The 531,611-nt window shown below is 43.0% G+C and overlaps 6 protein-coding genes, 1 long non-coding RNA gene and 1 pseudogene across 10 annotated transcripts; 7 read left to right on the forward strand and 1 right to left on the reverse strand.

Moving 5' to 3' along the window:
- Positions 1–27,784: 27,784 nt before the first annotated feature.
- Positions 27,785–46,974, forward strand: LOC142150422 (uncharacterized; annotated as a pseudogene).
- A 53,418-nt stretch (positions 46,975–100,392) lies between these two features.
- LOC142150423 (uncharacterized) lies at positions 100,393–123,558 on the forward strand. The gene is made up of 8 exons (XM_075205615.1): positions 100,393–100,433; positions 101,551–101,734; positions 102,884–102,979; positions 116,505–116,696; positions 116,820–116,898; positions 117,013–117,110; positions 118,002–118,113; positions 121,918–123,558. Exons 1-8 carry the CDS (start codon positions 100,393–100,395, stop codon positions 123,501–123,503), a joined length of 2,388 nt encoding a protein of 795 aa, XP_075061716.1. The 3' UTR covers positions 123,504–123,558.
- A 16,420-nt stretch (positions 123,559–139,978) lies between these two features.
- Positions 139,979–237,004, forward strand: LOC142151049 (uncharacterized). Its single transcript, XM_075206330.1, has 10 exons — positions 139,979–140,033; positions 143,736–143,769; positions 214,013–214,406; positions 214,522–214,619; positions 215,048–215,159; positions 215,245–215,342; positions 215,487–215,598; positions 218,770–218,867; positions 219,652–219,763; positions 235,310–237,004. Exons 3-10 carry the CDS (start codon positions 214,259–214,261, stop codon positions 236,488–236,490), a joined length of 1,959 nt encoding a protein of 652 aa, XP_075062431.1. The 5' UTR covers positions 139,979–140,033; positions 143,736–143,769; positions 214,013–214,258; the 3' UTR covers positions 236,491–237,004.
- Positions 154,439–173,449, forward strand: LOC142151055 (uncharacterized). The gene is made up of 5 exons (XM_075206346.1): positions 154,439–154,702; positions 155,527–155,638; positions 155,724–155,821; positions 160,142–160,253; positions 171,860–173,449. The coding sequence occupies exons 1-5, from the start codon at positions 154,463–154,465 to the stop codon at positions 173,035–173,037; spliced, it is 1,740 nt and encodes a 579-aa protein (XP_075062447.1). The 5' UTR covers positions 154,439–154,462; the 3' UTR covers positions 173,038–173,449.
- Positions 198,069–338,840, reverse strand: LOC142151067 (uncharacterized). The gene is made up of 3 exons (XR_012691138.1): positions 338,818–338,840; positions 198,976–199,113; positions 198,069–198,697 (listed from the first exon to the last, which is right to left on the reverse strand). It is a non-coding gene; the product is annotated as an uncharacterized LOC142151067 (long non-coding RNA).
- LOC142151046 (uncharacterized) lies at positions 211,171–431,144 on the forward strand. 4 transcript variants are annotated; one of them, XM_075206325.1, is made up of 10 exons: positions 211,171–211,433; positions 349,438–349,629; positions 349,753–349,831; positions 349,946–350,043; positions 350,469–350,580; positions 358,801–358,898; positions 359,331–359,442; positions 359,528–359,625; positions 359,783–359,894; positions 426,497–431,144. In XM_075206325.1, exons 3-10 carry the CDS (start codon positions 349,801–349,803, stop codon positions 427,924–427,926), a joined length of 2,091 nt encoding a protein of 696 aa, XP_075062426.1. In that variant the 5' UTR covers positions 211,171–211,433; positions 349,438–349,629; positions 349,753–349,800; the 3' UTR covers positions 427,927–431,144. The 4 variants fall into 4 exon arrangements, with proteins under 4 accessions (XP_075062426.1, XP_075062428.1, XP_075062427.1 ...); XM_075206326.1 differs by lacking the exons at positions 211,171–211,433; positions 349,438–349,629; positions 349,753–349,831; ... (4 more) ...; positions 359,528–359,625; positions 359,783–359,894 and adding exons at positions 402,494–402,542; positions 404,163–404,193; positions 421,337–421,528; ... (3 more) ...; positions 422,496–422,593; positions 423,026–423,137; XM_075206328.1 differs by lacking the exons at positions 211,171–211,433; positions 349,438–349,629; positions 349,753–349,831; ... (4 more) ...; positions 359,528–359,625; positions 359,783–359,894 and adding exons at positions 402,494–402,542; positions 404,163–404,193; positions 421,337–421,528; ... (3 more) ...; positions 422,496–422,593; positions 423,026–423,137 and having other exon boundaries at positions 426,500–431,144.
- LOC142151048 (uncharacterized) lies at positions 272,191–297,600 on the forward strand. Its single transcript, XM_075206329.1, is given in 10 exon segments — positions 272,191–273,363; positions 273,487–273,565; positions 273,680–273,777; positions 274,204–274,315; positions 274,401–274,498; positions 274,657–274,768; positions 280,966–281,063; positions 281,931–282,042; positions 295,668–296,824; positions 296,826–297,600. Coding segments are annotated over 9 exon segments (2,007 nt in total). The 5' UTR covers positions 272,191–273,363; positions 273,487–273,534; the 3' UTR covers positions 297,015–297,600.
- A 28,716-nt stretch (positions 431,145–459,860) lies between the features above and the next one.
- Positions 459,861–485,424, forward strand: LOC142150424 (uncharacterized). The gene is given in 10 exon segments (XM_075205616.1): positions 459,861–459,956; positions 460,150–460,234; positions 460,581–460,686; positions 460,776–460,995; positions 474,808–475,201; positions 476,025–476,122; positions 476,279–476,390; positions 479,696–479,793; positions 481,098–481,209; positions 484,165–485,424. Coding segments are annotated over 10 exon segments (2,499 nt in total). The 3' UTR covers positions 485,343–485,424.
- Positions 485,425–531,611: the final 46,187 nt, after the last annotated feature.

Consider the following 531,611-nt stretch of genomic DNA (forward strand, 5'->3'; position numbering starts at 1 on the left):
CTATTTGACATGTGGCAGCACTGATGATGTGCCTAAAGAGTTTGTGAGGAGATTTAGTGAGGTCTGGAATGGGTAGTGGCAGTAAGATGTGCTTAGGGTCAGGTGGTATGTGAGCATTTAGGATTGTTGAGGCTAGAGCAAGAACTGTTGCCCAGTATGGGCGGATCCCGGGACAGTCCCACCATATATGCATGAATGTTCCCGTCTGACCACAGTTACTCTTAAATATTTTAAAAGTAATTGACTTTAGTAATATAAATTAAATTAAAAAACAGGCATGAATACACTAACAGTGTAACCAACAAAAGACTGGAAAAGATCGCTCATGTGTGGAACTTACTGCAGTTCACTTATGTCATTATATATATCTCACTCTACACAGTAAGATCACATTCTCCTAAGTAATATGTTATCCTGGCAATAGGCTGGAGATATAATGTGGGATCTGGGGCACTGTTGTATTATGTTTGATCACACTCTAATTTAAGATGTGACAGGGTTTATATAATTAATTCTGAAATCTCTGTCACTATCTCAAAGGGCGTAATTTACAAAGATGCAAAAAAGACCCATAGTGCAATTGCAATATTGTAATGCCATTTTGCTATTTTTGTACTAAAACATCCATTTATAGAGATATGAGTGTTGCTTAGTGTTTCAGGATATGGCTGCATGACTGCTCCTTATTGAAGGGCGGAGTGATGTGCCAATTCTACAGTGTGCACATACTAATGACAGTCTGTCCGACAATTCTACCGATAGTTTCTTCAACAGCGACGCCTTTCTGGGCGTGTATATTTAAATTTATGATGTCTCTTACGTCTCCCACATGCTGTGTTGTCTAAATGTGAAGCACATGGAAATAGTAATCTTTTCATAGCGAATCAATAACAAACCGTTTTTTTATGCTGTATATGACACCTATTTGTTCCTGTATGAAAGTGTATACAACACGAATGGTTAACACGTGAAAATACATATTCTCAGTAAAGTCTCATTTATTTACTGATGTGACGTGTCCATTTCTTCAATTCTGTATTATCTACCTGTAATTTTCCTGTTATAACTAAAATATATCTGTGGGTGTGTGTATATGTGTGTGTGTGTATATATATATATATATATATATATATATATATATATATATATATATATATATATTTATATACACGCACATATACACACATGATACTCATGCATTCTAGTCAAATCAAGCTACTTAAGGTGTTAAAAAGGTTCTTGTCATGCATTTGGGCCATAGCCCAGGCCTCAACCACCAACCACTCCCCACTGTTACCCCCGGCAACCACCAACCACTCCCAACTGTCACTTCTCCTTCAAGAAATATATATATATTTTTTAAAAAAATCTTTATAAACACTTTTAACAATTAACAAATTAAATTAACAAATTAAAAATATCTTAGTATACCAAATTTCAGCCCTTTCTGAATTTTTTTTTCCACACACACTAAGACTTTAGTAGGTCAGTGTATAACTCCGCCCAGTTGGCGCTGCAGCTTGGTTTCATTTTTTCCACACACAGACTAACACGCCACTAGACATTTATATTATAGATATTTATAGATTACATTTCCACTCTTGCTCTAAATTTTATACCCTATAACGACCTTTATCAAATGTATAGGTAAGTTCGGGTCACCTGTGTACACCTTGCGTTTGTACCACAGCATATGTCAAGTCAAGTGCACAGAAGTGTATTCTTGATTAAATGTATTTACATCTACATATATGTACTGTGACAATTGGGAGGGATACTTGCCACCTTCTAGGGGAGGAAAGAGTGATGCTTTCCCTGTTGTGCAGCGAGGGTGAAATCTGCAAACACACACAGAGCACAGGAGACCAGGTGGAGTACCTGGTTTAATCAATCAAGGAATCCACTAGAGCAGTGCTGGGGAGGAGGCATAAATAGCTAACTTGTATTGTGGGTGGGAGACCGAAGCCAACAAGTGGCCAGTGACCAGTTAGGGACCTATCTGTGCTAGACAAAGAGTTTAGGGCTATGAGACTGTTTACGTCTGTGAATGTTTCATTTGATTGCTGAAGACACTGCCAAGACTGTTTATCTGTCCTGGCAAGTAAATAAAGTGGTTCAGCAGAAAACTGTGTGAGGAGCCATCTGTTTGCACGCTTTTCACAAGTGGTGGGATCTGCAAAAAACGGCTAGATCATTGCTGTTCCCTAAGCCAACAAATCCAGGGTGGTGAGTTATGCAAAACCTCCCGACTAAATTGTCTGTTTGCTTCATGCTTAAAGTGTTGCAATCTCTGAACACAAAGGCAAATACATAAAGTTTTTTTTGTTGCTTGCAAGTACTGCAAAAACTTGCTTATTTCAAATGTTTGGGTAAAACTGTTTACAACAAAATCTTTGCTGCAAATGTGAGAAATTTATAGGTAACACAAACCTTACTCACAAAATAAATGTGTACAACTGTTTATTACAAAATCTTTGCTTCAAATGTGTGGAGTTTATAGGTGTTTCAAACCTTAACCACAAACAAGGTGTATGAAATTGATTGTTTTTTGTGAACTATGTATAAGTTATTTTCTTTCCGTCTCTTTAAATAATAAATGAGATGAGCAGGTTTCCAAAATATAATATTTCTATAATTTATTAAAAAGGTATTATACATAGATACAGCCATACTGGATGAAGCAGACATATGCCCAAGGTCTCAAATGCCAATTGACACACTATATTTGATTAACTTATTCTTTTATAGAATATGAAACTCCTTCTTACTTCAAAACACACCTTCCCAGCTTACATCACTGCTGGCACTCTATCATTAAAATAACATGTTCTATTGGATGGTCAGCATGACCTTTAACGGTGCCAATATTTATTTTGGACATATCTGGTGATTTTGCTAAATACAATCATATGACCATGATCTAATCTGTTTTTCCCATGAATTGTGCAGTAATGGAAAATTACTAAAGACGTGTCTCTTGTTATGCAATATGTGTTTTTCTCCGTTCTCTTAAAAGCACAGAAACAAATTCAAGTTTATTGGTTCATTCTATTGAACTAATTGATAATATAGGGTTTTTGTTAATTATTACTTCGACAACTACAAGTGACATACAGCCTTTCCACAAACAAGTCTGTTTAATTTATGCTTAGGAGAGCTTTCCTTCACACCAAAGTAGCAAAATAGAGGAACTCTTGAGGGCTTTGGTGAATGTTACCACTAGGCAGCAAGAACAGCAGAGAGCATTACTAGCTGTAGCTGCTACACAACAAGCACATCAGGCCCAGACAGAGAATACCAAGCTCTTACGTCAAGTGAGGGAGGTGCATGATGTGTCTGAGGTTCCTGTCTTGCAGAAAATGACCACCTCAGATGAAGTGGAGTCATATCTCTTAGCCTTTGAGAAAGTCGCCACAGGACTAAAATGGCTGCCAGGAACCTGGGCGGAGAAGCTGGCGCCATATTTGAACAGTGAACCTCAGCGTGCTTACGTTGATTTATCTGATGAGCGGGCTACTGTCTATCAGGAAGTAAAGGCTGAAATCTTACAATTAGAAAAATTCTTATCCAATATACTAATATATATTACTATAATAGTATTACCTCTATATTACCTGTATAACTATAATAGTATTACCTCTATATTACCTGTATAACTATAATAGTATTACCTCTATATTACCTGTATAACTATAATAGTAATTTTTCTTTAACACTCTCACTATATTACATTCACGATCTATTGATTATATCTTTACATCAGATACACTATTCAAGTGAGGACACTAAGCAAAGATATTTATCTTATAACATGCACCTTTTAATTTTGTTCACAATAGGTAACGATTACATGAACCCATTTGAGTCATATGTTATATTCTGATAAAGAATACCAACCATAAATAAGAGCAGGTAACAATAATAAAAATATTAAGAGATTTATTAATGGGGCTGTAAATAGCTAAGTTGTATAAAAATAAATACCATAAGATTTATATGAAAGGCTGTAATCCATACTGGTAACGTTGGTAATCAAGTTCCCAAAAATAACAAACATGAGAGATGAGTAATTGGCAGGAATATCTGTCAATCATAATGTAACAATGTGATTTGCCTCTCTAACTATATAGCAGATACCCAGGACACAAGACGGGTAATTCCCATGACTAAGCCTTGAGACGATGCATACAGCAGGTTAACGTACGTCACATGATACCCTAGATCATGTGACGCTAGACCCGGAAGTGTGAGGGGGTCAGTATGCGGCGTAGTGCTGCTGATGATGGGGAACAAGTGTACCTTTTAAAAGAGTCTTGACTCTAGCTGTGGGCACAGTGTGTGTGAATGTGCGGCTTTACTTTGGACAATTTTGAACATGCCAGTAATCCATTAATCTGCACAGTAACAGTAACACCAGTAACAACATATATGGCATGGTCTTGTCATCTGATCAAGTACTAATAGTATCAGCCCAAGAATCATACCTGTGTGCACGAAGGTGGCAATCTACAATCACCATATTACTAATTACACACTTTGGGGGGTATTCAATTGTTAGCGAGATTTTTTTATTTTTTTTTTAAGCGTGTTAAGTCATTTTAATGCTGTTTTTATCATTTTCGAGCTGGTTAACTTTACCCGCATTTTAATTCCATTTTTAACGCTATGTTTTTTTTTCATGAAGCGGTCCTCTCGCCCTCCAGTAGAAGGTCTATTAAAAGCATAGGGTGTGCGAGAAGCAGCCGCGTTAAAAGCTATTCAACTGTTTTTTAATGCAGCGGGTAAAACAGGCAAATATATTGTTTTATCTTGCACCTCCTTGGGGTGTGTTAAAAATAAAAAACCTCTGAAAAGTATTTGAAATCATGTAAAAATGTTGAAAAAAAAGTTAAACTCATGTTTATCACTAAAGCCTAACTTGTGTAAGTTGATTTTCTTGTGAATTGTCACGGGCACTAGGAGTCTTTGCCCAGGATATCACCAGATGTAGTCTTACCAGAGTAGTGTATACACACAGTGGTCCTCTGATAGTAGGGTGACTAGCGGAACAGGAGAATCAGCAGATGGTGAGAGGATGCTAAAGGAAAGTCTATGACTAGCAGCAACTGGTTATGGATTAGTCAATATGAACACGAGGATCTTGATGGACGTGAAGACGTGAGGAAAGTCAGTGGTCTGCGTACAGCAAGTTGTACCACTGCTTGTAGTGATGGGACTGGTTCCAGGTGCAAGTAGGTAACGGGGAAGTCAGTGGTCTGCGTACAGCAAGTTGTACCACTGCTTATAGTGAGGAAACTTGTAACTGGTGCCAATAGGAAACTGGGAGTCAGTGGTCTGCGTACAGCAAGTTGTACCGCTGCTATAGGTGAGGATAGGCACTAGTGTAGATGAGTGGAACATAGAAGGTAACACGGAGAGCACAAGGAACTTGATCCCAAATTGTATATCCAATACAATAGCAAATGACAAGCGCTGCTTGAGAGATACAAAGTCACTACTGAGATCCAGGTCAAATGAGACAAAGTCAATAGCATCTATATCTTCTTAAAATAGAGAACTCCGTAGATGAGCAGGACACAGTCCAAACGGATATGCAATAAACTAGTAAAGTCAATAGAAGGTAAGCATACCGCGATTCAGTTAAGCAGGCTGTCACGAGAGAAACACAGGGATAGCTGAGCGGATGAACGCCGACACGAGTAGAGGCCACAGGAGAGTGGTAGCGGTAATCCGTGTCTGTGTAGCACACAGGCAGAGAACTTGACACGAGGGGAGCAATGATGATTCATGCAGGAATCAGCAGGAACTGAAGACACGATGAAACAGGAGAGTTGAAGCGGTCTGGAAACCGGCAATGCAATAGTCAGGAATCAGCTGGGACTGAAGACACAATGAAACACAGGAGAGTTGAAGCGGTCTGGAAACCGGCAATGCAGTAGTCAGGAATCAGCTGGAACTGAAGACACGATGAAACACAGGAGAGTTGAAGCGGTCTGGAAACCAGCAATGCAATTGTCAGGATGGTAATAATTGTTTGACACCGTATACTTGCACAGCAATTATGAAGACCCTAAACACTTACTATACATAGTCCAGCTCTCTGTCAAGATCAGCCAGCTATCCCAGCGTTGATCTCACTGAACAATAAAACAAGCAGGGTTTTATACCTGACACTCCTCCCACAGGCCTAGCTTGATGGACAGGTGACACACCCACCTTGTCTTTAAAAAGGAGACGCCCATCCCTGGCTCTGTTTAGACTTTCAGATACACCCTGTCTGTTTGCTGAGAGGAAGCAGCTTTTTAAATCTTTTACTACACATATGTTTTTGCCTGGTTTAATCTCCACCTAGGTACATAACCGTGCCAATGTTTTACGCTACTTCCCTGCTTTCTCTGCATATTGCCAGCTAAATGACTCCTTTTGTTACATATCCCTCCCCCTAGCGTCTCCAAATAGGGCGACGCGTACTTCGCGAGGAGCGCATATTTCTGTGACAACGCATCTGTATTTTTGTGTAGAATCCCAGGTCTATGTTCTACTGAGAATTTGAAAGGTTGTAATGCCAAGAACCAGCGGGTTACCTTGGCATTTACCTCCTGGTTGTTCTGCATCCATCTCAATGGTGCATGGTCTGTAATTAAGGTGAACTCTCTGCCTAGGAGATAATAGCGCAGAGCTTCTGTAGCCCATTTTATGGCGAGACATTCTTTCTCCACAGTGGCGCTATTTTTGTTCCCTTGGAAGCAACTTCTGACTTAAGTACAGGACAGGATTTTCTACTCCATTCTTCTCCTGTGACAAGACTGCACCTAAGCCAACACCAGAAGCATCAGTTTTGAGGAAGAACCTCCGGGTAAAATCCAGTGCTTGTAGAACTGGGGAGGAATAAAGAGCTAACCGAAGATCAGACCAGGCGGTTTCTGCAGAATCAGACCAGGTTAATCTATCTGGACAACTTTTTTTTTAACATGTCCGTTAGTGGAGCAGCTCTAGTGGCGAAGTGGCTTACAAACCGCCTGTAGTAACCTACTAAGCCTAAAAAGGTTCTTAACTGCGACTTTTTTCCTGGTCTTGCCCAATTTTTTGACTGCCTCCACTTTATCTAACTGAGGTTTTACACGCCCTCGACCAACAACTTACCCCAAATATTTGGCTTCTCTCATGGCTATGACACATTTCTCTGGGTTAGCTGTTAACCCTGCTGACCTTAATGAAGCTAAGACCGCCTCAACTTTGGCTAAATGTGATCCCCAGTCTGGGGTATAAATCACTATATCGTCCAGGTAAACGGCTGCATAAGCTGTGTGAGGTCGTAGCAATTTATTCATGGCCCTTTGGAAGGTGGCAGGTGCCCCATGCAACCCTAAGGGTAGGACTTTATATTGATAGAGACCTTCAGGGGTGGAAAATGCAGTCTTTGGCTTGGCCGTGGAGGTCAAGGGAACTTTCCAATAACCCTTTGTTAGATCAAGAGTTGTCAAATAATTGCTACCAGCAAGATTTTCTACTAGTTCATCCACACGTGGCATCGGATAGGCATCAAACTGCGACATACTGTTTAGGCGCCTAAAGTCATTGCAGAACCTAATTGTCCCATTGGGTTTCGGGACAAGCACAATGGGACTATTCTACTCACTAGTGGACTCTTCAATCACATCTAACTGGAGCATCTTCTCGATCTCCTTTTTCACGTCCACCCGTCTGGCTTCGGGAATACGATACGGCTTCTGCTTTACAATGACTTCTGGCGCAGTGACAATGTCGTGTCCGATTAAGGTAGTGCGCCCAGGAATGGAAGAGAAGACATCCCTGTTCCGGCGAATCATTTCTTCAGTCTGTTGTCTCTGCTGAATGGACAAAGCTGGCTCTATGGGCACTTCAGACTTTTCAATGGCAGTACTCACTACCTGAGGAGAGGTTTGCTCATCATGCCAAGGTTTAAAGGAGGTTAACATGGTATATTTGCTCCTCCCTTCTTCTACCTAACTGGCGGACTCTGTAATTGACAGGACCGACAGCCATATGGACCCTGCCAATGGGCGAAAAGTTTGCTTTCCTGGGTGGGAACCAGGACTAGGACCTTGTCCCCAGGCTTGAAAGATCGAACAACAGCACTTTTATCATAACTTTTTCTCTGTCTGTCACAATACAACGTAGAAATACAGCTAAAGAGCCATGAATAGGTGAAGAAACAAACAATGTTTATTGCTGGCAAATATAAACAGGTGATGAAATCATAAGTTTGCAGAAATACCAGGGGGTAAATGTATCAAGCTGAGAGTTTTCCGGCGGGTTTGAAAAACAAATCAGATTCTAGCTGTCATTTATTTAGTACATTCTACAAAATGATAGCTAGAATCTGATTGGTTGCTATAGGCAACACCTCCACTTTTCAAACCCGCTGGAAAACTCTCAGCTTGATACATTTACCCACAGATATTCAGCAGTTGCAGGTAAATGGAAGGTGAGGGAAGATTCCAGGCAGCATATACAGGGAAATGCACAGGTAAGTCCCAGGTTCACATATGAAACAGATCAGCAGAATGAATGATGAGATCCTAATGCAGTAGAATCACAGGAACAATGCAGGAGGAAGAATCACAGGGTGTAACCACAGGATATGACATCAATAACCAGCTATGTGTGTTGGGAGTGACAGGTATATAAAGGGAAATGAGAGCACACCCAGGTGCATGGAATAATTAGTGAACAGTGTTAACTCCTAAGGTACTAGGAGCACAACAGGCACAATAGCAGCACCTCTGGTGAGCAGAGGTACTGCTGCTAAGACACAAAATGAACACAAAATAGTAAAGTCTGATAGTCCAGGTTAGGAGCTGCCAGGCAAATCGTGACAGTACCCCCTCCCTTAAGGGCGGATTCCAGACGCCCAATTACCAGAAATGTCTGAGTTCATCGGAATCATAGTCCAGAATTGGGGGCCCGGCAGAAAAGTCCTCGTCCATGGGTGGAGAGGCAAAGGAGACCATGCCAGATGGAAGTTGAAGCACCGTAGAACCTCCTTTCTTTTTACGTCCTCCCCTTTTACGGGACTTCCTTGGAGTTGGGACCTGAACCAAGTGGGTGGAACACAAAGATAGTTCTCGGACTGTTGTGCTGGGTAGTGTTGACAAAAGCACAGGTGACCCACAAGATGGCACTGCAGGGGTTGGAGAAAACTTTTCGATTGCTGCCTCAACAAACAATTGTAAGTCCCATAGTATGGAATGATCTGTTTCAATAAATGGATTAGCCCATTCCAAAGCTTCTCCTTTAAAATACGAAATAAGGAACAGTACCCGTCCCTTAGGGTTGTTAACAAGCTCTGGTACGGAGGGAATATAGGAGGCAGCAAATTTCAGAAGGGTACAAAGTTGGGAAATATGCCCCTCAAAGAAAGGCAACGGCTCAGACTTGGCACCCTCAGCACAAGTTGACTCGGACTTGGCAACAGACTTGACAGGGGACCCGGACTGGCCGGCAGTCTTGGCAGCAGGCCCGGACTGGGCGGCAGGCTTGGCAGCAGGCCCGGACTGGGCGGCAGGCTTGGCAGCAGGCCCGGGATGGACGGCAGGTTTGGCAGCAGACCCGGACTGGGCGGCAGACTTGGCAGCAGGCCCGGACTGGGCGGCAGACTTGGCAGCAGGCCCGAACTGGGCGGCAGACTTGGCAGCAGGCCCGGACTGGGCGGCAGACTTGGAGGGGACAGTGCTGTGAGAAGCCTCAGGGCAGACAGCGCTGTGAGAAGACTCAGAGCAGATAGCACCAAGTGGTAACTCGGGCTGAACCGCATGGACAGGCAACTCGGGCTGAACCGCATGGACAGGCAACTCAGGCTGAACCGCATGGACCGGCAACTCAGGCTGAACCGCATGGACCGGCAACTCGGGCTGAACCGCATGGACCGGCAACTCTGGAGCGGACTGTAAGGGCAGTGCCCCCTCTTGAGCGGACTGTAAGGGCAGCGCCCCCTCTGGAGAAGGCTGTAGCTCAGGAACTGGAGACAGAGGCTGAAGACTCGGGATCGGACACAGTGGCAGGAGACTCGGGACCGGACACAGTGGCAGGAGACTCGGGACCGGACACAGTGGCAGGAGACTCGGGACCGGACACAGTGGCAGGAGACTCTGAGCAAGAAGCAGATGATGGCACCTCGAAACAAGAGGCAGAGGCTGGCACCTTGCAACAGGAGGCAGAGGCTGGCTCCTCGGCACAGGAGACAGAGGCTGGCTCCTCGGCATAGGAGACAGAGGCTGGCACCTCGGCACAGGAGACAGAGGCTGGCACCTCGGCACAGGAGACAGAGGCTGGCACCACGGCACAGGAGACAGATGGAGCTGGCGCCTCAGGACAGGCGGCTGGAGCGGGCGCCTCAAGACAGGTGGCTGGAGCGGGCGCCTCAGGGCAGGCGGCTGGAGCGGGCGCCTCAGGGCAGGCGGCTGGAGCTGGCAGATTGGATCTCTTCCCAGAGAACAGAAATGGTGGAGCATAAACAAATTTGGAATGCCGAGAGGAAACAACAGGGGATGGTTCAGTAAGCTGACGTGGTCTACAGATGGGACAGTCCTGCAAGAAATGTGCATTGCTGGCACAGTAGAGACACAATTTGTTTGTTATTTTGCAACGCCGTTCCTCTTCGGTCAGATGGGGGCGTGGACCACCTGTGAACTGGGATTTTGTTACCCCATAGTTCTTAGAAAACAGCAAATTTGTAGAAGCACTTTTAAGAGGTGCTGTTTGCACAGGTTCATCAGCAGAGAAGGTGGATTGAGACAGATCAGCAGCTTCTGAATTAGGAGGGACAGAATCTGACAGTACCTCTCTAGAGCTTTTTCCTCCTTTCAGCGTCGTCTGTGCTGGCTCCTCACGTCAAAGCAGCTCCTGTGTTCTGGGCCGCCCGTAACTACTATACTAACTATTGATAGAGAGGCGGCGCATCGGATCTCTCTCACTGCAGCGTCCTGACTTATTTTTTTCATGTCAGGACGATGCAGTGAGAGAGAGCCGATGAGCCGCCTCTCTTTCAATAGTTAGTATAGTAGTTACGGGCGCGCGGGTATGGCGCCCCCCTACTGACTAGGCGGCCCAAAATGTACCAAGGACGACCGGCCCGGGGGCATTTGTATATACAAGAGGATATATATGATATAATGTCTTTGGACATTTTCTTTTTTTGCAGATTGTGTTTGATTCATTTATTTTTATAGACTGTAGGTCTTGTTTTATATTATACTCCTCTGTATTTAATTATATTAACAGGTCCGGAACTGGACGTTATAGCCTTTTGAGCTATTTTTAATAATTGTATATTTATTGACTATTATATCATATATATCCTCTTGTATATATTTACTTTTTGCGCCTGGGGATTGTATGTTTATTATTTCTACTTTGGAGAAGAGGACCCGCCTCCACATCATTATTCCCTCTGCGGCTGCATTAGACATACCCATTGGGGAAGGGCGGAGATTCCACTTTTTGTTTTATTGCTGACAATTATGAACTGTTGAGAGCGTCAGTAACTGAATAAAAATGAAATGGCTGCCAGTTGAGAGCAGATTGGAGGTAGACCGTCTAGTTTAGTTAATAAGGTGATGTATAGGGCAATCACACAATACACTAGATTGACAAACTACCCCTCCCCCCCACATGATGGTAAGTAAGTAAAGCCAGTACCCCTCCGGCCTATAGAACATCCACACCAACCAGCAGCGCAAGTATGCTGCAATATAATGGAAGTCCGTCCTCATTGGAACACTGCGGAAACTATGAACTCCTGTGACTTTCATGTTTATATTTTTATTACTGAAGTTTGAGTTTGTAGTTTTTATGGTTTTCTTTATATGTTAATAAGTTATTTTAAATTTGAATAAAGATCATTTCTTTTTACAACCTTCATATATTGTCCCTGGAGAACTTGTATGATAGCTTCACAGGTCTCAGGTGGGATATGGGTTCTACACCCCTCCTGCCTATAGGACAACAAGCAGCTCTTTGACTGTGTGCTGGCATAAAGTGGAAGCTTAGGGTGAAATAACTGATCTGTACTTGAGATCAGCCAGTAGCTAAAAGGATAGCAACCAGTGTCTGCTCTGCAGATATGGGTCCTATTAATGCCTTTAGGTCCCAAGCAGCACTTCCACTGTATGCTGCTTGTAAAATAAATACTCAGGTTTTATATATATGTATATATTTTTGTGCTTGACTTTATTTTTTTACAGTTTTGTAATATACATTTTTTGTTTGTGCTGTTTTTAATATGTTAATATGTTCAGTTTCTATTTTAATAAAAAAAAGTTTATTTAAGATCAGACTATTGCTTTCACCAACCTTCATATATAGTCCTTGGAGAACTTGTATGATAGCCTCACATGTCTCAGGTATGATAAATCCAAGAGCTTGCGGTGAACTAGCTGTGCTGTACTTGAGATCAGCCAGTGTCCTTCCTATGACACAAAATTGTAGCGTAGCTACCAGTCTCTCCTCTGCAGATATGGGTCTCCTTAGATGGGTGTTCTCCTTTTGGATGAGTGGGGTGACAAGCTGAAGCAGATCCTAAAATGTGGGATCATTCAACCGCAGGAAATTCCTGAAGTCATCAGGATCGTTGTCCCATATCTCCTGTAGCAGTGGCATATGTGAAAAGCAGTCTCTCCTCAGCAACCACTCCTTGGTTCAACAAGTCTGATTCTTTCTTCTTCTTTCCTTATGGTTCAGTGTTTGCAGCATCACTGCCATGGCGAGACGGACAAAAGAACAAGCTTTGCGTTAATTTGAAGGGATCATTATATTGCGCTGAGGTACAGGTCTTTATGTAAATTACTTTAGCATCTTGCTGCAGGAAGGGCAGATATCTGTACAGTGTGTACGGAGTCAGGATAGTTTGAGCCCATGGTTATGACAGAAAATCGTGTAAGTGTGTACACATGAATCGGCGTGCTGATCAGCACTTTCAGTCGTTGGTAAAATCGTTCAAGATGTCGCATCGGGAGAAATGTAGGAATGTTCTGCAGTGTGTACCCAGCTTTAACTGTAGGATGGTTTTTCTAATAATTACAGCTTAACACACAGGGAGCAACCATTTAGTGACTTGAACCATCCATAAGAATAGCAATAAGCAATAAGAACCTAGCAATTTACTGGAAACCAGAGACACATCACCAACGCATTTCATGAACTAATTGGCTGCATTTTATAGAAAGGCCACACAGTGGTTGCCTATTTTATAGCTTGAAGAAGACCATCCTTCTGTACCTCCCTCTGTTTCTTCAGGAAAGACCCCAACTGGTTGCAGTTACCTCGTATAATACATGTCTGAGCTTCCCAAACTGATACTTTAGAAATATCTTGCCTTAATATTGTTTTAGCACATTGATTTCATTACCACAGTCATACCTCAGCACCACCCGGGCTTCTACACCATCTAGGCCTAGAGACTATCATGACCACTGCACTCTCCTGGACATTGCCCAAATAGGACCCTGTGCCATCATGGCCCAATCTAGACCTCTTTACATTACAGCCTCAATATCTTGCAGACCACTGCACCATAATGAACCCCCTATACTTACTGTGTAATATTCTTCTTTGGTATCTCATTACTCCCTCCCTTTAGAATGTAAGCTCTCATGGGTAGGGCCCTCTATCATTTGTCTCATGTCTGCTCACTCTCCGTCCTCCTCTCTGTCTTATCTTATGCTGAACTGTTTTTTTACACTATGGGATTTGTTCTATTGCATCCGTGCATTTATTCTGATTATCCATTGTTCTTATCTGTATGTATTTGTACTAAAAAAGGGAAAATGAAAAGGAAGTCATTTAATCGGAAAGCACTATCTATAATATATCAACCAAATTATTATTTTTGTTAATAAATGATTAAAAATACCAATTTATAACCAGAACAAAGTTTCAGAACAGCGAAAAATAAAATATAGTAAAATAGTGTTAGTGATTATAAAGTTATTGAAATAAGTGACTAATATTAGTTCTGTGGTTGTGAGTTTTTAACAATAACATATAGTCTGTTATTATTTCTCCTAAATAGCATCTCTAGGAAGGTAATAATATCACATTGATTACTCCATTCAATTGTTTCTTATAGTTATTATTCACATAAAGTACTGGTGGCTCAGTTATTATCCAGATAGGTTATTCCTTCATGTATTGTTCACTTATCTCTTATATCTCAAAAAAAAGTATAAGCTCTATCATTTTACTATTTCCTTTAGTGGTCCCTAAATGAGTTTCCATATAGGGTAATTTCATGTAATTCTAACCAGGCATTCCATAGTGTCATGTATACTAGATAACAACCTTGTACTGCTAAGGTTTTGACTTAGGAGGCCTCCTCTGTTCTCTCTCCACCTCCTCAGCCTTTTCCGCCATCTCAGCATCGGATTCCCTGTTGTGGTGTGTGCGGGGACGGTTAGCAAAAGAATGTCCCACTTCACCACATAGATAACATGTAATCACTTTACAACCTTTAGCCATGTGTCCAAGATCTTGGCAATGCGAGCACATGACAACATCACAATCCTTGCTTAAATGGCGAATAGACGGAAGATTTCAGGCGCTTAAAGGCCACATGTTGGGCCTGATTCATTAAGGAAACTAAAGCAAAACAAATGAGTAACTTTGACAAAATGCAAGTGGGCAGCATGGTGGCGTAGTGGTTAGCACTTCTGCCTCACAACACTGGGGTCATGAGTTCAACTCCCGAACATGGCCTTATCTGTGTGGAGTTTGTATGTTCTCCCTGTGTTTGCGTGGGTTTCCTCCGGGTGCTTCAGTTTCCTCACACACTCCAAAAACATACTGGTAGGTTAATTGGTTGCTATCAAAATTGACCCTAGTCTCTGTGTGTGTGTGTGTGTGTATGTGTTAGGGAATTTAGACTGTAAGCTCCAATAGGGTAGGGACTGATGTGAGTGAGTTCTCTGTACAGCGCTGCGGAATTAGTGGCGCTATATATATATATATATATATATATATATATATATATATATATATATATAAATGGTGATGATGAAGGGGTGCAAATTAGTTTATTATTTTGCACATAAGTTAAATACTGGCTGTTTTTTCATGTAGCACACAGATACTTGATAGCTTTATTTTTACGCTGACATTTAAAGTTGATCTAGGACATACCCTACCCCAATTATAAATCTGCCCCCACATTTTATATTTACCTCCCCCTTCAATGCAACATGGTTTTGTCGAGGTGCTTTACTTTTCTTAATAAATTAATGCCGTTATCACATTAATCCTTTAGCTGTCAGTGGGATCCAGCTATACTTTTTGCTACTATGACAGCTAAAGGGTTAATATTTAGTGAAACACGAGGAGTGAGGTGTGACATAAAGTGACCCATGGGTGATGAAAGAGAGGTGGGTGGAAGATGTGAGGTAAAGAGACCCATGGGAGGAGGGTGGAGCCAGAATCCGAGGCCTAAGTGCCGTCAGTAAAGCCTATGCAGTAGGCCCTTGGGCCGCTATTTCCCACTATGGTCTAGTGACTCTAGTCTTCAAAATAAGAGCAGGATTTATCAAACTGCATAGTTCCATTTGTCAGCAAAGTTGCAATTGCACATTATCCAATGACTATTGACAGGACAATGTTGATGCGCACTCGTAGATATGCAGAAATATGAAATTTCACCATATGATACACCTGGACCTAAGCATTTTAAAAGTCAATCAGAACTGCAATTTAGAGGCAGATTCCAAGATGAGACAGATTTCATACTTTGTCTTAAACACGTTACATGTCCGTTTTACCAAGTTAAAAACATTGAGAAAGACAATGGCGGTAATTTGCACCTGTACCCACGTTGTCACCTGATTTCATGGCCAAAATGTTGTTGGGTCAGGCAGAGTCAAAACTAGCGAGCTGTGGGCCCCAGGGCAGGGAGGAGGGAACCGGGGTAGTTCCGCTACTGTGGCCAGGATAAAGACAGGTGTGTTCTATGTAACTGACCACCCTGTGTTGATTCTCACTATAAAATTGGTGGCCCAACAACATTTAACCCTTGCAAAACTACAGCTAATTATTAAAAATGAGAAAATATGGAGACTGTGCCCACTTTGCCCCCTGATCTCTAGAGATGAGTGGGCTCGGATTTCGCTAATCCGAGCCCACCCAAACCGAGGCTATGACATCCAAGTCTCGCGTCGGATCTCGCGAGACTCGGATCTCATAAATGCCCCGCTCGCGGCCGCCATCTTTATTCTCCCTGTGGTTAGTGTAGAGGGAGGTTGATGTGCTCTGTCCTGCTGATAACTTTACTAAATTGGTGCTTTGTCCTGCTGAGTGAATTAGTAGTTTGTCCAGTGCTCTGTCCTGCTGATTTATTTAGTCTAGTGGTGCTTTGTCCTGCTGAGTGCAGTAGTACTTTTTCCAGTGCCCTGTCCTGCTGATTCCAGTGGTGCTTTGGCCAGTGTCTGTGTTGCTGAGTCCAGTGGTGCTTTTGTCCTGTATTTGTTTCTGATAAGTCCATATCAATTTGTTAATTAGCCAAAAAAAAATTAAAAAATTTTAAAAAAAATCTCCCAAAAAAATAAAAAAATAAAATAAAAAAATATATAAAAAAATAATTGAAAAAGTATAAAAAATATTATAGAGCAATATATTCTTGCAGTCCCAAAATAGAGGACCTGCCATTTCTATTACTACGTTCATTATTTCTGTAGTTCCAAAAAATAGGAACTGCCAGTTCTATTACTACGGTCATTGTTTGTGTAGTCCCAAAGTGTGTGTGGTTTAGGGGTACGCTCTCTTGTGCTGCATATAATGGAGTACAAAAATTTGGAGGATAAAGTAGGGAAAGATCAAGACCCACTTCCTCCTAATGCTGAAGCTGCTGCCACTAGTCAAGATATTGACATAGACGCTGAAATGCCATCAACGTCGGCTGCCAAGGGCGATGCCCAATCTCATAGTATAGGGTATGTAAAATCCAAAAACCCAAAGTTCCCAAAAATTAGCAAAAAAAGAAAATTAAAATCATCTGAGGAGAAACGTAAACTTGCCAATATGCCATTTACGAAACGGAGTGGCAAGGAACGGCTTAGGCCCTGGCCCGTGTTCATGACTAGTGGTTCAGCTTCACTCATGGATCTAAGCACTTCTCCCCCCCTCTAACAAATTTTAGAGACTTAAGCTGTCATCAACAACTAGTCTAAGTCCAGCGAGTCCAAGGGTTTTTGTGGTTGCGAAGCCTGACCTTCCCATCACTGTACGGGAAGAGGTGGCTTCTTCAACCATTTCCAGCACGCCCTCTGCATATGCTGGAAGGATCACCCACAGTCCAGTTACAGATTTGGCTAATGAAGGTGTGAATGTTGTACACCGGAAGGAGGATATTGATGTAGCTGGCACTGAGGAGGAACTTGACGAGGAGGATGCTGATGTGGTTATCATAAATGAGCCACCAGGGGGGGAAACAGTTGTTGTCCATGGGATGAAAAAGCCCATCGTCATGCCTGGTCAGAAGACCAAAAAATCCACCACTTCTGTCTGGAGTTATTTTTATCCGAATCCGGACAACAAATGTATGGCCATATGTAGCTTATGTAAAGCTCAAATAAGCAGGGGTAAGGATCTTGGCCACCTAGGGACATCCTCACTTATACGTCACCTGAAGAACCTTCATAATTCAGTGTTTAGTTCAGGACCTGTGGCTAGGACCGTCAGCAGTCCAGGGACACCTAAATCCCTTGGTCCTGTTGGATACATACCACCAACACCCTCCTCGTCAACTTCCTCCACGATCTCCATCAGATTTAGTCCTGCAGGCCATGTCACCAGCCAGACTGAGTCCTCTTCAATACGGGATTCATCCGAGGAATCCTGCAGCGGTACGCCTACTACTGCCACTGCTGCTGCTGGTAGTCGGTCATCTTCCCAGAGGGGAAGTTGTAAGACCGCTACATCTTTCACCAAACAGTTGACCTTCCAACAGTCGTTTGCCCTGAGCACAAAGTACGACAGTAGTCACCCTATAGCAAAGCGGATAACTGCGGCGGTAACTGCTATGTTGGTGTTAGATGTGCGTCCGGTGTCTGCCATCAGTGGAGTGGGATTTAGACGATTGATGGAGGTATTGTGTTCCCGGTACCAAATCTCGTCGAGATTCCACTTCACTAGGCAGGCGATACCAAAGATGTACAGAGAAGTACGAACAAGTGTCCTCAGTGCTCTGAAAAATGTGGTTGTACCCACTGTCCACTTAACCACGGACATGTGGACAAGTGGTTCAGGACAAACTAAGGACTATATGACTGTGACAGCCCACTGGTTAGATGCATTGCCTTCCGCAGCAACAGCAGCAGCTGCATCAGTAGCAGCATCTCCACAACGGCTGCTCGTGCCAAGGCAGGCAACGTTGTGTATCACAGGTTTTAGTAAGAGGCACAACGCTGACAACCTCTTAGAAAAACTGAGGGAAATAATCTCGGAGTGGCTTACCCCACTTAGACTCTCCTGGGGATTTGTGGTGTCAGACAACACCAGTAACATTGTGCGGGCATTACATATGGGCATTTTCCAGCACGTCCCATGTTTTGCCCACACCGTTAATTTGGTGGTGCAGCATTACCTGAAAAGTGACAGGGGTGTGCAGGAGATGCTTGCGGTGGCCTGCAAAATTGCTGCACATTTTCGGCATTCTGCCAGTGCCTACCGCAGACTCGAGCAACATCAAAAAAGGCTGAACCTGCCCTGCCATCACCCCCGCAATCTGTGCAGTGGAATTTAGACTAGTTGAAGGAGGTTGTCTTTGTTTCTGTAGTACCAAAAAAGAGGAACTGCCATTTCTATTACCATGTTCTTTGTTTTTATAGTTCCAAAAAAGAGGAACTGCCATTTCTATTACTATGTTCTTTGTTTTTATAGTTCCAAAAAAGAGGAACTGCCATTTCTATTACTACGTTCTTTGTTTCTGTAGTTCCAAAAAAGAGGAACTGCCATTTCTATTAATATGTTCTTTGTTTTTATAGTTCCAAAAAAGAGGAACTGCCATTTCTATTACTACGTTCTTTGTTTCTGTAGTTCCAAAAAAGGGGAACTGCCATTTCTATTACTATGTTCTTTGTTTTTATAGTTCCAAAAAAGAGGAACTGCCATTTCTATTACTACGTTCTTTGTTTCTGTAGTTCCAAAAAAGGGGAACTGCCATTTCTATTACTATGTTCTTTGTTTTTATAGTTCCATAAAAGAGGAACTGCCATTTTTTTTACTACGTTCTTTTTTTCTGTAGTTCCAAAAAAGGGGAACTGCACCCTGTATATGCTGCAGAGGATGTAGGAGCAGGCAGCTGTGCAGTGGAATTGAGAACATTTGAAGGCGGAGATATTGTGGCCCCGGTACCAAATTGGGTACCGGGGCCACTCCACTACGCAGTCCAGATAGATGCGTATCAACTACATTCAGTGTTGGGTCCAAATCCAAAATTAATGAAAATGACCTGTCATCGTCAAAAACAAGAGGCATTGACGCGCTCGAACTACACCCTGTATATGCTGCAGAGGATGTAGGAGCAGGCAGCTGTGCAGTGGAATTGAGAACATTTGAAGGCGAAGATATTGTGGCCCCGTTACCAAATTGGGTACCGGGCCCACTCCACTACGCAGTCCAGAAAGCTAACTCGGTGCAACGTTTTGGACTAAAAAGAATATTGTGAGGTGTGAGGTGTTCAGAATAGACTGGAAATTAGTGGAAATGATTGTTATTGAATGTTATTGAGGTTAATAATAGCGTAGGAGTGGAAAACAACCAAAAAACAGGATCTTAGTGCTTTTTAAAAAACAAATCAGAACCCAAAACCCGAAATCAGAACCAAAACCTTTCGTCAGGTGTTTTGGCAAAACAAATCAGAACCCAAAACCTCAAGCTAATCAGAACCCAAAACCCAAAACACTAAAAGTGGCCGGTGCACACCCCTACTGATTTCATGCCCAAAACTGTTGGTCCAGGGTAAATACTATTACAGTTTATGTACGGACCCCCTACAATATTAATATAATGTGAAATCAGTGATAGATCGTGATTTAATCTTTTAAATATAACATTTTACTAATAAGAACCTGGAGAAAGCTAACTTCAGCCTCATTACATAATATATAATGGTGTGTAAAATAAAATGCAGTAAAGATATATTTACACAGGTGCATAGGAAGGAAATACCATGTATATATTATAATATATAATAGGAACACTATTCATATCACATACATTACATAGGAAGAAGAATAAACTGTGTACAAGACAGAGCTATAGGCTCAATGCTCTATTACTAATTGAAGCAGCAGTGGAAACTGCATATAGATATTTAATGACATTATGTGTCCTCAGTATAGGAGAGCGGCGGCCATTTTCTTGTAGTACAGATTAGTGACTATCTGCTAGTGGGAAATGCTGTACTTTACCTCTGTAGGCAAATACATACAGTGTCTTGTAAACAGCAGAAACTATACTGGGAAAACGTAAACTAGAGTAAAATTATGTATACTGCTCTTAGTGTCCTAACATTTGAAGAGCGGCGGCCATTTTGTTATAGTCTTCCTGACACCACGATGGTTTACATCATTTCCCCTGGTTACATCAGGTGACGCTACGGAGGGGGCGTGGCCAAAGTCTCCAGACTCCAAAACGTTAAACATTTGCAGGTAATGTATTATATCCATATTATATTATTATTATTATATAGGAGAGGAATAAGACAGCTCCCAGCACACACTGTGTATTATATCCATATTATATTATTATTATTATTATTATTATTATTATTATTATTATAATATAGGAGAGGAATAAGACAGCTCCCAGCACACACTGTGTATTATATCCATATTATATTATGTTAGTATTATATAGAGGAGAGGGGTCTGTACAGTGATATATGAGGAGAAATAAGACAGCTCCCAGCACACACTGTGTATTATATCCATATTATATTATGTTAGTATTATATAGAGGAGAGGGGTCTGTACAGTGATATATGAGGAGGAATAAGACAGATCCCAGCACACACTGTGTATTATATCCATATTATATTATGTTATTATTATATAGAGGAGAGGGGTATGTACAGTGATATATGAGGAGGAATAAGACAGCTCCCAGCACACACTGTGTATTATATCCATATTATTATTATATAGAGGGGAGGGGTCTGTACAGTGATATATGAGGAGGAATAAGACAGCTCCCAGCACATACTGTATTATATCTATATTATATTATGTTATTATTATATAGAGGAGGGGTCTGTACAGTGATATATGAGGAGCAATAAGACAGCTCCCAGCACACACTGTGTATTATATCCATATTATATTATGTTATTATTATATAGAGGAGGGGTCTGTACAGTGATATATGAGGAGGAATAAGACAAATCCTAGCACACACTGTATTATATCTATATTATATTATGTTATTATTATATAGAGGAGGGGTCTGTACAGTGATATATGAGGAGCAATAAGACAGCTCCCAGCACACACTGTGTATTATATCCATATTATATTATGTTATTATTATATAGAGGAGGGGTCTGTACAGTGATATATGAGGAGGAATAAGACAAATCCCAGCACACACTGTATTATATCTATATTATATTATGTTATTATTATATAGAGGAGGGGTCTGTACAGTGATATATGAGGAGCAATAAGACAGCTCCCAGCACACACTGTGTATTATATCCATATTATATTATGTTATTATTATATAGAGGAGGGGTCTGTACAGTGATATATGAGGAGGAATAAGACAAATCCCAGCACACACTGTATTATATCTATATTATATTATGTTATTATTATATAGAGGAGGGGTCTGTACAGTGATATATGAGGAGCAATAAGACAGCTCCCAGCACACACTGTGTATTATATCCATATTATATTATGTTATTATTATATAGAGGAGGGGTCTGTACAGTGATATATGAGGAGGAATAAGACAGCTCCCAGCACACACTGTGTATTATATCCATATTATATTATGTTATTATTATATAGAGGAGAGGGGTCTGTACAGTGATATATGAGGAGGAATAAGACAGATCCCAGCACACACTGTGTGTTATATCCATATTATATTATGTTATTATTATATAGAGGAGAGGGGTCTGTACAGTGATATATGAGGAAGAATAAGACAGCTCCCAACACCACTGTGTATTATATCCATATTATATTATGTTATTATTATATAGAGGAGAGGGGTCTGTACAGTGATATATGAGGAGGAATAAGACAGATCCCAGCACACACTGTGTATTATATCCATACTATATTATGTTATTATTATATAGAGGAGAGGGGTCTGTACAGTGATATATGAGGAGGAATAAGACAGCTCCCAGCACACACTGTGTATTATATACATATTATATTATGTTATTATATTGAGCAGAGGGGTCTGTACAGTGATATATGAGGAAGAATAAGACAGCTCCCAACACCACTGTGTATTATATCCATATTATATTATGTTATTATTATATAGAGGAGAGGGGTCTGTACAGTGATATATGAGGAGGAATAAGACAGCTCCCAGCACACACTGTGTGTTATATCCATATTATATTATATTATTATTATTATATAGAGGAGAGGGTCTGTACAGTGATATATGAGGAGGAATAAGACAGCTCCCAGCACACACTGTATATATGGGACATTATTGTTTTAATGAAGAATAAGACAGCTTCCACACTTAAGGTACGGAGGCGGTGATTGACATCAAACTAACTGAAAGTACCCAGTAGGGACGGAAGTTATCGTGACAGGTTTTGAATGATTCAATAATTAACAGTTTCTGTTCCTTTCCACGTGTTGCCAATTACTTTGATGTAAATCCCTGCTTTATTTCTGCAAGTGTAAAATGCCTATAAATTGCTTGAGCAACTTCCACTTCTTTATTTGTCTGAGAGGCATGTTGGTGTCAGTAGCTGAGAGGGGGTACTGGCGCTGAATTGCTGTTTGGAGGCTTCTAGGGTACCTCTTTGGTAAGTTAGCTCTCAATTTAAAAACACAAATATGTATGGCCCAAATATATGGGACTCTCATTGTTTAGAGCCACCCTATTAGCAAAATCACCGTGGAGAGGCGGGTGGCTTTAGCATACATTTGGAAATGTGCGCAACTAAGACTTTTGTATTTTTATCTACAGTAGAAATGGCAGTTTTTTTGCTGGCTATAGCAGTGTGCTGGGGGAATTTTCTGTGTGTTTGTTCCTTTCAGGATAACCCCACCCTTTCAAGCACCTGCTATGAGCCTATAAATTGATTGACCAACGTCCACTTCTGTATTGGTGTAATATGCTGCCAGATTCTGTTGGTCAAAATGTCCCATCTATTTACATGAAGTGGGCAGCAGGGTGGCTAAGTGGTTAGCACTTCAGCCTCACAGCACTGGGGTCATGAGTTCAATTCCCGACCATGGCCTTACCTGTGTGGAGTTTATATGTTCTCCCTGTGTTTGCGTGGGTTTCCTCCGGGTGCTCCGGTTTCCTCCCACACTCCAAAAACATACTGGTAGGTTAATTGGCTGCTATTAAAATTGACCCTAGTGTCTCCCTCTCTGTCTGTCTGTGTCTGTGTGTGAGTGTGTGTCTATATTAGGGAATTTAGACTGTAAGCTCCAATGGGGCAGGGACTGATATGAATGAGATCTCTGTTCAGCGCTACGGAATTAGTGGCGCTATATAAATAAATGATGATGATGAAGAAGAAGTGTTGTTAATTATATTATTATGCCATAGATTGTAAACTTGCGAGCAGGGCCCTCTTACCTCTATGTCTGTATGTATTACCCAGTATTGTTTTATTACTGTTTGTCCCCAATTGTAAAGTGCTATGGAATTTGCTGACGCTATATAAATAAATTATGATTATTTAGGAGAGTTACAAATACAGAATGCAGGACCCCCCACAGTGAGTGCACTACTGATCCCTGCTGTCAGACATACTCTGCAAACATGCAGCGATATTACAGAACATTGCTGTATGTTATCTTTATAGGAACGTTACGTTTTTGGTTGATAAAGTGATCACTGTCAGTGTTTCTCTTAGGGCTTTAAAAGACTTAACCCCTTAATGATTTTCACTTTTTTACCAGACCATTTTCTGCCGGTCATCAATGCCGACAAAACGTAGAATAACATTTTATTTGTTATGGCATTCATTATGTTTACAAACAGTCCAAAGTGAAAGCTCCTATAGCAGATGATCCCAAAATAAAACTTTTAGGGATTTGCAATATAACAATATGAACAATTTTTTAGATGTTTTTTGAAAAATTAAAAAATATGGCTTTTTGAGGAAATCAAAAATTTGATTTTAAAAATTCTACTATTTTAATTTTTATTGAAACATACTGCTGTGTTATATATCAGAGACCTTTACCAATTCTCTAGCTCAATGAGGTGAGCTACAAATGCAATTTAAAAAAAATGTTAAAAGCAAATGTTTTGTTAAAAAAAGTGCAAATTTAAAGGCCTGTAATTCCAATCCCAGTGCACATATCAGCCTCAGATTTGGGGATTTTCTTTACACCCATGACAGCATTTATTATTCCAAATTTCATTACAATCTGAAACAGTCGGTTTGAAACCCTATGTTGATTTGACGTGAAATGACCCGTGTGTCTTTTTATATTTGGTCGTTACGTCTAACAATAGCAATATGTCTATCACATGCCTTCTTGAGTTCTTTTACTTTTTACCACAGCTGCTGGGAGACTGTTCCATGAATCTACCATCCTTTCTATTACAAAGTTCTTCTTTCTTTTACTTTGTCTACTTTACTCCTTGTTCTAGAAATACCCTTATTTATAAATATGCTACGTCCTGATCTATATTAATGCTTCTCTATCATATCACCTCTGTCCCTTCTCTCCTGTAAACCATACATGGTCAGCCCTTGTAGTCTTTCATAATTTTTGCTGTGTCCCTGCAGTATCTTTTTTTTTAATATTTTCTATTTTATTAATGATTATTTGGAGATAGAGCCTCCAGAACTGTACAGAATACTCAAAGCGAGGTCTTTCCAGTGACTTATAAAGTGCCAATATAACATCTGTATTCCTGTAACTAATATCTCTTCTAATACAACCAAGCATTTAAGTAATATTGCTGCTGACTCTTTCCACTGCTGACTACACTGTTTCTTATCATCTGAATCTAGGACTTCAAGATCCCTTTCTGTTGTTGTTGTTGTTGTTATTATTACATTGTATTCATTCTGTATTCTATTTTTGGATTTTTGTGCCAGACATTTATTATTTTACATTTTGATGTATTAAATTTAAGATTCCAAACTTTTCCCTTCTTTTCTCTAAATCACTACAGTATTTGATTTGCCCCTTTTGGGATAGCAGGCCTGTCATAAATATGTATCATCTGTAAAATATTCAATTTTTTTTTTTCATTTTTAATTTCTCTAGTAGTCCCACTGTTAGCATCTGAGTCGCACTGTGCCAGCTTTACTGTGACAGGCACCAGAGATCCCTCCCATTCTTTTCAAATTTCAAAGTCCCTCTTTGCCATGACAATAAACTTTATCCCAAAAACAACATTTCCACAGCATTTTAGCCCTGCGACAAAAGTACCAGCTGACATCAGGTCAGTGATTCTTTCGTTAACACAGGTGAGAGTGTTGACGAGGACAAGACTGAAGATCACTCTGTCGTGCTGACTGAGTTAGAATAACAGAATGGAAACTTTAAAAGGAAGGTTGTGCTTGAAATCACTATTCTTCTGTTAACCATAGTTAGCTGCAAGGAAACATGTGCAGTCATCATTGCTTTGCACAAAAAGTGCTTCACAGTCAAGGATATTGCTGCTAGAAAGATTGCACCTAAATCAACTATTTATCGGATCATTAAGAACTTCAAGGAGAGAGGTTCAATAGTTGTGAAGAAGGCTTCATGGCGCCCAACAACGTCCAGCAAGCGCCAGGACAGTCTCCTAAGGTTGATTCAGCTGCGGGATCGAGGCACCACCAGTGCAGAGCTTGCTCAGGAATGGCAGCAGGCAGGTGTGAGTGCATCTGCACACATAGTGAGGCGAAGACTTTTGGAGGATGGCCTGGTGTTAAGAAGGTCAGCAAAAAAGCCACTTCTCTCCAGGAAAACATCAGGGACTGACTGATATTCTGCAATAGGTGCAGGGATTGCAATGACTGGGGTAAAGTCATTTTCTGTGATGAATCCTCTTTCAGATTATTTGGGGCATCTGGAAAAACGCTTGTCCGCGGAAGGAAAGGTGAGCGCTACCATCAGTCCTGTGTCATGCCAACAGTAAAGCATCCTGAGACCATTCATGTGTGGGGCTGCTTCTCAGCCAAGGGAGTGGGCTCACTCACAATTTTGCCTAAGAACACAGCCATGAATAAAGAATGATACCAAAGCATCCTCCAAGAGCAACTTCTCCCTACCATCCAAGAATAGTTTGATGACCAACAATGCCTTTTCCAGCATTATGGAGCATCTTGCCATGAGGCAAAAGTGATAACTAAGTGGCTAGCGGATCAAACGATCAAAATTTTGGGTCCATGGCCTGGAAACTTCCCAGACCTTAATCCCATTGAGAACTTGTGGTCAATTCTCAAGAGGCGGGTGGACAACAACGCACAAATTCTGACAAAGTCCAAGCATTGATTAGGCAAGAATGGGCGGCCATCAGTCAGTATGTGGCCCAGAAGTTGATTGACAGAATTACAGGGCGAATTGCAGAGGTCTTCAAAAAGAAGGGTCAACACAGCAAATATTGACTCTCTGCATAAACTTAATGTAATTGTCAATAAAAGCCTTTGACACTTATGAACTGCTTGCAATGTTACTTCAGTATACCATAGCAAGATCTGACAAAAAGGTCTAAAAACACTGAAGCAGCAAACTTTGTGAAAACCAATACGTATGTCATTCTCCAAACATTTGGCCATGACTGTATGTATTGCTTGACAAGAAATGAACTACCACACAATGCATTCTAGGAAATGTTGCTTGAGCATTGCCAGGCTATGGTTTGTACATGCTTAACAAAATGAACAACATGACAACACAGTTAAGGGGTTAATAAATATAACTTTAATAACTACTTGGCCTGTAATAAGAAGAGAAGAATTAATATATAAAATGTTAATCTTGAGTTCACTATAAGGCTTTACATATTTATCATTATTATTATTGGGAAGTATTACACTGCCCTGGCCCAGATGCTTCTTAATGCCACCTGGTTGGCAACATTATCTGGGGAGATCGCTGCCTCAGACCTCTAGTCCCTTGTGGGGAGAGCTAAATGCCTCCACAAAAACACCCCATGCTCCTTTATAACAGCCTCCTACACATCTGTATTGTAATACCAACCATCTCTAATTGCTCCTTCTCCTTTATCTGTGCTAGGATTTGCTCTTAGTGTAAACTGTATGTTGTGGGAACTATGGTGGGGAGTATGGGTGAGGGATGACCTTACAAGGGAAGAGTGGGGATTATATGCATATTATAGAGGCAGATAAGAGCAGGGGTGAACGTGGATTGTCTGCATATAAATACAAACTACAACCCCTCTCTCCATCTGTTATTGGTTGACTGTGGTGTACAATAAATTTAGACTCCGCTGTCTTCTGGTTACAATACCACAGTTGATACATTTCTACTATATTAGTATAGATTTTAAAAAATGCCAGTTTTTAATTATAACAATTTAATTTATTGTGATTAACACAACGTATTTACAATTACTGTGTTCTTATTCTTAGGTTTATATTTGAGTTTATTCTCACCTGTTTGTAAAGTGATTCAGCTGTTTAAGTGTAGTGTAGTTAAGAGACAGAGACAGTCCTGTAGGTAGCCTATCATGGACACATTAAGGATGGACAAGGTTAGAAATCAAATTACTTACGTTTATTGAATTTCACCTTTGAGATCATCTACCTACCCTCTTTAAAATATTCTGGGAATGTCACAGTAACGATTGTGTTTTTTGCACAATTAACCCAATTAAAAAGAAATCTAAATGATTTGTTTACCTTTTTATTGATCTCTCTGTCCTTACACCAGGTTACACAGTAGTAACGAATACGCCCAGTGAGCGTGTGACACCCAGGAGCTATCCCCGTGTGTCGGGAGGATTGAGCAGGGCCCAGATCCCCATCACAGTGCCTCCACCGCACTCACTGATACGTGAGAGGAACAATTACCAGAAGATTGTCATCGTAATCAATAACATTTATTTATATAACGCCAGCATATTCCATAGCGTCTTACATTTGGCAACAAACACATTAACAAAACAATACTGGGTAATACTGACAGACAGAGAGGTGAGAGAGTCCTACTTGCAAGGTTACAATCTATTGGAAGATCCTGGAAATAACCAACAAGATCATCCAGCTGGTGACCGGAGAGGTGACTGATGGGAATGGGACATTATACAGTAACACTAGGGGATGTATTTGGATGATCATTATATCATTGTGTGTTTGTCAGGTTCCTATAAGGTGTCAGGATATTACTGTCTATTTCTTCATGCAGGAGAATTTAGAAGGAAACAAGGATATGATGATGATGGAGAATCCCCGGCCACTCACATCACTGGGTAAGAGGTGACAATCGTTTATTGTATAGGACAGAGCAGTTTTAAGGGCCACCTTGATACACGTTATCTGATAATCACCTATAAACAATATATTCAATCTCTGTGTGTCTTCTACAGATGGTTCCAGTAACAGAAATACCCCAGAGAGATGTCCGTGTCCTCTTTATTCAGAGAATTGTAAAAAGGAAAATCACAGTATCCTGCAGGAGTATCAGGTAGATGGAATTGATGGTTTCATCAGAATACCAAAGTGACTTTTCACTATATGAGCTGTAGAGCAGCTGTGAGGGTCTTATACTTATTGCTATTATTCTGTTTAATCTCAATAAATTAAATCGGACATAATGAAAATGTTATTTTATTATTTTGTGGGTTATTTAGGGTGGAGCCCTGACTGATGTTAAGATGGAAGATATAAAGGAAGAAGAAGAGAAGCGTGTGAGGGGTGATAATCAGTGTGAGGAGGAGGAAATCCCTACAGATATCAGCAATGGTGAGTAATAAACACTTATTGCAGAAAAAAATCAGTGTGACTGGATCACTTAAAAATAACTTATTGTATAAATATATTAGAATTATTAGCGCTGTGCGCTAATTTATATAATTGCTAATGTACTGATTATATTATATTGTGTTGCACTTTTGTGTAGGAAATGTATTTATTGCTGAGACAGTATACCAGGGGAGAAAATTGGAATTTTCGAAAGGAAGCCTCATGCTAATTAATTATTTTCATGTGTAGTGACAAACACCTGCTTTGGCCTGAATGCACCACAGGGAGTTTGTTACCTTCTTTTCATGTGTAGGGTGTCTTACTGAACAATGTAGACTCAGGATACAAGGAATTTAGGAAATAAAAGATTTATGTGAGTTTTGTTAAAAGTGTGAAATTGCGTTGACTCCAAGTGGAGAAAATTTTACATACTGAGATCTGATGGAATATTTCAGACGTGGTGGAGCCATCTAGGATCGGGGCAGTGTTACCCCCTGCTGCCGTGTGTCAGAATGTGTATAAAAGGAGAGCAGTTTGACCATGTAATGTATCATTCCATTTGTACACTTCTGGAAAGATCGCTAGTACCATAAATGGTCGTGTTTAACTGTCCCTGTAAGGGCTACTTGAGCTAATAAAAGATCATTGTTTCAAGATCCTGCTTTGCCGACTGCTTACCTGCTGTTCTGAGGTTTGGAACCAGCAATCCAGTACCAATGCTTTGCCTGTTACCGGCAGCTCTGGCCAGGGTGATAGGTCAGTGGGAACCATCCACAGCAACCCTCATCTGAAGGCAAGAGTTTTGGAATACCAGCCCAGATGTACCAGCATGGGGTTGGGTACTAGCAGTGAGAGTTACCCAGAAAGCAGCGGTTCTGGATGCTGCAAAGGAGTCCAGTAGTGTCAGTAGCTTAAGCCCCTCCTACTGCGGTTAGAGGCGCATTTGGGATAAAGAAAAGGGAAAAGTGGCAAAGCAAGCCCAACCGGTCCCATCAACATAACAGATAGCAATGCATAGGTGGTCCATCCTGTCACAATTGCGCTTTCTATTTGTTCAGTCACTACAAAAAAAGAGGATCTACCCGGAGCAGGAGTGTCATGATACCTGGTTTATTTGCCCAATTCTACCAGGGGTGCCTTACTATGCCAGGGAAGCCTACCCCAGTACCTTCAAAAGTTCATATAGTCACTCCGGCAATTGCAGTTCGAAAGTAAAACAAAACATTTATTGTATTAAAAACAATCAGTAGAATATTATATACACAGAGTAAATAGATACCAGGCAGGTTCACCACATTATCTGTCCTTTACACCACTAGTTTAAGGAGTCACAGTCAACTGGCTGTCCTGACTTGACGGTTCATGGATCTTCCAATGTATTTCACTGGTAGAAAACGGCAACTCAACATCAGATCTTGCACAATCCAGGAATCAAATTACAGAATGAACATCATCACCCCCCCTGGAGTGGCTCCTTACATCTAGGGCCAAATTTCCACTGTGTTTTCCTCTCCCTGGGCAAAACCCATGGCTCTCTCCCTCTTTAAACATTCATGGGTACTGGATCAGGGGGTTCCAGGGGGGTGTGGAGATTAGCTGTGTTTCCACAGAAGCCCCCTGCTGGGTTACAGACAAAATGTCTGGACTAGTCCTATGGATAACAATGGATACTAATTAGCCTCCCCCACGTCCAAAGATAGGGTAGCAGTCAGCCCCTCCTAAATATAACCCCTTACACTACTTTCTGATGTCACAGGGTCCCCAGCTGTTCCTTGCCACCTGTAGAGAAAGGAGGGGGAGAATGAATGTAGTTACAGCCCTCTCGCCTGTATCCTGGAATTTCATCCTTACCCGTAACCCACCTGGTTTCACTTTAAGAACTATGAATAACAGCTTGACTGCAATATCTACAATATACAATAAACAATATACTTATTTACAATGAGCTACAATGTCCCCTTATCCACATGTAATTAGACACTGCAGTTGTACTCTGTTGAACTGGGGAACAAATGCAAGGACTATAAAAATTATATGCTATAATCCACATTTTGTGAGAAATGAGGGACAGGCTGGTTAAGGGGTTATCAAACTTGTTTCGCCACAGGGAGTAAGAAGCCATCAGCTACTGTTAGACTTTTGTTCTCCTCCTCACATCATATAATTGTGTGCTACCAGTCAAGAGATCTGACCAGTCTACTCCTCACTAATTCTCTTACAAACTGGTAACAAACAGAGTACTTGTCATCCCTACAGTGATTCAAGCTGAGGTGAGGGTTATGTTGCAGTTTCCTAGCTTTTATTGACAAGGACCGTAAAATCATTTGCATATAAGGTATAAACATGATTTTATGACTTTTTATATTGGTTTAATACTGATAAGAAGCTTGAGCATTTGCAGTAAGCAAAGAGACACCACCCTAACTAGAATATTTGAAAACGTCTCTGGTATGTGGAGATGTCCCTAGAAAGGCCTTGATTATATAAGCATTACAAAATCACTGTTATATAAATGAATTCAGGCTTTCAGTTGGTACAATAGAGATAAGAAGAGTACATTCTCTGCGCCTGCCTTGTATGCCCTGAGACAACGTCCTGGAAAGATATGTTGGCATTGCCTTGACTCTGCCTTGTTTACTAAAACATTTAAAGTAATACACACACAAAAGTATTAACGTCAAAATGTTGCTTCCACAGTCAGTTTGTGTGACCTGCCACATCGGTTTTGGGGGGGGGACACTTCTACTGGTGTAACCTGCCACCAGACACTCACTGACTTGCGAATTCCAGCTCCGCAAAAGTTTTAGCTGGATTCGGCTGCCACCACTAGGCTCCTTTCCCCTCACCTGGAATCGCACCTGGTATAGCTGCTGCAGCGGCTCTTTGCTCTGGGCTGGTTGGTACCTCCTGACCGCTTACTATGGATCAGGACTACTGGGTAGCGGGCAGAGCTTTAACACAGAGACGCTGTGCTTGACGCAGTAAAGCCCGGGATTAGATTGTTAGCTGTTATCTGTTAATTGCAAGATGCAGCAGGAAATTGGCATCAGACAGAATCTTCAAACAGTGATGTTTATTGCTCGAGGGTCCTTTAAAAGGCCCTTTACACACTGGTTGGAGGTACTAGTAATCATTCAATAGTACAGATGATATACTACTGTTGAAATACAAAACATAGCTCATACACTGTTTCTGACTCGCATGTTGATAGGGGGTAAACCATCCCCTGCCCAAACTTTGCTCCACAATGTCTGATATATTGCATTCATTGTTTAGCATCAGGATGCAATATGCTCTAAACTTGTATTTACCACAATTTAAACTTAACAAAATTTACATCAATCTGCCATCTCTAGCCTGAGGCTGAGCCCAGGTGAGTTCTGTTAAAGATTCTAATTTAGAAAGCCAGCAATCGGTGGCCTGCTGAGTGCTGGAGGCAGGCTAGTGATGTCTAAGGCTGCTGGTACTGACAATGCGAATGTTTGCTTCTCAGTGTGTACATACTAACACTGCAATACTAAAGCAAACTAAAAAGTCTGCATGTTCTTTTGGCTGGGTCTATACAATAGGCATTCAGTGGAGTTGTGTTATCTTGTAAGCCAATGTTTTATCTGTTCAAAAAAGACTCATATGTTGTTTTAGTACATTTATAATGTAATGAAGTATTTATGTGTTTGGAAATTTAAATTAAACAACTGAACACCTTGAACTGACTAATAGTATGAACATTCTGGGGAATATAATGTGTTCCTCATGTAAAGATAAGATATCCATCTCTATACATATTTTACCAGCAGATGGATGCAAAAGCAGGAGTACCTCGGAGGGACATCTCATTTTGCCTCCAAATTTTAAAATAGAAGATCACATCATACAAGATTCTCAAGGAGAAAGCTGCATTAATCAAAATATACATCCAGTACTTTACAATGCGGATATATCATCTGATCCATCTAATCTTGATGAATGTTATCCAGATACCTCAGATATAAACTCTGCACATAGTACAGCTCATGGAGGTGATAAAATATGTTCCTCTTCTGAATGTGTTATATTTTTTAGACATCAGTCAAACTTTATTAAACATCAGCCAATGCAAATAGATGAGAAAACCTTTCCATGTTCTGAGTGTAACAAATGTTTTACATATAAATCTGAGCTTAGTAGGCATCAAAGAACTCACACAGGTGAGAAACCATTTTCATGTGCAGAGTGTGGGGAATGTTTTACACAAAAATCAAATCTTGTTGCGCACCAAAGAATTCACACTCTCGAGAAACCATTTCCATGTTCTGAGTGTTTGAAATGTTTTTCATACAAAATAGAACTTGTTAGACATCAAAGAACTCACACAGGTGATAAGCCATATCCTTGTTCTGAGTGTGGGAAATGTTTTATACGTAAATTATCGCTTGTTACACATCAAAAAATTCACACAGGTGAGAAACCATTTTTATGTTCTGAGTGTGGGAAATGTTTTATACGTAAATTAGCTCTTGTTTCACATCAGAGAATTCACACAGGTGAGAAACCATATTCATGTGCAGAGTGTGAAAAATGTTTTACATGCAAATCACATCTTATTACACATCAGAGAATTCACACTGGTGAGAACCCATTTTCATGTGCAGAGTGTGGGAAATGTTTTTCAAATAAATCACATCTTACTATTCATCAGAGAATTCACACAGGTGAGAAACCATTTCCGTGTTCTGAGTGTGGGGAATGTTTTACAAATAAATTCTCTCTTATTACACATCAGAGAACTCACACAGGTGAGAAACCTTTCTCATGTGCAGATTGTGGGAATTGTTTTACACAAAAATCAAGTCTTCTTGTGCATGAGAGAATTCACACTGGTGAGAAACCATTTCAATGTTCTGAGTGTTTGAAATGTTTTTCACGCAAATCACAACTTGTTACACATCAGACAACTCACACCGGTGAGAAACCATTTTCATGTGTAGAGTGTGGGAAATGTTTTATGCAAAAATCATATCTTGTTAGACATCTGAGAATTCATACAAGGAAAAAATGATTCTTGTGAGCTAATAAACGTGCAACAGGTTTGCAAAAATACTCTTAATAGTCATTGATTTTAGTAATGAAAATAATAATAAAAAAACAGGCATGTATGCATTTACAGAGTGTATACTTAAAAGTATATTGAGTTTTCAGGGCAATTCAAAGTGTCAATCACACAGTATATTAATATTTTCTAATTTAATTGTCATATACATTCATAGGTGGAATATGTTTAACCAATATAAGACTGGAAAAGATCGCTCATGTGTGGAACTTTCTGCAGTTTACTTATTCCAATATATCTGTCATTCTCCTCAGTAACGAGCATATTATTGTTCTGTGTAACATGTAATCAGGGCAATGGGCTGCAAATATAATGTGGAATCTGAGGCAATGCTGCATTATGTTTGATCATACTCTTATTTAAGATGTGACATGGTTTATATAATTATGTAATCTGTTAATATCTCACTGGGCTCATTTGCAAAGATGCATAAAAAGACCCATTGTACAAATGGCATTTTGTAATGCCATTTTGCTATTTTTGTGCCAAAGCATCCATTTATAGCGATACGAGTGTGGCGTAGTGTTTCAGGATATGGCTGCTAGGGTGCTCCTTATGGGAGAAGGTAAGGATATCCGAGTGTTCCTTGCTGATCTCTCTCATGCAATATTTATTGTGGCCGCATATGAAAACAAGATTTTGTTGATGTGGGTCAAAAGTGAAAAAAGCAATAATTGAATTTCTGCCACAAAGGATCCATAGTATAAAGTATAAAAGGTTTTATTAGCAAAATTAAAGCTAGCGCTGTGATAATATCATCAAATATCAAGTCTGAAATGCTGCCTTTTAGAAACAGAACTGTTTTTTTATAAAAGGTGAACAGTAGGCTGTGTTTTAATTTAAATGTCATATTACAGTTGTTTGAAGTAGTATATAAGCATTCCATAGTCCTTTAAGGTCCCAAGTCTGTGATGGGGTAGTTTTAAGAAGTGAGAATTTTTTTGGTTCGCCAATACTGATTAGGAACATCTGTTCGTAGAATTAAATCTTCCAGTGCTGCTCACAACTTTCTCCTCAGCTCACACGAACAAATATAATTGCAGTAAAAAAGTATATCAAATAATAGGAAAAAAAATAGATGAAACAATGTATTATATATATAGTTAATGTTAATATATTGGCTTCATCCAAAAATTCCTTTAAGTATTTGCCGATTTGATATTTACATCAACTATCATACTAGATTTTTAAGAGGTTTTATTTGTTCATACAGTTCTATAATTTCTTCCCCTGTATCACTAACTTTTTCAATTTCTCTACTCAATATTTTCTTGCAAAATTTCAGCAATACTGGTATGCATTATAATAAAAAATAGATAATCGATAATATTCCTAATATAAAGAGAATAAATCTTCCTAATGAATGGAACAATGATTGAAATCATGTTCCAAAACCTGAAAAACTATTTTTTTTTCTAGCCACAAAAAAACGTGTCTACTGCAGATAATGTCATGTTATGTATCTTTGCAAAATATTTCTTCATTTCCACCATTTCATCCATATAGTTATCAATTATCTCCTCTGGATTATTTGTGTGGTTTGTCAGATAGATACAGCATTATGTTCCATACTTCATCTGTAATGTTACACAATAACCTCCTGTTTGTGCAATAAGATAGTTTAAGACCAATCTATGTTATATTAACTCTGTTTTGAAAACTTGAAGCTCTTTTGCAACATAACAGAAAGTTTCATAATACACATTAGTCATTTTATCTATCATTGTAGCCAAACCTTGGATATAAAACCAATTCATATTGCTACATGTAATATCTGAAAATTCTAATGCAATCAATACCTGTATAAGCACTTTATTCACTAATAAGTTTTGATACTAGTTGTTTTCCACTCTTCATCACTTTTATTTCATGTTACTGAATAAATAATAAATATTAAATACTTTTATTGTACAATTTCCATTAAATCGTTATGTGTAAATATATTATCAGCCAAAATCACCTTATCTAGATAACATATTCCCCTTGAATCCAGTGGTAACCCTTGTATGCCTTCTGCATATGTAATATATTATCTGGTAGAATATTGCTACATGTAGTCTGTGTAGAGAATATAAACTTTCCATACTTATTTTTCTCTAATTGCTCTTTACAATCACCATCTTGTAAAGTTATATTACAATATTTTGATACTATTGTTCCCAAAGATATTTTTGGTCCAAAATATCTACATTTTGGGATTTAAAAATGCAGGACTTTTCCAAATTTTGCCTAGATGTTCACTACTCTCCTCAGTAGGTCTATTAAAAGTGGTTACCACCAATTCAAACCACTTCAGCTGTGAGTTTTTTTTAACACTTTCAACCAATACAGAGGCAACATTTTTAACAGTGTTTCCTTATATATCCCAGTAACTGGTCCTCCTTCAGGTAAATTAAGTAATGCTGTAAAAGTTACAGGTACTGGCAACAATCCAACATTTTGGTGTCCATGTGGTGTATGTGTACAAATCCAACAATTACTTTGTTTAATTGCTCGTTCTATCACATCAAGTTACAAGTCTGTAGGATGTTGGTTTAACACAACGTCCTGGGTCCTCCTCACACCATTTTACACATCTCTCTTCAGGAGGGTTATTACAGTATCAACATATGCACATTTCAGTTGGCAGTTTCTAACCACAATCTTCAAGTTCATCTCCAATTACTTGTCTTTTAATTCTACAATTATATGTGTCATTACTGTATGTATTATTAGTTGTGTGAATGAATGATAAAGACCGTTCTGATTCTCCATTTTTACGACTATATGCCCCCATTTCATCAGAACCACTACCAGAACTTACCATCAGGTCCTCATTAAATAGATGTCCATGAAAAATAATATAATGTATAAAAATCAAAGAACAAATCATGTCTTTAGTGATGGTAATAAGGATATTGTTATTTGACTTCTGGGTCAGATTATTGTTTGCGAAACACATCATTGTCCAGAGTCCTGAAACATATTTGTTCTATCCAGTTCCAAAACTCATAGTTTCTGAATTTCTCAAGGTCACTGTTGGATCGACTACCTTCTTGCAGTGAGATGCGTGAATCCAAGTATCGCTTTCAGCAACTTTCAATACATTTGTTGTTCCCATCGATCTGTCAAACAACTAGAACGTAAAAATTCCTGACCATAACATATTCTGGCTGTATATCCTGACAATTTTCAGTAGACATTTGTGGTACAATCCGTTTCAAAGTCTCTTGTTGCATTTGTAACTGCTTACTCATCTCAATCAAGTACTTAACAGTTACATCTTGAGTGCATTTTAAAGTCTCTTGTGGGTTGATAATATTTGGCTGTCTTCCAAACAAAATCTCCTAAGGTGAAAGATTGAATGGCAATGTAGCAGTGCGTCTGATGCTATGCAGCACTAGAGGTAATACCTCCAACCAAACCATTCCTGTATCCTTCATCACTTTACCCAAGTTCTGTTTTTATTATATCATTAAATCGTTCCATTTTACCACTGGCTGGTAGTCTATAAGGTGTATGTAACTTTCTTTTTATTCCTGATACAGTACACATTGTCTGAATAAACTTGCCCCAGTGAAATGTATACCTCTATCACTCTCAATCATTCGTGCTATACTCAAATTTGTATAACAATTTCTTTGCTGTTAATACTGCAGTGCAACTTGCAGCTGGATCCTCTTTTATCCAGCTGGAAAACATATTGGCAGACACTAGTACATACTGTAGATAACTACATTTTGGCATTTGAATGAAGTCAATTTGTATTACCTTGAATAGGCCCTATGCAGGAGTATGGATATGTGTGATGGTTCTACAGATATGGCTTTACCTAGATTCTTCCTCAGGCAAATAAAGCATGAACCAGCCTTTTTACCTGCATACACTCGTAGGCCTCAAGTCCACACATACCATCCTTGCCTAAATGAGTCAGACCATGGGTTGCTTCTGTCAGTGCTGGTAGGTAAGTCTTTGGGCCCACTGGTCTATCTTTACCATATCTCCACATGCCATTGGTATCTTGCACACACCCCTTTGCCGTACAGAGGGCCACTTCCTGGGGATAGCAAAACTTTTACATTTTGGTTAATTTCTGATCAGTAATTAACTGAAACAACAATGAAGAACTGTTAGTAATGGTCTTCTTCCTATACCTATTGCAAACTCACCTGCTCTTTTATTACCTAGTACAATTGGATCAGTGTTACTTGTGTGAGCCTGACACCACATCACTGCTACGTACAATGACAACTGAATAGCATCTAACAACTTTTCATGTTGAAAGTGCTATCGAAGTACCTACTGCACTTAGAAAGACTCTAAGCTGTCACAATGCACCAAATACATACGAATTCTCTCACGTTCTTGTGAGTGCTACTAACACAGGCTATCTGGGCAGAATGCGGGGCCCTAGAGCTTTCACTTCCCCAATACCATCATCTGTTACTTTACCACTGCATCTCCTATACATAACTCTCCAGTCTCATTTTGTCTTTGATAACTACCATCTGCATAAAATGTGAGATCTTCTAGTAAGTGTGTATCCTTAATGTCAGATCTAGCAGTAAATGTTTGGTGCAAACATTTCATACAGTCATGTATGGGCATTAACTCAGCCGAAATTGTATACCTATCAGTACTCTCCTGATAAAACTCCACCCCATAAGGATAGTACACCAACAAATGGTAAGATTAAGGAGAGCCATAAGAGCTATTTCCATTTTGTTAATCTGGCAGCAGAGACATGTCGTGTTTGTGCTAAATTCACCAAGGCCAAGACAGCATATGGTTTATAAAGGGTTAATTCATGTAATAGATATTCTGCTCTTTCCACCAATAATGCTGCAGCTATATTTAAAGAAGTTAACAAGGAATGGGCAACTATGTCTCAATTGGCACTATAATAAACAGTAAGTCTTTGATAGTCACCATGTAACTGCATTAAAACTCCAGCTGCACATCTCTAGAACAGTGCACACTTGTGATTTATTTAATGACTAGTGTATATGCAGAATAACTTGCACTCTTTCTGAGGAAAGATGTGTCAGTCCTTGTGTCAAGCAATGACCCAAATCCTTAACCTTAGTCTGGCAAGGTTGCAATTTATTTCTGGAAACCTCGTGGCCAGTTTGATAACAGGAATGTTTACAGAAAACTAGGATCTGCAAGGACTGTATAAAAAAAAAAGTAGATTATCAACATTGATACAGAACCAGTGTCGTATAAAAGTCTCAGGACAACCAGACAATAAAATGAATGCTTCAACATATAAAGTTTCTGAATTGGCCAAGTTCAGCAAATAAAGAATGTTCATTAGCTCATTATTAACAATAAAAATACATTTCAGCTGCTCAACAGAAATCTTCACATGTGATTTTGCTAAAGCCCATACTCCCTCCTCTGCTGGTTGTAATTTGAGGAAGTGAAAGATTTGGGGGATAGGTGAGGATACAAAAACTGGCTTACTATCCCCTCTACTCTCCCAGGGCATTAGTCCAATTTTCTCATTTAGAATGTGTCCACGCAGTCCGCAATCTATGATGGCCCCCGCATGTCCGCCATTCAGATAGTCCAGTTAGGCCTCGCTACGTAGATTTATTTACTCTTTATTTTTATCTCTAAATATCTCAACACTTACTACCACAGCACTCATACACGGTGGTAGTTACATTAACGGTGTGATAACACCAACAGTGACTACCACAACAAAAAAGTTACGAAAGTGACTTGCTTGACAGTTAATAAGTGCAGACTGACCTTCATAATGACAAAAAAACTACCCGACAGTCTTCTGACAAATCACGAACAGCAGTAATGACGGCTAAGCAACGGGACACTATTCCTGGGCCCAGCGGCGGCAGTTCATATCACCGCTGCCGGAAATTATGTCGGCCTCCCTCTCTATTTAAAGACTGCTCTGGCAGCATTTAGGGTGCCAGAGTATTGGCTCCCCATGCTCCAGCATTGGTTGTATTATTCACGGGCCCGGCGCTCCCATTAGGCAAGGTTAGGCACTTGCCTAGGGCGCCGGGCTCTGGAGGGCGCCACAGAATAATAAATGACTTTAAAACTGTGCGGCGACCGCTGACCATACCTGTCACGGCCGCCGCACAGCATTCAGATGCACGGGGAGGGGGAAAGAGGCTATTTTGTCACCACCGCCGCCTCTCTACTCCGTCTCCTCCCCTCCACTGACTAGTGTCAGTGAGTGGAGGGGAGGAGACGGAGCAGAGAGGCGGCGGTGGTGAGACAAGGTAAGGAGAGACGGGGGAGGAGGGCGGCGATTTTTTAAAAATGCCTAGGGCGCCATGGATCCTAGCACCGGCCCTGATTATTCACCTGCTTCCTGTTGTCTCCTGTGTATGACCTCTGCTTCCTCTTGATCTGTTCCTGTTTATCCCTCCTGGCTTGTTTTTCGTCTCCAGTGTCTGACCTTTGGCTGCTTGACTAATCTTCCAGATCTTCACGTGGTACCTATTTGTGTCATCAGTTCTGACCCAGCTTACGTGACCTCCCTTTGGATCTCCCTTGTGGTTATTGTCTGCTCGCACGGTTTGTCCCGGATAGCCTGACCATCTTCTGCTTCGCTGTATACTATCTTAAGGGATCGCAACCTGTGTGTCTTCAGCAGCTAAGTCCAAACTCCCTTGCAGGGGTCCACACGTCTCTGTAGAGTTGAGCCAAAACCAGCATACAGTCCTCTAGCTTCACAAATACATGACAGTAGATCAGACGTGGGTGTAGTCACATTTTAACATATTTTAGAAATATTGCTACTGAGCAAGCGTATAATCTATGCAGATCATAAGACCTTGTGTAAGCTATTAACAAAGTGCAACTGCAGACTAGACTTTTTTAGACAGGATATGTAGCTGTTATGGTTGTAGTTTTTTTTATTTCTACATTCCTTTGAACAAACCACAAATGTTTTAACGCTGTCATTATTATGCCCCAAAAAATGTTGTCATCACCTCTGACCTACAGACACCAGCCCTGGTTCTGCCTACCACATCAAACAGAAGGGGAGGAAGGAAATGCGTGAAGAGGGAAGGAGTGGAAAAGAAGGGGGAGAAGGTGTTGGGCAAGAGGGCAGTGGGTGCTTGGGAATATAGGAGATAAAGTATAAATGGAATTGGGGGACAAACTGAGATATACAAACAAAGGTGAAGAAGAAAAGGGACAGGTACGCATAATGTACAGATAGACACAAACAAACAATTTGGGGCACAGGTAGAGATTAACACACGGGGAGACAGAGAGAAATGGCGAGACAGAGAAAGACATAATGGGGGAGAGCCACACACAAAGGGGAGAACATAGGCACACATGGGGAGACAGGGTAAAAGGTTCAAAATGTGAGAGGAGAGACAAACACAAAGGGGGAGCAGAGAGCCACACACACAAGAGGGAGGTGAGACAAACACGAAGGGGAAATGGAGTGAGGGGAGGAGAAGGGAAGCTACTCACATTGAATTGTATAAACAAAATATTTTTTAAGTGTGCAACTGCAGACTACCTCTAGGCTCTAGGAGTCCGACGGTGAACGTCCGGGTTGCGCTGCGGCAGAAATAACTCCCACTCTGTCAGTGTGACGTTGCGTATTGGAAGCCAGGTGTGCACTGTGTGTTCGCGTGCAGTGTGCAGTGTTCTCAGAACTTCTCCTTAGTTGTCCAGCACAGCTTCACCACCATTGTTTGTACTATTATAATAGGCACTGTGTGATCACTGCAGCCAGCATATTGTGTTAGACGCTGACCACCAGTCAGACCAGTCCTGACTGTCAGTCCAGGATGGCAGAGACTTAGTAGCCAAGCATAAAAAAAATAATTATAAAAAAATATATAAGTGTGTCCAATCCAACAAGCAAGCAGTTACCAATAATAAATAACTTGCATAGAGATGTTTTTGTGGGAGCTTTAAGATCTATGTATTGGTTGGCAAAAGAAATGAACTACCACACAATACATACTACAAAAAATCATTGCAAGGCTATGGGTTGTACATACTTAATGAAATGAGAATGCAGCTGAAGGTTTAATAAAATATCTTTAATAACAACTGAGCCTGTAAGAAGAAGAGATTAATTAATATATATAAAGTGTTAATCTTGAGTTCCAATAACTTTAAGGCTTGAAACATTTCTCATTATTATTATTGGGAAGTATTATACTGCCCTGGCCCGGATACTTCTCAATACTACCTGGCTCCAACATTTTCTTGAAAGATCGCTGCCTCAGACCTCTAGTCCCTTGTGGGGAGAGCTAAATACCTCCACAAGAACATCCCATGCTCCTTCATAACACATTTTCGGTTTTATGATACTTACTGTCTCTATTTGCCCCTTCTCTATCTCTGTTAGGATTTGCCCTTGGTGTCAATTGTATGTTGTGGGAACTATGGTGGGAGTACAGATGAGGGATGACCTTCCAAGGAAAGAGTGGGGATTATATACATAGTACAGCGGCAGATAATAGCAGGGGTGAAAGTGGATAGTCTGCATATTTTTATTATTATCGTTACCATTTATTTATATAGCGCCATTAATTCCACAGCGCTGTACAGAGAACTCACATCAGTCCCTGCCCCATTGGAGCTTACAGTCTAAATTCCCTAACACATACACACAGACACAGAGACTAGGGTCAATTTGTTAGAAGCCAATTAACCTACCAGTATGTGTTTGGAGTGTGGGAGGAAACCGGAGCACCCGGAGGAAACCCACGAAAACACGGGGAGAACATACAAACTCCTCACAGATAAGGCCATGGTCGGGAATTGAACTCATGTCCCCAGTGCTGTAAGGCAGAAGTGCTAACCACTTAGCCACTGTGATGCCCACACACAAGCTACACCCCCTCTCTCCATCTGCTATTGGTTGACTTTGGTGTACAATATATCTTGACTCCGCTGCCTTCTGGTTGTGATTCCACAGTTGATACATTTCTTGTATTTTATTATAGATTTGGAAAAATGCCAGTTTTTAATTATAACAATTTAATTTACTGGGACTATCAACATATTTACAATTACTGTGTTCTTATTCTTAGGTTTATTCCAGGGAGGGGGGGGGGGGGGGCTGGCAAGTTTTAGCCCAGGGGGCAAGACTCGACTCGGCAGCCTATTTTAATGGCGAAAAATGCAGGTGGCCCAGTGTTCCAGCCCAGGGTAGTCCACTATGGGACCGTCCCGGGGTGCAAATGCCCCCCAGCCCAGCCTGCCCCTGGTTTATTCTCACCTTTTGCAAAGTGATTCATCAGTTTGAGTGTAGTTTAGTAAAATATAAGGTGACTATTGGAGAGACAGTCCTGTAGATATCCTATCATGGACACATTAAGTTTGAAAATCAAGTTACTTACGTTTATTGAATTTTACCTTTGAGATCATCTACCTACTTTCTGGAGAGGTGAGGTATTCTGGGAATGTCACAGTAAAGATTGTATTTTTTGCACAATTAACCCATTTAAAAAATATCTAAATGGTCAGTTTCTTTATATCTCTGTCCTTACATTGGGTTACACAATAGTAACGAATACATCCGGTGAACGTGTGACACCCAGGAGCTATCCCTGTGTCAGGAGGATTGAGCAGGGCCCAGATCCCCATCACACTGTCTCCACCGCACTCCAACAATGACCAGAAGATCATCATCACCAACATTTATATAGCGCCAGCATATTCCATAGTGCTTTGCAATTGGGAACAAAGACAGTATTGAAACAATACTGGGTAATACAGACAGACAAAGAGGTAAGAGGCCCTGCGTGCAAGCTTACAATCTGTTTGAAGATCCTGGAACTAACCAACAAGTTCATCCAACTGGTGACCGGAGAGGTGACTGCTGGGAATGGGAAATTATACAGTAACACTAGGGGATGTATTTGGATGATGACTGTATCATTGTGTGTGTGTCAGGTTCCTATAAAGTGTCAGAATTTCAAAGGAAACAAGGACATGATGATGATGGAGAATCACCGGCCGGTCACATCACTGGGTAAGAGGTGACTGTCATTTATTGTAGAGGACAGAGCAGTTTTGAGGGCCACTTAGATCACATATTATCTTATAATCACCTATACACAATGTTTTCAGTCACTGTGTGTCTTCTACAGATGGTTCCAATAACAAAAATACCCCAGAGAGATGTCTGTGTCCTCTTTATTCACAGGATTGTACAAATGAAAATCACAGTATCCTGCAGGAGTATCAGGTAGATGGAATAGGCCAGAATACCATATAGTGACTTCACTATATGAGCTGTAGAGCAGCTGTGGGGGACTCAATTATATTTTTGTGTTTTATATCAATCAATTAAATCAGACATTAGGAAAGTGTTATTTTTATTTTGTGGGTTATTTAGGGTGATGACCTGACTGATATTAAGATGGAAGATATAAAGGAAGAAGGAGAGAAGTGTGTGAGGGGTGATCAGAAGTTTAAGGAGGAGGAAATCCCTACAGATATCAGCACAGGTACGTAGTAAACATTTATTGCAGAAAAGAATCACACATTCTCCTTGTTCAGTCACTACAAAGAAAGAGGATCTTCTTAGAGGGGGAGTCAGAAGCCATCAGCTACTATTAGCCTCATGTTCTCCTCTTCACATCATATAATTGTGTGCTGCCAGTCAAGGGATCTGACCAATCTCCTCCTCACTAATTTTCTATTGCCCCCTGTGAAATAATATCTGTGTGAGAAATTGCCAATTTGTATCCAAGGGGGAACACAGCAGAAGATGTATGGATGAGATACAAAGAGAGGTTGTCCCACTGGAATACACTGATGTGTTTCACACTGTAGGCAAAATGCTGAGGGTACAACTGAGTACACAAAGTGTGGAGGTTTGTTAACGTGCAACAAGTACAAAGAGTTTTTAGGCACTGCCTGGACAGCGCATAGCGTGTAATAAGGTACACAAAGGAGTTGCCACTGTTTAAATAGCTTGTAGCATGCAATAAATAAATGGATACAATTGAGTAAATCGCTGTGACCCTGTAGAACAGAGATAGACAGTAAGTGCAGTGGTAGTGGAGTAGACATATACAGATGACAATAAGTAGAAGGCAAGGATTACACTGGTGTGGAGTCTAAGATCCCCACCGGATTTCACCATGGTTCACTGCAAGAGGATATGGACTTTCCTCAGTAAGGACCCAGGTTGCGGCTCAGTGTAGTTAGTTCCCTCCATGAATGAACCAGAGTACTTAGCTGGTATGATGCTGGTTTTGTTGTGTTGCTCTCGAGGGGACTAGACACAGGATTTGAAGAAACGCGAAGGAATGCTTTACTTCCTAGTATAATCATAGAGCTGGAGTATCAATGTTGGGCACAATTGATATTCAGGCACTTGAGTAGTGTACTGTGCAGTCTCATAGTGGCTGGCTGGGGATTCCCCTCATCTGTCCTCAGTAATGGAGGTTAGTGGTAACACCTGAGAAAGGTGTTACTTCATTTCTAGCCTGCGGCTGAGCACAGGTGGGTTCTGTTAAGGATTCTAATTTGGAATCCCAGCAATCAGTGGTCTGCTGAGTGTTGGAGGCTGTCAGTGATGTCTAAGACTGCTGGTACTGACAACCTGAATGTCTGATTCTCAGTGTGTACATACTAACACTGAGCAATACTAAAGCAAAACAAAAAGTCTGCATGTCCCTTTGGCTGGGTCTATGCAATGTGCATAGTAATAGGGTTGTGTTATCTTGTAAGCAAATGCTTTAGCTGTTCAAAAAAAGACTCATATATGTTGTTTTAGTACATTTATAATCATAATGAGTATTCATTTGCAAATTTAAATAAAACAACTGAACATCTTGAACTGACTAATAGTATGAACATTCTGGGAAATAAAATGTGTTCCTCATGTAAAGATAAGATATCCATCTCTATACATATTTTTCTAGCAGATGGATGCAGAAGCAGGAGTACCTCGGAGGGACATCTCATTTTGTTCACAGATTTCAAAATAGAAGTTCACATCATACAAGATTGTCCAGAAGAAAACTGCATTAATCAAAAGATACATCCAGTACTTTACAATGCGGATATATCCTCTCATCCGTCTAATCAAGACAAATGCTCTCCAGATAACTCCAATATTGCTGCACACAGTGCAGCTCATATAGGTGATGGAATATGTTCCTCTTCTGAATGTGGTACACTTTTTATACATCAGACAAACTGTGTTAGACATCAGAGAACTCAAAACAGGTGACACAACCTTTTCATCTTCTGAGAGTGACAAATGGTTTTCAAATAAATCACAACTTACTACACATCAGAATACTCACACGGGTAAAACATTTTCATGTGCAGAGTGTGGGAAAAGTTTAACATTAAAATCAAATCTTGTTACACATCAGAGTAATCACACAGGTGAGAAACCATTTTCGTGTGCAGGGTGTGGGAAATGTTTTACACGTAATTTATCTCTAGTTACACATCAGAGAATTCACACAGGTGCGAAATCATTTACATGTCCCGAGTGTGGGAAATGTTTTACACAAAAATCAAGTCTTGTTAGACATCTGAGAAGTCATACAAGTGAACAGTGATTTTCATGAGCTGATAGACTTCAAACAGGTTAAATGACAACTTGCTATGCATCAGAGAATTTACACAGGTGAGAAACCATTTTCATGTACAAAGTGTGGGAAATGTTTTACACAAAAATCACATCTTGTTACACATCAGAGAATTCACACAGGTCAGAAACTAGTCAACCTCACCTAATGGAAAGACGGTCCAGTACCCCTCCTGCCTATAGGACTTCCACACCAAGCAGCAGTGCCAATATAATGCAATACAGTGGTAGTCTGTTATTCTCTGATAAAATCGAAAAATATCAGAACGAACACTTGTGATGTGATTATTATGTTTGGATTGATTTTTTTTTGTTCGATTTTGGTGTTTTTTGCAGGTTATATATATATATATATATATATATATATATATATATATATATATATATATATATGTGTGTGTAAATATTTTTGTTTTTGAGTTTATTGTATTATAGGTTAGGTTTATTAAGGTTATATGTATTTGGGTTTGTTTTTTTTTTCAATTATGTTATAGAGATATATATTTTTTGAGTGTTGTTTTTAATATGTTAAAAGGTTAATTTTATATTTTAATAAAAACAAATATATTTTTTGCATATATTGTCCATGTAGAACTTGTTTGATGGTCTCACCAGTCTCTGGTATGATCAAACCCTGAGCTTACAGTGAAATAGCTGTGTCGTACCTGAGATCAGCCAGTAGAGGGTAGCATCCAGTCTCTGCTCTACAGATATAGGTAGAGTACCCCTCTTGCCTATAGGACACTTCCAGCACTTCCACTAAATGCTGGCATACAGTCGAAGTGCTTACTGCTTGGAAAATATAGAACACCATCAACATAAACACTTGTGAGTTATATTTTTAGATTTATTTTTTTAAAGTTTGATTCTGTGTTTTGTTTTTATAAATCTTTTTTATTCGTTTTTCTCAGAATTCAGAAAAATGACAATAACAATAACAAGTACAAAATTCAAGTACAATTACAAAGTATAAAATACCACTCACTTATTTTGATATATTCAAATACATTCAAGATTTTCAAAATTATACAACAACATTATGTATATCTTTATTTTTATACATCTGTGAATGTGATCTAATGATAATGGTATTTGTCAACCTAAAATACAAAACTGAAAAGAAAAACGGAATGAAAGGGAGGGGGGGGGGGAAGTAGTTGTCTTTTTGACCTAACAAGGGTCAGAAAATCAGAACAGATCAATCCTTTTTTCCAATCTAATATTTGCCTGTGTCTTTAAGAGGGTAAGGAGGGGTTGAATCTGGAGGTTATTCTCATAGTTTTCTCCACTGCCAAAGTGAATTCAAGTTCTAAGATTTCAAGAGAACAAAACAATGCCCTTCGACGGTTTAGGCTTACCTCTATGATCAGGTCAAAGTTAGCTTAATTGTCTAAGTAAATACCAATTAGTATATTCAAATAACTTATAAAATTTTTGTTGGACCGAAGAATCCAGTGATTCAATATAGATGCCCCATTTCTTCTGAAACCTCACCCCACCTTTTTCTATGTCCAGGAAAATAAATAATTTCACTTTTGAGTATCCCTAGGTTAGGGGGCACTGGTGATGTGCAATATCGCAGAATCAGTTTCTTTGCCACCGTAACTATTACTGTCAGGGCAGCTAATACTTCAGAGGAGGGTTGGAAGTCTTTCCAACTACTGAAATCAGCCAACAGAAGAGGTTCTGCAGCTAATACAACCCCTATCTTGAATGAGTGGTTAATAAAGTTAACAACCTTGTACCAAAATTTCCTAACCTTCCTGCAGCCCCAGAAATTGTGTAACCAGTCCGCTCTTTGGAATTTACATTTTGGGCAAAGACCTGTCTCTCCTTCAACCATAAAATGACACCTTGACTGTGGTATATATGCTCTATGAATCACCTTTAAGTGTACTTCCTGGAGATGAGCAGTAGATAGCGATTTCCAAACAGATTCAAAGTGGCGAGTCAAGGTGGTTGGCTCATTTATACTGGTGATATCTTTTTGCCACGCCTTCACTGTTCGATTCCAGGGGGTTATGTTTTGTGTAGATAATAAATCTGCATATATATATACCTAATTTTTAATTTAACACTTTTCAGAAAGGAGAGCAAACTTTTCAAACTATCTGGGTTCTCCATTGATTTTCTCGGGTCTAAGTTTGAGTTTGCATAATGTCTCAGCTGGAGGTACATAAAAAACTGAGAATTTGGTATCCCTAGTTTTTCTGATTCTGTGGTTTTATAAGCTTGTATATATATATGTATATATTTTTGTGTTTGTAATATGTTAATAAATTCATTTTCATATTATTTGAATAAAAAATTTGTCTCTTAACAATCTGAGGGTTTTTGTTTTCACCAACCTACATATATTGTCTCTGTAGAACTTGTATGACGGCCTCACAGGTCTGAGGTATGATCAGACCAAGAGTTTGTGGTAAAATTGATGTGCTGCACTTCAGATAAGTCAGTGGCCAAAAATCCTAGTGTAGCAACCATTCTGTGCTCTGCAGATATCAGGCTCCTACAGTGGGTGTCCTCTTTTTGGATGAGTGGGGCGACAAGTTGAAGAAGCTCCTGCAATGTAGGTCCATCCAGGATTCTTGTCCCATATCTCCAGTAGCAGAGACATATGTGAAAAGGAGTCTCCTCAGCAACCAGTTCTTGGACCAACAAATGCAACTCTAACCCTTTCCCTAAGGTTAATTGTTTGCATGGCAAGAAGCACAAGCTTTTCGTTTAATTGCCAGGCTCATTATAGAACAACGAATCCTACCTTGTGTACAGTTGTGAATTGCATTAACCGAACGTACACTATATACAGTCATAGCCAAAAAGTTTTGAGAATGACACAAGTATTCGTTTCCACAAAGTTTGCTGCTTCAGTGTTTTTAGACCTTTTTGTCAGATGTTACTATGGTATACTGAAGTAACATTACAAGCATTTCATAAGTGTCAAAGGCTTTTATTGACAATTACATTAAGTTTATGCAAAGAGTCAATATTTGCACATAAGTTAAATACTGGCTGTTTTTTCATGTAGCACACAAATATCAACTTTAAATTTCAGTGTACAAATAAGCTATCAAGTATTTGTGTGCTACATGAAAAAACAGACAGTATTTAATTTATGTGCAGAATAGAAAACTAATTTTCACCCCTTGCATTTTAACATGGTTTTGTCCGGGAGACTTAAGTAAGAAATTTCTTGCCCAAGTTCCTTAATGAATCAGGCCCATAATTATTAATGACAAAACATTCAAAAATAAAAAAGGGCTTTTTTAATGTTAATTTTCTCAATGAAATACATTTATTAGGATGTTATGAATGTCTACTGTACATAAAATGCATTTTTACAATTGCCCCCGATTGCAAACACATGTTCTAGCTGCATACACGACCGTCATCACTGGTAGTCAGCACTTACACCTGACCTGCAGCTGGAGCAGGTGATACGACAAAAACTCACATACCTTTGAGATGCCCAAAGCTTGAATCGGATGCTGCTGCCTTACTGTACTTTCACTACATGCATAAGCCCAGTCCCTTCCCTGTTCCACCCCTGAAAACGTAGGCTGTAGTAAGGGTCCCTTGCGCTCAAAGGTGAATTGGACATAACTGCGTCCTCTGGCTTATAGTTTGTTTCTGGGCAGCACTGTGGCTCAGTGGTTAGCACTTCTGCCTCACAGCACTGGGGTCATGAGTTCAATTCCCGACAATGGCCTTATCTGTGAGGTGTTTGTATGTTCTCCCCGTGTTTGCGTGGGTTTCCTCCGGGTGCTCTGGTTTCCTCCCACACTCCAAAAAACGTGTGTGTGTACTGTAAGCTCCAATGGGGCAGGGACTGAGTTTTCTGTAGAGCGCTGCGGAATCACAACAGCAGTTCCCAATGGGAAGGCGGACAAAGATGGTGAAGTTCCCTTAAAACGTGTAGCAAAGCATGATCCACGGACTAGGTCTGAAATGTTTCCAATCATGTCTGATTTCCCTGATCCTAGAAAAGTTTTGGACAAGTGTCAGAAGTTTTTGGGATATTATGGTAATGTGTACGAGGCAACTAATAACGATTGGCGAGTATTGTTGAAGACCTGTCTTTCTTTCGATACTGATATACAAAAGTTTATTTGTCTAAAGCATGTCCAAAGGATTGTATGTTGGAGGAGGATAGATCCTCAACAGAGGGCGATAACCATGAAAATATTAACCGCATAATTTCTCAGTTGGCCTTATACTTTCCTATGGTAGTGGACTGGAGTAAAATTTTCAATATCAAACAACAAGATAGTGAAAATGCAGTAGACTATTTTACCAGGGCTCTGATAGCAATGGCCAAATACACTGGGGTAATAGACATAAAAGATAATGTACACTACAGGGAGGTTGCTGTTTCAGTCTTAATGGATGGCCTCAGGGAAAATTTGAAAAGCAGGGTGCAAACTTCATTACCTCACTGGAAGGGAATCACTGTAAATGTTCTCAGGGAGTCAGCTATAGGACACAATAGAAGAATAAATAAACAGAAAGAGACACTAAGTGATAGGGTAATGATGGTACGTATCCCAGCACTAGAGGGACTGTACACACGACTACAGTATAATAACACCCAGTATGAGGAAAGAAAACAACATGAGCTGAGGAAATATTTTCAATGCAATAAAATAGGACACCTAGCAAAAGATTGTTCAGACATGACAAGGACGTGTTTTTACAAGAATTAGACACTAATTCTGGTCAATGTTTACTAACGGTTACAAATACAGCTAATTTACAACTGAAGAAGAAATCTAAATTTTCTCCTGACCTGTCAATATGCCCACAAGTTAGAATATACAGGGATCTGGTATCAAGGGATCTTGACAAATTAATGGGTAAATTCAAATATTCACAATCTAAATGTAATCTTACTGTACAAGAGAGGAATGCTCTAAGGGATTTAGAATCTTGGAAGGACATAGTGATTAAACCCTCGGATAAAGGGGGGAATATTGTCCTATGGCCAATATCAATGTATAAGGCTGAGATATATCGCCAATTGGATGATCCCTTATGCTACAAAAGACTTATCTTTAACCCCACCGCTAACTTTTTGTCAATGTATATGAATTTAATAAAACGAGCTTTCAACAATGGAATAATATCGAAAATGGACTTTGATTTCCTTGAGGTAGTAAACCCAATTATTCCAACCTTATATGCTCTAGCGAAAATTCATAAGAATGACAAAGTTCCACCAGGGAGACCTATAGTCTCAGGGGTCGGAAGTTTGACTGAAAAAGCCAGTCAGTTTGTAGACCAACATTTACGTGAATTTGTAACGAGTTTACCCTCATATACAAGAGATACTTTAGATGTACTATCTAAGATCAATGACTTATCAGTCAATAGTGAAACCATGCTGGTATCCCTTGATGTGGAATCCCTGTATACTAATATATTACATCAATATGGCATCTTGGCAGTTCAACATTTTTTAGACATGAAGATCCAGAGTGAATTCAATACATTTCTGATTGAACTTCTTGATTTTGTCTTGACAAAGAACTATTTTTTATTTGAGGATAAATTTTATCTTCAGATCAGAGGAACTGCTATGGGCACATCTTGTGCACCGACGTATGCTAACATCTTTCTCGGCTGGTGGGAACAACAACATGTATTTAATGATGACAATGAACATTATACGAGCCATATATTATTATGGCTTTGTTATATAGATGACATATTAATATTATGGGATGGTCAGGAAAATGTGTTTCAATAATTCATTGGAATTCTTAACAACAATAATCTCAATTTGAAATTGACTTCAGATATTCATAAAAACACTATAAATTTCCTTGACCTAAAAATACAAATTAATAGAGAAAGCAGACTTTGTACTGATGTCTATAGAAAGTCTACAGCTACAAACAGTCTGTTACATTACACCAGCTCCCACTTTCCCCATGTCCTTAGAGGTCTCCCTAAGGGTGAACTTCTTAGGACAAAACGTAACTGCTCAGATGAGAATACTTTTCAAGTTAGATCTCAGGAATTGCAGACGAGATTAAAACGGCGGGGGTACAGTAATAAAATTATATGGAAAGCAGTACACTCGGTCCAACAAACAAATAGAGAATCATTAATTTATCCATCTGCAAAAAATAAAGTTCAGGACTCTGGAGTCAGAATGATTGGATCATTCTGCAATGAATGGAAGGATATTTCAGAGATCTTTCAGAGACATTGGAATGTACTACTATTAGATGAGATCTAAATCAGATTCTGCCCAACAAAGTCTCCATGTCCTGGAGAAGATCTAGAAATCTTAAGGACCAATTAGTGCACAGCCATTTTAGTTCCCACAACAAGACTCCCAAGACAACTATAAGATTCTTTAAATGTGGCACGTGTAAGGCGTGTGAGTATTGTATACAAACTAAAGAATATACTGACCGGTATTCTAAAACCTGGCGAATAACTGAATTTCTGAATTGCAATTCTATCGGTGTGATATACTGTTTAACTTGCCCGTGTGGGTTGAAATACATTGGTATGACAAGTAGGCCGTTCAAGAAACGCCTCTTAGAACATGTAAATAATAACAAAAATGCCTCTCGGGATAGAGACAAATTCAAACCTTTGACCACTGTGGCAAAACATTTTTTATTACATCATAAAAGTAATCCAAAACAATTATTAGCTTTTGCCATGGAAAAGGTCTCATTGGGAATCCGTGGTGGTAATTTTCAACAGGAACTCCTCAAACGAGAAGCAAGACAAATTTTTATGATGAATAGTCTGATCCCAAATGGGCTTAACGATTCCAATAACTTTATGGTCTATTTATGAAGGAGAATTATATTGTTCGTTATGTGCCTAATCTTTCTATATAAGATTCACCCATATTTTCACAATTTGTAGGTATAGTTTAATATCATTTATCTATTCACCTTTTAATATTTGTTCACCCAATAAAGTAAGAGTAATTAAATTACTTTGGACTATATGTAGTCCAAATGTTTCACTTTAAATGCCCTCCTTTTAGTTTTAACATGGGCTCATCTAATTGTTGATTTTCCAATTTTATTAATTCATATAACTTAACCCTTATGGGCTTCATATTTATCACTTTTATTTTACTCTCACTATATATGTTTTTTATTATCTGTATTTTGATCCATTTAGATCCTGAAGGGGTTTAATATAGATAACAAATCTTAATCCAGTTACATTTAGAATATATAAATATAAGAGGGGCTTTAAACATTATAAAATATATGTTCAGGTAATATATCAATTGAGTTAATGGGATAAAGTATCGCTGTATTAAGTCACTAGCTTAGTAATTACTAACAACAGATTTTATCTAACCTGTGTCACCTAATCACAAATGTATAATAAGTTTAATTTTTATGTTAAAGGCTCAATTATCATCATATACTTACCATATTATACAGAGAATTATTTCCTCATTTAGACTGTTGTAGGATTCTAAATAAATTGATACAGTTCAAGAAACTTCAATTCAGTATTCACATACTGTTTATTTACATGCTGATAACGGGGAATATAGATCCACCAATCTTCAACCACTGGGAATGGCTAAACATTAACTCTATTAATAGGATAGGCTACTTTAACCATCAATCATAGGAATCATGAGACACGGAGTCTCTGCCTATCATAATGTGACACGTCAGATCAGTGGGCGTGAACAGCTGCATAAATACTTTCAATCTTCCTCATTTCTGGTTGCCTTGAAAAAGCATGTAGCGAAACGCGCGTTGGTGTTTACCCTGCTACTGTAATCATTCACTCCTTGCTACCTTTATTAATAATCAGTAACAAAGCTATCACCCAACCGTGTATGGGTTATTTAATAGCTAAAACGTGTGTGTGTGTATGACTGCAAACGGCACTACCGATATTTAGTAGGAGAGTCAACAGACACATCAGGTGCCTGATTGATAGCAGTATAATCAATCTACTAAGTAGATTACAGGGACAAAAAATTGCTAGATTATATAACTAAATTAATACTAGCCAGAGTTTCTTTAAGCCCTAGTAATACCATCTATTAATATATACCAATGCTTAACCTTTTGTGGGCTCTCTATAAAAACGTGTATGTAGACGGGGCATATTTATATGGAGTACTCATTATATTAAGATGTCCCATTATTGATAAATGTAGTCATTATAAAGGACAAATGGGACAATAAATTGCTCTTTATAACCAAATAATTATCAGAGATCTTAGTTAATCTACATACAAGCTCATTATCTTAGAAAATGTGTTAATCAAGATCATCAAGGTACATATACCACAGTGTGTGTGTGTGTGTATGACTGCAAAACGGCACTACCGATATTTAGTAGGAGAGTCAACAGACACATCAGGTGCCTGATTGATAGCAGCACAGTAACTAACTAAGCAGATTACAGGGACAAAAGATTGCTAGACTATATAACTAAATAATTACTAGCCAGAGTTTCTTTTAAGCCCTAGTAATACTATTTATTAATATATACTAATGCTTAACCTTTTGTGGGCTTTATAAAAACATGTATGTATATTGATGTGACTGCACATGGGGTATATTTATACGGAATACTCATTATATCAAGATGTCCCATTATCGATAAATGTAGTCATTATAAAGGATGAATGGGATAATGAAGTGCTCTTTACAATCAAATAATTATCAGAGATCTTAGTCAATCTACATATAAGCTCACTACCTTAGAAATTGTGTCAATTAAAATCACATGACCATTGGTTTCAATCAAGGTTACTATAGTACACATACCACACATTCTTATTTGGAGTGGTATCTCAGGTAGTTAGATATATTTAATATAGGAGTGATTATTATACACTGATTATCTTTATATATATATTGATACCAAGTAGCGGGGCATGGCAATTTATTTTGCTATTTTAATTCACTTTAGTCACTTAAATATTTCGCTATTCAATTAGGAGGAAATATATTAATATTTTAAAGTATATTAATAAAGAATTAGATATTTTATCTTTAACAAGAAGATCGCTGAGTGCCTTCCAATACACAATTTCTTTCTATCCTCTTTATGCTTCTTGTTTTTACTGCCTTAAAAAGGGACACATGAGGAGGAACTGTAGAGAGAAAAAAAGGGATTTTATTATGATACTGGAATAGCGATACCTAGTGCAGTGGTACCCTCTTTTTAGAAAAAAAGGGTACCTGGGTTGGAAATCACGTAGATACCCACAAAGAGCGTGGATACAAGCCTCAGGGGTGTCCCCAACAGTTGCCGCCACACCGTATAGCAATAAATACTTAGAGGGAGAACTATAGCCAACTCTAGACGTCAGGTCATACCTGTAGTCCTACAACCAGGCGGGGTAAATGTTAATCTGTGGTAAGTATTAGTGGGCAGGGTTAGAAAGAAACTGATTTAAAAGTATATTTTGTTGTTAGTGCTTGTTTGTTTTATGTTGTCGTATGTTGCTTTCCTGATCGCTGGCCGATGGTAAGGAATAAAAATGTTTGTTTCCTTTGTTGTTTAAAAATAACTATCTTGTCTTTTTCTTTCCCACAGATAAGGGTAAACAGAAGAAATATAGACTTAGGACTAGATTTACTAATCTGCGGGTTTAAAAAAGGGGGGATATTGCCTATAGCAACCAATCAGATTCTAGCTTTCATTTATTTAGTACCTTCTACAAAATGATAGCTAGAATCTGATTGGTTGCTATAGGCAACATCCCCACTTTTTCAAACCCGCAGTTTAGTAAATCTAGCCCTTAGTGATTAAAGGGTGGGATGGAGAAGTGGAAAAATTACTCTTGAAAGACTAATTAACATTGGATTAGTGTAATACTCTTTGTTTTAGGCTGTAGTGGCTCATGATAATTTGTTTGGCTGAGAGTCATTATTCAAAAATGAAGTATGTACATACTTTGCTCTAAAATGTCATTTTATGTATTTCAGATAGAAACACACGTTAGATACTAAGTATGAGTCACTAAGAGTTATTTTTTCACTTCTCTATTATAAGCTAGGAAGTCTGTCACAAAGGTATATAGTTATGGTGATACCGAGTTCCATATGAGCTAGTGACGGACAGCACTGGATTGCACGGTTGACGTAAGACCCCCTAGTTAAGTATGGGGAGGGGTCATAGTTAGAATGCGAATAGCTAAGGGGATTAGTGGAATAAATACAGCCATTTTCCCATAGTGTCCAATCCAGCTGTCATGTTTGCTGTAAAATCTCCCTTTCTGCTTTTCTTTTTGTTTTGAAATCCTTGTATTCAAATCTTTGTATTCTTATTATTTGTTGCTCTCCTATTTTTCATTCTTTACATCTCTGTTAGTATCTCTCTCTCTTCTTGTCACGAGCCGGGGCGGCCGCGGGCACCGCCGCGACTCAGTTCCTGCTTCCTCTGACGTCCCGGCTGTCGCTATGGCAACCGGGATGTCACTTCCGGAAATCCGGCCCGACCGTTGCCAGGGCAACGGCTGGACGCCGGGAGCTTTACCCAGGCGCTCTGCGCGCAATAAAACAGCTGGTCACATGCGCAGTCTAGCGCAACCTATAGGAAATTAATCAGGCAGGGGCTGTGACTTGTTTCAGAGCTAGACTCTGATTGGCTAGCAGGGGTATTTGGGGCAGTGAGGACTGAGCCTCACTGCCGGTTATAGCGTTCTGTCCTCAGTTCTGCTACCTGCTTGTGCTCCCTGTTTGGTTACCATTACTGTTGATTGACTACCCGTTTTGACCTCTGCTTGTTCCTCGACCTTTGAACCCTCGCTTCTGACCATGACCATTTGCCTGAACTCCGGATTTTGCTCCTTTCGCTTGTGCACCTGACCTTTCGCCTGTCCCTGGATTTCGTACCTATGCTAGTGTCCTTTTGACCTTGGATCTCTTCCTTACTTCGGCCTGCCTATCACTCACTCCTGGGTTCTCCTTTAAGTCAGTACACGTTGCTCGACCCTCGGTCGGTCCGCAGCCAAATCTGTCCCCACCACTAGGGGCTCCAGCGAATACCGGGCCTTCAGAGTAGTTCCCGAGTTTCACTGTACTGGCTTGGGAGTTCTTAACACTTCTCTTGTATAAAGAGACAAAAAGACGTAGACACGGTCTCATTCATGGGGCTAAGACGTTTGTGACATCAGACGGACTCAGGGATATACACACTAGATTAACATAAGTCACAGAAGCAGCTAGGGGTTTGTTTCTATGTGTATAGAAGCTGCTAATTTTAAGCAGAAAGGTTTTTGTCGTGGAAATACGATTCATGTTTTATAGATTGCATATCTGCCTTTTTGTCTCCTGTACAAAATGTGCCTTTATGTATATGCACAAAGGGTGGTCTCAGGAGATTGCTGGAGGTTAGACATACAGATATGCATCTCTGTGTAGAACATTGGAGTAGGATTTTTGCCACAAGATATGACATAATGTGAAACCCTAGAAAATTTAAAATTTTCATGTTTTATATTTTTTCACTGTTAGACAGACATGTACTGGATACTGTTATATTTGAAGAAGGTGCTATAGAGATAGACCCCTTTACCCTTCTCACTTAGCCAAGTAGCTGAACGTGTGGGATTGAAAATGGCATGTGAGTTGGCTGAGGGAAAATCGATTGATATACATTGGTCTTCAGCATTTTTCTAGTCTAGGGGGCAACGTTGAGGTGACTGAAAAACTTTTTTATAACAATACCAGCACATGAGTAGGACATTATATAGAGGACTTGATACAGTGCCACAGTTACCAACTGAAGTAGCTGCTAGTAAAGTCCACACTTACACACACGACTGTACATGGCTGTCACACCAGGGCGAACGTGGCTGTCAAATAGACAGCAGGGTTTTATGTGACAGCTAACAAATCTATGTTTTTTGTTTTTCGTTGTATTGTTTTAAACTGTGCACACACACACACACGCATGCACACACATATTAGTTAATATATGATTATTTGGGTTACCTGAAGAATTTCTACAGGTGAAACAAATCCATGTCATCCAATTACCACCTTGCAGGATCCTCAAGTATGCACTGGTGTACCGATGAAATATATCTGGGTAAAGGTGTATTGAAATGTTTCTAATATATTGCTGTATCATACTCAAAACTTTTGTTATTCAATGTGATAGCCCTAGAATTATAATAGGTGATAGTGGTATTTATGTTATTGATAATAAATGTATAATGTATGAGCAGTGATAACAAATTACATACTTTTTGATTGGCCACAATCCAGTTTGAACATAAAGTAACGGTACTAGTTAGAACAAATTGAATAGAATAAGGGTTGAAACTTGATTGAAGTGGCTGGTAGCTTTGGCCACTAGTCCTCCCCACTATCAAGATTACACCTGAGCTGCCCCCTAACCCGTTGTTTTTTTTTAAATGTTTTTGACTTTTCTTGTGATGAGTTGGTAACTAAGAGACTAGTCTAGACCTTGAGAGTAAAGGTAAATAGTGAGACAGCAACCGAGAACGTTCAAAACACTGTCTCCTGAAAAGTTACTCTCCCGGTCCAACATCCTGACAGTTAGTGTAAGTTGTGGAACAGTAATTTCCTATGCTCAGGTTATTTGACAGATAGGTGCCAAGTGTTGACGACCAGCATCACGTCCTTAAGGGTAGCAGAGAGACCCCGGTACCCATTCCATCCACTGCAGAGGAGTCAACACCCAGAGAAGTTTTCCAATTACACACGTGAATCTGTTCTGGGAGGCCCTAATTGCAGTTAACAACACCTGAGCCAATGACTTTGCAAAGACAGTTGTCCAGCATGAAGTTGTAGTTTTTCCTGTTCTGTGTTTCTCTCATCTCATTCTCTTTTCAGGACAGTCAATTCTTTCAATTGTGAACAGGTGACAGAGGCTGGTTCAGGTAGTGATATTGAGGAGTTGGGGATGAAGGAGAAGTTGGTAGCACAATCGGTCCAGCCAATTACTCTATTCAATTCAGGGGTAAAAGGAAAATTTGGAAACCTTGGAGCTTGGAGAAGGCGCGAGGGGCTATTGCCTGAGGAGTATTATGTCCGTAAGTACGGTGATCCCATAGTTGAAGAAAGGTACACCCAGCGATGCCAGTCCAGTAATATTCGAACTTGAGCAGGCATCCTTAAGAATGATTATCATTCTTGGGTGGGTAAGGTTTTAGACGAAACTAAGTGCTGGGTGTGCTCTCACGTGCCTCAGTGATTATCTCGAATAGGACTAGTTCTCTTTCCACTAAATATTCCTGATGTACCCGAATTATGGGTGTGAGGTCACTAGGGGAAAAGTATGTGGGGTCTAGGTTCATGTGTTCATATGAATTATGGATAAGTTATCTTATTATTTAGGGCCCTTAAGCTATAATCATAAAACTAAGCTAATCAGAAATAAGTTTTAAGGTATTAACAAATATAATGCTATGAATGCTTATAACAGCCAATGTTTTTCTGTCAGATCAATTAAAGGTAGCTTATTTCTTTAAGTCAAATTCAGATATTTTGTGTTAATGTTCTGTCTGGATAAAAGGGACAACCACAAGACATTTGTCAGCGAAAGTTTGCTAAAATGAAGAAATGCGCTAACCTCAGAACATTCCTGATCAAAAAAACAAGAAGAATTAAAGGATATTGAGAAATATCAGAAATCAACATGTTGACAATAATGATATTTTATGCCTATTCTGCCATGCTGCAGAAAATGTAATTTCCTCTTACTGGTTTCGATGTATCTGTATACGTGCAATATATGTTTATATCAAAATAGTACACTGATAATTAATTGGTTGATTTACACTGACGTGATTATGACACGATGATGTTTATAAAAATGAGCTATTTTGAAGAAGTAAAGCAGTTCAATTTGGACACCAGACAGCTCGTGTGGTCTCTTTTCTTTGAGCTCTGATCGATCATATACATCATACTGCTGATACAGCATTATACATATAATCTTTGGCTTGTCAATTGAAGGTTAAGTATACCTCTATATAGCAATACAGGAGTTTCAGCCCTAACAAGTACGACTGCTAGGTCCCTTAGTCTGGAGTCTCCCGATATTTGGCAAGCCGACCACTGTTTCATGTACAAAGAAACTTGAGTATTGGGAGACTGGGAAGAATGAACAGACAATATCCCGCCCACAATTGTTGATGAAAAGAACTGATGACATTATTAGAGTGTATATACTAACGCAAGCTGAAGGAGATTGTATATGACATTATTGATAGACATAGGATGATGTTATTGATGAACATGTACTATCCAAATGTTGTCTGAGCTAAAAGACATGCTTTGGACAAATGAACCTACCTACCACCTCCCTCTTTTCCCCCAGCTAATCTTCTCCCTCATGTCACTCCTACCTTCTGCCTCTCCCATTCATAAACCCCCTTATCTGCTCCATCTCCACTCCTCCCCTACCTCTTGCTCCCCTGCCCCTTGTCTCCTGTCTGCTGACCCCTATTTCTGCTTTGCGTCCAATTCCAACGCTCTCTTCCTGTCATTCCCTTCGCTCCATATCATACTCACCCTTGCAGATGAGCAACCCCAACAATCTCATCTACATCTCTCCTCTTCCCTCTCTCCCACTATCCTGTGGTCTCTGGAATGCCAGATCAGTCTGTAACAAATTGACCTCTATCCATGATCTCTTTATCTCTAGATCCTTCAACCTGCTTGCCATCACTGAAACCTGGCTATCCCCTGAGGGCACTACCTCTCCAGCTGCTCTCTCTTTCGGGGGCTTGTCCTTCTCCCATACACCCAGACCTGGGGAACGGCAAGGTGGTGGCATCAGCATACTTCCCTCCTTCTGCTGTTCTTTTCGGGTTCTTCCCCCTGAACCCTCCCTCTCATTTTCCTTCTTTGAGGTACACTCTATCCGCCTATTCCACCCAGTCCACCTCTGTGTTCCGGTCCTGTCTCCCAATTTCTTGATCACTTTGCCACCTGGCTCCCTCACTTTCTCTCCTCTGACCTTCCCTCCCTCATCTTGGGGGACTTTAATATCCCTATAGACAATCCCTTAGACCCTGCTGCCTCCAAACTTCTCTCCCTCTCCTCCTCCCTTGGTCTCTCTCAATGGACCTCCTCTACCTCCCACCGCAGTGGCCACTCCCTAGATCTGTTTTTTTTCACACCTCGGTACTGTCTCTGACCTCATTAACTCACCATTTCCTCTCTCAGACCACCATCTCCGCTCTTTTAGCATCTCTGCACCCCTCTCATCGTCCCCGTCCCCCAAGGTTACTCTCACCAGGCGTAATCTTGACACAGTTGATCCTACCAGTTTCTCCTCCTCCCTGGGCTCGCTCCTCTCCCCAATCACCACTCTTTTATCCCCAGATAAGGCTGTATCCTTCTGCAATCGCACTCTTACCACTGAACTTCACTCTGTCGCCCCAGCTGTCACCGTCAAGCTTCATCGGTCCCCGCCGCAACCGTGGCACACTAAACTTACCCGCTATCTTCAAAAATGCTCCCGCAGTGCATAACGGCTTTGGAGAAAGTCACGCACTCATGCTTGCATCTTACAGTTCGGCCCTATTCCTCTCTAAACAATCTTTCTTTAAAGCTCTCATTTCTTCCCAATCCTCCAACCCCCGTCAGCTTTTTGCCACCTTCAACTTCCTCCTCTCCCCTCCCCCCCCCACGCTCTCTGCTGTCGACTTTGCTACCCACTTCACCTCCAAGATTGAGTCTATACGTCATGACATCTCCCAGCAGTCCCTTCTCACCCCACCCTCTACCCCCTCCATGCCCATTCTGTCCCCCTTCTCACCCTCCTCTGCTGCTGCCATCTCTTTTCTCCCCTCCTGCTAGCTCACCCTCCTTCTCTTCCTTCACTCCAGTATCTGCAGATGAAGTCCATACCCTTCTCTCTTCCTCTCCCCCCTCCACTTGCACACAGGACCCAATCCCCTCCCACCTTCTCCGCTCCCTCTCTCTTGAAGCCTGCTCCCACCTTGCACACCTCCTCAACCTCTCCCTCTCCTCTGGAATCTTCCCCTCCTCTTTTAAACATGCTCTGGTCTCCCCCATACTCAAGAAACTGTCCGCTGATCCCGCCTCTCTCTAATTACCGCCCTATTTTGCTTCTTCCTTTTGCCTCCAAACTCCTTGAACGGGTTGTCTACAACCGTCTCACCTCCTTTCTTTCTTCACACTCACTCATTGACCAGCTCCAATCTGGTTTTCGCCCCCTCCACTGAAACCGCCCTAAGGTCACTAATGACCTTCTCCTCACTAAATCCAATAGACGCTACTCTCTTCTTATCCTTCTTGACCTCTCTGCTGCCTTTGATACCGCTGATCACGCACTCCTTTTGCAAACTCTCAAATCTATAGGCCTATGTAACACTGTCCTCTCCTGGTTTTCCTCTTACCTCACCAACCGCTCCTTCTCAGTCTCTACCCATGATTCTACATCAGCCCCTCTTCCCCTACCTGTTGGCGTTCCTCAAGGCTCCGTTCTTGGCCCCCTGCTTTTCTCCCTCTACACCTCCTTCTTTGGGGTTCTCATCCGCTCCTTTGGCCTCCAGTACCACCTCTATGCTGATGATACCCAAATTTATCTTTCATCCCCTGACTTCTCCCCTTCCCTTCCGCCTCTTGTCTCCTCCTGTCTCTCAGCCATCTCATCTTGGATGTCCCAATGCTTCCTTAAACTCAATATTTCCAAGACGAGCTTATAGTCTTCCCCCCTGCCAGGACTCTCCCACCTCCCCCCTCTCTATTTCTGTTAATAACACTACCCTCGTTTCTGTCCCCCAAGTCCGATGCCTTGGGGTCATCTTTGATTCCTCCCTCTCATTCAAGCCTCACATTCTGTCCCTCTCAAAATCCTGCTACTTCCACCATCGGAATATATCCAAGATACGTCCCTTTCTCACCACGGAAGCCATGAAAACCCTTGTTCACTCGCTTGTTATCTCTCGCCTTGACTACTGTAACCTCCTTCTCTCTGGCCTACCAGATTCTCGCCTTGATCCTCTTAAGTCTATCCTCAATGCTGCTGCCCGCCTTATTTATCTCTCCCACCGCTCTGTATCTGCAGTCTCCCTCCAACAGTCACTACATTGGCTCCCCATACCCTACAGAATTAAATTTAAACTCCTCACCCTCACTTTTAAAGCTCTTAGTCAATCTTTCCCTCCCTACATCTCCAATCTCATCTCTACCTACACTCCTACCAGCCCCCTCCGCTCTGCCTGTGACCACCGCATCACTACTTCACTGATCACCTCCTCTCACTGCCCGGGCTGCTCCCCTGCTGTGGAACGATCTTCCATGTTCCATCAGGTTAGCATCTACTCTCAAAGGCTTCAAGCATGCCCTTAAGACTCATTTCTTTATTCAAGTCTATCAGTCCTCCTCCTAAATCCTTGTCCTGGCTCTCTCCCCAGTTAGTACCACCCTATTTGTGTCTCCCCCTTCCCTTTAGGTTGTAAGCTCTCATGAGCAGGGCTCTCTTTCCGTGTGTGCTCCTTCTACTGTTCCTTCACACTCTGTACCTCTTGGTCTGCTTCGCTAGCCCTATTTTCCTTGTCTTTTTAAGCTTTGGCCTTCTTCTCGCTGATTTCTACCATCCCTTTCACTATCTGTCCCAGATATAATCTGATTTGCTTTACCCTGTCACTTGTGTTTGTATACATTTTTGTATCATGTTGTGTCTTGGTTCTGTTTTCTGTATATGTAATGTACGGCGCTGCGGACCCTTTGTGGTGCCTTATAAGTCAAAGATAATAATAATAATAATAATAATAATATAGTAAAAGAAAAAAAATTGTTTCTAGGATTAAGACTCTCTCTTATGGTAACCTGTCTGGGATCTGCAGACAGCGTGGTCATACACCAAGGGGAACTTACATTACAGAGCAATGAAACGTGATACTGAGATCCTACATATAAAATCTTTAAGGTGATAGTTTATTGTACTATCAAAGGGTGGAACTGTCGAAGTCGTATGATTGGATAAACTAAAGTATATTGGTTAATATTGTTTTACCTTGCGATTGCGATCAGTATGCCACGTAACACGTGGCATGGCACGATCATACAGTAAAATACGCACACACTCTCACATTTAGCTATTTATATATTTCATATTTATATTGGTTCCATTCCACAGTGATTTATGAGCAGATGGTATTTAGGTTATAGTATATATATATATATTTTTTTTTTTTATGGTTATATGTACACTTTAGTGATATTTGAGGTTCAGGTTGCAGGAACTATGTCATGTTTAGTATCAGTTTAATCCCCTATTCATCAGCAGTTGTCGGTTCATTCGCCGAAGAGATCATACATTGCATACTCTAGTTAGCGATGTTAAGGAATAAATGTTTAAAGTGATACAGACTGTAAAATGCAAATAGATTAGTTGAAACTGGATTCTTGGCGGGAAAGTCGGAGCACATCCCCTGGAGAGATGACCCCCACCTTTGGATATTTTGGTTTGAACTGGCCTATGAGCTGCAGTACACTGGACCTTCCTGAAACCTGGACCAATAGAAGCAAGCCACATCATCTGTATTGTTTTCTCTGTAACACTGAGTGTATATATACCAGCTCCCTGGGCTCAGCTAGGCCAGTCATTCTCTGACCTCAGAATTCTGGAATGAAGTACTGTTCTAGCTGGATCCAGCAGAGTGCGCAGCGATCGTGGCGGTATGTATGTATCGTTGGTATCGGCTGTACTGTATTATAATTATGTATTGAACTGCTAAATTTTGCATCTGCTAAAATAAATTGTTTGTGCTTTGGAAACACAAGAAATCGCTTAGACAATGATTATTGGAAAACGATAAAATTACTTTAATAGTACTTAGACAACACAAAGTTTTGTTCTAACCACTCTGATTGTTTAATAAAATACAGTATGTATATGTATGTATATATATATATATATATATATATATATATATATACACACACAAGTTAACCCGTGCATGATACTCATGCATTCTAGTCAAATCAAGCTACTTAAGGTCTTAAAAAGGTTCTTGTCATGCATTTGGACCTAGCCCAGGCCTCCTCAGGGGAAGAGCGTTAGTTCCCGACGCAAGCGGTCTTTTTAATGTGTGTTCATGAGGTAAAATTACCTCATGAAAATGAGTTTGACCCCTCAACTTGTAAATTTAGCCTTTACTACCCCTCCCACGGGGGGAAGGGGGGATGATGGAAGTTAACTGACTTGACTATTCTAATTTTTTTGTCAAATAATGTCAGTATACCAAATTTCAGGTCAATTGGATGAGCCCTTTCTGAGAAAATAGTTTTTTCCACACACACACACACTAACGTACGCCTCTACACATGTGTGTTCATGAGGTAAAATTACCTCACAAAAATGAGTTTGAGCCCTACCAAATTTCAGCCCTTTTTGAATTTTTTTTCCCACACACACTAAGAATTTAGTAGGTCAGTGTATAACTCTGCCCAGCAAGTGGCAGCAACTTGTTTTTTTTTTTACACACACAGACGCCACTAAGCATTTATATATTAGATATATATAGTATATACAGATTAATGTAATCAAACTTGTTTCATATCCAATACTTTTTGTGAATTTTTTGATGTTCAACAAGTGTTGATTTCTGTGTAAAACATTTCCCACACTCAGAACATTTAAATGGTTTCTCACCTGTGTCAGTTCTCTGATGTACAATGAGATTTGATTTATTTGTAAAACTTTTCCCACACTCAGAACATAGAGATATTGTATCATCTGTATGAGCTGTACTATGTGTAACAATATCTATATTATCAGGAGAATATTCTTCATGATTAGATTGATCAGATGAATTATCTGCTCCGGGAAGTACTGGATGTATATTTAGGGTAGTGGGGTTTCCTCCTGGAGAATCTTTTGTACGGTTATCTTCTGTTTCAAAATCTGTAGATAAAATTAATTTTCCATCTGAGATATTCCTGTGTTTACATCCATCTGCTGAAAATAAAATAAATGTATGGGTATAGACATTGTATTTAACATATTATAATACCCAAAATTATAGTAACATACACTATACGGACAAAAGTATTTGGCCACACCTGTTAATTATACAAAAGTCGGTAGCTACTAAACAAATTAATACTATGCTGTACTTGGTTAATTATCAATTTACATTCACGATGTTATCTAAGGGGTGCACAACGAAAAAGATTATGGATAGACTTGCCACTGACAAGTGGATCTGTTGGATATAAGAACGCTTGTGTAAAGGTATGGTTTATGGTGTCCAATGTATGATCTTAGTCAAAAATGATATATAACTATATGAATATGACAAAATGGTAATGCACAATGATAAATGATGAAAGGCAAATACATGAGATCTCTTATGAGAGGATTTAGCATTAATAAATGCTGTTATACCTCTGTGGGTGAATGGATGTTAATGACAGCCAGACGCTGAAGATTCAGTTCTCTGGATCGCGAATGAAGGCTTTCCCTAATTTGCTATAACTAACTACATGGTCTTACCCTGTCGCATCCTGCGGGAACTTGCTTGAAGTGTCTCTATGAGCAGTTCAAGCGTCTTTCCTCAGTCATCTGTTCATACGATGGTGCTGACATGCACTGGTGGAACGTAGACTTCCTGTATGGTGGTGTAATTAGGCCAAAATACCTACGCTAACGCATTTCATCCACAAGGACTTTTTCAGAGAGTACAGCCAGGTATTTAATGAAGCCTGTTTAAGGCTTATTTTCCTCAATTTAATAAATCTTTATTTAAAACAATTATGAACAAATAAAAACTAGCATGTGCTTATAAAAACTAATAAATAACTAGGGATGTGCACCGGCGACTTTTGAGGTCTCGTGTTTTGTGTTTTGGATCCGGATTTTCATTATTTTTGGGGTTCGGATTTGTCTCGCAAAACACTTGACGAAAGGTCTCGGTTCGGATTTAAGGTTTTGGATTCGGATTTTTTTTGGAAAAAACATAAAAAGTTTAAAAATCAAGTTTTTGGGCTTATTTTCACTCCTATGCTATTAGTAACCTCAATAACATTCAATAACAAGCATTTCCACTATAATTTACAGTGTATTCTGAACACCTCACAATATAGTTATTAGTCCAAAACGTTGCAACGAGGTATCTTTCTGGACTGCGTAGAGGAGTGGGTCACCACAATATATATAATAAGAAAACCATCAACTTGTATGATTCGCACCAATAAATGTACCTGGACTGCGTAGAGGAGTGGGTCACCACAATATATATTAAAAACCCTGAACTTGTATGATTCGCACCAATAAATGTACTTGGACTGCGTAGAGGAGTGGGTCACCACAATATATATTAAAAACCCTGAACTTGTATGATTCGCACCAATAAATGTACCTGGACTGCGTAGAGGAGTGGGTCACCACAATATATATTAAAAACCCTGAACTTTTATAATTCGCACCAATAAATGTATCTGGACTGTGTAGAGGAGTGGGTCACCACAATATATATAATAAGAAAACCATCAACTTGTATGATTCGCACCAATAAATGTACCTGGACTGCGTAGAGGAGTGGGTCACCACAATATATATTAAAAACCCTGAACTTTTATGATTCGCACCAATAAATGTACCTGGACTGCGTAGAGGAGTGGGTCACCACAATATATATAATAAGAAAACCATCAACTTGTATGATTCGCACCAATAAATGTACCTGGACTGCGTAGAGGAGTGGGTCACCACAATATATATTAAAAACCCTGAACTTTTATGATTCGCACCAATAAATGTATCTGGACTGCGTAGAGGAGTGGGTCACCACAATATATATAATAAGAAAACCATCAACTTGTATGATTCGCACCAATAAATGTACCTGGACTGCGTAGAGGAGTGGGTCACCACAATATATATTAAAAACCCTGAACTTTTATGATTCGCACCAATAAATGTATCTGGACTGCGTAGAGGAGTGGGTCACCACAATATATATAATAAGAAAACCATCAACTTGTATGATTCGCACCAATAAATGTACCTGGACTGCGTAGAGGAGTGGGTCACCACAATATATATTAAAAACCCTGAACTTTTATGATTCGCACCAATAAATGTATCTGGACTGCGTAGAGGAGTGGGTCACCACAATATATATAATAAGAAAACCATCAACTTGTATGATTCGCACCAATAAATGTACCTGGACTGTGTAGAGGAGTGGGTCACCACAATATATATTAAAAACCCTGAACTTTTATGATTCGCACCACTAAATGTATCTGGACTGTGTAGAGGAGTGGGTCACCACAATATATATAATAAGAAAACCATCAACTTGTATGATTCGCACCAATAAATGTACCTGGACTGCGTAGAGGAGTGGGTCACCACAATATATATAATAGGAAAACCATCAACTTGTATGATTCGCACCAATAAATGTACCTGGACTGCGTAGAGGAGTGGGTCACCACAATATATATTAAAAACCCTGAACTTGTATGATTCGCACCAATAAATGTACCTGGACTGCGTAGAGGAGTGGGTCACCACAATATATATTAAAAACCCTGAACTTGTATGATTCGCACCAATAAATGTACCTGGACTGCGTAGAGGAGTGGGTCACCACAATATATATTAAAAACCCTGAACTTTTATGATTCGCACCAATAAATGTATCTGGACTGCGTAGAGGAGTGGGCACTGGGCACCACAATAAAATATATAAAAAACCTTCAACAGGTCTGCATTACACTGCACATACGGCTGCTCCTCCATCCTCTCCATCATATACATGTTGGCGTTTTAGCGTGTGACAACCTCTTGTTTTTGATAATGTCAGTGCATTTTGAATATTTTTCAATTTGCCCCACACCACTGAATGTACTTTATCTATGATACGCATCTATCTATCTTGACTGCGTAGTGTGGTGGCCCCGGTACACAATTTGGTACCGAGGCCACAATATAATTAAAAAACCCTCCACGGGTCAGAATTCCACCAAAAAAGGGTATGGACTGCGTAGTGTGGTGGCCCCGGTACACAATTTGGTACCGAAACCACAATATAATTAAAAAATTGGGCATCAACTGTCACCGTTGTTTAATATCTGATACACCTAAATATGGACTGCACAGTGGAGTGGCCCCGGTAGTAAATTTGGTGCCGGGGCCACAATACCTCCTCCAACTTCCAAGTGTAGTGTTTATAAAGACAGACAGCGTCGAAGTGTTATTAGTTGACTTTCTTAACCCTAAAATTGTCCCTGTTGCAAATATTCGTGCAATGGACAGTTACTTTTTTATTGAAAGACTCAAGCTTTCAAGTGTAGTGTTTATAAAATATAAACAACAATACAGTAGTTTTAGAGCACGTCAATACCTCTTCTTTTAAATTATGACAGGGCATTTTACTTTTGGTTTAATTTCTTGAATTTGTTTAAATTTGGTTTTACTTTTTGAACATGGCAAACGACTGTTGATTGGTCATATAATGCAAAAAAAAAAGTTCCAAGATGGAATTGTCCTTGGGCCCTCACACCCACCCTTATGTTGTTGAAATAGGACATGCACACTTTAACAAACCAATCATTTCAGCGACAGGGCCTACCAAACAACTTTGGCTGAAATGATTGGTTTGTTTGGGCCCCCACACCAAAAAAGCTATTCATCTCTCCCTGTACAGACTAAACAGGCTCTACTGAGGCAAGATGTCGTCCTCATCCTCAACCTCTGATTCCTCTCCCCCTACAGTGTGTACTTCCTCCTCATCACACATTATCAATTCGTCCCCGCTGGACTCCACAACCACAGGTCCCTCTGTAGTATCTGGAGGGCAGTGCTGTACTTCATTGAGGAATTGATTATTCATTTTTATAAACATAATTTTTTCAACGTTATGAGGAAGCAACCTCCTTCGCCGCTCACTGACCAGGTTCCCCGCTGCACTAAAAACTCTTTCCGAGTACACACTGGAGGGGGGACAACTCAGGTAAAATAGAGCCAGTTTGTACAGGGGCTTCCAAACTGCCTTTTTTTCCTGCCAGTAACAATATGGACTGTCTGACACGTCTACTTGGATGGTGTCAGCAAAGTAATCATCCACAATTTTTTCTATTGTGACAGCATCCAATGCAGCGAGAGTAGACATGTCTGCAATGGTTGGCAGGTCCTTCAGTCCGGACCAGATGTTATCAGCATCCCTGCCAGTGCCTCTTTTGGGAAAACTGAGCTTTTTCCTCGCAGCCATAGATGTGGAAGAAAATGAGGGTGGAGCTGTTGGCATGTCACGGTCCTCTTCAGAGGACAATCTCCTGACCAGCAGGTCTTTGCACCGCTGTAGACTTGTGTCCGCCGGAAACAGAGACACAACATACGCTTTAAACCGAGGATCGAGCACGGTGGCCAGAATGTATTCCTCTGACTTTAAAAGAGTGACCACCCTCGGATCCTGGCAAAGCGTACGAAGGGCTACATCCACAAGAGCTACATGCTTGGTGTAATCGCAATGGCTTACCAGCTCCTCCCTCACTTTCTCCAGCTGCTTCTGCAACAGCCTGATCAGGGGAATGACCTGACTCAAGCTGGCAGTGTCGGAACTGACTTCTCGTGTGGCAAGTTCAAATGGCTGCAGAACCTTGCACAACACGGAAATCAGTCTCCACTGCGCTTGACTGAGGCGCATCCCCACTCCTTTGCCTATGTCGTAGGTGGCTGTGTAGGCCTGAATGGCCTTTTGCTGCTCCTCCATCCTCTGCAGCATATAGAGGGTGGAGTTCCAGCGCGTCACAACCTCTTGTTTGAGGTGATAGCAGGGCAGGTTCATGCTTTTTTGATGTGCCTCTAGTCTGCGGTAGGCACTGGCTGAATGCCGAAAGTGTCCAGCAATTTTGCGCGCCACCGCAAGCATCTCCTGCACACCCCTGTCACTCTTGAGGTAATGCTGCACCACCAAATTAATGGTGTGGGCAAAACATGGGACGTGCTGGAAATTGCCCATATTTAATGCCCGCACAATGTTACTGGCATTGTCTGACACCACAAATCCCCATGAGAGTCTAAGTGGGGTAAGCCACTGGGAGATAATTTCCCTCATTTTCTCTAATATGTTGTCAGCGTTGTGCCTCTTATTAAAGCCTGTAATACACAATGTTGCCTGCCTTTGCACGAGCAGCCATTTTGTAGTTGCTGCTACTGATGCAGCTGTTGCTGTTGCTGCGGAAGGGGATGCATCTACCCAGTGGGCTGTCACAGTCATATAGTCCTTCGTTTGCCCAGAACCACTTGTCCACATGTCCGTGGTTAAGTGGACAGTGGGTACAACCGCATTTTTTAGAGCACTGAGGACACTTGATCGTACTTCTCTGTACATTTTTGGTATCGCCTGCCTAGTGAAGTGGAATCTCGACGGGATTTGGTACCGGGGACACAATACCTCCATCAACCCTCTAAATCCCACTCCACTGATGGCGGACACCGGGCGCACGTCTAACACCAACATTGCAGTTACAGCCGCAGTTATACGCTTTGCAATAGGGTGACTACTATCGTATTTTGTGGTCATGGCAAACGACTGTTGGACGGTCAATTGTTTTGTGAAAGACTTAGCGGTCTTACGACTTCCCCTCTGGGAAGATGACCGACTAACAGCAGCAACAGCAGCAGTGGCAGTAGTAGGCGTACCGCTGCAGGATTCCTCGGATGAATCCCGTATTGAGGAGGACTCAGTCTGGCTGCTGACTTGGGCTGCAGGACTGAATCTGATGGAGATTGTGGAGGAAGTTGACGAGGAGGGTGTTGCTGGTGTGTATCCAACTGGACCACGGGATTTAGGTGTCCCTGTACCGATGAGGGTCCTAGCCCCAGTTCCTGAACTAACCACTGAACTATGAAGGTTATTCAGGTGACGTATAAGGGAGGATGTTCCTAGGTGGGCAAGATCCTTACCCCTGCTTATTTGAGCTTTACATAAGCTACATATGGCCATACATTGGTTGTCTGGATTTGGATAAAAATAACTCCAGACCGAAGAGGTGCATTTTTTGGTCTTCTGACCAGGCATGACGATGGGCTTTTTCATCCCATGGACATCAGCTGTTTCCCCCCCTGGTGCCTCATTTACAATAACCACATCACCATCCTCATCATCAAGTTCCTCCACAGCGCCAGCTACATCATCAATAGCCTCCTCCCGAGCCACCTCTTCCCGTACAGTGAAGGGAAGGTCAGGCTTGACAACCACCAACATCCTTGGACTCGCCTTGTGGATTTGTGATAATTTCTCTTTAGAAGGCAGAGTTGTTTGCTGTTTTGTTGCTGACAGCATAACTCTCTTCAATTTTTTGTAGGGGGGGGGAGAAGGAGGAGGGCTAAGATCCGTAGGTGAAGCTGAACCACTAGTCATGAACACGGGCTAGGGCCTAAGCCGTTCCTTGCCACTCCGTGTCGTAAATGGCATATTGGCAACTTTACGTTTCTCCTCAGATGATTTTAAGTTTCTCTTTTTGCTACTTTTTCTTAACTTGGGCTTTTTGGATTTTACATGCCCGGTACTACGAGATTGGGCATCGGGCTTGGAAGACGACGTTGATGGCATTTCATCGTCTATGTCATGACTAGTGGCAGCAGCTTCAGCATTAGGAGGAAGTGGGTCTTGATCTTTCCCTACTTTATCCTCCAAATTTTTGGTCTCCATTATATGTAGCACAAGATACTGCAGAATGTGTGAACTTGGTAATATTGCAGTACCAATGGACTTATACTGCTGGATTGGTTTTGCAAATTTGGTTATAATTATATATTTTTTTTTTTAATTTTTAATTTTTTATTTTTTTTTACTTTTTTTTTATTTTTTAAAAACTTGGGAATAATGGGGAAATAACTATGCCCTTAGAAGCACAGAGCACAGGACACAGCACCACTGGACTGAACAGGACACGGCACAGGACCCAGCAGCACTACGGAACTCAGCAGGACAGAGCACAGGACACAGCACCACTGGACTGATACTGCAGAATGTGTGAACTTTGTAATATTGTAGTACCAATGGACTTATACTGCTGGATTGGTTTTGCAAATTTGGTTATAATTATATATATTTTTTTTAATTTTTAATTTTTTATTTTTTTTTACTTTTTTTTTATTTTTTAAAAACTTGGGAATAATGAGGAAATAACTATGCCCTTAGAAGCACAGAGCACAGGACACAGCACCACTGGACTGAACAGGACACGGCACAGGACCCAGCAGCACTACGGAACTCAGCAGGACAGAGCACAGGACACAGCACCACTGGACTGATACTGGAGAATGTGTGAACTTTGTAATATTGCAGTACCAATGGACTTATACTGCTGGATTGGTTTTGCAAATTTGGTTATAATTATATTATTTTTTTTTAATTTTTTATTTTTTATTTTTTTTTACTTTTTTTTTATTTTTTAAAAACTTGGGAATAATGGGGAAATAACTATGCCCTTAGAAGCACAGAGCACAGCACACAGCACCACTGGACTGAACAGGACACGGCACAGGACCCAGCAGCACTACGGAACTCAGCAGGACAGAGCACAAGACACAGCACCACTGGACTGATACTGCAGAATGTGTGAACTTTGTAATATTGCAGTACCACTGGACTTTTACTGCTGAATGTGTGAACTTGGTAATATTGCAGTACCAATGGGCTTATACTGCAGGATTGGTTGTGCAAATTTTGTGGTAATTAAAAAAAATTAAATTAGTTTTTGGTATTTTTTTAAATAACTTTTTTTTATTTTTTTAAACACAGGGGAATATTGGGGAAATAACTATGCCCTTAGAAGCACAGAGCACAGGACACAGCACCACTGGACTGAACAGGACACAGCACAGGACCCAGCAGCACCACTGACCTCAGAAGGACAGAGCACAGCACACAGCACCACTGGACTGATACTGCAGAACACAGCACAGAACTAAACAGCACAGCACAGAACTAAACAGCACAGCACGAGATCTACCAGGACAGAGGACCACCTAAGACACCCTCCCTCTACCCTGATCAATGCCCGAGTGAAGATGGCGGCGACTAGCGGGGAATTTATAGGATCCGAGTATCGCGAGATCCGACAACGGAATTATGAGTCAGAGCCTCAGTTTCAGATTTGAATTTGGCGCCAATACCCGGATCTGTCTCGGATCCGACTCGGATCGGCAACGTTCGGGTGGGCTCGGATTTCAGAAATCCGAGTGCGCTCATCTCTATAAATAACACCTGTTAATTATTGAATTGAGGTGTTTCAATCAGACCCGTTGCCAGAGGTGTAGAAATCCAGGCACCTAGCCATGCAGTCTCCATTTGCAAACATGTGTGATACAAATTGGGCAGTTTTGAAGCGATCAGTGACATCAACCTTTGCAGTAAGACGGTTTGTGAAAGGTCATCCCTGCTGATCAGCTGTAAGTGATATTATTAGAAAGTGGAAGCATTTAGGAATAACAGGAACTCCACGAAGGGGAAGACCAAGCAAAATCACACAGCAGGGTCAACGACTACTAAGGCGCATGCTGCTTAAAACTCACCCACACTCTGCTGATTCCGTAGCTGAAGAGTTCCGAACTTCCACTGACATCTAAGCCAATGGATCCCAAGCCTTTTCAGTTCAAGGCACACTTAGGATCTCCATAGTTTTTTCAAAGCCCCCCTAAGCCAAAATAATTACCAAGTAGTCCCTCGCCTTGCTTACCACTGGCCCTGGTCGGGGCACCCCTGTGAGATTGCCTAGGCACACAGTTTGGGAACCACTGATCTGAGCACAAAAACTGTGCAGCAGGAGCTTATTGAAATGGGTTTCCATGATTGAGCAGCTGCATGCAAGGCTCACATCACCAAGACCAATGCCAAGCGTTGGATGGAGGGGTGTAAAGCACACTGACACTGGATTGTAGAGCAGTGGAAACGTGTTCTGTGGAATGACGAATCCCGCTTCTCTGTATGGCAGTCACATGGGCGAGTCTGGGTTTGGCGGGTGTGGAAGAACGTTACCTGCCTGACTGCATTATGCCAACTGTGAGGAGAGATAATGGCATGGGGCCATTTTTCAGGGTTTGGGCTAGGCCCCTTTTCTCCAGTGAAGGGCAATCTTAATGCTTCAGCATAACAAGTCATTTTAGACAACACTATGCTTCCAACTTTGTGGCAACAGTTAGAGGAAGGCCCTTTTCTAATCCAACATAACTGCCCCAGTGCACAAAGCAAGGTCTACAAATACATGTTTTGATGAATTTGGTGTGGAAGAACTTGACTGGCCCGCACAGAGCCCTGACCTCAACCCCATCGAACACCTTTGGGATGAACTGGAACGGAGATTGCGAGCCAGGCCTTCTCATCCAACAACAGTGCCTGACCTCATAAATGCTCTACAGAATGAATGGGCACAAATTCCCACAGAAACATTCCAACATCTTGTGAAAACCCTTCCAAGAAGAGTGGAAGCGGTTATCGCTGCAAAAGGGGGACCAATTCCATATTAAAGTACATGCATTTGAATACAATGTCATTACAGTCCCTGTTGGTGTAATGGTTAAGCGTCCGAATACTTTTGCCCATATCGTGTATGTTACTATGAGTAAGTTGAAATGTTCAGCTGTTTAATTGCAATTTGCAAACTACAAACACTTCATTATAATTATACAACTGTATTACCAAGCACATTGCATAAGCCCAGCCATAGTGACATGTAAAATGCATCTAGCTTGGACAATTCCAGCCAACATGCGGACACTGACAAGTAACATTTCCTAATCATACACATTGCCCAGCCAGCATCCTAGAACAGGAAAACTTATTAGCCAGGAAGACTCATTAGCCAGTGACATTGCCCAACCAGACACTGCCCTCACACACAAACACTTGAGCCTCACAAGTAGAGTAGACATGGGTGAAATTAGCAGTGAGTCCGGGATATGGGTTTACACTACTCTTAGGTCTCACAATCTTGCACAGAGCAAAGGAGAGTATCAGGACAGATTAGGAGAATGGAGTAGGGCACAGATGGGCAACAATACAAGGGCACTGCACTGTACAGGGTCAGATCAGCAGAATAAAGAGCAATTGTATAAAGCATACAAACACATAGACTGGAGGGGAGCTATTATGCAATGACAGCTGTGTGCAGGCAGGTGAAGTTTGTGTAAAGTGTACTTTGTGATGGGGTGTATGTGATCTTAGAGGGAGGAGAATAATCTTATATTCTACATTAGTATTACACTGATAATATAGAGCTGAGGATCAAATATTCATGGCAACATTACATGTGGTAATACAGAGAGACGGTGATGGATACTGATGTGAGGAGGGGACTGGTCAGATGTCTGGGCTGGTAGCACACAATGATATGATGTGAGGAGGAGACTGGTCAGATGTCTGGGCTGGTAGCACACAATGATATGATGTGAGGAGGAGACTGGTCAGATCTCTGGGCTGGTAGCACACAATGATTTGATGTGAGGAGGAGACTGGTCAGATGTCTGGGCTGGTAGCACACAATATGATGTGAGGAGGAGACTGGTCAGATGTCTGGGCTGGTAGCACACAATGATATGATGTGAGGAGGAGACTGGTCAGATGTCTGGGCTGGTAGCACACAATGATATGATGTGAGGAGGAGACTGGTCAGATGTCTGGGCTGGTAGCACACAATGATATGATGTGAGGAGGAGACTGGTAAAATGTCTGGGCTGGTAGCACACAATGATATGATGTGAGGAGGAGACTGGTCAGATGTCTGGGCTGGTAGCACACAATGATACGATGTGAGGAGGAGACTGGTCAGATGTCTGGGCTGGTAGCACACAATGATATGATGTGAGGAGGAGACTGGTCAGATGTCTGGGCTGGTAGCACACAATGATATGATGTGAGTAGGAGTCTAATAGGGGCTGATGGCTCCGGAGTCTCCTACTGGACAGATACATTTTCCTCATTAGTTTGTACTGACAGAGGAGAGTGTAGAATAAAAAATTATTTTAGTGACTCAATAAGCAGAATATGTGACTCTTTTCTGTAACAAGTGTTTATTACTCACCAGTGCTGATATCTGTAGGGATTTCCTCCTCCTTACACTGCGGATCACCCCTCACATACGTCTCTTCCTCTCCTTCTATCGTTTCTACTTTAATATCAGTCAAGACGTCACCCTAAATAATCAACAAGACAATAACGATAAAACCATCATCTTAATGTATTTATTTGGCGCCATAGAATCCGCAGCGCCGCACAATCAACAAAAAAAACCCTGAAAAATACAGATAAGTAAGGGACAAAAGAAACAATATAATCAGTAAAAATCAATACAAGAGACAATAGAGAAAGCAACTACATAAGAAGACAACTAGAACAAAGGAAGCAATACAAAAGGATAGGAGGTAGAGAGAGCCAAACTTGTGAGAGTTACATTAAGAGGATTATGGTAATAAAATATATCATATATAATAATATCTAATTTAATGATTTGAGATAAAACAGAAGAATATCAGTGTATAAGATCCACACAGCTCTTTTACAGATAATAAAATAAAGTCACTTTGGCATTTAGGTATTTGGCAAGACCCTAAAATGTCATATACCTGATACTTCTGTGGGATAATGGGATTTTCCTGTGTACAATCCTGTGAATAAAGAGGACGGAGATATCTCTGTGGGGTATTTCTGTTACTGGATCCATCTGTAGGAAACATACATGGACTGATTACATTGTTTACATAAGCAGAATATGTGATTATTTTCTGTAATAAGTGTTTCTTACTCAGCTGTGCTGATATCTGTAGGGATTTCCTCCTCCTTACACTGCGGATCACCCCTCACATACGTCTCTTCCTCTCCTTCTATCGTTTCTACTTTAATATCAGTCAGGACGTCACCCTAAATAACCAACAAAACAAGACAAATATATTTAATAATATCTGATTTAATCATTTGTGATGAAACAGAAGAATATCAGTGTATAAGACCCAACATAGTTTTTTTTTCTCACAGATCATACATTGGAAAATTCACAGGTATTTGGTGAGACCCTAAAATGTCGTCTACCTGATACTCCTGCAGAATACTGTGATTTTCCTGTTTACAATTTTGTGAATAAAGAGGACACGGACATCTCTCTGGGGTATTTCTGTTACTGGATCCATCTATAGGAAACAGATAGTGACTAAATACATTGTACATATGTGATTCTCAGATGAGTATCTATGTGGTCCTCAAAACTATTCTCTCTTATACAATAACTGAAATTCTCCTCTTATCCAATGATGTGAGGATCCGGTAATTCTCCATCCTAACGTCCTCGTACAGACCCTTGTGCCCTCCTAAATACTTCCACTCCTGCACAGAGAAATACACAGTGACATCCTGAGACCTTATAGGAATCTGACAACACAATGACACAGTCATCCAGACACATCCCCTGGTGTTACTGTATAATGCCTCATTCCCAGCAGTCACCTCTCCAGTCACCAGCTGAATGATCTTGTTGGTCAGTTCCAGGATCTTCTGGTCATTGTTTCTCCCATGTATCAGTGAGTGAGGTTCAGGCACCGTGATGGGGATCTGGGTCCTGCTCAATCCTTCTGACACACAGGGGAGGCTCCTGGGTGTCACACACTCACCAGATCTCTTGATCACTACTGTGTAATCCTGTGTATTGAGAGAGACATTAATAAAAAGGTAAATGAAACCACACGTAGTTGGAATTTTCTAAGGATTTATTGTGCAAAATACTGTATACAATATTGGTCTATTTTACAAATGTAACCCCTATAACATATGTAATGGTTTCCCGTTGTGAACTAACAGTGCTGCTGCTATAGCCCCTCCTCCATGATGATCTCAATCCCCTAATTGTAAAACTTACATCTAAAAATACAACAGAAGCTGCAGATCCTAAAGTCTCATGAATATATTAGTGATAGAAAAACAACATAGTGCTGGGATATATGTACAATGTACTTCATTCATAAACTGTATGAATGAAGTACATAGCATCTAACCAATCAGATCGGCTCTTCCCACGCTGACCAATCCTAGCGAAGTCCCTCTGTTTGCTTTTTTGTTTTTTTAAAAATTAAAATACCATATTAAAATACTAGTCATCACCATCAACTCGATGCAGCCCTCTCTACTGCATGATAAGCTTAATTTATGCTCTTTACGTGCATCTTTCTCCAGCATCTGTGTTTTTTACGTAGTATGTAGTCACAGCGATTTTAAGACACATTTTACATCTGCTTTTTGGTGGCAAGATGCGTCAAATTCTACACGAGGCCTGTGTAACCTCTGCTCATGAGCCGTAGAGCCCTGGTCAGTGTTTCTCAGAAGTTCCTCTGATCCAGCTTCATAAGACTGCTAAGTGACCTCACACAATATCGTACGGCCTCCAATGGTCCTCTTGTGGCCAGGTGTCTTGGCCGTCCTCAACACACAGTTAGTGCATTGTGCTCCAATTGAGATCTGTCACAAATCTTTGAGTTGGGGACTTCTGGAAATTTAAGGTCTCTGTTTCAATTTCATTCCAGAAATTGAGATATTTTTTTGGCCTTACAATTATACAAAATGTAAGTGATTAGGGTGCTCTGATTCCCCATGCTGATTAATTCCAAATGGGATCAATTCCCAATGTTTTATACAATTGAGGCAATAGCAACCTGGCATCTGATACCTTCCTGGTCACACCGATATCACACACCTGGTATCACTTTACACTGGTATAACACACCTGTTACACACAGATCACATTTGACAGTTCAGACTGCTCACTACACACAGGTTACACAGATATCACACACCTGATTCAAAGAGATTACTATAAACAGGTTACACTGGTATAACACACCTGATACACTCTGATGAAGGCTGGTGAGAAAGGGTGGGCTACACAAGCTCACACACCCCTAGGCTGCCATCATTAAAACTGCACATGGAGGCCTGGCCAGTGGTTTAGGGGTCCCGAATCTTAAGAAATACTTCTATTCGGCTCTCTTAACACAATGTATTCAGTGGCATTCTTCTTCTGACTCTCGAATTTGGGTTGATATGGAATCTGACTCTCTTTCTTCTCTCTCCACTTCTACGCACCTTTGGACCCCACGTTCCCCATGGTCTCCTGAGGCCACTCCTATCCGGTCATTAACTTCTCCATTATAACTTGGTGTCGCTGTAATTGTATTTATAAATTGGCCCCTTCACTGTCTCCTCTTGCCCCCATCTGTTATAACCCCGATTTCTCTACAGGTCTTCACCCTCATCATTTTTCTGCTTGGTTTGTATCTGGACTTCATTTTATCATTGAACTCGCAGTGCAAGGCGTCTTTCCCACTTTTGCTACTCTTCGTGACACCTACGCACTTCATTGTACAGCTTTGCAGCAGTATCTGAAATTTCGTAATTTCTTTTGTATTTCCTTCCCCAGGATCTCTGTCAGACCGATGTCTCCATTTGTGCTTCCTTGTCCAAGGACTTGATCTCCTCTCTTTACCATTTTACGCTTACTTATCTCACCCATTACATATCCTCCCATGTTATGAATTGGATTGGGGACCTTGGTGAGGTACTGGACGAGGAGAACTTGTCGGACATCTGGGAAGGGATCTCCAAATCTTCTCTTAATGTTAGGGATAAGGAAAACACCTATAAACTCCTTAATTGTTGGTACCTGGTTCCGACCAGACTCCATAAAATATTTCCCGACTCTCCTATTTGTTGGAGAGGGTGCCAGGATCCTGGTTCGCTTTACCATATTTGGTGCTCTTGCCCGGTCTTGCAGAGGTTCTGGTCGGAAGTTCATGTCTTCGTCAACACTCTCACAGCTACTGTTCTCTCTATCCTCCAGCAACATGCCCTTATACCCCTGCCCTTTCAGGACCACCTGTAAAAACAGTGTAAGAAACTCAGCAGACACATATTCAGTGCAGCCATTTGTTTAATAGCTATTTCCTGAAAAGATCATTGCTCCCCTACTATGCAAGCCCCTAAGGTGAAGATGTGGCTTCCTTTCAAGATGGAGTGTATGACTAGCATCCTGACAAAATTGTTTATCTCCTTTCTTAAAACGTGGACCCCTTGGATTAATCTTAATAATATGTTGTCCCTCTATTCCTAATGCTGTCCTCTTTGGTGGCTCTGTCCCTTGTCTTCTCTCTTATGTTATCCTCCCTCCCCTGCCTGAGGGACCCCCACCCTTCTCCCCTTCACTCTCTCTTACCTGCCCCCCCCTTCATTTTACTCTGATAAAAATAAAAATTACTTCAAACACATCTGTGTTCTTGTTTCTTATTTAGCTTTGTTTTTTCATTGTTGTTAGAGTTGTTTTAGCTTTTTTTCTTTACTTGCAACTACATGTATTGTTTTTTATTGTGTTTGTAAACTCTATTGTTGTTGTTCTACTTTGATGTGACCTCACTTTTATTGTGCCTGAAGTTTTCAATAAATCAGCAAAAAAAAAAAAAAAAGTAAAACAAAACAAATGTGCTCATGGAGTCTGAGAATGGTCCAAAACGCAGCAATGCTGGGCTCCAAAGTTGCTCTCGGACAGCTCTGATACTAGGTCACATTGATCACAATACATAGGTCACATTGATATCATACACCCAATATACGATGATCACTATACACAGGCATACTGCCAAACATTTAGTTTTGTCTTGTTGGGACAAAGTGGTGCACTGCTACAAAGAGGCATGGCCGCTCCACCTTGTGGTCACACCATGATGGGGGCATGCCTATCTCTTCAGTGAAATAACCCTGGAAATACTGCACACACCAGCAGCAGGTGCACAAAGCACCCGGTCCAGCAGTAACCATGTCATACTGTACCTCCCCAACAGAGCTCTAGGCATAGCCCCAACAAGGCATGCCTGGAGCCCAACACAACAATGAGCGGCCATGCCACTTTCCGGAAACTTTGGCCCTGTGGGCTCGAGCCGGGAGGACCCCAGTCTAGGACCAGGGCTCCTCCAAGCAAGGTTTCCACATTACCTGGTCACTTATTCAACGTGTTCTCTCTATATGTAAAGGATCACACCTAGACAAGTACACCATTTTATAAACACCAACATTTAAGACCTGTACATTGTACACTTGGTTTTCAGTAGGTCCTCACTGTGCGCAAGTTGCAGGATTTGTTCTTGAGCTCTGGACCCTCTCTTCTTAAATATATCTTGGTGGAGATGTCTCCTATCCCCAGCCTAGCTTACACTGGACTCACTCACTTCCTCTCCTGCTGGCCTCTATAGATGCTCTCCAGTGGACTGTCCAGACATCCCCCTTTCACATCTTGGTCCAGGACAATGAAAGCCTTGTGCTGACAGTCATCTTCAGACACCCAGCAGCCATCTTGCTACTCCCTGTCTCATTATATTCCTAAGTTAACAGTGGTCTTCCTTCACCCAGCTACATGGGGTTAGTGTTTAGGCTGGATACCCCCTGCAGCAGAATCAGCAGGAACCAGTTCCTGAGACAAAAGCCCAGCTGGCTGGCACACATACACATAGGGATACATAATGTTACAACTACAGCCATGCTAAAATCACATTACAATGTTTAGTAACAATACATAAATCTAGATAAAATAAACACTAAGGTACAAGAATCACATTGCACAGTAAAACACAACACAACAGTATAAGGAAATGGCAGACAAAACAAATGTATGCTCAGGGAGAATCAGAATACTGATGACTATCTACAGATCACACTGAAAACTATATACTGGTCACAATGATGTCACACACCTGATACACAATGATCACTATACACAGGTCACACCAATAAACACACATGATACACACTGAAAACTATACAAGTATTGGTCATTATACACAGATGTGGCTGGATCGTCCTTCCTCCACACCCAAATGTGATAAAATCACTTATTGCATACATTTATTTCTTTTGTAAATTTATGTAAATTCAGAACATTTATTAAAGTACAGCTATTTCTGATGTAGGAAGCTCACAGGATTCTGTGATGATGTGACACAGGATATGGCATGTTATTTGACTGGTAGGTCTGGCCCAAGGTAGGGGGGTGGAGCCGGGTTTCTTCTGGGTCACTGACGCTGCTAGCGTATCTCGTTGCTGGTGTACCTGGGCTGGTACTCCTGACCTCTTACTATGGATCAGGGTTGCTGTGGATGGATCCCCCCCTGGCCTATCACACTGACCAGGGCTGTATGGGTAGCAGGCAGAGCGTTGGTACTGGAAAAGCTTGGGTCAAAACCTCAGAGACAGCCGGAGAATGGATTAGAGTTAGGGTCTATTCTGCAGGTCACAGGAATACAGCAATATTGAAGATGTTTTCAAGCAGGTCTTTGAAGAAAGATGGTTATTTGCCATCACTGGTTAGAGGTACCAGTGATCAGGTCAGATGCTGAAATCAGAAGAACAAGTTTCCAATACAAGCTAGTGCCTTTTATACAATTTAGACACAGGCTATTTTTAGCATCAGGATATAACCTATTTACACAAACATGGATTTACATATATTGCAAAGCCACTAATATTTATACTTAGCTAGAAAATTCTTAAAAACCTTGCTGCGATTTCCTGCATCTTATTTCAGAGGCAGGATACATACTAGCAAGTCAAAAGGTCTATCTGTCATACTTCAGACAGTCGCGAATACACATTCCCACAGAACAACAAAAACCAAAACTAAAACAAGCCACTTCCCCACATCACAATACACCAAAGGGTTTGTAAACAAAGCTCATTGTATCAGATATATACATCAGACATAATGGATTTCCTCTAGAGAGGCTAAACAGAAAAAAACACATTTTCTACCCTGGTCTCAGAAATAACAATTTCCTATCTCAAAATATACACAATATTTAAAATAAGTGCATTGGCAATTTATGTAAATAAGCGCCCCGCGCTATTTACTTTAAATAAATTCAGACCATAAGTTATTTATATGTGATCCAGTCCCAGTAGGGCTATGCAGTTATTTGGGAATCACAGATTTCTGTATATTTTATTAAAATCAAATTAAACAGCCCATTGTATCCTTTGGCCAGAGCTACACATTAATGCCAACCAGTAATGTGTAATATGGCTATGATGAAGGCTTTCTTGTTAGCACAATAAAAGGCCTGTTCTTGGCACTATACAAAGAGCATACGTTATTGTATCTCTCTCTGTATGTGTGTAACATCACTACATTATAATGCTGTGTAACAGCTACTTTCAGAGGCACTACTGAACAATAGACACTACTACTCTTTTTTTTTTTTTTTGAAAGGTAAATTTTTATTAAAGTTTTTCAAAACAACATAAGTGTGTGAAAGTGAGACATCATATAACATATATGTGAAACATTTCACTTTGAGTAACAGAAATGCATATTAAAGAAAACTCACAACAGTACATAGTAAATTAGCATGTTACTGTAAAAAAACGAATATGTTTTTCTTATTTTTGTTGTTTTGGGGGGTAGGGGAAAGACAAACAATGGGGGAAGGGGGATGTGGGGAAGAAAAAGAGGGGGGGGAAGAAGAGTTTATCACCCATTATTCCCTGTATCAGATGGCGAAGAGGAAAAATAGTGGCATACTTGGCAGTAAGGAGGTATAATCAAACTGTCTATGACTACCATTTAAAAGTGTAAGACGTTCCAAGTCTCCAATAATTATAGTTTATGGGAGCGGGTGAGTGTCAGACGGTTGTTAATGGGGGTTCAGCATTGAAATGGTTCGTCCATGGAGACCATGTATTTTGGAAATTTTCTGGTTTATCTTTGAGAACAGCTGTAATGCTTTCCATTCTGTAAATTGACCAAATTTTGCTAATGGTAGTTGAGAGCGAGGGGGGGGGGGGGGGGCAGTATTTTTCCAGTGAGCTGCAATCAAACATTTAGCTGCATTCAGTATATGTCCAATGAGTTTTTGTGTGGGTCGGGTGACGTCAGGGAGCCGTCTGGGAAGAAGGGAGTAAAGAGGGGAATCGGGCATCCTAACCTGTGTCACAGATTTAATTAGCTTATGAATTTGCTGCCAGTAAGACTGCAGTCTAGGGAAACTCCACCAAACGTGCAACAGGGCACCCCGCAGTCCGCAACTCCTCCAACATCGATCACTGGAAGCAGGAAAGATAGCATGTAGACGGGAGGGGACTAAATACCATCTGTAATAAATTTTACATGAACTTTCCTTTATTCTCACCGAAATTGATGTGTTAGCTACATTAGTTCTAATCTTTGACCATTCTTTTGGTGTCAGGGTCTCCCCAGTGTCCCGCTCCCAAGCCAACTCGTGCGGCTCTTTATCCGGCTGACCAAAACCATTAATCAGCTGGTAAACAGTGGATATTAAACCTCTAGTTATGGTAGATGAAGGACATAGAGATTCTAAGGCCGAGCAATGATCTGAAGGGGGAGGAGTTCTTAGGGAACCATAAAAATGCCTAAGCTGCAGGTATTGATAAAAAAATATTCGCGGCAATCCTAGTCTTTTCTGCAATTCTGAAAACGTAGTGAACACCCTCATTGGGGCTAGATCCCAGGCAAAGAGCAGATTGTGTGAGGTCCAATGATGGAACATTCTGTGATCTAGGCCTGGTTCAAATTTTTTACTGTTCCAGAGCGGGACAAGAAGCGGATATTTAGATAACATCTTATAGGCTCTAGTCACTTGATCCCAGATTGAAACAGAAAAACGGGCTGAGGGTAGTTGGGCTAAGCGTCTTGTCCTATGTTGGGGTGAGATCCAAAGCAAGGAGTATGGGGAGTATAATTGAAGTATATCTGATTCAATGTGGGTCCATACTCTGTAATGAGAAGGTGAGTGCCAAAGGATACATTGAGACATATGTGTAACTTGATAATATTTTAATATGTTTGGAAGCCCTAGTCCTAGACCAGGGGTGGGCAAACCAGTCCTCAAGACCCCAGACACTACTACTCTTATAGATCCTGCTCTGTTCCTGCAAGACTTCTATATCTGCTGAAATCTTAACCCAATACACTTGGTACACCGATCTGTATACACAGGTCACACTAATATCATATGGATCACACTAATACCACATCAACTGATCATTATAACAATTATATTACACACCTGAAATACACTGATCAATATACATAGACACTGTAATATAGGCAAAATACACTTTTCAAGTGTAATTTTTCAATAAATTGATATAATTGTATCTTTAATCGTCAGTCCATTGTATTTTACTATGACTCTATATTCATCCTTAATAATTAAGATAGAAAAACTAAGATTCCTATATTGAATAAAATTCCTTTCAGTCACTACCTACTTTGAATATTAATTTGCGTCTCATGTTTTACTTGTGAAACTAATCTATATGTAAATAACTAGATTTGCACCCAAAGGGCCTGCTTCATTAAGGAAAGTAAGGCAAAAAAGGAGTACATTTTCTCCTGGACAAACCATGTTACAATGCAAGGGGTCCAAATTAATATATTATTTTGCACATAAGTTAAATACTGGATGCTTTTTCATGTAGCACACAAATAGCTGATAGCTTTATTTTTATTTTTTTTAAATAAGTTTTTATTGAGGTTCTTAGCAACAAACACAGGTTACACATATGTATTTTCAACAGTATTCGTTTTGGATGGCGAGTGATAGAGAAATTATAACATCATAACAACATAACACTAAGCCAAAGAAGACTAAATGTATCAAAGAGAGTATACATTCCCATCCACGAAAGGTGGGTATAGCTGAACTGACACATAGGACACGAAGATAGACAGGGACGGGGGGGGGGGGGGGGGTAAACAAAGAAACATAAGGAAAGCATGGGGGATGGCATGATGCAAGTCCTCATAGTAAAAGGTCTACAGCATACACAGAGGAGGTATAAAACATAGCCTACTCCAACAATCACAAGCGGCTGATTTACCCCTGTACCTAAAGATACATGGTTCAGACGGGTGTACCCAAGGCCGCAAACTCTGGCGAATCCATAAAATTTAACCAAGGTCCCCATATAGTATAATATGTTACAAAAGAGTCCCTATCTGACAAATATAGTTCATCCATGGACCTGTAATATTCTAATCTCCTAATCCAGTCCCGAATATTTGGTGGAGTGGTTGTTTTCCATCTCACAGGTATGACTGCCTTGGCGGCTGATATCACAAATTTTAACAGAGATTTTTTAAAGCAGGAAATAGGCATATCTACTTTATTGCGGAGCCAATACACCGGGGTGTCGGGAATAGCTTGGCCAAGCAACTTCCGTGTGATGCCTATAACCTGCGACCAAAAGGGTTGTAATATGGGACAGTCCCACCAGATATGTAATAAAGATCCTGATCCTAAACCACACCTCCAGCAGGCACTAGACAGTATTTTTGCAAGATGTTCCGGGCATCTATACCACCTGGTAAGAACCTTAAAGTGGGTCTCTAATATTGAGACATTAGGTGAGCAAGCGTGGATTGCTTGGAAGATTTTCGACCAATCAGTCTCTCGTAATTCTATTCCCAGATCCTTTCCCATTCCAAGAGAAATTTCGGGGGAGATCTAAAGAGAAACTCGATTAAGAGTTTGTAGATAATCGATAAAGAGTGTGGGATGTGATGAGGTCTGCTACAAAGGGACTCAAAAACTGTCAAATTCCTATTAATATCCTGTTTTGGGAGACTAAAAGAGAGAAAATGTTTAAGCTGAAGATATCGCCAGATCTCTATATTCGGTAGTTTCCACTTAGATTGAATCTCTGCAAATGAGAGGACCCCAGTAGCTCCCACCAACTGGCCGACACGTTGGATTCCTGCCCACAACCACAGGTTAAACGCTAACGGAGTAGTTCCGAGGGGGGGAACTTAAGGTTATTGAACAATGGCGTTAGTGGGGATATTAAAGATGAAATGTGAGTAAGAGTTCTTAACTTAGACCATTTAACGAGAGTGGGTCCTAGGGTAGGGTGTGAGATCTTGGGTAATTTGGCTAGCCAAATTAATGTAGTACTAGAAGAATCGAGACATGATGATTCAATCTCTACCCATTGTTTCCTTCACTCCTGAACTGACATCTCCATTATTCCGGTTAAGATTGCAGCATCATAGTACGAGGGTATGTGGGGAAGCTGGAGGCCCCCCAAGTGTCTTCGTTTAAAATAAAGTTTCGCGCTTGAATCTTGGGCGCCTCCCACTCCACACAAAGTCCCGCATCAGACGCTGGATGCCCTGAAACCAGAAGTCGGGAATTAAAATAGGTAACGTCTGTATGAAGTAGAGAGGTCGAGACAGGACATTCATTTTTATAATGTTAACCCTACCTATCCATGAGAAATTCTTGCTCTGCCACTCTCTCAAGTCAGCCCGGAGATTCCCAAGAAGTGGTTTAAAGTTGAGGTCGTATAGGCGCGAGAGATCGCTAGAAATTACCACGTCTAAATATTTAAATTGGGTGGGATGCCAAATAAAGGGGAAGGCGCATTTTAAACCCTCCACCACGGGGCAGGGGTATTAATGTTCAAAGCCACTGACTTGCCATAGTTGATTTTGAAGTTAGATAGTAAACCAAACCTTCGGAATTCTTTAACCAAGTTGGGTAGGGAAACAACCGGGTTGGTAATAACGGCCAAAAGGTCGTCCGCAAATAAAGCGAGTTTATGTTCTCTCTCACCCACCTGGACACCAGATATATTCGGATTGGCCCTGATTGCCCTTGACAACGCCTCCATGAACAGCACAAATATGAGTGGAGATAGCGGACACCCCTGCCTAGTGCCATTATTTATCATCACCGGTTCGATAGCTTTATTTTTACACTGAAATTTAAAGTTGGGCTAGGACATGTCCTACCCCTAATATAAATCTGTCCCCACATTTTTTTTTTTTACATTAATCGTTTTTATTGAGATTTGTTAGGTTAACGGGGGATACAAAAAGAAAGAAGGGGAGAAAGGGGGGGGGATATGTACACACCAATACAGCGTATGCAGGTTACAAACATTGTAAAGTATACATTTTACATTCTGCTGTGGTTACTTCACCTAACCCACCAGACTTGGTCTAAGTCTTTGAAGGCCCAATTTAAACACTCCATCCAGGCACACCTATTGGCGTAGGACCTCCATTAGCAGGGGGAGGGGAAGAAGGGTTATTAAGCGGAGCACCACCTCCATCAGTCACATAGACATGCCATTCAAACCATTTCCACAGTGGGGAGGATGGTCTCATAGAGTAGGGGACATCAAGTGTTTCCATCTCGAATGCATAATGAACTTTGGTTATTACTTTTGACAGGGTGGGGGGTAGTGGCGCCCTCCATGCCTGGGCTATGGCAGCTCTGGCAGCAATAAGTATATGGTTAAACACATAACAGGCCTGTCTTGGGACATGAGGTGGGTATATTTGAAGAAGGGCAATTTCAGGGGCCTGAGAAAGATCTAATCCGGTCACCCTCTTAGCTAAATCAAATACCTGAGCCCAAAAGGAACGTAAAACCGGGCATGCCCAAAAAATATGAAGCAAATCCCCAACTATCGAGCATTGTCTCCAGCACAATTTAGACTTGGAGGGCCACATTTTATGGATTCTGGAGGGGGTCAGGTATAGTCTATTAACTAGTTTGATAAACATTTCAGTGTGGTTTAAACATTTGGACATACGAAAAGCATTAATATAAACTGCCTGCCACTGGTCTTCTGTGAAGGATGTCTGGAGATCTGATTCCCACTGGAGTTGGCTAGAAATTTTGGCTCTTGGCTTTGGGGAAGTGAATCTGTACCAGAAGGTGATCCCCGCTCTATTATCTCCCTTCGTAAGTTTCGAGACAAGTGGGGCTGGCGGGGCCTGCAGGGTCATGTTATACCTCGAGAGAGAAGCTATCCAATGCCTGATTTGTAAATATTTGTAAAAATCTCTCGTAGGTATATGGAATTGGTGCTGAATTTGTGCGAAAGACATCAACCCCTGGTCATCAAATAAAGACCTTAGGTCTACTATGCCATTCGTTATCCACAAGGACAAATTCAAGTCTGGGATCAATTTCGCCAAAGTCCACAGTGATAGGTTATTAGCGGGGAGGGATATGGTAGGGGGGGTCTCAGCCAACTTATCCCAGGCTCTCAACGCGTCCCTGACTAGCCGGGACATGGGCCCACAAGGAGGGCGCCACCGTCTGGGCAACCAGAGTAGATCTTGCAAAGGGAAAAGAGGATTGCGAGCCCGTTCCAAATCTACCCAAGGTTTTGTATTGGGGGGAAGAGACCAGTCTCTAAGTTGTGCAAGGAGGCAAGCCATATGATATCTAGCCAGGTCTGGAAGAGCTAGGCCACCCATTTGTCTGGTTAAGGACATACGAGCACTTGCCATTCGGGGGGGTTTATTCTTCCAAATGTATGAGCACATGATAGAGTGTAGTTTGTCCATTATGGGTTTTGGGAAATACAAGGGCAACGTACGGAACAGATACATTAGTTTTGGCAAGATCATCATCTTAAAAGCTGCCAGCCTCCCTAACCAGGAGACCTCGCTGCACGTCCATGACTTGGTCAAGGTGAGAATTAGGGGAATCAAAGCCGCGAAGTTAAGGTCTATAATGTTGTTTATCGAGGGAGTAACCGGAATACCTAAATACTGGAGCGCTTCAGACTTCCAAGAGTAAGGAAAACGGGCTTCAAGGCTCGACACTTTAGCTGGCGGTAAATTAATAGGTAATGCGTCGGATTTAGTGGTATTCAGCTTATAGTAGGACGCTCCACTGAATTTATCAAGTATAGCATGGAGGGGCGGCAGCGAGGACTCCGGGTCAGTTACAAATAGCAAGATGTCATCTGCAAAGAGACATAGCTTGTGAACCGTCTGATTGATTGTAACCCCAGGAAAAGACTCAGCCTGTCTAATAGCTTGAGCAAGAGGTTCTATTGCTAGAATGAAAATTAGGGGAGAAAGGGGGCACCCTTGTCTGGTGCCATTAGAAATCTTAAAATGATCGGACAGAAAGCCGTTGCTGAATACTCTAGCTGTGGGGTCGCTATAGAGGGCCATAATCCCATTCAAAAACCTATCTTTCAAACCAAAGCAAAGAAGGACCTGTTTCATAAACCCCCAGTGCAACCTGTCAAAGGCCTTTTCTGCGTCGAGGGAGAGGATTACCAGTTCAAGGTGGGACCCCTCGACACTTTCAATAATGTTAAGGACTCGCCTTGTATTGTCAGAGGCCTGACGCCCGCCGACAAATCCCACCTGATCGGGGTGTATGAGCTGCGGGATGAGGACTGTTAGCAATGAGCTTGGCGTAGATTTTAATGTCAGTATTTAACAAGGCAATAGGTCTGTAGTTAGAGCAATATGCAGGGTCCTTCCCTGGCTTCGGGATTGTTATCAGCTGAGATTCGAGCATCTCTTTAGGGAAATGCCCCTGTTCAGTACCAGTATTATACACTTGCATTAGAATGGGGGCTAAGTCAGACTTGAAGGCACTATAGAAATTATTAGTATAGCCGTCTGGGCCTGGGGCTTTATCTTTTGGTAACTTTTTGATAGCCTCTTCAATTTCAAGCTGTGTCCACGGGGCATCTAAGGTCATGGCTGTTTCAGAATCTAGGGTGGGAAGATTTAGGCCTTGTAGGAAGGAATCTATGGTTTTACTATTAGGCTGGATCGTAGAGGGATCATCCTTCAGATTGTATAGGGTGGCATAGAACTTTGCAAATATATTAGCTATATCTTTGGGGTTAGAAGCTTTCTGATCCCCTCCCAACGATAAATATTTTATTCTATTCCTAGCTTGACGGCCTCTTAGCTTACGCGCTAACATCCTTCCTGCTCTATTCCCAGCCACGTAGAATTTTTGCTGCAATCTGTTTAAGGCTGCTTGGGTTTTAGCCATAAGTAGTTTCTGTAGTTGGGCCCTTACCTGAGTAAGTTCCTTTTTAATCTCTTTAGATGGGCGGGCCTTATTTTGAGCTTCAAGCACTTGAAGCTTGATTTCTAACTCTTTCTGGCAGTGTGCATTCGCTCTTTTCAATCTAGCCCCAGTCTGGATGGCAACCCCCCGCACCACCGCCTTTAAAGAACACCAGAAATTAAATATATTAGTCTCTTCTGGGCTATTGGTTTGGCAGAATGAGGAGATAGAATTCTCTAAAGCTAGTTTAGCTTCTAGTAGGGAGAGCAAATAGGCAGGGAAGCGCCACGGTCTGGGAGGCATGTAAGGGCGCGACAGACGCCAGGTCCAGAGTAGCGGGGCATGATCCGACCACGTCAAAGGCAAAATCTCCATGCGCATGGACCTTTGTAACGTCCACTTATCCGTCAGTATGAGATCTATACGCGAGTACGAATTATGGACATGGGAGAAGTATGTATAATCTCTCCCCTCTGGCTCCGAGACCCTCCAAACGTCATAAAGACCATGCTCCGCCATAAGTCTCGAGAAAGCACCCGCAGGGCCTAGCTGAGAGGAAGCCACAGAGGGAGGGGAAGATGGAGATCTGTCCATCCTAGGATCGGCCACTATGTTAAAATCACCTGTCCCCACATTTTAAATTTACTTCCCTATACAATTTAGAGTGGAAATAAGATATTACAAGATGACTAATAAAATATATCAGCTCCATATTTCGATCTGTTGCATTATATGTACTATTGGGCACTACTATCTATAGGATTAGAGATACATAAAGCCCTATATATTTATAATGATATTATAATTAGAACTTCTTATTTATAAGGTTATTATGAAAAGACTGTGCTACTAACTTAAACAGTTTGGTTTATTACGAACTCATGATATTTAGAACGACATTTTATTGGACATTATGAATTATATGATAACGAGGCTATTATCACAGTCATTTTAGGGAAATGTATCCAGAAACTCAGTAATCCTATATACGTATTCATTTCATATAAAATCTGATATAAGAATTATTCATGGTAAGCTGAATATTACTACGATGAAATATCCACATACTGTCTAATATCATTGTTATAATATGAGTGCTCTTTAGTTTAAGATGATGCATCGGATACAGTAAATATCAACCATTTGTCCATATCTCTAATAATATTGACATATGCCCCTTAGAGATAATATCTGGCTTTATTACACATGAGGGCCTAATAGGAGTGTGAATTTTGATGAGACATACACATTCTGCTATATATCTGAGTATATTGAGATGTACTCAGCTATTACATCTAATTATTTAATGTCTCATTCAATATAGACTTATCGGCTGATACGTTCCAAGGTCTAACAATTTTTTAATGTTTCTTTTCTATACCTTTCATCACTTTGTTTTTAAATATTTCGCCTATATGTGATTTTCATAATAAAGGCTTATTTTGCCGAATAATAGGAATCTTCACACTGCTTTGGACACTGAACAGGACAGACGTGTCCTCCCTGCTCTCCGTTGGAGCCCAGCTAGATCCATCTCTGGGCCCCGCATTTCACCACTAGAGATGCCTCTCTGCTGCCTGCTGCTACTTGCCTACTGTAGCCCATGATGTCAGCCACCTTTCATTCGGGTGTCCGCTCCCCGGCTGCCACCCCTACTCTACGCCCCGGCTTGGGCCCTACCTTCAGCTGCTAGCCCACTGAACCTGACTCTATTACTACCACACATGTACCTCTACTACTATCTCTACACTTACACCTCTGATGTCTCTTACCTGGATCGCCTGCCGTGATGCCTCCGTTCCAACTCTTCTGACCCGGATGCCGTCCGCTGCTCCTTCTCTGCCTGATGACGACATCACACATGCCGCTGCTCCCACGTGCTGCTCCAGTTTCCATTCTCCAAACTGCTCCGGCTCCTGACACTGTCTCTGGCCTCCACGCTGCATCGTCTGGTCTGCCTCTGTGGTGCCCCGCTACTCCTCCTCCATCCACTGCTGTCTCCATCGGGCTGCTGTCTCCTGTGGCTCTGGTCGGGTCTCCACGCTGTCTCCAGCCTCCACGCTGCTCCAGATGATGTCTCCAGCCTCCTTCCCTCACCGCGTGTCTCCAGCCTCCATCCCTCACCGCGTGTGTCCTGCTCCTTCTGACGCCGTCTCCTGCTGCCCCATGGATGCCGCTCTCCTCGCTGCTTCGCACCCGCTGCTGAACTGAAGTCACCACCAGCTCTCTCCTGCTGCTGAACTGAAGTCACCACGCTGCCTTCTCTCTGCTGGTTAGTCGGTAGATAGTTTACCTTCCTGCCCACCGCCCACCACTAGCCCTCTCTTGCCCTCCCAGCCTCCCTGGTCGCCTCTGTGCCCTTCTCCCACTGGGTCTCCTCTGCTCACTGCCCCCACCACTAGACCTCTCTCGGTCTCCATGGTTGCCTCTGTGCACAACCCCCTTTCCCCCCGCCTTGGTCCTCACATGGACACGCTGCCACTATCTTGGGCCCAGACCTAGTCCTATCTGCCCACCTGTTCTCTGGACCCCCCTAATACTTCTGGCCCACCTTTACTCAGGACCCACCTAGTCCTTTTGGCCCACCTTTGCTCTGGACCTTTATTCTGCACCTAGTCCTTTTGGCCCACCTGAACTCTGGACCCACCTAGCCCTTTGATCCACCTAGCCCTTTTGGCCCTGGTCTACCTGAACTCTTGGCTCTCCTGCTCCCTGGACCTCCCTCACCTCTGGCCTCACCGATCCTGGATCACCTGCACCCTGGACCCACATTCTCTCCGGATCGCTCGTCTCGTTTGAACTCTGGTCCCTTCCACTCACTGTCGCTCTGGCGACTGCCCGTGATCTGCCTGAACTCGTCTGGTTCCTGAGGTCTTCTTCTTCAATGCATGGTACCTCTACACCTGGTCCCACACCATATATTTCTCATTTCAACTTACCATTGGTCGCCTTAACCTATGTTTTAGTTTAAACTAATTTGACTGTATTTTATTTCATTGTATTTTATTCCAATTTCCCTTTTGCTGCCCTCCCTCTGTGTTTCTCCCTCTCCCCTCCCCTGCCTCCTCTGGCCATTCTCTTATTCCTCTCTGTCCCCTGTCTCTCATCATACTGCCTCACTCCTTTCCTATACCCATCCTCTCCCCCAGACCTATCTCTCACGGTCCCATCCCCCACCCCCCCTCGCTCCAGCAACCCTGACAATCTCATCCATATCTCCCCTCGTCCCTCCCTCCCTTTTTCGTGTGCCCTCTGGAACTCCAGGTCTGTCCGTAACAAATTGTCCTCCATCCATGACCTCTTCATCTCCAACTCTCTCAATCTCCTTGCCATCACTGAAACCTGGCTCACTTCTTCTGATACTGCCTCTCCTGCCGCTCTCTCCTATGGGGGCCTCTCTTTCACCCACTCCACCAGACCAGACGAGCGTCCAGGAGGTGGAGTGGGCCTCCGCCTATCCCCTAACTGCACTTTTCGGGTCATTCACGCTTTACCTTCCCTCTCCTTCTCCTCCTTTGAAGTCCACTCCATTCAGCTCTTCTCCCCCATCCACCTTCGTGTCTCCGTCATCTATCGTCCCCCTGGCCCTACCTCTCTTTTCCTTGACAACTTTGCCGCCTGGCTCCCCACTATCTTTTCCTCCGACCTGCCATTATACTTGGCGACTTTAATATCCCTATTGACAACTCTTCTGACCCGGCCACCATCAAACTTCTCGCCCTTACCTCCTCCCTGGGCCTCACTCAGTGGACCTCCTCCCCCACCCACTGTCTTGGTCACTCCCTCGACCTTGTCTTCTCTCACCTCTGCAATCTCTCTGACTTCTCCCCCTTCCCTCTCTCTGACCACCATCTCCTCTCCTTCACTCTGTCTTCCTCCCCCGCTCTCTCCTCGCCTAAAGCCACTGTGACGAAATGAGTTTGATAACCCTGTGAGCATGTCTCATTTCTCACATAATGTGAATTATAGCAAATACTTTTTATAGCCTTCTTTTGTTTCCCCAGCTCACTAGACTATAACTGCATTGTCCAACAGCATGTGGCTAAGGGGACATTGTAGTTCAGTGTACATATGTATATTGTTTATTGTATATTGATAACTTGAAGTAAGGTTGCTAGTCATTGTCTTTAAAGTGAAGCCAGGGGGATTATGGGTAGGTATCAGGCTGCCATGTGCCTGAGTAGGAAAACTAATTAGTGTCCATTGTTCTCACCAGGCTAGTCCAGAGAGAGGCTATCTAACAGGGGAGGTTCTCTGAAAGGACAGCTCATCTTCACTCCCCTGTCCAACCCCCCCCCTCCCTAGTCCAGCACTGACCAATGGTTAAGTAGAATAGACGCAGGGGTTTGCCCAGGGAGGGGAAAGACTGTGGAAATTAGACCTGTGAGATATAAGGAACAACTCCAGGGGGGAGGGGGGTGATGCTTGGGTTTCATTCAGGAAGGTGCAAGATGGAGTTTTTGGATTGTCGTTTTCAAACTAGTCTCTATATATGCAGCTGATAGAAATCCATGGGTCGTGAAGTCTGGACAGCAGGTGACTATATCTCCTTAAGTTATTGGGGTAAGGGACAGATAATGTGGTAAATCTGCCTGGCATTTGTTTACTGTGTATATATAATATTCTAATGTTGTTTGTATGACAATAAATATACTGTTGTATGTTTATAACTGCATTTTGCCTGAGTGACCATACGAATCCTAGAAGGTACTGGGTAGCACTGGGCCAGATAAACCCGGTATCTTCACAGCCACCCTCACCAGGCGCAACCTTGACGCCATTGACCCCATCTCCTTCTCCTCCTCTCTTGAAACTCTCCTATCATCCCTTCCCTCTCTGGCTTGCCCTGATCAAGCCTCCTCTCTCTACAACCACTCCCTCACTACTGCCCTGGACACTGTTGCCCCGGCCTCTTCTATTCGCCGGCGTCGCCTTATTCCCCAACCCTGGCACTCCAAACTTACCCGCTCCCTCCAAAAGTGCTCTCGCACAGCCGAACGCCTCTGGAGGAAATCTCGTTCCCTGGCGGACTTCCTTCACTTTAAATTTATCCTCTCCTCTTTCTGCTCTGCCCCTCGCTAAACAATCCTTCTTCAAGTCCCTTATCTCTTCTCCGTCCTCCAATCCCCACCGCCTCTTCGCCACATTCAACTCCCTCCTCTCCCCCCTCCCACTGTCCCGCCTTCCCTCTCTGCCTCTGACTTTGCTACCTTTTTCTCTTCCAAAATTGAAGCCATTAGACAGAACATCTCCTCCTCCTATCCCTCTCCCACCACCCTCATCGCTTCACCTCCCTCCATTAACCAGCTGTGGTGCTCCTTCACCCCTACATCAGGTGAAGAAGTTCGCTCCCTTATTCTTTCCTCTCCACCCTCTACCTGTCCTCTTGATCCCATCCCTTCTCACCTCCTTCGCTCTCTCTCTCCTACTGCCTGCTCTTACCTCGTACACCTCTTTAACCTATCACTCTCCTCTGGCGTAGTCCCATCCTCATTCAAGCACGCTCTTATCTCCCCTATCCTCAAGAAACCCAATCTTGACCCCACAGCTCTTGCGAACTACCGCCCTATCTCTCTTCTCCTATGCCTCCAAACTACTTGAGCGGATTGTCTGCAGCCGCCTCACCAGTCACCTCTCTGACAACTCCCTCCTTGACCCACTCCAATCCGGCTACCGCCCCCTCCACCGAAACTGCCCTGGCTAAAGTCACTAATGACCTCCTTTCAGCCAAATCCAAAGGTCAGTTCTCCATACTCATCCTCCTCGATCTATCTGCGGCCTTTGACACCGTGGACCACCCCCCCCCTGCTGCAAACTCTCCTCTCTCTTGGCCTCTCTGGTTCTGTCCATACCTGGTTCACCTCATACCTTGCTAACCGCTCCTTCTCTGTATCCACGTCTGGTTCTTCCTCCACCCCCTCCCCTCTCCCTGTAGGAGTCCCCCAGGGCTCTGTTCTCGGCCCTCTATTCTTCTCGCTCTATACTTCCTCCCTTGGTGCTCTCATCTCCTCATTTGGTCTTCAGTATCACCTTTATGCTGATGATATTCAGCTCTACATCTCGTCTCCCGATCTTTCCTCCTCCCTCCTCTCTCGTGTGACTGACTGCCTCTCAGCTATCTCCCCCTGGATGTCCTCACGCTTTCTTAAAATTAACATCTCAAAAACTGAGCTCATTGTTTTTCCCCCGTCCAGACTCTCATCCCACCATGACCTCTCTATCGTTGTCAATAACTCCACCATCTCCTCTGTCACCCAACTCCGCTGCCTGGGTGTCACTCTTAACTCCTTTTTCTTTTTTGCATCCCACATTCAATCCCTCGCCCAAGCCTGTCGCTTCCAACTCTGTAACATTGCCCGCATCCGTCCCTTTCTCTCTCAGGATGCCACCAAAACTATCATCCACGCTCTCATCATCTCCTGCCTCGATTACTGCAACCTTCTCCTTACTGGCCTCCCCCACTCCTACCTTGCCCCCCTCCGCTCTATACTGAATGCGGCTGCAAGACTCATCTTCCTCTTACGCCGCTCCTCCTCCGCCTCTCCACTTTGTCTCGTCTTACACTGGCTCCCCTTCCCCTACAGAATCCTTTTTAAACTCCTTACCACCACTTACAAGGCTCTCTCCCAGTCTACTGCCCCTTATATCTCTAACCTCCTCTCGATTCACACTCCTGCCCGCTCCCTGCGCTCGGCCAATGATCGCCGCCTCTCCTCCACACTGATAACCTCTTCCCACTCTCGAATCCAAGACTTCTCCCGTGCTGCCCACCTTCACTGGAACGACCTCCCTCGCTCCGTCTCTCTCCCAATCTGTGCTCCTTCAAACGGGCACTTAAAACTCACCTGTTCTTTAAGGCCTACCAAACATCCATTTAACCTCTCATCTCTTCTGCTCATTCTCCCTTGACCCCTCTTCTCTCTCCCCTTTGATTCACTGGCTCCCTTTTGTGCCTGACTTTGTTTACCCACCCTTAGGATGTAAGCTCAAATGAGCAGGGCCCTCTTCCCTCCAGTCTCCATACCTGTTCTTCTGCTCCGTCTCTACTGTATCTGCCCTCCCGGAGTTTCTGAAGTACTGGTACTGTGTGTTTATTGTTCTGTACTGTTCTACCCTGTATAGTCTACTAATTGTACTGTGTGCGGCGCTGCGGAAACCTTGTGGCGCCCTACAAATAAACTATAATAATAATAATAATCTTAATGGTCATTTAGTTGGAAACACTTTATAAAAAAAATGATTTTCTTTTAATGTATTCAGTGAACTGGCGTGCCTTCTATTTATACACTTAGACCATACTTTGACATCTTTTGTAAGAGTTAAATGACCAAACTTAATCCACAATATCCAATACACATTCCTCCAGAGGCGAAACTAGAGAGTTGTGGGTACAGGTACAGAAATTTGCTTGGTGCCCCCACACACACAAAGACAGAAAAGTATATTATCTTGTTTGCTTTTTTTACTTCAAACTTCAAGAATAAGAAAAATAAATATATATAACATGTGCCCCATCTGTATGACACTGTGCCCCTTGCCCTCTTCACCATCTCACTGTGCCCCTTTACCATCACTAACCATCAGCTATATGTGTATGTGTATATATATATATATATATGTGTGTATATATATATATATATATATATATATATATATATATATATATATAATTTATAGATATGGGAGCACTGGGGAATACATTTTAGGATATACTTATATAGAATGTAACCAATAGAAAGCCATATCTGTCATGAAAAAAACAATATAAGATTCACCTAGATACAGGAATAGACATTATTGTACATTTTACAAACATATAGAAACATGACTATAACTGGTAATGAGGGTTTAGAGAAACTCTGGCCGTAAACACTTTATATGGAATTTCTATGACACACAGCAAGGATCAGCTAATCAGCTCTATTTCTGCATTTTACTAACACATTTTACTATTTCTGGATTTTATTAGGCTGGTTATAATAAAGTTACTCACACACAAAAAAATAAACATCATTTTAAAGCATAGCAATAAAGCAATACATATTTCTTAAATAGTATCAGTGCATCTGAATTAGCCTTCATTATTTATATACAACGGCCTACATAGAGTGTTATAAATGTATAATGCTACAAATGGTGTCAGTGTGTATGACTGTGGAAGGGAATCGTGGGGGTATATTTATTTGATAGAAATTTTATTACAGACAATATCTGGTTGGCTTTGTCGTTAATAAAACTGATATTTAAAATACACGGCATAAAGTCACTTCATAAATATACCCCCTGGTCTTAGTATATTGCGGGTGAGCTGTCCCTGTATATTGAGTGTAAGAGGGAGACTGGGAATGTGGACGTAACATGGGCAGTAGACCCTATACTGTACCTACGATGGAATGGGGTCTATACTGTGACAATTACAAATGGGGGGAACAAAGTACAGTCCAACACTTTTGAGAATGACACGAGTATTGGTTTTCACAAAGTCTGCTGCCTCAGTTTTTATGATGGCAATTTACATATACTCCAGAATGTCATGAAGAGTGATCAGATTAATTGAAATTAATTTCAAAGTCCCTCTTTGCCATGACAATGAACTTTATCCCAAAAACAACATTTCCACTGCATTTCAGCCCTACCACAGAGGTGAGTGGACAAACAAAAACCCACAAATTCTGACACACTCCAAGAATTGATTAGGCAGGAATGGGCGGCCATCAGTCATGTGGCCCAGAAGCTGATTGACAGCATTACAGGGCGAATTGCAGAGGTCTTCAAAAAGAAGGGTCAACACGGCAAATATTGACTCTGTGCATAAACTTAATGTAATTGTCAATAAAAGCCTTTGACACTTATGAAATGCTTGAAATGTTACTTCAGCATACCATAGCAACATCTGACAAAAAGGTCTAAACACTGAAGCAGCAAACTTTGTGAAAACCAATACTTGCGTCATTGTCTAAACTTGTGTCCATGACTGTATAGTGGGACGGTGCGAGGGGCACTGTGGAAAAGGTGCGAGGGGCCCTGTGGGACGGTGCGAGGGGCCCTGTGGGACGGTGCGAGGAGCCCTGTGGGACGGTGCGAGGGGCCCTGTGGGACGGTGCGAGGGGCCCTGTGGGACGGTGTGAGGGGCCCTGTGGGACGGTGCGAGGGGCACTGTGGGAAGGTACGAGGGGCACTGTGGGACGGGCAGACATGGACCACTCTGTCCTTGTGTAAGAACTGTGTATGTATATGGAGGTGTTTATGGAGGTGGATCACATGATAGGTGGGGGGTGAGTGTAGTATTAGGTCTGAGGAATAACCACTGGGGGCTTTGCAGCAGGACACAGTCAGACTGTAACAATGTGATCCTGGCTGTGTCTGCGGGGACTGATGGTGATGAAATGTATGGTGGGAAGGGAGGTGCTGGTGTCTGTGGGGACATAAGATAATAGTCTATGTGATATGTATAAGGGGTGGAAGGGGGATGGATTCTGCTGGCTGCAGCACAATGAGGATTATGTAGCAGCTGATGTGACAGCTCAGCCGCATGTATGAGGTCCTGATGGCCGGGAGGCTGCACATAAACATGTGGTAACTATATGGGGGTAATTCTTTGAATATTTGAAGACTTTAACACAGTTTTGCAGTAATGATGATTTGGGGGCTCAATAACAATCTCTGCTGCTCTCCTATTAGGATAGACAGGATACAGAGTCTACCCCCTAACTTAGGTCCAATTGAGCTTGTAGACCTTATGTTAGGTAGTAATTAATAGAGGACAGTCTTCTATCTCCCAAGTAAGATGTTATATAGTAATCTCCAGTCTATCTACCTCCCCCCTCATGACACACACATACATACATACATACATACACACACACACACATACATACATACATACATACAGGAATAACACACACACATACATACAGGACACACATACATACATACATACATACATACATACATACATACAGGACACACACAGACCTTTGTACAATATCATTCTCCTACAGGTCTGATTACCTCCAGTCTCTCAGTAAGTTGCCCATAGATGGGTGTGGCAAATGCGGGGGGCGGGGCCCGCAGTACACGCTCCTCCTACTAGTGGGAGCTGCTCTGCAGCAGCAGGAACCAATCAGGGAGAGGCTCAGTGACCTCTTCAGGGAAATATAAACAATGTCTCCAACACAGAACATCCTAAATCTGATTGTAACAGTTTAATCACCATCGTAAAATAAAATGTATTACTGTCTTGTCCTCGATACCGTCGGCGGCCATTTTCCCTTAGTCTCCCAGACACACTATTGTCGCCGCTTACACTGCACAGGGGGCGTGGCCACGTACTCCTCAGACGCCATGTCTGAACCTGGAGCGCCGCCCTCAGTCGTCCATATACAACATCCGGGCCCTGTACAAGGCTGAGGTAATATCTCCTATAATAATAATATATCAGACAGCAGGAATTACCCCCATATAGTTACCCCATGTTTATGTGCAGCCTCCCGGCCATCAGGACCTCATACATGCGGCTGAGCTCTCACATCAGCTGCTACATAATCCTCATTGTGCTGCAGCCAGCAGAATCCATCCCCCTTCCACCCCTTATACATATCACATAGACTATTATCTTATGTCCCCACAGACACCAGCACCTCCCTTCCCACCATACATTTCATCACCACCAGTCCCCGCAGACACAGCCAGGATCACATTGTTACAGTCTGACTGTGTCCTGCTGCAAAGCCCCCAGTGGTTATTCCTCAGACCTAATACTACACTCACCCCCCACCTATCATGTGATCCACATCCATAAACACCTCCATATACATACACAGTTCTTACACAAGGACAGAGTGGTCCATGTCTGCCCATCCCACAGTGCCCCTCGCGCCGCCCCACGGGGCCCCTCGCGCCGTCCCACTATACAGTCATGGACACAAGTTTAGACAATGACACAAGTATTGGTTTTCACAAAGTTTGCTGCTTCAGTGTTTTTCAGGGGAGGGCTGGCAGACTTTAGCCGGGAGGCAAGCATGTAGCACTGGCCCATAAGTAGCGACTCATCCTTAAAGGGCGGTTTTCGGTACAATATATATTTATAAATATAGAAAAGAGGCTATTTTCGTGTCGCTTAACCCAGCAATATTTTATTATAAATGATAAAATTTAAATAAGGAAAATAAACAAAAAACAAACCTCACTTTATATTGCATTTTATTTTTTACGGCACCTTTTTTTTTTTATATTGCTGGCTGATTATAATGTAATATATATATATATAACTATAAAATCACAACAATAAAAGCCACAAATAGCGGATATGTCTGTCTCATCATCACACTGTTCCCTCCTTCATCACATTGTTCCTCCTAAATCACACTACTGCCCCCATCTTCACACTGTCCCCCCTCATGTGCTCCTCATTACTGTGTATCTCTCTACACTGTCCCCCTCATTGCTGTATCCCCCTCTACATTGTTCCCCTCATTGCTGTGTCCCACTCTACATTATCCCCCTCATTGCTGTGTCCCCCTCTACATTGTCCCCCTCATTGCTGTGTCCCCCTCTACATTGTCCTCCTCATTGCTGTGTGCCCCCTCTACATTGTCCCCCTCATTGCTGTATCCCCCTCTACATTGTACCCCTCATTGCTGTATCCCCCTTTACATTGTCCTCCTCAGTGCTGTGTCCTCATCTACATTGTCCCCCTCATTGCTGTGTCCCCCTCTACATTATCCCCCTCATTGCTGTGTCCCTCTCTACATTTTCCCCCTCATTGCTGTGTCCCCCTCTACATTATCCCCCTCTACATTGTTCCCCTCATTGCTGTGTCCCCCTCTACATTGTCCCCCTCATTGCTGTGTCCCCCTCTACATTGTCCCCCTCATTGCTGTGTCCCCCTCTACATTGCCCCCTCATTGCTGTATCCCCCTCTACATTATCCCCCTCAGTGCTGTTCTCATCTACATTGTCCCCCTTATTGCTGTGTCCCCCTCTACATTGACCCCCTCATTGCTGTGTCCCCCTCTACATTGTCCCACTAATTGCTGTATCCCCCTTTACATTGTTCCCTTAATTGCTGTGTCCCCCTCTACATTATCCCCCTCATTGCTGTGTCCCACTCTACATTGTCCCCCTCATTGCTGTGTTCCCCTCTACATTGTGCCCCTCATTGCTGTGTCCCCCTCTACATTGTCCCCCTCATTGCTGTATCCCCCTTTACATTGTTCCCCTCATTGCTGTGTCCCCCTCTACATTGTCCCCCTCATTGCTGTGTGCCCCTTTACATTATCCCCCTCATTGCTGTGTCCCCCTCTACATTGTCCCCCTCATTGCTGTGTCCCCCTCTACATTGTCCTCCTCATTGCTGTGTGCCCCCTCTACATTGTCCCCCTCATTGCTGTGTCCCCCTCTACATTGCCCCCTCATTGCTGTATCCCCCTCTACATTGTCCCCCTCAGTGCTGTTCTCATCTACATTGTCCCCCTCATTGCTGTGTCCCCCTCTACATTGTCCCCCTCATTGCTGTGTCCCCCTCTACATTGTCCCACTAATTGCTGTATCCCCCTTTACATTGTTCCCTTAATTGCTGTGTCCCCCTCTACATTATCCCCCTCATTGCTGTGTCCCCCTCTACATTATCCCCCTCATTGCTGTGTCCCACTCTACATTGTCCCCCTCATTGCTGTGTCCCCCTCTACATTGTGCCCCTCATTGCTGTGTCCCCCTCTACATTGTCCCCCTCATTGCTGTATCCCCCTCTACATTATCCCCCTCATTGCTGTGTCCCCCTCTACATTGTCCCCCTCATTGCTGTGTCCCCATCTACATTTTCCCCCTCATTGCTGTATCCCCCTCTACATTGTCCCCCTCATTGCTGTGTCCCCCCTCTACATTGTCCCCCTCATTGCTGTATCCCCCTCTACATTGTCCCCCTCATTGCTGTGTCCCCCTCTACATCGTCCCCCTCATTGCTGTATCCCCCTCTACATTGTCCCCCCTCATTGCTGTGTCCCCCTCTACATTGCCCCCTCATTGCTGTATCCCCCTTTACATTGTTCCCCTCATTGCTGTGTCCCCCTCTACATTATCCCCCTCATTGCTGTGTCCCCCTCTACATTATCCCCCTCATTGCTGTGTCCCCCTCTACATTATCCCCCTCATTGCTGTGTCCCCCTCTACATTATCCCCCTCATTGCTGTGTCCCCCTCTACATTGTCCCCCTCATTGCTGTGTCCCCCTCTACATTGTCCCCCTCATTGCTGTATCCCCCTTTACATTGTTCCCCTCATTGCTGTGTCCCCCTCAGTGCTGTCCTCATCTACATTGTCCCCCTCTACATTGTTCCCCTCATTGCTGTGTCCCCCTCTACATTGTCCTCCTCATTGCTGTGTCCCCCTCTACACTGTCCCCCTCATTGCTGTATCCCCCTTTACATTGTTCCCCTCATTGCTGTGTCCCCCTCTACATTATCCCCCTCATTGCTGTGTCCCCCTCTACATTATCCCCCTCATTGCTGTGTCCCCCTCTACATTATCCCCCTCATTGCTGTGTCCCCCTCTACATTGTCCCCCTCATTGCTGTGTCCCCCTCTACATTGTCCCCATCATTGCTGTATCCCCCTTTACATTGTTCCCCTCATTGCTGTGTCCCCCTCTACATTATCCCCCTCATTGCTGTGTCCCCCTTTACATTGTCCCCCCTCATTGCTGTGTCCCCCTCTACATTGTCCCCCTCATTGCTGTGTCCCCCTCTACATTGTCCCCCTCATTGCTGTGTCCCCCTCTACATTGTCCCCCTCATTGCTGTGTCCTCCTCTACATTGTCCCCCTCATTGCTGTGTCCCCCTCTACATTGTCCCCCTCATTGCTGTGTCCCCCTCTACATTGTCCCCCTCATTGCTGTATCCCCCTTTACATTGTTTCCCTCATTGCTGTGTCCCTCTCTACATTGTCCCCCTCATTGCTGTGTGCCCCTCTACATTATCCCCCCTCATTGCTGTGTCCCCATCTACATTATCCCCCTCATTGCTGTGTCCCCCTCATTGCTGTGTCTCCCTCTACATTGTCCCCCTCATTGCTGTGTCTCCCTCTACATTGTCCCGCTCATTGCTGTATCCCCCTCTACATTGTCCCCCTCATTGCTGTGTGCTCCTCTACATTATCCCCCTCATTGCTGTGTCCCCCTCTACATTGTCCCCCTCATTGCTGTGTCCCCTCTACATTATCCCCCTCATTGCTGTCTCTCACTCTACATTGTCCCCTCATTGCTGTATCCCCCTCTACATTGTCCCCCTCATTGCTGTGTGCCCCTTTCCATTTTCCCCCTCATTGCTGTGTCCCCCTCTACATTGTCCCCCTCATTGCTGTATCCCCCTCTACATTATCCCCCTCATTGCTGTATCCCCCTCTATACACAGTTCTAATTTACTTACCTTCTTATGTTCTTTTCTACTTCTGCCTTCTTCGCAGCAGTTCCTCCCAGCGCAGCTTCTCACTGACAGCGTGTCCGGATGTGATGTTGACATCACACCCGGCAGTCAGTGAGGAGGAAGGTATTTTGGTGCTACAGGGCTCCCTTAGTCTTGGGGTGGAGCCCTGTAGCACTATCATTGAAGCGATGCAGGTAGTCTATGCACAGACTGCCACATCACATACTATTCAGTGCGGCCGCATCATTCATTAATAGAATATTGTACTACAAGCTGTAGTCTGTGCATAGACGGCCTGCACCGCATTCCCACTGGATCACCAGGTGGCCCAAAATGGACTTTGGGCGTCCGGCCTGGCGGGCACATGCCCCCCGGCCCAGCTCGCCCCTGGTGTTTTTAGACCTTTTGTCAAATGTTGCTATGGTATACTGAAGTAAAATTACAAGTATTTCATAAGTGTCAAAGGCTTTTATTGACAACTACATTAAGTTTATGCAAAGAGTCAATATTTGCAGTGTTGACACTTCTTTTTGAAGACCTCAGCATTTCACCCTGGCATGCTGTCAATCAAGTTCAGGGCCACATACTGACTGTTGGCCGCCCATTCTTGCCTAATCAATACTTGGAGTTTGTTTGAATTTGTGGATATTTGTTTGTCTACCCGCCTCTTGAGGATTGACCACACATTCTCAATGGGATTAAGGTCTGAAGAGTTTCCTAGTCATGGACCAAAAATTTTGATATTTTGATCCCCGAGCCACTTATTTATCACTTTTGCCTTATGGCAAGATGCTCTATCATGCTGGATAAGGCATTATTCGTCACCAAACTGGTCTTGGATGGTTGGGAGAAGTTGCTCTTGGAGGATGTTTTGATACCATTCTTTATTCATGGCTGTGTTCTTGGGCAAAATTGTGGGTGAGCCCACTCCCTTGGCTGAGAAGCAACCTCACACATGAATGGTCTCAGGATGCTTTACTGTTGTCCTGACACAGGACTGATGGTAGCGTTCACCTTTCCTTCTCCGGACAAGCGTTTTTCCAGATGCTGCAAACAATCTGAAAGGGGATTCATCAGAGAAAATGACTTTACCCCAGTCCTCAGCAGTCCAATCTCTGTACCTTTTGCAGAATATCAGTCTATCCCTGATGTTCTTCTTGAAATTAAGTGGCTACTTTGATGGTCTTCTTGACACCAGACCATCCTCTAAACGTCTTTGCCTGCCTGCTGCCATTCCTGGGCAAGCTCTACACTGGTGGTTCTTCACAACTATTGAACCTCTCTCCTTGCAGTTCTTGATGATCAATAAATGGTTGATTTAGGTGCATGGCAAAGAGGGACTATGAAATTAATTGCAATTCATCTGATCACTCTTCATGACATTCTGGAGTATATGTAAATTGCCATCATAAAAACTGAGGCAGCAGACTGAAATATAATATTTGTGTCATTCTCAAAAGTGTTGGACTGTACTTTGTTCCACCCATTGTAATTGTCACAGTATAGACCCCATTCCATCGTAGGTACAGTATAGGGTCTACTGCCCATGTTACGTCCACATTCCCAGTCTCCCTCTTACACTCAATATACAGGGACAGCTCACCCGCAATATACTAAGACCAGGGGGTATATTTAGGAAGCGATGTTATGCCGTGTTTTTTTAAAACATCAGTTTTAATATTGACAAAGCCAACCAGATATTGTCTGTAATAATATTTATATTAAATAAATATGCCCTCAGGATTCCCTTCCACAGTCATATAAATACTGACACCATTGCCTTGCATTATACATTTATAACACTCTATGTAGGCCGTTATATATAAATAATGAAGGCAAATTGAGATGCACTGATACTAATTAAGAAACATTTATTGCTTTATTGCTATGCTTTAAAATGATTCTTTTTTTGATTTTTTTTGTGTGTGAGTAACTTTATTATAACCAGCCTAATAAAATCCAGAAATAGTAAAATGTGTTAGTAAAATACAGACATAGAAATGATTAGCTGGTCCTTGCTGTGTGTCATGTGTCAAAGACATTACCAGTTTCAGTCATGTTTCTATATACTTGTAAAACGTACAATAATGTGTATTCCTGTATCCAGATGAATCTTATACTGTTTATTTCATGACAGAAATGGCTTTCTATTGGTTACATTCTAAAATGAATATCTTATTATGTAACTGGAAATCCGTGACAAGCACCTATATAAGTGTATATAAAAAAATGTATTCCCCAGTTCTCCCATGTATATAGATGCTATATATATGAGCATGTATATATGTGTGTATGTATGGGTATATATATATATATATATATATATATATATATATATATATATATATATATATATATATTATATATATGCAACCCCAACAGGTTAGGTCGCAGCTGAAATATCAACTCTGGTGTAAATAAAAAAACTCTTTTTTTATGTCTTTCTTTTTCATGTGAGAGATAACTCAGACCTATGAGCTCTCAGTCCTGCAGGGGCATCTCAGTGACCAAGTGACCCCCGGGGTGGACCGGATGCTGGAAGTATATATATATATATATATATATATATATATATTTAATGTATATATATATGTAGATATATATCAGAAAGTGAAAAGACAACTGCGCCTGGTGTAAACCAGAAAATCACGTGAACAAACGTGGTCATATAATTATAAGACCACATACAGTAGGCTGCTTCACTTTTTATACATCATATTGCAGATGTAGACCTATACAAACAAAAAGAAAAAAGTAAGCGCCAAACATAGCCTCGTACCATAAATAGGTGATAAATTTGCTTATCTGTTTAATATTCCACTGGAGTCCATACCTCCTTTCCGTGTGAGTTGTATCTTCTACTCAGCAGATTCCACACTAGGGGCTAGATTTACTAAACTGCGGGTTTGGAAAAGTGGAGGTGTTGCCTATAGCAACCAATCAGATTCTAGCTATCATTTATTTAGTGCATTCTATAAAATGACAACTAGAATTTGATTGGTTGCTATAGGCAACATCTCCACTTTTTCAAACCCGCAGTTTAGTAAATATACCCCTAAGACTCAAATTAGAAGAGCAACAAGATAGTGTAGTGCGTTCATGACAAATGAGTATTTTTATGAAAAAACATCAAATTTAATAAAATAATGGCATGGCATATCCAACAAGACAATAAAATGCCCGTACATAGAGTAAAACATATGCAGGCTTATCTGTTAGATATAATTTCCAAGTGTCCTTAGCGAGACCTCTCTGTCCACAAGCAGGAAATATCCCCCTCTTCACCACCGACTTGAAATCACAGAAAGCGCTGCTCCCTTAACGCGTTTCGTCCACATCAGACTTTATCAAAAGGGTAAGTATCACTTAGTGCAGGGTCCTCTGTTTTATAGTTCCCGCTACCAATAATTGCATAGTTATAGAATAATCGCCGGAAATCTTGGTCTCCAAAGCGGGTTGCATCTCCATCATTCCATATCCGCCCACTACTAGCCGCATCACTTCCGCCCGTTGCGTCACGTCACTTCCGTTTTTACTCCAAGATTCCACATTCACAAGCAGTGATATACATATATTTTGCAAAGTACCTCATAAAACGTAATCGCACCACAATCTTATTATAAAGTTAAATCCTATATATATTCGGTTTATTAGTAAGCAGCAAATTATTACCATATTTCGCCCATACTACAATAATGTTCTTAAAACACATCCAAATAGTTAAAAGCTACCACGGGATAGAGAGAACAACAAATTAACATTAATGGACTGCAGAACATATATTCAATTACGCTCATATCCATTTATGTACAAAACAGTCCACTGACCATAGGTTGCTTTCTAATTCTAAAACATCTGTTTACAGACATAATATATATATATATATATATATATATATATATATATATATATATATATATATAAAGAGAGAGAGAGGTTGAAGTGTGCTCGTATATGTTGGTGTGCCATACGCCACTTTCTTTACTGTTTTGATCCTAAAAATTACTAAGTATCCTCTTTAACCACTGTGTGTGTATATATATATATATATATATATAAAAAGAGAGAGAGAGGTTGAAGTGTGCTCGTATATGTTGGTGTGCCATACGCCACTTTCTTTACTGTTTTGATCCTAAAAATTACTAAGTATCCTCTTTAACCACTGTGTGTGTATATATATATATATATATATATATATATATAAAATATATTATTTAATTATTACTTATTGTATAATGCTAATATCATTATAATAGTAATGGGACCTACAAACATTCATGTTATGCCACACAGTAGCTGTGCCCCCAGTTCATATTGTGCCTCATAGCTGTGCCTCCAGTTCCTCCTATGCATCATCGTTGTGCCCCCAGTTCCTCCTATGCATCATCGTTGTGCCCCCAATTCCTCCTATGCCAAATAGTTGTGCCTCCAGTTCCTCCAATGTCTCATAGTTGTGCCCCCAGTTATTTCTATGCCTCATACTTACCTCTGGAGTGCGCATCTTTCATCCACAGGAGCTGCCTCACTAAAGCAGCCGAAGATAACCAAACACACAGCAGCTCCATTTCAGTCATCTTCGGCTTCTTTAGTTTAACAGCTGCGGAGTGCCAGACAGAAGTGGTAGATGTAGCACGCGTGCCGCGGGTTACCTTACCCCTGGCCTAGAGTTTCATTATTAAACCCTCTATCCATAACTGCAATAGTGAAGGTTTTATACCATCAGTTCACAAATATACATAAATTATTAAAGGGGTGTCTGGACAGACCACTGGAGAGCATCTATAGAGGCCAGCAGGAGAGGAAGTGAGTCCAGTGTAAGCTAGGCTGGGGATAGGAGACATCTCCACCAAGATATATTTAAGAAGAGAAGGTCCAGGGCTCAAGAACAAATCCTGTGACTTGCGCACAGTGAGGGCCTACTGAAAAGCAAGGGTACAATGTACAGGTCTTAAATGTTGGTGTTTATAAAATGGTGTACTTGCCTAGGTGTGATCCTTTACATATAGAGAGAACACGTTGAATAAGTGCCCAGATAATGTGGAAACTTTATTGGAGGAGCCCTGGTCCTAGACTGGGGTCCTCCAGGCTCGAGCCCACAGGGTCAAAGTTTCCAAAAAGTGGCATGGGCCACTCATTGTTGTGTTGGGCTCCAGACATGCCTTGTTGGGGGTATGCCTAGAGCTCTGTTGGGGAGGTACAGTATGACATGGTTACTGCTGGACCGGGTGCTTTGTGCACCTGCTGCTGGTGTGTGCAGTATTTCCAGGGTTATTTCAGTGAAGGGATAGGCATGCCCCCATCATGGTGTGACCACAACCTGCCTCTTTGTAGCAGTGCACCACTTTGTCCCAACAGGACAAAACTAAATGTTTGGCAGTATGCTTGTGTATAGTGATCATTGTATATTGGGTGTATGATATCAATGTGACCTAGTATCGGGGCTGTCCGAGAGCAACTTTGGAGCCCAGCATGGCTGCGTTTTGGGCCACTCTCAGACTCCAGGAGCATATTTGTTTTGTTTTACGTTTTTTTTTTGTTTTTGTTTACCAATTTATTGAAAACTTCAGGCACAATCACTAAAGTGAGGTCACATCAAAGTAGAACAACAACCGTAGAGTTGACAAACACAATAAAGAGAGGAAAGCCAGTTCGATTCCATATCAACCCAAACTCAAGAGCCAGGAGAAGAATGCCACTGAATATATTGCATTAAGAGAGCCGAATAGAAGTATTTCTTAAGATTCAGGACCCCTAAACCACTGGCCAGGCCACCATGTGCAATTTTAATGATGTCAACCTAGGGGTGTGTGACCTTCTGTACCCCACCCTTTCTCAGTAGCCTTCAGGTGTGTTATACCAGTGTAACCTGTTTATAGTGATCTCTGTGAATCAGGTGTGTGATATCTGTGTAACCTGTGTGTAGTGAGCAGTCTGAACTGTCAGATGGGTTCGGTGTGTATCAGGTGTGTTATACCAGTGTAAAGTGATACCAGGTGTGTGATATATGTGTATTAGGTGTGTGACATGCAGGGCCGGTGCTAGATGTCTCAACGCCATAGGCAAAGTTTCAAACTACCGCCCCCCCCCCCCCCCCAAAACACACCAAGTACCCACTTCCCAGAACCTCACAAACTCCCAAGCTTGATTTTGTAAAAAAAAAAAAAGGATAAGCCTTGCCTCCACCAGCGGTCCAGATGCAGTGACGTTTCATGCAGAACACTGTCCAGACTCCACTGCTGCCCAGTGGCAAGCACACGATTTCTGGAGGAGTGGTATACAGGTGTTAGATTTCGTAACAAAAAACTTAACACAATAAGCCGATAACAAACAATTTTTGTGTTTAATTGAGTTCTTTTCTTTTGTTTTATGCCCTGACATGTACCTTCATCACACTGCTCCCCCTACATCATAATGTGGCCCACACAGCACCCCCCTGGTTAACAATGCCCCTCCACGTTCAGGACACCGGCCCTCCCCACTTAATGTGCCCCCCGCAGCACACAGCCCCTACCCTGTTAAGCAATGCCCCCCCACCTGCTGTACATCACCACCCCATGCTAAACAACGCTCCCCCCTGCTAAACAATGCTCGCCTCCCGCTAAACAGTGCTCTCCACCCCCTGCTAAACGATGCTCCCCCCTGCTAAATAATGCTCTCCCCCCTGCTAAACAATGCTCTCCCCCCGCTAAGCAATGCTCTCCCCCCCTGCTAAACAACGCTCCCCCCTGCTAAATAATGCTCGCCCCCCCCGCTAAACAGTGCTCTCCCCCCTCCTAAACAATGCTCTCCACCCCCTTCTAAACAATGCTCTCCCCCTGCTAAACAATGCTCTCCCCCTGCTAAGCAATGCTTCCCCCTGCTAAACAATGTCCCCCCAGCACACCACCCCCACCCTGCTAAACAATGCTCTCCCCCTGCTAAACAATGTTCTTAAACCCCTTCTAAACAATGCTCGCTCCCTTGCTAAATAATGCTCTTCCCCTGCTTAACAGTGCTCTCCCCGGCTAAACAATGCTCTCCCCTGCTAAGCAATGCTCCCCCCTGCTAAGCAATGCTCTCCCCTGCTAAGCAATGCTCGCCCCCTGCTAAACAACGCTCCCCCTTGCTAAATAATTCTCCCCCCCTCCTAAACAATGCGCCCCCCGCTAAACAATGCTCTCCACCCCTTCTAAACAATGCTCCCCCCTGCTAAACAATGCTCTCCACCCTCTTCTAAACAATGCTCTCCCCCTGCTAAACAATGCTCTCCCCCCTGCTAAATAATGCTCTCCCCCCTGCTAAACAATGCTCCCCCCTGCTAAGTAATGCTCTCCCCCGCTAAACAATGCTCCCCCCCTCCTAAACAATGCCCCCCAGCACACCACCCCCACCCTGCTAAACAATGCTCTCCCCCTGCTAAACAATGCTCCCCCTCACAGCACACCGCCCAAACCCTTCTTAAAAATGTCCTCCCCCCCCCCGCTCGCCTCACACAGCCCTGCCTTGTTACTTACCTGCTGGACCTTTCCTTCATACTGCTGCTCTTCTCTGCTGGGCTGCTCACTGACTGTCAGGACGTGAAGATGACTTCACTCCCGACAGTCAGTGAGGGGAGAGGGGCGAGAGGCTCCGTGCGTCCTACCTTTGGTGGGGGTCGGCGATCAATCACCCCACTCCCACCATGGATCTGCAGCTGTGCCGGAAGGTAAACTCAGTGGCCGCCGCACAGCATTCTACAATGTGGAATATTTCAGTGGCGTTCCCCAGAGCCCAGCGCCCTAGGCATCTGCCTAACGCTGCCTAATGGGAGCGCCGGGCCTGGTGAGATGTATATAGTGATCAGTCGGACCTGTCAAATGTGATCAGTGTGTATCAGGTGTGTGATATCTGTGTGACCAGGAAGGTATCGGATGCCAGGTTGCTATTGCCTAAAGTGTATAAAACATTGGGAATTGAGGCCGTTATGAATTAATCAGCACGGGGAATCAGAGCACCCTAATCACTTACATTTTGTATAATTGTAAGGCAAAAAAAATCTCAATTTCTGGAATTAAATTTAAACGGAGACCTTAAATTTCCAGAAGTCCCCAACTAAGAGATTTGTGACAGATCTCAATTGGAGCACAATGCATTAACTGGGTGTAGGGGACGGCCAAGACACCTGGCCACAAGAGGACCATTGGAGGACGTACGATATTGTGTGAGGTCACTTAGTAGTCTTATGAAGCTGGATCAGAGGAACTTCTGAGAAACACTGATCAGGACTCTACAGCTCATGAACAGAGGTCACACAGGGCCTCATGTAGAATTTGACGCATCTTGCCACCAAAATGCAGACGGAAAATGTGTCCCAGCGTTTTCCATAGTGTGCAAGGTATCTTAAGATCGCTGTGACTGCATACTACGTAAAAAACACAGATGCTGGAGGAAGATACACGGAAAACGCATAATTTAAGCTTATCATGCAGTAGTGAGGCGCTAGTCATCAAGTTGATGGTAATGACTAGCATTTTAATATCGTTATTTTACATTTTAAAAAAAAAAGAAGGGTGCCCCCCCCCAACTGCTACCAGCTCTAGCGCTCAGAGCCCAGGATGGCAGCGGCAATTTGGGTTGGGACGAGGCGGTATTCCACTGCAAGAACCGCTATAGGCTATAACACTATGGTATAGGCCCCCTGACATAATGTGAACATGCCATTCAGTTCATGAATTACCCAGGGGAATCGGGCCTACACAAAAATAGGAGCCCCTTTCGTTTTTTTGCAGGTGAACTACAAGTCCCAGCCAGCACTGTCATGCCTACAATGTAAAATGTTTATGCTGGTGCTTGTTGATATACAAGTGTCAGTATCCCAATGGCTGCCATAGCATGCTGTCACTTGTAGAACTACAAGCACCAGCATTCCCTGGCATGCAGTGCCCACTGGGACCTGTAGTGTACCTGGCAAAACACACTGGAAAATAGACGCTGTTAAAAATGACCTTTATTACAAATAAACCCCCCCACTTAGATCTGGGGTCCTCGTGATCCAAAGGGTTAAAATAAAATACCCACATGAACGCCAAAAGGACGGCTCCTCAGAGGAGCCGCCTCGTAAATGACCGGCTTAGAGCCAATCATTCTAACCAACCAGAGGGACTTCACTAGGATTGGTCGGCGTGGGAAGAGCCGAGCTGATTGGTTAGATGCTATGTACATCAGTCATACAGTTTATGAATGAAGTACATTGTACATATATCCCAGCACTATGTTGTTTTTCTATCACTAATATATTCATGAGACTTTGGGATCTGCAGCTTTTGTTGTATTTTTAGATGTAAGTTTTACAATTAGGGGATTGAGATCATCATGGAGGAGGGGGCTATAGGAGCAGCACTGTTAGTTCACAACGGGAAACCATTACATATGTTATAGGGGTTGCATTTGTAAAATAGAGCAATATTGTAAGCAGTAGTTTGCACTATAAACCCCTAAAAAAATTCCAAATACGTGTGGTTTCATTTACCTTTGTATTAATGTCTCTCTCAATACACAGGATTACACAGTTGTGATCAAGAGATCTGGTGAGTGTGTGACACCCAGGAGCCGCCCCTGTGTGTCAGGAGGATTGAGCAGGACCCAGATCCCCATCACGGTGCCTGAACCTCACTCACTGATACATGGGAGAAACAATGACCAGAAGATCCTGGAACTGACCAACAAGATCATTCAGCTGGTGACTGGAGAGGTGACTGCTGGGAATGGGGCATTATACAGTAACACCAGGGGATGTGTCTGGATGATGACTGTGTCATTGTGTTGTCAGATTCCTATAAGGTGTCAGGATGTCACTGTGTATTTCTCTGTGCAGGAGTGGAAGTATTCAGGAGGACACAAGGGTCTGTACGAGGACGTGAGGATGGAGAATCACCGGATCCTCACATCACTGGGTAAGAGGAGAATTTCTGTTGTTGTAGAGGAGAGAATAGTTTTGAGGGCCACATTGATACTCATCTGAGAATCACATGTATACAATGTATTTAGTCACTATCTGTTTCCTACAGATGGATCCAGTAACAGAAATACCCCAGAGAGATGTCCGTGTCCTCTTTATTCACAAAATTTTAAACAGGAAAATCACAGTATTCCGCAGGAGTATCAGGTAGACGACATTTTAGGATCTCGCCAAATACTAAAGTGAATTTTCCAATTTTTGATCTGTAAAAAAAACTGTGTTGGATCTTATACACTGATATTCTTCTGTTTCATCACAAATGATTAAATCAGATATTATTAAATATATTTGTATTGTTTTGTGGGTTATTTAGGGTGACGTCCTGACTGATATTAAACTAGAAGTTACAGAGGGAGAGGAAGAGACGTATATGAGGGGTGATCCGCAGTGTAAGGAGGAGGAAATCCCTACAGATATCAGCACAGGTGAGTAATAAACACTTATTACAGAAAAGAGTCACATATTCTGCTTATGTAAACAATGTAATCAGTCAGTGTCTGTTTCCTACAGATGGATCCAGTAACAGAAATACCCCACAGAGATATCTCCGTCCTCTTTATTCACAGGATTGTACACAGGAAAACCCCATTATCCCACAGAAGTATCAGGTATATGACATTTTAGGGTCTTGCCAAATACCTAAATGCCAAAGTGACTTTATTACATTATCTGTAAAAGAGCTGTGTGGATCTTATACACTGATATTCTTCTGTTTCATCTCAAATGATTAAATCAGATATTATTATATATAATATATTTTATTACCATAATCCTCTTAATGTAACTCTCACAAGTTTGTCTCTCTCTACCTCCTATCCTTTTGTATAGCTTCCTTTGTTCTAGTTGTCTTCTTATGTAGTTGCTTTCTCTATTGTCTCTTGCATTGATTTTTACTGATTATATTGTGTCTCTTGTCCCTTACTTATCTGTATGTTTTTGGGTTTATTTTTTGTTGATTGTGTGGTGCTGCGGATTCTGTGGCGCCATATAATACATTAAAATGATGGTGATATTGTTATTGTTTTGTTGATTATTTAGGGTGACGTCTTGACTGATATTAAAGTAGAAACGATAGAAGGAGAGGAAGAGACGTATGTGAGGGGGGATCCGCAGTGTAAGGAGGAGGAAATCCCTACAGATATCAGCACAGGTGAGTAATAAACATATATTACAGAAAATAGTCACATATTCTGCTTATTCAATCACTAAAACAATCATTTATTCTACACTCTCCTCTGTCAGTACAAACTAATGAGGAAATTGTATCTGTCCAGTAGGAGAGTCCGGAGCCATCAGCCCCTATTAGACTCCCGTTCTCCTCCTCACATCATATCATTGTGTGCTACCAGCCCAGGCATCTGACCAGTCTCCTCCTCACATCATATCACTGTGTGCTACCAGCCCAGACATCTGACCAGTCTCCTCCTCACATCATATAATTGTGTGCTACCAGCCCAGACATCTGACCAGTATCCTCCTCACATCATATCATTGTGTGCTACCAGCCCAGACATCTGACCAGTCTCCTCCTCACATCATATAATTGTGTGCTACCAGCCCAGACATCTGACCAGTATCCTCCTCACATCATATCATTGTGTGCTACCAGCCCAGACATCTGACCAGTCTCCTCCTCACATCATATAATTGTGTGCTACCAGCCCAGACATCTGACCAGTATCCTCCTCACATCATATCATTGTGTGCTACCAGCCCAGACATCTGACCAGTCTCCTCCTCACATCATATCACTGTGTGCTACCAGCCCAGACATCTGACCAGTCTCCTCCTCACATCATATAATTGTGTGCTACCAGCCCAGACATCTGACCAGTATCCTCCTCACATCATATCATTGTGTGCTACCAGCCCAGACATCTGACCAGTCTCCTCCTCACATTGTATCATTGTGTGCTACAAGCCCAGAGATCTGACCAGTCTCCTCCTCACATCATATCATTGTGTGCTACCAGCCCAGAGATCTGACCAGTCTCCTCCTCACATCATATCATTGTGTGCTACCAGCCCAGACATCTGACCAGTCTCCTCCTCACATCATATCATTGTGTGCTACCAGCCCAGAGATCTGACCAGTATCCTCCTCACATCATATCATTGTGTGCTACCAGCCCAGACATCTGACCAGTCTCCTCCTCACATTGTATCATTGTGTGCTACAAGCCCAGAGATCTGACCAGTCTCCTCCTCACATCATATCATTGTGTGCTACCAGCCCAGAGATCTGACCAGTCTCCTCCTCACATCATATCATTGTGTGCTACCAGCCCAGACATCTGACCAGTCTCCTCCTCACATTGTATCATTGTGTGCTACCAGCCCAGAGATCTGACCAGTCTCCTCCTTACATCATATCATTGTGTGCTACCAGCCCAGACATCTGACCAGTCTCCTCCTCACATCATATCATTGTGTGCTACCAGCCCAGACATCTGACCAGTCTCCTCCTCACATCATATCATTGTGTGCTACCAGCCCAGACATCTGACCAGTCTCCTCCTCACATCATATCATTGTGTGCTACCAGCCCAGAGATCTGACTAGTATCCTCCTCACATCATATCATTGTGTGCTACCAGCCCAGACATCTGACCAGTCTCCTCCTCACATCATATCATTGTGTGCTACCAGCCCAGAGATCTGACCAGTCTCCTACTCACATCATATCATTGTGTGCAACCAGCCCAGACATCTGACCAGTCTCCTCCTCACATCATATCATTGTGTGCTACCAGCCCAGACATCTGACCAGTCTCCTCCTCACATCATATCATTGTGTGCTACCAGCCCAGACATCTGACCAGTCTCCTCCTCACATCATATCATTGTGTGCTACTAGCCCAGACATCTGACCAGTTTCCTCCGCCCACTGTCTGGTGTATCTTATGGGATGTCAGTGACACCATGAAATTACCCATGAACCTCCTGTACACTACCTCCTGTGACAGTATCCATCACCATCTCTCTGTACTACCCCATGTGACATTGCCATGAATATTTGATCCTCAGCTGTATATTATCAGTGTAATAGTAATGTAGAATATAAGATTATTCTCCTCCCTCTAAGATTACATACACCCCATCACAAAGTACACTTCACACAAACTCCACCTGCCTGCACACACCTGTCATTGTACAACAGCTCCCCTCCAGTCTACATGCTTGGATGCTCTATACAATTGCTCTTTATTCTACTGATCTCACCCTGTACAGTACTTTGCCCTTATACTTTACTTTGTGCTGTTGCCCATCTGTGCCCTACTCCATTCTCCTAAACTGTCCTGATGCTCTCCTCTGCGCAAGGATGTGAGACCTAAGAGTAGCGTAAACCCATATCCCGGACTCACTGCAAATTTCACCCATGTCTACTCTACTTTTGAGGCTCCAGTGTTTGTGTGTGAGGGCAGTGTCTGGTTGGACAACGTCACTGGCTAATGAGTCTTCCTGTTCTAGGATGCTGGCTGGGCAATGTGTATGATTAGGAAATGTTACTCGCCAGTGTCCGCATTTTGGCTGGAATTTTCCAAGCTGGATGCATTTTGCGTGTCACTGTGTCTGGGCTTATGCAATGTGCTTGGTAATGCAATTGTATAATTATAATGAAGTGTTTGTAGTTTGCAAATTGAAATTAAACAGCTGAACATTTCAACTTACTCATAGTAACATACACAATATGGGCAAAAGTATTCGGACGCTTGACCATTACACCAACAGGGACTGTAATGACATTGTATTTAAATGCATATACTTTAATATGGAATTGGTCCCCCTTTTGCAGCAGTAACCGCTTCCACTATTCTTGGAAGGCTTTTCACAAGATGTTGAAGTGTTTCTGTGGGAATTTGTGCCCATTCATTCTGTAGAGCATTTATGAGGTCAGGCACTGTTGTTGGACGAGAAGGCCTGACTCGCAATCTCCGTTCCAGTTCTTTCCAAAGGTGTTCGATGGGGTTGAGGTCAGGGCTCTGTGCGGGCCAGTCAATTTCTTCCAACCCAAATTCATCAAATCATGTATTTGTAGTCCTTGCTTTGTGCACTTGGGCACAGTCATGTTGGATTAGAAAAGGGCCTTCCTCTAACTGTTGCCACAAAGTTGGAAGCATAGGGTTGTCTAAAATGACTTGTTATGCTGAAGCATTAAGATTGCCCTTCACTGGAGATAAGGGGCCTAGCCCAAACCCTGAAAAATGGCCCTATACCATTATCTCTCCTCACACTTGGCATAATGCAGTGAGGCAGGTAACGTTCTTCCGCATCCGCCAAACCCAGACTCGCCCATGTGACTGCCATACAGAGAAGCGTGATTCGTCATTCCACAGAACACGTTTCCACTGCTCTACAATCCAGTGTCAGTGTGCTTTACACCCCTCCATCCAACGCTTGGCATTGGTCTTGATGATGTGAGGCTTGCATGCAGCTGCTTGCCCATGGAAACCCATTCCATTAATCTCCCGCTGCACATTTTTTGTGCTTAAATTAATGCCAGTGGAAGTTCGGAACTCTTCAGCTATGGAATCAGCAGAGTCTGGGTGACTTTTAAGCATCATGCACCTTAGCAGTTGTTGTTCCTAAACGTTTCCATTTTCTAATAATATCACTTACAATTGACCGTGAAATATCTAGCAGGGATGAAATTTCACAAAACATCTTATTGCAAAGGTGGCATCCTATCATAGTACCATGCTCGAAGTCACTGAGCTCTTCAAAACAGACCATTTTGTATCACAAATGCTTGCAAATGGAGACTGTATGGCTAGGTGCTTGATTTTATACACCTCTGGCCACGGATCTGATTGAAACACTTCAATTCAATAATTAAAAGGTGTGGCCAAATACTTTTGTCCATATGCTGTATGTTACTATAATTTGGGATATTATAATATGTTAAACAATGTAAAATACAATGTCTATACCCATATATTTATTTTATTTTCAGCAGATGGATGCAAACACAGCAATATCTCAGATGGAAAATTAATTTTATCTACAGATTTTGAAACAGAAGATAACAACACAAAAGATTCTCCAGGAGGGAAACCCACTACCCTAAATATACATCCAATACTTCACAGAGCAGATAAATCATCTGATCGATCTAATCATGAACAATATTCTCCTGATAGTGTAGATATTGTTACACATAGTACAGGTCATGCAGATGATAAAATATTTATATGTCCTGAGGGTGGGAAATGTTTTACACAGAAATCAAATCTTGTTGAACATCACAGATCTCATATAGGTGAGACACAATTTACATGTTCTGAGTGTGGGAAATGTTTTACACGTAAATTATCTCTTGTTGCACATCAGAGAACTCATACAGGTGAGAAACCATTTACATGTTCTGAGTGCGGAAAATGTTTTACACATAAATCATCTCTTGTTAAACATCAGAGAACTCACACAGGGGAGAAACTATTTACATGTTCTGAGTGTGGGAAATGTTTTACATGTAAATTATCGCTTGATGCACATCTAAGAACTCACACAGGTGAGAAACCATTTACATGTACTGAGTGTGGGAAATGTTTTACACATAAATCATCTCTTATTGCACATCAGAGAACTCACACAGGTGAGTTTACATGTTCTGAGTGTGGGAAATGTTTTACACGTAAATCAGCTATGGTTGAACATCAGAGAACTCACACTGGTGAGAAACAGTTTGCATGTTCTGAGTGTAGTAAATGTTTTACACATAAATCATATCTTGTTAAACATAAGAGAACTCACACAGGTGAGAAATCATTTACTTGTTCTGAGTGTGGGAAATGTTTTGCACGTAAATTATCTCTTGTTGCACATCAGAGAACTCACACAGGGGAGAAACCATTTACATGTTCTGAGTGTGGGAAATGTTTTACACATAAATCAAATTTTGTTGAACATCAGACAACTCACACAGGTGAGGCACGATTTACATGCTCTCAGTGTGAGAAATGTTTTACACGTAAATTATCTCTTGTTGCACATCAGAGAATTCACACAGGTGAGAAACCATTTTCATGTTCTGAGTGTGGGAAATGTTTTACACGTAAATTGTCTCTTGTTGCACATCAGAGCAGTCACACAGGTGAGAAACAGTTTACATGTTCTGAGTGTGGGAAATATTTTACACATAAATCATCTCTTCTTGAACATCAGAGAAGTCACAGAGGTGAGTTTACATGTTCTGAGTGTGGGTTGGATTTTGCACGTAAAATAAATCTTGTTAAACATCAGAGGACTCACACAGGTGAGAAACCGTTCCCATGTTCTGAGTGTGGGAAATGTTTTACACATAAATCAAATCTTGTTGCACATCAGAGAACTCACACAGGTGAGAAACCATTTGCATGTTCTGAGTGTGGGAAATGTTTTACACATAAATCAAATGTTATTGAACATCAGAGAACTCATAGAGGTGAAAAACGGTTTATATGTTCTGAGTGTGGGAAATGTTTTACTCAGAAATTAAAATTTGTTGAACATCAAAAAATTCACACAAGTCAAAAGGTATTGGATATGAAACAAATTTGACGTGTATATAAAGTGTGTGTATATATATATATATATATATTTACTGTTTTTATTAAAAAAAATCAAATGCAGTACATGAAATACCTTATCAGAGGTATTTTTCTACATGTGTTATAAATATAACCTATCAGAATAGAAGAACTAGAATATTGTATCTTTAAGTATTACGAAGAATTACAATAGGACAATGACGTGTATTTTCAGAGTCACTGTGCACACACTATCTTCATATCCTTTTCCTAGATAGGTTTCCTACATAACGAGATGCTTTTATCTTTCATAAGCCAAACCTTCTCCAGTCTTTTACACTATATTCTGATAGGGTTCTCTATATAATATTTACAGTCACAAGGCAATATAAAACCCATAATGAAAATGGAGGTATTTGTATGAAAAAAGCATATTTACTTACAACATTGTTACAATATATACTCAATAACATAATCTTACACACATTGCATATAATATTTCAACATATATGACAATCTGTGTGTAGGTTCAATAAGCTATAGTATTTGTCAGAAATAGCCTCCTCTGGCTACTCCCAGATTTAATATCTTATCCCAGTGGTTCACAAACTTTCTCAATTTGAGGCACCCTTATGGTCACCATAATTTTTCCAAGGCACCCCTAAGCCAAAATAATTACCGGTTAGTCTCGTTTTTTAGTAGTTGGGGCAAAATGATGTAAGATGTATTTAGGCCCCTTCACCATATCACTCTGTATCCCCTTCATCAAATAACTGTCCCCCTCTTCGCCATCTCACTCTGTGTCCCCCCTTCAGCATTTCACTCTGCCCCCCCCCTTCAGCATTTCACTCTGCCCCCCCCTTCAGCATTTCACTCTGTCCCCCTCTTCAGCAGCTTACTCTGTCCCCCCTTCTGCATCTCTCTGTCCCCCCATTTCATCATCTCACTCTGTCCCCCCATTTCATCATCTCACTCTGTCCCCCCATTTCATCATCTCACTCTGTCCCCCCTCTTAAGCATCGCACTCTGTCCCCACCCCCTTCAGCATCTCACTCTGTCCCCACCCCTTCAGCATCTCATTCTGTCCCCACCCCCTTCAGCATCTCACTCTGCCCCCCATTTCAGCATCTCACTCTGTCCCCACCCCCTTCAGCATCTCACTCTGTCCCATTTCAGCATCTCACTCTGTCCCCCCCCTTCAGCATCTCACTCTGTCCCCCCATTTCAGCATCTCATTTTGTCCCCTCCTTCAGCATCTCACTCTGCCCCCCCATTTCAGAATCTCATTTTGTCATTCCCCCTTCAGCATCTCACTCTGTCCCTCCCCTTCAGCATCTCACTCTGTCCCCCCTTTTCAGCATCTCACTCTGTTCCCCATTTCAGCATCTCATTTTGCCTCCCCCCCATTCAGCATCTCACCCTGTCCCTTCCCTTCAGCATCTCACCCTGTCCCCCCTCTTCAGCGTCTCACCCTGCCCCTCCCTTCAGCATCTCACTCTGTCAAACCCCTGTAGCATTTCACTCTGTCCCTCCCCTTTAGCATCTCACCCTGTCCCCCTTCAGCGTCTCACTCTGTCAAACCCCTTCAGCATCTCACTGTCCCCCCATTTCAGCATCTCACTCTGTCCCCCCCTTAAGTATTTCACTCTGCCCCCCTTAAGCATCTCACTCTGTCCCCCACCTTCTGTATCTCACTGTCCCCCCCTTCAGCATCTCACTGTCCCTCCCCTTCAGCATTTCTCTATCCCTCCCCTTCAGCATCTCTCTATCCCCCCCTACAGCATCTCACTCAGTCCCCCCCTTCAGCATATCTCTCTGTCCCCCTCCTTAAGCATCTCACTCTGTCCCCCTCCTTCAGCATCTCACTGTGTCTCCCTCCTTCAGCATCTCACTCTGTCCCCCCTTTCAGCATGTCTCTGCCCCCCCCCCCTTCTCCTGAACATCACTTGCGTCATCCATGTTGAAATTCCTGTGACCTACAGATTACACTCAAAATCTAATCCGTTTCCGGCTGTCTGAGGTTTGGACCCAGCGTTCCAGCACCACCCCACTGCCTGCTACCTGCAGCTCTGGCCAGGGTGATAGGCCAGGGGGGATCCATCCACATTAACCCTGATCCATAGTAAGCGGTCAGGGGTACTAGCGAGGGGATACCCTAGCAATGAGTTAACAAGAAGGAACCCTGTACTGGGTGCCGGTAAGGAGTCTAGTGGTGGCAACATTTATAAGCCCCTCTTACTGCAGTTAGAGGGCGCATTTGGGATAGCGAAAGGGAACAGTGGCAAAGTAAACCTAGCCGATTCCCAGCAACAGCAGACGGTGGCTTAGGCGGCTTCCTGTCACAACACTGCTGACCACTCTTCTTATACAAACTCTACAATCTCTAGGTCTTCAAGACACTGTCTTACACTCCTGGCGCTGCAGCGCACATTAAAAACATATATAAATGTTGATAGTGATGTTCAGTTCTTCCATTTCACCCCTCTCTCTTCTAAGACCGTCTTGTTTTTAGAGCTGTGTACGTCAGATGCACCATGAATAATCAGAAGAGACCCTGACTCTTGAACGTGTGTCCTAATATGTAGATTTTAATTAAAAACAATCAGCTGAGAATGATTTATTTTCTTGCACTGTAGGGGTCCCTCAGCAAGAGAAACAGTATAAATGAAGGTGAATCCCATCACTCACAATCACCTCGGCACTCTGTGATACAAATAGTAATTTAAAAGAAGAGAATCTAGACAGGGACATATGTGAATGACTCCAGTGGGAATTGCGTCCTGGTTATCCATTTTATCAGGGGTCTATCAGTGGACACTTAAATTATTTAACTGTTAGACATACTGTCTTTGTTACCTTAATTACACAATGACATGGCTTGACTGAATTAGCTAATTGGCTGGATACACATAACAAAGTGTTACAATATTACATCAGGGAATAATATGACACTTCACCCTTGCGTGAAACATTAATACATTTGACACATTGTATCTGCAGAGTTACATGATCGAAGTCTCATACATTTTGATACAATAACATTTATTTTGATACATATTAATATATTTCCTACTGCTATATCAGCCAACAGAAACAAAAAGGGCAGGGTTGCACTACTGAGAAGTTGAATTACATATAAATCAATAAATACAAATCTCTCTGTTGAGGATCTACCAGTGAGAGAGAGAAGACACTGAAAGCTAACAATTCATGTTTATTAAATCAATCATATATCTGATATGTATATAAAACCATATGACATCTTCACAAATCACAGCCAAAACCTGAAGCTAGAAATATGCAACACATATGATATAAAAAATATAAACCATCAGTATTGGGGTAGATATACAAACAACCGCAGTTATGAAAATAAATATAAAAATGAAATAATAGAAAGAATGCTTAGATGCTCACTCGGAAAAAGGATCCAATAATAATAAATTCCAGTATATATATAATATAATGGTATACTCCTAGTATTGTGACTGAGACTAAACTTGGCAATAAATAGGATAAATTAACCAATATGTGATCCACTTATATTATTAGTCCCACAACAAACTGTTAGAAGACACCGACAGCTCAATAGTTCCAGATCCAATGCCAATCATGCACTGAAATACTCACACCGCTGGTTCTTATAGAATTTGCCCTCCGGAGGGAATCAGTAGAACACCAAGTAGACTCCGTGAGCAGCCTGAATCAGTGGCGGATCCAGGGGCTTGCTGACGGCGGCTGCACACTATGTGCAGGTCCGTTCGGCAGAGAGAGTTAGGGAGAGAGTTCTGCCCAACTGCTCTGATTGACACAATCAGAGCAGCCGGGCAGGACTCTCTCCCTAACTCTCTCTGCCGAACGGACCTGCACATAGTGTGCAGCCGCCGGCAGACTTGGGTGTCAAAAAGGGGGCGGGGCTAAATCCCCCCCCCCCCCCCCCCCCATAAATCGCCCCCGGTACCATTAAGTTCTGGATCCGCCCCTGGCCTGAATTATAGACTCCCAGTGTAAATCACCGATGCTTAGCGCGATAATGCGCAACTGCAAAAACAGCGTTGATAGAACCCTGTGATTAAGCTTCACGCTCCGATGGTAAGTCAAAGACAGGCGATTCTCAAGTCAATCTGGTGATGAAGTGGGGGACGGATTTCAAGTAGAAATCAAGGAGCGTCCGATATCTCTCGTGGTACAACAAACAACAGACCCATCTGACGCGTTTCGTGCCAATGATGGGCACTTTCTGAAAGTTGATCCCAGGTCTGCAGGAGTCCTTAAAATAGGGAGCTAAACTGCCAGGTGTATTAATTAGTTTGGACAACCCCTCTATGTTCTTTTGGTTCAAGGTGCTTATCGCAGAGGCAGTATCCCATTATATCAACGAGGTTAATGAAAAGAGGATCCTATTTAAATATATCAAACTGGGCAAACAAATATTTGCATAATGAGATATTCTTCATTATCCAATCAGACCCACTATCAGATATACAACAGTTAATAAATAAGGATACTAGTCGAGCTATAATAGTAATCTCAATAAAAATAATCAAATGCCAAAAACAAAATAATAAAAATAAATAAATTAAAAATAAAACTCAAAACAAATAAATATGGAAATATATAAATTTAAAAAATAATAATACACAATTGACCAACTTGGGCTGCCAGCTTGCTGTCTTAACAGTCACAGTATCTTAACAGAGTTGTTTTTAGACTCAGATGGGGAAGATGCAATTAGTTCAGAGCATTCTTACTCCACATACAATGTAGATAACCTTATCCTAGGGCACAGACACTCTTTAGGTTTTGCGGAACCTCAGTTTGGGGATCCCGCTGCTCTTTCTCTTTAAGAGACCTAAGAAGCAGGTTGTTTGTTCCCCCTCCCCCCAGCTGTTGGACATGGCGTCTGGCGCTTATCAGAAACCGAATAAACAGTTTCAGATGCTGAAACTGTAGCTCGTTTGTCCACGACTTCAGCTATCCCTACACAAGGCAGATTCTCTGCAGGACCCAACTGACAGGAAATGTGTTCTTATTCTGTCGCCTATGTCAGGGCAGGGAGCTTGTTTAGAGCCAACTTGTCCACAGCCTGGGTTAATAAAGCCATTCAGCTGTGGCCACAGCAGATGGTTAATGTTCTCCGGGATAATGTTCCTAGATCTGAGCTTTTTCATTAGCAGAACACATCCAGGAGGCATCTGATTATGTGGGTCAGGCATCTATGGATGCTGTGTCAGTCACCTCTAGGTCCTTGGGCCTCATCATTGCGGCCAGCCATGCCTTATGGTTATGTTCCTGGGCAGTGAATGTGGACTTTAAGTGCACCTTTGAAGCTTTTGATACTATTTGATGGTATTACTTTGTTTGGGTCCGAATTAGAACAGGTTATTCAGGTGGCTACAGGAGGCAAGAATACCTCTCTAACTGTCAGCTCCACTAAACTCAAGCAGTCCTAGTGTCAGTCCTTTCATTCCTACAGGAGTGGTCGGGGAGCTCCTAGCACACAGTCCTCGGTTCCAAGAGGAGCACACCACAGAGATCGAAGCTCAGCAAGACATGGAACCCCAGGCCAGGGGACAAGGCTGTGGCATGACAGGATCCCTCTCCTGCATACTGTGGTGGGTGCTCGTTTACTTCACTTGCAGGCCGCAAGGCACTTTAGGATGCCATCAGGAAGCTTCTCTTGTCCGGAGTAATTGTCCCTGTCCCGCAGCAGGAAAGAGGCAAGGGGTTTTTCTCCATCCTCTTCCTGGTTCCCAAGCCGGATGGGTCATTCCATTATATCTTAAACTTGCAGACCCTCAACAAACAGGTACGCATGGTCAAATTCCGAATGGAATCCCTGCACACAGTTATTGCAGGCATGGAAGAGAGAGTTCATGGCTTCCATAGACATCAAGGATGCTTGTTTACATGTGTCTCTATGGGAGGGTCACCAGTGTCTTCTCCGCTTTGCAGTACAGGAACATCAGTTTCAGTTCAGGGCTCTGCTTTTTGACCTGGCCACCTCGCTGCGGGTATTCACCAAGGTGATGGCAGCACTCTTGCGATCCCAGGGAGTCACAGTCATTCCCTATCTGGACCACCTACCACTGAAGGCGCCGTCTAAGGCTCTGCTTTTACATCACATCTAAATCACGATTCAGTTTCTAGAAGTGCGTGGCTGGGTGCTGAACTTACCCAAGTCTTCGTTCAACCCAACTCTGGAGATGCGGTTCCTGAGCTTTATTTTCAACACGGTCTCGCAGAGACTCTACCTTCCGGAAGACAATGTCCTGTCTCTTCTGCACAAGACCAGGACTCTCATGGCTCGAAGGGAAGTATCTCTTCTCTATTGTATAAAGCTGTTGGGATCCATGCTATCTGTGTTCGCGGTGTTGCCCTTTGCACAATTCCATTCTCGTACTCTCCAGAGATTCTTCAAAAATGGTCTGGCTCCTACAAACATTTGGACAGGCAGATCATTAGACTTTCCAGAGCCACGCGCATGTCCCACTCATGGTGGCTGAACAGACAAAATATAGAAAAGGGCCAGTTCTTTTGTGAATGAACCTGGACCCTGGTCACCAGAGACACCAGTCTATCCAGTTAGGGCGCAGTCATCAGGTTACTCTGGTTTCAGGGTCTCTATTCATCAATTTCCTGGAACTAAGGGCAGTTCAATGAGCATTATTTCAGAGGCAACGGTTTCTAAGCAGGAAATCCTTGAATATTCAATCAGACAATGCCGCAGCAGTGGCTTATCTAAACCTCCAGGGGAAAACTCGTAGCTCCATGGCAATGAAGAAGACAACCAGAATCATGTCTGTGGCGGCATAATATACTCTCTGTCATCTTCATCCCAGGGGTGGAGAATTGGGAAGCCAACTTTCTCAGTCATCACCAGGTCACCCCCGGGGAATGGTCTCTCCACAAGGAGGTCTTGCCCTACTGGTGCAGCGTTGGGGGACTCCAGACATCAATTTTATGGCGTACCGACGGAATTTTCAGGTTCCTCTTTACTGCTCAAAATCAAGAGATCCTCGAATGGGGTATACAATACCTTGGCAGTTTAGACTTGTGTATCTGTTTCCTCTGTCTCCCATGCTCCAACAGGTGATAAAAAAGTTAAAAAGAGAATGTGTTCCCGCAATTCTGGTGGCACCCAATTATCCAGGGCATGGTTCTCAGACATTCAGTAAATGGCGGCGGCGCCTCCCTTCTGTCTACCACCCACGTCATCCGGACCTGCTCGCTAAGGGTCCTCGTCTTTGCCAATATTAGATCAGCTGACTTTAACGACGTGGCTTTTGAGACCTTGATTCTCCGGGCGAGAGGGTTCTTGAAGGGTGTGGTGAGAACCATGATCAGAGCATGAAAACCTTCATCTTTGGCCATTTACCATCAGATATGGAAGGTATATATCTTCTGGTGTGAATCATAGGGTTGTAACACTTCCAGGTTTAGTCTTTCCCATTTACATTACTATTTACAGGCCTGTCTGGAGAAAGGACTCCGTCTGGGTTCACTTAAGGTGCAGGTTTCTACACTCTCAATATATTTTCGCAGTCTTACCAGAGGTACAGACATTCCTTCAGGACATCTTACATGTTCAGCTGCCCTTTGTACATTCAGTGGCACCTTGGGATCTCAAGCTTGTACTGAGACCCCTCAATAAAGTCCCCATTCAGCGTTTGAATTCAGTGGATCTACGCCATGTTACTTGGAAAGTGGAGTTCTTTTAGCCATTGCTTTCTGCTCGGCGTCTGTAGGTGCTGGAATCACTATCCGCAATCCTCCAGTCTTGGTTTTATCGAGGATAGAGTGGTTCTCCGCACTAAACCCTCCTTTGTTCCAAAGTTGGTGTCCTGGTTGCATTTGAATCAGGAAATTGTTGTTACAGCATTCCGTCATTCTACGTCTTCAGATGACACTTAACCTTTGCTGGACGTTGTGCGTGCCCTTCAGTGTTATGTGGATTGTACGGTTTCTGTTAGGAAGACTAAAGAACTATTCATTCTGTATAACGCAGATAAGAGGGGCTGGCCCACCTCCATGCGGTCCATTGCTTGTTGGATCACTTCAACAATTCAGTTGGATTATGTCAGAGACTCTCTCCTTGTGCGAGATGCCTTGAAAGCGCATTCCACCAGGGCTGTGAGCACATCTTGGGCGGCACATTACGGTGCTTTGGCGGAGCAGTTATGCCGAGCGACTACGTGGTCGTCTGTCCATACTCCCTCAAAATCCTACAGGTTGCAGGGTTTTGTATCTGCAGATGCGAGCTTTGGAGACGAGGTGTTGTGCTTAGCCATTTCAGAGAGAGCCCTCCTTTAGGGGCAGCTTTGGTATGTCCCCAACATAACGCAGTGTCCCTATCACACTCCGGGTCCGCCAATCACACAGTCGGGTCCCGGGTCGCTCATGTAGGGGGTCCTCTGTTGGTGAACTCCGTCAGGGAGACGCTGCTACTCACTCGGTCCGGCGCCATCTATGATTTCAGTCTGTGCATACGCGGCCCGTTCTTTTGACAGCTCCCATTCACTTCTATTGGTCAATGCCCTCTATTGGTTGCATTATTTAAGACACCTATTTTCAATCACTCACTGCCAGTTCTTTGAGTCTCTCCTTGTGTTTGGACGTTGTTCCTGGCTCCTGTATACCATGCTGTGTTCTGAACACTACCTTGACCTCTGTATTACTCCTGATACAGTTCCTATGCTTCCTTATCTGGACCTAAAGTTTACACCTAGTTGCAAATCCTATCCTCTTCAGCATCTGTTGCAGTGCTCTGAATACTACCTGGACCTCTGCTGCATAATGCTGTATTCCTTCTGATCCATTTCCTGTGCTTCCCAGCATATCTGGACCTAAATATATACCTTGCTGCACATCCCAGTTCTCTTCAACACCTGTTATTCCATTCAGTACATTACCTTCGCACAGAAGCAGCCAAGCCCATATCCCCTTGCAGGGTCACTGGTGAAAACCTTCCATGTCGTTAGACTCTGCGCCTCCCAGGAGCTAGTGCTAAATTAGACAGGTGTAAATGTCCTATCAGCCCCCTGAATTGTGACAGTCCACCAATGGTAGGGAGAAGAGGGTTTTTTCTCACCGTAAAATGTTTCTCTGACTCCAGTGGGGACACTGCGCACCCTACCTTTGCTCTGACATTGGTTCTGTTCTGTTAAGTAACCTGGTTCTAGTTTTTGCCTTGTTGGCCTTCTTCTTGGCTTGGTTATACAAAATTGAGTTGAGTTTCCTGTTACAGAGGAGGGGCATAGTCGGGGAGGAGTGTGTAATCAACAAGTATGATAAGTGCCAGATCTCCTAGTCCACCTACTATACCCCAATGTAACGCAGTGTCTCCCAATGGTGTCAGAGAAACAGATTTTATGATGAGTAAAAATCCTCTTTTTTATGGGTTAATTGTGCAACATATACAATAATGATCTATTTTACAAATACGACCGCTATAACATATCTAACGGTTTGCACACCTTCCATTATGATCTTATCAAGCAGGGGGAAGGTGGGGTTGGTGCGCAGTGCACATGCACAAACTTCAATGTGACATCATCACACCTGACCGAATAACAACGTTCACGTGTGTAAGCCGGGCACAGATGCTGCACGCTCTCCTCTCCTTGTGGCACGCAGCAAGTATCTCCTATTCTCTGTATCATCTGCTGTGAACAAACTAGTGCAAACAGCAAGATGACTATAAAGTGGAGGCTTGTAGTAGACAGAGGACACAGAACGGCCAGCCTATGGAGGATAGTAGGTGAGGTAAGTACTATATACAGTCTACTAAGACAGTATATATAGAAAACAGTTACAGGTAGGATAGGGGTTGTGTTTTTGTTCTTTTTTAAATAATAAAGAAAAACATATTAAACATATTAAAATGCCAGTCATCACCATCAACTTGATGATGACCTGGTGGTGCTTGATAAAGAATTCACTGTAGAAGAGACACTTCAGGTAATTAAACTCATGAAACCAGCCTCAGCTTAAGGCCCAAATGAACCAGCATTTTGCAAGTAAAAAGGCTAAACTGCAGCACAGGGTAACAGGATAAGTGCTGGTACAGAATGGCAGGATTGCCAGATAAAGCAGTGGAGCTGAGGACTCTGGTTTCCGGGCAGGTGAGGTGATCTGCAGGCACAGGTAGCACAATGGTCCAGATAAGCTGGGAAGCTTGGCAGTGAAGATTTGAGGATGGATGTAATGCCAGTTCTGTCCTGTGTGGAGATGGCGCTGGAGAGCAACACAGTGCAAGGGAAGGTACAGAAACAAGATAGAGCTGTAAATCTGGATGATGAAACACTGCGAACACAGGTGAGTCCAATGGAGCAAATAGCAGGGACCACGAACCTGAATCACAAACAATAGGCAGAGTCAAACAGGCAATAGGATCAGTCCAGGCAGCGATATACATAGTCGGGGTCACAAGCAATAAGGTCAATATATACAGCAATCAGGGCTGGTGAGATCACAGGCAGAGGTCACAATCGAGTATCAAACTGGAGCAGAATATTCACAGGGTTTACAAACAAACAGCAACAACAAGGACAGTCGATAAACTGCACACGATGTAGGGAAAGGCAGTCTCTTAAAGGTTAGCCACAGGTGATTGGGATCCAGGAGTTAATGAGTATAACTAATGCAGGTCAGGAGAATGGTCTGAGTACCACAGCAGCACCTCTGGTAGTAAGGAGGTACTGCAGGCCAGCTTCAATATAACAGATTCCTAACACCAATCATCCCTCCTGAATCTCTGGAAGGAATAAGACTCTTATGCCAAGCTCTCGGGCTACAAATCTTCCCTGTGTTTCCTTCCCATACCCTCTTTCCTACTACTTGGACAGGTCAGGAGCAAGAGGGTGGATATTTAGAGATCATCTGCAGCTATGCCGCACCTCATACAGCAGGTCTTCAGTCTGTCAGTGTCTCTCTGGTGTGAGAGGAGGTATACCAAGTGACCATTATTATAGAGGTATTCATGCTTACACATAATAAACATTTCCCCCATTACTGTCCTGTCCTCAGTCCTCTTCCTGCCCATTCTTCTTTTAGTCACTCTCTATTTTCCACAGACAATTGTTTTGTACTGCAGTGTCAAAAGCATCTTTATTAGGGGCTGCTCTGCTTACACTCTGAGGTTAGGGTTAGGTTTTGTTTTTTAGTGATTGGCGGGTTATCCTGATGAGGGTTAGGGTGAGGGAAGGATTGTTGCTAGTCTGTTATTGTCCACCTGCAGTACTTTTACGGTGGTCAGGATGGGTTAGATCGGGTTTCTAAGTAACGTGGGGCTGAGACCCCAGAGAGGTGGACAGGAATCAGTCTTATCAATATTTTTTTACCTCTAGCACCTGATAAGCCTCAGTGATCACTTGGTCATTGAGGTATCCCTGCAGGATTGATAGCTCCTGGGTCTGTTATCTCTCACAAGAAATAGGAAAATAAAAATACTCTAAAAAGTTTTTCTAATTAAACCAAAGTTGATATTTCAGATGCAGGTGAACGGTGTAGTAAAACAAACCATATCAGTGCCCCCCAACACTTGACCTGTTGGAATTGCACCAGTTTAAAAAGTAAAACAAGAAATATGAAACCATGCGCACAGTTACATCATTCACCCTATATCTTTAACTAAACTATAGGAAACAGCACATATGTGATATATATACATAATATATATATATATATATATATATATATATATATATATACATACAGCATTTATAGGTATGGGAAAAACTGGGGAATACATTCTAGGATATATGTGTAAGGGTGTATCTTACAGTTTTCCTGTTATCTAAATAAACATAATAGGATAAATACAATATAGATGAATGATAGAAAGCCATTTCTGTCTTGACAAAAACACTACATAAGATTCACCTGGATCTATGGACGAATAAAGACATTATTCTATGTTTTACTACCACATAGAAACATGACTGAAACTGGTAACAAGGGGATGAGGATTTAGAGAAACTCTGTCCGTAAACACATTATGGGGAATTTATTTGAAACATGACACACAGCAAGGATCAGCCAATCGGCTCTATGTCTCCATAGCATGTCCGACAGCGGGATCCAGAGCCCACTCTCCCTGGCGGTGTAATGCCCTGTAATATGTCTATGTAACACCCATCTATAATAAATCCTTCACATCCATATGTGTAGAAGTAGGATAGGGACTGTCTGCGCTGTGAGGATGTATCAGTTGAGCTGTAATTGGTTGCTGCCCTGCAGAGAGAATAGGGGTCCCGGCACTACTTGGAAAGTGAATGTGGTGCCGTAGTGTAACCTGGCGGGATCTATAGGTGGTGTAACCTGGCGGGATCTATAGGTGGTGTAACCTGGTGGGATCTATAGGTGGTGTAACCTGGCGAGATCTATAGGTGGTGTAACCTGACGGGATCTATAGGTGGTGTAACCTGGTGGGATCTATAGGTGGTGTAACCTGGCGGGATCTATAGGTGGTGTGACCTGGCGAGATCTATAGGTGGTGTGACCTGGCGGGATCTATAGGTGGTGTAACCTGGCGGGATCTATAGGTGGTGTAACCTGGCGAGATCTATAGGTGGTGTAACCTGGCGGGATCTATAGGTGGTGTAACCTGGCGAGATCTATAGGTGGTGTAACCTGGCGGGATCTATAGGTGGTGTAACCTGGTGGGATCTATAGGTGGTGTAACCTGGTGGGATCTATAGGTGGTGTAACCTGGTGGGATCTATAGGTGGTGTAACCTGACGAGATCTATAGGTGGTGTAACCTGGCGGGATCTATAGGTGGTGTAACCTGGCGGGATCTATAGGTGGTGTAACCTGGTGGGATCTATAGGTGGTGTAACCTGGCGGGATTCATAGGTGGTGTAACCTAGCGGGATCTATAGGTGGTGTAACCTGGTGGGATCTATAGGTGTGTAACCTAGCGGGATCTATAGGTGGTGTGGATTTGTATGTGTTTGTCACTTGTGTCTTAATCCTTTATAGTGAAGACTTTGTCAGGAAATGTTTCTCTCCTTTGGTTCTTTGTCTTCCGGTTCTTAGTTCGGTGGATGGTCCTGGAGTGGCTTATTATTGGTGTTCCTCTGGAGTGAAGTGGTTGTTGGGTATTGGTGCACTTGTTCCGTGGATAAGTGATGAATTAGTTTATCCTGTTGGAGAAGCAGATGGGGGAGGAGTCACAGATTGTGGGTGTTGTTTTTGGATCCCCCCCAAAAAAAGATGGAAGTGCTGATGTTCAACTTCTTGTTCTATGTTCTTCTTTGAAGCAGTTGTAGCTCTATTCTTCCTATAGCTCTTTTGTGTTTACAGCTCTTATGTATACTTAAAACTCTTTGGCTTGGATTAGAAGCTCTTATTACCTCTACTATTAGTGATGGTAGTCAGCATATCGATGCTAACTACCCCAACAACACTTACCACGGCATGGTGATTCCGAAGGGCTCCTTACCGATGATCACTGATGACGACTACTGTTGAAAGCGACATGAACCAATCACGAAGAAGAAACAAGCCGGCTCCCCTTCAAGACGTCATTGTTAGTGTTAGTTAGACGTTACTGTTAGATTATTTTATTTTTACTTAAACAAAGTCTGCTCTGTATACAAACAGAGGGATAACATTGTAACCTATGAAAACATTCAATAGAAAATGTAACACCAGGGGTTAAATGTATGAAAGTCCGTTTTTTTTCAACTCGCCGGAAATCGGCGAGTTTCCAGCTACAATTTAAAGCGGTGCTGGCTTGTGAAGGCGCCCCTTTCAATTTTAGCTGGAAACTCGCCGATTTCCGGCGAGTTGAAAAATACGGACTTTCATCCATTTACCCCCAGGTGTGAATGAAACAAATACTTATTATATGGCAAATAAGGAACACAAAATATTGGTGTTATATAATCACTGACTACCAATATCTATCAGGGTTTCAGCCCAAATAATATATATTATGTAGTTGTCCTTTAACATACAATATACTTAGTTATTATAGGACCACTGATGTGTACATAAAACTCTATTTTAGGAGGAAAGAAATGGTTCCCACAAGGAGGTGTAATCATTTACACAGAAGTACAGCAGACTATCAATAGCTATAATGCAAACCAAATCTATGTAATCCTGAGGACTCTTAAGAGAAATTTTAATATTTCTGGATTTTATTAGGCTGGTTTTAATAAAGTTACTCACACATAAAAAATAAAATTATTTTAAAGCATAGCAATAAAGCAATAATATTTTTTATAGTATCAGTGCATCTCGATTTGCCTTCATTATTTATATAATGGGCTACATAGTGTTATAAATGTATAATGCAAACAAATGGTGTCAGTTTGCATGACTGTGGAAGGGAATGCTCGGGGTATATTTATTTAATGGAATTTTTTTAAAGACAATACTTGGAGGGCTTTGTCGTTAATAAAACAGATGTTTTAAAAATACACGGCATAACATCGCTTCATAAATATACCCCCTGGTCTTAGTACACTGTGGGTGAGATGTCCCTGCATATTGAGTGTAAGAGGGAGACTGGGAATATGGACATAACATGGGCAGTAGACCCTATGCTGTACCTACGATGGAATGGGGTCTATACTGTGACAATTACAAATGGGGAAACAAAGTATATTGGAATGGTGCTAGGGGGACTGTTGAATGGGCAGACATGGATCACTTTGTCCTGTAACAATTGGGAAGCTGGGAAGGCAGGTGCGGTGTCTAGGGGGAACAGAGAGGGAACTCTTTGTAGGGTGTGTGGGGCTATTCTCCAGCACTAGACAATATCAACACACCACCATCCAGACTGAACATACGTTACACTTTTTCTCTAATGTAAGTAAATGGATGTGAGGTGTAAAGTCAGGGGAGATGGAAGGTAAGGACAGGGGGGTGTTAGTAGGGGGGGAATAAATGTAGAGTAAGAGGAGACCAGCACAGAACTAAGAAGTGTCTTATTATACAATGAGATCCTAGCTCAGTGTTGTACTTGGCCGCCCCTTACCCACCTCCCCTTCCTCCATATCCCCCATTCATTGCTGCACCCACCACTGCTATGCAGAGGGGTCTCCAGTGACTGCAGCAATTGAAGGCTGGCCGGCTGCTGGACAGACTAAGGCTGAATAACATTAGGAGGAAAAAAACTCTGGAATGCAGATTTCAAAATATTTAAGGTTCATTTATTGATAATTTATTAATACACTTATCCTCATCACTGACGGCTAGCAAAATAATTTTAAATCCTAAAATCGTGATGTGTGTAACATACAGTGAATTAGGGCGATTTAAAAATTCTGCTTATATTGGTGAATCAAAAAAAAGAGATCCTAATCTGATCATTTACTGCTGCTATAAAGTTATATTTTTATCTGGAATCAACCCAAATCTATCATTTCCATATAATGTGATTGTTCATTACATTATATATACAGTAAGCAATGGAGCGCCATCTATTGGTTGACAGGTTCAATATCACTTATGTGGTCAGGTCCTATTTACTCCTTCAGAGAACAGCTAATAGAATTTCATAATGTGGCTCTGACTCACTATGATACCTGTTCTTAATTGTAATAAAGGATGTGATATCTATGTCAGTGGTGGAACATGATCTCTCATTACACCATATATGATATAACATGTGTGTAAAAGATTACTATCTAACAGACAGCCTCCATAAAGCTACTAGCGAAACGCGCGTCAACGTTCACCTTGTTGCTCCATCTGTAGATCATTATTTTGCTGCTAGGAAAACCCAGGAATATTTGAAGACTTTAACATAATTTTGCAATAATGATTTGGGGGCTCAATAACAATCTCTGCTGCTCTCCTATTAGGATAGACAGGATACAGAGTCTACCCCCTAACTTAGGTGCAATTGAGCTTGTAGACCTTATGTTAGGTAGTAATTAATAGAGGACAGTCTTCTATCTGCCAAGTAAGATGTTATATAGTAATCTCCAGTCTATCTACCTCCCCCTCATGATACACCAGGAGTAACATACACACATGTAACACACACAAGAACAACATATATGTATGACACATACAGGACACACACATACATACATACATACACATACATACACACATACACACATACATACATACATACATACATACAGAACACACACAGTCCTTTGTACAATATCATTCTCCCACAGGTCTGATTACCTCCAGTCTCTCAGTAAGTTGCCCATAGATGGGTGTGGTGAGTGCGGGGGGCGGGGCCCGCAGTACATACACGCTCCTCCTACTAGTGGGAGCTGCTCAGCAGCAGCGGGAACCAATCAGGGAGAGGCTCTGTGACATCTGCAGGGAAATATAAACAATGTCTCCAACACAGAACATCCTAAATCTGATTGTAACAGTTTAATGACCGTCGTAAAATAAATAGTATTACTGTCTTGTCCTCAATGCGGGCGGCGGCCATTTTCCCTTAGTCTCCCAGATACACTATTGTCGCCGATTACCCTGCACAGGGGGCGTGGCCACGTACTCCTCAGACGCCATGTCTGAACCTGGAGCGCCGCCCTCAGTCGTCCATATACAACATCCGGGCCCTGTACAAGGCTGAGGTAATATCTCCTATAATAATAATATATCAGACAGCAGGAATTACCCCCATATAGTTACCCCATGTTTATGTGCAGCCTCCCGGCCATCAGGACCTCATACATGCGGCTGAGCTGTCACATCAGCTGCTACATAATCCTCATTGTGCTGCAGCCAGCAGAATCCATCCCCCTTCCACCCCTTATACATATCACATAGACTATTATCTTATGTCCCCACAGACACCAGCACCTCCTTTCCCACCATACATTTCATCACCACCAGTCCCCGCAGACACAGCCAGGATCACATTGTTACAGTCTGACTGTGTCCTGCTGCAAAGCCCCCAGTGGTTATTCCTCAGACCTAATACTACACTCACCCCCCACCTATCATGTGATCCACATCCATAAACACCTCCATATACATACACAGTTCTTACACAAGGACAGAGTGGTCCCTGTCTGCCCATCCCACAGGGCCCCTCGCACCGTCCCACATGGCCCCTCGCGCTGTCCCACAGTGCCCCTCGCACCGCCCCACAGGGCCCCTCGCACCCTCCCACAGTGCCCCTCGCACCGTCCCACAGTGCCCCTCGCACCGTCCCACAGTGCCCCTCGCACCGTCCCTCAGGGCCCCTCGCACCATCCCACAGTGCCCCTCGCACCGTCCCACATGGCCCCTCGCACCGTCCCACAGGGCCCCTCGCCCCGTCCCACAGGGCCCCTCGCGCCGTCCCACATGGCCCCTCGCGCCGTCCCACAGTGCCCCTCGCACCGTCCCACAGGGCCCCTCGCACCGTCCCACAGGTCCCCTCGCACCGTCCCACAGGGCCCCTCGCACCGTCCCTCAGGGCCCCTCGCACCATCCCACAGGGCCCCTCGCCCGTCCCACAGGGCCCCTGGCGCCATCCCACAGTGCCCCTCGTGCCGTACCACAGGGCCCCTCGCACCTTCCCACCGGGCCCCTCGCACCATCCACAGGGCCCTTCGTGCTGTCCCGCAGGGCCCCTCGCACCGTCCCACGGGGCCCCTCGCACCGTCACGCGGGGCCCCTCGCACCGTCACGCGGGGCCCCTCGCACCGTCACGCAGGGCCCCTCGCACCGCCCCGCAGGGCCCCTCGCACCATCCCACTTTACAGTCATGGACACAAGTTTAGACAATGATACAAATATTGGTTTTCACAACGTTTGCAGCTTCAGTGTTTTTAGACCTTTTTGTCAGATGTTACTATGGTATACTGAAGTAACATTACAAGCATTTCATAAGTGTCAAAGACCTTTATTGTCAATTACATTAAGTTTATGCAAAGAGTCAATATTTGACCCTTTATTTTGAAGACCTCAGCAATTCGCCCTATAATGCTGTCAATCAGCTTCTTGGCCGCATACTGACTGATGGCCGCTCATTCTTGTCTAATCAATGCTTGGAGATTGTCAGAATTTGTGAGTTTTTGTTTGTCCACCCGCCTCTTGAGGATTGACCACAAGTATTCAATGGGATTAAGGTCTTGGGAGTTTCCTGGCCATGGACCCAAAATCTTGATGTTTTGATCGCAGAGCCACTTAGTTATCACTTTTGCCTTATGACAAGGTGCTCCATTATGCTGGATAAGGCATTGTTAGTCACCAAACTTGTCTTGGATGGTTGGGAGAAGTTGCTCTTGGAGGTTGTTTTGGTACACTTCTTTATTCATGTGTTTTTAGAAAAAATTGTGAGTGAGCCCACTCCATTGGCTATGAAGCAACCCCACACATTAATGGTCTCAGAATGCTTTACTGTTGGCTTGACACAAGACTGATGGTAGCGTTCACCTTTTCTTCTCTGGACAAGCGTTTTCCCAGATGCAGCAAACATTCTGAAAGGGAATTCATCAGAGAAAATTACTTTACCCCAGTCCTCAGCAGTCCAATCCCTGTACCTTTTGCAGAATATCAGTCTGTTCCTGATGTTTTTCCTGGAAAGAAGTGGTACTTTGTTGGCCTTCTTGACACCAGACCATCCTCTAAACGTCTTCGCCTCACTGTGCTGCAGATGCACTCACACCTGCCTGCTGCCATTCCTGAGCAAGGTCTGCACTGGTGGTGCCCCGATCCCGCAGCTGATTCCACTTTAGGAGACGGTCCTGGTGCTTGCTGGATGTTCTTGGGCGCACTGAAGCCTTCTTAACAACTATTGAACCTCTCTCCTTGAAGTTCCCGATGATCCGATAAATTGTTGATTTAGGTGCAATCATGCTAGCAGCAATATCCCTGCCTGTGAAGCCCTTTTTGTGCAAAGCAATGATGACTGCACCTTTTTCCTTGCAGCTAACCATGATTAGCAGAGGAAGAAAAATGATTTCAAGCACCACCCTCCTTTTAAAGCTTTTAGTTTTATTCTAACTCAATCAGCATGACAGAGTGATCTCCAGCCTTGTCCATGTCAACACTCTAACCTGTGTTAACGAGAGAATCACTGACCTGATGTCAGCTGGTCCTTTTGTGGCAAGGCTGAAATACAGTGGAAATGTTGTTTTTGGGATAAAGTTCATTGTCATGGCAAAGAGGGACTTTGAAATTAATAGCAATTCATCTGATCACTCTTCATGACATTCTGGCGTATATGCAAATTGCCATCATAAAAACTGAGGCAGCAGACTTTGTGAAAAATATTATTTGTGTCATTCTCAAAACTTTTGGTGATGGCTGTACTCAAATAAGGTTGATGTTGACGATTTTGTTATGATCTCCCGGTGCCCTGTAGATCTCCGCTCCCTGACTAAGCTTGGGTCAAAACTTTTAGACATGACTGTACTTTGTTCCCCCCATTGTAATTGTCACAGTATAGACCCCATTCCATCGTAGGTACAGCATAGGGTCTACTGCCCATGTTACGTCCACATTCCCAGTCTCCCTCTTACACACAATATACAGGGACAGCTACCCCGCAATATACCAAGACCAGGGGGTATATTTATGAAACGGCGTTATGTCGTGTTTTCTAAAACGTCATTGTTATTAACGACAAAGCCAACCAGATATTGTATGTAATAAAATTTCTATTAAATAAATATACCCCCAGGATTCCCTTCCACAGTCATACAAACTGACACCATTTGTTTGCATTATACATTTATAACACTCTATGTAGGCCGTTATATATAAATAATGAAGGCAAATTGAGATGCACTGATACTATTTAAGAAATTGTTATTGCTTTATTGCTATGCTTTAAAAAGATTTTCGTTTTTTGTGTGTGAGTAACTTTATTATAACCAGCTTGATAAAATCCAGGAATACTAAATTGTGTTAGTAAAATGCAGATATAGAGCTGATTAGCTGATCCTTGCTGTGTGTCATAGAAATTCCAAATTCCAAATCATTACCAGTTTCAATAATGTTTATATATGCTTGTAAAATGTACAATAATGTCTATTCCTGTATCCAGGTGGATCTTACATTGTGTTTTTCATGACAGAAATGGCTTTCTATTGGTTACATTGTAATATAAATATTCTTTTAAGTTTATTTAGATAACTGCAAATCCGTAAGAATTACCTATATAAGTATATCCTAAAATGTATTCCCCAGTTCTACCATACCTAAAAATGCTATATATATAAATATATATATGTGTGTGTATATGTGCCGTTTTCCTATGATTTAGGTAAATGTATTGGTCAGTACTGGCACTGTGTGTGAAATCTTATTTTGTTTTGATATTTCAAATGGTGCAACCTCAGAAGGTCAAGTCGCAGCTGAAATATCAACTCTGGTGTAAGTATAAAAACTTGTTTAAACTCTTTTCCTGATTCTTTCTTTTTCTTGTGAGAGATAACTCAGGAGCTCTCAATCCTGCAGGTGCACCTCAGTGACCAAGGGATCCCCGGGGTGGACCGGATGCTGTGTGTGTATATATATATATATATATATATATATATATATATATATATATATATATATATATTGTAACAAAAGGAGGCATTTAGCTGGCAATATGCAGAGAAAGCAGGGAAGTAGAGTAAAACATTTGTGCAGTAATGCACCTAGATTGAATGTAAAGACCTATGTATGAAAAGCAATAGTTTAAGTTTGGTTTAACTTACATGACTTGAAATCCTTCCTCTCAGCAAACAGACAGGGTGTGTCTGTTTGAATTACAGAGCCAGTGATGGGCATTTCCTTTTAAAGAGAAGGTGGGTGTGTCACCTGTCCATCAAGCTAAGGCTGGGGGAGGAGTATAAGGTATAAAAGCTTGTTTATATCATTTGTGCACGGAGATCAACGCTGGGGAAGCTGGCTGGTCTTGAGAGAGCTGAGCTATGTCTAGCTAGCGTTTAGGGTCTCCAAGAAATGCTGTGAAATCTGTACGGTGTCAAGACATTTACCATCCTGACAATAAAACTATGTAAAAAGGAAGAAGTTGTTCGCGTGTGCTTCTGCAGTAGCGGGCTTTTGCCACCAGTGGTGTTAGAAGTGGGATGCTCCGGGAAGCAAGTTTCCGCTACCCAACCCGCGCAGACGTCAACATGGAGGAAGTACTGAGAACCCACGTGGATGTGGCCGCTGCGCAGCAAGAACAGCAAGCTCAGATGCTACGAGTTGCCGAGGCACAGGTGGAAAACACAAGGCTCTTAAGAGAAGAGTTAAGCCAGGTGAGGCATGACAGAAATGAACCACTTGGTCCTGTTCTCCATAAAATGTCGCCAGATGATGACATAGAAGCTTATCTGGTGTCCTTTGAGAGACTTGCAAAAAGGACAAAATGGCCTCCTAAAGACTGGGCTGAGAGGCTGGCGCCATATCTGACTGGTGAAGCTCAGCGAGCTTATATGGATCTAGATGAGGAACGGGCCTCTATCTGTGCCTAAAGTCTGAGATATTGGCTCGCATTGGAGTTTCCGGGCCAGGCCGAGCCCAGCGCTATCACCAATGGCGCTATGATAAAGAAAAACCGGTTAGAGCGCAAGTTGCTGAGCTTTCTAAAATTTTAAAGAAATGGCTGCAGCCTGAGGAGAATTCGCCTTCTCGGATTATTTAAGTTCTGGCGATAGATCACTGCATCCGGGGGCTGAACCGCGATTTGCAAAGGTGGGTGCTGCAATCAGACCCACAAACTTACGGAGAGCTCGCCACCGTGGTAGAAAGGTTTTGTGCGCTACAGCAAATGACTAAACCTGCATTTGTGCCAAAGCCACTGCCGCGCCAAAAGCCAGGTTTGACAATCCTTGCTACAGGGCCCAATAGCAAAACTGCTACGGACAGAGGGCCAGGTGCAAAGCTGTCTACTCTGAAGTGTTTTGAATGTGGTGAGCCAGGCCACTTTAAGGCAGAGTGTCCTAAACTACCGGAACCCATGGACTGTTCCGTGGCACATATTGGGCCTGCATTTCAAGCTGTTTTACCATGAGTCCCACATCAGGAAGTCCTTGTATGTTCCGGGTGACTGTGCTAATCAACCAAAACCTGGTTCTGGCCTTGGTTGACTCGGGAGTGAACTCTCATTGGTTTCCAGCTCTGCCTTAGCCGAAACCATAACTTCTCAGTTGCCCAATGTGAAGGTTCTTTGCGTACATGGCACGACAGAGGAGTATGAAAGAACAATACTACCAGTCACAATCAAAGACAAAACTGTTATGGTGGTAACTGCCATAGCACCTAAACTCCCATATCCACTCATTTTGGGACGAGACTTCCCACTGTTTAATGATGTCCTTGGTGAGCGGATCCGGCCGGACATGCCGGCAACTGATGCAACGGTCGGAAGCCCGGTCTTAAAGGAACCGCCTAAGAATCCACAACATCTGGACATCGATCTTTGGGAACCGCCAAACCGGAATGCCATCCTGGGAGTCACAGCAGGAGTTCCACAAAAGCATCCACCTGTGGGGAAACATGGATAGTCCAAACTAGCATTGGTCGGCGATGTCGCAGATGAGCCCACACCGCCTGTCAGTGAGGATACGGACTGGTCCGCAATACCAATTTTGTTTCCTCTGCAGGACTTTGTTCGAGACCAACTTAATGATGCCACTTTGGAACATGCCTTTAAAAGTGTGACTGAGGTAAATGGGGTAGCGAAAGCCGCCCAGCCTGCAGAAGGTATACCATATTTTATTGTTAAAAATAATTTCTTGTATAGAGTTGCTGCTGTGCAGGGGGAAAAAGTAGAACAATTAATGGTTCCTCAGGTCCATGTACCCCTAGTGTTAAAAGCAGCACACACACATGTCTGTGGGGGACACCTAGGGGAGGATAAAATACGGGAACGAGTTCTGCTTAGGTTTTACTGGCCCGGGGTACACATGGCAGTGAAAAAGTATTGCCGGTCCTGTCCCATTTATCAGAGAACCTGTCCCAAACCCATGTACAGGGCACCTCTCATTCCAATACCAATAATAAAAGTTCCCTTTGAACGGATAGCTATGGACCTTGTGGGGCCACTGGAAAAATCAGCACGTGGGCACCAGTATATACTAGTGGTGCTTGACTATGCAACCAGGTATCCAGAGGCAATTCCCCTACGAAACATAAAGTCCAGCACCATAGCTAAAGAACTGGTATTGATGTTTACATGCTTGGGAATACCCAAAGAAATTCTCACAGATCAGGGTACTCCATTCATGTCTAAACTGATGAAGGACATGTGCCAGTTGCTAGGGGTTACGGCGCTTCACACCTCTGTATACCATCCACAAACAGATGGCTTGGTGGAACGCTTTAACCGCACATTAAAGCACATGCTCAGGAAAGCAGTGGCTCAAGAGAAAAAAGATTGGGACACTCTTATTCTCTATTTGATGTTTGCCATCCGTGAGGTACCTCAAGCTTCAACAGGGTTTAGTCCCTTTGAGTTATTGTTTGGGAGACAGCCCAGGGGTATCTTAGATGTGTTAAATGAAGGCTGGTATCAGCAAGGTCCCAGGGAGCCAAATCTGGTACAATTTGTGTCCCAAATGTATGAGAGGCTAGGAAACATAGGGCCCATTGTGAAGCAACATGTAAAAGAGGCTCAGGAACGACAGAAGAAATGTTATGACAAAAGTGCTGTGGTTCGATCTTTCAAGCCTGGGGACAAGGTCCTAGTCTTGGTTCCTACCCAGGAAAGCAAACTTTTCGCCCATTGGCAGGGTCCATATGAAGTTCTAGAGGCTGTCGGTCTTGTCAATTACAGAGTCCGCCAGTTAGGTAGGAAAAGGGAGGAGCAAATATATCATGTGAACCTCCTTAAACCCTGGCATGATGAGGAAACCTCTCCTCAGGTAGTGAGTACTGCCATTGAAAAGTCTGAAGTACCCATAGAGCCAGCCTTGTCCATTCAGCAGAGACAACAGACTGAAGAAATGATTCGCCGGAACAGGGATGTCTTCTCTTCCATTCCTGGGCGCACTACCTTAATCGAAAACGACATTGTCACTGCGCCAGGAGTCATTGTCAAGCAGAAGCCATATCGTATTCCAGAAGCCAGACGGGTGGACGTGAGAAAGGAGGTCGAGAAGATGCTCCAGTTAGATGTAATTGAAGAGTCCACTAGTGAATGGAATAGTCCCATTGTGCTTGTCCCGAAACCCAATGGGACAATTAGGTTCTGCAATGACTTTAGGCGCCTAAACAGTATGTCACAGTTTGATGCCTATCCGATGCCACGTGTGGATGAACTAGTGGAAAATCTTGCTGGTAGCAATTATTTAACAACCCTTGATCTAACAAAGGGTTATTGGCAAGTTCCCCTGACTTCCACGGCCAAGCCAAAGACTGCATTTTCCACCCCTGATGGTCTCTATCAATATAAAGTCCTACCCTTTGGGTTGCATGGGGCACCTGCCACCTTCCAAAGGGCTATGAATAAATTGCTACAACCTCACACAGCTTATGCAGCTGCTTACTTGGACGATATAGTGATTTATACCCCAGACTGGGTATCACATTTAGCCAAAGTTGAGACGGTCTTAGCTTCATTACGGTCCGCAGGGTTAACAGCTAACCCAGAGAAATGTGCCATAGCCATGAGAGAAGCCAAATATTTGGGGTACATTGTTGGTCGAGGGCAGGTAAAACCCCAGCTAGACAAAGTGGAGGCAGTCAAAAATTGGACAAGACCAGAGAGAAAGTCACAGTTAGGAACCTTTTTAGGCTTAGTAGGTTACTACAGGCGGTTTGTAAGCCACTTCGCCACTAGAGCTGCTCCACTTACGGACATGTTAAAAAAAAGTTGTCCAGATAGATTAACCTGGTCTGACTCTGCAGAAACCGCCTGGTCTGATCTTCGGTTAGCTCTTTGTTCCTCTCCAGTTCTACAAGCACCAGATTTTACCCGGAGGTTCTTCCTCCAAACTGATGCTTCTGGTGTTGGCTTAGGTGCAGTCATGTCACAGGAGAAGAATGGAGTAGAAAATCCTGTCCTGTACCTAAGTCGTAAGTTGCTTCCAAGGGAACAAAAATATGCCACTGTGGAGAAAGAATGTCTCGCCATAAAATGGGCTACAGAAGCTATTATCTCCTAGGCAGAGAGTTCACCCTAATAACAGACCATGCACCATTAAGATGGATGCAGAACAACCGGGAGGTAAATGCCAAGGTAACCCGCTGATTCTTTGCACTACAACCTTTCAAGTTCTCAGTAGAACATAGACCTGGGATTCTACACAAAAATGCAGATGCGTTGTCACGAAAATATGCGCTCATCGCGAAGTCTGCGTCTCCCTACTTGGAAACGCTAGGGGGAGGGAAATGTAACAAAAGGAGGCATTTAGCTAGCAATATGCAGATAAAGCAACGAAGTAGAGTAAAACATTTGCACAGTTATGTACCTAGGTGGAGATTAAACCAGGTAAAAACATATGTGTAGTTTAAAATTGGTTTACTTACATGATTTAAAAGCTGCTTCCTCTCAGCAAACAGATAGGGTGGGTCTGATAGTCTAAACAGAGCCACGGAAGGGCGTTTCCTTTTAAAGAGAAGGTGATTTTGTCACCTGTCCATCAAGCTAGGCCTGTGGGAGGAGTGTCAGGTATAAAACCCTGCTTGTTTCATTGTTCAGGGAGATCAACGCTGGTCTAGCTGGCTGATCTGGACAGAGAGCTGGACTATGTAAAGTAAGCTTTGAGGGTCTCCACAATTGCTGTGCAAGTATACGGTGTCAAAACATTATTACCATCCGGACAATAAAGAACCATAAAAAGGAAGAAGTTGTACGCATGTGCTTCTGCAGTAGCGGGCTCTTGCCACAATAAATATATATTGTACCAAAAATATATATCGTACCCTTTAAGGATGGGCCGCTACTTGTGGGCCAGTGCTGTGTGCTTGCCCCCCAGGCTAAAGTCTGTCAGCCCTCCCCTGCTTGCCACCAAAATGCAGTGTCCCAGCATTTTACATAGTATGCAAGGTATCTTAAGATCGCTGTGACTGCATACTACTTAAAAAACAGAGATGCTGGAGGAAGATACACGGAAAACGCATAATTTAAGCTTATCATGCAGTAGTGAGGCGCTAGTCATCAAGTTGATGGTAATGACTAGCATTTTAATATCGTTATTTTACATTTTGGAAAATAAAAAAGCAGGGTGCTCCCCCCCCCCCCCCAACTGCTACCAGCTCTAGCGCTCATAGCTGGCAGCGGCAATTTGGGGGAAGGCGGTTTTCCACTGCAAGAACTGCTAACAGTACTATAGGCTATAACACTATGGTATGGGCCCCCTGCCATAATGTGAACATGCTCTAGCCCATTCAGTTCATGAATTACCCAGGGGAATCGGGCCTACACAAAAATGGGAGCCCTGTTCCCTATTAAAAACCAGCCCGGTGGTGTCAGAATTAGGGCTCTTCCCACACCCCTGGTTGTGGGTGTAGTGTAATGGAATGGTTCAAAATTAGTGTTTTTTGCTGATGAATTACAAGTCCTAGCCAGCCCTGTCATGCCTACAATGTAAAATGTTTATACTGGTGCTTGTTGATATACAAGTGTCAGCATCCCAATAACTGCCAGAGCATGCTGTCACTTGTAGAACTACAAGCACCAGCATTCCCTGGCATGCAGTGCTCACTGGGACCAGTATTGCACCTGGAAAAACACACTGGAAAATAGACACCATTGAAAATGACCTTTATTAGAAATAAAACCCCACAACCCCTCTTCTCAGCTTTATTTCGCACTTAGATCTCGGGTCCTCGCGATCCAAAAGGTTAAAATAAAATAACCCACATGAACATCAAAAGGACGGCTCCTCAGAAGAGCCGCCTCGTAAATGACCGGCTTAGAGCCAATCATTCTAACCAAACAGAGGGACTTCGCTAGGATTGGTCAGTGTGGGAAGAGCCGAGCTGATTGGTTAGATGCTATGTACATCAGTCATACAGTTTATGAATGAAGTACATTGTACATATATCCCAGCACTATGTTGTTTTTCTATCACTAATATATTCAGGAGACTTTGGGATCTGCAGCTTTTGTTGTATTTTTAGGATAACCCCACCCTGACGTCCTGACTAATATTAAAGTAGAAATTACAGAGGGAGAGGAAGAGACGTATGTGAGGGGTGATCTGCAGTGTAAGGAGGAGGAAATCCCTACAGATATCAGCACAGGTGAGTAATAAACACTTATTACAGAAAAGAGTCACATATTCTGTTTACGTAAACAATCATCATCATCAACATTTATTTATATAGCGCCAGCAAATTCCGTAGCGCTTTACAATTGGGAACAAACATTAATAAGACAATACTGGGTAATATATACAGACAGAAAGGTAAGAGAACCCTGCTCGCAAGCTTACAATCTATAGGACAATGGGAGTGTGAAACACAAGGGCGTGTACTACATCATATTGCACACTGGACCAGCTAGAATGCAAAGATAAAAGTATTGAGTGGGCTGTGTGTGTGGCAATGTTGGTCGGAGGGTTGATGTCTTGTGTTAGCTGTGTAGAGGGTGATAATAGGGTAACCTAGGGAGATTAAGATGGTGGGTAAGGAATATTATAAGCTTGTCTGAAGAGGTGGGTTTTCAGGGAACGCTTGAAGGTTTGAAGACTAGAGGAAAGTCTTAATGTGCGAGAGAGGGAATTCCACAAAGTGGGTGCAGCCTGAAAAAAGTCCTGTAACCGAGAAAGGGAGGATGTAATGAGAGTGGAAGAGAGACGCAGATCTTGTGCAGAACGGATGTGTCGAGTAGGGAGATATTTTGAGACAAGTGAGGAATTGTATGTCGGTGCAATTATGTTGATGGACTTGTATGTTAGTAGAAGAATTTTTTATTGGATACGTTGAAATACAGGCAACCAATGTAGAGACTGATAGAATGGCTCAGCAGAGGAAGAACGGTTTGCAAGTAAAATCAATCTAGCTGCTGCATGCAAAATAGGTTATAGGGGTTCAAGTCTGACTTTGGGAAGACCAGTAAGGAGGGAATTGCAATAGTCGATGCTGGAGGAGATAAGTGCATGAATTAAGGTTTTTGCGGTGTCTTGTGTAAGATATGTGCGTATTCTGGAAATGCTCTTTAGATGTATGTAACATGATTTAGATATAGAGTCGCTGTGGGGAACAAAGGATAGTTGTGATCCAGGATTACACCGAGGCAGCAAGCTTGCGGGTGGGATTTATGGTCAAGTTATCAACAAAAATAGAAATGTCAGGCAGGAAGCTTCTGTTTTTGGGTGGGAATATTATTAATTCAGTTTTTGAAAGATTGAGTTTGAGTTGGCGAGAAGACATCCAAGATGAAATGGCAGAAAGACAGTCAGTAACACGAGACACCACAGATGGTGAAAGATCAGGAGAGGATAGATAGGTTTGTGTATCATCCGCATAGAGATGATAATGAAATCCAAAGGAGCTTATTTGTTTTCCAAGAGAAGTGGTGTAGATAGAGAATAGCAGAGGACCTAGGACTGAGCCTTTTGGTACTCCAACTGATAAAGGAAGTGGAGCAGAGGTGGATACAGAGAAATTAACACTGAAAGAGCGAGTAGATAGGTAGGATGAGAACCAGCATAAGACAGTGCCTTCAAGACCTAGGAATTGTAGTGTTTGTATGTGGAGAGAGTGGTCAACAGTGTCAAATGCAGCAAAGAGATCCTGGAGAATTAGAAGAGAGTAATGGTTTTTACTTTTTGCTGTGATCAAATCATTGACAACCGTGGTCAGCGCAGTCTCTGTGGAGTGTTGAGAGCGAAAGCCTGACCGAAGAGGATCCAATAGGTTGTTTGCTGTAATAAAGTGTGTGAGGCGTGTGTAGGCAATTCTCTTGAGAAGCTTGGAGGGGCATGGGAGCTGGGAGATGGGTCGGTAATTTACAAGAGAGTTAGGGTCAGAATTTTTTTTTTTTTTTCAAATGGGAGTAATCACTGCATGCTTGAATAGTGATGGAAAAATACCAGTAGAAAGAGATGGATTACAGATTTTAGTTAGAAGTGGAATGAGCACAGGAGACAGTGTCGAAGTCGTATAATTGGATGAACGAAAGTATATTGGTTAATATTGTTTTATTGGTCGATTGCACTCAGTATGCCACGCTACACGTGGCATACGGCGATCGCAAGGTAAAATACGCACGAACACACTCGCATTACAACATTTAGTTATTAATATAATTCATATTCATATTGGTTCCGTTACACAGTGTTTTATGAGCAGATAGTATTGGGTTTATTATTAGTTTATATATTATGATTATATGTACACTTTAGTGTTATTTAAGGTTCAGGTTGAAGGAATCATGTCATGTGTGGTATCATATTAATCCCCTTTACATTTGCGACTGTCCGGTTCACTCTGCGAATGGATCGCAGAGTGCATACGCAAGTTATTAACGTTAGGGAATTATGGACTTTTAAGACTAGGAATCTTGGCGGGAAGATCAGAGCATACCCCCTGGAGAGATGACCCCCACCTTTGGATTCTTTAGTTTGAACTAGCCTATGACCTGTTTACAATGGACCCACCTGAAGCCTGGACCTATAGAAGCAAGCCACGTCACCTGCATTGTTCTCTCTGCAGCACTAAATGTATATATAATCATAGCTGTGCTCCTACAAGCATCAGTCTACTCTGACCACAGTATTCAAGGGTGAACTACTGTGCACTGGTGCCCGTGGGAGCGCAGCGACTTGAAGCGAGCGCATGTGATAGCAGCGATATGTATTTATCTTTTGGTATTGGCTGTACTGTACTGTATTATATAATAATGTATTAAACTGTTAACTTTTTACACTTGCTAAAATAAATCACTTTGTGCTTCGGAAACACAATACAATCGATTGGGCAATGCTTATTTGAAAACGATAAAATTACTTTAATAACAGCAACCTACCAATTTGTGAGGGAATGGGATCAAGAGGACAGGAGGTAGAGTAGGAAGATGAGAAGAGAGTAGAGAGAGTGTCAGAGAGTGCTACAAAGGAATTGAGGCGATTGCTTGTTGAGGGAGATGATATCATTTCAAGTCTGATTTTATTTATTTTGTCCTTGAAATAGGAAGCAACATCCTGGGCACTGATGTTGGTTGGAGGATTTAGTGTGGGAGGATTCAGAAGAGATGTAAATGTGTTAAAAAGGCGTTTGGGGTTAGAGGCCTGAGCATAGAAGAGAGATTGGAAGTATGTTTGTTAAGCAGTGTCCAGAGCATTTCTTTAGGAGTGGTAGATATCAGTATATGTGATGAAATCATTAGAGGTACAAGATTTATGCCAGTGACGTTCTGCTTTACGAGATCGTTTTTGGAGAGTTCGTGTTACTTTAGTGTGCCACGGTTGGCACGAAGTCTACGCGGAGTATGTAGTGTCGCTGGAGCCACTTGATCCAGGGCAGTTGCTAGGGTTTGGTGAAAATGGGGTACTGCCCGATCAGGGGAGGAGAATGTAGAAATTGGGGTGAGAAGGTGTTGAAGAGAGGTGGAAAACTGTTGAAGATCAATAGAGTTGATATTCCTGCGGTTGTGAGGAGGCTTGAAAGAGTTTGACACCAAGGAGGGTAAAGAACTGGGGGTGAGCGCGTAGCTAATAAGGTGATGATCCGAGAGGGGGGGAAAGGAGTGTTAAGGAAATCAGAAACTGAGCATAGTCTAGAGAAAACAAGATCAATACAGTGGCCATCCTGATGAGTAGCGGATTCAATCCACTGGGAGAGGTCAAGTGTGGAGGTTAGAGAGAGTAGTTTGTAAGCAGCATTGGAATGTGGATTAGAAATAGCGATGTTGAAATCACCCATGATGATGGTGGGGATGTCAGAGGATAAGAAGTGAGGGAGCCACGCAGAGATGTGTTCAAGAAAATGTTGGTGTGGACCAGGGGGGCGATAGATGACAGCAACACGCATAGAGAACGGGATAAAAACCGTAACAGTATGTACTTCAAAAGATGTGAATGTGAGTGATGGGACATTTGGTAGAACTGTGAACGTGCACTGTGTGGGGAGAGAAGTAGTCCAACCCCCCCCCCCCCCTCCTTGTCTGCCTCCAGGTCTGGGGATGTGGGTGAAATGGAGACCACCATGTGAAAGGGCTGCAGGTGAGGCAGTTTCTGATTGCGTGAGCCATGTTTCTGTTATTGCTAGAAGGTTGAGGTTGAGGGTGTTTGAGATGTATTCAGTCAGTGTCTGTTTCTTACAGATGGATCCATTAACAGAAATACCCCACAGAGATATCTCCGTCCTCTTTATTCACAGGATTGTACACAGGAAAATCCCATTATCCCACATCAGGTATCAGGTATATGACATTTTAGGATCTTCCTAAATGCCAAAGTGACTTTATTATATTATCTGTAAAAGAGCTGTGTGGATCTTATACACTGATATTCTTCTGTTTCATCTCAAATGATTAAATCAGATATTATTATATCTACTATATAAATGCCTTGTGGCGTGTGTGCGAAAAAAAAACCCAAGCTGCAGCGCCACCTGCTGGGCAGAGTTATACACTGACCTATATATTTCTTGAAGGAGAAGTGACAGTTGGGAGTGGTTGGTGGTTGCCGGGGGTGACAGTGGGGAGTTTTTAACACCTTAAGTAGCTTGATGAAGGATGTGGCGATGAAGATGAAGGATGAGGTGATGGAGAAAAATTATAAGGTGGTGACATGTGAACAAAACCACGTTAAAAAAGGGCGCTTGCGTCGTGAAGTAACGCTCTTCCCCTGAGGAGGCCTGGGCTAGGCCCAAATGCATGACAAGAACCTTTTTAAGACCTTAAGTAGCTTTATTTGACTAGAATGCATGAGTATCATGCACGGGTTAACTTGTATGATATATTTAGTTACCAAAATCCTCTTAATGTTAACTCTCACAAGTTTGGCTCTCTCTACTTCCTATCCTCTTTGTATTGCTTCCTTTGTTCTAGTTGTTTTCTTATATAGTTACTTTCTTTATGGTCTCTTGCATTGATTTTTACTGATTATATTGTTTCTCTTGTCTCTTACTTATCTGTATTTTTTGGGGGCTTATTTATTGTTGATTGTGCGGCGCTGCGGATTCTGTGGCGCCAAATTAATAATTTAAGATAATGATATCGTTATTGACTTGTTGATTATTTAGGGTGACGTCTTGACTGATCTTAAAGTAGAAACGATAGAAGGAGAGGAAGAGACGTGTGTGAGGGGTGATCCGCAGTGTAAGGAGGAGGAAATCCCTACAGATATCAGTACAGGTGAGTAATAAACATATATTAGAGAAAGGAATCACATAATCTACTTATGTAAACAATGTAATCAGTCCATGTATGTTTCTTACAGATGGATCCAGTAACAGAAATACCCCACAGAGATATCTCCGTCCTCTTTATTCACAGGATTGTAGACAGGAAAATCCCATTATCCCACAGAAGTGTCAGGTAGACTTTTGGTCTCACATAATCCCAAAATGACTTTTCATTATATTATCTATAAAAAGCTGTGTGGATCTTATACACTGATATTCTCCTGTTTCATCACAAATTATTAAATCAGATATTATTACATATTTCTCTTTCATCCATCTGGGGGACACTCCTTAACCATGGGGTTGAGTCGGGGGGAGGAGTCTGGCACCCAAAGAGTTAACTTTTTTTTAGCTGACAGCATATCACCCCCGCCAATTCCCACATACCTCAGTTTGAATTGGGTGCCCTTGGAAGAATGTGTTTGAGGAACACCGCTTCCCCCCCTCCCCCCCCTGCTGAGTGAGCACGTGGAAGATCCCTTTTGGTGCCAAAGTTCAAAAGGAGGACAGATGCAACAGTCATCTGGAGAGAAGTGCACTGTTGACACATATCTTCCACGCTAAGTATCACTTTGTTTCTTCTGTGTATGCATGTGTATTATAAGACTATGAGGTGTTGAGAGAACTGTGTTTAAGGAAAACTATAAAGTTCTCCAAACCTGTCTTATTTAATCAGAAATACTATGATATGTTAAATAACCTAGTCTGTATTTTCTGATAAAGGTTGTGGAAGTGTTTGGGCGTGCCAAACATATTGTCTGTTCCAAATGTAATGCTAAATGGGCCCAGGTGTTCTGTGCTAATTGCAGTCATTACTGAAAAATCTGCTGCAGCCTTTCAGCTTGACTAATTATACCTTATACTCTCTATATAGAGGAAAAGGAACAGAAATACTATCTTTTGACTGGTTCATAGATAAATATGTACCTGTATTTTGCGGTGTGGTAGCAAAATGGGAGAAAGATAAAGCAACAGGATTTCACCTAAGTAGAATTTGGAAATCGCTTTTAGCAGAGACACAGAAGGAGATTCCAGTAGTAGGGGAATGTGTTGAGAAGCACCTCTTCCCCTCCCCCGCTGAGTGAGCACGTGGAAGATCCCTTTTTGGCGCCAAGCTATAAAAGGAGGACAGTTGCAGCAGTCATTTGAAGAGAAGTGCACTGTTGACACATATCTTCCCCGCTGAGTATCACTTTTATTTCTTCTGTGTGTGTGTGTGCATGTGTAGACATGTATATTATAAGATAATGATGTGTTGAGAGAACTGTTGTTTATGAGAAAACTATAAAGTTCTCCAAGCCTGTCTTATTTAAATCAGAAATACTATGAATATAGATATAACCTAATCTGTATTTTCTGATAAATTGGAGAAGTTTTTGTGAATTTTGAAACGTGATTTAGTTTTTCTTATCTTGTGATGGCAGATAAAAGCAAAACAACACGTACCAAACATAATGTCTGTTCAAAATGTAATGTTAAACTAACAAGTGAACGGCTGGATCAGGGGGGGATCTGTGGCTCCTGTGAAACAGCCTGTAGACACCTCCACCATAACGGTAGATCCTCCTGAGTGGGCGGCTGCCTTAACACAGGGAGTTAATACCCTTGTAAATCTGTTATCTAGACCAGTTGAGATCCCAGCTACATCTGTGGTTTCTCAGGGTATAACAGTAGGAATGACAGATGAGTCATTTTCCCCAGGGGTCGGTGTATTTCCCTCCCCAGCCCTCCCGGGGGTTTCCCAGATGGGAGAGGTGGGTTGGTCAGCGGTGGCTAAAAGCCTGGACCGGCTTTCCCATCTACTGGAGAACCCCAGACACAAGCGTAGTGTTAAAAGACGTAGACAAACAGCTAAAGCGCTGTGGTCAGTGTCAGACTCTGAGAGTTCCTCAGAGGAGGAGGGGGAATTGTTGGACGATTCAGATGTGTCCATTATAGAGTCAGAAGGAAACTCTAGGCACTAGGGTATGGGCGACCTGGTAAGAGCAGTTCGCCAGACCCTGGGGTTTGCTGAAGTAGAGGAGACGAAGTCCTTGGACCGCTCCCTCTTTAAGAAGGCTTCTAAGCAGTTGGTCAGGTTCCCTCCCTCAGTTGAGTTGAGGGATATTGTAGAGGCCTTTTGGAAATATCCAGATAAAAGATTCTCTATGCCAAGGAAGTTTGGCGTATTGTATCCCCTTCAGGAGGAGGATATGACCCGTTGGGAACAGGTGGCAAAGGTAGATACACCTGTGGCGAGATTGGTTCGTCAGACTACACTACTTGTACCCGGGTCAGTGACCTTACAGGAGGCGACTGACAAGATATTAGAATCCATGCTGAAGTCGATCTTCTCGGCCGCCGGTATTAGCCTCAGGCCAGCATTGTCCTCTACCTGGTTAACTAGGGCCATGGAAGTCTGGGCAGGGCAGTTAGAGTCTGCCTTGCAGGATTCAGATTACTGCCTCTGGCCATGCAGCTAAGGGAGGCAGCAAGCTATGTATATGAAGCGGCCCATAATTCGGCCTCCATAGCTTCGTCTATTTCAGCTACAGCTGTAGTCGCTAGAAGGGCGTTATGGTTAAGGGCTTGGAATGCGGATTCAGAGTCTAAACGATCATTAGAATCCATCCCGTATACCGGTGGGATGTTATTTGGTCCAGAATTAGACTCTTGGATTTTACAGGCTTCAGGGGGCAAGAAGACGTCCTTGCCTGTAAATACTCCAAGACCTAGGGCTAGGCCTAGGTTTAGTTCTTTCAGACAGCCTCCTTACGGGGGCGGGTCTGGCAGAGGCCAGACTACCAGTCCAGGGGCCATGGAATCCAGGAGACAGTCCCGTAGGGGAAGGTCATCCTTTGCCCCTGTGGTTCGGAGAGCTTCTTCCGCCAAGCTGCCGGATAGACCAGCAGCATGACTACCACCCACCTCTGGTTCCAGAGGGTGGGGTGGGAGAACGGCTGCTTGGGTTTGCCCGGCAGCAGACAGGGTCCTCAGTAGACGAGTAGGTCCAGAATATTGTGATAGAATTCATGGGACCAGCTCACCTCAGGTTTTGAAAAAAATTACCTCGCTGGCTTCTGTCAAAGCAGAAAGAGCTCAGGGCTGTCGATTTGCTTCGTTCAGACGAAGCTATACAGGCTTAGAATGTCCAGTAAGGGAAAAGGTTTTAGTCACACCCGTTCAGGGTGCTAAGGCTAGACGAGTTGTTCAGTCTATGACCGAACTTCTAGAGTCTGAAAGGGTCACAGAGAATCCCTTGTCTAAGAATGAGTTTCTTGAGACTAGTGAGGGACTTGGTACGCAGCAGAAGGTTGTCTTCACAAGACAAGTTGAGGCCCTAGATGGAGTGGACAGGCAGGATCCTGTCAGACAAGAGGCTGTCAGTAGCCAGGTCTTTGAAGCTGCTGGGAAAGATGGTGACATCTTTCGCGACCTTACCCTGGGCAGGGTCCCACCCCAGAGGAGCATTCCCGTGTTCGAGGTACCAGTGGAGGAGGTAGGTCCTCAGCTGGTGGTTGCTGGACAGGAACCGAACAAAAGACAGGGAAGTCCCAGAGTTCTGCGCAAGAACAAGGGATCCACTGGTAAGGGACATCCAAGCAAGGCCTTGGGGCTGCAGGTAAAACCCGTAGAAAGAGGACCCTCAGACTCCAGGAACAAAGACAAATAAATATTTGCACGTAGTGAGGGCATTACGTATATATGTTAAGAGATCTGCAAAGATATGTAAGAAAGAGTCTCTATTTGTGTTGCTTGACTTTTCCAAACGGGGATGGCCAGCATCTAAGCAAACTATTGCCAGATGGCTTACCCTGACTATCAGGGAGGCTTATGTCCGTATTAATCTCCCTGTGCCGAAACGTATTGTTGCCCATTCTACCCGGTCGGTTGGGGCGTCTTGGGCGGCTCGTAATGGAGCCACGGCGGACCAGCTGTGCAGAGCAGCCACCTGGTCCTCGGTCTATACCTTTACGAAATTCTACCAATTTAATATATTTGCGTCTGGGGACGTCTCCTTTGGCCGTAGTGTTATGCGTGCAAGGAGATCAGAGCGGTCCCACCCTTCAGAGGGATTGCTTTTGTAAGTCCCCATGGTTAAGGAGTGTCCCCCAGATGGATGAAAGAGAAAACGGGATTTATACTTACGATAAATCTTTTTCTCTGAGTCCATCTGGGGGACACTCCGATCCCCCCCGTCTTTTCGTTGTTTTGTCTCCACTCCCCCCTCTGTTGAGTGGTGTGTCTTGGTTGATTGGCCTATCTTCCTAATGATTTTTGTAATCAAACTGAGGTATGTGGGAATTGGCGGGGGTGATATGCTGTCAGCTGAAAAAAGTTAACTCTTTGGGTGCCAGACTCCTCCCCCCCGACTCAACCCCATGGTTAAGGAGTGTCCCCCAGATGGACTCAGATAAAAAGATTTATCGTAAGTATAAATCCCGTTATTTGTATTGTTTTTTGGGCTATTTAGGATGATGTCCTGACTGATATTAAAGTAGAATTTACAGAGGGAGAGGAAGAGACGTATGTGAGGGGTGATCAGCAGTGTAAGGAAGAGGAAATCCCTATAGATATCAGCACAGGTGAGTAATAAACAATAATTTATTCTACACACTCCTCTGTCAGTACAAACTAATGAGGAAAATGTATCTATCCAATAGGAGAGTCCGGAGCCATCAGCACCTATTAGACTCCTGTTCTCCTCCTCATATTATATCATTGTGTGCTACCATCCCAGACATCTGACCAGTCTCCTCACATCATATCATTGTGTGCTACCAGCCCAGACATCTGACCAGTCTCCTCCTCACATCATATAATTTTGTGCTACCAGCTCAGACATTTGACCAGCCTCCTCCTCACATCATATCATTGTGTGCTACCAGCCCAGACATCTGACCTGTCTCCTCCTCACATTATATCATTGTGTGCTACCAGCCCAGAGATCTGACCAGTCTCCTCATATCATATCATTGTGTGCTACCAACAAAGACATCTGACCAGTCTCCTCCTCACATCATTTCATTGTGTGGTACCAGCACAGACATCTGACCAGTCTCCTCACATCATATCATTGTGTGCTACCAGCCCAGAGATCTGACCAGTCTCCTCCTCACATCATATCATTGTGTGCTACCAGCCCAGACATGTGACCAGTCTCCTCCTCACATCATATCATTGTGTGCTACCAGCCCAGACATCTGACCAGTCTCCTCCTCACATTATATCATTGTGTGCTACCAGCCCAGAGATCTGACCAGTCTTCTTCTCACATCATATCATTGTGTGCTACCATCCCAGACATCTGACCAGTCTCCTCCTCACATCATATCATTGTGTGCTGCCAGCCCAGACATCTGACCAGTCTTCTCCTCACATCATATCATTGTGTGCTACCAGCCCAGACATCTGACCAGTCTCCTCCTCACATCATATCATTGTGTGCTACCAGCCCAGACATCTGACCAGTCTCCTCCTCACATTATATCATTGTGTGCTACCAGCCCAGAGATCTGACCATTCTCCTTCTCACATCATATCATTGTGTGCTACCAACACAGACATCTGACCCGTCTCCTCCTCACATCATTTCATTGTGTGCTACCAGCCCAGACATCTGACCAGTCTCCTCCTCACATCATATCATTGTGTGCTACCAGCTCAGACATCTGACCAGTCTCCTCCTCACATCATATCATTGTGTGCTACCAGCTCAGACATCTGACCAGTCCTCCTCACATCACATCATTGTGTGCTACCAGCCCAGACATCTGTACAGCCTCCTCCTCACATCATATCATTGTGTGCTACCAGCCCAGACATCTGACCAGTCTCCTCCACCCACTGTCTGGTGTATCTTATGGAATGTCAGTGACACCATGAAATTACCCATGGACCTCATGTACACTACCTCCTGTGACAGTATTTATCACCATCTGTGACAGGATGGACCGCCTATGCCACCCTGTCTGTTGTTGCTGGGAACCGGCTGGGCTTACTTTGCCACCGTTCCCTTTCGTTATCCCAAATGTGCCCTCTTGCCGCAGTAGGAGGGACTTTTAATGCTGCCACCACTAAACTCCTTTATGGCGCTCAGAACCACTTTCCTTCTGGTTAACTGTCACTGCTAGTGTACACTGGGGCTGGTAACTCCGGACCTCTTACTATGGATCGGGGTTGGCCTATCACACTGACCAGAGCTGCAGGTAGCAGGCAGAGCAGTGGTACTGGAAAAGCTTGGGTCCAAACTTCAGAATCAGCCGAGGAAACGGATTAGATTTTAGGGTCTAATCGGCAGGTCACAGGATTACAGCGATATTGAAGAAGTTGTCAAGCAGGTCTTTGAAGCAGAGTGATGTTTATTGCTCAAGTGTCCTGACAGGGACGGTCCCACTGATTTAAGGTATCAGTGGTCAGGTCAGATGGAACATCAGAATGATACATTTCAGTGTACAAGTCAGTGCATTTATACCTTTCAGAAACATGCTATTTTTAGCATCAGGATATTCTCTATTTACACAAACATAGATTTACATGCATTGCAAAGCCACTAATATTTATACTTGGCTATGAAATTCTTAAAACCCTTGCTGTGATTTCCTGGATATTGTTTCAGAAGCAGGAGACCCACTAGCAAGTCAAAAGGTCTGACTGGCATGAGCACTTCAGTACTTCGCCGAATACCCATTCCCAGAGAACAGCAAAAAAAAACCCCAAAACAAGCTACTTCCCCACATCACAATACACCAAAGGCTTGGTAAACACAGGCTTATTGTATCAGATATATACATCAGAAATAGGCTCATCCTATAGCAAGATTAATCAAGAGACGAATTTCTTCCCCTGGTCTCAGAAATATCGATTTCCTATCTCACAATATCAAAAAATAAGTGCACGTGCAATTACATTAAGAAGTGCCCTGCGCTATTTGCTTTAAATACATTTTTACCAAAAGTTATTTAATAGTGATCCAGTCACAACATCTCTCTGTATTACCACATGTGACATTGCCATGAATATTTGATCCTCGGCTGTATATTATCAGTGTAATACTAATGTAGAAAATAAGATTATTCTCCTCCCTCTAAGATCATATATACCCCATCACAAAGTACACTCCACACAAACTCCACCTGCCTGCACACACCTGTCATTGCACAATAGCCCCCCTCTAGTCTACGTGCTTGTATGCTCTATACAATTGCTCTTTATTCTGCTGATCTGACCCTGTACAGTGCTTTGCCCTTATACTTTACTTTGTGCTGTTGCCCATCTGTGCCCTACTCCATTCTCCTAATCTGTCCTGATACTCTCCTTTGCTCTGTGCATGGATGTGAGACCTAAGAGTAGTGTAAACCCATATTCCATACTCACTGCTAATTTCACCCATGTCTACTCTACTTTTGAGGCTCCAGTGTTTGTTTGTGAGGGCAGTGTCTGATTGGACAATGTCACTGGCTAATGAGTCTTCCTGTTCTAGGATGCTGGCTGGGCAATGTGTATGATTAGGAAATGTTACTTGTCAGTGTCCGCATTTGGCTGGAATTGTCCAAGCTGGATGCAATTTGCGTGTCACTGTGGCTGGGCTTATACAATGTGCTTGGTAATACAGTTGTATAATTATAATGAAGTGTTTGTAGTTTGCAAATTGAAATTAAACAGCTGGACATTTCAACCTACTCATAGTAACATACATGATATGGGAAAAGTATTCGGACGCTTAACCATTACACCAACAGGGACTGTAATGACATTGTATTCAAATACATATACTTTAATATGGAATCGGTCTCCCTTTTTCAGCAATAACCGCTTCCACTCTTCTTGGAAGGCTTTCCTCAAGATGTTGGAGTGTTTGTTTCTGTGGGAATTTGTGCCCATTCATTTTGTAGATCATTTATGAGGTCAGGTACTGATGTTGGACGAGAAGGCCTGGCTGGCAATCTCCGTTCCAGTTCATCCCAAAGGTTTTCGATTGGGTTGAGGTCAGGGCTCTGTGCGGGCCAGTCAAGTTCTTCCACACCGAACTCATCAAATCACATATTTTTAGTCCTTTCTTTGTGCACTGGGGCACAGCCATTTTGGATTAGAAAAGGGCCCCTAGCTGTTGCCATAAAGTTGGAAGCATAGCATTGTCCAAAATGACTTGTTATGCTGAAGCATTAAGTTTGCCCTTCACTGGAGATAAGGGGCCTAGCCCAAACCCTGAAAAACGGCCCATACCATTATCTCTCCTCCAACAAACTTCACAGCTGGCATAATGCAGTCAGGCAGGTAACGTTCTCCCGGTATCCGCTAAACCCAGACTCGCCCATGTGACTGCCATACAGAGAAGCGTGATTTGTCGCTCCACAAAATACCTTTACACTGCTCTACAATCCAGTGTCAGTGTGCTTTACACCACTCCATGCAACGCTTGGCATTGGTCTTGGTGATGTGAGGCTTGCATGCAGCTGCTCGGCCATGGAAACCCATTCCATTAAGCTCCCGCTGCACAGTTTTTGTGCTTAGATTAATGCCAGTGGAAGTTCAAAACTCTTCAGCTTTGGAATCAGCAGAGTGTGGGCAACTTTTAAGCACCATGCGCCTTAGCAGTCATTGACCCCGCTGTGTGATTTTATGTGGTTTTCCCCTTCGTGGAGTTGCTGTTGTTCCTAAACATTTCCATTTTCTAATAATATCACTTACAGTTGACCGTGCAATATCCAGCAGGGATGAAATTTCACGAACCATCTTATTGCAAAGGTGGCATTCTATCACAGTACCACGCTTGAAGTCACTGAGCTCTTCAGGACAGCCCATTTTGTATCACAAATGTTTGCATATGGAGACTGCATGTCACGGTTTGGTACACTGGATTCTTGGATCTGCACAACTTGGCGCTACTCCCAGCAGGGCGCGGGGTCTAATGGACGGATGGTATTCACCAGTGACCACCGCAAGGTGATTTGGACTTAGCGGCGTCCTCCGCCCGCAGGTCGCGGCCCCTACCAGGAGTGTAATGCGAGACCCTAAAGGAGATAATAATAAGATGTTATGAAGAGACACAATGGAAGTAGATGGAATGTAAACTCTCTGGCCGGAGGGCCAGGGGAGACTGTATACAGGTGGAGCATAAGCTCTTCAGTCAAGTAGCGGAGTGAAGACAGATATGGGGTGAACAATTCAACTAGCGGGTTAATGGAGGCTAGTGTGGCTGGAGCAGTACAGCCTGTAGTGTAGTGGCACAAAAGATAGGTGCAGCGTGAAAGGTTCAGCTAGCAAGGTAACAGAGGCAGGTGCAGCTTGAGCAGTATAGCCCGTAGTACAGCAGCACAGCGGAGACAGGTGCAGCGTGGACAATCCAGCCAGCAAGGTAACGAGGACAAGGAAGCACTGAGGATCCAAGGTTAACGTACAGGAGACAAGACTATGTCTAATCAGGCAGGCATGCGCAGAACCAAAGCCAGGACGCCAGCAGCTGAAGTATGCTTCAATGGGGAACAGGTGAGCGTTTCAGTCTTCGGTTGTGGAAGCCGAATGAGCGCCGTGTGTTAGTATCCCCCCTTTAAAGGTGGGCACAGTAAAAGAAATACGGGTAGAGGAGAAGCGGTTGATGACCAGTGGTTTCAACAACCAGACATGAAAGGAATTAGAGATCCGAAGGGCGGCTGGTAGAGATAATTTAACACATGCTGGATTAATGACTTTGGAAATGGCATAAGGACCAATAAACCGAGGAGCAAACTTCATACAAGGAGTTTTGAGGCGAATATTCTTTGTAGAAAGCCATAACTTTATCACCAATCTTGAAAGCAGGTGCAGCCCGGCGTTTCCTATCCGCCGCAAACTTGTAACGTTTAGAAGATTTCCTGAGACAATTCCTTACTTGATTCCAAATTGACACAAATCTACGCTGAAAGGCATTAAGAGCAGGAACCTGGGTGGGAGGGAGGGAAGTAAACTTAGGAAATGATGGATGGATGCCATACACAATTGTGAAGGGCGATGCAGAAGTTGATTTGTGAAGGGCGTTGTTATGTAGAAATTCAGCCCAAGGTAGGAGATCTACCCAATCATCTTGACTAGCAGCGGAAAACATTCTGAAGAAGGTCTCTAAATCTTGATTAACGTGCTCAGTCTGTCCATTAGACTGAGGGTGATAGGAAGATGAGAAATTCAACTGGATGCCGAGAAGTTTACACAAGGCTCGCCAGAACTTAGACACAAAGTGGACTCCACGATCCGAAACGATTTCAGTGGGGCAACCATGCAACCGAAAGATCTCCTTAATGAACTGCACAGCAAGGACTGAGGAAGAAGGAAGGCCAATGAGTGGGATGAAATGAGCCATCTTTGAAAAGAGATCTACCACAACCCAGATGGTGTTATGTTTCTTACTAGGGGGTAGGTCGGTGATAAAGTCTGTGCTAAGGTGAGACCATGGTTTGTCCAGAATAGGCAGAGGAATTAATTGCCCTGTAGGCGACTGACGGGAAGGCTTATGTTGGCAACAAGTATTACACGAGGAAACAGACTCCTTGACATCAAGGTGGAGCTTTGGCCACCAATAGTTCAGAGAAACCAATTCAGTGGTCTTACGTACTCTGGTATGACCAGCAAAGCGAGCGGAGTGGAACCATGTTAGAAGTCTTCTTTGGAGATTAGCTGGAACAAAAGTCTTCCCAGGTGGTGGTGAACAGACAGGAGTCAAAGTAGATGTGAGTAGACACTTGGGATCCAGAATAGGACGAGATGATGTTTCTTCAGTATTAGCATCAACAGTGAAAGCCAGAGATAGGGTGTCAGAACGTTGTTCTTATCTTCGGGTTTAAATGTGATTCGGATATCAAAACGGGAAAAGAAAAGAGACCATCTAGCTTGTCTAGGATTTAGACACTGAGCAGATTGTAAGTACAGAAGATTTTTATGATCTGTAAAAATAGTGACGGGGTGTCTGGCTCCCTCCAATAGATAGCGCTATTCCTACAGGGCTTTTGATAGCAAGTAACTCTTTATCTCCAATAGCATAATTTTTCTCTGCCGGTAGAAATTTCCTGGAGAAAAATGCACAGGGATGAAACTGATTAAGATGAGATTTTTGGGAAAGAACAACCCCTGCTCCTACATTTGAGGCATCAATTTCAAGAAAAACAGTTGAGAAGTGTTGGGTTGCTGAAGAATGGGTGCTGAAGAGAATGCTTCTTTAAGAAATTCAAAGGCTTTTAGGGCCTCCGGAGGCCAGGATTTAGGATTGGCACCCTTCCGAGTAAGGGACACAATGGGTGTCACAATGGTAGAATACCCTTTAATTAAGCGTCTATAATAATTTGAAAATCCCAAAAAAATGCTGTACAGGTTTCAGACCCAAGGGAAGGGGCCACTCAATTATGGCTCATACTTTTTTCGGATCCATCTCTAGTCCCGTGCCCGAGACTAAATAGCCAAGAAACGACATCTGTGGTTGTTCAAACAAACATTTTTCAAGTTTACAAAAAAGTCGATTCTTGCGGAGGCATGAGAGGACCTCTGCCACCTGAATCTGATGTGACTGGATATTTTGAAAAAAAATCAAGAGGTCATCTAGGTAAACTACAACACAGTCTCGAGGAGGAATTTGACCAGGTTGAAGGTCAATAGGGCAGTCCCAGGCTCGATGAGGAGGAAGATGTTCGGAACTGGTTTTATCAAAAACATCCAAAAATGATGAATATTACTTTGGAAGGAGATCAAACTTGACTTCTGGCGAAATGCTAGTAGAGGCCAGGGGGTGAACATGAGAAAGACAATTTTGGAAACAGTTTGGACTCCATGATAAGATTTGGGAAGTAGTCCAATCCATCTGAGGTGATTGGAGCCAGGGCAGCCCCAAGATGACCGGACTGGTGGAGGATGGTAAAACATGGAAAGATATCATCTTTTATTGTAGTGCTCCTACTTGCAAAAGGATAGGCTTAGTGCTGATCTTGATAAGAACCTTGGAAATACAGGATCCATCAATAGCAGTAACAGATACAGGATGCTCTATGGAAGATGTAGCCAAAGAACTTTGAGACACGAGGGAAAGAGAAATAAAATTCCCAGCAGCTCCTGAATCCAATAAGGCATAGGAATGGATGGGGCTTGAAGGGCCATACAATGTAATAGGGAAGGAACAGACCTTAGGTAAACTGGACTGAGGATAGGATTTAATATTGCCCAATCTGACCTCTCCGGAACAAATTAGGCTTTGGCGTTTCCCGACTTCTTGGGACAGTTGTTAAGCATGTGCCTTGGATCTGCACAATAAATACACAGTTTATTTATAAATCTTCAGTCGCGCTCCTCCGGAGTCAAGCGGGACCGTCCTAGTTGCATAGGTTCATCCTCAGAAGAAAAGTAACGAGTTATTGTCCTGGGCATATGACGTCGAGAACGATCCTTCCCAGCAGCTCTTTCGCGGAAATGAAGGTCCACACGGTTACATAAGGAAATTAGGGCATCTAAAGTAGTTGGTAATTCCCGAGAGGCCAGAGCGTCCTTGATTTTATCGGACAGTCCTTGCCAAAAGGTAGCCAACAGGGTGTCATTATTCCAGCGCAATTCAGATGACAAAGTGCAAAAAGTGATGACAAATTGAGCCACGGATCGTGGCCCCTGGCGGAGTCTAAGAATACTTGATGCAGCACATGTAACACGACCAGGTTCATCAAAATGTTTTCGAAATGCAGCTATAAAGTCCAATGTTGCCTAATCGTGAATTCCACGACGTGTTCTCGAAAAAAGAAGCAGACTCTCTACCCCCACACCGTAGCTACGATTGCTCCATTGATTTGGTTCCGGATGCCAAGCTTCCTAAGGGAAGATTATATGCCTTGTCTATTCCCGAGACTAAGTCTATGGATGAGTATGTGGAGGAAAACCTACGTAAGGGATTCATTCAACCATCCAAATCACCCGTAGGAGCGGGTTTCTTCTTTGTGAAAAAAAAAAGATGGGAGCCTCCGGCCGTGCATAGACTATAGGGGTCTAAATGGGATTACCGTGAAAAATACCTATCCGTTGCCACTCATCTCCGTGCTGTTTGATCAGCTCAAATTAGCCACGATATTCTCCAAGATCGATCTGCAGGGAGCATATAATCTGATTCGAATCAAAAAGGGCGATGAGTGGAAGACGGCCTTCAAAACTCACTCGGGCCATTATGAATATCGGGTCATGCCCTTCAGCCTATGTAACGCCCCCGCATTGTTTCAAGATTTTATTAATGATGTCCTACGAGAATTCCTGGGGAGATTCGTTGTAGTGTATCTTGACGACATTTTGATTTATTCCCAGTCACTGGAGGAACACCGTACTCATGGCTGACACCCGGGCACAGATCAGCAAGGAAAGGTAGGGTTGTTATATATATCTATAGACTCTTATGGGAGTCTTATATATTTACTGTATTGGTACTGGCTTGGTTTTTGTCAGCATTGTGTCAGTGCAGAGTCATACAGTGGGAGGGGTTTCTGTTATCATGATTCCTATTGGCCCTTCTTGATATTTAAGGCAGTGAGGACTGAGCCTCATTGCCAGTTATAGCTTCCTGTTTAGCTAGGCTCCTGTTCCTGTTTCCCTGCTCCTGTGCTTATTCTATTATTGGATTTCCCGTGTATGACCCCTGGCTTGTTTTTGGACTTTGTTGTATTGCCTGTGACCCCTGACTTCGGCTTGTTCTCTGATATCCCTGTCTGCTGCCGGCCCTTGACCTTTTGCCTGGATCTCACATCGCTGTGTTCTACTACGCTGCCTCAGGGTTCTCCCCAGTCAGTGCACACTACACAACCCTCTGTTCATCTGCAGCCAAGTCTGTCCCCACCACTAGGGGCTCCAGCGAACACCAGACATCGGAGCAGATTCCGGGTTCTGTCGTGCTGACTGAAGGAGTTCCTAACATAAAGGCAGTGCTGTCAGAAAGGAGGGGATCATCCCGCTCCCAGAGGGGAGAAGCCCAGACCAGGGCCTGACCAGAAAGCAAGGATATTAGATAAGCGACCTTAGCCTTTTGGGTAGGAAAATTCTGAGGTTGTAGTTCAAATTGAATCGAACACTGGTTGAGGAAACCTCTACAAATCTTGGGGTCCCCATCGAACTTAGAAGGAGAAGGAATCCAAAGAGTAGAGGTGGAATTGGTGGGTATCTCAAGAACAGGAGGTTCGGGTGCTGGAATGACAGGAAGAGGTGCGGAAGAAGCAACTTGAATAGAATCTATTCTGGAGGCCAGTGTTTGGAAACACTGAAAAAGTTGTGGCTGACCAGCGTCTTGTTGTTCCACCCGGTTGAGTAAATGTTGAAGCATGTCTTTGGCCGAAGGCTCCCCAGTAGAATCCATTATGGCCTATTGATCCTGTCACGGTTTGGTACACTGGAATCTTGGATCTGCCCAACTTGGCGCTACTCCCAGCAGGGCACGGAGTCTAACGGACAGATGTATTCACCAGTGACCACCGCAAGGCGATTTGGACTTGGCGGCGTCCGCCTGCAGGTCGCGGCCCCTACCAGGAGTGTCAGGCGACACCCTAGGGGAGTAAATAATAAGATGTTATGAAGAGACACAATGGAAGTGGATGGAATGAAAACTCTCTGGCCGAAGGGCCAGGGGAGACTGATGGATACAGGTGGAGCGTAAGATCTTCAGTTAAGTAGCGAAGTGAAGACAGATGTGGGGTGAACAATTCAACTAGTGGGTTAATGGAGGCTAGTGCAGCTTGAGCAATACAGCCTGTAGTATAGGGACACAATAAGGGTAGGTGCAGCGTGAACAGTCCAGCTAGCAGAGTAACGGAAACAAGTGCAGCTCAGGCGGTTGGGCCCGTAGTATAGCAGCACAGCAGAGACAGGTGCAGCGTGAACAGTCCAGCCAGCAAGGTAACAGAGACAGGTGCAGCTTGAGCGGTATAGCCCGTAGTACAGCAGCACAGTGGAGACAGATGCAGCGTGAACAGTCCAGCCAGCAAGGTAACAGAGACACGTGCAGCTTGAACGGTATAGCCCGTATACAGCAGCACAGCGGAAATAGGTGCAGCGTGGACAATCCAGCCAGCAGGGTAACGAGGACAAGGAGGCGCTGAGGATGCAAGGTTGATGTACAGGAGACAAGACTAAGTCTAATCAGGCAGATAACTTGATCAACAGGCCCTGAGGAGAAAGAGGAGAAGTGCCTTTTCAAGGTTGGAGCCAGAACTGAGAACCAATGGAAAACATGCAGAGGACATAAAGGCTTAGGGTCTGCGCATGCACAGAAACAAAGCGAGGACGCCAGTAGCTGAAGTATGCTTCAATGGGGAACAGTTGAGTGTTTCGGTCTTCGGTTCTGGAAGCCGAATGAGCGCCTTGTGACACTGCATGGCTAGGTGCTGATTTTATACACCTCTGGCAACGGATCTGATTGAAACATCTCATTTCTGTTATGAATCCCAGTGCATTCACAGAGAGCAACGGAAGTGTAAAGCAAAGTGTCTTTATTAAGGTAAATACACAAACAAGGAAAACTCAGATCCACGGATTAGAACAGGTTTCCTAAGGAGACTGTATAGTAAAAATGGCAGGAACAGGTATAATAAGTTTTACCCCAGTCCAGAAGGCACAAGGCTGTCCAGGAGAGCAGACAGAGTCCAGGGATCAAGCAGTGATCAGACAAACAAATCCAAATAGCCAGGTAGAGATCAAGCAAATTAGCGAGGTCCAGAAGTCTGTCCAAAAGGTCAGGGCAACAGGCAAAACAGCGTGGTCCAAGGTACAGGCAAATGATTCGGGGTCTCAGGCAAGGTCCAAGGTACAAGCAGGAGTCATACACAGAAGTTCAATCCAGCAGGTATATACCAAACAGCACAGGAGCAGGATAGCAGCAGCCAGGAACAAACGGGATGAACTGCACAGAGCACAGCTTGAGGCAGGTATTTAAAGCAGTGTGACAGGTGCAGTTCTAATTAGACCTCAGGCAAGAAGATTAACTCCTTCAGGCATACTGAAGAGTTTAGGAACAGCAGCACCTCTGGTGGTATAAGGTACTGCTGCTAGATATAAAACACAGGAAGAGTTGTAACAATTTCAATAATTAAAAGGTGAGGCCAAATACTTTTGTCCATATAGTGTATGTTACTATAATTTGGGGTATAATATGTTAATATGTTAAACAATGTAAAATACAATGTCTATACCCATACATTTATTTTATTTCCAGCAGATGGATGCAAACACAGGAATATCTCAGATGGAAAATTAATTTTATCTACAGATTTTGAAACAGAAGATAACAACATCACACAAGATTCTCCAGGAGGAAACCTCACTACTCTAAATATACTTCCAATACTTCACACAGCAGATAAATCATCTGATCGATCTAATCATGAGGAATATTCTCTTGATAATATAGATACTGTTACACATAGTACAGCTCATACAGATGATAAAATATTTCTATGTTCTAAGTGTGGGAAATGTTTTACACATAAATCACATCTTATTGAACATCAGAGAATTCACACAGGTGAGACACGGTTTACATGTTCAGAGTGTGGGAAATGTTTTACATGTAAATCATCTCTTGTTAGACATCAGAGAACTCACACAGGTGAGAATCTATTTACATGTTCTGAGTGCTGGAAATGTTTTACATGTAAATCATCTCTTGTTGCACATCAGAGAATTCACACAGGTGAGAAACCATTTACATGTTCAGAGTGCGGGAAATGTTTTACACAGAAATCACATTTAATTGAACATCAGAGAATTCACACAAGTGAGACACGGTTTACATGTTCAGAGTGTGGGAAATGTTTTACACGTAAATTATCTCTTGTTAGACATCAGAGAACTCACACAGGTGAGAATCTATTTACATGTTCTGAGTGCGGGAAATGTTTTACACATAAGTCATATCTTGCTGAACATCAGAGAACTCACACAGATGAGAAACCATTTACATGTTCAGAGTGTGGGAAATATTTTACACGTAAATTATCTCTTGTTAGACATCAGAGAACTCACACAGGTGAGAAACCATTTGCGTGTTCTGAGTGCGGGAAATGTTTTACACAGAAATCACATTTTATTGAACATCAGAGAACTCACACAGGTGAGAAACCATTTGCGTGTTCTGAGTGCGGGAAATGTTTTACACAGAAATCACATTTTATTGAACATCAGAGAACTCACACAGGTGAGAAACCATTTGCATGTTCTGAGTGCGGGAAATGTTTTACACAGAAATCACATTTTATTGAACATCTGAGAACTCACACAGGTGAGAAACCATTTGCGTGTTCTGAGTGCGGGAAATGTTTTACACAGCAATCATCTTTTGTTAAACATCAAAAAATTCACACAGGGCAAAAGTTATTAGATACGAAACAAGTTTGATTACATTAATGTGTATATACTGTGTGTATATATATATATATATATATATATATATATATATACAAGTTAACCCGTGCATGATACTCATGCATTCTAGTCAAATCAAGCTACTTAAGGTGTTAAAAAGGTTCTTGTCATGCATTTGGGCCATAGCCCAGGCCTCCTCAGGGGAAGAGCGTTACTTCCCGAAGTAAGCGCCCTTTTTTAACGTGGTTTTGTCCACATGTCACCACCTCATCATTCTTCTCCATCACCTCATCCTTCATTTTCATCGCCACATCTATCCAGATGTCTATCCAGACACAGGGATCTCTCTCAGCGGTCCTGAGTATCACACTCCTCTCACTCTGTCACCCCCGGCAACCACCAACCACTCCCCACTGTCACCCCCGGCAACCACCAACCACTCCCAACTGTCACTTCTCCTTCAAGAAATATATATATTTTTTTTTAAATCTTTATAAACACTTTTAACAATTAACAAATTAAATTAACAAATTAAAAACATCTTAGTATACCAAATTTCAGCCCTTTCTGAATTTTGTTTTCCACACACACTAAGAATTTAGTAGGTCAGTGTATAACTCCGCCCAGCAGGTGGCACTGCAGCTTGGTTTTATTTTTTCCACACACAGACAGACTAACACACGCCACTAGACATTTATATTATAGATATATATATATATATATATATATATATATATATATATATATATATTTTATTTTTTATTTATTTAGTGTTTTTATTAAACAATCAAAGGGGTAGAACAAAACTTTGTGTTGTCTGAGTACATAAAATACCTTATTAGAGGTATTTTTCTACATTTGTTATAAATATAACCTACCAGAATAGAAGAACTAAGATATTGTATCTTTAAGACTTAGGAAGAATTAAAATAGGAGAATGACGTGTACTTCCTGCGTCACTGTGCACACGCTATCTTTATATCCTTTTCCTAGATGGGTTTCTTACATAACCACACACTTTTATCTTTCATAACCTAAACCTTCTCCAGTCCTTTACACTATATTAAAATCCAGTTCTCACAGGGTTCTCTATATAATATTTACATTGTACATAATTAAGAAGATTCTTGATTTGTTCAGAAATATGATTATCTCACTTTGGGTATAAAAGATATGTATGCTAAAAATAGACTCTGTGCCTTATAAAATGCCAGCTGATTCTGACACCTTTATGACAATCACGCTGTAACCTGTACCGAATAAACAACTACTTTGCATCTAAGACCGTTCATTGCCTTTTGTCCATATTGTTCGAATACAACAAGTATTTGTCAGGAATATCCCCCTCTGGCTACCCCCTGATTTAATATCTTATCCTATATTCACACCGTCAAACAATATATCACCTGTCACAAACCGCACTATGCGCACTTGTGGCTTGGAAGTGTTTACTGTATGAGGTTACCCACGATTCCAGCACTCAGTCTCTTTTTCTTTACCTATCACACAGGTTATAGACCTGCTGAATCACCCCCACAACAGCGCTCACACCCCCACACACTTCAGGTTTGCCACCACCTATTGAATAAGAACAATAGAACCCCAATATACTGTCTCACACTGGCATACAATGAGCACTCCTTGTTACCCACAGGTTAGCAAGGCACACACCAGCAATCAAAAGGTTAACACTTAGCCCCTCAAAGCTCTGTGACACAAATGTACATGCAGGCACACACTCGGCTAGGTATACCAATGTATTCACGATTCACACCTCTGCAGTGAAAGGTTTAGCATGGTCAAGCAATCTCTTCTAGACAGGCGGTGAATTCATTTAGAGCAAATAATAATCACTATTACATTTTTAGATTTAATATACAAAATGTACAATGCTTATGGGTTAATAAAAAAAATAATTAATAAACAATTGACATAACATACACAAGCAAAACAGTTTAAAATAAAGGGATTAAATTCATTGTATAACTTACAGATAAGTGGTATGTTCTGAGCCAAGGGAAATTGTCTTGAAGATGGACAGTTTAGCAATAATGATTGATTTCCCAAAAGACTGACAATTTCTTGTAACTGGTCTCCGCTTGTTAAAGACACCTTTACACCACTAGGAGTTGTGGTCTGTGACACTTTTTACAATCACCATTTGATTGTTGCCTGATTTACTACCCAATTCTATTATGTGACCTAACTTTTCTGTGTAGCGTCACACAGACCCAATTTTATTATTAATAAATCTCCTATGAATTTATATACAGATGTAGGTACAGGGTATCGTTGAGCTTATACTAATTTCCTCAACTTTTCTGTGTGGCAGAATTCTTAATTTGACATATGAGCTGCTCTTCATCATGCTATTGAGCAATAAGTGGTTAATCACTACTTTTATTGATGTTAAGTGGCATATCTGAAAACTTAATTATTTTGTCTATATAAAATATAGCCAGTCATCACATGGTCTCCTTGTGCCAGACAACATGTTGAGCGATTCCTAAAAGTCTATTCAGGTGTCAAAACTCCAACCTATGCCAGGATATAGCTCATCCTATGAGGTCTTTGAAGCTGACACAGGTGACACTGTTATCTTCTAACACCGGGATGTGCAGAGCCACCGAATAAACATCCAACAGACCCTCTGACTTCACATTTTACACTTTAGTAGCTCAATTTATCAATGGATTCCTTTGATATACCATATTTACACTGCAGTTAAAATTAGGCCTTATTCCCCCTAAATATGTTATAGGTTGATCCTTATAACTGTAATTCATCTATGATCACTACAGTATTAATTTCTTTCTGTATCTCATAAATGTGTAAAATCTTTTTGTGTTTGGATATATGTATACATGTGTCCCAGGTAACATTAAACTCATACATATTTTCCAATATGTAAATGCACTGCTAATCCTATATACAATCCATACAGAATCAACACAAAATCCTCACTATATCAGAAATGCATAATACATAACACCATTGTTCTTGTATTATGTGCATACATATCAACCTCCATATATTCTCCATAGTACATCACACTACAGCATAGATATTATGTATCTCACACCGGGGCTATTTTGACAAATCACGGTGACTATAATAACTCATAAAACACAAACTCCACTTTACCATTTAAAACACCATATTCCTGATTACAATATCCACATTGTATCCCATAAATGATGTGATCACTGCGAAAACTAAAGGCCATTAATCTTTTCTAATTGTCCTTGATCTCTCTGCTGCATATGACACTGTTGACCACTCTCTTCTTATACAAACTCTACAATCCCCAGTTCTTCAAGACACTGTCTTATCCTGGTTCTCATCCTACCTATCTAATTGCTCTTTCATCTTTAATTTCTCTGGATCCACCTCTGCTTTGCTTCCTTCATCAGTTAGAGTACCACAAGCCTCAGTGCTAGGTCCTCTGCTGTTCTCTATCTACACCACCTCTCTTGGAAAACAAATAAGCTCCTTTGGATTTCAGTATCTTCTCTATGCCGCTGATCCCAAATATATCTATCCTCTCCTGATCTCATCATCATTGTTGGCCCGTGTTACTGACTGTCTTTCTTCCATTTCATCTTGGATGTCCTCTCGCCAACTCAAACTTGAAAAACAGTTAATATTCCCACCCGCCAACAGAAGTTACCTACCTGACCTGTATCTCTGAGCTCCAATATGCAGCTCAGTCTGCTGGGACCCCCAGGAGGCGCTGCATCTACTGGATTCATTTGAATCCAGGAGGCTGTGTTATAAACCCCTCCGCTATCCACTGAAAGCTAGCTGCCGGGGGGGGGGGTGAAGACTCCACAGCAGCTCCCGCTGGATCACCAGAGAAGATAAGTGCATTTTTATTATTAAATATACATTTTAAAAACACTTTTACACTTTAAATACATTTTACACATTTTTAAACTCCCGGCGCTGAGTTAATCCTTTCAGCGTTGCACACCAGTTATCTACCGGCGCTGCGGCCCCTGTACATCAAACATATTAATTTTATACATTTACACAATATACATTTACACACTCCCAGCACCCACGATCGGGAGGTAACCCTTTCGGTGCTGCTCGCCTACACACATTTCACTTAAAATATTTAAATAAACATTTACACACTCAGCGCCAGGGTTTAACCCATTCAATGCTGTGGCGCCAGGTATTACACTCCTGTCGCTGCAGCGCACATTAAAAATACATTATATAAATGTTAATGGTGATGTTCAGTTCTTCCATTTCACCCCTCTCTCTTCTAAGACCATCTTGTTTTTAGAGCCGTGTACGTCCAGATGCACCATTAATGAATAATCATAAGAGAATCTGACTCCTGAACGTGTCCTAATATGTAGATTTTTATTTAAAAAAAAAATCATCTAAGAATGATTTATTTACTTGCACTGTAGGGGTCCCTCAGCAAGAGAAACAGTATAAATGAAGGTGAATCCCATCACTCACAATGACCTCGGCACTCTGGGGTACAAATAGAAAGTTAAAAGAAGAGAATCTACGCAGGGACAGATGTGAATGGCTCCTATCCTATGTACAGCATATTATGATTAATGCTATATAAATATGATGATAATAAATGCTGCAACAAGACTGATCTTCCTCTCTCACCACTTCACATCTGCTGCACCACTTTGCAAATCCCTACACTGGCTCCTTGTGTCCTCCAGAATCAAATTCAAATTACTCACCCTTACCTACAAAGCCCTCAACAAAACCACCCCTGCATACATCTCAGATCTCATATCAAAATACGCCCCCTCCCGCCCTCTTAGATCTACCTCTGACCTGCGCCTTGTCTAATCTCTGGTAACCACCTCTCACTGCTGCCTACAAGACTTCTCCTGTGCTGCTCCCCACTTAGGGAATTCCCTTCCACGCTCAATCAGACTGTCGAAGTCAGCTTATCGGATAAAGTCATTTCAATTAAAGTCTAGCAAACTTGGTTGTCTTTGTCTGAATAGATGCATACGGTACGCATCGACGTACAAGGGAACGCTACGGCGTGAAAGGGCGTACGCATCCACTACACGTGGCAGCAACAGTAATTGGTCTTTTACCATACATTCGCACAAACATGCATACTTATAAAATAGTACACATTAATGGTAGTTGCAACACAGTCAGTTATGTTGAAATATAGTAGTATTTATATGTTATATTAGAGTTACATGCATATTAGTGAAATACACGGAACAGGTTGAAGGAATCACATCATTAGTGGTATCATAATGAACCTCGTTACATAGCCTACTGTTTGGTTCACTCTGCGAGGGAATCGCAGAGTGCATACACAAGTTATGAATGATAGGGAATTATGAACTACTTAAGACTAAGGAATCTTGGCGGGAAGAGCCAAACGTACCCCCTGGAGAGGTGACCCCCTCTTTTGGATTCCTTAGGATGAGCCAGCCAATGATTGACAACGCCTTGGACATTCCTGAGACCTGGACCAATAGATGCAAACTATACCATCTTCATTGTATTACTGTATTTGATTGTGTATATAAGCAGCAGCTTGTGATCCAGTGTGCATACATCTTGTCCCCAGACTTCAGGATTGAATGACTGCACTGGATCCAGAGCGCCTGCGATAAGTAACGGCTGTATTTATTATTACTTCGCTTGAGCATATTATTCTACTTATTGCGAATAAATCTTTGTGCGTTGGAAACACAAATCGAGGTTCGACAATCGTTATTGGTTAGCGACGATACGCACATAACAAGACTTTCCCACAGCCTTCAAATCTTTAGATGCTCTTTGAAAACCTATTTCTTTTTTTAGAGGCATTTATTTTATCCACCTTGTATGTTCCTGTTTTATGTATGTCCTGTTTTCCCTACTGTACGGCAATACGGAACACTCTGGCGCCTTACAAATCTACAATAAGAATACTATATCGTATGCCCAGTCCCACAATTATACAGCAGTGCAGGAGGTATAGTGTAGTGTAGTAATGGATACAATGCAGCATACTGCATACAGCATTGCAGGAGATATAATGCAGTGTAGGAATGGATACAATGCAGCATAGTACATACAGCATTACAGGAGATATAGTGCAGTATAGTGCAAAGTTATCTTTAATGAAGACTGTAGTTTTAAAATAGAAGGCAAGTCATTTATATCCTAGCTCACAAAAGATTACGCAGTTTGATCGAGACAATTCCAAAAAATGGAATGGGGTGCAACAATGTATGTGCTATCCCAATAAATGGGCTTTATTGTATAAAATAATATGTTTTGTATGGCTGCATTTTTCCCTTTGGTAAATTTGTCCCAGTGGATCCAGCAATTCTATGGTTTGGTTCTCCTGATAAACGTGTTACTGTAGATAGATTCCTCCTGTCCTTTCATCAGCCGGATGTATTGTACCTTAGTAAGAATCTCACCTTCTCCTTGGACTTGATTCAGGAGGTTAAGGACATTTCTTTAATTGACATCTTGACTGCTCCTTTCATTCACATGTTGGACAGATTAAATGGCGTTAAGATGTCAGGGGACACAGGAAATGATTGGCTGTGAATCTTGTTATAAAACATTTACATGCTCCAGACCCCCCATATTCATGTAACAAGTAGGATTTCCTGGGGAGATCCCCATATATGTTATAGGTCATGTTTGATTAAGGAGTTGTTGGTCCTATGTAGTTTCTCCAGAGATCTGACGTGGATGGAGACTCTTTGGCAATGTACAGATTAAGAAAGGTACAAGACTGGATGCACCAAAACAAACACATCATGCATGACCAGGAGGACAATTTCAACATTATCAAAAGCATTCAATAGAGTAAATTTAATGATCACCTTTTACAGTTTAAATCACCATGTCACCCAGCTGTGGGTTACATCACAGACACACATATATCTCACAGCTGTGTGTGGTGATCTGATACCTTTTACTACAGCTGTGAAGTACTAAATGTGGGATGGTTCTACCAGGAATTACAGAAACATAGAGACAGTTGGGCTGTACCAACATCCATGATACAGCCAATCACTTCACTAGGAATTAGTGACATCACTGAGGTATTTCATGAATTGATCGGCTGCATAACAAAGAATACATCCGCGCATTATGTGTCGGGGACAGTTCTGCTTTAATTAATATATATGTAACACCTCAGACAATAGGATAGTTTGAGTCTTACAGTTTCCGCTCTTTCTACGCAAGATAAAGTACATTACTGGCCGCACATTGTTTCGGCAGCTACTTGCCAAACAGCGGCAGACTGGCGTATGCAATCCCCTCCCTCCATGCAGTCTATAATTAATAGAGTCTGGCAGACTCAACGTATGGAGTATATGACCAGCATTATTTGGAACACTTCGAGAGCTTTCACCAAGGTTTGGGATCCATGTCTAGCCTTTTCTCAGGCGTGCCCACCCTTTGCTTAACCCAGTCCTAATACCTCGCCTCTCTTTTGGACTTCTCCCCTTCTACAATGGATCTAGTCACATCTTACCTTTCTTCCTTTTCTACCTTCTCTCTCGGTCCTTTCTTCCTCTATACCCTCTCTTTCCTTCTTTCCTTTTTCAACAAAAACTTTGGGTCATTCGCTACTAATACATTCAAAGGTTCGTTTGACTTAGTGTTTTGGATGTTCGATGTTGATCATTGATTTGATTACTTCTTGTCTATTTGTTATAACTGTATTCACTTTGTCAATCAACTCTTGTTGATATATTGACCTTGTAAAATAAAACTTTAAAAACAAAAAAAAAGTACATTACTGGCCTGTGTTTTCACATACCTCATATATTGTGTACTTTGGTTTGCACATTGAGTAATAGAATACGTTTTAGGTTCAGTTTTATTTTATTTTGTATCTATACTTTTTATTCTTACGTAGATGAAATGAGAGTGCTTATATGGATATTACATGCAGTTATGTACTACAGTAATTCGGGTAATAGAGTCTATATTTACCAACTATGTATACTGGCTTCCTATGTTCTGCTATTAACACTTTGTCTTCCATGTATGTGGTCTCGTTAACTTTAATAATCCTGTCCTCAACTTTAGTTACGTGTTACCATATTCAAACAATGAAAAAATGGACTTTGATGCATTCAATAAATGTTTCAAGAGTGATCTTTTTGAAACGGTTGTCACGATACCCAGGGGAAGAGAGAAGTGAAATGTGAATAAGCAATCTGGGTTACAGTATGGAGTCTATCAGCAACAATGTACCTATATGATTCTGTTTATTTCTGAACTAGGTTTTGCAAGAGAGAATTATCTTTATGTTCTTCATGTTCCATGCTTCTTGGAATGTGCTTCTGCAAGGCCGTACTGTCTTGTACTAGTGATTATTTAAAAACATTGATAAGAAAATTAACATCTCCAAAATTGTGGTGAAGTGGTCAGGGAGGCACATTCTTTGAGTAGATTTGCATGTAATTAATAGTTATCTAATCAGTGTAAATTGCAAGCTCCGTGCTTCTCTGCTTAAGGGTGCCAAGATTATTGCTTATAAAACATATGTGCAAAGTATTATCGTTACCTTCTGATGTGATTAGACTTGTTGGTCCATGTACACGAGAGTTAATAAACTTGACTCTATTTTTCATCTAATTACCTGAGATTCCCTTCTTTTAAAAACACGTTGGGAGAATACTGGGATCTAGTTACATCTTGTAAGCTTAGATTGTTGAGGGGTGGGCACTGTTAGCATCACAGGACCCCATTAGGGACAAGGAGGCAAATTACTGGATATCTGTACAGTTAAGGAATAAAAGCTGACACCGACACTGATAAGGAATTAAATAAACTGATTATAACCTACACAGAGGTTCATTTAAATGGTTACTGTTGCAGCTTTCCAGAAACTGAAATATGCTTTTAGAACTGGTGGTAAACGTCTTCACCTATAGCAGCCACTATTCCCATAGATTTAGGAGCACTCACAGGTAATCTGATACCCCCAGGGCTTAACTCAAACATAGTAAAAGCTTATGTACAGTAACTAATAGCATGGAGGTAGGAGGCAGAGAAACCAGCAGCGAAGCAATCGAATAACCAGGGACAGACCAGAGGTCGTGGGTCAGAAGTGAGTAGGAATATCACAGACAGGTCAAAAGGTCGGGGCTGGCAGTTAGCGGCGAAATTCCAGGAGGCAGAGCCAAGTGTCAGGGGCAATTGGCATACAAGCAGGGTCCAAGAAATAAGCCAAGGGTCAAAACGGGTTTTAAACAGAGCCAGACAGTGTATCCACAGGAACAGAGGGTATATCAGCTAATGCAGAGAAACAACGCTATAACTGACAGGTTAAGCCCTCCCTGCATTAAATACAGCCAAGGACCAATCATGGGACAGAATGCATACAGAAGGCAGAATAGTTAATGAGCGCACGCCATGGATGACAGCTGATTGCCAGGACGCAGAAGCAGTGGGGATTGCGTCCTGGTTACCGATTTTAGCAGGAGTCTATCAGTGGACACTTACATTTTTTAACGGTTAGACATACTGTCTCTGTTACCTTGAGTACACCATGACATGGCTTGACTGAGTTAGCTATTTGGCTGGATACACTTAACAAAGTGTTACAATATTACATCAGCGAATAACATGACACTTCAACCTTGCGTGAAACATTAAGACATTTGACACATTGTATCTGCAGAGTTACCTGATCGAAGTCTCATATACAGTTTGATACAATAACATTTATATTGAAACATATTAATATATTTCTCCCTGCTACATCAGCCAGTATAGTACTGTGGAGACACATTGCACATTATCTGGAAATTCTAACCTAATTTCCTCCTAGATTACCTGATGACCTGGACAGTTAACTTGAGCTGCCAGCTAGCTATCTTAACAGTCACAGTATCTTAACAGAGTTGTTTTTAGACTTAGATGGGAAAGATGCAATTAGTTGAAAAGATTCTTCATCCACACACAATGTAGATAACCTTATCCTAGAGCACAGACACTCATTAGGTTTTGCGGAAACTCAGTTTGGGAATCCTGCTGCTCTTTCTCTTTAAGAGACCTAAGAAGCAGGTTGTTTGTTTTCCACCCTCACCTCAGCTGTTGGAGATGGCGTCTGACGCTTATCAGAAACCGAATAAACAGTTTCAGATGCTGAAACTGTGGTTTGTTTGTCCACGACTTCAGCTATCCCTACACAAGGCAGAGTCTCTCTGCAGGACCCAACTGACAGGAAATGTGTTATTATTCTCCGCTCGGCCTATGTCAGGGCAGGGAGCTTGTTTAGAGCCAACTTGTCCACAGCCTGGGTTAATAAAGCCATTCAGCTGTGGCCAGAGCAGTTCGTTAATGGTCTCCAGGATAATGTTCCTATATCTGAGCTTCTTCATTAGCAGAACACATCCAGGAGGCATCTGATTATGTGGGTCAGGCATCTATGGATGCTGTGTCAGTCACCTCTTGGTCCTTGGGCCTCATCATTGCAGCCAGCCATGCCTTTTGGTTACATTCCTGGGCAGTGAATGTGGATTTTAAGTGCACCTTTGAAGTTTTGATGCTATTTGATGGTATCACGTTGTTTGGGTCCGAATTAGAACAGGTTATTCAGGTGGCTACAGGAGGCAAGAGTACCTATCTGTCAGCTCCACTAAACTCAAGCAGTCCTAGTGTTGGTCCTTTCGTTCCTACAGGAGTGGTCGGGGAACTCCTTCTAGCGGACAGTCCTCTGCTCCAAGAAGAGCACACCACAGAGATCGAAGCTCCGCAAGACATGGAACCCCCAGGCCAGGGGACAAGACTGTGGCATGACAGGATCCCACTCCAGCATACTTTGGTGAGGGTTTGTTTACTTCCCTTGCAGGCCGCAAGGCACTTTAGAATGCCATCAGGAAGCTTCTCTTGTCCGGAGTAATTGTCCCTGTCCCACAGCAGGAAAGAGGCAAGGGGTTTTTCTCCATCCTCTTCCTGGTTTTCATTCCGTTCAATCTTAAACTTGCACTCTCAACAAACAGGTACGCATGGTCAAATTCCGAATGGAATCCCTGCACACGGTTATTGCAGGTATGGAAGAGAGAGAGAGTTCATGGCTTCCATAGACATCAAGGATGCTTGTTTACATGTGCCCCTATGGGAAGGTCACCAGTGTCTTTTCCGCTTTGCAGTACAGGAACATCAGTTTCAGTTCAGGGCTCTGCCTTTTGACCTGTCCACCGCGCAGAGGGTATTCACCAAGGTGATGGCAGCTCTCTTGCGATCCCAGGGAGTCACAGTCATTCCCTATCTGGACCACCTTTCACTGAAGGCGCCGTCCAAGGCTCTGGTTTTACATTACATCTAAACCACGATTCAGTTTCTAGAAGTGCATGGCTGGGTGTTTAACTTACCCAAGTCTTCGCTCAACCCAACTCTGCAGATGCGGTTCCTGAGCTTTATTTTCAACATGGTCTCCCAGAGAGTCTACCTTCCGGAAGACAAAGTCCTGTCGCTTCTGCACAAGACCAGGACTCTCATGGCTCGAAGGGAAGTATCTCTTCTCTGTTGTGTGAAGCTGTTGGGATCCATGCTATATGTGTTCGCGGTGATGCCCTTTGCGCAATTCCATTCTCGTACTCTCCAGAGAGAGATTCTTCAGAAATGGTCCTGCTCCCACGAACATTTGGACAGGCAGATCATCAGACTTTCCAGAGCCACGCGCTTGTCCCACTCATGGTGGCTGAACAGCCAAATATAGAAAAGGGCCAGTTCTTTTGCGATTGGACCTGGACCCTGGTCACCAGAGACACCAATCTATCCAGTTGGGGTGCAGTCATCAGGTTTCTCTGGTTTCAGGGTCTCTGGTCCCCTCAGGAGACCACTATATTCATCAATTTCCTGGAACTAAGGGCAGTTCACTGAGAATTATTTCAGAGGCAACGGTTTCTAAGCAGGAAACCCTTGAAAATTAGATCAGACAATGCCATAGCAGTGGCTTATCTAAATCACCAGGGGGGAACTCGCAGCTCCATGGCAATGAACGAGACAGCCAGAATCATGTCTGGGGCGGAATATTATACTCTCTACCATTTTCATCCCAGGGGTGGAGAATTGGGAAGCCAACTTTCTCAGTCGTCACAAGGTCCCCCTTCCCCCCCCCCCCCGGGGAATGGTCTCTCCACAAGGAGGTCTTTGCCCTACTGGTGCAGCGTTAGAGGTACTCCAGACATCAATTTTATGGCGTCCCGACCAAATTATCAGGTTCCTCTTTACTGCTCAAAATGAAGAGATCCTCGAGCGGGGTACACAACAATACCTTGGCACTTCAGACTTGTGTATCTGTTTCCTCTGTTTTCCATGCTCCAACTGGTGCTAAAAAAGTTAAAAAGAGAATGCGTTCCCGCAATTCTGGTGGCACCCAATTGGCCACGCAGGACATGGTTCTCAGACATTCAGGAAATGGTGGCTGCGCCTCCCTTCTGTCTACCACGTCATCTGGACCTGCTCACTAAGGGTCCTCTTCTTTGTCAATACTTAGATCAGCTGACTTTGATGGTGCGGCTGTTGAGACCTTGATACTCCGGATGAGAAGGTTCTTGCAGGGTGTGTTGAGAACCATGATCAGAGCATGAAAACCTTTATCTTCGGCCATTTACCATCAGGTATGGAAGGTAAACATCCTCTGGTGTGACTCTTAGGGTTGTAACACTTCCAGGTTTTGTCTTTCCAATTTACTTTCCTTTTTACAGGCAGGTCTGGATAAAGGACTCCAGCTGGGTTCACTTAAGGTGCAAGTTTCTACGATAGGGAACACCTCCTCGCTACCAATAAAAAAGAGCCTGAACCTTTGTCCATAACGTTCATAACCAAGTTTAGCTCCAATTCCAAAAAGATCGAACAGATTGTTAAAAAAACACTGGAATATATTTCGGGGGGATACGGTACTGATAGAGATCCTTTCAGAAGCCCCCAAACTTAGCTATACAAAAGGTAACAATCTGAGAAGACAACTTGTCAGCAGCACTATTTCCCCTAAGAAAGCTGCCCCCCCCCCCTGTAGGGACATGGTTGAATGAAACAGAGAAGGGCTTTTTTCACTGCCATCGGTGTTTGGCGTGTAGAACCAGCCCTGTCTCTAGTACTAAACCCATTGTAGCATTCCATTCGAATGTTTCTGGAGAACAATTCAAATTTGACAGCAGACTAACCTGTGACACCACAGGGGTGATCTATCTCCTGGAATGCCCCTGTGGTTTACAATATATCGGAAGGACGATTAGGAAGCTTAGCGTCAGGATTTCCGAACACCACAGTGTATCAGCACATTTGCTACACAACATTCAAAAGATCCACCCCAGTTACAATTTATGGGGATTAGGAAAATTGTCAAACCATGGAGGGGTGGGGATTTTATCAAGACCATCTCTCAGAAGGAGTCGAATGGATCTATTGCATGAAATCCCTAACACCCCAGGGCTTGAATATTGACTTTGAGCTGCTTCACTTCCTCTGACCAGCTATTATTTCAGATTAGCTATCTAATATTCACCTGTATTAGTTTTAGGGGTAAATGTATCAAAGTGCGAGTTTGCCAGCGTCTTTAAATCGCGGCAAATCGCGGGTGTTTACCCGCAACTTTTTTTTTAAAAAAAACTGGAAATGTATCAAGCTGCGATTTTGACACTCGTGTTCAAAATCGCTGGTCATCTCTGGCGATTTTGAGTGATGTAAACACTCCCGAGTTTAGCTAACTCTCCTGTGTTTGGCAAACTCTCCTGTGTTGTAACAGTGAGTTGTAAACACATCACTGTTACACTGACCTGTCATACAGCTGCCAGAGCTCCGGCAGCTGTTAAAATGTTAAAGAACAGATAAAAGTTTTTTTTAAAAAAAAGCGTGGGGTCCCCCCGCTATTTATGCTTAACCCTAGTGCTGCCTAACTAGTGCTGGTCCCGTGAAAATCGGGGAAAAATTTTGCGTGGGGTTCCCCCGATTTTCACTTTACCAGCACTAGGCAAACCAGCCAGGTTTGGCAGCACTATAGCAGGGGGACGCGCGGCAGGGGTCCCCCTGCCATAATGACTAACCAACATAATACTGTATTTAGCGCTTACGCAAGTAGCGTAGCGCATGCGCAATGCGCTACGTTACTTGCGTAAGCGCTAAATACAATATTATGTGATTTCCCCACTAGCGTGGGAAAATACCATAATACAGTAGTTAGCTCTTACGCAAACGGCGTAAGAGCATTGCAGCTAGGACCTCCTACTAGGTAGGAGGTGTTTGCGGGGCCTCAAGTTTATTTTTTTTAAGAACTTAAATCAAGCTTAAAGAGTCGGGATGTTACAAATATGTGCCCCTTCTGGGCTAAGAGTTCCTGTTGGAAAAGATTCCCTTATGGAGGTATAAATGGCTGGGACTGGGGCAAGCCGGCAAGATGGATTTACAAATACTTAAGGACAGGACCAAGCCATCAAGAAAGAAGACATCATCGGTAAGTATTTGGGTTTTATTATTTTTAATAAATACTTGTGGTTTAAAACAGGGTGGTTAGAGTCTTTATTGTGGGGTTTATTATTTTTATTATGTGTGGTTTGTATGAGGGTGTTGTGGCTTTGTAAACTTTTTTCTTTGTGGAACTACAGGGCCCAGCAAGCCAGGGATGTCAGGGCATGTTGGCACTTGTGGTTCTCCAAGTGCCAACATGCACTGGCTGCCGTGGGTTTGCTGGTGCTTGTAGTTATACAAGCACCAGCATGGCCACACTGTTTTTGGCAACCTGGCTGGCTGGGACTTGTAGTTCCACAAACAAAATTGGTGTCAGTTTGTTTTTTTCTACTATTTACCGCCGTATTACCCTACTACCCACAGCCCAGGCGTAGTAGGAAGAGCCCTAGTGCTATCAGCACTGGGCTGGTTCTCTCTAGGGGGGGCCCGCTCGTTTTTTTCAGCGGACCCCACTCCCTAGGGAATCCAGCCCAGCGCTGAACAGTCTAGGGTTGGTTAGTCATTATGGCAGGGGGACCCCTGCCGCGCGTCCCGCTGCTATAGTGCCGCCAACCCTGGCTGGTTTGCCTAGTGCTTGTAAAGTGAAAATCGGGGGAACCCCACGCAAAATTTTTCCCTGATTTTCACGGGACCAGCACTAGTCAGGCAGCACTAGGGCTAAGCATAAATAGTGGGGGGACCCCACGCTTTTTTTTTAAAAAAAAACTTTTATCTGTTCTTTAACATTTTAACACTGCCAGGGCAGTGTAACTGTGATGTGTTGATACAACACGCTGCTATCAAGCAGCGTGTTGTATCTGGCGTGTTTAGAAGCAAACTCTCCTGAGTTTGCTAACTCGCAGCTTCATACATTGTAGACTTGTATAGCTGCAGTGGCAAACTGGTGAGTTTGATCTCTGGCGATTTTGCAAGTAGCGATTTTGACAGAAGAAGAACTCTGGCGATTTTGTATGAAAACTCAGCTTCATACATCGGCTAGTTTCAACTCTCCTGAGAAAATCGCTGGAGTTGCAAACTCGCAGCTTGATACATTTACCCCTTAGTCTATTCACCCATTTTAGTGATACCTTGCCATCCTTCAAGTCCATGTTATCCCCTTGCCTTGGACTAACCATACACCATCATTAGCACAATATATTATCCCCCCGTGAGGTTTATAATATATTTGGAGAGAATGACACATCACTCATTGCCAGCCTCCTGTGCACAGACATCTATATGTGCACTACCATCAACATATTTTGGTCCCCCCCCCCGTGAGGGAGATTTACTATGTATTTGAAGATGATGACGCATACTACTGTGATCACCTGTCTTCACTCTTTATGTTGATGGACATTAGAACTACTTGTTGGTTTTATGCAGTCACATATGCTCTAGACTTGTTCATTTACTTGATATCCATTATGTGCCCTGCCACCATAAATGCCAATCAAATCACTGAACCTATTGAGTGCATATATCCCGCCCAACAAGACATCCTTCCAGACTATTGGATGACCAATCGTGTCCACACTAATGTGGACCAATAGAGAACAAGACAAGTCTACCTATCACTGAGAAGGGCGCCTCCTATAAAACTCACATGGGAATCTTGGACATTCAACACTATCCCTGAAGAAGCCTATTTGGTGAAACGCGTTGGTTTGGACACTGGACCTCAAATCCCACTGGTTCTGGATCACAGAACTTATTGAGGACCTTTTTCCTTTATATCGCCGCATGTGCATGCGCAGAACATACCCAGCCGCAGCCGCCACTGTGGAACACACAAAAGTTTGAGACGTAGCCGGAGACAGCACTTGGGAGGAGATCACCAACCCTGGACAGGGTAAGTGAAAGTTTATTACGTCCGGACCTACAGGCTGGATAGCTGGACCTCTTTTTTACCCTACAAACAGTGGACTTTACTGACAACCAGCAGCTACCACGGTACCGTGGCTCCACTGTCCGTGCAATCTCTCAGTCTCTGGACTTCTATTACATATGGTTTTGACTCTCTTTGGATTCTTACATTATTGGTACTGTTTATTACCTTACAGTACGGGATCGATTATAGACTCTGCATGGAGCTGTGTTTATATATGTATATGTTGGATCCGAAGGTCTATTTAAGGTGTTTGATATATATATATATGGTGAATAGGAATTCCTGTCACCCTCACCTGCAGTACATCTATGAGTCTCTGTTTTTATAAGCAGTTTTTACTGGTAGGCTTCAAGCCTGGTCAACTGTGACCTTAACTGTATATTTTTCTATTGGACATCTTTTGCCAGTGTTTATGTTTATTGACACATAAGGTTGCAACCTTCTCCTTAAGTGTTCAAGTACACATGTATATGGTGACCTACAGAGGAATAAAAGGCATTTATTGTACATAAAGGAGACACCACATTGGCTTATTGTGCATATTATTTAAGGGCCGGTATTTCCCCCCCTTTTTTACTCCATATTGCCAGGTTGCTTTTCTACCCTTATTTAGGGAGTGCTCACCATACCCCTCCCAACTATCTGCGCCATAGGGGACATATCCATCCATTTATTTAATATATTTTCGCAGTCTTACCAGAGGTACAGACATTACTTTAGGGCGTCTTACACGTTCAGCTGCCCTTTGTACATTCAGTGGCACCTTGGGGTCTCAAGCTTGTGCTGAGGGCTCTCACTAAAGTCCCCTTTGAGCGTTTGGATTCAGTGAATCTACGCCATGTTACTTGGAAGGTGGAGTTCCTTTAGCCATTGCTTTCTGCTTGGCGTATGTAGGTGCTGGAAGCGCTTTGCCACAATCCTCCGTTATCGTTTTTTCTCGAGGATAGAGCGGTCCTCCGCACTAAACCCTCCTTTGTTCCAAAGTTGGTGTCCTGGTTGCATATGAATCAGGAAATTGTTGTTCCAGCATTCCGTCCTCCTACGTCTTCAGGTGACACTTTACCTTTGGTGTACGTTGTTCGTGCCCTTCGGTGTTATGTGGATTGTACGGTTTCTGCTAGGAAGATCAAAGAACTTTTCATTCTCTATAACGCGCAAAAGAGGCTGGTCCGCCTCCATGCGGTCAATTGCTCGTTGGATCACTTCCACCATTCGGTTGGCTTATGTCCGAGACTCTCGCCCTGTGCCAGATGCTTTGAAAACGCATTCCACCAGAGCTGTGGGTGCATCTTGGGTGGCACGTTATGATGCTTTGGCGGAGCAGTTGTGCCAAGCAGCTACGTGGTCGTCTATCCATACTTCCTCAAAATACTGGTTACAGGGCTTTGCATCTGCGAGCTTTGGGGCAAGGTGTTGCGCTTAGCCGTTCCAGAGCGAACACTCCCAGCTTTGGCATGTCCCAAATTAAAGCAGTATCCCTATCACACTCTGGGCCCGCCGTTCACTTGGTTGGGTCGGTCACACTCGGGCCTGGGTCGCTCACCGGTCTCCGTCGGGGAGACGCTGCCGCTCACTCGGTCTGGCACCATCTTTGATTCACAGACCGTTCTTTTGACAGCTTCCATTCACTTCTATTGGTCAATGCACTCTATTGGTTGCATTATTTAAGACACCTCTTCTCAATCACTCACTGCCAGTTGAGTCTCTTCTTGTGTGTGGACGTTGTTCCTGGCTCCTGTATACCATTCTGTGCTTTAAACACTACCTTTTCCCTGTGTTGTTACTGCTGTATTCCTCCTGATCCAGTTCCTGTGCTTCCTAGCATATCTGGACCTAAAGTATACACCTAGCTGCAAATCCTTTCCTCCTTAGCACCTGTTGCAGTGCTCCGAATACTACCTGAACCTCTGCTGCATACCGCTGTATTCCTTCAGATCCAGTTCTTGTGCTTCCTAGCATATCTGGATTTAAGTATATATATTGCTGCACATCCCGGTTCTCTTTAACACCTGTTATTTCATTAAGTACATTACCTTCGCTACTCGAACCTCTCCAATAGACTTTGCTAATACCAACTGAGAGGGCCGTGACCTGCGCCACAGAAGCAGCAAAGCCCATATCCCCTTGCGGGGGTCACTGGTGAAAACCTTCCATGTCGTTAGACTCTGCGGCTCCCAGTAGATAGTGCTAAATTAGGCAGATCTAAAGGTCCTATCAGTCACCTGAATTGTGACAGTCCCCCAATGGTATCAAAGAGAAAAGAGGATTTTTACTCACTGTAAATCTGTTTCTCTGACTCCATTGGGGGACACTGAGCACCCTCCCTTTGCTCTGAAATAGGTTCTCTTCTGTTCAGTAACCTGGTTCTGGTTTTTGCCTTGTTGGCCTTCTTCTTGGCTTGGTTATACAAAACTGAGTTGAGTTTCCTGTCACAGAGGAGGGGCATAGTCAGGGAGGAGTGTGTAATCAACAAGTATGATAAGTGCCAGATCTCCTAGTCCACCTACTATACCCCAATGTAAGGAAGTGTCTCCAAATGGAGTCAGAGAAAGATTTTACGATAAGTAAAAATCCTCTGTTTTATGGATTAATTGTGCAACATGTACCATAATGATCTATTTTAGCTGCTCCTATAGCACACCTTCCATTATGATGTCATCACATAGGGGCAAGGTGGGGTTGGTGCCCAGTGCACATGCACAAACTTCAAAGTGACATCATCATACCTGACCGCATAACAAAGTTAAATAAAGTTCACGTGTGTAAGCCGGGCACTGATGCTGCACGCTCTCCTCTCCTTGTGGAACGCAGTAAGTATCTCCTATTCTCTATCATCTGCTGTGAACAAACTAGTGCAAACAGCAAGATGACTATAAAGTGGGGGCTTGTAGTAGACAGAGGACACAGAACGAACAGCCTATGGAGGATAGTAGGTGAGGTAAGTACTATATACAGTCTACTAAGACAGTATATATAGAAAACAGTTACAGGTAAGATAGGGGTTGTGTTTTTGTTATTTTATAAATATTAAGATAAACATATTAAAATGCCAGTCATCACCATCAACTTGATGATGACGTGCGTCTCTCTACCGCATGATAAGCTTAAATTACGCACATAACATGTATCTTCCTCCAGCATCCGTGTATTTTACATAGTATGCAGTTGCAGAGATCTTAAGATACCTTGCATACTATGTAAAATGCTTCTTTATTTTTTCAGAACACATTTTACATCTGCATTTTGGAGGCAAGATGTGTCTAATTCTACAGGAGGCCCTGGGTGACGTATTTTCATGAGCCGTAGAGACCTGGTCAGTGTTTCAAAGAAGTTCCTCTGATCCGGCTTCATAAGACTGCTAAGTGACCTCACACAATACGGTACGGCTTCTAATGGTCCTCTTGTGGCCAGGTGTCTTGGCTGTCACCGACACTAATTTAGTGCATTGTGTTCCAATTGAAATCTGTCACAAATGCCTGAATTGGGGATTTATAGAAAGTTTTGGTTTAAAAATCAATCTAGAAATTTAGATATTTTTTCCATCTTCAATTATATGAAATGTAAGTGATTAGGGTGCTCTGATTCGCCATGCTGATTATTTCCAAACAAACTCAAATACAAACATTTTATACACTGGAAACAATAGCAACCTGGCATCCGATACCTTCCATGTCACACTAATATCACACACCTGACAGACACAGATGGCTATACAGATATCACACATATGATATCACATTACACAAGTTACACAGGTTACACAAGGCTACGAAAATGTCCCCAGAGAGCTTGGTGGTGATTGATGAAGAAATCACTGTAGAAGAGACACTTCAGGTAATTAAACTCATGAAACCAGCCTCAGTTTAAGGCCCAAATGAACCAGCAGTTTGCAAGATATAAAGGCTAAACTGCAGCACAGGGTAACAGGATAAGTGCTGGTACAGGATGGCAGGATTGCCAGATAAAGCAGTGGAGCTGAGGACTCTGGTTACCGCACAGGTGAGGTGATCTGCAGGCACAGGTAGCGCAAAGATCCAGGTAAGCTGGGAAGCTTGGCAGTGTAGATTTGAAGATGGATGTAATGCCAGTTATGGCCTGTGTGGAGATGGTGCTGGAGAGCAACACGGTGTAAGGGAAGGTGAAGAAGCAAGATAGAGCTGTAAATCTGAATGATGAAACACAACGAACACATGTGAGTCCAATGGAGCAGATAGCAAGGACCACGAACCTGAATCACAGACAATAGGCAGAGTCAAACAACAGGCAATAGGATCAGTCCAGGCAGCGATATACGTAGTCGGGGTCACAAGCAATAAGGTTACTCTAAGAAACAATCAGGGCTGGTCAGGTCACAGGCAGAGGTCAAAATCGAGTATCAAACTGGAGCAGAATATTCACAGGGTTTACAAACAGCAGCAGCAAGGACAATCAATAAACTGCACAGCTTGCAGGGAAAGGCAGTCTCTTAAAGGTCAGCTAAAGGTGATTGGGATCCAGGCATTAATTAGATTAACTCCTACAGGTCATGAGAATGGTCTGAGTACCACAGCAGCAGCTCTGGTAGTAAGGAGGTAATCCAGGCCAACTTCAATATAACGTAATCCTAACACCAATCAACCCTCCTCAATCTCTGGAAGAACTCAGACTCTTATGCCATGCTCTCGGGCTATAAATCTTCCCTGTGTTTCCTTCCGATCCCCTCTTCCCTCCTACTTGGACAGGTCAGGAGCAACAGGGTGGATCTGTATAGACCATCTGCAGCTATGCCGCACCTCATAGTGCAGGTCTTGAGTCTGTCAGTGTCTCTCTGGTGTGAGAGTAGGTATACCAAGTGACCATTATTATAAAGGTATTCATGCTTACACATAATAAACATTTCCATTTCTGTCCTGTCCTCTTCCTGCCCCTTCTTCTTTCAGTCACTGTCAATTTTTCACACAGAGTTCTCTTGTACTGCGGAGTCGAAAGCATCTTTATTAGGGGGTGCTTATACTATGAGGGAAGGAATGGTGCTAGATAGTCTGTTGCTGTCCACCTGCAGTACTTTTACGGTGGTCAGGATTGGGTCAGATCGGGTTTCTATGTAACGCCGCTCACATGGAGCTGAGACCCCAGAGAGGTGGACAGTAATCATTATTATTATTATGATATACCGTATATAATTTTTTTTGTTACCTCTTTCATCTGATAAAGGCTGGTGATCACTTGGTCATTGAGGTACCCCTGCAGGATTGATAGCTCCTGGGTCTGAGTTATCTCTCACAAGAAATAGAGAGGAAAATAAAAAAACTTTAAAAAAGTTTTTCTACTTAAACCAAAGTTGATATTTCAGAAGCAGGTGAACAGTGTAATAAAACAAACCATATCAGTGCCCCCAACACTTGACCTGTTGGAGTTGTACCAGCTTAAAAAGCAAAACAAAAGATGAAACCATGCACACACAGTTACATCTTACACCCTATACCCTTACCTAAACTATAGGAAACAGCACATATGTGATATAGATATATATATATATATATATATATTATACTATCCATACAAGTGAAGTACCGAGGAAGGCAACAGGGTAATGTACACATGCTATATAAGGCATATATATATATATATATATATATATATATATATATATATATATATATATATACACACATACACACAAGTTAAACCGTGCATGATACTCATGCATTCTAGTCAAATCAAGCTACTTAAGGTGTTAAAAAGGTTCTTGTCATGCATTTGGGCCTAGCCCAGGCCTCCTCAGGGGAAGAGCGTTACTTCCCGACGCAAGCGCCCTTTTTTAACGTGGTTTTGTCCACATGTCACCACCTCATCATTTTTCTCCATCACCTCAACCTTCATCGCCACATCCTTCATCTCCATAGTCTTACTGTTCTAAAACCTCAGGGACAGTGTGCTGCCCGGCTGCTCTGATTGTGTTTAAAACACAATCAGAGCAGCCGGGCAGCACACTGTCACTGCCAAACGGACCTGCACATACTGTGCAGCCGTCGGCAGCAAACCCCTGCTAGGGGGGGGGGCGATTGCCCCGATCGCACCCCCCTGGATCCGCCACTATACACATGTGTGTTCATGAGGTAAAATTACCTCACAAAAATGAGTTTGACCCCTCAACTCGTCAATAATGTCAGTATACCAAATTTCAGCCCTTTTTGAGGGTTTTTTTCCACACACACTTAGAATTTAGTAGGTCAGTTAACCCGTGCATGATACTCATGCATTCTAGTCAAATCAAGCTACTTAAGGTGTTAAAAACTCCCCACTGTCACCCCTGGCAACCACCAACCACTCCTCCTTCAAGAAATATATAGGTCAGTGTATAACTCTGCCCAGCAGGTGGCGCTGCAGCTTGGGTTTTTTTTTTCACACACGCCACTAGGCTTTTATATAGTAGATATATATATATATATATATATATATATATATATATATATATATATATATATGGCATTTATAGATATGGGAGAATCTAGGGAATACTTTCTAGGATATGCCGTATTTTTCGCACCATAAGACGCAATTTTTCCCCCAAAAAAAGTGGGGGGAAAAGTGTGTGCGTCTTATGGAGCGAATACCTGGTTGCCGTGGGGACACTCAAGCGTCCTGCTGCGGGGCGGATGTCTCGATTCTCCAATGCGCATGCGAGTGACGTGGTGGACGCGACCTACGCTCTCTACAGCCGCCGCTCCGAGGGGAAAGGGAGAACTTCTCCGACATCGCAAGCACCTTACAGATTGAGGACTATTTTTACTTTTAGCTTTCTCATTCGCAAAAGGACTCCCTTGCAGCGAGTGATACATATCGGTATAACAGAGCATGGAGGAACGTTCACTGGCAGGGAAAGAATAGGGTAAGATCTATTTCCCTTTGTACTCCACCAAGTGTCCACACTTGCTTACAGTTACAAAAGAGCTTTTAAACATTCATTCAAGCTTATCTATGTGTCCAGACCCGTTTTTATCATTGTGCATGGTTTTATTTATACACTTACACTTTGTGTCTTTATCGCTGAGTTTAGAGGATTCATCTTTCTCTATATGTTTTGATATATTGTTTATTTACTTGGCAGCTTAGACACTACTTTGAAGGAGAAGCGCCTTTATATTATCCCCCTTTTTTGTTTGACAGCAGCTGACAGCTACCGTGTTTCCCCGATAATAAGACACTGTCTTATTTTTTTTTTTGTTCCAAATAACAGCATAGGGCTTATTTTCGGGGTAGGGCTTATTTTAAAATGATGACCGTTATGCTCCCCTCAGTCCTGCTTTTATCCCCATCGTGCCCCTCAGTCCTGCTTTACAATTCTTTTATATACCGTTTTTTTTTCTTCTTCAGTACTCTCCTCTGCGGCACTGCTGTAAATGACTCTGGCACGCATACCAGCGTCATTCACAGAAAATGAGGGGAGGGTGCGCGCTCACTGTGAGAGAGTGAGACGCCGCAGCTGTGATTGGATGCCGCTGTTAAATCTTTTACAGCAGCATCCATTTCATGCGGGGGGCGGAGCTGGGGGCATTGTAGTGTAGAGCAGGGACCGGGCAAAATGGGGATTTAACTAGGTCTTATTATCGGGGTAGGTCTTATTATCGGGGAAACACGGTATTACAGCATGCCGGGGATATACTTCCGAGGAGTGCCTCAATATACACTTACCGGTACTTTTTCTTTGCTGATGTTACGAAGTCCAAGGAATGTAGTGTCTTTCCTTTTCAGCAACAGTTTATGGACAAAGTGATGGCAGTACAACCTTGTGTTTTAATGTGGACTATAAATACTACTTTAGTTAGAAACGCTGAATTTGCTTGATGTTCCACCTTCCCTGCATCGACAAATAGAAAGGGGTCTGTGCACTATAATGCTTGTAATTCTCGACCTACTAATAGTGGTAGGTCCAATCATTGTAATATGTCATTACAGTTACCTACCCACCTGCCTAAGAGAATTCACATCACATCAGTGATAAATAAGAGTGATATATTTATTCCTTATACATGTTTACCAACCAGGTCCTGATTATCCAGTAGGCTCAGGCTGCAGCCTAGGGTGTCAGATTTGAGATTTGGTTCAGAATATTTTTTTTCCTGTTTTCCTCCTCTAAAAACGAGTGCGTCTTATGGAGCGAAAAATACGGTATGTGTGAAAGGGTGCATTTTCCAGTTTTCCTGGTATCTAAATAAATATAATAGGATAATTACAATATAGATGAATGATAGAAAACCATTTCTGTCATGACAAAAACACTACATAAGATTCACCCGGATCTATGGACGAATAAAGACATTAATCTACGTTTTACCACCACATAGAAAGATGACTGAAACTAATAATGAAGGGCTTAGGGTTTAGAGAAACTCTGGCCGTAAACACTTTATAGGGAATTTCTTTGAAACATGACACACAGCAAGGATCAGCAAATCAGCTCTATGTCTCCATAGCATGTCCGACAGCGGGATCCAGAGTCCACTCTCCCTGGTGGTGTAATGCCCTGTAATATGTCTATGTAACACCCATCTATAATAAATCCTTCATATCCATACGCAGGGCCATCTTAACAACATTATGGGCAAAGCAGTGCACCGGGGCCCATATATATATATATATATATATATATATATATATATATATATATATATATATATGTAAAAAAAAAAGTGATTATATATATTATATATATATATATATATATATATACACATATACGCACACATATATATATCACTTCTTTTTTTCAAATCCCCCTTAATTTATCGTTCAATCACCCTGTTCTCCGAGTTCGATCCTCTTCTCTTCTTCCTCGCTGTCCCGCGCTCCTCCGTGGTGTGCTCGCAGTGAATGTCAGGCGTGATGACATCACGTGATGATCATCATCACGCCCGACATTCACTGCGAGTGCAGCATGGAAGAGGGGACCAGGGAGGGAGCCGGATCGCCACCAGGTGACCGCAAAAGGTAAGTTGTTATTTTTCTTTATAGGAGTCTTGCCTTGGGCCCCCTTGTCCGCTGGGCGCCCAGGCACCTGCCCATCGTGCCCAGTCGGAAATATGGCCCTGTCCATACGTGGATAGGATAGGGACTGGCGGGATCTATAGGTGGAGTAACCTGGCAGGATCTATAGGTGGTGTAACCTGGCGGGATCTATAGGTAGTGTGGTTTTGTACGTGTTTGTCACTTGCTTCTTAATCCTTTGGAGTGAAGACTTTGTCAGGAAATGTTTCTCTCCTTTGGTTCTTTGTCTTCCTGTTCTTAGTTTGGTGGATGGTCCTGGAGTGGCTTATTATTGGTGTTCCTCTGGAGTGAAGTGGTTGTTGGGTATTGGTGCACTTGTTCTGTGGATAACTAATGAAGTAGTTTATCCTGTTGGAGAAGCAGATGGGAGAAGAGTCACAGACTGTGGGTGTTGTTTTTGGATCCCCCTCAAAAAGATGGAAGTGCTGATGTTCAATTTCTTGTTCTATGTTCTTGTTTCAAGCAGTTGTAGCTCTATTCTTCCTATAGCTCTCTTGTGTTTACAGCTCCTATGTATACTTAAACTCTTTGGCTTGGATTAGAAGCTCTTATTACCTCTACTGTTAGCGGTGGTAGTTGGTACATGGTAGTCAGCATATCAATGCTGACTACCCAACAACACTTACCACGGCATGGTGATTCCGAAGGGCTCCTTACAGACGATCACAGATGACTATTGAAAGCGACTTGAACCAATCACGAAGAAGTAACAAGTCGACTCCCCTTCATGATGTCATTCACCATGGCGACTTGGAGGGCTTTGTCTTTAATAAAACAGATGTTTTCAAAAAACACAGCATAATGCTGCTTCATAAATATACCCCCTGGTCTTAGTACACTGTGGATGAGATGCAGAGGGCAGAGGAGGGGGACAGCATGGCAGAGGAGGGGGACAGCATGGCAGAGGAGGAGGACAGCGCGGCAGAGTAGGGGGACAGCGCGGCAGAGGGCAGAGGAGGGGGACAGCGTGGCAGAGGGCAGAGGAGGGGGACAGCGCTAGAGAGGAGGGGGACAGTGCGGCAGAGGACAGCGTGGCAGAGGGGGACAGCGCGGCAGAGGAGGGGGACAGAGCGGCAGAGGAGGGGGACAGCGCGGCAGAGGGGGTAGCGTGAGAGGAGGCAGTGTGTCTGGATGCAGAGGGGGCAGTGTGTCTGGATGCAGAGGGGGGCAGAGTGTCTGGATGCAGAGGGGGCAGAGTGTCTGGATGCAGAGGGGGGCAGTGTGTCTGGATGCAGAGGGGGCAGAGTGTCTGGATGCAGAGAGGGCAGTGTGTCTGGATGCAGAGGGGGCAGAGTGTCTGGATGCAGAGAGGGCAGTGTGTCTGGATGCAGAGAGGGCAGAGTGTCTGGATGCAGAGAGGGCAGAGTGTCTGGATGCAGAGAGGGCAGAGTGTCTGGATGCAGAGAGGGCAGAGTGTCTGGATGCAGAGGAGGCAAAGTGTCTGGATGCAGAGAGGGCAGAGTGTCTGGATGCAGAGGAGGCAGAGTGTCTGGATGCAGAGGGGCATTTTTGCATACAACTAAATAAGTATTTCTGTCCTGACCTAAATACTTACTACATTTTTTTGACCCAACTACTTCTAAAACAGGACTGCTGAGTGCCTTGAAAAAATTATGGAGACTCTAAGGGTGCCGTGAACTGCAAAAGTTTGGGAACCACTGCGTTAGGTAGTAATTAATAGAGGACAGTCTTCTATCTCCCAAGTAAGATGTTAGATAGTAATATCCAGTCTATCTACCACCCCCCTCATGATACACCAGGAATAACATACACACATGTAATACACACAAGAACAACATATATGTATGACACATACAGGAATAACTAACATACATACATACATACATACCATACTTGCCAACTCTCCCGGAATGTCTGGGAGACTCACGCATTTTGCGAGAGTCTTCTGGACTCCCGGGAGAGTATGGCAATCTCCCTGATCTGCCCACTTCCTAGTGAAGTGGGCAGAATTCGGTTCAAACGCCGCGATTCACTGGGAATCGCGGCGTTTGGCCCCGCCCCCGCTGTAAAATGACGCAATTTGCGTCATCACATCATGGGGCGGGGCTAAAATGACGCAAATTTCGAAGCTCCGCCCCTACACGCCCACCTCCCCCTTGCATCTCGGTAGCAGCTAAATCCCCTTCGCTTTAGGTACCCTGGCACGTCTATATGACGTCACAGGGTCATGTGATCGCAGCGGTCACATGGTACAAAGTGTTAGGCGGGCTGCTGGAAGGCTGTATTATCCGTGCAGGAGCGCCATCGTTTCTTTCGGATCTTGGCTGCTATCGTGTACAAAAAGGTAAGTAGAAGGGAAGCTAGTGTGTGGTGGATGCAGGGCTGGCACAGGGGGCATGTGTGGTGGAAGCAGGGCTGGCACAGGGGGCATGTGTGGTGGAAGCAGGGCTGGCACAGGGGGCATGTGTGGTGGAAGCAGGGCTGGCACAGGGGGCATGTGTGGGTGGTGGAAGCAGGGCTGGCACAGGGGGCATGTGTGGTGGAAGCAGGGCTGGAACAGGGGGCATGTGTGGTGGAAGCAGGGCTGGCACAGGGGGCATGTGTGGTGGATGCAGGGCTGACACAGGGGGCATGTGTGGAGGAAGCAGGGCTGGCACAGGGGGCATGTGTGGTGGAAGCAGGGCTGGCACAGGGGGCATGTGTGGTGGAAGCAGGGCTGGCACAGGGGGCATGTGTGGTGGAAGCAGGGCTGGCACAGGGGGCATGTGTGGTGGAAGCAGGGCTGGCACAGGGGGCATGTGTGGTGGAAGCAGGGCTGGCACAGGGGGCATGTGTGGTGGAAGCAGGGCTGGCACAGGGGGCATGTGTGGTGGAAGCAGGGCTGGCATAGAAGGCATGTGTGGTGGAAGCAGGGCTGGCACAGGGGGCATGTGTGGTGGAAGCAGGGCTGGCACAGGGGGCATGTGTGGTGGAAGCAGGGCTGGCACAGGGGGCATGTGTGGTGGAAGCAGGGCTGGCACAGGGGGCATGTGTGGTGGAAGCAGGGCTGGCACAGGGGGCATGTGTGGTGGAAGCAGGGCTGGCACAGGGGGCATGTGTGGTGGATTCAGGGCTGGCACAGGGGGCATGTGTGGTGGATTCAGGGCTGGCACAGGGGGCATGTGTGGTGGATTCAGGGCTGGCACAGGGGGCATGTGTGGTGGAAGCAGGGCTGGCACAGGGGGCATGTGTGGTGGAAGCAGGGCTGGCACAGGGGGCATGTGTGGTGGATGCAGGGCTGGCACAGGGGGTATGTGTGGTGGAAGCTGTTTGACATAGGGGTCACATGGTAGTGTGTGTGTGTCTTTCTCTCTTGGCATAGCGGGGCATGTGTGATGGAAGCTGCAGGGCACAGAGGGGGGGGGCATGTGGGCAGAAGGGGCATGTGAGGGAGAAGCCTCTTCCCCACACAGCCCCTCCTCAACCAACAATACCCTGACAACACTCACCATCTTTTATCTGCTATTCCCCATGACATGTGCTCATTCTCTTTTCCCTCACAGGCCTGCTGCCCACAATCGTGTCTCACTGCCGCCCACCAGCTTTTCCCTCGCATGCCCCGCTGCCTCAAACCTGACACCTCTTACTTCAGAATGAAACAAGGTACTTTTTATTTGAAAGAGGAGTAGAGCCTTACCGGCAAGTGAGATAATAATACAGAGACCGTTCTTGCCATAGATGTTGTGACTAGATGCAGTAATCTTTAATAAACAAAACCACATTTTACTCAGATGATATTTTCATTACAGGCCATGAGTATAATTGCTTTTGTCACAACACTGTACATAAGACTTTTCTCAATTCTCTCACAAAAATAACAATACATCCAGTTTTCTACACACTTTTTTGGGTGGCATACTAAAGCTTTCTCACTTATCCATAACTTTTAAATTTGGCTATTTTTCAGGCATTCATTGCGGGACACCAGGAACCATTGGAGGATACGGTAGGGACCAGGCGAAAGGGCAATATAAAACATTCTGGAAGTTCACTGACACTACTCCTGCTGTATACCACTCTTCTGTTAGGCCTTTAGTTTAGAATTTTATTACTGGGGTGGTCTCCAAAGTCTACGACTTTAATGTCACAGCTTGGATGATTGTCTAACGCTCTGAGCGTAAGAATGGAGGTAACGAGGTGGTGTTTACTCTAATGCCCCCACTCACAATGCTGGATTCCTCCACAGGACCCGGCCAAAGTCAGTACTGGGGTTCACAGGCAGTCTAAGAAGACTCTTGAGTCACTTGCGTTTTCTGTGGGTGTCCTGTTTGGGCCGTAGCTCGACAATATTATTAGTTGGGTGACAGGAGGAAAAAGTGCTTTTCTTCCTGTTAATGTACCAAAAGCTAAGGTGCCCAGGTTTCTCTCCTGTTTTTTCCTCTTGTCTGCTAGGTGCCCAGTCGCCAAGTCTGCTAATAAGAAATTGGCATGATGGTGTTCTGCCCACCCATGATCGCTAATGTTTGAGCCTGTCTACTCCTCTTCAGGGTTAAACATAAATTGAAGGCCTATAGCAGTGGTTCCCAAACTTTTGCAGTTCGCGGCACCCTTAGAGTCTCCAAATTTTTTCAAGGGACCCCTCCAAAATAATTATTGAGCAGTCCTGTTTTAGAAGTAGTTGGGTCAAAAAATTGTAATAAGTATTTAGGTCAGGACAGAAATACTTATTTAGTTGTATGCAAAAATGCCCCCTCTGCATCCAGACACTCTGCCCTCAGGCACTCTGCCCCCTCTGCATCCAGACACACTGCCCCCTCTGCATCAAGACACACTGCCCTCTCTCACACTGACCCCTCTGCCCTCTGTCACGCTGTCCCCCCTCCTCTGCTCTGTCACCCCTCCTCTGCCCTCTCTCACAATGTCCCCCTCCTCTGCCCTCTGTCACACTGTGTCGCACTCCTCTGTCCGCTGTTACCCTCCTCTGCCCTGTTGTGCCCCTCTGTCACCCTCCTCTGCCCTGTTGTGCCCCGCTGTCTGTCCTGCTGTGCCCCGGTGTCACGCTCCCTCTCACTCCTCTGCCGCGCGCCAGCCATAGAATAAAAAGAAAGAACACAGAAAGTTACCAATCTGTCGGGCGCCGGGACCCAGCAGACTCCTCTCTCCCGCAGCAGCTTGTTACTGACGTCGATATTCAGTGACAGCTGCGGGAGAGATGAGTCTGCTGGGTCCCGGCGCCCGACAGATTGGTAAGTTTCTGTGTTCTTTCTTTTTTTCAATGCTTGGCCCGCGGCACCCCAGTGACAGCACCACGGCGCACAGTTTGGGAACCGCCGGCTTATGGGGAGAGTAGTATAGAGGGGGTAGAGCTACGGTGAACTTCTAGGATGTCTTAAAGTGTCTGTGAAACATTGGGGTATAGTGTAAGGACCAGTCATGCAGTGTCTCCCAGGGGACTATATATAAAAATCCTATTATTTATTCTGTGTTTTATTTCCCTGATTACTCTTTCAGAAATAAAACATTTTTTCTTATACTACAAAGCAATTTTTGTTACATACTGTCCAGACTACTGTAATGATATCTTTGTCTCCTACAATCCATTCAAATAGTCGCTGCAGAAATAACCTCTATACTCTCCGTCATTAATTACTGTTGTCTTACTGAAATCATCTTGTCACTACAAAAGTATTTAGTGCTGTCCTATCCATTTCCACTTATATCTATTATCACAATCTCTGTACATACCAACCCTCTGCTTACGCTGACGCTTTTTTTATTTGCTTCTCCCAGGTTACCTCCGCTCTCAGGACTATGACCCTTCTTGAATGCTGCCCGTGGAAATGTTCAACAGAATATCTCTGTCAAGTATCGTCTCTAACTGCAGGATCCTGCTGAAAACTCATCTGTTTAAGGAAGAGTTCAAATAGTGCTTGTGACTCCCAGAGGGTAAAAGGACACGTTCTGGAGCGGACTGTTATGGGATTCCCATTTTAAAGTGTCCGTCCATCAAGCGATATTAACGAAGGAGAAAGCAAGAAACCTAATAGAGACAGTTTATTATTTTATTTCTACTCTCGAACTTCATGTTATTATCCACCTGATAATGCCTGATGAAATTACCGCGAAGAGTGATAGTTATGTTGTAGCTTGTTACGATGAGGGCCAGCAAGTGGGATATATTACCTGATATTGTAAATGGACGTTATCAGACATTTGTGTGTGCTGTTACATATTACAGACAGCTGAACGTTGTAATATACTGTATATTTGAATACTTAGTAAGAAGTACATAATGTGATGTAAACAAAACATACTGAAAGCAGCTTTTTTTGTATATTTCAGAGGTAAGGTTGTAATAAACTAGTTATTTATTTCACCATTAAAATTACTAAATCTTTATTGTTGCTTTGGTTGCTTAACTTTCTCAAAAACATCTCAATGTTTAGTATATCAAGTCTGTACTTTACCTGTAATTGCTATGCCGACCAAGGTTCTCCCCCAGCAATGGAGGACCCAGGAGGGGGTGACTGATCCAGGCAGCCGGCCGGACCAGCACACTCATGGGGGTATATTTATTAAACTGCGGCTTTGTAAGAGTGGAGATGTTGTCTATAGCAACCAATCATTTTCTAGCTGTCATTATGTAGAATGCACAAAAAAAATGATAACTAGAATCTAATTGGTTGCTATAGACATCATTTATTTAGTGCATTCTACAAAATAACAGCTAGAAAATGATTGGTTGCTATAGGCAACATCTCCACTTTATCAAACCTGCAGTTTAGTAAATATACCCCATTGTCTTGCACTGTTTGTGATCTAATTTTTATAATAACCTATTTAGTGCTGATACCATGCGCCTCTCTGTGAAAATGGTGCACAATAATTCATAATGTCCAGTAACTTACACACGTAGGAACACTGGCCACAACTTGGACATACACACTGCTGTATATGTAGCACATTTTCTTTTGTTTACAAGCCACCAGACCTGGAAGATAAGTTTTGACCCAAACCCCTCTACCATTTTATGTTAGATATTTTTTACATGTCTATATGTGACCCGTGTGGAAGAGACCTTCACGCTTTCCTCGTGTGTCCTACAAGCATGTCAAAATATTAGATAAATGCATAAAGTATACCTGCTGAACCAAGGATTGTAAAACAAATAATATACTATCTATTCTCTTAATTATCTTTTTGAAAAAAAGTAATGACATAATTTACCAATATATTATGAGAACCATCTTCCACATATTAGGATTTTTTTATTGAATGCCTACATTACTTTTAGCCTGACAATTATTACATTATTATTGTTATATTCAAATATGTCCAAATTTTTTTAAAAAGATGCATCTAGCACGAAGTCTATTACACCACATCTGATTATAAGAAGGGTCCCCGCATAATAAACTTAATTTTCCACCTACAGCAGCAAGAAGTAACTTGTAATGCAATTTGCAACTGATCCATCGTAATCACACAGGTGTTTAATTGTATAGTGTGCCTACATCTTTATTCAGTCCAGGTAATTTTAAGTTAGGTTTGTGTCTGAATCTAAATTTGAGGTGCACAAATGTAGTGCACTCTAATTTTCAGTGCACGCTGTACCCACCACAATAAGTGCTGAGAGACAAAAGCTGTGGCATTGAAAGAAAGGCAATTATGCAAATAATCTTAAGAATAAAGATCCTTTTTTATTAATTACTAGCTGAAGTACCTGCCGTTGCCTGGGTTTAAATCTTCAAGCTATTAAGTTATCAATGAGTTGGATGTAACTGTCAACCTTTTCAAAATAATTAGAAGCTTAGCAGGTCTTCCAACACACCCATTAGGTGGCTGCCCAGTGTGATTTTTGTTTTTAGATTAAATGTCATTGAAATCCATCTAGTGGAAGGACCAGGACAGGCTCGCCAGGTCAAAGTTCTGCCTAGCGTACACCAACGGGAGGTTCTACTGGGACCCTAATCTCACTAACACCTGGACAGGATTCAACTGGACCATCTCGTGTTGGTTTCATCCCAATCGGTGCAGGGGTGTCTGAATGCATAACTGGACAGACAAGCAGACCAATGATTTATATATATATATATATATATATATATATATATATATATATATATATCTATAAGATTTTACTGTGATAGGGCATCCTCAGAATGATTCCTCCTCTTGTCTGCCTTACTTGCATTGATCAACATTCTGCGCTCTTGTTATAATTGCCATACCTACTCCCAGTGCCCTTCTTGAGTATGGTTCCAGTAGGATTAGGATAGGGAAGAGATATCCTAGTACATGGACTGGAGCCAATGACTGGGGAGTCACCAGACCCATTGTGCTAAATAATGCCACATAAGTACCCCTTGAGTAAAATATACACCATGGGTATATCCAAGTACTTATTTAACTAAAAATGTTAACACTAAAATCTGAACATTTCTTGGAGGGGAGGGGATCGTGTAATGTAAGTACCGCTCTTAACTATACATTTATGCATCCGTGTTAATATGACCCAGGTGGCAAAGCCTACATTACGCAGCTTGCTGTGACTCACGTCATGGAGGACCCCATCCTGACCACTTAACTGGGAAGTGGCAGGATGCGGGAAAACCAACCAGGTACTGCAGGAGATCTATGCAGAATTAGGGAGTCTCCCGGACAATACGGGAGAGTGGGCAAGTATGATTAAAACAACCTAAATTATCCACTACAAAGCATACAAGTATAATAGTCAATTTCTGAAAGCAAATCTACATGCTCCAGACTGAATTGAATATTCCCCAGAGCAGGGCCATCTTAACAACATTACGGGCCTCCGGGAAAAGCAGTGCATCGGGGGCCCTATATATATATATATATATATATATATATATATATATATATATATATATATATATATATGGGCCTCGATGCACTGCTTTTTTTAAATGTACTCGCTCAGTGACCCTTGAAGTTTTTCTTTTGCAGGATTATTTATTTTATTAAGAGACTTGCCTATGGGGCCCCCTTGCCCCTGGGGCCCCCGGGCACCTGCCCATGGTGCCCAATGGAAAAGATGGCCCTGCCCCAGAGAATACTAAGTAACACCATAGAAATGAACTGACAACTATAATTTTCTGCTGATGAAAACAAGTTCTGTGAATAGAGAGGGAGAGGGGGCTCTTCATATATATCTAATGCATGCTACTGTGCATTAAGGTTCTAGCATAAAATAATAATTGCAAATAACTTTTCTCATGGGCTAATATCTACACATTATCCTTTACTTTGAGTTGACCTTTCAGTTTGCATTTCTTGCTGTTGCTTCCAATTTATGACCCTGTATCTTCAGTTTCTCTATTTCTCACTCTAAAATGATCTTGTTTTTAGATATCTACAGATCAATATGGATCATTTATGAGTAACCACAAGAGAAATTAACTCTTAAAAGGTTGGCCCAATAAGTACATTTTATCTTTAAAAAATAAATGGCTAAATAAATATTATTATTTTTTTAGGTGACCTGGAAACAAATTCAAGACAAAATGCACATATTATACTATCCATTTTCTTGTTATTTAGTACTGATACTACCATCACCAAAAACAACCTCAGTAATATAAGACAGTATAAGTGTGGCTAAGAGCTGGCTAAATCCTATTTCCCATACAGTCATTGTACCAGGTACCTACACTGAAGGGGATTTAGACACTTCACTGTGAGCTGGCTAAATCCCCTTCCAATTCATGACCCGCCAGCAGGGGGCCAAAAGGTACCTTCAGTGAAGGGGATTTAGCTGGCTCACACTGAGTGTGCTATTTCCCATGCAGTGTATGTACCAGGTACCTTCGGTGAAGGGGATTTAGCTGGCTCACACTGAGCTGGCTAAATCCCCTTCGAGTTCATGACCCGGCCAGCAGGGGGCCAAAAGGTACCTTCGGTGAAGGGGATTTAGCTGGCTCACACTGAGTGTGCTATTTCCCATGCAGTGTAGGTACCGGGTACCTACGCTGAAGGGGATTTAGTCGCAACCCTTGCATCTCCCGGATCTAAATTATAAAATGTTGGCAAGTATGATACATACACACATACATACATACATACATACATACATACAGGACACACATACATACATACATACATGACACATACACACATACATACACACACACATACATACATACATACACACATACATACATATACACACATACATACAGGACACACACAGACCTTTGTACAATATCATTCTCCCACAGGTCTGATTACCTCCAGTCTCTCAGTAAGTTGCCCATAGATGAGTGTGGCGAGTGCGGGGGCGGGGCCCGCAGTACACGCTCCTCCTACTAGTGGGAGCTGCTCAGTAGCAGCAGGAACCAATCAGGGAGAGGCTCTGTGACATCTGCAGGGAAATATAAACAATGTCTCCAACACAGAACATCCTAAATCTGATTGTAACAATTTAATCACCATCGTAAAATAAATAGTATTACTGTCTTGTCCTCGATACCGGCGGCGGCCATTTTCCCTTAGTCTCCCAGACACACTATTGTCGCCGCTTACACTGCACAGGGGGCGTGGCCACGTACTCCTCAGACGCCATGTCTGAACCTGGAGCGCCGCCCTCAGTCGTCCATATACAACATCCGGGCCCTGTACCAGACTGAGGTAATATCTCCTATAATAATAATATATCAGACAGCAGGAATTACCCCCATATAGTTACCCCATGTTTATGTGCAGCCTCCCGGCCATCAGGACCTCATACATGCGGCTGAGCTCTCACATCAGCTGCTACATAATCCTCATTGTGCTGCAGCCAGCAGAATCCATCCCCCTTCCACCCCTTATACATATCACATAGACTATTATCTTATGTCCCCACAGACACCAGCACCTCCCTTCCCACCATACATTTCATCACCATCAGTCCCCGCAGACACAGCCAGGATCACATTGTTACAGTCTGACTGTGTCCTGCTGCAAAGCCCCCAGTGGTTATTCCTCAGACCTAATACTACACTCACCCCCCACCTATCATGTGATCCACATCCATAAACACCTCCATATACATACACAGTTCTTACACAAGGACAGAGTGGTCCATGTCTGCCCATCCCACAGTGCCCCTCGCTCCGTCCCGCAGGGCCCCTCGCACCGTCCCGCAGGGCCCCTCGCACCGTCCCGCAGGGCCCCTCGCACCGTCCCACAGGGCCCCTGGCGCCATCCCACAGGGCCCCTCGCACCCTCCCACAGGGCCCCTCGCACCGTCCCACAGGGCCCCTCAGACCGTCCCATAGGGCCCCTCGCGCCGTCCCACAGGTCCCCTCGCGCCGTCCCACAGGGCCCCTCGCGCCGTCCCGCAGTGCCCCTCGCTCCGTCCCGCAGTGCCCCTCGCACCGTCCCGCAGGGCCCCTCGCACCGTCCCGCAGGGCCCCTCGCACCGTCCCACAGGGCCCCTCGCACCGTCCCACAGGGCCCCTCGCACCTTTTCCACAGTCCTTTGCACCGTCCCACTATACAGTCATGGACACAAGTTTAGACAATGACACAAGTATTGGTTTTCACAAAGTTTACTGCTTCAGTGTTTTTAGACCTTTTTGTCAGATGTTGCTATGGTATACTGAAGTAACATTACAAGCATGGGCCCCTCGCACCATCCCACTGTACTTTTTTTCCCCCATTGTAATTGTCACAGTATAGACCCCATTCCATCGTAGGTACAGTATAGGGGCTACTGCCCATGTTACGTCCACATTCCCAGTCTCCCTCTTACACACAATATACAGGGACAGCTCACCTGCAATATACTAAGACCAGGGGGTATATTTATGAAGCAGCGTTATGCCGTGTTTTTTAAAACATCAGTTTTATTAACGACAAAGCCAACCAGATATTATCTGTAATAAAATTTCTTTTAAATAAATATGCCCCCAGGATTCCCTTCTACAGTCATACAAACTGACACCATTTGTTTGCATTATACATTTATAACACTCTATGTAGGCCGTTATATATAAATAATGAAGGCAAATCAAGATACACTGATACTATTTAAGAAATATTTATTGCTTTATTACTATGCTTTAAAATAATTTAAATTTTTTGTGTGTGAGTAACTTTATTATAACCAGCCTAATAAAATCCAGAAATAGTAAAATGTGTTAATAAAATGCAGCTATAGAACTGATTTGCTGATCCTTGCTGTGTGTCATGTTTGAAATAAAATCCAAATTCAAACCATCATTACTAGTTTCAGTGTTTCTATATGCTTGTAAAACGTACAATAATGTCTATTCCTGTATCCAGGTAAATCTTATATTGTGTTTTTCATGACAGAAATGGCTTTCTATTGGTTACATTCTAATATGAATATTCTTTTACGTTTATTTAGATAACTGGAAATCCATAAGAATTACCTATATAAGTATATCCTAAAATGTATACCTCAGTTCTACTATATATATATATATATATATATATATATATATATATATATATATGAAAACAGGGATACTCTGCACTCTCCAAACACATAATTAATGCTATATCAAGTACTGTTCTATATTAAAAACAGGGAATGTTAGTTCCACATATTGCAATATATGTTTAAGCTGACCAACTGACGCCAAAGCTTAAACATATTAAACATATATTGCAATATGTGGAACTAACATTCCCTGTTTTTAATATAGAACAGTACTTGATATAGCATTAATTGTGTGTTTGGAGAGTGCAGAGTATCCCTGTTTTCTTGTCTATACAATGTGGGCAACCCCCTCTTGCACCCCAGTCTGTACATGGTGAGTGCAGAGGACCTATGTCTGTTTTTGTTTATATATATATATATATATATATATATATATATATATATATATATAAAATGTGTGTCTGTGTATATGTGCCGTTTTCCTATGATTTAGGTAAATGTATAGGGTCAGTGGCCCTGTGTGTGAAATCTTTTTTTGCTTTGTTTTGATTTTTCAAATGGTGCAACCTGAACAGGTCAACTCTGGTGTAAGTATAAAAACTTGTTTGAACTCTTTTCTTGATTCTTTCTTTTTCTTGTGAGAGATAACTCAGACCCAGGAGCTCTCAATCCTGCAGGGGCACCTCAGTGACCAAGTGATCCCGGGGTGGACCGGATGCTGGAGATATCTATGTATGTATTTATGTATATATATGTATATATATATATATATATATATATATATATATATATATCACAGTAATAATAATGATTCCTGTCCACCTCTCTGGGGTCTCGGCTCCACTTGAGCGACGTTACTTAGAATCCTGATCTGACCCAGTCCAGCCCACGGTGCTCCCACCCTGTTACTCCTGACCTGTCCATGTAGGAGGGAAGAGGGGATGGGAAGGAAACACAGAGAAGATTTATAGCCCGAGAGCGGCATAAGAGTCTAATTCCTTCCAGGGATTCAGGAGGGATGATTGGGTTTCATAACCAAAAGCAGGATATCCGGTTTGCAGAAACCATTGCTTGAGGGTTATTGTACAGAGCGGACACTGCTGATAATAATTTTCCCAAAATACCCATTAAAGATAAAGTGTGGTGCCCCCAGTTCCACCTATGCATCATATGTGTGCCCCCAGTTCCTCCTATGCCCAGTAGTTGTGCCCCCAGTTCCTCCTATTCCCAGTAGTTGTGCCTCCAGTTCCTCCTATGCCTCATAGTTGTGCCCCCAGTTCCTCCTATGCCTCATAGTTGTGCCCCCAGTTCCTCCTATGCCTCATAGTTGTGCCCCCAGTTCCTCCTATGCCTCATAGTTGTGCTCCCAGTTCCTCCTCTGCCTCATAGTTGTGCCCCCAGTTCCTCCTATGCCCAGTAGTTGTGCCCCCAGTTCCTCCTATGCCTCATAGTTGTGCCCCCAGTTCCTCCTATGCCTCATACTTACCTCTGGAGTACACATCTATCATCCACAGGAGCTGCCTCACTATAAAGCAGCCGTAGATAACCAAACACACAGCAGCTCCATTTCACTCATCTTCGGCTTCTTTAGTTTAACAGCTGGGGAGTGCCAGACAGAAGTAGTCGATGTGTCACTTCTGGCGCGCGTGCCGGGGGTTGCCGACCCCTGGCCTAGAGTTTCATTATTAAACCCTGTATCCATAACAGCAATAATGAAGATTTTATACCATTTTAACTATGGGATCAGTTCACAGATATACATAATTTATTAAAGGGGTGTCTGGACAGTCCACTGGAGAGCATCTATAGAGGCCAGCAGGAGAGGAAGTGAGTCCAGTGTAAGCTAGGCTGGGGATAGGAGACATCTCCACCAAGATATATTTAAGAAGAGAAGGTCCAGGGCTCCAGAACAAATCCTGTGACTTACGCACAGTGAGGGCCTACTGAAAACAAGGGTACAATGTACAGGTGTATTTATAAATTTAGAAATACAATTACAGCAAGACCAAATTATAATGAAGTTAATGACCGGATGGGAGTGGCCTCAGGAGACCATGGGGAACGTGGGGTCCAGAGGAGCGTAGAAGTGGAGAGAGAGGAAAGCGAGTTAGATTCCATATCAACCCAAACTCGAGAGCCAGGAGGAGAATGCCACTGAATACATTGTGTTAAGAGAGCCCAATAGAAGTATTTCTTAAGATTCGGGACATCTAAACCACCTGCCAGGCCTCCATGTGCAGTTTTAATGATAGCAGCCTAGGGGTGTGTGACCTTGTGTACCCCACCCTTTCTCAACAGCTTTCATCACAGTGTATCAGGTGTGTTATACCAGTGTAACCTGTGTATAGTGATCTCTGTGAATCAGGTGTGTGATATCTGTGTAACCTGTGTGTAGTGAGCAGTCTGAACTGTCAAATGTGATCGGTGTGTATCAGGTGTGTTATACCAGTGTAAAGTGATACCAGGTGTGTGATGTATGTGTAGCCCGTGTATAGCTATCTGTGTCTATCAGGTGTGTGGTATCAGAGTGACGTGTATTGTGATCAGTGTGGATCAGGTATGTGATATCGGTGTGACCAGGAAGGTATTGGATGCCAGGTTGCTATTCACTCCAGTGTATAATTGGGAATTGATCCCGTTTAGAATTAATCAGCACAGGGAACTACAAGCACCAGCATTCCCTGGCATGCAGTGCCCACTGGGACCTGTATTGCACCTGGAAAATCACACTGGAAAATAGATGCCGTTGGAAATGACCTTTATTACAAATAAAACAACCACAAACCCCTCTTCTCAGCTTTATTTCTCACTTAGATCTGGGGTCCTCGTGATCCAAAGGATTAAAATAAAAAACCCACATGAAAGCCAAAAGGACGGCTCCTCAGAGGAGCCGCCTCGTAAATGACCGGCTTAGAGCCAATCATTATAACCAAACAGAGTGACTTCACTAGGATTGGTCAGCGTGAGAAGAGCCTATCCGATTGGTTAGATGCTATGTACATCAGTCATACAGTTTATGAATGAAGTACATTGTACATATATCCCAGCACTATGTTGTTTTTCTATCACTAATATATTCATGAGACTTTGGGATCTGCAGCTTTTGTTGTATTTTTAGGTGTAAGTTTTGCAATTAGGGGATTGAGATCATCATGGAGGAGGGGGCTATAGGAGCAGCACTGTTAGTTCACAACAGGAAACATTACATATGTTATAGGGGGTTTGTAAAATAGACCATTATTGTATACAGTATATTGCACAATATGTGTAGTTTTATTTACCTTTTTATTAATGTCTCTCTCAATACACAGGATTACACAGTTGTGATCAAGAGATCTGGTGAGTGTGTGACACCCAGGAGCCGCCCCTGTGTGTCAGGAGGATTGAGCAGGACCCAGATCCCCATCACGGTGCCTGAACCTCACTCACTGATACATGGGAGAAACAATGACCAGAAGATCCTGGAACTGACCAACAAGATCATTCAGCTGGTGACTGGAGAGGTGACTGCTGGGAATGGGGCATTATACAGTAACACCAGGGGATGTGTCTGGGTGATGACTGTGTCATTGTGTAGTCAGATTCCTATAAGGTCTCAGGATGTCACTGTGTATTTCTCTGTGCAGGAGTGGAAGTATTTAGGAGGACACAAGGGTCTGTACGAGGACGTGAGGATGGAGAATCATCGGATCTTCACATCACTGGGTAAGAGGAGAATTTCTGTTATTGTAGACGAGAGAATAGTTTTGAGGGGCCACATAGATACTCATCTGAGAATTACATGTGTACAATGTATTTAGTCACAATTTGTTTCCTACAGATGGATCCAGTAACAGAAATACCCCAGAGAGATGTCCGTGTCCTCTTTATTCACAAAATTGTAAACAGGAAAATCACAGTATTCCGCAGGAGTATCAGGTAGACGACATTTTAGGGTCTCGAAAAATACCAAAGTGAATTTTCTAATTTATGATCTGTAAAAAAAACTGTGTTGGGTCTTATACACTGATATTCTTCTGTTTCATCTCAATTTATTAAATCAGATATTATTAGATATGATATATTTTATTACCATAATCCTCTTAATGTAACTCTCACAAGTTTGGCTCTCTACCTCCTATCCTCTTTGTATTGCTTCCTTTATTCTAGTTGTTTTCTTATGTAGTTGCTTTCTCTATTGTCTCTTGCATTGATTTTTACTGATTATATTGTTTCTTTTGTCCTTTACTTATCTGTATTTTTTTTCGGTTTATTTATTGTTGATTGTGTGGTGTTGCGGATTCTATGGCACCAAATTAATAAATTAAGATGATGATGATATTGTTATTGTTTTGTTGGTTATTTAGGGTGACATCTTGACTGATATTAAAGTAGAAACGATAGAAGGAGAGGAAGAGACGTATGTGAGGGGTGATCAGCAGTGTAAGGAGGAGGAAATCCCTACAGATATCAGCACAGGTGAGTAATAAACATATATTACAGAAAGGAATCACATATTCTGTTTATGTAAACAATGTAATCAGTCCATGTATGTTTCCTACAGATGGTTCCAGTAACAGAAATACCCCACAGAGATATCTCCGTCCTCTTTATTCACAGGATTGTAGACAGGAAAATCCCATTATCCCACAGGAGTATCAGGTAGATTTTATTGTCTCACAAAATCCCAAAATTACTTTTCATTATATGATCTGTAAAAGAGCTGTTTGATATTCTTCTGTTTCATCACAAATTATTAAATCAGATATTATTAAATATATTTGTATTGTTTTGTGGGCTATTTAGGATGATGTCCTGACTGATATTAAAGTAGAAATTACAGAGGGAGAGGAAGAGACGTATGTGAGGGGTGATCAGCAGTGTAAGGAGGAGGAAATCCCTACAGATATCAGCACAGGTGAGTAATAAACACTTATTACAGAAAAAAGTCACATTCTGTTTATGTAAATAATCATCATCATCAACATTATTTATATAGCGCCTGCAAATGCCGTAGCGCTTTACAATTGGGGACAAACATTAATAAGACAATACTGGGTAATAAATACAGACAGAGAGGTAAGAGATCCCTGCTCGCAAGCTTACAATCTATGGGACAATGAGAGTTTGAAACACAAGGGCATGTGCTACATCATATTGCACAATGGACCAGCTAGAATGCAAAGGTAATAGTATTGAGTGGGCTGTGTGTGTGGCAATGTTGGTCGGAGGGTTGTTATCTTGTGTTAGCTGTGTAGAGGGTGATAATAGGGTAACCTAGGGAGATTAAGATGGTGGATAAGGAATATTATAAGCTTGTCTGAAGAGGTGGGTTTTCAGAGAAAGCTTGAAGGTTTGAAGACTAGAGGAAAGTCTTACTGTGGGAGGGAGGGAATTCCACAAAGTGGGTGCAGCCTGAAAAAAGTCCTGTAACCGAGAATGGGAGGATGTGATGAGAGTGGAAGAGAGACGCAGATCTTGTGGAGAACGGATGTGTAGAGTAGGGAGATATTTTGAGACAAGTGAGGAATTGTATGTCGGTGCAATTATGTTGATGGACTTGTATGTTAGTAGAAGAATTTTATATTGGATTCGTTGAAATACAGGCAACCAATGTAGAGACTGACAGAGAGGCTCAGCAGAGGAAGAACGGTTTGCAAGGAAAATCAATCTAGCTGCTGCATGCAAAATAGGTTATAGGGGTTCAAGTCTGACTTTGGGAAGACCAGTAAGGATTGAATTGCAATAGTCGATGCTGGAGATGATAAGTGCATGAATTAAGGTTTTTGCGGTGTCTTGTGTAAGATATGTGCGTATTCTGGAAATGCTCTTTAGATGTATGTAACATGATTTAGATATAGAGTCGCTGTGGGGAACAAAGGATAGTTGTGAGCCAGGATTACACCTAGGCAGCGAGCTTGTGGGTGGGATTTATGGTCAAGTTATCAACAGAAATAGAAATATCAGGCAGGAAGCGTCTGTTTTTGGGTGGGAATATTATTAATTCAGTTTTTGAAAGATTCAGTTTGAGTTGGCGAGAAGACATCCAAGATGAAATGGCAGAAAGACAGTCAGTAATGCGAGACACCACAGATGGTGAAAGATCAGGAGAGGATAGATAGGTTTGTGTATCATCCGCATAGAGATGATACTGAAATCCAAAGGAGCTTATTAGTTTTCCAAGAGAAGTGGTGTAGATAGAGAATAGCAGAGGACCTAGGACTGAGCCTTGTGGTACTCCAAATGATAAAGGAAGCGGAGCAGAGGTGAATCCAGAGAAATTAACACTGAAAGATCGATTAGATAGGTAGGATGAGAACCAGGATAGGACAGTGCCTTCAAGACCTAGGGATTGTAGCGTTTGTATGAGGAGAGAGTGGTCAACAGTGTCAAATGCAGCCGAGAGATCCAGGAGAATTAGAAGAGAGTAATGTTTTTTTCTTTTTGCTGTGATCAAATCATTGACAACCTTGGTCAGCGCAGTCTCTGTGGAGTGTTGAGAGTGAAAGCCTGACTGAAGAGGATCCAATAGGTTGTTTGCTGTAAGAAAGTGTGTGAGGCGAGTGTAGGCAATTCTCTCGAGAAGCTTGGAGGGGCATGGGAGCTGAGAGATGGGTCGGTAATTTGCGAGAGAGTTAGGGTCAGAATTTTTTTTTTTCAAATGGGAGTAATCACTGCGTGCTTGAATAGTGATGGAAAAATACCAGTAGAAAGAGTTAGATTACAGATTTTAGTTAGATGGGAAATGAGCACAGGAGACAGGGACCTACCAATTTGTGAGAGAATGGGATCAAGAGGACAGGAGGTAGAGTAGGAAGATGAGAAGAGAGTAGAAACTTCCTCTTCATTTGTAGGATAAAATGAAGAGAGAGTGTCAGAGAGTGCTACAAAGGAATTGAGGCGATTGGTTGTCGAGGGAGATGATACCATTTCAAGTCTGATCTTATCTATTTTGTCCTTGAAATAGGAAGCAAGATCCTGGGCACTGATGTTAGTTGGAGGATTTGGGGCGGGAGGATTCAGAAGAGATTTAAATGTGTTAAAAAGGTGTTTGGGGTTAGAAGCCTGAGCATAGATGAGAGATTGGAAGTATGTTTGTTTAGCAGTGTCCAGAGCATTTCTATAGGAGTGGTAGATATCAGTATATGTGATGAAATCGTTAGAGGTACAAGATTTACGCCAGTGACGTTCTGCTTTATGAGAAAGTTATTGGAGAGTTTGTGTTACTTTAGTGTGCCACGGTTGGCACAAAGTCTACGCGGAATATGTAGTGTCGCTGGAGCCACTTGATCCAGGGCAGTTGCTAGGGTTTGGTGAAAATGGGGTACTGCCCGATCAGGGGAAGAGAATGTAGAAATTGGGGTGAGAAGGTGTTGGAGAGAGGTGGAAAACTGTTAAAGATCAATAGAGTTGATATTCCTGCAGTTGTGAGGAGGCTTGGAAGAGTTTGACACTAGGGAGAGTAAAGAACAGGGGGTGAGCGAGTATCTAATAAGGTGATGTTTCGAGAGGGGGAAAGGAGTGTTAAGGAAATCAGAAACTGAGCATAGTCTAGAGAAAACAAGATCAAGACTGTGGCCATCCTGATGAGTAGCGGATTCAATCCACTGGGAGAGGTCAAGTGAGGAGGTTAGAGAGAGTAGTTTGGAAGCAGCATTTGAACGTGGATTAGAAATAGGGATGTTGATATCACCCATGATGATGGTGGGGATGTCAGAGGATAAGAAGTGAGGGAGCCACGCAGAGAAGTGTTCAAGAAATTGTTGGTGTGGACCAGGGGGACGATAGATGACCGCAACACGCATAGAGAACGGGTTAAAAACCTTAACAGTATCTACTTTAAAAGATGTGAATGTGAGTGATGGGACATTTGGTAGAACTGTGAATGTGCACTGTGGGGAGAGAAGTAGTCCAACCCCCCCTCCTTGTCTGCCTCCAGGTCTGGGGGTGTGGGTGAAATGGAGACCACCATGTGAAAGGGCTGCAGGTGAGGCAGTGTCTGATTGCGTGAGCCATGTTTCTGTTATTGCTAGAAGGTTGAAAGTTGAGGGTGTTTGAGATGTATTCAATCGGTGTCTGTTTCCTACAGATGGATCCAGTAACAGAAATACCCCACAGAGATATCTCCGTCCTCTTTATCCACAGGATTGTACACAGGAAAATCCCATTATCCCGCAGAAGTATCAGGTATAACACATTTCAGGGTCTTGCCAAATACCTAAATGCCAAAGTGACTTTATTAAATCTATCATCATCATCATCATCATTTATTTATATAGCGCCACTAATTCCGCAGAGCTGTACAGAGAACTCATTCACATCAGTCCCTGCCCCATTGGAGCTTACAGTCTAAATTCCCTAATATAGACACACACTCACACACAGACACAGACAGACAGAGAGAGAGAGACTAGGGTCGATTTTGATAGCAGCCAATTAACCTACCAGTATGTTTTTGGAGTGTGGGAGGAAACCGGAGTACCCGGAGGAAACCCACGCAAGCACAGGGAGAACATACAAACTCCACACAGATAAGGCCATAGTCGGGAATCGAACTCATGACCCCCAGTGCTGTGAGGCAGAAGTGCTAACCACTAGGCCACTGAGTTGCCCATATAAATGAGCTGTTTGGATCTTATACACTGGTATTCTTCTGTTTCATCTCAAATGATTAAATCAGATATTATTAGATATGATATATTTTATTACCATAATACTCTTAATGTAACTCTCACAAGTTTGACTCTCTCTACCTCCTATCCTTTTGTTGTTCTAGTTGTCTTCTTATGTAGTTGCTTTCTCTATTGTCTCTTGCATTGATTTTTACTGATTATATTGTTTCTCTTGTCCGTTACTTATCTGTATTTTTTGGGGTTTATTTTTTGTTGATTGTGTGGTGCTGCGGATTCTGTGGCGCCATATAATACATTAAAGTGATGGTGATATTGTTATTGTTTTTTTGGTTATTTAGGGTGACGTCTTGACTGATATTAAAGTAGAAACGACAGAAGGAGAGGAAGAGACGTATGTAAGGGGTGATCCTCTGTGTAAGGAGGACGAAATCCCTACAGATATCAGCACAGGTGAGTAATAAACAATCATTTATTCTACACTCTCCTGTGTCAATACAAACTAATGAGGAAAATGTATCTGTCCAGTAGGAGAGTCCAGAGCCATCAGCCCCTATTAGACTCTTGTTCTCTTCCTCACATCACATCATTGTGTGCTACCAGCCCAGACATCTGACCAGTCTCCTCCTGACATCATATCATTGTGTGCTACCAGCCCAGACATCTGACCAGTCTCCTTCTCACATCATATCATTGTGAGCTACCAACCCAGACATCTGACCAGTCTCCTCCTCACATCATATCATTGTGTGCTACCAGCCCAGAGATCTGACCAGTCTCCTCCTCACATCATATCATTGTGTGCTACCAGCCCAGAGATCTGACCAGTCTCCTCCTCACATCATATCATTGTGTGCTACCAACCCAGAGGAATGACCAGTCTCCTCCTCACATCATATCATTGTGTGCTACCAGCCCAGAGATCTGACCAGCCTCCTCCTCACATCATAGAGTGATGTTTATTGCTTAAGTGTCCTGACAGGGAAAGTCCCACTGATTTAAGGTATAAGTGGTCAGGTCAGATGGAACATCAGAATGATACATTTAAGTGTACAAGTCAGTGCATTTATACCTTTCAGACACATGCTATTTTTTAGCATCAGGATATACTCTATTTACACAAATATAGATTTAGGTGCATTGCAAAGCCACTAATTCTTGGCTATGAAATTCTTAAAACCCTTGCTGTGATTTCCTGGATCTTATTTCAGAAGCAGGAGATCCCCACTAGCAAGTCAAAAGGTCTAACTGGCACGAGTACTTCAGACAGTCGCCGAATACCCATTCCCACAGAACAACAACAACAAAAACCCAAAACAAGCTACTTCCCCACATCACAATACACCAAAGTCTTGCTAATCACAGGCTCATTGTATCAGATATATACATCAGAAATAGGCACATAATATAGCAAGGTTAAACAAGAGACAAATTCCTTCCCCTGGTCTCAGAAATAACGATTTCCTTTCTCACAATATCAAAAAATAAGTGCACGTGCAATTACATAAAGAAGTGCCCTGCGCTATTTGCTTTAAATACATTTTTACCAAAAGTTATTTAATAGTGATCCAGTCACACCATCTCTCTGTATTACCACATGTGACATTGCCATGAATATTTGATCCTCAGCTGTATATTATCAGTGTAATAGTAATGTAGAATATAAGATTATTCTCCTCCCTCTAAGATCATATACACCCCATCACAAAGTACACTTCACACAAACTCCACCTGCCTGCACACACCTGTCATTGCACAATATCTCCCCTCCTGTCTACGTGCTTGTATGCTCTATACAATTGCTCTTTATTCTGCTGATCTGACCCTGTACAGAGCTTTGCCCTTATACTTTACTTTGTGTTGTTGCCCATCTGTGCCCTACTCCATTCTCCTAATCTGTCCTGATGCTCTCCTATTCTCTGTGCAAGGATGTGAGACCTAAGAGTAGTGTAAACCCATATTCCATACTCACTGCTAATTACACCCATGTCTACTCTACTTTTGAGGCTCCAGTGTTTGTGTGTGAGGGCAGTGTCTGATTGGACAATGTCACTGGCTATTGAGTCTTCCTGGCTAATGAGTCTTCCTGTTCTAGGATGCTGGCTGGGCAATGTGTATGATTAGGAAATGTTACTTGTCAGTGTCCGCATTTGGCTGGAATTGTCCAAGCTGGATGCAATTTGCGTGTCACTGTGTCTGGGCTTATGCAATGTGCTTGGTAATGCAGTTGTATAATTATAATGAAGTGTTTGTAGTTTGCAAATTGAACTTAAACAGCTGGATATTTCAACCTACTCATAGTAACATACACGATATGGGCAAAAGTATTCGGACGCTTGACCATTACACCAACAGGGACTGTAATGACATTGTATTCAAATACATATACCGTAATATGGAGTTGGTCAGCGCTGCGGAATTAGTGGCGCTATATAAATAAATGATGATGATGGTCCCCCTTTTGCAGTGATAACCGCTTCCACTCTTCTTGGAAGGCTTTTCACAAGATGTTGGAGTGTTTGTTTCTGTGGGAATTTGTGCCCATTCATTTTGTAGATCATTTATGTGGTCAGGCACTGATGTTGGACGAGAAGGCCTGGCTCGCAATCTACGTTCCAGTTTATCCCAAAGGTTTTCGATGGGGTTGAGGTCAGGTCTCTGTGCGGGCCAGTCAAGTTCTTCCACACCGAACTCAAATCAAATTACGTATTTTTAGTCCTTGCTTTGTGCACTGGGGCATGTTGGATTAGAAAAGGGCCTTCCCCTACCTGTTGCCACAAATTTGGAAGCATAGCATTGTCCAAAATGACTTGTTATGCTGAAGCATTAAGTTTGCCCTTCACTGGAGATAAGGGGCCTAGCCTAAACCCTGAAAAACGGCCCATACCATTATCTCTCTTCCAACAAACTTCACAGCTGGCATAATGCCGTCAGGCAGGTAACGTTCTCCCGGTATCCGCCAAACCCAGACTCGCCCATGTGACTGCCATACAGAGAAGCGTGAATCGTCGCTCCACATAATACCTTTACACTGCTCTACAATCCAGTGTCAGTGTGCTTTACACCACTCCATGCAACACTTGGCATTGGTCTTGGTGATGTGAGGCTTGCATGCAGCTGCTCGGCCATGGAAACCCATTCCATTAAGCTCCCGCTGCACAGTTTTTGTGCTTAGATTAATGCCAGTGGAAGTTCAAAACTCTTCAGCTTTGGAATCAGCAGAGTGTGGGCAACTTTTAAGCACCATGGGCCTTAGCAGTCATTGACCCCCCTGTGTGATTTTATGTGGTTTTCCCCTTCATGGAGTTGCTGTTGTTCCTAAACATTTCCATTTTCTAATAATATCACTTACAGTTGACCGTGGAATATCCAGCAGGGATGAAATTTCACGAACCATCTTATTGCAATGGTGGCATCCTATCACAGTACCACGCTTGAAGTCACTGAGCTCTTCAGAACAGCTCATTTTGTATCACAAATGTTTGCAAATGGAGACTGTATGTCACGGTTTGGTACACTGGATTCTTGGATCTGCACAACTTGGCGCTACTCCCAGCAGGGCGCGGAGTCTAACGGACAGATGGTATTCACCAGTGACCACCGCAAGGTGATTTGGACTTAGCGGCGTCCTCCGCCCGCAGGTCGCGACCCCTACTAGGAGTGTCATGCGAGACCTTAAGGGAGTAAATAATAATATGTTATGAAGAGACACAATAGAAGTGGATGGAATGTAAACTCTCTGGCCGGAGGGCCAGGGGAGACTGCTAGATACAGGTGGAGCATAAGCTCTTCAGTCAAGTTGCGGAGTGAAGACAGATGCGGGGTGAACAATTCAACTAGCGGGTTAATGGAGGCTAGTGTGGCTTGAGCAGTACAGCCTGTAGTGTAGTGGCACAAAAAATAGGTGCAGCGTGAACAGTCCAGTCAAAGGGGGCATGGAGACAAGTGCAGCTTGGGCAGTTGGGCCCGTAGTATAGCAGCACAGTGGAGACAGATGCAGGTGCAGCGTGGACAATCCAGCCAGCATGGTACCGAGGACAAGGAGGCACTGAGCATCCAAGGTTAACGTACAGGAGACAAGACTAGGGGCTAGAATTACTAAGCTGCGGGTTTGAAAAAGTGGGGATGTTGCCTATAGCAACTAATCAGTTTCTAGCTTTTATTTAGTGCTTTCTACAAAATGACAGCTAGAATCTGATTGGTTGCTATGGGCAACACCTCCACTTTTTCAAACCCGCAGCTTAGTATATCTAGCCCTAATTCTAATCAGGCAGGTAACTTGATCAACAGGCACTGAGGAGAAGGGGGAGAAGTGCCTTTTCAAGTTTGGAGCCAGAACTGAGAACCAATTGAAAACGTGCAGGGGACATAAAGGCTTAGGGTCTGCGCATGCGCAGAACCAAAGTCAGGACGCCAGCAGCTGAAGTATGCTTCAATGGGGAACAGGTGAGTGTTTCGGTCTTCGGTTGTGGAAGCCGAATGAGCGCCGTGAGTTAGTACCCCTCCTTTAAAGGTGGGCACCGTACACCTTGAGTTCGGCTTCAACGGAAATCTCTTGAGAAAGTTCTTAACAAGAATCGGAGCATGGACATCCGCTGCGCGGATCCAGTAGCGCTCCTCGGCACCGAAACCCTTCCCATCTACCAGATACTTCAATCCTCCTTTACAGAACCTTGAATCCAAAATCTGCTTAACTTCGAATTCCTGATCCAGATGAACCTTGGGTAGAGGAGAAGTGGTTGATGACAAGTGGTTTCAACAACGAGATATAAAAGGAATTAGAGATCTGAAGGGCGGCTGGTAGAGATAATTTAACACATGCTAGATTAATGACTTTGGAAATGGCATAAGGACCAATAAACCGAGGAGCGAACTTCATACAAGGAGTTTTGAGGCGAATATTCTTTGTAGAAAGCCATACTTTATCACCAATCTTGAAAGCAGGTGCAGCCCGGCGTTTCCTATCCGCCGCAAACTTGTAACGTTTAGAAGATTTCCTGAGACAATTCCTTACTTTATTCCAAATTGACACAAATCTACGCTGAAAGGCATTAACAGCAGGAACCTGGGTGGTAGGGAGGGAAGTAAACTTAGGAAAGGATGGATGGATGCCATACCCAATTGAGAAGGGCGATACAGAGGTTGATTTGTGAAGGGCGTTGTTATGTACAAATTCAGCCCAAGGTAGGAGATCTACCCAATCATCTTGATTAGCAGCGGAAAACATTCTGAGGAAGGTCTCTAAATCTTGATTAACGTGCTCAGTCTGTCCATTAGACTGAGGGTGATAGGAAGATGAGAAATTCAACTGGATGCCGAGAAGTTTACACAAGGCTCGCCAGAACTTAGACACAAACTGTCTCCACGATCCGAAACGATTTCAGCGGGGCAACCATGCAACCGCAAGATCTCCTTAATGAACTGCACAGCAAGGACTGAGGAAGAAGGAAGGCCAATGAGTGGGATGAAATGAGCCATCTTTGAAAAGAGATCTACCACAACCCAGATGGTGTTATGTTTCTTACTAGGGGGTAGGTCGGTGATAAAGTCTGTGCTAAGGTGAGACCATGGTTTGTCCAGAATAGGCAGAGGAATTAATTGCCCTGTAGGCGACTGACGGGAAGGCTTATTTTGGCAACAAGTATTACACGAGGAAACAAACTTCTTGAAATCAAGGTGGAGCTTTGGCCACCAATAGTTACGAGAAACCAATTCAGTGGTCTTACGTACTCCTTTATGACCAGCAAAGCGAGTGGAGTGGAACCATGTTAGAAGTCTTCTTCGAAGATTAGCTGGAACAAAAGTCTTCGCAGGTGGTGGAGAACAGACAGGAATCAAAGTAGATGTGAGTATACACTTGGGATCCAGAATAGGGCGAGATGATGTTTCTTCAGTATTGGCATCAACAGTGAAAGCCCGAGATAGGGCGTCAGAACGTTTGTTCTTCTCTCCGGGTTTAAATGTGATTCGATTATATCAAAACGGGAAAAGAAAAGAGACCATCTAGCTTGTCTAGGATTTAGACACTGAGCAGATTGTAAGTACAGGAAATTTTTATGATCTGTAAAAATAGTGACGGGGTGTCTGGCTCCGTCCAATAGATAGCGCCATTCCTCCAAGGCTATTTTTCTTAACGAATAAAATTTTTATTGGTTTTTCAAGGTTTTTCAAAAGGGGTACAGAAGGAAAAAAAAAAGGGGGAAAAGGGTACATAAAGGGGATGGAACACATACACAATACACTTGAAAAATATACAGCATCAAAATCAAATGTATCTGTCTATATGTTGTATACATTTGGCTTGACTAATACTTTACACACCATCAAACAAAAGATCATTCACCAGCGTCATTGTCATTAGAGGGCGAGGGAAGCGAATGGGATGGATTTCCCTCCCCATCTGTCACATAATTATGCCAGGCTCTCCACTTAATCAGCGGGGACGATGTTGACGTGGAATAAGTACATTAACTTAGGGAGAAGCATCATTTTGAACGCTGAGATCCTGCCTAACCAGGAGACCTCAAAGCACATCCATGAGCCTATAAGCTTCAATAGTTGTTGATGTAATATAGAGAAATTATGTTCTATAATTAAATCTAAGTGAGGGGTTATCTGAATCCCAAGATAAGTAAGTCCAGTAGTTTTCCAAGAGTAATTAAATTTATCTTTTAAAGCCTGTAATACGTCTACCGGGACATTTATAGGGAGAACTTCCGTCTTTGAAGTATTCAATTTATAAAGGGAGGCTTTCCCAAACTGTAACAGCAGGTCCTGGATCGCTGGTAGCGAGGTCTCCGGGTTAGTCACAAATAGGAGCACGTCGTCAGCGAATAGACACACTTTATGGGATGTCTCTTTCACCTCTAAGCCTGAGCATCTTTGGTCCAGTCTTATCCGTGCCGCCAACGGTTCTATGGCCATCAGATATATTATGGGGGACATGGGGCAGCCCTGTCGAGTCCCGTTAGTAATTGAAAAATTCAGAGAAAGAAATCCATCACTATATACTCGCGCTGAAGGGTTCGAGTATAGGGATAGTATGGCCTTTAAGATGTTGCCAGCGAATCCAAAGGTGTGAAGAACCTGAGTCATATAAGACCAGTGTAACCTATCGAAAGCCTTTTCAGCATCCAGGGATAACAATAACATGCTATCATTCTTATGGCATTGTTCTATTAAGTGAAGTATACGCCTCGAATAATCAGGTCCCTGTCTACCTGTCACGAAGCCCACCTGATCTGGGTGGATCAGTTTCGGGATGATAGGAGCGAGTCTGTTAGCAATCAGTTTTACGAATATTTTAATGACCCTGTCTATCTCATCTAAGGACCAAGGGGCATTTAGTTCCTGTCTGAGAGAGGGGGATATGATTGGTAGGAGGAGATCTCTCAGGAAGGTGGCAATATCATGATCTGTCGGTTGATGGGTAGAGGAGTCGGTATGTAAATTATATAAGTCTGTATAGAAAGCTGCAAAAGAGTCTGCAATAGCTTTAGGGTTAGTAATCTTAGCCCCCTTGGAAGTCGTAATGGTTTTAATACGATTTCGAGCTTGCAGTCCCCTAAGTTTACGTGCCAGCAATCCGCTCGCTCTGTTACCCGCTACATAATATTTTTGGCGTAGTTTAGATAGTGCCATTTGGGTATGCTGCATAAGAAGTTTTTGTAATTCTGCTTTGACCTGTGTTCTCTCAAGGTTTAGCGCTTTGGACGGGTGTGTTTTTTTCTGGGTGTCTAATAGTTTAAGTTTCGCCTCTAGTTTCGTCTGTAGAAACAAGTTTGCCTTATGTAGTCTAGAAGCTCCTTGAATAATCCTGCCCCGAACTACCGCCTTAAGGGCGCACCAATAAGTAAAGACCGAGGTATCAGCTGGGTCATAAGTTTGTGTGAAGGAGTGAATAGCATCTTTTATCTCTAATTTTGCCTCTAGCGAGAGTAATAGGTGTTCTGGCAGCCACCATGGCCGTAACGCAAAGGGCGTTCGGTTCGATTTCCATGTCCATGTCACAGGAGCGTGGTCAGACCACGACATGGGGAGAATCTGCGTTTTATGTGTATTTTGTAAGGACCATTTGTCTGAGAGGATGAGATCAATCCTGGAGTAGGTATTATGAACTGTTGAGAAGTAGGTGTAATCTCTATCTTTAGGGTTAGCTGTTCTCCATACATCATATAATCCAAATTCGGCCAAAAGTCTACCCAGAGCCATATCCGAGTTGGTAGAGGATTGTGGCTGTTTAGATCCTGGTTTTAGAGATCTGTCTAATTTGGGTTCCACTACTAGATTGAAATCACCCATTATCACCAAACTGCCTCTTTTAACCTTTTCAATCAATGCTAAAATATTTTTCAGGAAGTGAAGTTGTCTGGAATTAGGGGCGTACAGTGACACTAAAGTTATCCATTTCTCATTCAATTGTCCTATAACTATCAGATATCTACCCATCTTGTCTTCCACTGAAGTAGAAAGTTTAAAAGAACATTTAGAGCTAAGTAGAATGGCAACTCCGCATTTTTTATGAGGCCCATTCGCAGTGTAACAAATAGGGAAACGCCGGTCCCTGAAGACAGGTGGGGCTTTGGCAGCAAAGTGTGTCTCCTGGATTGCTATTATGTCAGCTTTCTCTTTATGAAATGATGTTAACGCCAGTCTACGTTTAGCAGGGGAGTTAAGTCCTCTAGCATTTTGAGACATAAATGTAACCATTACTTAAAAGGAGGGATTAGAGGTATTACAACTAATAAACAATCTATGAGGCACAGGTCAAATATGACCTGGCCTCTTAAGTGAGTCAAAGTAATTGTCTTCAGGTGCTGTGTTCCAATGGGTGAGGGGAGGGGCAAAAGAGGGGGGGTTATGTATACCCTCTGGGGGTGGGGGAACAGAAATAATCCCAAATATAGGATTAACATTTTTGCCGGAGAGGGTAAATACCGGCAAAATCACAAACTTGGGATGCGCGGCCTGGGCCAATCGGCACCACCGCCCGCATGTACAACCCAAACCATAAACCGTCTAAAGACGAATAATCAGATAGAGATATGAGCACACATCAGAAACTATCTCAAAGTATGGATATCATAACAAACAAATTTTATAGCGTTTTTACACTCCCTAAACACAAAGAAATAACATGTATTACAATGTCAAGAGAGCGAGTATTTATATCAGACCCCATATATTTATATATATATGTACATATATACTTAGTAAGAGACAAGCATCCCTTTCCCTATATATGAAAAAGCCCAAATAGCTATCCCGGTAAGAGGAAATATAAATGGTAATCAAATTTTATATATCCCAACTTTGTATTCAATTAAAGCGCCCTCTTAACAATAATATAACAAATATATAAAATATAGGTGACAACAGAGGTGAATCAAGTAGAGCCTTATCTGAAAGGTGGGTCAGCATGGATCGTCCCTCCGTTATATCTCAGTCTCTAGATACCGTGAAGGCACTGCATCCATGTGGTGGACCGTATCTGTAGGAAAAGGCAATATCTGATCCGTATATACATAGATATGGAGGGGTATCCAACAACGAGCAATAACCTAACTTTACAACTGAGGAACCCGCTCAATATACTGTAGTAGGACCTAGAACCATTCGTCTAAGTCTCCAAAGTCATTGGATACAATTTAAGGACACTCATCTAGGGCCCAGAAATAATCGGATGGACTTGATAAGTACTTGCTCCAACGGATCTTTCTGTATTGTCTTTAAGGAGAAGAGTCCTCGCAGAGTTTTTATAGCACTGACCGACTATTTTCGTTATCAGAGGAAGAATGTGCACTTGGGTCTCAGTCCAAATAAGAAAGAGCTCAAACCGAACTAGGGAGTTCCTCCCAAGATGGAGATTCTCTACGTCTCGATCCCCCCTGAGTAGACCAATCGTTGGAAATGTGGGTTCTAGCTTTGGGATCAGACTGTATAACTGGAAGGTTCCAGGACGTTAGGAGCTTTGTCCCTTCCTCGACTGAGTTTATGATATGTAGCACGTTGTGTCTGTGGATCAATAGTTTCACTGGGAACCCCCATCTGTAGGAAATATCATTACTTCTTAGAGCTCTAGTGACTGATTGGAAAGCTCTTCGCTTCGCCACCGTGTGTTGGGAAAAATCTGGGAACACTTGAATATTCTGTAGGAGATCTGTGCCCTCTGCTTCCCTGGCTGTCCTTCCATATTAAGGAACGTATACTGCGAAGTGGACGCATAATAAGGTATCTCTGGGAACGGTGTCCGGAACTCTCTTATTTTTAGGGAGCCGGTGTATGCGGTCAATGGTTAAGTCTAATGGAAGCAGAAGGGAGAAGTTTCTGAAACAGATTTGTGGCAAAGGATGATAAATCTGCATTTGAGATCTGCTCTGGTATTCCCCGAATTTTGAGGTTGTTGCGACGCGATCTATCCTCCATATCCGCCATCTAATCCCTCATTGTGGCAACCTCTGCCTCCAGTTGTTCATGAGATGTAATTCGCTCATTATGTGAGGAGACCACCTCTTCTGACTTGTACTCTAGCTGGACCGTCCTGGAACCTAATGCAGCCACCTCTGCTTGAATGGCTTTCATGGAGGCTCTCAGTTCCGATGATAAGTCGGCTTTCAAAGAAGCTAATAAGGATTGCATTGACTTAAGCAAAATCGGTGCCTCAGGATCGGTCATACGAATAGGGGACTCAGAAGGTGGGGTAGATATCGAGGCAATATCCAGCTGTTCAGAGTCATCGCCCCGTCCACTCCCCACTTCCCGAAGGGGGGACATAGATCGCTGTTTGTTTTGTCTAAAGAAGGGAAGCTGCGCAGTTGTGCTAGGCGGGTTAAGCTTTTTGATCTTTTTGATCCTTCTTGGAGCCATCTGGGTACGTTGTCAGGGCACTTAGTTGAATGGGAGTGTCAGTCAGATATGCAGACTCAACTTTGCAGAAGCTCTGGAGGGGGGTAACCAGACGGAGCTCTATATTGTTATAGATAAGAAGGTCAGTTAATTACCGGGTGATCCTTCCACGTTACACTGTTGACATAACATGAGGTTTGATCCCATGATTTAGTCGTGCTCAATCTCGTATAGTAGGACACATGCGGGCGGTGGTCAGAACATCTTGTAATTTACATGCGAATATTAGCTGAAACTGGATTCACTGACATCTGACAGCTATCACCCAGTCATTACATTGCAATAAAACATATGACCACTAGATGGCGGCAACCCGCAGCAAATAGGACTGATCGTGGGTCTATAGAGAAATTACAGCCTGAGTACTGAAAGTGTTGGAGCAATTGAGTGAAGCAGATGATTTGATTTTAGCTGATCTGCAGCAGGTAGATATTAGAGGCTGGGGTGGATAATTTTACTCTCAGCTTGGCATAGGCTACACAGGCAACACAGGTATTCAGTAAACTTTTCCACTGTGGGTATCAAGTTGAATGTAGATCTCTCTCTGAAAGCCCCAGACTGACCTGTAATGCAGCGCTGTCAGGATGATCAGCCAGCGCTGGGCGATCTGCAACTGTCTTGGGCAGTTTCTCAGGAGTCCTCCCCAATCCTAGGCGTGCCTATGGAGAATTGCTATATGCCTTCCGATATTCGTCTGGTGAGGTCTGCAGGAGGAGTATTCCCGAGCGCTGGCGAGGCCCCGCCCCTTCCGGAAGTCCTCCGTCGGCGGAGCAGTTGCTACCTGAGGCCCAGGCTTCTGAACCGGAAGTAGGCCCCCGCACTAACTAAGGCGACCAGCGATATCCTGACCCCGGCGGAGGCTCGTTTGTCGGTAAGTTGTACAGCAGGAGAGGGGCTATTTACAGGGAAGATGTAACCCGGCCGAGTTCCGATGTCCACAGCGCACTATCTCTCCGTCTGGCGGGTCCAGCAGTCGCACATGAGCCCATGTGCACTCTAACGCTTCCCAGTTCCACCAGGACCCGATTTGGCCAGTCAGAATATGGGTATGTTAAGGGAAAGAGGGTTTTTCCTAGAGTGGCTCGAGGAGCTCCTAGAAAATGCTGCTAGCTACTATGGCGTCCAGGCCACGCCCCCTCCAAGGCTATTTTAATAGCAAATAACTCTTTATCTCCAATAGCATAATTTTTCTCTGCCGGTAGAAATTTCCTGGAGAAAAATGCACAGGGATGAAACTGATTAAGATGAGATTTTTGGGAAAGAACAGCCCCTGCTCCTACATTTGAGGCATCAATTTCAAGAAAAAACAGTTGAGAAGTGTTGGGTTGTTAAAGAATGGGTGCTGAAGAGAATGCTTCTTTAAGAAATTCAAAGGATTTTAGGGCCTCCAGAGGCCAGGATTTAGGATTGGCACCCCTCCGAGTAAGGGACACAATGGGTGCCACAATGGTAGAATACCCTTTAATAAAGCGTCTATAATAATTTGAAAATCCCAAAAAATGCTGTACAGGTTTCAGACCCAAGGGAAGGGGCCACTCAATTATGGCTCGTACTTTTTCTGGATCCATCTCTAGTCCCGTGCCCGAGACTGTATAGCCAAGAAACGATATCTGTGGTTGTTCAAACAAACATTTTTCAAGTTTACAAAAAAGTTGATTCTTGCGGAGTAGTGAGAGGACCTCTGCCACCTGAAGCCGATGTGACTGGATATTTTAAGAAAAAATCAAGATGTCATCTAGGTAAACTACAACACAGTCATAGAGGAGGTCCCTAAAAATGTCATTAACAAAACTCTGAAACACCGCTGGGGCTTTACACAAACCAAAGGGCATCACCAGATATTCATAGTGGCCGTCGCGGGTGTTAAAGGCCGTTTTCCATTCATCGCCTGCTTTGATTCTAATAAGATTATAGGCTCCTCTAAGGTCCAACTTGGTAAATATCTTGGCCCCCTTTATACGGTCAAAGAGTTTAGTAATGAGTGTAATGGGATATCTGTTCTTAATTGTTATAGCATTAAGGCCTCTGTAATCAATACAGGTTCAGAGAGACCCATCCTTCTTAACAAAAAAGAATCCGGCCCCGGCAGGAGAAGAAGAAGGTCTGATGAAACCACGTTGGAGATTCTCTTGAACATAGACATGGATAGGGTCACTGGCAACGATAAAGGGTACACACGGCCTCGAGGAGGAATCTGACCAGGTTGAAGGTCATTAGGGCAGTCCCAGGCTTGATGAGGAGGAAGATGTTCGGAACTGGTTTTATCAAAAACATCCAAAAATTATGAATATTGCTTTGGAAGTAGATCAAACTTGACTTCTGACGAAATGCTAGTAGAGGCCAGGGGATGAACACGAGAAAGACAATTTTGGAAACCGTTTGGACTCCAGGATAATATTTGGGAAATAGTCCAATCCATCTGAGGTGAATGTTGTTGGAGCCAGGGCAACCCCAAGATGAACGGACTGGTGGAGGACGGTAAAACATGGGAAAGATATCTTTTTATGTAGTGCTCCTACTTGCAAAAGGAAAGGCTTAGTGCTGATCTTGATAAGACCTTTGGAAATACAGGATCCATCAATAGCAGTAACAGATACAGGATGCTCTATGGAAGATGTAGCCAAAGAACTTTGAGACACGAGGGAAAGAGAAATAAAATTCCCAGCAGCTCCTGAATCCAATAAGGCATAGGAATGGATGGGACCTGAAGGGCCATACAATGTAATGGGGAAGGAACAGACCTTAGGTAAACTGGACTGAGGATAGGATTTAATATTGCCCAATCTGACCTCTCCGGAACAAATTAGGCTTTGTCTTTTCCTGACTTCTTGGGACAGTTGTTAAGCATGTGCCTTGGATCGGCACAATAAATACACAGTTTATTTATAAATCTTCGGTTGCGCTCCTCCGGAGTCAAGCGTGACCGTCCTAGTTGCATAGGTTCATCCTCAGAAGAAAAGTAACGAGTTGTTGTCCTGGGCATATGACGTCGAGAACTATGCTTCCCAGCAGCTCTTTTCGCGGAAATGAAGGTCCACATGGTTACATAAGGAAATTAGGGCATCTAAAGTAGTTGGTAATTCCTGAGAGGCCAGAGCGTCCTTGATTTTATCGGACAGTCCTTGCCAAAAGGTAGCCACCAGGGCGTCATTATTCCAGCGCAATTCAGATGACAAAGTGCGAAAAGTGATAACATATTAAGCCACGGATTGTGGCCCCTGGCGGAGTGTAAGAATACTTGATGCAGCACATGTAACACGACCAGGTTTATCAAAATGTTTTCGAAATGCAGCTATAAAGGCGGCGCTGTCAGAAAGGAGGGGATCATCCCGCTCCCAGAGGGGAGAAGCCCAGACCAGGGCCTGACCAGAAAGCAAGGATATTAGATGAGCGACCTTAGCCTTTTGGGTAGGAAAATTCTGAGGTTGTAGTTCGAATTGAATCGAACACTGGTTGAGGAAACCTCTACAAATCTTGGGGTCCTCATCGAACTTAGAAGGAGAAGGAATCCAAAGAGTAGAGGTGAAATTGGTGGGTATCTCAAGAACGGGAGGTTCGGGTGCTGGAATGACAGGAAGAGGTGTGGAAGCAGCAACTTGAATAGAATCTATTCTGGAGGCCAGTGTTTGGAAACACTGAAGAAGTTGTCGCTGACCCGCGTCTTGTTGTTCCACCCGGTTCAGTAAATGTTGAAGCATGTCTTTGGCCGAAGGCTCCCCAGTAGAATCCATTATGACCTGTTGATACTGTCACGGTTTGGTACACTGGATTCTTGGATCTGCCCAACTTGGCGCTACTCCCAGCAGGGCGTGGAGTCTAACGGACGGATGGTATTCACCAGTGACCACCGCAAGCTTAGCGGCGTCCGCCCGCAGGTTGCGGCCCCTACCAGGAGTGTCAGGCGAGACCCTAGGGGAGTAAAAATTAAGATGTTCTGAAGAGACACAATGGAAGTGGATGGAATGTAATCTCTCTGGCCGGAGGACCAGGGGAGACTGACGTATACAGGTGGAGCTTAAGATCTTCAGTCAAGTAGCGGAGTGAAGACAGATGCGGGGTGAACAATTCAACTAGCGGGTTAATGGAGGCTAGTGTGGCTTGAGCAGTACAGCCTGTAGTGTAGTGGCACAAAAGATAGGTGCAGTGTGAACAGTCCAGCCAGCGGGGTCACGGAGACAAGTGCAGCTTGAGCAATACAGCCTGTAGTATAGGGACACAATAAGGGTAGGTGCAGCGTGAACAGTCCAGCCAGCAAGGTAACAGAGACAGGTGCAGCTTGAGCGGTATAGCCCGTAGTACAGCAGCACAGTGGAGACAGATGCAGCGTGAATGGTCCAGCCAGCAAGTAAGAGAGAGAGATGCAGCTTGAGCGGTATAGCCCGTAGTATAGCAACACAGCGAAGACAAGTGCAGCGTGAACGGTCCAGCAAGGTAACAGAAGCAGGTGCAGCTTGAGCGGTATAGCCCGAAGTACAGCAGAACAGTGGAGACAGATGCAGCTTGAATGGTCCAGCAAGGTAACATAAGCAGGTGCAGCTTGAGCGGTATAGCCCGTAGTACAGCAGCACAGCGGAGACAGGTGCAGTGTGGACAATCCAGCCAGCAGGGTAACGAGGACAAGGTGGAGCTGAGGATGCAAGGTTAACATACAGGAGACAAGACTAAGTCTAATTAGGCAGGTAACTTGATCAACAGGCACTGAGGAGAAAGAGTAAGTGCCTTTTCAAGTTTGGAGCCAGAACAGAGAACCATTGGAAAACGTGCAGAGGACATAAAGGCTTAGGGTCTGCACATGCGCAGAACCAAAGCCAGGACGCCAGCAGCTGAAGTATGCTTCAGTGGGGAACAGGTGAGCGTTTCGGTCTTCGATTGTGGAAGCCGAATGAACGCCGTGTGACACTGCATGGCTAGGTGCTGATTTTATACACCTCTGGCAACGGGTCTGATTGAAACATCTCAATTCAATAATTAAAAGGTGTGGCCAAATACTTTTGTCCATATAGTGTATGTTACTATAATTTGGGGTATAATATGTTAATATGTTAAACAATGTAAAATAACATGTCTATACCCATACATTTATTTTATTTCCAGCAGATGGATGCAAACACAGGAATATCTCAGATGGAAAATTAATTTTATCTACAGATTTTGAAACAGAAGATAACAACATCACACAAGATTCTCCAGGAGGAAACCACACTACCCTAAATATACATCCAATACTTCACAGAGCAGATAAATCATCTGATCAATCTAATCATGAGGAATATTCTCTTGATAATATAGATACTGTTACACATAGTACAGCTCCTACAGATGAAAAAATATTTCCATGTTCTGAGTGCGGAAAATGTTTTACACATAAATCACATTTAATTGAACATCAGAGAACTCACACAGGTGAGACACGGTTTACATGTTCTGAATGTGGGAAATGTTTTACACGTAAATTTTCTCTTGTTGCACATCAGAGAATTCACACAGGTGAGAAACCATTTACATGTTCTGAATGTGGGAAATGTTTTACACGTAAGTCATATCTTGCTGAACATCAGAAAACTCACACAGGTGAGAAACCATTTACATGCTCTGAGTGTGAGAAATGTTTTACAAATAAATCACATCTTATTGAACATCATAGAACTCACACAGGTGAGACACGGTTTACATGTTCTGAGTGTGGGAAATGTTTTACACGTAAATTATCTCTTGTTAGACATCAGAGAATTCACACAGGTGAGAACCAATTTACATGTTCTGAGTGCTGGAAATGTTTTACATGTAAATCATCTCTTGTTAGACATCAGAAAACTCACACAGGTGAGAACCAATTAACATGTTCTGAGTGCTGGAAATGTTTTACATGTAAATCATATCTTGTTAGACATCAGAAAACTCACACAGGTGAGAAACCATTTACATGTTCTGAGTGTGGGAAATGTTTTACACATAAATCACATCTTATTGAACATCAGATAACTCACACACGTGAGAAACCATTTACATGTTCTGAGTGCGGGAAATGTTTTACATGTAAATCATATCTTGTTAGACATCAGAAAACTCACACAGGTGAGAACCAATTTATATGTTCTGAGTGCTGGAAATGTTTTAAACGTAAAGCATCTCTTGTTAGACATCAGAAAACTCACACAGGTGAGACACCATTTACATGTTCTGAGTGTGGGAAATGTTTTATACAGAAATCATCTTTTGTTGAACATCAAAAAATTCACACAGGGCAAAAGGTATTGGATATGAAACAAGTTTGATTACATTAATGTGTATATACTTTGTGTGTATATATATATATATATATTATTTAGTGTTTTTATTAAACAATCAAAGAGGGTAGAACAAAACTTTGTGTTGTCTAAGTACATAAAATAACTTATCAGAGGTATTTTTCTACATTTGTTATAAATATAACCTACCAGAATAGAAGAACTAAGATATTGTATCTTTAAGATTTAGAAAGAATTAAAATAGGAGAATGACGTGTACTTCCTGCCTCACTGTGCACACGCTATCTTTATATCCTTTTCCTAGATGGGTTTCTTACATAACCACACACTTTTATCTTTCATAACCTAAACCTTCTCCAGTCCTTTACACTATATTAAAATCTAGTTCTCACAGGGTTCTCTATATAATATTTACATTGTACGTAATTAAGAAGATTCTTGATTGGTTTAGAAATATGATTGTCACTTTGGGTATAAAAGATATGTATGCCAAGAATAGACTCTGTACCTTATAAAATGCCAGCTGATTCTGACACCTTTATGACAAAGCTGTAACCTGTACCGAATAAACAACTACTTTGCATCTAAGACCGTTCATTGCCTTTTGTCCATATTGTTCGAATAGAACAAGTATTTGTCAGGAATATCCCCCTCTGGCTACCCCCTGATTTTAATATCTTATCCTATATTCACACCGTCAAACAATATATCACTTGTCACAAACTGCACTATGGGCACTTGTGGCTTTTATTATTATTATTATTATAAATTTTTATTTATAGGGCGCCACAAGGTGTGCGTAGCGCCGTACAGGGACAAAAATGAATTACAATACACGGTGAGACAGCACAGTACAGTAAACATAAAGCACAGTAACTCAGCAAGCTCAATGCACAGCTAGAGAGGGCGGGGGGAGTATCCACAAACGACGGGGCCCAAAAAGGAGGGCGCGGAAGACAGGGAGACCCCCAGAGGGGGGAGCGGGGGCAAAGTTGCTGGAGAGCAGAGTTAGAAGTGGTGGAAACAGGAGGAGAGATGGCCCTGCTCAGCGGAGCGTACAATCTAAAGGGAGGGGTGGACAGACAGAGAAACGCAGGGGAGAGAGGGAGAGGAGGGGACGGAGGCAGGGAAGGGGAAAGAAGGGGGAGAGGCAGAGGATAAGGTAGGAAGTTAAGTGGGAGACTGAAAGGCTTTAAGAAAAAGGTGGGTTTTTAAAGCCTGTTTGAAACTGGACAGGTTAGGGGAAGTCCTGATGGAGGGAGGGAGCTTGTTCCAGTGGAGAGAGGCAGCGCGGGGCAAGTCTTAGATACGCGCATGGGAGGAGGTGATCATATTATATTTACATATTATATCATATCATAATATATATATATATATATATATATATATATATATATATATAAATAATATATATATATGTGATCATATATATCGTCTTGTACTAGTGATTATTTAAAAACATTGATAAGAAAATTAACATCTCCAAAATTGTGGTGACGTGGTCAGGGCAGAGCCGGATTTAGACCTCATGGGGCCCTAGGCAAGATATTGGTTTGACCCCCCCCCCCTCCCTGAAACAATCCATAGCACTATATTTTTTAGCATAGCATATACTCCCTATAGTTAAGTAGAAGGGTAAACTATGTGCACATCACGCTGCTCCTCCTGCATCACACTGCGGCCCCTCATTACTGTCCCTCTCATCACACTATGCCCTCATTACTGTCCCTCTCATCACACTATGCTCTCCTTTATCATTACACTGCATCACACTGTGCCCTCATTACTGTCCCTCTCATCACACTATGCTCTCCTTTATCATTACACTGCATCACACTGTGGTCCCTCATTACTGTCCCTCTCATCACACTGTGTCCTCATTACTGTCCCTCTCATCACACTGTGCCCTCATTACTGTCCCTCTCATCACACTATGCTCTCCTTTATCATTACACTGCATCACACTGTGCCCTCATTACTGTCCCTCTCATCACACTGTGCTCTCCTTTATCATTACACTACATCACACTGTGGTCCCTCATTACTGTCCCTCTCATCACACTGTGTCCTCATTACTGTCCCTCTCATCACACTGTGCCCTCCTTTATCATTATACTGCATCACACTGCTGCCCCTCATTACTGTCCCTCTCATCACACTGTGCCCTCCTTTATCATTACACTACATCACACTGTGGTCCCTCATTACTGTCCCTCTCATCACACTGTGCCCTCATTACTGTCCCTCTCATCACACTGTGCCCTCCTTTATCATTACACTGCATCACACTGTGACCACTCATTACTGTCCCATTCATCACACTGTGCCCTCCTCTATCATTACACTGCATCACACTGTGGTCCCGCATTACTGTCCCTCTCATCACACTGTGCCCTCATTACTGTCCCTCTCATCACACTGTGCCCTCCTCTATCATTACACTGCATCACACTGTGGTCCCTCATTACTGTCCCTCTCATCACACTGTGCCCTCATTACTGTCCCTCTCATCACAATGCCTCCTTTATCATTACACTGCATCACACTGCTGCCCCTCATTACTGTCCCTCTCATCACACTGTGTCCTCATTACTGTCCCTCTCATCACACTGTGCCCTCCTTTATCATTACACTACATCACACTGTGGTCCCTCATTACTGTCCCTCTCATCACACTGTGCCCTCATTACTGTCCCTCTCATCACACTGTGCCCTCCTTTATCATTACACTGCATCACACTGTGGCCCCTCATTACTGTCCCTCTCATCACAATGCCTCCTTTATCATTACACTGCATCACACTGCTGCCCCTCATTACTGTCCCTCTCATCACACTGTGCCCTCCTTTATCATTACACTACATCACACTGCGGCCCCTCATTACTGTCCCTCTCATCACACTGTGCCCTCCTTTATCATTACACTGCATCACACTGTGACCACTCATTACTGTCCCTCTCATCACACTGTGCCCTCCTTTATCATTACACTACATCACACTGCACCCCTCATTACTGTCCCTCTCATCACACTGTGCTCTTCTTTATCATTACACTACATCACACTGCGGCCCCTCATTACTGTCCCTCTCATCACACTGTGCTCTTCTTTATCATTACACTACATCACACTGCTGCCCCTCATTACTGTCCCTCTCATAACACTGTGCCCTCCTTTATCATTACACTGCATCACACTGCTGCCCTTCATTACTGTCCCTCTCATCACACTGTGCCCTCCTTTATCATTACACTGCATCACCATGTGGTCCCTCATTACTGTCCTCTAATCACACTGTGCTCTCCTTTATCATTACACTACATCACACTGTGCCCTCCTTTATCATTACACTACATCACACTGTGGCCCCTCATTACTGTCCCTCTCATCACACTGTGCCCTCCTTTATCATTACACTGCATCACTGCATCACACTGTGGTCCCTCATTACTGTCCCTCTCATCACACTGTGCCCTCCTTTATCATTACACTACATCACACTGCTGCCCCTCATTATTGTCCCTCTCCTCACACTGTGCCCTCATTTATCATTGCACGGCATCACACTGCGGCCCCTCATTACTGTCCTCTCATCACACTGTGCTCTCCTTTATCATTACACTGCATCACACTGTGGTCCATTATTACTGTCCCTCTCATCACACTGTGCTCTCCTTTATCATTACACTGCATCACACTGTGGTCCATTATTACTGTCCCTCTCATCACACTGTGCCCTCCTTTATTATTACACTGCATCACACTGTGCCCTCATTACTGTACCTCTCATCACACTGTGCTCTCATCATTACACTACATCACACTGTGGTCCATTATTACTGTCCCTCTCATCACACTGTGCCCTCCTTTATTATTACACTGCATCACACTGTGCCCTCATTACTGTACCTCTCATCACACTGTGCTCTCATCATTACACTACATCACACTGTGGTCCCTCATTACTGTCCCTCTCATCACACTGTGCCCTCATTACTGTCCCTCTCATCACACTGTGCCCTCCTTTATCATTACACTGCATCACACTGTGGTCCCTCATTACTGTCCCTCTCATCACACTGTGCCCTCATTACTGTCCCTCTCATCATACTGTGCCCTCCTTTATCATTACACTGCATCACTCTGTGGCTCTCATTACTGTGCCTCTCATCACACTGTGCCCTCCTCTATCATTACAATGCATCACACTGTAGTCCCTCATTACTGTCCCTCTCATCACACTGTGCTCTCCTTTATCATTACACTACATCACACTGTGGCCCCTCATTACTGTCCTCTCATCACACTGTGCTCTCCTTTATCATTACACTGCATCACACTGTGGTCCATTATTACTGTCCCTCTCATCACACTGTGCTCTCCTTTATCATTACACTGCATCACACTGTGGTCCATTATTACTGTCCCTCTCATCACACTGTGCCCTCCTTTATTATTACACTGCATCACACTGTGCCCTCATTACTGTACCTCTCATCACACTGTGCTCTCATCATTACACTGCATCACACTGTGGCCCCTCATTACTGTCCCTCTCATCACACTGTGCTCTCCTTTATCATTACTGTCCCTCTCATCACACTGTGCCCTCCTTTATCATTACACTGCATCACACTGTGGCCCCTCATTACTGTCCCATGTGTGAAGGGAGCCAGATCGCCAGCTGATCGCAAGGTAAGTATTGTCTTCTTTTTTTTCAGGTTTTGTTTTTTTTTGCTGCCTCCGACAGGCCCCCCTGGGCTGCAGGGCCCCTGGGCACCTGCCCATTGTGCCCAATGGGAAAGACGGCCCTGTAAGGGTGCCAAGATTATTGCTTATTAAACATGTGCAAAGTATTATCGTTACTTTCTGATATGATTAGACTTGTTGGTCCATGTACACGAGAGTTAATAAACTTGACTCTATTTTTCATCTAATTAACTGAGATTCCCTTCTTTTAAAAACATTTCAGGAGAATACTAGGATCCAGTTACCTCTTGTAACCTCAGATTGTTGGGGGGGCACTGTTAGCATCACAGGCCCCTTTAGGGACAAAGAGGCAAATTACTGGATATCTGTACAGTTAAGGAATAAAAGCTGACACTGATAAGGAATGAAATAAACTGATTATAACCTACACAGAGGTTCATTTAAATGGTTACTGTTGCGCCTTTGTAGAAACTGACATATGCTTTTAGAACTGGTGGTAAAGGTCTTCACCTATAGCAGCTGCCGTTCCCATAGAGCTAGGAGCACTCACAGGTACTCTGATGCCCCCAGGGCTTAACTCAGCATAGTAAAAGCTTATGTACAGTAACTGATAGCATAGAGGTAGGAGGCAGAGAAACCAGCAACAAAGCACTCGAATAACCAGCGACAGGCCGGAGGTCGTGGGTCAGAAGCGAGTAGGAATATCACAGACAGGTTAAAAGGTCGGGGCTGGCAGTTAGCGGCGAAATTCCAGGAGACAGAGCCAAGTGTCAGGGGCAATCAACATACAAGCAGGGTCCAAGAAACAAGCCAAGGGTCACAACGGGTATCAAACAGAGCCAGACAGTGTTTCCACAGGAACGGAGAATATGTCAGCTAATGCAGAGACACAATGCTATAACTGACAGGTTAAGCCCTCCCTGCATTAAATACAGCCAATGACCAATCATGGGACAAAATGCATATAGCCCTGTACACACATAGAAGGCAGAATAGTTAATGAGCGCACGCCATGGATGACAACTGATTGCCAGGACGCAGAAGCAGTGGGGATTGCGTCCTGGTTACCGATTTTAGCAGGAGTCTCTCAGTCGACACTTACATTTTTTAACGGCTAGACATACTGGCTTTGTTACCTTGAGTACACAATGACATGGCTTGACTGAATTAGCTATTTGGCTGGATACACTTAACAAAGTGTTACAATATTACATCAGCGAATAACATGACACTTCACCCTTGCGTGAAACATTAAGACATTTGACACATTGTATTTGCAGAGTTACATGATCGAAGTCTCATATACAGTTTGATACAATAACATTTATATTGAAACATAATAATATATTTCCCCCTGCTATATCAGACAGTAGTGTACTGTGGAGACACATTGCACATTATCTGGAAATTCTAACCTAATTTCCTCCTAGATTACCTGATGACCTGGACAGTTAACTTGAGCTGCCAGGTCAATCACAGTAGTTTAACAGTGTTGTTTTCAGACTTAGATTGGGAAGATGCAATTAGTTCAAAAGATTCTTCATCCACACACAATGTAGATAATCTTATCCTAGAGCACAGACACTCATTAGGTTTTGCGGAAACTCAGTTTGGGGATCCTGCTGCTCTTTTTTTTTTAAGAGACCTAAGAAGCAGGTTGTTTGTTTTCCCCCCCCCCCCTCACCTCAGCTGTTGGACATGGCGTCTGACGCTTATCAGAAACCGAATAAACAGTTTGAGATGCTGAAACTGTGGCTCGTTTGTCCACGACTTCAGCTATCCCTGCACAAGGCAGAGTCTCTCTGCAGGACCCAACTGACAGTAAATGTGTTATTATTCTCCGCTCGGCCTATGTCAGGGCAGGGAGCTTGTTTAGAGCCAACTTGTCCACAGCCTGGGTTAATAAAGCCATTCAGCTGTGGCCAGAGCAGTTCGTTAATGGTCTCCAGGATAATGTTCCTAGATCTGAGCTTCTTCATTATCAGAACACATCCAGGAGGCATCTGATTATGTGGGTCAGGCATCTATGGATGCTGTGTCAGTCACCTCTTGGTCCTTGGGCCTCATCATTGCGGCCAGCCATGCCTTATGGTTACATTCCTGGGCAGTGAATGTGGATTTTAAGTGCACCTTTGAAGTTTTGATGCTATTTGATGGTATCATGTTGTTTGGGTCCGAATTAGAACAGGTTATTCAGGTGGCTACAGGAGGCAAGAGTACCTATCTGTCAGCTCCACTAAACTCAAGCAGTCCTAGTGTCGGTCCTTTCGTTCCTACAGGAGTGGTCGGGGAACTCCTTCTAGCGGACAGTCCTCTGCTCCAAGAAGAGCACACCATAGAGATCGAAGATCGGCAAGACATGGAACCCCCAGACCAGGGGACAAGGCTGTGGCATGACAGGATCCCACTCCAGCATACTGTGGTGGGGACTTTTTTACTTCACTTGCAGGCCGCAAGTCACTTTAGGATGCCATCAGGAAGCTTCTGTTGCCCGGAGTAATTGTCCCTGTCCCACAGCAGGAAAGAGACAAGGGTTTTTTTCTCCATCCTCTTCCTGGTTCCCAACCCGATGGTCATTCCGTCCCATCTTAAACTTGCACTCTCAACAAACAGGTATGCATGGTCCAATTCTGAATGGAATCCCTGCACACGGTTATTGCAGGCATGGAAGAGAGAGAGTTCATGGCTTCCATAGACATCAAGGATGCTTGTTTACATGTGCCCCTATGGGAGGGTTACCAGTGTCTTTTCCGCTTTGCAGTACAGGAACATCAGTTTCAGTTCAGGGCTCTGCCTTTTGACCTGGCCACCGCGCCGGGGGTATTCACCAAGGTGATGGCAGCACTCTTGCGATCCCAGGGAGTCACAGTCATTCCCTATCTGGACCACCTTTCACTGAAGGCGACGTCCAAGGCTCTGGCTTTACATCACATCTAAACTACGAATCAGTTTCTAGAAGTGCATGGCTGGGTGTTGAACTTACCCAAGTCTTCGCTTAAACCAACTCTGCAGATGCGGTTCCTGAGCTTTATTTTCAACACGGTCTCCCAGAGAGTCTACCTTCTGGAATACAATGTCCTGACGCTTCTGCACAAGACCAGGACGCTCATGACTCGAAGGTAAGCATCTCTTCTCTGTTGTATGAAGTTGTTGGGATCCATGCTATCTGTGTTCGCGGGGTTCCCTTTGCACAATTCCATTCTCGTACTCTCCAGAGAGAGATTCTTCAAAAATGGCTCCCATGAACATTTGGAAAGACAGATCATCAGACTTTCCAGAGCCACATGCTTCTCCCACTCATGGTCACTGAACAGACAAAATCTAGAAAAGGGACAGTTCTTTTGCAAATGGACCTGGACCCTGGTCACCAGAGACACCAGTCTATCCAGTTGGGGTGCGGTCATCAGGATTCTATGATTTCAGGGTCTCTGGTCCCATCTCGAGACCACTCTACTCATCAATTTCCTGGAACTAAGGGCAGTTCACTGAGCATTATTTCAGAGGCAATGGTTCCTAAGCGGGAAATCCTTGAAAATTCAATTAGACAATGCCACATCAGTGGCTTATCTAAACCACCAGGAGACAACCAGAATCATGTCTGCAGCGGAATAATATACTTTCGGCGATCTTCATCCCAGGAGAATTGGGAAACCAACTTTCTCAGTCGTCACCAGGTCCACCCCCCCCCCCCTTCTTGGAATGGTCTCTCCACAAGGAGGTGTTTGCCTTACTAGTGCAGCGTTGGGGGACGCCAGACATCGATTTTATGGCATCCCAACGGAATTTTCAGGTTCCTCTTTACTGATCAAAATCCAGAGATCCTTGAGCGGGTTATACAACAATACCTTGGCACTTCAGACTTGTGTATCTGTTTCCTTTGTCTCCCATGCTCCAACAGGTGATAAAAAAGTAAAAAAGAGAATGCGTTCCCGCAATTCTGGTGGCACCCATATTAAAGTAATTTTATCGTTTTCAAATAAGCATTGCCCAATCAATTGTATGTGTTTCCAAAGCAGTGATTTATTTTAGCAGATGTAAATAGTCAACAATTCAATACATTATTATATTATGATACAGTACAGTACAGCACAGCCAATACCAAAAGATACATACCGCACTCTTATTGCATGCATTCGCTGCGCACCCACGGGACCCAATGGACAGTATATCTGCTTAGAATACTGTGTCAGAGTTGACTGAGGCTGGGTGTGCAGCTATGATCATATATACACATTCAGTGTTACAGAGAACAATAGAGATGACGTAGTTTGTTTCTATAGGTCCAGACGTTGGGTGAGTCCAGGGTAAACAGGTCATAGGCTGATTCAATCTAAGGAATCCAAAGGTGGGGGTCGTCTCTCCAGGGGGGTCTGCTACTTTCATAGCCAGCATCATACAAAGGTTTATTCCCTAATATCAATAACTAAAGTATGCAATGTGCGATCTCTTCGCCGACTGCACCGGACAGCTGCTGATGAATAGGGCTTTAATATAACACTAGGCATGATACCTTTCCTATAACCTGAACCTTGAATATCACTGAAGTGTACGTATAATCATTATATATATATATATATATATATATATATATATATATATACTACTAATAAACCAAATACTATCTGCTCATAAATTACAGTGTAACGGAACTAATATGAATATGAATTATATAAATAACTAAATGTTGTAATGCGAGTGCGTGCGTATTTTACTGTGCGATCGCACCATGCCACGTGTTACGTGGCGTACGGATCGCAATCGCACTGCAAAACAATATTAAACCAATATACTTTCGTTCATCCAATTATACGACTTTGACAGTCCACCCTTTGATAGTATAATAAACTATCACCTTAAAGATGTTATATGCAGGATCTCAGTACCACGTTTCATTGTTATGTAATACAAGTCCCCATTGGTGTATGACCACGCTGTTTGTAGAGCTAAACAAGTTATAAGAGAGAGTCTTAATCCTCCAAACGACTTCTTCTTTTACTATAGACCGTACATTTCTAGAGCTTGGAGATAACCTTTTGTATGCCCTACAAAGGTGCAATAAAACACGTAATACATTATTTGGAACGGTACAAGGTACAATAGAACATGTATCAGCTATACAGAATTCTCTACTACAGTTCTTCAAGTTTAACAGGTTTATCTGTCCAACGCATGTCTTTAAGCTCAGAATACATTTAAACACTTCATGTTCATCAATAGCATCATCCTATGTCTATCAATAATGTCATATACAATCTCCTTCAGCTTGCGTTAATATACATACTTCTAATAATGTCATCAGTTCTTTTCATCAACACTTGTGGGCGGGCTATTGTCTGTTCATTCTTCCCAGTCTCCCGATACTCAGATTTTACAGTGATCGGCTTGCAAAGCATTAGGAGACTTCAGACTAAGGGACCTAAGTGTCGTACTTTTTCCCCTAGTGACCTCCCACCCATAGTTCGGGTACCTCAAGAATATTTAGTGGGAAGAGAACTAGTCCTACTTTATATAATCACTAAGGTATGTGAGAGCACACCCAGCACTTTGTTTGGTCTAAAACCTTACCCTCACAAGAATGATAATCATTCTCAAGGATGCCTGCTCAAGTCTGAATATTACTGGACTGGCATCGCTGGGTGTATCTCTTTTTTAACCATGGGGTCACCGTACTTACAGACGTAATGCTACTCAGACAATAGCCCCTCGCACTTTCTCCAAGATCCAAGGTTTCCAAATTTTCCTTTACCCCTGAATTGAATAGAGTAATTGGCTGGACCGATTATGCTACTAACTTCTCCTCCATCCCCAATACCTCCTTATTATTACCTGAACCAGCCTCTGTCACCTGCTAATAATAAAAAGAATTAACCATCCTGAGAAGAGAATGAAATGATAGAACACAAAACAGGAAAAACTACAACTTCATGCTGGACAAGTGTCTTAGCCTTTGGCTCAGGTGCTACTAACTGCATTCGAGGCCTTCCAGAACAGACTCATGAGTGCCCTTGGACCCTTCTCTGAGTGTTGGCCCCTCTGCAGTGGGTGGAATGGGCACCAGTGTGTCTCTGCTACCCTTGAAGCCGTGATGCTGGTAGCCTACACCTGGTACCTGTCTGTCAAATAACCTGAGCCTAAGAAATTACTGCTCCACAACTTACTCTCCCGATCCAACATCCTGACAGTTAGTGTGACATTTCAGGAAACAGTGTTTTGGACGTTCTCGGTTGCTGTCTCACTATTTACCTTCTCAAGGTCTAACCTAGCCTCCCAGTTACAATCTCATCTCACGAGGGGTCAAGAACATTTCAAAAACTGACAGGTTAAGAGTCTGCCCAGGAGTGATCTTTTGGTAGCGGGAAAGGACTAGTGGCCGAAGCTATCAGTCACTTCAATCAAGTTCCAACTCTTATTCTATTCAATTAGTTCTACCGAGTACCGTTACTTTATGTTCACACTGATTTATGGCTAATTGAAAGTATGTGATTTGTTACCACTACTCATACATTATACATCTGTTATTAATAACATGAATACCCCTATCATCTATTATAACTCTAGGACTATCACATTGAATAACAAAAGCTTTGAGTATGACACAGTAATACATTAGACATATTTCAATACACCTTTACCCAGACATATTTCATTGGTACACCAGTGTACACTTGAGGATCCTGCATGGTGGTAATTGGATGACAATGATTTGTTTTACCTGGAGGAAAACCCATCAGCAGGAGGGATATGGGATGGCTCTATTGGTATCATTTTCCTGACATTCTCTTAATCAAGATAGGACGTTGCCGTCCTACTAGCTTGAGACTAAATATCTGGTGCACCCCAATATACTCTTACCAGCTTGCACATACCTTCTGTACCCAGCTGAGCCAGACCATTTGCTGCCTCCTCTGGGACTGGGAGATACACTCTGGGAGATTCTGGTCTACCTTGTCCATCTTTCCAGAGTCCACCAGACTCCTCACCACATCTCTTCACCTTCTAGACAGTTTATTCCTCAGGTAACACAAATCTTCATATATTAACCAATATGTGTATGTGTGCATGTTTGTGTGTGTTCACATTTTAAAACTAAAACAATACAATGAAAAACAAAACAAAACATAGATTTGTTAGCTGTCACATAAAACCCTGCTGTCTATTTGACAGCTATGTTCGCCCTGGTGTGATAGCCATGTATGGTCGTGTGTGTAATGGTGGACTTTACTAGCAGCTACTTCAGTTGGTAACTGTGTCACTGTATAAAGTCCTTTATGTAGTGTCCTACTCATGTGCTGGCATTGTTACAAAAGATTTTTCAGTCCACTCAACATCACCCCCTAGACTAGAGAAATGCTGAAGACCAATGTATATCAATCGATTTTCCCTCTGCCAACTCACATGCCATTCTCAGTACCTCACATTCAGCTACTTGACTAAGTGGGAAAGGCAAAGGGGTCTATTTCTATAACACTTTCTTCAAATATAACAGTACCCAGTACATGTCTGTCTAACAGTGAAAAAATATAAAACATGAAAATTCTACATTTTCTAGGCTTTCACATTATGTCGTATCTTGTGGTAAAAATCCTACTCCAATGTTCTATACAGAGATGCATATCTGTATGCCTAACCTCCAGCAATCTCCTATCCACCCTTTGTGCATCCATATAAAGGCACATTTTTGTACAGGAGGCACGAATCATAAAAACAAAAAAACAAAACAGATATGCAATCTATAAAACATGAATCGTATTTCCACAACAGAACCTTTCTGCTTAAAATCAGCAGTTTCTATACACATGAAAACAAAACCCCTGACTGTTTCTGTAACTCATGTCAATCTAGTGTGCGTATCTCTGAATTTGTCTTATGTAAAAAAATAAAAATATGTCTTAGCCCCATTGATGAGACTATGTCTGTTTTTTTATCTCTACCAGAGCAGAGAGAGAAAAAAAGAGAGAGAAAAGAGAGAAAGAGAGAAAAAGAAAGAGAGAGAGAGAGAGAAAAAGAAAGATAGAGGGATACTAGCATTTGTGTAAAGAATGAGAAATAAGAAAGCAATGAATAATGGGAATACAAAGATTTGAATACACACATACATGTAGAAAGGGAGATTTTACAGCAAAAATGACAGCTGGATTGGACTCTATGGGGAAATGGCTGAATTCATTCCACTGTTCCCCTTAGCTGTTTGCTAACTATGACCCCTCCCCATACTTGACTAGGGGGTCTTAACCATGCAATCCATTGTCGTCCGTCATTTGTTCATTAAGAACTCGGTATCACATTGACTACATACCTTTTCAATGGACTTTCCTAACTTATGATAGAGAAATGTAAAAATTAACTGTTAGTGATTCATATTTTCTCTAAAATACATAAAACTATATTTTGGAGCAAAGTATGTACATACTTCATTTTTGTATAATGATTCTCAGCCAAACAAATTATCATGAGTCACTGCAACCTGAAACAAAGAGTGTTCTAATTGTCTATTGTTAAGTAGTCTTTCAAGAGTAATCTTTCTATTTCTCTATCCCCCCCTTTTTAAACACTGAGTCTATATTTCTTTCATGTACCTTTATCTGTGAAGAAAAGACAAGATAGTTATCTTTAAACAACAAACAAACCAAACATTCTCATTCTTTACCATCGGCCAGCGATTTAGGAAAGCAAACATTTGACAACATAAAACAAAACAAGTAAAAACAACAAAGATTACCTTTTAAAATCAGTTTCTTTCTAAACCTTCATATTAATACTTACCACAGATTTTAATCTTTACCTTGTTTAGTTGTAGGATTACAGGTCTGACCTGTACTCTAGAGTTGGCTATAATTCTCCCCCAAAGTATTAGTTGTTACAGAGTGTGCAATCAATTGTAGGGGAACCTCTGAGAGAAGTGTACGCCTCCTTTGTGGATGTCTATGTGATTTCCAACCCAGGTATCCATTCTTCTCTCTACACAGTTCCTACTCATGTGTCCCTTCTTACGGCAGTAGAAACACGTCCCTGTCATGTCTGCACAATATTTTGCTAGGTGTCCTATTTTATTGCATTGAAAACACTTCCTCAACTCATGTTGTTTCTCTTCCTTTTTACAATCTCTCCTAATGTGTCCTTCTTCTCTGCAATTGTAACATCTCACTATTCTGGGTTTCCTGTTATGTGGGTTGTATGCTGGTGGTCGTGTGTGTTGTCCCTCTAGTGCTGGGATACTTACCATCATTACCCTATCACTTAGTGTCTCTTTCTGTTTATTTATACTTTTATCATGTCCTATAACTGACTCCCTGAGAGCACTTACAGTGATTCCTTTCCAGTTTGGTAATGAAGTTTGCACCCTTCTTTTCAAGTTTTCCCTGAGGCCATCCATTAGAACTGAAACAGCAACCTCCCTGTAGTGTACATTATCCTTTATGTCTGATACCCCAGTATATTTGGCCATCTCTATCAGAGCCCTGCAAAAATAGTCTGTTGCATTTTCACTATCTTTTTGCTTGGTAGTAAAAATTTTACTCCAATCCACTATCACTGGAAAATATATGGCCAACTGTGTGATTATATGTCTAATATTGTCCTGATTATCATCCTCGGTTAAGGATTCATCCTCCTCCAACATACAATCCTTAATGAACGTTTGTATATCAGTATTAAGTGGAAGACAGGTCTTCAATAATATTCGCCAATCGTTATTAGTTGGCTTGTACACATTACCATAATATCTAATAAACTGCTGACATTTGGTCAAATCTTTCCTAGGATCAGGGAAATCAGACAAAATTGAAAATGTTTCAGACCTAGTGCATGGATCATGCTTTGCTACATGTTTTAAGGGAACATCACTATCTCTGTCCGCTTTCCCATTGGGAACTGCTGTTGTGCAGACAGGATGCAAGTCTACCAAATCACTATAACTAGTTGCTGAAATTGCTGCTGCAGTACAATGGATGTCTTCCCCTGTGTTAACCTTTACATTATTCTCACCACTTTCAGCCGCTGCCCCTGCTGGTGGGATCGTTCCTCTTCTTTGTCCTGAAACATTACTTTTAACATTACTTAAAACAACATACAAGTTACTAGTTACAGTTTTTATATTTTTGGTATTGGCTGTACTTCCCGCCCCGACCGAATTTGTCGGGGGCGTGTTTGCGCTCAGTTCGCCACGCTTAGCAACGCACACTTCCGGAATGCTTGTTTCCTGTACGCTTACTTCCGCTGAACACGCGTTTTTCGCCACACTCACTTCCGCTCTGCATTCGCTGCTCTGCCACGTGTTACCTTTCATTTTCCACGATTTTAAACAATCATTATGTGCATTTCTCACTTTCGTTGACTTAATCAACCGTACTTTATCTTTTACGTTATTTAGTACCTCTGCATTAAAACTCCCTATTGTTGGAAAAGGCCTATCACAATCTTTGGTCATTTCGACCCACGTGTCACAATACACAGTTGCGTATGCACCATATTTTTTACACATGAGAAATCTCGCTGAATCAATAAGACCTTCTTTAGGCAGTACATTGGCCATCTCTACCGTATGCTTAGCACCCATGTTGAACAGTACCTTCTATTCGGAACACAGATACACCGCAATGCTCTGTTCCTTCCAGCAAACATTACCTTCTATGCGGAACACAGATGTACCACAATACTCTGTTCCTTCCAGCAAACAATTTCAACCTTGTTGCTATAAACACTCTAGAGATCTCTAATGCCCGGTGGACGTATTTCCATTAGCCGCGTCCTCGCTTTTTCTCGCCCCAAGGGCTATCAGCTCCTCGATACCCTGGTTCACCACAAAATCTGAGTTTATTATTTCTGGGAACGCAAGTTGATACAATCAACCTACCTTTCCAGTATTATTCCTCCTAGCTGCTTCACCAATTCGCACTAACGGTTGTCGTGCGGTTAGATCGCACCGCCCACTAATACTAGTTATTAGCAAACCTTGTGATCTATTGGTAGCGCTTTGCGAAAATCCAGTTTTCGCATTCGGTATACCTGCCCTGTATACCGTCCTTCAGTTGGGCAACCCGCCTCGTCAGACAGCAACTGAGCACAATGAATAATAAACAGTGTATCTACGTTACAAAATCACACACTATACACCTTTTCTGCGCAGAAAATTAAAAGTTCCCAACAATAGTAATAATGTCTCAGAGGCTTTCACAATTATACTATGCATATATAATAACTATCAAAACGATTGTTTAACCACGTGGCAATATTAGCGAGAGTTCACATACGCAAGGCAGGAAATACACATACCCTATGCAATGCAATACACTTTAAAACGTAAAACGTTCTTTCTTGTCCCTAGATTCTAGTTAGCGTTCCTTCAGTTTACGCAACTGCAGACATTCGGCTTCTCAACACAAAATGGACAACAGGTTTTGAACACATTGCGTTCTTTCCCATATGAGACGCGTCCGTCAATATCCACCCTTTGTTGAGCAACCGAAGTCCGCAAACGTTGCGTACCTTCAGATAACGTAACCTCCTAAACTCACGAGCCCCCAAATTATTAAAGTAATTTTATCGTTTTCAAATAAGCATTGCCCAATCAATTGTATGTGTTTCCAAAGCACAAAGTGATTTATCTTAGCAGATGTAAATAGTCAACAATTCAATACATTATTATATTATGATACAGTACAGTACAGCACAGCCAATACCAAAAGATACATACATACCGCGCTCTTATTGCATGCATTTGCTGCGCACCCACGGGACTCAATGGACAGTATATCTGCTTAGAATACTGTGTCAGAGTTGACTGAGGCTGCGTGTGCAGCTATGATCATATATACACATTCAGTGTTACAGAGAACAATAGAGATGACGTAGTTCGTTTCTATAGGTCCAGACGTTGGATGGGTCCAGGGTAAACAGGCCATAGGCTGATTCAATCTAAGGAATACAAAGGTGGGAGTCGTCTCTCCAGGGGGTCTGCTCCTTTCATAGCCAGCATCATACAAAGGTTTATTCTCTAATATCAATAACTAAAGTATGCAATGTGCGATCTCTTCGCCGACTACACCGGACAGCTGCTGATGAATAGGGCTTTAATATGACACTAGGCATGATACCTTTCCTATAACCTGAACCTTGAATATCACTGAAGTGTACGTATAATCATTATATATATATATATATATATATATATACTACTAATAAACCAAATACTATCTGCTCATAAATTACAGTGTAACGGAACCAATATGAATTATATAAATAACAAAATGTTGTAATGCGAGTGTATGCGTGCGTATTTTACCGTGCGATCGCACCACGCCACGTGTTACGTGGCGTACGGATCGCAATCGCACGGCAAAACAATATTAAACCAATATACTTTCGTTCATCCAATTGGCCACGCAGGGCATGGATCTCAGACATTCGGAAAATGGCGGCGGCGCCTCTCTTCTGTCTACCACATCATCCGGACCTGCTCGCTAAGGGTCCTCTTCTTTGCCAATATTTAGATCAGCTGACTTTGATGGTGTGGATGTTGAGACCTTGATTGTCAGGGCGAGAGGGTTCTTGCAGGGTGTGTGAGAACCATGATCAGAGCATGAAAACCTTCTTCTTTGGCCATTTACTATCAGGTATGGAAGATCAGGTATATATCTTCTGGTGTGAATCATAGGTTTGTAACACTTCCAGGTTTAGTCTTTTCCATTTACTTTTTACAGGTGGATCTAGATAAAGGACTCCGTCTGGGTTCACTTAAGGTGCAGGTTTCTACGCTCTCAATATATTTTCGCAGTCTTACCAGAGGTATAGACATTCCTTCAGGGCATCTTACACGTTCAGCTGCCCTCTGTACATTCAGTGGCACCTTGGGATCTCAAGCTTGTTATGAGGCCCCTCACTAATGTCCCCTTTGAGCGTTTGGAGTCAGTGGATCTACACCATGTTACTTGGAAGGTGGAGTTCTTTTAGCCATTGCTTTCTGCTTGGCGTGTGTAGGTGCTGGAAGCGCTTTGCTGCAATCTACCGTTCTCGTTTTTTTCTCGAGGATAGAGCGGCCCTCCGCACTAAACCCTTTGTTCCAAAGGTGGTGTACTGGTTGCATTTGAATCAGGAAACTGTTGTTCCAGCATTCCATCCTTCTACGTCTTCAGATGACACGTTGCAGGACGTTGTTCGTGCCCTTCGGTGTTATGTGGGTCGTACGGTTTCTGTTAGGAAGACTAAAGAACTCTTCATTCTCTGTAATGTGCATAAGAGGGACTGGACCGCTTCTATGCGGTCCATTGCTCGTTGGATCACTTCAACAATTCGGTTGGCTTATGTCCAAGACTCTCACTCTGTGCAAGATGCCTTGAAAGCGCATTCCACCAGGGCTGTGAGTGCATCTTGTGCGGCACGTTACGGAGCTTTGGTGGAGCAGTTATGCCGAGCGATTACGTGGTCGCCTGTCCATACTTCCTCAAAATCCTACAGGTTGCAGGGTTTTGTAACTGTGGATGCGAGCTTTGGAGGCAAGGTGTTGCGTTGGCCACGCAGGGCATGGATCTCAGCCATTCCAGAGCGAGCCCTCTCTTAGGGGCAGCTTTGGTATGTCCCTAACGTAACGCTGTGTCCCTATTACACTCCAGGCCCGCAGATCACATGGTTAGGTCCTGGGTCACTCATCTAGGGGATCATCTGTTGTGATCTCCGTCGGGGAGACGCTGCTACTCACTCGGTCCGGCGCCATCTATGATTTCAGTCTGTGCATGCGCGGCCCGTTCTTTTGAGAGCTCCCATTCACTTCTATTGGTCAACGCCCTTTATTGGTTGCATTATTTAAGACACCTCTTTTCTTTTTCTTTTTTTTTAAACTTTATTTAAAAAGGAAAAATACAATCAACATATTTGACATAAAGTATTAGTATTCAAAGTGTCTCCTCTGTATTTTGTACATTTATATCGGTGGAGAATGGGGGCGAGGGGAGGGATAAAGAGGAAGGAGGGATGAGAGGAAGAAAGCCACAAGTACTGTTTACAATATCGCTAATAAGTAAATAAATAAACTTGGAACATTGCTAGGAAAAGCTAGGCCACACTATTGCATTAGCTACCAAAAAGAAAAATAGCATACAAACGTTACTCACCAGCAGCACGCCGTATCCAGCCTAGGGGATCCGGAGGCGGCCCAAGAGCTATATTCCATCTGCGGGAGAGGGAGCCGTACTGGATAGACAGCTGCGGCTTTCTAGTAAAAACCAAGGGGCCCACACACTATCGAAATTATATAATTTATCATGAAGGTAGCACGTTATACTCTCCATGCTTGCGACATGCCCTATGTAGGACCGTAACTCCTGCATAGAGGGAGCCCTAAGGTCTTTCCAATCTTTTGCTATTAGGGATTTAGCAGCTGCCAAGATATGGGAGATAAGCTTGTTAGAAGGCGCGCTCTCATCAGGTATAGGGCGAGAGAGAAGGAATGACCAGGGGTCCTTATTTATCTGTTGTTCTGACACAGATTTTATAAGTGTAAGAACCATGTTCCAAAAAGGAACTATGCGAGGGCAGGTCCCCCATATATGTAGCATCGTACCTCTCTGGCCACATTCCCGCCAGCAGCACTGAGTGGCCGTAGGAAACATTCGAGACAGCTTATCAGGAGTATAGTACCACCTATAGTACACTTTGTAGGCTGTTTCCTTAATTAATGTAGAGATCGAGCACTTGGCAATCCCCTCCCTGATCTCCTCCCAGCATGAGTCATCTGGAGGAGTTCCCAGGTCATTTTCCCATTCCCGCTCATGTCGGGCTGGGGTATCTAAAGTATAGTCTATGAGCCAATTATAGATCCGGGAGAACATCCCTTTAGTGAGAGGGGAATGTAGACACATATATTCAAAGGAGGTAAGGGCCGGGAGAACTTCCTGGGGGGGCATAGACATGGCGAAGTGTCGGACCTGGAAGTACTCAAAAAAAAAAGCGGACGAAACGGTTCAAAACTGTGATGAAGTTCCGACATAGAAGCCCAAGTTTGATTGACTGCCAGGTCCGAAACCACCCGTATTCCCTCCCTCATCCAATGTTTAAATTGCTGTGTTGAATTGCCAGGAGGGAAGTGTGGGTTGCCCCAAAGAGGAGTCAGAGGTGAGATAGGGGAGGACAATTTTTATATGACCTGGCATGAGTCCCAAAGGGACAAACAGAATTTAAGAGATTGAAGAGAGGAGTCTGCTGGTGGTCTATCTATATTGGCCAGGACCCAGAGTGATGCCATAGAAGGGACCCCAACATAGTGGGTCGCCAGGTCCACCCATGCTATGGACTGGTAAGGGGTTTAGGTTACCGCCACCTGGGTCAGATGGGATGCCAAATAATAAAATTTAATGTCTGGAAAGCCTCTGCCTCCCCGAGCCCTGGGTGTTACGGTTCTGATGCCTTAGTCAGTATTTGCACAGGCTTACCTTGGGCGCGGAGTCTAACGGCCTTCCGGTCTTCACCAAGAACCACCGCAAGGTAGGGTGGACTTTGCTGCCGAAGAACCGCAGGTCGCGGCCCCCAGGTTAGCCTACTGACGTAAGGGAGAAGGCTCTAAGTGATGGGTAGTCAAACAGGCAATATGACAAAGTGATGCAAATACAAGCACTAACCGTGAATTCCAGGGTTTGGAGGTCTGGCGCAGTCGCCGGTAGATGAACAGAGTCGGTTGAGTGCGTAGCAGGAGATGGGTTCAGAAGAGTCAAGACACAGCCGGGTCGGTACACAGGAGGTATCAGGTATACGGTGCCAGAGGGAAATTCAAAGAGTAGTTGATAACACAGCCGGGTCGGTACACAGGATGGTCAGTCCAATTCGCGGTGCCAGGGATTAAGCCAAAGAGTAGTCAGGTCACAGCCAGGTTGGTACACAGGAGTAGAAGGGAAATGGAAGTACACAGGGAGCAGGGTCACAGGAGTCAGGTACACAGGAACAGGTAGCCAGGAACAGGAAACACATTGCTCTGACACAGGCAGCGTGTCAGAGCAGAGTAGATATAGAGATTTGAATTCCCCACCCAGGAGTCACATGACTAGATGCAGGGAGAACCCGGAAGTGCGGGGGCGCCATCGGAAGAAGCGATGAACAGCAGAGGATACAGCTGCCAGACAACACTGACAGCGCAGCGGAGCGGGGACAAGGTAAGTCCATAACAATGGGCTTTTTGAGCACTGCTATCAAGATTCTAGGGGGCTTGGCACGCCATATAAACTTTAGGAAGGAGGAATGCAAATCTCTAAACACAGAGTCGGGAACCCTCACCGGAAGAGTCTGAAAAAGATATAGAAGTTTAGGGACCAAGTTCATCTTAAAAGCGATAATCCTCCCCAGCCACGATAGGGTATAGCTCTTCCAAGTCCTGTTTAATTTTAGACAGAAGGGGGGGAGTTTTCCCGATATAATCATAGGTCGAGGTGATATAAACTCCAAGATATTTGATCTTATTCGCCTGCCAGCGTAGTGCAAAATTAGTCTGTAAACTGAACCTAAGGGAAGGGGAAGTGTGGAGGAGCATGGCCTCTGATTTAACAAAATTAATTTTATAGCCTGAAAGGAGGCCATATTCATCCATAAGTTTATATAAGGCGTGTAGAGACTCCTGAGGGTTCGTCAGAGAAAGAAGTATGTCATCTGCGAAGAAAGAAACCTTGAATTCTCGCGTCCCCACTGTCACACCTGAAATTGTCGCCGTCTGTCTGATCACCGCCGCCAAGGGTATATATACATATATATTTTTATTAAATATTTTTTTCAGTCAAAATGGGGAGAGTAGTGAAGGGGGTACAGAAAGAACATATCGGGGTAGGTTGGGGAGGGATGATACAAGAACATGTGCATTGTGTATGTGACAATATATTTCCAAAACACTTGTAAAAATTCAACATAACACCATCCAGACTGGACATACGTTACACTTTTTCTTTAATGTAAGTAAATGGGGGGGGGGATAAATGTAGAGTAAGAGGAGACCATCACAGAACTAAGAAGTGTCTTATTATACAATGAGATCCTAGCTCAGTGTTGTACTTGGCCGCCCCTTCCCCACCTCCCCTTCCCCCCATTCATTGCTGTACCCACCACTGCTATGCAGAGGCGTCTCCAGTGACTGCAGCAATTGAAGGCTGGCCGGCTGCTGAACAGACTAGGGCTGAATAACATTAGGAGGAAAAAAACTCTGTAATGCAGATTTCAAAGTATTTAAGATTTATTTATTGATAATTTATTAATACACTTATCCTCATAACTGAGGGGTAGCAAAATAATTTAAAATCCAAAAATCATGATGTGTGTAACATACAGTGAATTAGGGCGATTTAAAAATTGCGCTTATATTAGTGTATCAAAAAAAGAGATCCTAATCTGATCATTTACTGCTGCTATAAAGTTATATTTTTATCTGATATCAACCCAAATCTATCATTTCCATATAATGTGATTGCTCATTACATCATATATACAGTAAGCAATGGAGGGCCATCTATTGGTTGACAGGTTCAATATCACTTAAGTGGTCAGGTCCTATTTACTCCTTCAGAGAACAGCTAATAGAATTTCATAATATGGTTCTGACTCACTATGATACCTGTTCTTAATTGTAATAAAGGATTTGATATCTATGTCAGTGGTGGAACATGATCTCTCATTACACCATATATGATATAACTTGTGTGTAAAAGATTACTATCTAACAGACAGCCTCCATAAAGCTACTAGCGAAACGCGCGTCAGCGTTCACCTTGTTGCTCCATCTATAGATCATTATTTTGCTACTAGGAAAACCCATCAATATTTGAAGACTTTAACACAGTTTTGCAATAATGATTTGGGGGCTCAATAACAATCTCTGCTCTCCTATTAGGATAGACAGGATACAGAGTCTACCCCCTAACTTAGGTGCAATTGAGCTTGTAGACCTTATGTTAGGTAGTAATTAATAGAGGACAGTCTACTATCTGCCAAGTAAGATGTTATATAGTAATCTCCAGTCTATCTACCTCCCCCTCATGATACACCAGGAATAACATACATACATGTAATACACACAAGAACAACATATATGTATGACACACACAGGAATAACATACATACATACATACATACAGGACACACACACACACATACATACATACATACATACATACATACATACATACAGGACACACACAGACCTTTGTACAATATCATTCTCCTACAGGTCTGAATACCTCCAGTCTCTCAGTAAGTTGCCCAAAGATGGGTGTGGCAAATACGGGGGGCGGGGCCCGCAGTACACGCTCCTCCTACTAGTGGGAGCTGCTCAGCAGCAGCAGGAACCAATCAGGGAGAGGCTCTGTGACATCTGCAGGGAAATATAAACAATGTCTCCAACACAGAACATCCTAAATCTGATTGTAACAGTTTAATCACCATCGTAAAATAAAATGTATTACTGTCTTGTCCTCGATACCGGCGGCGGCCATTTTCCCTTAGTCTCCCAGACACACTATTGTCGCCGCTTACACAGCACAGGGGGCGTGGCCACGTACTCCTCAGACGCCATGTCTGAACCTGGAGCGCCGCCCTCAGTCGTCCATATACAACATCCGGGCCCTGTACAAGGCTGAGGTAATATCTCCTATAATAATAATATATCAGACAGCAGGAATTACCCCCATATAGTTACCCCATGTTTATGTGCAGCCTCCCGGCCATCAGGACCTCATACATGCGGCTGAGCTCTCACATCAGCTGCTACATAATCCTCATTGTGCTGCAGCCAGCAGAATCCATCCCCCTTCCACCCCTTATACATATCACATAGACTATTATCTTATGTCCCCACAGACACCAGCACCTCCCTTCCCACCATACATTTCATCACCATCAGTCCCCGCAGACACAGCCAGGATCACATTGTTACAGTCTGACTGTGTCCTGCTGCAAAGCCCCCAGTGGTTATTCCTCAGACCTAATACTACACTCACCCCCCACCTATCATGTGATCCACATCCATAAACACCTCCATATACATACACAGTTCTTACACAAGGACAGAGTGGTCCATGTCTGCCCATCCCACAGGGCCCCTCGCGCCGTCCCACGGGGCCCCTCGCGCCGTCCCACAGGGCCCTTCGCACCGTCCCACAGGGCCCCTCGCACCGTCCCACTATACTTTGTTCCCCCCATTGTAATTATCACAGTATAGACACCATTCCATCGTAGGTACAGTATAGGGGCTACTGCCCATGTTACGTCCACATTCCCTGTCTCCCTCTTACGCTCAATATACAGGGACATCTCACCCACAGTGTACTAAGACCAGGGGGTATATTTATGAAGTGACGTTATGTCGTGTATTTTTTATTGCTATGCTTTAAAATTATTTTCATTTTTTTGTGTGTGAGTAACTTTATTATAACCAGCCTAATAAAATCCAGAAATAGTAAAATGCAGATATAGAGCTGATTAGCTGATCCTTGCTGTGTGTCATGTGTCATAGAAATTCCATATAAAGTGTTTACGGCCAGAGTTTCTCTAAACCCTCATTACCAGTTATAGTAGTGGTTCCCAAACTTTTGCAGTTTGCGGCACCTCTAGAGTCTCCATAATTTTTTCAAGGCACCCCTCCAAAATAATTACTGAGCAGTCCTGTTTTAGAAGTAGTTGTCTGTTAGAGCTAGTGGGTGTGGTTTAATTGCATAGTTGATACAGCTGGTTAGTGCAAGCTCTATTTAACAGGAGGTAGCAGGCGATTTCATTGAGCTTGTGATTTCACTGCTTTTTTTGATTTCAAGTGCTGTTTTTGTTTAAAGTGTGGAGTTGAATCCAGGAAGGGGTTTAATCTGGTAAGTGGCTAGGAAAGGCTAGTACTAAAGTTCACTGTAGGCTATAAAAAGTTAGGTTAGCCATAATAAGATGAGTAGTAGCAGGCTTGATGATCTCACTCAATGCATATCTTGTCATATGTATGCACACTTGGAGCAAGTGTTCCAAGGTTTATACCTCTGTGAGAAATGTGAGCAATTGGTCTCTTTGGAAGCCCAGGTAACTGATCTAAAGCAGACCATTGCAACATTGAGAGACATTGCCAACCTGGAGCAGAGTTTACAGCTCACCGTTGATGCGTTAGCTGAGCAGGGTGGAGCAGAGACAGAGGAGGATGCACAGGTAGGCAGCTGGGTAACAGTTACTAGGGGTAGCAGAGGGAGGAAGAGGCAGGCCAGTTCTGAGCTAGGCAATCCCAGCAGATTTGCCAGATTGGATGAAGATACTGTGGAAGGCAGTTCAGAATTGGTAGAGTTGGATGACACTGCTTCCTCTAGCAACCAGGGGAATGGTCTCTCCAGCACAGAGGGGACCAAAGTTACTCAGGGACCCAGGCAGATTGTGGTAGTAGGGGATTCAATTATTAGGAAGGTAGATAGGGCAATCTGTTACCGGGACCGTGCATGCCGAACAGTGTGTTGTCTCCCGGGTGCTCGGGCTCGGCATATTGCGGATCGGGTGGACAGATTGTTGGGAGGGGCTGGGAATGACCCAGCGGTTTTGGTGCATGTTGGCACCAATGACCGAGTTAGAGGAAGAAGGGGTGTCCTAAAGAATGATTTCAGGGACATAGGTCGCAAACTTAAGGCAAGGACATCCAAGGTAGTATTTTCGGAAATACTACCTGTGCCACGCGCTAGTCCAGGGAGGCAGCGGGAGATTAGGGAGGTTAATGCGTGGCTAAAAGATTGGTGTAGGAAGGAGGGTTTTGGATTCTTAGAGCACTGGGCTGATTTCTCGGTCAGTTGCCATCTTTATTGTCGTGATGGATTGCACCTGAATGAGGAGGGGGCTGCAGTGCTAGGGGAGAGGATGGTTAGAAGGTTGGAGGAGATTTTAAACTAGGCTCCGGGGGGGAGGGGTAAGCAAGTATTTATGGGATAGACATTGAGAGTAGTAAGGAGGAATTTAACACGAGTAAAGGGGGTGGAGAGGGGGGAAAGGGAAGCATAGCCGATAAGGAGCGGCCCTTTTTAAAGCAAAAAGAAATACCTAAGGGAGGCAATAGACTTAAGTGTATGCTTGCAAATGCAAGAAGCCTGACAGGTAAAATGGGGGAGTTAGAACTAGTAGCAATGAATGAGCAGTATGATATTATAGGTATTACTGAGACCTGGTGGGATGATACACATGACTGGGCAGTCAACTTGGAAGGCTATTCTCTCTTCAGGAGGGATAGGGTAAATAAAAGGGGAGGAGGAGTATGTCTTTATATTAAGCCAGAATTAAAACCAAGTATTCAGGAAGTTATATACGAGAATATTGGTGATAATATAGAGGCATTGTGGGTGGAAATATCCAGCAGAGGAAAAAGTTCAGAGAAGTTTCTGATAGAGATATGCTATAAACCGCCAGATATTCGTACGATTGAGGAAGCCCAACTTCTTCAGCAAATTGAAAAGGCTACACAACTAGGTCAAATTTTAATTATGGGGGATTTTAATTATCCGGACATTGATTGGAGTACTGAGACCTGCGGTACAGCTAGGGGAAATAGGTTTCTGAGCACGCTAAAAGACCATTACATGTCCCAATTAGTTGAGGAACCAACTAGGAACCGGACTATACTGGACCTAGTAATAACAAACAATGTAGACGTAATATCAAATATTCAAGTAAAGGAGCACTTGGGAAACAGTGATCATAATATGGTCTCATTTGAAATTAGTTTACAGAAACAACAGTATAAGGGAACAACTAGGACTTTAAACTTTAAAAAGGCAAATTTTAATATGCTAAAGGAGTCTATAAAGAGCATAGACTGGGACAAAGCCTTTGAAGGAAAAAATACGGAAGAAATGTGGGCTGTCTTTAAAATGTTGTTGGAAACATACACGTATAAGTTCATTCCTATAGGAAATAAATGTAAAAGAATTAAGTCTAAACCAATGTGGCTAAATAAAAAGGTAAGGGAAGAAATGCAAAGGAAGAAGCGTGCATTTAAATTGTTTAAGTCTGAAGGGTCAGAGGAGTCCTTCCATAGGTACAAGGAATGTAATAAAACATGCAAAAAGGAAATTAGATTGGCTAAATTAGAAAATGAAAGGCACGTTGCAAAAGAAAGTAAGACAAACCCCAAAAAGTTTTTTAAGTATATAAATGGCAAAAGGATTAAAAAAGATAATATAGGACCACTAAGAAGTGAGATGGGTGAATTGATAAATGATACTAAGGAAAAAGCAGAGATATTAAACACGTTCTTTTCTTCAGTATTTACCAGAGAGGAACAAATGGCAGGAGTAATACATAAAAATGGAAATGAAACCATGCCATTAATTAATACTTGGTTGTCAGAGGAAGAAGTCCAAAGGCGACTGAAGAATATTAAGATAAATAAAGCTCCAGGTCCAGATGGCATACACCCAAGGGTCCTTATGGAATTAAACTCGGAAATAGCTAGACCGCTATTCTTAATTTTCAGAGATTCAATCTCATCAGGCTCAGTACCAAGGGACTGGCGAATAGCAGATGTGGTGCCGTTGTTTAAAAAGGGGACGAGATCACAACCAGAGAATTATAGACCTGTAAGCCTGACATCAATAGTGGTGAAACTACTGGAAGGTATTTTAAGGGACAGTATTCAGGATTACTTGGTACGCAATAAAATTATTAGTGGGAATCAACATGGATTTGTGAGGGATAGGTCATGTCAAACTAATCTAATTAGTTTCTACGAGGAAGTTAGTGGGAACTTAGACCAGGGCAGGACAGTAGATGTGGTCTACTTAGATTTTGCAAAGGCCTTTGATACAGTGCCACACAAGAGGTTGGTTTACAAAATAAGGGAACTGGGTCTAGAAATCAAAATTTGTACTTGGATCGAAAACTGGTTAGAGAATAGGGAACAGATAGTTGTGATAAATGGAACATTTTCTAATTGGTCAAAGGTCTTAAGTGGAGTTCCTCAAGGTTCCGTGCTGGGACCACTCCTTTTTAATATATTTATTAATGACCTTGGTGATGGTTTAGAGAGTAAAGTTTCTATTTTTGCAGATGACACTAAACTCTGTAAGGTAATAAAATCAGAGCAAGATGTAGCTTCTCTACAGAGGGACTTAAATAAACTGGAGGATTGGGCGGCTAAATGGAATATGAGGTTTAACACAGATAAATGTAAGGTTATGCATTCAGGGATCAAAAACAAGAACGCAATCTATAAATTAAATGGAATTAATTTGGGAGAATCTATAATGGAAAAGGATTTGGGAGTGCTCGTAGACAGTAGACTTAGCAATAGTGCTCAATGTCAAGCAGCAGCTGCAAGGGCAAACAAAGTATTGGCATGCATAAAAAGGGGCATAGATGCAAGGGAAGACAGTGTAATTTTGCCACTGTATAAATCATTGGTAAGACCTCATCTTGAATATGCAGTACAGTTCTGTGCACCACTCTATAAAAAAGATAATTTGGAACTAGAAAGTGTTCAGAGAAGGGCGACAAAATTGATAAAGGGTATGGAGTCATTAAGTTATGAGGAAAGGTTAGCCAGTTTAGGCATGTTTACTTTAGAAAAGAGGCGTCTAAGGGGAGATATGATTACTATGTACAAATACATTAGGGGTCAATACAGAGAGCTTTCATGGGAACTTTTTACCCCAAGGACCATACACAGGACACGTGGTCATCCCCTAAGGTTAGAGGAGAGGAAATTTCACAACCAGCAAAGGAAAGGGTTCTTTACAGTAAGGGCAGTCAAGATATGGAATTCATTGCCAGGGAAGGTTGTGATGGCAGATTCAATAGATATGTTTAAGAAAGGGTTAGACAAATTTTTAGCGGAAAGGTGTATCCAGGGATACGACCGTTAATTTAAAATAAAGGATAGTAGTGGATATAGGGTAAAAATTGGATTGCAATATTGAGTCTGGGGGGTTTTTCAAAATTGAAACAGATGGGCGGTTGCCTACTCTGGATTAATTTCAAATATAAGTGCAGGATCGCATGAGATCCAAAATAGGTTGAACTTGATGGACTGGTGTCTTTTTTCAACCTCATCAACTATGTTACTATGTTAAGTATTTAGGTCAGGACAGAAATACTTATTTAGTTGTATGCAAAAATGCCCCCTTTGCATCCAGACACTCTGCCCCCTCTGCATCCACTCTAACCCCTTTGCCCCCAGACACTCTGCCCCCCCTGCATCCAGACACACTGCCCCCTCTGCATCCAGACACTCTGCCCCCTCTGCATCCAGACACTCTGTCCCCTCTGCATCCAGTCCCTCTGCCCTCTCTCACGCTGCCCCCTCTCACGCTGTCCCCCTCCTCTGCCCCCTCTCACGCTGTCCCCCTCCTCTGCCCCCTCTCACGCTGTCCCCCCTCCTCTGCCCTCTGTCACGCTGGTCCCCCCCTCCTCTGTCCCCTCTGCCACACTGGCCCCCCTCCTCTGTCCCCTCTGCCACGCTGGTCCTCCCTCCTCTGTCCCCTCTGCCACGCTGGTCCCACCTCCTCTGTCCCCTCTGCCACGCTGGTCCCCCCTCCTCTGTCCCCTCTGCCACGCTGGTCCCCCCTCCTCTGTCCCCTCTGCCACGCTGGTCCCCCCTCCTCTGTCCCCTCTGCCACGCTGATCCCCCCTCCTCTGTCCCCTATGCCACGCTGGTCCCCCTTCCTCTGTCCCCTATGCCACGCTGGTCCCCCTTCCTCTGTCCCCTATGCCACGCTGGTCCCCCTTCCTCTGCCCCCTCTGCTGTGCGCCAGCCATAGAAATAACAAACAACACTAAAACTTACCAATCCGAGTGGTGCTGGGACCCAGCATTCACCTCTCTCACACGCAGCTTGTCACTGATGCTGCGTGAGAGAGGTGGATGCTGGGTCCCGGCGCCGCGCGGATTGGTAAGTTTTAGTGTTGTTTGTTATTTCTATGGCTGTCCCGCAGCACCCCTGTGTCAGTGCTGCGGCGCACACTTTGGGAACCGGCGAGTTATAGTCATGTCTCTATATGTTTGTAAAACGTACAATAATGTGTATTCGTGTATCCAGGTAAAACTTCTATTGTTTTTTTCATGACAGAAATGGCTATCTATTGGTTACATTCTATATAAGTACATCCTAAAATGTATTCCCCAGTTCTCCCATATCTATAAATGCTATATATATATATATATATGTGTGTGTGTGTGTGCTGTTTCCTATAATTTAGGTAAATGTATAGGGTCAGTACTGGTACTGTGTGTAAGTGTCTTCATCTTTTTTTGCTTTGTGTTGATTTTTCAAATGGTGCAAACTCAACAGGTCAAGTCGCAGCTGAAATATCAACTCTGGTGTAAGTATAAAAAAAGTATTTTCTTGTTTCTTTCTTTTTCTTGTGAGAGATAACTCAGACCCAGGAGCTCTCAATCCTGCAGGGGCACCTCAGTGACCAAGTGATCACCGGGGTGTACCGGATACTGGAAGTATAAATATATATCACAGTAATAATAATGATTCCTGTCCACCTCTCTAGGGTCTCGGCTCCACGTGAGGGACGTTGCTTAGAAACCTGATCTGACCCACTCCAGCCCACGGTGCTCCCACCCTGTTACTCCTGACCTTTCCATGTAGGAGGGAAGAGGGGATGGGAAGGAAACGCAGAGAAGATTTATAGCCCGAGAGCTGCATAAAAGTCTTATTCCTTCCAGAGATTCAGGAGGGATGATTAAGTTTCATAACCAAAAGCAGGATATCCGTTTTGCAGAAACCATTGCTTGAGGGTTATTGTACAGAGCGGTCACTGCTAAGAATTTTCCCCAAAAAAACAATTGAAGATAACGTGTAGAACATGAAAGCCCCCGAAATGCTGCCAAATGCCTTTTCAGTGTCCTGGGACACTAGGAGGGCTGGGAGTTTCTGGCTATAGATATTGTAGATGAGATGATTGTACACCTCGTGTTGTCTGACACCTGGTTGCTTGGGACAACCCCAATTTGGTTTGGGGAAGGACCGAATTTAGATGGGTAGCCAAAATGTTAGCATAGATTTTTAAGTTGACGTTCAGTAGTGAGATGGCCTTATAGTTACTGCATGACTGTGGGCCTGGTTTAGGGTGACGACAATGTTGACCTTGGTTGTTGCGAAGTAAAATGCTGCCCTCTGTAAGATATTGTTGGTCAGATTTGGGGGGCTAATATGTTTGCTAATTGTTTATAAAATTGGGAAGTTAAGCTGTGTGTGCTGTAAGCTGAGGCTGGTTTTATGGATTTAATTACCTGAGTGTTTCTTCTACAGTGATTTCATCTTTAAGCACCTCCAAGCTCTCTGGGGACTTTCGCAGGCTGGCATGAGACAAGAGATTTGGAAGTTGTAAAATCTGAAATTCTCCACAACTATCTAAGATGGGTCTTAAGTGACTTAATGTTGGGAATCTTTTTGTTGGAGTAGGTTCGCTAGAATGGGGTCACACTTGTCCCCCTTATCGTAGTTGTTATAGATTTCTCAGAGTGATAGCTGCCATTTTTGATTTCCTACAATATGATGATGTATTGAAGTCCAAGAAACACCGTCAAGTCCATAAATATTGGGACATCGACACAATTCTTATATTTTGGGCTCTATACACCACCACAATGGATTTAAAATGAAACAAACAAGATGTGCTTTAACTGCAGACTTTCAGCTTTAATTTGAGGGAATTTACATCCAAATCAGGTGAACAGTGTAGGAATTACAACGGTTTTTGCCTCCCACTTTTTAAGGGACCAAAAGTAATGGGACAAACTAAACAATCCTACATCAAACTTTCACTTTTTAATACTTTGATGCAAATCCTTTGCAGTCAATTACAGCCTGAAGTCTGGAACGCATAGACCTCACCGGATGCTGTGTTTTATCCCTGGTGATGCTTTGCCAGGCCTCTATTGCAAATGTCTTTAGTTCCTGCTTGTTCTTGGGGCATTTTCCCTACAGTTTTGTCTTCATCAAGTGAAATGCATGCTCAATCGGATTCAGGTCAGGTGATTGACTTGGCCATTGCATAACATTCCACTTGTTAGCCTTAAAAAATTCTTTGGTTGCTTTTGCAGTATGCTTCGGGTCATTGTACATCTGCACTGTGAAGCGCCGTCCAATGAGTTCTGAAGCATTTGACTGAATATGAGCAGATAATATTGCCCGAAACACTTCAGAATTCATCCTGCTGCTTTTGTCAGCAGTCACATCATCAATAAATACAAGGGAACCAGTTCCATTGGCAGCCATACATGCCCACGCCATGACACTACCACCACCATCCTTCACTGATGAGGTGGTATGTTTTGGATAATGAGCAGTTCCTTTCCTTCTCCATACTCTTCTCTTCCCATCACTCTGGTAAAAGTTGATCTTTGTCTCATCTGTTGATAGGATGTTCCAGAACTGTAATGGCTTTTTTAGATGTTGATTGCCAAACTCTAATCTGGTCTTCCTGTTTTTGTGGCTCACAAATGGTTTACATCTTGTGCTGAACCCTCTATATTCACTCTTGTGAAGTCTTCTCTTGATTGTTGACTTTGATACATAAACAACTTCCTGTTGGAGAGTGTTCTTGATTTGGCCAACTGTTGTGAAGGGGTTTTTCCTTGACCAGGGAAAAAAAAATTCTGTCACCCACCGCAGTTGTTTTCCGTGGTCTTCCGGGTCTTTTGGTGTTGCTGAGCTCTCCGGTGCATTCTTTCTTTTTAAGAATGTTCCAAACAGTTGATTTGGCCACACCTAATGTTTTTGCTATCTCTCTGATGGGTTTGTTTTGATTTTTCAGCCTAATGATGGCTTGCTTCACTGATAGTGACAGCTCTTTGGATCTCATATTGAGAGTCGACAGCAACAGATTCCAAATGCAAATGTCACACCTAAAATCAACTCCAGACCTTTTTCCTGCTTAATTGATGATGAAATAACGAGGGGATAGCCCACTCATGTCCATGAAATAGATTTTGAATCGATTGTCCCATTACTTTTGGTCCCCTAAAAAGTGGGAGGCACATATAGAAACCGTTGTAATTCCTACACCGTTCACCTGATTTGGTTTCATCTGAATCGGTGCAGGGGTGTGGAGGATATTCGCCTACAAACAAACAAACTTCATATATATATATATATATATATATATAGATAGATAGATAGAGGTCGAAGTGTGCTTGTATATGTTGGTGTGTCATACGCCACTCCTTTTACTGTTTTGATCGTAAAAATTACTAAGTATCCTCTTTGACCACTGTGTATTTATATATTATTTAATTATTACTTATTCTATAACACTAATTTTATAATAGTAATGGGACATATAAACAAACATTCATGTTATGCCACACAGTAGCTGTGCCTTCAGTTCATATTATGCCTCATGGTTGTTCCTCTTCTGCCTAACAGTTGTGTCCCCAGTTCCTCCTCTGCCTAACAGTTGTGTCCCCAGTTCCTCCTCTGCCTAACAGTTGTGTCCCCAGTTCCTCCTCTGCCTAACAGTTGTGTCCCCAGTTCCTCCTCTGCCTAACAATTTTGCCCCCAGTTCCTCCTCTGCCTAACAGTTGTGCCCCCAGTTCAAGCTATGCCCAATAGTTGTGCCCCCAGTTCCTCCTATGCCTCATACTTACCTCTGGAGTACGCGTCTTTCATCCACAGGAGCTGCCTCACTAAAGCAGCCAAAGATAACTAAACACACAGCAGCTCCATTTCAGTAATTTTCAGCTTCTTTAGTTTAACAGCTGCGGAGTGCCAGACAGAAGTGGGTGATGTCTCATTTTTGGCACGCGTACCGGGGGTTGCCGACCCCTGGCCTTGAGTTTCATTATTAAACCATCTATCCATAACAGCAATAGTTAAGGTTTTATACCATTTTAACAATGGAATCAGTTCACAAATCTACATAAATTATTAAAGGGGTGTCTGGACAGTCCACTGGAGAGCATCTATACAGGTCAGCAGGAGAGGAAGTGAGCCATACACTTTATCTCGTAAGGAAACCACATCTTCGCCTTAATGACTTGCATAGTAGGGGAGCAATGATCTTTCCAGGAAATAGCTATTAAACAAATGGCTGCCCTGAACATGTGTCTGCTGAGTTTGTTACAGTGTTTTTACAGGTGGTCCTGAAAGGGCAGAGGTATAAGGGCATGTTGCAGGAGGATAGAGAGAACAGTAGCTGTGAGAGTGTTGACGAAGACATGAACTTTCAACCAAAAACACTTGCAAGACCGGGCAAGAGCACCAAATATGGTAAAACGAACCAGGATCTTGGCAGCCTCTCCATCAAAGGAGAGAGGAGTCAGGAAATATTTTATGGAGTCTGGTCGGAACCAGGTACCAACGATACAGAAGTTTATTGGCCTTTTCCTTATCCCTAACAGAAGATTTGGAGATCCCTTCCCAGATGTCCGACCAGTCCTCCTCGTCCAGTACCTCACCAAGGTCCCCAACCCAATTCATAACATGAGAGGGTATGTGGGGGGTAAGAGAAGTAAGCGTAAAATGGTAAAGAGAGGAGATGAAGCCCTTGGACGAGGAAGCACATATGGAGACAGCGGTCTGGCAGAGATCCTGGGGAAGGAAACACAAAAGAAATTATGGATTTGCAGATACTGAAGAAAAGCTGTAGAAGGAAGCGCGCGTATATGTCACGAAAAGTGGGAAAGACGCTTTGCACTGCGAGTTCAATGATAAAATGAAGTCCAGATACAAACCAAGCAGAAAAAGGATGAGGGTGAAGACCTGTAGAGAAATCGGGGTTATAGCAGAGAGGGTCAAGAGGAGACAGTGAAAGGCCTATTTATAAATACAATTACAAGTTAATGACCGGATGGGAGTGGGCCTCAGGAGGCCATGGGAAACGTGGGGTCCAAAGAAGCGTAGAAGTGGAGAGAGAGGAAAGCGAGTCAGATTCCATATCATCCCAAACTCGAGAGCCAGGAGGAGAATGCCACTGAATACATTGTTTGAAGAGAGCCAAATAGAAGTATTTCTTAAGATTCGGGACATCTAAACCACCTGCCAGGCCTCCATGTGCAGTTTTAATGATGGCCGCCTAGGGGTGTGACCTTCTGTTCGCCACCCTTTCTCAGCAGCCTTCGGGTGTGTTATAACAGTATAACCTGTGTATAGTGATCTCTGTGAATCAGGTGTGTGATATCTGTGTAACCTGTGTGTAGTGAGCAGTCTGAACTGTCAAATGTGATCTGTGTGTATCAGGTGTGTTATACTAGTGTAAAGTGATACCAGGTGTGTGATGTATGTGTGACCTGTGTATAGCTATCTGTGTCTATCAGGTGTGTGGTATCAGAGTGACGTGTATAGAGATCAGTGTGTATCAGGTGTGTGACATGTATATAGTGATCAGTCAGACCTGTGAAATGTGATCAGTGTGTGATATTGGTGTGACCAGGAAGGTATCGGTTGACAGGTTGCTATTGACTCCAGTGTATAAGACATTGGGAATTGAGCCCATTTGGAATTAATCAGCACGGGGAATCAGAGCACCCTAATCACTTACATTTTGTAAGGCAGAAAAAATATCTAAATTTCTGGAATGAAATTTAAACAGAGACCTTAAATTTCCAGAAGTTCCCAACTCAGGCATTTGTGACAGATTTCAATTGGATTTTCAATTGCACTAACTGGGTGTAGAGGGCGGCCAAGACACCTGGACATAAGAGGACCATTGGAGGACGTACGATACTGTGTGAAGTCACTTAGCGGTCTTATGAAGCTGGATCAGAGGAACTTCTGAGAAACACTGACCAGGGCTCTACGGCTCATGAACAGAGGTCACACAGGGCCTCGTGTAGAATTTGACGCATTTTGCCACCAAAATGCAGATGTAAAATGTGTCCCAGCATTTTCCATAGTGTGCAAGGTATCTTAAGATCGCTGTGACTGCATACTACGTAAAAAACACAGATGCTGGAGGAAGATACACGTAAAACGCATAATTTAAGTTTATCATGCAGTAGAGAGAGGCGCTAGTCATCAAGTTGATGGTAATGACTAGCATTTTAATATGGTTATTTACTTCTTTTTTTTTTTTTTTTTTTTTTTTAAAAAGCAGGGTGCCCCCCCACAACAAATGCTACCAGCTCTAGCGCTCAGAGCCCAGGTTGGCAGCAGCAATTTGGGCAGGGGGGTTTATTCCTCTGCAAGAACCGCTAACAGCACTAGGCTATGACACTATGGCTCAGTTTCCTAGGAAAAACCAGCCCTGTGGTGTCAGCATTAGGGCTCTTCCCACACCCCTGGTTGTGGGTGTGGTGTAATGAAATGGTTAAAAATTAGTTTTTTGCTGGTGGTTTACAGGTCCCAGCCAGCCCTGTCATGTCTAAAATGTTTATGCTGGTGCTTGTTGATATACAAATGTCAGCATACCAATGGCTGCCAGAGCATGCTGTCACTTGTAGAACTACAAGCACCAGCATTCCCTGACATGCAGTGTCTACTGGGATCTGTATTGCACCTGGAAAAACACACTGGAAAATAGACGCCATTGAAAATTACCTTTATTACAAATAACCCCCCCCCCCCCACATTTAGATCTGGGGGTCCTCGCGATCCAAAGTGTTAAAATGAAAAACCCACATGAACGCCAAAAGGATGACTCGTAAATGACCGGCTTAGAGCCAATCATTCTAACCAAACAGAGGGACTTCACTAGGATTGGTCAGTGTGTGAAGAGCCGAGCTGATTGGTTAGATGCTATGTACATCAGTCATACAGTTTATGAATGAAGTACATTGTACATATATCCCAGCACTATGTTGTTTTTCTATCACTAATATATTCATGAGACTTTGGGATCTGCAGCTTTTGTTGTATTTTTAGATGTAAGTTTTACAATTAGGGGATTGAGATCATCATGGAGGAGGGGCTATAGGAGCAGCACTGTTAGTTCACAACGAGAAACCATTACATATGTTATAGGGGTTGCATTTGTAAAATAGAGCAATATTGTAAACAGTATTTTGCACAATAAACCCCTAAAAAAATTCCAAATACGTGTGGTTTCATTTACTTTTTTATTAATGTCTCTCTCAATACACAGGATTACACAGTTGTGGTCAAGGGATCTGGTGAGTGTGTGACACCCAGGAGCCTCCCCTGTGTGTCAGGAGGATTGAACAGGACCCAGATCCCCATCACGGTGCCTGAACCTCACTCACTGATACATGGGAGAAACAATGACCAGAAGATCCTGGAACTGACCAACAAGATCATTCAGCTGGTGACTGGAGAGGTGACTGCTGGGAATGGGGCATTATACAGTAACACCAGGGGATGTGTCTGGATGATGACTGTGTCATTGTGTTGTCAGATTCCTATAAGGTCTCATGATGTCACTGTGTATTTCTCTGTGCAGGAGTGGAAGTATTTAGGAGGGCACAAGGGTCTGTAGGAGGACGTGAGGATGGAGAATCATCGGATCCTCACATCACTGGGTAAGAGGAGAATTTCATTTATTGTAGACGAGAGAATAGTTTTGAAGGCCACATAGATACTCATCTAAGCATCACATATATACAATGTATTTAGTCACTATCTGTTTCCTACAGATGGATCCAGTAACAGAAATACCCCAGAGAGATGTCCGTGTCCTCTTTATTCACAGGATTGTAAACAGGAAAATCACAGTATTCTGCAGCAGTATCAGGTAGACGACATTTTAGGGTCTCACAAAATACCAAAGTAAATTTTCCAATTTATGATCTGTAAAAAAAACTGTGTTGGGTCTTATACACTGATATTCTTCTGTTTCATCTCAAATTATTAAATCAGCTATTATTAGATATTCTATATTTTATTACCATAATCCTCTTAATGTTAACGTTCACAAGTTTGGCTCTCTCTCCCTCCTATCCTCTTTGTATTGCTTCCTTTATTCTAGTTGTCTTCTTATGTTGTTGCTTTCTCTATTGTCTCTTGCATTGATTTTTACTTATTATATTTTTTGTCTTGTCCCTTACTTATCTGTATGTTTTACAGTTTATTGTTGATTGTGCGGCGCTGCGGATTCTATGGCGCCAAATTAATAAATTACGATGATGATGATATTGTTATTGTCTTGTTGATTATTTAGGGTGACGTCTTGACTGATATTAAAGTAGAAACGATAGAAGGAGAGGAAGAGACGTATGTGAGGGGTGATCCGCAGTGTAAGGAGGAGGAAATCCCTACAGATATCAGCACAGGTGAGTAATAAACATATATTACAGAAAGGAATCACATAATCTGCTTATGTAAACAATGTAATCAGTCAGTGTATGTTTCCTACAGATGGATCCAGTAACAGAAATACCCCACAGAGATATCTCCGTCCTCTTTATTCACAGGATTGTAGACCGGAAAACCCCATTATCCCACACGAGTATCAGGTAGATTTTATGGTCTCACAAAATCCCAAAATGACTTTTCGTTATATGATCTGTAAAAGAGCTGTGTGGATCTTATACACTGATATTCTTCTGTTTCATCACAAATTATTAAATCAGATATTATTAAATATATTTGTATTGTTTTGTGGGCTATTTAGGATGACGTCCTGACTAATATTAAAGTAGAAATTACAGAGGCAGAGGAAGAGACGTATGTGAGGGGTGATCTGCAGTGTAAGGAGGAGGAAATCCCTACAGATATCAGCACAGGTGAGTAATAAACACTTATTACATAAAAGAGTCACATATTCTGTTTATGTAAATAATCATCATCACCATCAACATTTATTTATATAGCGCCAGCAAATTCCGTAGCTCTTTACAATTGGGGACAAACATTAATAAGACAATACTGGGTAATACATACAGACAGAGAGGTAAGAGAACCCTGCTCGCAAGCTTACAATCTATAGGACAATGGGAGTTTGAAACACAAGTGCACATGCTGCATCATATTGCACAATGGACCAGCTAGAATGCAAAGGTAATAGTATTGAGTGGGCTGTGTGTGTGTGGCATGGTGGTCAGAGGGTTGATGTATTGTGTTAGCTGTGTACAGGGTGATAATAGGGTAACCTAGGGAGATTAAGATGGTGGATAAGGAATATTATAAGCTTGTCTGAAGAGATGGGTTTTCAGAGAACGCTTGAAGGTTTGAAGACTAGAGGAAAGTCTTATTGTGCGAGGGAGGGAATTCCACAAACTGGGTGCAGCCCGGAAAAGTCCTGTAACCGAGAATGGGAGGATGTAATGAGAGTGGAAGAGAGACGCAGATCTTGTGCAGAACGGATGTGTCGAGTAGGGAGATATTTTGAGACAAGTGAGGAATTGTATGTCGGTGCAGTTATGTTGATGGACTTGTATGTTTGTTAGTAGGAGAAATTTATATTGGATTCGTTGAAATACAGGCAACCAATGTAGAGACTGATAGAGCGGTTCAGCAGAGGAAGAACGGTTTGCAAGGAAAATCAATCTAGCTGCTGCATGCAAAATAGGTTATAGGGGTTCAAGTCTGACTTTGGGAAGACCAGTAAGGAGGGAATTGCAATAGTCGATGCTGGAGGTGATAAGTGCATGAATTAAGGTTTTTGCGGTGTCTTGTGTAAGATATGTGTGTATTATGGAAATGCTCTTTAGATGTATGTAACATGATTTAGATATAGAGTCGCTATGGGGAACAAAGGATAGTTGTGAGCCAGGATTACACCTAGGCAGCGAGCTTGCGGGGTGGGATTTATGGTCAAGTTATCAACAAAAATAGAAATGTGAGGCAGGAAGCGTCTGTTTTTGGGTGGGAATATTATTAATTCAGTTTTTGAAAGATTGAGTTTGAGTTGACGAGAAGACATCCAAGATGAAATGGCAGAAAGACAGTCAGTAACGCGAGACAACACAGATGGTGAAAGATCAGGAGAGGATAGATAGGTTTGTGTATCATCCGCGTAGAGATGATACTGAAATCCAAAGGAGCTTATTAGTTTTCCAAGAGAAGTGGTGTAGATAGAGAATAGCAGAGGACCTAGGACTGAGCCTTGTGGTACTCCAACTGATAAAGGAAGCGGAGTGGAGGTGGATCCATGGAAATTAACACTGAAAGAGCGATTAGATAGGTAGGATGAGAACCAGAATAGGACAGTGCCTTCAAGACCTAGGGATTGTAGCGTTTGTATGTGGAGAGAGTGGTCAACAGTGCCAAATGCAGCAGAGAGTTCCAGGAGAATTAGAAGAGAGTAATGTTTTTTGTTTTTTTTAAATCAGATTAACTTATATTGCATTTTTTTTTTTAATTTTCTAAACAACAAAAAAGCCCATAACATTGGACTTAATCCCCAATTATTACCCACACAGTGTTACAGGTATTATCAAGTAACCATACACAATAGTATCACAAAGGAAAAAACATTGATATTCACATATACAAGCCAAGGTATACACACCTTCCACAGTTTCAAGATGCAATGAAATAATATCACAGTTTTGATAATACAGAATATAATCGTTGACCTTAATGACTCAACAATAGGCGGCTGGATGTCTGCCCCGAGCATTCATTAGGAGAGCTCCACCTCCCTCAACCCTTCCGTAACATATGGGGATATCCTCCATCTGTACCATATTCTTTCATACTTATCCACTAGGTTCCTGCTGGTGTACATGAACCTTTCATGGCCGACTGTATCGTTAACAAGGTCGATCCAGCTACTCAAAGTCGGGCCTTCAGGTGCCATCCATTTTCTAGCTATCACCACCTTTGCCAACATAAGTAACGTGTTGATAAGAAGTCTAATAAGTCTACGGGTTTTTTTGTTTAAGCCCAAACCAAATATAGAGAGTTTTGGAGTCAAGGCCACCACTCCCACCTCCAATCTTTTAATACAATCCTCCACCTCTCCCCAAAAGGATGAAACCAGCGGACATTCCCAGAGCATATGCCAAAAATCTCCTTTTTCACTCTTACACTTAGGACAGAGCACCTTCTGACCCCCACTAAACTTAGAAAGCCGAAGAGGGGTGAGATACGCTCTGTGTAACAGAAAAAACTGGACCTGGCGAAATCTGACTGATGCAGTGACCTCTTTCGGGCTACACAACACCATATCCCATGCCTTGTCACTAAGTCTCCCCAAATCCCCCTCCCACCTGCATCGCAGCTCCGGCAAGCCCCCTTTACCATATCCTTCCACCAATATTGAATACAGAAAAGAGATTTGCCGTCTTTGGCCCAACCTTGACAGTTGCACCCTTAAGGAGTCTGCACTAACGCTCGGGGCAGCTCCCCGAAACTGCGAGGCCAGAGCATGTCTTAATTACAAGTATCTATAAAAGTAACCCCTAGGTAGCTCATATAACCTCTGAAGTTGCTCAAATGAATATAATACCCCGTTTTCATACAGTTGCCCAATCTGTATTATATTGTAGAGTCGCCAGGCTCCAGCTCCCTCCTTCCTAATCATTTCTCCAAAATCCAAGTTATCCCAGAGTGGAGTGCACGGATCTAAATCCAATCCACCCCCAATCTGGGCTGAGAGTCGCCAAACCTTCATGGCCTGAATTAACAGGGGGGGGTCCCTCCCAACCTTTCTTCCAGCCAGGAGAAACTGCACACGTGTATGATTAGATCCTGTCTCAGAGACTAAAAAATTGTGCAAATCTACACCCAACCGCGACCGGAACCATACCTCAATATGCGTCAACTGGGAGGCAAAATAATAAAGCCGTAGATTCGGCAAAGCCAAACCCCCCGACCCTCGAGAGTAATATAAAGTAGTAAGCTTAACTCTTGCTCTCCTGCCTGCCCACACCAAAGAAGCCATGAGACGTTCAATATATCCAAATGTGTTATGAGGAATATACACCGGTGACTGCTGCAAAACATACAACAACTTTGGTTGGATTATCATTTTGACCAGGTTAATTCTACCTGTGACCGACAGTGGCAGCTGCTTCCATACCCCAATCCGGCTCCTAAGATAATCAATCTGAGGTTGGACATTACGCTGGATATATTGACCCATGTCACTGGATATCCAGATACCAAGATATTTAAATACCGGGATCCATTTAAGAGAAGTCTGCAAAGCTTGACCCAAAGGGCAGGCACCCTTAATCGGAGTTACACTGGATTTGTCCCAATTAATCAAAAGCCCAGAGTACCTGCCAAACACTGAGACCACACTGAGTAAATTTGGCAGCGATTTATCAGGATATGACAAAAAGAGCAACATATCATCTGCATAAAGGGCAATCTTGTCCGTCCTACAGCCCATCCTCAATCCAGTAATATCTGGCTGCATTCTAATCATACATGCCAACGGCTCTATGGCCAAGGCAAATAGAGTGGGGGACAAAGGGCACCCCTGTCTGGTACCTCTGCCCATAACAAATTGACGGGACACAAAGCCATTTACACAGACTCTAGCTGTAGGGGAGGAGTATAGCAGTCGGACCCATTGAATAAAAACCGGTCCAAACCCAAATTTCAACAGCACCGCCCACAGATACCTCCACTCCACAGAGTCAAAGGCCCTAGCAGCATCTAACGACACCACCACCGCCTCCTCCTCCACAGGTTGGGGCAACTGCAGATGGCAAAAAAGCCTACGCAGATTTATAGCCGTAGATTTCCCCGGCATAAAACCAGTTTGTTAAGGATGTAAAATCTCACTAATTACCCGATTTAAACGTGTCGCCAAAATTTTTGCCAAAATCTTAATATCCGTTGTCAATAGCGATATAGGTCTGTATGATTCTGGAAACAAGGGATCCTTTCCCGATTTAGGGATAAGAACTATAAGGGCTTCAGACATAGACGGAGACACACATCCCTGCTCTCTAAAGCTTGTAAACATATCTTTCAAGCGAGGCACAAAAAAACCCAGATGCTTCTTATACAATTCTATGGGTATCCCATCTATGCCCGGAGCCCTGCCATTTGGAAACGAGGCTATCGCAGCTACAATCTCCTCATCAGTAATTGACAGGTCCAAACTTTCTCTACCGTCTGCGCTCAATTCAGGTAAGGAAACAGCCGCCAAATACGTGTCTAAATCAAAGTCTGAGTACTCCGTTCTTGACGCATAAGCATCTTTGAAATACACATAGAAAACATCACTGATCTCCTCAGTCAAGGTATGTACAACACCCAAAGTATCTGTAATCCCCGCCACTACAGCCGCCGCTCTTTCTGACCTGGCTAAATAAGCTAAAAACCTACCACACTTATCCGCTTCAAAGTATTGAGTATGTTTGAGAGTAATGGTTTTTACTTTTTGCTGTGATCAGATCATTGACAACCTTGGTCAGCGCAGTCTCTGTGGAGTGTTGAGAGCGAAAGCCTGACTGAAGAGGATCCAGTAGGTTGTTTGCTGTAAGAGAGTGTGTGAGGCGAGTGTAGGCAAGTCTCTTGAGAAGCTTGGAGGGGCATGGGAGCTGAGAGATGGGTCGGTAATTTGCGAGAGAGTTAGGGTCAGAATTTTGTTTTTTTGAAATGGGAGTAATCACTGCATGCTTGAATAGTGATGGAAAAATACCAGTAGAAAAAGATAGATTACAGATTTTAGTTAGAGTGGGAATGAGCACAGGAGACAGGGACCTACCAATTTGTGAGGGAATGGGATCAAGAGGACATGAGGTAGAGTAGGAAGATGAGAAGAGAGTAGAAACTTCCTCTTCATTTGTAGGATCAAATGAAGAGAGAGTGTCAGAGAGTGCTACAAAGGAATTGAGGCGATTGCTTGTCGAGGGAGATGATACCATTTCAAGTCTGATGTTATCTATTTTGTCCTTGAAATAGGAAGCAAGATCCTGGGCACTGATGTTAGCTGGAGGATTTGGGGCGGGAGGATTCAGAAGAGATTTAAATGTGTTAAAAAGGCGTTTGGGGTTAGAAACCTGAGCATATATGAGAGATTGGAAGTATGTTTGTTTAGCAGTGTCCAGAGCATTTCTATAGGAGTGGTAGATATCAGTATATGTGATTAAATCATTAGAGGTACAAGATTTATGCCAGTGACGTTCTGCTTTACGAGAAAGTTTTTGGAGAGTTTGTGTTACTTTAGTGTGCCACGGTTGGCACGAAGTCTACGCGGAGTATGTAGTGTCGCTGGAGCCACTTGATCCAGGGCAGTTGCTAGGGTTTGGTTAAAATGTGTTACTGCCCGATCAGGGGAAGAGAATGTAGAAATTGGGGTGAGAAGGTGTTGAAGAGAAGTGGAAAACTGTTGAAGATCAATAGAGTCGATATTGCTGCGGTTGTGAGGAGGCTTGGAAGAGTTTGACACCAAGGAGGGTAATGAACTGGGGGAACAAGCGAGTAGATAATAAGGTGATGATCCGAGAGGGGGAAAGGAGTGTTAAGGAAATTCGAAACTGAGCATAGTGTAGAGAAAACAAGATCAAGACAGTGGCCATCCTGATGAGTAGCGGATTCAATCCACTGCAATAGGTCAAGTGTGGAGGTTAGAGAGAGTAGTTTGGAAGCAGCATTGGAACGTGGATTAGAAATAGGGATGTTGAAATCACCCATGATGATGGTGGGGATGTCAGAGGATAAGAAGTGAGGGAGCCACGCAGAGAAGTGTTCAAGAAATTGTTGGTGTGGACCAGGGGGCGATAGATGACAGCAACACGCATAGAGAACGGGTTAAAAACCTTAACAGCATGTACTTCAAAAGATGTGAATGTGAGTGATGGGACATTTGGTAGAACTGTGAACGTGCACTGTGGGGAGAGTAGTCCAACCCCCCCTCCTTGTCTGCCTCCTGGTCTGGGTGTGTGGGTGAAATGGAGACCACCATGTGAAAGGGCTGCAGGTGAGGCAGTGTCTGATTGCGTGAGCCATGTTTCTGTTATTGCTAGAAGGTTGAGGGTGTTTGAGATGTATTCAGTCAGTGTCTTGTTTCCTACAGATGGATCCGGTAACAGAAATACCCCACAGAGATTTCTCCGTCCTCTTTATTCACAGGATTTTACACAGGAAAATCCCATTATCCCACAGAAGTATCAGGTATATGACATTTAAGGGTCTTTCCAAATACCTAAATGCCAAAGTGACTTTATTATATTATCTGTAAAAGAGCTGTGTGGATCTTATACACTGATATTCTTCTGTTTCATCTCAAATGATTAAATCAGATATTATTAGATATGATATATTTAGTTACCATAATCCTCTTAATGTTATCTTACACAAGTTTGGCTCTCTCTACCTCCTATCCTCTTTGTATTGCTTCCTTTGTTCTAGTTGTTTTCTTATGTAGTTGCTTTCTTTATGGTCTCTTGCATTGATTTTTACTGATTATGTTGTTTCTCTTTTCCCTTACTTATCTGTATTTTTTTGGTTTATTTATTGTTGATTGTGCGGCGCTGCGGATTCTATGGCGCCAAATTAATAATTTAAGATGATGATGATATCATTATTGTCTTGTTGATTATTTAGGGTGACATCTTGACTGATATTAAAGTAGAAACGATAGAAGGAGAGGAAGAGACGTATGTGAGGGGTGATCAGCAGTGTAAGGAGGAGGAAATCCCTACAGATATCAGCACAGGTGTTTAAAAAACATATATTAGAGAAAGGAATCACTTCTTCTGCTTATGTAAACAATGTAATCAGTCCATGGATCCAGTAACAGAAATACCCCACAGAGATATATCCGTCCTCTTTATTCACAGGATTGTACACGGGAAAATCCGATTATCACACAGAAGTATCAGGTAGACTTTTGGTCTCACATAATCCCAAAATGACTTTTCATTATATTATCTATAAAAAAGCTGTGTGGATCATATACATTGATATTCTCCTGTTTCATCACAAATTATTAAATCAGATATTATTACATATATTTGTATTGTTTTGTGGGCTGTTTAGGATGATGTCCTGACTGATATTAAAGTAGAAACGACAGAAAGAGAGGAAGAGACGTATGTGAGGGGTGATCCGCAGTGTAAGGAGGAGGAAATCCCTACAGATATCAGCACAGGTGAGTAATAAACAATCATTTATTCTACACTCTCCTCTGTCAGTACCAGCTAATGAGGAAAATGTATCTGTCCAGTTGGAGAGTCCGGAGCCATCAGCCCCTATTAGACTCCTGTTATCCTCCTCACATCACATCATTGTGTGCTACCAGCCCAGACATCTGACCAGTCTCCTCCTCACATCATATCACTGTGTGCTACCAGCCCAGACATCTGACCAGTCTCCTCCTCACATCATATCATTGTGTGCTACCAGCTCAGAGATCTGACCAGTCTCCTCCTCACATCATATCATTGTGTGCTACCAGCTCAGACATCTGACCAGTCTCCTCCACCCACTGTCTGGTGTATCTTATGGGATATCAGTGACACCATGAAATTACCCATGAACCTCCTGTACACTACCTCCTGTAACAGTATCCATCACCATCTCTTTGTACTACCACATGTGACATTGCCATGAATATTTGATCCTCATCTGTATATTATCAGTGTAATACCAGCCCAGACATCTGACCAGTCTCCTCCTCACATCATATCATTGTGTGCTACCAGCCCAGAGATCTGACCACTCTCCTCCTCACATCATATCATTCGGCAGCACAGTGGCTAAGTGGTTAGCACTTCTGCCTCACAGCACTGGGGTCATGAGTTCAATTCCCAACCATGGCCTTATCTGTGTGGAGTTTGTATGTTCTCCCCGTGTTTGCGTGGGTTTTCTTCGGGTGCTCCGGTTTCCTCCCACACTCCAAAAACATACTAGTAGGTTAATTGGCTGCTATCAAACTTGACCCTAGTCTCTCTTGCTCTCTCTGTCTGTCTGTGTGTGTATGTTAGGGAATTTAGACTGTAAGCTCCAATGGGTCAGGGACTGATCTGAATGAGTTCTCTGTACAGCGCTGCGGAATCAGTGGTGCTATATAAATAAATGATGATGATGATGATACTAATGTAGAATATAAGATTTCTCTTTCATCCAGTCTGGGGGACACTGCTTACCATGGGGTTGTGGAGGGAGCTTGGGGAGTTGGCACCTAACTAGTTAACTTTTAGTACTGCCGACAGACCCCTCCCCTCTACAATCCCCCTGCCTCTTCCTCTTCCTGTCAGTTTTTTTTAGGTGCCTATGGAGTTGGGCAGTGTTTTAGTACTGTAGGTAATTTTTAACTTTTATTTTATTCTTTTAACTTTTCTCTTTCATCCATCTGGGGGACACTCCTTAACCATGGGGTTGAGTCGGGGGGAGGAGTCTGGCACCCAAAGAGTTAACTTTTTTCAGCTGACAACATATCACCCCGCCAATTCCCACATACCTCAGTTTGAATTGGGTGCCCTTGGAAGAAGGTTGCACCTGAAGAGCTCCAAGAGAGACAGTGAACAGGGTTCACTGGTTATAGGTTTTTTCCTTTTCTTTTGCAGTTTTTTTCTTTTGACAGTGGCGAGAGGCTCCGTGCAAACGGAGCTGACTTGTGGGAGAAGCGCCTGTCGGGGGGGGGGGGGGGCGGCCCCGCTGACAGAGAGGTAAGAAGCGCTTCTCACAGCGGGAAGCAGTCTGCAAGAGACTCTCCCCGCTGATGCAGGACGGGCGCTGCCATTAGGCAGAGAGAGCTTTTACTGCTGAGGTTCCCCGGAAGCCAGTTGGAGTATACCAAGTTCCTCCTCCCATGGGGATGGCAGTGAATTCTTGAGGATGGCGCGCTTTGAGTAGCGCTAGTGGGGAACACATTCTAACAGGTTTTCCCCTAATATAAGAGAAAGGGCAAAACACTGTTAAGGTAAACAACACAGAAGGAGAGCCAGTGGAAGGGGAATGTGTTTGAGGAACACCGCTTCCCCCCCCGCTGAGTGAGCACGTGGAAGATCCCATTTTTGGCGCCAAGCTTCAAAAGGAGGACAGTTGTAGCAGTCATTTGAAGAGAAGTGCACTGTTGACACATATCTTCCACGCTAAGTATCACTTTTTTTCTTCTGTATATGCATGTGTATTATAAGACTATGAGGTGTTGAGAGAACTGTGTTTAAGGAAACCTATAAAGTTCTCCAAACCTGTCTTATTTAATCAGAAATACTATGATATGTTAAATAACCTAGTCTGTATTTTCTGATAAAGGGTGTGGAAGTGTTTGGGCGTGCCAAACATATTGTCTGTTCCAAATGTAATGCTAAATGGGCCCAGATGTTCTGTGCTAATTGCAGTCATTACTGAAAAACCTGCTGCAGCCTTTCAGCTTGACTAAAAAAATTATACCTTATACTCTCTATATAGAGGAAAAGGAACAGAAATACTATCTTTTGACTGGTTCATAGATAAATATGTACCTGTATTTTGCGGTGTGGTAGCAAAATGTGAGTCAGATAAAGCAACAGGATTTCACCTAAGTAGATTGGGGAAATCACTGTTAGCAGAGACACAGAAGGAGATTCCAGTGGTAGGGGAATGTGTTGAGAAACACCTCTTCCCCTCCCCCGCTGAGTGAGCACGTGGAAGATCCCTTTTTGGCGCCAAGCTTAAAAAGGAGGACAGTTGCAGCAGTCATTTGAAGAGAAGTGCACTGTTGACACATATCTTCCCCGCTGAGTATCACTTTTAATTTTTATGTGTGTGCATGTGTAGACATGTATATTATAAGAAAATGATGTGTTGAGAGAACTGTTGTTTATGAGAAAACTATAAAGTTCTCCAAGCCTGTCTTATTTAAATCAGAAATACTATGATATGTTAATATAACCTAATCTGTATTTTCTGATAAATTGGAGAAGTGTTTGTGAATTTTGAGACGTGATTTAGTTTTTCTTATCTTGTGATGGCAGATAAAAGCAAAACAACACGTACCAAACATAATGTCTGTTCAAAATGTAATGTTAAACTAACAAATAAACGGCTGGATCAGGGGGGGCTCTGCACTGTGGCTCCTGTGAAACAGCCTATAGACACCTCCACCATAACGGTAGATCCTCCTGAGTGGGTGGCTGCCTTAACACAGGGTGTTAATACCCTTGTAAATCTGTTATCTAAACCAGTTGAGATCCCAGCTACATCTGTGGTTTCTCAGGGTATAACAGTAGGAATGACAGATGAGTCATTTTCTCCAGGGGTCGGCGTATTTCCCTCCCCAGCCCTCCCAGGGGTTTCCCAGATGGGAGAGGTGGGTTGGTCAGCGGTGGCTAAAAGCCTGGACCGGCTTACCCATCTACTGGAGAACTCCAGACACAAGCGTAGTGTTAAAAGACGTAGACAAACAGCTAAAGCGCTGTGGTCAGTGTCAGACTCTGAGAGTTCCTCAGAGGAGGAGGGGGAATTGTTGGACGATTCAGATGTGTCCATTATAGAGTCAGAAGGAAACTCTAGGCACCAGGGTATGGACGATCTGGTAAGAGCAGTTCGTCAGACCCTGGGGTTTGCTGAAGTAGAGGAGACAAAGTCTTTGGACCGCTCCCTCTTTAAGAAGGCTTCTAAGTAGGTGGTCAGGTTCCCTCCCTCAGTTGAGTTGAGGGATATTGTAGAGGCCTCTTGGAAAAATCCAGATAAAAGGTTCTCTATGCCAAGGAAGTTTGGCGTATTGTATCCCCTTCAGGAGGAGGATATGACCCGTTGGGAACAGGTGGCAAAGGTAGATACACCTGTGGCGAGATTGGTTCGTCAGACTACACTACCTGTACCTGGGTCAGCGACCTTACAGGACGCGACTGACAAGAAATTAGAATCCCTGCTGAAGTCGATCTTCTCGGCCGCCGGTATTAGCCTCAGGCCAGCATTGTCCTCTACCTGGGTAGCTAGGGCCATGGAAGTCTGGGCAGGGCAGTTAGAGTCTGCCTTGCAGGATTCAGATTACTGCCTCTGGCCATGCAGCTAAGGGAGGCAGCAGGCTATGTATATGAAGCGGCCCATAATTTGGCCTCCATAGCTTCGTCTATTTCAGCTACAGCTGTAGTAGCTAGAAGGGCGTTATGGTTAAAGGCTTGGAATGCGGATGCAGAGTCTAAACGATCATTAGAATCCATCCCGTATACGGGTGGGATGTTTTTTGGTCCAGAATTAGACTCTTGGATTTTACAGGCTTCAGGGGGCAAGAAGACATCCTTGCCTGTAAATACTCCAAGACCTAGGGCTAGGCCTAGGTTTAGTTCTTTCAGACAGCCTCGTTACGGGGGCGGGTCTGGCAGAGGCCAGACAACCGATCCAGGGGCCGTGGAATCCAGGAGACAGTCCCTTAGGGGAAGGTCATCCTTTGCCCCTGTGGCGCGGAGAGCTTCTTCCGCCAAGCTGCCGGATAGTCCAGCGGCATGACTACCACCCACCTCTGGTTCAAGAGGGTGGGGTGGGAGGATGGCTGCTTGGGTTTGCCCGGCAGCAGACATGGTCCTCGGTAGACGAGTAGGTCCAGAATATCGTGATAGAATTCATGGGACCAGCTCACCTCAGGTTTTGGAAAAAAATTACCTCGCTAGCTTCTGTCAAATCAGAAAGAGCTCAGGACTGTCGATTTGCTTCGTTCAGACGAAGCTATACAGGCTTAGAATTTCCAATAAGGGAAAAGGTTTTAGTCACTCCCATTCAGGGTGCTAAGGCTAGACGAGTTATTCAGTCTATGACCGAACTTCTAGAGTCTGAAAGGGTCACAGAGAATCCCTTGTCTAAGAATGAGTTTCTTGAGACTAGTGAGGGACTTGGTACGCAGCAGAAGGTTGTCTCCACAGGACAAGTTGAGGTCCTAGATGGAGTGGACAGGCAGGATCCTGTCAGACAAGAGGCTGTCAGTAGCCAGGTCTTTGAAGCTGCTGGGAAAGATGGTGACATCTTTCACGACCTTACCCTGGGCAGGGTCCCAACCCAGAGGAGCATTCCCGTGCTCGAGGTACCAGTAGAGGAGGTAGGTCCTCAGCTGGTGGTTGCTGGACAAGACCCAAACAGAAGAACAAAGACAAATAAATATTTGGACGTAGTGAGGGCATTACGTATATATGTTAAGAGATCTGCAAAGGTGCGTAAGACAGAGTCTCTATTTGTGTTGTTTGACTTTTCCAAACGGGGATGGCCAGCATCTAAGCAAACTATTGCCAGATGGCTTACCCTGACTATCAGGGAGGCTTATGTCCAAAGTATTAATCTCCCTGTGCCGAAACGTATTGTTGCCCATTCTACCCGGTTGGTTGGGGCCTCTTGGCCGGCTCGTAATGGAGCCACGGCGGACCAGCTGTGCAGAACAGCCACCTGGTCCTCTGTCCATACCTTTAAGAAATTCTACCAATTTAATATATTTGCGTCTGGGGACGCCTCCTTTGACCGTAGTGTTCTGCGTGCAAGGAGATCAGAGCGGTCCCACCCTTCAGAGGGATTGCTTTTGTAAGTCCCCATGGTTAAGGAGTGTCCCCCAGATGGATGAAAGAGAAAACGGGATTTATACTTACGATAAATCTTTTTCTCTGACTCCATCTGGGGGACACTCCGATCCCCCCCGTCTTTTCGTTGTTTTGTCTCCACTCCCCCCTCTGTTGAGTGGTGTGTCTTGGTTGATTGGCCTATCTTCCTAATGGCTTTTGTAATCAAACTGAGGTATGTGGGAATTGGCGGGGGTGATATGCTGTCAGCCGTTTTTTTACAGGTGGCAGAGCTGGAGTGTGCTCTAATATAGAGAACACACTCACAGCAGGGCAGCGCAGGCACTACCCTGTCAGATGGGAGCCAGCGGCTCTCACTGACAGGGACAGGAGGAGATTGAAGAAATTGGTGCCTGAATTAGGAGTGACAAGCGGTCTCACGGACCGCTGTCACTCCCGGAGCCTCCCCGATAACCGCCGCTGCCACTGCAGGCATAGAGCGCCGGTTATCGGATACTGCATTGACGGTGGCCATCTTTGATTCAGAGTAGAGGAGAATGGGGCTATACCAGGATCCCCCCTCATACATAGGAGGGGGCATCTGGTATTATCCGCTGCGGAGACCTCCTCCACTACTCTGCCACATAATACTTTTAATTTTTTATTCAGGCACAGAATCGCTGCAGAGGCAGCATTACTGAAGGGTGGGAGCTAACACATAGAGCTCCCCCTCCTTCCAGAGAGAGAGATGGTTTATCCCAGTCTTCTGGCGCCAAGGAGAAGCCCGGGAAGAGAGAACAGATCTGAGGGAGCAGGCACCAGGATACTGCTGTTGGACTTCTCCCTTGTTTGGCCTATGGGCTAAGTATCTGATTTATTTAAACACATATTTTGTATTGCTGTGTACAAGGAGCTAGTAGGAGTTATATTATAGTTCTCCTACTTGCTTAAGTATTATTTCGTGTTTAACATTTTACAAGTACAACTTTTATATCTAGATTAGTTGATTACTTGTAGTGTACACTTTTCTCTCCACACATTTATATCTCTCTCTCTACTCAGCTAAATTTAACAATTTAAGTCTGTGTGTTTGGTGTGCCTTCCTTTATTAAGAAATGTCAGATAAGGGAAAGAGCCCTATTGCAAAATGTTTTACATGTTCTAAATGTAATGTAAAATTACCCTGTGGGCAGAAGGACCCGTTGGCGCTCTGCTCTGTCTGCGAGGCAGGGGTCCCCCCTGCGCAAGCCCAGCATATTTCAGCCCCACTGACGGAGGATCCGGCCTGGGTGAGCTCCCTGTCACAGTCGGTTTCCTCTTTAGCACAGATGGTTTTTCAACCTAATCAATTGCTATCTACTGTGGCTACTTCGGTGGCTAATAATACTAGTACTCAGTTGGGCCTCCCTGTTACCACAGGTTCTATTGGAACGTCTATACCAGGACCTTCCTCTTCTCATACAGACCAAGCCCCTGTTCCCACAGAACCGGCATGGTCTGCAGCATTTATAAAGGGTTTGGATAAACTAAACCAGTTACTCCAAACATTCCGCCTGCTAAAAGAATGAGGCCTAGATCTGGTAATACCCTTATGGTCCTTTCAGACTCTGAGGAGTTTTCAGAGGAAGAGGGGGAAATTAATTCTGATCCTGACCAGGTTCAACCTTTGGAACAGGAAGAAAGCTCTAAAAGCCAATTTATTAATGATTTGGTTTTAGCAGTGAGACAAGCGTTGGACCTCCCAGAACCGGAGGATACTACTCCTAGAGACAGAAGTCTCTTTAAGAATGCCAAAAGAAAGGCTATCCGTTTTCTCCCTTCCGTAGAGCTTAATGATATTGCAGAAGGATCCTGGAAACAGCCTAATAAGAGGTTCTCTGTCCCCAAAAGTTTCTCTTCCCTGTATCCATTGCAGGAGGAAGATGTGGTTCGCTGGGAGAGTACTCCAAAAGTGGATATTCCAATAGCCCGATTGGCCAAGCACACTTTACTTCCAGCTCCAGGTTCTGCATCTCTGCGGGATGTCAATGACCGCAGAGTGGAATCCCAGCTAAAATCTATATTTGCGGCTGCCGGTTCTTCCTTTAGGCCCACATTTGCTTCAGCTTGGGTGGCTAGAGCCATGGAAGCATGAGCAGACCAGCTGGCAGAGGCCTTGCAGGACTCTGATTTACTTCCCCTGGCTTTGCATTTGAAGGAGGCATCAGGGTACCTTTATGAGGCGGCCCAGAACTCAGCGGCTGTATCCTCTTCTATTCAGGCTGCATCTATTTCAGCAATAAGAACGTTATGGCTGAAATACTGGGAAGGAGATGCAGAATCAAAAAAGTCTGTGGAAACCATTCCTTTTTCAGCAGCAGGTTTGTTCGACCCGGAATTGGATACCCTGATCTCACAGGCAACGGGAGGCAAAAGCACTTCCTTGCCGGTATTCCCTAGCAGAAGCCGAAACCCTCGGGTCAGCTCCTTTCGGGGGACCTCCTTACCTAGTGGACAGTCCTTTAGAGGCAGACAGCCAAATTCTCGAGGCTCCTCTGCCAGGGGGAGATCCTCGTTTGCAGCTAGGCGCCAGGCCTCCAAGACCCAGGAGAAGCCTGCGTCCTGACGACCACTTTGTTCCGGAGGGGGCACCAGTGGGGAGACGTCTGTCTTTGTTTCAGGAACAGTGGGCAGCGTCCTCCCAAGATCCTTGGATTCGGGGTATTATATCAGAGGGGTACAGGATAGACCTGCTGGGCCCGGTCCCACATCGTTTCTTCCTGACTCCGCTACCCCGAGATCCATCAAGAAGGTAGGCAATACAGTATTGTGTTGCCTCTCTTCTTTCTCAAAGAGTTATCTGCAGGGTCCCAGATTACCAGAAAGGACAGGGGTTTTATTCAAACCTGTTTCTGGTCAAGAAGCCGGACAGCTCCTTTCGTCCCATCTAAACTTAAAGGGTCTCAATGTGCACTTAACGGTGGACGAATTTCGGATGGAATCCCTAAGGTCGGTGATAAATGGCTTAGAGAAGGATCAGTTTATGGCGTCTATAGTCATAAAAGACGCATACCTCCACATTCCCATTTGGATCCACCATCAGTCTCTCCTAAGATTCTTGGTGGGATCCTTCCACTATCAGTTTCGGGCCCTCCCCTTCGGCCTCTCAACAGCACTGAGGGTTTTTCACGAAGATCATGTCAGATGTCAGTTATGGCAGCATGTCTTCACCCTCAGGGAGTTCAGGTCGTGCCTTATTTGGACGACCTGCTCATCAAATCCTCCACAGAGAATTGCTTACGTCATCACTTATCCCTCACCTTGGCGGTTCTCGAGGGCCATGGATGGCTAATAGATTTAAAGAAATCCCAGATGGTTCCGTGTAAATGCATGGCTTTCCTAGGGCTTATTATGGACACCAGCCAGCATAGGGTGTTCCTACCTGTTGAGAAGATCAGTTCAATTCAGAGTATAACAACTCAGGTCTTGTCTTCTCGCAACCCCTCAATGCACTTATGCATGCGGCTGCTGGGAAAGATGGTGGCCTTCTTCGAGACCATCCCCTTCAGTCGAGCCCATTCTCGTTGTTTTCAGGGGGATCTATTGACGAAATGGTCAGGATCCCACCTACGTTTGGATCTCCAGAGGATCTCTCTATCTCCAAGGGCGAGAAAATCGCTTCAGTGATGGCTGATTCAGGATCACATGACAATGGGCAGGTCCTTCGCTCCATGGCCATGGATCATAGCCACAACGGACGCCAGCCTGAAAGTTTGGGGGGCGGTAATTCTGCACCTCCGGCTCCAGGGACTTTGGTCGGTTCAGGAATCAGCCCTATCAATAAACGTACTGGAGTTGAAAGCTATTCTTTTGGCGCTCCGGGGGGCCCAGTCCCTCCTTCAGGGCCACCCTGTCTGAGTTCAGTCCGACAATGCCACGGCCGTGGCATATGTCAACAGGCAAGGAGGAACCAGGAGTGCAGCGGCAATGAATATTGCAGCTCAAATTTTAATTTGGGCAGAACAATTTGTTACAGCAATATCGGCAGTTTTAATTCCAGGAATAAAGAATTGGGAGGCCGACTACTTAAGTCGACACCAGATGATGCCGGCGGAGTGGTCACTCCATCCGGAAGTTTTCCAGTCTCTGGTTCAGAGGTGGGGTCTTCCGGACATAGATCTCATGGCCTCCAGACACAACAGAAAGGTTCACAGGTTTTGCGCAAGGGCAAGAGACCCCTTAGCGGTGGCAGTGGACGTTATGACAATGTCATGGGTGTTCAGGTTGGGATACCTGTTTCCTCCGATTCCCATGCTTCCTCGCGTACTCAGATGAGTAAGGCAGAGCGGTCTGCCAGTAATTCTAATAGCTCCCTCGTGGCCGCGCCGAGTCTGGTACGCGGACATAATCTCTATGGCGGAAGGACAAGGTTTTCGTCTTCCGTCTCGAGACGACCTTCTTCTGCAAGGTCCCTTCCATCACCAGAATTTACCTCAGCTCACTTTAACGGCATGGCTGTTGAAGCCAGCCTCTGGAGGGCTAGAGGTTTTTCCTCCAGCGTAGTGAATAATATGATGCGAGCCACAAAGCCAATTTCAGCTCGCATCTATCACCGGATTTGGAGAGCCTACATCAGATGGTGCGAAAATAAAACATGTCACTCGTCCTCTTTTCGCCTCCCTCGCTTGTTGGCTTTCCTTCAGGATGGCCTGGAAGCAGGTCTTAGGTTAGGTTCCCTAAAAGTCCAGGTATCGGCACTTTCAGTATTTTTTCATATGAAATTAGCGGATTTAACAGATATTAGGTCTTTCCTCCAGGGAGTCTTGCATATTCAGCCTCCCTATGTTCCGCCCACAGCACCATGGGATCTCAACCTGGTACTGGATATGCTTAAGGGGCCTCCTTTTGAGCCATTACTTGTGGCAGATTTGAAGTGGTTGACCTGGAAGGTCCTCTTTCTTTTGGCTATTGCATCTGCACGTAGGCTTTCAGAATTAGAAGCTCTGTCTTGTCGGGAACCATATCTGGTTTTCCACGAGGACAGAGCGGTGTTAAGAACCTTCCCTTTCTTCGTTCCAAAAGTAGTTTCGGCTTTCCATCTGAACCAGGAAATTGTAGTTCCGGTCTTCTCATCTACTTCCCATTCGGATCAACAGTCTATGGAAAAGTTAGATGTGGTTGACCTGGAAGGTCCTCTTTCTTTTGGCTATTGCATCTGCACGTAGGCTTTCAGAATTAGGAGCTCTGTCTTGTCGGGAACCATATCTGGTTTTCCACGAGGACAAAGCGGTGTTAAGAACCTTTCCTTTCTTCGTTCCAAAAGTAGTTTCGGCTTTCCATCTGAACCAGGAAATTGTAGTTCCGGTCTTCTCATCTACTTCCCATTCGGATCAACAGTCTATGGAAAAGTTAGATGTGGTTAGGGCTCTCCGCATTTATGTCAAGAGAACTTCTCAGATTACACGTACTGATTCTCTGTTTGTTCTTTATAATGCTAGTCTTAAGACAGTTGCAAGATGGAATACGGCAAGCATTAAGCAAGCTTACATAAAGGCTAACCGTCCTGTGCCGGAGAGACTTACGGCTCATTCCACCAGTTCGGTAGGGGCGTCGTGGGCAGCGAGAAATGGGGCTTCTGCAGACCAGCTTTGCAGGGCAGCCACCTGGTCCTCTGTCCACACCTTTACAAAATTTTACCAGTTTAATGTATTTGCATCTGCGGATGCAAATTTTGCTCGTAATGCTTTACGAGCGGGATTTTCAGAGTAGTCCCACCCTTGGGGGGCTGCTTTAGAACGTCCCCATGGTAAGCAGTGTCCCCCAGACTGGATGAAAGAGAAAAGAGGATTTATGTACTTACGTTAAATCCGTTTGTCTGATTCCGTCTGGGGGACACTGCGATCCCTCCCTTCTGCTTTTCTTCTGTGTCCTTTGGGTTGATTGGCCTTTTCTACTTGGGGCTTTTTAATTAACTCACAGGAAGAGGAAGAGGCAGGGGGATTGTAGAGGGCAGGGGTCTGTCGGCAGTACTAAAAGTTAACTAGTTAGGTGCCAACTCCCCAAGCTCCCTCCACAACCCCATGGTAAGCAGTGTCCCCCAGACGGAATCAGAGAAACGGATTTAACATAAGTACATAAATCCTTTTTATTCTCCTCCCTCTAAGATCACATACACCCCATCAGAAAGTACACTTCACACAAACTCCACCTGCCTGCACACACCTGTCACTGCACAATAGCTCCCCTCCAGTCTACGTGCTTGTATGCTCTATACTATTGCTCTTTATTCTGCTGATCTGACCCTGTACAGTGCTTTGCCCTTGTACATTAATTTGTGCTGTTGCCCATCTGTGCCCTACTCTATCCTCCCCATCTGTTCTGTTACTCTCCTTTGCTCTGTGCAAGGATGTGAGACCTAAGAGTAGTGTAAACCCATATCCAGGTCTCGCTGCTAATTTCACCCATGTCTACTCTACTTTTGAGGCTCCAGTGTTTGTACGTGAGGGCAGTGTCTGGTTGGGCATTGTCACTGGCTAATGAGTCTTCCTGGCTAATATGTCTTCCTGTTCTAGGATGCTGGCTGGGCAATGTGTATGATTAGGAAATGTTACTGTAGCTGGGCTTATGCAATGTGCTTGGTAATACAGTTACTTACTTATAGTAACACACTATATGGGCAAAAGTATTCGGACGCTTGACCATTACACCAACAGGGACTGTAATGATGTATTCAAATACATATACTTTAATATGGAGTTGGTCCCCCGTTTGCAACGATAACCGCTTCCACTCTTCTTGTAAGGCTTTTCACAAGATGTTATAGTGTTTCTGTGGGAATTTTTGCCCATTCATTCTGTAGAGCATTTATGAGGTCAGGCACTGATGTTGGACGAGAAGGCCTGGCTCGCAATCTCTGTTCCAGTTCATCCCAAAGGTGTTCGATGGGGTTGAGGTCAGGGCTCTGTGCAAGCCAGTCAAATTCTTCCACACCAAACTTATCGAACCATGTATTTGTAGTCCTTGCTTTGTGCACTGGAACACAGTCTTGTGGGAACAGTAAAGGGCCTTCCCCTAACTGTTTCCACAAAGTTGGAATCAGGATTGTCCAAAATGACTTGGGGCTAGATTTACTAAGCTGCGGGTTTGAAAAAGTGGGGATGTTGCCTATAGCAACCAATCAGATTCTAGCTTTCATTTATTTAGTGCTTTCTACAAAATGACAGCTAGAATCTGATTGGTTGCTATAGGCAACATCCCCACTTTTTCAAACCCGCAGCTTAGTAAATCTAGCCCTTGGTATGCGGAAGCATTAAGATTGCCCTTCACTGGAGATCAGGGGCCTTGCCCAAACCCTGAAAAACAGCACCATACCATTATCTCTCCAACAAACTTCACAGTTGGCATAATGCAGTCAAGCAGGTAACTTTCTCCCGGCATCCACCAAACCCAAAGTCGCCCATGTGACTGACAAACAGCAGCGTGATTCATCACTGCACAGAACACGTTTCCACTGCTCCACAGTCCAGTGTCAGTGTGCTTTACTTTACTCTGTCCGACACTTGGCATTGGTCTTGGTGATGTGAGGCGCCTGCCGCACAGTTTTTATGCTTAGATTAATGCCAGTGAAAGTTCGGAATTCTTCAGCTACGGAATCAACAGAGTGTGGAAGACTTTTAAGCACCATGCGCCCTATTAGTCGTTGACCCAGCTGTGTGATTTTACTTCCCCTTCGTTGAGGTGCTGTTGTTCCTAAAAGCTTCCAATTTTTACTGTAATAAAAGTTTGGAGAATATCCCTTGTTTGAATATTAAGAAAAAGTGTAATTTTATGATATGGGTCATATCAACCCGAACAGTACATGAGTATAGTAGACCAGAGCAGAACAGCAGGGTTAATGCTAAATACTCTCATAAGAGATCTCATGCATTTACCTTTCATCATTTATCGTTGTGCATTACCATTTTGTCATATTCATAGTTGTATATCATTTTTGACTAGGATCATACATTAGACACCATAAACCATACCTTTACATAAGCGTTCTTATATCCAACAGATCCACTTGTCAGTGGCAAGTCTATCCATAATTTTTTTAGTTGTGCACCTCTTAGATATCTTGGTGAATGTAAATTGATAATTAACAAGGAGCAGCATACTATAAATTTTGATTAGCATAGTGCCCTAACTACTGACTTTTGCACAATTAACAGGTGTGGCCAAATACTTTTGCCCATATAGTGTATGCTACTATAATTTGGGGTATAATATGTTCATATGTTAAACAATCTAAATTCCAATGTCTATACCCATACCTTTATTTTATTTCCAGCAGATGGATGCAAACACAGGAATATCTCAGATGGAAAATTAATTTTATCTACGGATTTTGAAACAGAAAATAACATCACACAAGATTCTCCAGGAGGAAACCCCACTACCCTAAATATACATCCAGTACTTCACAGAGTAGATAAATCATCTGATCGATCTAATCATGAGGAATATTCTTCTGATAATATAGATATTGTTACACATAGTACAGCTCATACAGATGTTACAATATCTCTATGTCCTGAGGGTGGGAAATGTTTTGCACGTAAATTATCTCTTGTCAGACATCAGAGAACTCACACAGGTGAGAAACCATTCACATGTTCTGAGTGTGGGAAATGTTTTACACGTAAATCATCTCTTGTTGAACATCAGCAAATTCACACAGATGAGACACAGTTTACATGTTCTGAGTGTGGGAAATGTTTTGCACATAAATTATCTCTTGTTAGACATCAGAGAACTCACACAGGTGAGAAACCATTTACATGTTCTGAGTGTGGGAAATGTTTTAGTCGTAAATCATCTCTTGTTGAACATCACCAAACTCACACAGGTGAGACACAGTTTACATGTTCTGAGTGTGGGAAATGTTTTACATGTAAATCATCTCTTGTTAGACATCAGAGAACTCACACAGGTGAGAAACCATTTACATGTTCAGAGTGCAGGAAATGTTTTACACATAAGTCAAGTCTTGCTGAACATCAGAAAACTCACACAGGTGAGACACGGTTTACATGTTCTGAGTGTGGGAAATGTTTTACACGTAAATTATCTCTTGTTAGACATCAGAGAATACACACAGGTGAGAAACCATTTACATGTTCAGAGTGCAGGAAATGTTTTACACATAAGTCAAGTCTTGCTGAACATCAGAAAACTCACACAGGTAAGAAACCATTTACATGTTCTGAGTGTGGGAAATGTTTTACACATAAATCACATCTTATTGAACATCAGAGAACTCACACAGGTGAGACACGGTTTACATGTTCTAAATGTGGGAAATGTTTTACACGTAAATTATCTCTTGTTGCACATCAGAGAACTCACACAGGTGAGAACCAATTTACATGTTCTGAGTGCTGGAAATGTTTTACATGTAAATCATCTCTTGTTAGACATCAGAGAACTCACACAGGTGAGAAACCATTTTGAGTGTTCTGAGTGCGGGAAATGTTTTACATGTAAATTATCTCTTGTTACACATCAGAGAACTCACACAGGTGAGAACCAATTTACATGTTCTGAATGTGGGAAAAGTTTTACACAGAAATCATGTTTTGTTGAACATCAAAAAATTCACACATGGCAAAAGGTATTGGATATGAAACAAGTTTGATTACATTAATGTGTATATACTGTGAGTGTATGTATGTATGTATATATATAATATATATATAAATTTTATTTAGTGTTTTAATTAAACAATCAAAGAGGGTAGAACAAAACTTTGTGTTGTCTGAGTACATAAAATACCTTATCAGAGGTATTTTTCTACATTTGTTATAAATATAACCTACCAGAATAGAATAACTAAGATATTGTATCTTTAAGAATTAGGAAGAAGAATTAAAATAGGAGAATGACGTGTACTTCCTGCGTCACTGTGCACACGCTATCTTTATATCCTTTTCCTAGATGGGTTTCTTACATAACCACACACTTTTATCTTTCATAAGCTAAACCTTCTCCAGTCCTATACACTATATTAAAATCCAGTTCTCACAGGGTTCTCTATATAATATTTACATTGTACATAATTAAGAAGATTCTTGATTGGTTTAGAAATATGATTGTCACTTTGGGTATAAAAGATATGTATGCTAAAAATAGACTCTGTACCTTATAAAATGCCAGCTGATTCTGACACCTTTATGACAATCACGCTGTAACCTGTACTGAATAAACAACTACTTTGCATCTAAGACCGTTCATTGCCTTTTCTCCATATTGTTCGAATACAACAAGTATTTGTCAGGAATATCCCCCTCTGGCTACCCCCTGATTTAATATCTTATCCTATATTCACACCGTCAAACAATATATCACCTGTCACAAACCGCACTATGCGCACTTGTGGCTTGGAAGTGTTTACTGTATGAGGTTACCCACGATTCCAGCATTCAGTCTCTTTTTCTTTACCTATCACACAGGTTATAGACCTGCTGAATCGCCCCCACAACAGCGATCTCGCACCCCCACACACTTCAGGTTTGCCACCACTTATTGAATAAGAACAATAGAACCCCAATATACTGTCTCACACTGGCATACAATGAGCACTCTTTGTTACCCACAGCTTAGCAAGGAACACACCAACAATCAAAAGGTTAACACTTAGCCCCTCAAAGCTCTGTGACACAAATGTACATGCAAGCACACTCGGCTAGGTATACCAATGTATTCACGATTCACACCTCTGCAGTGAAAGGTCAAGCAATCTCTTCTAGACAGGTGGTGAATTCATTTAGAGCAATAAAGACATCACGATTATATTTTTACATTCAATATACAAAAAGTACAATGATTATGGGTTATAAAAAATAATTAATAAACAATTGACATAACATACACAAATGCAAAACAGTTTAAAATAAAGGGATTAAATTCATAGTATAACTTACAGATAAGTGGTATGTTCTGAGCCAAGGGAAATTGACTTGAAGATGGACAGTTTAGCAATAATGATCGATATCCCAAAAGACTGACAGTTTCTTGTAACTGGTCTCAGCTTGTTAAAGACACCTTTACACCTTACCCCACCCCAAGGGGTTGTGGTCTGTGAAAAATTTTACAATCACCATTTGAATGTTGTCTGATTTACTGCCCAATTCTATTATGTGACCTAACTTTTCTGTGTAGTGTCACACAGACCCGATTTTATTATTAATAAATCCCCTATGACTTTATATACAGACCTAGGTACAGGGTATCGGTTGAGCTTATACTAATTTCCTCAACTTCTCTGTGTGCCAGAATTCTTAATTTGACATATGAACTGCCCTTCATCATGCTATTGAGGAATATGTTTTTAATCATTACTTTTATTGATGTTAAGTGGCATATCTGAAAACTTAATTATTTTGTCTGTATAAAATATAGCCATTCATCACATGGTCTCCTTGTGCCAGACAACATGTTGAGCGAGTCCTAAAAGTCTATTCAGGTGTCAAAACTCCAACCTATGCCATGATATAGCTCGTCCTATGAGGTCTTTGAAGCTAACACAGGTGACACTTATCTTCTAACATCGGGATGTGCAGAGCCACAGAATAAACATCCAACAGACCCTCTGACTTCACATTTTACACTTTAGTAGCTCAATTTATCAATGGATTCCTTTGATATACCATATTTACACTGCAGTTAAAATTAGGCCTTATTCCCCCTAAATATGTTATAGGTTGATCCTTATAACTGTAATTCCTCTATGATCACTACAGTATTAATTTCTTTCTGTATCTCATAAATGTGTAAAATCTTTTTGTGTTTGGATATATGTATACATGTGTCCCAGGTAACATTAAACTCATACATATTTTCCAATATGTAAATGCACTGCTAATCCTATATACAATCCATATAGAATCAACACAAAATCCTCACTATATCAGAAATGCATAATACATAACACCATTGTTTTTGTATTATCTGCATACATATCAACCTCCATATATTCTCAATAGTACATCACACTACAGCATAGATATTATATATCTCACACCGGGGCTATTTTGACAAATCACGGTGACTATAATAACTCATAAAACACAAATTCCACTTAACCATTTAAAACACCATATTCCCGTTTACAATATCCACACTGTATCCCATAAATGATGTGATCACTGTGAAAACTAGAGGCCATTACTCTTTTCTAATTGTCCTGGATCTCTGCTGCATATGACACTGTTGACCACTCTCTTCTCATACAAACTCTACAATCCCCAGTTTTTCAAGACACTGTCTTATCCTGGTTCTCATCCTACCTATCTAATCGCTCTTTCATCTTTAATTTCTCTGGATCCACTTCTGCTTTGCTTCCTTCATCAGTTAGAGTACCACAAGTCTCGGTGCTAGGTCCTCTGCTGTTCTCTATCTACACCACCTCTCTTGGAAAACAAATAAGCTCCTTTGGATTTCAGTATCCTCTCTATGCTGCTGATCCCAAATATATCTATCCTCTCCTGATCTCATCATCAGTGTTGGCCCTCGTTACTGACTGTCTTTCTTCCATTTCATCTTGGATGTCCTCTCGCCAACACAAACTTAAAAAACAGTTAATATTCCCACCCACCAACAGAAGTTACCTACCTGACACGTATCTCTGAGCTCCAATATGCAGCTCAGTCTGCTGGGACCCCCAGGTGGCGCTGCATCTACTGGGTTCATTTGAATCCAGGAGGCTGTGTTGTAAACCCCTCTGCTATCCACTGAAAGCTGGATGCCGGGGGGGTGAAGACTCCACGGCAGCTCCCGCTGGATCACCAGGGAGGATAAGTGCATTTTCATTATTAAATATACATTTCTCTTTCATCCATCTGGGGGACACTCCTTAACCATGGGGTTGAGTCGGGGGGAGGAGTCTGGCATCCAAAGAGTTAACTTTTTTCAGCTGACAGCATATAACCCCCGCCAATTCCCACATACCTCAGTTTAAATTGGGTGCCCTTGGAAGAAGGTTGTACCTGAAGAGCTCCAAGAGAGACAGTGAACAGGGTTCACTGGTTATAGGTTTTTTCCTTTTCTTTTGCAGTTTTTTTCTTTTGACAGTGGCGAGAGGCTCCGTGTAAACGGAGCTAACTCGTGGGAGAAGCGCCTGTCGGCTGACAGAGAGGTAAGAAGCGCTTCTCACAGCGGGAAGCAGTCGGCAAGAGACTCTCCCCGCTGATGCAGAACGGGCGCTGCCATTAGGCAGAGAGCGCCTTTACTGCTGAGGTTCCCCGGAAGCCAGCTGGAGTATACCAAGTTCCTCCTCCCATGGGGATGGCAGTGAATTCTTGAGCATGGCGCGCTTTGAATAGCGCTAGCGGGGAACACATTCTAACAGGTTTTCCCCTAATATAAGAGAAAGGGCAAAACGCTGTTAAAGTAAACAACACAGAAGAAGAGCCAGTGGAAGGGGAATGTGTTTGAGGAACACCGCTTCCCCCCGCTGAGTGAGCACCTGGAAGATCCTTTTTGGCGCCAAAGTTCAAAAGGAGGACAGATGCAACAGTCATTTGTAGAGAAGTGCACTGTTGACACATATCTTCCACGCTAAGTATCACTTTGTTTCTTCTGTGTATGCATGTGTATTATAAGACTATGAGGTGTTGAGAGAACTGTGTTTAAGGAAAACTATAAAGTTCTCCAAACCTGTCTTATTTAATCAGAAATACTATGATATGTTAAATAACCTAGTCTGTATTTTCTGATAAAGGTTGTGGAAGTGTTTGGGCGTGCCAAACATATTGTCTGTTCCAAATGTAATGCTAAATGGGCCCAGGTGTTCTGTGCTAATTGCAGTCATTACTGAAAAACCTGCTGCAGCCTTTCAGCTTGACTAATTATACCTTATACTCTCTATATAGAGGAAAAGGAACAGAAATACTATCTTTTTACTGGTTCATAGATAAATATGTACCTGTATTTTGCGGTGTGGTAGCAAAATGTGAGAAAGATAAAGCAACAGGATTTCACCTAAGTAGAATGGGGAAATCGCTGTTAGCAGAGACACAGAAGGAGATTCCAGTGGTAGGGGAATGTGTTGAGAAGCACCTCTTCCCCTCCCCCGCTGAGTGAGCACGTGGAAGATCCCTTTTTGGTGTCAAGCTTCAAAAGGAGGACAGTTGCAGCAGTCATTTGAAGAGAAGTGCACTGTTGACACATATCTTCCCCGCTGAGTATCACTTTTATTTCTTATGTGTGTGCATGTGTAGACATGTATATTATAAGACTATGATGTGTTGAGAGAACTGTTGTTTATGAGAAAACTATAAAGTTCTCCAAGCCTGTCTTATTTAAATCAAAAATACTATGATATGTTAATATAACCTAATCTGTATTTTCTGATAAATTGGAGAAGTGTTTGTGAATTTTGAAACGTGATTTAGTTTTTCTTATCTTGTGATGGCAGATAAAAGCAAAACAACACGTACCAAACATAATGTCTGTTCAAAATGTAATGTTAAACTAACAAGTGAACGGCTGGATCAGGGGGGGCTCTGTGCAGCCTGCACTGTGGCTCCTGTGAAACAGCCTATAGACACCTCCACCATAACGGTAGATCCTCCTGAGTGGGCGGCTGCCTTAACACAGGGAGTTAATACCCTTGTAAATCTGTTATCTAGACCAGTTGAGATTCCAGCTACATCTGTGGTTTCTCAGGGTATAACAGTAGGAATGACAGATGAGTCATTTTCCCCAGGGGTCAGTGTATTTCCCTCCCCAGCCCTCCCGGGGGTTTCCCAGATGGGAGAGGTGGGTTGGTCAGCGGTGGCTAAAAGCCTGGACCGGCTTACCCATCTACTGGAGAACCCCAGACACAAGCGTAGTGTTAAAAGACGTAGACAAACGGCTAAAGCGCTGTGGTCAGTGTCAGACTCTGAGAGTTCCTCAGAGGAGGAGGGGGAATTGCTGGACGATTCAGATGTGTCCATTATAGAGTCAGAAGGAAACTCTAGGCACCAGGGTATGGACGACCTGGTAAGAGCAGTTTGTCAGACCCTGGGGTTTGCTGAAGTAGAGGAGACGAAGTCTTTGGAATGCTCCCTCTTTAAGAAGGCTTCTAAGCAGGTGGTCAGGTTCCCTCCCTCAGTTGAGTTGAGGGATATTGTAGAGGCCTCTTGGAAATATCCAGATAAAAGGTTCTCTATGCCAAGGAAGTTTGGCGTATTGTATCCCCTTCAGGAGGAGGATATGACCCGTTGGGAACAGGTGGCAAAGGTAGATACACCTGTGGCGAGATTGGTTCGTCAGACTACACTACCTGTACCCGGGTCAGCGTCCTTACAGGATGCGACTGACAAGAAATTAGAATCCCTGCTGAATCGATCTTCTCGGCCGCCGGTATTAGCCTCAGGCCAGCATTGTCCTCTACCTGGGTAGCTAGGGCCATGGAAGTCTGGGCAGGGCAGTTAGAGTCTGCCTTGCAGGATTCAGATTTACTGCCTCTGGCCATGCAGCTAGGGGAGGTAGCAGGCTATGTATATGAAGCGGCCCATAATTCGGCCTCCATAGCTTAGTCTATTTCAGCTACAGCTGTAGTAGCTAGAAGGGCATTATGGTTAAGGGCTTGGAATGCGGATTCAGAGTCTAAACGATCATTAGAATCCATCCCGTCTACGGGTGGGATGTTATTTGGTCCAGAATTAGACTCTTGGATTTTACAGGCTTCAGGGGGCAAGAAGACGTCCTTGCCTGAAAATACTCCAAGACCTAGGGCTAGGCCTAGTTCTTTCAGACAGCCTCCTTACGGGGGCGGGTCTGGCAGAGGCCAGACTACCAGTCCCAGGGGCCATGGAATCCAGGAGACAGTCCCGTAGGGGAAGGTCATCCTTTGCCCCTGTGGCGCGGAGAGCTTCCGCCAAGCTGCCGGATAGACCAGCAGCATGACTACCACCCACCTCTGGTTTCAAGAGGGTGGGGTGGGAGGACGGCTGCTTGGGTTTGGCCGGCAGCAGACAGGGTCCTCGGTAGACGAGTAGGTCAAGAATATCGTGATAGAATTCATGGGACCAGCTCACCTCAGGTTTTGAAAAAAATTACCTCGCTGGCTTCTGTCAAATCAGAAAGAGCTCAGGGCTGTCGATTTGCTTCGTTCAGACGAAGCTATACAGGCTTAGATTTTTCAGTAAGGGAAAAGGTTTTAGTCACACCCATTCAGGGTGCTAAGGCTAGACAAGTTGTTCAGTCTATGACCGAACTTCTAGAGTCTGAAAGGGTCACAGAGAATCCCTTGTCTAAGAATGAATTTCTTGAGACTAGTGAGGGACTTGGTACGCAGCAGAAGGTTGTCTCCACAGGACAAGTTGAGGTCCTAGATGGACTGGACAGGCAGGATCCTGTCCGACAAGAGGCTGTCAGTAGCCAGGTCTTTGAAGCTGCTGGGAAAGATGGTGGCATCTTTCCTGGGCAGGGTCCCACTCCAGAGGAGCATTCCCGTGTTCAAGGTACCAGTGGAGGAGGTAGGTCCTCAGCTGGTGGTTGCTGGACAAGAACCGAACAAAAGACAGGGAAGTCCCAGAGTTCTGCGCAAGAACAAGGGATCCACTGGTAAGGGACGTCCTAGCAAGGCCTTGGGGCTGCAGATAAAACCTGCCCTACAGGGTCCCGTAGAGAGAGGATCCTCAGACTCCTGGAACAAAGACAAATAAATATTTGCACGTAGTGAGGGCATTACGTATATATGTTAAGAGATCTGCAAAGATGCGTAAGGCAGAGTCTCTATTTGTGTTGTTTGACTTTTCCAAACGGGGATGGCCAGCATCTAAGCAAACTATTGCCAGATGGCTTACCCTGACTATCAGGGAGGCTTATGTCCGTATTAATCTCCCTGTGCCGAAACGTATTATTGCCCATTCTACCGGGTCGGTTGGGGCGTCTTGGGCGGCTCGTAATGGAGCCACGGCGGACCAGCTGTGCAGAGCAGCCACCTGGTCCTCGGTCCATACCTTTACGAAATTCTACCAATTTAATATATTTGCGTCTGGGGACGCCTCCTTTGGCCGTAGTGTTCTGTGTGCAAGGAGATCAGAGCGGTCCCACCCTTCAGAGGGATTGCTTTTGTAAGTCCCCATGGTTAAGGAGTGTCCCCCAGATGGACTCAGAGAAAAAGATTTATCGTAAGTATAAATCCCGTTTTTAAAAACACTTTTATACTTGAAATACATTTTACAAATTTTTAAACTCCCGGCGCTGAGTTAATCCTTTCAGCGTTGCACACCAGCTAACTACCGGCGCTGCAGCGCCTGTACATCAAACATATTAATTTTATACATTTAAACAATATACATTTACACACTCCCAGCACCCACCATTGGGCGGTAACCCTTTCGGTGCTGCACGCCTACACACATATACACATTTCACTTAAAAAAAATTAAATAAACATTTACACACTCAGCGCCAGGGTTTAACCCATTCAATGCTGTGGCACCAGGTATTACACTCCTGGCGCTGCAGCGCACATTAAAAATACATTATATAAATGTTAATGGTGATCTTCAGTTCCTCCATTTCACCCCTCTCTCTTCTAAGACCATCTTGTTTTTAGAGCTGTGTACATCCAGATGCACCATTAATGAATAATCATAAGAGAACCTGACTCCTGAACATGTGTCCTAATATGTAGATTTATATTTAAAAAAAAATCATGTAAGAATGATTTTTTTTTTCTTGCACCGTAGGGGTCCCTCAGCAAGAGAAACAGTATAAATGAATGTGAATCCCATCACTCACAATGACCTCGGCACTCTGGGGTACAAATAGAAATTTAAAAGAAGAGAATCTATGCAGGGACAGATGTGAATGGCTCCTATCCAATGTATAGCATATTATGATTAATGCTATAAAAATATATAGATATTAAATTCTGCAGCAAGACTGATCTTCCTCTCTCTCCGCTTCACATCTGCTGCACCACTTTGCAAATCCCTACACTGGCTCCTTGTGTCCTCCAGAATCAAATTCAAATTACTCACCCTTACCTACAAAGCCCTCAACAAAACCACCCCTGCATACATCTCAAATCTCATATCAAAATACTCCCCCTCCCGCCCTCTTAGATCTACCTCTGACCTGCACCTTGTCTTATCTCTAGTAACCACCGTTCACTGCTGCCTACAAGACTTCTCCCGTGCTGCTCCCCACTTATGGAATTCCCTACCACGCTCAATAAGGCTTTCCCACAGCCTTCAAATCTTTAGACGCTCTTTGAAAACCCATCTCTTGCTTTTAGAGGCATTTATTTTGTCTACCTTGTATGTTCCTGTTTTCCCTACTGTACGGCAATACCGGAGCACTCTGGCGCCTTACAAATCTACAATAAGAATACTATATCATATGCCCAGTTCCACAATTATACAGCATTGCAGGAGATATATTGCAGTTTAGGAATGGGTACAATGCAGCATAGTGCATACAGAATTGCAGGAGATATAGTGCAGTTTTGGAATGGGTACAATGCAGCAAAGTTATCTTTAATAAAGACTGTAGTTTTAAAATAGAAGGCAAGTCATTTATATCCTAGCTCACAAAAGATTGCGCAGTTTGATCGAGACAATTCCAAAATATGGAATGGGGTGCAACAATGTATGTGCTATCCCAATAAATGGGCTTTATTGTATAAAATAATATGTTTTGTGTGACTGCATTTTTCTCTTTGGTAAATTTGTCCCAGTGGATCCAGCAATTCTATGGTTTGGTTCTCCTGATAAACGTGTCACTGTAGATAGATTCCTCCTGTCCTTTCATCAGCCGGATGTATTGTACCTTAGTAAGAATCTCACCTTCTCTTTGGACTTGATTCAGGAGGTTAAGGACATTTCTTTAATTGACATCTTGACTGCTCCTTTCATTCACATGTTGGACAGATTAAATGGTGTTAAGATGTCAGGGGACACAGGAAATGAATGGCTGTGGATCTTGTTATAAAACATTTACATGCTGGGGAGATCCCCATATTTGTTATTGGTCATGTTTGATTAAGGAGTTGTAGGTCCTATGTGGTTTCTCCAGAGATCTGACGTGGATGGAGACTCTTTGGCAATGTACAGATTAAGAAAGGTACAAGACTAGATGCACCAAAACAAACACATCATGCATGACCAGGAGGACAATTTCAACATTATCAAAAGCATTCAATAGAGTAAATTTAATGATCACCTTTTACAGTTTTAATCACCATGTCACCCAGCTGTGGGTTACATCACAGACACACATATATCTCACAGCTGTGTGTGGTGATCTGATACCGTTTACTACAGCTGTGAAGTACTAAGTGTGGGATGGTTCTACCAAGAATTACAGAAACATAGAGACAGTTGGGCTGTACCAACATCCATGATACAGCCAATCACTTCACTAGGAATTAGTGACAGCACTGAGGTATTTCATGAATTGATCGGCTGCATAACAAAGAATACATCCGCGCACTATGTGTCGGTGACAGTTCTGCTTTAATATATATGTAACACCTCAGACAATAGGATAGTTTAAGAGTCTTACAGTTTCCGCTCTTTCTACGCAAGATAAAGTACATTACTGGCCTATGTTTTCACATACCTCATATATTGTGTACTTTGGTTTGTACATTGAGTAATGGAATCTGTTTTAGGTTCAGTTTTATTTTATTTTGTATCTATACTTTTTATTCTTACATAGATGAAATGAGAGTGCATCTATAGATATTACATACAGTTATGTACTACAGTAATTCGAGTAATAGAGTCTATATTTACCAACCATGTATACTGGCTTCCTATGTTCTGCTATTAACACTTTGTCTTCCATGTATGTGATCTCGTTAACTTTAATAATCCTGTCCCCAACTTTAGTTGTGTGTTACCATATTCAAACAATGAAAAAATGGACTTTGATGCATTCAATAAATGTTTCAAGAGTGATCTTTTTGAAACGGTTGTCACGATCCCCAGGGGAAGAGAGAAGTGAAATTCGAATAAGCAATCTGGTTACAGTATGGAGTCTATCAGCAATAATGTATCTATATGATTCTGTTTATTTATGAACTAGGTTTTGCAAGAGAGAAATATCTGTTTGAAATGTTCTTCATGTTCCATGCTTCTTGGAATGTGCTTCTGCAAGGCCGTACTGTCTTGTAGTAGTGATTATTTAAAAACATTGATAAGAAAATTAACATCTCCAAAATTGTGGTGACATGTGGTCAGGGAGGCACATTCTTTGACTAGAGGTGCATGTAATTAATAGTTATCTAGTCAGTGTAAATTGCAAGCTCAATGCTTCTCTGCTTAAGGGTGCCAAGATTATTGCTTATAAAACATATGTGCAAAGTATTATCGTTACCTTCTGATCTGATTAGACTTGTTGGTCCATGTACACAAGAGTTAATAAACTTGACTCTATTTTTCATCTAATTATCCGAGATTCCCTTCTTTTAAAAACACGTCAGGAGAATACTGGGATCTAGCTACGTCTTGTAAGCTTAGATTGTTGGGGGGGCACTGTTAGCATCACAGGACCCCATTAGGGACACAGAGGCAAATTACTGTATAGTTAAGGAATAAAAGCTGACACCGACACTGATAATGCCCCCAGCACTTAACTCAAACATAGTAAAAGCTTATGTACAGTAACCGATTGCATGGAGGTAGGAGGCAGAAAAACCAGCAGCTAAGCACTCGAGTAACTTGGGAAAGGCCAAAGGTCGTGGGTCAGAAGCGAGAAGGAATATCACAGACAGGTCAAAAGGTTGGGGCTGACAGTTAGAGGTGAAATTCCAGGAGACAGAGCCAAGTGTCAGGGACAATCAGCATACAAGCAGGGTCCAAGAAACAAGCCAAGGGTCACAACGGGTATCAAACAGAGCCAGACAGTGTATCCACAGGAACGGAGAGTATGTCAGCTAATGCAAAGATGCAACGCTATAACTGACAGGTTAAGCCCTCTATTAAAGTAATTCTATCGTTTTAAAATAAGCATTGCCCAATCAATTGTATGTGTGTCCAAAGCACAAAGTGATTTATTTTTAACAGATGTAAATAGTCAACAATTCAATACATTATTATATCATGATAAAGTACAGTAACAGCACAGCCAATACCAAAAGATAAGTACATACCAATGCAATCGCTTGCGCTCGCTTGCGCACCCACGGGACCCGATGGACAATATTCTGTATAGAATATTGTGTCAGAGTTGACTGAGGCCCCAGTGAGATGCAACTAATATATATACAGTCAGTGTTTCATTGTGAACAATAGAGAGGACGTAGATTGTTTCTATAGGTCCAGACGTTGGGTGGGTCCAGGCCAGACAGGTAATAGGTTGATTCAATCTAAGGAATCCAAAAGGTGGGGGTCTTCTCTCCAGGGGTTCTGCTCCTTTTCATAGCCAGTATCATACAAAGGTTTTACTCTCTAATATCAATAACTAAAGTATGCAATGTGCGATCTCTTCGCCGACTGCACCGGACAGCTGCTGATGATTAGGGCTTCAATATGATATCAGGCATGACACCTTTCCTATTACCTAAACCTTTAATAACACTACAATGTACATATAATCAACATATACGTGTGTATATATATATATATATATATATATATATATATATATATATATAGACTAATAATAAACCGAATACTATCTGCTCCTGAATTACAGTGTAACAGAACCAATATGAAATTATATAAATAACTAACTGTTGTAATGCGAGTGTGTGCGTGCGTATTTTACCATGTGAACGCACCACGTCACGTAACACGTGGCGTACGCTTCGCAATACGCACGGCAAACCAATATTAAACCAATATACTTTCGTTCATCCAATTATACGACTTTGACAGTCCACCCTTTGATAGTACAATAAACTATCACCTTAAAGATGTTATAAGCAGGATCTCAGTACCACGTTTCATTGTTATGCAATACAAATCCCCCTTGGTGTATGTCCACGCTGTTTGTAGATCTAAACAAGTTATCACAAGAGAGAGTCTTAATCCTCTAAACGACTTCTTTTACTATAAACTGTACACTTCTGGAGCTTGGAGATAACCTTTTGTATGCCCTTCAAGGGTGCAATAAAACACTTAATACATTATTTGGAAAGGTACATGGTACAGTAGAACGTGTATCAGCTATACAGAATTCTCTACTACAGTTCTTCAAGTTTAACAGGTTCTTCTGTCCAACGCATGTCTTTAAGCTCAGAATATATTTAAACACTTCATGTTCATCAATAGCATCATCCTATGTCTATCAATAATGTCATATGCAATCTCCTTCAGCTTGCGTTAATATACACACATCTAATAATGTCACCAGTTCTTTTCATCAACACTTGTGGGTGGGCTATTGTCTGTTCGTTCTTCCCAGTCTCCCAATACTCAGATTTAACAGTGATCGGCTTGTAAAGCATTGGGAGACTTCAGACTGAGGGACCTAGGTGTCCTACTTTTTCCCCTAGTGACCTCCCACCCATAGTTCGGGTACCTCAAGAATATTTAGTGGAAAGAGAACTAATCCTACTTGATATAATCACTGAGGCACGCGTGAGCACGCCCAGCACTTTGTTTGGTCTAAAACCTTACCCTCCCAAGAATGATAATCATTCTCAAGGATGCCTGCTCGAGTCCGGATATTACTGGACTGGCATCGCTGGGTGTATCTCTTTTTTTTAACTATGGGGTCGCCGTACTTACGGACGTAATGCTACTCAGACAATAGCCCTTCGCACTTTCTCCAAGCTCCAAGGTTTCTAAATTTTCCTTTACCCCTGAATTGAATAGAGTAATTGGCCGGACTGATTATGCTACTAACTTCTTCCTCCCTAATACCTCCTTATCATTACCTGAACCAGTCTCTGTCACCTGCTAATAATCAAAAGAATTAACCGTCCTGAGAAGAGAGTGAAATGAGAGAACACAAAAGAGGAAAAACTACAACTTCATGCTGGACAACAGTCTTAGCCTTTGGCTCAGGTGCTACTAACTGCATCCGAGGCCTTCCAGTACAGACACATGAGTGCCCTTAGACCCTTCTCTGAGTGTTGGGCCCTCTGCAGTGGGTGGTATGGGCACCAGTGTGTCTCTGCTACCCTTGAAGCCGTGAGGCTGGTAGCCTACACCTGGTACCTGTCTGGCAAATAACCTAAGCTTAAGAAATTACTGCTCCACGACTTACTCTCCTGATCCAACATCCTGACAGTTAGTGTGACCTTTCAGGAAACAGTGTTTTGGACGTTCTCGGTTGCTGTCTCACTATTTACCTTCCCTCAAGGTCTAACCTAGCCTCCCAGTTACAATCTCATCTCACGAGGGGTCAAGAACATTTCAAAAACTGACAGGTTAGGAGTCTGCCCAGGGGTGATCTCTTGGTAGCGGGAAAGGACTAGTGGCACTTCAATTAAGTTCCAACTCTTAGTCTATTCAATTCATTCTACCGAGTACCACTACTTTATGTTCACACTGGTTTATGGCTAACTGAAAGTATGTGATTTGTTACCACTACTCATACATTATACATCTATTATCAACAACATGAATACCCCTATCATCTATTATAACTCTAGGACTATCACATTAAATAACAAAAGCTTTGAGTATGATACAGTAATACATTAGACACATTTCAATACACCTCTACCCAGACATATTTCATTGGTACACCTGTGTATACTTGAGGATCCTGCATGGTGGTAATTGGATGACGTGTATTTGTTTTACCTGGAGGAAAACCCATCAGCAGGAGGGATATGGGATGGCTCTATTGGTCTACCTTGTCCATCTCTCCAGAGTCCACCAGACTCCTCACCTTCCAGACAGTTTATCCCTCGGGTAACACAAATCTTCCTATATTAACCAATATGTGTATGCGTGCATGTGTGTGTGTGTTCACCTTTTTAAAACTAAAACAATACAACAAAGAACAAAACAAAACATAGATTTGTTAGCTGTCACATAAAACCCAGCTGTCTATTTGACAGCTATGTTCTCCCTGGTGTGACAGCCCTGTATGGTTGTTCGTGTAAGTGTGGACCTTACTAGCAGCTACTTCAGTTGGTAACTGTGTCACTGTATAAAGTCCTCTATGTAGTGTCCTAATCATGTGCTGGTATTGCTATAAAACGATTTCTCAGTCACCTCAACATCGCCCTCTAGACTAGAAAAATGCTAAAGACCAATGTATATCAATCGATTTTCCCTCTGCCAACTCACATGTCATTCTCAGTACCTCATATTCAGCTACTTGACTAAGTGGGAAAGGCAAAGAGGTCTCTTTCTATAACACTTTCTTCAAATATAACAGTATCCAGTACATGCCTGTCTAACAGTGAAAATTATAAAACATGAAAATTCTACATTTTCTAGGGTTTCACATTATGTCGTATCTTGTGGTAAAAATCCTTCTCCAATGTTCTACACAGAGATGCATATCTGTATGCCTATCCTCTAGCAATCTCCTGTCTCCACCCTTTGTGCATCCATAAAAAGGCACATTTTTGTACAGGAGGCACGAGCCAAAACAAAAAAACAAAACAGATATGCAATCTATAACACATGAATCGTATTTCCACAACAGAACCTTTCTGCTTAAAATCAGCAGTTTCTATACACATGAAAACAAAACCCGTGACTGTTTCTGTAACTCATATCAATCTAGTGTGTGTATCTCTGAATTTGTCTTATGTAAAAACATAAAAATATGTTTTAGCCCCATTGTTGAGACTGTGTCTGATTTTATCTCTACCAGAGCAGAAAGAGAGAGAAAGTGAGAGAGAGAGAGAGGTAGAGAGAGAGAGAGAGAGGTAGAGAGAGAGAGAGGGAGAGAGAGAGAGAGGTAGAGAGAGAGAGAGAGAGGGAGAGAGAGAGGTAGAGAGAGAGAGGGGGGGGAGGGAGAGAGAGAGGTAGAGAGAGAGAGAGATGGAGAGAGAGAGAGAGACTAGCGTTTGTGTAAAGAATGAGAAATAGGAAAGCAATGAATGATGGGAATACAAAGGTTTGAATACAAACATACATGTAGAAAGGGAGATTTTTTTACAACAAAATGACAGCTGGATTGGACTCTGACTCTATGGGGAAATGGCTGTATTCATTCCACTGTTCCCCTTAGCTATTTGCTAACTATGACCCCTCCCCATACTTGACTAGGGGTTCTTAACAGTGCAATCCAGTGTCGTCCGTCATTTGTTCGTTAAGAACTCGGTATCTCATTGACTACATACCTTTTCAACGGACTTTTCTAACTTATAATAGAGAAATGTAAAAATGTACTCTTAGTGACTCATATTTTCTCTGAAATACATAAAACGATATTTTGGAGCAAAGTATATACATACTTCATTGTTGGATAATGATTCTCAGCCAAACAAATTATCATGAGTCACTGCAGCCTAAAACAAAAGAGTGTTCCAATTGTCTATTGTTAATTAGTCTTTCAAGAGTAATTCTTCTATTTCTCTATCTCACCCCTTTTAAACACTTGTCTATACTTCTTTTGTGTCCCTTTTATCTGTGAAAAGAAAAACAAGATAGTTATCTTAAAACAGCAAACAAAACAAACATTTCTATTCTTTGCCATCGGCTAGCAATTTAGGAAAACAAACATGTGACAACATAAAACGAACAAACAAAATCAACAAAGATTACTTTTAAAAAAATAAGTTTCTTTCTACATTTTGCACCTTAATGCTCACCACAGATTAACTCTAGAGTCGGCTATATTTCTCCCCCAGAATATTAGTTGTTACAGAGTGTGCAATCAATTAAAGGGGAACCTCTGAGAGAAGTTTACGCCTCCTTTGTGGATGTCTATGTGATTTCCAACCCAGGTATTCATTCTTCTCTCTACACAGTTCCTACTCATGTGTCCCTTCTTATGGCAGTAGAAGCACGTCCCTGTCATGTCTGCACAATGTTTTGCTAGGTGTCCTATTTTACTGCCTTGAAAACACTTCCTCATTCCTGTTGTTTCTCTTCCTTTTTACAATCTCTCCTAATGTGTCCTTGTTCTCTGCAATTGTAACATCTCACTATTCTGGGTTTCCTGTTATGTGGGTTGTATGCTGGTGGTCGTGTGTGCAGTCCCTCTACTGCTGGGATACTTACCATCATTACCCTATCACTTAGTGCTTTTTCCTCTTTACATATATTTTTATCATGTCCTATAGCTGACTCCCTGAGAACACTTACAGTGATTCCTTTCCAGTTTGGTAATGAAGTTTGCACCCTTCTTTTCAAGTTTTCCCTGAGGCCATCCATTAGAACTTTAACAGCAACCTCCCTGTAATATACATTATCTTTTATGTCTGGTACCCCAGTATATTTGCCCATTGCTATCAAAGCTCTGCAAAAATAGTCTGTTGCCTTTTCACTATCTTTTTGCTGGATAGTAAAAATTTTACTCCAGTTCACTATCACTGGAAAATATATGGCCAACTGTGTGATTATATGTCTAATATTGTCCTGATTATCATCCTCGGTTAAGGATTCATCCTCCTCCAACATACAATCCTTAATGAACTTTTGTATATCAGTATTGAGAGGAAGACAGGTCTTCAATAATACTCGCCAATCGTTATTAGTTGGCTCATACATATTACCATAATATCTAATAAACTTCTGACATTTGGTCAAATCCTTCTTAGGATCAGGGAAATTAGACAAAATTGAAAATGTTTCAGACCTAGCGCATGGATCATGCTTTGCTACATGTTTTAAGGGAACATCACTATTCCTGTCTGCTTTCCCATTGGGAACTGCTGTTGTGCAGACAGGATGTAAGTCTACCAAATCATTAAAACTAGTTGCTGAAATTGCTGCTGCAGTGCAATGGATGTCTCCCCCTGTGTTAACCTTTTCATTATTCTCACCACTTTCAGCAGCTGCCCCTGCTGGTGGGACCGTTCCTCTTCTTTGTCCTGAAACATTACTTTTAACGTTACTTAAAACAACATACAACTTACTAGTTACAGTTTTTACATTTTTGGTATTGGCTGTACTTCCCGCCCCGACCGAATTTATCGGGGGCGTGTTTGCGCTCAGTATGCCACGCTTTGCAACGCACACTTCCGGAATGCTTGTTTCCGGTACGCTTACTTCCGCTGAACACGTGTTTTTCCTTACACTCACTTCAGCTGTGCGTTCGCTGCTCTGCCACGTGTTACCTTCCATTTGCCACAATTTTAAACAGTCATCATGTTCAATTCTCGTTTTTGTTGATTTAATCAACCGCACTTTATCTCTAACATTATTTAACACCTCTGAGTCAAGAGTACCTATGTTTGGGAAAGGTTTCACACACTCCCGGGTCATCTTGACCCATTTGTTGCAATATGCCGTAGCATACGCACCGTATTTATTATACATAACATATTTTGCCGAACCAACCGGCCATTCATTAGGCAGCACAACATGAACTATCTCTATCGTTTGCTTCATATCCATTGTGAAAACAACCTATTTCTCAACGCTACACAAAAAGACTTTTACCTGTTCTCCTTTCAAACAGAACTTACTAGAGATTTTTTTTATTCATGGACGTTTTCAACAGGCACGTCCCCTTAAGATATCAATGCCCTTCCTAGTTTGAGTACTTTACCACTGTCAGCACCAGATATCAATCAAGAATATCAGTGGTTGCAGCGTATTTCCTCCCACATCTCCCAAGTCGCAATCACGGCTGCACTAAATCAACCATGCGGTCCAATCGCACCGCCTACGGATACTAACTATCGGTAAGCTTTGCGATTAATATTCGGGAATGCCGCGAAAACCTGTTATTTTCGCTTTGAGTATACCTGCCAAGTATACTCTGTGGTGTCTCTTTATCACCTGCTCTTTGTTAGAACAGAACACCACTCACACAAAGGTTTCTTTATATCCTGCTCAGCCCTAGAACAGAACCTTTGTTGTCAGGTCACCTTTTTTTAACATGCCCCGTCAGACACACCTGAACTAAAGCGCTATCAATTTTCAAATAGTACCACACTGCCCTCCCAATACTCAATCACGGCCTTGCCATGCGGTCGATTTGCACAGCTCAATGATTCATTATGCGGACCACAGATAACACTGCCATGCTCTGTCCTTTCCAGCAAACAATACCCTTTATCAGTGAATGTCGTGATTAGTATTGGGTGCATGTGCGAAAACCTATAGTTGCCTATAGTTACCAGTATATTTTTGCCTTTATGTATTCATTCACATACACACACATAACCTTTGTTTTCTGTACAGAAAATAACTTTCCCAAACAATGGCACTATCTTTTCAGAGACTTTACCAAGTGCTTACAGTATGCATATAACAACTATCAAAACTATTGTTCAACCACGTGGCAAATCTACCGGAAGTTCGCGTACGCACAGCAGGAACTACACATACGCACAGCAATGCAATACACTTTTAAAACATAAAACGACAATAAAAAGAAACATTTTTCTTTCTTGTCCCTAGATTCTAATTAGCGTTCCTTCAGTCTATGCAACAACGGACATTCGGTTTCGCAACACACAGTGAACCACAGGTATTAGACGTATTATGTTCTTTCCTGCTTTATACGACGCGTCCGTCCATCCACCCTTTGTTGAGGAACCGAATATCGTAAGCGTTGCATACCTGCCGGTAACGTAATTCCTAACTCACGAGCCCCCAAATTATTAAAGTAATTCTATCGTTTTAAAATAAGCATTGCCCAATTAATTGTATGTGTGTCCAAAGCACAAAGTGATTTATTTTTAACAGATGTAAATAGTCAACAATTCAATACATTATTATATCATGATAAAGTACAGTACAGCAAAGCCAATACCAAAAGATAAGTACATACCAATGCAATCGCTTGCGCTCGCTTGCGCACCCACGGGACCCGATGGACAATATTCTGTATAGAATATTGTGTCAGAGTTGACTGAGGCCCCAGTGAGATGCAACTAATATATATACAGTCAGTGTTTCATTGTGAACAATAGAGATGACGTAGATTGTTTCTATAGGTCCAGACGTTGGGTGGGTCCAGGCCAGACAGGTAATAGGTTGATTCAATCTAAGGAATCCAAAGGTGGGGGTCTTCTCTCCAGGGGTTCTGCTCCTTTTCACAGCCAGTATCATACAAAGGTTTTACTCTCTAATATCAATAACTAAAGTATGCAATGTGCGATCTCTTCGCCGACTGCACCGGACAGCTGCTGATGATTAGGGCTTCAATGTGATATCAGGCATGACACCTTTCCTATTACCTAAACCTTTAATAACACTACAATGTACATATAATCAACATATACGTGTATATATATATATATATATATATATATATATATATATATATATATATATATAGACTAATAATAAACCGAATACTATCTGCTCCTGAATTACAGTGTAACAGAACCAATATGAAATTATATAAATAACTAACTTGTAATGCGAGTGTGTGCGTGCGTATTTTACCATGTGAACGCACCACGTCACGTAACACGTGGCGTACGCTTCGCAATACGCACGGCAAACCAATATTAAACCAATATACTTTCGTTCATCCAATTATACGACTTTGACACCTCCCTGCATTAAGTACAGCCAAGGACCAATCATGGGACAGAATGCATATAGCCCTGTACACACACAGAAGGCAGAATAGTTAATGAGCGCACGCCATGGATGACAGCTGATTGCCAGGACGCAGAAGCAGTGGGGATTGCATCCTGGTTACCGATTTTAGCAGGAGTCTATCAGTGGACACTTACATTTTTTAACGGTTAGACATACTGCCTCTGTTACCTTGAGTGCACAATGACATGGCTTGACTGAATTAGCTATTTGGCTGGATACACTTAACAAAGTGTTACAATATTACATCAGCGAATAACATGACACTTCACCCTTGCGTGGAACATTAAGACATTTGACACATTGTATCTGCAGAGTTACATGATCAAAGTCTCATATACAGTTTGATACAATAACATTTATATTGAAACATATTAATATATTTCCCACTGCTATATCAGCCAGTATAGTACTGTCAAGACACATTGTACATTATCTGGAAATTCTAACCTAATTTCCTCCTTGATTACCTGTTGACCTGGACAGTTAACTTAGGCTGCCAGCTAGCTATTCTTAACAGTAACAGTATCTTAACAGAGTTGTTTTTAGACTCAGATGGGGGAGAAGCAATAAGTACAGAGGATTCTTCCTCCACACACAATGTAGATAACCTTATCCTAGGGGTCAGACACTCATTAGGCTTTGTGGAACCTGAGTTTGGGGATTCCGCTGTTCTTTCTCTTTAGGAGACCTAAGAAACAGGTTGTTTGTTTTCCCCCCTCACCTCAGCTTTTGGACATGGCGTCTGATGCTTATCAGAAACCGAATAAACCGTTTCAGATGCCGAAACTGTGGCTCGTTTGTCCACGACTTCAGCTATCCCTACACAAAGCAGAATCTCTCTGCAGGACCCAACTGACAGAAAATGTGTTATTATTCTCTGCTCTGCCTGTCAGGGTAGAGAGCTTGTTTAGACCGAACTTGTCCACAGCCGGGGTTCATAAAGCCATTCAGCTGTGGCCAGAGCAGTTGGTTCATGATCTCCAGGATAATGTTCCTAGATCTGAGCTTCATTAGCAGAACACATCCAGGAGGCCTCTGATTATGTGCGTCAGGCATCTATGGATGCTGTGTCAGTCATCTCTGTATTCTCGGGTCTCATCATTGCGGACAGCCATGCCTTATGTTTACGTTCCTCGGCGGTGAATGAGAACTTCAAGTGCACCTTTGAAGCTTTTGATGCTATTTGATAGTATCACGTTGTTTGGGTCCGAATTAGAACATGTTATTCAGGTGGCTACAGGAGGCAAGAGTATCTCTTTAGCTGTCAGTTCCACTAAACTCAAGCAGTCCTAGTGTCAGTTCTTTCGTTCCTACAGGAGAGGTCAGGAAGCTCCTTCTAGCGGACAATCCTTTGCTCCAAGAGGAGCGCACCACAGAGACCGAAGATCGGCAAGACATGGAACCGCAAGACCAGGGGACAAGGCTGCGACATGACAGGATACTATGATGGGGGTTCATCTACTACTTTAGGATGCCATTAGGAAGCTTCTCTTGTCCTGGCTAATTGTCCTTGTCACGCAGCAGGAAAGAGGCAAGGGGTTTTTCCCCATCCTCTTCCTGGTTCCCAAGCCGGATGTTTCATTCCATACCATCTTAAACTTGCAGACCCTGAACAAACAGGTACGTGTGGTCAAATTCTGAATGGAATCCCTGCACACGGTGATTGCAGGCATGGAAGAGAGAGAGTTCATGGCTTCCATAGACATCAAGGATGCTTGTTTACATGTGCCACTATGGAAGGGTCACCAGTGTCTTCTCTGCTTTGCAGTACAGAAACATCAGTTTCAGTTCAGGGCTCTGCCTTTTCACCTGGCCACCGCCCCAAGGGTATTCACGAAGGTGATGGCAGCACTCTTGCGATCCCAGGGAGTCACAGTCATTCCCTATCTGGACAACCTTCCACTGAAGGCGCCGTCCAAGGCTCTGCTTTTACATTGCATCTAAATCCTGATTCAGTTTCTGGAAGTGCATGGCTGGGTGCTGAACTTACCCAAGTCTTCGCTCAACCCAACTCTGCAGATGTGGTTTCTGAGCTTTATTTCCAACACGGTCTCCCAGAGTGTCTACTATCAGGAAGACAATGTCCTGTCGCTTCTACACAAGACCAGGACTCTCATGACTTGAAGGGAATTATCTCTTCTCTGTTGTATGAAGCTGTTGGGATCCATGCTATATGTGTTCGGGGACAAGATTGATAAGATCAGACTATAAATGGTATCCTCTTCCTCGACAAGCAATCAGCTCAATTCCTTCCCACCACCCTCTGACACCCTCTTCATTTGACGCCACAAATGAAGAGGAAATTTCTACTCTCTTCTTACTCTACCTCCTGTCCTCTTGATATTCCCTTGCAAATTGGTAGATCCCTGTCTCCTGTGTTAATTTCACCTCTAACTAAAATCTGTAGTCTCTCACTCTCTGTTGGCATCTTTCCATCACTATACAAGCACGCAGTGATTTCTCCTATTATGAAAAAACAAGATTCCGACCCAAACTCTCTTTGAAATCACCGTCCCATCTCTCAGCTCCCGTGCCCCTCCAAGCTTCTAGAGAGATTAGCCTACACTCGCCGCACACGCTTCCTTTCCGCAAACAACCTGTTGGATCCTCTTCAGTTCTGCTTTCGTCCACAGAGACTGTGTTGACTAAGGTTGTCAATGATCTGATCACTGCTAAAACTAAACGCCATTACTCTCTCCTAATTCTCCTGGATCTCTCTGTTGCATTTGACATCGTTGACCACTCTCTTCTCGTACAAACACTGCAATCCCTAGGTCTTCAAGACACTGTTCTATCCTGGTTCTCATCCTACCTTTCTAATCGCTCTTTCACTGTTAATTTCTCTGGGGCCACCTCTGCTCCCCCGCTTCCTTTATCAGTTGGAGTACTAGGTCCTCTGCTGTTCTCTATCTATACCGCTTCTCTTGAAAATCTAATAAGCTCCTTTTGGATTTCAGTATCATCTCTTTACGGATGATACCCAAATTTATCTATCCTCTCCTGATCTCTCGACATCTGTGTTGTCCCGTGTAACTGACTGTCTTTCTGCCATTTCATCTTGGATGTCCTCTCAACAACTCAAGCTTAATCTTTCTAAAACAGAATTAATAACATTCCCACCCACCAAGAGCATACCTGACATTTCTATCTCTGTTGATTACATGACCTAGGTGTGATCTTTGACTCGTCTGGCTGCCTAGGTGTGATCTTTGACTCTGAACTATCCTTTGTTTCTCAAATCGACTCTATATCTAAATCATGTTATGTACATCTAAAAATCATTTCCAGAATTCGCACATATCTTACACAAAACACTGCAAAAACCTTAATTCATGCAATTATCATCTCCCGCATTGACTATTGCAATTTTCTTCTTACTGGTCTTCCCCAAAACAGACTCATACCCCTACAATCTATTTTGCACGGAGCGGCAAGATTGATTTTCCATGCAAATCGTTATTTCTCTGCTGAATTACTCTGTCTCTACACTGGTTGCCTGTTTTCTACCGAATCCAATATAAAATACTTTTACTAACCTACAAGGCCACCAACAAAGATGCACACCAACATACATCTCTTATCTTGTCTCAAAATATCTCCCAACTCGGCAACTCCGTTCTGCACAAGATCTGCGTCTCTCCTCCACCCTCATTACATCCTCCCATTCCCGGTTACAGGACTTTTTTAAGGCTGCACCCACTCTATGGAATTCACTCCCTCGCACAATAAGACTCTCCTCTGGTCTACAAACTTTCAAGCATTCTCTGAAAACCCACCTCTTCAGACAAGTTTATAATATTCCTCAACCACCCTCTTAACCTCACTAGATTACCCTATTACCACCCATTACACACAAGACAACTACCCCCTGACCAACATTGTTGTGTGATGGGATCCTTTAACTTACGAATCACTTTTACCTTTGCGGTCTGGCTGGACCGAAATGCAAAATGTAGATTTAACCTCATGTATCAAACTCTCTTTGTCTCATAGTTTGTAAGCTTGCGAGCAGGGCCTTCTCACCTCTTTGTCTGTTTTACCCAGTTTGTTTCTTCTTCTTCTTATTATTATTTTTTATTTATAGGGCGCCACTAGCTATCCGTAACGCCGTACAGGGACAGATAGAAACACGATACAGGGTGAGACAGCACGGTACAGTTAACAAAAAGCACAGTAACTACGAAGCTCAATGTACAGCTAGATGAGAGCCCCAAGCGGGGTAGAGAGAGGGGTAGAAGGGCAGGAGGACCTCGTGGTAGAGACAAGGAGCTGAAGAGCAGAGTTAAGGTGGTGGAGAACAGAAGGAGAGGAGGCCCTGCTCGAAGGAGCGTACAATCTAAGGGGAGGGTAGGACGGACAGAGACGCAATTGTAGGAAGAGGGAATGAGGAGAACAGAGGCAGAGACGGAGAGGGGGGGAAGAGGAGAATGAAAAGGAGGGAGGTAAGAGGGGGACAGGAGGGAGGGTGGGAGGGGGGTAGGGGGACACTGGGAGGAGGTCAATTAGGTGGGGGACTGGAGGGCTTTAAGGAAGAGGTGGGTTTTTAAGGCCCGTTTGAAGCTAGACAGGTTGGGGGAAGTTCTGATGGAGCAGGGGAGCTGGTTCCAGTGGAGGGGGCAGCGCGGGAGAAGTCTTGGATGCGAGCATGGGAGGAGGTAACCAGGGGGGAAGAGAGGCGGCGGTCGTTAGCCGAGCGCAAAGGGCGGGATGGAGCGTGAATGGAGATTAGGTTGGAGATGTAGGGAGCAGTGGAGTTGGAGAGGGCCTTGAAAGTAAGAGTGAATCTTACTGTATTTCTCCCCAATTGTAAAGTGCTACGGAATATGTTGCCACTATATTGATGATGATGATGATGCCCTTTGCACAATTCCACTCTCGTACTCTCCAGAGAGAGATTCTTCAAAAATGGGACAGCTCCCACAAACATTTGGACAGGCAGATCATCAGACTTTCCAGAGCCACGCATTTGTCCCACTCGTGGTGGCTGAACAAACAAAATCTAGAAAAGGGAAAGTTATTTTGCGCATGGACCTGGACCCTGGTCATCAGAGACACCAGTCTATTCAGTTGGGGTGCAGTCATCAGGTTTCTCTGGTTTCAGGGTCTCTGGTCCCCTCAGGAGACCACTCTACTCATCAATTTCCTGGAACTAAGGGCAGTTCACTGAGCATTACTTCAGAGGCAACGGTTTCTAAGCGTGAAATCCTTGAAAATTCAATCAGACAATGCCATAGCAGTGGCTTATCTGAACCACCAGGGGGGAACTAGCAGTTCCATGGCAATGAAGGAGACAACCAGAACCATGTCTGGGGTGGAATAATATACTCTCTGCCATCTGCATGCCAGGGGTGGAGAATTTAGAAGCCAACTTTCTCAGTCGTCACAAGGTCCCCCTTGGCTGGGACCACTCTGATTGGCTGGCCCACATTTAGCCCCACCCCCCGCTCGCTTGTAGCCCCGCCCCTCCCGTTTTGCTCGGCGGCTGGGACCTAGCTTTTTGCTGCTAGGGGGGGCGAATGCCCCGATCGCCCCCCTGGATCCACCACTGTGTGTTGGTGCTGGAATTGCTTTGCCGCAATCCTCCATTCTTGGTTTTCTCGAGGATAGAGTGGTCCTCTGCACTAAACCCTCCCTTTCTCCAAAGGTGGTGTCCTGGTTGCATTTAAATCAGGAAATTGTTGTTCCAGCATTACGTCCTCCTACGTCTTCAGATGACACTTTACCTTTGCTGGACGTTGTTCATGCCCTTCGGTGTTATGTGGATCATACGTATCTGTTAGTGAGACCAAAGACCTCTTCATTCTCTATGACGCGCATAAGAGGGGCCGGCCCGCCTCGATGCGGTCCATTATTCGTTGGATCAGTTCCACAATTCGGTTGGCTTATGTCCGAGACTCTCGCCCTGTGCCAGACGCCTTGAAAGCCCATTCCACCAGGGCTGTGTGCGCATCTTGGTGAGCACGTTACGATGCTTTGGCGGAGCAGTTGTGCAGAGCGGCCACGTGGTCGTCTGTTTATACTTCCTCAAAATCCTACAGGTTGCAGGGCTTTGCATCTGTGGATGCGAGCATTGGAGGCAAGGTGTTGCGCTTAGCCGTTCCAGAGCGAGCCCTCCCTTAGGGGCAGCTTTGGTATGTCCCCAACATAACACAGTGTCTCTATCACACTCCGGGCCCGCCGATCACATGGTCGGGTCCAGGGTCGCTCACCTAGGGGAATCCTCGGTTGGTGGTCTCCATCAGAGAGATGCTGCTACTCACTCGGCCCAGCGCCATATATGATTTTGTTCTGCGCATGCGTGGCCCTTTCTTTTGACAGCTCCCATTCACTTTTATTGGTCAATGCCCTCTATTGGTTGCATTATTTAAGATACCATCACTCACTGCCAGTTCTTTGAGTCTCTTCTTGAGTGTGGACGTTGTTCCTGGCTCCTGTATACCATGCTGTGCTCTGCACACCACCTTAATCTCTGTATTTCTCCTGTGCTTCCTTAGCATATCTATACCTAAAGTATACACCTAGCCACAAATCCTATCCTCTTCAGCACCTGTTCCAATGCTCCGAATACTACCTGGACCTCTGCTGCATACCGCTGTATTCCTTCTGATCCAGTTCCTGTGCTTCCCAGCAAATCTGGATTTAAGTATATACCTTGCCACTGTAATGCTTCGGTCCCGCAAATAGTACCTGTCTCGTTACCCGCATTTCATTAATCTGCAAACTGCCATGTTCCAGCATCAAACAAACTTCATTCATTCATTCAGCTACATTCAGTTCTGCACAGGTGAAAGTCTATTGCACTTCTGGACCTCCCTCCTCTTGCCATTGGCTGAGCATTCCTGCAGCACTATTTAAACCTCCTGGATTCACCTGTCCGATACCTGATCTTCAAGCTCACTTCCTGCAGTCTGTGGTTCTGGTTCCTGTTCTCCCTGTGGTTCTCCGCTATTCCAGTCTGCTCTCTGTTCGTGGCCTGTGCTGAACCATCGCTGCTCCAGTACCTATCTTACCATCTCCAGTGTACTTCATCGTGACAGCTCCGGTTCTCTCATCGCTACCACTCAGAGCCGCTACTACACCTGTGACTCATCAGCTGTTACTACGAGTTACCTCCGCTACTTCAGTCTGCTCTCAGTCTCCGGCTGTGTTGAATTATCGCTGCTCCAGTACTGATATTACCATCTCCAGTGTACTTCATCGTGACAGCTCCAGCTCTCTAACCGCTATCACTGTGAGCCGCAACTGCCTTGGTGACTCATCAGCTGTTTCCCTAAGCTACCTCTGCTTTCCCGTGTGTGCTCAGCATAACTCCAGTGCTGTACTCCCGCTGTTCCAGTATCTCTACCAATCACTCCTGGATACACCATTGTGACAGCTCCTGCTCTTTCCCTGTTATACCACAGGACTTCTGTTCTCCTAGTGCCTCGTTTGTTGCTGCCCATCAGTCTTATCTCTAGTGTTGTTGTTCCCATACCATATACCTGTGGGTTCTAGTCTCTACTCGCTTCGCCTGGCTCCTCCACACCGTTCTGCTGTTCACCCACTCACAGGACCACGACCTGCAGGTTTGGTGCCGCAAAAGACCATACCTCTTTGCGGGGGTTCCTGGTGAAAACTACCTGCCTGTTAGACTCCGCGCCTGTGGGTGGGCCAAGCCATGTTCAGCACAGCCTAGGGAACATTTTCCATAAGCCAACCGTGACAGTAAGAACAGGCCAAATGTCTGATCCCCCATGGAGCCTTCAGCTAAAGACTTACTACTACTCTTGCAGTGTGTCCAGACTCTGACCGGTCGCCTGGATATTCTACAGGCTACTCATCCAGTTGTGGATGTTTCTCCTCAGGACCAGCGCTCTGCTTCACTGACCCCATCTTCTTCATTGAGACTACCTACACCGGCAAAATTTGTTGGGGACCCCAAACTCTGTCGTGGTTTTATTGACCAATGTTCCATTCAGTTCGAACTACAGCCCCAAAATTTTCCTACCGACAGGTCCAAAATAGCTTACATTATTTCTTTGTTATCCGGTCAGGCCTTGGCCTGGGTCTCTCCCCTATGGGAGCGAGAAGATGCTTTGCTCAGCAATTACCTTGTTTTCTTGGCTACCTTCCGGCGGATCTTTGACGAACCCGGACGAGTTTCCTCAGCCTCAGCCAGCATTCTCAGACTTCGCCAAGGTACCAATACAGTCGCTCAGTACGTTATAGAATTTCGTACCCTCTCATCAGAACGGTCTTGGAATAATGATGCCTTGCTAGCAGCATTCTGGCAAGGTCTATCGGACAGAATCAAGAACTTCCTACCACTCTGGATGCTATAATTTCACTTTGTAATAAAGTGAATCTTCGTTTCCGCGAAAGGTCGGCTGAGAAGGAACATCCAAACCGCTCATCCTCCAAATCTGTTCTTCGTCCCCACTCAAACGCCACTACTCTTGAAGAGCCTATGCAGATCGGGAGGACTCGTTTAACATCCAAAGAAACAGAAATGAGACGTTTAAACAAGTTATGTATTTATTGTGGCGAGTTTGGCCACTTTTTGAATTCCTGTCCAAGCAGGTCGGGAAATGCTAGGCCCTAGTCTGCTCTGGGGAGGTCAGACTGGGGACATGTGAAGACTCCTCATCTGCTTGTCTTCTCACAGTCTCCATATTATGGGATTCCCCTGAAGAAATCTCCCAAGCACTGGTGGACTCAGGTGCTACAGGGAATTGTATTTCCTGGTCTCTTGTATCCCAATGTTCTATTCCTGTTGTTTCCTTGGAGACACCTGTGACCATCACTGCCATTGATGGTTCCCAACTCCCAGGAAGTTTGGTTTGCTACCAAACCAAGCCTCTCACTCTCCGTATTGGGGTTATGCATTCAGAGACCATCTCATTCTTCGTTTTACCACACTCGACTACTCCCATTATCCTACGTCTACCCTGGCTTTGTGTACATTCTCCAGGCCTGGATTGGAATACCTCTGAAGTTTTGGCCTGGGGATCTCAATGTCGGTCCAATTGTCTAACTCAAGTCAAGCCGATTAAGATTCTATCTTCCTCCACTAAAACATTTCTCCCGGGACTTCCTCCTCAATATCAAGACTTTGCGGATGTATTCGTCAAGTTCCAAGCTGAGCTTTTGCCCCCCCACCGCCCTTAGGATTGTCCGATAGAATTGCTCCCGGGGAAGAATCCTCCCAGAGGAAGAGTCTTTCCACTTTCCCAGCCAGAAACTTCGGCCATGTCTGTATACGTCTAAGAAAATCTTCAGAGAGGCTTCATCAGGCCATCTGTCTTTCCTGCCGGGACGGGTTTCTTTTTTAAAAAAGAAGGACGAATCTCTCCGCCCCTGTATTGATTACCGAGGTCTTCATGCTGTTACGGTAAAAAATCGGTATCCTAACCCTCTCATTACTGAGTTGTTTGACCGTATCAAGGGGGCCAAAGTCTTCTCCAAACTGGATCTGCGAGGGGCCTACAATTTGATCCGCATATGCTTTGGAGATGAATGGAAGACAGCTTTTAATACTAGTGATGGTCATTACGAATACTTAGTGATGCCCTTCGGACTTTGGAATACAGCTGGGGCATTACAAAGTTTCATTAATGAGATCTTCAGAGACCTGCTCTATTCATATGTAGTTGTCTACCTGGACGACAGCCTTATCTTCTCCCAGGATGTTCATTCTCATCACCAACATGTCATTGAGGTCTTGTCTAGGCTCCGGAAAAAACAACTGTATTGAAAGTTAGAGAAGTGCTCATTTGAAGCTTCATCCATGCCATTCTTAGGTTACATCATCTCCGGATCTGGCCTACAGATGGACTCTGAGAAGGTTCGGGCAATTCTGGATTGGCCACGTCCCGCCACCCTTAAAGCTGTACAACGGTTCTTAGGCTTCTCTAATTATTACAGACAATTTATTCAGGGGTATTCCACCATTGTTGCTCCCATCACGGCTCTCACCAAGAAAGGGGCAATACCAAGGACTGGACGGAGGAGGCCTTGGAGGCATTCGAATTCCTGAAACGAGCCTTCTCTTCTGCACCTATCCTCAGACAACCCAATCTTTCGCAACTCTTTTTTCTAGAAGTCGATGCTTCGGCCATTGGAGTAGGAGCAGTACTCGCCCAGAAGTATCCTCCTAACAGACTTCTTCCTTGTGCCTTTTTGTCCCGCAAGTATCTACTTGCAGAACGGAACTATACGATTGGAGACAGGGAGCTGTTGGCCATTAAATTGGCTCTGTCAGAATGGCGTTATCTTTTGGAGGGGGCTCAGCATGTGGTCACCATCTTTACTGACCATAAAAATTTGTTATACCTGCAGTCTGCTCAGTGCCTCAACCCCCGCCAGGCTCGTTGGTCTCTGTTTGTTTTTCTCCCGTTTCAACCTCCATGTAACCTTCAAACCAGGTCATCTCAATAAAAAAGCAGATCCACTTTCCAGGGCCTTCAATTCAGCCCTGAACTCTGATCTCCCTCTCAGTCGTCCCATCCTGGATCCTAAATGTTTAATAGGACTCACTACGACCAACTCTCCCCCTAGTGGGAAGACATTTGTTGTCTCTCTTCGGAAAAAACTGCTCCGCTGGTGTCATGCCTCCAGATTCTCTGGACACGCGGGGTTTCTCAAGACCTATGAATTAGTATCTCGCTCCTATTGGTGGCCTCAATTCGACTAGATGTCAAAGATTTTGTAGCCGCCTTAAAGCCTAGGGGTCATTTTCCTTAAACCAACCGTGACAGCCACAGATCCCAGTTCTCTTCAACACCTGTTATTCCATTCAGTACATTGCCTTCGCTACTCGAACCTCTCTAATAGACTTTGCCTGATACCAACTGAGAGGGCTGCGACCTGTGGCACAGAAGCAGCCAAGCCCATATCTCCTTGCGGAGGTCACTGGTGAAAACCTTCTGTGTCGTTAGACCACATACCTCCCAGAAGGTAGTGCTAAATTAGGCAGGTGTAAAGGTCCTATCAGCCCCCTGAATTGTGACAGTCCCCCAATCAAAGAGAAAAGAAGATTTTTACTTACCGTAAAATCTGTTTCTCTGACTCCGTTGGAGGATACTGCGCACCCTCCTTTTGCTCCGAAATTGGTTCTGTTGTGTTCAGTAACTTGGTTCTGGTTTTTGCCTAGTTGGCCTTCTTCTTGGCTTGGTTATACAAAACTATGTTTCCTGTTACAGAGGAGGGGCATAGTCGGGGAGGATTGTGTAATCAACAAGTATGATAAGTGCCAGATCTCCTAGTCCACCTACTACACCCCAATGTAACGCAGTGTCTCCCAATGGTGTCAGAGAAACAGATATTACGATGAGTAAAAATTCTCTTTTTTATGGGTTAATTGTGCAACATATACAATAATGATCTATTTTACAAATACAACCGCCATAACATATGTAACGGTTTGCTATTGTGAAGAAGTGATGCTGCTCCTATAATACACCTTCCATTATGATGTCATAACTTGACGAATAAAAAAGTTCACTTCGTTTTCGCATTCGGTATACCTGCCCTGTATACCGTCCTTCAGTTGGGCAATCCGCCTCGTCAGACAGCAACTGAGCACCTCAACAATAAACAGTGTATCTACGTTACAAAATCGCACACTATACACCTTTTCTGCACAGAAAATTGAAAGTTCCCAACAACCGTAATAATGTCTCAGAGGCTTTCACAAGTAATTATACTATGCATATAATAACTATCAAAACGATTGTTCAACCACGTGGCAAATCTACCGGAAGTTCGCGTACGCACATCAGGAAGTACACATACGCTCAGCAATGCAATACACTTTAAAACGTAAAACGACAATAAATAGAAACATTTTTCTTTCTTGTCCTCTCCTTGTGGCACGCAGCAAGTATCTCCTATTCTCTGTATAAGCTGCTGTGAACTGTTATGGCCACCAGTGCATCATAAACTTGTAGAACTTGTGTAAGAGGTCTTCATCTATTGCAGCCGCCTTTCCCGTAGAGACTGGTTACGCTCACAAGTACTCGGATGCCCCCAGGTCTTATACTCAGTGTAGTACAAGTTTATGGTCGCACAGCAGCACACAGGAGTGGGAGGTAATAACGCGGAGTTAGGAACAGGCCAGAGGTCTGCGGTCCAGAACAGAGTTGATAATATCTGACTGGTGTAAACTGAGAACAGGCGGGAACGTCAGATACAAGCAAGGTTTGGGCCACAAGCGATAATTCAAGTCCAGGTAATAGGCAGAAGGTCAGGGCAACAAGCGATGATTCAGGTCCAGGTAATAGGCAGAAGGTCAGAGCAACAAGCACGTATCGGGGTCCAGGAAACAGGCAGAGGTCATACACAGAAGTCAATGCAAAGGGCTTTCACCAGATACAGCACAAGAGCAGGTCAGCTAACTGGAAACAGGACGCTATAGCCGGCAGGGAGGCGAAGCCCTCCCTACCTTAAATACATAGACTGACCAATGGGGCACAGAGAAATCCCACTTGGGGCAATCAGCCTCAGGGGCTGACTAATTAATAATACCCCTATCTAGTTGCGCACACGCCCTGCTGCCCTCAATGTGGCGCTACAGACCAGAGCGTCCTGATCGTTGCTTAGGCAACGGTCGGGAGAGAACAGGAAGTGACGTTGCGGTCGTCGTGGAGACGGCTGGGACGCGTCCTGTGGGCACGGAGAGTCGCAGCGGCTTGCTTAAGATACCTTGCACACTATGTAAAATGCTTCTTTTTTTTTAGGACACATTTTACATCTGCATTTTGGAGGCAAGATGCGTCCAATTCTACACGATGCCCTGCGTGACCTCTTTTTATGAGCCGTAGAGCCCTGGTCAGTATTTCTCAGAAGTTCCTCTGATCCAGCTTCATAAGATTGTAAGCTTGCGAGCAGGGCCTTCTCACCTCTTTGTCTGTTTTACCCAGTTTGTTTATTAGTTTACTATGTCTGTCCCCAATTGTAAAGCACTACGGAATATGTTGGCGCTATATAAATAAATGATGATGATGATGATGATAAGACTGCTAAGTGACCTCACACAATACGGTATGGCTTCCAATGGTCCTCTTGTGGCCAGGTGTCTTGGCTGTCACGACACCTTGTCTAAGTTGTATAATTGGATGAACGAAAGTATATTGGTTAATATTGTTTTGCCGTGCGATTGCGATCCGTACGCCACGTAACACGTGGCATAGTGCGATCGCATGGTAAAATACGCACGCACACTCTCGCATTACAACATTTAGTTATTTATATAATTCATATTCATATTGGTTCCGTCACACTGTAATTTATGAGCAGATAGTATTTGGTTTATTATAAGTCTATATATATATATATTGATTATATGTACACTTCAGTGATATTCAAGGTTCAGGTTATAGGAAAGGTATCATGCCTAGTATCATATTAAAACCCTAATCATCAGCAGCTGTCCGGTTCCATCGCCGAAGAGATCGCATATTGCATACTTTAGTTATTGATATTAGGGAATAAACCTTTGTATGATGCTGGCTATGAAAGGAGCAGACCCCCTGGAGAGACGACCCCCACCTTTGGATTCCTTAGATTGAATCAGCCTATGACCTGTTTACCCTGGAACCACCCTTGTCTGGACCTATAGAAGCAAGCTACGTCATCTCTATTGTTCACAATGAAACACTGACTGTATATATATTCATAGCTGTGCACCCAGACCTCAGACTACACTGATCACAGTATTCAAAGGTGAATCACTGTCCAGGGGTGCTCGTGGTTAGCGCAGCGAGCGCAATGCGATAAGAGCGCGGTATGTATGTAACTTTTGGTATTGGCTGTACTGTACTGTTCTTTATATTATGACAATGTATTGAATTGTTGAGTATTTACATCTGCTAAAATAAATCACTTTGTGTGTTAGAAACACAATACCATCGTCTATGCAATGCTTATTTGAAAATGATAGAATTACTTTAATAACCTATTTAGTGCATTGTGTTCCAATGGAAATCTGGGGATTTCTGGAAATTTTTGGTTAAAAATTCACTCCAGAAATTGAGATATTTTGCAGCCTTCAATTATACGAAAAGTAAGTGATTAGGGTGCTCTGACTCCTCATGCAGATTAATTCCAAACAAGCTCAAATACATACATTTTATACACTGAAGGCAATAGTAACCTGGCATCCGATACCTTCCAGGTCACACTAATATCTCACATGTGATATACACTATCACACATCTGATATCACATTACACAAGTTACACTGGTCACACAAGCCTACGAAAATGTCCCAAGAGAGCTTGGTGGTGCTTAATGAAGAAATCACTGTAGAAGAGACACTTCAGGTAATTAAACTCATGAAACCAGCCTCAGCTTAAGACCCAAACGAACCAGCAGGTATAAAGGGTAAACAGCAGCACAGTGTAACAGGATAAGTGCTGGTACAGGATGGCAGGATTGTCAGATAAAGCAGTGCAGCTGAATACTCTGGTTTCCGGGCAGGTGAGGTGATCTGCAGGCACAGGTAGCACAATGGTCCAGGTAAGCTGGGAAGTTTTGCAGCATAGAGTTGAGGATGGATGTAATGCCAGTTGTGGCCTGTGTGGAGATGGTGCTGGAGAGCAACACAGTGAAAGGGAAGGTGCAGAAGCAAGATAGAGCTGTAAATATGGAAGATGAAATATAGCGAACACAGGTGAGTCCAATGAAGCAGACAGAGCGGACCCTGAATCTGAGGCTGGGAAGTGGTATCACAAACAATAGGCAGAGTCAAACAACAGGCAATAGGGTCAGTCCAAGCAGCGATATACGTAGTCAGGGTCACAAGCAATAAGGTCAATCCAGGCAGCAATCAGGGCTGGTCAGGTCACAGGCAGAGGTCAAATTAGAGTATCAAACTGGAGCAGAATATTTACAGAGTTTACAAACAGGTTGTGTTAGGAACCCCTCAGCCAGTACAGCAAAACCCGGAGTCTGCTCCGAATGTCTGGTGTTCACTGTTGCCCCTAGTGGTGGGGACAGGCTTGGCTGCAGACAAACAGAGGGTCGTGAGATGTGCACTGGCTGGGGAGAACCCAGGAATAGAGTTACCGAGGCCGTAGAGTAGGAAGTGCAGGAGGGAGTCAGGAGGGACACTGAGAGGATGGTGTCAAGACTGATATATCACTCAAATAAATAAAGGAACAGTTGATGGAGAGGTCCCCTGATACACAGCAACTTCTGTACCGGTGCTTGTCCGTAAAGAAACGGAACTTGCAGAGATAGGTAAAGATGAAGGAACTGAACGTAGACAGTAGCCACAGTACCTGTGAAAGTCCGGAGATTTTAGGGAAATAGTTCTTAGGCAGTTGCCAGGGGTAACTACAACCCACAGTACCGGTGAGAGTCCAGAGATTTAAGGGTAACAGTTCTTAGGCAGTTGCCAGGGGTAACTACAACCCACAGTACCGGTGAGAGTCCGGAGATTGGAGGAAAACAGTTCTTAGGTGGTTGCCAGGGGTAACTACAATTATAGGCACACGGTGATATATGTAAACAGTCAATGGTACCTGTGGCAGAGTGGAGTCCAGAGCCAAAGAAAAATTGTTGAAATCTAAGCGCCGAGATGCTTCAGGGGCTGCCTCTCCGTATAAGGTTAGAATGAGCAGAGGAGCTGCAGATCATCACACCGGAGCCATGCCTGGGAGCACGACTTTACCAAGGTCCATGAGATAGCTGACTGGAACTGGTGAGTAGAATCGTCAGGAACAGAATCAGGTCTGGTACACGGGATATCAACACAGGCGAAGAGTCAAAGCAGAGCCGAGTAGGTACACAGGGAAATCCAATGAACAGTAGACAGGAACGGAAACGGTCTGGTACACGGGGATACACTAAGCCGGCAGGAAACAACAGGAACAGGTAACATGACAACCACAAGAGAGCAGAACACTATGGTAAACGTATTATTGGCAATCCTGCAGAGGATTAGCCGGCTATTTAAGGAGAGCAGAACCAATAGGCTGCAGGTGATAATGAGGAAGCCAGGTGAGTGAGCTAGGAGAAACAGGCTGGCCAGGTGAGGCATAATATAGAAATGACAGCATGACTTGAGGGGAGATTCTGACAGAGTACAGACCTAACTGACCCGATCTAATCTATCTATCTGATCTACCTAAACTAATCTATCAAATCTATCTAAGAACTAAACTAACTACCTAAACACCCAGTGGCTATCTATTATCTACCTATCTACCCCTAAATATCTATCTATCTACTCTGACAGAGAGCCCGGTGAGTCATAACGGGTTGCAGGGAAAGGCAGTCTCTTAAAGGTCAGTCACAGGTGATTGGGATCCAGGAGTTAATGAGACTAACTCCTGCAGGTAAGGAGAATGGTCTGAATACCACAGCAGCACCTCTGGTAGTACAGAGGTACTGCAGGCCAGCTTCAATATAATTGAGTCATAACACCAATTATTCCTCCTGAATCTCTGGAAGGGTTTAGACTCTTATGTCATGCTCTCGGGCTACAAATCTTCCCTGTGTTTCCTTCCTATCCCCCCTTCCCTCCTACTTGGACAGATCAGGAGTAACATGGTGGATCTGTAGAGACCATCTGCAGCTATGCCGCACCTCATACAGCAGGTGTTCAGTCTGTCAGTGTCTCTCTGGTGTGAGAGGAGGTATACCAAGTGACCATTATTATAGAGGTATTCATGCTTACACATAGTAAACATTTCCTCCATTACTGTCCTGTCCTCCTTCCTCTTCCTGTCCCTTCTTCTTTCAGTCACTCTCTATTTTCCACACACAGTTCTCTTGTACTGCGGAGTTGAATCATCTTTATTAGGGGCTGCTTATACTGTGAGGTTGGGGTCAGGTTTTGTTTTTTAGTGATTGGTGCGTTATCCTGGTGAGGAGGGTTAGGATGAGGGTGAGGAAAGGATTGGTGCTATTTAGTCAGTTGTTGTCCAACTGCAGTACTTTTACAGTGGTCAGGAATGGGTAAGATTGGGTTTCTAAGTAACGCCGCTCACGAGCTGAGACCATAAAAAACTGGAAAAAACTAAAGCAACAATCTTTGTGAAAACCAATACTTGTGTCATTCTCAAAACTTTTGGCCATGACTGTATAGTGGGCTGGTGCGAGGGGCACTGTGGGATGGTGCGAGGGGCCCTGTGGGACGGTGCGAGGGGCACTATGGGATGGTGCGAGGGACCCTGTGGGATGGTGCGAGGGGCCCTGCGGGACGGTGCGAGGAGGCACTGTGGACTGGCGCGAGGGGCCCTGTGGGCTTGTGCGAGGGGCCCTGTGGGACGGTGCGAGGGGCACTGTGGGATGGTCCGAGGGGCCCTGTGAGACGGTGCGAGGGGCACTGTGGGCTGATGCGAGGGGCCCTGTGGGACGTGCGAGGGGCCCTGTGGGACGGCGCGAGGGGCACTGTGGGAGGGTGCGAGGGACCCTGTGGGAGGGTGCGAGGGGCCCTGTGGGATGGTGCGAGGGGCCCTGCGGGACGGTGCGAGGGGCCCTGTAGGTCGGTGCGAGGGGCACTGTGGGACGGTACGAGGGGCACTGCGGGACGATGCGAGGGGCCCTGTGGGACGGTGCGAGGGGCCCTGCGGGACGGTGCGAGGGGCCCTGTGGGACGGTGCGAGGGGCCCTGTGGGACGGTACGAGGGGCACTGTGGGATGGGCAGACATGGACCACTCTGTCCTTGTGTAAGAACTGTGTATGTATATGGAGGTGTTTATGGATGTGGATCACATGATAGGTGGGGGGTGAGTGTAATATTAGGTCTGAGGAATAACCACTGGGGGCTTTGCAGCAGGACACAGTCAGACTGTAACAATGTGATCCTGGCTGTGTCTGCGGGGACTGATGGTGATGAAATGTATGGTGGGAAGGGAGGTGCTGGTGTCTGTGGGGACATAAGATAATAGTCTATGTGATATGTATAAGGAGTGGAAGAGGGATGGTAAGTTGGAGGGGGGGGGATAATGGCTGCAATAAAGGTTTGGAGGGGCCTGATGTGTACATTGCAGGAATAGGGACTTAGGATGACGGGATGGGGTCCATGAGGGTGGTGTAGGCAGGTGTGACTGTGGGTAATGGAATAGATGGCCATTAAAGGGACGTAGAGAAAATGGGTGAGGGAAGGTGGGTATAGTGGGATGGGACAGAGGTGAGAGCGAACTCTTGTAGGGTGTTTGGGGCTAATCTCCAGCACTAGACAAGCTATGTGTTAGTGACACTTGGTGAGGGGTGGTTGGGTAGGAGGTGATAGTAGGGGGATGTGGGGTAATGGGGGTAGAAGGAGGGGGATGGGGGCTAGTCTCCAGCACTAGATAATCTATGTGTTAGTGACACTTGGTGAGGGGTGGTTGGGTAGGAGGTGATAGTAGGGGGGATGTGGGGTAATGGGGGTAGGAGGGGGATGGGGGCTAGTCTCCAGCACTAGACAAGCTATGTGTTAGTGACACTTGGTGAGGGGTGGTTGGGTAGGAGGTGATAGTAGGGGTATGTGAGGTAATGGGGGTAGAAGGAGGGGGATGGGGGCTAGTCTCCAGCACTAGACAAGCTATGTGTTAGTGGCACTTGGTGAGGGGTGGTTGGGTAGGAGGTGATAGTAGGAGGATGTGAGGTAATGGGGTAGAAGGAGGGGGATGGGGGCTAGTCTCCAGCACTAGACAAGCTATGTGTTAGTGGCACTTGGTGAGGGGTGGTTGGGTAGGAGGTGATAGTAGGGGGATGTGAGGTAATGGGGGTAGAAGGAGGGGGATGGGGGCTAGTCTCCAGCACTAGACAAGCTATGTGTTAGTGGCACTTGGTGAGGGGTGGTTGGGTAGGAGGTGATAGTAGGGGGATGTGGGGTAATGGGGTAGAAGGAGGGGATGGGGGCTAGTCTCCAGCACTAGACAAGCTATGTGTTAGTGACACTTGGTGAGGGGTGGTTGGGTAGGAGGTGATAGTAGGGGGATGTGAGGTAATGGGGTAGAAGGAGGGGATGGGGGCTAGTCTCCAGCACTAGACAATCTATGTGTTAGTGACACTTGGTGAGGGGTGGTTGGGTAGGAGGTGATAGTAGGGGGATGTGGGGTAATGGGGTAGAAGGAGGGGATGGGGGCTAGTCTCCAGCACTAGACAAGCTATGTGTTAGTGGCACTTGGTGAGGGGTGGTTGGGTAGGAGGTGATAGTGGGGGGATGTGGGGTAATGGGGGTAGAAGGAGGGGGATGGGGGCTAGTCTCCATTACTAGACAAGCTATGTGTTAGTGACACTTGGTGAGGGGTGGTTCGGTAGGAGGTGATAGTAGAGGGGATGTGAGGTAATGGGGGTAGAAGGAGGGGATGGGGGCTAGTCTCCAGCACTAGACAAGCTATGTGTTAGTGACACTTGGTGAGGGGGTGGTTGGGTAGGAGGTGATAGTAGGGGGATGTGGGGTAATGGGGGTAGAAGGAGGGGATGGGGGCTAGTCTCCAGCACTAGACAAGCTATGTGTTAGTGACACTTGGTGAGGGGGTGGTTGGGTAGGAGGTGATAGTAGGGGGATGTGGGGTAATGGGGTAGAAGGAGGGGGATGGGGGCTAGTCTCCAGCACTAGACAAGCTATGTGTTAGTGGCACTTGGTGAGGGGTGGTTGGGTAGGAGGTGATAGTAGGGGGATGTGGGGTAATGGGGGTAGAAGGAGGGGGATGGGGGCTAGTCTCCAGCACTAGACAAGCTATGTGTTAGTGGCACTTGGTGAGGGGTGGTTGGGTAGGAGGTGATAGTGGGGGGATGTGGGGTAATGGGGGTAGAAGGAGGGGGATGGGGGCTAGTCATGGTGTGTGAGCCCCTCTGTGGTGCAGGGAGGTGTAGCTGGTCTGGGTATTAAGTCTCTCACAGCTCTACCATTATAATAACCAGCTCTACTATTACTAACAGCCTTTTGCTGACTGCAGCACGGAGCACAATGAGGATTATGTAGCAGCTGATGTGAGAGCTCAGCCGCATGTATGAGGTCCTGATCGCCGGGAGGCTGCACATAAACATGGGGTAACTCTATGGGGGTAATTCCTGCTGTCTGATATATTATTATAGGGAGATAATACCTCCGCCTTGACCAGAACCCGGATGCAGCTTTCCAGATTCTAAGATGGTGTCTGAAAGAGCATGTGGCCACGCCCCCTGTGCAGTGTAAGTTGTTGTAAGGGGCGGAGATATATCTATAGGACCGATAGTATGAGGGAGACTTAGGGGAAATGGCCGCAGTTGTCCCGAATTAAGGACAATACAGAAATAAAAACTTTTCATTTTACTCTACTGCTTAACTTATTCCCCGTCAGATGTAGGTTATGCTATTTATAAGACATACCTTATATTTTCCTATCTGTAGCACAAAATATATTAGCAGTCCTTGAGGACAGATGTTATATATATTATTTTATTTATTTTTTTCTGTAAATTTTAATGAAACATTTTTTTCAGACAATAAAATGGAGAGGGTAGTGAAGGGGGTACAGAAAGAACATATCGGGGTACGTTGGGGAGGGATGATACAAGAACATGTGCATTGTGTATGTGACAGTATATTTCCAAAACACTTGTAAAATATCAAAACAACACCATCCAGACTGAACATACGTTACACCTTTTCTCTAATGTAAGTAAATGGATGTGAGGTGTAAAGTCAGGGGAGATGGAAGGTAAGGACAGGGGAAGGTAGAGAATAAATGTAAGAGAAGACCAGCACAGTAACAAGTGTCTTATTATACAATGAGTTCCTAGCTCAGTGTTGTACTTGGCCGCCCCTTACCCACCTCCCCTTCCCCCATTCATTGCTGCCCCCACCACTGCTAAGCAGAGGGATCCCCAGTGACTGCAGCAATTGAAGGCTGGCCGGCTGCTGAACAGACTAGGGCTGAATAACTTTAGGAGAAAAAAAAACTCTGGAATGCAGATTTCAGAATATTTAAGATTCAATTATTTATTGATAATTTATTAATACACTTATCCTGATCACTGAGGGCTATCAAAATAATTTAAAAACCAACAATTGTGATGTGTGCAAAATACAGTGAATTAGGGCGATTTAAAAATTGCGCTTATATTGGTGTATCAAAAAAAGATCCTAATCTGATCATTTAATGCTGTAATAAAGTTATAGTTTTATCAGGAATCAACCTAAATCTATAATTTCCATATAATGTGATTGTTAATTACATCATATATACAGTAAGCAATAGAGCGCCATCTATTGGATGACAGGTTCAATATCACTTATGTGGTCAGGTCCTATTTACTCCTTCAGAGAACAGCTAATAGAATTTCATAATGTGGCTCTGACTCACTATGATACCGGTTCTTAATTGTAATAAAGGATGTGATATCTATGTCAGTGGTGGAACATGATCTCTTATTACACCATATATGATATAACTTGTGTGTAAAAGATTACTATCTAACAGACAGCATCCATAAAGCTACTAGCGAAACGTGCGTCAGCGTTCACCTTGTTGCTCCATCTATAGATCATTATTTTGCTGCTAGGAAAACCCAGGAATATTTGAAGACTTTAACATAGTTTTGCAATAATGATTTGGTTGCTGAATAACAATCTCTGCTGCTCTCCTATTAGGATAGACAGGATACAGAGTCTACCCCCTAACTTAGGTGCAACTGAGCTTGTAGACCTTATGTTAGGTAGTAATTAATAGTGGACAGTCTTCTATCTCCCAAGTAAGATGTTATATAGTAATCTCCAGTCTATCTACCTCCCCCCTCATGATACACCAGGAATAACATACATACATGTAATACACACAAGAACAACATATATGTATGACACACACAGGAATAACATACATACATACATACATACATACATGACACACACAGACCTTTGTACAATATCATTCTCCTACAGGTCTGATTACCTCCAGTCTCAGTAAGTTGCCCATAGATGGGCGTGGCCCGCAGTACACGCTCCTCCTACTAAAGGGAGCTGCTCAGTAGCAGCAGGAACCAATCAGGGAGAGGCTCTGTGACATCTGCAGGGAAATATAAACAATGTCTCCAACACAGAACATCCTAAATCTGATTGTAACAGTTTAATCACCATCGTAAAATATATAGTATTACTGTCTTGTCCTCGATACCGGCGGCGGCCATTTTCCCTTAGTCTCCCAGACACACTATTGTCGCCGCTTACACTGCACAGGGGGCGTGGCCACGTACTCCTCAGACGCCATGTCTGAACCTGGAGCGCCGCCCTCAGTCGTCCATATACAACATCCGGGCCCTGTACAATGCTGAGGTAATATCTCCTATAATAATAATATATCAGACAGCAGGAATTACCCCCATATAGTTACCCCATGTTTATGTGCAGCCTCCCGGCCATCAGGACCTCATACATGCGGCTGAGCTGTCACATCAGCTGCTACATAATCCTCATTGTGCTGCAGCCAGCAGAATCCATCCCCCTTCCACCCCTTATACATATCACATAGACTATTATCTTATGTCCCCACAGACACCAGCACCTCCCTTCCCACCATACATTTCATCACCATCAGTCCCCGCAGACACAGCCAGGATCACATTGTTACAGTCTGACTGTGTCCTGCTGCAAAGCCCCCAGTGGTTATTCCTCAGACCTAATACTACACTCACCCCCCACCTATCATGTGATCCACATCCATAAACACCATATACATACACAGTTCTTACACAAGGACAGAGTGGTCCATGTCTGCCCATCCCACAGTGCCCCTCGCCCCGTCCCACAGGGCCCCTCGCACTGCCCCGCAGTGCCCCTCGCACCGTCCCACAGTGCCCCTCGCACCGTCCCACAGTGCCCCTCGCCCCGTCCCACAGGGCCCCTCGCACTGCCCCGCAGTGCCCCTCGCACCGTCCCACAGGACCCCTCGCACCGTCCCACGGTGCCCCTCGCACCGTCCCACGGTGCCCCTCGCACCGTCCCGCAGGGCCCCTTGCACCGTCCCACAGTGCCCCTCGCACCGTCCCACAGGGCCCCTCGCACCTTTTCCACAGTCCTTCGCACCGTCCCACAGTGCCCCTCGCGCCGTCCCACTATACAGTCATGGACACAAGTTTAGACAATGACACAAGTATTGGTTTTCACAAAGTTTGCTGCTTCAGTGTTTTTAGACCTTTTTGTCAGATGTTGCTATGGTATACTGAAGTAACATTACAAGCATTTCATAAGTGTCAAAGGCTTTAATTGACAAATACATTAAGTTTATGCAAAGAGTCAATATTTGCAGTGTTGACCCTTCTTTCTGAAGACCTCTGCAATTCGCCCTGTAATGCTATCAATCAATTTCTGGGCCACATACTGACTGATGGCTGCCCATTCTTGTCTAATCAATGCTTGGAGTTTGTCAGAATTTGTGGGTTTTTGTTGTCCACCCGCCTCTTGAGGATTGACCACAAGTTCTCAATGGGATTAAGGTCTGGGGAGTTTCCTGGTCATGGACCCAAAATTTTGATGTTTTGATCTCCGAGCCACTTAGTTATCACTTTTGCCTTATGGCAAGGTGCTCCATCATGCTGGTTAAGGCTTTGTTAGTCACCAAACTTGTCTTGGATGGTTGGGAGAAGTTACTCTTGGAGGATGTTTTGGTACCATTCTTTATTCATGGCTGTGTTCTTAGAAATAATTGTGAGTGAGCAACCCTACACATGAATGGTCTCCGGATGCTTTACTGTTGACGTGACACAGTACTGATGGTAGCGCTCACCTTTCCTTCTCCGGACAAGCGTTTTTCCAGATGCGCCAAACAATCTGAAAGGGAATTCATCAGAGAAAATTACTTTACCCCAGTCCTCAGCAGTCCAATCCCTGTACCTTTTGCAGAATATCAGTCTGTTCCTGATGTTTTTCGTGGAGAGAAGTGGCTTCTTTGCTGACCTTCTTGACACCAGACCATCCTCTAAACGTCTTCGCCTCACTGTGCTGCAGATGCACTTACACCTGCCTGCTGCCATTCCTGAGCAAGGTCTGCACTGGTGGTGCCCCGATCCCGCAGCTGATTCCACTTTAGGAGACGGTCCTGGTGCTTGCTGGATTATCTTGGGCGCCCTGAAGCCTTCTTAACAACTATTGAACCTGTCTCCTTGAAGTTCTTGATTATCCGATAAATGGTTGATTTAGGTGCAATCATGCTAGCAGCAATATCCTTGCCTGTGAAGCCCTTTTTGTGCAAAGCAATGATGACTGCATCTGTTTCCTTGCAGCTAACTATGATTAACAGGAAGAACAATGATTTCAAGCACCACCCTCCTTTTAAAGCTTTCAGTCTGTTATTCTAATTCAAGCAGCATGACAGAGTGATCTCCAGCCTTGTCCATGTCAATACTCTAACCTGTGTTAACAAGAGAATCACTGACCTGATGTCAGCTGGTCCTTTTGTAGCAGGGCTGAAATGCAGAGGAAATGTTTTTGGGATAAAGTTCATTGTCATGGCAAAGAGGGACTTTGAAATTAATTGCAATTCATCTGATCACTCTTCATGACATTCTGGCATATATGCAAATTGCCATCATAAAAACTGAGGCAGCATTCTTTGTGAAAACCAATACTTGTGTCATTCTCAAAACTTTTGGCTATGACTGTACTTTGTTCCCCCCCGTTTGTAATTGTCACAGTATAGACCCCATTCCATCGTAGGTACAGTATAGGGTCTACTGCCCATGTTACATCCACATTCCCAGTCTCCCTCTTACACTCAATATACAGGGACAGCTCATCCGCAATATACTAAGACCAGGGGGTATATTTATGAAGCAGCGTTATGCCGTGTTTTTTAAAAAGTAAGTGTTATTAACGACAAATCCCACCAGAAATTGTATGTAATAAAATTTCTTTTAAATAAATATACCCCCAGGATTCCCTTCCACAGTCATACAAACTGACACCATTTGTTTGCATTATACATTTATAACACTCTATGTAGGCCGTTCTATATAAATAATGAAGGCAAATTGAGATGCACTGATACTATTTAAGAAACATTTATTGCTGTATTGCTATGCTTTAAAATGATTTTCATTTTTTCTTTGTGAGTAACTTTATTATAACCAGCCTAATAAAATCCAGAAATAGTAAAATGTGTTAGTAAAATGCAGATATAGAGCTGATTAGCTGATCCTTGCTGTGTGTCATGTGTCATAGAAATTCCAAATTCAAACCCTCATTACCAGTTTCAATAATGTTTCTATATGTTTGTAAAATGTACAATAATGTCTATTCCTGTATCCAGGTGAATCTTATATTGTGTTTTTCATGACAGAAATGGCTTTCTATTGGTTACATTCTAATATGAATATTCTTTTACGTTTATTTAGATAACCTGAAATCCGTAAGAACTACCTGTATAAGTATATCGTAAAATGTATTCCCCAGTTCTACCATATCTATAAAAGCTCTCTCTCTCTCTCTATATATCTATATCTATATATATATATATATATATATATATGTGTGTGTATGTGCCGTTTTCCTATGATTTAGGTAACTGTATAGGGTCAGTACTGGCACTGTGTGTGAAATCTTTTTTTGTTTTGATATTTCAAATGGTGCAACCTCAGAAGGTCAAGTCGCAGCTGAAATATCAACTCTGGTGTAAGTATAAAAACTTGTTTAAACACTTTTCCTGATTCTTTCTTTTTCTTGTGAGAGATAACTCAGACCCAGGAGCTCTCAATCCTGCAGGGGCACCTCAGTGACCAAGTGATCCCCGGGGTGGACCGGATGCTGGAAGTGTATATATATATATATATATTACACAGCACAGTAATAATGATTCCTGTCCACCTCTTTGGGGTCTCGGCTCCACGTGAGTGACGTTGCTTAGAAACCTGATCTGACCCAGTCCAGCCCACGGTGCTCCCACCCTGTTACTCCTGACCTGTCCATGTAGGAGGGAAGAGGGGATGGGAAGGAAACACAGAGAAGATTTATAGCCCGAGAGCGGCATAAGAGTCTAATTCCTTCCAGAGAATTCAGGAGGAATGATTGGGTTTCATAACCAAAAGCAGGATATCCAGTTTGCGGAAACCATTGCTTGAGAGTTATTGTACAGAGCGGTCACTGCTGATAAGAATTTTCCCAAAATACCCATTAAAGATAAAGTGTGGTGCCCCCAGTTCCACCTATGCATCATATTTGTGCCCCCAGTTCCTCCTATGGATCATAGTTGTGCCCCCAGTTTCTCCTACGCCCAGTAGTTGTGCCCCCAATTCCTCCTCTGACTAATAGTTGTGCCCCAATTCCTCCTCTGACTAATAGTTGTGCCCCCAATTCCTCCTCTGACTAATAGTTGTGCCCCCAGTTCCTCCTATGCCTTATAGTTGTTCCCCCATTTCCTCCTATTTCTCATTGTTGTGCCACCAGTTCCTCCTATGCCTCATTGTTGCCACCAGTTCCTCCTATGCCTCACAGTTGTGCCCCCAGTTTCTCCTATGCCTCATAGTTGTGCCCCCAGTTCCTCCTATGCCTCATAGTTGTGTCCCCAGTTCCTCCTATGTCTCATAGTTGTGCCCCCAGTTCCTCCTATGCCTCACAGTTGTGCTCCCAGTTCTTCCTATACCTCACAGTTGTGCCCCCAGTTCCTTCTATGCCTCATAGTTGTGCCCCCAGTTACTCCTATGCCTCATAGTTGTGCCCCCAGTTCCTCCTATGCCTCATAGTTGTGTCCCCAGTTCCTCCTATGCCTCATAGTTGTGCCCCCAGTTCCTCCTATGCCTCATAGTTGTGCCCCCAGTTCCTCCTATGCCTCATACTTACCTCTGGAGTACACATCTATCATCCACAGGAGCTGCCTCACTAAAGCAGCCGTAGATAACCAAACACACAGCAGCTCCATTTCACTCATCTTCGGCTTCTTTAGTTTAACAGCTGGGGAGTGCCAGACAGATGTGGTCGATGTGTCACTTTTGGCACGCGTGCCGGGGGTTGCCGACCCCTGGCCTAGAGTTTCATTATTAAACCCTGTATCTATAACAGCAATAGTGAAGGTTTTATATCATTTTAACAATGGGATCAGTTCACAAATATAAATTATTAAAGGGGTGTCTGGACAGTCCACTGGAGAGCATCTATAGAGGCCAGCAGGAGAAGAAGTGAGTGAGTCCAGTGTAAGCTAGGCTGGGGATAGGAGACATCTCCACCAAGATATATTTAAGAAGAGAAGGTCCAGGGCTCAAGAACAAATCCTGTGACTTACGCACAGTGAGGGCCTACTGAAAAGCAAGTGTACAATGTACAGGTCTTAAATGTTGGTGTTTATAAAATGGTGTACTTGCTTAAGTGTGAGCCTTTATATACAGAGAGAACATGTTGAATAAGTGCCCAGATAATGTGTAAACCTTATTGGAGGATCCCTGGTCCTAGACTGGGGTCCTCCAGGCTCGAGCCCACAGGGCCAAAGTTTCTGAAAAGTGGTATGGCCGCTCATTGTTGTGTTGGGCTCTAGGCATGCCTTGTTGGGGGTATGCCCAGTGCTCTGTTGGGGAGGTTGTCATGGTTACTGCTGGACAAGGTGCTTTCTGCACCTGCTGCTGGTGTGTGCAGTATTTCCAGGGCATACCCCCATCATGGTGTGACCACAACCTGGAGCAGCTATGCCTCTTTTCATCAGTGCACCACTTTGTCCCAACAGGCCAAAACTAAATGTTTAGCAGTATGCTTGTGTATAGTGATCATTGTATATTGGGTGTATGATATCAATGTGACCTATGTATTGTCATCAATGTGACCTAGTATCATGGCTGTCCGAGAGCAACTTTGGAGCCCAGCATGGCTGCGTTTTACGCCATTCTCAGACTCCATGTGCAGATTTGTTTTGTTTTACTTTTTTTTTTTTTTTTAAACAATTTATTGAAAATTTCAGGCACAATCACAAAATAGAGGTCACATCAAAGTAGAACAACAACCGTAGAGTTGACAAACACAATAAAGAACAATACATGTAGTAGCAAGTAAAAAAAAAGGTAAAACAACTCTAGCAACAATTAAAAAAAAACAAAGCTAAATAAGAAACAAGAACACAGATGTGCTTGAAGTCATTTATATTTTTAGCAGAGTAAAAGGAAAGAGGGGGGAACAGGTAAGATAGAGAGTGAAGGGGAGAGGGGTGGGGGTCCCTCAGGCAGGGGGGGATAACATAAGAGAGAAGACAAGGGACAGAGGCACCAAAAACAGGACGGCATTAGGAATAGAGGGACCACATATTAAGATTGGTCCAAGGGGTCCACATTTTAAGAAAGGAGTTAAACAATTTTTTCATGATGCTAGTCATACACTCCATCTCGTAAGGAAGCCACATCTTCACCTTAAGGACTTGCATAGTAGGGGAGCAATGATCTTTCCAGGAAATACCTATTAAACAAGTGGCTGCACTGAACATGTGTCTGCTGAGTTTGTTACAGTGTTTTTACAGGTGGTCCTGAAAGGGCAGAGGATTAAGGGCATGTTGCAGGAGGAAAGAGAGAACAGTAGCTGTGATAGTGTTGACGAAGACATGAACTTCCAACCAGAACCTCTGGAAGACCGGGCAAGAGCACCAAATATGGTAAAACAAACCAGGATCCTGGCACACTCTTACCAATGATACAGGAGTTTATAGGCGTTTTCCTTATCCCTAACATTAAGAGAAGATTTGGAGATCCCTTCCCTGATGTCTGACCAGTCCTCCTCGTCCAGTACCTCACCAAGGTCCCCAACCCAATTCATAACATGAGAGGGTATGTGGGGGGGTGAGACAAGTAAGCGTACAATGATAAAGAGAGGAGATGAAGCCTTTGGATGAGGAAGCACAAATAGAGACAGCTGTCTGGCAGAGATCCTGGGGAAGGAAACACAAAAGAAATTACGGATTTGCAGATACTGATGAAAAGCTGTAGAAGGAAGTGTGTATGTGTCACGAAGAGTAGCAACAGTGGGAAAGACGCCTTGTACTGTGAGTTCAATGATCAAATGAAGTCCAGATACAAACCAAGGATCAGGGTGAAGACCTGTAGAGAAATTGGTTTTATAGCAGAGAGGGTCAAAAGGAGACAGTGAAGGCACCAATCTATATATACAATTACAGCGAGACCAAATTATAAGGGAGAAGTTAATGACCGGATAAGAGTGGGCCTCAGGAGGCCATGGGGAACGTGGGGTCCAAAGGAGCATAGAAATGGAGTGAGAGGAAAGCTAGTCAGATTCCATATCAACCCAAACTCCAGAGCCAGAAGAAGAATGCTACTGAATTCATTGTGTTAAGAGAGCCCAATAGAAGTATTTCTTAAGATTCGGGACATCTAAACCACTGACCAGGCCACCATGTGCAGTTTTAATGATAGCAGCCTACGGGTGTGTGACCTTGTGTACCTCACCCTTTCTCAGCAGCTTACATCAGAGTGGATCAGGTGTGTTATACCAGTGTAAAGTGATACCAGGTGTGCGATATATGTGTGGCCTGTGTATAGCTATCTGTGTCTATCAGGTGTGTGGTATCAGAGTGACGTGTATAGTGATCAGTGTGTATCAGGTGTGTGACATGTATATAGTGATCAGTCAGACCTGTGAAATGTGATCAGTGTGTTTCAGGTGTATGATATCGGTGTGACCAGGAAGGTATCGGATGCCAGGTTGCTATTGCCTCCAGTGTATAAAACATTGGGAATTGAGTCTGTTTAGAATCAATCAGCATGGGGAATCAGAGCACCCTAATCACTTACATTTTGTATAATTATAAAGCAAAAAAAATATCTCAATTTCTGGAACGAAATTTCAACGGGGACCTTAAATTTCCAGAAGTCCCCAACTCAGGCATTTGTGACAGATCTCAGTTGGAGCACAATGCACTAACTGGGTGTAGAGGACGGCCAAGACACCTGGCCACAAGAGGACCATTGGAAGCCGTACAATATTGTGTGAGGTCACTTAGCAGTCTTATTAAGCTGGATCAAAGGAACTTCTGAGTAACACTGACCAGGGCTCTACGGCTCATGAACAGAGGTCACACAGGGCCTTGTGTAGAATTTGACGCATCTTGCCACCAAAATGCAGACATAAAATGTGTCCCAGCATTTTACATAGTATCAGGACTACCAAGAGGAATTCAGGGCCACGGTACAACCACTTCATTGGGCCCCTTATAGGTGCGCATGTTGAAAAAGTTTGGCCAAAGTTGAATGTTGGTGTGGTCATACAATTAGGGGCGTCGCTATGCATCATTGGGGTATGGCTGGTGGGGGAAAAGCACTAGGCCCTGAATTCACCGGAGCGTGACATATGTCCAAGCACTCCTGACTTTCAAGACATCTAGCACCACAGTGTAGTACAGAAAGAATGCAGTGTGTACACAGAGAGTTCACAGTCTTGGCCTGTACCTTACATTAGGCAGAACACTCACCAAAAATTTACATTGTCCCACTAGAATCACAACATTTCACACACCCTCCTGCTGTTCTTCTCACTCTTAACCCATGTGGCCGCAGGTTTCTTTAGTTGCGGCTTGTCTGGGTCCTGGAATGTTGGGGGACCCTATTTGGAAAAAATGGCTACATTTAGAAAATTACAACCAGCCCCACCGTTAAATGAATAGCACCCATGATTAATAATTAGGCCTTCCTCCAGCCCCAACATTAAAATAATAGTATTCCCATTACCCCGCAAACAAAATAGCAACTATTAATTAGCCACCATCTACCTCACACACACTACATTGCCAAAAGCTCCCTGTGCCATCACACACATATTACTGTGCCCCTTCATCATCACCACGCTATGCCCCCTTATGATCGCACTGCGCTCTCCATGCTGCGTTTGCCCCCCCCTTTCTTAAACCCCCTGTGCCATGCTGCCTTTGCCCCCCCTATCTTCAATCCCCTGTGCCATGCTGCCTTTGCCGCATGGGTTAAAGGAGTGTAAAGTAATTACATTCAGGAAGCGTTTGATTCATGGTGCCATGGTGAAAACTATTCAGAGGGCTAATCGATATATAAACACTCCCCGAAAAGACCAGAATCACAGCTCATTACAAGCTGGGGGTCCTGCTGCCTGTGGCCTGAGAACCAAGTGTGGGGGAGAGGCGGTGGCCTCCTATCTCTGGTGAATCACCCAAATGGTTGTATAGTTAACACATGAGATGCCCATACAAAACCATCTTATCCAATACTGTGCCTCTCAGCGTTTCTCCTCTTTCACTTACCTCTGTATTGCTTGCTTTCATCTTTATTTTCTTTTCTTCTCTCTTCTCTTTTCTGTCTTCTTCTGTGCTTGGCTTTTCACTGAATATCGGGCGTGACGTGATGGCGTCACCCCCGACATTCACTGCAAACAGAGAGGGGAAGAGGGACGCCGGCACCGCGGTCATGTGAGTATTTGTATACACACATGATCGCGGCGGCGCCGCCAAACCCCCCCCCCCCATCCCCCTCTCCCAGTCTGCGCCCAAAAAAAAAAAACAGATTGGAAAAAAAAGTTAAAAAAAGTAAAATAAAAATCCAGAGTGAGGGCCCAGGCCCGGGTAATTAGTACCCGCTCCCCCCCCCCCCCCTCTTGGCGGCCCTGCATGGTATGCAAGGTATCTTAAGATCGCTGTGACTGCATACTACATAAAAAACACAGATGCTGGAGGAAGATACACTAAAAACGCATAATTTAAGCTTATCATGCAGTAGTGAGGCGCTAGTCATCACGTTGATGGTAATGACTAGCATTTTAATATCGTTATTTTACATTTTAGAAAATAAAAAAGCAGGGTGCCCTCCCTCCCCCCCCCCCTCCCCTCAACTGCTACAGTGCTCTAGTGCTCATAGCCCAGGCTGGCAGCAGCAATTTGGGGTAAGGCGGTATTTCACTGCAAGAACCGCTAACAGCACTATAGGCTATAACACTATGGTTTGGGCCCCCTGCCATAATGTGAACACGCTCTAGCCTGTTCAGTTCATGAATTACCCAGAGGAATCGGGCCTACACAAAAATGGGAGCCCCGTTCATTTTTTTGCTGGTGAACTACAAATCCCAGCCAGCACTGTCATACCTACATTGTAAAATGTTTATCCTGGTGCTTGTTGATATACAAGTGTCAGCATCCCAATGGCTGCCAGAGCATGCTGTCAGTTGTAGTACTACAAGCACCAGCATTCCCTGGCATGCAGTGTCTACTGGGACCTGTATTGCACCTGCAAGAACACACCGAAAAATAGACACCATTGAAAATGAGCTTTATTAGAAATAAAACCCCACAAACTCCCTGCTATGTACTTCATTCATACAGTTTATGAATGAAGTACATTGTGCATATATCCCAGCAGTATGTTGTTTTTCTATCACTAATATATTCATGAGACTTTGGGATCTGCAGCTTTTGTTGTATTTTTAGATGTAAGTTTTACAATTGGGGGATTGAGGTCATCATGGGGGAGGGGGCTATAGACCATTATTGTAAACAGTATTTTGCACAATAAACCCTTAATAAATTCCAACTACGTGTGGTTTCATTTACCTTTTTATTAATGTCTCTCTCAATACACAGGATTACACAGTAGTGATCAAGAGATCTGGTGAGTGTGTGACACCCAGGAGCCGCCCCTGTGTGTCAGGAGGATTGAGCAGGACCCAGATCCCCATCACGGTGCCTGAACCTCACTCACTGATACATGGGAGAAACAATGACCAGAAGATCCTGGAACTGACCAACAAGATCATTCAGCTGGTGACTGGAGAGGTGACTGCTGGGAATGGGGCATTATACAGTAACACCAGGGGATGTGTCTGGATGATGACTGTGTCATTGTGTAGTCAGATTCCTATAAGGTCTCAGGATGTCACTGTGTATTTCTCTGTGCAGGAGTGGAAGTATTTAGGTGGGCACAAGGGTCTGTAGGAGGACGTGAGGATGGAGAATCACCGGATCCTCACATCATTGGGTAAGAGGAGAATTTCAGTTATTGTAGAGGAGAGAATAGTTTTGAGGGCCACATAGATACTCATCTGAGAATCACATATATACAATGTATTTAGTCACAATCTGATTCCTACAGATGGATCCAGTAACAGAAATACCCCAGAGAGATTTCCGTGTCCTCTTTATTCACAAAATTGTAAACAGGAAAATCACAGTATTCCGCAGGAGTATCAGGTAGACGACATTTTAGGATCTCACCAAATACCAAAGTAAATTTTCCAATTTGTGATCTGTAAAAAAAAAAAACTGTGTTGGGTCTTATACACTGATATTCTTCTGTTTCATCTCAATTTATTAAATTGGATATTATTAGATATGATATATTTTATTACCATAATTCTGTTAATGTTAAGTTTGGCTCTCTCTACCTCCTATCCTCTTTGTATTGCTTCCTTTATTCTAGTTGTCTTCTTATGTAGTTGCTTTCTCTATTGTCTCTTGCATTGATTTGTACTTATTATATTGTTTCACTTGTCCCTTACTTATCTGTATGTTTCTCGGTTTATTTATTGTTGATTGTGCGGCGCTGCGGATTCTATGGCGCCAAATTAATAAATTAAGCTGATGATGATATTGTTATTGTCTTGTTGGTTATTTAGGGTGACGTCTTGACTGATATTAAAGTTACAACGATAGAAGGAGAGGAAGAGACGTATGTGAGGGGTGATCAGCAGTGTAAGGAGGAGGAAATCCCTACAGATATCAGCACAGGTGAGTAATAAACACTTATTACAGAAAAGAGTCACATATTCTGTTTACGTAAACAATCATCATCATCAACATTTATTTATATAGCGCCAGCAAATTCCGTAGCGCTTTACAATTGGGAACAAACATTAATAAGACAATACTGGGTAATACAGACAGAGAGGTAAGAGAACGGGTGTTTGAAACACAAGGGAATGTGCTACATCATATTGCACACTGGACCAGCTAGAATGCAAAGGTAATAGTATAGAGTGGGCTGTGTGTGTGGCAATGTTGGTCGGAGGGTTGATGTCTTGTGTTAGCTGTGTAGAGGGTGATAATAGGGTAACCTAGGGAGATTAAGATGGTGGATAAGGAATATTATAAGCTTGTCTGAAGAGGTGGGTTTTCAGAGAACGCTTGAAGGTTTGAAGACTAGAGGAAAGTCTTACTGTGCAAGAGGGAATTCCACAAAGTGGGTGCAGCCTAAAAAAAGTCCTGTAACCGAGAATGGGAGGATGTGATGAGAGTAGAAGAGAGACGCAGATCTTGTGCAGAACGGATGTGTCGAGTAGGGAGATATTTTGGGACAAGTGAGGAATTGTATGTCGGTGCAATTATGTTGATGGACTTGTATGTTAGTAGAAGAATATTATATTGGATTTGTTGAAATACAGGCAGCCAATGTAGAGACTGATAGAGCGGCTCAGCAGAGGAAGAACGGTTTGCAAGGAAAATAAATCTAGCTGCTGCATGCAAAATAGGTTATAGGGGTTCAAGTCTGACTTTGGGAAGACCAGTAAGGAGGGAATTGCAATAGTCGATGCGGGAGATAAGTGCATGAATTAAGGTTTTTGCGGTGTCTTGTGTAAGATATGTGCGTATTTTGGAAATACTCTTTAGATGTATGTAACATGATTTAGCTATAGAGTCGCTGTGGGGAACAAAGGATAGTTGTGAGCCAGGATTACACCGAGGCAGCGAGCTTGCTGGTGGGATTTATGGTCAAGTTATCAACAGAAATAGAAATGTCAGGCAGGAAGCTTCTGTTATTGGGTGGGAATATTATTAATTCAGTTTTTGAAAGATTGAGTTTGAGTTGGCGAGAAGACATCCAAGATGAAATGGCAGAAAGACAGTCAGTAACGTGAGACACCACAGATGGTGAAAGATCAGGAGAGGATAGATAGGTTTGTGTATTATCCGCATAGAGATGATACTGAAATCCAAAGAAGCTTATTAGTTTTCCAAGAGAAGTGGTGTAGATAGAGAATAGCAGAGGACCTAGGACTGAGCCTTGTGGTACTCCAACTGATAAAGGAAGCGGAGCAGAGGTGGAGCCAGAGAAATTAACACTGAAAGAGCGATTAGATAGGTAGGATGAGAGCCAGGATAGGACAGTGTCTTCAAGACCTAGGGATTGTAGCGTTTGTATGAGGAGAGAGTGGTCAACAGTGTCAAATTCAGCAGAGAGATCCAGGAGAATTAGAACAGAGTAATGGTTTTTACTTTTTGCTGTGATAAAATCATTGACAACCTTGGTCAGCGCAGTCTCTGTGGAGTGTTGAGAGCGAAAGCCTGACTGAAGAGGATCCAATAGGTTGTTTGCTGTAAGAAAGTGTGTGAGGCGAGTGTAGGCAATTCTCTCGAGAAGCTTGGAGGGGCATGGGAGCTGAGAGATGGGTCGGTAATTTGCGAGAGAGTTTTGTCAGAATTTTGTTTTTTTGAAATGGGAGTAATCACTGCATGCTTGAATAGTGATGGAAAAATACCAGTAGAAAGAGAGAGATTACAGATTTTAGTTAGATGGGGAATGAGCACAGGAGACCGGGACCTACCAATTTGTGAGGGAATGGGATCAAGAGGACAGGAGGTAGAGTAGTAAGATGAGAAGAGAGTAGAAACTTCCTCTTCATTTGTAGGATCAAATGAAGAGAGAGTGTTAGAGGGTGCTACAAAGGAATTGAGGCGATTGCTTGTCGAGGGAGATGATACCATTTCAAGTCTGATGTTATCTATTTTGTCCTTGAAATAGGAAGCAAGATCCTGGGCACTGATGTTAGTTGGAGGATTCAGAAGAGATTTAAATGTGTTAAAAAGGCGTTTGGGGGGGCGTGGCCTGGTGGGTAATGGAGTAAGACGCTTGTGTCTGAGCTCCTCAGCCTAATTATCCGTAGCCAATATCCTGCTGTGGTACCGGCTGACCCAACTTACATAGACTGGTGCTGGAACCCCTTCTCTTCCTTCCGGTCCAAGTTCGGGCTGCAGCGGTGATTCAGGGCACCTGTGACTAGTGCTTGTTCCCCGGAGCTCTGTTGTGACAGGAATCGCACGGATAGCAGGGAGCTGGATGTCCTTTTCAGCGAGTCCTCTGGTTAGCGGGGAATAAAGAAATCTTTGACCCATCGGGGAGGCTGTTAGGCGGGGTGCATGTTAGCGGCTGGAGAGATTCCTGAGTCCCTGCTTTCCCGCCGTGGAATGAGCTGCGGGCGCCATCTTGGGAGCAAGTAACGGAGGAGAGTGAGCTGGCATACAGTTCTCGGAGCTGCAGCTGATATAATAATATACATCGCTGTGCATAGACAACATCCCCTTCTTTTGGAGCAGTGAGAGCAATATATTCTCTGCCCTTTTCTTCCTCTCTGGCTGTGTACAGGTTCTGGCTGATCTGAGGTTATTATCTGGCCCTTTCACTCGATAGAGTCTGGCTATAAATCTAGCTGGGGCTGGACGCTCTGCTGTGGTCTTCCTTTGTATGTTAAACTGCATATACAATATCTAAAGGTGCATTTGTCAACAACTGTGCGCAGAGGAGGTCACTATGGGTAAACACTCTGCGAGCACCACTGCGGCTGGTAGATTGGAGAAATATGCCCGTTCCAACCCTGCTACGGCCTCGGGAGGAGCTCCTGTATCTGACCTGCAGGTACCTCAGTCGTCGAAAGATTCAGATTCGCCTACTGATTCTACTCTTCAAAAAGTCCTGAAAGCTATTGCTGCCTCTGAAAAGAAGGTAATGGATAAAATTGGAGAAGTGCAGGTTGATTTGTCATTGATGCGACAGGATTTTCAGAAAATCCGGGAGCGAGTGTAGAAGACTGAGGCCCGCATTTCTATACAAGAGGATACTACAGTTCCTTTGCCGCAGAAAGTTGCTGGTTTGGAGGCTCAGATGGTGTCGGTTAAGCAGAAGATGTCAGATATGGAGGGTCGCCTCAGGCGCAGTAATGTTCGGCTGTAGGGTCTCCCTGAAAAGGCAGAGGGAGATGCCCCGAAGGCGTTCTTAGAGAAATGGATGATCCAGTTGTTCGGCAGAGAGGAGTTCACGGCCCAGTTTGCGGTAGAAAGGGCACATCGGATCCCGACTCAGATGCCACCTCCTGGTGCGCAGCCACGCACATTCATTGCTAAACAGCTACACTATAAGGATCGGGATGCTATTCTGCGCCTGGCTCGGACCAAGGGCCCCCTATTGTATCAAAACCAAAGAGTGACTGTATTTCCTGACTTCTCGGGGGATGTACAAAAGAGCAGATCTCAGTTTATACAGGTGAAACGTCGCCTTAGGGAGATGCAGTTGCCGTATGCTATGCTTTTCCCGGCTAGATTGCGTGTGGTTGCAGATGGAACTACCCTTTTCTTTGGATCGCCGTCGGAGGCGACTAACTGGTTGGATAGGAGAGCTCCTAGAGGTCCTCGTCCGGATTGAAGATGCCTTTGGTGACGTATTGATCTCCTGGACAGTTAAAATGTTTGAGATATGCTCCGTGAACTGAGATGATGCTATTAAAGACTGTGTGCCTTTGATAGTTATAATGTTTGAGATTTGCTCCGTTAATGTGTATCACCTTGATCTATGTTTATATATAACTGAAATGCTTTGATTAATATTGCAGTTATTTGGATGCTTATGAAAAAGCTAGTTATAAGGTGATATTATTTGAGACTGCTGGATCTTATAGTTGGTACTAATGGATTGGTTGGGTGTAGAGGGTTAGAGGAGTACTAGGGTGAATTGTGGTTGGGGAGCTTCCCTTGCTTAAAGGGTCGCGGTCTCCCTCTCCTTTTTTCGGTGCATACAGGTGTTTCCATAAGTACGCAGAGATAGTTGTGTGCGCTGTTTAGGGAGATGTGGGGTAGTTGTAAGGGGATCCAGGTATGTCTAAGTTGGGGGTGGATATACGGGGAGGGGGGTTGTTTGAATAGGGAGGGGTAGGTTTTTTCAATGCAGTGTCAGGTGTGGTACTATTTCTCTATGCAAATGCTTTCAGGTGTTGAGATTGACTATTTTGGTATATATTAATGTGGTTGACTGGTGGCTGGGTGTCTGCCTGGGCTGGAAGGGATTGATTTCTATGTGGAAATGTCTCATGTGTATTCCCTTGTGTTATGGCGACTGGGAAGATGAATAGGGGGTCTATTAAAATCCTGACTTGGAATGTTCGTGGTCTAAATGATAAAAATTAAACGGTCTTTGGTCATATCTCAATTAAAAAAGTATGAGGTGCATGTTATATGTCTAACTGAAACACATCTAGTGGGAGGTAAAGTGTTGGCCCTTAAAAAACCGTGGGTTGGATGGGCATACCATGCTACTCATACGGGTCATTCTAGAGGGGTATCTCTCCTTATATGTAAAAAAGTAAACTTTATTTTGTAAATGGTGGAGTCAGACCCATTAGGTAGATATGTTTTTGTAAGGGGCATTTTTGATTCCAAGCGTATAAACCTATTGTCAGTTTATGCTTAAGATTTTGGCAAAAATTTTGGCGACGCGTTTGAACCGGGTGATTAGTGAGATTGTGCATCCTGACCAAACTGGATTTATGCCGGGAAAATCTACGGCTATAAATCTGCGTAGGCTTTTTTGTCATCTGCAGCTGCCCCACCCTGCGGAGGAGAAGGCGGTGGTGGTGTCCTTAGATGATGCTAGGGCCTTTGACTCTGTAGAGTGGAGGTACTTATGGGCAGTGCTGTTGAAATTCGGTTTTGGACCGGTTTTTATTCAATGGGTTCGACTGTTGTACTCTTGCCCTACAGCTAGAGTCTGTGTAAATGGCTTCGTGTCTCGTCAGTTTGTTATGGGCAGAGGTACCAGACAGGGGTGCACTCTGTCCCCCACTCTGTTTGTCCTGGCCATAGAACCGTTGGCATGTGTGGTTAGAAGGCAGTCAGATATTACTGGATTGAGGATGGGCTGCAGGACGGACAAGATTGCCCTTTACGCAGATGATATGCTGCTTTTTCTGTCATATCCTGATAAATCGTTGCCAATATTACTTCGTGTGGTCTCGGTGTTCGGCAAGTACTCGGGGCTTTTAATTAACTGGGATAAATCCAGTGTAACTCCGATTAAGGGGACTTGCCCTAAGGGTTAAGTTTTGCAGACTCCCCTTAAATGGACCCCGGTATTTAAATATCTTGGTATTTGGATTTCTAGTGATACGGGTCAATATATCCAGCGTAATGTCCAGCCTCAGATTGATTTTCTTAAAAAGCCGGATTGGGGTGTGGAAGCAGCTGTCACTGTCGGTCACAGGTAGAATTAACCTGGTCAAAATGATAATCCAACCAAAGTTTTTGTATGTTTTGCAGCAGTCGCCGGTATATATCCCCCATAGCACATTTCGTTACATTGAACGTCTCATGGCTTTTTTGGTGTGGGCAGGCAAGAGAGCAAGGGTTAAGCTTACTACTTTGTATCGTTCTCGAGGGTTGGGGGGTTTGGCTTTGCCGAATCTACGGCTTTATTATTTTGCCTCCCAGTTGACGCATATTGAGGTATGGTTCCGGTCGTGGTTGGGCGTAGATTTGCATGATTTTTTGGTCTCTGAGACAGGATCTAGTCATACACGTGTACAGTTTCTTCTGGCTGGAAGAAAGGTTGGGAGGGACCCCCCTTTGTTAATACAGGCCATGAAGGTTTGGCGATTGTCAGCCCAGATTGGGGGTGGATTGGATTTGGATCCGTGCACTCCACTCTGGGATAATTTGGATTTTGGAGAATTGATTAGGATGGAGGGCGCTGGAGCTTGTTGAATCTACAATATAGTACATATTGGGCAATTGTATGAAAATGGGATATTATATTCATTTGAGCAACTTCAGAGACTATATGAGCTACCTAGGGGTTACTTTTATAGATACTTGCAGCTGAGACATGCTCTGGCCTCGCAGTTTCGGGTTGCTGCCCCGAGCTTTAGTGCAGATTCCTTAAGGGTGCAACTGTCAAGGTTGGGCTAAAGGCGGCAAATTTCATTTTTGTATTCAATATTGGTGGAAGGATCTGGTGAAGGGGGCTTGCCGGAGCTGCAATGCAGGTGGGAGGGTGATCTGGGGCGTCTTAGTGACAAAGCATGGGATATAGTGATAGATAGCCCGAAAGAGGTTACTGCATCAGTTAGATTTCGCCAGGTCCAGTTTTTTCTGTTACACAGAGCGTATCTCACCCCTCTTCGGCTTTCTAAGTTTAGTGGGGGTCAGAGGGTGCTGTGTCCCAAGTGTAGGAGTGAGAAAGGGGACTATTGACATATGCTCTGGGAGTGTCCGTTGGTCTCATCTTTTTGGGGAGAGGTGGAGGATTGTATTAAGAGATTGGAGGTGGGAGTAGTGGCCTTGACTCCAAAACTTTGTATATTCGGTTTGGGCTTGAACAAAAAAACCCGTAATCTTATTAGACTGCTTATCAACACGTTACTTATGTTGGCAAAGGTGCTGATAGCTAGGAAATGGATGGCACCTGAAGGCCCGACCTTGAGTAGCTGGATTGACCTTGTTAACGATACAGTCGGCCATGAAAGGTTCATGTACACCAGCAGGAACCTAGTGGATAAGTATGAAAGAATATGGTACAGGTGGAGGATATCCCCATATGTTACGGAAGGGTTGAGGGAGATGGCGCTCTCCTAATGAATGCTGGGGTCAGACATCCGGCCGCCTATTGATGAGTCTTCAAGGTCAACGATTATACTCTGTGTTATCAAAACTGTATTATTATTCCACTGCATCTTGAAATTGTAGAGGATTTGCATACCTTGGCTTAAATATCTGAATATCAATGTTTTTTCTTTTGTGATCCTACTGTGTATGAATACTTGATAATACCTGTAACACTGTGTGGGTTATAATTGGGGATTAAGCCCAATGTTATGGGCTTTTTTGTTGTTTAGAATGTAAAGAAAAGAAAAATGCAATAAAATTTTACCTGATTTAAAAAAAAAAAAAAAGGCGCCTGGGGTTAGAAGTCTGAGCATAGATGAGAGATTGGAAGTATGTTTGTTTAGCAGTGTCCAGAGCATTTCTATAGGAGTGGTAGATATCAGTATATGTGATTAAATCATTAGAGGTACAAGATTTATGCCAGTGACGTTCTGCTTTACGAGAAAGTTTTTGGAGAGTTTGTGTTACTTTAGTGTGCCACGGTTGGCACGAAGTCTACACGGAATATGTAGTGTCGCTGGAGCCACTTGATCCAGGGCAGTTGCTAGGGTTTGGTGAAAATGGGATACTGCCCGATCAGGGGAAGAGAATGTAGAAATTGGGGTGAGAAGGTGTTGAAGAGAGGTGGAAAACTGTTGATATTCCTGCGGTTGTGAGGAGGCTTGGAAGAGTTTGACACCAAGGAGGGTAATGAACTGGGGGAACGAGCGAGTAGCTAATAAGGTGATGATCCGAGAGGGGGAAAGGAGTGTTAAGGAAATCAGAAACTGAGCATAGTGTAGAGAAAACAAGATCAAGACAGTGGCCATCCTGATGAGTAGCGGATTCAATCCACTGGGATAGGTCAAGTGTGGAGGTTAGAGAGAGTAGTTTGGAAGCAGCATTGGAACGCGGATTAGAAATAGGATGTTAAAATCACCCATGATGATGGTGGGGATGTCAGAGGATAAGAAGTGAAGGAGCCACGCAGAGAAGTGTTCAAGAAATTGTTGGTGTGGACCGGGGCGATAGATGATAGCAACACGCATAGAGAACGGGTTAAAAACCTTAACAGCATGTACTTCAAAAGATGTGAATGTGAGTGATGGGACATTTGGTAGAACTGTGAACGTGCACTGTGGGGAGAGAAGTAGTCCAACCCCCCCTCCTTGTCTGCCTCCTGGTCTGGGTGTGTGGGTGAAATGGAGACCACCATGTGAAAGGGCTGCAGGTGAGGCAGTGTCTGATTGCGTGAGCCATGTTTCTGTTATTGCTAGAAGGTTGAGGGTGTTTCAGATGTATTCAGTCAGTGTCTGTTTCCTACAGATGGATCCAGTAACAGAAATACCCCACAGAGATATCTCCGTCCTCTTTATTCACAGGATTTTACACAGGAAAATCCCATTATCCCACAGAAGTATCAGGTATATGACATTTTAGGGTCTTTCCAAATACCTAAATGCCAAAGTGACTTTATTATATTATCTGTAAAAGAGCTGTGTGGATCTTATACACTGATTTTCTTCTGTTTCATCTCAAATGATTAAATCAGATATTATTAGATATGATATATTTAGTTACCATAATCCTCTTAATGTTATCTTACACAAGTTTGGCTCTCTCTACCTCCTATCCTCTTTGTATTGCTTCCTTTGTTCTAGTTGTTTTCTTATGTAGTTGCTTTCTTTATGGTCTCTTGCATTGATTTTTACTGATTATGTTGTTTCTCTTTTCCTTTACTTATCTGTATTTTTTTGGTTTATTTATTGTTGATTGTGTGGCGCTGCGGATTCTATGGCGCCAAATTAATAATTTAAGATGATGATGATATCATTATTGTCTTGTTGGTTATTTAGGGTGACATCTTGACTGATATTAAAGTAGAAACGATAGAAGGAGAGGAAGAGACGGATGTGAGGGGTGATCCGCAGTGTAAGGAGGAGGAAATCCCTACAGATATCAGCACAGGTGAGTAATAAACATATATTAGAGAAAGGAATCACATATTCTGCTTATGTAAACAATGTAATCAGTCCATGTATGTTTCTTACAGATGGATCCAGTAACAGAAATACCCCACAGAGATATATCCGTCCTCTTTATTCACAGGATTGTACACAGGAAAACCCCATTATCCCACAGGAGTATCAGGTAGACTTTTGGTCTCACATAATCCCAAAATGACTTTTCATTATATTATCTATAAAAAAGCTGTGTGGATCTTATACATTGATAATCACCTGTTTCATCACAAATTATTAAATCAGATATTATTACATATATTTGTATTGTTTTGTGGGCTGTTTAGGATGATGTCCTGACTGATATTAAAGTAGAAACGACAGAAAGAGAGGAAGAGACGTATGTGAGGGGTGATCCGCAGTGTAAGGAGGAGGAAATCCCTACAGATATCAGCACAGGTGAGTAATAAACAATCATTTATTCTACACTCTCCTCTGTCAGTACAAACTAATGAGGAAAATGTATCTGTCCAGTAGGAGAGTCCGGAGCCTTCAGCCACTATTAGACTCCTGTTCTCCTCCTCACATCACATCATTGTGTGCTACCAGCCCAGACATCTGACCAGTCTCCTCCTCACATCATATTATTGTGTACTAAGAGCCCAGAGATCTGACCAGTCTCCTCCTCACATCATATCACTGTGTGCTACCAGCCCAGACATCTGACCAGTCTCCTCCTCACATCATATAATTGTGTGCTACCAGCCCAGACATGTGACCAGTCCTCCTCACATTATATCATTGTGTGCTACCAGCCCAGAGATCTGACTAGTCTCCTCACATAATATCATTGTGTGCTACCAGCCCAGACATGTGACCAGTCCTCCTCACATTATATCATTGTGTGCTACCAGCCCAGAGATCTGACTAGTCTCCTCCACCCACTGTCTGGTGTATCTTATGGGATGTCAGTGACACCATGAAATTACCCATGAACCTCCTGTACACTACCTTCTGTGACAGTGTCCATCACCATCTGTGACAGGATGATGGCCTATGCCACCCTGTCTGTTGTTGCTGGGAACCAGCTGGGCTTACTTTGCCAACGTTCCCTTTCGTTATCCCAAATGTGCCCTCTTGCCGCAGTAGGAGGGGCTTATAATGCTGCCACCACTGAACTCCTTTATGGCGATCAGAACCACTTTCCTTCTGGTTAACTGTCACTGCTAGTGTACTCCTGTGCTGATACACTGGGGCTGGTAACTCCGGACCTCTTACTATGGATCCGGGTTGGCCTATCACACTGACCAGAGCTGCAGGTAGCAGGCAGAGCAGTGGTACTGGAAAAGCTTGGGTCCAAACCTCAGAATCAGCCGGAGAACTGATTAGATTTTAGGGTCTAATCAGCAGGTCACAGGATTACAGCGATATTGAAGAAGTTGTCAAGCAGGTCTTTGAAGCAGAGTGATGTTTATTGCTCAAGTGTCCTGACAGGGACAGTCACACTGATTTAAGGTATCAGTGGTCAGGTCAGATGGAACATCAGAATGATACATTTCAGTGTACAAGTCAGTGCATTTATACCTTTCAGACACATGCTATTTGTAGCATCAGGATATACTCTATTTACACAAACATAGATTTACATGCATTACAAAACCACTAATATTTATACTGGATAATGAAATTCTTAAAACCCTTGCTGTGATTTCCTGCATCTTATTTCAGAAGCAGGAGACCCACTAGCAAGTCAAAAGGTCTGACTGGCATGAGTACTTCAGACAGTCGCCGAATACCCATTCCCACAGAACAACAAAAAAAACAAGCTACTTCCCCACATCACAATACACCAAAGGCTTGATAAACACAGGCTCATTGTATCAGATATATACATCAGAAATAGGAACATCCTATAGCAAGGTTAAACAAGAGACGAATTTCTTCCCCTGGTCTCCAAAATAACGATTTCCTATCTCACAATATAAAAAAATAAGTGCACGTGCAATTACATAAATAAGTGCCCTGCGCTATTTGCTTTAAATAATTTTTTACCAAAAGTTATTTAATAGTGATTCAGTCACACCATCTCTCTGTATTACCACATGTGACATTGCCATGAATATTTGATCCTCAGCTGTATATTATCAGTGTAATACTAATGTAGAATATAAGATTATTCTCCTCCCTCTAAGATCATATACACCCCCATCACAAAGTACACTTCACACAAACTCCACCTGCCTGCACACAGCTGTCATTGCACAATAGGTCCCCTCCAGTCTACGTGCTTGTATGCTCTATACAATTGCTCTTTATTCTGCTGATCTGACCCTGTACAGTGCTTTGCCCTTATACTTTACTTTGTGCTGTTGCCCATCTGTGCCCTACTCCATTCTCCTAATCTGTCCTGATACTCTCCTTTGTTCTGTGCATGGATATGAATCCTAAGAGTAGTGTAAACCCATATTCCGTACTCACTGCTAATTTCACCCATGTCTACTCTACTTTTGAGGCTCCAGTGTTTGTGTGTGAGCGCAGTGTCTGATTGGACAATGTCACTGGCTAATAAGTCTTCCTGTTCTAGAATGCTGGGTGGGCAATGTGTATGATTAGGAAATGTTACTTGCCCGTGTCCGCATTTGGCTGGAATTGTCCAAGCTGGATGCAATTTGCGTGTCACTGTGGCTGGGCTTATGCAATGTGCTTGGTAATACAGTTGTATAATTATAATTAAGTGTTTGTTGTTTGCAAATTGAAATTAAACAGCTCGACATTTCAACCTACTCATAGTAACATACATGATATGGGCAAAAGTATTCGGATGCTTAACCATTACACCAACAGGGACTGTAATGACATTGTATTCAAATACATATACTTTAATATGGAGTCGGTCCCCCTTTTTCAGCGATAACCGCTTCCACTCTTCTTGGAAGGCTTTTCACAATATGTTGGAGTGTTTCTGTGGGAATTTGTGCCCATTCATTTTGTAGATCATTTATGAGGTCAGGCACTGATGTTGGACGAGAAGGCCTGGCTCGCAATCTCCGTTCCAGTTCGTCCCAAAGGTTTTCGATGGGGTTGAGGTCAGGGCTCTGTGCGGGCCAGTCAAGTTCTTCCACACCAAACTCATCAAATCACGTATTTTTAGTCCCTTCTTTGTGCACTGGGGCACAGTCATGTTGGATTAGAAAAGGGCCTTCCCCTAGCTGTTGCCACAAAGTTGGAAGCATAGCATTGTCCAAAATGACTTGTTATGCTGAAGCATTAAGTTTGCCCTTCACTGGAGATAAGGGGCCTAGCCCAAACCCTGAAAAACGGACCCATACCATTATCTCTCCTCCAACAAACTTCACAGCTGGCATAATGCAGTCAGGCAGGTAACGTTCTCCCGGTATCCGCCAAACCCAGACTCGCCTATGTGACTGCCATACAGAGAAGTATGATTTGTCCCTCCACAGAATACCTTTACACTGCTCTACAATCCGGTGTCAGTGTGCTTTACACCACTCCATGCAACGCTTGGCATTGGTCTTGGTGATGTGAGGCTTGCATGCAGCTGCTCGGCCATGGAAACCCATTCCATTAAGCTCCCGCTGCACAGTTTTTGTGCTTAGATTAATGCCAGTGGAAGTTCAAAACTCTTCAGCTTTGGAATCAGCAGAGTGTGGGCAACTTTTAAGCACCATGCGGCTTAGCAGTCATGGACCCCGCTGTGTGATTTTATGTAGTTTTCCCCTTCATGGAGTTGCTGTTGTTCCTAAACATTTCCATTTTCTAATAATATCACTTACAGTTGACCGTGGAATATCCAGCAGGGATGAAATTTCACGAACCATCTTATTGCAAAGGTGGCATCCTATCACAGTACCACGCTTGAAGTCACTGAGCTCTTCAGAACAGCTCATTTTGTATCACAAATGTTTGCAAATGGAGACTGCATGTCACGGTTTGGTTCACTGGATTCTTGGATCTGCACAACTTGGCGCTACTCCCAGCAGGGCGCGGGGTCTAACGGACGGATGGTATTCACCAGTGACCACTGCAAGGTGATTTGGGCTTAGCGGCGTCCTCTGCCCGCAGGTTGCGGCCCCTACCAGGAGTGTCATACGAGACCCTAAGGGAGTAAATAATAAGATGTTATGAAGAGACACAATGGAAATGGATGGAATGTAAATTCTCTGGCCGGAGGGCCAGGGGAGACTGCTGGATACAGGTGGAGCATAAGCTCTTCAGTCAAGTAGCGGAGTGAAGACAGATGCGGGCTGAACAATTCAACTAGTGGGTTAATGGAGGCTAGTGTGGCTTGAGCAATACAGCCTGTAGTGTAGTGGCACAAAAGATAGGTGTAGTGTGAACAGTCCAGCTAGCAGAGTAACGGAGACAAGTGCAGGTTAGGTGGGTGGGCCCGTAGTATAGCAGCACAGCAGAGACAGGTGCAGCGTGAACGGTCCAGCCAGCAAGGTAACAGAGACAGGTGCAGCTTGAGCGGTATAGCCTGTAGTATAGCAACACAGCAGAGACAGGTGCAGCGTGAACAATCCAGCAAGCAAGGTAATAGAAGCAGGTGCAGCTTGAGCAGAATAGCCCGTAGTACAGCAGCACAGCGGAGACAGGTGCAGCGTGGACAATCCAGCCCGCAGGGTAACGAGGACAAGGAGGCGCTGAGGATGCAAGGTTAACGTACAGGAGACAAGACTAAGTCTAATCAGGCAGGTAACTTGATCAACAGGCCCTGTGGAGAAAGAGGAAGTGCCTTTTCAAGTTTGGAGCCAGAACTGAGAACCAATGGAAAACGTGCAGCGGACAAAAAGGCTTATTGTCTGCGCAAGCACAGAACCAAAGCCAGGACGCCAGCAGCTGAAGTATGCTTCAATGGGGAACAGGTGATCGTTTCGGTGTTCAGTTGTGGAAGCCGAATGAGCGCCTTGTGACAGTGCATGGCTAGGTGCTGATTTTATACACCCCTAGCAACGGGTCTGATTGTAACGCCTCAATTCAATAATTAAAAGGTGTGGCTAAATACTTTTGTCCATATAGTGTATGTTACTATAATTTGGGGTACAATATGTTAATATGTTAAACAATGCAAAATACAATGTCTATACCCATACATTTATTTTATTTCCAGCGGATGGATGCAAACAAAGGAATATCTCGGATGGAAAATTAATTTTATCTACAGATTTTAAAACAGAAGATAACAACATCACACAAGATTCTCCAGGAGGAAACCACACTACCCTAAATATACATCCAATACTTCACAGAGCAGATAAATCATCTGATCGATCTAATCATGAGGAATATTCTCTTGATAATATAGATACTGTTACACATACTACAGCTCATACAGATGATGAAATATTTTTATGTTCTGAGTGTGGGAAATGTTTTACACGTAAATCATCTCTTGTTAGACACCAGAGAACTCACACAGGTGAGAAACCATTTGCGTGTTCTGAGTGCAGGAAATGTTTTACATGTAAATTATCTCTTGTTGCACATCAGAGAATTCACACAGGTGAGAAACCATTTACATGTTCTGAGTGTGGGAAATGTTTTACATATATGTCACATTTTATTGAACATCAGAGAACTCACACAGGTGAGACACGGTTTACATGTTCTGAGTGTGGGAAATGTTTTACACGTAAATTATCTCTTGTTAGACATCAGAGAATTCACACAGGTGAGAAACCATTTACATGTTCTGAGTGCTGGAAATGTTTTACACATAAGTCAAGTCTTGCTGAGCATCAGACAACTCACACAGATGAGACACGGTTTCCATGTTCTGAGTGTGGGAAATGTTTTACACGTAAATTATCTCTTGTTAGTCATCAGAGAACTCACACAGGTGAGAACACATTTAAATGTTCTGAGTGCTGGAAATGTTTTACATGTAAATCATCTCTTGTTAGACATCAGAGAACTCACACAGGTGAGAACACATTTACATGTTCTGAGTGTGGGAAATGTTTTACACAGAAATCATCTTTTGTTGAACATCAAAAAATTCACATAGGGCAAAAGGTATTCCATAAGAAATAAGTTTGATTACATTAATGGGTATATACTGTATGTGTATGTGTGTATATATATATATATATATATATATATATATATATATATATATATATATATATATATATATTATATACATTTTATTTATTTAGTCTTTTTATTAAACAATCAAAGGGGGTAGAAGAAAACTGTGTTGTCTAAGTACATAAAATACCTTATCAGAGTTATTTTTCTACATTTGTTATAAATATAACCTACCAGAATAGAAGAACTAAGATATTGTATCTTTAAGAATTAGGAAGAAGAATTAAAATAGGAGAATGACGTGTACTTCCTGTGTCACTGTGCACACGCTATCTTTATATCCTTTTCCTAGATGGGTTTCTTACATAACAACTATAAACAGAAAAAAATCCCTGATATGGCGCCAATAAAATAGATCAACCAATTTATAAATAGATCTTAGGAAAATAAAAAATACTAATTGAAATACCCAAAAATATATAAATACTGACAAAGGACAAGCTGCTGCATAAACCAAGGTGGCTGCGCCCACCAACACACACGTGACACCCAAAAAAAACATTTGCAGCGCTAAAGATTTGTCTGTCTATAATAGAATCTATATAAAGGAGATCACGGGCTGTCAAATATAAAAATGTATTATACAATTATAAACATACATATAGATAACCTGCTTACAAATGACTTGTGTATGAGGGAAAAAAAACAATTAAACGTTACCTACATCACAGTGCACTGTGACATAGTACATCAATTGAGACCATAAAATAAATACATAAAAACGTTGCTCATGAGTATTTGTGAAAAACCACAGCGCTACTAGATGGAAAAATATGACAGCTGTCTTCGATATAGCCGATAATGTGGTTAGAAGGTATTAGCTACCACTCGAGCTTACTGAATAGTTTTCCTCAAAGAACTGTTGCTGTAAAATGCCATAATAATCAATCCACCAATAATAATATAATTTATCTCGAAGAATAGTATTGTCTGGGTGTCCGTATGTAGCTCTATATAGAGCATAGGTGAACTAAAGTATGGACTCCGGCTTTTTAACGGTGTATATTCCACATGGATGAATAAATTATTCCACTCCCTACCCCAATATGTAGAGAAAAGAGCATAAACTGGAGTAGAAGATATAGTGGTACTCACTGTCTTCGGCTATAGTTCGTCACTCCGTGTAACCGCTCGGTAATAACACCTTTGGAGAGTCTCCTGTTATAGCTGCTTGATAATAGCAGTCAGAATAGTCTTCCTTCATATGACAGACTGTGGCCGCATATAGATGATATCCGGAGCTTAGCGAGCTAAAGCGGAATAGCAACTCACGCAGCGAGTAAAGGACTAGATGAATAGAGCTTGTGTGATCCACGATTCACAGCTGAATAGGTATAGCCGCCTCACACACAGCTTGTGATGGTGGTAAGAAATTAATCCAAATAAAAACGGGGTAGGGAGAAAAAAAGCGAAGAGTTTAGTATGATCACTAAATGTGTAATTCCAGGTGGATCAGCTCCTAAGTAGATGAGCTGAATAAATTTGGCAATATTAGCATAAATCAGATGAAAAAATAGCACGATGGGTTTCAAAATATAGAGAGACCAACTAGACCGTTGTCTTCTTACATAACCACACACTTTTATCTTTCATAAACCAAACCTTCTCCAGTCCTTTACACTATATTAAAATCCAGTTCTCACAGGGTTCTCTATAATATTTACATTGTACGTAATTAAGAAGATTCTAGATTTGTTCAGAAATATAATTGTCACTTTGGGTATAAAAGATATTTATGCTAAAAATAGACTCTGTACCTTATAAAATGCCAGCTGATTCTGACACCTGTATGACAATCACGCTGTAACCTGTACCGAATAAACAACTACTTTGCATCTAAGACCGTTCATTGCCTTTTGTCCATATTGTTCGAATACAACAAGTATTTGTCAGGAATATCCTCCCCTGGCTACCCCCTGATTTAATATCTTATCCTATATTCACACCGTCAAACAATATATCACCTGTCACAAACCGCACTATGCGCACTTGTGGCTTGGAAGTGTTTACTGTATGAGATTACCCACGATTCCAGCATTCAGTCTCTTTTTCTTTACCTATCACACAGGTTATAGACCTGCTGAATCGCCCCCACAACAGCGATTTCGCACCCCCACACACTTCAGGTTTGCCACCACCTATTGAATAAGAACAATAGAACCCCAATATACTGTCTCACACTGGCATACAATGAGCACTCCTTGTTACCCACAGTTTAACAAGGCACACACCAGCAATCAAAAGGTTAACACTTAGGGCTAGATTTACTAAGCTGCGGGTTTGAAAAAGTTGGGATGTTGCCTATAGCAACCAATCAGAATCTAGCTGTCATTTTGTAAGAGGTACTAAATGAATGAAAGCTAGAATCTGATTGGTTGCTATAGGCAATATCCACATTTTTTCAAACCCGCAGCTTAGTAAATCTAGCCCTTAGCCTCTCAAAACTCTGTGACAGAAATGTACATGCAGGCACACACTCGGCTAGGTATACCAATGTATTCACGATTCACACCTCTGCAGTGGAAGGTTTAGCATGGTCAAGCAATCTCTTCTAGACAGGCGGTGAATTAATTTAGAGCAAATAATAATCACTATTACATTTTTAGATTTAATATACAAAAAGTACAATGCTTATGGGTTAATAAAAAATTAATAATAAACAATTGACATAACATACACAAGCAAAACAGTTTAAAATAAAGGGATTAAATTCAGAGTATAACTTACAGATAAGTGGTATGTTCTGAGCCAAGGGAAATTGTCTTGAAGTTGGACAGTTTAGCAATAATGATTGATTTACCAAAAGACTGACAATTTCTTGTAACTGGTGTCAGCTTGTTAAAGACACCTTTACACCTCCAGGGGTTGTGGTCTGTGACACTTTTTACAATCACCATTTGAATGTTGCCTGATTTACTACCCAATTCTATTATGTGACCGAACTTTTCTGTGTAGCGTCACACAGACTCAATTTTATTATTAATAAATCTATGAATTTATATACAGATCTAGGTACAGGGTATCGGTTGAGCTTATACTAATTTCCTCAACTTCTCTGTGTGGCAGAATTCTTAATTTGACATATGAGCTGCCCTTCATCATGCTATTGAGGAATATGTGGTTGATCACTACTTTTATTGATATTAAGTGGCATATCTGAAAACTTAATTATTTTGTCTATATAAAATATAGCCAGTCATCACATGGTCTCCTTGTGCCAGACAACATGTTGAGCGATTCCAAAAAGTCTATTCAGGTGTCAAAACTCCAACCTATGCCAGGATATAGCTCATCCTATGAGGTCTTTGAAGCTGACACAGGTGATACCAGGGCCAGACTGGCCATCTGGCCCTTCTGGCAAATGCCAGAAGGGCCGATGGCTAGATGGGCTGGCCCGACACTTCCTGGTGGCTGGCTCCTCTCCTGGAACCAGCCACCTCAGTTACGCGCCGGATGACGGCTTCTCTGCTCCCTCCCTCATCATCTGCATTGTGCCCTGCAATCTGGACACAATTGCCAGATTTTTTTTCCCCAGGGGCGGGTGCCGCGAGTTGAGAGAGCCAGGGAGGGAAGAGGTGCAGGGAGAGGACTGAGAGCCATGGAAAAAGGGGGTGCAGATCTCTGAAAAGATAGTGCCATTGTTTGGGAAATTTATTTTCTGTACAGAAAACAAAGGTTATATGTGTGTATGTGAATGTTATTTATACATAAAGAAAAAAAAGTATACTGGTAACAGAATATAGGTTTTTGTTCGCGCGCTCAATACTAATCACGACGCTTACTGATAAATAGTAAGTCTGCATCCTGTCCGCACAACAGCAGTTCTTAATGGGAAGGCGGACAGAGATGGTATAATTCTCTTTGACCGGTGCGATTCGACCGCATGGTAAGGCCGTGATTGAGTATTGGGAGGGCAGTGTGGAACTATTGAAAAAAAAAATAGCGCTTTAGTTCAGGTGTGTCTGACGGGGCATGGTAAAAAAGGTGACCTGACAACAAAGGTTCTGTTCTTGGTGTGAACAGGATATAAAGAAACCTTTGTGTGAATGGTGTTCTGTTCTAACAAAGAGCAGGTGATAAAGAGACACCACAGAGTATGCATGGCATACTCAAAGCGAAAATAACAGGTTTTCGCGGCATTCCCAAATATTAATCGCAAAGCTTACTGATCGTTAGTATCCGTAAGTGGTGCGATCGGACCGCATGGTTGATTTAGTGCAGCCGTGATTGCGACTTGGGAGATGTGGGAGGAAATACGCTGCAACCACTGATATTCTTGATTGATATCGGTTGCTAACAGTGGTAAAGTACTCAAACTAGGAAAGGCATTGATAAGGGGACGTACCTGTTGAAAACGTCCACGAATAAAAATCTCTAGTAAGTTCTGTTTGAAAGGAGAACAAGCAAAAGTCTTTTTGTGTAGCGTTGAGAAATAGGTTGTTTTTACAATGGATACGAAGCAAACGCTAGAGATAGTTCATGTTGTGCTGCCTAATGAATGGCCGGTTGGTTCGGCGAAGTATGTTATGTATAATAAATACGGTGCGTATGCAATGGCATACTGCGACAAATCGGTCAAGATGACCCGGGAGTGTGTGAAACCTTTCCCAAACATAGGTAGTCTTGACTCAGAGGTGTTAAATAATGTTAGAGATAAAGTGCGGTTGATTAAATTAAAATTGTGGCAACAAGAAGGGTACACGTGGCAAGGGAGCGAGTGCTCAGCGGAAGTGGGCGTGGCGCAAATCACGCGCACAACGGAAGCGTGCGTTGCAAAGCGTGGAGAACTGAGCACTAGCGCGCCCCCGACAAATGTGGTCAGGGCGGAAAGTACAGCCAATACCAAAAATGTGAAAACTGTAACTAGTAAGTTGTATGATGTCTTAAGTAATGTTTTAGAGGAAGAAGATGTGCCCACAGTCATTTCAGCCATTGCCCATGCCAGTAACATACACGGACAAGGAAAGGGAATGGTTCCACCAGCAGGGGCAGCGGCTGAAATTGGTGAGAATAATGTAAAGGTTATCAAAGGGGGAGACATTCATTGTACTGCAACAGCGATTCCAGCAACTAGTTCAGAACATAGTGATTTGGTAGGCTTATATCCTGTCCGCACAACAGCAGTTCCCAATGGGAAAGCGGACAGAGATGGTGTAGTTACCATGAAACAGGTAGCAATGTATTTTCCATGGACTAAGACGGAACTATTTACAATTATGTCTGATTTCCCTGATCCTAGAAAAGATTTGCCCAAGTGTCAGAAATTTATTACACATTTAGGTAATGCACATAAGCCTACTAATAAAGATTGGCGAGTGTTGTTTAAAGCTTGTCTTCCTCTCGATACTGATATACAAAAGTTCATTAAGAATTGTAGGTTGGAGAAGGATAAACCCTTAACTGAGGATGACAATCAGGATAATATTGGACGTATAATCACAGAGTTGGCCATATATTTTCCAGTGACAATGGAATGGGGCAAAATATACACCATCAAACAAAAAGGTAATGGGATTACTGATTATTTTTCAAGGGCTCTAGCGGCCATGATTAAGTACACAGGAATATCAGCTATAAGGATAAATCCACATTACAGGGAGATAGCTGTTGCAGTACTAAAGGACGGCCTCCAGGAGGATCTAAGGACCTGGATACAAACCTCTTTTCCTAATTGGAGAGGTCTCACGGTAGATGATATTAGAGAGCATGCTGTAGAACGTGATAAAAATATATGTAAGAAGGAAAAAGCACAGAGTGATAGGTTAATGATGTTGGGTATCCAAGCGTTAGAAAAATTACATTCACAACCTCAGAATTATAAAAACCACTATAAGGGATGAAAGAAACAGAAATCTTTAAAGTGTTTTAACTGTCTTAAGAAGGGACATTTGAGGAAAGATTGCAAAGAAAATATTAGAGCCAAAGCTAGGAAATTAAGACCAGGCAAGACAAATAATACTCGGTGGGAAGTATTAATGTGCAAAGTTTAGAAAAAAAAACTGATTTAAAATGTAATCTTTGTTGATGTTGCTTGTTTGTTTTATGTTGTCACATGTTTGCTTTCCTAAATCGCTGGCCGATGGTAAAGAATGAGAATGTTTGGTTTGTTTGTTGTTTAAAGATAACTATCTTTTCTTTTCTTCACAGATAAAGGTAGGCAAAAGAAATATAGACTCAGTGTTTAAAGGGGTGAGGTAGAGAAATAGAAAGATTACTCTTGAAAGACTAATTAACAATGGATCATTGGAACACTCTTTGTTTCAGGCTGCAGTGACTCATGATAATTTGTTTGTCTGAGAATCATTATGTATCTCAGATGAGTCATCAAGAGTTAACTTCTATATTTCTCTGCCATAAGTTAGAAAGTCCGTTGAAAAGGTATGTAGTCAATGTGATACTGAGTTCTTAATGAACAAATGACGGACGACACTGGATTGCATGGTTGGTTTAAGACCCCCTAGTCAAGTATGGGGAGGGGTCCTAGTTAGCAAATAGCTAAGGGGATTAGTGGAATGAATACGGCCATTTTCCCATAGAGTCCAATCCAGCTGTCATTTGTGTTGTAAAATCTCCCTTTCTGCATGTATGTTTGTATTCAAATCTTTATATTCATATTATTCATTGCTTTCTTATTTCTCATTCTTTACACAAATGCTAGTACCTCTCTTTCTCTCTCGTAGAGAAAAAAAAAATCACACAGTCTCATCAATGGGGCTAAGACATTATTTTTTTATTTTTTACATAAGACAAGTTCAGGGATACACACACTAGATTGACATGAGTCACAGAAACAGTCAGGCGTTTTGTTTTCATGCGTACAGAAACTGCTGATTTTAAGCAGAAAGGTTCTGTTGTGGAAATACGATTCATGTTTTATAGGTTGCATATCTGTTTTGTTTTTTTGTTTTTATGATTCGTGCCTCCTGTACAAAAATGTGCCTTTATATGGATGCACAAAGGGTGGATTATTATTATTAATTTTTATTTATAGGGCGCCACTAGGTGTCCGTAGCGCCGTACAGGGACAAACGAAATTACAATACGAGGTGAGACAGCACAGTACAGTAAACAATAAGCACAGTAACTTAGTGAGCTCAAAGCACAGCTAGAGAGGGCGGGGGAGGGGAGATGGGATGAAGTCCAAGAAGGAAGGCACGGATGACAGGGAGACCCACAAGGGGAGAGGAGGGAGCGAGAGGGGACGGGGGGGGGGGGAGAAGGAGGAGGGCTAAGTAGCTGGAGAGCAGAGTTAACAGTGGTGAAGACAGGAGGAGAGAATACCCTGCTCAAAGGAGCGTACAATCTAAGGGGTGGGGTAGACAGACAGAGAGACACGGGGGAGAGATGGAGGATAAGGATAAGGGAAGAGAGGGAAGAGGCAGAAGAAAAGGTAGGAAATTAAGTGGGAGACTGGAAGGCTTTAAGAAAAAGGTGGGTTTTTAAAGCCCGTTTGAAACTGGACAGGTTAGGGGAAGTTCTGATGGAGGGAGGGAGCTTGTTCCAGTAGAGGGGGCAGCGCGGGCAAAGTCTTGGATACGCGCGTGGGAGGAGGTGATCAGGGGGGAAGAGAGGCGAAGATCATTGGCAGAACGGAGAGGGCGGGATGGAGCATGAATAGAGAGGAGGGTGGAGATGTAGGGTGCAGTGGAGTTGGCGAGGGCCTTGTATGTAAGTGTGAGGAGCTTGAACAGGATTCTGTAGGGGAAGGGGAGCCAGTGATAGGAGATTGCTGGAGGTTAGGCATACAGATATGCATCTCTGTGTAGAACATTGGAGTAGGATTTGTGCCACAAGATACGACATAATGTGAAACCCTAGAAAATGTAGAATTTTCGTGTTTTATATTTTTCACTGTTAAACAGACATGTACTGGGTACTGTTATATTTGAAGAAAGTGTTATAGAAATAAACCCCTTTATCTTTCTCACATAGTCAAGTAGCTGAATGTGAGGTACTGAGAATGGCATGTGAGTTGGTAGAGGAAAAATCGATTGATATACAGTGGTCTTCAGCATTTCTCTAGTCTAGGGGGCGATGTTGAGTTGACTGAAAAATCTTTTGTAACAATACCAGCACATGAGTAGGACACTACATAGAGGACTTTATACAGTAACACAGTTACCAACTGAAGTAGCTGCTAGTAAAGTCCACACTTACACACACGACCATACATGGCTGTCACACCAGGGCGAACATAGCGGTCAAATAGCAGGGTTTTATGTGACAGCTGACAAATCTATGTTTTGTTTTTTCGTTGTATTGTTTTAGTTTTAAAATGTGAACACACACACATACACATATTGGTTAATATATGAAGATTTTTGTTACCTGAGGAATAAACTGTCTGGAAGGTGAAGAGATGTGGTAAGGAGTCTGGTGGACTCTGGAGAGATGGACAAGGTAGACCAGTGGCTCCCAGAGTGTATCTCCTAGTCCCAGAGGAGGCAGCAAATGGTCTGGCTCAGCTGGGTACAGAAGGTATGTGCAAGCTGGTAAGAGTATATTGGGGTGCACCAGACATTTTGTCTCAAGCTAGTAGGACGGCAACGTCCTATCTTGATTAAGAGAATGTCAGGAAGATGATACCAATAGAGTCATCCCATATCCCTCCTGCAGATGGGTTTTCCTCCAGGTAAAACAAATCCACGTCATCCAATTACCACCATGCAGGATCCTCAAGTATACACTGGTGTACCAATGAAATATGTCTGGGTAAAGGTGTATTGAAATGTGTCTAATGTATTACTGTGTCATACTCAAATCTTTTGTTATTCAATGTGATAGTCCTAGAGTTATAATAGATGATAGGGGTATTCATGTTATTGATAATAGAGGTATAATGTATGAGTAGTGGTAACAAATCACATACTTTCAATTATCCATAAACCAGTGTGAACATAAAGTAATGGTACTAGGTAGAACGAATTGAATAGAATAAGAGTTGGAACTCGATTGAAGTGACTGATAGCTTCGGCCACTAGTCCTTCCCCGCTACCAAAAGGTCACTCCTGGGTAGCCTCTTAACCTGACGATTTTTGAGATGTTCTTGACCCCTCTTGAGATGAGATTGTAACTGAAAAACTAGTTTAGACCTTGAGAGAAGGTAAATAGTGAGCCAGCAACCGAGAACGTCCAAAACACTGTTTCCTGAAAAGTCACACTAACTGTCAGGATGTTGGATCGGGAGAGTAAGTTGTGGAGCAGTAATTTCTTAGGCTCAGGTTATTTGACAGACAGGTACCAGGTGTAGGCTACCAGCATCACGGCTTCAAGGGTAGCAGAGACACACTGGTGCCCATTCCACCCACTGCAGAGGAGCCAACACTTAGAGAAGGGTCCAAGGGCACTCATGAGTCTGTTCTGGAAGGCCTCGAATGCAGTTAGTAGCACCTGAGCCAAAGGCTAAGACTGTTGTCCAGCATGAAGTTGTAGTTTTTCCTGTTTTGTGTTCTCTCATTTCATTCTCTTCTCAGGACGGTCAATTCTTTTAATTATTGGCAGGTAACAGAGACTGGTTCAGGTAATGATAATGAGGTATTGGGTATGAAGGAGAAGTTAGTAGCATAATCGGTCCAGCCAATTACTCTATTCAATTCAGAGGTAAAGGAAAATTTAGAAACCTTGGAGAAAGTGCGAGGGGCATTTCTCTGAGTAGCATTACGTCCGTAAGTACAGTGACCCCATAGTTAAAAAGAGGTACACCCAGCGTTGAAGGTTTTAGACCAAACATAGTGCTGGGCGTGCTCTCACGTGCCTCAGTGATTATATCAAGTAGGACTAGTTCTCTTTCCACTAAATATTCTTGAGGTGATTACTGGAAGTGTCATCATAAGCAGCGCAGCCTCAGTGGGATCCTGACATATGAGGAGTTTCAGCTTCTTCTCTGGCGGTGATAGTGAAAGTGAAGGTTCCCGCTCCAGCAGAGAGAAGGTACCAGCAAACTGCTCCATTTCAAGTGTGAACAAATTATATCAAAAGTTGATACATTTTAACATCCTCTTGATACATATTAACTGAGTGACTTTGTACACAGTCCGTTCGTGAAATCTCATTATAGTTGACAGAATACCTTGCTGTGTCTTTATATTTAGCGTAAGTATTGGCTTCAGCACAACACAGCAAGCTTGTATAACTTTCAGGAGATCAACCTGAAGCATTTATTAGTCCTGTTTTTACCCAGAACATTGTATCATTTTGCTCCTCATCTATTTGCTACATTTAATTTTCCAGTGCTGCCGACTCGTGCAGCTCTTTCTGTGGCAGTAAAATAGATATTGCATAGCTGATATACACTGGGACACCTTTGTATGCTGATGACATATGACACAGAGCTTTATTTGATATAAATCTGGTCAAAGTTTTATCCCATGCTATTGGTACCAGTTATTGTTCTCGGGAGTGAATAACTCCACCTACTGGTGATAGAGGGAACCATCATTTTATATTAAGGCCCTGTCTGTATCAACGGCTCCACCTGGTGGTGGAAAATATTTAGTAACTGCCTTAATTTCTATAAACAGAACTTTCTCAAAGATACCTGGCTCATGCTGTCATAACTCCACTGATTGCCCACTATATGATTGACAAGATGAGTTCCGGTACCGGCCTGGTGGCTACCTAGGCCTCTCTGCGGGGGATGTGACCACAGGTGACTCCACAATCCGCTTCATTCATGTAAAGTAAGGCTGTTATCTCCAGTTTGTCTACGGCACCCCACGTTCTACACATGGGTAAAGACAAGAAGGGTCCAAAACGAAATTCTGAGAAACCTGCTGAGACAGCGCAATGCTCTGATATTAGACAATTCTTGAAAACCTCAGTACCCATAATTGCCTCGACTGTACCTCCAGTGACTTCCTCCCCGAACTCACCGGCTTCAGATTCATCATTTTCTACAGCTGACACAACGTCAGCTGAAATGACTGCTCAGAACGGCCAGGACCTAGCCGCCATTCTTCAACTAATAAAATCACTTCCCACAAAGGAGGAACTCCCGACAAAAAAGGACTTTCAGATATTAGAAAATAGATTACATGAGACAATCCACAAAGAGGTAGCTCACCTTCAATCTGAATTTGCCCAACTAGCTTCCAAATTGTCTATACTGGAAAGCCACAGAGAGCAATTGGAAATACGTCAGGACAGATTTCAGGAAGTCTTGGAACGACAAGCCCAGGAATTTCAACTCCTCAATACCAGAATAGACGACCTTGATAACAGGGGTCGCAGAAACAATTTGAGGATCCGTGGTATCCCAGAGGTCATATCCCTCCAAGACCTGGTCCCGTTCATCACAAAGATCTTCAATGAGATTCTAGGCCATGACCCACTTGAACACATCCACTTTGATAGAGCACATAGGGCTCTAAAACCAAGGGGCGGCCAGTTGGACCGCCCGAGAGATGTCATATGTCGTCTTCATTACTACACACAAAAGGAAGCGATCATTCAAAAAGTAAGGGGCCTGGATGGAATCAATTATGATGGTCAAAAAATACAAATCTTCCAAGATCTCTCCTGGAACACCCTCCAACTCCGTAGGATGTTCAAGCCATTGACAGATGCGCTTCGCAATCCGAGCATTAAATACAGATGGAGCTTTCCGTTTGGCCTCCAAGTCACACTCAATGGGCGAACAGAATCTGTGCGCTCTCCATCAGATTTGGCCCCCTTTTGCTCTGCTCTAGACATTCAAAATATACATCTCCCGGAGTGGCTAGATTACAATGCGAGACTTCATCCTGCGACATCTGAACCTTGGCAGAAGCCCGGAAATCCAGGGAAATCAGCAAAGCGAAGATAGATTAAGCAGGATGACCCCGAAACCTGATTTAAGTGGACGGTGATACTGAGAATTATTATTTCATCATTATCCGATTATCTCATTTTTCCCTGCTCTTCTGACTAGCATCTTTCTCTCTTTCCATATTGGATGTTGAATAGCTTTGTCATGTTAGCAGGTTGTGTTGTTCGTTTTTCTGAATTACAGGCTAAGCAAAGAAAACCTCTCACTAGGGTTAAGCCAATACCCTGAGATTGACGATCCCTATTAGCTACGTTTAATCTAATTAGAATATGTTTTACTCAGTACATCCTTTTCACTCAATGGTATCCTAGTTCACTCCACTCATTCCCCCCATTGTGTAGTTTTCGATAACTGAATCGTAACCACACCCGAGTTACTAGCAATCAACTCTTCACCTGTTTTAGGCTTCTCGGGTGTCTACAGTTGATCCCAGTGCCGTAGACCCCTATCCCCCCATATGTATATTTCTCCTTGTATACTTTACCATATTCAGTTAAGAGTTAAACAGCCCTTTAAAGTTCCCTAGTTATTTCATTGACCCTTAGAATACTAGCAGTTACCTTGGTCACCTTACCCCGTTGACCCCCACCGCATTACAATTTATTCCAGAGGATGGGAGTGGATTTTTTCCCCTCATCTTACTGGAGTGGTTTTTTCAATATTCTTGGATTACGTTTTGTTAGTTCTTTGCTATATGCCTTTTTTTCCTTTCCTAACTTTTCTCCCTTTCTATTCTTTGTACCCCCAACTCCCTATCAGTGTTCCTGGGATTGTTTCTCATTTGGTCCAGATTGGCAGCCTTCAATAAAGCGTTCCTTGAATTTAGCTTTACCACATGACTGACGTCCTTTAAATAGTTTCGGTTAACGCCAAAGGCCTAAATGTTCCAGAGAAACGTTCTCGCGCCTTACTTGAGTTTCGTACGGTAGGCGCTGATGTTATTTTTGTGCAGGAAACACATTTCAAACAAGGGTCCTCATCAGTCTTCCGGGACCGCTATTACTCAAATACATACTTTAGCAACAACAGTGCAGGCAAAACTCTTGGTGTGGCCATCCTATTTTCTAAAATACTTGCATTTACGATCTTGCAGAAAAGTAGGCTTGTAGAAGGGAGAGCCCTTATGATAAAGTGTAAACTCCAAGACACTATTTATACCTTTGTCAATTTATATTCCCCAAACCAGAGTCATCCTATGTTTTTGGAAAAGGTTTTGGAGAAGGTGGCTGAGCTGGCAGAGGGTATCTTGGTGGTGGGAGGTGATCTCAACTGGTCTCTGTATCCTGATCTTGACACATCCAATAGTGCAGCCAGGTTTCGTGGATCTCTGCATGGGAAGGTAAGGCGCACTTTACATGATTCTCAGCTGGTCGACACGTAGAGGCTACAGCACCCATCGCTTAGAGACTACACTTTTTTCTCCCACCCACACAGAGTCTATTCCCGCATTGACTACCTATTTCTCTCACACAGACATCTCTCCCTTGTTCATTCAACATCTATAGGTCAGGCAACTTGGTCAGATCATGCCCCTATCTCTTTGTCCCTACACTTAGCTCAACCAAGGGTTAAAGGTTGTTCATGGAGACTTAACGAGCTCCTTTTACAAGACTCCTACTGTAAAGCACAAATCGAACAAGCCCTTGACGACTACATAGAATTCAATAATACCCAGGAGGTCTCGGCAGTATCAATCTGGGAGGCACATAAGTGTGTCCTTCGTGGTAAAATGATCCAACTAGGCTCATTTATGAAAAAACAGAAAGAAGCTTTGAAAGACCAGCTTCTCAAAAAAATTATCGCTTTAGAGGCCAGACACAAAGCTGCTTTGTCCTCCGAAGTACTTGCGGAATTGACCAAAGCCAGGACTGCCTTGAATACACTCCTATATGATAGAATAAAACTAGATTTTCAAAAATGTCGCAATCGATACTTCCAATGGGGTAACAAACCCGGCTCAATGTTAGCAAGGGCCTTGTGGGCCCAGAGGGCCAAATCATTCATAGCCATGGTTAAAAATGACAAAGGCAAAGAATGCCAACTTACATCAGACATAGCGGCAGCTTTCCACTCCTTCTACTCCCAACTTTACAACATATCAGACAAGACGTTTAGGACAGACTTTCCCAATAGACGTCCCTCGATACTATCTTTCTTACAGGAGATCGCCTTTCCCACTCTCTCAGATGTTGACATAGCCTTGCTGGAACAGCCATTTACCCACAATGAACTGGCTGAAGCAATAAAATTTACACCTTCAGGTAAAAGCCCAGGCCCCGATGGTTTTTCAATATCTTACTACAAGACTTTCAAACATAAGCTACTACCCTTGATGGTGCCAGCCTTCAACTCTGTTTCAGAGAGCACCCTTTCTCCACACAATCCCTAGAAGCCCACATCACAGTAATACCTAAAGATGGCAAGGACCCCTCTCTGTGCCCGAGTTATTGGCCAATTTCCCTACTTAACGTGGACATTAAATTATACGCAAAACTTATAGCTAACCGTTTGAAGCCCATCCTGCCGGGAATAGTCCACTCTGACCAAGTGGGATTCATTCTTGGTCGTGAAGCAAGAGATAACACAACTAAGATTATCGACCTGGTCCATTCGGCAGTGAGCTCTAATACACCCTCTATGTTGTTATACACGGATGCCGAAAAGGCCTTTGACCGAATTGACTGGTCATTTCTCGGCTGCATGTTATCCCATATGGGCCTAGGACCAATTGCCCTTCATCGGATTTTAGCTCTCTACCGTACCCCTACGGCTCGTATAAAACTTAACGGGTCTCTCTCGGATCCAGTCTTGATTGGAAATGGCACTAGACAGGGGTGTCCACTCTCACCATTGATTTTTGTACTTTGTATGGAAGCCCTGGCTAGGGCCATTAGAGCCAACCCTGATATTTCAGGAGTGGTAGTGGGTAAAGTGGAATATAAATTAGCGCTTTTTGCAGATGATCTCCTAGCTGTGGTTACCAACCCAATCATTTCAATTCCCAATCTGGTTAAAGAATTCCAACGATTTGGTTCTCTATCCAATTTCAAAATCAATTATTCAAAATCGGTGGCTTTGAACTTATCTTTACCTCCTCGTGTGGTTGAAGGGCTCCAGTAGGCTTTTGCATTCCAGTGGCACCCATCACATATTAAATATCTGGGTATACTTATTTCTAAAGATCTAACGCAACTGTTCGACCTTAACTTTAGTCCTCTCATGGCTAAACTTCGTAAGGATCTGGGAGAGTGGCATAACAAGGCCTTTTCCTGGATAGGTCGTATCAATATTATTAAAATGAACATTCTCCCACGTATCCTTTACCTCCTCCAGACTCTTCCAATTCACATACCAAATAAATGGTTTAATGACCTACAGAAATTGCTGAGAGACTTTGTTTGGAGGGGAAAGAGGCCCCGTTTCAAACATGACATTTTATATCGACGTAAACACATAGGGGGACTCCAACTTCCACACTTCCCCTCATACCATAATGCGGTGATGCTGGGAAGGATCCTGGAGTGGTCAAATGCTAATAGTGAGAAGCAGTGGATCGTTATTGAAGGATCATACCTTCCTTCCTCACCTCTATTTACTCCATGGTTAAGCAAACTACCTATCATCAGACACCCCATAATTGGTCCTACCATTTTAGTATGGTCCAGACTTCGGATCCTTCCACACCTCTCCTCTATAATTTCACCACTGACCCCCTTATTTGATAATCCTCTTTTCCCCCCAGGCGTACAAACTGGCCCCTTTAAGACATGGGTGCGTGTTGGGATTACACGTGTCGGCCAGCTGATAAATTCCACCGGTGTGTCCTCCTTTCTTGAGATCCAGTCCAAGTGGGAGCTTCCGGGATTGGAGATTTGGAGATACCTCCAGATCAAGCACTTCCTGACCTCGGGATTACCTTGTTATGATATAACTAGAGCCCTCACAGCGTTTGAAACATGGTGTCTAGCAGATGGCTGTCTTACCCACCTGCTCTCCAAAATCTACAAACTACTTATAGAAAACCTTTTTAGCTTCTTACCCAAATTCACCACTGCTTGGCAGCAAGATCTGGGAGAGCAGGTCCGTGAAGCAGACTGGTTAGCCATTTTTGAGACCACACATGCTTGTTCTGCTAGTGTCTCTATAATAGAAACTAATTACAAGGTTCTAACAAGATGGTATAGGTGCCCAGCCCAACTAGCAAACTTTTGCCAGGGTGTTTCTGACTCCTGTTGGAGATGCCAGAATGCCCGGGGCACTACTATGCATATCTGGTGGGATTGTGAGATACTCAGACCTTTCTGGTCCAAGGTCATGGAGGTCTCTGCTGAAATATTAGGAGATGATGTTCCTGATAGTCCCGCCTTCTGGCTTCTGAACACGATCGACGTTCCAATTTCCAGGTTTAAAAAAAACATTTTACGTTATCTGATTTCGGCTGCGAAAGCAGTGATTCCAACCCATTGGAGATCTCCTAACCCCCCAATCATCCGGGAGTGGTTCCAGAGATTGGAGTTTTATAGAGTTATGGATGAGCTTTTACTTTCATCTGCTGATAAAGTTACTGAATATTACTCCATTTGGAGCCCATGGCTCGAATTCCAGGACTCCGATAAATTTAATCATTTAAACAAACCAGTTTTCTCACCTACTCTCCTTGCTAGGACTTGAATTGTTTATTTACATAATCTGTACTAGGAAACATTGCCCCCCCCCTTACCTATCCCCGTCTCTGTCTTTTCCTTTTTCTCTCTTTCTTATTCTTCTATTATAACATTTATTTGAATGTGTTATTATGACATTTTTTATTAATGAGGTGGTTTTGTTACCCACTTATCTGTTCTTGTGAATCTCTGTTGAAACTGCCTTAAAAACTTCAATAAAGATAAATATTATAAAAAAATATTCTTGAGGTACCCGAATTATGGGTGGGAGGTCACTAAGGGAAAAGTACAACACCTAGGTCCCTTAGTCTGGAGTGTCCCAATGTTAAATATGAGTATTGGGAGACTGGAAAGAACGAACAGAAAATAGCCCGCCCACAAGTGTTGATGACAAGAACTGATGACATTATTAGAAGTGTGTATATTAACGCAAGCTGAAGGAGATTGTATATGACATTATTGATAGACATAGGATGATGCTATTGATGAACATGAAGTGTTTAAATGTATTCTGAGCTTAAAGACATTTGTTGGACAGAAGAACCTGTTAAACTTGAAGAACTGTAGTAGAGTATTCTGTATAGCTGATACATGTTCTATTGTACCTTGTACCTTTCCAAATAATGTATTACGTGTTTTATTGCACCCTTAAAGGGCATACAAAAGGTTATCTCCAAGCTTCAGAAATGTACGGTCCATAGTAAAAGAAGAAATTGTTTTGAGGATTAAGACTCTCTCTTATGATAACTTGTTTAGATCTACAAACAGCGTAGTCATACCCCAAGGGGGATTTGCATTACATAGCAATGAAACGTGGTACTGAGATCCTGCATATAACATCTTTAAGGTGATAGTTTATTGTACTATCAAAGGGTGGACTGCCAAAGTCGTATAATTGGATGAACGGAAGTATATTGGTTAATATTGTTTCGTCGTGCGATTGCGATCCGTACGCCAAGAAACACAAATCCGTCCGCCGCGTAACACGTGGCATGGTGTGATCGCATGGTAAAATACGCACGCACACACTCGCATTACAACATTTAGTTATTTATATAAATCATATTCATATTGGTTCCGTTATAAGCAGATAGTATTTGGTTTATTATTAGTCTATATATATATATAATGATTATATGTACCCTTCAGTGATATTCAAGGTTCAGGTTATAGGAAAGGTATCATGCCTAGTATCATATTAAAACCCTAATCATCAGCAGCTGTCCGGTTCCATCGCCGAAGAGATCGCATATTGCATACTCTAGTTATTGATGTTAGGGAATAAACCTTTGTATGATGCTGGCTATGAAATGCTGATGTCTGGACCTATAGAAGCAAGCCACGTCATTTGCATTGTTCTCTATAACACTGAATGCGTATATATGATCATAGCTGTGCACCCAGTAGTCAGTCTTCACTGACCGCAGTGTTCTAACAGATATACTGTCCACTGGGTCCCGTGGGTGCGCAGCGAGCGCATGCGATAGCAGCGGTATGTATTTATCTTTTGGTATTGGCTGTACTGTACTGTATTATATTACAATCATGTATTGAACTGTTAACTTTTTACATCTGCTAAAATAAATCACTTTGTGCGTTAGAAACACAATACAATCGCTTGGGCAATGCTTATTTTAAAATGATAGAATTACTTTAATAACATGTGTCCCAGATAACATTAAACTCATATTATACATATTTTCCAATATGTAAATGCACTGCTAATCATATATACAATCCATACAGAATCAACACAAAATCCTCACTATATCAGAAATGCATAATACATAACACCATTGTTCTTGTATTATGTGCATACATATCAGAACCTCCATATATTCTCAATAGTACATCACACTACAGCATAGATATTATGTATCTCACACCGGGGCTATTTTGACAAATCACGGTGATTATAATAACTCATAAAACACAAATTCCACTTAACCATTTAAAACACCATATTCCTGTTTACAATATCCACACTGTATCCCATAAATGATGTGATCACTGCTAAAACTAAAGTCCATTACTCTTTTCTAATTGTCCTGGATCTCTCTGCTGCATATGACACTGTTGACCACTCTCTCCTCATACAAACTCTACAATCCCCAGTTCTTCAAGACACTATCTTATCCTGGTTCTCATCCTACCTATCTAATTGCTCTTTTATCTTTAATTTCTCTGGATCCACCTCTGCTCTGCTTCCTTCATCAGATAGAGTACCACAAGTCTCGGTGCTAGGTCCTCTGCTGTTCTCTATCTACACCACCTCTCTTGGAAAACAAATAAGCTCCTTTGGATTTCAGTATCCTCTCTATGCCGCTGATCCCAAATATAGCTATCCTCTCCTGATCTCATCAACATTGTTGGCCCGTGTTACTGACTGTCTTTCTTCCATTTCATCTTGGATGTCCTCTCGCCAACTCAAACTTGAAAAACAGTCAATAATGTTCCCACCCACCAACAGAAGTTACCTACCTGACATGTATCTCTGATCTCCAGTATGCTGGGACCCCCAGGAGGCGCTGCATCTACTGGGTTCATTTGAATCCAGGAGGCTGTGTTATAAACCCCTTCGCTATCCACTGAAAGCTAGCTGCCGGGGGGGGGGGGGGGGGGTGAAGACTCCGCAGCAGCTCCTGCTGGATCACCAGGGAGATTAAGTGCATTTTTATTATTAAATATACATTTTAAAAACACTTTTACACTTTTAAATACATTTTACATATTTTTAAACTACCGGCGTTGAGTTAATCCTTTCGCCGTTGCACACTAGCTAACTACGGGCGCTGCGGCGCCTGTACATCAAACATATTCATTTTATACATTTACACAATATACATTTACACACTCCCAGCACCCACCATCGGGGGGTAACCCTTTCAGTGCTGCGCGCCTACTCACATATACACATTTCACTTAAAATATTTAAATAAACATTTACACATTCAGCGCCAGGGTTTAACCCATTCAGTGCTGTGGCACCAGGTATTACACTCCTGGCGCTGCAGCGCACATTAAAAATATATAATATAAATGTTGATGGTGATGTTCAGTTCTTCCATTTCACCCTCTCTCTTCTAAGACCATCTTGTTTTTAGAGCTGTGTACTTCCAGATGCACCATTAATGAATCAGAAGAGAACCTGAATCCTGAACGTGTCCTAATATGTAGATTTTTATTTAAAAAAAAAAATCATCTAAGAATGATTTATTTTCTTGCACTGTAGGGGTCCCTCAGCAAGAGAAACAGTATAAATGAAGGTGAATCCCATCACTCACAATGACCTCGGCACTCTGGGGTACAAATAGAAATTTAAAAGAAGAGAATCTACGCAGGGACAGATGAGAATAGCTCCTATCCTATGTACAGCATATTATGATTAATGCTATAAAAATATGATGATAATAAATTCTGCAGCAAGACTGATCTATCTCTCACCGCTTCACATCTGCTGCACCACTTTGGAAATCCCTACACTGGTTCCTTGTGTCCTCCAGAATCAAATTCAAATTACTCACCCTTATCTACAAAGCCCTCAACAAAACCACCCCTGCATACATCTCAAATCTCATATGAAAATACTCCCCCTCCCGCCCTCTTAGATCTACCTGTGACCTGCGCCGTGTCTTATCTCTGGTAACCACCTCTCACTGCTGCTTACAAGACTTCTCCCGTGCTGCTCCCCACTTAGGGAATTCCCTACCACGCTCAATCAGACTTTCCCACAGCCTTCAAATCTTTAGACGCTCTTTGAAAACCCATCTCTTTTTTTAGAGGCATTTATTTTATCTACCTTGTATGTTCCTGTTTTATGTATGTCCTGTTTTCCCTACTGTACGGCAATACCGGAGCACTCTGGCGCCTTACAAATCTACAATAAGAATACTATATCGTATGCCCAGTCCCACAATTATACAGCATTGCAGGAGGTATAGTGCAGTATAGGAAAGGGTACAATGCAGCATAGTGAAGCCTGTAGTTTTAAAATAGAAGGCAAGTCATTTATATCCTAGCTCACAAAAGATTGCACACTTTGACAGAGACAGTTCCAAAAAATGGGGTGCAACAATGTATGTGCTATCCCAATTGTGAGGAAATGGGGTGCTACTGGACTGAGAACTATGTAATCATCACCCGTTTCTCACGGTTTATTGTACTTTTTAATCCTTGGCCCAGTCTAAGTATATACACCAGAGCATTGGTGTATTATGTGTATTATTATTTCATGTCATTAGATACATTTTGCCCATACTATTACCTGTGATATTGTATGTAGTATAAATATAAACAATATTGCCATACTGTGTATAGCATAGCTTGTGCTAGCTAATGTAATTATCATTTGTCTCAAATGTCTATTGTATGGGGTGCAGCTGAGATGAGGTTTGTTATCAGAACAATGTCTGAGTTAACTAGCTGGCAGCCCATGTTAATTAGCTAGGTCAACAGATAACCTGAGAGGTAATGAGGTTAGAACTTCTACTCATATGCAATGTGCCTCCACAGTAATATATTGGTTGAAATAGCATGGGGAAAATGTATCAATATGTATCAATATAAATGTAATTGTATCAAAAGGTATCACAGACTTATATTGTGTAACCCTGCTGATATAATGTGTCAAAAGTCTTATTGTTCCATGTAAGCGTGCAGTGTCATTCCTTGATGTACTATTGTAACCCTATGTGTAGTGTATCCAGCCAAAACAGCTAATTGAGTCAAGCCATTCTATTGTCTAATCAAGGTAACAGGGACAGTATGTCTAGCAGCTAAATTGTTGACTGGGAGGCCCCTTCTGTAAAGGGGAGGTTTGAGACATTTGACCCGACTTCCTGGGTACAGAGAAAATAATATAGGGGAGGAGAATGCCAGGGGGGTGATGCTAGTTTGGAGGATCCTGGTGTAGAAGACATGAGTGAAAAGGACTTTGGGGCAGGCATTGTGGTGCCGCTGGAGGGAACCCTACCAGGACAGGGTTGGTTTGAGCTAGTAACCCAGGCTAGGAGACACCATAACTGTTTTGCTAAACAGTAGTGGTAATATTGCTGGAGGATACATGCTACCATTTACCCTGTAACTTGTGAACGTGAACTTGTGAACGTCTTGTGGTGTGCTGTCTTATTTTGGATATATCCTGGTCTACCCGAGTGAGTTGAATCCCACAGAGGGTAACTTCCATCCCAGCTAAGGGTGGTATCCTCACACCAATAAATGGGCTTTATTGTATAAAATAATATGTTTTGTGTGGCTGCATTTTTCCCTTTGGTAAATTTGTCCCAGTGGATCCAGCAACTCTATGGTTTGGTTCTCCTGATAAACGTGTTACTGTAGATAGATTCCTCCTGTCCTTTCATCAGCCGGATGTATTGTACCTTAGTAAGAATCTCACCTTCTCTTTGGACTTGATTCAGGAGGTTAAGGACATTTCTTTAATTGACATCTTGACTGCTCCTTTCATTCACATGTTGGACAGATTAAATGGTGTGAAGATGTCAGGGAAACACAGGAAATGATTGGCTGTGGATCTTGTTATAAAACATTTACATGCTCCAGACCCCCCATATTCATGTAACAAGTAGGATTTCCTGGGGAGATCCCCATATTTGTTATTGGTCATGTTAGATTAAGGAGTTGTTGGTCCTGTGTAGTTTCTCCAGAGATCTGACGTGGATGGAGACTCTTTGGCAATGTACAGATTAAGAAAGGTACAAGACTAGATGCACCAAAACAAACACATCATGCATGACCAGGAGGACAATTTCAACATTATAAAAAGCATTCAATAGAGAAAATTTAATGATCACCTTTACCAGTTTTAATCACCATGTCACCCAGCTGTGGGTTACGTCACAGACACACATATATCTCACAGCTGTGTGTGGTGATCTGATACCTTTTACTACAGCTGTGAAGTACTAAATGTGGGATGGTTCTACCAAGAATTACAGAAACATAGAGACAGTTGGGCTGTACCAACATCCATGATACAGCCAATCACTTCACTAGGAATTAGTGACATCACTGAGGTATTTCATGAATTGATCGTCTGCATAACAAAGAATACATCCGCGCATTATGTGTCGGTGACAGCTCTGCTTTAATTAATATATATGTAACACCTCAAACAATAGGATAGTTTGAGTCTTACAGTTTCCGCTCTTTCTACGTAAGTTAAAGTACATTACTGGCCTATGTTTTCACATACCTCATATACTGTGTACTTTGTACATTGAGTAATGGAATACATTTTAGGTTCAGTTTTATTTTATTTTGTATCTATAATTTTTATTCTTACGTAGATGAAATGAGAGTGCTTATATGGATATTACATGCAGTTATGTGCTACAGTAATTCGAGTAATAGAGTCTATATTTACCAACCATGTATACTGGCTTCCTACGTTCTGCTATTAACACTTTGTCTTCCATGTATGTGATCTTGTTAACTTTAATAATCCTGTCCCCAACTTTAGTTGTGTGTTACCATGTTCAAACGATAAAAAAAATGGACTTTGATGCATTCAATAAATGTTTCAAGAGTGATCTTTTTGAAACGGTTGTCACGATCCCCAGGGGAGGAGAGAAGTGAAATTTGAGTAAGCAATCTGGTTACAGTATGGAGTCTATCAGCAACAATGTACCTATTGTGGCCAGATATAGTCCAAACCCCACTTGAATAACAACAGATAGGTAAAAATAACCAGTAACTTATCTGCACCAGTGTGTCACAGGTCTGAACTTGATTATCTCCAAAATAGCTGACTTGTAAAATGTTCTTCAGAGGTGCATGCAAACCTCCTCCTACAGCTTCAAACTGTGACTTCCAGCAGGTTCTGTTCAGGACTGCACTGAGCTCTGATATCTCTGCAGACTGTCTGCTCTCTCTCTTCAGACCACCAATCCAGTGCCCTTCTGCCTAGGGTCACCTATCTGGACTGATCACACAGCTCAGTCTCTCCCAGGATGCTCCTCTCTCTCTCTCTCTCTCTCTCTCTCTCTCTCTCTCTCCGCCCTCTGGTTTCTTAGTCTTCTTAGGCTCCGCCCCCCTTTTCATAACAGCTTCAATTGTGATTATTAGCCCCTGGGTGCTCAAGTCCAACTGCAGCATCCCCAGGGGTTACATACAAGAGAGAAATATCTTTGTTCTTCATATTCCATGCTTCTTGGAATGTGCTTCTGCAAGGCCGTACTGTCTTGTACTAGTGATTATTTAAAAACATTGATAAGAAAATTAACATCTCCAAAATTGTGGTGAAGTGGTCAGGGAGGCACATTCTTCAGACTTGTGTATTTTTTTCCTCTGTCTATCATGCTCCAACAGGAGCTAAAAAAGTTAAAAAGAGAATGCATTCCCGCAATTCTGGTGGCACCCAATTGGCCACCCAGGGCATGGTTCTCAGACATTCAGGAAATGGCGGCGGCACCTCCCTTCTATCTACCACGTCATTCGGACCTGCTCGCCAAGGGTCCTCTTCCTTGCCAATATTTAGATCAGCTGACTTTGATGGCGTGGCTGTTGAGACCTTGATTCTCCGGGAGAGAGGGTTCTTGCAGGGTGTGGTGAGAGCCATTATCAGAACATGAAAATCTTCATCTTTGGCCATTTACCATCAGGTATGGAAGGTATATATCCTCTGGTGTGAATCTTAGGAATGTAACACTTCCAGGTTTAGTCTTTCTCGTTTACTTTCCTTTTTACAGGCAGGTCTGGATAAAGGACTCCGTCTGGGTTCACTTAAGGTGCAGGTTTCTACGCACTCAATATATTTTCGCAGTCTTACCAGAGGTACAGACATTCCTTCAGGGCATCTTACATGTTCAGCTGCCCTTTGTACATTCAGTGGCACCTTGGGATCTCAAGCTTGTGCTGAGGCCTCTCACTAAAGTCCCCTTTGAGCATTCAGATTCAGTGGATCTCCGCCATATTACTTGCAAGGTGGAGTTCTTTTAGCCATTGCTTTCTGTTTGGCGTGTGTAGGTGCTGGAAGCGCTTTGCTGCAATCCTCCGTTCTCGTTTTTTCTCAAGGATAACGCGGCCCTCCGCACTAAACCCATTCTGTCCTTCTACGTCTTCAGATGACACTTTACCTTTTCTGGACGTTGTTCTTGCCCTTTGGTGTTATGTGGGTCATACGGTTTCTGTTAGGAAGCCTAAAGAACTCTTCATTCTCTATGACGCGCATAAGAGGGGCTGGCCTGCCTCCAGGCGGTCTATTGCTCATTGGATCACTTCAACAATTCAGTTGGCTTATGTCCGAGACTCTCGCCCTGTGCCAGATGCCTTGAAAGCGCATTCCACCAGAGCTGTGGGCGCATCTTGGACGGCACGTTACGGTGCATTGGCGGAGCAGTTATGCCGAGCGATTACGTGGACGTCTGTCCATACTTCCTTAAACTCCTACAGGTTGCAGGGCTTTGTATCTGCAGATGCGAGCTTTGGAGGCAACGAGTTGCGCTTAACTGTTCCAGAGCGAGCCCTCTCTTAGGGACAGCTTTGGTATGTCCCCAACGTAACAGTGTCCCTATCACACTCCGGGCCCGCCGATCACACGGTCGGGTCCCGGGTCGCTCATCTAGGGGGTCCTCTGTTGGTGATCTCCATTGGGGAGACGCTGCTACTCACTCGGTCCGGCGCCATATATGATTTCGGTCTGCAAATGCACGGCCCGTTCTTTTGACACCTCCCATTCACTTCTATTGGTCAACGCCCTTTATTGGTTGCATTATTTAAGACACCTCTTTTCAATCACTCACTGCCAGTTCTTTGACTCTCTCCTTGTGTGTGGACATTGTTCCTGGCTCCTGTATACCATGCTGTGCTCTGCACACCACCTTGACCTCTGTTGTTACTTCTGTATTCCTCTTGATCCAGTTCCTGTGCTTCCTAGAATATCTGGACCTAAAGTATACACCTAGCCACAAATCCTATCCTCTTCAGCACCTGTTGCAGTGCTCCGAATTCTACCTGAACCTCTGCTGCATACCGCTGTATTCCTTCTGATCCAGTTCCTGTGCTTCCCAGCATATCTGGATTTAAGTATATACCTTGCTGCACATCCCAGTTGTCTTTAACAATTCAGTACATTACCTTCGCTACTCGAACCTCTCCAATAGAGTTTGCCTAATACCAACTGAGAAGGCCGCGACCTGCGGCACAGAAGCAGCCAAACCCATATCCCCTTGAGGGGTTACTGGGGAAAACCTTCCTTGTCGTTAGACTCCACGCCTCCCAGGAGGTAGTGCTAGATTAGGCAGGTCTAAGGGTCCTATCAGCCCCCTGAATTGTGACAGTCTCCCAATGGTATCAAAGAGGATTGTTTACTCACCGTAAAATCTGTTTCTCTGACTCCGTTGGGGGACACTGCGCACCCTCTGAAATTGTTCTGAAATTGGTTCTGTTCTGTTAAGTAACCTGGTTTTGGTTTTGCCTTGTTAGCCTTCTTCTTGGCTTGGTTATACAAAACTGAATTTCCTGTTACAAAGGAGGGGCGTAGTCGGGGAGGAGTGTGTAATCAACAAGTATGATAAGTGCCAGATCTCCAAGTCCACCTACTACACCCCAATGTAATGCACTGTCCCCCAATGGAGTTAGAGAAACAGATTTTACGATGAGTAAAAATCCTCCTTTTTATGGGTTAATTGTGTAACATATACAATAATGATCGCTTGTGAAGGAGCGATGCTGCTCCTATAGCCCACCTTCCATTATGATCTTATCACACAGGGGGAAGGTGGGCTTGGTGCACAGTGCACATGACCAAACTTCAATGTGACATCATCACACCTGACGAATAACAAAGTTCAAGTGTGTCAGCCGGGCACCGACGCTGCGCACTCTCCTCTTCTTGTGGTACGCAGCAAGTATCTCCTATTCTCTGTATAAGCTGCTGTGAACTGTTATGGCTACCAGTGCGTCATAAACTTGAAGAACTAGCGTACGAGTTCTTCATCTATTGCAGCCGCCTTTCCCGTAGAGACTGGTTACGCTCACAGGTATTCGGATGCCCCCAGGTCTTATACTCAGTGTAGTACAAGTTTATGGTCGCACAGCAGCACACAGGAATGGGAGGTAATAACGCGGAGTTAGGGACAGGCCAGAGGTCTGCGGTCCAGAACTGAGTTGATAATGTCTGACTGGCGTAAACTGAGAACAGACGGGAACGTCAGATACAATCAGGGCCAGGGCCACAAATGATGATTCAAGTCCAGATAACAGGCAGAAGGTCAAGGCAACAAGCAAGTATCAAGGTCCAGGAAACAGGCAGAGTTCATACACAGAAGTCAATACAAAAGTCTTTCACCAGATACAGCACAGGAGCAGGTCAGCTAAGTGGAAACAGGACGCTATAACCGGCAGGGAGGCAAAGCCCTCCCTGCCTTAAATACAGAGACTGACCAATGGGGCAAGGAGAAATCCAGCTTGGGGCAATCAGCTTCAGGTGCTGACTAATTAATAATACCCCTATCTAGTTGCGCACGTGCCCTGCTGCCCTCAATGCTGGGATGCGGTGCTACAGACCAGAGCATCCTGATCGTTGCCTAGGCAACGGTCGGGAGAGAACAGGAAGTGACGTTGCGGTCGTCATGGAGACGGCTGGGACGCGTCCTGTGGGCATGGAGAGTCGCAGCGTCGAGGCACCGCTGCGTCTTGTGACATGAACAAATTAGTGCAAACAGCAACATGACTATAAAGTAGAGGCTTGTAGTAGACAGAGGAAACAGAACGGCCAGCCTATGGAGGATAGTAGGTGAGGTAAGTACTATATACAGTCTACAAAGTCAGAATATATAGAAAATATATATAGAAAACAGTTACGGTTAGGATAGGGGTTGTGTTTTTGTTCTTTTTTAAATATTAAAGAAAAACATATTAGATGCCAGTCATCACCATCAACTTGATGATGACGTGCGTCTCACTACCGCATGATAAGCTTAAATTACGCACATAACGTGTACCTTCCTCCAGCATCCGTGTATTTTACATAGTATGCAGTTGCAGCGATCTTAAGATACCTTGCATACTATGTAAAATGCTTTGTTTTTTAGGACACATTTTACATCTGCATTTTGGAGGCAAGATGTGTAAATTGTACATGAGGCCCTGTGTGACCTCTTTTCATGAGCCGTAGAGCCCTGGTCAGTGATTGTCAGAAGTTCCTCTGATCCAACTTCCTACGACTACTAAGTGACCTCACACAATACGGTACGGCTTCTAATGGTCCTCTTGTGGCCAGGTGTCTTGGCTGTCACTGACACCTATTTGGTGCATTGTGTTCTAATTGAAATCTGGGGATTTCTGGAAATATTTGGTTTAACATTAATTCCAGAAATTGAGATATTTTTCTGCCTTCAATTATATGAAATATAAGTGATTAGGGTGCTCTGACTCCCCATGCAGATTAATTCCAAGCAAGCTCAAATACATACATTTTATACACTGGATGCAATAGCAACCTGGCATCCTATACCTTCCAGGTCACACTAATATCTTACATGTGATAGACACAGATGGCTATACAGATATCACACATCTGATATCACCTTACACAAGTTACACTGGTCACACAAGCCTACGAAAATGTTCCCAGAGAGCTTGATGGTGCTGGAGAGCAACACAGTGCAAGGGAAGGAGCAGACATAAGATAGAGCTGTAAATCTGGATGATGAAACAGCGACCACAGGTGAGTTCAATGGATCACATAGTGAGGACCATGAACCTGAGGCTGGGAAGTGGTATCACATACGATAGGCAGAGTCAAACAACAGGCAATAGGGTCAGTCCAGGCAGCGATATACGAAGTCACAGTCACAAGCAATAAGGTCCATCCAGGCAGCAATCAGGGCTGGGCAGGTCATAGGCAAAAGTCAAAATTTAGTATCAAACTGGAGCAGAATATTCACAGGGTTTATAAACAAACAGCAGCAGTAAGGACAATCGATGAACTGTACCGGTTGCAGGGAAAGGCAGTCTCTTAAAGGTCAGCCACAGGTCATTGGGATCCAGGAGTTAGTAGTACAGAGGTACTGCAGGCCATCTTCAATATAATGGAGTCCCAACACCAATCATCCCTCCTGAATCTCTGGAAGGAATTGGACTCTTATGCCATGCTCTCGGGCTACAAATCTCCCATGTGTTTCCTTCCTATCCCCTCTTCCCTCCTACTTAGACAGGTCAGGAGTAACAAGGTGGATTTGTAGAGACCATCTGCAGCTATGCCGCACCTCATACAGCAGGTGTTCAGCCTGTCAGTGTCTCTCTGGTGTAAGAGCAGGTATACCAAGTGACCATTATTATAGAGGTATTCATGCTTACATATAATAAACATTTCTCCCTTTACTGTCCTGTTCTGTCTTCAGTAGTCTTCCTGCCCCTTCTTCTTTCAGTCACTCTTTATTTTCCAAATACAGTTCTCCTGTACTGCGGAGTCGAAAGCATCTTTATTAGGGGCTGCTTATACTGTCAGTTTAGGGTCAGGATTTGTTTTTTAGTGATTGGTGGGTTATCCTGGTGAGGAGGGATAGGGTGAGGGGAGGATTGGTGCTAGATAGTCTGTTATTGTCCACCTGCAGTACTTTTACGGTGGTCAGAATTGGGTAAGATCGGGTTTCTAAGTAACACCGCTCACGTGGAGCTGAGACCCCAGAGAGGTGGACAGTAATCATTTTTATTATTATTACTATTTTTACCTCTAGCACCTGATAAACCCAGTGATCACTTGGTCATTGAGGTACCCCTGCAGGATTGATAGCTCCTGGGTCTGAGTTATCTCTCACAAGAAATCGAGAGGAAAATGAAAAAACTTTAAAAAAGTTTTTGGACTTAAACCAGAGTTGATATTTCAGATGCAGGTGAACAGTGAAGTAAAACAAACCATATCAGTGCCCCCAACACTTGACCTGTTGGAGTTGCACCAGTCTAAAAAGCAAAACAAAAAAGATGAAACCATGTACACACAGTTACATCATAGACCCTATACCTTTACCTAAACTATAGGAAACAGAACATAGAGACCGAAACGTTGACTACAATATAAAGGAAGTGGATTGAAAGTAAAGGATACTCTATTTGTTTTAAATGGTGAGTGTCCTCTCTACTTTTTGAATATGTACTGGCTGCTATGGAAATGAGAACTATTGTGGAGCACCCCAGAGGATTTACTAGGATATACCTGTATAAGGGAGCAGCTTACAGTTTTCCTGTTATCTAAATAAACATAATAGGATAATTACAATATAGATGAATGTTAGAAAGCCATTTCTGTCAGGACAAAAACACCACATCATCATCACCATTTATATAGCGCCACTGATTCCGCATTAACTAATATACCCACATAGAGAGAGAGAAAGACTAGGGTCAATTTTGATTTCAGCCAATTAACCTACTATTAACTTTTTGGAGTGTGGGAGGAAACCGGAGCACCCGGAGGTAACCCACGCAAACACGGGGAGAACATACAAACTCCACACAGATAAGGCCATGTTTGGGAATTGAACTCATGACCCCAGCGCTGTGAGGCAGAAGTGCTAACCACTGAGCCACCGTGCTGCCCATACATAAGATTCACCCGGATATATGGACGAATAAATACATTATTGTACATTTTACCACCATATAGAAACATGACTGAAACAAGGGGCTGAGGATTTAGAGAAACTCTGGCCGTAAACACTTTATAGGGAATTTCTTTGAAACATGACACACAGCAAGGATCAGCAAATCAGCTCTATGTCTCCATAGCATGTCTGACAGCGGGATCCAGAGTCCACTCTCCCTGGTGGTCTAGTGCCTGTAATATGTCTTCTATGTAACACCCATCTATAATAAATCTGTCATACGGCTCTCATTCGGCTTCCACAACCGAGGACCAAGACGCTCACCTGTTCCCCATTGAAGCATTTTTCAGTTGCTGGCGTCCTGGCTTTGGTCCTGCGCATGCACAGACTCTAAGCCTTTGTGTCCTCTGCAGATTTCCCATTGGTTCTCAGTTCTGGCTCCAAACTTGAAACGGCACTTCCCCCTTCTCCTCAGTGCCTGTTGATCAAGTTACCTGCCTGATTAGACTTAGTCTGTCTCCTGTTTACTTTGGATCCTCTATGCTATGCAGAGGGGTCTCCAGTGACTGCAGCAATTGAAGGCTGGCCGGCTGCTGAACAGACTAGGGCTGAATAACATTAGGAGAAAGAAAAACTCTGTAATGCAGATTTCAAAATATTTAAGATTCAATTATTTATTGATATTTTATTAATACACTTATCCTGATCACTGAGGGCTAGCAAAATAATTGAAAAAATCGTTATGTGTGCAACATACAGTGAATTAGGGCGATTTAAAAATTGTGCTTATATTATTATTAATTTTTATTTATAAGCCGCCACAAGGTGTCCGTAGCGCCGTACAGGGACAAACAAATTACAATACAATGAGAGTGTCACTCACCGGACTGTGAGTGCCATTTCTCCTGTGTTCAGGAACCGTGGCCGTCCGCCATCCTGAGGGTCTGCGCATGTGCAGCCCTTATGAAACCTTCAGTACCTGTTGCTTTTAATTAATTGGATGATCAGGCAACCCTCCCTATTTAAACCACCTGTGATCATTACCTAGTTGCCCGATCTTGGAGTCTCATTCCCCATGAGCCTCTGAAGGTGTTCCTGTGTTTCCTCGTGTATTCAGCTCCAGCTGATTCCTGTCTACTACGATTGTGGTTACCAGACCACTTCAACTCTCCTGTGTTCATAGTGTCTGCACTCAGCTGCCTTCGCTACTACTGCCGGATTCCAGACCGCCTCTACTCTCCTGTGTTCAGCGTGTCTCCCCTCCGCTGCCTTCGCTACTACTGCCGGATTCCAGACCGCCTCTACTCTCCCGTGTTCAGCGTGTCTCCCCTCCTCTGCCTCCGCTACTACTGCCGGATACCAGACAGCCTCAACTCTCCCGTGTTCATCATGTTTCCAGTTTTACTTACTACTGCTTCCTGAGTATTGCTCCTTTGATTACCGGTTACCTTTCGTGCGCTGCACCAACCTGATTACCGCTTCCATCCTCCAGTGGTCTCTCCTCCTGCCGGCGTTCAGCCGTTCAGGTATCCCTGCACTTCTCCTTGACAGCCTGCTCTCCTGAACCGCGGTATGCATACTTTCCATTGACTTTGCTACTGTATTGCATATCCGTCTGGACTGTGTTGTGTTCATCTCCGGAGTCTTCCATCTACTGAAGCTATTGTTACTATTGACTTTGTTTCCTATTACCTGGATCTCTATAGTGACTTTGTATACTTCAAGCAGCGCTTGTCAGTTATTATTGTATTGTGGTTATCATCGTGGGATCAAGTTCCGTGTGCCGCCCGTGTATCCTCTGTATTCCATTCATCTCCTCGTGCCTCTCCTCACATATACATAGCAGTGGTACAGCTTGCTGAACGCAGACCACAGACTCCTGTTTCCCATTGGCACCAGTTTCAAGTCTCCTCTCACATAAGCAGTGGTACAACTTGCTGTACGCAGACCACTGACTCTCCTCACGTTTACTTGTCCATCTGGTTCCTCGTGTTCATACATCTAAGTCATTACCAGTTGCTGCTAGTCATAGACTTTCTTTGAGCATTCTCTCACCATCTGCTGATTCTCCTGTTCCGTTGTCACCCTGCTACCAGAGGACCATAGTACCAGCTATATTACTCTGGTAAGAACATCATCTGGTGATATCCTGGGCAAAGACTCCTAGTGCCCGTGACAGAGAGACAGCACAGTACAGTAAACACAGTAACTCAATAAGCTCAATGCACAGCTAGAGAGGGCGGGGAAGGAAGAGGGAGGATCCGCAAACGAGGGGGCCCAAGAAGGAGGGCGCGGAAGACAGGGAGACCCCCAGCGGGGAGGAGGGAGCGAGAGTGGACGTGGGGTGGAGGACCCTCGAGGAGGAGGGCTAAGTAGCCGGAGAGCAGAGTTAGAAGTGGTGGAAACAGGAGGAGAGATGGCCCTGCTCAGAGGAGCGTACAACCTAAGGGGAGGGGTGGACAGACAGAGAGATGCAGGGGAGAGAGGGAGAGTAGGGGGACGGAGGCAGAAGATAAGGTAAGAAGTTAAGTGGGAGACAGAAAGGCTTTAAGAAAAAGGTGAGTTTTTAGGGCCCGCTTGAAACTGGACAGATTAGGGGAAGTTGTGATGGAGGGAGGAAGCTTGTTCCAGTGGAGGGGGGCAGCGCGGGCGAAGTCTTGGATACGTGCATGGGAGGAGGTTATAAGGGGGGAAGAGAGGCGACGGTCAGAGGCAGAACGGAGAGGGCGGGATGAAGCATGAATAGAGAGGAGGGAGGAGATGTAGGGCGCGGTGGAGTTGGCGAAGGCCTTGTAGGTGAGTGTGAGGAGTTTAAAGAGGATTCTGAAGGGGAATGGGAGCCAGTGAAGGGCTAGGTAGAGGGGGGAGACAGAAGAGGAGCGGCGAGAAAGGAAAATAAGCCTAGCGGCAGCGTTAAGAACAGATCGAAGGGGAGCGAGATGAGAGCGGGGAGGCCAGTGAGGAGGTTGCAGTAGTCCAGGTGGGAGATGATCAGAGAGTGGATAAGACATTTGGTGGCATCTTGGGAGAGGAAGGGCCGGATGCGAGCGATGTTACGCAGCTGGAAGCGGCAGGATTTAGCAAGAGAGGATGTGGGGGCCAAAGGAGAGAGAGGAGTCGAGGATGACACTAAGGCAGCGAAGTTGGGGGACAGGGGAGATAGAGGTGTTGTCGACAGTGATGGAGAGGTCAGAAGGGGATGAGGTATGAGAGGGAGGAAAAATGATGAGCTCAGTTTTGACAAGGTTAAGTTTGAGGAATCGAGAGGACATCCAGGAGGAGATGGCAGAGAGGCAGTCGGACACCCTAGAGAGGAGGGAGGGAGAGAGATCAGGAGAGGAGAGGTATAGTTGAGTGTCGTCAGCGTAAAGGTGGTAGCTGAAGCCGAAGGAGCTGATGAGTTCACCCAGGGAGGAGGTGTATAGAGAGAAGAGTAAGGGTCCCAGAACAGAGCCCTGAGGGACCCCAACTGGAAGGGTGGACGGGGGGGAGAGAGACCCAGAGGTGGTGACAGAGAAGGATCGGTGAGTAAGGTAAGAGTTGAACCAGGACAGGACTGGGCCGGAGAGGCCGAAAGCTGGAGGTTGTGAAGGAGGAGGAGGTGGTCAACGGTGTCGAAGGCTGCAGAGAGGTCAAGGAGGATGAGAAGGGAGAAGTGGCCCCTGGCTTTAGCAGAGAGGAGGTCATTGGTGACTTTAGCCAGGGCAGTTTCAGTGGAGTGGAGGGGGCGGAAACCAGACTGGAGAGGATCAAGGAGGGAGTGTTTAGAAAGGTAGGAGTTGAGACGGCTGCAGACGAGCCTCTCGAGAATTTTGGAGGCAAAGGGGAGAAGAGATATGGGGCGATAGTTCGAGAGAGAAGTGGGTTCGAGATTAGGTTTCCTAAGAATGGGGGATACGAGAGCATGTTTGAAGGAGGAGGGGAAGATGCCAGTGGAGAGAGAGAGATTAAAGAGGTGAGCGAGGTGGGAGCAGGTGGTGGGGGAAAGGGAGCGAAGAAGGTGGGAGGGGATGGGATCCAGGGGACAGGTAGTGGGGGGGGGAGGAAATGAGAGAGTAGACTTCCTCGTCGGTGGTGGGGCGGAAGGAGTGGAGGTGGTTGGGGGGGGGAGGACGGAAGAGTGGGAGGGGTGAAAGAGAGAGTGGAGGAGGAGATTTCAAGTCGGATGGCCTCGATTTTAGAGGAGAAGAAGGAGGCGAAATAGGAGGCAGTCAGGGAGGAGGGAGGGGGGGGAGGGGAGGGAGAGTGCTGATGGTGGCGAAGAGGCGGCGGGGGTTAGAGGACTGGGAAGAGATGAGGGATTTAAAGAAAGATTGTTTAGAGAGTGAGAGGGCAGAGCTGTAGGATGAAAGGATGAATTTAAAGTGGAGGAAGTCAGCCAGGGAGCGGGATTTTCTCCAATGACGTTCAGCGGTACGGGAGCATTTTTGGAGGAAGCGGGTAAATTTGGAGTGCCAGGGTTGGGGTTTGGAGCAGCGGGGGTGGACGGAGTGGGCAGGGGCGACCGCATCCAGAGCGGAGGTGAGGGTGTGATTGTAGAGGGAGACCGCCTGGTTGGGGCAGGCCTGGTAGGAAAGGGGAGAAAGGAGGGTATCGAGAGAGGAGGACAGAGAGGCAGGGTCAAGTGCGTCAAGGTTGCGTATGGACAGAGTAGGTTTGGGCAGGGGGAGGGGAGCAGGAGAAGAGGAGAGAGAGAAGGAGAGGAGATGGTGGTCGGATAGAGGAAAGGGAGAGATGGAGAAGTCAGAGAGTCTACATAGGTAGGAGAAGACAAGATCAAGGGAGTGACCAAGGCAGTGGGTAGAGGAGGAGGTCCATTGGGTGAGACCAAGGGAGGAAGAGAGGGTGAGCAGTTTGCTGGAAGCAGGGTAGGTGGGTTTGTCGATGGGGATGTTAAAGTCACCGAGAATGATCGAGGGGAGATCGGAGGAGAGGTGATAAGGAAGCCAGCTAGCAAAGTTGTCAAGGAAGAGGGAGGTGGGGCCAGGGGGGCGGTAGATGACAGTGACGCGGAGGTGGATGGGGTAGAAGAGGCGGATGGAGTGAGCTTCAAAGGAGGAGAGGGAGGGTTCAGGGGGAATGACACGAAAAGTACAGGTGGAGGAGAGGAGGAGGCCCACTCCAGCACCTGGGCGGGCACCAGGCCTGGCGGAGTGGATGAAGGAGAGGCCACCATAGGAGAGGGCAGCAGGGGAAGTAGTATCAGAATCGAAGAGCCAGGTTTCAGTAACGACAAGAAGGTTAAAGGAGTTGGATAGAAAGAGGTCGTGGATAGCAGTCAGCTTGTTGCGGACGGATCTGGCATTCCAGAGGGCACAGAAGAAAGAGGGAGAGGAGAAGGGGGAAATGGGGATGAGGTTAGCAAGATGAGCAGCGCGCGGGGGAGGGCGGGGAGGAATAGTGAGATAGTGGGGACAGTGAAAAACAGGTAAAACAATGGCAGGAAGACAATGATAAGAAAGAAGACAATAACGAATTAAGGCGTGGAGGGCATGGAACAACAGTACAGTGAGATAATAAGGACAATATTGGTGTATCAAATAACTTATATTGGTGTATCAAAAAAAGAGGTCCTAATCTGATCATTTACTGCTGCTATAAAGTTATATTTTTATCTGGAATCAACCCAAATCTATAATTTCCATATAATGTGACTGTTCATTACATCATATATACAGTAAACAATGGAGGGCCATCTAATGGTTGACGGATTCAATATCACTTAAGTGGTCAGGTCCTATTTACTCCTTCAGAGAACAGCTAATAGTATTTCATAATGTGGCTCTGACTCACTATGATACCTGTTCTTAATTGTAATAAAGGATTTGATAGCTATGTCAGTGGTGGAACATGATATCTCATTACACCATATATGATATAACTTGTGTGTAAAAGATTACTATCTAACAGACAGCCTCCATAAAGCTACTAGCGAAACGCGCGTCAGCGTTCACCTTGTTGCTCCATCTATAGATCATTATTTTGCTGCTAGGAAAACCCATGAATATTTGAAGACTTTAACATAGTTTTGCAATAATAATGATTTGGGGGATCAATAACAATCTCTGCTGCTCTCCTACTAGGATAGACAGGATACAGAGTCTACCCCCAAACTTAAGTTCTACAGGCTCAATTGCACCTATGTTAGGTAGTAATTAATAGAGGACAGTCTTCTATCTCCCAAGTAAGATGTTATATAGTAATCTCCAGTCTATCTACCTCCCCCCTCATGATACACCAGAAATAACATACACACATATAATGCACACAAGAACAACATATATATACATACATACATACAGGACACACACACAGGAATAACACACATACATACATACATATATACATACATACATACATACATACATACATACACACACATACATACATACATACACACACATACATACATACATACATACAGGACACACACACATACAGGACACACATACATACACACATACATACATACATACACACACACATACATACATACAGGAATAACACACACACATACATACAGGACACACAGACCTTTGTACAATATCATTCCCCTACAGGTCTGATTACCTCCAGTCTCTCAGTAAGTTGCCCATAGATGGGTGTGGCGGGGGGCGGAGCCCGCAGTACACGCTCCTCCTACTAGTGGGAGTTGCTCAGCAGCAGCAGGAACCAATCAGGGAGAGGCTCTGTGACATCTGCAGGGAAATATAAACAATGTCTCCAACACAGAACATCCTAAATCTGATTGTAACAGTTTAATCACCATCGTAAAATAAATAGTATTACTGTCTTGTCCTCGATACTGGCGGCGGCCATTTTCCCTTAGTCTCCCAGACACACTATTGTCGCCGCTTACACTGTACAGGGGGCGTGGCCACGTACTCCTCAGACTCCATGTCTGAACCTGGAGCGCCGCCCTCAGTCGTCCATATACAACATCCGGGCCCTGTACAAGGCTGAGGTAATATCTCCTATAATAATAATATATCAGACAGCAGGAATTACCCCCATATAGTTGCCCCATGTTTATGTGCAGCCTCCCGGCCATCAGGACCTCATACATGCGGCTGAGCTCTCACATCAGCTGCTACATAATCCTCATTGTGCTGCAGCCAGCAGAATCCATCCCCCTTCCACCCCTTATACATATCACATAGACTATTATCTTATGTCCCCACAGACACCAGCACCTCCCTTCCCACCATACATTTCATCACCATCAGTCCCCGCAGACACAGCCAGGATCACATTGTTACAGTCTGACTGTGTCCTGCTGCAAAGCCCCCAGTGGTTATTCCTCAGACCTAATACTACACTCACCCCCCACCTATCATGTGATCCACATCCATAAACACCTCCATATACATACACAGTTCTTACACAAGGACAGAGTGGTCCATGTGTGCCCATCCCACAGTGCCCCTGGTACCGTCCCACGTGGCCCCTCGTGCCGTACCACAGGGCCCCCTCGTACCGTCCCACAGGGCCCCTCGTACAGTCCCGCAGTGCCCCTCGCGCCGTCCCACGGGGCCCCTCGCTCCGTCCCGCAGTGCCCCTCGTACCCACAGGGCCCCTCGCACCCTCCCACAGGGCCCCTCGCACCCTCCCACAGGACCCCTCGTACCCTCCCACAGTGCCCCTCGTACCCTCCCACAGTGCCCCTCTCGCCGGCCCACAGGGCCCCTCGCGCCGTCCCACAGTGCCCCTCACACCGTCCCACAGGGCCCCCTCGCACCATCCCAATATACTTTGTTCCCCCCATTGTAATTGTCACAGTATAGACCCCATTCCATCGTAGGTACAGTATAGGGTCTACTGCCCATGTTACGTCCACATTCCCAGTCTCCCTCTTACACTCAATATACAAGGACAGCTCATCTGCAATATACTAAGACCAGAGGGTATATTTATGAAGCAACATTATGCTGTGTTTTTTAAAACATCAGTTTTATTAACGACAAAACCAACCAGATATTGTCTGTAATCAAATGAATATTAAATAAATATGCCCCCAGGATTCCCTTACACACTCATACAAACTGACACCATTTGTTTGCATTATACATATATAACACTCTATGTAGGCCGTTAAATATAAATAATGAAGGCAAATCGAGATGCACTGATACTATTTAAGAAATTTTTATTGCTTTATTGCTATGTTTTAAAATGATTTTTCTTTTTTTGTGTGTGAGTAACTTTATTATAACCAGCCTGATAAAACCTAGGAATAGTAAAATGTGTTAGTAAAATGCAGATATAGAGCTGATTAGCTGATCCTTGCTGTGTGTCATGTGTCATAGAAATTCCATATAAAGTGTTTACGGCCAGAGTTTCTCTAAACCCTCATTACCAGATTCAGTCATGTTTGTAAAATGTACAATAATGTCTATTCGTGTATCTAGGTGAATCCTATATGGTTTTTTTCATGACAGAAATGGCTTTCTATTGGTTGCATTCTATATAAGTATATCCTAAAATGTATTCCCCAGTTCTCCCATATCTATAAATGTTATTTATATATATATATATATATATATGTATGTATGTATGTATGTATGTATGTATGTAACCCCAACAGGTCAAGTCGCAGTTGAAATATCAACTCTGGTGTAAGTATAAAAATCTTGCGTAAACTCTTTTTTTCTTCTTTCTTTCTTTTTCTTGTGAGAGATAACTCAGACCCAGGAGCTTTCAATCCTGCAGGGGCACCTCAGTGACCAAGTGATCCCCGGGGTGGACCGGATGCTGGAAGTATATATATATATATATATATAATATATATATCACAGGAATAATAATGATTCCTGTCCACCTCTCTGGGGTCTCGGCTCCACGTGAGCGACGTTACTTAGAAACCTGATCTGACCCAGTCCAGCCCACGGTGCTCCCACCCTGTTACTCCTGACCTGTCCATGTTGGAGGGAAGAGGGGATAGGAAGGAAACACAGAGAAGATTTATAGCCCGAGAGCGGCATAAGAGTAATTCCTTCCAGAGATTCAGGAGGGATGATTGGGTTTCATAACCAGAAGCAGGATATCCGGTTTGTTGAAACCATTGCTTGAGGGTTATTGTACAGAGCGGACACTGCTGATAATAATTTTCCCAAAACACCCATTGAAGATAACGTGTAGAACATGAATGCCCACTAAATGCTGCTAAATGCCTAGGAGGGCTGGGAGTTTCTGGCTATTATTATTATTATTATCATTTATTTGTTAGGCGCCACAAGATTTCCGAAGCGCCGTACACAGTACAAACAGTAGACTATACAGGGTGAAACAGTACAGAAAAATAAACAAAAATACCAATACTTCAGAAACTCCAGGCAGGCTGCTGCAATAAGCATGGAGCAGAAGAACACGTGAGGAGACAGGAGGGAAAAGGGCCCTGCTCATGTGAGCTTACATCCTAAAGGAGGGTAGACAGAACCAGGCACAAGGGGAGCCAGAAGAGAGAAGGGAGAACTAGTGGAGGAGGTGAGGTGGTTAAGTAGATGGTTGGTAGGCTTTGCGAAAGAGGTGAGTTTTCAGTGCACGTTTGAAGCAGCACAGAGTAGGAGAGAGACGGATGGAACGAGGGAGGTCGTTCCAGTGAAGGGGGGCTGCACGGGACAAGTTTTGGATTCTGGAGTGTGAAGAAGTGATAAGAGAGCAGGAGAGGCGGCGATCATTGGCTGAGCGCAGGGAGCGGGCAGGAGTGTGTATGGAGAGGAGGTTAGAGATGTAGGGGCAGTAGAGTGGGAGAGAGCCTTGTATGTGGTGGTGAGGAGTTTGAAGAGGATTCTATAGGGGAAGTGAAGCCAGTGTAGGACGAGGCAGAGGAGGAGCGGCGTGAGAGGAAGATGAGTCTTGCAGCCTCGTTGAGTATAGAGCGGAGGGGGGAGAGATGGGAGTGGGGGAGGCCAGTGAGGAGAAGGTTGCAATAATCCAGGTGGGAGATGATGAGTGCGTGGATGATGGTTTTGGTGGCATCCTGAGAGAGGAAGGGACGGATGCGGGCGATGTTGCGTAGTTGGAAGCGACTGATATTGTAGATGATATAATTGTACACCTCGTGTTGTCTGACACCTGCTTGCTTTGGACAACCCCAATTTGGTTTGGGGAAAAACAGAATTTAGATGGGTAGCCAAAATATTAGCATCGATTTTTAAATTGACGTTTAGTAGTGAGGATGGCCTTATAGTTACTACATGACTGTGGGCCTGGTTTAGGGTGACGACGGTGTTGACCTTGGTTGTTGCAAAGTAAGATGCTGCCCTCTGTAATATATTGTTAAACAGGTTGGTTAAATTTGGGGGCTAATATGTTTGCTAATTTTTATAAAATTGGGAAGTTAAGCTGTCTGGGCTGTAAGCTGAGGCTGGTTTTATGGATTTAATTACCTGAAGTGTCTCTTCTACAGTGATTTCATCTTTAAGCACCTCCAAGCTCTCTGGGGACTTTTGAAGGCTCGTGTGAGATGGGAGATTTGGAGTTGTAAAATCTGAAATTCTCCACAACTATCTAAGATGGTTCTTAAGTGACTTAATTTTGTAACCTTTTTGTTGGAGTAGGTTCGCTAGAATGGGGTCACACTTGTGATGTTATAATGAAGTCCACTGAGTGTTCGTGTCCACCAAATAGTGTGTATGTGTGTGTGTGTGTATGTATGTATGTATGTATATATATATATATATATAAATATATATATATATATATATATATATATACAAGTTAACCCATGCATGATACTCATGCATTCTAGTCAAATCAAGCTACTTAAGGTGTTAAAAAGGTTCTTGTCATGCATTTCGGCCATAGCCCAGGCCTCAACCACCAACCACTCCCCACTGTCACCCCCGGCAACCACCAACCACTCCCAACTGTTACTTCTCCTTCAAGAAATATATATATATATTTTTAAAATCTTTATAAACACTTTTAACAATTAACAAATTAAATTAACAAATTAAAAACATCCTAGTATACCAAATTTCAGCCCTTTCTGAACTTTTTTTCCCCACATACACTAAGAATTTAGTAGGTCAGTGTATAACTCCGCCCAGCAGGTGGTGCTGCAGCTTGGTTTTATTTTTTCCACACACAAACAGACTAACACACGCCACTAGACATTTATATTATAGATATATATATAATATATACAGTTCCCACATACTGCTTCCAGGTCCTCCTATTCCACATTGTTGTGCCCCCAGTTCCTCCTATGCCCGATAGTTGTGCCCCCAGTTCTTTATATGCATAACAGTTGTGCCCCCAAGTTCCTCCTATGCCTCATACTTTCCTCTGGAGTGCGCATCTATCATCCACAGGAGCTGCCTCACTAAAGCAGCCGTAGATAACCAAACACACAGCAGCTCCATTTCAGTCATCTTCGGCTTCTTTAGTTTAACAGCTGGGGAGTGCCAGACAGAAGTGGTTGATGTCTCATTTTTGGCACGCGTGCCGGGGGTTGCCGACCCCTGGCCTAGAGTTTCATTATTAAACCCTCTATTCATAACTGCAATAGTGAAGGTTTTATACCATTTTAACAATTGGATCAGTTAACAAATAGAAATTAATAAAGGGGTGTCTGGACAGTCCACTGAAGAGCATCTATAGAGGCCAGGAGTAGAGGAAGTGAGTCCAGTGTAAGCTAGGCTGGGGATAGGAGACATCTCCACCAAGATATATTTAAGAAGAGAAGGTCCAGGGCTCAAGAACAAATCCTGCGACTTGCACACAGTGAGGGCCTACTGAAAACCAAGGGTACAATGTACAGGTCTTAAATGTTGGTGTTTGTAAAATGGTGTACTTGCCTAGGTGTGATCCTTTACATATAGAGAGAACACGTTGAATAATTGCCCAGATAATGTGGAAACTTTATTGGAGGAGCCCTGGTCCTAGACTGGGGTCCTCCAGGCTCGAGCCCACAGGGTCAAAGTTTCCGAAAAGTGGCATGGCTGCTCATTGTTGTGTTGGGCTCCAGACATGCCTTGGTGGGGGTATGCCTAGGGCTCTGTTGGGGAGGTACAGTATGTCATGGTTACTGCTGGACCGGGTGCTTTGTGCACCCGCTGCTGGTGTGTGCAGTATTTCCAGGGTTATTTCACTGAAGGGATAGGCATGCCCCCATCATGGTGTGACCACAACCTGGAGCAGCCATGCCTCTTTGTAGCAGTGCACCACTTTGTCCCAACAAGACAAAACTAAATGTTTGGCAGTATGTCTGTCTATAGTGAACATTGTATATTGGGTGTATGATATCAATGTGACCTATGTATTGTGATGAGCAATGTGACCTAGTATCAGGGCTGTCCAAGAGCAACTTTGGAACCCAGCATGGCTGCGTTTTGGGCCATTCTCAGACTCCATGTGCAGATTTGTTTTGTTTTACGTTTTGTTTTTTTACCCATTTATTGAAAACGTCAGGCACAATCACAAAAAGGAGGTCACATCAAAGTAGAACAACAACAGTAGAGTTGACAAACACAATAAAAAACAATACATGTAGTAGCAAGTAAAAAAAAAAGCTAAAAGAACTCTAGCAACAATGAAATAAACAAAGCTAATTAAGAAACAAGAACACAGATGTGCTTGTAGTCATTTTTAATTTTATCAGAGTAAAAGGAAAGGGGGGGAACAGGTAAGAGAGAGTGAAGGAGAGAAGGGTGGGGGTCCCTCAGGAAGGGGGGGGGGATAACATAAGAGGGAACACAAGGGACAGAGCCACCAAAGAGCAGGACAGCATTAGGAATAGAGGGACTACATATTAGTAAGATTGGTCCAAGGAGTCCACAATTTAAAAAAGAAGTTAACCGAATTTCTCAGCATGCTAGTCTTACACTTTATCTCGTAAGGAAGCCACATCTTTACCTTAAGGACTTACATAGTAATGATCTTTCCAGGAAATAGCTAATAAACAAATGGCTGCACTGAAGATGTGTCTGCTGAGTTTGATAGAGTGATTTTACAGGTGGTCCTGAAAGGGCAGGGGTATAAGGGCATGTTGCAGGAGGAAAAAGAGAACAGTAGCTGTGAGAGTGTTGACAAAGACGTGAACTTCCGACCAGAACCTCTGCAAGACCACCAAATATGGTAAAACGAACCAGGATCCTGGCACCCTCTTCATCAAAGGAGAGAGGAGTTGGGAAATATTTTATGTAGTTTGGTCAGAACCAGGTACCAACGAGACAGGAATTTATAGGCCTTTTCCTTATCCCTAACATTAAGAGAAGATTTGGAGATCCCTTCCCAGATGTCCGACCAGTCCTCCTTGTCCAGTACCTCACCAAGGTCCCCAACCCAATTCATAACATGAGAGGGTATGTGGGGGGTAAGAGAAGTAAGCGTAAAACGGTAAAGGGAGGAGATGAAGCGCTTGGACGAGGAAGCACATAAGGAGACAGCGGTCTGTCGAGATCCTGGGAAAGGAAAGACATTATAAATTTTACAGATACTGAAGAAAAGCTGTAGAAAGTGCGTATGTGTCACAAAGAGTAGCAACAGTGGTTAAGACGCCTTGCACTGCGAGTTCAATGATAAAATGAAGTCCAGATACAACCCAAGCAGATAAAGGATGAGGGTGAAGACCTGTAGAGAAATCGGGGTTATAACAGAGAGGGTCAAGAGGAGACAGTGAAAGGCCTATTTATAAATTTAGAAATACAATTACAGCAAGACCAAATTATACTGAAGTTAATGACTGGATGGGAATGGGGAACGTGTATCAGATGTGTGAGATCGGTGTGACCAGGAATGCATTGGATACCAGGTTGCTATTGCCTCCAGTGTATAAAAATTGGGAATTGAGCCCATTTGGAATTAATCAGCACGGGGAATCAGAGCACCCTAATCACTTACATTTTGTAAGGCAGAAAAAATATCTAAATTTCTGGAATGAAATTTAAACAGAGACCATAAATTTTCAGAAGTCCCCAACTCGGGCATTTGTGACAGATTTCAATTGGAGCACAATGCACTAACTGGGTGTTGAGGATGGCCAAGACACCTGGCCACAAGAGGACCATTGGAAGCCATACGCAGGGGCGAACGCAGGATTTAGAAGGGGGGGTTTCTGCCCCCCCCCACTCCCAGAAAAAAAAAACTGTTGCGAGAGGGAGCTCCATTTCGGCGAGACTGAATTCTACAGCAGCCGCGGCGCTGTCAGAAAGCATGTATTATACTACAATACAGCACTGCCGCGGACGCTTCTTTGACAGCGCCATGGCTGCTGTACAGTACGTTGGTTCACAGAGGGGAGGGGTTTCTAGAGAACCAGAAACCCCCCCACCTGCGTGCGCCACTGATACGGTATTGTGTGAGGTCACTTAGCAGTCTTATGAAGCTGGATCAGAGGAACTTCTGAGAAACATTGACCAGGGCTCTACAGCTTATGAACAGAGGTCACACAGGGCCTCATGTAGAATTTGACGCATCTTGCCACCAAAATGCAGACATTAAATGTATCTTAAGATCGCTGTGACTACATACTACGTAAAAAACACAGATGCTGGAGGAAGATACACGTAAAGCGTATAATTTAAGCTTATCATGCAGTAGAGAGGCACTAGTCAAGTTGATGGTGATAAATGGCATTTCTCTTTCATCCATCTGGGGGACACTCCTTAACCATGGGGTTGAGTCGGGGGGAGGAGTCTGGCACCCAAAGAGTTAACTTTTTTCAGCTGACAGCATATCACCCCCGCCAATTCCCACATACCTCAGTTTGAATTGGGTGCCCTTGGAAGAAGGTTGCACCTGAAGAGCTCTAAGAGAGACAGTGAACAGGGTTCACTGGTTATAGGTTTTTTCTTTTGACAGTGGTGAGAGGCTCCGTGTAAATGGAGCTGACTCGTGGGAGAAGCGCCTGTCGGGGGGGGCGGCCCCGCTGACAGAGAGGTAAGAAGCGCTTCTCACAGCGGGAAGCAGTCGGCAATAGACTCTCCCTGCTGATGCAGGACGGGCGCTGCCATTAGGCAGAGAGTGCCTTTACTGCTGAGGTTCCCCGGAAGCCAGCTGGAGTATACCAAGTTCCTCCTCCCATGGGGATGGCAGTGAATTCTTGAGGATGGCGCGCTTTGAATAGCACTAGCGGGGAACACATTCTAACAGGTTTTCCCCTAATATAAGAGAAAGGGCAAAACGCTGTTAAAGTAAACAACACAGAAGAAGAGCTAGTGGAAGGGGAATGTGTTTCAGGAACACCGAACCCTCCCTTCCCGCTGAGTGAGCACGTGGAAGATCCCTTTTGGCGCCAAAGTTTAAAAGGAGGACAGATGCAACAGTCATTTGTAGAGAAGTGCACTGTTGACACATATCTTCCACGCTAAGTATCACTTTGTTTCTTCTGTGTATGCATGTGTATTATAAGAATATGAGGTGTTGAGAGAACTGTGTTTAAGGAAAACTATAAAGTTCTCCAAACCTGTCTTATTTAATCAGAAATACTATGATATGTTAAATAACCTAGTCTGTATTTTCTGATAAAGGTTGTGGAAGTGTTTGGGTGTGCCAAACATATTGTCTGTGTTCCAAATGTAATGCTAAATGGGCCCAGGTGTTCTGTGCTAATTGCAGTCATTACTGAAAAACCTGCTGCAGCCTTTCAGCTTGACTAATTATACCTTATACTCTCTATATAGAGGAAAAGGAATAGAAATACTATCTTTTGACTGGTTCATAGATAAATATGTACCTGTATTTTGCGATGTGGTAGCAAAATGTGAGACAGATAAAGCAACAGGATTTCACCTAAGTAGAATGGGGAAATCGCTGTTAGCAGAGACACAGAAGGAGATTCCAGTGGTAGGGGAATGTGTTGAGAAGCACCTCCTCCCCTCCCCCGCTGAGTGAGCACGTGGAAGATCCCTTTTTGGTGTCAAGCTTCAAAAGGAGGACAGTTGCAGCAGTCATTTGAAGAGAAGTGCACTGTTGACACATATCTTCCCCGCTGAGTATCACTTTTATTTCTTATATGTGTGCATGTGTAGACATGTATATTATAAGACAATGATGTGTTGAGAGAACTGTTGTTTATGAGAAAACTATAAAGTTCTCCAAGCCTGTCTTATTTAAATCAGAAATACTATATGTTAATATAACCTAATCTGTATTTTCTGATAAATTGGAGAAGTGTTTGTGAATTTTGAAACGTGATTTAGTTTTTCTTATCTTGTGATGGCAGATAAAAGCAAAACAACACGTACCAAACATAATGTCTGTTCAAAATGTAATGTTAAACTAACAAGTGAACGGCTGGATCAGGGGGGGCTCTGTGCAGCCTGCACTGTGGCTCCTGTGAAACAGCCTATAGACACCTCCACCATAACGGTAGATCTTCCTGAGTGGGCGGCTGCCTTAACACAGGGAGTTAATACCCTTGTAAATCTGTTATCTAAACCAGTTGAGATCCCAGCTACATCTGTGGTTTCTCAGGGTATAACAGTAGGAATGACAGATGAGTCATTTTCCCCAGGGGTCGGTGTATTTCCCTCCCCAGCCCTCCCGGGGGTTTCCCAGATGGGAGAGGTGGGTTGGTCAGCGGTGGCTAACCCATCTACTGGAGAACCCCAGACACAAGCGTAGTGTTAAAAGACGTAGACAAACAGCTAAAGCGATGTGGTCAGTGTCAGACTCTGAGAGTTCCTCAGAGGAGGAGGGGGAATTGTTGGACGATTCAGATGTGTCCATTATAGAGTCAGAAGGAAACTCTAGGCACCAGGGTATGGACGACCTGGTAAGAGCAGTTCCTCAGACCTTGGGGTTTGCTGAAGTAGAGGAGATGAAGTCCTTGGACCGCTCCCTCTTTAAGAAGGCTTCTAAGTAGGTGGTCAGGTTCCCTCCCTCAGTTGAGTTGAGGGATATTGTAGAGGCCTCTTGGAAATATCCAGATAAAAGGTTCTCTATGCCAAGGAAGTTTGGCGTATTGTTTCCCCTTCAGGAGGAGGATATGACCCGTTGGGAACAGGTGGCAAAGGTAGATACACCTGTGGCGAGATTGGTTCGTCAGACTACACTACCTGTACCTGGGTCAGCGACCTTACAGGACGCGACTGACAAGAAATTAGAATCCCTGCTGAAGTCGATCTTCTCGGCCGCCGGTATTAGCCTCAGGCCACCATTGTCCTCTACCTGGGTAGCTAGGGCCATGGAAGTCTGGGCAGGGCAGTTAGAGTCTGCCTTGCAGGATTCAGATTACTAAATTCAATAGAGAAGATACCACTGCACCAGGTGATCGCTACTATGATAACCAGATAGTACACAATTGTTAATCACGTATAACTTATTAATACTGGTTGGTGCACTCACGCACAAAAATTCAATTGTCAGAGTTAAGGAAAGAAAGAAAATGTGCTTGCAGAGGCACTCAGCGATCTTTATTATATATAAAATATAAATCTTTATTAATTATACTTTTAAAAAGAGAATAATCCCTCCAAATGTAATAGCGAAATATAAAACAAATAAAGTGAAACAAAAGTGAATTAAAATAGCAAAAATATTTGCTATGCCCCGCTACTTGATATATTGCAATAATTATTATATCAATTGTTCATGCTTGACAATATATGTTTTTATGTATCACTCCACCTATGAGACTGACTTGGTCAAAATGACACTGATGAGATTAGTGGTATGATCGTTTTATAATTAGTACCACCTAGACTGACTACTGCAGTTCATTAGTTTTCTTAACATTGGTAATTGACAATCATAAAAATAAGACTATCAAGGTAATCCTATATAGTTGCTACGTATTACGTATGTAGCATACCCAATATGTTAATTATAACTGCATTATCTCTGTCCTATCGTTGTCCAGTCTCACACTTGCATTCTATTGTATTAAACTCAATAGAAATTAGGCGCTGTCTATGGCTGTATTAGTGGGACACCTAATAAAGTGTTTATAGCTGCTATAGAGTCTAAATCCTCCGTGTTAAATGATCACACATACACACTGAAATATTCAGCTAAATGAGGATTGAGTGCTATCTATAATAATATGGTGAAACTTGTTATATAACACCTAATCTCATACTCCTAGCTGCTGCTAGATCTCGATCATACAGTTAAACGATCTCCCACATGCCCACTGATATATTCAGCCCATTCATACAGCGCTACCTATGATAACTAATTGAGTTTACTAATAACAAGGAATGAAAATATGCAGTAGCGAGGCAAAACGCCAACGCGCGTTTCGCTATTCGCTTTTTCAAGGCAACCAGAAATGGGAAAGAAAGAGGGTATATAAGCAGAAAAACACGCCCCGTCATCTGACGTGTCGCGTTCCGATTGGTAAAGGTCTGTTATGCAATTCATATGATTGATGGTATGAATAACCTATCCTATTGAAGAAATTAACATTAATCCGCCCCTTAGAGGTCGTATTGGTAGAGGAAATCTCCAGACTCCAGCATGTAAACACAGAGATATACAGGACCTTACATAACAGCCTAGTAATTACCTCGATAATTTATCTAATCCTTCCTCAATATAATCAATCCTGATATTGTAAGGTAAGTATTATTCTAAATACAAATAATTAAAATATGTAGGATATTTATTAAGTGAAACTCAGTGTAACTTGATTAACAAAAACAGATGTGCAAAAAATAAAAAATAAAATTTGTTTATGATACCCAGATTAACAAAGAATTTCTTAATTAATTAAGAGGGTATAAAGTGTAACTGAAACGATTTTTTTATCATTCTTATTAATATATTCTTACAAATAAAATGTATCTTATATTATATTATATAAAAAAGTGATAATTACCAGATACAAAACTCCTGTACTGTCCAGGTATGCCTTAAAAGTGATAATCACCGGACAAAATACTACTGTATTGTCCAGGTATATAATTAAATAAGTGACAATACTAATTGTGGATATAGCCACGTGCTGTGAAAAATATACAAATGAAAACCGAGATAATGTATTTATAATTTACAAATAGACCATAAGATTATTATAGTCATTAAGGCCATGAGGAATAATATTCATCATAAAAATCTGTTTAGCTTCTCGTTTAAGGAGTTCTTGATGGAGATCACCTCCACGAATCCCCAAGGAAACCTTTTCCATAGCAAAGGCCTGTAAAGACTTGGGGTTACCCTCATGATATAATAAGAAATGTTTTGCAACAGTGGTTAACGGTTTAAATTTATCTCTATCACGAGAGGCATTTTTAATGTTACTTACATGTTCTAAAAGTCGTTTTTTAAACGGCCTACTTGTCATGCCGATATATTTCAACCCGCACGGACAGGTTAGACAATAAATCACCCCAATGGAACTACAATTCAGAAATTCTGTGATATACCAGATTTTAGAATACCGATCAGTGTACTCCTTAGTTTGAATAGAATATTCACATGCCTTACACGTGCCACATTTAAAATATCCTGTGGTTTTCTTAATGATCCTTTTTTTAGAAATAAAATGACTATGGACTAATCTGTCCTTTGAATTCCTAGACCTTTTTCAAATCATAGATATTCTATTATCCAAAATCTGTTTAAGATCATTATCCAGTAACAGAACATTCCAATGTCTCTGAAAGATTTCTGAAATTTCTTTCCACTCGTTACAGAATGATCCAATCATTCTTACTGTAGAATCCTGAGCTTTTATAACTGATGACGGATAAATTAACGAGTCTCTATTTCTTTCTTGGACAGAATGTACTGCTTTTTGTATAATCTTGTTACTGTAACCATGTCGTTTGAATCTCCTCTGTAACTCCTGAGATCTAATCTGAAACGTTTTATCATCTGAACAGTTAAGTTTGGTCCTAAGAAGTTCACCCTTAGGTAGACCTCTAAGGACAGGAGGAAAATGTGAACTCGTGTAGTGTAGTAAATTGTTAGTGGCTGTAGATTTCCTATAGATATCGGTACACAGTCTACCTTCTCCATTAACTTGTATTTTTAAATCCAAAAAATTGATGGTATTATCATGTATCTCTGAAGTTAATTTTAAATTCAAGTTATTCATATTTAAAACTCCAGTAAATTCATGAAATAGATCTTCCTGACCATCCCACAAAATCAAAATGTCATCTATATAACGAAGCCATAATAAAATATGACTTGTATATTTCTCATTGACATCATTGAAAACATATTGTTGTTCCCACCAACCAAGAAAAATGTTCGCATACGTCGGTGCACAAGACGTTCCCATCGCAGTTCCTCTAGTCTGCAGGAAGAACTTATCATCAAATAGAAAGTAGTTCTTCGTCAGAACAAAATCAAGAAGTTCAATGAGGAATACATTAAATTCATCGTGGGCCTTCATGTCCAAAAAATATTGCACTGCCTTAATACCATTTTGATGTAATATATTGGTGTAGAGGGATTCCACATCCAAAGATGCCAGCATTGTTTCATGGCTCACTGATAAATCATTAATCTTGGATAATACATCTAAGGTGTCCCTTGTGTATGAGGGAAGACTTGTTACAAATTCACGTAGATGTTGGTCTATGAACTGGCTAGCTTTTTTAGTTAAGCTACCAACCCCTGAGACTATAGGTCTCCCTGGTGGAACTTTGTCATTCTTATGAATTTTTGGTAAAGCGTAAAGAGTTGGAATTCTCGGATTTTCCACCTCCAAAAAATCATAATCCGTTTTTGACATTATACCATTATAATACGCTCGTTTTATCATATTCGTATATGATGACAAAAAGTTTGCAGTGGGGTTGAAAATAAGTCTTTTATAACATGAGGTATCTTCAAGTTGACGATATACCTCTGCTTTGTACATTGAAACTGGCCATAGGACAATGTTCCCCCCTTTATCAGAGGGTTTGATTACTATGTCCTCCCAAGACTCTAAGTCCCTCAAGGCATTAATTTCTTGTTGAGTGAGATTACATTTGGTTTTCTGAAATTTAGATTTTTCCATTAATTTGTCAAGATCCCTTGACACTAAGTCCCAATAAATTCTGACTTGTGGACATATTGAGAGGTCAGGAGAAAATCTTGATTTCTTTTTAAGTTGTGTGCTCAAGACCTTAGTACCCGCAGATGTACACTGATCAGTATTAGTATCCAGTTCTTGTAAAATCTGTAAAGCTTGTCTATCTTCCTCAGTTTCCAGATTAAGTTCTTGTGAAATGGCACCATTTGTGTCTGAATTAAATCTCTCTTTGTTAGAAAAAAACTTTTTAAGAAGGAGTTTCCTTGTAAATAGTGTCAAATCTTTTTCCCATTCAAACCTATTGAACGTATTAGTCGGAGAAAAAGACAATCCCTTACTTAATACATCAATATGTATAGTATCAAGTTGTTTATCTGATAAGTTTATGATTCTTAATATATTAATAAGAATGATAAAAAATAGTTTTAGTTACACTTTATACCCTCTTAATTAATTAAGAAATTCTTTGTTAATCTGAGTATCATAAACAAATTTTATTTTTTATTTTTTGCACATCTGTTTTTGTTAATCAAGTTACACTGAGTTTCACTTAATAAATATCCTACATATTTTAATTATTTGTATTTAGAATAATACTTACCTTACAATATCAGGATTGATTATATTGAGGTAGGATTAGATAAATTATCGAGGTAATTACTAGGCTGTTATGTAAGGTCCTGTATATCTCTGTGTTTACATGCTGGGGTCTGGAGATTTGATCTACTAATAAGAGCTCTAAGGGGCGGATTAATGTTAATTTCTTCAACAGGATAGGTTATTCATACTATCAATCATATTAATTGCACGACAACGGACCTTTACCTCTGTGTTTACATGCTGGAGTCTGGAGATTTGATCTACTAATAAGAGCTCTAAGGGGCGGATTAATGTTAATTTCTTCAATAGGATAGGTTATTCATACCATCAATCATATGAATTGCACGATAACGGACCTTTACCAATCGGAACGCGACATGTCAGATGAGGGGGCGTGTTTTTCTGCTTATATACCCTCTTTCTTTCTCATTTCTGGTTGCCTTGAAAAAGCGAATAGCGAAACGCGTGTTGGCGTTTTGCCTCGCTACTGCATATTTTCACTCCTTGTTATTAGTAAACTCAATTAGTTATCATAGGTAGCGCTGTATGAATGGGCTGAATATATCAGTGGGCATGTGGGAGATCGTTTAACTGTATGATCGAGATCTAGCAGCAGCTAAGAGTATGAGATTAGGTGTTATATAACAAGTTTCACCATATTATAATAGATAGCACTCAATCCTCATTTAGCTGAATATTTCAGTGTGTATGTGTGATCATTTAACACGGAGGATTTAGACTCTATAGCAGCTATAAACACTTTATTAGGTGTCCCACTAATACAGCCATAGACAGCGCCTAATTTCTATTGAGTTTGATACAATAGAATGCAAGTGTGAGACTGGACAACGATAGGACAGAGATAATGCAGTAATAATTAACATATTAGGTATGCTACATACGTAATACGTAGCAACTATATAGGATTACCTTGATAGTCTTATTTTTATGATTGTCAATTACCAATGTTAAGAAAACTAATGAACTGCAGTAGTCAGTCTAGGTGGTACTAATTATAAAACGATCATACCACTAATCTCATCAGTGTCATTTTGACCAAGTCAGTCTCATAGTGGAGTGATACATAAAAACATATATTGTCAAGCATGAACAATTGATATAATAATTATTGCAATATATCAAGTAGTGGGGCATAGCAAATCATTTTGCTATTTTAATTCACTTTTGTTTCACTTTATTTGTTTTATATTTCGCTATTACATTTGGAGGGATTATTCTCTTTTTAAAAGTATAATTAATAAAGATTTATATTTTATATATAATAAAGATCGCTGAGTGCCTCTGCAAGCACATTTTCTCTCTTTCCTTAACTCTGACAATAGGATTCAGATTACTGCCTCTGGCCATGCAGCTAAAGGAGGCAGCAGGCTATGTATATGAAGCGGCCCATAATTCGGCCTCCATAGTTTCGTCTATTTCAGCTACAGCTGTAGTAGCTAGAAGGGCGTTATGGTTAAGGGCTTGGAATGCGGATTCAGAGTCTAAACGATTATTAGAATCCATCCTGTATACGGGTGGGATGTTATTTGGTCCAGAATTAGACTCTTGGATTTTACAGGCTTCAGGGGGCAAGAAGACGTCCTTGCCTGTAAATACTCCAAGACCTAGGGCTAGGCCTAGGTTTAGTTGTTTCAGACAGCCTCCTTACGGGGGTTGGTCTGGCAGAGGCCAGACTACCAGTCCAGGGGCCGAGGAATCCAGGAGACAATCCCGTAGGGGAAGGTCATCCTTTGCCCCTGTGGCGCGGAGAGCTTCTTCCGCCAAGCTGCCGGATAGACCAGCTGCATGACTACCACCCACCTCTGGTTCCAGAGGGTGGGGTGGGAGGACGGCTGCTTGGGTTTGCCCGGCAGCAGACAGGGTCCTTGGTAGACGAGTAGGTCAAGAATATCGTGATAGAATTCATTGGACCACCTCACCTCAGGTTTTGAAAAAAATTACCTCGCTGGCTTCTGTCAAATCAGAAAGAGCTCAGGGCTGTCGATTTGCTTCGTTCAGACGAAGCTATACAGGCTTAGAATGTCCAGTAAGGGAAAAGGTTTTAGTCACACCCATTCAGGGTGCTAAGGCTAGACGAGTTGTTCAGTCTATGACCGAACTTCTAGAGTCTGAAAGGGTCACAGAGAATCCCTTGTCTAAGAATGAGTTTCTTGAGACTAGTGAGGGACTTGGTACGCAGCAGAAGGTTGTCTTCACAGGACAAGTCGAGGTCCTAGATGGAGTGGACAGGCAGGATCCTGTCAGACAAGAGGCTGTCAGTAGCCAGGTCTTTGAAGCTGCTGGGAAAGATGGTGACATCTTTCGCGTCCTTACCCTGGGCAGGGTTCCACCCCAGAGGAGCATTCCCGTGTTCGAGGTACCAGTGGAGGAGGTAGGTCCTCAGCTGGTGGTTGCTGGACAAGAACCAAACAAAAGACAGGGAAGTCCCAGAGTTCTGCGCAAGAACAAGGGATCCACTGGTAAGGGACGTCCTAGCAAGGCCTTGGGGCTGCAGGTAAAACCTGCCCTACAGGGTCCCGTAGAGAAAGGACCCTCAGACTCCTGGAACAAAGACAAATAAATATTTGCATGTAGTGAGGGCATTACGTATATATGTTAAGAGATCTGCAAAAATACGTTAGACAGAGTCTCTATTTGTGTTGTTTGACTTTTCCAAACTGGGATGGACAGCATCTAAGCAAACTATTGCCAGATGGCTTACCCTGACTATTAGGGAGGCTTATGTCCGTAATAATTTCCCTGTGCCGAAACGTATTGTTGCCCATTCTACCCGGTCGGTTGGGGCGTCTCGGGCGGCTCGTAATGGAGCCACGGCGGACCAGCTGTGCAGAGCAGCCACCTGGTCCTCGGTCCATACCTTTACGAAATTCTACCAATTTAATATATTTGCGTCTGGTGACGCCTCCTTTGGCCGTAGTGTTCTGCGTGCAAGGAGATCAGAGCTGTCCCACCCTTCAGAGGGATTGCTTTTGTAAGTCCCCATGGTTAAGGAGTGTCCCCCAGATGGATGAAAGAGAAAACGGGATTTATACTTACGATAAATCTTTTTCTCTGACTCCATCTGGGGGACACTCCGATCCCCCCGTCTTTTCGTTGTTTTGTCTCCACTCCCCCCTCTGTTGAGTGGTATGTCTTGGTTGATTGGCCTATCTTCCTAATGGCTTTTGTAATCAAACTGAGGTATGTGGGAATGAAATGTGGGGTGATATGCTGTCAGCTGAAAAAAGTTAACTCTTTGGGTGCCAGACTCCTCCCCCCGACTCAACCCCAATGTTAAGGAGTGTCCCCCAGATGGACTCAGAGAAAAAGATTTATTGTAAGTATAAATCCCGTTTTTAATATGGTTATTTTACTTTTTTTTTTTTAAAAAAAAAAGCAGGGTGCCCTCCCCCACAACAAATGCTACCAGATCTAGTGCTCAGAGCCCAGGCTGGCAGCAGCAATTTAGGGGGGTTCATTCCCCTGCAAGAAACGCTAACAGCACTAGGCTATGGCACTATGGCACCGTTTTCTAGGAAAAACCAGCCCAGTGGTGTAATGAAATGGTTAAAAAATATTTTTTTGCTTGTGATTTGCAGGTCCCAGTCAGCCCTGTCATGCCTACAGCACACCAATGACTGTGAGACCATGCTGTCTCTTGTAGAACTACAAGCACCAGCATTCCCTGGCATGCAGTGTCTACTGGGATTTGTAGTGCACCTGGAAAACCACACTGGAAAATAGACACCATTGAAAATGACCTTTATTACAAATAACCCCCCCCCTCCCCCTACTAAGATCTGGGGGTCCTCGCGATCTAAAGAGTTGAAATGAAAAACCCACATGAACGCCAAAAGGACGGCTCCTCAGAGGAGCCGCCTCGTAAATGACCGGTTTAGAGCCCATCATTCTAACCAAACAGAGGGACTTCGCTAGGAATGGTCAGTGTGGGAAGAGCCAAGCTGATTGGTTAGATGCTATGTACATCATTCATACAGTTTATGAATGAAGTACATTCTACACAAAGTTTTACAATTAGGGGATTGAGATCATCATGGGGGAGGGGGCTATAGGAGCAGAACTGTTAGTTCACAACAGAAAACCATTACATATGTTATAGGGGTTGCATTTGTAAAATAGACCATTGTTGTATACAGTATTTTGCACAATAAATCGCTATAAAAATTCCAACTACGTGTGGTTTCATTTACCTTTTTATTAATGTCTCTCTCAATACACAGGATTACACAGTTGTGATCAAGAGATCTGGTGAGTGTGTGACACTCAGGAGCTGCCCCAGTGTGTCAGGAGGATTGAGCAGGACCCAGATCCCCATCACGGTGCCTGAACCTCACTCACTGATACATGGGAGAAACAATGACCAGAAGATCCTGGAACTGACCAACAAGATCATTCAGCTGGTGACTGGAGAGGTGACTGCTGGGAATGGGGCATTATACAGTAACACCAGGGGATGTGTCTGGATGATGACTGTGTCATTGTGTAGTCAGATTCCTATAAGGTGTCAGGATGTCACTGTGTATTTCTCTGTGCAGGCGTGGAAGTATTTAGGAGGGCACAAGGGTCTGTACGAGGAGGATGGAGAATCACCAGATCCTCACATCACTGGGTAAGAGGAGAATTTCTGTTATTGTAGAGAATAGTTTTGAGGGCCACATAGATACTCATCTGAGAATCACATATATACAATGTTTTTCGTCACTATCTGTTCCCTATAGATGGATCCGGTAACAAAAATACCCCAGAGAGATGTCCGTGTCCTCTTTATTCACAAAATTGTTTCCAGGAAAATCACAGTATTCCGCAGGAGTATCAGGTAGACGACATTTTAGGGTCTCGCCAAATACCAAAGTGAATTTTCCAATTTATGATCTGTAAAAAAAAACTGTGTTGGATCTTATACACTGATATTCTTCTGTTTCATCTTGAATAGTTAAATTATATATGATATATTTTATTACCATAATCCTTTTAATGTTAACTCTCAGTTTGGCTCTCTCTCCCTCCTATCCTCTTTGTATTACTTCCTTTATTCTCGTTGTCCTCTTAAATAGTTGCTTTCACTATTGTCTCCTGCATTGACTTTTACTGATTATATTGTTATTTATTGTTGATTGTGCGGCGCTGTGGATTCTGTGGCGCCAAATAAATTAAGAAGATGATGATTTTGTTGGTTATTTAGGGTGACGTCTTAACTGATGTTAAAGTAGAAACGATAGAAGGAGAGGAAGAGACGTATGTGAGGGGTGATCCGCAGTGTAAGGAGGAGGAAATCCCTACAGATATCAGCACAGGTGAGTAATAAACATATATTACAGAAAGGAATCATATATTCTGCTTATGTAAACAATGTAATCAGTCAGTGTCTGTTTCCTACAGATGGATCCAGTAACAGAAATACCCCACAGAGATATCTCCGCTCTCTTCATTCACAGGATTGTACACAGGAAAACCCCATTATCCCACAGAAGTATCAGGTATATGACATTTTAGGGTCTTGCCAAATACCTAAATGCCAAAGTGACTTTATTACATTATCTGTAAAAGAGCTGTGTGGATCTTATACACTGATATTCTTCTGTTTCATCTCAAATGATTAAATCCGATATTATTAGATATGATATATTTTATTACCATAATCCTCTTAATGTAACTCTCACAAGTTTGGCTCTCTCTACCTCCTATCCTTTTGTATAGCTTCCTTTGTTCTAGTTGTCTTCTTATGTAGTTGCTTTCTCTATTGTCTCTTGCATTGATTTTAACTGATTATATTGTTTCTCTTGTCCCTTATTTATCTGTATTTTTTTTGGTTTCTTTTTTTGTTGATTGTGCGGTGCTGCGGATTCTGTGGCACCATATAAATACATTAAAGTGATGGTGATATTGTTATTGTTTTGTTGGTTATTTAGGGTGACGTCTTGACTGATATTAAAGTAGAAACGACAGAAGGAGAGGAAGAGACGTATGTGAGGGGTGATCCGCAGTGTAAGGAGGAGGAAATCCCTACAGATATCAGCACAGGTGACTAATAAACACTTATTACAGAAAAGAGTCACATATTCTGCTTATTGAGTCACTAAAACAATCATTTATTCTACACTCTCTCCTCTGTCAGTACAAACTAATGAGGAAAATCAGTCCAATAGACCATCAGCCCCTATTAGACTCCTGTTCTCCTCCTCACATCATATCATTGTGTGCTACCAGCCCAGACATCTGACCAGTCTCCTCCTCACATCATATCATTGTGTGCTACCAGCCCAGAGATCTGACCAGTCTCCTCACATCATATCATTGTGTGCTACCAGCCCAGAGGTATGACCAGTCTCCTCACATCATATCATTGTGTGCTACCAGCCTAGAGATCTGGCCAGTCTCCCCCTCACATCATATCATTGTGTGCTACCAGCCTCGAGATCTGACCAGTCTCCTCCTCACATCATATCATTTTGTGCTACCAGCCCAGAGATCTGACCAGTCTCCTCCTCACATCACATTATTGTGTGCTACCAGCCCAGAGATCTGACCAGTCTCCTCCTCACATCATATCATTGTGTGCTACCAGCCCAGACATCTGACCAGTCTCCTCCTCACATCATATCATTGTGTGCTACCAGCCCAGACATCTGACCAGTCTCCTCCTAACATCATATCATTGTGTGCTACCAGGCCAGACATCTGACCAGTCTCCTCCTCACATCATATCATTGTGTGCAACCAGCCCAGACATCTGACCAGTCTCCTCCTCAAATCATATCATTGTGTGCTACCAGCCCAGACATCTGACCAGTCTCCTCCTCACATCATATCATTGTGTGCTACCAGGCCAGACATCTGACCAGTCTCCTCCTCACATCATATCATTGTGTGCAACCAGCCCAGACATCTGACCAGTCTCCTCCTCACATCATATCATTGTGTGCTACCAGCCCAGACATCTGACCAGTCTCCTCCTCACATCATATCATTGTGTGCTACCAGGCCAGACATCTGACCAGTCTCCTCCTCACATCATATCATTGTGTGCAACCAGCCCAGACATCTGACCAGTCTCCTCCTCAAATCATATCATTGTGTGCTACCAGCCCAGACATCTGACCAGTCTCCTCCTCACATCATATCATTGTGTGCTACCAGCCCAGACATCTGACCAGTCTCCTCCTCACATCATATCATTGTGTGCTACCAGCCCAGACATCTGACCAGTCTCCTCCTCACATCACATCATTGTGTGCTACCAGCCCAGAGATCTGACCAGTCTCCTCCTCACATCATATCATTGTGTGCTACCAGCCCAGACAACTGACCAGTCTCCTCCACCTACTGTCTGGTGTATCTTATGGGATGTAAGTGACACCATGAAATTACCCATGAACCTCCTGTACACTACCTCCTGTGACAGTATCAATCACCATCTCTCTGTACTACCACATGTGACATTGCCATGAATATTTGATCCTCAGCTCTATATTATCAGTGTAATACTAATGTAGAATATAAGATTATTCTCCTCCCTCTAAGATCACATACTCCCCATCACAAAGTACACTTCACACAAACTCCACCTGCCTGCACACAGCTGTGATTGCACAATAGCTCCCCTCCAGTCTTTGTGCTTGTATGCTCTATACAATTGCTCTTTATTCTGCTGATCTGACCCTGTACAGTGCTTTGCCCTTATACTTTACTTTGTGCCGTTGCCCATCTGTGCCCTACTCCATTCTCCTAATCTGTCCTGATACTCTCCTTTGTTCTGTGCATGGATGTGAGACCTAAGAGTAGTGTAAACCCATATCCCCAACTCACTGCTAATTTTACCCATGTCTACTCTACTTTTGAGACTCCAGTGTTTGTGTGTGAGGGCAGTGTCTAGAATGCTGGGTGGGCAATGTGTATGATTAGGAAATGTTACTTGTCAGTGTCCGCATTTGGCTGGAATTGTCCAAGCTGGATGCAATTTGCGTGTCACTGTGGCTGGGCTTATGCAATGTGCTTGGTAATACAGTTGTATAATTATAATGAAGTGTTTGTAGTTTGCAAATTGAAATTAAACAGCTGGACATTTCAACCTACTCATAGTAACATACACTATATGGGCAATAATATTCGAACGCTTAACCATTACATTAACAGGGACTGTAATGACATTGTATTCAAATACATATACTTTAATATGGAGTCGGTCCCCCTTTTTCAGTGATAACCGCTTCCACTCTTCTTGGAAGGCTTTTCACAAGATGTTGAAGTGTTTCTGTGGGAATTTGTGCCCATTCATTTTGTAGATCATTTATGAGGTCAGGCACTGATGTTGGACAAGAAGGCCTGGCTAGCAATCTCCGTTCCAGTTCATCCCAAAGGTTTTCGATGGGGTTGAGGTCAGGGCTTTGTGCGGGCCAGTCAAGTTCTTCCACACCGAACTCATCAAATCACGTATTTTTAGTCCTTTCTTTGTGCACTGGGGCACAGTCATGTTGGATTAGAAAAGGGCATTGTCCAAAATGACTTGTTATGCTGAAGCATTAAGTTTGCCTTTCACTGGAGATAAGGGGCCTAGCCCAAACCCTGAAAAACGGCCCCATACCATTATCTCTCCTCCAACAAACTTCACAGCTGGCATAATGCAGTCAGGCAGGTAACATTCTCCCGGTATCCGCCAAACTCAGACTCGCACATGTGACTGCCATACAGAGAAGCGTGATTCGTCGCTCCACAGAATACCTTTACACTGCTCTACAATCCAGTGTCAGTGTGCTTTACACCACTCCATGCAACACTTGGCATTGGTCTTGGTGATGTGAGGCTTGCATGCAGCTGCTCGGCCATGGAAACCCATTCCATTAAGCTCCCGCTGCACAGTTTTTGTGCTTAGATTAATGCCAGTGAAAGTTCAAAACTCTGGAGCTTTGGAATCAGCAGAGTGTGGGCAACTTTTAAGCACCATGCGCCTTAGCAGTCATTGACCCCGCTATGTGATTTTATGTGGTTTTCCCCTTCCTGGAGTTTCTGTTGTTTCTGAACATTTCCATTTTCTAATAATATCATTTACAATTGACCGTGGAATATCCAGCAGGGATGAAATTTCACGAACCATCTTATTGCAAAGGTGGCAACCTATCACAGTACCACGCTTGAAGTCACTGAGCTCTTCAGAACAGCCCATTTTTTATCACAAATGTTTGCAAATGGAGACTATATGGCTAGGTGCTGATTTTATACACCTCTGGCAACGGGTCTGATTGAAACACCCCAATTCAATAAATAACAGGTGTGGCCAAATACTTTTGTCCATATAGTGTATTTTACTATAATTTGTGGTATAATATGTTAATATGTTAATGTAAAATACAGTCTCTATACCCATATATTTATTTTATTTCCAGCAGATGGATGCAAACACAGGAATATCTCAGATGGAAAATTCATTTTATCTACAGATTTTGAAACAGAAGATAACATCACACAAGATTCTCCAGGAGGAAACCACACTACCCTAAATATACATCCAGTACTTCACAGAGCAGATAAATCATCTGATCGATCTAATCATGAGGATTATTCTCCTGATAATATAGAAATTGTGACACATAGTACAGCTCATACAGATGATAAAATATTTCTATGTCTTGAGGGTGGGAAATGTTTTACCCAGAAATCAAATCTTGTTGAACATCAGACAATGCACTCAGGTGATACACAGTTTACATGTTCTGAGTGTGGGAAATATTTTACACGTAAATTATCTCTTGTTGCACATCAGAGAATTCACACTGGTGAGAAACCATTTACATGTTCAGAGTGCGGGAAATGTTTTACACATAAGTCAAGTCTTACTGAACATCAGACAATGCACACAGGTGATACACGGTTTACATGTTCTGAGTGTGGGAAATGTTTTACACGAAAATTATCTCTTGCTAGACATCAGAGAACTCACACAGGTGAGTCACGGTTTACATGTTCTGAGTGTGGGAAATATTATACACGTAAATTATCTCTTATTGAACATCAGAGAACTCACACAGGTGAGAAACCATTTACATGTTCTGAGTGTGGGAAATGTTTTACACATAAATCAAATCTTGTTGAACATCAGACAACGCACACAGGTGAGACACGGTTTACATGTTCTGAGTGTGGGAAATGTTTTACACGTAAAATATCTCTTATCTCACATCAGAGAACTCACACAGGTGAGAAACCATTCACATGTTCTGAGTGTGGGAAATGTTTTACATGTAAATCAAATCTTGTTGAACATCAGACAACGCATACAGGTGAGACACAGTTTACATGTTCTGAGTGCGGGAAATGTTTTACACGTAAATCATCTCTTGTTAGACATCAGAGAACTCACATAGGTGAGAAACCATTTACATGTTCTGAGTGTGGGAAATGTTTTACACGTAAATTATCTCTTATTGCACATCAGAGAACTCACACAGGTGAGAAACCATTTACATGTTCTGAGTGCTGTAAATGTTTTACATGTAAATCAAATCTTGTTGATCATCAGACAACGCATACAGGCGAGACACAGTTTACATGTTCTGAGTGTGGGAAATGTTTTACACGTAAATCATCTCTTGTTAGACATCAGAGAACTCACATAGGTGGGAAACCATTTACATGTTCTGAGTGTGGGAAATGTTTTACACGTAAATCATCTCTTGTTGAACATCAGGGAAGTCACAAAGGTGAGAAACCATTTGCATGTTCTCAGTGTGGGAAATGTTTTACACAGAAATTAAAATTTGTTGAACATCAAAAAATGCACACAGAAGAAAAGGTATTGGATATGAAACAAGTTTGATTACATTAATGTGTATATACTGTGTGTATATGTATATATACAGTCAAGTCCATAAATATTGGGACATCGACACAATTCTCATATTTTGGGCTCTATACACGACCACAATGGATTTGAAATTAAGCAATCAAGATGTGCTTCAACTGCAGACTTTCAGCTTTAATTTGAGGGTATTTACATCCAAATCCAATGTAGGAATTATAACGGCTTCTATATGTGCCTCCCACTTTTTAAGGGACCAAAAGTAATGGGACAAACTAAACAATCCTACATCAAACTTTCACTTTTTAATACTTTGTTGCAAATCCTTTGCAGTCAATTACATCCTGAAGTCTGGAACATATCACCAGACGCTGGGTTTCATCCCTGGTGATGCTCTGCCAGGCCTCTACTGCAAACGTCTTCAGTTCCTGTTTATTCTTGGGGCATTTTCTCTTCAGTTTTGTCTTCATCAAGTGAAATGCATGCTCAATCGGATTCAGGTCAGGTGATTGACTTGGCCATTGCATAACACTCCACTTGTTAGCCTTAAAAAAACTCTTTGGTTGCTTTTGCAGTATGCTTCGGGTCATTGTCCATCTGCACTGTGAAGTGCCGTCCAATGAGTTCTAAAGCATTTAACTGAATATGAGCAGATAATATTGCCTGAAACGCTTCAGAATTCCTGCTGCTTTTGTCAGCAGTTACATCATCAATAAATACAAGGGAACCAGTTCCATTGGCAGCCATACATGCCCACGCCAAGACACTACCACCACCATGCATCACTGATGAAGTGGTATGTTTTGGATCATGAGCAGTTCCTTTCCTTCTCCATACCCTTCTCTTCCCATCACTCTGGTACAAGTTGATCTTTGTCTAGTCTGTCCATAGGATGTTGTTCCAGAACTGTAATGGCTTTTTTTAGATGTTGTTTGCCAAACTCTAATCTGGTCTTACAGTTTTTTTGGCTCAGAAATGGTTTACATCTTGTGGTGAAACCTCTATATTCACTCTTGTAAAGTCTTCTCTTGATTGTTGACTTTGACACATATACACCTACCTCCTGGAGAGTGTTCTTGATTTGGCCAACTGTTGTCAAGGGGTTTTTCTTCACCAGGGAAAAAATTCTTCTGTCATCCACTACAATTGTTTTCCGTGGTCTTCCGGTGTTGCTGAGCTCTCTGGTGCGTTCTTTCTTTTTAAGAATGTTTCAAACAGAGTATTTGGCCACACTTAATGTTTTTGACATCTCTCTGATGGGTTGGTTTTGATTTTTCAGCCTAATGATGGCTTGCTTCACTGATAGCTCTTTGGATCTCATATTGAGAGTCGACAGCAACAGATTCCAAATGCATATGTCACACCTAGAATCAACTCCAGACCTTTTACCTGCTTAATTGATGATGAAATAACGAGGGAATAGCCCACACGTCCATGAAATAGCTTTTGAGTCGATTGTCCCATTACTTTTGGTCCCTTAAAAAGTGGGAGGCACATACAGAAACCGTTGTAATTCCGACACCGTTCACCTGATTTGGATGTAAATACCCTCAAATTAAAGCTGAAAGTCTGCAGTTAAAGCACATCTTGTTAGTTTAATTTCAAATCCATTATGGTGGTGTATAGAGCCCAAAATATGAGAATTGTGTTGATGTCCCAATATTTATGGACTTGACTGTAAATGTGTGTGTCTGTATATATATATATATATATATATATATATATATATATATATATATATATATATATATACACACACACACACACACAATCAGTCATTTTATTTATTTAGTGTTTGTATTAAACAGTCAAAGGGGGTAGAACAAAACTGTGTTGTCTAAGTACATAAAATAACTTATCAGAGGTATTTTTCTATATTTGTTATAAATATAACCTACTAGAATAGAAGAACTAAGATATTGTATCTTTAAGTATTAGGAAGAATTAAAATAGGAGAATGACGTGTACTTCCTGCCTCACTGTGCACACGCTATCTTTATATCCATTTCCTAGAAAGGTTTCTTAAATAACCACACACTTTTATCTTTAATAAGCCAAACCTTCTCCAGTCCTTTACACTATATTAAAATCCAGTTCTCACAGGGTTCTCTATATAATATTTATGGTCTCAAGGCAATATAAAACCTATAATGAAAATGGACATATTTGTATGAAAATAAGCATATTTACTTACAACATTGTTACAATATATTGTAACAAAAGGAGGCATTTAGCTGGCAATATGCAGAGAAAGCAGGGAAGTAGAGTAAAACATTGGCACAGTTATGTACCTAGGGGGAGATTAAACCAGGTAAAAACATATGTGTAGTTTAAAATTGGTTTACTTACATGATTTAAAAGCTGCTTCCTCTCAGCAAACAGACAGGGTGGGTCTGATAGTCTAAACAGAGCAAGGGATGGGCGTTTCCTTTTAAAGAGAAGGTGGGTTTGTCACCTGTCCATCAAGCTAGGCCTGTGGGAGGAGTGTCAGGTATAAAACCCTGCTTGTTTCATTGTTCAGGGAGATCAACGCTGGGCTAGCTGGCTGATCTGGACCGAGAGCTGGACTATGTATAGTAAGCGTTGAGGGTCTCCATAATTGCTGTGCAAGTATACGGTGTCAAAACATTATTACCATCCTGACAATAAAGAACCATAAAAAGGAAGAAGTTGTACGCGTGTGCTTCTGCAGTAGCGGGCTCTTGCCACAATATATTCAATAACATAATCTTACACACAGTACATATAATATTTCAACATACATGACAATCTGGTTGTAGGTTCATTAACTTATAGCATGTGGAAATAATTCACAATAATCCATATTATTCCAAAAAGTATTCATTATATACACAAACACAATACCAAGCACAGAAAATATTATGTTTTAATATTTGCGCTTTAATAAATGGTTTACTAATTTTAAGCAAGGTCAATATGACCTTAGCTGATAACAAACAACATAATAAATAATGAGATAAATGTCATAAAGAGAATAGCAGAATAAGAGCTTTTAACACAGGAATAAGGAATATAGACAGGATAGGGGGTAGAAATACAAAAATATCAGCACAATATGTCTGATAAAGCCAGATAAAAAAATAGCGTGATACCTGGTCAATGTCTAAATTAAACGTGGAACTTTACTATAATTGCTGAGACAAACATTGTACGTAATTAAGAAGATTCTTGATTTGTTCAGATATATGATTGTCACTTTGGGTATAAAAGATATGTATGCTGGGGGCGTGGCCTGACTGCCATATAGAGCGGACGTGTTCTATCTGAGCTCCGCTCATCCACCTTAAATATCTTCTTATATTAGCGTTTATCCCCAAAGTAACATTTATTAAACAGCGCCATAAAAGTCATTAAGTTCTGGGCTGAGTAGCTGGGGTCTCTTAAGCCCAAACGTGGAGCCTGGCCAGGTGTTTTGGGGACGCAGGGACCCGCTCAGTGTGCGCCGCAGATCGCTCTGATCCGCCTGGAAGCGACAAGCTGCTGTACCCAAGCACATGCTGGATGCTGTGGAAGCTGCAGGCTGTGATAAAATCAACCCAGGGGACGCAGCATTGGGAAATAGAGGTGAGGCAGTGCGGGGGGAGGCACGAGAACGGGCAGTGTCTGCCTATACTAATTACCTGCATAAGTTGTTGGGATGTCTTCGCTGACGAGCGGCTGCCCGGCGGTGGATCCCCTCGCTTTCCCTGGATCCCGGTGTAAGGATTGAGTGACCGGATGTCACTGGCGCCATTACCACCTTCACTTCTGCTACTGGAGCCAGTGTAGTGTCTGCTGGGAAGTCCTCCGGGGCTCACAGAGAAACCCCTATCCAGTCTGCCTAGGTGGCCCAGCGGTGCCCGATTATTGTAGTTCCCTAAGCGCATACCAGGTTTGCACAACATCATATAGTGCTGAACACCCTCACTGTTATTGTGCCTCTCAAGAAACATTTTACAGTGTCTGAAATATCGCACCTAAAGTGAGGCTTTATGTCTTTACCGAGCAGTTTACACACTGAAAGTCAGTCTTTGCTGCCACCTTGTGGCGTTTTTGTGCTACTACATCTGTAAAGGAAAAAATTTCAAAGAGTTGGTGCTGCCATCTTGTGGCTATATTATACACTATATTCTCCACAAGTCTTATCCAGTGCCCTACTGCCATCTAGTGGCCAACTTGTGTAGGTCATAAATTTGGCCATCTGGACTTTCTTCAACACAGTTTGTTGGCCTCTGACGCCATCTCGGGACGTTATACATATTCTACTGCTCACGGACGAGAGGAATGAAGATCAAATTGCTTAACTGCTTAAAATCAGCAGTTTCTATACACATGAAAACAAAACCCCTAACTGTTTCTGTAACTCATATCAATCTAGTGTGTGTATCTCTGAATTTGTCTTATGTAAAAACATAAAAATATGTTTTAGCCCCATTGTTGAGACTGTGTCTGATTTTATCTCTACCAGAGCAGAGAGAGAGAGAGAGGGAAAGAGAGAGAGAGAGAGAGGGGGGCGAGAGAGAGAGAGGTGAAGAGAGAGAGGGAGCGGGAGAGAGAGAGGTAGAGAGAGAGAGGGGGAGAGAGAGAGAGAGAGACTAGCGTTTCTGTAAAGAATGAGAAATAGGAAAGCAATGAATGATGGGAATACAAAGGGTTGAATACAAACATACATGTAGAAAGGGAGATTTTTACAACAAAATGACAGCTGGATTGGACTCTGACTCTATGGGGAAATGGCTGTATTCATTCCACTGTTCCCCTTAGCTATTTGCTAACTATGACCCCTCCCCATACTTGACTAGGGGGTCTTAACAGTGCCATCCAGTGTCGTCCGTCATTTGTTCAGTAAGAACTCGGTATCTCATTGACTACATACCTTTTCAACGGACTTTTCTAACTTATGATAGAGAAATGTAAAAATGTACTCTTTGTGACTCATATTTTCTCTGAAATACATAAAACGATATTTTGGAGCAAAGTATGTACATACTTCATTGTTGGATAATGATTCTCAGCCAAACAAATTATCATGAGTCACTGCAGCCTAAAACAAAAGAGTGTTCCAATTGTCTATTGTTAATTAGTCTTTCAAGAGTAATTCTTCTATTTCTCTATCTCACCCCTTTTAAACACTTGTCTATACTTCTTTTGTGTCCACTTTATCTGTGAAAAGAAAAACAAGATAGTTATCTTAAAACAGCAAACAAAACAAACATTTCTATTCTTTGCCGTCGGCTAGCGATTTAGGAAAACAAACATGTGACAACATAAAACGAACAAACAAAATCAACAAAGATTACTTATAAAAAAAAAAAATAAGTTTCTTTCTACATTTTGCACCTTAATGCTCACCACAGATTAACTCTAGAGTCGGCTATATTTCTCCCCCAGAATATTAGTTGTTACAGAGTGTGCAATCAATTAAAGGGGAACCTATGAGAGAAGTGTACGCCTCCTTTGTGGATGTCTATGTGATTTCCAACCCAGGTATTCATTCTTCTCTCTACACAGTTCCTACTCATGTGTCCCTTCTTAGGGCAGTAGAAGCACGTCCCTGTCATGTCTGCACAATGTTTTGCTAGGTGTCCTATTTTATTGCCTTGAAAACACTTCCTCAACTCGTGTTGTTTCTCTTCCTTTTTACAATCTTTCCTAATGTGTCCTTCTTTTCTGCAATTGTAACATTTCACTATTCTGGGTTTCCTGTTATGTGGGTTGTATTCTGGTGGTCGTGTGTGCAGTCCCTCTAGTGCTGGGATACTTATCATCATTACCCTATCACTTAGTGTCTCTTCCTGTTTGTTTATACTTTTATCATGTTCTATAGCTGACTCCCTGAGAGCACTTACAGTGGTTCCTTTCCAGTATGGTAATGAAGTTTGCACCCTTCTTTTCAAGTTTTCCCTGAGGCCATCCATTAGAACTTTAACAGCAACCTCTTTGTAATATAGATTATCTTTTATGTCTGGTACCCCAGTATATTTGCCCATTGCTATCAAATAGTCTGCTGCATTTTCACTATCTTTTTGCTGGATACTAAAAATTTTACTCCAGTCCACTATCACTGGGAAATATATGACCAACTGTGTGATTATATGTCTAATATTGTCCTGATTATCATCCTCGGTTAAGGATTCATCCTCCTCCAACATACAATCCTTAATGAACTTTTGTATGTCAGTATTGAGAGGAAGACAGGTCTTCAATAATACTCGCCAATCGTTATTAGTTGGCTCATACACGTTACCATAATATCTAATAAACTGCTGACATTTGGTCAAATCTTTCCTAGGATCAGGGAAATCAGACAAAATTGAAAATGTTTCAGACCTAGTGCATGGATCATGCTTTGCTACATGTTTTAAGGGAACATCACTATTCCTGTCTGCTTTCCCATTGGGAACTGCTGCTGTGCAGACAGGATGTAAGTCTACCAAATCGCTAAAACTAGTTGCTGAAATTGCTGCTGCAGTACAATGGATGTCTCCCCCTGTGTTAACCTTTTCATTATTCTCACCACTTTCAGCAGCTGCCCCTGCTAGTGGGACCGTTCCTCTTCTTTGTCCTGAAACATTACTTTTAACGTTACTTAAAACAACATACAACTTACTAGTTACAGTTTTTACATTTTTGGTATTGGCTGTACTTCCCGCCCCGACCGAATTTATCGGGGGCGTGTTTGCGCTCAGTTCGCCACGCTTTGCAACGCACACTTCCGGAATGCTTGTTTCCGGTACGCTTACTTCCGCTGAACACGTGTTTTTCCTTACACTCACTTCCGCTGTGCGTTCGCTGCTCTGCCACGTGTTACCTTCCATTTGCCACAATTTTAAACAGTCATCATGTTCAATTCTCGTTTTTGTTGATTTAATCAACCGCACTTTATCTCTAACATTATTTAACACCTCTGAGTCAAGAGTACCTATGTTTGGGAAAGGTTTCACACACTCCAGGGTCATCTTGACCCATTTGTCGCAGTATGCCGTTGCATACGCACCATATTTATTAAACATACGGAACCTTGCGGAATCAATTGGTCCTTCCTTAAGCAGCACAACATCAACCATCTCTAGCGTTTGCTTAGCACCCATTGTGAAAACAACCTATTTCTCAATGCTACGCAAAAAAAGACTTTTTACCTGTTCTCCTTTCAAACAGAACTTACTAGAGATTTTTTATCCGTGGACGGTTTCACAGGCTACGCCCACGCACCTCCTAACCCAGAAATATCACTATGGACAACAGAAATATCAGCTCCTCGATATCCTGGCTCTCCACAAAATTCTGTTGAGTATTACTGAACTGGTAGTACCGGGGTTTTATACCCGTTTGTACCAGCGTAGTTCCTCTCAGCCGTTCAACCCAAGTCACAAGCACGGTTGTACAACCATGCGGTCCGATCGCACCGCTTAGCAATACTAACTATCGCTAAACTTTGCAATTACTCTTGGGGAGAAAGTTTCCAAAAGCTTTTTAACTGTTCTCTTTTCAAACAGGGCTTTTGCTGCCAGTATACCTGCCTTGTATACTACCTTGGTTGCAAGCCCGCCTCGTCAAGCGGCAACCGATATCCCTGTCTTTTTGACAGTAAATCAACTTTCACTTCAAAATCATACAATCACCAAACATATACACCTTAGTTTTCTGCACAGAAAATAACTTTCCCAAACAATGGCACTATCTTTTCAGAGACTTTACCATGTGCTTACAGTATGCACATATTAACTATCAAAACTATTGTTCAACCACGTGGCAAATCTACCGGAAGTTCGCGTACGCACAGCAGGAAATACACATACGCTCAGCAATGCAATACACTTTAAAACATAAAACGACAATAAAAAGAAACATTTTTCTTTCTTGTCCCTAGATTCTAATTAGCGTTCCTTCAGTCTATGCAACAACGGACATTCGGTTTCGCAACACACAGTGAACCACAGGTATTAGACGCATTACGTTCTTTCCTGCTTTATGCGACGCGTCCGTCAATCCACCCTTTGTTGAGGAACCGAATATCGTAAGCGTTGCATACCTGCCGGTAACGTAACTCTATCTAAGTAATTCTATCGTTTTAAAATAAGCATTGCCCAATCAATTGTATGTGTATTCAAAGCACATGGTGGTTTATTTTAGCAGATGTATATAGTCAACAATTCAATACATTATTATATCATGATAAAATACAGTACAGCACAGCCAATACCAAAAGATAAGTACATACCAATGCAATCGCCTGCGCACGCTGTGCACCCACCGGACCCGATGGACAATATTCTGTATAGAATATTGTGTCAGAGTTGACTGAGGCCCCAGTGAGATGCAGCTAATATATATACAGTCAGTGTTACATTGTGAACAATAGAGATGACGTAGATTGTTTCTATAGGTCCAGACGTTGGGTGGGTCCAGGCCAGACAGGTAATAGGTTGATTCAATCTAAGGAATCCAAAGGTGGGGGTCTTCTCTCCAGGGGGTCTGCTCCTTTTCATAGCCAGTATCATACAAAGGTTTTACTCTCTAATATCAATAACTAAAGTATGCAATGTGCGATCTCTTCGCCGACTGCACCGGACAGCTGCTGATGATTAGGGCTTCAATATGATATCATGACATGACACCTTTCCTATTACCTAAACCTTTAATAACACTACAATGTACATATAATCAACATATATATATATATATATATATATATATATAGATATATATATATATATATCTATATATATATATATATATCTATATATATATATATATATATATATATATAGACTAATAATAAACCGAATACTATCTGCTCCTGAATTACAGTGTAACAGAACCAATATGAAATTATATAAATAACTAACTGTTGTAATGCGAGTGTGTGCGTGCGTATTTTACCGTGCGATCGCGTCACGCCACGTAACACGTGGCGTACGCTTCGCAATACGCATGGCAAACCAATATTAAACCAATATACTTTCGTTCATCCAATTATACGACTTGAACAGACATACTCCCCAACCCTTGGTCGGATCACTCAATAGTCACGGCTTCGTTTGATCTGCTGGATAAAGCTAAAAGTAGCTCATCATGGAGATTAAACGAATCTTTGCTCAAACTGCCCATATTCAAAGAGCAGATAGAGTCTCACCTCCAAGAATACTTTGATCTTAATCTAACGCCTGACACTTCCCTTTCCACGATTTGGGAGGCGCATAAAGCAGTCATTAGAGGGGCCATTATTAAGTTTGCCTCTTTTCGTAAAAAACAACAAACCTTGAAACTAAACTCTCTTACGGCCCAGTTGCAACAGCTTGAGGAAACTCACAAACAAAATCACTCAAAACTAGTTTATAAGCAAATCCTCTCCATTAGAGGAGAAATTCAATCTTTTTTAGCGGAAAAGACCGAAAGAGCCCTCCGCTGGCTCAACCAAAAATTTTATGAGAAAAAAGTAACAAATCTGACACTATGCTAGCAAATAAACTGAAAGCAAAACGAGCAGCTCAGACAATAATGGCAGTAAGAGAAAAGAAGGGCATATTGAGTTATGACCCGAAAGTTATCAACGACTCTTTTTATAGTTACTACAAATCTTTATATAATCTGAATAAAGAGGGCGCCCCGGTACCCCCCTCACCGTCTATCATCCAACAATTCCTAAGGACGTGTAACCTTCCAAAATTAGACAAGAACATAGCTTCTAAACTGAACGAGGACATCAGTGAGGAGGAGCTTAAGGCAGCTCTTAAATCCCAAAAGACCTCCAAGGCTCCTGGTCCTGATAGATTCACCACCTCTTACTATAAAACTTTTAAGCACATTCTGTCTCCGCACCTACTTTCTTTTTTCAATTCAGTCCTACGGGGAAGCAGTTTCATAGAGACACCACACGTTCCAATATTATAGTAATACCCAAGCCCAATAAGGATCCCACAGTTTGCGCTAATTATCGTCCCATTTCGTTGCTAAACATGGATATTAAGCTATTTGCCAAAATTCTGGCAGATAGTTTGAACAACCATCTGTCGCACCTTATAGACTCGGATCAAGTTGGATTTGTCCCAAACAGACAAGCTCTGGACAATACTAGGAGAACCATAGACTTGATTTCCTATATAAACCAAACCAAACTTCCTTCTGTGGTTCTGGCGTTAGACGCAGAGTAAGCCTTTGATAGGCTCTCCTGGCCATTTATGTTTCAAACCCTCCAATCCTTTGGTTTCTTTGGTAATTTTCTTCAAGGTATTCAAGCCTTATATCATAGCCCATCCTCCTCGGTGTCGACAAATGGTTTGAGCTCTTCCGTGTTTGGCATTAAGAATGGGACGAGACAAGGTTGCCCTCTCTCCCCTCTTATTTATGCACTATGTATTGAACCACTTGCTGCTCGGATCCGACTGAACCCGGATGTGAAGGGAGTCCAGGTCAGGAGTAGACAATATAAGATATCGCTGTTTGCAGATGATGTTCTTCTTACATTATCATCACCTCAAACCTCTCTTCCTAATTTATTCGCGGAACTGCAAAATTTTGGTTTTTTTTCCGTATATAAAGTGAACAATTCCAAATCAGAAGCGCTTGCGCTACATCTTCCACCTCACATAAAGAAAGTCCTAGAGCTTAATTTTGAGTTTCAGTGGCGTCCCCGAGCAATCCGATATCTGGGAGTCTATATAACAAGCTCCTACGAAACTTTGTTCCAGGCTAATTACCCCCCTTTGTTGTCCACAATAAAACATGACTTATTGACCTGGGATTCTCTCTACATCTCGTGGTTCGGAAGGATCAATGCCATTAAAATGAATGTCTTACCCAGACTCTTATATCTATTCCAGACCCTTCCGGTCAAAGTCCCTGATTCTTTCTTGAGCTCTATTCAATCTATATGCGGTGGGTTTGTATGGCAGGGTAAGAGACCCAGACGTAGTAAACTTTGTTTAGCTAAATCTAGATATAATGGTGGTCTGGGCCTCCCCTTGTTTGACAAATATTACCAAGCTACACAACTGACTCATCTCATTTCTTGGCTCTCACCACTGGGACTCAAGAAGTGGGTGGATATTGAAGAATTGTTGTCTCCAGATATAGGAGTTCGCTTTTTACCTTGGATCCCTAGAAGTGTCAGACCAGCCTGAGCCCTTGTTACGCCCTCCGTCCGTTTTTACGCAGGAGGTATGGGACAAATTGAACAAAAAATATACACTGGCTCCATACCCCTCGCCTCTCACCCAGCTGTGGAGACACCCTCATTTCCCACAGGGGTGTATCAATGCTTTTGCATACCCTTGGAGGAAAGCAGGGTTAGACCGATTCTTTCATTTGATGGGTGAGCATGCTCCGCGGTCTTTCACAGACTTGAGCGAGAGACATGCACTTCCAAGCAACCTTTACTTTCACTATGTACAAATTAAAAGCTTTATTCAAGCTCAGACCCATTCATCTAGGTTGCGGTTGCCAACATCCTTCGAGAGACACTGTATTTATAGTCCGGGTCGCCGAGGCTATATATCAATCCTGTATAGTTCCCTCGTGTCCTCCTCATCTCCTCCAAAGGAATCGTTTGAACTGGCTTGGGAACGGGATCTTGGGGTGACCCTAGACGAGGAGAGATGGTCGCTCATTCGTGAAAGAATTTCGAGGTCATCTATTAATACAGCTATCCGTGAAAACTCATACAAGGTCTACACCAGATGGTATATGGTCCCTGAGAGGCTCCATTCTATCTTTCCCCAAACTTCAGATCTTTGTTGGCGTGATTGTGGGGCGGTGGGCTCTTTCCTTCATATTTGGTGGGATTGCCCCCTGGTGGCTAAATTTTGGGATGAAGTTTTGTCACTGGTTCGTCAGGTTACCTCAATTAATGTGCCTAAGAATCCACTCTCAGTGCTCCTATACCAACCTATCAAGGGCATTACTAAAACATCAGATAAGCTGATCCGACACATTTATAATGCAGCTAAGTTACAAATAGCTAGTGAATGAAAGAAGGCCTCACTACCTTCTAGAGAGGGTGTTATGAAAAGAACTTGGCACACGGCATCCATGGAATATGTGACTAGTCTCCTCCATGACAAAGTTCCCACATTCCACAAAGTTTGGGATCCTTGGTATAGCTTTAACAACAGTTCTATGCCGGGTCTTTCATAAGTCTTAGTTGCTTTCCCCTCCTCCTCCCTTTTTTTCAATCTATATAACTTTATTTCTTCTACTCCCTTTGTGTCCCCCCTGTTCACCTTTCCCCCTCTGTCCCTTCCCCTTCCTTCCTTCCCCCCGTACCTCCCAAAAAATAAAAAATCATGGCAGTTTGTTCTATCCGCTGGATATGTACAATGGTACAAGATGCACCTTAGGAATTGGGAAAAATTCTATATCTCATGGTTCACTTTGCAGATTTCTAACTCCCTCTTGGAATGTACTTGGACATGAAAAATGTATTTATATATTTTCTATTGTTTTTCTACGTTTCTTATTTTTCTTATCTGACGTCTTTACATTTTTGTAATCCTGTTACTTGGATACTATGTATGACATGTACTGTTGTGCTTTATACACATCTGCTGTTATAAATAAAAAGTAAAAAAAAAAAAAAAAAAAAAGATGTATGCTAAAAATAGACTCTGTACCTTATAAAATGCCAGCTGATTCTGACACCTTTATGACAATCACGCTGTAACCTGTACCGAATAAACAACTACTTTGCATCTAAGACCGTTCATTGCCTTTTGTCCATATTGTTCGAATACAACAAGTATTTGTCAGGAATATCCCCCTCTGGCTACCCCCTGATTTAATATCTTATCCTATATTCACACCGTCAAACAATATATCACCTGTCACAAACCGCACTATGCGCACTTGTGGCTTGGAAGTGTTTACTGTATGAGGTTACCCACGATTCCAGCACTCAGTCTCTTTTTCTTTACCTAACACACAGGTTATAGACCTGCTGAATCACCCCCACAACAGCGCACTCACACCCCCACACACTTCAGGTTTGCCACCACCTGTTGAATAAGGACAATAGGACCCCAATATACTGTCTCACACTGGCATACAATGAGCACTCTTTGTTTCCCACAGGTTAGCAAGGCACACACCAACAATCAAAAGGTTAACACTTAGCCCCTCAAAGCTCTGTGACACAAATGTACATGCAGGCACACACTCGGCTAGGTATACCAATGTATTCACGATTCACACCTCTGCAGTGAAAGGTTTAGCATGGTCAAGCAATCTCTTCTAGACAGACGGTGAATTCATTTAGAGCAATAAGTACATCACTATTACATTTTTAGATTTAATATACAAAAAGTACAATGCTTATGGGTTAATAAAAAAAATATTAATAAACAATTGACATAACATAATCTTTTCTGTGTAGCGTCACACAGACCCAATTTTATTATTAATAAATCTATGAATTTATATACAGATCTAGGTACAGGGTATCAGTTGAGCTTATACTAATTTCCTCAACTTCTTTGTGTGGCAGAATTCTTAATTTGACATATGAGCTGCCCTTCATCATGTTATTGAGGAATAAGTGGTGAATCACTACTTTTATTGATGTTAAGTGGCATTATTGAAAACTTAATTATTTTGTCCGTATAAAATATAGCCAGTCATCACATGGTCTCCTTGTGCCAGACAAAATGTTGAGCGATTCCTAAAAGTCTATTCAGGTGTCAAAACTCAAACCTATGCCAGGATATAGCTCATCCTATGAGGTCTTTGAAGCTGAATCAGGTGACACTGTTATCTTCTAACACCGGGATGTGCAGAGCCACCGAATAAACATCCAACAGACCCTCTGACTTCACATTTTACACTTTAGTAGCTCAATTTATCAATGAATTCCTTTGATATACCATATTTACACTGCAGTTAAGATTAGGCCTTATTCCCGCGAAATATGTTATAGGTTGATCCTTAGAACTGTAATTCCTCTATGATCACTACAGTATTAATTTCTTTCTGTATCTCATAAATGAGTAAAATCTTGTTTGTGTTTGGATATATGTATACATGTGTCCCAGATAACATTAAACTCATATTATACATATTTTCCAATATGTAAATGCACTGCTAATCCTATATACAATCCATACAGAATCAACACAAAATCCTCACTATATCAGAAATGCATAATACATAACACCATTGTTCTTGTATTATGTGCATACATATCACAACCTTCATATATTCTCAATAGTACATCACACTACAGCATAGATATTATGTATCTCATACCGGGGCTATTTTGACAAATCACAGTGACTATAATAACTCATAAAACACAAATTCCACTTAACCATTTAAAACACCATATTCCTGTTTACAATATCCACACTGTATCCCATTAATGATGTGATCACTGCGAAAACTAAAGGCCATTACTCTATTCTAATTATCCTGGATCTCTCTGCTGCATATGACACTGTTGACCACTCTCTTCTCATACAAACTCTACAATCCCCAGTTCTTCAAGACACTGTCTTATCCTGGTTCTCATCCTACCTATCTAATTGCTCTTTCATCTTTAATTTCTCTGGATCCACCTCTGCTTTGCTTCCTTCATCAGTTAGAGTACCACAAGTCTCAGTGCTAAGTCCTCTGCTGTTCTCTATCTATGCCACCTCTCTTGGAAAACAAATAAGCTCCTTTGGATTTCAGTATCCTCTCTATGCTGCTGATACCAAATATATCTATCCTCTCCTGATCTCATCATCATTGTTGGCCCGCGTTACTGACTTTCTTCCATTACATCTTGGATGTCCTTTCGCCAACTCAAACTTGAAAAACAGTCAATAATATTCCCACCCGCCAACAGACGTTACCTACCTGACATGTATCTCTGAGCTCCAATTTGCGGCTCGGTCTGCTGGGACCCCCAGGAGGCGCTGCATCTACTGGATTCATTTGAATCCAGGAGGCTGTGTTATAAACCCCTCCGCTATCCGCTGAAAACTGGCTGCCGGGGGGGGGGTGAAGACTCCACAGCAGCTCCTCCTGGATCACCAGGGAGGATAAGTGCATTTTTATTATTAAATATACATTTTAAAAACACTTTTACGCTTTAAATACATTTTACAAATTTCTAAACTCCCGGCGCTGAGTTAATCCTTTCGGCGTTGCACACCAGTTATCTACCGGCGCTGCGGCGCCTGTACATCAAACATTAATTTTTAATTTTTTTTCAAAATAAGTTTTTATTGAGATTTAAGAACATAAAAAGGTTATACAAACATTTTCAACAGTATTTGTTCTGATTGGTCAATTATAAAGAATGAACATTTCTAATCTTATAAGGAAAGCTATTGATAACCTAGTACCAAAAACTAAAACACAAGCACATGGGTGGGGAAGGGGTAAAAACAGAAGGAAAGGGTGGGAGGATAGCATAATAAGAACTCATAACAATATATCAATTAAGGTCTCAGCTAATCGATTAAAATATATCTAAATCTTATTTAAAACAATTTAAGAATAACCTAATCTAATAATCATATAGATCCCTTATATCTCTGTATCTATACATATATATACACATATATATATATATATATATATATACACATACATACATATACATACACATATACATAGCTCAGGTGGGTATGTTTAAGGCTGCGAAATCTGGAGAATCAATAAAAAGCAACCAAGGACCCCAAATAATAGAATGTTTTAAAAGAATCAGTAGTTGATAAATGTAGTTTCTCCATAGACCTATAATACTCTAATCTATTAATCCAGTCACGGATATTTAGTGGTGTAGTTGTTTTCCATCTTACAGGTATAACTGCCTTAGCAGCCGATATCACAAATTTTAACAAAGATTTTTTAAAGCAGGATATAGACATACCTATTTTATTAAGGAGCCAGAATACTGGGGTATCGGGAATGGATTGGCCAAGTAATTTCCTTGTAATGTCTATAACTTGTGACCAAAAGGGTTGTAGTATAGGACAGTCCCACCAGATGTGTATTAGTGAACCTGGTTCCTGTGTACATCTCCAGCAGACATTAGATTGTCCGCTAAAAATTTTCGCAAGATATGTCGGGCATCTATACCACCTTGTAATAACCTTAAAGTGAGTCTCTAATATTGAGACATTAGGAGAACAAGCATGGATTGTTTGAAAGATTTTAGACCAATCAGCTTGTTGTAACTCTATTCCCAAATCCTTTTCCCATTCTAAAGTAAATTTCAGGGGAGACCTAAAGAGATATTCCACTAGAAGCTTATAGATAGTAGATAGATAATGTGGAGGATAATGTGATCCACTGCAGAGGGACTCAAAAACCGTTAAATTTCTATTAATATTTTGTTTTGGGAGACTCATCGAAAAGGAAGTGTTTAAGCTGGAGGTAACGCCAAACCTCTTTATTAGGTAATTCCTATTTAGATTGTATCTCTGTAAAAGAGAGGATCCCAGAAATTCCCACCAACTGGCCGACACAATGAATTCCCGCCTGCGACCACCGATTAAATGTCAATGGAGTAGTTCCTGGAGGGAACATTGGATTATTAAACAATGGAGTCAATGGGGATATTAATGAAGAGATGTGAGTAAGAGTTCTGAGTTTGGACCATTTTGCAAGGGTAGGTCTCAAAGTAGGATGTGATATCTTAGGTAATTTGGCGAGCCAAATTAATGTAGTACTAGGGGATTCAAGAGATAACGATTCAATTTCTACCCATTGTTTTTTTCCTGTTTGTATTGATATCTCCAATATTCTAGTTAGGATCACCGCGTCATAGTACGAGGGAATGTGAGGAAGCTGGAGACCTCCCAAATGTTTCCGTCTGAATAATATTCCGTGCTTGAATCTAGGGCGCCTCCCACTCCACACAAAATCACGCACCAGACGCTGGATGTCTTGAAACCATGAGTCGGGTATAGAAATAGGTAACGTTTGTATAAGGTATAGAATTCAAGGTAAAACATTCATTTTGATAATATTAATCTTACCTATCCAAGAGAAATTCTTATTTTGCCACTCTTTTAAGTTAGTCCGGAGACACCCCAGAAGTGGTTTAAAGTTGAGGTCATATAAACGTGAAAGATCACTAGAAAGTAAAACACCTAAATATTTTAGTTGAGAGGGATGCCAAATAAAAGGAAAGGCACTTTTTAAGCCTTCCACTATATTGGCCGGGGTCTAAATGTTTAAAGCCACTGACTTGCTATAGTTAATTTTAAAGTTAGACAATAGGCCAAACCTTCGAAATTCTCCCACCAAATTCGGTAGAGAGATAACTGGATTAGTAATAACGGCCAAAAGATCGTCTGCAAATAAAGCGAGTTTATGTTCTCTCTCTCCAACTCGGATCCCAGATATATCCGAATTGGTCCTGAAAGCTCTTGCCAGTGTCTCTATACATAATATAAATATGAGTGGGGACAGTGGACACCCGTCTAGTTCCATTATTAATCACTACTGGATCCGAAAGATCTCCATTGATTTTAATTTGAGCCATGGGATATCGATAAAGTGCTAAGATTCTATGTAATCCTATCGGGCCTAATCCCAAATATTCAAGGATACCTTTTATAAAAAGCCAACTCACACAATCAAAAGCCTTTTCTGCATCAGTGGATAGAAGCATTGAAGTCGACGTTGAACATGAGGCCAAATAAATCAAATCTATCACCTTGTTGGTGGTGTTGTCTCGTGCCTCACGACCTGGGACAAAACCCACCTGATCTGAATGAATTAGATCTGGTAGCATAAACTTAAGTCTATTTGCAATAAGTTAGACTTATTATACATATATTATACATATTATTATAGACTTATTATACATCATAATGTGTATTCACGAATTGACTATCCTTTTCTTTCACATAGGTTTCTTCCTAAACTTTTAACAACAGACCATGCACCCATAACTTTGATGTTTCAACTTTCCCATTTAATGACTAGAAAATGCACTTGGCGTCTTAATGAGCTTCTTCTCCAAAACGCATATTGTAAAGACCTTTTAACAGCTGCTCTAGATGATTATATCTCTGATAATATTACCCCTGATGTCTCGGAAATAACTATTTGGGAAGCACATAAATGTGTCATAAGGGGGAAACTTATGGAATAAGGCTCCCGCTTTAAGAAGGAAAAAATTGCGTACCGTGATCATTTACTCAAACAGATTAGAGATTTAGAGACAACACATAAATCCAAAATGTCTAAAGATCTATTAACAAGATTGACAGAGATGAGGAAGACACTTAATAATTTACTTTATGACAAAATGAAGTTAGATTTTCGAAGATGTCGTCACCGTTTTTTTAGGTGGGGAAACAAGCCAGGTACCATGTTGGCTAATGCCTTACGTAAACAACGAGCAAAGTCATACATTGCTATGATTAAAGACGGTAGTAACCGTGAATGTAAATTAACTTCAGATATAGCTAATGCCTTCCACACTTATTATACCAAACTTTATAATCTTGAAACTCTAGAAAATGACACTGTAGCTACTACAAGATCAGCTCAGATTATGACATATTTGAAGGAGATGAGCTTTCCCACTCTTTCAGATTCTAATATAGACAAGCTAGAACAACCCTTCACTGATAGTGAGTTGAGGGAGGTAATCAAATCTACACCCTCAGGTAAAAGTCCGGGTCCTGATGGTTTCTCTATTTCATATTATAAGACTTTTAAGGATAAGTTGATACCCCTGATGGTTTCAGCCTTTAATGCGATTTCCAGTGATTCCTATTTCTCCTCACAAAGTCTGGAAACCCACATAACGGTAATTCCCAAAGAGGGAAAGGATCCCTCTCAATGTGTAAGCTATAGACCTGTCACGAGCCGCGGCGGTACTCACAGCCGCCGCGGCTCGCTTCCTGTCTGCCTCAGCGTCCCGGCCGTCACCATGATGACGGGACGTCACTTACCTCTCAACACCGAGCGTTGTCAAGACAACGGCCGGACGCCTCACAGTGTAGCGCTGCGTCCCGGCAACAGGGGACAGCCGGGCGCACGCGCAAGGTGATCTAATAGCCTGGAGGCTATTTAGCGCTTGATTTGATTAATTAACAGGGCCCTGTGTGTGGGTACAGAGCTAGGCTCTGATTGGTCTAAAAATAGTCAGGTTCTGGGCGCTTGTAAAGGAAAGATATATCAATTTAATATGGATAGGTCCACAATACGCTCCGGCCGGAACGAGACAGCTTAGATGTGTTAAACAATTAACATGCATCAATTGACACTGCCGAAAACAATGATAATGGTAAAAAAACACTACAAACTCAGTGTGATTGCAAATATGGTTAGAGTGCACTTGCAAGCTACTAAAATATGAAATGACAATTGATATGAACCGCAAAAAGAAAATGTAAGGAAATATAATGTCCAGAGTTGTAAAATAAAAATGTTGGTGATGATGAAAAATGCAAGCAAAAATGAAATTGGTAGCCGTTACTCACATGAAGCAGGGATGTCTGGCTGTCTATAATGCAGACAGGCACTTAGTAGCGGTCCCAGAGTCTGTGCTGATGAGGTTAGATATTACGTTGATTTCAATGATAAAAAGCACCCAGCAGAATGCCAATTATTAAAACAAGAATGAGGAAGAAAGTTCTTCTAGTTCCTAAAAGGAAATCCTCTCCTTCTTGTTGAAAGAAAAAATGATCCCGCTCAAATAGCGTGTGCACGCTGCGGGATATCTCCGTGTTGAGATTAAATGTATGGATATCAAAATGCCTCCAATAATGGACAGGTACCCAGCAGAATATAGGTGGTGATATCATCACACTCAACTAAAACCTAAGTCCACCTTCTTTCCCACACACTGCAAGGGTCCATATTTAGAGACCTTCCAGAAGTTAGTGGAGAATGATCTTGACAAACTCAACATTCAGCCAACGAACAGAATTTACAATATCACCAAACCGGAAAGAGGAGCTCTAAAAGATCTACAATCCAACAAAAATCTGGTTATCAAACCAGCAGATAAGGGGGGTGAAATTACCCTCCTGGATCAATCTTCATATCTTTTGGAGATAGAGAGCCAGCTAAACGATACCTCCACCTATAGAAAATTAACGTAATATCAGCACAGACTCTGGGACCGCTACTAAGTGCCTGTCTGCATTATAGACAGCCAGACATCCCTGCTTCATGTGAGTAACGGCTACCAATTTCATTTTTGCTTGCATTTTTCATCATCACCAACATTTTTATTTTACAACTCTGGACATTATATTTCCTTACATTTTCTTTTTGCGGTTCATATCGTCATTTCATATTTTAGTAGCTTGCAAGTGCACTCTAACCATATTTGCAATCACAGTTTGTAGTGTTTTTTTACCATTATCATTGTTTTCGGCAGTGTCAATTGATGCATGTTAATTGTTTAACACATCTAAGCTGTCTCGTTCCGGCCGGAGCGTATTGTGGACCTATCCATATTAAATTGATATATCTTTCCTTTACAAGCGCCCAGAACCTGACTATTTTTATACGTATCTAACATTGTTGGGAGTTTAGAGGTCCCCCATACACTCTCAGGTTCGCATTTGGCTGCTTCATATATTTGGAGGAAGCGCAGCCTATCCCTCTTTTTCAACCATTCTGATTGGTCTAACCATGTATTTAAGGCAGTGAGGTCTGCAGCCTCACTGCCGGTTATAGCTTCTGTGCTCCAGTCTGCTGACCTGCTTGTTCCTGTTCCTGTATCCTGATACTGCTACTGATTTCCCATGTATGACCCTTGGCTTTGAATTGGACTTCGCTTGTTTCCTGTGACCCTGATCTTCGGCCTGTTTACCGTTTCTGCTATCTGCCTGTGACCCCTGACCTCAGCTTGTTTACCGATACTGTTGTCTGCTGCCGGCCCTTGACCTCTGCGTGGACCTCACTCCGCTTGCCTAGGTTCTCCCCAGCCGGTACACACTTCACGACCCTCTGTCAGTCTGCGGACCAGTCTGTCTCCAGTGAACACCTGCTTGGCAGAGTAGATTCCGGGTTGTGTTGTGCCGGCTGGAGGGGTTCCTAACAAGACCTATCTCCTTGTTGAACGTGGATGTTAAGTTATATGCAAAACTTATTGCAAACATTCATTTTATACATTTAAACAATATACATTTAGACACTCCCAGCACCCACCATCTGGAGGTAACCCTTTCGGTGCTGCACGCCTACACACTGTGGTAAGAGCCCGCTACTGCAGAAGCACACGCGAACAACTTCTTCCTTTTTATACAGTTTTATTGTCAGGATGGTAAATGTTTTGACACCGTACAGATTTCCCAGCATTTCTTGGAGACCCTAAACGCTAGTTAGACATAGCTCAGCTCTCTCAAGACCAGCCAGCTATCCCAGCGTTGGTCTCCCTGAACAAATGAAACAAACAAGCTTTTATACATGATGCTCGTCCCCCAGCCTTAGCTTGATGGACAGGTGACACACCCACCTTCTCTTTAAAAGAAAACACCCATCACTGGCTCTGTTTGCACAACCAGACACGCCCTGTCTGTTTGCTGAGAGGAAGGATTTCAGATCACGTAAGTTAAAACAAATTTAAACTATTGCTTTTCATACATAAGTCTTCACTCTAGGTGCATTACTGCACAAATGTTTTACTCTACTTCCCTGCTTTCTCTGCATATTGCCAGCTAAATGCCTCCTTTTGTTACATATCCCTCCCCCTAGCGTCTCCAAGTAGGGGGATGCGGACTTCGCGAGGAGCGCATATTTTCGTGACATTCTTGTGCAGAATCCCAGGTCTATGTTCTACTGAGAACTTGAAAGGTTGTAGTGCCAAGAACAAGCCGGTTACCTTGGCATTTACCTCCCTGTTTTTCTGCATCCATCTTAATGGTGCATGGTCTGTTATTAAGGTGAACTCTCTGCCTAGGAGATAATAGCGCAGAGCTTCTGTAGACCATTTTATGGCGAGACATTCTTTCTCCACAGTGGCATATTTTTGTTCCCTTGGAACAACTTCCGACTTAGGGACAGGACAGGGTTTTCTACTCCATTCTTCTCCTGTGACAAGACTGCACCTAAGCCAACACCAGAAGCATCAGTTTGGAGGAAGAACCTTCGGGTAAAATCTGGTGCTTGTAGAATTGGAGAGGAACAAAGAGCTAACCAAAGATCAGACCAGGCGGTTTCTGCAGAGTCAGACCAGGTTAATCTATCTGGACAACTTTTTTTTAACATGTCCGTAAGTGGAGCAGCTCTAGTGGCGAAGTGGCTTACAAACCGCCTGTAGTAACCTACTAAGCCTAAAAAGGTTCTTAACTGCGACTTTTTTTCTGGTCTTGCCCAATTTTTGACTGCCTCCACTTTGTCTAGCTGGGGTTTTACATGCCCTCGACCAACAATGTACCCCAGATATTTGGCTTCTCGCATGGCTATGGCACATTTCTCTGGGTTAGCTGTTAACCCTGTTGACCTTAATGAAGCTAAGACCGCCTCAACTTTGGCTAAATGTGATCCCCAGTCTGGGGTATAAATCACTATATCGTCCAAGTAAGCGGCTGCATAAGCTGTGTGAGGTCGTAGCAATTTATTCATGGCCCTTTGGAAGGTGGCAGGTGCCCCATGCAACCCAAAGGGTATGACTTTATATTGATAGAGACCATCAGGGGTGGAAAATGCAGTCTTTGGCTTGGCCGTGGAAGTCAGGGGAACTTGCCAATAACCCTTTGTTAGATCAAGGGTTGTTAAATAATTGCTACCAGCAAGATTTTCCACTAGTTCATCCACACGTGGCATCGGATAGGCATCAAACTGCGACATACTGTTTAGGCGCCTAAAGTCATTGCAGAACCTAATAGTCCCATTGGGTTTCGGGACAAGCATAATGGGACTATTCCATTCACTAGTGGACTCTTCAATTACATCTAACTGGAGTATCTTCTCGACCTCCTTCCTCACGTCCACCCGTCTGGCTTCTGGAATACGATAAGGCTTCTGCTTTACAATGACTCCTGGCGCAGTGACAATGTCGTGTTCGATTAAGGTAGTGCGCCCAGGAATGGAAGAGAAGACATCCCTGTTCCGGCGAATCATTTCTTCAGTCTGTTGTCTCTGCTGAATGGACAAAGCTGGCTCTATGGGCACTTCAGACTTTTCAATGGCAGTACTCACTACCTGAGGAGAGGTTTCCTCATCATGCCAAGGTTTAAGGAGGTTAACATGATATATTTGCTCCTCCCTTCTCCTACCTAACTGGCGGACTCTGTAATTGACAGGACCAACAGCCTCTAGAACTTCATATGGACCCTGCCAATGGGCGAAAAGTTTGCTTTCCTGGGTGGGAACCAGGACTAGGACCTTGTCCCCAGGCTTGAAAGATAGAACAGCACTTTTATCATAACTTTTTCTCTGTCGTTCCTGAGCCTTTTACACGTTGCTGCACAATGAGCCCTATCTTTCCAAGCCTCTCATACATTTGTGACACAAATTGTACCAGATTTGGCTCCCTGGGACCTTGCTGCTCCCACCCTTCTTTTAACATATCCAAGATACCCCTGGGCTGTCTCCCAAACAATAACTCAAAGGGACTAAACCCTGTTGAAGCTTGAGGTACCTCACGGATGGCAAACATCAAATAGGGAATAAGAGTGTCCCAATCTTTTTTCTCTTGAGCCACTGCTTTCCTGAGCATGTGCTTTAATGTGCGGTTAAAGCGTTCCACCAAGCCATCTGTTTGTGGATGGTATACAGAGGTGTGAAGCGCCGTAACCCCTAGCAACTGGCACATGTCCTTCATCAGTTTAGACATGAAAGGAGTACCCTGATCTGTGAGAATTTCTTTGGGTATTCCCAAGCGTGTAAACATCAATATAAATTCCTTAGCTATGGTGCTGGACTTTATGTTTCGTAGGGGAATTGCCTCTGGATATCTGGTTGCATAGTCAAGCACCACTAGTATATATTGGTGCCCACGTGCGGATTTTTCCAGTGGCCCCACAAGGTCCATAGCTATCCGTTCAAAGGGAACTTGTACTATTGGTATCGGAATGAGAGGTGCCCTGTACATGGGTTTGGGACAGGTTCTCTGACAAATGGGACAGGACCGGCAATACTTTTTCACTGCCATGTGTACACCGGGCCAGTAAAACCTAAGCAGAACTCATTCCCGTGTTTTATCCTCCCCTAGGTGTCCCCCACAGACATGTGTATGTGCTGCTTTTAACACTAGGGTTACATGGACCTGAGGAACCATTAATTGTTCTACTTTATCCCCCTGTACAGTAGCAACTCTATACAGGAAATTATTTTTAACAATAAAATATGGTATACCTTCTGCAGGCTGGGCGGCTTTTGCTACCCCATTTACCTCAGTCACACTTTTGAAGGCATGTTCCAAAGTGGCATCATTAAGTTGGTCTCGAGCAAAGTCGTGCAAAGGAAACAAAATTGGTATTGCGGACCAGTCCGTATCCTCACTGACAGGCGGGGTGGGCTCATCTGCGACATCACCGACCAATGCTAGTTTGGACTGTCCATGTTTCCCCAGAGTTGGATGCTTTTGTGGAACTCCTGCTGTGACTCCCAGGATGGCATTCCGGTTTGGCGGTTCCCAAAGATCAATGCCCAGATGTTGTGGTTTCTTAGGCGGTTCCTTTAAGACTGGGCTTCCGACTGTTGCATCAATTGCCGGCATGTCCGGCCGGATCCGCTCACCGAGGACATCATTAAACAGTGGGAAGTCTTGCCCCAAAATGAGTGGATATGGGAGTTTAGGTGCTATGGCAGCAACCACCATAACAGTTTTGTCTTTGAGTGTGACTGGTAGTATTGTTCTTTCATACTCCTCTGTCATGCCATGTACGCAAAGAACCTTCACCTTGGGCAACTGAGAAGTTATGGTTTCGGGTAATGCAGAGCTGGAAACCAATGAGAGTTCACTCCCCGAGTCAACCAAGGCCAGAACAAGGTTTTGGTTGATTAGCACAGTCACCCTGAACAAACAAGGGCTTCCTGATGTGGGACTCATGGTAAAACAGCTTGGAAAAGCAGGCCCAATATGTGCCATGGAACAGTCCATGGGTTCCGGTAGTTTAGGACACTCTGCCTTAAAGTGGCCTGGCTCACCACATTCAAAACACTTCAGATTAGACAGCTTTGCACCTGGCCCTCTGTCCGTAGCAGTTTTGCCATTGGGCCCTGTAGCAAGTATTGTCAAACCTGGCTTTTGGCGTGGCAGCGGCTTTGGCACAAATGCAGGTTCTTTAGTCATTTGCTGTAGCGCACAAAACCTTTCTACCACGGTGGCAAGCTCTTCATAAGTTTGTGGGTCTGATTGCAGAACCCACCTTTGCAAATAGCGGTTCAGCCCCCGAATGCAGTGATCTACCGCCAGAACTTTAATAATCCGAGAAGGCGAATTCTCCTCAGGCTGCAGCCATTTCTTTAAAATTTTAGAAAGCTCTGACCGGTTTTTCTTTATCATAGCGCCATTGGTGATAGCGCTGGGCTCGGCCTGGCACAGAAACTCAAATGCGAACTAATATCTCAGACTTTAGGCACAGATAATCAGAGGCCCGTTCCTCATCTAGATCCATATAAGCTCGCTGAGCTTCCCCAGTCAGATATGGCGCCAGCCTCTCAGCCCAGTCTTTAGGAGGCCATTTTGCCCTTTTTGCAAGTCTCTCAAAGGACACCAGATATGCTTCTATGTCATCACCTGGCGACATTTTATGGAGAACTGGACCAAGTGGTTCATTTCTGTCATGCCTCACCTGGCTTAATTCTTCTCTTAAGAGCCTTATGTTTTCCACCTGTGCCTCGGAAACTCGTAGCATCTGAGCTTGCTGTTCTTGCTGCGCAGCGGCCACATTCACGAGGGTTCTCAGTACTTCCTCCATGTTGACGTCTGCGCGGGTTGGGTAGCGGAAACTTGCTTCCCGGAGCATCCCACTTCTGACACCACCTGTGGCAAGAGCCCGCTACTGCAGAAGCACACGCGAACAACTTCTTCCTTTTTATGTAGTTTTATTGTCAGGATGGTAAATGTTTTGACACCGTACAGATTTCACAGCATTTCTTGGAGACCTTAAACGCTAGCTAGACATAGCTCAGCTCTCTCAAGACCAGCCAGCTATCCCAGCGTTGGTCTCCCTGAACAAATGAAACAAACAAGCTTTTATACATGATGCTCCTCCCCCAGCCTTAGCTTGATGGACAGGTGACACACCCACCTTCTCTTTAAAAGAAAACACCCATCACTGGCTCTGTTTGCACAACCAGACACGCCCTGTCTGTTTGCTGAGAGGAAGGATTTCAGATCATGTAAGTTTAACCAAATTTAAACTATTGCTTTTCATACATAAGTCTTCACTCTAGGTGCATTACTGCACAAATGTTTTACTCTACTTCCCTGCTTTCTCTGCATATTACCAGCTAAATGCCTCCTTTTGTTACAACACATATACACATTTCACTTAAAATATTTAAATAAACATTTACACACTCAGCGCCAGGGTTTAACCCATTCAATGCTGTGGCGCCAGGTATTACACTCCTGGCGCTGTAGCGCACATTAAAAATACATTATATAAATGTTGATGGTGATGTTCAGTTCTTCCATTTCACCCCTCTCTCTTCTAAGACCATCTTGTTTTTAGAGCTGTGTACATCCAGATGCACCATTAATGAATAATCAGAAGAGAACCTGACTCCTGAACGTGTCCTAATATGTAGATTTTTATTTAAAAAAAAAAAAAAATCATCTAAGAATGATTTATTTACTTGCACTGTAGGGGGTCCCTCAGCAAGAGAAACAGTATAAATGAAGGTGAATCCCATCACTCACAGTGACCTCGGCACTCTGGGGTACAAATAGACGTTTAAAAGAAGAGAATCTACGCAGGGACAGATGTGAATGGCTCCTATCCTCTGTATAGCATATTATGGCATATTATGATTAATGCTATATAAATATGATGATAATAAATGATGCAGCAAGACTGATCTTCCTCTCACCGCTTCACATCTGCTGCACCACTGTGCAAATCCCTACACTGGCTCCTTGTGTCCTCCAGAATCAAATTCAGATTACTCACCCTTACCTACAAAGCCCTCAACAAAACAACCCCTGCATACATCTCAAATCTCATATCAAAATACTCCCCCTCCCGCCCTCTTAGATCTACCTCTGACCTGCTCCTTGTCTTATCTCTGGTAACCACCTCTTACTGCTGCCTACAAGACTTCTCCCGTGCTGCTCCCCACTTATGGAATTCCCTTCCACGCTCAATCAGACTTTCCCACAGCCTTCAAATCTTTAGACGCTCTTTGAAAACCCATCTTTTTTTTTAGAGGCATTTATTTTGTCTACCTTGCATGTTCCTGTTTTATGTATGTCCTGTTTTCCCTACTGTACGGCAATATCGGAGCACTCTGGTGCCTTACAAATCTACAATAAGAATACTATATCGTATGCCCAGTCCCACAATTATACAGCATTGCAGGAGGTATAGTGCAGTGTAGTATTGGGTACAATGCAGCATAGTGCATACAGCATTGCAGAAGATATAGTGCAGTATAGGAATGGGTACAATGCAGCATAGTGCATACAGCATTGCAGGAGATATAGTGCAGTTTAGGAATGAGTACAATGCAGCATAGTGCATACAGCATTGCAGGAGATATAGTGCACTATAGGAATGGGTACAATGCAGCATAGTGCATACAGCATTACAGGAGATATAGTGCAGTTTAGGAATGGGTACAATGTAGCATACTGCAAAGTTATCTTTAATGAAGACTGTGGTTTTAAAATAGAAGGCAAGTCATTTATGTCCTAGCTAACAAAAGATTGCGCAGTTTGATCGAGACAATTCCATAAAATGGAATGGGGTGCAACAATGTATGTGCTATCCCAATAAATGGGCTTTATTGTGTAAATTAATATGTTTTGTGTGGCTGCATTTTTCCCTTTGGTAAATTTGTCCCAGTGGATCCAGCAATTCTATGGTTTGGTTCTCCTGATAAACGTGTTACTGTAGATAGATTCCTCCTGTCCTTTCATCAGCCGGATGTATTGTACCTTAGTAAGAATCTCACCTTCTCTTTGGACTTGATTCAGGAGGTTAAGGACATTTCTTTAATTGACATCTTGACTGCTCCTTTCATTTACATGTTGGACAGATTAAATGGTGTTAAGATGTCAGGGGACACAGTAAATGATTGGCTTTGGATCTTGTTATAAAACATTTACATGCTCCAGACCCCCCATATTCATGTAACAAGTAGGATTTCCTGGGGAGATCCCCATATTTGTTATTGGTCATGTTTGATTAAGGAGTTTTTGGTCCTATGTGGTTTCTCCAGAGATCTGACGTGGATGGAGACTCTTTGGCAATGTACAGATTAAGAAAGGTACAAGACTAGATGCCCCAAAACAAACACATCGTGCATGACCAGGAGGACAATTTCAACATTATTAAAAGCATTCAATAGAGCAAATTTAATGATCACCTTTAACAGTTTTAATCACTAAGTCACTTAGCTGTGGGTTACATCACACACACACATATATCTCACAGCTGTGTGTGGTGATCTGATACCTTTTACTACAGCTGTGAAGTACTAAATGTGGGATGGTTCTACCATATCTGTACAGTTAAGGAATAAAAGCTGACACCGACACTGATAAGGAATGAAATAGATTGATTATAACCTACACAGAGGATCATTAAAATGGTTACTGTTGCGGATTTCCAGAAACTGACATATGCTTTTAGAACTGGTGGTAAAGGTCTTCACCTATAGCAGCTGCCGTTCCCAAAGAGTTAACAGCACTCACAGGTAATCTGATACCCCAGGGCTTAACTCAAACATAGTAAAAACTTATGTACAGTAACCAATAGCATGGAGGTAGGAGGCAGAGAAACCAGCAACAAAGCACTCGAATAACCAGGGACAGGCCAGAGGTCATGGGTCAGAAGCGAGTAGGAATATCACAGACAGGTCAAAAGGTTGGGGATGGCCGTTAGCGGCGAAATTCCAGGAGACAGAGCCAAGTGTCAGGGGAAATGGTCATACAAGCAGGGTCCAAGAAACAAGCCAAGGGTCACAACGTGTATCAAACAGAGCCAAACAGTGTATCCACAGGAACGGAGAGTATGTCAGCTAATGCAGAGATGCAACGCTATAACTGACAGGTTAAGCCCTCCCTGCATTAAATACAGCCAAGGACCAATCAGGGGAAAGAATGCATATAGCCCTGTACACACACAGAAGGCAGAATAGTTAATGAGCGCACGCCATGGATGACAGCTGATTTCCAGGATGCAGAAGCAGTGGGGATTGCGTCCTGGTTACCGATTTTAGCAGGAGTCTATCAGTGGACACTTAAATTTTTTACCGGTTAGACATATTGTCTCTGTTACCTTGAGTACACAATGACATGGCTTGACTGAATTAGCTATTTGGCTGGATACACTTAAAGGGGGGTATTCAATTGTTCCTCCGGGCGCCGCCGGAACAAGCGCGTTAAAACTATTACCGTTTATACGGTTAACTTGCGCGTAAAAACCGTTAATACGGTAGTTTACTCGCTGAATTTCATATCGCAGCTCAGGGAGCTGCGAGATGAAATTCAGCGAGTAATTACCGTATAAACGGTAATAGTTTTAACTCGCTCGTTCTGGCGGCGCCCGGAGGAACAATTGAATACCCCCCAAAGTGTTACAATATTACATCAGCGAATAACATGACACTTAACCCTTACGTGGAACATTAAGACATTTGACACATTGTATCTGCAGAGTTACATGATCGAAGTCTCATATACAGTTTGATATAATAACATTTATATTGAAACATATTATTATATTTCCCCCTGCTATATCAGCCAGTATAGTACTGTGGAGACACATTGCACATTATCTGGAAATTCTAACCTAATTTCCTCCTAGATTACCTGATGACCTGAACAGTTAACTTGAGCTGCCAGCTAGCTATCTTAACAGTCACAGTATCTTAACAGAGTTGTTCTTATACTTAGATTGGGAAGATGCAATTAGTTCAAAAGATTCTTCATCCACACACAATGTAGATAACCTTATCCTAGAGCACAGACACTCATTAGGTTTTGCGGAAACTCAGTTTGGGGATCCTGTTGCTCTTTCTCTTTAAGAGACCTAAGAGGCAGGTTGTTTGTTTCCCCCCTCACCTCAGCTGTTGGACATGGCGTCTGACGCTTATCAGAAACCGAATAAACAGTTTCAGATGCTGAAACTGTGGCTCAGCTATCCCTACACAAGGCAGATTCTCTCTTCAGGACCCAACTGACAGGAAATGTGTTATTATTCTCCGCTCGGCCTATGTCAGGGCAGGGAGCTTGTTTAGAGCCAACTTGTGCACAGCCTGGGTTAATAAAGCCATTCAGCTGTGGCCAGAGCAGTTGGTTAATGGCCTCCAGGATAATGTTCCTAGATTCTTCATTAGTAGAACACATCCAGGAGGCATCTGATTATGTGGGTCAGGCATTTATGGATCCTGTGTCAGTCACCTCTTGGTCCTTGGGCCTGATCATTGCGGCCACCCATGCCTTATGGTTACATTCCTGGGCAGTGAATGTGGACTTTAAGTGCACCTTTGAAGCTTTTGATGCTATTTGATGGTATCACGTTGTTTGGGTCTGAATTAGAAGAGGTTATTCAGGTGGCTACAGGAGGCAAGAGTACCTATCCTTCAGCTCAACTAAACTCAAGCAGTTCTAGTGTCGGTCCTTTCGTTCCTACAGGAGTGGTCGGGAAACTCCTTCTAGCGGACAGTCCTCTGCTCCAAGAAGAGCACACCACAGAGATCGAAGATCGGCAAGACATGGAACCCCCAGACCAGGGGACAAGGCTGTGGCATGACAGGATCCCACTCCAGCATACTGTGGTGGGGACTCGTTTACTTCACTTGCAGGCCGCAAGTCACTTTAGGATGCCATCAGGAAGCTTCTGTTGCCCGGAGTAATTGTCCCTGTCCCACAGCAGGAAAGAGACAAGGGTTTTTTCTAAATCCTCTTCCTGGTTCCCAACCCCGATGGTCATTCCGTCCCATCTTAAACTTGCACTCTCAACAAACAGGTATGCATGGTCAAATACCAGGACGCTCATGGTTCGAAGGGAAGCATCTCTTCTCTGTTGTATGAAGTTGTTGGGATCTATGCTATCTGTGTTCGCGGGGTTCCCTTTGCACAATTCCATTCTCGTACTCTCCAGAGAGAGATTCTTCAAAAATGACTCCCATGAACATTTGGACATGCAGATCATCAGACTTTCCAGAGCCACATGCTTCTCCCACTCATGGTCGCTGAACAGACAAAATCTAGAAAAGGGACTGTTCTTTTGCAAATGGACCTGGACCCTGGTCACCAGAGACACCAGTCTATCCAGTTGGGGTGCAGTCATCAGGATTCTATGATTTCAGGGTCTCTGGTCCCATCAGGAGACCACTCTACTCATCAATTTCCTGGAACTAAGGGCAGTTCACTGAGCATTATTTCAGAGGCAACGGTTCCTAAGCGGGAAATCCTTGAAAATTCAATCACTAAATCACCAGGGGGGGACTCGCATTTTCATGGCAATGAACGAGACAACCAGAATCATGTCTGGGGCGGAATAATATACTTTCGGCCATCTTCATCCCAGGCGTGGAGAATTGGGAAACCAACTTTCTCAGTCGTCACCAGGTGCCCCCCCTTGGAATGGTCTCTCCACAAAGAGGTGTTTGCCTTACTGGTGCAGCGTTGGGGGACGCCAGACATCGATTTTATAGCATCCCAACGGAATTTTCAGGTTCCTCTTTACTGCTCAAAATCAAAAGATCCTTGAGCGGGTTATACAACAATACCTTGGCACTTCAGACTTATGTATCTGTTTCCTCTGTCTCCCATGCTCCAACAGGTGATAAAAAATTTAAAAAGAGAATGCGTTCCCGCAATTCTGGTGGCACCCAATTGGCCACGCAGGACATGGATCTCAGACATTCGGAAAATGGCGGTGGCGCCTCTCTTCTGTCTACCACGTCATCCGGACCTGCTCGCTAAGGGTCCTCTTCTTTGCCAATATTTAGATCAGCTGACTTTGATGGTGTGGATGTTGAGACCTTGATTGTCAGGGCGAGAGGGTTCTTGCAGGGTGTGTGAGAACCATGATCAGAGCATGAAAACCTTCTTCTTTGGCCATTTACTATCAGGTATGGAAGATCAGTTATATATCTTCTGGTGTGAATCATAGGTTTGTAACACTTCCAGGTTTAGTCTTTGCCATTTACTTTTTACAGGTGGATCTAGATAAAGGACACCGTCTGGGTTCACTTAAGGTGCAGGTTTCTACGCTCTCAATATATTTTCGCAGTCTTACCAGAGGTACAGACATTCCTTCAGGGCATCTTACACGTTCAGCTGCCCTCTGTACATTCAGTGGCACCTTGGGATCTCAAGCTTGTGGTGAGGCCCCTCACTAATGTCCCCTTTGAGCGTTTGGAGTCGGTGGATCTACACCATGTTACTTGGAAGGTGGAGTTCTTTTAGCCATTGCTTTCTGCTCGGCATGTGTAGGTGCTGGAAGCGCTTTGCTGCAATCTACCGTTCTCGTTTTTTCTCGAGGATAGAGCGGCCCTCCGCACTAAACCCTTTGTTCCAAAGGTGGTGTCCTGGTTGCATTTGAATCAGGAAACTGTTGTTCCAGCATTCCATCCTTCTACGTCTTCAGATGACACTTTGCAGGACGTTGTTCGTGCCCTTCGGTGTTATGTGGATCGTACGGTTTCTGTTAGGAAGACTAAAGAACTCTTCATTCTCTGTGACATGCATAAGAGGTACTGGACCGCTTCTATGCGGTCCATTGCTCGTTGGATCACTTCAACAATTCGGTTGGCTTATGTCCAAGACTCTCACTCTGTGCCAGATGCCTTGAAAGCGCATTCCACCAGGGCTGTGGGCGCATCTTGTGTGGCACGTTACGGAGCTTTGGTGGAGCAGTTATGCCGAGCGATTACGTGGTCGTCTGTCCATACTTCCTCAAAATCCTACAGGTTGCAGGGTTTTGTATCTGCGGATGCGAGCTTTGGAGGCAAGGTGTTGCGCTTAGCCATTCCAGAGCGAACCCTCTCTTAGGGGCAGCTTTGGTATGTCCCCAACAGCAGTGTCCCTATTACATTCCAGGCCAGCAAATCACATGGTCAAGTCCCGGGTCACTCATCTAGGGGGTCCTCTGTTGTGATCTCAGCGCCATTTATGATTTCAGTCTGTGCATGCGCTGCCCATTCTTTTGAGAGCTACCATTCACTTCTATTGGTCAACGCCCTTTATTGGTTGCATTATTTAAGACACCTCTTTTCTTTTTCTTTTTTTTCAAACTCTTTGTTTAAAGAGGAAACGACAGGAAAAATACAATCAACATATTTGACATAAAAGTATTAGTATTCAAAGTGTCACCTCTGAATTTTGTACAGTTATATCGGTGGAGAATGGGGGCAAGGGGAGGGTGAAAGAGGAAGGAGGGATGGGAGGTAGAAAGGCACAAGTACTGTTTACAATTTCGCTAATAAATAAATAAGTAAACTTGGAACATTGCTAGGAAAACCTAGGCCACACTATTGCATTCGCTACCAAAAAGAAAAATAGCATACAAACGTTACTCACCAGCAGCACGCCGTATCCAGCCTAGGGGATCCGGAGGCGGCCCAAGAGCTATATTCCATCTGCGGGAGAGGGAGCCGTACTGGATAGACAGCTGCGGCTTTCCAGTAAAAACCATGGGGCCCACACCCTATCGAAATTATATAATTTATCATGAAGGTAGCACGTTATACTCTCCATGCTTGCGACATGCCCTATGTAGAACCGTAATTCCTGCATAGAGGGAGCCCTAGGGTCTTTCCAATGTTTTGCTATTAGGGATTTAGCAGCTGCCAATATATGGGAGATAAGCTTGTTAGAAGGCGCGCTTTCATCAGGTATAGGGCGAGAGAGAAGGAATGACATTATTTATCTGTTGTTCTGACACAGATTTTATAAGTGTAAGAACCATGTTCCAAAAAGGAACTATGCGAGGGCAGGTCCACCATATATGTAGCATCGTACCTCTCTGGCCACATTCCCGCCAGCAGCACTGAGTGGCCGTAGGAAACATTTCGAGACAGCTTATCAGGAGTATAGTACCACCTATAGTACACTTTGTAGGCTGTTTCCTTAATTAATGTAGAGATCGAGCTCTTGGCAATCCTCTCCCTGATCTCCTCCCAGCATGAGTCATCTGGAGGAGGTCCCAGGTCATTTTCCCATTCCCGCTCATGTTGGCCTGGGGTATCAAAAGTATAGTCTATGAGCCAATTATAGATCCTGGAAATCATCCCTTTAGTGAGAGGGGAATGTAGACACATATATTCAAAGGAGGTAAGGGCCCGGAGAACCTCCTGGAGGGGCATTGACATGGCGAAGTGTCGGAGCTGGAAGCACTGAAAAAAAAGCGGACGAAACGGTTCAAAACTGTGATGAAGTTCCGACATAGAAGCCCAAGTTTGATTGACTGCCAGGTCCGAAACCACCCATATTCCTGCTCTCATCGAAATTTTAAATTGCTGTGTTGAATTGCCAGGAGGGTGGCCCCAAAGAGGAGTCAGAGGTGAGATAGGTGAGGACAATTTATATTTGACCCGGCATGAGTCCCAAAGGGACAAACAGAATTTAAGAGATTGAAGAGAGGAGGCCGCTGGTGGTCTATCTGTATTGTCCAGGCCCCAAAGTGATGCCATAGAAGGGACCCGAACATAGTGGGCTTCCAGGTCCACCCATGCTATGGACTGGTAAGGGGCATAGGTTACCGCCACCTGGGTCAGATGGGATGCCAAATAATAAAATGTAATGTCTGGAAAGCCTCTGCCTCCCCGAGCCCTGGGCTTTTTGAGCACTACTATCAAGATTCTAGGGGGCTTGGCACGCCATATAAACTTTAGGAAGGAGGAATGCAAATCTCTAAACACAGAGTCGGGAACCCTCACCGGAAGAGTCTGAAAAAGATATCTGTTCTGGAAGGCCTCGAATGCAGTTAGTAGCACCTGAGCCAAAGGCTAAGACAGTTGTCCAGCATGAAGTTGTAGTTTTTCCCTTATTTGTGTTCTCTCATTTCATTCTCTTCTCAGGACGGTCAATTCTTTTAATTATTAGCAGGTGACAGAGGCTGGTTCAGGTAAGGATGTTGAGGAATTGGGGATGGAGAAGTTAGTAGCATAAGCAGTCCAGTCAATTACTCTATTCAATTCAAGGGTAAAGGAAAATTTGGAAACCTTGGAGCTTGGAGAAAGTGCGAGGGGCTATTGTCTGAGTAGCATTACGTCCGTAAGTACGGTGACCCCATAGTTAAAAAAAAGAGGTACACCCAGCGATGTCAGTCCAGTAATATTCGGACTTGAGCAGGCATCCTTGAGAATGATTATCATTCTTGGGAGGGTAAGGTTTTAGACCAAACAAAGTGCTGGGTGTGCTCTCACGTGCCTCAGTGATTATATCAAGTAGGACTAATTCTCTTTCCACTAAATATCCTTGAGGTACCCGAATTATGGGTGGGAGGTCCCTAGGGGAAAAGTACAACACCTAGGTCCCTTAATCTGGAGTCTCCCAATGTTTGGCAAGCCAACCGCTATTTCACGCACAAAGAAACCTGAGTATTGGGAGACTGTGAAGAACGAACAGACAATAGCCCGCCCACAAGTGTTGATGAAAAGAACTGATGACATTATTAGAAGTGTGTATATTAACGCAAGCTGAAGGAGATTGCATATGACATTATTGATAGACATAGGATGATGCTATTGATGAACATGAAGTGTTTAAATATATTCTGAGCTTAAAGACATGCGTTGGACAGATGAACCTGTTAAACTTGAAGAACTGTAGTATTCTGTATAACTGATACATGTTATATTGTACTTTGTACCTTTCCAAATAATGTATTACGTGTTTTATTGCACCCTTAGAGGGCATACAAAAGGTTATCTCCAAGCTCCAGAACTAAATGGTCTATAGTAAAAGAAGAAGTTGTTTTGAGGATTAAGACACTCTCTTATGATAACTTGTTTAGATCTACAAACAGCGTGGTCATACACCAAGGGGGACTTGCATTACATAGCAATGAAACATGGTACTGAGATCCTGCATATAACATCTTTAAGGTGATAGTTTATTCTACTATCAAAGGGTGGAACTGTCGAAGTCGTATAATTGGATGAACGAAAGTATATTGGTTTATTGGCTGATTGCACGCAGTATGCCACGCTACACGTGGCATACGGCGATCGCACGGTAAAATACGCACACACTCGCATTACAACATTTAGTTATTTATATAATTCATATTCATATTGGTTCCGTTACACAGTAATTTATGAGCAGATAGTAGTTAGTTAAATATTAGTTTATATGCTATGATTATATGTACACCTCAGTGTTATTTAAGGTTCAGGCTAAAGGAAATCCCCTTTACATCAGCAGCTGTCCGGTGCAGTCGGCGAAGATATCGCACATTGCATACTCTAGTTATTGATGTTAGGGAATAAACCTTTAATATGATACTGACATAAAATGCTAATAGACTCATTGTAACTGGAGAGTCAGGCGAGAAGAAAGGAGCCCATCCCCTGGAGAGATGACCCCCACCTTTGGATTCTTTAGTGTGAACTAGCCTATAACCTGTTTACCCTGGAACCACCCAAAGTCTGGACCTATAGAAGCAAGCCACGTCATCTCTATTGTTCTCTCTGTAACACTGAATGTATATATATCCATGCACAAAATAGATACAAACGGCGCTATGACACTGTACCAGTAATATTATATTAGTAAAGTCCAATATCTTGAACTGGTTCCTTCATATGTCACACTTCCCCTGTGCGGGCGGCTGCCAATCCTCTAAATCAAGCGGTGTAGCAGGAAAAAATCTAAAAAAGATGGAAGTGGACGCGCACAATAGTGTAATACAGTATATTATTGGAGCCAATACGTGAATCCAGAAAAGGAACCTAATCACCAGAGTGAAATAGGTTCTGTTCTGTTCAGTAACCTGGTTCTGGTTTTTGCCTTGTTGGTCTTCTTCTTGGCTTGGTTATACAAAATTGAGTTTCCTGTTACAGAGGACGGGCATAGTCGGGGAGGAGTGTGTAATCAACAAGTATGATAAGTGCCAGATCTCCTAGTCCTACTATACCCCAATGTAACGCAGTATCTCCCAATGGAGTCAGAGAAACAGATTTTACAATGAGTAAAAATCCTCTTTTTTATGGGTTAATTGTGCAACATATACAATAATGATCTATTTTACAAATACGACCGCTATAACATATGTAACAGTGGGCTATTGTGAAGGAGTGATGCTGCTCCTATAGAACACCTTCCATTATGATGGGGGAAGGTGGGGTTGGTGCGCAGTGCACATGCATACACTAAGACAGTATATATAGAAAACAGTTACAGCTAGGATAGGGGTTGTGTTTTTGTTATTTTTTAATTATTAAAAAGAAACATATTGAAATGCCAGTCATCACCATCAACTTGATGATGACGTCCGTCTCTCTACCGCATGATAAGCTTAAATTACGCATATAACGTGTATCTTCCTCCAGCATCCGTGTATTATACATAGTATGCAGTCGCAGCGATCTTAAGATACCTTGCATACTATGTAAAATGCATTTTTTTTTTAGGACACATTTTACATCTGCATTTTGGAGGCAAGATGTATCCAATTCTACATGAGGCCCTGTGTGACCTCTTTTCATGAGCCGTAGAGCCCTCGTCAGTGTTTCTCAGAAGTTCCTCTGATCCAGCTTCATAAGACTGCTAAGTGACCTCACACAATACGGTACGGCTTCCAACGGGCCTCTTGTGGTCAGGTGTCTTGGCTGTCACCGACACCTATTTGGTGCATTGTGTTCCAATTGAAATCTGGGGATTTCTGGAAAATTTTTGGTTTAAAATTCATTCCAGAAATTGAGATATTTTTCTGCCTTCAATTATATGAAATGTAAATGATTAGGGTGCTCTGACTCCTCATGCAGATTAATTCCAATATGGGCTAGTAATGGTGTGTGAGCCCCTCACATCTCTGCCATTATAATAACCAGCTCTGCTATTACTAACAGCCTTCTGCTGACTGCCGCACGGAGAACAATGAGGATTATGTAGCTGCTGATGTGAGAGCTCAGCCGCATGTATGAGGTCCTGATGGCCGGGAGGCTACACATAAACATGGGGTAACACTATGGGGGTAATTCCCACTGTCTGATATATTATTATAGGGAGATATTACCTCCGAACTGTACAGGGCTGGGATGTAGCTTTCCAGGTTCTAAGATGGCATCTGAGAGAGCATGTGGCCACGCCTCCTGGCAGTGTAAGTTCTTGTCAGGGGTGGATATATATCTGTAAGACCAACAGTGGGCGGGTTCGGGGCTCCGCCCCTTCGTTGGTGCGGGGAGCAGGGTAATAAAAAAAAAAATAGATATACAGTACTCACTTTATCGCGGCGCCGGCGTCCCTCCTCCTTCCTCTCTACACTGTTAACACTGAATGACAGGCGTGACGTCATCAAGTCACGCCTGTCATTCAGTGAGGAACAGCGCAGAGAGGACCAAGAAAGAAACAAGAAGACAGAAGAGAAGAAAAGAGAAGAAAAGAAAGAAGCTAATAGAAAGGTAAGTTTAAAAAAGGGGGAATAACGCAGAAAGTAGGGATGTGCACCGGCCACTTTTGGTGTCTCGTGTTTTGGATTCGGATTTGCTTGAGGTTTTGGGTTCGGATTTGTTTCGCAAAACACCTGACGAAAGGTTTTGGTTCGGATTTAAGGTTTTGGATTCGGATTTATTTTGAAAAAAACATAAAAAGTGTTAAAATCAAGTTTTTTTTGTTTATTTTCACTCCTACGCTATTATTAACCTCAATAACATTCAATAACAATCATTTCCACTAATTCCCAGTCTATTCTGAACACCTCACAATATTGTTTTTAGTCCAAAACGTTTCACCGAGGTAGCTTTCTGGACTGCATAGTGCAGTGGTCCCGGTACACAATTTGGTACCGGGGCCACAATACCTCCGTCTTCAAATGGTCTGAATTCCACTGCACAGCTGCCTGCTCCTACATCCTCTGCAGCATATACAGGGTGTAGTTCGAGCGTGTCAATACCTCTTGTTTTTGACGATGGCAGGTCATTTTCATTAATTTATGATTTGGCAGCAACAGTCAACGTTGTATAATATCTGATACGCCTCTATCTGGACTGCATAGTGGAGTGGCTCCGGTACCCAATTTGGTACCGGGGCCACAATACCTCCTCCAACTTTCAAGTGTAGTGTTTATAATTTATAAAAACTACAGTAGTTATAGCACGTCAATAACTCTTGTTTTAGACGACCATGGTACGTAGCATTCATCATTGAGATCCCATCAAGTATGTGAAAGACAGACAGGGTCGAAGTGTTATTTGTTGACTTTGTTAACAAAAAAACTGTCCCTGTTGCAAATATTCGTGCAATGAAAAATTGACTTCATTTAAAGGCTTAAGCTTTCAAGTGAACTTTGTAATATTGCAGTACCACTGGACTTATACTGCTGAATCAGTTAACTTTGTAATATAGCAGTACCAATGGACTTATACTGCAGAATCAGTGAACTTTGTAATATTGCAGTATTAATGGACTTCTACTGCAGGATTGTTTTTGGATAATTTTTTTTAATTTCTTTTTTTTATAAAAAAAAAATGTTATAACGTTTTTTTAATTTTTTTTATAACTTGGGAATAATGGGGAAATAACAATGCCCTTAGAAGGACAGAGCACAGGACACAGCACCACTGGACTGAACAGGACACAGCACAGGACCCAGCAGCACCACTGAACTCAGAAGGACAGAGCACAGGACACAGCACCACTGGACTGAGCAGAACACAGCACAGCACAGCACAGAACTGAACAGCACGAGATATAGCAGGACAGAGGACCACCTAACACACCCTCCCTCTACCCTGATCAATGCCCGAGTGAAGATGGCGGCGACTAGCGGGGAATTTATAGGATCCGAGTATTGCGAGATCCGACAGCGGGATTATGGCTCAGAGCCTCGGTTTCAGTTTTGCAATTGGCGGGAATACCCGGATCTGTCTCATATCCGCAACGTTTGGGTGGGCTCGGATTTCAGAAATCCGAGTGCGCTCATCTCTAGCAGAAAGGCACACTATGAGGAAAAAGGAAAGAAGAGAGGCACAGTAAGGAAAAAGGGGGGAAGAGAGGCACAGTAAGGAAAAAGGGGGGAAGAGAGGCACAGTAAGGAAAAAGGGGGGGGGGGGGGAAGAGAGGCATTTATTCTGATCACTAAGGGCTAGCAAAATTATTTACAAACCAAAATTCGTGATGTGTGTAACATACAGTGAATTAGGGTGATTTAAAAATTGTGCTTATATTGGTGTATCAAAAAAGCCAGTGGTGGAACATGATCTCTCATTACACCATAAATTATATAACTTGTGTGTAAAAGATTACTATCAAACAGACAGCCTCCATAAAGCTACTAGCGAAACGCGCATCAGCGTTCACCTTGTTGCTCGATCTATAGATCATTATTTTTCTGCTAGAAAAACCCATGAATATTTGAAGACTTTAACATAGTTTTGCAGTAATGATTTTGGGGGCTCAATAACAATCTCTGCTGCTCTCCTATTAGGATAGACAGGATACAGAGTCTACCCCCTAATTTAGGCGCAATTGAGCTTGTAGACCTTATGTTAGGTAGTAATTAATAGAGGACAGTCTTCTATCTCCCAAGTAAGATGTTATATAGTAATCTCCAGTCTACCTACCTCCCCCCTCATGATACACCAGGAATAACATACATACATACATACATGTCATAGTTGCCTACTCTCCCGGAATGTCCGGGAGACTCCCGAATTTTTGGGAGTTCTCCCGGACTCCCGAGAGAGCAGGCAAAAATCCCGGATTCCGAAGTCGCCGCTGTTGAAGATGGCGGGGGCGGAGCCAAATGGGGGCATCGTGGCCCCGCCCCCTGCTGCGATTGGCCAAAATGGGTTAAGGTGGAAAGGGGCGGAGCCTAACGGCGCATCACGCGAGGCCACGCCCCCTCTACGGACCCCCTCCCGGACAGCTGCCTCTTAAAGTTGGCAAGTATGATACATGTAATATACACAAGAACAACATATATGTATGACACACACAGAAACAACATACATACATACACACACATACATACATACACACATACATACACACATACAGGACACACACACATATATACAGGACACACACAGGAACAACATACATACATACACACACATACATACATACATACAGGACACACACACATACATACACACACATACATACATACATACATATACACACATACACACACACATACATACACACACATACATACATACATATACACACATACACACACACATACATACACATACATACATACATACATATACACACATACACACACACATACATACATACATATACACACACACACACACACATACATACATACATACATACATACATACATACATACATACATACATACAGGACACACACAGACCTTTGTACAATATCATTCTCCTACAGGTCTGATTACCTCCAGTCTCTCAGTAAGTTGCCCATAGATGGGTGTGGTGAGTGCGGGGGGCGGAGCCCGCAGTACACGCTCCTCCTACTAGTGGGAGCTGCTCAGCAGCAGCAGGAACCAATCAGGGAGAGGCTCTGTGACATCTGCAGGGAAATATAAACAATGTCTCCAACACAGAACATCCTAAATCTGATTGTAACAGTTTAATCACCATCGTAAAATAAATTGTATTACTGTCTTGTCCTCGATACAGGCGGCGGCCATTTTCCCTTAGTCTCCCAGACACACTATTGTCGCCGCTTACCCTGCATAGGGGGCGTGGCCACGTACTCCTCAGACGCCATGTCTGAACCTGGAGCGCCGCCCTCAGTCGTCCATATACAACATCCGGGCCCTGTACAAGGCTGAGGTAATATCTCCTATAATAATAATATATCAGACAGCAGGAATTACCCCCATATAGTTACCCCATGTTTATGTGCAGCCTCCCGGCCATCAGGACCTCATACATGCGGCTGAGCTGTCACATCAGCTGCTACATAATCCTCATTGTGCTGCAGCCAGCAGAATCCATCCCCCTCCCACCCCTTATACATATCACATAGACTATTATCTTATGTCCCCACAGACACCAGCACCTCCCTTCCCACCATACATTTCATCACCATCAGTCCCCGCAGACACAGCCAGGATCACATTGTTACAGTCTGACTGTGTCCTGCTGCAAAGCCCCCAGTGGTTATTCCTCAGACCTAATACTACACTCACCCCCCACCTATCATGTGATCCACATCCATAAACACCTCCATATACATACACAGTTCTTACACAAGGACAGAGTGGTCCATGTCTGCCCATCCCACAGGGCCCCTCGCACCGTCCCACGGGGCCCCTCGCGCCGTCCCACGGGGCCCCTCGCGCCGTCCCACGGGGCCCCTCGCACCGTCCCACAGGGCCCCTCGCACCGTCCCACAGTGCCCCTCGCACTGTCCCACAGGGCCCCTCGCACCGTCCCTCAGGGCCCCTCGCACCGTCCCACAGGGCCCCTCGCACCGTCCCACAGTGCCCCTCGCACTGTCCCACAGGGCCCCTTGCACCGTCCCTCAGGGCCCCTCGCACCGTCCCACGGGGCCCCTCGCTCCGTCCAACAGTGCCCCTCGCACCGTCCCGCAGGGCCCCTCGTACCGTCCCACGGGGCCCCTCGCTCCGTCCAACAGTGCCCCTCGCACCGTCCCGCAGGGCCCCTCGTACCGTCCCACAGGGCCCCTTGCACCCTCCACAGTGCCCCTCGCACCGTCCCACTATACAGTCATGGACACAAGTTTAGACAATGACACAAGTATTGTTTTTCACACAGTTTGCTGCTTTAGTGTTTTTAGACCTTTTTGTCAGATGTTGCTATGGTATACTGAAGTAACATTACAAGCATTTCATAAATGTCAAATGCTTTTATTGACAATTACATTAAGTTTATGCAAAGAGTAAATATTTGCCATGTTGACCCTTCTTTTTGAACACCTCTACAATTCGCCCTGTTATGCTGTCAATCAGCTTCTGAGCCACATACTGACTGATGGCCGCCCATTCCTGCCTAATCAATGCTTGGAGTGTGTCAGAATTTGTGGGTTTTTGTTTGTCCACCCGCCTCTGTGGTAGGGCTGAAATGCAGTGGAAATGTTGTTTTCGGGATAAAGTTCATTGTCATGGCAAAGAGGGACTTTGAAATTAATTGCAATTCATCTGATCATTATTCATGACATTCTGGAGTATATGTAAATTGGCATCATAAAAACTGAGGCAGCAGACTTTGTGAAAACCAATGCCTGTGTCATTCTCAAAAGTGTTGGACTGTACTTTGTTCCCCCCCATTGTAATTGTCACAGTATAGACCCCATTCCATCGTAGGTACAGCAAAGGGTCTACTGCCCATGTTCTGTCCACATTCCCAGTCTCCCTCTTACACTCAATATACAGGGACAGCTCACCCGCAATATACTAAGACCAGGGGGTATATTTATGAAGCAACATTATGCCATATTTTTTAAATATCAGTTTTATTAACAACAAAGCCAACCAGATATTGTCTGTAATAAAAAATTATATTAAATAAATATACCCCCAGGATTCCCTTCTGCAGTCATACAAACTGACACCATTTGTTTGCATTATACATTTATAACACTCTATGTAGGCCATTATATATAAATAATAAAGGCAAATCGAGATGCACTGATACTATTTAAGAAATATTTATTGCTTTATTGCTATGCTTTAAAATTATTTACATTTTTTGTGTGTGAGTAACTTTATTATAACCAGCCTAATAAAATCCACAAATAGTGAAATGTGTTAGTAAATGCAGATATAGAGCTGATTAGCTGATCCTTGCTGTGTGTCATGTGTCATAGAAATTCCATATAAAGTGTTTACAGCCAGAGTTTCTCTAAACCCTCATTACCAGTTATAGTCATGTTTCTATATGTTTGTAAAATGTACAATAATGTCTATTCCTGTATCCAGGTGAATCTTATATTGTTTTTTTCATGTCAGAAATGGCTTTCTATTGGTTTAAATTCTATATTAGTATATCCTAAAATGTATTCCCCAATTCTCCCATGCCTATAAATGCTATATATATATATATATATATATATCTATATCTATATCTATATCTATATCTATCTGTGTGTGTGTGCTGTTTCCTATAATTTAGGTAAATGTATAGGGTCAGTACTGGCACTGAGTGTGAATGCCTTCATCTTTTTTGGCTTTGTTTTGATTTTTCAAATGGTGCAAGTTGAAATATCAACTCTGGTGTAAGCTCTCTATCCTGCAGGGGCACCTCATTGACCAAGTGATCCCCGGGGTGGACCGGATGCTGGAAGTGTATATGTGTGTATATATATATATATATATATATATATATATATATATATATATATATATAGCACAGTAATAATAATGATTCCTGTCCACCTCTCTGTGGTCTCGGCTCCACGTGAGCGACGTTACTTAGAATCCTGATCTGACCCAGGCCAGCCCACGGTGCTCCCACCCTGTTACTCCTGACCTGTCCATGTAGGAGGGAAGAGGGGATGGGAAGGAAACACAGAGAAGAATTATAGCCCGAGAGCAGCATAAGAGTCTAATTCCTTCCAGAGATTCAGGAGGGATGATTGGGTTTCATAACCAAAAGCAGGATATCCGGTTTGTAGAAACCATTGCTTGAGGGTTATTGTACAGAGCGGTCACTGCTGATAAGAATTTTCCCAAAATACCCATTAAAGATAAATTGCAGTACCCCCAGTTCCTCCTATGCATCATATGTGTGCCCCCAGTTCCTCCTATGCCCAGTAGTTGTGCCCCCAGTTCCTCCTATGCCCATTAGTTGTGCCCCCAGTTCCTCCTATGCCCAGTAGTTGTGCCCCCAGTTCCTCCTATGTCTCACAGTTGTGCCCCCAGTTCCTCCTATGCCCAGTAGTTGTGCCCTCAGTTCCTCCTATGCCTCATACTTACCTCTGGAGTACACATCTATTATCCACAGGAGCTGCCTCACTAAAGCAGCCGTAGATAACCAAACACACAACAGCTCCATTTCAGTCATCTTCGGCTTCTTTAGTTTAACAGCTGGGGAGTGCCAGACAGAAGTGGTCGATGTCTCACTTTTGGCACGCGTGCCGGTGGTTGCCGACCCCTGGCCTAGAGTTTCATTATTAAACCCTGTATCCATAACAGCAATAGTGAAGGTTTTATACCATTTTAACAATGGGATCAGTTCACAGATATACATAATTTATTAAAGGGGTGTCTGGACAGTCCACTGGAGAGCATCTATAGATGCCAGCAGGAGGGGAAGTGAGTCCAGTGTAAGCTAGGCTGGGGATAGGAGACATCTCCACCAAGATATATTTAAGAAGGGAAGGTCCAGGGCTCCAGAACAAATCCTGCGACTTGCGCACAGTGAGGGCCTACTGGAAAACAAGGGTACAATGTACAGGTCTATTTATAAATTTAGAAATACAATTACAGCAAGACCAAATTATAATGAAGTTAATGACCAGATGGGAGTGGCCTCAGGAGGCCATGGGGAACGTGGGGTCCAGAGGAGCGTAGAAGTGGAGAGAGAGGAAAGCGAGTTCGATTCCATATCAACCCAAACTCCAGAGCCAGAAGAAGAATGCCACTGAATACATTGTGTTAAGAGAGCCCAATAAAAGTATTTCTTAAGATTCGGGACATCTAAACCACCTGCCAGGCCTTCATGTGCAGTTTTAATGATAGCAGCCTAGGGGTGTGTGACCTTGTGTACACCACCCTTTCTCAGCAGCCTTCAGGTGTCTTATACCAGTGTAAAGTGATACCAGGTGTGTGATGTATGTGTGGCCTATGTATAGCTCTCTGTGTCTATTAGGTGTGTGGTATCAGAGTGACGTGTATAGTGATCAGTGTGTATCAGGTGTGTGACATGTATATAGTGATCAGTCAAACCTGTGAAATGTGATCAGTGTGCAACAGATGTGTGATATTGGTGTGACCAGGAAGGTATCGGATACCAGGTTGCTATTGCCTCCAGTGTATAATTGGGAATTGATCCCGTTTAGAATTAATCAACACAGGGAACTACAAGCACCAGCATTCCCTGGCATGCAGTGCCCACTGGGACCTGTAGTGCACCTGGAAAAACACACCGAAAAATAGACGCCATTGAAAATGATCTTTATTACAAATAAAACCCCACAAACCCCCTTTTCGCAGCTTTGTTTCTCACTTAGATCTGGGGTCCTCGTAATCCAAAGGGTTAATTTGAAAAACCCACATGATCGCCAAAAGGACGGCTCCTCAGAGGAGCCGCCTCGTAAATCACTGGCTTAGAGCCAATCATTCTAACCAAACAGAGGGACTTTGCTAGGATTGGTCAGAGTGTGAAGAGCCGAGCTGATTGGTTAGATGCTATGTACATCAGTCATACAGTTTATGAATGAAGTACATTGTACATATATCTCAGCACTATGTTGTTTTTCTATCACTAATATATTCATGAGACTTTGGGATCTGCAGCTTTTGTTGTATTTTTAGATGTAAGTTTTACAATTAGGGGATTGAGATCATCATGGAGGAGGGGCTATAGGAGCAGCACTGTTGGTTCACAACAGGAAACCATTACATATGTTATAGGGATTGCATTTGTAAAATAGACCATTGTTGTAAACAGTAGTTTGCACAATAAACCCCTAAAAAAATTCTAACTACGTGTGGTTTCATTTACCTTTTTATTAATGTCTCTCTCAATACACAGGATTACACAGTAGTGATCAAGAGATCTGGTGAGTGTGTGACACTCAGGAGCTGCCCCAGTGTGTCAGGAGGATTGAGCAGGACCCAGATCCCCATCACGGTGCCTGAACCTCACTCACTGATACATGGGAGAAACAATGACCAGAAGATCCTGGAACTGACCAACAAGATCATTCAGCTGGTGACTGGAGAGGTGACTGCTGGGAATGGGGCATTATACAGTAACACCAGGGGATGTGTCTGGATGATGACTGTGTCATTGTGTTGTCAGATTCCTATAAGGTCTCAGGATGTCACTGTGTATTTCTCTGTGCAGGAGTGGAAGTATTTAGGAGGGCACAAGGGTCTGTAGGAGGACGTGAGGATGGAGAATCATCGGATCCTCACATCACTGGGTAAGAGGAGAATTTCTGTTATTGTAGAGAATAGTTTTGATGGCCACATAGATACTCATCTGAGAATCACATATATACAATGTATTTAGTCCCTATCTGTTTCCTACAGATGGATCCAGTAACAGAAATACCCCAGAGAGATGTCCCCGTCCTCTTTATTCACAAAATTGTAAACAGGAAAATCACAGTATTCTGCAGGAGTATCAGGTAGACGACATTTTAGGATCTCAGCAAATACCAAAGTAAATTTTCCAATTTATGATCTGTAAAAAAAAACTGTGTTGGGTCTTATACACTGATATTCTTCTGTTTCATCTCAATTTATTAAATCGGATCTTATTAGATATGATATATTTTATTGCCATAATCCTATTAATGTTAAGTTTGGCTCTCTCTACATCCTATCCTTTTTGTATTGCTTTCTTTGTTCTAGTTGTTTTCTTATGTAGTTGCTTTCTTTATGGTCTCTTGCATTGATTTTTACTGATTATATTGTTTCTCTTGTCCCTTACTTATCTGTATGTTTTTTGGTTTATTTATTGTTGATTGTGCGGCGCTGTGGATTCTGTGGCGCCAAATTAATAATTTAAGCTGATGATGATATTGTTATTGTCTTGTTTATTATTTAGGTTGACGTCTTGACTGATATTAAGGTAGAAACGATAGAAGGAGAGAAAGAGACGTATGTGAGGGGTGATCAGCAGTGTAAGGAGGAAGAAATCCCTACAGATATTACAGGTGAGTAATAAACATATATTAGAGAAAAGAATCACTTCTTCTGCTAATGTAAACAATGTAATCAGTCCATGTATGTTTCCTACAGATGGATCCAGTAACAGAAATACCCCACAGAGATATCTCCGTCCTCTTTATTCACAGGATTGTACACAGGAAAACCCCATTATCCCACAGGAGTATCAGGTAGACTTTTGGTCTCACATAATCCCAAAATGACATTTCATTATATTATCTATAAAAAGCTGTTTGGATCTTATACACTGATATTCTCCTGTTTCATCACAAATTATTAGATCAGATATTATTAAATATATTTGTCTTGTTTTGTGGGCTATTTAGGGTGACGTCCTGACTGATATTAAAGTAGAATTTACAGAGGGAGAGGAAGAGGCGTATGTGAGGGGTGATCCGCAGTGTAAGGAGGAGGAAATCCCTACAGATATCAGCACAGGTGAGTAATAAACACTTATTACATAAAAGAGTCACATATTCTGTTTACGTAAACAATCATCACCATCAACATTTATTTATATAGCGCCAGCAAATTCTGTAGCGCTTTACAATTGGGGACAAACATTAATAAGACAATACTGGGTAATACATACAGACAGAGAGGTAAGAGAACCCTGCTCGCAAGCTTACAATCTATAGGACAATGGGAGTTTGAAACACAAGTGCACATGCTACATCATATTGCACAATGGACCAGCTAGAATGCAAAGGTAATAGTATTGAGTGGGCTGTGTGTGTGGCATGGTGGTCAGAGGGTTGTTGTCTTGTGTTAGCTGTGTAGAGGGTGATAATAGGGTAACCTAGGGAGATTAAGATGGTGGATAAGGAATATTATAAGCTTGTCTGAAGAGGTGGGTTTTCAGAGAACGCTTGAAGGTTTGAAGACTAGAGGAAAGTCTTATTGTGCGAGGGAGGGAATTCCACAAACTGGGTGCAGCCCGGAAAAGTCCTGTAACCGAGAATGGGAGGATGTGATGAGAGTGGAAGAGAGACGCAGATCTTGTGCAGAACGGATGTGTCGAGTAGGGAGATATTTTGAGACACAGTAATACACATTTTGTGTATTACTGTGTATATTTGTGGAGTTTTTGGTGGAGACTCTGGGGTATTTATACGGCTGCACACCTGAGTGAAGCGCCTTACTAAGATCTACTTTGAATATAGATATTTTGAGACAAGTGAGGAATTGTATGTCAGTGCAATTATGTTGATGGACTTGTATGTTAGTAGAAGAATTTTATATTGGATTCCTTGAAATACAGGCAACCAATGTAGAGACTGACAGAGCGGCTCAGCAGAGGAAGAACGGTTTGCAAGGAAAATCAATCTAGCCGCTGCGTGCATAATAAATTGTAGGGGTTCAAGTCTGACTTTGGGAAGACCAGTAAGGATTGAATTGCAATAGTTGATGCGGGAGATAAGTGCATGAATTAAGGTTTTTGCTGTGTCTTGTGTGAGATATGTGCGTATTCTGGAAATGTTCTTTAAATGTATGTAACATGATTTGGATATGGAGTTGATGTGGGGAATAAATGATAGTTGTGAGTCAAGGATTACACCTAGGCAGCGAGCTTGCGTGGTGGGATTTATGGTCATGTTATCAACAGAAATAGAAATGTCAGACAGGAAGCTTCTGTTTTTGGGTGGGAATATTATTAATTCAGTTTTTGAAAGATTGAGTTTGAGTTGGTGAGAAGACATCCAAGATGAAATGGCAGAAAGACAGTCAGTAACGCGAGACAATACAGATGGTGAAAGATCAGGAGAGGATAGATAGATTTGTGTATCATCCGCATAGAGATGATACTGAAATCCAAAGGAGCTTATTAGTTTTCCAAGAGAAGTGGTGTAGATAGAGAATAGCAGAGGACCTAGGACTGAGCCTTGTGGTACTCCAACTGATAAAGGAAGCGGAGCCATGGTGGATCCAGAGAAATTAACACTGAAAGAGCGATTAGATAGGTAGGATGAGAACCAGGATAGGACAGTGCCTTCAAGACCTAGGGATTGTAGCATTTATATGAGGAGAGAGTGGTCAACAGTGTCAAATGCAGCAGAGAGATCCAGGAGAATTAGAAGAGAATAATGGTTTTTACTTTTTGCTGTGATCAAATCATTGACAACCTTGGTCAGCGCAGTCTCTGTGGAGTGTTGAGAGCGAAAGCCTGACTGAAGATGATCCAATAGGTTGTTTGCTGTAAGAGAGTGTGTGAGGCGAGTGTAGTCAATTCTCTCGAGAAGCTTGGAGGGGCATGGGAGCTGAGAGATGGGTCGGTAATTTGCGAGAGAGTTAGGGTCAGAATTTTGTTTTTTTCAAATGGGAGTAATCACTGCATGCTTGAATAGTGATGGAAAAATACCAGTAGATTAAGATAGATTACAGATTTTAGTTAGAGGGGGAATGAGCACAGGAGACAGGGACCTACCAATTTGTGAGGGAATGGGATCAAGAGGACATGAGGTAGAGTAGGAAGATGAGAAGAGAGTAGAAACTTCCTCTTCATTTGTAGGATCAAATGAAGAGAGAGTGTCAGAGAGTGCTGCAAAGGAATTTAGGCAATTGCTTGTCGAGGGAGATGATACCATTTCAAGTCTGATCTTATCTATTTTGTCCTTGAAATAGGAAGCAAGATCCTGGGCACTAATGTTAGTTGGAGGATTTGGGGCGGGAGGATTCAGAAGAGATTTAAATGTGTTAAAAAGGCGTTTGGGGTTAGAAGTCTGAGCATAGATGAGAGATTGGAAGTATGTTTGTTTAGCAGTGTCCAGAGCATTTCTATAGGATTGGTAGATATCAGTATATGTGATGAAATCATTAGAGGTACAAGATTTATGCCAGTGACGTTCTGCTTTACGAGAAAGTTATTGGAGAGTTCGTGTTACTTTAGTGTGCCACGGTTGGCACAAAGTCTACGCGGAATATGTAGTGTCGCTGGAGCCACTTGATCCAGGGCAGTTGCTAGGGTTTGGTGCAAATGGGGTACTGCCCGATAAGGGGAAGAGAATGTAGAAATTGGGGTGAGAAGGTGTTGAAGAGAGGTGGAAAACTGTTGAAGATCAATAGAGTTGATATTCCTGCGGTTGTGAGGAGGCTTGGAAGAGTTTGACACCAAGGAGGGTAAAGAACAGGTGTTGAGCGAGTAGCTAATAAGGTGATGATCCGAGAGGGGGAAAGGAGTGTTAAGGAAATCAGAAACTGAGCATAGTCTAGAGAAACAAGATCAAGACAGTGGCCATCCTGATGAGTAGCGGATTCAATCCACTGGGAGAGGTCAAGTGTGGAGGTTAGAGAGAGTAGTTTGGAAGCAGCATTCGAACGTGGATTAGAAATAGGGATGTTGATATCACCCATGATGATGGTGGGGATGTCAGAGGATAAGAAGTGAGGGAGCCACGCAGAGAAGTGTTCAAGAAATTATTGGTGTGGACCAGGGGGGGTGATAGATGACAGCAATACGCATAGAGAATGGGTTAAAAACCTTAACAGCATGTACTTTAACAGATGTGAATGTGAGTGATGGGACATTTGGTAGAACTGTGAACGTGCACTGTGGGGAGAGAAGTAGTCCAACCCCCCCTCCTTGTCTGCCTCCAGGTCTGGGGGTGTGGGTGAAATGGAGACCACCATGTGAAAGGGCTGCAGGTGAGGCAGTGTCTGATTGTGTGAGCCATGTTTCTGTTATTGTTAGAAGGTTGAGGGTGAGGGTGTTTGAGATGTATTCAATCAGTGTCTGTTTCCTACAGATGGATCCAGTAACAGAAATACCCCACAGAGATATCTCCGTCCTCTTTATCCACAGGATTGTACACAGGAAAATCCCATTATCCCACAGAAGTATCAGGTATATGACATTTTAGGGTCTTGCCAAATACCTAAATGCCAAAGTGACTTTATTACATTATCTGTAAAAGAGCTGTGTGGATCTTATACACTGATATTCTTCTGTTTCATCTCAAATGATTAAATCAGATATTATTAAATATGATATATTTTATTACCATAATCTTCTTAATGTAACTCTCACAAGTTTGGCTCTCTCTACCTCCTACCCTTTTGTATAGCTTCCTTTGTTCTAGTTGTCTTTTTATGTAGTTGCTTTCTCTATTGTCTCTTGCATTGATTTTTACTGATTATATTGTTTCTCTTGTCCCTTACTTATCTGTATTTTTTTGATTTATTTTTTGTTGATTGTGCGGCGCTGCGGATTCCGTGGCGCCATATAAATACATTAAAATGATGGTGATATATATATGGTGTTGTGTAGCCCGAAAGAGGTCACTGCATCAGTCAGATTTCGCCAGGTCCAGTTTTTTCTGTTACACAGAGCGTATCTCACCCCTCTTCGGCTTTCTAAGTTTAGTGGGGGTCAGAGGGTGCTGTGTCCCAAGTGTAAGAGTGAAAAAGGAGATTTTTGGCATATGCTCTGGGAATGTCCGCAGGTTTCATCCTTTTGGGGAGAGGTGGAGGATTGTATTAAAAGACTGGAGGTGGGAGTGGTGGCCTTGACTCCAAAACTCTCTATATTCGGTTTGGGCTTAAACAAAAAAACCCATAGACTTATTAGACTGCTTATCAACACGTTACTTATGTTGGCAAAGGTGGTGATAGCTAGGAAATGGATGGCACCTGAAGGCCCGACTTTGAGTAGCTGGATCGACCTTGTTAACGATACAGTCGGCCATGAAAGGTTCATGTACACCAGCAGGAACCTAGTGGATAAGTATGAAAGAATATGGTACAGGTGGAGGATATCCTCATATGTTACGGAAGGGTTGAGGGAGGTGGAGCTCTCCTAATGAATGCTCGGGGCAGACATCCAGCCGCCTATTGTTAAGTCTTTAAGGTCAACGATTATATTCGGTATTATCAACGCTGTATTATTTCATTGCATCTTGAAACTGTTGAAGGTGTGTATACCTTGGCTTGTATATCTGAATGTCAATGTTTTTTCTTTTGTGATACTATTGTGTATGGTTACTTGATAATACCTGTAACACTGTGTGGGTTATAATTGGGGATTAAGTCCAATGTTGTGGGCTTTTTTGTTGTTTAGAATGTAAAAAAAAAAAGTAAATGCAATAAAATTTTACCTGATTTAAAAAATAAAATAAAAATGATGGTGTTATTGTTTTGTTGGTTATTTAGGGTGACGTCTTGACTGATATTAAAGTAGAAACGACAGAAGGAGAGGAAGAGACGTATGTAAGGGGTGATCCGCAGTGTAAGGAGGAGGAAATCCCTACAGATATCAGCACAGGTGAGTAATAAACAATCATTTATTCTACACTCCCCTCTGTCAGTACAAACTAATGAGGAAAATGTACATGTCCAGTAGGAGAGCCCGGAGCCATCAGCCCCTTTTAGACTCCTGTTCTCTTTCTCACTTCATATCATTGTGTGCTTCCAGCCCAGACATCTGACCAGTCTCCTCCTCACATCATATCATTGTGTGCTTCCAGCCCAGAGATCTGACCGGTCTCCTCCTCACATCATATCATTGTGTGCTACCAGCCCAGACATCTGACCACTCTCCTCCTCACATCATATCATTGTGTGCTACCAGCCCAGACATCTGACCAGTCTCCTCCTCACATCATATCATTGTGTGCTACCAGCCCAGACATCTGACCAGTCTCCTCCTCACATCATATCATTGTGTGCTACCAGCCCAGAGATCTGACCAGTCTCCTCCTCACATCATATCATTGTGTGCTACCAGCCCAGAGATCTGACCAGTCTCCTCCTCACATCATATCATTGTGTGCAACCAGCCCAGACATCTGACCAGTCTCCTCCTCACATCATATCATTGTGTGCTACCAGCCCAGACATCTGACCAGTCTCCTCCTCACATCATATCATTGTGTGCAACCAGCCCAGACATCTGACCAGTCTCCTCCTCAAATCATATCATTGTGTGCTACCAGCCCAGATATCTGACCAGTCTCCTCCTCACATCATATCATTGTGTGCTACCAGCCTAGAGATCTGACCAGTCTCCTCCTCACATCATATCATTGTGTGCTACCAGCCCAGACATCTGACCAGTCTCCTCCTCACATCATATCATTGTGTGCTACCAGCCCAGACATCTGACCAGTCTCCTCCTCACATCATATCATTGTGTGCTACCAGCCCAGACATCTGACCAGTCTCCTCCGCCCACTGTCTGGTGTATCTTATGGGATGTCAGTGACACCATGAGATTACCCATGAACCTCCTGTACACTACCTCCTGTGACAGTATCCATCACCACCTCTCTGTATTACCACATGTGAAATTGCCATGAATATTTGATCCTCAGCTGTATATTATCAGTGTAATACTAATGTAGAATATGAGATTATTCTCCTTCCTCTAAGATCACATACACCCCATCACAAAGTACACTTCACACAAACTCCACCTGCCTGCACACACCTGTCATTGCACAATATCTCCCCTCCAGTCTACGTGCTTGGATGCTCTATACAATTGCTCTTTATTCTGCTGATCTGACCCAGTACAGTACTTTGCCCTTATACTTTACTTTGTGTTGTTGCCCATCTGTGCCCTACTCCATTCTCCTAAACTGTCCTGATGCTCTCCTATTCTCTGTGCAAGGATGTGAGACCTAAGAGTAGTGTAAACCCATATCCTGGACTCACTTCTAATTTCACGCATGTCTACTCTACTTTTGAGGCTCCAGTGTTTGTGTGTGAGGGCAGTGTCTAGGATGCTGGCTGGGCAAGGTGTATGATTAGGAAATGTTACTTGTCAGTGTCCGCATTTTAGCTGGAATTGTCCAAGCTGGATGCACTTTGCATGTCACTGTGGCTGGGCTTATGCAATGTGCTTGGTAATTCAGTTGTATAATTATAATGAAGTGTTTGTAGTTTGCAAATTGAACTTAAACAGCTGGACATTTCAACCTACTCATAGTAACATACACAATATGGGCAAAAGTACCTTAATATACCTTATACCTTAATACCTTAAGCCTTAATATGGAGTTTGTTCCCCTTTTGCAGCTATAAATGCTTCCACTCTTCTTGGAAGGCTTTCCACAAGATGTTGGAGTGTTTCTGTGGGAATTTGTGCCCATTCATTTTGTAGATCATTTATGAGGTCAGGCACTGATGTTGGACGAGAAGGCCTGGCTAGCAATCTCCTTTCCAGTTCATCCCAAAAGTTTTCGATGGGGTTAAGGTCAGGGCTCTGTGCGGGCCAGTCAAGTTCTTCCACACCGAACTCATCAAATCATGTATTTGTAGTCCTTTCTTTGTGCACTGGAGCACAGACATGTTGGATTAGAAAAGGGTCTTCCCATAACTGTTGCCACAAAGTTGGAAGCATAGCGTTGTCCAAAATGGCTTGTTATGCTGAAGAATTAAGTTTGCCCTTCATTGCAGATAAGGGGCCTAGCCCAAACCCTGAAAAACGGACCCATACGATTATCTCTCCTCCAACAAACTTTATAGCTGGCATAATGCAGTCAGGCAGGTAACGTTCTCCCGATATCTGCCAAACTCAGACTCGCCCATGTGACTGCCATACAGAGAAGCGTGATTCGTCGCTCCACAGAATACCTTTACACTGCTCTACAATCCAGTGTCAGTGTGCTTTACACCACTCCATGCAACGGTCTTGGTGATGTGGGGCTGCATGCAGCTGCTCGGCCATGGAAACCCATTCCATTAAGCTCCTGCTGCACAGTTTTTGTGCTTAGATTAATGCCAATGAAAGTTCAAAACTCTTCAGCTTTGGAATCAGCAGAGTGTGGGCGACTTTTAAGCACCATGCGCCTTAGCAGTCATTGACCCCGCTGTGTGATTTTATGTGGTTTTCCACTTCGTGGAGTTGCTGTTGTTCCTAAACATTTCCATTTTCTAATAATATCACTTACAGTTGGCCGTGGAATATTCAGCAGGGATGAAATTTCACGAACCATCTTATTGCAAAGGTGGCATCCTATCACAGTATCACGCTTGATGTCACTGAGCTCTTCAGAACAGCCCATTTTTTAGCACAAATGTTTGCAAATGGAGACTGTATGGTTAGGTGCTGATTTTATACACCTCTGGCAACGGGTTTGATTGAAACACCTCAATTCAATAATTAAAAGGTGTGGCCAAATACTTTTGTCCATATAGTGTATGTTACTATAATTTGGGGTATAATATGTTAATGTAAATTACAATGTCTATACCCATACATTTATTTTATTTCCAGCAGATGGATGCAAACACAGGAATATCTCAGATAGAAAATTAATTTTATCTACAGATTTTGAAACAGAAGTTAACATACGACAAGATTCTCCAGGAGGAAACCCCACTACCCTAAATATACATCCAGTACTTCACAGAGCAGATAAATCATCTGATCGATTTAATCATGAGGATTATTCTCCTGATAATATAGATATTGTTACGTATAGTGCAGATCATACAGATGATGAAATATTTCTATGTCCTGAGGGTGGGAAATGTTTTACACAGAAATCAAATCTTGTTGACAGTCACAGAACTCACACAGGTGAGACACAGTTTACATGTTCTGAGTGTGGGACATGTTTTACACATAAATCAAGCCTTGCTGAACATCAAACAACGCACACAGGTGAGACAGGGTTTACATGTTCTGAGTGTGGGAAATGTTTCACACGTAAATTATCTCTTGTTAGACATCAGAGAACTCACACAGGTGAGTCACAGTTTACATGTTCTGAGTGTGGGAAATGTTTTACACGTAAATTATCTCTTTTTGCACATCAGAGAACTCACACAGGTGAGAAACCATTTACATGTTCAGACTGCGGGAAATGTTTTACACATAAGTCAAGTCTTTCTGAACATCAGACAACGCACACAGGTGAGACACGGTTTACATGTTCTGAGTGTGGGAAATGTTTTACACGTAAATTATCTCTTGTTAGACATCAGAGAACTCACACAGGTGAGAAACCATTTACATGTTCTGAGTGTGGGAAATGTTTTATATGTAAATCAAATCTTGTTGAACATCAGACAATGCACACAGGTGAGACTCAATTTACATGTTCTGAGTGCGGGAAATGTTTTACACGTAAATTATCTCTTGTTAGACATCAGAGAACTCACACAGGTGAGAAACCATTTGCATGTTCTGAGTGTGGGAAATGTTTCAAACATAAATCAAATCTTGTTGAACATCAGAGAACTCACACAGGTGAGAAACCATTTGCATGTTCTGAGTGTTGGAAATGTTTCACACATAAATCATCTCTTGTTGGACATCAGAGAACTCACACAGGTGAGAAACCATTTTCATGTTCTGAGTGTGGGAAATGTTTTACACAGAAATTTAAATTTGTTGAACATCAAAAAATGCACGCAGATCAAAAGGTATTGGATGTGAAGCAAGTTTGATTACATTAATGTGTATATACTGTGTCTATGTATATGTGTGTATATATATATATATATATATATATATATAATATATATATATATATATATATATATATATATATATATATATATATATATATATATATATCGTATATACTCGAGTATAAGCCGAGTTTTTCAGCACATTTTTTGTGCTGAAAAAGCTCCGCTCAACTTATACTCGAGTCCCACTTACCTGTTCTCCGGTCTCTGGTCTCTCCCGCTCATCTGCGGGCACATACAGCCTCTGTGGGTGGTGCGATGACTGCCCACTTCATCAATGACTGCCCTCTTTGGTCAGAAATAAATGAGAGCGTACAGGGATGAAAACACAGGAGTGGAGTTGTTAATCTCCTGGGAGTGACATTAGCATGTCACTGTCAGCCACCATTTTATTGTAGCCCTGTTTATGTGTATTCATTGCACATGGAATAATAAAGTTAAATGAAAAGGAGCCTGTCAGTCACAGCTAAAGACCGGGACATTTCCATCTAGCCCAGCTGGTCAGAGACACATGTGAGTACCCTGACTTGTCCACGGCAATTATTTGCATCAGTTTGCTAAAGAATGTTATTTATATCTGTGTTCACCTTTTAGGCTTGATACCAAGTGCAAAGGATTTAGTGTAACCATTTGTGAACAATTTATTAGGATATGGGTATATATTATGTACTTATATAATTTAATTGATGTTTTATTACAATAAATTTGATATACTTATTTACAACCTCACATTTGTATTATTGGGAGCCAAGTGTTGCCGATATCAAGCGCTGTTTTTTTGTGTTAACAGCTAAATTCTAGGTGTAGGAACCAGGAAGGAGGAAACCAAGAAGAGTGAGGGTAAGCTGTGTGGCTATATGGTACTAGCTGTATATGTATTTATCTAATGCATAGAAGCCACCGACAATATTTTTATTTTTGACATTTACCAGTAGCTGCTGCATTTCCCAACCTAGGCTTATACTCGAGTCAATAAGTTTTCCCAGTTTTTTGTGGTAAAATTAGGTGCCTCGGCTTATATTTGGGTTGGCTCATACTCGAGTATATACGGTATATATAATTTTATTTATTTAGTGTTTGTATTAAACAATCAAAGGGGGTAGAACAAAACTTTGTGTTGTCTAAGTACATAAAATACCTTATCAGAGGTATTTTTCTACATTTGTTATAAATATAACCTACTAGAATAGAAGAACTAAGATATTGTATCTTTAAGTATTCGGAAGAATTAAAATAGGAAAATGACGTGTACTTCCTGCCTCACTGTGCACACGCTATCTTTATATCCTTTTCCTAGAAAGGTTTCTTAAATAACCACACACTTTTATCTTTAATAAGCCAAACCTTCTCCAGTCCTTTACACTATATTAAAATCCAGTTCTCACAGGGTTCTCTATATAATATTTATGGTCTCAAGGCAATATAAAACCCATAATGAAAATGGACATATTTGTATGAAAATAAGCATATTTACTTACAACATTGTTACAATATATTGTAACAAAAGGAGGCATTTAGCTGGTAATATGCAGAGAAAGAAGGGAAGTAGAGTAAAACATTGGCACAGTTATGTACCTAGGTGGAGATTAAACCAGGTAAAAACATATGTGTAGTTTAAAATTGGTTTACTTACATGATTTAAAAGCTGCTTCCTCTCAGCAAACAGACAGGGTGGGTCTGATAGTCTAAACAGAGCCAGGGATGGGCGTTTCCTTTTAAAGAGAAGGTGGGTGTGTCACCTGTCCATCAAGCTAGGCCTGTGGGAGGAGTGTCAGGTATAAAACCCTGCTTGTTTCATTGTTCAGGGAGATCAACGCTGGGCTAGCTGGCTGATCTGGGCAGAGAGCTGGACTATGTATAGTAAGCGTTGAGGGTCTCCATAATTGCTGTGCAAGTATACGGTGTCAAAACATTATTACCATCCTGACAATAAAGAACCATAAAAAGGAAGAAGTAGTACGCGTGTGCTTCTGCAGTAGCGGGCTCTTGCCACAATATATTCAATAACATAATCTTACACACAGTACATATAATATTTCAACATATATGACAATCTGGTTGTAGGTTCATTAACTTATAGCATGTGGAAATAATTCACAATAATCCATATTATTCCAATAAGTATTCAATATATACACAAACACAGTACCAAGCACAGAAAATATTATGTTTTAATACTTGCGCTTTAATAAATGGTTTTCTAATTTTAAGCAAGGTCAATATGACCTTAGCTGACAACAAACAACATAATAAATAATGAGATAAATGTCATAAAGAGCATAGCAGAATAAGAGCTTTTAAGACAGGATTAAGGAGTATAGACAGGTTAGGGCAGTGGATCCCAAACTTTCTCAGTTCGAGGCACCCTTAGGGTCGCCATAATTTTTTCAAGGCACCCCTAAGCCAAAATAATTACCAAGTAGTCCCCTGACTTGCTTACAACTGGCCTTGGCCGAGGCACCCCTGTGAGATCACCGCGGCACCCCAGGGAGACTCGGCGCACAGTTTGGGAACCACTGGGTTAGGGGGTAGAAATAGAAAAATATCAGCACAATATGTCTGATAAAGCCAGATAAAGAAATAACGTGACACCTGGTCAATGTCTAAATTAAACGTGGAACTTTACTATAATTGCTGATACAAACATTGTACGTAATTAAGAAGATTCTTGATTTGTTCAGAAATATGATTGTCTCTTTTTGGGTATAAAAGATATGTATGCTAAAAATAGACTCTGTACCTTATAAAATGCCAGCTGATTCTGACACCTTTATGACAATCACGCTGTAACCTGTACCGAATAAACAACTACTTTGCACACACCAGCAATCAAAAGGTTAACATGCAGGCACACACTCGGCTAGGTATACCAATGTATTCACGATTCACACCTCTGCAGTGAAAGGTTTAGCATGGTCAAGCAATCTCTTCTAGACAGGCAGTGAATTCATTTAGAGCAATAAGGACATCACTATTACATTTTTAGATTTAATATACAAAAAGTACAATGCTTATAGGTTAATAAGAAAATAATAATAAACAATTGACATAACATACACAAGCAAAACAGTTTAAAATAAAGGGATTAAATTCAGAGTATAACTTACAGATAAGTGGTATGTTCTGAGCCAAGGGAAATTGTCTTGAAGATGGACAGTTTAGCAGTAATGATTGATTTCCCAAAAGACTGACAATTTCTTGTAACTGGTCTCAGCTTGTTAAAGACACCTTTACACCTCCAGTGGTTGTGGTCTGTGACACTTTTTACAATCACCATTTGAATGTTGCCTGATTTACTACCCAATTCTATTATGTGACCTAACTTTTCTGTGTAGTGTCACACAGACCCAATTTTATTATTAATAAATCCCATATGAATTTATATACAGACCTAGGTACAGGGTATCGGTTGAGCTTATACTAATTTCCTCAACTTCTCTGTGTGGCAGAATTCTTAATTTGACATATGAGCTGCCCTTCAGCATGCTATTAAGGAAAATGTGGTTCATCACTACTTTTATTGATGTTAAGTGGCATATCTGAAAACGTAATTATTTTGTCTATATAAAATATAGCCAGTCATTACATGGTCTCCTTGTGCCAGACAACATGTTGAGCGATTCCTAAAAGTCTATTCAGGTGTCAAAACTACAACCTATACCAGGATATAGCTCATCCTATGAGGTCTTTGAAGCTGACACAGGTGACACTGTTATCTTTTAACACCGGGATGTGCAGAGCCACCGAATAAACATCCAACAGACCCTCTGACTTCACATTCTACACTTTAGTAGCTCAATTTATCAATGGATTCCTTTGATATACCATATTTACACTGCAGTTAGGATTAGGCCTTATTCCCCCCAAATATGTTATAGGTTGATCCTTATAACTGTAATTCCTCTATGATGACTACAGTATTAATTTCTTTCTGTATCTCATAAATGTGTAAAATCTTGTTTGTGTTTGGATATATGTATACATGTGTCCCAAATAACATTAAACTCATATTATACATATTTTCCAATATGTAAATGCACTGCTAATCCTATATACAATCCATACAGAATCAACACAAAATCCTCACTATATCAGAAATACATAATACATAACACCATTGTTCTTGTATTATGTGCATACATATCACAAGCTCCATATATTCTCAATAGTACATCACACTACAGCATAGATATTATGTATCTCACACCGGGGCTGTTTTGACAAATCACGGTGACCATAATAACTCATAAAACACAAATTCCACTTAACCATTTAAAACACCATATTCCTGTTTACAATATCCACACTGTATCCCATAAATGATGTGATCACTGCGAAAACTAAAGGCCATTACTCCTTTCTAATTGTCCTGGATCTCTCTGCTGCATATGACACTGTTGACCACTCTCTTCTTATACAAACTCTACAATCCCCAGTTCTTCAAGACACTGTCTTATCCTGGTTCTCATCCTACCTATGTAATAGCTCTTTCATCTATAATTCCTCTTGATCCACCTCTGCTCTGCTTCCTTTATCAGTTAGAGTACCACAAGTCTCAGTGCTAGGTCATCTGCTGTTCTTTATCTACACCACTTCTCTTGGTAAACGAATAAGCTTCTTTGGATTTCAGTATCCTCTCTATGCCGCTGATTCCTAAAATATCTATCCCTTACTGATCTTTCATCATCATTGTTGGCCCGCGTTACTAACTGTCTTTCTGCCATTTCATCTTGGATGTCCTCTCCCCAACTCAAACTTGAAAAACAGTCAATAATATTCCCACCCGCCAACAGAAGTTACCTACCTGACATGTATCTCTGAGCTCCAGTATGCGGCTCAGCCTGCTGGGACCCCCAGGAGGAGCTGCATCTACTGGATTCATTTGAATCCAGGAGGCTGTGTTATAAACCCCTCCGCTATCCACTGAAAGCTAGCTGCCGGGGGGGTGAAGACTCCATAGCAGCTCCGCTGGATCACCAAGGAGGATAAGTGCATTTTTATTATTAAATATACATTTTAAAAACACTTTTATGCTTTAAGTACATTTTAAAACATTTTAAACTCCCGGCGCTGAGTTAATCCTTTCGGCGTTGCACACCAGTTATCTACCGGCGCTGCGGCAACTGTACATCAAACATTTATTTTATACATTTAAACAATATACATTTACACACTCCCAGGACCCACCATCGGGAGGTAACCCTTTCGGTGCTGCACGCTGTTGAAGTCGTATAATTGGATGAACGAAAGTATATTGGTTTAATATTGGTTTGCCATGCGTATTGCGAAGCGTACGCCAGGTAACACGTGGCGTGATGCGATCGCACGGTAAAATACGCACGCACACTCGCATTACAACATTTAGTTATTTATACAATTCATATTGGTTCCGCTACACTGTAATTTATGAGCAGATAGCATTTGGTTTATTATTAGTTTATATAATATGATTATATGTACATTCTAGTGTTATTAAAGGTTTAGGTTATAGGAAAGGTGTCATGCCTGATATCATATTGAAGCCCTAATCATCAGCAGCTGCCCGGTGCAGTCGGTGAAGTGATCGCACATTGCATACTTTAGTTATTGATATTAGGGAATATACCTTTTGTATGATGCTGGCTATGAAAGGAGCAGACCCCCTGAAGAGACGACCCCCTCCTTTGGATTCCTTAGATTGAATCAACCTATGAACTGTTTGCCCTGGAGATACCCTTTGTCTGGACCTATGGAAGCAAGCTACGTCATTTGCATTGTTCTCTGTAACACTGAATGAATATATATGATCACAGCTGCAGCTGCTAGCCAGTTAACTCTGACCACAGTTATCTAACAGATACACTGTTCCATTGGGACCCATGGAAGCGCAGCGATTGCAGCGGTATGTATGTATGTATGTAACTTTTGGTATTGGCTGTGCTGTACTGTACTGTATTATAATATGTTAACGTATTGAATTGTTGACTATTTACATCTGCTAAAATAAACCTCCATGTGCTTTGGACACACATACAATTGATTGAGCAATGCTTATTTTAAAACGATATAATTACTTTAATAACGCCTACACACATATACACATTTCACTTAAAATATTTAAATAAATATTTACACACTCAGCGCCAGGGTTTAACCCATTCAATGCTGTGGCGCCAGGTATTACACTCCTGGCGCTGCAGCACACATTAAAAATACATTATATAAATGTTAATGGTGATATTCAATTCCTCCATTTCAACCCTCTCTCTTCTAAGACTGTCTTGTTTTTAGAGCTGTGTACGTCCAGATGCACCATTAATGAATAATCAGAAGAGAACCTGACTCCTGAACGTGTCCTAATATGTAGATTTTATTTTAAAAAAATCATCTAAGAATGATTTATTTACTTGCACTGTAGGTGTCCCTCAGCAAGACAAACAGTATAAATGAAGATAAATGAAGGTAAATCCCATCACTCACAATGACCTTGGCACTCTGGGGTAGAAATAGAAGTTTAAAAGAAGAGAATCTGCAGGGACAGATGTGAATGTCTCCTATCCAATGTACAGCATATTATGATTAATGCTATAAAAATATGATGATAGTAAATTCTGCAGCAAGACTGATCTTCCTCTCTCACCGCTTCACATCTGCTGCACCACTGTGCAAATCCCTACACTGGCTCCTTGTGTCCTAATATTGTTTTGCCGTGCGATTGCGATGCGTACACCACGTAACACAGATCCGTACGCCACCTAACACAGCGCGTGGTGCGATCGCACGGTAAAATACGCACGCACACACTCGCATTACAACGTTTAGTTATTTATATAATTCATATTCATATTGGTTCCGTTACACTGGAATTTATGAGCAGATAGTATTTGGTTTATTATTAGTTTATATAATATGATTATATGTGCACTTCAGTGATATATATGGTTCAGGTTGTGGGAAAGGTGGCATCCCTGGAGAGACGACCCCCGCCTTTGGATTCCTTAGATTGAATCAGCCTATGACCTGTTTACCCTGGACCCACCCTTTGTCTGGACCTATAGAAGCAAGCTACGTCATTTGCATTGTTCTCTGTAACACTGAATGTGTATATATGATCATAGCTGCGCTGCCAGGGCCAGTCCACTCTGACTACAGTATTCCATAGAGATATACTGTTCACTGGGTCCCGTGGGAGCGCAGCGAACGCATGCGATAGCAGCGGTATGTATTTATCTTTTGGTATTGACTGTACTGTATTATTTAATAATGTATTGAACTGTTAACTTTTTACATCTGCTAAAATAAATCACTTTGTGCGTTAGAAACACATACAATCGCTTGGTCAATGCTTATTTGAAAACGATAAAATTACTTTAATAATTTGGGGGCTCGTGAGTTAGGAGGTTACGTTATCTGAAGGTACGCAACGCTTGCGGATTTAGGTTGCTCAACAAAGGGTGGATATTGACGGACGCGTTTCATACGGGAAAGAACGCAATGTGTTCAAAACCTGTTGTCCATTTTGTGTTGAGAAGCTGAATGTCCGCAGTTGCGTAATCTAAAGGAATGCTAACTTGAATCTAGGGACAAGAAAGAAAAATGTTTCTTTTTATTGTCGTTTTACGTTTTAAAAGGTATTGCATTGCCTAGTGTATGTGTACTTCCTATTTAGCGTGTATGAACTTCCGGTATTGTTGCCACGTGTTTTAAACAATCATGTTCATAGTCTGTTATATATGCATAGTATAACCACTTGTTAAAGCCTCTTAAAATATATTACTAGTGTTTGGGAAATTCATTTTCTGTACAGAAAACAAACGGTTGTGTGTGTGTATGCGATTGTTATGTATAAAGACAAAAGTATACTGAAAACGGAATATAGGGTTTTGCACGTGCGCCCAATACTAATCACGATGTTCACTGATAACTAGTATCTCTGAGCAGTGCGGTTGGACCGCATGGCAGGGCCTTGATTGAGTATTGGGAGGGCAGCGTGGAACTATTGAAAATAGATAGCGCTTTGGTTCAGGTGTGTCTGACGGGGCACGGTAAAAAGAGGACCTGACAACAAAGGTTCTTTTCTCTGTGTGAACAGGATATAAAGAAACCTTTGTGTGAAGTGGTGTTCTGTTCTAATTAAGAGCAGGTGATAAAGAGACACCACAGAGTATACATGGCAAGTATACTCGGAGCGAAAATAACAGGTTTTCGCGGCATTCCCAAATATTAATCGCAAAGCTTACCGATAGTTAGTATCCGTAAGCGGTGCAATCGGACCGCATGGTTGATTTAGTGCAGCCGTGATTGCGACTTGGGAGATGTGGGAGGAAACACGCTGCAACCACTGATATTCTTGATTGATATCGGTTGCTAACAGTGGTAAAGTACTCAAACTAGGAAAAGCAGGGTATTGCGAAGTTGGTACTTGTCTGATCCCAGTTGTGTTAGGTTGTTTCTCCAGTGAGTACGCTGACAATCGCGTGTTGTTTAGTTGTACTCAGTAGCGTGGACTTGAGGGGATGTACCTGTTGAAATCGTTCAGGGCCAAGAAGTCATGGCCAGTTGTGTGCTGCCTAATGAATGGCCGGTTGGTTCGGCAAAGTATGTTATGTATAATAAATATGGTGAGTATGCAACGGCATACTGCGACAAATGGGTCAAGATGACCCGGGAGTGTGTGAAACCTTTCCCAAACATAGGTAGTTTTGACTCAGAGGTGTTAAATAATGTTAGAGATAAAGTGCGGTTGATTAAATCAACAAAAAACGAGATTTGAACATGATGACTGTTTAAAATTGTGGCAAATGGAAGGTAACACGTGGCAGAGCAGCGAATGCACAGGGGAAGTAAGTGTGGCAAAAAGCGCGCGCACAGCGGAAATAAGCGTACCAGAAATGAGCGTTCCGGAAGTGTGCGTTACAAAGCGTGGCGAACTGAGCGCAAACACGCCCCTGACAAATTCAGTTGGGGCGGAAAGTACAGCCAATACCAAAAATGTTAAAAATGTAATGAGTAAATTGTATGATGTCTTAAGTAATGTTTTAGAAGAAGATGTACCCACAGTCATTTCAGCCATTGCCAATGCCAGTAACATACACGGACAAGGAAAGAGAACGGTTCCACCGGCAGGGGCAGCGGCTGAAATTGGTGAGAATAATGTAAAGGTTGTCAAAGGGGGACACATTCATTGTACTGCCACAGCGATTCCAGCAACTAGTTCAGAACATAGTGATTTGGTAGGCTTATATCCTGTCCGCACAACAGCAGTTCCCAATGGGAAAGCGGACAGAGATGGTGTAGTTCCTATGAAACAGGTAGCAATGTATTTTCCATGGACTAAGACGGAGCTATTTACAATTATGTCTAATTTCCCTGATCCTAGAAAAGATTTGGCCAAGTGTCAGAAATTTATTAGACATTCAGGTAATGCACATGAGCCTACTAATAAAGATTGGCGAGTGTTGTTTAGAGCTTGTCTTCCTCTCGATACTGATATACAAAAGTTCATTAAGGATTGTAGGTTGGAGAAGGATAAACCCTTAACTGAGGATGACAATCAGGATAATATTGGACGTATAATCAAAGAATTGGCCATATATTTTCCAGTGACAATGGAATGGGGCAAAATATTCACCATCAAACAAAAAGGTAATGAGATTACAACTGATTATTTTTCTAGGGCTCTAGCAGCCATGATTAAGTACACAGGGTTATCAGATATAAGGGAAAATCCACATCATAGGGAGGTAGCTGTTGCAGTACTAATGGGCGGCCTCCGGGAGGATCTAAGGACATGGATGCAAACCTCTTTTCCTAATTGGAGAGGTCTCATGGTAAATGAAATTCAAGGGAATGCTGTAGAACATGATAAAAATATATGTAAAAAGGAAAAAACACAGAGTGATAGGTTAATGATGTTGAGTATCCAGGCGTTAGAAAAATTACATTCACAACCTCAGAATTGTAAAAACTACTATAAGGGACGAAAGAAACAGAAATCGTTGAAGTGTTTTAACTGTCTTAAGAAGGGACATTTGAGGAAAGATTGCAAAGTTAATATTAGAGCCAAAGCTAGGAAATTAGGACCAGGCAAGGCAAATAATAATTGGTGGTAAGTATTAATGTGCAAGTTTAGAAAACAAACTGATTTAAAAGGTAATCTTTGTTGATTTTGCTTGTTTTGTTTTATGTTGTCACATGCTTGCTTTCCTAATCGCTGGCCGAGGGAAAAGAATGGAAATGTTTGTTTTGTTGCTGTTTTAAGATAACTATCTGTGAGAGGAAAACAAGATAAAGGGTACGCAGAAGAAATATAGACTCAGTGTTTAAAAGGGTGAGGTAGAGAAATAGAAAGATTACTCTTGGAAGACTAATTAACAATGGATCATTGGAACACTCTTTGTTTCAGGCTGCAGTGACTCATGATAATTTGTTTGGCCGAGAATCATTATCCAAAAATGAAGTATGTACATACTTTGCTCCAAAATATCGTTTTATGTATTTCAGAGAAAATATGAGTCACTAAGAGTAAATTTTTCATTTCTCTATCATAAGTTAGGAAAGTCCGTTGCAAAGGTATGTAGTTATGGCGATACCTAGTTCTTAATGAACAAATGACGGACGACACTGGATTGCACGGTTAAGACCCCCTAGTCAAGTATGGGGAGGGGTCATAGTTTAGCAAATGGCTAAGGGAATTAGTGAAATGAATACGACCATTTTCCCATACAGTCCAATCCAGCTGTCATTTCTGTTGTAAAATCTCCCTTTCTGCATGTATGTTTTTTATTCAAATCTTTGTATTCCTATTATTCATTGCTTTCTTATGTCTCATTCTTTACATCTATGCTAGTACCTCTCTATCTTTCTTTTCCTCTCTCTCTCTCTGCTCTGGTAGAGATAAAAAAAAAAACAAATGAGTCACAGAAACAGTCAGGGGTTTTGTTTTCATGTGTATAGAAACTGCTGATTTTAAGCAGAAAGGTTCTGTTGTGGAAATACGATTCATGTTTTATAGATTGCATATCTGTTTTGTTTTTTTTTTGTTTTTTTTTGTTTTTTTTGTGGTTCGTGCCTCCTGTACAAAAATGTGACTTTATATGGATGCACAAAGGGTAGAGACAGGAGATTGCTAGAGGATAGGCATACAGATATGCATCTCTGTGTAGAACATTGGAGTAGGATTTTTACCACAAGATACGACATAATGTGAAACCCTAGAAAATGTAGAATTTTCGTGTTTTATTTTTTTTCATTGTTAGACAGACATGTACTGGGTACTGTTATATTTGAAGAAAGTGTTATAGAAAAGAGACCCCGTTGTCTTCTCACTTAGTCAAGTAGCTGAATGTGAGGTACTAAAAATGGCATGTGAGTTGGCAGAGGGAAAATCGATTGATAGACATTGGCCTTCAGCATTTTTCTAGTCTAGGGGGCGATGTTGAGTTGACTGAAAAATCTTTTTATAGCAATACCAGCACATGAGTAGCACACTACATAGAGGACTTTATACAGTGACACAGTTACCAACTGAAGTAGCTGCTAGTAAAGTCCACGCTTACACACACGACCATACATGGCTGTCACACCAGGGCGAACATAGCTGTCAAATAGACAGCAGGGTTTTATGTGACAGCTAACAAATCTATGTTTTGTTTTGTTTTTCGTTGTATTGTTTTAGTTTTAAAATGTGAACACACACACACATGCACACATACACATATTAGTCAATATATGAAGATTTGGGTTACCTGAAGAATTTCTCCAGATAAAACAAATCCACGTCATCCAATTACCACCATGCAGGATTCTCAAGTATACAATGGTGTACCAATGAAATATGTCTGGGTAAAGGTGTATTGAAATGTGTCTAATGTATTTCTATGTCATACTCAAAGCTTTTGTTATTCAATGTGATAGCCCTAGAGTTATAATCGGTGATAGGGGTATTCATGTTACTGATAATAGATGTATAATGTATGAGTAGTGGTAACAAATCACACACTTTCGATTAGCCACAAACCAGTGTGAACATAAAGTAAAGGTACTCGGTAGAACGAATTGAATAGAATAAAAGTTGGAACTTGATTGAAGTGACTGATAGCTTCGGCCACTAGTCCTTCCCCGCTACCAAAAGGTCACTCCTGGGCAGCCCCTTGACCTGTTAGCTTTTGAAATGTTCTCGACCCCTCTTAGGATGAATTTGTAACTGAGAGGCTAGTTTAGACCTTGAGAGGGAAGGTAAATAGTGAGACAGCAACCGAGAACGTTCGAAACACTGTCTCCTGAAGGGTTACATTAACTGTCAGGATTTTGGACCGGGAGAGTAAGTTGTGAAACAGAAAGTTCTTAGGCTCAGGTTATTTGACAGACAGGTACCAAGTGTAAGCTACCAGCACCAAAAGTAGCAGGGGCACTGGTACCCATTCCATCCACTGCAGGAGGGGCCAACACTCAGAGAGGGGTCCATGGGCACTCATGAATCTGTTCTGGAAAGCCTCAAAGGCAGTCAGTAGCACCTGAGCCAAAGGCTAAGACCGTTGTCCAGCATGAAGTTGTAGTTTTCCTGTTAAGCGTTTCTCTCATCACATTTTCTTTTCAGGATGGTCAATTCTTTTGATTGTTGACAGGTGATAGAGGCTGGTTCAGGTAGTGATGTTGAGGTATTGGGGAGGAAGGAGAAGTTAGTAGCATAATCGGTCCAGCCAATTACTCTATTCAATTCAGAGGTAAAGGAAAATTTGGAAACTGTGGAGCTTGGAGAAAGTGCGAGGGGCTATTGTCTGTGTAGCATTACGTCCGTAAGTACGGTGACCCCATAGTTAAAAAGAGGTACGCCCAGCGTTGAAGGTTTCAGACCAAACATAGTGCTGGGCGTGCTCTCACGTGCCTCAGTGATTATATCAAGTAGGATTAGTTCTCTTTCCACTAAATATTCTTGAGGTACCCAAATTATGGGTGGGAGGCCACTAGGTTAAGAGTACAACACCTAGGTCCCTTAGTCTGGAGTCTCCCAATATTAAACCAGAGTATTGGGAGACTGGGAAGAACGAACAGACAATAGCCCGCCCACAAGTGTTGATGAAAAGAACTGATGACATTATTAGAAGGGTGTATATCAACGCAAGCTGAAGGAGATTGTATATGACATTATTGATAGACATAGCATGATGCTATTAATGAACATGAAATGTTTAAATGTATTCTGAGCTTAAAGACATGCGTGGGACAGATGAACCTGTTAAAATTGAAGAACTGTAGTAGAGTATTCTGTATAGCTGATACATGTTCTATTGTACTTTTGTACCTTTCCAAATAATGTATTACGTGTTTTATTGCACCCTTGAAGGGCATAAAAAGGTTATCTCCAAGCTCCAGAAGTGTACGGTCTATAGTAAAGGAAGAAATCGTTGTGAGGATTAAGACTCTCTCCTATGATAACTTAGAGCTACAAACAGCGTGGTCATACACCTAGGGGGACTTGTATTACATAACAATGAAACGTGGTACTGAGATCCTGCATATAACATCTTTAAGGTGATAGTTTATTATTCTATCAAAGGGTGGACTGTTGAAGTCGTATAATTGGATGAACGAAAGTATATTGGTTAATATTGTTTTTCCGTGCAATTGCGATGCGTACGCCACGTAACACAGATCCGTACGCCACCTAATACAGCGCGTGGTGCGATCGCACGGTAAAATAAGCACGCACACACTCGCATTACTTTTAGTTATTTATATAATTCATATTCATATTGGTTCCGTTACACTGTATTTTATGAGCAGATAGTATTTGGTTTATTATTAGTTTATATAATATGATTATATGTGCACTTCAGTGATATATATGGTTCAGGTTGTGGGAAAGGTGGCATGTATGGTATCATATTGAAACCCTATTCATCAGCAGCTGTCCGTTGCAGTCGGCGAAGAGATCGCACATTGCATACTTTAGTTATTGATATTAGGGAATAAACCTTTGTATGATGCTGGCTTAGAAAGGAGCAGACCCCCTGGAGAGACGACCCCCACCTTTGGATTCCTTAGATTGAATCCGCCTATGACCTGTTTACCCTGGACCCACCCTTTGTCTGGACCTATAGAAGCAAGCTACGTCATTTGCATTGTTCTCTGTAACACTGAATGTGTATATATGATCATAGCTGCGCTGCCAGGGCCAGTCCACTCTGACTACAGTATTCCATAGAGATATACTGTTCACTGGGTCCCGTGGCAGCGCAGCAAACGCATGCGATAGCAGCGGTATGTATTTATCTTTTGGTATTGGCTGTACTGTACTGTATTATTTAATAATGTATTGAACTGTTAACTTTTTACATCTGCTAAAATAAATCACTTTGTGCGTTAGAAACACATACAATCGCTTGGGCAATGCTTATTTGAAAACGATAAAATTACTTTAATAATCCCTGTTTTATGTATGTCCTGTTATCCCTACTGTACGGCAATACGGAGCACTCTGGCGCCTTACAAATCTACAATAATAATAATAATAAATCGTATGCCCAGTCCCACAATTATACAACATTGCAGGAGGTATAGTGCAGTGTAAGAATGGGTACAATGCAGCATAGTGCATACAGCATTGCAGAAGATATAGTACAGTTTAGCAATGGGTACATTATCTTTAATGAAGACTGTGGTTTAGATTCCACATGTCCTTTCATCAGCTAAATGTATTGTACCTTAGTAAGAATCTCACGTTCTCTTTGGACTTGATTCAGGAGGTTAAGGATATTTCTTTAATTGACATCTTGACTGCTCCTTTAGTTCACATGTTGGATAGATTAAATGGCATTAAGATGTCATGGGACAATGGAAATGAATGGCTGTGGATCTCGTTATGAAACATTTACATGCTTCAGACCTCCATATTCATGTAGCAAGTAGGATTTCCTGGGAAAATCCCCATATTTATTATTTAATGGGGCATGTTAGATTAAGGAGTTGTTGGCACTATGTGGTTTCTCCAGAGATCTGACGTTGATGGAGACTCTTTGGCAATGTACAGATTAGAAAGGTACAAGACTAGATGCACCAAAACAAACACATTATTTCAAAATTACACCCTTGATATCGAAAAAAACAATGAGCATTGCTTTGAAATTTGACTTGCTTTGACAAGCGTTTTTCATTCTTGGTGATGACGGTGTTTTCCAGTGCAGTGACTGTCTTTTGGTGCCAGGATCGTACTGGAAGATCCAGGTCTCATCACAAGTGATTACTTTATGAAACAGGTTTGTATCTGTGTCATTCTGTTGGTGTTTTGTGCAATTTTACTACAAATTTCAAATTGACACGTCGTTCAACTTTTAAACTTAGCATTTTTTTTGGCACTCTACAGTAAACACAACCAACTAAATGGCGACTCACAATCAACTGAACGTCATAGAGTGTTGCAGCTTGTCATGCAGGTTCAAGGTTACTATGTATGCAGTTATAACCGGTTCTGAATGCTTTGTTTACTAGGTGGAATCACAGTCTCGGTATTTAATAGACATACCTCGTATTGTGTACTTCAGTTTGCACATCGAGTAATGGAATACGTTTTAGGTTCAGTTTTATTTTATATCTATACTTTTTATTCTTACGTAGATGAAATGAGAGTGCACATATGGATATTATATGCAGTTATGTACTACAGTAATTCGGATAATAGAGTCTGTATTTACCAACCATGTATACTGGCTATCTACTTTGTGCTATTAACACTTCGTCTTTCAGGTACGTGATCACCTTAACTTTAATAATCCTGTCCCCAACTTTAGTTGTGTGTTACCATATTCAAACAATGAAAAAATGGACTTTGATGCATTCAATAAATGTTTCAAGAGTGATCTTTTTGAAACGGTTGTCACGATACCCAGGGACAGAGAGAAGTGAAGTTTAAATAAGCAATCTGGGTTACAGTATGGAGTCTAGCAGCAATAATGTACCTATATGATTCTGTTTATTTATGAACTAGGTTTTGCAAGAGATGAATATCTTTATGTTCTTCATGTTTCATGCTTCTTGGAATGTGCTTCTACAAGGCTGTACTGTCTGGTACTAGTCATTATTTAAAACATTGATAAGAAAATTAACATCTCCAAAACTGTGGTGACATGTGGTCAGTAAGGCACATTCTTTGACTAGAGGTGCATGTAATTAATAGTTATCCAATCAGTGTAAATTGCAATCTCAATGCTTCTCTGCTTAAGTGTGCCAAGATTACTGCTTATAAAATATATGTGCAAATGTATTATCATTACCTTCTGATGTGATTAGACTTGTTCGTCCATGTACACGAGAGTTAATAAACTTTACTCTATTTTTCATCTGATTATTCGAGATTCCCTTCTTTTAAAAACATGTCAGGAGAATATTAGGATCCAGTTACCTCTTGAAACCTCAGATTGTTGGGGGGGGGGGGCACTGTTAGCATCACAGGACCCCATTAGGGACACAGAGGCAAATTACTAGATATCTATACAGTTAAGGAATAAAAGCTGACACTGATAAGGAGTGAAACAGATTTATTATAACCTACACAGAGGTTCATTTAAATGGTTAATGTTGCGGCTTTCCAGAAACTGACATATGCTTTTAGAACTGGTGGTAAAGGTCTTCACCTATAGCAGCCGCCGTTCCCATAGAGTTAGGAGCACTCACAGGTACTCTGATGCCCCCAGGGCTTAACTCAAACATTGTAAAAGCTTATGTACAGTAACCGATAGAATGGAGGTAGGCGGCAGAGAAACCAGCAGCGAAGCACTCGAATAACCAGGGACAGACCAAAGGTCTTGGGTCAGAAGCGAGTAGGAATGTCACAGACAGGTCAAAAGGTCGGGGCTGGCAGCTAGCGGCAAAAATTCCAGGAGACAGAGCCAAGGGTCAGGGACAATCAACATACAAGCAGGGTCCAAGAAACAAGCCAAGGGTCACAACGGGTATCAAACAGAGCCAGACAGTGTATCCACAGGAACATAGAGTATGTCAGCTAATGCAGAGACACAACGCTATAACTGACAAGGAGGTTAAGCCCTCCCTGCATTAAAGACACCCAAGGACCAATTAGGGGACACAATGCATTTAGTCCTGTACACACACAGGAGGCAGAATAGTTAATGAGCGCACGCCATGGATGACAGCTGATTGCCAGGAGGCGGACGCAGTGGGGATTGCGTCCTGGGGATTGCAGGATCTATAAGTGGACACTTAAATTATTTAACTGTTAGACATACTGTCTCTGTTACCTTTATTACACAATGACATGGCTTGATTGAATTGGCTATTTGGCTGGATACACTTAACAAAGTGTTACAATATTACATCAGGGAATAACATGACACTTCACTGTTGCGTGAAACATTAAGACATTTGACACGTTGTATCAGCAGAGTTACATGATCAAAGCCTCATATACATTTTGATACAATAACATTCATATTTATACATATTAATATATTTCCCACTGCTATTTCAGCCAGCATAGTACTGTGGAGACACATTGCGCATAATCTGGAAATTCTAACCTAATTATCTCCTAGATTACCTGTTGACCTGGACAGTTAACTTAGGCTGCCAGCTTGCTATCTTAACAGTCACAGTATCTTAACAGAGTTGTTTTTAGATTCAGATGGGGAAGTTGCAATTAGTTCAGAGGATTCTTCCTCTACACACAATGTAGATAACCTTATCCTAGTGGTCAGACACTCATTAGGCTTTGCGGAACCTGAGTTTGGGTATCCCGTTGCTCTTTCTCTTTAAGAGACCTAAGAAGCAGGTTGTTTGTTTCCCCCCCCCCCCCCTCACCACAGCTGTTGGACATGGCGTCTGACGCTTATCAGAAACCGAATAAAGTTTCAGATGCTGAAAATGTGGCACGTTTGTCCACAACTTCAGCTATCCCTACACAAGCAGAGTCTCTCTGCAGGACCCAACTGACAGGAAATGTGTTATTATTCTCCGCTCTGCCTATGTCAGGGCAGGGAGCTTGTTTAGAGCCAACTTGTCCACAGCCTGGGTTAATAAAGCCATGCGGCTGTTGCCAGAGCAGTTGGTTAATGGTCTCTGTCACGAACAGCACTCACCTGAGTCTGCGTGACGCATATGTGACACAGGGTCAACCACAAAGACAACCACCTGGTCTGTCTAAAATGATTAAATCCTTCCCTATCTATGCCACACACTAGCTTTGCGATACTAATTACCACCACCAAGGTTTTTTCGGATAAGAGCTGACACTCTTATTTAGGAAGCCTTCGGTTCTCCCTAGCATTAATCCAACACAATTTACTTTAATCAGAGTTCACTTAAACCACAAGGTTTGCACAGTTTCAATTAGGTAGCGTCTGGACCAAACTGTCGCGTGAATTCATAAGAACACAGAGACTAGAACTTATTAAGTGTAATTTAATATGGAAAATACATCCACAATGCTTAAGATAAAAAGATAATAAAATGACATACAAATAGAGTGCAATTGTTTCTTATAAAATAAAAAGGATAAAACACAGAATTGATACCTCACTTAGAATCAAGTTTGTGGTGCCGGGAGGAGCAGGAAAAAATGGAACCTCTTCAATTAAACTCCCTCAGAAGAAGAACCCAGGGTTACATTTTCAATACAGTTTTAAAGTCAAGCTACAGGGCCCCCAGCCCCCTTCCCTGTGAGGTCAGAACCAACAGGAGGGGAGAATGCAAATTAGGGTCTTATGACTTTGCTGTTTGAATACCTCTAAGTCAAGTTTTCTTTACACCGTCCTAACTTTTCAACAGTATGGTTTACGAACATGATTTTACCTTCACACAACAGGTCCTAAGTTTCCCTTCATCTGCATACCACACATGCCTCTGGTATGTATGATATTGGAGAAAATGATATGATCTTTTCCTGTGCCCTTATTCAGCTTGAATCTGTCATTAACATACAACCCAGTCTCTGCAGTCGGCCTGTCTGGGGCCTCCCAAACATGTGTGAGATTTCATTGTCTTGCAAGAGATCTCCTCAAAGGCATTCACATTTGCCATCCTGCCATAAATGGTATAAGGTGCTATCCTTATCTACCAGCCCCCCTGGGTGGTTTAACATCCACAAAACCCATTGATCTAACAGCTTCTAAGAGCACCAGGTCACACTATTTCTAGGAAGTAATACACAAACATATATTTGCAGATTTATGCCTAAACATTAGCTTGCACATGACACCTTCCCTTTTTAAGAGATGGCATGGGAATTGACTGACAGGTCATAGCCCAAGCCATCTCCCACAGATCCCACCAGGTTCAAATGGAATAGCTGATAGCTGGGCCTCAATAGGTTCTCTGGGGGGAGGGGTTAAGAAGGGCTTAACTATCTCAGACAGCTGGAACTTCTGGTCCTGCAATAGCTGTGGGCAAACCTCTGCATTCTTACCTACGCTCTCTGCACCTTTCACTGACTGTGTGTCTTTGTGGGTGCTGCTTGAGAGAACATCTCCCTCCCACAAGAACTCCTGTAAATGGGAACCCTTCAATCCTGGCACAGCGGAATACCTACGTCCACTCTGCCCTGCTTCCCCGTTACACAATTCCCCGTCTGTGGGATACACTATGTGATTCTGATCTGAGGGTCTAAGGAACAGGACACTCCGCTCCCCCTTAGACTCATCTATCTGGGGGTGTAGTGTAACAGGGAGTTTGGGTCCCTCATCTATTTCCTCTAAGCCATTAGATAGCTGGATAAGTGAGTGTGGGCTAGCAACTGACTCCCCTGTCTCTATAGGCAACTCAGAGGAATGGTCAGAACTCAGATGTAGATCTAAGTGGTGAACATTCGAACTACAGGTCCCAGCAGCAATGTAAGGATTGCTGTCCCTCGCTACTTCCCGTTGGTCAGGACTATGTGTCTCCCCCACATGCTCACCCGCTCTGTGTGCAGCTGATTCAGGCACAGAATATACATCTTCCCTCTGCCCTCCCTGCCAGTTACCTTGTACAACATCTTCTGAGCATATTACCTGGGTAGAAACATTGTCTTTCTCTAGCACAACAGAATTAATCACATGGTCATCTGTCCCTTTTCTAGAAAGCACATTATCTATACCAGTATTAATGCCCATATCTGCAATCACAGTATCCGCTGTCCCCATCCCATGACAAGATGTCAGTGTAAAAACAGGTTTAGATTCTAACACAATACTGTTATTGGCATTATCCTCATTATTCGCATTAGGTACAATAATACATTCTCTTTCCTTGTCACCTCCTGGTGCCTGGGAAAAAACGTGGTTACTCTCAGCAGGTTCTGGTACTGTAACATGGGCGGCACTAAAATCATTACACACTTCAGGTATAATATGGCATTTCCGTTCCCTGTCACATCCTGCTGCCTGGGAACAAACGTTGGTATTCTCAGCTGATTCTAACACAGTGACATTAGCATCATTACCTACATCAGATATAATAAGACATTCCCTGTCCCTGTCACATCCTGGTTTACACATTTCAGGTGCAATTGAACAGACCTTTTCCTTGTCACCTCCTGCTACCTGGGAACAAACTTTGGTACTTTCAGTTGATTCTGACACAGTAACAGGGGTGGCATGGACATCGTCATTACAGACATACTGAGACAACATTCTTCCTAAATCTGTCCCCAGTAACACATCTATAGGCATATTATCTGAGACCCCGACATCCCTTATACCTCTTCCAGCACCCCAATAAAGGTAAACTTTGGCTACAGGTACAGTTAGGTGAATTCCACCAACCCCTTTCACAGAAATACATTTTCCTGGAATGAAGTCCTCTAACCCTACCAGTTCTGAATGAACTAACGTAACATCCGCACCAGTGTCTCTTAACCCCACAGTTACCTTGCCACCCACAGTGACTGTTTGTAGGTTGTCCTTCCGGCCCCCTTCTGGTCCCGCAACACAGAGGACAGCTGGTGAAGATTGCAGGGAAGGTACCCCCCCAGCGGAGGGTGAACTGGTCTTCTTCTCTGGACAAGCGGTACTAATGTGCCCCACCTGGTTGCACACAAAACACCTGCGGGTGTCTCCCACAGCAGGCTTTGCCCCAACTCTCCCAAAAGATGAAGAAACAGTGGGTGATGGCGGTGAGGGGGGTGGCGTTGATCCTCCTGGCCGGCCCCCTTTCCAGGCCGACTGCCCTGGCACAAAAGTTCCTCTTTTAGCTGCAGGTGCCCGGGTGACAGTGTACTTGTCAGCCAGTCTAGCTGCTTCCGCAGATGATGTAGGGTCCCGATCCACTACCCATTCCTTCACATCAGCCGGGCACAAAGTCAGAAACTGCTCCTGGATCATCAAATCTTGCAAAGCATCAAAGGTGGTGATCTGTAGCCCTCCAACCCACTGTTTGAATGAAGCACACAGCTGGGCCACAAGTCCTGAATATGTGTCAGAGGCACTGCGTTTTAAATCTCTGAATTTCTGCCTATGCGCCTCTGGGGTGATGTTAAAGCGTTGCAACAGGGCACTTTTGATTGCCTCATAATTTCCGTCCATCTCAGGTGGAAGATCTGCAAAGGCTTCTAATGCTTTACCTCGCAAACCAGGGGTTAAATATTGTGCCCACTGATCTTTGGCCAGTCCATACTGTCTGCATGTCTTTTCAAAACCCCGCAAAAAAGTATCCAAATCCCCATCTTTTTCCAATACAGGGAAATTCTCAGGACGGGGTCTGCTAATACCAGCATCTCTGGTCTCTGGCTGGCGTTTGAGCTTCACAAGCTCCAGCTCATATCTCCTCTCTGCCTCTCGCTCGGCAGATTCTCTTTCTGCCTGTCGCTCTGCTTGGCGCTCCGCTGCCTCCATAGCAGCGCGCCTCTCTGCTGCCTCCATAGCAGCGTGCCTCTCTGCTGCCTCCATAGCAGCACGCCTCTCTGCTGCCTCCATAGCAGCGTGTCTCTCTCTCTCCTGACGGTCAGCAGCTTCCTTCTCCTGGAACTGCTGTATGAGTTGCATTTTAGTTGTAATGTCCGCTGGGCCCAAATATTTTAGGTCAGTTTGCAAATAAACATCCATAGCAGTGTCCACACATGAACCATTAGAATCATCCGAAATTAACAGTCCCTGGTTTTGAGGAATACCCACAGTCAGGTCCACTTCTGAGTTCTGGCTATTCTCTTCCTCGGACACAGCTGTGAGTTGCTGATCCCTCTGCACAAGAGCTTCAATCAATTGCTCCTTGCTTTTGCCACTGGTGGGAATTCCTCCATCCTCACAGTCTGAAATCAGCGCCTCCTTTGTCAAGCGTTTATATGCAGCCGCCATCTCCTCCGCTTAATGCCAAATAAAAAAAGATAAGAAAAAAAAGAGAAGGGGAGGGAAAGAAACAATTGCTGTATGTCTTATAATGTTTTAAGCATTGAGTTCAGTCTCTGGTGAATTAGTCTGTATTTCCTCTCTCAGGGATCACACAACCCTAATTCACTTAAATTCTTAAAAAAAAATTAAAAATATATCCCACCGCTGCCACCAATTTGTCACGAACAGCACTCACCTGAGTCTGCGTGACGCATATGTGACACAGGGTCAACCACAAAGACAACCACCTGGTCTGTCTAAAATGATTAAATCCTTCCCTATCTATGCCACACACTAGCTTTGCGATACTAATTACCACCACCAAGGTTTTTTCGGATAAGAGCTGACACTCTTATTTAGGAAGCCTTCGGTTCTCCCTAGCATTAATCCAACACAATTTACTTTAATCAGAGTTCACTTAAACCACAAGGTTTGCACAGTTTCAATTAGGTAGCGTCTGGACCAAACTGTCGCGTGAATTCATAAGAACACAGAGACTAGAACTTATTAAGTGTAATTTAATATGGAAAATACATCCACAATGCTTAAGATAAAAAGATAATAAAATGACATACAAATAGAGTGCAATTGTTTCTTATAAAATAAAAAGGATAAAACACAGAATTGATACCTCACTTAGAATCAAGTTTGTGGTGCCGGGAGGAGCAGGAAAAAATGGAACCTCTTCAATTAAACTCCCTCAGAAGAAGAACCCAGGGTTACATTTTCAATACAGTTTTAAAGTCAAGCTACAGGGCCCCCAGCCCCCTTCCCTGTGAGGTCAGAACCAACAGGAGGGGAGAATGCAAATTAGGGTCTTATGACTTTGCTGTTTGAATACCTCTAAGTCAAGTTTTCTTTACACCGTCCTAACTTTTCAACAGTATGGTTTACGAACATGATTTTACCTTCACACAACAGGTCCTAAGTTTCCCTTCATCTGCATACCACACATGCCTCTGGTATGTATGATATTGGAGAAAATGATATGATCTTTTCCTGTGCCCTTATTCAGCTTGAATCTGTCATTAACATACAACCCAGTCTCTGCAGTCGGCCTGTCTGGGGCCTCCCAAACATGTGTGAGATTTCATTGTCTTGCAAGAGATCTCCTCAAAGGCATTCACATTTGCCATCCTGCCATAAATGGTATAAGGTGCTATCCTTATCTACCAGCCCCCCTGGGTGGTTTAACATCCACAAAACCCATTGATCTAACAGCTTCTAAGAGCACCAGGTCACACTATTTCTAGGAAGTAATACACAAACATATATTTGCAGATTTATGCCTAAACATTAGCTTGCACATGACAGTCTCCATTATAATGTTCCTAGATCTCAGCTTCTTCATTAACAGAACACATCAAGGAGGCCTCTGATTATGTGGGTCAGGCATCTATGGATGATGTCAGTCACCACTTGGTTCTTGGGCCTAATCATTGCGGCCAGCCATGCCTTATGGTTATGTTCCTGGGCAGTGAATGCAGACTTTAAGTGTACCTTTGAAGCTTTTCATGCTATCAGGTTGTTTGGGTCCGAATTAGAACAGCTTATTCAGGTGGCTACAGGAGGCAAAAGTACCTCTCTACCTGTCAGCTCCACTAAACACAAGCAGTCCTAGTGTCGGTCCTTTTGTTTCTACAGGAGAGGTCAGGAAGCTCCTTCTAGCAGACAGTCCTCTGCTCCAAGAGAAGCGCATCAAGAAGCGCATCACAGAGACCGAAGTTCGGCAAGACATGGAACCTCCAGGACAGGGGACAAGGCTGCGGCATGACAGGATCCCACTCCAGGATACTGTGGTGGGGGCTCGTCTACTTCACTTCTAGGCCGCAAGGCACTTTAGGATGCCATCAGGAAGCTTCTCTTGTCTGGAGTAATTTTCTCTGTCCCACAGCAGGAAAGAGTCTGTCACGGCTCAGGATAGTTTATGGATCCCTTTGCCTCTACTTAGATGTTTATCAGTAGAGGATGGTGGAGATGAAATAAAACACTGGAAATGCTGATAACGTTGCAATATAGTATATTGATAATACCACAACAGTATGATGATGTGTATATATATATATATATATATATATATATATATATATATAACTCAGCAAGCTGAGCACCTGGCAGTTCATAGAATATAATGAAATCACAGAAGTACTTCCGATGGTGACCAATGGCAACGGCATGCAAAACAGGCAATATAAAAGTTCAAGAACTTGAGTAAACTGGAAACATGCAATAGTATATTGCCTAGAAGTAACAGCGTGAGCACAGAAGTCCAAACCGTGCGTAGAACTAGAAGTCACAAATTATCCAATTCACAGGGAAGCGCGAGTTCATCACTTAATAGAATACAGCTGATAACGCACACAACTTGAGTAGAGGAGCTGGTAACAGGCTCGGGAATATATTCTAAATAATAGTTCAGCAACAAATGATCAGCAGAGTAATAATAACAGCCGTGCCAGACATAGAACCACAGATGACAAGGTAACTTGATTGTAGTTCAGTAAAGAATACAGGTAGTCGAGCAGAGAGGCACTTGAGCCAGTCAATATGAGCGTAGATGTAGTAGACAACTCACGAAACAGTTCAGTGTGCAGATGAGAACCAACAGGTACCTTCAGCTTGTAGTTGAACCAGGAACTGGCATACAGCGGAGCCGATGGAGAGCAGCGATGACAGGTGACTTCAGCAACCAGGTATAGTGGTTGTAGATGTAGAAGTCCAGTACACCGGTAACAGCAATAGAAGATGCAGTAAGCAGCGTGGAACTACAAGTACCAGGTATAGTAGTTTAGGTGTAGAAGTCCAATACACAGGTAACTACAGGAGTAGATTCAGTAAGCAGCCTGAACCAAGGCAAACTGAGTAACACGAAGATCAGGCAATCAGTCCATAACCTTGGGAGGTTAATATAGTGCTCCAGGACCAATAGGGTTTAGGGAGTGGTCCAGATCACAGTAGCTAGGAACACCTGTGAAAGTAATGTCTCTGAAAGAGAAGCAAGCAGAATCATGGTTCTTAAAAGGAAAGTCACAGAGCCGGGACCTGACTATAGGACCAGCGTGTAACAGTACCCCCCCTTTTAAAAGTGGCCACTGGACACTTAACGATGACTTCAAAATTTTATACGGTCCGATTAATCGAGGGGCGAACTTCATAGAAGGGATTTTAAGATGAATATTCAGAGTGGACAACCAAACTCTGTCACTCTCTTTAAGAGCAGATACGGCTCTGCGTTTCTTATCAGCCGCTTATTTATATTGAATAGAAGTCTTCTTAAGCTGAGATATAACTTGATTCCAAGTATCTGAAAAATTCTGAACAAGTTCTGCAGCAGGAGAAGAAGATGGAATAACCATAGACATCTGTAGGCAGTTAGGATCCAACTGGAACGATTAGTAGGAGATTGTTGAGAAAGAATTGCGGCCTCACCAACTGCTGATGCATTTACCTCCAAGAAAAAAGGCTGAGAGAAACTTGGTTGCTAGAGAATATATGCTGAAGAGAAAGCCTTCTTGTGATGAGAAAAAACCTCCAAAGCTGGTGGACTCTTTTCAGACAGCGGTTCTATGGAGCTATCCCATGAACAATGAGACGGAAAAGTCGCTGCACAAGCTCCATCAAAAACGTCAGCAGAGGATTGATATTGAGAAGGTAACGCAGAAGGTTCCAAAGGTGCAGGGAGTTTAGAAGACCGAAATGGTTTCCTCTTGGTTAAACATCCAGAATGGCAATGAGGACTTCAGGACAGAATCTCAGAAGTCTCCCAATCCAGTTGTGGAGACTGTAATTGAAGCCATGATAGGCCCAGGATAACTGGAAAAGTAGTACAAGGCAAAATCAGAAAAGAAATACTTTCAGAATGTAAAAGCACCAACATGAAGATGAAGAGACTCGGTCCGGGCATGAACCACCCCTTGAGGAAGCTGGGATCCATCGATGGTTGTGATGACAACAGGAGTCTCCAAAGGAACAGATGGATTTAACCATTCATTAACTAAAGTCTGTGAAATAAAGTTCTCAGCCGCACCAGAATCCACCAAAGCTTGAGTAGCATGACTCTTGGAATTGTACATCAAGGAAACAGAAAGGCTACAAGCCACAGGAGAAAAGGTTTCCCTAGACTCCAATCTGACTTTCCCGAAGCAGATCGGGGTTTGACATTTTCCCGGTCTCTTACAACAGGAATCTAGAAAGTGACCAGAGTCACCACAATAAATGCATAACTTGTCCCAAAGTCTCCTGTCACGTTTCTCTGGGGTCAATCGAGATCTCCCAATTTGCATAGGCTCATCAGGTATTGAAGAAAGTGACACAGTGCGGAACTGGTCTATAGATTGGGCGGCGAGCTATCTCTTTCTCTATAGCTCTCTCTCTGAAACATAAGTCCACTTTGTTACATAATGAGATGACCGCATCCAAGTTCGTAGGAAGTTCATAAGAGGCTAAAGCATTTTTAACACGGTCAGATAACCCCTGCCAAAATGCGGCCACCAATGCTTCATCGTTCCAAGATAATTCAGAGTATAATATGCGGAATTCAATGACATATTGAGCCACTGACAGATTACCTTGTTTGAAACAGAGTATAGCCATGGAGGTCAAGGAGAGTCAACCAGGTTCATCGAAGATGCGACGGAACATCAAAAGAAAAGATGCATAATCAGAGAGAAGTGGATCATTCCTCTCCCAGAGTGGGGATGCCCAGGCTAAGGCTTTGCCATTCAGTAGAGAAACCACATATGCCACTTTAGATCTATCAGTGGGAAAATTTTGTGATTGAAGCTCAAACTGAATTGAGCACTGATTGAGGAAAACCACGACACATTTTAGGGTCCCCATCAAATTTGGCCGGAGTAGGTAGCCTGAGTGTAGAGGAAGTCACAAGGGAAGCCTGATGTTCCGAAATCTGCTCAGTAGGAGAGGCTGGCACCACTGGTTGATTTGTTGGCATCATATCCAGACGACCAGCAAGTGCCTGAAGACATTGAAGTACCTGACACAGTGTGTCATCCTGCTTTTCAACTCGAAGAATTAATTGCTGTAGCATATCCCTCGCAGAAGGCTCCACCAGGGGATCAGACATTTTGGCCTGATCTTACTGTCACGGCTCAGGATAGTTTATGGATCCCTTTGCCTCTACTTAGATGTTTATCAGTAGAGGATGGTGGAGATGAAATAAAACACAGGAAATGCTGATAATGTTGCAATATAGTATATTGATAATACCACAACAGTATGATGATGTGTATATATATATATAAACTCAGCAAGCTGAGCATATGGCAGTTCATAGAATATAATGAAATCACAGAAGTACTTCAGATGGTAACCGATGGCAACGGCATGCAAAACAGGCAATATAACAGTTCAAGAACTTGAGTAAACTGGAAACATGCAATAGTATGTAGCCTAGAAGTAACAGAGTGAGCACAGAAGTCACAGATAATCTAATTTACAGGGAAGCGCGAGTTCATCACTTAATAGAATACAGCTGATAACGCACACAACTTGAGTAGAGGAGCTGGTAACAGGCTCGGTAATATATTATAAATAACAGTCCAGCAACAAATAATCAGCAGAGTAATAATAACAGCCGTGCCAGACATAGAACCACAGATGACAAGGTAACTTGATTGTAGTTCAGTAAAGAATACAGGCAGTCGAGCAGAGAGGCACTTGAGCCAGTCAATATGAGCGTAGATGTAGTAGACAACTCACGAAACAGTTCAGTGTGCAGATGAGAACCAACAGGTAACTTCAGCTTGTAGTTGAACCAGGAACTGGCACACAGCGGAGCCGATGGAGAGCAGCGATGACAGGTGACTTCAGCAACCAGGTATAGTGGTTGTAGACGTAGAAGTCCAGTACACCGGTAACAGCAATAGAAGATGCAGTAAGCAGCGTGGAACTACAAGTACCAGGTATAGTAGTTGTAGATGTAGAAGTCCAGTACACCGGTAACAGCAATAGAAGATGCAGTAAGCAGCGTGAAACTACAAGTACCAGGTATAGTAGTTTAGGTGTAGAAGTCCAATACACAGGTAACTACAGGAGTAGATTCAGTAAGCAGCCTGAACCAAGGCAAACTGAGTAACACGAAGATCAGGCAATCAGTCCATAACCTTGGGAGGTTAATATAGTGCTCCAGGACCAATAGGGTTTAGGGAGTGGTCCAGATCACAGTAGCTAGGAACACCTGTGAAAGTAATGTCTCTGAAAGAGAAGCAAGCAGAATCATGGTTCTTAAAAGGAAAGTCACAGAGCCGGGACCTGACTATAGGACCAGCGTGTAACAGTACCCCCCCTTTTAAAAGTGGCCACTGGACACTTAACGATGACTTCAAAATTTTATACGGTCCGATTAATCGAGGGGCGAACTTCATAGAAGGGATTTTAAGATGAATATTCAGAGTGGACAACCAAACTCTGTCACTCTCTTTAAGAGCAGATACGGCTCTGCGTTTCTTATCAGCCGCTTATTTATATTGAATAGAAGTCTTCTTAAGCTGAGATATAACTTGATTCCAAGTATCTGAAAAATTCTGAACAAGTTCTGCAGCAGGAGAAGAAGATGGAATAACCATAGACATCTGTAGGCAGTTAGGATCCAACTGGAACGATTAGTAGGAGATTGTTGAGAAAGAATTGCGGCCTCACCAACTGCTGATGCATTTACCTCCAAGAAAAAAGGCTGAGAGAAACTTGGTTGCTAGAGAATATATGCTGAAGAGAAAGCCTTCTTGTGATGAGAAAAAACCTCCAAAGCTGGTGGACTCTTTTCAGACAGCGGTTCTATGGAGCTATCCCATGAACAATGAGACGGAAAAGTCGCTGCACAAGCTCCATCAAAAACGTCAGCAGAGGATTGATATTGAGAAGGTAACGCAGAAGGTTCCAAAGGTGCAGGGAGTTTAGAAGACCGAAATGGTTTCCTCTTGGTTAAACATCCAGAATGGCAATGAGGACTTCAGGACAGAATCTCAGAAGTCTCCCAATCCAGTTGTGGAGACTGTAATTGAAGCCATGATAGGCCCAGGATAACTGGAAAAGTAGTACAAGGCAAAATCAGAAAAGAAATACTTTCAGAATGTAAAAGCACCAACATGAAGATGAAGAGACTCGGTCCGGGCATGAACCACCCCTTGAGGAAGCTGGGATCCATCGATGGTTGTGATGACAACAGGAGTCTCCAAAGGAACAGATGGATTTAACCATTCATTAACTAAAGTCTGTGAAATAAAGTTCTCAGCCGCACCAGAATCCACCAAAGCTTGAGTAGCATGACTCTTGGAATTGTACATCAAGGAAACAGAAAGGCTACAAGCCACAGGAGAAAAGGTTTCCCTAGACTCCAATCTGACTTTCCCGAAGCAGATCGGGGTTTGACATTTTCCCGGTCTCTTACAACAGGAATCTAGAAAGTGACCAGAGTCACCACAATAAATGCATAACTTGTCCCAAAGTCTCCTGTCACGTTTCTCTGGGGTCAATCGAGATCTCCCAATTTGCATAGGCTCATCAGGTATTGAAGAAAGTGACACAGTGCGGAACTGGTCTATAGATTGGGCGGCGAGCTATCTCTTTCTCTATAGCTCTCTCTCTGAAACATAAGTCCACTTTGTTACATAATGAGATGACCGCATCCAAGTTCGTAGGAAGTTCATAAGAGGCTAAAGCATTTTTAACACGGTCAGATAACCCCTGCCAAAATGCGGCCACCAATGCTTCATCGTTCCAAGATAATTCAGAGTATAATATGCGGAATTCAATGACATATTGAGCCACTGACAGATTACCTTGTTTGAAACAGAGTATAGCCATGGAGGTCAAGGAGAGTCAACCAGGTTCATCGAAGATGCGACGGAACATCAAAAGAAAAGATGCATAATCAGAGAGAAGTGGATCATTCCTCTCCCAGAGTGGGGATGCCCAGGCTAAGGCTTTGCCATTCAGTAGAGAAACCACATATGCCACTTTAGATCTATCAGTGGGAAAATTTTGTGATTGAAGCTCAAACTGAATTGAGCACTGATTGAGGAAAACCACGACACATTTTAGGGTCCCCATCAAATTTGGCCGGAGTAGGTAGCCTGAGTGTAGAGGAAGTCACAAGGGAAGCCTGATGTTCCGAAATCTGCTCAGTAGGAGAGGCTGGCACCACTGGTTGATTTGTTGGCATCATATCCAGACGACCAGCAAGTGCCTGAAGACATTGAAGTACCTGACACAGTGTGTCATCCTGCTTTTCAACTCGAAGAATTAATTGCTGTAGCATATCCCTCGCAGAAGGCTCCACCAGGGGATCAGACATTTTGGCCTGATCTTACTGTCACGGCTCAGGATAGTTTATGGATCCCTTTGCCTCTACTTAGATGTTTATCAGTAGAGGATGGTGGAGATGAAATAAAACACAGGAAATGCTGATAATGTTGCAATATAGTATATTGATAATACCACAACAGTATGATGATGTGTATATATATATATAAACTCAGCAAGCTGAGCATATGGCAGTTCATAGAATATAATGAAATCACAGAAGTACTTCAGATGGTAACCGATGGCAACGGCATGCAAAACAGGCAATATAACAGTTCAAGAACTTGAGTAAACTGGAAACATGCAATAGTATGTAGCCTAGAAGTAACAGAGTGAGCACAGAAGTCACAGATAATCTAATTTACAGGGAAGCGCGAGTTCATCACTTAATAGAATACAGCTGATAACGCACACAACTTGAGTAGAGGAGCTGGTAACAGGCTCGGTAATATATTATAAATAACAGTCCAGCAACAAATAATCAGCAGAGTAATAATAACAGCCGTGCCAGACATAGAACCACAGATGACAAGGTAACTTGATTGTAGTTCAGTAAAGAATACAGGCAGTCGAGCAGAGAGGCACTTGAGCCAGTCAATATGAGCGTAGATGTAGTAGACAACTCACGAAACAGTTCAGTGTGCAGATGAGAACCAACAGGTAACTTCAGCTTGTAGTTGAACCAGGAACTGGCACACAGCGGAGCCGATGGAGAGCAGCGATGACAGGTGACTTCAGCAACCAGGTATAGTGGTTGTAGACGTAGAAGTCCAGTACACCGGTAACAGCAATAGAAGATGCAGTAAGCAGCGTGGAACTACAAGTACCAGGTATAGTAGTTGTAGATGTAGAAGTCCAGTACACCGGTAACAGCAATAGAAGATGCAGTAAGCAGCGTGGAACTACAAGTACCAGGTATAGTAGTTGTAGATGTAGAAGTCCAATATACAGGTAACTACAGGAGTAGATTCAGTAAGCAGCCTGAACCAAGGCAAACTGAGTAACACGAAGATCAGGCAATCAGCCCATAACTTTGGTTAATATAGTGCTCCAGGACCAATAGGGTTTAGAGAGTGGTCCAGATCACAGTAGCTATGAACACCTGTGAAAGTAATGTCTCTGAAAGAAAGGCAAGCGGAATCATGGTTCTTAAAGGGAAAGTCACAGAGCTGGGACCTGACTATAGGACCGGCGTGTGACAGAGTCCAGGGATTTTTCTCCATCCTCTTCCTGGTTCGCTTCTGCACAAGACCAGGACTCTCATGGCTCGAAGGGCAGTGTCTCTTCTCTGTTGTATGAAGCTGTTGCGATCCATGCTATCTGTGTTCGCGGTGGTGCCCTTTGCACAATTCCATTCTTGTACTCTCCAGAGAGAGATTATTCAAAAATGGTCCGGCTCCCACGAACATTTGGATCATCAGACTTTGCAGAGTCACACGCTTGTCCCACTCATGGTGGCTGAACAGACAAAATATAGAAAAGGGCCAGTTCTTTTGCAAATGGACCTGGACCCTGATCACCAGAGACACCATTCATCCAGTTGGGGTGCAGTCATCATGTTTCTGTGGTTTCAGGGTCTCAGGTCCTCTCAGGAGACCACGCTATTCATCAATTTCCTGGAACTAAGGGCAGTTCACTGATAATTATTTCAGAGGCAACGGTTTCTAAGCAGAAAACCCTTGACATTTCAATCAGACAATGCCACAGCAGTGGCTTATGTAAACCATCAGGGGGGAACTCGCAGCTCCTTGGCAATGAACGAGACAGCCAGAATCATGTCGGGGGCGGAATAATATATTCTCTACCATCTTCATCCCAGGGGTGGAGAATGTCACTGTTAAGCTGACGGTTAGATCACTAACTTACAGAACCAGATGGCGGAGGTCTTCACCTATAGCAGCTGTCTTTCCTTTAGAGCTTTATACGCTCACCGGTACTCAGATGCCCTCAGAACTTAACTCCAGATGTAGTGTAAGTTGGTAATTCAAGAGGGTAGCGGCAGGCCAGGAGGCTGAATAGTTGGCAGCGGATAGTCAGACGGAAGCCGAGGTCAAGGGTCACTAGCAAGCAGAATGGTCGGATAACACGCCAAAGGTCAGTGTCACAGGCAAAGAAGCAAAGTCCAAGGTACAGGCCAAAGGGACAGGGTCACGGGCAAGCAGGCAGGTTCCACAGGCACTGGGATCAACAGGAACAGGACAGGCGCAAGTCAGCATACAGGGAAGTAAGCGCTATTACCGGCAGAGAGGCTAAACCCTCCCTGCCTTAAATACTTGAACCAGCCAATCAGGGCTTTGCCCTGAAACTACACTCAGGTGCAAGCTAATAAAATAATTAGACATATTAAACAGCCCGCAGGCTGCGAGGAGCCTTACGCATACGTCCAGTTGATATTGATGGCCGGGGCGCAATAAAAAGAACCTCGGCGACCGGCCGTTGCGGGCCGAATACCCAGAAGTGACGTCTGTCATCATGGAGATGACCGGGACGCCGGGGGAGAGAGCAGGGAGTGGCGGCGGTGCCCGCGGCAGCTTCTAACACTCACCAGGTCCCCCCCAGGGAATGGTCTCTCCACAAAGGTCTTTGCCCTACTGGTGCAGAGTTGGGGGACTCCAGACATCGATTTTATGTCGTCCCGATGGAATTTTCAGGTTCCTGTTTACTGCTCAAAATCAAGAGATCCTCGAGCGGGGTACACAACAATACATTGGCACTTCAGACTTGTGTATCTGTTTCCTCTGTTTTCCATGCTCCAACAGGTGCTATAAAAGTTAAAAAGAGAATGCGTTCTCACAATTCTGGTGGCACCCAATTGGCCACGCAGGGCATGGTTCTCAGCCAATATGTAGATCACCTGACTTTGATGGCGTGGCTGTTGAGACCTTGATTCTCTGTGCGAGATGGTTCTTGCAGGGTGTGTGAGAACCATGATCAGAGTATGAAAACCTTCTTCTTTGGCCATTTACTATCAGGTATGGAAGGTATAAATCTTCTGGTGTGAAACATAGGTTTGTAACACTTCCAGGTTTAGTCTTTCCCATTTACTTTCCTTTTTACAGGTGGATCTGGATAAAGGACTCCATCTGTGTTCACTTAAGGTGAAGATTTTCACGCTCTCAATATATTTTCGCAGTCTTACCAGAGGTACAGACATTCCTTCAGGGCGTCTTACACGTTCAGCTGCCCTTTGTACATTCAGTGGCACCTTGGGATCTCAAGCTTGTGGTGAGGCCGCTCACTAAAGTCTCCTTTGAGCCTTTGGATTAAGTGGATCTATGCCATGTTACTTGGAAGGTGGAGTTCTTTTAGCCATTGCTTTCTGGTCGGCGTGTGTAGGTGCTGGAAGCGCTTTCCCGCAATCCTCCATTCTCGTTTTTTCTTGAGGATAGAGCGGCCCTCCGCACTAAACCCTTTGTTCCAAAGGTGGTGTCCTGGTTGCATTTGAATCCGTCCTTCTACGTCTTGAGATGACACTTTACCTTTGCTGGATGTTGTTCGTGCCCTTCGGTGTTATGTGGATTGTACGGTTTCTGTTAGGAAGACTAAAGAACTCTTCATTATCGAAGACGTGCATAAGAGGGGCTGGACATCTTCCATGCGGTCCATTGCTCGTTGGATCACTTCAACAATTCGGTTGGTTTATGTACGAGACTCTCGCCCTGTGCCAGATGCCTTGAAAGCGCATTCCACCAGGGCCGTGGCCGCATCTTGGGAGCTTTACGTTACGGAGCTTTGGCGGAGCAGTTATGCCGAGCGATTACGTGGTCGTCTGTCCATACTTCCTCAAAATCCTACAGGTTGCAGGGTTTTGTGTCTGCGGATGCGAGCTTTGGAGGCAAGGTGTTGCGCTTAGCCGTTCCAGAGCGAGCCCTCGGTCAGATCCCGGGTCACTCATCTTGGGGGTCCTCTGTTGTGATCTCCGTCGGGGAGACGCTGCTACCCACTCGGTCCAGCGCCATCTATGATTTCAGTCTGTGCATGCGCGGCCCGTTCTTTTGACAGCTCCCATTCACTTCTATTGGTCAACGCCCTTTATTGGCTGCATTATTTAAGACACCTCTTTTCAATCACTCACTGCCAGTTGTTTGAGTCTCTCCTTATGTGTTGTTCCTGGCTCCTGTATACCATGTTGTGCTCTGCACACCACCTTGACCTCTGTTGTTACCGCTGTATTCCTCTTGATCCAGTACCTGTGCTTCCTAGAATATCTGCACCTTAAGTATACACCTAGCCGCAAATCCTATCCTCTTCAGCACCTGTTGCAGTGCTCCGAATACTACCTGGACCTCTGCTGCATACCGCTGTATTCCTTCTGATCCAGTTCCTGTGCTTCCCAGCATATCTGGATTTAAGCATATACCTTGCTGCACATCCCGGTTCTCTTCAACACCTGTTATTCCATTCAGTACATTACCTTCGCTACTCGAACCTCTCCAATAGACTTTTCCTAATACCAACTGAGAGGGCTGCGACCTGCGGCACAGAAGCAGCTTTGCTCTGAAATTGGTTCTGTTCTGTTAAGTAACCTGGTTTTGTTTTTTGCCTTGTTAGCCTTCTTCTTGGCTCGGTTATACAAAACTGAGTTTCCTGTTACAGAGGAGGGGCAAAGTCGGGGAGAAGTGTGTAATCAACAAGTATGATAAGTGCCAGATCTCCAAGTCCACCTACTATACCCCAATGTAATGCAGTGTCCCCCCAATGGAGTCATATAAACAGATTTTACGATGAGTAAAAATCCTCTTTTTTATAGGTTAATTGTGCAATATCTATAATATAAATGCCTAGTGGCGTGTGTTAGTCTGTCTGTGTGTGGAAAAAATAAAACCAAGCTGCAGCGCCACCTGCTGGGCGGAGTTATACACTGACCTACTAAATTCTTAGTGTGTGTGGGAAAAAAAATTCAGAAAGGGCTGAAATTTGGTATACTAAGATGTTTTTAATTTGTTAATTTAATTTGTTAAAAGTGTTTATAAAGATTTTAAAAAAATATATATATATTTCTTGAAGGAGAAGTGACAGTTGGGAGTGGTTGGTGGTTGCCGGGGGTGACAGAGTGAGAGGAGTGTGATACTCAGGACCGCTGAGAGAGATCCCTGTGTCTGGATAGACATCTGGACAGATGTGGCGATGAAAATGAAGGATGAGGTAATGGAGAAGAATGATGAGGTGGTGACATGTGGACAAAACCACGTTAAAAAAAGGCGCTTACGTCGGGAAGTAACGCTCTTCCCCTGAGGAGGCCTGGGCTAGCCCCAAATGCATGACAAGAACCTTTTTAACACCTTAAGTAGCTTGATTTGACTAGAATGCATGAGTATCATGCACGGGTTAACTTGTATACAATAATGATCTATTTTACAAATACAACTGCTATAATGTATGTAACGGTTTGCTATTGTGAAGGAGCGATGCTGCTCCTATAGCACACCTTCCATTATAATGTCATCACACAGGGGGAAGGTGGGGTTGGTGCACAGTGCACATGCACAAACTTCAATGTGACATCATCACACCATCATCACACCTGACGAATAACAAAGTTCACGTGTGTAAGCCGGGCACCGACGCTGCGCACTCTCCTCTCCTTGTGGCACGCAGCAAGTATCTCCTATTCTTTGTATAAACTGCTGTGAACTGTTATGGCTACCAGTGCATCATAAACTTGTAGAACTAGCGTAAGAGGTCTTCATCTATTGCAGCTGCCTTTCCCGTAGAGACTGGTTACGCTCACAGGTACTTGGATGCCCCCAGGTCTTATACTCAGTGTAGTACAAGTTTATGGTCGGACAGCAGCACACAGGAGTGGGAGGTAATAACACTGATTTAGGGACAGGCCAGAGGTCTGTGGTCCGGAACTGAGTTGATAATGTCTGACTGGCGTAAACTGAGAGCAGACGGGAACGTAAGATACAAGTAGGGCCAGGGCCACAAGCGATGATTCAAGTCCAGGTAACAGGCAGAAGGTCAGGGCAACAAGCAAGTATCGAGGTCCAGGAAACAGGCAGAGGTCATACACAGAAGTCAATACAAAAGGCTTTCACCAGATGCAGCACAAGAGCAGGTCAGCTAACTGGAAACAGGACCCTATAACCGGCAGGGAGGCGAAGCCCTTCCTGCCTTAAATACAGAGACTGACCAATGGGGCACGGAGAAATCCAGCTTGCGGCAATCAGCCCCAGGGGCTGACTAATTAATAATACCCCTATCTAGTTGCACACGCGCCCTGCTGCTCTCAATGCCGGGATGCGGCGCTACAGACCAGAGCGTCCTGATCGTTGCCTAGGCAACGGTTGGGAGAGAACAGGAAGTGACGTTGCGATCGTCATGGAGACTGCCGGGAAACGTCCTGTAGGCACGGAGAGTCGCACCGGCTTGAGGCAGCGCCGCGGCTCGTGACATGAATAAACTAGTGCAAACAGCAACATGACTATAAAGTGGAGGCTTGTAGTAGCCAGAGGACACAGAACGGCCAGCCTATGGAGGATAGTAGGTGAAGTAAGTACTATATACAGTCTACTAAGACATTATATATAGAAAACAGTTACAGGTAGGATAGGGGTTGTGTTTTTGTTCTTTTTTTAAATATTAAACATATTAAAATGCCAGTCATCACCATCAACTTGATGATGACGTGCATCTCTCTAACGCATGATAAGCTTAAATTACGCACAAAACGTGTATCTTCCTCCAGCATCCGTGTATTATACATAGTATGCAGTCTCAGCAATCTTAAGATAGATTGCATACTATGTAAAATGCTTCTTTTTTTAGGACACATTTTACATCTTCATTTTGGAGGCAAGATACATCCAATTCTACATGAGGCCCATGTGACCTCTTTTCATGAGCCGTAGAGCCCTGGTCAGTGTTTCTCAGAAGTTCCTCTGATCCAACTTCCTACGACTACACAATAGGGTATGACTTCCAATGGTCCTCTTGTGGCCAGGTGTCTTGGCTGTCACCGACACCTATTTAGTGCATTGTGTTCCAATTGAAATTTGGGGATTTCTGGAAATTTTTGGTTTAAAATTCACTCCAGAAATTGAGATATTATTCCACCTTCAATTATACGAAAATTAAGTGATTAGGGTGCTCTGACTCCTCATGCAGTTTAATTCCAAACAAGCTCAAATACCTACATTTTATACACTGAAGGAAATAGCAACCTGGCATCCGATACCTTCCAAGGTCACACTAATATCTCACATGTGATAGACACAGATGGCTATACAGATATCACACATCTGATATCACATTACACCGGTTACACTGGTCACACAAGCCTACGAAAATGTCCCCAGAGAGCTTGGTGGTGCTTAATGAAGAAATCACTGTAGAAGAGACACTTCAGGTAATTAAACTCATGAAACCAGCCTCAGGCCCAAACGAACCAGCAGATATAAAGGGTAAACAGCAGCACAGGGTATGAGGATAAGTGCTGGTACAGGATGGCAGGATTGCCAAATAAAACAGTGCAGCCGAGTACTCTGGTTACCGGACAGGTGAGGTGATCTGCAGGCACAGGTAGCACAATGGTCCAGGTAAGCTGGGAAGCTTGGCAGTGTAGAGTTGAGGATGGATGTAATGCCAGTTGTGGCTTGTGTGGAGATGGTGCTGAAGAGCAATACAGTGAAAGGGAAGGTGCAGAAGCAAGATAGAGCTGTAAATCTGGAAGATGAAACACGGTGAACACAGGTGACTCTAATAAAGCAGATAGCGGGGACCATGAACATGAGGCTGTGGGAAGTGGTATCACAGTGTTACGGCTCACGGTCTTATAAACCAGTAGAACCAGATGGAGAGGTCTTCACCTATAGCAGCCGCCTTTCCCGTAGACCTCGTTATGCTCACAGGTACTCGAATGCCCGCAGGTCTTATACTCAAAGTAGTACAGGTTTATGAACGTACCGTAGCGCAGAGTAGCGGGGTGTAGACAGGAAACAGGGCAATGTCGTAGGTCCGAAGCAGGTAACGTGGTCAGAAACAGGCAGAATGTCAGGGCTGGCAGTGATCAAGGGAGGTCCGGTTCACAAAGCAGAGGTCAGGGCAACGAACAAGAATCAATATCCAATAACGAAGCCAGGGGTCATTCACAGAAAATCCAGAGAGTACACAGGTTCAAGCACAGGAGCAGGACAGCACAGAGAAACTGGAACTATAACCAGAAGGGAGGCTAAGCCCTCCCTGCCTTATATACAGACACTGGCCAATGGTAGCAGGGAAAAGCAGCAATGTAATTAGCCACAGGGGCTGCTTAATGACTCCAATCTGCTCCAATTGCGCACGCACCCGGCTGCACCTAATGCCAGGACGCGGCGCTAGCTATTACAGCGTCCCAAATGTTGCCTAGGCAACAGCCGGGACAAGACCCGGAAGTGACGTCCCGGTCATCATAGTGACGGCCGGGACGCAGGTGAGAGAATCGTGGCGGCTGAGCACCGCCGTGGCTCGTAACAGTACCCCCCCTTAAGGAGGGGTCAAGGAATCCCGACATCCAGGTTTTCCAGGGAACTGTGTAAAGAATTCCTTGAGGAGGTTGTCAGCGTGCAGGCGTCTTCGAGGGACCCAAGAGCATTCTACTAGCCCTTCCAATGCACCAGAAAATGGGTTTGTCCCTGAACCTCCTTGGAGTCGAGAATCTTCTCTACAATAAATTTATGAGAACCATGCAAATTGACTGCTCGAGGTTTGGATTGTTCCGGAGTCTCAAACTTGGAGGACGAGACAACAGGTTTCAAGAGGGAACAGTGAAACGTATTAGGAATTCTCAAAGAAGGTGGAATCTTCAACCTGAAGGCAACAGGGTTAACTCTTTTAACAATAGAAAAAGGTCCAATGAACCTAGGTCCCAATTTCTTGCAGGGCTGTTTGAGCTTAATATTGTGGGTGAAAAGCCAGACTTTGTCTCCTACTTTAATAAAACATTTCTTATGATGGCGATCTGCAAAAATTTTTGATCTAAAGCAGGCCTGAAGCAAGGCAGAATGGACCTTCTTCAAAATAAGTCTGGCTAACTTTCTTATTATTAGGGGCTGCTTCTACTGTGAGGTTAGGGTCAGGTTTTGTTTTTTAGTGATTGGTGGGTTATCCTGATGAGGAGGGTGAGGAAAGGATTGGTGCTAGTTAGTCGGTTGTCCACCTGCAGCACTTTTATGGTGGTCGGGACTGGGTTAGATCAGGTTTCTAAGTAACACCGCTCACATGGAGCTGAGACCCCAGAGAGGTGGACAGTAATCATTATTATGATATACCGTATATATATATATATTTTTAGCTCTAGCACCTGAAACCCAGTGATCACTTAGTCATTGAGGTACCTCTGCAGGATTGATAGCCCCCGGGTCTGAGTTATCTCTCACAAGAAATAAAGAGGAAAATAAAAAGACTTTATTATTATTATTATCGTTTATTTGTAAGGCGCCACAAGGTTTCCGTAGCGCCGTACATGGTACAAACAGTAGACTATACAGGGTAAGACAGTACAGAACAATAAACACAAAGTACCAGTACTTCAGAAACTCCAGGCAGGCAGATACAGTAGAGACGGAGCGGAAGAACAGGTATGGAGACAGGAGGGATGATGGGCCCTGCTCATACGAGCTTACATCCTAAGGGAGGGTACACAGAATCAGGTACATAAGGGAGCCAGTGAAGCAACTGGGAGAGAGAAAGGGGGCAGGGGAGAACCAGATGAGGTGAGAGGTTAAGTAGATGGTTGGTAGGCCCTAAGGAACAGGTGAGTTTTAAGAGCCCGCTTGAAGGAGCACAGATTGGGTGAGAGACGAATGGAGCGAGGGAGGTCGTTCCAGTTAAGGGGGGCAGCACGGGAGAAGTCTTGGATTCTAGAGTGAGAAGAGGTGATCAGAGTGGAGGAGAGGCGGCGATCATTGGCTGAGCGCAGGGAGCGGGCGGGAGTGTGAATGGAGAGGAGGTTAGAGATGTAAGGGGCAGTAGACTGAGAGAGAGCCTTGTAAGTGGTGGTGAGGTGTTTGAAAAGGATTCTGTAGGGGAAGGGGAGCCAGTGTAAGGAAAGACAGAGAGGGGAGGCAGAGGAGGAGCGGCGTGAGAGGAAGATGAGTCTCGCAGCCGCATTGAGTATAGAGCGGAGGGGGGCAAGGCGGGAGCAGGGGAGGCAAGTAAGGAGGAGGTTGCAGTAGTCGAGACGGGAGATGATGAGAGCATGGATGATAGTTTTGGTGGCATCTTGAGAGAGGAAGGGACGGATGCGGGCAATGTCACGGAGTTGGAAGCGACAGGCTTGGGCAAGGGATTGAATGTGGGGGGCAAAAGAGAGAGAGGAGTCGAGAGTGACACCTAGGCAGCAGAGTTGGGTGACAGAGGAGATAGTGGAGTTGTTAACATTGATAGAGAGGTCATGGTGGGAAGGGAGCCTGGGTGGGGGAAAGACAATGAGTTCGGTTTTGGAGATGTTAATTTTAAGAAAGCGAGGGGACATCAAGGATGAGATGGCTGAGAGGCAGTCAGTTACACGAGAGAGGAGGGAGGAGGAAAGATCAGGAGAAGAGATGTAGAGTTGAATATCATCAGCATATAGGTGATACTGAAGACCGAAAGAGGAGATGAGAGCCCCAAGGGAGGAAGTATAGAGCATAAAGAGTAAAGGGCCAAGAACTTTAAAAAAGTTTTTCTACTTAAACCAGAGTTGATATTTCAGATGCAGGTGAACAGTGTAGTAAAACAAACCATATCAGTGCCCCCAACACTTGACTCTTTGGAGTTGCACCAGTTTAAAAAGCAAAACAAAAAAGCAAAAGAGATGAAACCATGCACACACAGTTACATCATAGACTGTATACCTTTACCTAAACAATAGGAAACAGCACATATTTATATATGTGTGTGTGTGCATATATATATATATATATATATATATATATATATATATATATATATATATATATATCCTAAAATGTCAAACAAAATGGGGGCGCTTTCATAGTGCATTAACCAGATAGAAAGATTTATTGAAAAACAGAATATACACGTACCAGAAATAAAATTTGGTCAGGCATTAAATGGACAATCAAATGGCTCCTACATCGACACCGCTCTGTCAGCAGCCTGGATCTGAACCACCTCTACGCGTTTCATCTATGCAGACTTCGTCCTGACACAGCAAGGATCAGCAAACCAGCTCTATGTCTCCATAGCATGTCTGACAGCGGGATCCAGAGTCCACTCTCCCTGGTGGTGTAGTGCCCTGTAATATGTCTTCTATGTAACACCCATCTATAATAAATCCTTCACATCTGCGGAGAGAAAAGGGGTCCCGGCGCTACGTGGAAAGTGAATGGGGTGACGTACTGTAACCTGGCGGGATCTATAGGTGGTGTGGTTCTGTATGCGTTTGTCACTTGCTTCTTAATCCTTTGGAGTGAAGACTTTGTCAGGAAATGTTCCTCTCCTTTGGTTCTTTGTCTTCCTGTTCTTAGTTCGGTGAATGTTCCTTGAGTGGCTTATTATTGGTGTCCCTCTGGAGTGAAGTGGTTGTTGGGTATTGGTGCACTTGTTCCGTGGATAACTAATGAAGTAGTTTATCCTGTTGGAGAAGCAGATGGGAGAAGAGTCACAGACTGTGGGTGTTGTTTTTGGATCCCCCCCAAAAAAAGATGGAAATGCTGATGTTCAACTTCTTGTTCTATGTTCTTGTTTCAAGCAGTTGTAGCTCTATTCTTCCTATAGCTCTTTTGTGTTTACAGCTCATATGTATACTTAAACTCTTTGGCTTGGATTAGAAGCTCTTATTACCTCTACTATTAGCGATGGTAGTTGGTACATGGTAGTCAGCATATCGATGCTGACTACCCAACAACACTTACCACGGCATGGTGATTCCGAAGGGCTCCTTACCGACGATCACAGATGACTGTTGGAAGCAACTCAAACCAATCACAAAGAAGTAACAAGCCGGCTCCCCTTTATGACATCATTCACCATGGCAACGGGATTATGACTCTTATTAATGAGGTAATATAAGGATGCGCCTATGTACAATGTAGTTTACAAAGCCTTCTACATTGTACATAAGCGCATACTTACATTACACCATTAACAGCAGAGATAATCCCGTCACCACGGTGAATGACGTCATGAAGGGGAGCCGGCTTGTTACTTCTTCCTGATTGGTTCAAGTCGATTTCAACAGTCATCTGTGATTGTCGGTAAGGAGCCCTTCGGAATCATCATGGTGTGGTAAGTGTTGCCGGGGTATTCGGCATCGATATGCCGCACCTCACCCTACTATTAGATTGTGTAAATGTTAGTGTCAGATTATTTTATATTTACTTAAACAAAGTCTGCTCTGTATACAGAGGGATAACATTGTAACCTATGAAAACATTCAATACAAAATGTAACACCAGGGGGTAAATGTATCAAGCTGAGAGTTTGCCGGCGAGTTTGAAAAGTGGAGATGTTGCCTATAGCAACCAATCAGATTCTAACTGTCATTTTGTAGAATGCACTAAATCAATGATAGCTAAAATCTGATTGGTTTTTCAAACCCGCCGGAAAACTCTCAGTTTGATACATTTACCCCCAGGTGTGAATGAGACAAATACTTATTATATGGTAAATAAGGACCACAAAATATTGGTGTTATATAATCACTGACTACCAATATCTATCAGGGTTTCAGCCCAAATAATATATTATGTAGTTTTACTTTAAGATACAAGATACTTAGTTATTATAGGACCACTGATGTGTGCATAAAACTCTGTATTTTAGGAGGAAAGAAATGGTTCCCACAAGGAGGTGTAATCATTTACACAGAAGTACAGCAGACTATCAATAGCTATAGTGCAAACCAGATCTATGTAATCCTGAGGACTCTTAAGAGACATTTTACTAACTTTTCAATATTTCTGGATTTTATGAGGCTGGTTTTAATAAAGTTACTCACACATAAAAAAATAAAATTATTTTAAAGCATAGCAATAAAGCAATAATATTTTTTTATAGTATCAATGGATCTCGATTGGCTTTCATTATTTATATAATGGGCTACATAGAGTGTTATAAATGTATAATGTAAACAATTGGTGTCAGTTTGTATGACTGTGGAAGGGAATCCTCGGGGTATATTTATTTAGGAGAATTTCTTTTAAAGACAATATCTGGTTGGTTTTGTCGTTAATAAAACTGATTTTTTAATAAACACGGCATAACGCCGCTTCATAAATATACCCCCTGGTCTTAGTACACTGTGGGTGAGATGTCCATTTATATTGAGTGTAAGAGGGAGACTGGGAATATGGACGTAACATGGGCAGTAGACCCTATGCTGTACCTACAATGGAATGGGATCTATACTGTGACAGGATGGGGATATTGGAATGGTGCGAGGGGGACTGTGGAATGGGTAGATATGGATCACATTGTCCTGTAACAATTGGGAAACTGGGAAGGAAGGTGCAGTGTCTAGGGGGGAACAGACGTGAGAGGGAACTCTTTGTACGGTGTGTGGGGCTATTCTCCAGCACTAGACAAGTTATGTGTTAGTGGCACTTGATGAGGGAGTGGTAGGGTAAAAGGTGACATTAGGGGGGGACGTGGAGTAATGGGGGGGGTAGTGGAAGGAGAGAGGATGGGGGGCTAGTCTCCAGCACTAGACAAGATATGTGTTAGTGGCACTTGGTGAGGGGGTAGTTGGGTAGGAGGTGATGGTAGGGGGGATGTGGGGTAACGTGGGTGTAAGGAGGGAGATAGGGGCTAGTAATGGTGTGTGAGCACCTCACATCTCTGCCATTATAATAACCAGCTCTGCTATTACTAACAGCCTTCTGCTGACTGCAGCAGGAGCACAATGAGGATTATGTAGCTGCTGATGTGAGAGCTCAGCCCCATGTATGAGGTCCTGATGGCCGGGAGGCTGCACATAAACATGGGGTAACTATATGAGGGTAATTCCTGCTGTCTGATATATTATTATAGGGAGATATTACCTCTGAATTGTACAGGGCCCAGATGTAGCTCTCCAGGTTCTAAGATGGTGTCGAATCTAAATCAGATTGTTCACCTGTAAGTGTCAGTTTATCAGTTATGAGCTCATCAGCTGGAGAGAATTAAATACACTGCATGGTTTGAGTGTACAATAAAATCTGCTTTATTAGTTACAAGTCCCTATCTATATAGCTAAAATCACGTATTGCAGAAAACTACGCCTCAAAAGGTTTTAACCACTCATGTTCCCTTTACACAGATGTTAGTATATTCTCTCATTATCAACAGGAAAACTCCCCTGTCTGCTATGTCCGAGGTTATAAGCATAGCCTTGCAAATAATGAATTACTCCTACAAAACAGGTGTATCTAATTGTGTTTAAGCTATAACAGAACAAAATGGCTATAAGGCAACAAGATGGCGTCAGCTTAGCAAAATCACATTTCTCGATGGCGTCTGAAAGAGCATGTGGCCACACCCCCTGTGCAGTGTAAGTTGTTTTCAGGGGCGGAGATATATCTGTAAGACCAATAGTGTGTGAGAGACTAAGGGAAAATGGCCGCAGTTGTCCATCATTGAGGACAATACAGAAATAAAAACTTTTCATTTTACTCTACTGCTTAACTTGTTACCAGTCAGATGTAGTTTATGCTATTTATAAGACATACCTTATATTTCCCTGAAGAAATAAAGTACAGTATTTCTCCACCAACAGACGGTCACTATCTATACTACAAGAACTTGGCCACTACTAATAAATAGGACAGATGTTATATAATAAATGCATACTATTCTCATTGTGTTTTCTCTAAATAATTCATCTCTCAGCTTGTCTAGTATGTAAAATATAACAGTGACATTCAGTGACGTATGTATCTAAAACGAAAACTATCTGTAGCATAAACAATACCAGCAGTCCTTGAGGACAGATGTTATACATGTTATATTATTTATTTTTCTATATATATTTTTATTAAATATTGTATTCAGACAATAAAATGGGGAGGGTAGGGAGGGGGTACAGAAAGAACCTATCGGGGTACGTTGGGGAAGGATGATACAAGAACATGTGCATTGTGTATGTGACAATATATTTCCAAAACACTTGTAAAATATCAACACAACACCATCCAGACTGAACATACGTTACACCTTTTCTCTAATGTAAGTAAATGGATGTGAGGTGTAAAGTCAGGGGAGATGGAAGGTAAGGACAGCGGGGTGTTAGTAGGGGTTGGAATAAATGTAGAGTAAGAGAAGACCAGCACAGAACTAAGAAGTGTCTTATTATACAATGAGATCCTAGCTCAGTGTTGTACTTGGCCGCCCCTTCCCCCATATCCCCCATTCATTGCTGCACCCACCACTGCTATGCAGAGGGGTCTCCAGTGACTGCAGCAATTGAAGGCTGGCCGGCTGCTGAACAGACTAGGGCTGAATAACATTAGGAGAAAGAAAAACTCTCGAATGCAGATTTCAAAATATTTAAGATTCAATTATTTATTGATAATTTATTAATACACTTATCCTGATCACTGAGGGGTAGCAGAGTAATTTAAAAACCAAAAATCATTATATATGTAACAGTGATTTAGGGCGATTTAAAAATTGCACTTATATTGGTGTATCAAAAAGAGATCCTAAACTGATCATTTACTGCTGCTATAAA

The sequence above is a fragment of the Mixophyes fleayi genome, chromosome 4 (genome assembly GCF_038048845.1).
Source record: "Mixophyes fleayi isolate aMixFle1 chromosome 4, aMixFle1.hap1, whole genome shotgun sequence".
In the NCBI taxonomy this organism is placed as follows: Eukaryota; Metazoa; Chordata; class Amphibia; order Anura; family Limnodynastidae; genus Mixophyes; species Mixophyes fleayi.

Bases quoted from the DNA above. Each gene is read 5' to 3' on its own strand.
- LOC142151049 (XM_075206330.1), top strand. From the start codon at position 214,259: ATGACTGTGTCATTGTGTAGTCAGATTCCTATAAGGTCTCAGGATGTC. The intron at 214,407-214,521 runs GTAAGAGGAGAA...TGTTTCCTACAG, and splicing joins TCGGATCTTCACATCACTGG to ATGGATCCAGTAACAGAAAT. The intron at 215,343-215,486 runs GTAGATTTTATT...TGGGCTATTTAG, and splicing joins TTATCCCACAGGAGTATCAG to GATGATGTCCTGACTGATAT.
- LOC142151055 (XM_075206346.1), top strand. From the start codon at position 154,463: ATGTGGGTGAAATGGAGACCACCATGTGAAAGGGCTGCAGGTGAGGCA. The intron at 154,703-155,526 runs GTATATGACATT...TTGATTATTTAG, and splicing joins TATCCCACATCAGGTATCAG to GGTGACGTCTTGACTGATCT. The intron at 155,822-160,141 runs GTAGACTTTTGG...TGGGCTATTTAG, and splicing joins TTATCCCACAGAAGTGTCAG to GATGATGTCCTGACTGATAT.
- LOC142151046 (XM_075206325.1), top strand. From the start codon at position 349,801: ATGGAGAATCACCGGATCCTCACATCATTGG. The intron at 359,443-359,527 runs GTGAGTAATAAA...TGTTTCTTACAG, and splicing joins CCCTACAGATATCAGCACAG to ATGGATCCAGTAACAGAAAT. The intron at 359,895-426,496 runs GTGAGTAATAAA...TTTTATTTCCAG, and splicing joins CCCTACAGATATCAGCACAG to CAGATGGATGCAAACACAGG.
- LOC142150423 (XM_075205615.1), top strand. From the start codon at position 100,393: ATGACTATAACTGGTAATGAGGGTTTAGAGAAACTCTGGCC. The intron at 100,434-101,550 runs GTAAACACTTTA...ATGACTGTATAG, and splicing joins GGTTTAGAGAAACTCTGGCC to TGGGACGGTGCGAGGGGCAC. The intron at 117,111-118,001 runs GTAGACGACATT...TTGATTATTTAG, and splicing joins GTATTCCGCAGGAGTATCAG to GGTGACGTCTTGACTGATAT.